This window comes from Cyprinodon tularosa, unplaced genomic scaffold (genome assembly GCF_016077235.1).
Source record: "Cyprinodon tularosa strain WSP-4 unplaced genomic scaffold, ASM1607723v1 ctg188, whole genome shotgun sequence".
NCBI classification, from domain to species: Eukaryota; Metazoa; Chordata; class Actinopteri; order Cyprinodontiformes; family Cyprinodontidae; genus Cyprinodon; species Cyprinodon tularosa.
The window spans coordinates 34757-611472 of NW_024038663.1; the positions used below are offsets into that span (position 1 = coordinate 34757).

The following is a 576716-nucleotide window of genomic DNA, read 5'->3' on the forward strand; positions in this document are numbered from 1 at the left end:
ATGATTTTATCAAGAACTCTGACCCACATGCAGATGAACCAGTCCAGAGAGAAAAGGGAAAAAGTTTAACAGGTTTATCGACAAGTTTTGTGGAGGTTCCAGTGTTGCTCAGAACACTGCTCAACCGGAACTGAAAGGTGAGGGGAAGACACTGCGGTTAGTTCAGGTTCAGTGGGAGAATTGATTCTCGATCTTATAGAGGAGAAAGATTGGCAGACTCACGTTTCCAGAGATTAGGTTTACTCTTAGACTCCAGCAGGTGTGGAATGTGTTCCGGTGTTTGTCTCACACGGAGGAGGGTTGCCCAGAATGCGGTTGTTTGTAGATGAACGGAGAAAAACTGACTGCCACTCAGATTTCCTGCGGTACGTGAACGGACTGTTGTGCAGATGAATCCCTTGCTCAGTATGAAGCTCAAACGTTTCCTCAGGGAAAAGTGGATCCAAACCTCCGTTTTGTATCCTCAGCCCAGTTTGAAGCTTAGAATTTCCGAAAAATCCAGTTTGCTTCATGCCGAGAGGCAAAGACAAAAAAACAATGTTAAGACTCAGGTTGACAAAAACTCAGTCTGACTCAGCAAAACTCAACTTGGCTAGAGTACCCAAAACTGGCAAACACTCTGGCATCGAGATAGTGGCAGTGAGCAGCTTAAGAACTGGTGGAGGAAGGAAAAGAAACACACAGAAACACAGACCACACAGACTGAAGTCCTACTGTAACAGGAAAAGGACAAATCCGGCTATGTGGAGAGCGTATTTCCTTGGGATTTTCTGGTTGCCCAACATCAATACACATGTTTTAACATAAAAAAGAGTGTTACATCCGTTGACACCTTGAACAGCAAAAGGGAGCTTAGCAGAGTTATTAGGAAAATAATTAGAGCTCAGTTCAAGAACGTTCTTGGGAGCACCTGTGCCTTAAGCATATAGACAGAATTGGGGTGAGGGGTAAGGGAAGCCGTTTTTGCCAAAACAGAAAAACAATGAATGGATTGCAGATTCAGCTCTCAAGCTTATAGGGTACAACTCTGTCTTGAAAATCATTTCCCAGAAATTGCATAAGCAGTCTCATCAAGATTTAGATGGCCAAATTTACAATTTACATCCAATAACAGACTCTCACGACCAGTAGAATGATGGGTGGACCATTGGTTTGTATCTGACTAGGAAGGAGATTAAGGGGTTTAGTGTCCATGTGCATAGAAAAACATCACAGTCCAACAATAGCTTTCTCTAGTGAGTGGGGCCATAGTTGACAAAGACTCCTGGATTGATGTTGATCAGCTTTTAATAAAAAACTGAGGGAATTCCTTTTGACTCAAAGTTCAGTCTTTTTTGTGATTGCCATGACCCTGATGACTGAAAATTTTCAACGGCATAGTAGGGGCTGTGGGATATTCTTTTTTTTTTTTTTCGGAACCTATATTTATTTTACAAGTTCATACTGTTTTAAATAATAAGAAGTACAAACAATTTACTTATTAAATAATATTTTAACCTACAGTTTTAGATGCATCACACAACTATTATGATCTGAAGCATGTTTACTGAAGACTTTCTGAAGTTGAGTTGAAATACATATGAAAATGTAGCTTAAACGGTTTCATTTAAAAAAGAGTTATTATCCTATTTTAAGACAATAAAAACTACATCTACAAGTCAGTTCTAGCAGTTTATTTATTTGCTTTAGGTGATTGTAAAAAAAAAGGTAAAGAAGTGCAATATATCAAAACACTGAGCCATTAGGGGCAAAGACAGACAAAAACTCTCCAGCTTATCAACAAGCACATTTTATTATGCTTTTAAGAAAATTGCTAAAATAGTAACAATATTTTTTTTATTTGGGAAGAAGTGTTCTCAAAGTAATCATAATGAAACAAAAAAATTTTGAGTACATAACAGAATTTATTCCATTCATGTTAAACAAAATCATTTATATAAGTATACATTGCAGAGGTAGGTAGGTACCTTTTAGGGTGGACTGACCACTGATCCGATAAACAGCAGTGGCCATATGTCATGGTTTCACTCCTATCTTTAATAAAGGGAACATCCTGTTAGAACAAATTTTCCAAAATCTAAAGTTGCAAGCTTCACCTCCCACACTATCGTCATAAAACACACCTGATCATCCGCGGGTGGTTACATATATTTTCACCTAACAATTCAGAACACATTAAAATATCAACGGTAAAGTTTTTACGAATATAGACATGTTTGACATTGTTAGAAAGCTTAGATTCTCCACAATTCAGCCACCAAGTTCATTTTATGGACACAGCGAGAACCAAAGCACAATTAACACAGATAAGCCAGCATGGTAAAACAAAGGAGCTGCAACAACATGTCTTTAAAGTCGTCCAGAAGCCGTATTATAAATAATATTTTCAATTGTTTATACTACATTCATCCTTAAGGGTCCACAGATTAAATGTAATCCAGCAGTTTCATATATATAATACAAATATTCCGTGATAGGAATATGGCCACACAACATCTGTTTTTTGACTTCAGAAAAGTTTGCTGGTCATAGCTAATCCTTAGCATATTTCTAATAGGACGTACTCCGTAATTCATTTGCCTGTTTTTTTTTTTTTTTTTCACATCACTTTGCTAGCTACGAAACAAAAGTGTCCGCATATTTGTATGATTTGATTTGACTCAGGGCCCATGAAGTGTTACAAGCGCTCCTTGCCTTTCAGCCAATGACACACCAAGTAGAGCAATAGTATGCCTCATAGAATCCTGCTGTTATTGGTTAAGACAAGGGGCCCTGTTTGGCTTTGTAGAAAATGAAATAAGGTTTCAAACAAGGGGAAGGCATTGCTAAAGTAGGCGGCGCCAGTCAGGTATATTGCCAGGCGTATACGGCAAGCAGACACATCAGTGATTGCACACTGTTAGATAATTAGATGGAAAGTAAGAAAAATGAAAAAAATATTTGCTTCAAAAATATTTTGTGGCCATCAAAATGCTCCGGTGAGATTTTTGGGGTAAAATTGTTCTGCATAAGGAATAAGCACAACTTGGAATAATTGGGCATATTTTGGAGAGGTTTGGAGACGCTGATGATTCCAGAAGTTAAAGGTCCCATATTTAAAGGAACTATTATAGGTAGAGGTCTGAAATTTTCTTCAGTTGTTGTTGACATCATGCAGAATAAATGTAAACCAATGCCCATCTCAAGCATGTCTTTATTACTGCCATTCAAAAAAGACCTATTATTTTGAGAAGAAAAAAAACAACTTTGAGTCATGTTTAAACTGATGCATTTTAGGCTGTGTTTTAGTCACATGTTTTGATTTATATTTTCAGAAACTAGAAGGTGTTATCTTTCAAATGATACATCACATATGTAATATAGACTAAATGATACTTGGTTATTTACAGTTAAATTTTGGGATGCAAAAAGGCAATGATTACTTTAATTTAGGTGCAAATAGGGTAACAGTAAACCGTGGAAACTCACAAATCCTCTTGACCCACATCTCATCCATCCATCATTTTTCTTAACGCTTATCCCTGCTGGGGTTAGGAGGGGTGCTGGTGCCTATCTCCAGCTGTCAATGGGCTAGATCGGGGGTACACCCTGGACAGGTTACCAGTCTGTCGCAAGGCAACACAGAGACACCCACATCACAAATTTCTAAAACAGATAAAAAGGAATTTAACAGTTTAGAATAGATTATCACGTTAAAAGATGGGATTTCACAACCCCTCTTACAATTACAGTAACACAGCATGCGGATAACATTTCCTAGATCTATCTCTAAAAAAACAAATTAATTTGTCTCTCTGAATCCTGTGCTCTTGGCTAAAGACAGAAACCACCATCAGCTAAAGACTGCTATCAGCAACAAGTACATGAGATATAGTGTGTAAAGATTTAAGCATCCTTAAATAATATATGTACAATGCAGCAGAAATATAGATGTAGAAGAGAATATTTTGATTTTTAAGCAGCATTTTTTGCTAAAAGTCCAATTATTTCATTAAAGATATGAATTGTTAAGTAGACAACTTTTAATCCTACTGCACAAGCAACAAAATTAGAAAAAAAGCACCAAATGTAACACAAAACTATGTCACCAATCTGAAGCTGAATTTCAGAGGATCACTTAAGTGTATTCCTTCAAATCTGCCTTAACAAGAACACTTGTCTCTCAAAGAACTCATTTACTGATTTTCTGTAAAGCTGAAGAGATAATTTCCCTTCTGTCTGTCTATTGTAATTGTTCTTTTGTGCTAATAAATAGACACTTTCAATCCATTACTACTCAAAATTGCAAAACTCACAAGAGCACTCTACAATATTGATCATCTCCTTTTAATCCTACTGCACAAGCAACAAAATTAGAAAAAAAGCACCAAATGTAACACAAAACTATGTCACCAATCTGAAGCTGAATTTCAGAGGATCACTTAAGTGTATTCCTTCAAATCTGCCTTAACAAGAACACTTGTCTCTCAAAGAACTCATTTACTGATTTTCTGTAAAGCTGAAGAGATAATTTCCCTTCTGTCTGTCTATTGTAATTTTTCTTTTGTGCTAATAAATAGACACTTTCAATCCATTACTACTCAAAATTGCAAAACTCACAAGAGCACTCTACAATATTGATCATCTCCTGTGCTGTTCTCACAAGGAATGTGTTTGAGTCTTCTATATAAAATCATTTTTATCTAGGTAATAAATTAATGTAATTTCTACTAACAAAATAAACTTTTCTTTTAAGCACTTCTGAGTGATCAGTTTTGTGATTAATTAAATGCATTGGCAGAAATATATATATACCCGTTAAACTATCTATCTTGTTACAAACTGCATTGTATTTAACACTGTATAACGCAAGGTCTGAGATATTTTAAAATAAAATCTAAAGAGTATGGGATTTTACCTTTTGGTCAATCACATCCACAAGTCTATTTGGATACATCGCATGTTGAGAGACTGGAATATTTAACCAAATGTAGTGGCTAAATCGCATCAGATTGGCTGGAGTAAATTTGTGACAACAATTTAATTTTCCAATTTTGGCTAAGAGAATAAATTCCCTGATAGACAAGAAACTGTGGATTACAAATTATATCAACTCAAAACCTTAATTTGGTTACATCTATTTCAAAGAGATCCGGTACGAATAATTGTAGCACAAGTGATTTTGTTACAGGTAACTGTCACGACTCCTGTTTTGTGTCTGTGTTTCTGTGTTTGTCTCCCTTCGTCCACCAGGAGGCGCCTGGTTCTGCTCCGCCTCCTCACACACCTGTGGATAGTTTCCTCGTTAAACAGAGTGTTCTTAAGCTGCTGACTGCCACTACCTCGACGCCAGAGTGTTTGCCAGTTTAGGGTACTCTAGCATAGCTGAGTTTGCTGAGTCAAGCTGAGTTTTTGTCAACCTGAGTTTAACTTTGTTTTGTCTTTGCCTCTTGGCAGAAAGTTGTCCTGCAAACTGGACCTCTCGGACCTTCACACCCTGGAAGGATAAACTGAGCTTCAAACTGAGCTGGGATTCAAACAGGAGATTTGGATCCGCTTTCCCTGAGAGATCGTTTGAGTTTTCCACTGAGAAAGGGATTTTTCTCCTCTACGACCTGTTCAAGTACCACAGAAAATCTGAGTGGCAGTCAGTATCTCCGTTCTCCAACTATCAACTGCATTCTGGGTAAAACCTGTTCTGCCCTCCACCGAATCAGACTAACACTGGAACCACCGCACACAGACAGGAGTCAAGGATTCAACAACTTCACTGGAAACGTGAGTCGGCAACCAAAACTTCTTCTCCAAGTTTCACGAGTCAAATTCCCCACTGAGCCTGAACTAACCGCTGTGTCTTCCCCTCACTTTTCAGTTCCGGTTGAGCAGCAACACTTCTCCCTCTGTTTAACCTCTTCAATAAAACCCGTTAAAACTTTTCCCTGGTCTCTCTGTTCGGTTTTTCTGCATTTGGGTCTGAACTTTGTAACATCACGACACATTCTCTCCTAAATCACTCATACAAACTATTTAAGAACAAACTTGTTTTATACGAAGGCTTGTTGCATGATTGGTTGATTGCAAAAGTTCCTAAAAAGTAGGTGTAGATAAGAAAAAAAGGCAATTATATACTTCTGCACTCAAAGTTCATACCAGCATACTTGCATCATATATATTTATCTTTGCAATGCTCTGAAACTTTCATATCAGTTTGTGTTTTGCACTATGTTTTTTTCTCTCATGCTGTTTAAATTTGATCACTGCTGCACTTTAAATAGAAATGTTAATTTCACTGCCAAGCTGCTGCTCATTTACCGTCTGAAATTTGTACAGAACGCTATTTTGTTTTGTATACACCCTCTGTTAACAATATGACAACAAAAGTTGTCTAAGTATAACTACCGAGATAGCTCAGTATAAGTATATTTAACTAGAAGCTTTATTGAATAGTAAATCATAAGTTTAAAGTTTTTGCTTTCTTTTTTTTTACAGCACTCATTTACGCTAAAGCAAGACAATATGCATCATATCAGCGGTGGTGAAACATGTAGCAGATTAATTACACCGAACTGTATCATGAACAGAACAACACAAGAATTTAGCAGAAATGGATTTCTTTTCACTGTGAAGGACACAAACCTACACTTCTGTTCCCTTGAAACGGAGTCATTTTTTTTAACCTGATATACATAACATGAATGGCTTCATCAGTCTGGTAAAGAAATAGCATTCAATCATTGAAACATCGGTCACTTATGCAGTAATGTCCATCATACTTCACCTCATCACATCTGAAAATGTAAGGAAAAGAGCAGAGGAAAGTCAGTGAGGCATGCATTTGCTGTTGGTGCCAGAATGGACTCTACATCAAGTCAAGTTTAATAGGAAAGTCCTTGTGAAGTCACATTTTTCTCATAACAACATACCATATCACCATAACAATTTATATTACCAGACTGCTTGCAAGGTGCTTATGTAAAACAGACTGAGGGTGTTTAGAAGCACTGACAGCATGTGTCCTGAAGAAATCTTCTGAATTATGTTACTCTACAATAACTTCAGGAGCAGGTGGGAAAGAAATACATTTTCTCTCATTCAAAACACAACACAGAGTAAGACACCATAATTAGAAACTCACGCAGAAAACATCACTGTCCAGCTATCATTAAGATCCATTTATCAAGAATTTTGTCATTTTCTCTCATACTTTCCTCTGACTTGACATTGCCCTCTAAGTGCACTTATGTGTAATAACAGAAATCTTCACCATAGCTTCTCAGGGTAACTGACTATATGATAGAAAGCCTGTGGTTTATACCGTTAGAATAAATTCCAGTGGTCCCTGTCAGTTTTCTTCCTTGAGATAAATCTGCACTGCAAGGCCCTAACATTGAGAAATCAGCTTTCTTTGCAGGAGGCACTTTAATGATGCATCCTAGAGCTCTTTCTTTATTCCACAAGGACATGTTTTGGCCTTGGAAACATAGTGGAAAAGTGAAATGAATGTATGTTCACTCCCTTCACAGTGTTCATAATAGGTTAGTGTGGACAACACAGGTCAGACACATTTTCAAGAAGCACCAATTTATAAATTACTGTCACTGTATTCTGTCAGGCGAGATCACAGAAGTTATGTGCATGCGGATGTGAGTTAAGATTCCTCTGCTTTTATGTAGTTTTCCACTTCCTGAATAAACAAACTACTTTAGAAAAACTTTGTTTTGACATCTGTTTCAATTCGTTCAGAATAAATCTCACCACAAGCTGAAAAGGCTTTTGCACAGGTGTTGCTAAATCTGACAGAGATACTGCCTTTGAACCTCTGAGTTTAAATGCTTCATCGCACATCCTTCAAAGCTTTTGTAAAGTAATATAATTCCAAACCAGTGAAACCACTTTGGTCATAGGTGTTTGCATGCATGAGAGGAATTCTCCGACTTAATGAGTTTTTTTTTTTTTTAAATTTTACATATGCTTCATGTGTTGGTTTTTTGTTTTTTTTTTTTAAACTGTAATGAAAACAAAGCTTGAAACAACCTTTAGTTTACAAACCAAAGGGAGTATCACTACAGATATTAGAATACAAAACAATGATAAATGAATCATTCTTTTAATTTGTCTTGTTAATCAGAACCAGTCAGAAGCTTTAGATGTTTAGTTTTTTACATGGTAACTCTTGACCATTTCTGAGCCTAAAAGTTGAAATTCCTTTGTTTCTCTCCCTCTTTTATGTTGAAGAAGAATTTAAAGAAACTTTGATATTTTTAATCTACTTTTGAGGGGTTGCAGTGCTAAGAGGTGTTTTACCAGAAGGCACAGCTAAATAATTGAAGAAAACAAATACAACATATAAGCACAAACATACTGTAGTAGCTGTCAGCTTGGTGTTTGATGGTTGGTGATTAAATAAAAATAAAAAAAATAAAAAACCAGTAGAGGTGTATAAAGTAAAAAAAATTACTGCTCTTAAAGATGTTGAAATATGTCAAAACAGTGCTATGTGGCTATTTGGCTTTGTTCAAATTTTTTTAAAAGCAAAATTCAAATCAAATTTTTACCAAGCAATAACAGCACTAAATCTTTTTTGTTCTTGAACACTGAAAGTTAGATTTGACTTTCAGTATTTTTATTTACATTTAACCTTTCAATATATTTTTAGGACCTGGCCAAAACAAAGAAATGTAGCCTTTTGGCAAAAGGGTCCTTGAATCAATTCCTGATATGGAGTCTTTCTCCATGAAGCTTGCAAGTTTTCCTTATTCATGAGTGGCTTCTATTTAGGTACCTTGCCTTTCTCTCATAATTGTTAGGTCAGGTGGCCAGTCCAAAGAATTTTATTAACCATAGTGTTCTATCACTGATAGTTAGGACTTTCTCTGATGTTTGTTTTGCAGAAAAAAATGTGGTCCACAGTCACTGGCTATGTGCTTCTTCCTGCATCATGACCCAGCAGATGAAAAGTCTGCGCTTGATGCTGGGATGGCAAGTAGATCAAGTGCCATAAGTGCTAGTTTATGAAACATCTTGCACAATTGCACTTTTCACCAGAGCAAAACATCCAAGGCATCTTCCTTTGGTGTCTTCAATTCAGTTTACACTGCCTTGTTGTACTCTTCAAAAATAACTATTATCCTGTCATACCTAAATGGGTTTTTCCTACTTTTATCTATCTTTTTATTATTTTCGTTTTAAGTGTGACTTTGTATTATTCTCATACTATTTCTAACATAATGGAGCTCACGTTTTTTTCTGGATAGCTCTGTTTTTCATTATTTTTTTCATGTGCGGAGCCAGAATGTTGACTAGGCTCCAATTTTTTACACCCGAGACCAGGTTCTCGCCCTACAGAGCTCTGCTGTGCTGCCACACACAGAGCGGACACATATCCTCCACAAGCAGAGGATGAAGAGATGTGGCAGTCGTGTAGAAGTCAAGTGATACCACTCCGGTAGGAGGTACAGACCAACCATTCCGTCCATCATTATGGGCAATTTCAGATATCTCTAACAAGGTGGATGAGCTGGCGGCTTTTAGCAGCACATTAAAAGATGCTACCAAGAGGCTAGCATTCTATGTCTGGTGGAGACGTCATTAACTGTGCTAACCCTGGACTCTCATGTAAACATGGACAGATTTCATCTACATCGGGCCGACAGAACCAGTCAGAGTGGTAAGAAAACAAGAGAGGGTGTGGCTGTGTTTGTGAACATAAAATGGTGTAACTCTGAACACCTAGCCATTAAAGAGACACTCTTCAGCAAGGACATTAAGCTGCTAGCAGTTAGCATGAGGCCTGCTCCGGGAATTTACACACTTTATTGTGATAGCTGTTTATGTCCCCCCCCACCAAACACAGCACTCACAGGTTTTTTTTCTGATCTCTGGGGATTTTAACCATGTCTGACTCACCCTCACTCTTCCCACATTCAGACAGTATGTCAACTGCCAGACCAGAGACAATTAAACACTGGATCTACTGTATAACAACAGTTAGGAGGCATACAGCTCATCACTTCTCCCTCCCCTGGGAAGCTATGACCACAAACTGGTTTATCTCCAGCCTGTGTATAAACCAGTGGTTCGCAGAGATCCACCTGTGAACTGCACAGTGATAAGATCGTCTGTGGAAGCAGAGGTAGCTCTCAGCGACTATTTCTCTAATACTGTGTGGAAAGAGCTCTGTGCTCTTAATCAACAGGACATTACTAGTATCACAGATTACATTACTGATTACATTTATTTTTGTGTGGACAACACTGTGCCATCAGAAAGATTTCACCCTTTCTCCAAGAATAAACCATGTATCAACCCCAAGATAGAGGCACTTCAGGAAGTGCCTCTAAAAGAGGAGATCCTTTAGATCAAGGAATAAGGAGCTGAGACCTGTGCAGACAGAAATGAAGAAAATCAGGGATGGGAAAAACAGCTACAAGAAGAAGATTGAGAATCAGTTGCAGCCGAACAACATTAGAGGGATCTGGAAAAGCCTGAAGTCAATCTCAGGCCAAAATCAGAACACCAGGGCTGCTGGAGACTTGAAGTGGGTTAAGCTCCAGGCTTCTGAGATGTTGTACAGATGAACTGTTTGGCATTTTGTGCTAAATATTCAACTTAAGCCTGAGGCTGGGAGAAGTACCACAACTGTGGAAGACCTCTTGTCTGGTACTGCCAAAGACAAAACATCCAAACGTCCTCAGTAGCTTCAGGCCGGAAGGGCTAACTACACACCTGATGAAGACCCTGAAACAGTTGGTCTTACACCATCTATGCCCGCTGATGAAGACTTCATTGGATCCACTGCAATTTGCCTACCATCCTGAGATTGGGGCAGGAACAGGGCACACTCAGTGGATAAGAGACAGGACATGATCAGGAACACTAAGACAATATTAAAAACCCCTCTAACCACTCGCCTCCGAGAACGAGAACATCAAAGTCATACTTAGCAACTCAATCTCCAAGTCAAAACTCACAAACAATGATCTAGCCCCGATAGCTGTGACTGAGCCATATATGAAGCAGCAGGAGCAGGTGGATGAGATGAGTGATAATTGGTAGCCGTGCAGAGTTAAGTGAGTTAAAGGAGCAGTTAGGTCAGCTAACAGAGTCATGATTATGACAGAATTTGATTATTAGGATGGAGAGTTAATAAATGATAGAATATAGGGGGCACTGGGAGATGCTATTCCAATTAAAAAATGAAAAACAAATAAATCGAATAAAGTAAAATTTGTAAAATAGAATAATGAGAAATAAGAAATGAAAAAAGCAAATTGTAAATACCTTTTGGTTACAGGCCAGTTTAACTTTTGAATACACATAAATTACTCGTATGTGATTAGTGTCATGTTGGGTTTCAAATGTCTTGCCCACATGCAGAAAACTACTCAGAGGCACGGGAAAAGTTAACAATTTATTGAATGTGACAAAAACTCAATGAGAGATAATACAGGCTATTCACAGCTGGGAAGTATTCAGCGGTCTAGTGAAATGGAACCGGAAACTCTAGAGGGAGATCAAAAATGGTGACTTCATGGTCAATAGGAAAATCAGCCGAAGAAGATAAATAGCTTAATTTGACTCACTGAAAATGGTCTTTGGTTGATCCTTGGGTCCAGTTTGTGGGGAGGATGTCCAGATATGGAGGTTACTTAGTTGGAGGGCGGACAGGCAGACTTTTGGTGGGTCCAGAGGAGCAGCAGAGCGGACTGTCTGTTTTTTTTTTGAGGAGGGCTTGAACTGATCAGGTGAAGGTTTCCCCTTGCTCAGAGAGACAAATATTTCCTTCCAAGGGGTAGAAGACCAGGCTTATCCAGTGGATCAGTATGTTATCCTGCCGGAGAATCACAAAGGAGACAAAGGTTAAATCCTTAGACTCGGAGAGACAAAAAAGCTCAGAAGGTTAGACTCAGCTAATCTCAGAGAGGATAGAGTACCCAATACTGGCAAACACTCTGGCGTTTAGGTGATGACAGTCCGCTGCCTATATACTCCTCTGGAGGTAATGACCAATCGAGCAGCAGGTGTGGGCGGTCAAAACCAGGAAGAAGGCCTCCAGGCCAACAGACAACTAGGGAACCATCTAGTGAATGGACGAAGGTACTAAAAAGAAGAAGATCATAAAGCAACCCCCCACAAACAGGAACCCTAACAATTAGTTGGTTTTTCAAAGTTTCATTTTTAAGGCACATTTGCTAGATGTATTCTTTCTTAATTAATGTTCTTTCAGTAATACTTCAACAAATCTTTCTTCATACCAATTAGGTGAATCATTTGTGTAAAAGAAATCTGGTACTCAAGCAAATTACTTGGGTTGTATTTCTTCCTTAGCTACTGTACACCTTTCTATGGAGGCATAACAAATCTAGCAATGAAGATGCATTAAAGAAGGAAATTAAGTGATTTTGGTTTGAAACAGCAAATATTTCCTAGTGTGAGCTTCTAGCAGCCATTAGAAGAAATATAGCCACATTTGCCACTTGTTCAAGACAGCTTAATCACATATCTTTTTCTGCTATTCTCTTCTGAACGTTTAAGTCGCCAGTTAACACTGTAATTTAGGAGTGACACAAAGAGTTTCCAAAGTTACTGCTGTAACATTTCTTGAGGTCTGTTCTCGTCAGAGTCTAGTGAGCAAAAGTGAGATATCCTTCTTATTCTAAGATGTCTGCCTTTTCCTACTCCTCACTAGGCTTTACAGTAGAAATGCATAATTGGAAAGTCTTTCAGAGGTGTTGATGGAGGAACTAATCTAATGTCCTGCCTCTATTACATTTTTTTTTTTATATATTTTAGTGTTTTTTGTTGTTGTTTTTTTAGGTCAATAAATGAACACGAATGTTCTGAAGGAAAGAGAAAGAAAAAGAAATTTTCCCCCTTTTTTCTTTTCTCAGTCAAAATAGAAAATGTATTGATGGATGACAAATTCTAGGCTAGATTTTTTAAAGGAGGGCCTTATGGCTAATACAGCTTCTAACTAAACCCTTTTTAATTAACTGTGCATCAAAGAATGACTCACTTTCTTTAACATATTCTACAGCCCTACATCACCTAAAGCTACAGTGTTTAATAATTACAAGGACTTACTGAAAGGAATGTAATATCGTGACAGCCTGAGTATTCTTCATTGAATATTGTGTACACAAAAACTTACCGCCATGCCTCAAATTTAACTTATGTCCAGCAAAATGGGAGAGAGCTGAAGTGTTTCCAGTGGGAACGCCCCTCACATGCCAGTGAAGTGAACTGGCTGATGGCTCCTCTGCTTTTCAGCAGAAGTCTTCTTTATGCATCCAGGTGGTGATCCTGTGTCTTACTAGCTGTGGTACGTTGAGTCCTGTCGCATTTTTGCATCTGAAGTTTTTTTTGTTTTTTTTCCTCTGTGCTAAAACTTTTGTGCTGCCGAGCTCAAGTTGGACACTTTGCAGTTTGTTTTGGTTGCTTGTGTAGTTTAGTGGAAAAACGTGGACTGGACTTTGTCATCCTATTGTTTTCTGTTTTTTTCTTTTGACTCAAGCTGCCTGGTTTGGACTGATCAGCACTAATATGTGGACTGGATTTATTTGTTAGTCCCTTTTTCAACTGAACTGAACTGATTGCAAGGGACATGAATTATTTAAGTTAAGGAATTGTGATTCTATCATTATATAATCATTATTTCTTTTCTTGTATATTGAAGTCTTTTATAAGAAACGTTATTTTTCGGTTTTCTACATCAATGTTTTAGGTTATGATTACTATCAAAAATTCCTTTGTTTTTATTTTATTTTGGTTTTAAAAACCTCTTGCATCTGTTCATTTCTATATCTGGTCACTCTTCTGTGTAGGACAGCCATAATGGACATTCTTATGCTGACATATGGTAGCTGTAGCGATTCCAGCATCATCTTATTTGGTATTGCTGTAAGCTGTATGAGAAGGCCAAGAATGCTGACTGGGTTGCTTTGGGAGGGAGACATGGTGACTGACTTTTAGATAAAAAGTGAAAGTGGGCAGAAACTCTCTGCTTTTTCAGTGAGGTCTTCCACCGACATTGTTGAAGACGCAAGGGGCTGATAGATGGTGAGATCTTTCTCTGCAATTTGTTCTTGTATCAATAATTTTGTTAAACATGACTGAAATAAAATCTATTAATGTTTAACCATGTTTCTTCCTTTGTCTATGCTATCTGAGAAATAATACATCCATCAGATTTGGACCGATGTATAAATTTTATATGTCAGGAGAGAGACCTGACTGACACCACAGTCTTTGATTATAGGTAACCGTCATAATATATTATGCATAAGTACATAATTTATTATCATTTAGGAACTGAAAATCTCAATCTCTATATTTGCGTTACCTTAGAAATTGATATAAAGAATTCTACAGGATCAGATCTCGCATGTATGGAGGCGGACATCTTCACGCTAGGGCAACACAGAGCTGGAAAACTAGTGACTGCAGAGATCGCCATTACACTTGAATGTGATTTTAGCAAGTATAGAGCTTTAAACTGAGACAATAGTGAGAGATTACTCCTCAAACTACTGACAACATTAACTCGAAGACAAGCAGTGGTTGGAGCTATAAATTAAAAATGTGGAATTTTATGTTATATTTTGGATTGTTTATACCACACAGACCATGTATTTGCACAAAAATAATTTTCTGAAAACATACCTTGGTTACTTCTTTCACATTTTGCCTCCTCAGCTCCAGTCACCCCACTACCACCTCTCCGTTGCCTGGCCTTGGCTGCACGCACACCGCAGACTTTGCCCCCTTCCTCTCCCTCTTCCTCATCTACTACGCCCTGTGCCACAGTCAAGACTTGGACCAACCAACACAATCTTGCTATCAAACTAAACAACAACAATTACTTCTTCTGTTAAAATAACTATGCTAAGCAGCTCACAAAATCATGATAAAAATGTGGAAAAAATAACACCTATGTTAGTCCTATATAAAATATATAGTCCTATCTTAGTCCTATTTAAAATATATATCTCATACAGACTAATATGATACTATTAATAAAACTATCTATGTAAACAAACCTCAGCTGGAAAAGATATATGATGTGGATGTTGTAGAAGCGTTTTTTTTTTTACCATTACAGCCTCCGTATTAGAGGGGGAGACGGGGAGTGGTGGGTTCATGTCGTTGCATTCTGACCATTATATGTGACTAAAAATCATACTCTGTACTTTGCCCATTTGCAGTGTATTTTTTGTATAAGTTTACTGTATCTGTCCTTTTGTCATATCCCATTATTACAAATAACATATAAAACTGTATTTTAAAGATGTAAATGTGTGTAATTCTTAGATTGTTATGAGTGTAAAGTGGGAACTTTGTGTCAGCAGCATTTTCTGAAATATACTGAAAAGGAAAATGATGACTGGGTTGCCATTTATTTTTCATGGTTTATAAATCTAAAAGATCAAACTGGTTCTTGAGTAATAGCCTTATTAACAATATAATTATTGCTTTCACTGATCTGATCTGACAACACAGCATTAAAAACTTGGAGAAAGGACACCTAATCCTGTGCTTTATTCTTACAGTAGCGGCAATGTACCTATAACCGTTCAATTGTGAGTGAATCCAGAGCTGTGCTTGAAAAATGAGTCACTTTACTTCATATCTGGCAGTATGAGTCCAATAATAAACAGTGTTTGAGAGAAGAGATGGAGTCATAGGGACATATTCCACACACACCTGAAGGGTGCTCTCTAACAATGCTTTGGGTTCTATGTCTTTATTGTGACATCATAACAGTTGCATATATATTGCAAGATTTTGACAGCCATACCTGTGTTATAGGACTGAAATTTTTGTATATTCTCAAATGCCAATAATTTCACACACATTTATTCTCTAGGTATTTCATATTTTGCACCAGAAGCAAAGATAATATTGACCAGTAATTGTAAAGACATTTGCAAAGACAAATCAGCTTTTTTCCATACAGAAGAACATAGAAAATATGTTTTTAAATGGTTCTTACTTCAGCTGTGTGGGGCAACCCCCCGCGGGACCAACTGAAAGCAGAGGAACTACTGTACATGATTAGACGGCTGATCTGATAGGAGATCAGGATCTGTGGTAGGCCAGAGACAAACACAGATGTTATCAGGATCATTCTGCACAGCTGTTACAGTCCTCACAGATTGTGACGTAGTGGGCGACAGTACTGTCACTTCTCCTGGCTATGGCCTTCTCTGCAGGGTATATCAAATGTATAATCAATAATCAATAGCATTTCAGGCCAGTCTGCTATGGCTTACAGCTGAAAGAAGGGTCATTTTCATTATTACTGCAGAGACTATAGATTTGCGTGTGAGAGTCAGATGCACTTAGAATCCAAGCACAATTTTAGATTGTTTATTCAGCTTTAGGTCAGTGTGGTCCTGAAATAAAAAGATGAAATCATATAAGAGATGCAAAATCATCAGTCATTAACAGTGTAGAACAATATGTACCAGCACAAGATTACAGAGTATGTGTTTACTTTAAAAGGAGAGAGCCTGATTACAGTAAGGTACCACAGGTGCTTAAAGGTTAGATAATTGTAGTAGCCAGAGATTGTTATGAGACCAGAAAATAATCAAATGTCTGTCTACCTTCAGAAAATGTGTAGAATATAAAAATAAAATTGTTTATTTTTTTTGTCTCCAAAGGTCTACATATAGCAATTGAGGGACTTAAAACATTTTTTCTTTTTAATTAAGACTGTGTGAGGGGTTAATAGCTGGACACCTAAGTAGAATATTAAACTGTAAGATCAAGAGTAGCATGTAAGGAGATTTATGTGGTTATGGATGTCTCACTCATAATTATACAAAGATAGTATAGATTCTCTGAAAAAAAGGTTTAAATAAGAGTTATCAGAGAGGACCACTTTTATGAAGGTTTATCTGCTAAACAATTAAATTAGGTAGTTATGTGACAAGTTTTAACTGTATATAATCAAAATGGGTGGCTGACCTATACCCGCATTTTATGGAAAAAGGAAGTGTTTGTCAAATAATATTTTTTTTAAGAATAACTATATATATTCTTGTTATTTAAATCATCAAGAACAGTATTTTTCGTTCTTTTTTTTTTTACTTCACTTTTAATATAATTGGCCTTTTATAAACATCTACTGAAGTGGACAATGTGTCAATATTTGTGTTTTTAGTAACTTTACTTTACTTTAGGAGACAGAAGTGAAGAAGTAAGGGTTCTGTTCATGATTGCTAACCAAGATTTAGATTTGGATCTGTCAGATGGACAGAAAAATGAGGTAGAGTATCAACAGAGGAGGATGGTAAACCAGGAAAGGATAAAGATGTTGGAGGAGAGGATAAAGGGACATACTTTGTGCCAGAGAGGTGGCAGGAACTTTGACTTGCTCTTCTGGCCAGGACCTAATTCTATGGTTTCCTAATTTCAAACAGACATGTTGAAGTTAAAAGTCACTCATATTGCTGAATTTATTTCATTTATGCTATTTCTATAATCATAGTAGCATCATACTTGTGCTATCTAAGCTTCCTGTTTATCAAGATTTTCCATGGAATATCAGTACAGATAGTTTTCCTTGGCTAATCCAGGGTCAACTTGTTTTGAGCTAAAATTACAGAAGTTCTCTTTATTAGCCAAAAAATGACAAGGCATAGGTTCACCAGACTGATGAACTTACTAAGGATTGTCTCTGATGTCACAACAGGAGATTAAATTGAAGAGGCAAAGAAGACAGGCACCCTTTGCAGAGTCAGATCCTTGCTTAACAATGTTAGACAAGGTTGTCTCCCCCTTTAAAGCAGGGGTTGACTTTAACTTTTTTGCTCAAAAGCCATTCTGGCTAGTGGTTTTGAATGTTACTAGCCACTCAGGATTTTATTCGCTACATTTTTGTTGGTGGGAAATTATATCTATGATGTATATGATTAAAGTTGATTATGTTGTGCCAAACTTACACACTGTATTTAGAAACGTAAATTACAGTTGCAGAAGAAGATTGTTGGGAGCTGGAGAAGTTCCACCTTTCTCCAGCAGAGTCCGCCGTGGATCCTTCTGAGGGAGCCTCCTGCACAGCTGCAGCCCATCAAGATCATCAGTGGATCCACTACTTAAGTTGTCTTCAGACCTTGCCTCAACGCCGCAGTGTTGATCCAGTTGGTCAGCGCCTAAGCCTAGATCCTCAGTGTAACTTTGTGACTTGAATCAAGCCTGGATTCTAACCGTTGTCTCTGTCTTCCAGGAAACCAGTGACTCCTCTGTGAAGCTCAGGAAGAGCTAACCTGCCGAGCCGACCCTCTGAGCCAAACCTGAAGAATCATAGAGAACCTCCATGCAGCTCAGGACTACGAGCTGGAAAACCCAAAGCCAAGGTCTGTTCATTATAAGACGTGAGACGCTGAAGCAGCAAGCGGACTCTGCTGATGAACTCCTCTCCAGATCCAACAGTGACTCTCCCAAAGCTAACCTTAAGAACCCTCAAGGTACAATCAGTAATCTTCAGGAAATCAAGCTCCAGCTTGCAAAGCTAACTGAACTGTCTCTCACGCAGACTCCTGTGAACCAGTGTCCAGGCCCGAACCAGAACCAGTACATTCTGTGTGCTTGTGCTTAAATAAACTTGTTGAACTTTAATCCCTGTGTCCGTCAGTGGTGTTCTGCATACTTGGGTCGCCATTAGTGAACCACTCATGACAAAGATTCATTTAAAAAATAAATACTAAACTGGAAAAAAAATGATCAAATGTAAGATGCTTTACTAAGAAGAAAACATGCTTCCAGGGTTATCACCCAATTAAAATATCCATATGAAGAGAGAACAGAAAACTAATTTTAGTATGTATGAGTTTTAGGCTACTGTTCTCTTTCCACAAAGCAATGGAATTTTGCCTGTAAAAAGAAAGAAATTACAGAGGATAATCATAAACGATTTGCATTTTGTTAAAATGTACTGCTTTTTTTGGTTAAAGTTATTCTAAAATCAGAAAATGTAATTTCTTTCTTTTCAATAAATCCAGTTCCAATTTCAAACTTCAATCTTCCTGTACGCTACAGTGGACAACTATAAAATCTAAATAAAATTATGTGTAAAAAAAAAAAAAAAAAAAATTGTAAGTTTATCATTTAGGCCAAGATAGATAGGAAATCACACACACAAAAAAAAATTGTAGGGCAGTTATTGTTTTTTTTCGGTTCTCATGACCTGGAATATTCATTTGTATCCATTATAATGGACATTTTGTTCACCCTAATCTTCTTTTTCTATTTAGGATCAACTTATCAAGCCTTACCTTACTCTTTAAAGGAAATCCTGGCCTTCACAGTGATGTGTCGTGTTATAGTTTAACATGCTGGAAACCACCTGTTTTTCCATAAATGAGAATATCCCTCCTGTAAAGCCATAAAACTGCTAGTAGGCATATTTTGTTTTTGATAGGCCTCAGTGGAAGATCAGGTAGTGCACACAGTGACATGGCACTGGTCTGCCTGGACTGAGTCTTTTGAGGGACATGAAAATAAGGTTGGAAGAGTTGGGTTTTAGATATAAATAGGTCTAGCCTTCTCAGGCCTCCAACACCCCTCACTTGGCGTACGCTCTGTCACCAAGCAACCGTGACAGTTGACTCACAGAGCATGCAAAGATGGATGCCGAAGTTCTTACTACTTTTTTTGTGTGCTAATTACATTAAACTACTGTCCTCACAGATATTAGATTGTAGTCCTGACAATGCACAGATATTGGAACCTGTGCTTAAATATAAGTTGCACAGGGACAGATAAAACATTTCAATAAACCAAACATTACCAGCCACATATCTGACTCTATAACCATTTAAAATAACTATTTTCATTTATTTCAGACAGAACTATTCACATACTTATATTAAACCATACTTCCATTTTCCTTTTTCCTCTGAGTACGTAGCAGCCGGCTTGCTTAGACTTGCGATACCCAAGGCTACGGAGGATACACCAGACCCATTGTTCATAAAGGGGCAAAAAAAAAGGCTAATTTGTTGGCCGCATAAGGAGGAGTCTTCAAATCCAAATGAGCCACAGCACCCTGCTATGAAGTAACAAACTATAGTTGTGTCTGAACCCTTGCCCTATGCGGTAAATTCCTCAATCACTATAAAGAGCAGGGACTATATAGTGGATTTTATAGGGAACTCAGTTAACTGGCCATATCCATACATTAATCACTACTTTTTGCTCACTGTTGGTCACATGACTCTGCCTCCCCGCACAGTGCCTTTGCTATCTTTGTTATTTGTCGATGCTACAACTGTCATGTTTGGTTTCAGGTTCCTAACCCACATGCAGAACACTCATCAGACAGGGAAAAAGTTCAAAGGTTTATTGTTAAAACACTGTACAGAGAATTAACAGATCCAGGGGGTAATCAGATCCAGGACTGGTCACGACTGGTTTACTGCAGAGGGGGACAGAGGGGTTAGCTGATGTCCAGGTAATTTGCAGGAAGAGAGAGTGCAGGTCTGTACCTGTTCTGGAGTTTGAGCAGAGCGGCAGAGGGGGGAACCAGGAGGGTCCAGAGGCTGTCGGCAGGCTGAGGGCTTGGTAGAGGCAGAGCTTGGTTTGACTGCTTGCAGATCACAGGTTTGAGTTTCCCTTCCAGATTCTTCAGAGAGCAGGCAGGCAGGTCTTTGACAGGTTTGATTCTCCAGGGTTCTTCAGAGATCAGACAGACAGATTTCCAACAGAGAAACTCTTCAGGGTTTCTGGTTTCAGACAGGTTCAACCTGGGAAGCAGAGAAGACAAAACAGATCAGGTTCTGGTTCAGGTTTTCAGGGAGTCAAAGATTCAGACAGGCAGGTTGGCTCAGCCTTGCTAACCATAACTGGCAAACACTCTGGCGCTGGAGTGATGTCCTCTGCCTCCTTATATACAGGTCTCCTGATGAGCAAATGAGCAACAGGTGGTGGCAGGTGAGCACAAGCCCTCAGGAAGGGATCCTTGGCGCCCTCTGGTGGGCAAACCTCTGGATCCCAACAGTAACAAATCCCAATGTTCTTTGCAGGAGAGCTCTCGTGAAGCAATTTGGCATATATCTACTCATCGAGAGACCATGATCACAACTTTTCAAGGTGCATTGTGGGAAATTTTGAGTCCACTTCTTTTTCATCACCTAGATATTTGGACACATATAAATTTATGTAATATAGTGCCCTGTATAGGGATTAGGGCGGGTGTTTGGACACAGCCCATAACTTCTTGAATTTCCCTCAGGTCCAATTTGAATGGGTCCGACCTAGCAAACAATTAAAGTGTTATATTTAAGCAATCTGTGTCCAGCTAAACTCAAACAAAAATGGCAACTCCAGGTAGGGTGAAAAAAAGTGTAAAAAAAAACTTGTTATCTATAACAGTGAGCAGAAGAGTGCTGCAGTTCTGTGTTTTTGCCAATTTAATTGAATTCAGTTGATTTATATAGCACCAATTCACAACACATCTCATCCCAAGGCACTTTACAGTTCACCAGATAATACAGTCAAATTGATTCAAAGTTTTCTATGCAACAGTTTAGAGGAACAACTCCCTTTTAAAAAGAAGAAACCTCCAGCAGAACCAGGCTCAGTGTGAGCGGCCATCTGCTGAGGCCGACTGGGGTTCAAGGAGACAGAAGCAGAGATACAAAAAGCAACTGTAAAAGGCGGCCCCGTCCAGGAAACACACACCCAGGTAGACGGGTTCCGAGCCAACTCCCATGTGGAGGATTAAGAGAGCACATCCAACCTGTCACAATCAGAGAAACAGGACACTGGAAAAACAGGCCGATCTCCAACATCTATAAACAAAGGTGTTGATGGCAGCAGCACAGCTGATATTTCTCTCCAGGGTGGTATCACAGGCAAACAGGAGCAGATGAGGTGAAGGCACAGAGAACATAACGTAAGAGATTAAACTAACAGATTCTGCAGAGTGGAAGGATAGAGATAGAATGAAATAAAATGATGAAATAGGTGTCCCTATGTCCTCCAGAAGTCTAAGCCTATAGCAGAATAATTGTTATAGAAAGCATAACTGCTATAGGCTATACAGGTGGCAGTATCGTTAGAAAGCTCCGTAATACCTCTTTTAGTCTAAAACCAATATATGTTTTTTTAAACATAACATATAAAAATACTTAGTTTTTTCATCAATAAGTTTACAGCTATTTTCCCACACAGTATCCCCATAGTTTACTCAAACCAATATTATTTGAGTATCATTTAAGAGTGTCTGTGACAGGCACTCAAAAGAATGGACTGCATTACTTTGGAAATTGGTTTGATGAGATTGAAGAATAAGACATTTCTATTAGAAACCACTTGTTTTTCTGTACATTGCACCTTGTTTTGAAGTTGCATATCTGTTCTACAGTAACGAGCAGGAAAAAAAACCCTGCATCAGTTGGTATTCGAGAAAAAGAAAATAAAAAGACAAAAAGAGAAGCACCTCCCATCTGCAGTGATAGTATTTCTGTATTCATCACATGGAATTCTTTCATTTGCAAACTGAACTTCGTGTCAACATATCCCTGCTTCCAATCTTCCCTAAGGCCCTTTCTCAATGTAAAGCTGGCTTTACCTCCTGCTGACCCATGTAGTTCTGCAGGAAGATGCTCCTAGCCTTGGGAAAAAAGAAACTAAACAATCATAGTCTCCCTTTTTTAAGGGTGTCTTTAATATTTGTGTGGACCCTGTGGCTGTGTATGCCTCATATCCTCTGAGCACCAGCAGATTATCTCTGGAAACATTGAATTCATGTAAGAAGCTCGACAAGATGACATGCTTTTCATTTTTCATCATTGTCCTTGTTTCAGTAGTGGTTTGTTTTCAACAATTATATGAAAACCATGCATCAAATGCAGGTTTTTTTAACCCCTTTGACCAAATACAAATGCATTAAGTGAGTGTGTTAGGAGCATGAACATGACATTTGTCACAAGTTAAGAGTTATCATCCATCTTATCAGAGAGGACAGTGACTCGCTTGACTTTGGGCAAGGGCGTGCAGACGCACATTGCACCACATGGGACTTCTGGATTTCCACACTTCTCCACACTCAAGTGTAATCGACAGCGACAGCAGTGAGTGACAGCATCAACTGCAAGCTGGAATACTCAGGTGTACAATGATTCCTCAATCATGACTGTGACTGGAACAGATTGCCGTCCTTGCTGCATAGCTGTAATAGTGTAGGAACAGAACTGGAGCCCTTTCTGAAAAAAATGTGTCAGCTGTAGCAGGTTTTCCTTGTTTATCAGGAGTTGGCAGGTTATTTAGGAGACAAGTAACAGCTGCATTGGGCTGATAAGCTGTTTTATGAAAATGGGTCCACATACTATCACTCCTAATAACAAAAAACTATTTCATATATCACTTGTAAAGAAAGGTTGACCTGAAAGTTACTAGACACACAGCAAGCATTACAAATACAGAGCACTTGTACTTCTTAGGGGTGTAATCATCAATACAACCAAGCCATGATTGTCTGAGCAGACCCCAATCATGACATAATGTTACTAGTACAATACGTTACTCACATTTTCCTCCTTCTGTTTGTTTAGAAGAGCCGATGTCACTAGTGAATTTCTCCATTCTGAACAATAAAGTTCTATTCTATTCTAAAAAAAATAATAAATGTAATAATTAACAATAATTTAAAAATTACTTTCATCTTTAGATATGGCTGATACAATACACTGTTTTTTGTTTGTTTGTTGTTTTTTTTTTGTCGCTATCCTACCATGCAACCCCTACTTGCTCCATATTTTTTTGTTTTGTTTTAATAATTTTTTAGATCTTCTTGCTGCAAAAAATGCACAATAGCGTAAGGTTTAACAACAGAGACAGACACCGGGCTGTGGATCTATGGTATCAGCGGCTAGGGCGACTATAACAGGAACTTCTAAAAGAGAGAAACACAGGTCAGTGATTGTGATAATCCGATTCGGGGAATGATTATGAACATGTGAGTCACTAACCTGGTTTGACTGTTTAGTCCATGCCCAAAGAACAAGGATGATTCCAGCCGGTTTACTGACAAGACGCTGCGGATGCTGCCAGAGAGTTTCAAGACCCAGAATAAAAGGGATATAAAGAAATGGGCGTTTCTCCTATTTTTATTGTTTTGACAAGCAGTGCAACATGCATGGAAATTAGCATCATGATTTCCAGAGGAAAGATGAACTGCTCTACACCTTCAGTTGTGCAGGTGGCAGGAAAATAGGAAAAATGCCAAATGTTCGACCAAGAACTTTATGTTGCTTTAAAACGGAACTATTTATGTAAAATAACAACTGTAAAGTGACTTTTTTTTTTTTTTTTTTTTTTTACAGTGTCCTGTCTGGCAAGGTGGCAATAAGAATAATTGTCTTGATGCCAAAAGGAGCCCAACGGATTTTACTTTCACAAGTGTAGCGGTATGGCAATTGCCATACTGCTCCACTTGTTTCATGTATAGAAATTGCTTTATTATAATTATGCAGGGAGTTTTACAGTTCATATGGACACTGCAATGTAAGTAGAGCAGAAAAACAGAAGAAGAAGAAGGAAAAAGAAAAAGAAAAAAAAAGGACAAAAGATGAAAGAAAGAGGAGATAGGAAGGAGACAATGACAAAACATTTTCAGTCTGCTTCATCACCTGCAATGAGATGAAAAAAAAGAACAGCACAACCAAAAGACATGGTACGACATATACAATAAAGCAAACACCTTGAAACTATCGCTAAAGTAATATTATTAAGTCTGATATGTACTCTGTGTTACCTGAAGATATGAATGTGGGGTTTCTGTTTGGAAGTGAATCTCTAAGTACCTGAAGCCTAGCACCTGTAGTTGTTTGTGAGGGTGAACTTGTGCATGTAAAGTTTTAACCATAGAAAAAATGCTCAATAGTGGTTGTGGAGAGCCGGAGAGGCACACCCCCCAGAGCACTGAGTCCAGCGCCGGGAGACCCAAAGCCCCAGGCGCCCAAAGGGACCCCAGAAGCGAAGGCACCAAGGCGGGGCCAGCCCCGGAAATCAGACCCCCACCAAGGGAGGAGGAGAGACAGCCACGAAGAAGCCCCCCAGCCACCACCATGCCGGCGCCCCGGGGAGCCGCGGGGACGAGACCGCGGGCCCCGCCGGCAGCCGGCCACCCCGAAGTAGGGCCGGGCACCAAACATCAGCCCCCCATCGGCACCGACCGAAACGCCCCAGCGCCCCAGGCCAGAGCAGCTCCAGGCCAGAGCAGCTCCGCCGCCCCGGCCCCCCAACACGCGCCGGCCAGAGCCACTCCAAGCCCACACCCGCCCCGCAGCATCACCCGCCGCGATCAGTGGGAACAGAGCAGCTCCGCCATACCTCCAAGAGGGAAAACCCACCCGAATACCCAGCCAGAGCAGCCAGCCCGCCCACACCGGCCCCCCAACACCACCCCCGCCGGAGCCGCCCGGACCCCCACACACCAGCGGCGCGCCGCCAGCAGGACCCCCACCAGGCAGGCCCGCCCGCCCCCCGAGAAAACAGACATGCCAAACCCCCCAAAAAAAAAAAAAAAAAAAAGGAGCCCCCACAATGCGACAGCGGACACTAGACACCGACCCGCCCGCAACCGCTCCCCCCCACCAAGGAAGAGAAAAAAAAAAAAAAGAAAAAACATAAATAAATACATAAAAAATAAATAAATACATAGGTAAATTAATTAATTAATTAATTAATAATTACAATTAAAATAAATATGCAAGAGGAGAGGTGCGAGCGGAAAAACCGGAGCCCCAAAACAGGACCCAAGACCCGCACCTCACCATGCTGTGCAGCTCCCCCCCCCCGAACCGATACCACAGAACCGGCATAGGAAAGAAACACCGCCTAGGAACCGGCATCGTAGCGAAGGCATTTGCACCGACCCCGAAAATCCCCGAACAACAGCCATCCACCCCGAAGCGGATCCAGCCCCAGGGATCCGAGGCCCCAAGGGCACCCGATCCCCAGACAGGAGCCCCAGCAAAGCCCCGGCCGGCCGGGGCCAGCGGAGAGGCCGCCAGGAATGAGCCAGCAGTCCCCCGGGCATCCACCCCCAGCGGGTCTGGGGGTGGAATCAGCCAGCGGAGGGAGAGCAGGATGGGGGGAATGGGCTTCGCACTTAGCGGAGACTTGAGATGTATTTGGGAGAGGGTGCGGTTGAGCCCCCAACCTGGGAGAAAAAAAAAACAAAAAAAAACAAAAACACACCATCTCAATCATGCCTTCCCTCCCTAGTGCCCCCACTCGTACCACAGAAAAAAAAAAAAAAAATTGAATAAAATAATAATAATAAATAAAGAAAATAACAACGCGGATGTAAAGTGACTTTTAAAAAAAAAATTATTTTGTGCCTATCATCAAGTAAAATCTTTAAAAAGTTGATCTGTCATGTATAGGCATAACGAATGGATTTGGATGGCATTTGCCTGCTGTAAAATCATAACTTTGTCCTGATGGTGCACTGACTTGCTACTATAACATGTTCAGAGAGACATTATGTAAGTTTTTACTTAAAGATATCTTCACAATAGACTGTGTATTTGACCATATAATAAGACAAATACGACATTATTTGATGAGCAGATTGAGACATCACTTATTCAGTGCTGGTGCATCTATAAGCTTTACCAGAGGAAAGGGAAATCTGGAATTAGATCTTCAAAATGTTCCATTTACTTCTAGACAAGTATGAGAATGTTTGAAAACAAAATGATTCTAAGGTTTATTTAACTCTAATATCATTCTCAGACTTTCTCAACTTTTGTTTCTCTTTGTGATCCCTAACAGAGAAACCAGAGAGCTCTCTCTATGAGCAAGATATAGTCTCATCCCAGTTTCAAACAGATTAAAGGAATAGTCTCATCCCAGTTTCAAACAGATTAAAGGAATAGCTCCCTGCAAGCACTGCTTTCATTTTGTAGAAAGCAAAAAGTTCAAAAAGTTCTAATATATAATTCTCAGTTTCTCAACTTTTGTGTCTCTTTGTGATCTGACAAAGACAAATCAGAGAGCTCTCTCTATTAACTAAGTCTACTCTCATCACAGCTTCAATATTATTTTTTGTGAAAGCATTAAACACAGCATTCCTAGAATTGGTTCCACATTCAAAACATTAGACAACTCTGAAACTCAGACACAAACATCAGCAGTAGGCAAATCATCTGGTCAAGATGGTTTGACTTCCAAATTTCATATTTTTTTTCTGGGAAAACTTAAAAGACTTATTATTCAAAGCCTTAACAGATGATTTGGGACCGATAATGTGCAAAAAAAAAGGGTTCAATAAGTATTGGTATATCCACAACAATATTAGGTTGGTTCTTGACTTAATAAAATGTAATTTATTAATTGAATATAAAGGCTTTGTTTTACTTTTAGATTTCTACAAGTATTCACTAGATAATCATTCCTCTATAATTAAATCCATAGAGTATTTTACCTTTGGTGAAAAAATTTATAAAAAGTGATTAATTTAATGTATAAGGATATTCATAGTTCAGTCTCTCTCTTGAGGAACAATCAGTGCAACAGGGGATCCAAGATGGTTGCCCCTGCAATCCTTTATTATTTATTTTAGCTGCAGGGTTATTATTATTATTTTTTTTAGACTAGCCAATATATTTAGCCGCTTAAATACATTGGTTAACCTCTGAAATTAACTCAGCTCGCTGATGATACCACTCTTTTCCTATAAGATGAAAAACAGATCTCCTTAGATATAAAGTTAGAAAGTTTTCCTAGAGCACTGGAGTCAATACACAATTATCAATAAAGTAAATTACATGGGATTCCATTGAAAGAAGAAATAAGATATATACAGTAGGCCTGACCATAAAGGATTATAAAGCAAAAGATGATGTGAATATGTTGTGTGTCATAAAGAAAAGCAAATACAACTTTAATTCATGGCTACATAAGGATATTTTCATTTTTGGGCAAATGTCGTTAAACAAACCAAATGCTCTAGATTTACACATCCAGCTTTTTCTTTCGCTATAGCTCTGTTGTGTGACAGTGGCGTCAGATGCAGTAATTTGCCCTGCAACTGGAGGTCCAGCTTTCAATGTCGTTGTGGCCTTGGGCAAGTGACTTAAACTGTATGTAAAGAAAACTGATGGTAGTCAGAGGGCCCTATGGCCCGGTGGGCAGCTTCGCTTCTGTTAGTAAGCCCTAGGGCAGATTTGGCTACAATGTGGCTTGCCACCATCAGTATGTGACCGTGTGTATGAATGTCTAAATGTAGTGTAAAGCACTTTGGTCAAGTGTCCTGACTTGAAAAATGTACAGACCATTTACCAGTATAGCGTATTTGAAAAGGAGAAGGTCAAGTTTTGCTAGCCATCTCCTCTAAATCTCAACTATCTACTGTAATAATCTCACTTTTTTCTTCTTGTGAATTTTAGGAGAATTTTAATGAGACATTTGAGACAAAATATAAACTAAAAAGAGGCTGAGATCAGAAACTCATATATGTCTGATGAGCTATGAGCAAGCATTGAGGAGTAAAAATGTCCCCTTTCTTTTTGCCTAAATGTACTTTTAAAGGGTCCAACCAAGTAAACAATCAAAGCATTGTATACAATATTAATGTTATGAATATGTCATGAGCAGGACAGATGGACCGAGTATTCAAGGTGAGACGGTCAGTAGGAAAGTTGAAAATGTTTTTTAAAATAAAAAACAAACAGAACATGTTGGGATCCAGAGGTTTGCCCACCAGAGGGCGCCGTGGATCCTTTCCTGGGAGCTGGTGCTCAGCGCTCACAGCTGATCCCCATCAGCTCATGATTAAGCTCTCCATGCTTAAGCTGAAGGAGAGCTTCCCTCTGAGCCGGACTGTTGTCGTTGCAATGGTTAGCAAGCCTGAGCCACCCTGCCTGCCTGATCCCTGGTAACCTGTATCTGAATGTGTAAACCTGTAATTTGAACCTAACCTGCTCTGTCCTCTCTGCCTCCAGGGCAGAACCCTGAACGAACCCAATAAAAATATTGGACTTTTAACCTGCCTGTGTGTCTGTGAGTTCTGCATCTGGGCTAGTAAACCTGCTTATCATGACAGAACAATCCGGCCTACAGACTAGCCCAGCAGACTCACTAGAGACATACCTGACGATGTTTAAGGAGGAGCCGACGGACTCCACGAAGCCACACTGGACGGTCTCGTTCTTTCGATGGCTGGAGATTCTGGAAACCCCTGAGCCCGCTCTGAGCCGTCTAGAGACCCCTGAGCCCGCTCTGAGCCGCCTGGAGACCCCTGAGCCCACTCTGAGTTTGCTGGAGACCCCTGAGCCCGCTCTGTGTCTTCCAAAGACTCCGGATGTGGAGCCACAGGCGGTGTTCTCCTCTGCTCCTGATGTGGAGCCACAATCAGTGGTCTCCCCTGCTCCTTATGCGGAACCACAATCAGCGGCTTCCTCAGTTCCTGATGCAGAGCCGCAGTCGGCGGTTTCCGGTGCTCCTGACACAGTCGGTGGCTTCCGGTGTTCCTGATTCGGAACCGCAATCGGCGGCTTCCTCAGTTCCTGATTCGGAGCTGCAGTCGGCGGTTTCCTGTGTTCCTGATTCGGAGCCGCAGTCGGCGGCCTCCGGTGTTCCTGATGCGGAGCCGCAATCGGCGTCCTCCTCGGAGCTGCCTGCAGAAGCGGAGGCGGCGTCCTCCTCAGAGCTGCCTGCAAAAGCGGAGGCGGCGTCCTCCTCGGAGCTGCCTGCAGAAGCGGAGGTGGCGTCCTCCTCGGAGCTGCCTGCTGAAGCGGAGGCGGCGTCCCCATCCGAGCTTCCTGCTGAAGCGGAGGTGGCGTCCTCCTGCAAGGTCCCTACGGCTTCTGAGACTCCGGCCCCCGGAGCGTCTGCCTCAGCTCCGGTTCCATGGCCGGTCACCTGAGACTCTGCCCTGCTGCCGGTCCCACGGCCGGCCACCTGATACTCTGCCTTGCCTCTGGCCCCACGGCCGGCCACCTGGGACTTTCCCTGTCCTTGCCCACCCTGGGTGGGTTGTTTTGATTTCTGGACCCTGTTCTGTTTCTGTACCTGGCCCTCCTTGCCTGCTTCCCCCTCCGCCCGCCCTGGGTGGGTTGTTTTTGTTTTTGTTTTTTTTTGTTTTGGGGCGTCTGGTATCCGCCCTTAAGGGGGGGGTACTTTTGGGATCCAGAGGTTTGCCCTCCAGAGGGCGACGTGGATCACTTTCTGTGGGCTTCTGTTTATCTGTTGGGATCCAGAGGCTTGCCCACCAGAGGGCGCCGTGGATCCTTTCCTGGAGCTGGTGCTCAGCGCTCACAGCTGATCCCCATCAGCTCATGATTAAGCTCTCCTTACTTAAGCTGAAGGAGAGCTTCACTCTGAGCCGGATTGTTTGGTTAAGCAAGCCTGAGCCACCCTGCCTGCCTGATCCCTGGTAACCTGTATCTGAATGTGTAAACCTGTAATTTGAACCTAACCTGCTCTGTCCTCTCTGCCTCCAGGGCAGAACCCTGAACGAACCCAATAAAAATATTGGACCTTTAACTTGCCTGTGTGTCTGTGAGTTCTGCATCTGGGCTAGTAAACCTGTTGATCATGACAGAACAGAAGCGTGCTGCTGTGGATCTACGGCTTGCAGCGACTGACACTCTGGTTTAGGAAGAACACAGGTAAATGACCACGATCATCTGAACAGAAGATGATTATTAGAGAGAGTCACTTACCTGGTTTAACAGTTCAGTCCATCCTCTGAATTTTAGGCAGGATAAGCCGATGCACTGCCAACGAGAAGCGACCCTGAGCAAAACAGAGCTTCTCCAATGCAGTAACCCCAGTAAGCAATCATGACTACGATCCAGAACAGCAATTAAGATCAGACTTTTGTAGATCTGGAATCCAGGAGTCCGCAATCCGGTCAGAGGTTCCGATCCACACAGGAATGGACAAATCCGTGTTCCAGGAATCCATCAGAGCGTCAACACAGGTTCAGAGTCCCGTGCGTCGGGCATCCAGCTCAGACAGAAACACACCTGGTAGGCAGAATGCAGCAGGAGTCCAACAGAGGTTCAGGTGAGCAGATGAGGCAGGGACAGACAGGGCCAGTGGGTGAGAGGGAACGGAATCAGGAAATCAGAACCCCTAGGGAAATGCGTAAACGCTCTCACCACTGTTACGGAATAACTTGACGGAGGATAAACACTGGCTTGAGAATAAACTCCTCACTGGAACATGAACCTTAGAAATAAGTCTAACCAATGAAACCGACAGACAGGACACAAACAGAAATCAAACAAACATCAAACAAGGATCTGGCCTCGATACCTGGGCTGGGCCGAATATAAGCAGAACCTACAGGTGGATGAGATCAGAGATGATTAGGAACTGGACAGAACTAGGCAGGTGAGAAAAATTAGCAATTAAGGCCAGCTAACAGAGCAGACTATGACAGGATACTCAGAAGCGACCACTATCCAGCTAAGTCACTGGACTGGCTCACACTCCTTCCTCTGGACAAGGACTGAAATTATTTTCATGTTGGTGATTCACACGTTCGTTATAGTTCCCCTTCTGAGCCTAGTGGTCACTAATCTGTGTCTGTCTCTACAGAGAATCCAGCAAGTCAGTCCCAGATGACGCCTCGCTTTACCCTGAGCTTTCATTACAGCATTTTTCCTTTGAACTGACCTGCTCTGTCTGCCTGAATTCTGGGTCCAATTGTCTGAGCCCTGACACCTTCATCAATTTACCCTCCTTTCCATCACAAAAGAAGCATTTCCAGTCACTGTAGTAATTCCTAACTCTATAGGGCTACTGATAGACTGACAGCTCCTCTCTGTTGTCCATCAGTGATATGGATCAAGCCTACATCTGCCCGATAACAGAGTAAAATGTGTATATTTCTTAAAATCAGATGAGCCAGATAGTCAGCCAAAGGGTGAGAAGAGCAGAAGAAGAGGGGATGCAAGGCTTGATTCTACTTACATCAAGTGAGGATTGCTGCACAGCAACTTTTTGAATTGGATGAGGTAGAAGACACGGGATGTGGTTTGAGTGAAGCCAGCTTTATATCTGTGAACCGCTATAATTGCTTTCTTTTAAATAAAAACACAAACCAGGAGTAAACTAGTCAGCTTAACTTAGTTTTTATTTATTTTTTTTAGCTTTAAAAATTTGCAAAATTAGCTAACATGAAGCTTAAAGTTCATGTTAACCCAAAAAATTAGCAAATAAGTGTTAGACTGATTGTAAAAAGTGTTACAATATCAAATTTCAAAAAATATATATTTTTTCCAAAATATAAATAATCTGTTGAAGTTTAAAACAATATCTTCAGGCACCCACGTGTAGTAGTCTTTTCATCCTGCCTGACAACCTGAAAATGTTATTCCCTGCGTGTAATAATTGAAAAGCAAACAGGCTAAAAGAATAAACAGGTTCAGGCAGAAGTACAAGGGATGCATCATTTGAAAGGTACTGAGCGAGACAGGATTCAATTTCATATTGCCTGGCAGTGCATGTCCCTCTCTCCTGTCCCTTTTGCTGGTTACTTGCAGTTTCTGAGTGAAACAAAGCCATTGTTATATTCTCCCGTGACAGGTCTCTCTAGTAGCTGCAACATGATATATTATGGCAGATATATTTTATATGGTTAATTGAGCATACATGACAGTGACCCTGTTCACCTCTAATAGACAACTGTTGAATAGTGTTCCCTTTTTGGCTAGTTTAGATTATACAAGCAGTAACTAAAACTGCAAGCAGTTATTAATTAATTCCAAGATAAACCCTGCAGGTCTTGTTCCACAGCTAAAAGCATGCCAGGTAACATGCCCAATCCATGCAAAAAATACATTATTTGGCTGAATCTCAACTCCATGAGGAAAACCATCAGTTGTACCATGGCTATAGGCATGTGAAAATGAGTTTATTTGTCATCTCCTAATGTAACTCTAGTAAAGCTAAATTAAACTGTTGTAAAAAAAAAACAAAACACAATTTACAACATTTTTGTTTGGCTTATATCGGCAATGTGTGAACGTTCCAATGTGGCTTACTGTTCAGCCATGTTCAGCATGATGATTTAGTCCCCTACAGAAGATTCACATTGTTGAGCTAGAGTCAACCCCATTCTCTATGGATTTTATAAAAGTTTCTTCCATTGGTCATTCTCTTCACCATGATCTGCTGACACTGGAATGAGACTTTGGAGCTTTTCTATAGTGTAACATTCCCTCTAAAATAAATTTTACACTCTGATTTATGCAGCACCACATTAACATGCAGCTTGTTTTGTTTCAAATTTCAAATATATTAAAAGAGAAAAAAATAAATGCAAAGAAAAATTGTAGCTACAGTACATTATCAAGGAAAAGGCTAATACATATTATACAAGTGACTGTACTGTATGGTAAAATGTCCCAGTTCCAAATCTTCATAAAAGCACTTATAAATATGCATGCATATTTATAAGTTTTTATTTCAAACCATCTGACAACATTATATAACAGCAATATTTAAGATTTCAGGGTGTTCAGTTGAGCTGCAAAAAAGCATTTTTTTTAAAAAGTAGTGTTTTAAAATATCAATTTTCAATGATTATGTAAGACACAGAATAGATTGTCCTGACCTTCCAGATAGAAATCTGCACATCTGTATAGATTGTGTTATACAGGTTCTTTTTACTTAGAGCTACAAGTATAAAGCACACAGAACAGCCGTGGATAAATGGCAAAACTCTCTTGATTTATTACAGCACTGCAACATTACAAAATATTGTCTAACCTCAGATTTTTCCCTGATTTTCTGTTTCTTTACATCCGCTTCCCACAGTCTTAGTCCAGGTTTTTGTTTATTCTTGCATTCACTGCAACCCACCTGACCTAAATCTTTTCCCAAAAGGAGGGTGTTGAGTCAGTTACAATAAATCGGCCCCTTACTAACCAACTGCAGTCAAGCTTAACCAGTGAAGACCAGTCCACCTTATTTCTATCCTCTGACTGATATGATATTGTAGTGTAGAAGAGAAATAAGTAAAAATAATATTTTACAGGCAAATGCATTCATATATAGTGCCTACAGCCATGGTACAAATGTTGTTTTGGGGTAGCAGCTTCAGTAGGGAGGCCCAGACATCCCTCTCCCCGGCCACTTGGGCCAGCTCCTTCAGGGGAATCCCAAGGCGCTCCCAGGCCAGCTGAGAAACATAGTCCCTCCAGCGTGTCCTGGGTCTCCCCCTGGGCCTCCTCCAGGTGGGACGTGCTTGGAACACCTCACCAGGGAGATGTCCAGGAGGCATCCTAATCAGATGCCCGAGCCACCTCAACTGGTTCCTCTCGATGTGGAGGAGCAGTAGCCCTACTCTGAGTCCTACCCGGATGACTGAGCTCCTCACCCTATCTCTAAGGGAGTGCCCAGACACACTACGGAGAAAACTAATTTCAGCTGCTTGTATCCAGGATATCGTTCTTTCGGTCATGACCCATAGCTCATGACTATAGATGAGGGTAGGAACGTAGATCGACCGGTAAATCAAGAGCTTTGCTTTTTGGCTCAGCTCTCTCTTCACCACAATAGACTGGTACAGTGCACGCTTCAAAGAAGACACCACATCAATCCGTCTATCGATCTACCATTTCTATCAAGTCTTGATTGATCAATGAGGTCTTGCCTGAAATGTTACATTATTAAAGTAACTTATATCTTTTACCACAAAGGATAATTTTTGTGGCAAAAGATGTAGGGGACTGATTCAGCCACCCCCCCCTACCCTAGGCCCGGGACAACTGACCTTGTTGTCCCCTCTGACTGCGGGCGTGTATACATATATACACTATATTGCCAAAAGTATTTGCTCACCCATCCAAATTATTGGAATCAGGTGTTCCAATCACTTCCATGGCCACAGGTGTATAAATTCAAGCACCTAGGCATGCAGACTGTTTTTACAAACATTTGTGAAAGAATGGGTCGCTCTCAGGAGCTCAGTGAATTCCAGCGTGGAACTGTGATAGGATGCCACCTGTGCAACAAATCCAGTCGTGAAATTTCCTCGCTCCTAAATATTCCACAGTCAACTGTCAGCTGTATTATAAGAAAATGGAAGTGTTTGGGAACGACAGCAACTCAGCCACGAAGAGGTAGGCCACGTAAACTGACGGAGCGGGGTCAGCGGATGCTGACGCGCATAGTGCGAAGAGGTCGCCAACTTTCTGCAGAGTCAATCACTACAGACCTCCAAACTTCATGTGGCCTTCAGATTAGCTCAAGAACAGTGCGCAGATAGCTTCATGGAATGGGTTTCCATGGTCGAGCAGCTGCATCCAAGCCATACATCACCAAGTGCAATGCAAAGCGTCGGATGCGGTGGTGTAAAGCACGCCGCCACTGGACTCTAGAGCAGTGGAGACGCGTTCTCTGGAGTGACGAATCGCGCTTCTCCATCTGGCAATCTGATGGACGGGTCTGGGTTTGGCGGTTGCCAGGAGAACGGTACTTGTCTGACTGCATTGTGCCAAGTGTAAAGTTTGGTGGAGGGGGGATTATGGTGTGAGGTTGTTTTTCAGGAGCTGGGCTTGGCCCCTTAGTTCCAGTGAAAGGAACTCTGAATGCTTCAGCATACCAAGACATTTTGGACAATTCCATGCTCCCAACTTTGTGGGAACAGTTTGGAGCTGGCCCCTTCCTCTTCCAACATGACTGTGCACCAGTGCACAAAGCAAGGTCCATAAAGACATGGATGACAGAGTCTGGTGTGGATGAACTTGACTGGCCTGCACAGAGTCCTGACCTCAACCCGATAGAACACCTTTGGGATGAATTAGAGCGGAGACTGAGAGCCAGGCCTTCTCGTCCAACATCAGTGTGCGACCTCACAAATGCGCTTCTGGAAGAATGGTCAAAAATTCCCATAAACACACTCCTAAACCTTGTGGACAGCCTTCCCAGAAGAGTTGAAGCTGTTCTAGCTGCAAAGGGTGGACCGACGTCATATTGAACCCTATGGATTAGGAAAGGGATGTCACTTAAGCTCATATGTGAGTCAAGGCAGGTGAGCAAATACTTTTGGCAATATAGTGTATATATTACAGTATTTATTGAAAAGAGATGGAAAAGTACAATGTTAAAACATTCATTATTACACATTTATTTCTCTTTTTTCTCATAAATATTTGCTATATTTTATACATTTCTTCTGTGTTGCAGCCATTTGTATATTTTTTATTTAAAAGTACTGTGGAGGATTTTTGCTAATTTTTTAACACTAGGACTCCGAGAATTCTGATCCTAATAGAACTCCCACTGGCTGTCAATTTCACGGGTGACATTTTTTCCTGATGGAATGCATTAGAAGTGATGATGTCATCAACTGAAATGTTTCTATTGTGCGATATAAAATCATTTTGGATATGTAGACCTTATATCAGGTCTAATATATATTTTTTAAAGGCTGTGTTGTATGCTATTATTATCAGCGGTCTAAATTTTTCTTCCATGTGAAGACAGCTCTCATCCTGATTGATTCTCTCAAAATATTTAGGCCACAGCATGGATCGAGTGATCCATTAACAGTCCACAATTTTATTTCGAATGGCTACTACTGTATTTCAAAATATGACGGCCAGAGTACTCTTCAATCTATCTGTGAAGATCCTTAGTCATCCAGGTCATGGTCAAGCTAGAAAAAGTTCAATCTAGGCAACTGGACGTGACATTTTGCCTCTCATCCAAGAGGCCTTGTATGAAGCATGTAGGAGTCAATCTGCCATTATCAAAGAACTGAGAAAGGGGACATAATGTGTTGAAATGTCATTTCTGTTACTATGAGTTCTATGGAGTGGAAATGAGCTCAAGGAGCCACTGAGTGTTGACCTAGCAAGAGAGACATTTGTAAACCCTTATGATATGACTTTAAAGGGTGCCAAATGGAGAATGCAGGCATCGGTCCCGCTACCTCTTGCACGCTAAGAAAGCGCTCTACCGTTTGAGCTAATTCCCCAGGTTCTTCCATGTGAAGACAGCTGTCATCCTGATTGATTCTCTCAAAATATTTAGGCCACAGCATGGATCCAGTGATCCATCAACAGTCCACAAATTTATTTGACTTTAAAGGCTGACAAATTGAGATGGCAACCACCACTTCATGTTTTCCTTAAAACTGTTGTTCTATTAGTATCTTGGTAAATAAGGTATGCTGTTTTCTTTAACTATCTTGTTAGATTGCAATGGAGCGCAGTCTTCAACCTTATTCTCCTTGGTAGAATTACAAAGTACTACCCATTCAAAATGTTCCTTCCCAGTCAAATGCCAGCCGAATGGCAGCCAACTTCTATGCATCTCTCAGCACAATCCCCTCCAAATTCCAGCCTCTGGCCTTTTCACAAGCTTTCAAACTTTTTTACTTTGACTCCAGCCTTTCACTGAATTACAGGGTCTGACCAGGAGATGTTGCTTCTCTTTAGATCTCAATGTTCACAAATAAAGGCAGAAAGAATAGAGTGGGGAAATTTCGAATGGGTACTACTGTATTTCAAAATATGACGGCCAGAGTACTCTTCAATCTATCTGTGAAGATCCTCAGTCATCCAGGTCATGGTCAAGCTAGAAAAAGTTCAACGTAGGCAACTGGACATGCATTTGGCTTCTCATCCAAGAGGCCTTGTATGAAGTATGTAGGAGTCAATCTGCCATTATCAAAGAACTGAGAGAGGGGACATAATGTGTTGAAATGTCATTTCTGTTACTATGAGTTCTATAGAGTGGAAATAAGCTCAAGGAGCCACTGAGTGTTGACCTAGCAAGAGAGACATTTGGAAACCCTTATGATATGACTTTAAAGGGTGCCAAATGGAGAATACAGGCATCGGTCCCGCTACCTCTTGCACGCTAAGCAAGCGCTCTACCGTTTGAGCTAATTCCCCAGGTTCTTCCATGTGAAGACAGCTGTCATCCTGATTGATTCTCTCAAAATATTTAGGCCACAGCATGGATCCAGTGATCCATTAACAGTCCACAAATTTATTTGACTTTAAAGGCTGACAAATTGAGATGGCAACCACCACTTCATGTTTTCCTTAAAACTGTTGTTCTATTAGTATCTTGGTAAATAAGGTATGCTGTTTTCTTTAACTATCTTGTTAGATTGCAATGGAGCGCAGTCTTCAACCTTATTCTCCCTGGTAGAATTACAAAGTACTACCCATTCAAAATGTTCCTTCCCAGTCAAATGCCAGCCAAATGGCAGCCAACTTCTATGCATCTCTCAGCACAATCCCCTCCAAATTCCAGCCACTGGCCTTTTCACAAGCTTTCAAACTTTTTTACTTTGACTCCAGCCTTTCACTGAATTACAGGGTCTGACCAGGAGATGTTGCTTCTCTTTAGATCTCAATGTTCACAAATAAAGACAGAAAGAATAGAGTGGGGAAATTTCGAATGGGTACTATTGTATTTCAAAATATGACGACCAGAGTACTCTTCAATCTATCTGTGAAGATCCTCAGTCATCCAGGTCATGGTCAAGCTAGAAAAAGTTCAACGTAAGCAACTGGACATGCATTTGGCTTCTCATCCAAGAGGCCTTGTATGAAGTATGTAGGAGTCAATCTGCCATTATCAAAGAACTGAGAGAGGGGACATAATGTGTTGAAATGTCATTTCTGTTACTACGAGTTCTATAGAGTGGAAATGAGCTCAAGGAGCCACTGAGTGTTGACCTAGCAAGAGAGACATTTGGAAACCCTTATGACATGACTTTAAAGGGTGCCAAATGGAGAATGCAGGCATCGGTCCCGCTACCTCTTGCACGCTAAGCAAGCGCTCTACCGTTTGAGCTAATTCCCCAGGTTCTTCCATGTGAAGACAGCTGTCATCCTGATTGATTCTCTCAAAATATTTAGGCCACAGCATGGATCAAGTGATCCATTAACAGTCCACAATTTTACTTCTCGTCTAGAACATGTAATCAGGGACAAGGTGGCCGTACCCGCCAGTTACTGGACTGTATCTGAGGTCCTAACACATCACAAAAGGTCTGAACAAAGTCCGAACAAGTTCCGAACAAGTTCCGAACAAGATCAAACGAGGTCCGAACAAGGTCCGAACAAGATCCGAACAAGGTCCTAACGGGATCAAAGTGTTTCAACAGTGGACCAATCAATTCCGTCGGAACGGCTCACGTGACGGTGGACCAATCACCAGTCCTCTACGTCCTCTACGTCCTCAACGTCACGGTCCCGTGACTTAGAGGGCGTTTTACTGTAAGCATCAACAACAGAGCGCTAAAAAGGTATGGAAACTTGATTAATACTCATAAAAACACCGCCATAAAAAATGAAAAAATAAACGATTTAATTTCCCATAAAACACCACCATGAAAACATTAAAGAAAATAAGCGATCGCATGATATTTAACTGTTATTCAAACTTTCTTATGCGCTTGCACTGTGTGGCTATGGTGTGAATATACGTAATATTAGACTAGAGATACTTTATTGTTATTTTATATGCACAGAGTGTATGCAAAACGAAATTCCGTTGCATACAACTTGCAACAGTGTTATGAGCAGTTTGCAACTGTGTAATGAGCAGCTTGCAAAAGTGAAAGAGTGAAATAAACATTATTATTTATAAAGTGCAGCAGTGATCAGAATGTAAACAGTGTAGGAGAGAAATAAAACATTAAAGAAATAATTGTGCAAAAGGCCATTAATATTAAAAATGCAGTGCAAAATGAATATGGTGCAAAATGCAGTAAAACGTTGAGTTGCATTCTATTTAAAAGGATTATAAAAGTTCTGCAGTTTAGTAGTACAAAATAATGTTATCAGACCAATTATATCTTAATTATTCGTCTATTTGCTGTAAAAACGTCTTTTTCTGTCGTCTGTGTGTCACTATACACACATAGCTTAGCTCCATGTTAACCTGTTTTATATTTGATGTTTGCAGATGACTAAGACAGGTAAGCCAGATAGCTACTGGAGGGACATCTGCTCAAAATATGCCCAGGGCAAATTCCACTTCTCAACTGGCAAACGGCCAGGGGCCAAGAAATGGAAAAAGGCCTTGGAGAGAATAGATGCTTGCCCCTTGCAGAACCGTACAAACATTAGGGATCTGTTTGGGAGAAGCCTTCAGTGCTCCTGTGGGTTCCACAAGGTAGGTGAAACAATTTTTTTTTAATTGCCTTTTGCTGCTTTTTGTCTCTTCTAGTGGGCTTTGGTGGTTTTGCAGTAATGCAAAGCCTGTTTGTTTTTGTTTTTTATGCACATCCAAATAAAAAATTATTTTAATTTATTTTATTCATCATTCTATTATAAGTCATGATGAGTCACTGTAGCATATGGACTTATTTATTTAACAATATATATCTGTACAGTTTTAGGCAAGGCTAGTAGTATAGGATTATACTATTAATGTTGCATGTAATATGATCCTTTCTTTATACCATCCCCAGCCAGCAGATCTGCCATCAGGCGCTGGGTCCAGTGCAGCATCAGGTGTTGAGACAGAAGCAGGGCAAGTCCGATTCAGCGCTGAGGTAGAGAGAGGAGGAATGGAGACAGGTAGAAGAGACAAGGAGACAAAGAGAAGTGACACAGATGCAGGGGGAGCCTCAGTCAGCACAGAGGTAGAGAGAGGAGGCACAGAGACAGGGAGAGGAGACACAGAGACAAGGAGAGGCCAGCTGAAACAAAGATTCCAAGCCTGCTGGTTTCACCCCCCACTGGAGCCCAAACCATCTCCTCCTGAGCCTGGGTGGTACTACCGGCAGAGGCTGTTCATCTGGGCACCAATGAGGATGTGGGGGATTCCTTTAAAATGCCCACAATGTTCCCGGAAAATGAACAGCTCTGGGATCTACAGAAAGGTGAGGGAGGTGATTGATGTGGATAGCCGCTACTACCTAGTGGGAGGGGACTATCCACGTTGCAGCAAGTGCTCTCAGCCGGTCTGCCCATGGAGTCAGGACATGCTCTCCCAGGTTGATGTGGCACACAGGAGCTTGTTCCCCGCTGTCCTCACTACACAGCTGGCTCTGGACAGAAAATGCATGACGTTTCTGAAGCCAAGGACAACTGGCAACAGTTCCTCCTACCTCCAGTCTGCTATACAGGAAGCGCACAGTGAAGAGTGGGCACGGCAGACCATCCGCTACCTCTCCGACTGTGAGCGCCATATGAAGATGGCTACTTTCCTCCACTCTCCAGCTGTTCTTCCACCACCACCACCCTTCAGGCCCCTTCCTCTTGCTCAGTGGTTTGAGACCGCCCACTCAAATGATATCCTCAGCCACATTGAGGAGATGAAGGGAGTCATCACTTCTACCTATGGTAGAATTCTTAAAATGGACTCAACAAAGAAGGTTGGGATTTCAACATTAAAAAAGAATATAAAATAGAGAATGCATGATTTCAACAAAACAGAAATTGGTTTACTTCTTAGTGCTTTTTTTTTTTTTTTACAGATCACCAAGAAGCTGGCTGGTGGGATCGAGGACAGTGCTGCATGGATGTCAAACATCGGCAACGAGTTTGGCCAGGTGTTGAACTCTGTGCTGACAACGGGTGAAGGTGCAGGGTTGGAGGAGTTGTGCCAAGGAATTGTCAACCGGTATAGGAATGCAGGCCAAGCTGAACCTGAGGTCATCTATGTTGACAGAGACTGCTGCAGCCAGACAGGTGGGTGAAAATTGCTCTCTCTCTGTCACACACTTTTAGAACCATTTGTAAAAATGTTGTTTGGGGGAGAAGTGGTAGTGACAATTGGCAGTTTACTTAATCATGGTGTAACCACACACAGGTCTATGTTATTATGAATGGTTGTTTTTCACAGGAGTGTCTTCAGTAGCAAAGCTCTTTCACCCATGGAAGTCTGCGGTGCGCTTGGACAGCTTCCATTTCATGAGACGTTTTAACTGCGGCCTCACTACAGAACACCACCCTCTCTATGGCACCTTTTGCTCCAAGCTTTCTGCCTGCATTTTCATATGGGACCAGGACGATGTGCAACGCCTGAAGGAGGCCAAGAGAGCAGAGTGGAGGAGCAGCCACAGTGGACAAATACCCACTGAAGAGCAGCTCATGGCCACCATCAGCCCGGCGGAACTGAAGAGACACTGCAGGAGGAGGACGCGTGGAGTGGAAGAGATGCGGAGCATGATTTCAGGGCTGCTGGAATCAGTGTGGGAGCTGACAGACACCACAGGCCTGCATTTGGTAAATCATGACAGCATGCGCCACGTGTGGGAAGTGCAGCAAAAGCATCTGGAGTGTCTACAAGATCCTGTAGGTTTTGCATTGTAACAAAGGTGGGGACACTCCAGAGGGCGGCAAAGAGTGGACATCCTTAGGGTGTAGGGGATCATCCTCCTGGAGATTTTTCACCGACACCATGTGTTTTATTCCAGGTATTTTTGCTTTCTTTTGCATTTTGTATGTCTTTTTTAAAATTTATTCCTGTTAAGACATGTTTGTGTTTTAATTATGAAAAAAAAAAAAATACAAAATTTTAAAACTGTTGGTTTCATAATGTTCATCTTATAAAAACCCGTTGACTGATCAGATACTTTGTTTCTTACGGGCGGTGCAATGTTTACATCCCAAATGTAAGCTGGGGGGGATTCAGATGGAACAGGGGGGGGGGGCCAAAGGGGAAGGCGTGATGTGGGGGGGGGGCCCTAAACCAAAAGTTTTGGGGTTCGTTGATATCCCTCCTTAAAAATTAGTCAGCGGCCAGGTTGTCTTGGTCCAGAGTTCACCCCCCCCGGGAAAAAACCCTGGTAAAAAAATCTCAGAGCAACACTGCTTAACCTGAGTATTACATCTCCTCCTCCTTTTTTTAATTACCTCTCCCACTCAGAGGACATGCATTTCTTGAATGTAAAGATTGTGCTTTTTATGTATGACATTGATGTGTGTATTTATGTCCTTGCTTCATCTTTGTGTTTATACTGGTTACAGGCGAGCGCATAGCAGTGGAATACTTATTGGCCCAGACCAACAGAGGTGACCTGTTGGCTCCATCACAGGTCTCTGAAATCCCCTCGCAGGATGTCGAGGATGAGGATGAGCCAGATGACACCATCAGCATGCCTGACATTCTCTGCCAGTCAGCTGAGACAGGGGCGGGTGATCCTCCAAGTGCTGTAGAGGATGACACTGATCCCGACCCCCTCGTTACAGAGGTCAATAACACTTTCTGTAAAACATTATTCAGAAACACAATATTTAGCTGAACTAAATGTTGCCACATTTTAATAAGATAAAATAACGTAAAATTGCTTACATATTGCAAACAAGATTTTACATTTGCTTGTTTTTTCTTCTCACTTCTCAGACCAGCCAACGTGACTCCAGGGGCGTTGTGGGATGGGATGCAGTTGATGCCCTTGCAGCCTACCTAGTTGACTTGAACCGCACCATCACCGCCTTGTCAGCCAAGGAGGAGACAGACATAGTCCACCTGTACACAGCTCTTAATGCCATGGACAAGGCACCTTCAAGGTACAGAAGAGTAACTACTTTGTACACCAAGATTCAACCTTGCCTTTAAAAAAAGAGTTCAGCTTTTATATATATATATATATCTATATATATATATATATATATGTATATTTTTGTATATACATACAGTATATGTATATACATATATATGTATATATTTGTATATACATATGTATATACATATATATATGTATATACATATATATACATGTATGTATATATATATATATATATATATATATATATATATATATATATATATATATATATATATATATATACATATATATATACATATATATATATATATATATATATATATATATATATATATATTTGTTTCTTTTACGGTTTAGGTACACCCAGAAGGCTAAAAAGAAAGCGCATGCTACTTCAGGACCTTGGAGAGCACCCAGGAAGCCGAGTGGTTCTGCTCCTGGACAGCAGGCGGCTGAGAGGTACTTGGCCACAATTTGCCATTAATTTTGTTCAATACAAACCATTGATTAAAAGATGGCATGTGTCACTGTGAAAAGCATTTGTTAATTGTAAATTATTTCATTACATTTCCTATTGACATTTTAAATTGGTTCTTCATGACTTTGAATCATTGTTCACAGCCCAGATCATGTCATTCTTATCTCCCACAGACTTTACATGACTCATGGCCAAGCAGCCCAGGACCCGGAAGCAAACAGGGTCAGTGAGTGTGTTGCCTCAGACTCGCCAAAGAGTTTGAGCAGTCACGCAACAGGCCAAAGGACACAAAGGGGAAAACCATGCCCATCCCTCAGTCCATCGTCAAGGTATACGGCCATATAAAGCAGTTGCTGGAGGACAGCAGGGTTGTCCTGGACCAGACAAACCTGGTTCTGGTGCCGGTTAACAACACCACAGTCTCTTCATGGTATGTGTTATTTCAGTTACCTCTCCCACACAGTCAAGATAGTAGATCAAGATTTAACCTAAAAAAAATATACGTACATGCATGTAATAACCTTAGGAAAGGAGTATATATATAATAGATGTATAAAATAATAAATGTTTGTTTTGTAGGCTGCTTAGGAGGGATAAGAGGAAGGACAGGGACATGCTGCTGCAAGGCACTGTTCTTCCCAAACAGTTGCACCTGGCCAAGGAGCCTCTCCCTGCAACTAAGACACTTCCTGCAGCACCTGTGCAACACGGACATGAAAAAATGGAATTCGAGGAGCCTGAAAACCGCGAGGGGGAAGCTTTTCCCCGTCAGCGCACTCTGGCGGCAAACAAACCAGTGTCCGCTCCACCATTTCCACCTCCCCAGTTCCCTCCTCAGTTTTGGCCAGCTCCTCAATTGCAGCAAGCTCCTCCATTTCCACAGTTTCCATTTCCAAATGCTCCTCCGTTTATATATGGTCCTTCATTCAGCTATGCTCCTCCATTTAACTATCCTCCTCCACCGCAGCAAACTCCTCCTCCTCCACATGCACCTCCATCTCCTGATGCTCCTCCTGTGCAGCATGCTCCTCCAGAGAGCCTTCCATCCCAGCCAAGACAACGTGCCTGGAGGCTAAATAAAGCTGCACAGGAAGATGAGGAGCGTGTATCAAAGGGGGAGCCACCTCGGAAGAGGCTAGCGAAGGAAAAATACCACTACACGTGCAAGGTGTGTGGCCAGGACAAAAGCAAAAAGACTGGACACACCCAGCTGAAGGGGCGGTGGTATTGTCCTGCCTCTGGAGTTACCCAGGAAGACTGGAGGAAGAATTTGTAGTTTTTGTTACCTCTGTTTCTCTGTTTCTCACAATAAAGTTTCATACGTTTTTTGGAGTTAAGAACAACCTTCATGTTTTTATTAACTTTTTTGAATACCAGTGGGGTTACCTATTGAATTGAATTGTTAAAACTAAAGCCCTAATTACTTCTCATTTATAATATTTTTATTTACAAGAAAATTTGCTTTGAATGCATTCGCGTGATTTATCACAGGGTTATTACTAGGGTGATTTATAGGGCAAAACAGTTCCTTTGTTAAAGTTACTACATAACCCAGAATACACTGCATGTGTACCTCTACTTCTGGAATGCCCTAAGATGCAAGCGGTATTGCCCAAGCACAGGTTCAAATCCCGCAAGAAACATAAAAATTAATGTGATGATAAAGCCTGAAATAAGTGCAGAAATGACAGTAAAAAATGTTGGGAAGGTAAAAAAAGTAGATAGAAATTGATATAGTGCATGTTTTCCTCCTTTTCTCTTCTCTCTTTTCCCCCCTCTTTCCCCTCTTCTTTCCTTCTTTCCCCCGCGCGGGCAGTCCCTTTTGCCCCATTTTTGGCCGAGAGGTTAAGGAGATGGACTGCTAATCCATTGTGCTCTGCACGCATGGGTTCGAATCCCATCCTTGTCGAAAATATGCTCTTCTAGAGTTGCTGTGAGCATGAGACATACTCTATCACACAAATGGTTAAATATATACTAAAAACTGTACAACTTTATGTTACCTTTAATGCGGTCATCCATTAGTATCTTGGCAAATAAGTTATGCTGTTTGCTTTAACTATCTTGTTAGATTGCAGTGGAACTCAGTCTTCCACCGTAGTCTCCACTGAGTGTTGACTTAGCAAGAGAGACATACATAAACTAGGGGTGTAAATAATAATCGTTTTGTATCGATGCATCAATCCAAAAGCCGACGATCCGATGCATCGACACGTCCGCAAGATAATCGATTCATGTTTTTTTTTCCTCTGGTCTATTTTTATCCATTTGCTCCTGGGCGTAATTCTCCCTCCCGTGCTGCGGTGGCGCTAAACCTATTTTGCCCTCCTACCGCGCTTCCTGGTTATACTCTTAGAGCAGTTTGTTGCAACAAGCTTCACACAGACATTTTTAAATTATGCTCAGTATTGAAGCGTGGTCTGAGCTACACGCTGTGGGTCTAGATGCGGCCGAGGCGGTGAGGAAGTGGGGACGAGTTTAGTCCGACGACGAAGGGACATGAGGGCAAAAAGAGCGGAGATTCAGCTGGAAAAAGGGTCCCAGCGGTCTCGCACACCTCGCTCTTCTAGCGGGTCAAACTTCACGAGTTGTTTTCCGCAATTTCGGTTATAAAAACAAAACAAGCCTCCTGTCTGCTGCACTGTTTGCTGTCAGCTTTAATCTGGGAGAGGAGCAGCGGAGCGTCTCTCAAGGGGGCGGTGACGTCAACACTCTGAAGCCTTCTTCTTCTTCTTTTTTTTAATGGCGGTTGGCAAACAACTTATAGGTGCATTACCGCCACCTTCCAGAATGGAGTATGGACCAGACAAACTATTATATTCTCCCTAAAATACCCGTTCTTCTTAGAAAATTAAAAATACTACCAAAAACTACATCCCCAGATGACCTTTGAAACAATTCCCTTATATGTAGTTTATTTTTATTCCTGTCTAACTCTCTAAGCAACATCTCTCTTTCCTGAGTATATTTATTACATTCTAAAAAAATATGTTGGACAGTTTCTCTGGAGCCAAGGTATTGCATTGAACTCATTACACTGATATTGTGCAGTATTTTTGCAGTATTTTTTGATGCAACTTTTCTACTTCTGTTATTTGCTGTTGTTTCTAAAGAAAATGCATAATGATATTACAGCTTTCATTGATTTATTTCAAACTTTAAACTTTGTTTAGCCTGCAAGGTGTAAAAAAAAAAATAAATAAATAACTGATTAATCGATTAATCGAATCGAATCGAATCGTGGTGTATTCTTGAGTATCGAAAATAATTGAATCGTTGGGTCAGGAAATCGATACTGAATCGAATCGCCATGATGGATGTGATTTACACCCCTAACATAAACCCTTATGATATGACTTTAAAGGCTGCCAAAAGGAGAATCCAGGCATCAATCCCATTACTTCCTGCACGCTAAGCAAGCGTTCTGCCATTTGAGCTAATTCGCAATGTTCTTCCATCTGAAGATAGCTGTCATCCTGATTGATTCTCTAAAAATGTTTATGCCACAGAGTGGATCGAGTGATCTGTTAAGTGTCCACGAATTTATTTCTGTCTAGAAGCAGCAATCAAAGACAAGTTGGCCGTACACGCCGGTTACTGGACTGCCTCTGAGGTCCTCACACATTACAAAAGGTTCAAACAAAGTCCGAACAAGTTCCAAACCAGCTTCAAAAGTTGTTCGAACAAGGTCCGAACACATTCCTAACGAGATCATAGTTTCAATAGAGGACCAATCAATTTTGTCAGAACGGTTCACGTGACTTTAGAGGACAGAGGACCAATCACCAGTTTTACAGTAACATCGGGTATCGTTGGTAAAGCATCAAAAACAGAACGTGTAAAACTTCTTGTGAAAATTTGATTAATACTCATAAAAACACCACCATAAATTTTTTTTTTAATAAACGATTTAATTTCCTGTCGCCAACAGCACGATATTTAACTGTTATTCAAACTTTCTTACATGCTTGCACTGTGTGGCTATGGTGTGCATATACGTAATATTAGACTTAGACAAACTTTATTTTATTTTATATGAACAGATTGTATGCAAAACGAAATTCTGTTGCATACAACTTGCAACAGTGTAATGAATAGGTTGCCACTGTGTAATGAACAGCTTGCAAAAGTAAAAGAGTAAAATGAACATTATTATTTATAAAATGCAGCAGTGATCAGAATGTAAACAGTTTAGGCGAGAAATAAAACATTTAAAAAAAGGGCATTAATATTAAAAATGTTCAGTCCAGTGCAAAATGAATATGGTGCAAAATGCAGCAGAACATTGAGTTGCATTCTATTAAAAAGTATTATAAAAATTCTGCAGTTTGGTATTGCAAAATAATGTTGCATATCAGACCAATTATAACTTAATTATTTGTCTATTTGCTGTATAAACTTTGCTGACTGTCATCTGTCTGTCAGTATACACACATAGCTTAGCTCCACATTAACCTGTTTTATATTTGATGTTTGCAGATGACTAAGCCAGATAGCTACTGGAGGGACATCTGCTCGAAATATTCCCAGGGCCAATTCCACTTCTCAACTGGCAAATGTATGGAAGCCCGTTTCCGCCACTCTGTTAAAAAAAAAAAAAACAAAAAAAAAACTATCTCAATATAATGAGATAGTATCTCATTATAATGAGATAGTAACTCAATACAATGAGATAGTATCTCATTATAATGAGTTACTATCTCATTATAATGAGATAGTAACTCAATATAATGAGATAGTATCTCATTATATTGAGGTAGTTTTTTTTTTATTTTTTAGGAATTTTTTAAGTTAAAATTGAGTATTTTTCGTCAATAGCTCCCAGGTCATGTGACCTATTGACCCAAAATCAGTGTTAAATTGTTCTACTAGTCTCTGTAGATGGGGCACACTTATTTGTTTTTCGTTTTAACTCTTTTTTTATTTTTTAGCAATTTTTTAAGTTAAAATTGAGTATTTTTCTTCAACAGCTCCCAGGTCATGTGACCTATTTACCCAAAATCAGTGTTAAATTGTTCTACTAGTCTCTGTAGATGGGGCACACTCATTTGTTTTTCATTTTAACTCTTTTTTTTTATTATTTACCAATTTTTTTAGTTAAAATTTAGTATTTTTGGTCAATAGCTCCCAGGTCATGTGAGTATTGACCCAAAATCAGTGTGAATTGTTGGGTCCCCCCTTACATGGGCCCACCACCCGTGAGAGGGGCCATAAGGGTCGTATGCAATGTGTGTTGGCCGGGGGAGGTGACCCTGGTGGTCCGATCCTCGGCTGCAGAAGCTGGCTCTTGGGATGTGGAATGTCACCTCGCTGGTGGGAAGGGACCGGAGCTAGTGTGTGAGGCTGAGAGGTTCCGGCTAGAAATAGTCTGTCTCACCTCGACGTATGGTTCTGGTTCTGGAACCAGTCTCCTTGAGAGGGGCTGGACATACTTCCACTCTGGAGTTGCCCACAGTGAGAGGCGCTGGGCAGGAGTGGGCATACTTGTTGCCCCCCATCTCGGAGCCTGTACGTTGGGGTTCATCCCGGTGAACGAGAGGGCTCCGCCTAAGGGTGGGGGGACGGGTTCTGACTGTTGTCTGTGCTAATGGGCCGAACAACAGTTCAGATTACCCACCTTTCTTGGAGTCCTTAGAGGGAGAACTGGAGGGTGCCCCTCCTGGGGACTCCCTTGTTCTGCTGGGAGACTTCAACGCTCACGTGGGCAATGACAGTGAGACCTGGAGTGGCATGGTTGGGAGGAATGGTCACCCCGATCTGAACTCGAGTGGTGTTCTGTTGTTGGTCTTCTGTGCTCGTCATGGATTGTCCATAACGAACACCATGTTCAAGCATAAGGGTGTCCATATGTGGTAAAAGATAAAAAAAGAGATAAAATGCAAAACAAATGAGTGTGCCCCATCTACAGAGACTAGTAGAACAATTTCACACTGATTTTGGGTCAATAGGTCACATGACCTGGGAGCTATTGACCAAAAATACTCAATTTTAACTTAAGAAATTGCTAAAAAATAAAAAAAAAGAGTTAAAATGAAAAACAAATGAGTGTGCCCCATCTACAGAGACTAGTAGAACAATTTCACACTGATTTTGCATCAATAGGTCACATGACCTGGGAGCTATTGACCAAAAATACTAAATTTTAACTTAAAAAATTGGTAAAAAAAAAAAAAAAAACTATCTCAATATAATGAGATACTATCTCATTATATTGAGTTACTATCTCATTATAATGAGATACTATCTCATTATATTGAGTTACTATCTCATTATAATGAGATACTATCTCATTATATTGAGATACTATCTCATTATAATGAGATACTATCTCATTATATTGAGTTACTATCTCATTATAATGAGATACTATCTCATTATATTGAGATAGTATCTCATTATAATGAGATACTATCTCATTATATTGAGATACTATCTCATTATAATGAGATACTATCTCATTATATTGAGATACTATCTCATTATAATGAGATACTATCTCATTATATTGAGTTACTATCTCATTATATTGAGATAATTTTTTTTTTTTTTTTTTTTTTTTACAGAGTGGCGGAAACTGGCTTCCATACAAATGCAAGGGGGCAAGAAATGGAAAAAGGAAATGGAAAAGGAAAAAATTATTTTATTCATCATTCTATTATAAGTCATGATGAGTCATTGTAGCATACAGATTTATTTATTGTACAATATATATCTGTACAGTTCTAGAGAAAGCTAGTAGCATAGGATTACCGTATTTTCACGACCATAAGGCGCACCGTACTAAAAGGCGCACTCTCAGTTATGTGTCCCATTTCTGTATTTAACACACACATAAGGCGCACCGGACTATAGGGCGCGTTTTCTATATACAGGTACATGTCCTCTACTACCTTTAAATACCTCTACTGCGTATTTAAAAATACAGCGGGGGCAAAACTGAGTATGACTGTGCTTTATTTATGTATTTATTACAAAGTATTAATCAAACCTGGGAGCTGGCAGTGAGACAGACACATCGCAGATGACACAGCGCTGTGATCACACCGAAATTAACTTAAAATCCTGAAACCTGCCGACGGAATATGTTCGCTTTTATTACCGGTATCCTGGTGCCTGCAGTTTAAATTATTTAGATGAAAAACACCTGCCAGCCACCGCGTGAACCCGGAGGCTGCCCAGCCTAGAGGCTGCTGATGAAGGGATTTCTACTGTCGGTGTACCGCTGGTATGTGGGGGTCTGAGCGCCTCCGACAGAAATAGATAATCTGGATGAACTGACTGCAATTATTAAGTTTTCAGGTGGACTTTCTCACTTAAAAACATATTAAAACTACTTTATTCCCACTGATCACAGCAAATATAGCTGCAAGATTTAGATTATTTAGATGAAAAAACACATGCCAGCCACCGCGGTATACGCGGAGGAGACCCGGCGCAGAGGCTGCTGTTGAATTAAGTTTTCAGGTAGAAAAATAGAGCGGGAGCAAAACTGAGTATGATTGTGCTTTATTCATGTATTTATTACAAAGTATTAGTCAAACCCATCAAAGTCATCATCCTCTGTTTCTGAATTAAACAGCTGCGCTAAATCAGACATGCCAATTTCCCCTTCTTCGCTGTCAGAGTCACTTTCCGTGCCGGGCGGCTCCTCAGAAATACTGCCGGCTTTTGCGAAAGCTTGAACAACAGAGCCAGCAGACACGTTAGTCCAAGCATCTACAATCCATCCGCAAACGGTGGTGTAACTTGCCCGGCGCTGCCTTCCACTTATCCTGAAACTGTGGTCTCCGTCTGTCATCCATCGCTCCCACGCCGCTCGCAGACTTACTTTGAACGGCCGCTTCAGACCGATGTCAAGCGGTTGAAGTTCCTTTGTCAGACCCCCCGGGATAACGGCGAGCACAGCATTCATTTGATTCACCTTTTTTTTCACATCGGCTGTGAGATGGGCACGCAGCGATGGTGATGCGTGGAAAAAAACCACCTGGTCTCCTCACATACACCTACCTCAGCCACGCTTTCATCATCTCCTCATCCATCCATCCTTTTTCATTTGCGTTAATGTCATGTCATCAGAGCGCTGTGTCTGTCTCGCTGTCAGCTCCCAGATCAGCTTCTCTGATTGGTTGATGCGGCGCGTCCAGCAGCAAAACTTATATTTTTCCATCTCGAGCAGCAGCAGCGCGTTGGCAGATGCTTAAACGCTCCCGACGCGCTGCGCCTGCTGCTCAAAACGCGCTGCGGGACCTTTTGCTGCACCTATACGCGCGTCAATCATTGACTTTGCATGTAAACTCGCTGCTTCTGCTGCACCTGCTGGGTCCGGTTCACACCGATGTCGAGCGGTTGAACAGCGAGAACAGCGTTAATTTGTTTCCACATGTTTTTCACATGAGATGGGCACGCATGGAGTTACATATTAACAGCGATGGTGATGAGTGGAAAAAAAACACCTGGTCTCCTTACATTCAGCCACTCTTTCATCATCTCCTCAATGAGGTGGTCTCAAAAGTTGCAGTTACAACACACATAGGGCGCACCGCACCAAAGGGCGCACCGCACATTTTGAGGGGAAAAAAAGACGTTTAAGTGCGCCTTATAGTCGTGAAAATACGGTATATGTAAAGCATGTAAAGTGAGATACATTTTCAGAGCACCTGTCTGACCACCATAAAGAGGAGGTGTGTGAAACCTGTGGTGCCAAGGTGCAGGGTACTGTTGGTGTTTTGAACCACATCCAACTTGTTCACTATGCAGCATTAATGATGCCATCACAATGAAAGCCGCTAACCAAGTTCTACGAAAGCACTACCACCACAAAAGTAATACCATCAAAGACAACACCATCTCTGCTCTCTCCTTCATGTAGCTCTGACATGCCACACCACATTGCAGCTCCATCAACCTCAAAGTCAAAACCAACTGCAGTCAACTGGAGAGGTTTTCTTCCTGAGCAGTTTCAGAGAGTGATACAAGAAGCAAATCAGGTGTAGATTTGTAAATGTTTTTTATGAAAGAACAGGCCAGCTAAAACAAAGATTCCAAGCCTGCTGGTTTCACCCCCCACTGGAGCCCAAACCATCTCCTCCTGAGCCTGGGTGGTACTACCGGCAGAAGATGTTCATCTGGGCACCAATGAGGATGTGGGGGATTCCTTTAAAATTCCCACAATGTTCCCGGAAAATGAACAGCTCTGGGATCTACAGAAAGGTCAGGGAGGTGATTGATGTGGATAGCTGCTACTAACTAGTGGGAGGGGACTATCCACATTGCAGCAAGTACTCTCAGCCGTCTGCCCATGGAGCCAGGACATGCTCTCCCAGGTTGATGTGGCACATCCTCACTGTCCTCACTACACAGCTCTGGACAGAAAATGTATGATTTTTCTGAAGCCAAGAACAACTGGCAACAGTTCCTCCTACCTCTAGTCTGCTATACAGGCAGCGCACAGCGAAGAGTGGGCATGGCAGACCATCCTCTACCTCTCCAACTGTGGCTACCTTACTTCACTCTGCAGCTGTTCTTCCACCACCACCACCACCCTTAAGGCCCCTTCCTCTTGCTCAGTGGTTTAAGACGGCCCACTCAAATGATATCCTTAGCCACATTGAGGACATGAAGGGAGTCATCACTTCTAACAATGGTCGAATTCTTAAAATGGACTCAACAAAGAAGGTTGGGGTTTCAACAGTAAAAAATAATATAAAATAGAACATGTATGATTACAACACGTGTAACAACAGGAAATTGGTTTACTTCTTAGTGCTTGTGTTTGTTTTACAGATCACCAAGAAGCTGGCTGGTGGAATCGAGGACAGTGCTGCATGGATGTCAAACATCGGCAACGAGTTTGGCCAGGTGTTGAACTCTGTGCTGCCAACGGGTGAAGTTGCAGGGTTGGAGCAGTTTTATATGCAAGTATGTTCCTCGACTGGTTGAAGACGAACATGCTTAGACTCTTATCTTAGGCTTCCATCACTGACCCACATAAGATGTTTTGTCATAGTTAATTGGACAGTAAAATCCACTCCAGCCAAAAGTAAAGCTAAAGATTCACACATTTCATTAACATGTTAAAGGGTGACTGCTTTCTGTCCCGTTTGAACTTCAAATGTCATCCCACTAGCCAATTACAAACCAAATTGCAATTTACCTCAGTTAATTAGGCTAATTAATATTGAATGGAACAGCAAAAACACTCCTACTTGATTTGTTCCAGTTTTAATCTAACATATCACGGCTGATAATATGGTCATATACTATATGCATCTCCTTCACTTAGCTTATTTACTTTAGTCACTTTCACATTATCACATACAGAAACACCAGGCACAAACAAACCATCAAGCAGCCATCAAAAAGAGTCATCTTTTCTATAAAATCGTCTTAGTTGTTACTGTAATACATTTTAAGTTATAGTCTGTCAAAAGGAAAAATGTTTTATTTCAATGTATATCAGAAAATAAACCAAAGCATACATAAAAATAGCAATGAAGAACTTGAAGGGGAATCTGCTGCCACATCAGGCGACTTGTTATTGCTGCCTTTTCATGAGCAATATGGACATTTTCTCTGTCCTATGAGCCCATGCTCCTGCAGGTCAAACCATTGACTTTTAATTGTACTCTCCATCTATTTTGGACCAACTCTGACATAACTAAAAATAAAGGTAAACCTATATAAATGCCCCCTACCCCCGTAAAAAAAATATCTGGAAAAATATATTACATACTTGAGAGAAATTTCTATTTAATTTACCACATATTTTGCTTTTTTTTATATGATCGGTGGCTAAGATGACTAAATATCCTTTTTATCCCACACTTTGAAGGTAATATTACTTGGATGTTCAGGTAAAGATTTAGTAGAAGCAATATGTTACACATGGCATTAAGGGTGTCGCCTCAGTCCCATGTCCAGGCAGGATAAAAGCGGAAGCATTTCTTGGAAGGGGTCAGTTTCCGTGGGACACCAGGATGCTTACTACCCCCATGCATGTTAAACATTGGCCAAGATTGTGGGTAAGTGTTTTTAAAGAGTCAGGTTTTTTTTTGTGTATGTGAGGAGATGAGTGTGATGTACACGACACAGAGGTATTTTTCTTTTAGAGGTTTTAAGTGTCAGGCTCAGAAAGGCTTACAAAATGACCAAGTATTCAAGGCAGAAAGACAGATTTAAATAAACAGTATTGGCGTCTAAGGCAGAAACCTCTACAAGAGGTTAGTGATCACATCTATCTGGTAGAGGATGATAATGAACATATGAGTCACTAACCTAGTGTTATAGTTCAGTTCAGCCCAGAGGATGAGGTTGGTAACAGCCTGTTGGCTGCCAACGAGATGCAGCGGGCGACTGCCCAGAGAGTCCCAATCATTGGTGTCTTGGAGGTCAGAGGAAAGGCAGGAGATCAGAAGGGAAATCCAAAGGGAAATGCCAGAGGGACATCCAAAACAGAGTCAGGGAACAGATTCCAGGTTTGGGAAACAGATAGGCAGAAATCCAGCAGGAATCCGAAGACAGGTCAGCCAAATAGATCAGAACTGGGACAAGCAGCCTCAGAAGTCCAGAGGATCAGGCAAGCAGAACACACAGCAACCCTAGAGAACTTTCATCAAAGGCTTGAATAATCTGGCACTGATGACTGGTTTGAAGGCTAGGTAAATAGAGGATGAAGCAGGTGGATCAGATGAGCGATAATGAGAACTGGGTGGAGAAAGGCAGGTGAATGAAATGAGTAATTAGACCATTCATCAGCACAAGCACATTACATTAAGTTTGTTATTAAAAATATATATTGTTTGTATCGTTGTAATTTGGTATGTTCTGTTTTATGCAATGTTTTATGTTGCTCCTGCTGTCCTTAGGTTTTCTCAATTTACAAGAACACGAGTACGGAATGGTGTCCTCGCCAAGTATGTTCTGGACAAGAATACATGAAAGTATGGACTTGGGGAGAACGAGAGCACGCAGCATAAATATGGGTCAATTGAAACAGAAGCGGACTCATGAAGTCACCACACGCTCGGCTCGTCTGGAGCTGCATTTAAGCACCTGTTATTAAAAGTCTCTATAATAATAAATTCTTAGTTTTTTCATTTAGTTGGGGGATAATAGTTAACACAATCAGATAAACACAAATCAAATGAACGTTTTGCCAAATAAAACACAAAAGTCGCCATCAGAGCCAGCGGTACTTAACACACCTCTATGCCGAGAGAGGTATGCAGACGGGCTAAGGTTAGCCTGGCTGCGGTTTCCCTCTGAAGCCCACTGGCTGCCACGGTTCTCTCAACATTGGAACTTTTTTTTAAACAATGCTAAAAAAATCAGTAAATAGGGCATATAGTGATGCTGAAAACTATAATATTGTTTCCTCGAATTATCTTAAAATGTACTTTTATAGAACAACGGCAACAGAAAAGAGATCTTTTAACTTAATACTCTGAGCTCTGTGAGTACTCCTCTGGAAGCTGCTGCTGCCACGGTGCATGCTGGAACAGCTGTCAATCTCAAGAATGGGCAAATCTGCTCGATGCATACTCGGTAAAAAGGGAGGGGCGAGAACGACATCCGACATCCATCTTTGTCCGTTCTCAGTCTTGCGTTCTTGTGAATTAGAACAGTACTAGGACTGAGGCTGATGACGTTTCACTAGCACATGAGAATGCTCAGGTTCAGATGTTATATGGTGTATGTTTTTAGTTAGTCCGACCCTGTGTTCCTGCTCCAATTGTTCACTTGTGAGTGTGGACTAACCCTAAATCTCACAGCTCTGAGTATGAGCTGTCTAGAAAATGTTATATCGGATCTGATCGCTTGCAGTTTTCAGTTTTGATCATGTGCAGTGTTTGTTTTCACCTGATTGCTGTGAAGCTCTCTGCTAGTGTGGTATTTTCTTCTTCTGGTTATGCGGGTTTGTCTGCCATCAACAGACATATCAGCGTTTAAATATTATATGTTCTACTTTAAGCTATTGGAGGAGGAAAAGGAACTATTTGTTTAATAAAGAAAAAAATTTGTACAGCAGAGCCTGTCATCTTTATTTGGGTTGCCACTTCTTGTTTTTTTTATAGTTAGAATGGGTCTCTGGAATATAGTTGTTTGGATTGGAATAATCTTAGGCTACCTTGGAAGCTTCCTGCATTACACTCCATTCCTGTTGGTGGTGGTAATGTACCTTAAATAGTTTGTCTGCCACCATTATGTCAAGAGAAGAAGAAGTATTCCTCTTCAACATTTGCTAAAGGGCCTTTCTTAATCAGTGGCTACTTCCTCCCTCTACTCACTTCACACTAAACTCACTGTAAAGCACCCTTTTTTCTGAGTTGATTCCCCTTGAAGACTTCTCCCTCCTCTTTTGAGATGGCCTTCCCTAGCACTAACATAATAGGAATCTTTTATCACCATGGTAGCCATCCAAGCTCTGGCAGTGACTGCAACGAAAACGTAAGATTATCTAAAAGATGCAAACATTTATTACATACCCATGGCTATTATTGAAGACACCAAGTTCTGGACATTGATGTTTTTCTTCTGGGTTGAGCTCCAGCACATTGCCCAAATGCATCACGCACTGCCAGAAATAAGGATGATAAAAAATCCTCATTGTAGGCTAATAACAAATAATTTTTTTTAAATGTAGGATGGTTGTTGATTGATGTATGAAATATAAACAGTCTCTCTCTCTCTCTCTCTCTCTCCCTCTCTCTCTCTCTCTCTCTCTCTCTCTATATATATATATATATATATATATATATATATATATATATATATATATATATATATATATATATATATATATATATATATATATTTTTATATATATATATATATATATATATATATATATATATTTGCTCAAGAAAGAGATGGACGTCTCTCCAGTATCTCCCGTGGCCCCCCTCTCTAACCTGTCAGTTGTCTCCATTATGCCTCGGACTTGTTTGGAATATGCATCAACAGAGGGGTGTTGTAGACAGAGGAATACATAGATGAATAGAAAACGTATTGTCAATGTTAAAAAAGAGAAACAGTTGGAAGTCAGAAATGTGCAAAAAAGCAATGTGATTTTAATACCAGCAAATTATTTTAATGCACAAATAAAGCACATGCTTTCGCACTTTGTAAAACTCGTATGCTTTCCTAAAAAGCTCCATAGACAGGTCCAATCCTATTTGATTTAACCAGCCCTCTACCCAGTCATTAGGGTTAGATTAATTCTCTCGAGCCAGTGGGTAGATTGTGTCCAGTGTTACCTTAGGGTTTCTGATTTCCTGTTTTAGCTCCCAACACATCCCAACCACTTATCCCTCCATTTCCCATCTGATCAGTTTTTACCTGCCTTCTTTCAGGCATCAGGCTAGATTATTCCGAGCTAGTTTTGAGACTGATTTAACATTACCTTAGTGTTTCTGATTACCTGATCATGACCTGCTCTGCGTCTCAACCACTGAGCCTGTCTGTTCCCGTCTGATCTGTTTGCCTGAACTGTTTATGGACTCCTGCTGTCTTTCTCTGGGCATGGACTGAACTAGTAAACCAGGTTAGTGACTCAAGTTCATAATCTTCCTCCGCTAGATTTACTTGATCACTAACCTGTTTTCTTTCTGTAGGTCGACCATTCCATCTTGATAAACCGGCTGCGGGATTGGGTGGGAATGACAGGTCCAGTTTTGGAGTGGTTTACTTCCTACTTAGCTGGTAGGAGCTTCAGTGTGGCAGTCAATGACATGATGTCTGAGCGGGGAGATCTCCAGTATGGTGTTCCACAGGGCTCAGTCCTGGGACCACTTCTCTTCTTACTTTATCTCCTCCCTCTTGGCCAGATTATCCAGCAGCACAGTGATGTGGCATATCATCTTTTTGCTGACGACATACAGCTGTACTGCTACTTTAAAGCCTCAGAGGTCCACAAATTACACTCTCTGATAAACTGTCTGTCCCGGATTCAGCAGTGGTTAAACAACAACTATCTCGCACTGAATACCGGAAAGACTGAGAAACTCATTATTGCTCCTGACAGTGCCATCCCTGACATTAAACAGCACCTGGGTGATCTATGTTCCTCAGCCAAATCCAGTCTGCGTAATCTTGGAGTGATTTTCGATGAGGGGATGTCCCTTGCGCTACACTCAAAACAACTGATCAGGAACTGTTACTTCCATCTGCGCAATATCTCCAAGGTAAGGAAAATCCTCTCTCACGATGATTTGGAGAGAATCATCCATGCCTTCGTCTCTTCAAGACTCTTCAAGACTCTTCAAGACTAAACAGCCTGTTTACCTGTCTGAGAAAGAAGGAGCTGGGTCGCCTACAAATTGTCCAGAACTCTGCTGCAAGACTCCTGACCCGTACAAATAGGACAGCCCATGTAACTCCTCTCTTGAAGTCCCTACATTGGCTTCCTGTTGCTTCCAGGATAAAGTTTAAAATCCTGGTCCTTACCTTCAGGGCCCTTCATGGACAGGCGCCTGGCTACATGACAGGTCTGATCCAGCCGTATACGTCGGTCCGTAGTCTACGGTCTTCAGGTCAAAACCTGCTTATGGTTCCTCGGACCCATTTTAAAACCCGAGGAGACCGGTCCTTTAAAGCGGTGGCACCCCGTCTTTGGAATGAACTCCCCCTGTCCCTGCGCTCTCTGGACTCGGTGGACATCTTTAAAAAACAGCTAAAAACACACATGTTTTCACTAGCCTTCCAAAGCACATAGCCTGTTGTTTTATTCCCTTATTTATTATAGCTTTTATTGCATTTTATCTGTTTTTACTTGTGTCGTTTTTATGTTATCATGTGAAGCACTTTGTGACTTTGTCTGTGAAAAGTGCTATACAAATAAAGTTTACTTTAGATGTTCTTACAATAGATTCCCTAGCAACTGCTACCACAATTAATTTTTTAATAAATGCTTTTTGATTAATAATTCAGGTCCTCTGTTCTAAACCATGACATCGCCTTGTAAATGTAACAGAGATGCAGTTATTTACTACTGAAGCAAAACAAACGTTTTTAAACAAAGATCATGAAAATTATGAATTCAGAAGCAACAAAGATATAAAAAATGGCCCCATTTTCATCCTATTTAATCCTAATTAGAAATTATTAACTCTCCACGGTAGCATCTGTTAATTTTAATTAATATGTAGAAGTTGTACAGACTTAGAGTATGTTAATTTTTGAGTGAAGTTTTTTATTTTTTTTTCCTTTTTTTTTTTTTTTATTTTACATTCAGCACAAATCTTCATATATTTGTGTTCTTTTACAAAAATATCTCGGTGGACCTGGCTAAAGTCTTGCTACAATCGTGCACACACATAAGGTCTATAAATGGGATTTTTATCAACAGGAATCTTGTTCTAGTGATCTACAAATGGAACTACAGAGAGGAGAGTGCTTTTAATACATGTAAAAGTGGCCTACCATAGCCCACTTCATATAAACTTACGCATTAACTCCACCAACAATGTTCTCCTTCACCATCTTCCTCTCCTTTGTAGCTGTAGTGCTGGTTCTCTGTCTTTTAAACACATTCTCCTTATTTTATTTTTTCCCTTTTTTTCATTAAAATCTCTAGTTCCAGTGGGGTGAAATAGGCACTTCTTGATGCCTGTTATAATGGTGACTCGTCAAATCGATGCTCCACTGATAATGACTTTTCATACTTGTTGCGCAAGTATAAACGCTGGGAAACAGGGTTAATTAGTTGATTGAACTAATTCATGGCAGCCATTGTGAAACCGGATACTCAGAGTCCCCGGCATTAGCTAGATCAATTTAGAGTTGCAGATTTTAATCTGAGATTGTTAAACCTGCTTTGTGAAACGGACCACTGTTGAAAACTAGTTGTGTGACGTTGTGTCCATTCATTTAACTCAAAAGTCAAAAATAAGCTCAATTATGTGCATTTAAAAATATGAGCACTTATTTCAGGTGGACGTAAATGTTTATACTAGGAGAGCTAACTGCAGCAGCACTACTTGAGCAATGCAATGTTTGTCCCACTCAATGAGGAAAACAATCCCGGCAGGAATGTTTCCATATTTCTCAAGATATTGAGCCAACTCCCTATCATTCATGACATTTATGGCATTAGCATTAATCTAAAATTAAAAAAAAAAAAAAAAAAACACACACACAATCACTATAGTTCATTACAGCTGAAATGCATGGATTGATTTCTGCTAATCTCTTTGCTACAATTAAAAATAGAATTTATTTTTAAACAAATGTTATATTGCAGGAGTTTCATAAAATAGGCCTACATTACAATTTTAGAGTTTCTATAATCATCTGTTGTGGACAGTCTTAGCAGTTTTCAGATACTTTAATATTTATTTAAAACAATCAGAATTATGTTGTATTTATTTATTTTTTTTGTTATTTATATTTCTTAGTAGCTACATTTTGGCTAAAATTGGGTCTGGCTGTGACAGTAACCTGAAGGTGAAATTGGCTGGATTCTGGTGCTGGCGAGTTCCACTTCTATAGATGACACATTTGACTTGGTCTTTCTGTGTTTTCCTCTGTCCTCTCTCCTGGGCTCTTTTCATTCTCTAGACTTGAATATTGCCTTAGAACTTGTCTGTTTCTGTGTTTCTCTGCTAAACAAAGTCACTAAATGAATTACTTTTTACCTAGCCTTCACATAGAAAATACATCTAGTTCTGTGTTGTTTTGAATGTTTTTTTAAAACTCCAGTCAGCCCTGGTAGTTGAGCATTTACATTGAGCCTGGTTCTTCTAAAGGTTTCTTTCTGTTGAATAGGAGTTTTCTTTTCTTCTGTCACTACATGCATGCATGATATGAGGACTGCTACAAAGTCAAATACATACAGTAACAGTAGTAACTGCCCACCAGGGCTGCATACGATATCCAACATTTATTGTCATCATAATCACATTATGTACAGTACGATAAGCATACTGCAATATATGGTTGGTTCAGAATTTTTGCACCAATGCTTTGCTAGTAAAACAGAGGCTTGAGATTTTAAGCTAATTTATTAGAGCCCTCAATTTGTCCAGTCGGATGGATCACTTTACATTAGAGGCCTGTCTGATCATAGATATTGGCTGGGCGAGTTTAGTAAAAGTCTCAATGGCCAGGACCATGATAAATAAGCTAAGTTTTAGCAACAAAGCACTTGGGGTTTAAGTTGATATGGGAGTGGTAACCTAGTTGTTAGGGCAGGGACCTTGTGTTGTGAGAGGTTGTTAACACCCTGTTCAAACGCAGCAGATCAATACCCATGATCATTGACATGCAGACCTCTTTATTAAAACATGTCTTCCCAGATGCTGAAATCTGCCCACTGCCTCTTAGAGAGTGGGTTAAATGCAGAGGAAAATAAATATTTTAATGTAAAATTGCAATCAAACATAAATTTGATTACGGTATTCTAAACAGGAATAAGAAAGATTTATTAATATTTGTATTAATATCCGAGATATCTTTTTTATAAGGTGCTGAATAAAAATAAATGGTAGCAAATCTAAGCTAAAAGAAAGCAAATGCAGACATTAATTGCACTTCAACTGCAATATATCTTGTCTTCAAAACAAAATTGTCTCTGATTGCTTTCAGATACCCATCCTGTGACATTTACAATTAGCACTCATGTCTGAGCAAATGTTCCATCTGCCAGTCAACACTCCTCCGAGATGACTCAGATATCCTATATATGCTCAAGAGTAACTGTGTGGCATAGAGCCATTAATCTGTAGCACACTTCAGCGCAATAACAAACACACAGGAGTCATACTGTGAGGATCCTATATCTCAAATGAGGTTTTGTAGCGTCTAAAGCAGAGATTTTTTTGTGAGATGGAGGAGGTTAAATGAGGCAGCAAATTATGCTTGGGCCCCTGATACCATCAAGTCCTCATATGTCCTTGATTATACACAGCATAATGTTGAATTCTGAACGTGTGCCATGCCTCCACAGGGCAAAATCACTTGCAGTCCTAAATTATTCATTAAATCCATGTGAAGTATTATTAGATGCCTACAAAGGTGAAACTACTTTCCTTTTTTAGAAGGCCCTAAGAAGTTACCAAAGTAACAAAGGTTTGCTGATAGCGAAACAAAGCAAAAAGGTTTCAGTCATATTTTCTGTGGCAAGCCATGTAATAAACAGGGATAGGCTTCATTTGACAGTCTTAATCACTCTTAAAGTCTGTTTAGTTTTAAATTGTTCATGCAACACACAACAGGAATAGCTTGTTAAAGTTATTATTTTGGTGATATTTATACATAATGTATAGACTGCATGTTGTATCTAAATGTATTCAAAAGCTTTCCAAAGTCATTGGGTTTTAAGATATCACCATTTAGTGCAAGCTTTAATGCACCGTGCCATCACCCAGGCCATATATTAGCTAAAAGGAGCACAGTACAACACTTTGTAAGCTGGATAAACATTAAGTGGTGTTGTAATTTTGTAAATAAAACTTTACAGCTATAAATTGTCTAATAGAAGTACAGCAATGACCCAAAAACTCCTATGTGTATTAAATGAGGATTTTAAGAAAAACAATAAGAACACACAGAGAAAAACATCACATGTGAGGAAAGAAAGTGTCTTCTGCTATGATACATGAAATTCTTAAATCACCATTGCAGTAGAATCAACATTTTCCTTTTTATCTGTGTAACCATAGACATAATTAAGTAAGGGTTGATTGATTAAGATAATAGGACAAGTGATTATAAAGTTGAATCTGTTTCCAAAGAAAAAACTTCCTTAAAATGCAAGAATCTTACATAAATAAATAAAACAAATGTAAGTTGCAAAGAAAATGCTTTATACACTTCATTGTTAATTACGATTCTCTGGCAAGTCTTCTATCAACAATACCTTTTTGGCTAAGTATATTGAAAAAGCTAAGATGTTTTCATATGAAGTCATGACTCAAGGTCCGTGTCTTTTATGTGCTTATAATATCTATACTTATAGTATATGTCTTAAAGATGTTTTTAAAAATAAAGGTGATGTCCAAGAAACCTTCCAAAGATTTTCTTACATCTAAATTTGGGGAGGAAATAAAATTTTTATCTGTGCTTAAACTGATTTATAAGTAGGCTAAAACTCTATTTTACATATTATTTATCCATCATCACATAATAGACTTAGACTTATACAGATTTATTTTGTTATTTTATATACACTAGTGTAAACAAAAAGAAATTTCCTTAAGAACAGCTCTCTAGACAGTCATTTTTTTAAAGTGCAGCCTTGAAAACAGTAAAAGAAAATACATAAAAACAGTAATATAAACATATGACTGTATATTTACAGTTCTAACATTTCAGTTTTTTTATTTCAATACTAAAATATAATAAATATAATAAAATACAAAAAAATAACCCATTTTAAATAACATTCAGCAGTCTAATGGCAGTGGGGAAGAAACTGTTATGGAATCTGCTGGACCTGCATCAGTTGCTTCGAAGTCTCTTCCCAGAGGGCAGCAGGTGGAACAGTCCATGGTGGGGGTTTGAGGGTTCATTTATAATATTATGGGCTCGGGACACGCAGCGCTGGGATGAAATGTCTTTATTGGAGGAAAGAGAAGCCCCAATTATCTTCTCTGCTGTTCTCACCACCCTTCTCACCTTCTTCCAGTCTGAGGCGCTGCAGCCTCCACACCACACAGTGAGACATCTGGTCAGAACGCTCTCAATGGTGCTTCTGTAGAAGGTGGTGAGGATGGGTTGGGGAAGGTGGGCTCTCCTCATCCTCCGCAAGAAGTACATGTGCTTTTGTGCTCTTTTGACCAGTGAGGTGGTGTTTACATTCCAGTTGAGGGTGTCTGTGATGTGCACTCCCAGGAATTTGGTGCTTTTGACCACCTCTACAGCTGAGCTGTTGATCACCAGTGGAGCGTGGTTAGGCCGGTTCTTCCTGAAGTCCAAGATGATCTTCTTCGTCTTCTCCATGTTCAGGATCAGGCTGTTATTTCTCCACCAGTCCACCAGCTGCTCCACCTCCTCTCTGTAATCCAGGTCGTTGTCGTCTCTGATGAGGCCCACCATCATGGTGTCGTCTGCAAACTTCAGGATGTGATTGGTGGGAAACCTGGGAATGCAGTCATGTGTCATCAGGGTGAACAGCAAGGGGCTCCGGGGTTCTTGTCCTGCAGGTGTGCCAGACACAGGTGGAGAGCAGCAGAGATAGCATCCTTTAATGGAGCGGTTGCGTCAGTAGGTGCACTGGGACGGTTGAATGTCGGCGTGGTATAGTGTGAGCCCCTCCAGGCTAATAACATTGTCTGGTATTGCTGGATGCAGCCCTTATTCCGTCAGAATAATGGCGTAGCAGTTACTAATCTCCTTCTTTAAAGACAGTTCCAGTCGAAGATTATTTGTTTTCCAACAAATGAGCGTTGGAGAGCAGCAATGATGAAAACAGGTCTGTGGGGATTTCTCTTTAGCTTCACAGCTAGCCCTCCTCTGCAGCCTCGCTTCTAAGCTTTTAGGGGGGGTTAAATCACAGTAAAAATGAACTTTACATTGTCAATTTTATTTTCTATAACACAAATACATATCTAAAATATTTGACTTCAGAGGTGTTTGTTGAATGAAGTAAAAAAAATAGATAGTTTTGTCCTTCTCACAAATGGAGACAAAACTTTTCTGCAAGAGCATAGTAAACAACATTGACAGCATGTACAGTAATTTCAAACATATTTTTCTCTACATCAAAAAATGCAGCAGTTATGGTTAAAATGCAAAAAGTGCAGCAGTTAGAGGTAAAATATGTCTTTCTTTTTATGCATTTATAAAATATAAAAGTATAAAAGTATTACAATTGCAAGATCCCCCTGTTGTAATTTTATTTCCTATCTCTAAAATAAATTATAAACATTATATATCATCCCTTGATGATGGTTTCTAACTGATGACCATCAAGGTGGAACTGTCTGACCTCCTATTTATCGTTATCGACTCCAGAGTCTACCCTATTTGGGCCTGGGGTCAAACTGGATCAGCGTGAGTTTGGTGCTGACATGGAGGTAGACAGGTTTTCTGAGTAATTAGGAGAGGAAGGAGGGCAGAATGCCTCTTTCACTTAACCCCTGGAGCCCGGTGCTACTGGATTCAGCTCTTACCTACCTCACTTAGATATAATGTTTTCTTAAGATACTCCACACTATAACATTAATGTAATATATAGCAGAATTAAGTATGTGTTAATAAATACCAAAGTAGCTTCAATAACTTTAGAAGCTTGTTATTTTCAGTGAACTGTCTTTATATTGTAGAAAAAATATATATATTTGAGCAATTATTTAATCAATCCAGATGCTATGGCACTTTTGCCAGGAATTAGATGCAAAAATATTTGTATTTTATTGTATTTCAGAAACGTGCAGCATGTTGGAATTTTTTTTTTTGTAGTGGTGTTAAGCACACAACCCATTTGCCTTGACCTAGCACCAATAGGTACCAATAGAGCCTAAAAAATCTGCAACCTATTTAAGTCTAAATTATTAACAATACCATAATAAAGATTTTTACAAAGACCAAATACTCAGCAGGTACTTCAAAAAGCCATTACCTTAGAAATACTGAGTTTCAGCTCCCGCTAAAGATTATCTATTGAGTGTAGGTCTGGAGACTGGTTAGGCCACGCCAGAACCTTGATATGATTCTTCCAGAGCCATTTCTTACTTATATTGGCTGTGTTCATTGTCATGTAGGAAGACCGAACCTCGATACATCTTCAAAGTTTTGCAATACATGGCCCCGGTCATCCTCTCCTTAATACAGTGCAGTTGCCCTGTCCAATGTGCAGAAGAAAATCCCTAAAGTTAGGGGTGTAAATAATAATCGTTTTGTATCAAGGCATCGATCCAACAGCCGATGATCCAATGCATTGATACGTCCGCAAGAGTATCAATTCATGTTTTTTTTTCATCTGGTCTATTTTTATCCATTTGCTCCTGGGCGTAATTCTCTGTTCCGTGTTGCGGTGGCGCTAAACCTATTTTGCCCTCCTACCGTGATTCCTGGTTATACTCTTGCAGCAGTGAGTTGCAGTAAGCTTGACACAGAAATATTTGATTAATGCTCAATATTGAAGCATGGTCCGTGCTACACACTGTGGGTCTAGATACAGCCGAGGCGGAGAGGAAGTGGGGACGAGTTTAGTCCAACAACGGAGGGACATGAGGGCCAAAAAGAGTGGAGATCCAGTTGGAAAAAGGGTCCCAGCGTTCTCGTGCACCTCGCTCTTCTAGCGGGTCAAACTTCATGAGTTGTTTTCTGCAATTTTGGTCATAAAAACAAAACAAGCCGCCCTCCTGTCTGCTGCACTGTTTGCGGTCAGCTACAATTTGGGAGAGGTGCAGTGGAGCGTCTGTGGAAGGGGCGGGGACGTCTGGAGCCGAGGTATTGAATTGCACTCATTGCACTGATTTTGTGCAGTATTTTTTAATGCAAAGCCTTTCAGAATCTATAACGAAGGTGCATTATTATTTTTTAGTGAATGAGGTTTTAATAGGAATAGGTGGAGTACAACGTTTCTACTTCTGTCATATGCTGTTGCTTCTAAAAAAAAAATGCATAACGATATTACAGCTTTCATTAATCACTTCAAATTTGAAAGATTGTCTAGCCTGTAAGGTGAAGGAAAAAAAAACAACAACAAAAAAAACAAACAAACAAACAAACGAATTCGTATCGTGGTGTATTCTTGAGTATCGAAAATCATCGAATCGTTGGGTCAGGAAATCGATACTGAATCGAATCGTCATGATGGATGTGATTTACACCCCTACCTAAAGTATGATGCTTCCACCCCCATGCTTCACAGTAGGGATGGTGTTCTTGGAGTGGTACTTATCATTGGTCTTCCTCCAAACACGGTTAGTGGAATTATGTGCATAGAGCTCCATTTTGGTCTCATCTGACCACATGTTTTTCCCATGACTTCTGTGGATCATCCGAAAGGTCATTGGCAAACTTAAGATGGGCCTTGGCATGTACTGGTTTAAGTAGGGGAACATTCCGACTCATGCATCATTTTAAACCATGGTGGTCTTAGTGTATTACAAACAACAACTTAGTTCTGTACTGATTTCTTACCTTTCTTAGGATCATTGAGATCCCACAAAGTGAGATCTTGCATGGAGCCCCAGTCCGAGGGAGACATACAGTAATGTTTAGCTTTTTCCATTTTCTAATGATTGCTCCACAGTGGACCTTTTTTACCAAGCTGCTTGCCAATTTCCCCGTAGCCCGTTCCAGCCTTGTGGAGGTGTACAATTTTGTTTCTAGAATCTTTGGACAGCTCTTTGAAGGTCTTGGCCATGTTACTAATTGGATTGTTACTGATTGTATAAGTAAATCCCTTTATTAACCCTCAATGGGGAAATTCGCTCTGTGCTTTTAACCCATCCCCTTGGGGAGCAGTGGGCTGCCATGGCGTGGCACCCAGGTGAGCAGTGTCTGGTTAAGGATTTTCCTTAGGAACCCAGATTGGGGTGGACAGGTGTCTTTATGAAACTAATCACCTCAAACAGGTGCATCTAATTTAGGATAATTAGTGCAACGGACGTGGACATTTTGAAAGCAGACTAACACGTCTTTGAGGGTCAGAATTCTAGCTGATAGACAGGTGTTCAAATACTTATTTGCAGCTGTATCAAGCAAATTGATGGGAACTGGGTTTGGTTTCTACTTGTGGGTTTTTTCTTGTGTGCCTGCTCCTTTCACCTTCATCCACTAGATGGCAACTAGAGGCTGCACCTGGAGGGGCACGCCAGTCGGGTCTATATGGGCACCTTTGAATCATCACCTAATCATCCTGGATCTTAAGAGGAAGCAGACTTCCAGCACCTCATTGCCTGATTGTTTGCCAGTTGTGGTGCTGTACACTGAGCCCATACAGATACTCTCTGTGTTCTTTTCTTGTGGAGAAACTCTTAGTAATTGACCCTCTTTGTCTGCTTTCTCTCAGGTGTTTCCTCGTGACGCTGTGAATCCTCCCTTTGAGGACCTAGTTCTGGTTTTTCTGGATTCTCTCTCCTTGTGGTGATGTGGATTGTTACCCACTGCTTGCCCGAGTCCCTCCATTAACTCCTCTGTTTAATCACAAGCAGTTCCTGGCAGTCAGATTACTCCTCTTCCAAGCCTTAATAACCTGTCTTCCGTCCACTGCAGTCTCCACATTTTCAACCTGAACTCACTCAGTCGAAACCTCTCTCTGGAAGCTAAACACACACAAAGGAATCAAGACCACAACCCACATCCCCCTCAATTCTTGGTTAAGGAAGACTTCAAGCCAATTAAGATCAGTTTTTAAACTTCTCTTAAAGATCCTACTGCCGAAAACTTCAAATTGATCCTCTCCCTTTTTCTGCTCAGCAGTATGCAGACGACTCCGTGAGCTCTCCCTCCAAGGACCCATACCATTCACTACATTATTTCAACTGTTAAAATGTACTTCCTGTATCTGATGACCGTGTTTTCCTATTGTTCTGCCTGTGGGTTAAGAAACTAGAAACCATCATGACACAAATATATAGTTTAAAAAAATCATACATACTGATTTCTGAATTATTTTTTAGATTATGTCTATCACAGTGGACTTGCACCTGCAATGACGATTTCAGACCCCTCTATAATTTCTTAATGGGAGAACGTGCACAATAGTGGGGTGTTCAAATATTATTTTCCTCAATGTATGTATAGATATTTATATATATATATGTGTGTATGTGCATATGTAAAACCAGTTTAAGTCCAGTGGAAAGACAGATGTTTGGTTCCATATTCAACATTAGCTATTTTCTAATCTTAATCCAAAACAACCAAAGCCAAACATGAATTAAACTTGGAGCTCTTCAAGCAGCTTTTGGAAATTTCCTTTTATCTCATGGTAAGCAGAGTGGTTTGGACTTCCATTGGTTTGTGGGGATGTTTTTTTCTCTAGAAGACATTGGTAAATGAAGGAAAACCATTACATTTATGCATTCATCATCTTAGATGTGTGACTTTCATGTATTTATTACAGGTGGACCAGGACAACTTGTGCTTGCGTTGTAGAAACTTGCAATTCACAGTCTTTGATCACATGATAACACTGAGGAAAAAGCATGAATAATGTCAGTCAGCTCTCTGTTTCACAGTACATGTATTATCAGCTATGTTAACGCCTCACTGTCGTGTTCTAGATAGTAGCTTAGAGAAATAAAGTAATATAAAAGCTTGTTATATATAAGCTTAAAGTTATGGAAAAGTTATTGGACCACCCTTGTTTTCTTTCATTTCTTAATTGTAGTCTTCAGGTAATATACATTTAAAAGCATTTATCTATTTATTCATACACTGCTACAGATGTCACACAAAATGAAGCCCTAAGGAATCTGATTCTTAAACATTAACATTTGTTTATGAATGTTACAATTTTAGATTTTCTTCAAATAATCTATTGAAATACAACAGAAACAAAAAAGTTACTACAGCATGAATCCTTTCATATTTAAAATTCCCAACAAAACGTTATGCACATTTCTATTCATTGATCTTTTTATTTATATTTAGTCAAAGCACCCTTTCCCCCTTTTTAATGGCTATGAAAAACTTAAAAAGAAACAGCAAAACACTTTGAAATTATAATATTTTTATTATTCTTAGTAACAATTATTTTCTATCCTAACAAGTGTTTGCCAACATAAAAACTTATCAAATACTTCTCCCTTCTAACTGAAGAAGCTGTTTTCTCAAACTGAAGAAAGAAAATTTTTATGTTCTAACCCACATAAACCATTTGTACTTGTTTAGCTTTTGTTGAATAAATCCATCTTAAACATTCAGATAATGGCTGTCTAGAATTTGGTTGGGTCCTGCTTCATTATATAAGCCATTACCTATTTAAGGGATGGATATCTGGGCTTTCACCTTGTCAGTACAATAAAGGCATTATATGTTATATTCAATAACTTTATCTTTAAAGCCAACCCCAGTGGGGATGGCAAATATGTTATTTAATCAACTAACATTCAGCAAGGTTGAACTGATTTCATATCATGGTCAAACAGTTAACTCTGTACACATATGGAATACATTTCCAACGTTCATTGAAAATCTAAAAAAACTTAACAACTCTAAGTGAAATATATCAGACTGAAAAACTCTTGAATGAACTACTCCAACTAAACTAAGCTACTATGTACATAAAGAAAAGTGAATGTAAGAATTTAAAATCCATAGTCAATAAAGTGAAGCAATGAAAGTTTGGAATGAGGTCAAATTACCTTTTGACTAATTTAGAACAACTGGAATTTTTTCGAAAAAAAACAAAAAAAAAAAAAACAATGGAAATTCAAGAGTTAAATTAATAAAACATTATTTGTTTAATTATTTTCTTATTTAATTATTTCTTTAATCAGAATTAAGAGAGTAGTTTACTGCAGAGCAATAATGCATCTTCCTTCATCAGTTCAAAGTTAGCTTGGTGATCCTCAGCGTTCAGAATTTATATTGTTGCTTATTACATTAGAAATTAGTACAATGTACAATGTTGAAATGTTGGCTGTGTTGTCAGTGGTTATAACTGAAATTTTTTTCACATCAAGTTGCCAGCCCTTAAATGCAGCTCTAAGCACTGCCGCAAGGTGGTCCGACTTGCTATCTCTTTGCTCTCTCCTACACACTGTCACTTGATGACATCCTATTCATAAATGTACCAAACGGCTCACTACTTTAAAAGAAAAACTAAAAACTCAACCACATATAAGTGCTGAACATAGAATAATTTTCGGCAGTTATTTACTATAATTATATATTATATTTAATCCTTATCTCCTATGTAACAACATTGCATTATCTTTTGATAATGGTAATGACGGTATTGAAATTGATGCCATTGCTTATGTAAGATACTGCAGGTATACCTAATTACCGCATAACCCTAATTGGTAGATTATACAACAATAAAGTCGCTTGAGAGGATCACCGTTATATCGTACTTTAAGGTGTACAATTTCTTAGTGATTAAAGCACAAGGCAAATGTGCAGTGGTGTTAACACTATTTAAAAACATCTGTCCATCTCTTGGTAAAAACATTTTTAAGGTTTTAGAAACCTATTTTAATTTGTGGAGATCATCCCAAAAACTCTCATTATGTTTCAAGGCCAACAGTGATATCCCTGTATTTTGGAACATACACATCAGATTCAGTCATGTTAAAATTCTCTCTACAAACTATACTACAATATGTCTTTAGGAAATCATATATTCTAAAAGCTTGGAAAACTACAAAATGTTTGGCAGATTGTTGGTTTAAATCTATCATGCTTCAGTTCAAACTGGTAACAGGATGTACTTAGACACGTGAAGGAGAACTTAGTAAATGATGATACTGAAAAAAAAAAAATAATAAAAGACTAAAGGAACACAGGAAACACACATGGACCACAATACCTTGGAGAGGAACCAAGAAGAAAACTGAGGAAACGTTGCATGTTGGGAACATGAGAAACTAAAAGGAAACAGAGGATGCAGCTAACCAAAGATAAAGACTAAGTTTTTACGAATAATAAAAGTGAACTATACAAACATCTATATTTATATTTATGTAGACAAAATAGAGAACCAAAACACACAAACGGACTTGAGTTATGATTACTTCTGGTCTTTATTCTTTATTTTCACCCTATGATCACACTATTTGGTCTATGTATTATTTCTAGGGGACTGTCAAATATTAAAATAATGCTTAGAATGATAAGTTTGCAAAAAGGGCCAGGAATAATGGTTGATCCTTATTCATACTTTAGAGGGCAAATGTTACATTTTAATGGTAAATGGTAAGTGGCAGATACCACCAAACCCCCCACCCCATCACAGAGGAACGAGGGACCTACCCGCTCCAGCCGGTGAACAATACCTCCTTAACGACCAACCCTTAACAATCATAGACAGGTTTTAGGTATTACAGGAGACAATCCCCCCCTTAATGGCAATCCCCCCTTTAACGACCGACCCCTAGAATCATAGACAGGTTCAGATATTACAGGCTAACGATGGAACTAAACGACCCATTCATCGGTTACCATTGCATGTTTCCAAGCAATACAAGGCCTTGTCCATATAAGGCCCCGTCCACACGAAGTCAAAACGAACACGAAACGCTGATATTTTCCAAAACGTTTGTCGTAAAGACGGAGACGTAAAATAAATGTGATCGTCCACACGAATGCATGAAAACGCTGCAAAATGTATGCCAGGCCTGTAAGTGGCGCTGTGGTGCCAAAGCAAAAATAAGCGACGAAATGTCGGGCATGCGCACTAATATTTATACATGGTTGCCCTGCGGGTCCATTTTCGTGGTTAAGTCAAATTCAGGTGCTGAACTATGTCGTCGATATTGCTCTGCTCTTCCTGGAGATATTCCAGAAGAAGAAGATTCTGTTGTAAGCCCGACAACAGGGTGAGTAGCATTAGCAGCAACCATTCAACACAGTACGGCGCCATTGTTGTTGTGATACTGTGTCGTGCATGCGTGTTTAGAGACAACGCTATGACGCATGCGTGTAAAAAAAAAATGCGGTTAGAGCTTAAAGATGGAAACGCGAAAACGGCGTTTCAAAATCTTCCCACTCTGAAGGCTGAATAAAAAAAAGATTGTTTACAGACCCCCGAAACGCCGGCTTCGTGTGGATGAGAGGCTGGTTTGGTGAAAAATTTGTGCGTTTAGGCCAGGGTTCGGCTTTGTGTGGACGGGGCCTAAGACTCAAACTCACTGTGGATCCAGACATTTGAATAGAGAAAGCTTCCTGGAGAGGTGGCGAAACGTCTTCAAATCTTGAAAACCAAGTCCAGTGGATATTTTTTGAATTTTTACGGAATGACTATGACCTGGATGACTGAGAACCTTCATCAACATAAATGGCATGTACTTATATAACACCTTTTTTCAAGTCAGAAGACTTGACCAAAGCGCTGTACACTACATTCATTCACCGATACACACACACACTCACACACTGATGGTGGCAAGCTACATTGTAGCCACAGCTGCCCTGGGGCTCACTGACAGAAGTGGGGCTGCCGTACACTGGCACCACCGGGCCCTCTGACCACCATTAATCTTACTTCAGTCTCTTTTGATAACCGAAAGTTGGTTGGTATTGTGTAAATCTATGTATAATTAGTGTATGTAATTTCCCTTAAACCCAAATCCCTATTATGCTGTGATAACATCTTTCTTTAAATTTAGAATGGACATGTTTTAATTCAATAATTTCTGCCTCTTAAATTCATTAGACACTGGCTCATAAAGAGTGTAATTATTTTGGGTTCTGTGCCTCCATCACTTTAGTGCAGAAGTCAATTAGGGTGAACAACTGAATATTAACTGGCTCATTAGATGGTGTGAAACAAAGCAAATGCCACATTTTCATTGAAGTACTGCTAAGTTTATCAGAGCAGATAACATAGCAGCTTCCAGTAGATCAAACAATCCATATTTAGGGTAGTTATTAGCAGAAAGTTCCTTATATATTACAAACATCATCCACTTGTTGTAGAAAATTATATTTTTCTGTTTAGGTTTTACATTTTAGGTAATGTTTCATTTTGCCTAATATGGTAGGTTCAAGTACACAAAATTAAATACTGATATACTAATAACTACAAGAATCACACAGTCAATTTGTGCATTTGGTGTTTATTTTCTACAATTGTTTATTAATAACTGTATCTGAATTAGCCACATGTGAGGTATTTTATACATACAGTAGCAGCAGGGAAAGGTCAGGACTGTGTCACATAAAAACATGCAGACAGTGGACATCTAGATTAGCCTGACATTCCAAGATCTTGAACTTTTAGAAAAAAGGTGTAAAGTCATAAGTTATCGTAAAACAGTTACCTATTCCTTCATTTGCCTGTATCAGGCTGTTCTGTGTGGCTTGAATTGTGTGGAAAAACATAGTAATGTAATGAGATTTTGAAAGGTATGTGTGCCCTCAGGAGATATATTATGGAGAAAATTGCTTTCAACAAAAAAGTTATTCTTGAGGATAGAAAACATATGCTTGTAAAATTCTAGTGTAAATTGACTGTAGGAGAGATTGTGAGTGGGACATAACTGAATGCCTTGCATTTTCACTGTTCTGCAATGTTGACAGATTGGAACTGCATAATTTCTCCCTCAGTGATTGTTGGGACACGCATCCTTTTCTCATAATCCTGAAAAGAGGAATACCAAGGTAAAAGGCAGACATTCCCTCAAGTTCATCCCCTGAGCATCGTGAACACTCATGTGCAAGTTAAATATTTAAGAGTCACAAACATTGTAAATCTGGATTTTCTTCATAAAACAAATAATATATAAGTATGAACATTTGTGTAAACCTTTGCACAAGTCTTAAGAATTAGACAATATTCCAAAAACATTTTTGTTTTTTTATTTGGTTGAGTGCATATTTAGCTCTGAAAGTAAGTATTGAGGCTATAGGGAACAGCTTTCAGATTCTCATTTATTCATTTATCCTTTGTGACTATTTGCACAACTTTATCCGATTGTCCTTCAACATAAAACTAAAATAAAAAAACAAAGAAAAAAGTGCTTTGCATGTGAAATTTAGACCAAACAATTTTGAAATTAATGAAATTAAGCTTGTCGTTTATGTCTTTTTTAAGTGGTCCCTTTGGGTGTGGGGATGCTTTTCTTTAGCATGAACTGCTGGTCTGACTTGATAATAAGATAAACATAAGTAAACACAGACAAGCTGTGGAAGAAATCTTGAAAATTAAAAGTTCAGGGCAAAGGTTTAACTTCCTGGATGAGAACAGGCCTAGAGCTGAAGCAACACTGATGTGGTTCTGTTCCAATCATATGTATGTGTCATGATAACCTTATAAGAAGTAGAACATTTTATGAATTTAATGTGGGTCGTATTCAACAGTACACTTTTTCTAAATTAGAGGAAGGAATTTGTGGATGATAAAAGGTCCCTGTGGACAATACGTCACAGAGAGGTTATGTTGCTTTACAACTTAGATAGGGAAACTAAGGGTTACTATTAACTGGCTTTGGACTAATCAGTAAATAAGACTGATAATTGTGGCTATTTCTCCTCCTCACCCAGAATCTCTGGTAATGAGAAAATTTAAATCACTGAAGGGTGTATGCTCACATAATGTTTTTGCTGCAGTCAAGTTTCTGTAAGTCAACACAAATCAAGTTGATTATCACAAATCAAGTCATTAACTAGAAAGCATTTTGAAGACAGAGCCCTTAATCTTATAAATAAGCAACATTTAATAGTTTTAAAATGTTCCCTGAGTGAAATAACTTTAATTTGAATTAGATTGTTATGATTTACTACTTAAGAACAGAATAGAATTGTATTTCTTTTCTAATATATTTAATGTTGGTTATGGGCAAGACACTATCTGGATGAAATAATGGGTGGGTTACAGTAGAGAAGATGCAGAGAAGTATGTTAAATTGCGACCTTGTTTCCTGGTCTGCACCCTGGGCTGTCAGGATATGCTTAATTATTTACCCAGTGATGTTGGTGAATTCCATAGAGCAGGGCTGCCCATGTTAAGTACTCCAGAGCTAACATCTTGCAATCTTGCAAATTTCCGATGTGTCCTTCTTCAGCACACCTGTATCTAATGGCTTAATCCTCTCAGCATGTCATTCAGCACAGCGGCAGCCTGGTAACAAGCAACTCATTAGATCCAGCAGTATTGGAGAAGAGATGCAACTTAAAGTTGAAGGTGTCTAGATCTTGACACTGATGACTGAATTCATTCCATCCATCCACCTGCCTAGCTCTGCCCAGTCTTCATTTCATCAGATCTACCTGTTCCAGCTTCTACTTAACCCGTTTGGGTCCAGCTATCAGTACCAGATTATTTGAGCCGTAGATAATAGTTCTCTTGTGTACACAGTTTGTTACTCTGATGGCCTGATCCTGGCTAGTTTCTGCTCCCCGACTTCTGAGCCTGCCTGCCTGTTCTGATCTGCTTGCCTGACCTGTCTTCGGACTCTTGCTGGATTATGTCTGCTTACAACCTTGCATCTGTTTCCCGACCACGGCTTGGACTTCCCTATGTTACCACTTAGGATCTCTTATCTTCCAGAAACACCTGCTCTTCCTCATATGCCGGCTTCTGCTCATTGGTTGGCTCTGCAGCCCTCTTGGCTTCAGCGCCTGAAACTCTCTGGCCGGCGTCCGCCACATGCTGTAGAAAATTATCTGCCTGGATTCTACTGCTTCTTCTGGGCTCGAACTGAACTTTATAACCAGGTTAGTGACTCACACGTTGTTTATCATCCTCTGTCAGAGTTATGTGGTCCCTAATCTGTGTTTTCCACTCTACACAGGTTCTGGCCATTTAGTTCTAGCTGCTGACCCGCGGACTTTCCAAGCAGTCAATAAACGCTTTTATAAATCACTTCAGTCTGTCTGTTTGACTTTTGGGTCCAACGTTCTGAGTCCTGACAGAAGGATGGTAGGTCATAAGTACTAGAATTTGGCACTCTTGATATAAGAGATAATGTCCGATGAAGTGTCAACCTTTTAAGAAATTAGTGGATAATTTGGAGGTGTGAACAATCTGATTCAAATCATAGGACAGTTGTGTCCGTGAGTTCGATTGGTTTGAGGTAATGGGCCCTTTAAAAGGCATTATTCTGATTATACGATGGCCACTCCAGTCTGAGCTCCAGTCTGAGCTCAAGATGTCGGAAACTCTTCATTGGACTTATTTCGAGTGGTTCTTAAAAATAGACAACAAGCTTCTATGAAACAGTGTCACTGCTTTTAAATTGTTTTATATTTGTGCATATGTATTAATTGGTTTTATTTTTGTAACCAAGTTGCAGTGTATTGCAGAGAAAATGAGATCCAGATCTCAACAGGGTTTACCTGGTTAAATAACGGGGGGGGAAAAAACATACATATAAATTATTTTTTACCTCACTTGTCATTGGTATCTAAGTTGAGTTGGATGGTGGTCATTTCTGATTATCTTCAGAATCCACCTTGAATATAACAAAGTGTTGTTAGATTGGACCCATTTAACATCAGTTTGCTTGAAGTCACATCTGCAGAAAGAGAGCAGAAACTTGCAACCAAGGAAAGTAGGCTAATGGTTTTTGGATGCATCAGTGTTTAAAATAGGCTACAGGCTTTTAGATACATCAATGTTGAACTACTGAGATGTTGGTCTGTTCATTAAACAACGTTTGAGTTGTAAAAGGGTATAAGCTGAAGCTGGTATTTTTCAGTAAAAATGTAAAAAGTCTGTCTTTAAAGACAAGTAACTGTTCGTGTAGTAATTTACTAATGTGGATAAACAATACAGGTTTGGTTCCTAACCTATTGCAGTGCATACATTTAGGGGCATTAGATTTTGTGGAGTTTATGAGGGGGAAAAAAGACTTGTGAACATCTGTTGTTAGAGTTCGTAATGTGACAAGAATTGAAAAGGTCAAAAGGGTCTCATAAGGTTAGTAAGCACTTCTCCTTCTCTCACTTTGTTTGCAGAAATCCCTTGTCGTATATTGATTTCTTGTTAGCCGAGTTTAGATACAGCACACAAAGCCCAGCAGTTACACACCTACTCAAACATACACCAGCAACACGACAGCTATACCATAGATATGACAGTCTGCTAGACCTTTGAGTTTGGTGAAAACACAATCATTCTGGAAATCATAGAAAGCATATAACAGAGAGAGAGAGAGAGAGAGAGAGAGAGAGAGAGAGAGATGTACTGAGCATTTGCTCTCATTACCACGGAGCTGGGTGAAAGAACTCGGAACAGATAGACCCTCCTGACTAAGAGCATTATAACTGGAAAACACAGTAAAATAGGTATAAAACCATTCTGAAAGGGAAGCCAACTGGACTACAATGAAAATAGATTATCTGCAAATAAAACCCATAAGCATATATTAAGAAGCAGTCATTTGAAACCAGCTTTTGTATTTCCTGTCCAAATAAGAGTGGACAGGTGAGAACAGGAGGCATGCGCAGGAGAAATTTTATTCAATTTTTTTCCTCATCTATCTCTGTTTATCATCATGACGCCACAAACAGTGTTTTCCTACCTGCCAATGTGGCAATGCCCTGGTGATAAATCTCAAACAAAAGGTTTGTCTTCCAGCTCAGCTAGCATAATTCTAAACAATCACGTTTTAGTTAGTGCGTGTGTGTGTGTTCTTGTATTTAAAACAGTGTGGGGGACATTTTCTAAAAAAATGAAAAAATAAAAAATCCTGGACCTCATGAGTGACATTTCGGTTTTAGGGTCAGGGGTCATGTTTAAGACAAAGGTGTGAATTGAGTTTAGGTTGGGGTCCGGTATGAACCCGTAAAGTAAAGGTCATGGTAAGGCTGTAGCAATTAATATAAATCAATAGTAAAACCCTGTAGAGAACAAGTTTGTGTGTGTGTGTGTGTATGTGTGTGTGTGAATACATGTTCTTGACCTTAGCACCAGGAAAAGAAATGTAGACACCAATTGGATCAGAGCAGACAACATAAGTGCAATGGTTGAAATTGTAATAAACGTTTTTTTTAATTTAGTTTGACATTCTTGAATACCAAGTTTTTTTTTATAATTCATTTTGACTAACTTAGTTCTACATGCAAATTAAACCCTGCAACCACAGCCACATAATGTAAGCCATCTTTCTTTGTGGCTACAATAAAAACAACTAAAAGCATAAACATCGGAGGTGTATTCAAGGTTAAACATTTGCAGCTGGGCCCTCTGCATCAGTGCAGATGATGGTGAGAAGTGTTCAGTGAGAAGAGCCTACAAACAACAACAACAAAAATGCTAATTAGTACCTAGAAATTACATCTGGTGTTTGCGGGGTGGGCATCATGAAAGCATGTGATGAGGTTCTCTCAGCTGGAAACAAAAGAAGTGTGAGAGGCAGAAAGTATGGGGTGAGAGTGGAGGTGTCTGTAGGTGTGGACAACAGTAAGAGTTTTGAAGAGATGTGAAATGGTCCACAGTGTGTAATGAAGAGTGATGGTCACACTATAGTCAGCAATTATCAAACATAATAGCAATTGGAAAAGGTAGACTTTTCTTTATTGACTTATTTTTGCAGTTTTCTTCTTTTAACTTGTCTGAAGACAGTTTTTTACAATATTAACAATGAAAGGCTTTTATGTTTGTGCAAAATTTTCTTTAATGTGAAAAACTCACTCTCAGATGTTTACTTTTGGTTTTCTAATAATTTTGTTATGTCTTAGATACAGTTCAGAGTGCCAATAAGGCTTCTGAATTTTCACGTCTTTGTGTGCATGAGCAGATTGGGAGCAAAAAAAGCATCAGAGCATGACAATATAATGAGTTGACTAATCATAGCTCTCAGCCAAGCTGACAGCGCAGCCATTGTCAACCATCACAATATTGGTTTCAGAATACAAAGCAAAAAACTTTGAAAATAAGCATCTTTTAAGAAGGAATGAACATGGCCACAGGAAAATGGAAAAGCATTTATATCTTAGAAAGTTGGTTATCGTGTGGTGATCAGTTGGGAAGGAATAAAAGTATAAGTGGGGTTATTTATATATATATATATATATATATATATATATATATATATATATATATATATATATATATATATATATATATATATATATATATATATATATATAAATTAATTTAATAAAATGTATTCAATTAAATAAAAATCGCGGAAGGAGAAGGCGATCATCCTTTTGAAGTGATCCAGGAATTCGGGGTAACTATAATTGTGGATTGTAGCCTCATCGATAAATGACTCAGCCAATTTCAAACATGTGTCTCTGAAGAGACCGATTATATAGGAGATCTTGTGGGCGTCTTCAGGAAAGGACCTAGGAGAATGACTGAAAACTAGAGAGCATTGTAAAAAGAATCCCCTGGACTTACTCAGATCTCCAGTGAATGGTTTGGGGGCCAGAGTGGAAACCCCCACGTCAGGCACAGATGACGCTGCGGGAACAACAGGAGAACTGGCTGCAGAGAGAGGAACAGAGGTAGGTGGATTTAAGTTCAGCAAAGTCTTAACATCTGAAGTTCCTGGGTTAGGGAATTCATTGTCTGAATAACCTGTGTCTGCTGCTCAATTATGGTCTGAATTAGGGCTTTGTGCTGGCCTAGCAGTAACTCCTGGTGGGAAACAGCACTGCGTAATTGCGCTCCAGATTCAGTTTGGTCAGTTCATTCTGTCATGTTTTAAGAAGACAGACTCTGAATGAGTGCAATCTCGGAAGCAAATATCAGTAGAGATTTTTATAGAAGTTTGTGGCTTGGCGTCTGGTTGGGAGGATTATCTCCAGTTGGCCCAGGCGGAAGGTGCAGGTCCGGTTGGTGATTTTCTTAGGTGGTGTCAGAGGGTGGAAAGGCAGGTGAGCTCAGGCAGGAGGGTTTTAAGCAGAAAAAAGACCAGAGGCCTCACAGGTTCCAGGAGGCAGACTGGGAGTGTTTCAGGCAAGTGTCCTGAGTGAAGTGGGTTCTTAGGAGTTGTCTCGGGCTTGGGATCCAGGGTTCTATGAAGGAGGAAACAGAGAGTGGGGTTAGGTTCAGGTTAAATGAGGAAGCAAGGCTAGGAAGATGATCAGTCTGTACCACACAGAAGCACTAACGAACTGACGCCCTCTTCCTGCTTCCAACTCATTATGAAGGGTGGTAATCAGGTCAGATGTAAAGCACCTGCCCATCCAGCCCTGCTGAGGAGAGAGTAAGAGAAAAACAGACCTGCACCCAGACCTAGGAGCATGACAATGTAATTTAATCATCTTCAGCATAATATTAGGCAGCAGGATAATTTAACTTTGTTGCACAATAAATAAATCATCAGGGTGGTTCTGTTGATTTCTGTATTGCAGACAACTGTTAACAAACATAAACACAGTAACAGTCCAATATACTACGGTCTTACCGTTAACTTGCTGAGGTAAGGAAACTCAATAAAGCGATAAACCCAGAGAAACCATGTGCTCTAAGGTTTTAACAATGGCACCAGCTTCTGTCAGCCCTACGAAAGTCTGTCAACCCCGCCTTCTTCTATAAGTCCCACCAGCTTCTGATTGTTGCCCCATGGATTCAAGGCAGGGCTCGGTGTTAACCATCGCATGATCTCCCGGGGCAAGTAGTTTTTATTGTTGGGAGAGTACAAACTTTCATTGCATTTGCCTGAAGTTTTAAAGGATTTAAGTTTTAAAGGATTTAAAGGATTTAAGCCCAGGTAACACCAGTTGTGTTTGACTAAGCAGGGTGAGCAGGTCCATGATACGTGCAGATTTTTTTCATTTCTGTCCCTGTGCTCGATATATTGAAACACTGTCCACACATGATTTGTTTTGATAGATCTTTCCATTCCATTCTATATTCTTCAGCTTTATCCGTAGCTCGGTCGTGGAGGCAGGAGTCTAAGCAGAGATGCCCAGACTTCCCGATCCACACACAGCTCCTCCAGCTGCTCTGGGGAGACCCGAGGTGACAGCAGGCCAGTTCGGAGACATATTCCCTCCAGCGTGTCCTTCCCTCGTGTGGCCTTCCACAAGGCCTCCTCCCAATAAGACATGCCTAGAACACTTTCCGAAGGGGACGACCCAGAGGCATCCGGAACAGATGCCCAAGCCACCTCAGCTGACTCGTTTCAACATGGAGGAGCTTGTACAGTCATTGCTCCTCCACCTCGACACCGATACTTTAACTCCTCCACTTGAGAGAAGAACTCTCCACCAACCTGTAGAGGCGAGTCCGCTTCTTTCCGGCGGAGAACCATGGTCTCGAATTTGGAGGTGGTGATCCTCATGCCGTCCGTTTTTTACACTTGGCTCCAAACTGCCCCAGTGAATGCCGAAGGTCATGGTTTGATGAGTCCAACAGAACAACATTGTCTAAAAAACAGCAGAGATGGTATCCTGTGGTTCCCAAATCAGACACGCTCTGGTCTCTGGCTGCGCCTAGAAATTCTGGCCACAAATTTAATGAACTCAACTGATAACCTAGGACAGCCCTCATGTAGACATGTTCTGGGAACAGGTCTGATTTCCTTCAAACCAAGCTCCTGCTGCGGTCATACAGAGAATGGACAGCCCTGAACAGAGGACTCCGGACCCCATTTTTCTGGAGCACCCCCCATAGGGCCCCCCAAGAGTTACATTTGGATGCCTTCTCCAGATCCACAAAAAACATGTGGACTAATTGGGCATACATCTGCAAACCCAAAAGCACCCACTGAAGGGTATAGAGCTGGGACTAAGACCACATTGTTCCTTCTGGATCTAAGGTTTGACTATCAGCTGGACCATCCTCTCCAGCATCCCGAGAGGTAGACCTTACCGGGAGGCTAAGGAATGTGGTTCCTCTGTAACTGGAGCACACCCTCCAATCCCACTTTTTTTGTAGAGGGACCACCCCTGTCTGCCAATGCAGGGATACTGTCCCCAGCCACCACGCAATGCTGCAGAGACGTGTCAGCCAAGAAAAGTCCTATGACATTCAAAGACTTACAGTACTTAGGACGAATCTCACCAACCCCTGGGGCCTTGCCACCAAGAAGCTTTCTAACTACCTCATTGACTTCAGCCTGGCTGATGGGAAAGTCCGTCTCTAAGTCCCCAGCCTCTGTCTCCTCCTTGGAAGATGTGATGATGGGATTGAGGAGATCATCAAAGTACTCCTTCTACTGCCTGACAACATCCCTAGTCGAGGTCAATAGCTCCCCACTCAAACCATAAAAACTGTGGGTGAAGGAGTGCTTCCCCCTCGTAAGGCGGCGGAAAGTTTGCCAGAACATTTTCCAGGTTGACTGATAGTCCTCCTTCATGGTCTCTCCGATCTTCTCCCAGACCTGAGTTTCTGCCTCCGTGACTGCACGAGCTGCAGCTCGCTTGGCCTGCCGGTACCTCTCAGCTGACTCCTGAGCCTTACTAGTGAACAAGGCCAGGTTCAGGGATAGCCACCACGACAGGCATCAAAGACCTTGCGGTGACAGCTATGAATGGCTACATTCATAGCTGGAGGGGGAGAACACAATCCACTCTGACTACAGTTCTCCAACCTCCCTTGGGAACTGGGAGAAACTCATCCTGAGGTGGGAGTTAAAGACTGCACTAACAGAAGGGTTCATTAGACGTTCCCAACAGACCCTCACAACACACTTAGGTCTGACCGGCTTCCTTCCCCCCAGCAGATCTAGCTCACCACCAGGTGGTGATCAGTTGTCAGTTAAGCCCCTCTTTTCAAAAGAGTGTTTGAGACATGTGAACGGAGATCACATGAGACAACTGCAACGTTTATCATTGACCTCCAGCCTAGGGTGTCCTGGTGCCACATGCACTTATGGACACCCTTGTGCTCAAACATGGTGTTTGCTATGGACAAGCTGTGATTAGCACAGAGGTTCAATAACAGAAAATAGCTCGGGTTCAGGGAGAGGCCCTTCCTACTGATCCTACTTGTCCCTGTCCTGGTCTTACTGTCGCTGCCCACCTGGGCATTGAAGCGTAGAAAAATGGAGTCCCCCAGTTGGGGCACCATCTAGTACTCCTCCCAAGTGCTCCAAGAAGATTTTGAGCCCTTAGGTCGAGACCTACCCCCAACCCGGAGGCATAGGTATGCGACCCTCTCGTTTACTGGGGTAACCTCCAACACATGACAAATGAGATGGGGGGCAATGAGCAATGCCCCCCTAGCCCGCCGCCTCTCCCAGTCAGCAACCCCAGAGAAGTGGAGAGTCCAGCCTTCCTCCAGATGGAATCTGGAACCCAAGCTGTGCGTAGAGGGGATTCTACTACATCCAACTAGTACCTATTCACCTCCTGCACAACTCAGGCTCCTTTCCCCCAGTGAGGTGACGTTCCACGTCCGTACAGCCAGAAACTGCGTTTGTGGACTAGGCCATTGAGGCACCCTGTTTTGACTGCCCCCTAGTCCTGTCTGCACCTGACCCTATGAGAGTAGTGGGTCCACAGGAGGGCGGGCCCTGTGGGCAAAGGCCTAGCCACCTGGCACTCAGATGCGAGCCCCAAGCCAAGGCCTGGCTCCAGGGTGGGGCCCTGGCTGCACCATACCGGGTGAGGTGGTCCTTGATCTGACTATCTCCATAAGGGTCTTTTGAGCTGCTCTTATTCTGACCCATCACCTAGGACCTTTTGCCATGGGAGACCCTACCAGGGCTATAACATCCCGGACAGAATAGCACCTAGGATCATACGGGCACTCAAACAACCCCCAGACGTTACGGTGGGAGCTGGTGCGGTGATAGGAAGTTCTAAAGGTGTTAATTTTAGGTCATTAAATCGGACGAACTGTCATTAACTTGACATTTCCTCTTGTCTGTGAGTGAGTCAGTGCCAGGCCAAGAGCGGCTAAAAGTTGGCATTCATTGTATGATATAATATAATGTAAGAATTAATAATATTAGATTTTCTAAGTACAAAAAACAATAAAATAGTGTCCTTAAATTCGGCAAAATGTGAATTTATTTTGAAATTTCTCAACTCCAAACAGGTTCTTACATACTCACATTCATCTCAGCTTTTCATCAAGTGTTGGTAAACGGTCTAGACCATAATAAAAAAAGTGATACAAATCTAAAATGTTAGATGTGTTCAGTTCAACAAGACACTTCACTTCGAATTATTGTTTTGTTACTGATCAAGATTGTTTTCTCAAAATCTTTCAATCAGTACAGATAATAAAATTGGAAAAACACTGGTAGGAAATAATTTGACTAGAACAAGGATTTTTTTCAAGTTTTGAGACATGACAATTAAAAAATATTTTGATTGATATATAAAAAAAGGATACATCTAAAAGGATATATCCATAAGTCAGAACGAAGAGCATCCTTACTTTCACCAAACACATACTGGGTTCTAGACCACAGTAACCTCCAAAGGTGGGTATGGAGATAGAAGGTAGATACTATGCAAAGCTTACAAATGACTAGAAAGTCTAACAAAATCATAATGGTAAGTCTTGCCCTGCATTACTCAGTAATGCATTACCCTGCCTTATAAAGTCGGGAAAACATACAAAACATGATTTCCATCTCTGTGTATTATGATAGAGGTGACTTTCTTAACAGTTAAGTTACAATTCATAGTGATAAACTCCAATACAAGGCATATTATGGAGACTGAACCAAAATAAACAAGAATAGCACCCTGTGGGTAACATATATATTACATTGTTTTACTCTAAAATAAGCTGTCTGTTTTCCTCTCTGTTGACTTTGCAATTTAAAGAGACCAAGGCTGACATTTAAGAGCAGGTAACTGCACACCCTCACAAACAGATAAATCAAACAGTACTTTAAATGCATTAAATTATAATAATTGGTATGTTTTTCTTCCCAGAAATATTTCAGTACTGATCAACAAAAAGAAGCAGAATTGTCTGAAAGTCAAACTTTCCCTTACATTTTTTTCACTTATCAGTGAAGCTTTGTGCATCGTGGGATTGGTAAATGTTACCTGGTAACTTAATAATTATGAACTACATTAGATGGCAGAATGGAAATCTGGATTGACCTTGTACTAGAACAAAACAGTGTATGCTGAAAATACAAATATTGGCAATACTTTCTGCTTCAATTAATTCTATTTATCAAAACTGAACAATAAGAGCAGTCAATAAAAATAGTGTTAGAAGGTCTAAAACAGACATGGGCATACTACGGCCCCCGGGCCGTATACGGCCCGTTAGGCTTTTTAATCCGGCCCGCCGAACTTGTCCAAATTACCCTATTTTCACGACTGTAAGGCGCACATAAACGTCTTTTTTTTTTTTCCTCAAAATGTGCGGTGCGCCCTATGTGTGTTGTAACTGCGACTTTTGAGACCACCATGCACCATGCAGAACTCCTCATCTCCTCATTGAGGAGATGATGAAAGCGTGGCTGAGGGAGGTGAATGTAAGGAGACCAGGTGTTTTTTTCCCACTCATCACCATCTCTGGTAATCTGTGACTGCATGCGTGCCCATCTCACAGCTGATGTGAAAAACATGGTGAAACAAATTAACGCTGTGCTCGCTGTTATTCAACCGCTCGACATCGGTGCGCTTCGGGAGCGCGCTGCTGCTGCTCGAGATGGAAAAATTGAAGTTTTGCTGCTGGAAGCGCCGCATCAACCAATCAGAGAAGCTGATCTGGGAGCTGACAGCGAGGCAGGTGTATGAGGAGACGCATCACCATCGCTGTTAATCTGTGACTGAATGAACGCTGTGCTCGCCGTTATCCCGGGAGGTCTGACAAAGGAACTTCAACCGCTCGACATCGGTGTGAAGAGGTCTTGTGCGAAATTCTGTTTCCCCGTGAAAATCTGTTTCCCCTGTGTCGGGAGCGCGCATTGCAGCCAGAGAGGCGGATCTGCCCGTTCTCAAGGCGCTCCTGATCATTTTTCGGTAAAAACAGCTCATATAATCATCTCAACTTTGTAACATCCATTTTAATCGGTTGCTCTTTTTAAGAAATTGTAAAATAAATACATTAACGAGGTCCTCACGCTGTTTTGTGTTTTTTTTAACGCCAAGAGAATCGGTATTTCTCCAACTTTTGTCCCTTCTGCCTGACAGAAATAAACGTCAGTCACCGAACACAACAACACGTAGTGTATTTTTAATTTTTCATTGCTGATATAAGAGGATGGAAACTGGCTGATAGCAGGGCACACAAATTAAGACGTCCTGCAAAGATGAGAGTAGAATTTCTGGTTAATCACCTTCTAATGTAAAATATGACAGATTACTGGATTAAGGACATTTATAGTATACCACATCACACATATCAATTTTAGAGAAATTGGAAACAGTTGCTCTTTATTTCCCAAAGATATGGGAGGAGGAGAGGAGATAATGGATGTTTCAGTTTACTGAAATATTCTGTTCCCCCTCCATAACAGGGGAAGAAATTGATTTACCTGCAAGTCTTTAACTGTGCTTATTCCTCTCACCACCGAGAACAAATCCTGTGGATTTGGTCATATTTACTCTTTATTTGCAAACATTTTAAGGGGGGGAACCATATATTTCAGCTGCCTGAAATAATCTGTTCCCCCTCCATAGGGGGCCTCTGGGCCGGGTCTCCTCCGGGTTCACCGCAGCGGCTGGCAGGTGTTTTTTCATCTAAATAATCTAAATCTTGCAGCTATATTTGATGTGATCAGTGGGAATAAAGTAGTTTTAATATGTTTTTAAGTGAGAAAGTCTACCTGAAAACTTAATAATTGCAGTCAGTTCATCCAGATTTCTACTGTCGGTGCACCACATACCAGCGGTACACTGACAGTAGGAACCCCTTCAACAGCAGCCTCTAGGCCGGGCAGCCTCCGGGTTCACCTCGGTGGCTGGCAGGTGTTTTTCATCTAAATAATTTAAACTGCAGGCACCAGGATACCGGTAATAAAAGCGATCATATTCCGTCGGCAGGTTTCAGGATTTTAAGTTAATTTAGGAGTCATCACAGCGCTCTGTGTCATCAGCGACGTGTCTGTCTCAAGGCCAGCACGTAGGTTTGATTAATACTTTGTAATAAATAAATGAATAAAGCACAATCATACTCAGTTTTGCCCCTGCTCTATTTTTAAATACGCAGTAGAGGTATCTAAAGGTAGTAGAGGACATGTACCTGTATATAAGAAAACCCTATAGTCCGGTGCACCTTATGTGTGTGTTAAATACAGAAATGGCACACATAACTGAGACTGCGCCTTTTAGTACGGTGCGCCTTATGGTCGTGAAAATTGTCTGTTTTTTTTATACATTTCAATCCCCAGGTTTAATTAATGACATTGCTTGTCCAAATACTCCTGGCCCGGCCCTTCTGTCAAATTTTAGAACCCATTCTGGCCCGCAAGTCAAAAAGTTTGCCCACCCTTGGTCTAAAATGATATTCATTAGTTCTGCTGTTTTAAGTACATTCGCAACATATGCTTTGGGGAGAAGGTTCAGGCAGTAGAGATATAGAATGGGAAGAAACTTCTCTGTAAATGGGAACATCTTTAAATGACAAAAAAAAAAGAGCCAATACTATTTTCCTAAGATGACTTGGAGTATCATTCCAACAACTGTAGAAAGATTTCAACGTCATACCTTTCTTAGCATAATGCCACGCAGCCGTGACATTACTGATGTTTTTAAATTTATTGATTGGTATTAATGAGGTTTTAGTGGGGTTTTGATATCCAGCACAAAAAGACATGTTTATAAATACCTGATATAGGTCAAGAATACCTTACAGATAAACTTAAAGGAACAAAATACTAAAACGCTTCTTTCAAAGACAGTTTTTTAAAAAATTTTAAAGGTTATCCAGGGCCTTTGCCTTACACACATTATTCAAATAACTATGCATGTGTTTTTATTTTTTTTTTTGCTGGGCAACTCATGGCTATAGAAACAGTCTTGTTCTGCCAGCGGCGCCATTAAAAAAAAAAAAAATGACATACTTGCTGTATTAGTAGTAAGTTGCTTATTCATTCTTTTAATTTTCACAAAGAGAATTGTGTTAAAGCTTATATTCTTTATTTTAAAATTGTTAATATTTCTTTTTTCAATTAGAAGTTTTTTTTGATCCAGTAGTTTGGAACAAACATATTTGTGATATTTCATCCAATTGTAAATATATGGAAATATAATATAGATCACTGATTTAAAGGTTTAATTGAGCTTAATCTTTAAACATGCAATGTATCTCTTATAACCTGAAAAGTAAAAGTTATTTTAACCAAGCTGGACAGGAAGTGAGAATGTTTTATTTTAAAATAATTTTTAAAAATTAGATATGCTTTACATGGGTAGTGAAGAAGGCAGTCAACCATTCAGTATTTTGATCTCTGAGATAAAGTGAGTGGATTAAAGTCCATGCAGCATGTTTATAAATGAAAAATGATGAAAACAAATGTTTGAAAGTAAAGTTTTTACCATAAAAAATAGGATTAGTATAGAGCAATGGGTAAATACACAGTAATGCCCTTTGAGTCCATAATACATATGTTTCTGTGTGATATAAGCCCTATGAATACTAAATAAGTAAATAACTGTATGAATAAAGGTTTCCTAGATGCAAACATGCATGGATACATACTGCATTACTCATCCATTTGCCATCATCTTATGTCCTTGCATGGTTACTGGCTGGCATGGTTACTAGCTGGTATCTTCTGTGGTTATTTAGCAATTGGAAGGGTATATATTTTGGTAGCCTGTCTATCACAGGGCAGCAGAGATGCACAAACAAAAGGCACCTTGCATGCTCTCACTTGCCCCAATGGCAATTCAGAAAATAGATAAATCAATAGATAAATTATATGTTTCATAAAGAACTGACTTCAAGCAGCCCTGAATTTCTAACCTAACAATATACTCAAAACTAGCTCATCCAATTTTGGAGCTAGAAGAGTCTCAATATTAACAAACCCACATATGTGATCCACACATGCAGGGGCACAGCCAGGAGTTTGGGGCTCCATGAAAGACATGTGATATCTGTATGACTGCTATAAAGATGCATCGAAGAGTATCATATACATTTAAAAAAAAAATTTTTAAGTGTAAAAATTCTACAAAAGATAACTATCCTAACACGATAAGTTAAATATACATTAACTTTAAACTTTCCCCTACAAATTATTCTCACAAAATAATAATAGCTTATTTAAAACAAAACAATTAACGGTAGTTATATTTATGTACATTTATAAAAAATTTGTTTTTGGACTTTTAAAATATATTCTTATAAGGTTTCACTATAACTGAGAGAGGTCATATTTATGCTGGCCCTGAGAACTTATTTTTCATTCATGTATACATGTTAACAAAATAAATAAATAAAATTGAACTTTATTGATCTCACAATGGAGAAATTAACTCTCTGCATTTAACCCACCCCCTTTGAGGAGCAGTGGGCCGCCACTATGCAGCGCCAGGGGAGCAATCGCATTAAAGGTCCAACTAAAATGTAATGAGAAAACATGTACTTTTGGTGTGGCTGCTTCAGGCTTCTCATGAGAATGATCAGATTTATAGATGTCTTTTAATGATTGTGAGAGGAATAAATTATAATTGAGGCAGGGAGGGAAAACAACAGGTGAAAGGAATTACTAATTAAAGAGGAGTAAACAGGCCAGATCATGACAGACACTGGTATTCTATTTACAAGTACCAGTGTTGAACTTATAAATAGTAAAAAAAAAAAAAAATATACTAACAAATGTTTTTAAACAAAGTAGATACAACTTAAATTTGTAATTTGGAATTTAAATTAAATTAAAAATTAAGCTGGATTCAGACAAAAGTACACATTTAGAACTCTTAAAGTTATGTAGATCACACACACAAAAATGAGTAGAGCAATGCTAAAATCAAGTTAACTTTATGTGAACATTTTATTTTAATAAACAAAGGAAAGTAGTAGTTTCTAAAAAGAATAATCTTGTTGGATCTACATAATAAAATTATGCAAAAAAAAAATTGTTAAACCTTTTTTTTTTCTTGAAAAAAAAATGAAAGAAAACCAGATTATAATAAAAAAAAATCCTTTTCCATTTAAGAAGTAGCCTACAACAGTATCCAGCTGGCTGGCATCATTAGTGATGTGATTCAACACTGACCTTCAGGTGGATAAACTAAGTAATTGTAGCCAGCAGACAGCTATTTTATTTTACTCAACAGGTTAGTAATCTACCATTACTGAGGTAACTCACCTTTCATGGAAAACTGGTGCTGTTTCTCAATATCTGTACTTGTGCGTTCTCATGTGCTTGTGTATTCTGAAAACTACATCAGCCTCATCTCTAGTACTGTTCCAATCCACAAGAACAAGAAGACCGATAATGGACAAAGTCCTCAGATGTTGTTCTCACCCCTCCCTCTTTACCAAATATGCATTAGAGCAGACTTGTCCATTCTTGAGATTGACAGCTGCCCCAGCATGCACAGCGGAAGCAGCAGCTTCCGGGGTAGCGCTTATAGAGCTCAGAGTATTAAGTTAAAACTTATTTTTTGTGCTGTTTTCTATAAAAGTAAGTTTTAAGATCATTTTAGGCGAGAACATTATACTTTTAAGCGTCACTATATGGCCCATTTACTGATTTAGTGCATCATTTAAAAAAAAGTTGAGATATTTAGAGGACTGCAACAACCAGCTAACCGCAGTTAGGGCTATTTTTAGCCCGTCTGCAGCAGCCCTCTTTCAACATAGCCATGTGTGAAGTACCGCTGGCTCTGATGGCGATTTTGTTTTATTTGGGAAAATGTAAATTTGATTTTTGTTAATCTGACTGTGTTCATTACTATTCCCCCACTAAATGAAAGATTAAGAATTTATTATTATCTAGAGACTACTGAAGGGGTCATAGAATGATTATATAGGGTATTTGGTGCTGGTCCTTAAGGTCTCTGAATATGGTGTCTAACATTGGTTTGGCTTAAAATGGCATATTTGCTGTTCTACGAGTCCTAATGCAAGCCTGGTTAAAAGCCTTAGAATGAAATGACAGGTTTTCTTCCTTTTATGGTATGCTCATGAATATTTAGATGAGCTGTGCCATGATTGGTTGGTTTACAATGAGCGAAGCTTCTGAGCAAAGTAGCAACAAGCACTCACTTACTGAAACATCAAATTTGTTGACATGGTAGGATGACCAGACTTCCTCCTTTTCCCGGACATGTCCTACTTTTCATACCTAAAAAAATATCTGGGGGAAATATCAAATCGTCCGGCATTTTGGTCGACTACAATGCAGCACATAGTTGAAACACACCATGCATTCGAACCGAGCAGTCAGCGGCCCAGCAGTCGACACTTCATATCACCCCATAAATATATTTAACAAATAAATGTAGGTACCAGAGGTGGAAAAAGTACTAAAATATCATACTCAAGTTAAAGTACCAATACTTGGATGAAATATTAATCAAGTACAAGTAAAATTACTCAAGTAAAATTAATAAGTAGCTAATTTAAAATGTATTTTAAGTAAAAGTTAATTAGTTAAATTAAAAAAAAAAAACTGTTGAACGGGGCAGGGGATCTCTCGCATTTAGTGAAAATAGGACAAGGAGTCATAAATCCAAAACTATTTAGTTTTTAATTAAAGAAAAATCTATACAAATGTATACACATGTAATGACAAGATAACACATGTCACACATGACATTTAAGACACTTAGAAAGGTATAATGTGCAATTTTAGTTCAGACCATCCCATAAAACTTTTTCACACAATCAATTGAAGGTAAAAGTGCCATAAATTGTTGGTTCGCTGCAATGCTGCCAGTTCAGTCACCTTTGGCAGACACAGCTGGCATTGCATGATGATACTGTTGGCCCTCTTGAATTTAAATGAAAAGCAGTCTTTCAAATGTGGCCAAGGATTTTCGTAGTTTTGGGCAGCAGAATTCGATGTTTCAGCTAGCGTTTCTAGTGGAACGTTCTCTGAACCGTCGTCGCTCTCCTGATCCACCTCCATGTCGTTCCCAATCTCCTACAGAAAGACTTGACGCTTGGTAGCCTAGATCTACAGTACATGCTGATCACGTCACTCACTGTAGTGCTTCCGGGCCCGATTTTTTGGGCCCGTTTCGGTTTTCCAAAGTTTTTTTTTTACACAGTAACGGATGGGATTTGTAATGTAACGAAATACAATACTTCACTCAAAACGTAATCAAGTAAAATTTAAATTACCGATTTTAAAAACTACTTGAAAAATACAAAATACACAAAAAACCTACTCAATACAGTAACTTGAGTAAATGTATTTCATTACTTTCCACCTCTGGTAGGTACAAATTAAATTATTCAGTGAGACATAAATGTATGGGTCAGAAAGCAGTGGGCTGGTCTGTATGTCAATTTCGGGGAGTGACAAAAGTACAGGCCAGAACCAAATGAGGCAACATCCCAGAGTTTACATCAACTCAGGGCTTCGTTTGGATTCGCCCATTTTATGGTGGACGTTTAGAGTTGTGAGATTTGCAGAGAAAGGAGGAGTCAATGGGGTTTGAACTTCTTTGTACGTCCACTGAACTATCGTTATTCATCTATGACAATGTAAACTCTGTTTTGCATTCTATGTCCCCTTTAATAACAGAAGATGAAATGCAGCTCCAGGCGAGCTGAGCATGTGGCGATGTCACCAGTAGTTTTCTGTTTCAATTGACCCATATTTATGCTGTGTGCTCCCGTTCTCCCCAAGTCCACACTTTCCTGTGTTTTTCTCAAGAACATTCTTGGCGAGGACACAAGTCGGTATGGAAGACGGACTCTGCCATATTCAAAAAATAAATACAGAAATAAATGCTCAATAAATAAATAAGCATACAATTAATTGCCCCCCAAAATACAATAAACAAATAAATGTAGGTAAAAATTTTATTATTCAGTGAGACATAAATGTATATCTCTTTTAATTAGCTTCACAATTACCTAATTTATTTATAGTCCGTTATAATCATCAACTTTATTTATTGATTACTTATTTTTTTAAGTATTTATTTCTATGCATAATACAATTTTTTTGTCTGTTTTATTCTTCCTTTGTATTTTTTCACTCACTTTATTTCTTCAACGCTATTTATTTCTGCCTGTCGTTTTTACATTTCTGTATGCAGTTCTGCCTTATTATGTAAATGAGGAGGGGTGTGTCTTAGAAGGTCAACTAACATATTTGACAGACAAAGGCCAGACAGTAGGGGGTTTCATCACCATACACAGACTCAGCTGAAATGGGCTTTTTGTCCAACTGATTTAAAGCTACAGTGTGTAATTTTCAGCGACATCTAGCGGTCAGACTGCAGACCGCAGCAACATGAACATCTCCCCCCCACCGCTTCTCCCCCCCAAAAGTACGGCGAGCGTTACGGGACAAAATGTCTTCCACGACGTCCGCATCACCTACCTTCTCAAGTGATGAGGTTTGTTTACATAGATAATTTTACAGATAGTATTTCATTAGTCTGAGTAGGGTATAGATTTCATGTAGACTTAAGATAATAAATATACCCGTTATTTTTTCTACATCGTTGTGACGTTTTGGTGAGCTGCTTTGCATGGTGATATAAACAGACGAAGTAATTGTAGTCATTAGTTTAACAGCGAGATTGTGTTCGCTGGAAGAATATATATATATTCCCCGTTTACAGAGTCCAAGTCTTGTTTGTGGCACGGGGGTTACAAGGTGAGGAAAAGGGAGAGGAAGAGGGCGAGGGCAGGGAGGCCGTGCAGCTAGGGCCAGGCGAGGGAGGGGTGCCAGCGGGGTGAGAGCAGAGGAGGAAAAGCTTGAAGATCTCCAAAGGAGCGGGAGAGAAGTAACCGAGGTATATATCCAGAAAATTATTTTACAGAAAATTACTGAATCATTACCTGTGAAACGTCAGGGACGTTGCTGAATAAGTATACTGGAGAGTAACAGCATCATCACGCAGCATGTTATTGTTTTAGACAGGTCTGAGCATCCTGTACTCCAAAAACTGCAGTGATATTAGACAATTGTGTGTGTAGGATTAATTACCTGTCCAACAGAAAACTGGCAACTTGAGCGTCACTTTGAAAACCTTTTTCCTCCATCAGTGACTTCCATCGTGTAAATGCCGTGCCAATGTTGATACGTGTTTTTTGTCTTTTCTTGTCACGCTTGCGTTTATTCTCGTCGTATTTCCGCTTCTTAGATGACGGGGGTTCGGTGTCCGCCGCTTTTCGTTGTGATACAGAGTAGGCATGATCCTCCATTCGTCTGATGTTTGGCCACACAGTGCCAAACAGTTTGCAAAGTCACTCACGCCTGCCGCCTTGTTCACCTTTCTTGTTACTGAAGCGCCGTATACCTGCTTCTTCTTCTTCTTTGGTTTCAGGCAGACTAAACGCTTCTCAGGCATAATACTGCCATCTACTGTTCAGTACCGTCTCAGTTCATCTCTCTCAACTTGCCGTAGTTATTTTCGAGCGTCATGGGCGATCTCGCAATCGCTAGTTTGTTGCCTCTGCGCTTGCCATAGCGCAAAGATGTCAGCCTCCATGACTGCGAGACCCGCTCCTATGTAATTATAAATAACGAATTCTAAGGCAACGCAAATATTATGGTTAAAAGGCTGAGCTCATAGGTGATGATAAATAACATAGTTATGTATAATATATTAAATTTCTGACTTTATATGCCTGTAATTATTACACACTGTAGCTTTAAAGGAGAATTCCGGTTTTTAACACTTTTAGCCCATTTTCTGTAGTGTCCAGGATGAAATCGAATGATCGACACCAAAATTTTGACAATTGGTCCTGTCTCTGCTTTTTGGCTCATGCAGAATCACCCCCTGGCTGCTTCAGAATGGCTTTCATAGTGCATGTCCGATAATGTCCTTAAAACAACCTTAAACGTTCTTTTTTTAAAATATGCTACTCACCGGGTCGTCAGCGCTGTTCAATGACGTTCCAAAAAAAGTTTCGTAAAGAAAAAACGTTCCTGTAGTGTTTTATTTAGCATTTTGTAAATCCCATTGAGTTCTGTTGGAATAGTCAATATTCCCCTGCCACCGGAAACGGAAATGGGGCCTGTTTACACAGTTGTAGTCTTTTCGCTTCACTCTGTGTACTCCGTCGTCGAGAATCAAGAATCCACCTTTCGTATTCCATTTTCAGAGTTTTTAAAAGTGTTTAACAGAGACGTTAGCACCTCGACGTCGGAGTATATTTATTAAATTCTAAAAAAATATGTTGGACAGTTTCTTTGGAGCCGAGGTATTGCATTGAACTCATTACACTGATATTGTGCAGTATTTTTACAGTATTTTTTTATGCAACTTTTCTACTTCTGTTATTTGCTGTTGTTTCTAAAGAAAATGCATAACGATATTACAGCTTTCATTGATTTATTTCAAACTTGAAACTTTGTTTAGCCTGTAAGGTGTAAAAAAAAAAAAAATAATAATAATAAAAAAAAATTAACCGATTAATCGATTAATCGAATCGAATCGTGGTGTATTCTTAAGTATCGAAAATAATCGAATCGTTGGTTCAGGAAATCGATACTGAATCGAATCTATGGATGTGATTTACACCCCTAATATATATATATATGTATATATTTTAATGTCATTACACTTTCACAAGTACAGATCAACGAAATTCACTCTGCATTAAACCTATCCCCTTGGGAAGCAGTGGGGTGTCATTTGCGGTGGCAGGGTAAAAGTGTGTTTGCTTTAAGGTTCTTTGCTCAGGGAGCCAGAGTGGCAGCCTGTAGGAATGAGTTTAAAACTCACAACCTCAGGATTCCAAGCTCTATGGCCTAATCACAAGGCCACCACTCCGCCTGTTGATTTAATAACAGGCATGGCTGGTATAAAATTCAGTGAGATAACCTTGAGCAAGAATATATTACACTTTCAAGGTATCAAATTGTGATTACACCTCTATTCCTGAAATGTATGAAATGAAAAAGAGAAGAAAAAACTACAAGAAAACAAAACAGTAATGCTTGCTAAATTGGTTTATGCTGTGAAAATGTTGTGCGACTAAAGCTACAAATGGATATAGTACTTTTGTCTTTCACTTAAAAACTAATCAAATACATAAACGCAGCTGAGAAGTTGTGACTAGCACAATCACCAAGATGCCTGCTTTAATAATACGGTGGTAGTATTTGTTTTTCTAATTTATGATGCCTGTTCATTTTAAGATGGATATAACTCTTTGTTTAAAAAACAGGTAATTATAACCACAGATGGGTTGTCATAGCTGTATTGATTCCTTTGGCTGCCACTGTCCAAAAAAATGTAAGGCAACCTTCTTACTCAAAGCCATTGCTGTTCTTCTTGCGGTAGCAATAGTATTCCAGTAAAACTAACTTAAGTGTATTGCATAGTGCAGCATTTGGCCTGTCTGAGGTGGCCAACTAGGGTAAAAGTTGTGTTTACACCTTGCAGATTTCTCTCCCCTGTTATTTTTCCTAACAAACTCTTTAAATAACACGTCATAATGTATATGTATTAAATAACCATGAGACATGATATCAGCTTTTGACATAAATTGTAACCATACTCAGACAGAGAAGGTGCTTTGTTGGTAAGGCAGTGCTTACCAGTTGGGCTAACAGCCCTATGAAGTGGCCCAGCATCACAGTTAAAGAAGCATTTTATAAAACTCTAGTATACCACATCATCACATCATTACATCATACACATAAATGAGGAGACATCCATGGCTCCAAACTTATCAATATGCTACCCTATGTTTTAAGATCAAGGACACTGCTCTCATTCCATTCCCAAATCTTTGCCATGTACATAATAAAGATTACTTTTTATCCTGACAGGGGAGCTGTTCTAACTAGATAAACTCATTGGGAAAACAGTAGTTCTGCCATGCAACAGGCAGGTATTATTAGGGTTTAATAGACTCACACATCATCAATAAGAATAATCCTAAGAACATAACTAGCGGCCTAGTGGTTAGGGCATAGGGCTTTGAATCCTGAGGTTGAGTTCAATCCCCCACTTCCACAGACTGCCACTCTGGGTCCCTGAGCAAGACCCTTAACCCCACACTGCTCCCCGGGCGCCTCACAATGGCAGCTCACTGCTCCCCAAGGGGATGGGTTAGAGTATAGAAAACAAAAAAACATGTATTGCAGATATGATGATGTATCAGAGAGATATGGCTGTTTACATTTTATGAGGGGCAGTTAAGTCTAAGTCCAATATAATCCAAAGGATCTCTTAATAATGTTGCAAAGACCTATCTCATTTGTGTCCTTCAAGATATGACTAAAAGAATTGTTCAGGAAAATGAAACTGCATTAAGAAATTTTGCCTGATTTTGTTCCTTCCTCACTTTTACTACAGTCTTTCACAAGGCAGTCTAGAATCTCTTTGAGCGGCTGCTTTTTCCAATTACATTACATCTCCAGGATTCTTGGGACCAGGCCATCAAGTCAACTGAGAAAAGCTTCCAGAAGATCTGTGGTGATGATCCTCTTAAATTCTGCCCTAATCTGAGGAGATAACAGATAATTAAAAAAATTAAATTAGTAGAACAGTTAGCACTGCCTAACATAACAGGATAAAATCTTTCTTGGAATGAATACATAATGAGATTACCTATTTCTCTTCAAACAGAGCAGGCCATTGTGAAATAAGCTCTGTGATGTGGCAGTGATCTCCAATGATCTCTTTTCTATGCTCTGAATGTTGCAACCATCAAATTGTCCAGCAGCTGGTGATCAGGGTCTCTCTTCTGCATTTCAACTTCCATTATCTTGTGCTTCTCCTCCATCAAGTTAGGATTCTGTCCTTCAGTTGGATCACAGCAATATTTAACCTCACCCCTCTTTGACTTCTTGACAAATTTCCCGTTGAATCTCCTGTTTTCATTCACTTTGGGGAATCCTGCTGCATTAAACTTATGCTGGTAGTTTCCAAATTTCAGGCTGTGAAACCATGGTTACCATCCCCTCTCAGACCCTGGTTCCGCAGACAGGGATGCTTCTCGACTGGTGCTTTAGCTACATTTTGCATAACTATTAAACAAGAAAAAAATGCAGCCAGCTAGCAGTTAAGTTACCAGCTAGAAACAAATAGTGTTTTACATTTATTTCCACAGAAGCAAATTTGTGGCGCTCTGTTATGCAAGGTATTCCACAGTTTGCAAGTAATTTTGTGGTCTAGGTGGATGCTGTGTCATATTTTAGGCAATTAGTCGGGCCCCCTTTTTTTTTGGTGAAGTTTCTGATTGTGATGTAAGCAATTACGCAGTCAATCCTTGGCATATCTATAATTTCCGTCTTTTAGTTGCAATTCTAGATCATGTGAGAACTGTGCAATTTGGAAAGGGTCATGCCATTCAACAGAATACCCCTTACTGCCGGAAGGGAGGCTGCATGTGTCAAGTGTAAAGATGCCTCATCCAAAGAAAGGTCTTTGATGTCCTTTAAGTTGCACAACTTGTTACTGAAATCAGAATCTCCAAATTGCAAAATGAATCCTCCTCTCAGACCAAGGTGTGTTCACAACACTTGGTATAGTTCTTCAACAATTCAAAGGGGAGACTTCAACTGAAAGATATCTGATCTCAGATTGTGACACTAAAACATGGAAAAGCATTGTAGGGCGATTTCACCTGAAAATGGAGAAGAAAAATTCTTCCAAGTGGGGGTGCGCAAAATATAGAATATACTCGATGTATCTTAAGTTTTCCCACACGATAGTTAAAATGACCCCATCACAGCCATTGGGTACAAATTCGCATTAGCGTTAAGCCGTCTTTATCTATTTCACTGAATCTTATTTTTCCCACACACTTTGAATGCATCATAAACCCCTCCTCCAAACAGGAGTATTTCCTGCACGTCAATTTCTTTTTTATTATGCACAAAAAAAGCCCTTGTTTATCATTATTTTGCATTTTATTTAGTATTGCATGTTTTTGCTTTGTTTCCTGTTTGGTTGCTGGGATCTTGTTCAAGGTCTAACACTGACACCTAAAGACATAATGTGGTGGAATTATTAGAGAAAAGCTTTGAGCTGGTTAAAATATAATAAAATAAAATCAAATTTGAAACCAAAACCTTGTATGAGTATATCAGTGCAATTCTATGCCCTGTATTATTTTTAAGGTAATTTAAACATGTTGTGATATACATATATATCATGTATCGCGATATAGCATGATATATCATGATATTAGATTGTCTTCATATCCCCCAGCCCTACTTTCACATATAGAATTTAATATAGATCATTAGGGTCACCTCACACACGTGTTTTTAGAAGTTTTGAAATCACAAGTCCTCATTGCACCCAACAGTTTACCAGATCAGATTTTTTCTTTTTGGTTTGTTCTGTTTTGTGAGCATGTATTTAATATTTTTCATAAATATGAATAGCACATGGAGTCTAACCGCAAATTGTATGTGGTCCATAATCAGATACTGACACATTGCAATGTTTTACGTATGTGAACGAATTGAAGAGCTTCATTTGCTGATGCGTTTCTAGTAGGTGTGACTAGGACAGGGCATCAAAAATCCATCAGAACCGGCTCTTGGACTCTTTAACATATTTATTTTTGATTACGTGTTTCAATGCCCAGTTCGCTGAGCAGAAATGGAAGTTTCCAAATGCCAAACAATAAAAATCCACAGCAGTGTGTGCACAGCCATCTGTTAAGTTTATTATGGAAGTGACCAGTCGGCTTCCTGGAACACTGGCTATGTTTTTATTTATTTATTTATTTATTTTTTGTATATCATTTGATGCAAAGAACAACGCACAGCCAACATGATTAATCACTGCCGCTGGAGTCTGGATAAGAGCTTCATCTTTGACCCGCTGCTGCATGGAAGGCTCCTTGAAGGAATTTGCTATTCGGCTAATGTCATAGCACAAATTCTAATGGGAAAGCAAAGCATTTTTCTACTTTCTTCCTCTTACATATATCCAGACAGATACCTGTCTCATTTCCAACATGTTCTGAATAGAAAAACACCACTTTAGTGTACATCTGCCAAACTTATTAATAATTCCAAGCGTAACCTTATTTGTTAAATGTAGCTTATTTTGGTTCCGTTTCATATGACGAAACCAAGTATGGAAGTATGAAATTGTCAACGTAAAAAGTTATGCAATAACAGACATCTTAATTTAAAATAATTTTATTTTTTTATTAAGTACTCACCATCCAAACATGACTTGAACAGCCCAAAGTGTCTATTTTGAGAATTTCTGAAATTACTGTTAGAATAGGGACTTAGACAACATTCAGAAAGGCAGTAAAGTGTTTTTCATAAAATGACTGCCTTTTAAATTCTGTGCCTAAAGGTCCCTCTCTTAATACTAACTGAGTGAATTTGCACCCTGTGATGCTTCAATTCAATATGCCATCAATTTCTCAGATGTGCAGTCAAACTCCTTTAAAATATTTTCAGTTGTCTGCCAAGTTATTTGTTCTACACATTCACCTACCGGTACATCAAAGAAGTAGCTAACAATATTGGAATTGCTGACTAAGACACATGAAGACCTGCATGCAAAGTAAGAGATACGCAATCCGCCACTGAATGGAATTATGAACAGGTTGAATTTCAGAGTCTGGCAACGATAAATCAGATGACACTAAATCATCCAAGTGTTGTGACAAAGTGATAAAGGTCTGACTCTGACATTTTACAACAAGGTCAGGTTTGAAATTAACAGATGTTGCTGTATGATGATGATATGGACTCTAATGTGCAGTAAAAGTTCAGATTAACCTAGACTTATAAGAGCACCCCACAAGTGGACAATTCAAAGTCTCTTGTGTTCTTAATTGTGTTTTTAGAGAAAGAAAGTATTGTTTGATGTTGGTTAGTGCTGGAAAAGGTACAGAGATCACAGCATAACTTAGCAATGGGATTTTGTCCTTTTTTATGTGGCTGGCTATGTTTTGCAAAACCCACATACGATTGGAGCACAGTTAGACATTTGGGATAAATGCAGCTCAAACCCTATCTTAAATTTCAATGAGTGTTTTTGTATTGACTCACTACAGCTCTTTTGTTGTTGGTGGTAACACTTCAAAACTTACAGCTCCACTTCATCCACAGTTGAGATGACTGGACCACCTCCCCCTAAAGACCACAGATCGTGATTTTTTTAAATTATGATAAATAGGCACTAGCTATATTAACTGCAAGCATGAAAAATATAAAACTACTTCAGATTGTGAGAATAAAAATTAGAAAGGGATGTGTGAACTAAATTCATAGAATTCTAAATGATTGCCTTCTAATATAACCATATCCATTAGTAAATGACCAAAAGTCATCCATTTTACAAATTTTTCAGAATAAAATATCACAGCCTTTTTAGCTGGATTATATAAAAATAACCGTTAACAGAGCTAACATTTGTGTAATTGTAAAAAAAAACAAAAAACTACATGGCTATGAAAAAATTTTATTGAAAGGCACAACTGGCAAGTTTGCTTTAGTTCATAAACGGAGGATACTGACTGGAGGAGTTGCCCAAGTGTGATGCACCAGCGCCTTCCAATGTATTTATTTATTTGTTTTATTGAACTGAACCAAAATAACTTAGACACAATCCCGTTACCACAACTTTCCATTGCTCCATTCTCAGGCGTAGACCTAGATCGTCATTGTGTAGCGCAGCTCCAGGAGCATTCTCAGTCTAAGCACATTTTAAAAAATAAGTCATGATGGCTAATTGAGTGTATTGCTTTTTTTTAGCTGTGGCCTTTAAACATGGCTTTCTGTTTCTGGAAACCAATTTTCATTTAAGTCTCAACTGCTCTGGGACATCTCTGTTACAGTTCTCGATAAAACTGCAATTAAATCCGTATAATTGCACAACACCCTGAAAAGGATGCTTTATTACAAAATCATTTACATGCAACACAAAATCAATGGTTCAGGCGTCATCCCTTACACTAAATATTGGTTATCAGGGTTTGTTTTTTGGACTGCAACTTGTTTAACAATGTAAAGTAGATGTCAAAAAGATTATGTTTTGCATTAAACTAATACAATATACAAACACAAAAACAACAGTTATATCCTAGCAGGTCTTCATATGATGAGTACTAGTTTTTAATTATAATGATGCAATGTGACACAGCAAAATATTTGCCCTAAGGGCAATTAAGGTACCAATTACGGTACAGCAAACAGGCCAGATCGTGACAGAAAAATGTTACAGTAAATAGTTGATATAACTCTGCTAAATAAAGATCTATGATACCCATTTCATTTTAAGACATCTACTGAAGACAACAATGGCAAATGGCTGATTAGAGAATTAAGCTATTCAATCTATGTGTCAAGGCTCAGTCCTTGAAAGTAGAACCACGTTGAAGCGCGTCAGCATCTAAGCCAGGAACCTCTGCAGGTAGAGACAGCAGCTTAGTGACCACGTCTTTATGGAAGTGGTTGAATTAATGAGTCACTAACCTGGTCTTACACTTCAGTTGGAGTCCAAAGGTAGAGGATGATTCCAGCCGGTGGGCTGCCAACGCGGTACAGTGATTGCTGTAGAAAGAGTCCCAGACACTGTGGCATGGCAGATCAGAGGACAGGCAGGAGATCAGAAATGAGCAGACGGATGAAGGCAGGATGATCCCGAGGGCGAAGCGAAAGTTGAAGTTGGTGACTATTATTGTCATTAACAACTAATTAATAACAATAAAAGCTGTCTTAGTCTAACTTAGTTATCAGAGCCAGATCAGATGGGAACAGGAATGCTCAAAGGTCGAGAGGCAGAACAGGTCAGGATCATGTAGTCAGAACACAAGTACACTAGAATAATTGTCACTCCCGGCTTGCATAATCTGGCACTGATAACTGGTTTGAAAAGCTGGTTAAATAGAGAAAAATGCTGGTGGATCAGATGAGCAGTGACGAGAACTGGGTGGGGCTAAACAGGTGTGTGAAATGAGTAATCAGACCAGGCGACAGTGCTGAGATAATGACACTATGAATGTTATGAATGGTTTATTTAACTGGAATTGATATATTAAAGCTGTATTTAAAATCTAAATGCAAATCTAAAATACATACAGGATTGTTCTGTTTTATATTGTGATTTTTTTTTAAAGAATGGATTCTACCTATTTGTCCAGTGCCTTGCAAAATATCAGACTGGAGACTAAGAGCTGAAAAACCGATATGAAATTCCTGGCAGTCTTTCTGTTTTTGCCTCTTTTTTCTTGCAAAACAAATTCAGAATTGAACTATGGTTTTGTTTTTACTAGTGTTAAAAGATGACCACATGACCAGCAATTGATATGAATGAGTACAATGTAATTAAAAAAGATTTTACAAGAATGTGTCTGTCAAATAATTTCTACAATACTAATTGTCTGCCCTTGGATATTAGTACATTAATCATTTCTAATGATACAGTCTTCTGTATAATGAGCACTTTGTCACAGTGAAAGATAACTTAATTAAAATTAAGCTTAACTATAGCAGCAGCTATCGTGGATAAACCATATCTAAATATAATGGGGTTTTTTGTCCTTTATTGACTTTTATTTTCTTATGCAGTTTGTTCTCAAAGTAAAGTTATGCTTTTTTTCTTTTCTTAAATTTTTTTCCTTTCAAATATGCATTTATAAAAACATAATGTACTAAATTAAGTGTGAAAGATAGCTTCATCAAGAGTTACATTACAGTTAGCTGTTTCCTTAATTTGAATAGATGTAATGAGAAACTTAGTAGGCGTAATGAGTCTCTGTGTTTCACAGCTTTTTAATAGTGACCTTATTTCAATATTTCTGCCAAGCTTTTTTTTTTTTTTTTTTATATCACCATCAAATGGAGCCATCAGAGTTTAACTGGGATGAAAGTATTTTTGTGAAACTGTCAGCCAGAGCCATGCCAAGCCCTGCAGAGCTCACAGAGGGGAGCTCAGACTGGGCTTCAGAAAAACCAGAAAAAAAGAGATTATCCACAGAAAAACAGACAGATTTAAACAGACATTTTATTTGATATGTGTGGTGTTTAATTATTTTTCAATACAGACTGAATGTCAGCAGTTGATATGGTAAAATACACAGAATTGAAGAGTGAAAAAAAGAACCATCGAATGTCTGCATGTCTTGAAAAGTATTTCCCTCATATGGACATGTCCCTCTCAATGAAGTGTTTAACAATATAAAAGCTAACCAGTCATTTTCTACCTCAGTGTAAATGCCACACTGATCAAATTATACATTTCTTGTCAGAATACCTTTTCATTAAATTTTTCAAGTTACAAAATAGAAATTAGAGTTAAAAGTTTCACACAACTGAAGCTAAAATTGCTACTAATCACATGATTTGTAGTTGTGCTGTTTGATCAACCTGTTCATAATATGAGGGGGAATGTTTCTCAGACAACATCTTGTGTTGGACTCGCATGTAGTTGGTGCGCAGCTCTAAATGTTACTGAACAGCATAGTGGCTGCAAAGTAGCTGAGCAGAGAAGAGAGTAGAGCATCTAGCCAGCCCGAAAAACAAAAATAACAGGCAGGAGTCATGCCATTTAACTGTATTATTTTGTTTCTTTGTTGATCTTACTCCTCTTACTATTTTTTTTTTTTTTTACTTATGCAAGGTTTCAAAATAAAAGATGTTGTCAAGAACAGCTTTTAAGTACTGCACTTGACTAGATAAGATGCTTACATGATAAACAATTCTAATTGCAATTTAAAACACATTTAGAACCTATTTAATGCTCATTACAGAATATTCAGACAAGGCAGTTAAGCACTGGAATAACATGTTCAGCTTTGGTTACAATACAAGTCCCCCTTTGGATTTCATTGTCCAGTAATGTTTTCATCATTACATACAAGCTCCAGCAGTGAAGGTTGGAGGAAGGAATATTGTGATGTAGGGCTGTGTTTCATTGTACTCTTTTTACTGTCTGTTATAGGAAGCCTTCATTTTAGAAGAATGGGAGGTAGAACCTCAGCCAAGTTTTTGTGTTTGTGATTTTTGTGCAGGACAATAATCCTGAACAGAGAACAAAGAGAACACACACACACACACACACATATATATATATATATATATATATATATATATATATATATATATATATATATATATATATATATATATATATATATGTGGCACTATGAAAGAGAACAAGGCATGAAAATAGTAGCCCCCCATTTTATTTTTCTAACGCTAAAGATTGATTACAGCCAGAGATCAATTTGAATGTATTATCTTGGACAGTATCTGAATCTCGCCATCGGAGGGCGCTCAGGCTACATGCAATAACGGTTAGCGTTCTGGCAAGCTGAAGAAGACAGCCGTTGCAGAGCAGACAGCGGATAGTACTGAGAGCAGCTGCTGTAACCGCTGTGTTTTGTGTTTGCAGGTAAGCTGAGTGATAAATAAAAGATGTAGTTGATATAGCGCTGGTAGCTTCTTTTAGGTACCGTCTGGCAGAGAGAGGTGCTTCGGGGAAGCAAAGTTACCGAGTTGAATACGAAGCCGGCGGTAGCATCAGGCTAAAGTGAAAAGGCTAACGGCTCGCGCTCATGTAAACTCGGTTAGTTAGGTTGATCAGCTGATTTAGGGCTGGAAAATGTTGGCTAAATGTATTGTTTGATTTCACTATATGAAAGTTGTATTGGAGTAATTTGGCTAAATGTATTGTTTGATTTCACTTAATGAAAGTTGTATTGGAGTAATGTTAATAGTTAAAATGTGTGCTTACGGTGTGTCGCTCTTGGATCTACATGCAATAACGGTTAGCGTTCTGGCAAGCTGAAGAAGACAGCCGTTGCAGAGCAGACAGCGGATAGTACTGAGAGCAGCTGCTGTAACCGCTGTGTTTTGTGTTTGCAGTTGAACAAAATAAATATGCTACACCAGAAGTGACCGGCCCATCATTTCAAGCAGTGTAACATATTTTGGCGAGCCAGCCAGGAGGTGGCGCTAGTGAATTAACACCATCACCAACCACCTTCCTTCCCAAGAGACGAACCAGAAAAAGAATGGACGCAGCACAGCTTCTGCGCGATCGAGTGAGTGCAGCCTTGTGGCAGCTGGAAAGAGGGCCTCTGGTGGACGTCTGCAGGCGACTGAAGTGTTCCAGCCTGGACAGCGGAGAGCCTCAAGGTAAAACCAAAAGGACACTCATCGGGTTGGCAGAGGACATGTTTGATGAGATAGAAAAAAATGAAGAAGGGGATCAGGTGGAACAGTTTTATAGAGAAACAGCCACATACATCCAGAGACTAAGTGAAGTAATGGGTCAGTCAGAAGAGGAATCCCAATTTAAAGCGTCTGGGCCACAGATAGACCTTGAGGATACTGTTCCATGCACCACTTCAGTCCAGACAACAGATTACCCACTCAAAACCCGAGCAGAGCCAAAACAAACTCTACAGGAGGTAACATTGAGGAGGGAATTTAAAATCTCTGGGCAGATTGGAGAGAGTGGGCAGAAGGATAAGCTGTCCTACCTCAGTTTAGTACGCCAGATTGAAAATGGGATTGAAAAAGGACACCCAGAGACTGAAATCGTTGAAGCAGTAATTAGGGCCATCAGTCCAGGAATGCCCCTAAGAGACATGTTGGAGATAAAACGTGGGTTAACCCTAAGCAAACTGCTCACCATACTAAAGGGACACTACAGAGTAGATAGCCCCACTGAACTTTACCATCAGCTTCTCAATATCTCCCAAGAACCCAAAGAAACTGCCCTAAATTTTGTATTTCGTGCTATTGAGCTCAAAGAAAAACTTCTATGGAAAGCAGCAAATGAGGAGACTGATGAGCTGTACAGCAGAGCCACAATTCAGCGTAAGTTCCTACGCTCCATTGAAACTGGGCTACTCAGTGACTCCATTAAGTATCAGTTGCTGCCTCTCTTAAGTAAGATGACCATAACAGATGAAGAACTGATTGAGAGACTAAAACAGACACACAGCAGATCGTAGAAGAACTTCGCAAAGAAATGAAAGAGATGTTTGTGGCTGCTATGGAAACCAATTCCCACACCATGGCATCAAAACAAAGACAAAAAGGCTGTAAGAAGTGCAGAGAAGAGGGAAAAGGAGACAACTGTATGCACTGTTTCAGGTGTGGACGGGAGGGCCACTACTCTCGTGGATGCCGAGCATCGAGACCGTTGATGGGAAACGAGGAAGGGCTACTGAGGTGGGACCAGCAGTAGTCCAGAATCCACGGTCCCATAATGAGCAGCCAAGCCCGTCACCATCTTCCAATGAAATGCCAGTTGCTGCCTTTTCAGCTTTAACTGAAGTTCGTTATCTACCCCCTCAACACAAGTCAAGGTTAGTGAGCCTGGTGGGAGACCGCTGTACTGTTAACTGTTTTATGGACAATCATCCAGTCAAAGTATTGTGGGATACGGGGGCACAGTCTAGCATTGTAAATGAAAACTGGCGGCAGGACCACCTCCCCCACACAGTTGTCAGACCTGTGTCAGAACTGTTAAATGATGAGACGCTCATAGTGTTCGCTGCAAATGACACAACCATCCCCTACACTGGCTGGATAGAGGTCAGCTTCAGATTAGACAGTGATTGTTTCCCAACCAGTGAGTTGCAAGTGCCAATATTGGTAGCCAGTGACCCCGCCGTGGCCAGTGATCCCATCATCGGCTACAATGTTATTGAAGCTGTTGTCAACAGAAGAGAAGTAAAGACCAAAGATGGAAGAAAACAACTTGCACACTATGTAAGTAAAGCATTTGAAATAACGGTACAAACTGCACATAATGTTGTCAAACTGGTGCAGAACAGCAAACGGGATTCAGATGCAGGTGTGGTAAGGACTGGAGTAAAGAGAGTACCTTTGAGAGCACGTGAAGTTACCACAGTCTATGCCCGGGCGCATGTTAGTCCACATGTTCTGGGCCAAGACATGCTTTTTTTAGCTGACACGGTGGACTCACCACCAGAGGGCGTCATGTTCAGTGATGTACTGGTGCAAATTCCAGACAGAACAGTGCCATATGTGCCCATCCCAGTGACTAACACCAACCAGCCTTTTACACCAGACGAGATCCGTACAGCCCAGGAAGCAGATGAGGTCCTGTCAAGAGTGCTCTGGTACAAGTCACAGGGTAGAAGACCAAGTAGGATCGAGGTGAAGTCGGAGACTCCTGTAGTAGCTACATTACTCAGGCAGTGGTTGAAGCTGCATGTCGACCAACATGGTATCCTGCGCCGCAAAACAGCCCACCGAGAGCAGCTATTGGTCCCGAAAGCCTATCTTCCCCTGGTTTTTAAAGAGCTCCATAAAGACATGGGCCACTTAGGGGTGGAAAGAACACTCGACCTGATCAGAGACAGGTTTTACTGGCCGCAGATGGCAAGGGATGTTGAACACTTTGTTATGGAAGAATGCGAGTGTCTCAAGAAGAAGAAGCCGAGTAAGCAGACCCGTGCTCCTCTGACCTCGATCCAGTCAACTTACCCGTTCCAGCTGGTATCCATCGACTTCCTCCACCTGGAAAAGTGCAAGCATGGCTACGAGTATATACTGGTTGTCATGGATCACTTCACGAGGTTCGCTCAAGCTTACCCGACGAAGAACAAAGCAGCTAAAACGGTCGCTGACAAGCTCTTTAATGACTTTGCACTCAAGTTTGGCTTTCCAACCAGACTTCACCATGACATGGGTAAAGAATTTGACAACAAACTCATGGCAAGATTGAAAGAACTCTCAGGTATCCAGGGTTCTCATACGACCCCCTACCATCCACAGGGTAATGGACAGGTGGAGAGATTTAACCGTACCCTGCTGTCAATGTTACGGACCCTGGAGGACAAGGAAAAGGAGGAAAGTTGTATTGGAGTAATTTGGCTAAATGTATTGTTTGATTTCACTTAATGAAAGTTGTATTGGAGTAATGTTAATAGTTAAAATGTGTGCTTACGGTGTGTCGCTCTTGGATCTACATGCAATAACGGTTAGCGTTCTGGCAAGCTGAAGAAGACAGCCGTTGCAGAGCAGACAGCGGATAGTACTGAGAGCAGCTGCTGTAACCGCTGTGTTTTGTGTTTGCAGTTGAACAAAATAAATATGCTACACCAGAAGTGACCGGCCCATCATTTCAAGCAGTGTATATATATATATATATATATATATATATATATATATATATATATATATATATATATATATATATATATATATATCAATGCCACAAACATGGATACTACATGGATACTGGAATTCTATGAAATGTACAAGATCAACAGGACACTGATAGCCTTCATCAAGAACTAAATGAAGCTGTTGAAAACAAGTGTGGAAGCCAACGCAAAGCCAACTGCACAAGTCAACATCAAGTGCGGCATATACCAAGGGGATGCACTATCCCCACTGCTGTTCTGCATAGGCCTGAACCCCATCAGCCAGATCATCACAAAGAGTGGTTATGGATAGCAATTCCGTAGAGGAACAATCATCAGTCACCTCCTCTACATGGATGACATCAAGCTGTATGCCAGGAGTGAGCGAGACATCGACTCACTGATCCACACTACCAGGATCTACAGCAACGACATTGGAATGTCATTCAGACTGGACAAGTGCGGTCGCATGGTCTTAAAGAGAGGGAAGATGATCAGAACCGAAGGGGTTGAACTACCAGAAGGCCACATTACAGATGTTCAGGACAGCTACAAATACCTTGGGGTGCCACAGGCTAACGAAAACCATGAGGAGACAGCAAGAAAGACTGCCACAGCCAAATATCTACAAAGAGTAACGCAGGTCCTGAAAAGTCAGCTGAATGGGAAAAACAAGATCCAAGCCATCAACACATTTGCCCTGCCAGTCATCAGATACCCGCTGGTATAATAAACTGGCCAAAGGAGGAGATAGAGGCCACTGACATCAAGACGAGAAAGATCCTTACAATGCATGGGGGGTTTCACCCCAAATCCAGCTCCCTGAGACTGTATACCAAGCTTAGCGAGGGAGGCCGAGGGCTAGTGAGTGTCAAGGCCACTGTCCAGGATGAAACAACTAAGATCCAGGAGTACATCAGAAAGATGGCCCTCAAAGACAAATGGCTTGGCGAATACCTCGGGCAGGAGAAAAACGAAAGTGAGGACAAGAAAGATGAAGGAGAACCATCTTGGAGGAACAAGCCGCAGCACGACGTGTACCACAGACAAATAGAAGAAGTGGCTGATATAAAAAAATCCTACCAGTGGCTGGAAAAGGCTGGACTGAAGGACAGCACAGAGGCACTAATCATGGCAGCACAAGAACAGGCACTCAGTACAAGATCAATAGAGACTGGGGTCTACCACACCAGGCAGGACCCACGGTGCAGACTGTGCAAAGATGCCTCTGAAACAATACAGCACATAACAGCAGGGTGTAAAATGCAGGCAGGAAGTGCATACATGGAACGCCATAACCAGGTAGCTGTCATAGTGTACAGGAACATCTGCCATGAGTATGGGCTGGAAGTCCCAAGGTCAAAATGGAAGACACCTCCTAAGGTAGTTGAGAATGACCGAGCTAAGATCCTATGGGACTTCAAGATCCACACTGACAAACTGGTGATGGCTAACCAACCAGACATCGTGTAGATTGACAAACAGCAGAAGAAGCGACAGCAACATCAACAAGAAGGAACATGGGAAGCTTGAGAAATACCAAGGGCTGAAACAAGAGCTAGAAAAGATGTGGAAAGTAAGAGCAGCAGTGGTGCCAGTGGTAATTGGTACACTGGGGGCTGTGACCCCCAAACTGGGAGAGTGGCTACAGCAGATTCCAGGTAAAACATCAGAGGTCTCTGTCCAGAAGAGTGTAGTCCTGGGAACAGCTAAGATACTGTGCAGAACCCTCAAACTCACAGGTCTCTGGAGGACCTGAGCTTGAGGATGACACATACCACCCCACGAGGGGTGAGAAAATAGTAGTATATATATATATATATATAGTATATATATATATATATATATATATATATATATATATATATATATATATATATATATATATATATATATATATATATATATATACACTATATTGCCAAAAGTATTTGCTCACCTGCCTTGACTCACATATGAGCTTAAGTGACATCCCGTTCCTAATCCATAGGGTTCAATATGACGTCGGTCCACCCTTTGCAGCTAGAACAGCTTCAACTCTTCTGGGAAGGCTGTCCACAAGGTTTAGGAGTGTGTTTATGGGAATTTTTGACCATTCTTCCAGAAGCGCATTTGTGAGGTCGCACACTGATGTTGGCGCGAAGGCCTGGCTCTCAGTCTCCGCTCTAATTCATCCCAAAGGTGTTCTATCGGGTTGAGGTCAGGACTCTGTGCAGGCCAGTCAAGTTCATCCACACCAGACTCTGTCATCCATGTCTTTATGGACCTTGCTTTGTGCACTGGTGCACAGTCATGTTGGAAGAGGAAGGGGCCAGCTCCAAACTGTTCCCACAAAGTTGGGAGCATGGAATTGTCCAAAATGTCTTGGTATGCTGAAGCATTCAGAGTTCCTTTCACTGGAACTAAGGGGCCAAGCCCAGCTCCTGAAAAACAACCCCACACCATAATCCCCCCTCCACCAAACTTTACACTTGGCACAATGCAGTCAGACAAGTACCGTTCTCCTGGCAACCGCCAAACCCAGACCCGTCCATCAGATTGCCAGATGGAGAAGCGCGATTCGTCACTCCAGAGAACGCGTCTATACTGCTCTAGAGTCCAGTGGCGGCGTGCTTTACACCACCGCATCCGACGCTTTGCATTGCACTTGGTGATGTATGGCTTGGATGCAGCTGCTCGACCATGGAAACCCATTCCATGAAGCTCTCTGCGCACTGTTCTTGAGCTAATCTGAAGGCCACATGAAGTTTGGAGGTCTGTAGTGATTGACTCTGAAAGTTGGCGACCTCTTCGCACTATGCGCTTCAGCATCCGCTGACCCCGCTCCGTCAGTTTACGTGGCCTACCACTTCGTGGCTGAGTTGCTGTCGTTCCCAAACACTTCCATTTTCTTATAATACAGCTGACAGTTGACTGTGGAATATTTAGGAGCGAGGAAATTTCACGACTGGATTTGTTGCACAGGTGGCATCCTATCACAGTTCCACGCTGGAATTCACTGAGCTCCTGAGAGCGACCCATTCTTTCACAAATGTTTGTAAAAACAGTCTGCATGCCTAGGTGCTTGAATTTATACACCTGTGGCCATGGAAGTGATTGGAACACCTGATTCCAATAATTTGGATGGGTGAGCAAATACTTTTGGCAATATAGTGTATATATACTGTATATATATATACACCCACCGGCCACTTTATTAGGTACCCCATGCTAGTAACGGGTTGGACCCCCTTTTGCCTTCAGAACTGCCTCAATTCTTCGTGGCATTGATTCAACAAGGTGCTGGAAGCATTCCTCAGGGAGTTTGGTCCATATTGACATGATGGCATCACACAGTTGCCGCAGATTTGTCGCCTGCACATCCATGATGCGAATCTCCCGTTCCACCACATCCCAAAGATGCTCTATTGGATTGAGATCTGGTGACTGTGGGGGCCATTTGAGTACAGTGAACTCATTGTCATATTTAAGAAACCAGTCTGAGATGATTCCAGCTTTATGACATGGCACATTATCCTGCTGAAAGTAGCCATCAGAGGTTGGGTACATTGTGGTCATAAAGGGATGGACATGGTCAGCAACAATACTCAGGTAGGCTGTGGTGTTGCAACGATGCTCAATTGGTACCAAGGGGCCCAAAGAGTGCCAAGAAAATATTCCCCACACCATGAGACCACCAACACCAGCCTGAACCGTTGATACAAGGCAGGATGGATCCATGCTTTCATGTTGTAGACGCCAAATTCTGACCCAACCATCCGAATGTCGCAGCAGAAATCGAGACTCATCAGACCAGGCAACGTTTTTCCAATCTTCTATTGTCCAATTTCGATGAGCTTGTGCAAATTGTAGCCTCAGTTTCCTGTTCTTAGCTGAAAGGAGTGGCACCCGATGTGGTCTTCTGCTGCTGTAGCCCATCTGCCTCAAAGTTCGACGTACTGTGCGTTCAGAGATGCTCTTCTGCCCACCTTGGTTGTAACGGGTGGTTATTTGAGTCACTGTTGCCCTTCTATCAGCTCGAACCAGTCTGGCCATTCTCCTCTGACCTCTGGCATCAACAAGGCATTTCCGCCCACAGAACTGCCGCTCACTGGATGTTTTTTCTTTTTCGGACCATTCTCTGTAAACCCTAGAGATGGTTGTGCGTGAAAATCCCAGTAGATCAGCAGTTTCTGAAATACTCAGACCAGCCCTTCTGGCACCAACAATCATGCCACGTTCAAAGTCACTCAAATCACCTTTCTTCCCCATACTGATGCTCGGTTTGAACTGCAGGAGATTGTCTTGACCATGTCTACATGCCTAAATGCACTGAGTTGCCGCCATGTGATTGGCTGCTTAGAAATTAAGTGTTAACGAGCAGTTGGACAGGTGTATCTAATAAAGTGGCCGGTGAGTGTGTATATATATATATATATATATATATATATATATATATATATATATATATATATATATATATATATATATATATATATAAATATACAGGTGCTGGTCATAAAATTAGAATATCATGAAAAAGTAGATTGATTTCAGTAATTCCATTTAAAAAGTGAAACTTGTATATTATATTCATACATTACATACAAACTCATATATTTCAGATGTTTATTTTGTTTAATTTTGATGATTACAAATGACAACAAATGAAAATCTCAAATTCATCATATCAGAAAATTAGAATATTACTGAAGACCAATAAAAACAAAGGATTTATAGAAATGTTGGCCAACTGAAAAGTATGAACATGAAAAGTATGAGCATGTACAGCACTCAGTATTTAGTTGGGCCTCCTTTGGCCTGTATTACTGCAGCAATGCGGCGTGGCATGGAGTCGATCAGTCTGTGGCACTGCTCAGGTGTTATGATAGCCCAGGTTGCTCTAATAGTGGCTTTTAGCTCTTCTGAATTGTTGGGTCTGGTGTATTGCATCTTCTTCTTCACAATACCCCATAGATTTTCTATGGGGTTAAGGTCAGGAGAGTTTGCTGGCCAATTAAGAACAGGGATACCATGGTCCTTCAACCAGGTACTGGTAGCTTTGGCACTGTGTGCAGGTGCCAAGTCCTGTTGGAAAATGAAATCTGCATCTCCAAAAAGTTGGTCAGCTGCAGGAAGCATGAAGTGCTCTAAAACTTCCTGGTATGTGGCTGCGTTGACCCTGGACCTCAGAAAACACAATGGACCAACACCAGCAGATGACATGGCACCCCAAACCATCACTGACTGTGGAAACTTTACACTGGACTTCAAGCAACGTGGATGAAGTGCCTCTCTTCTTTTCCTCCAGACTCTGGGACCTTGATTTCCAAAGGAAATGCAAAATTTACTTTCATCAGAGAACATGACTTTGGACCACTCACCAGCAGTCCAGTCCTGTTTCTCTTTAGCCCAGGCAAGACGCTTCTGACGCTGTCTGTGGTTCAAGAGTGGCTTGACACAAGGAATGCGACAGCAGAAACCCATGTCTTTCATACGTCTGTGTGTGGTGGTTCTTGAAGCACTCACTCCAGCTGCAGTCCACTCTTTGTGAATCTCCCCCACATTTTTGAATGGGTTTTGTTTCACAATCCTCTCCAGGGTGCGGTTATCTCTCTTGCTTGTACACTTTTTTCGACCACATCTTTTCCTTCCCTTCGCCTCTCTATTAATGTGCTTGGACACTGAGCTCTGTGAACAGCCAGCCTCTTTAGCGATGACCTTTTGTGTCTTGCCCTCCTTGTGCAAGGTGTCGATGGTCGTCTTTTGGACAACTGTCAAGTCAGCAGTCTTCCCCATGATTGTGTAGCCTATAGAACTAGACTGAAAGACCATTTAAAGGCTTTTGCAGGTGGTTTGAGTTAATTAGCTGATTAGAGTGTGGCACCAGGGGCCATCAATTTTGAACCTTTTCACAATATTCTAATTTTCTGATATGATGAATTTGAGATTTTCATTTGTTGTCATTTGTAATCATCAAAATTAAACAAAATAAACATCTGAAATATATGAGTTTGTATGTAATGTATGAATATAATATACAAGTTTCACTTTTTAAATGGAATTACTGAAATCAATCTACTTTTTCATGATATTCTAATTTTATGACCAGCACCTGTATATACAGTAAATAGGCTCTGCCTTGCCTTGTTGGAAAAGCATGGTTATGACCCGTTCTCAGCTCAGGAACTAGGACCCGTTGTTGTTCTTGCTGGTTGTTCAATAGGTTTGCCTAAATTAAATATTTAGATATGACTTATCAATATATTCCTGCAAAAAAGTCTGATGTTGTAGGGGCAGGTAATGAAAAGTGCTGGGAAAAAATGCTCTTGTTCTGATGCCAGTTTGTTTCAGCCTTTATCCAGCCTCGTGTAGATGGGCAGGTCATATCACAAGTTACAGTATTTGCATTACAACAAGGACACTTTGCAAGGTAGAGTGAATACACAAACTTGATGAGGGGAGAGGGGCTTGCAGGAAAACATAAAATTTACTGGGACTTCTAGTGTTAATTCCGTAAAAGTAAACTTTTATGAAATGACTATGACCTGGAAGACTGAGAATCTTCATCAGCATATTGCACTCCATTTTGGGGAAGACACCCTCGGAATAACGCGTGAGTATGAGAAATTGCTTAGGAAACTTGCAGATTATAGGAACCATCTACGTTTCGAATCGGTTTTCATTTGCATGTTTCCAAATAATACAAGGCCTTGTCTATATAAAGACTCAAACTCACTGTGAATCCAGACATTTGAATTGAGAAAGCTTCCTGGAGTGGTGGCGAAACATCTTCAAATCTTGAAAACCAAGTCCAGTGGAATTTTCTTTTTACTTTTACGGAATTCTGGTGTTAAGTTCCGGTGGGCAGTTTGCACAAAAACGTGAGTTTCCTTTCCTTTCCTTTGTTAGTTCATACCATTCTGCCAAGCGCTCTGCAAAACTGGCATCAGAAATACCAGTAGATGCGTTTGAAATACGCAGACTAGTACTAGCATTAGACATGCTGGTCTGCCATGCTTTTTACCATAATTGTTGCTTTAAACAGCCTACCATAACATGCTGTAATCACAATAACTTTATGGGGGAACACTAGTTTAGTGGTATATCAATGTATCATATTTCAGTGCAATCTGGCATGGGAAAAATGCAGCTCTCAGCAGTTGAAGATGAAATATAAAAACAACATATGGACCCAGCGTTCAAGGCGAGACAGACAGCGGGAAAGTTCAAATTGTTTATTAACATAACACATAACAGGAAACGTGGGGGTGTGGATATGTGCACTGAGGGGAGGCGGGGCACCACCCAACAACTGACACTCTGGAGGGAGAAACACAGGTAAGTGACCATGATAATCTGACGGGGGAGATGATTATTTAAGTCACTTACCTGGTTTAACAGTTTAGTCCATCTACTCCAAGGAAGGCAGGATGCAGCCGATGGACTTCGAAACTAGCTGTGGCGCAGAGCTGCCCAGAGTGTCACCGATGCAATAACCTCAGTGAGCAGGCAGGAATCCGATCCAGGTCAGGGAAAACAGATCAAACTAGACAGTTCTGGAATCAAGGAGTCCTCGGCCCGGTCAAGGCTTACGATCAATACAGGAACAGACAGATCCAGGGTTCCAGGAATCCAAAGAGCTTGAAGGCCCATTCTGAGTTCCAATGAGCCCAGAAGCAAGCTCATACACGACAAGCACAGATGCAGACAGGCAGGCTCAGCAGTTGAGGGACATAGACAAGTCAGGGTACCAGGAGAACTGCAAAAAATGTAAACTGTGCCCCACCTAGGAGCCGTATTAAGGCCGGATTATATGACATTATTATTTGTAGTCTATGTTTTGAATTAAAAAAAAAATTGTAAAATAAGACAATTTTATTTACATAAATTGATTGGTTTGACAGCAAATGGAATGATTGTTTGTGTTTGAGAACAACAAATAGTTTTAAATCAAATAGTAAACATTTTTAAAATTTAAATATAAAAAAATGGGGGGAAAAAACTATTTACAGGATTTAAAAAAACTGCTAAAATACATTTTTTGACGGTGACAAGAATTCCAATGGCACATTTCCCGCACATCACCTTTACACATTTATAACAAATGTGATATGAACGGTTTTTTGTGCAGCTCTGACACACCTGGTACTGTTTTCTTTGCCTCTGCAAAACTGGCTCTTCTGCAGCTGACGGGGCGGTAACGTGGCTTTCTGGAGCGCATGTCATTGGCCAGTCATTTGGCCAGTTCAAGGATAAAAATCCCTGCATGAGAGGGTGATGTTCAAACAGCTCAGCTCCCGGCATCTATAGCTGCTATGTCCAGGAGGTTGTAAAAGACAGACACAGGCCACCTTCACGTTGGTGCTTTTACAGAATATTTCCGAATCATCTGATCAAACACATCCACGCCTAAACCAATATCACAGCATTGTTTTTTAACACTTTAGTACTCTGCAGAGTTTCTTTTTCTTACACAAGGAAGAGCTCTCTTCTGCTCTTATTCATTCTACCAACAAGACAAGCAAATTTTAGAGATGTAAAAAAGTTGTCAGTTGTTACATTTCTCCCCCTTCATGTAAAGGTCTCCACTAGGCTCCACGCCGTCCCCCAGCCACTGACCCGCTGTCCTTGTTTTATCCCTGCCATGATAAGGTGCACCATTCAAAATATATTTAGTGTTGGCATACGCTGCAAGCCACATTTTGATGCCAAACTTATGAGGACTATTGGCCATGTACTGCAGGATGCTGCAGTGGGCCTTGGTGAGAAGGAGTCGCTCATCTACAGTGATGTCAGCTTCAGGGTTGTAAGCGGATATGCTGTTTTTTTTACAAACTCTTCCCAGAACTAATTTATCGGCTCAAAATTTGAAATACGGACACATTCACTCCTTGTCTCTTTTTTTATCAAAGCACAGGAAACCCATTATGGTTTTAAAACATTTTCGAGGCATTGTTTCTGTGAGGAAGTTGATGCCCCACTCAAAGCTGGATAGCTCCATATTTCTCCCCCAGTATGCTCAACAGATATAAATCAGACCGATAAACACCATGAGCTCATCGATGCTAATCCCCCAAAACCCTACATGCTTCAGTGATGGTGCAGTCCCATATTTGAGCTAGCATATCAGTGTCAACTAAACAGAGAAAGGCGCTCTGCATCATCGATGTTGTTCTTCACATATAAGGTGGGTCCCTCGGCCTCGGTGAGCTCATTCTGACTCAAACGTCTCCTGTTTTCTCTGTTGATCACTGTGGTCCTTCTACTGAGGAGAAGGAGAGGTTGACTGCGGGTTGAGCGGAGTCACCCTCAGCTGATTGTCGGGATACTGTATAAATAAAGTTTATTAGTTGTACTACCCTCTGTCACTAAAATGTCACCATAACAGTTTATAATATTATAATCGCCTTATCCAAACCTTAAATAAAAGTTTCTCTATCATCTGATGGGCCACTGATACATCTGCATTTTGCCGGGGGTGGTTGATTCGTCCTCAGACTCCATCATCATCATTGGTCTCTCCATCTCCACCCGAATTGCTATCATGAATATACTGAAGCATTCCTAAAGCCTGTAATGCGGTTGGATTTCTTCTGAAAACCCTTTTTTCGTATTAGCCAAAGATTCCAGAGTCTCCTGGGTAGAATGTTGATTGCTAAGCAACGGTACCGAACATCGATCAACCACGGGAAGAATTTGCAATAAAACTATTAGAGCCGTCAAAATGACAGCTGTGGGAGATAGAATTAAAATTATACATATTTATTTTTTCAGGTTTTATTTTTAAAGTCTCAGAACCGTCAAAATGATGGCCTTGGGAGTTCTGGTGTTAAAGTTCCATTTTGTGGATGACAATCTTTGCATTGTAAGATAATCTTGTCAAGAAAGGCTGTGTGATAGGTGACCAGGTAAAAGAAATGGAAATCCAACTAAAGTCAGTAAAAAAAAAACACAGCTGTATATTTACATTTACCCTTGCTATTGAAAGTGTTGCTCTGTCTCTCCAAAATGGCAATGAAGCTAGCCACTGTAGACAAGATTGGAACTAATTCAAGAACTGCTCTTCCACTGTATGTTTTCAACCTGTTAGGATTCCAGTTTGTGTGGGTTGTTTTTGTGTTTTCTGGAAGGAATTATTTGAGTCACATTGAGCAAGGGGAAACCTTCACCAGATCCGTTCAAGTCTGCTTCAGGAAAAACTGGTCATAGTGCATTAATTTGCTACTCTGGACCCAACGCTAGTCTACCTGTGCGCCCTCCAACGAGTTCATTCATCTCTGGATAAAACCCCACAAACTGGATCCTAAGGAAAACCAAGAGCCCCCCAAACGTGAGTCCCCTCCTGTATATTACAAGTCTCAGTCATATTTCCTACGGGCCTTGAACTGATCATTTTGATGTCCCCTTCAGAGTTTCCGGTTGTGGTTCACCAGTCTGCTAAGGTTCATCTGAGTTTACCCTGCTGTATAACCTCTCACTCTGTTCTTGTTAACCTACAGATAAACCAGTTAACTTTTACCCTTGTTTTTCTGAGTGTGTCTCTGCATGTGGGTTAGAACCTTAAAGTTGAATTTGCCTGCCATATTAAACTTCAGCCTTCAAACTTTACCACGATAATGTAATTATATCTGTAAAGTACACAACAGTACATAGGCCTATGATGAAATCATGTAGAGGCAAACCCTCCCAGAGTCATGGAAAATAAAGGCTATGCCCAGTTTAAAAAAAAAAACAAATCAAAAAGAGTCTTTACATGATAGTGTACTATAACTGACTGCCTGAGGTGATTATGTACTAGACGGGAATCTGGGTTGGGAATTGTGGTTTGAAATGGCAGTTTGGCTGATGAACATCACAGCAATGTTCAAAATTAACTCCTATCTCTCTTTTTTTTTACGTTGTAGAGGAACAGTCCATTATTGCCCACTATTGACCGGCTAGCCCTACTTGAGAGCTTTTATTTCTGACCTGACTAAATTCCAAAATTGTGTGCAGATGTATAAAAAACTATGGTGCTTTTATGAATATAAAGCTTTAATCAAGTGATTAGAAGCTTTGAGTAATCACAAACAGGCTTAAAATGGAAGGCAACTGGACTTTCACACAATTGTTTTTTTTACTATGTTTCGACACCTATCTAGGAATCTTTGTCATTTCTGTTGGCTCCCACCACAGCAGTCTCTAGTTGGAGCACTGACCTATTTAAGCTGCATTGAGGTACATCCTTCTGCACACATTCCATGTCAGAGGCTACTAAAATAGCTTTTCTCTTTTTGACATTCACCATTATGTTGTGTTTTGGGAGAATCCTTAAGAGTTTCTCAGAAATGTCAGACACATGCAGAGTTGTTCTTCCTTCAAGTTGTTTTGGTCAACTTAAAAAACACCAGGTTTGGATAACCACATGCATCATGTGATTTCCTAACAGGTTTTTGTTCCGTTTATTTCTCCTCTTTAATTGATAGAATACCGTCAGACCAGTTGCTCAGAGCTTTCATCACAGAAAGCTTATGTTCCAGTGGGTGATTTGAGTCAAAATGAAAGTATTGGTCTGCATCTGTAGGTTTCCTGTAAACCTCAGTATCAAGATTTCTGTTGTCCTCAATGTGCACGGCACAATCCAAAAACGGCAAGATGTTGTTATTGGCATTCTCTTTAGTGAACTTGATGTTTGCATCCACAGAGTTGATGTGATTGATGACTGGTTCAGAAATGTGTTGTCCATCTATCTGAACCAGTCAGTTGTTCCGATACGTTGTTGTGCTGTGTTCCAGTGTATGTGCTGAGTGCTAACTTAGACGTACAAGGGAACACATTTGAGGGTTGGATAAAGTTGGCAATACTCTGGAGAAGTGCTTTTACACTGACTCTTTTACTCCTGTTACTAACCACGAGAACTGTCCATGAGTGGTGGACCTCAGCTAAATGTCAACTTCCAGAGTCATAATTTAATATTTGACTTTCGATACAAGTGATTTCACCTCAGCATCCATTCAAAATGGGTAGGGCATGAATGTGAGCGGTAACAAACCTTATGCTACGTTATCTGTTTCCAATACAACAAATATATACCTCAGAGAAGTTTCAATAATCCATAGATTGCAGAATGGAACCAGGAGGGAGTTGTGCTAAAGTGAACTGATGAATTGGTTTAGAATTAACTAATTGTAGATTGCTGCAAAATCAAAAGGTTGGTATGCAACTAATTGAATTGTGTAAATTGTGTGATACACCAGGCTGAATTTGAAGACAAGAACATTGACAATATATGTAAATTTTGACATGTCTTGATGAGTTAGGACAGTGCAGTAAAATAGCAAACAGCAACTAGGGCAATTACTAGTTTTACTTCTTGAAAATTCCTCAGCCATTTAAAAGCTAAGGGGTCAGACTCCTTGTTCCATGTTTTGTTGCATACCATTAGCAAATAGTTTGTGGTTTTATAGATGTTAGATGTCATTGTCTAATTTGTATAGATCAGTTTTTTTTTATTCTGGAAAACTTTTGAAAGTTAAATTCTTTCTGATGAGGGAGATGGTGAGCTAAACCCAAACACAGAGCCATCACCTTTGATTCTTGAGGGTGTGAGTTGATTTACTGTTTATCTTAAGAAGAAACCAGCCTGCTCCTTCATCAAGGAATTTAACACTGTGGTAGGACTGTTGAGCCCTAAATTTGCAGCCAGACTTACAAAAGCACTCAGATATTGACCATTGACTGGACTTTTCTTCTTTTTTATTTTGAAACAGTGAACCTGCAACAGTATAACTGACACTGGAGTCACAACTAATTGTAAAAAGACATTGATTAGCATCTTATTCAGGGTTGATCAGGTTGAAATCTGTTGATTTCTTACGGTGGACAAATATTAGATGCTGGAAAGGGTTCAGTTCTGTACATAACATCCAGGGCTTTATTTCCTATATAATTCAGTATAATTTTCTGTTCATTTTACTTGGTGATTTCTTCTCTTTTTTATGTAATGTTCCAAATATTTTTCATCAACCAATCTGAATTTAACCTAGAAACCTAGAACAGTAATCTTAGCACAGGTTACACTTTCATCAAATCTAAACACTGAGCAAAGATTCTTCAAATTTATCTATGAAACCACAAAAAAATAGATGAATGAAGAAATATTAGTCACAAAATGGGAAGTTTGTGAAGTTTAATGTTAAACTTTATGACATATTTGCCCACATATTAGATACAATGTTTATATTTACATCAAACATCACCTGTAAATTGTAAAACAAACTAACAAAACAGGTTAAACTGCATCACTCCTTTTCATAACATCAGTCTGGGCCATAAAATGTCTAGTTCTAGAAGTTTATTTTAATGTGTGGGACATTTTAAAAAACAAATACGGCTTCTAGTATTTGTTATTGGTTTAAAAATTAACAAAAGAAAAAACAATAGCAGAACCTTTATCTCACAAAAGGCATAAACGTTTTATCAACAATAATATTAAAAATAATAAGAAAAAGGGAGGGGCTTATTAATATTAAATGTGTCACAAAAAGACAAAAAGATGTGTTTCAGTGCTTTTTTTTTTTCCACACAGCAGGAACAGCTATATAAAGTCCTTCAGCGGTTCCAAGCAGACACCACTGCTTAAACTAAACGCTAGCACACAGAGCCATTGCAAGACAACAAGGTGAGCACAGGAGAAAGTCTCACAACTTTTAACTCTATTCCAATAACCACCATTATGAGTAAACACTAAATTACCTTTCAACATTGTCAGGATTTTTTAATTTTATTTCACATCAAGTACAAACACAAGAAGTCATTTTAATGATTTTTTTTTTTCCAAAACATACTTTCGACATGGCAAAAAAATGTGAACTTCCAATTTTTCTGCATATTTTGTGTAATGAGGGTTTGTGTGCAGGAGACAGCATCCTGAAACTGGCTCTAACATTTTAGCTTATATATGGTCTGAAATGAAAAGTAACACTGTACAATGGACTCTGAAAATAAGTGTTATTTCATATACCGTCCCATTCTCAAAAAAATACAGTTTAGCACTAACACAGACTGGTTGTAAATCTTTAAGCATTAATAATACAAATCATAAAAAAAAAAAAAAAATTAAATACATTAAATGTGTTGGTTGTCCTTGGAATTTTTTATTTTTTTGTAAAGACAGCTCAACTAATTACTGCTGTTTCCTAAGGACAAGCTAAATATGTGATTGTCTTCACGTATTACTCCTGCATCAAGGAAAAATAACCCGTTACTTGATAACTGTGCAAACGACCCACAAAGAAACAAGCCTCAACAAAGCCTGTAAAAAAACGTGCGTTGTTACATAAAGATATGGAAAATAGAGCATATGGTAAAGCAGTCATGTAAACTGGGATAGTGCATTGCATTGCTAATCATCAACAGTATGTTTTATTTGCCTTAGAATAAGGTAGTTCTATTGTTGGCTTGAAATGCAAATGATCAAAATGTGACAGAAGCATTGTGTTTGGCAACTACTGGTAGATAATTTGCTAACAATGTGCATGAAAAAATAATAATTGCTGTTGAGTTCAAGCCCTTTGATTTCAGTTCTAGTTAGTGAAGATAACATTCTGTTATACTTAAAGATGCATCAATCAATCAAACCAATCCACATTAGTCAGATTCTCCTCATTTTCCCCAACTGTTGGTAAGATTTGATTTTGTTCCCCTCATAAAATGCATCCAAACCAAGACACAATCCAACAGAGTATACTTTGATGCAGTTTATTTAGTTAAATAAAGGGGGATACATAAATCATAATTTCCCAATCCTTTAATGAGAAATCTGTCTAGGTCAGGAATAGAATGATTGGTGCATCCACAGTTTCAAAACAGCTGATCTTAACAGCAGAATATTTCTAAATGATGATGTAGGATTGTGTTGGAAACTTGCAGATAAAAATTTCTACAAGGTAATAAACTGGATGGTCCATGTCATAACTAAAGTTTTAATATTTTTTTTTTTTACCTTTACTAAAGAAACACCCAATCACAATCACAGTATAGTATGACCTTTAAGCAAGCAACTAAACAAAAAAGCACATCCCTACGAAAAGTGACAAGAGCTGTGAGGAGGTGGGGGAGAAAAACTAACAAAAAATAATTTTCTGTACATGATTGAATGGTTAGCAAAAATGCCTTACACAGTTCCTCTCAAAAGCATTTATGTTCTGAACTTCTCAAGATTTAGTAACATTACAGTCACAACCTTAAATATATTCTAGAATTCTATGTGATAGACCAACATAAAATATAACATAGCTGTGAGGTTAAAGAAAAATCATACAGTACAGTATTTGAAGAGTGTGGTTTAAATTTCAAATCTGCCCCTTTCAGTTACTAACAGAAAATAAAGTCTTGTTATACCGTTTGCGATTTTAAAACATCTAAACCTGCATTCACATCAAAGGCATTGGGGCGTCAAAACCATCTAGTTTACAAGCAACATCTATGGGGGACAGCTTAAAGGGGCCCCACGGTGTATTCGATCATTGGTAGCGGCGCATTTCGATTGCTCTGGCATCAGAGTATTCAGCGTTGGAGCGCCCACATGTTCGATGCTGGAGTTCAGCAAATTTAACTTTTGCCGTTGGAGCATCAACCAATCAGAAAAGCTTACCCAGGAGTTTTTTTGGGGGAGACATACACAACCTGCAGGCTGTGATCGCTTCTGCGGAGCTGTATGCATATGATATATAAATAAATATAATGGGAGCTAAACTCCAAAGTTAAAAAATTGTTATGTGGAAGGAACAAAGAGTGAGGTCTAATCATTATTGCTAAACTAAAACATTGTTTTTATGAACTATGACGAAAAAGTTTTTAAATACCCAAATTAACTGAAATGTTAAAACCTGCCAACAAAAAAATATTCAATTATATACTCTAGTACTTGCAGTTTTTACCACTAACCTTAAAAACTTCTTATATTTACTTCCAGCCACTGCAAAGGGCAGCAGGTAATCCCCCACAAGCTCAGACAATGTTTGGAGGTGGACTTTCTCGCTTAAAAACGTGTTAAAATTATTTTTCCAGCTCATAAAGTAAATAAAGCAAAGCTACCCTCTAGCTTGAAGCTACAGAACAGAGAATTATCAGAGCATGATGCTATCATCATGTTTTTGATTTGTTTGATTTGTTTTCATTTTGACTACATTTAACTAAAACAGTTTAACAATTTTGTGAATTGGATTTCGTCTGATATACCTCAAACTGGCCTTTTTCTGCCTTTAAATACTTGCTTACAACTCTTTTATGAAGACTATTTAGAAACGACCTACAGTAAAAAACCCAAATAACTTAATTCTATAGAAATTACAGGGTCAAAAAAGAGCAAAAAATAATGCACATTACTCTTTAAGCTTTTTGTCCTATAAAAAAATATAGTCAACTCTTTCACATTACAATTGTAAAATACTCTGTATAGGTCTATCACATAGTATTCTGCACAAATACATACATATTGTGGTTGCAATGCAACAGAATGGGAAAAGTTCAAAGGGAAAAATACTTTTTCAAGGCACTGCATTCAAAGGTGGGAGGAGCATTATAAAGCAAACAGGAAAAGTGGGCACATACAAGGGTTGAAGGCTCAAGTGGTGGAGGCAGGCATTCGGTGGCAAAAATCACAAGGTCATTTATTTCCTACTTCTTCTGTGGAGCAAGCAGCACACAAAACACAAGGGGTGGAGGGACAGGTTTAGAAAAGGCAGGGGAGAGCCCACAACAACTTTAAGCTTGACAAATATATACGCAAAGTCCTGGATGGACATACATCTCTTTAACAGCGCTTTTTTGGAGCATTTGTTGGACTGACCAGTTGCCTCTTGCTAAGACAAATAGTGATATTGGACGCTCACACGGATTGTTCCTTGGGGAAAGAAAATGCAGCCCGGGGAGCATTGGTGGGAAAGCTTGTATTGGAGTACATCGGCTCGTTAGTTGGGTGCTGAGTGTAAGGATGCTGAGGCAAGAAAGTAACAGGAGGGCAGGCCGGAGCAGACTGAGACTCGGGGAGTTGTTCTATGTTGCAGACTCGTTGGTAGCCCATGTATTCAGCTGGGTTCAACAGCTCTTCTGGTTGCTTCCCAGTTTCCTGCAAAGAAAATATACACATTGGAGCATTTTTTTTTTTTCATCAGTCAAGAATCCCTTTATATTCTTAAAAAATATAACATTAAACAAGCTAAAATTCACCCATACAGCAATCTCTATTAATCATACATGTCTGTCTTTGTGGACTTTTGCCAGATTTTCTGATAAATCCAAATCCTCGTAACAAAGTCTTAGTTTATATTTCAATAAGTGAACATTGTTAAGGGCAGCTAATAACAGGAGCAGATGCAGCAGAAAATGACACATATGCATAATTGCCCTCAAACTGTTTTTAATTAGGGTCCTATTGTTTATGAATTAGTGGTACTGATGAAAATAGCAAACATTTCTTTTTCTTAAAAATGCTGATCATGAAAGGGAATCAATAGATTTAAAACTAAAGCAAATGGGTCTTAAAGGTTTTAAAGGTCAAGAGATGGACTCCTTTAAGTTATTTAAATCATATTTATTTCCTAAACAAATTCAGAAATTTTGCTTACATTATTTTTGAATAACAAATTATGTATGAACTGATTAAGTATAAAAACAGTCTGAACTTATTTGCTCCATAAATATCTATATCTTAAGTCGCAGTTACTAAGAAACTGTAATAATGTTCAGAAGCCATTTTTGAATCCTTAATCACAATTTGCTTGTGATATTCCCTCAAGTTATTGATTTAGATATAAAACATGACTTTGCTCCCTACAGTGTTAAACAGTTGAACAAGTAAGACAATACATGCAACAGCAATTATTTTACAAACACACACTTAAGTTTTGTTTCTATGTTTTATGGGGACTTTTCATTAGCATCCATTCAATTGTACAGCCTTAACCAGAACCTTAGCCTTATGCAAACCACTATCAACATATACTTAACCAGAACCAACATTCTATCTAGAGCTTAGAGCCAAACCTAACCCCAACCCCAAGAAGACAACTTTCCTTATTGGACTGGTTGGGTGGTCTCCACAAATGCCTGTAAGTCCAAACAATGTTGGATATTTAACAAGAAATATCCTTAAACAGTCCACACAAGGTAACAAAAACAAGAATATACACACAAGTTTGTATTTCTATCCATCAATCTACCCTAGCCCTGACATGTATCCTAATCATAAGTATTAGTAAATTTCTAACCTTAACCTAAAGTGAATTCATACCATACCTCTAAACTGAATTCCTAACATTAAACATGGGGGTCCACCACATTAGGACCAGCCTTTAGATCCCTCAAAGACTGTTGGTACTCAGAAAGTTAGAAAATATACAAAATCCAGAGCTTTTATATGATCATGTTAGATTTGTAAATTAACTCCTATTAAAGTAAACCTGTTCAGAATTATCAGGTCATTTATTACTGAAGTTCCATGTATAATCTGTTTTTAAGGTTAAAGTCATTAACATACAGTAGCACATTATGGCTGTATAGTTATTTAGTTAATTTTATAATAGCCCATTTAAATCACCATTTATTACAGTGTGTTAACTACATAGGTGATATTTTAATATGTTGTTGACATCAGGAATGCTGTTTGCCTCCATTAGATTTCTTCTTTCTTTAGATATCAAATTCATCAATCCAGTGGCTCACCACAATTCATGGCAAAAACCCAATTATTAAAGTGTTGGCCAGTGGGTTAGAGGAGTGTGCAGAGCTTGTGCTCTGAGAAGGTTGCAAGTACCCGGCTTGATACCCACAAGCTGCACTCCCGTTCCCTGAGCAAGACCCTTAACCCCACACTGCTCCCCGGACACCACACAATGGCAGCCCACTGCTCCCAGAGGGGATGGGTTAAATGCAAAGATAAAAGATACATTTCTCCAATGTGAGCTCAATAAAGTTCTAATATTATTATAATTATTATCATTACTATAATTAATTATTTTTAAAAAGTATGATTTCAGTATTTTGCTTTTTCCCTTCAGGGCAGTCTACTTATACTAACTTTTTTTTCTACAACTTTTGATAGAAATCAATATAAGAAATTATTTGGATCTGAACAAAAATAAATATATATTACTAAATATATATTCCTATTAAGCAATAGGAAGGACCAATCATGCAGAGATCTCTAAGCCAGCAGCTCAAGCTGGTACACCTCAGGGCTTCTGGTGTCCTCCACAGAACTTTCCTCTCTTTCGCCATTTCCTCTGTCTGTTAGGGTGTCTGGGGTTTTGCTGTTTTCCTGGTGTGAGTGAGCTTCCTGTATCAAAAAGGATCTTATCTGGTGGCTGGGCCAACCTGTGTTGCTGCACAACTGAGAACATTTATCAATCAGTATAACTTGTGTGTATATAAGGAGGTGAAGGATCATCTATCTTCGATGATTATCCCTCATGGTTTTACCTGTGTGTGCAATTTATCTCCCAGGTCTGGAAGGTGTTTTGTACTTTTTTGGGAACCAAGAGTCCTCTCAGTTCAGATTTTCATCCCCAAACAAATGGTCAATCCACACGCATGAACCAGGAGCTTGAGGCATCCCTCTGCCGCCTCTGTTCATCACACCCATCATCATGGAATACTCAGTTGCTTTAGGGCAGGGGTGTCAAACTGGTTCCAGAAAGGGCCGAGTGGCTGCAGGTTTTCTTTCCAACCAAGCAATAGCACACCAGACTCCAGTCATTTCATAATGTCATCATGTTCAGATTGGACTCACTTGATGAGATGATAGGAGTCTGGTGTGCTATTGCTTGGTTGGAAAGAAAACCTGCAGCCACTCGGCCCTTTCTGGAACCAGTTTAACACCCCTGCTTTAGGGGAATATCTCATACTTCCTCTGTTACTGGTCTGTCTCCATTTGATTCCTCCCTAGGATACCAACCTCCCCTGTTTCCATCTAATGACTAGGACATTGCAGTTAACTCTTTCAAACACCACATTCAGCACTTCAGACAGGTTAGGAACCCAGCCGTTTATGCCTTGAACCAGTCAGGGGAAACACATCTGGCGTCTGGCTGATCGGAGAAGGATTCCTGCTCCCCACTACTCACCTGGACAAAAGTTTGGCTATTGACGGGTGACTTTTAAACAAAGTCTCTCCCAGATTCATGAGTCGATTTAAAATCCAGGGAGTGTCCAGTCACTCTGTAGGTCGCCTCAAGCTGCTGGATCATTTAAACATTCATACTGTTTATCGCATCTGTCTGATCAAGCCTATCCTGTCTAGTTCTCTTTGCCTTCTTCCCATCCACCAGCCTGGGACATTGGCGGGCACCCGGCCTTCACTGTGCAATTTTGGATAATCGTCACTAGGGAAGCATCTGGTTGATTGACAAAAACTACAATTCAACATGAAATTGTCTCTGTCTCTGCAATGTATGTACCAGTGAGGTTGCTGTAAATTACAGCCAAGGCCTTACCCAGCACTTAACAATGTACATCAGGCATGTTCAAAGTTGGTCCTTAAGGGCCACTCTCCTGCAGGTTTTAGAAGTTTCCCTGCTTCAGCACCCCTGATTTCCATTGATAGCTGATCAATAGGCTTTTGCTGAACTCCAATAATCACAATCAGCATTACTGAAGCCAATAAACATTGAAAACCTGTAGAACAGTGTCTCTTGAGGACAGATTTCGGGCAGGCCTGCTGTACATGTTCCACAGTTATCAGGACAACAGCTTTCTAGCAGTATTTTTGTATATGTGTAACACAAGTTGCATTTTAATCACCACAAAAAAAAGAAAAAAAAGAAAAATTCCAGCTTGCTTGATGCTAGTGTTTCCAAGAGGCTTGAGAGAATATCACTCCAAGTTGGGGTGGGGGTGGGTGGCATCCACCCATTCTCATGTCTGGGACTGGTGTTCTTTTTGTATTCTTCTCTTGTCAGCCAATCCCAAATTGTCTCAATTGGATTCAGATCAGATGAACACACAGGGTGGTCCAAAAGAGTGTTGTTATTTCTCTGTAAAAAGTATTTTGAACTGCAGCGTTGTCTTTTTGCAAAAACCAATCATTACCTCACAAAAGATGGCCCTCAGTCATGAGGTACACCCCTGCAATATCTCCACATAGTCAGCAGCCATTCGATGTCTCTTCACAACCTGATACTCCATTGTACCATTCAAGCAAAAAAGCTCTCAGATCATCATAGTGTCCCTTTCAATGTGTCATCTAGAAAACACCTAAGATAAGATCTCCTTGTCATGGTTAATCTTTTTATCACCAGAGAATAAACCTTTCTTCAACTTGGCAGATTGAAAAGTGGAAGAAAGGTTTATTCTTTGTTGATAAAAAGATTAACCATGACAAGGTTATGGTTAATATTGCAAATATTTTAGCAATATTTGCAAAAATATTACAAATTGGAAATAATTATTTTGTCTTAATCTCATAACTTAATGCATTTAAAAACTATGCCTACAACCTTCTACAATTCAAGAAAATGTATTTGCAAATTTTTGCTATTTTGCAACTTGTGTTAAATGTTTTATCATGAGTGTTTGACCTGTGATGTTCATTTCATTTCTCTAAAGGTGAGCATACACTGTATGATATTTTTGAGCCTTGTACTCAGCTACAGCTCAAACTGCACAGCGATAACGTAGGGTTTGAATATTCACAGTGCACAATGTTTTTTCATACACTGAACAGCCCGATGATCTGATGTGATCTACCTGCTCACAGTGTATGTCCAAAAACTGCATGTCAACTCAGTGGTGAGAGATGGCACTGGTGGTACTTGTCAGTATGGATGAACAACAAGAAGAATTCCCATATTTGCACATGCACAGTAGGGTGGGTTCAGCTCGTAGACGCTCGTAGCTCTGCTTCAACCTTAGGTTTAGCTCACAAACACCTCACAATGGCACACTGAATTTAAAACATGCAAAATTTTCCCCAGACTTTAAAATTCCTGATCGGGAGGTAATTATGAGAGGCTAATAGCCCCTCAATACCCCCTGTATGCTACATGACGCAGGATGCACTATGAGGCTAAAACTCAACCCGATTCAAAAAATTCTTGCAGGACTGGAGAATCGGCCAGAAAAGGCCAAACCCATGTATATTGTATGCCCAGCTTGATACTCTGGTAATCTCTCTAGAGTTGATGACATTCAAAGACTAAAAAAAAAACATTTTTTTCTTTTAAAAGTAATCTATGAGTAAAATTACATATGTCTTCACATTGTCTTCTAGCAGAACAATTTCGGATTTATGGCCAAATAAACAAAGAAAGCATCACCAAGCACAAAATATGAAGTCTGTTCAGTTTTGTTTTGTTTTTTGGAAAAAACAGTCCTCAGACTTAAATCATACAAAAGATTTATTGGGTGGGATTAAGACAATATAAGAGAAAAGCAATAATGAAAGATTTTCCAAAAAAGGATTAGTCAAAGACTACTCTTTGTTTGCTCTAACTTGGTTGAAATGTTTTAGGAGTAGAACAAGGGTTACCCTGCCCACTATCAGTTTAAAAATTTAGAGTAGCTATTCTGTGTAGTATCATTGGGAGTTGGGTCAGCGTGTTTCAGAACTAGGCCACCCCTGGATATCGTCGAGATACTGCCTATTTTTACTTTGTGTCCATAAAGATGTCTAGTGTGACCAGATGTACTGGTCACACATCCAGGTCAGATTGCCTCCCTCAGAGATCTCCAGAATGCAGGGCCTTCCTCTGATGTGAAGGTATTCTTTTATTTTCTTCTGAGTTTTCCGCCATGCTGACCCCTTCAGACATCTGATGCTCAAGTACTTGTTAATGTCTGTGTTCCTATGTGTTATTTTACGAAATCTCCTGTAGTGAAAAACTGTATTAACACAGAGCAGGCAGAGATAGGTATATGCATTTTGCTGTTTCTTTTTATTCTCGCCAGAATGAATAATTAAAGTGCCATTACTTGGGGTAATAATGGCTTCAGATGCAGGAGTTCACTCTGCAACGAAAGGGTTGCTGGTTTGAGCTCCGGATTTCTCTGCCATGTGTTGTTGGCTACTTCTTGTATCCTATTGATGGTGGTCAGAGGGTGTGCAGCATCCTTGCTTCTGTTAGTTAACTCCACGGTAGCTGCTGCTGCAATGTAGTTCGCCACTGAGTGTTTTTCATGAATGGCTGAATTCCTGAATTTCTTGTTAAGAGCTTTTCAGTTTCCCGAATGTATTGTAAATCACTTTTATATAAATTCCATTTTCTAGTATGATCTCTTTTGTTAACTAACCTCATTGAAGTCCATATTTTGTTTTCCATTTTCTTGGCAAAAGAAGGTTTTAAAAACATTTTCCAGGAGGGGTACTTATAATTGGGTCACCAGTGTTTTACATTTTAATTTTGAACCAATGTTTAAAATTAATATTTTTTAACATGCTGGAAAAATACCCAAACTAAACATTGGATATTTCTTAAATATCTGTAATTAGAGTTATACCTCACTGTTATACACGAAATCTATTTTATCATTTTCCATGCACATGCACCAGGAGTACTATTAAAATAGAAGCATGCACTGGAAATTAGACTCACTAAATTCATGAAACTAGACTAAACAGAAAGGGATTGTAACAATTTCAGGATAACTTGTCTATGATGAAGGGAGGTCATGCATGACAAAAAAAAAAAAAAGAAAACAGGATAAGCATGAGTATGAAATAAAACTCACGAGTCTTCTTCAAGCATCTCTACATCTACGAATACGATGATCCCAACTCTGAAAATGTTAATGATGCAATGAAACCACAAAAAAAACCAATCTTTATCCTTCCGACATATGATTGCATTCCTTTAACTGAACATAAATAATTGCAGTCATTTTTGTGTTAACATTTAGGGAAAATGTGAAGGAGTAATGCATAAGCAAAGGAATGCATAAGCAAACTACACTCTACAAAAGCTTTGAATATGTAATTAAGTTTCGTCCTGTATGTGTTGGACATGCAATTAAAGAAACAAATCCAAAATAGATGATGTTAGATCCAAATAGATCTGCAAGGATAATATTAGCGATAGATGGTAAAATAACAACAGTGGTTTTGAGGATAACAAAAGGGGAGCAAGGAGCTTATGCCAAACTTAACTGGTATTCTCACAGCAGGGGACGTACAAGGAAGCTTCTCCTGACAAAATTATTAGAGACACTGCCTGAAGTCTAAAAACTTATTTGTTTCAGGTCAGTATCAAGGACCATTCAAGCTGCTAAAGAAGTATGTATTCCTTGCCAGGTTATTAATGTCCTTGCTTGTTAAGAACAACTATTTTCATGCAAAATTTAAACCAACAGTCGACAGAATGTCAAGGCAATACAATGCTTGCTTTTGAAATTCCATAGCCTTTGCATAATTTCCAGATCAAATATTATTTGATTATTTTTATTTTCAATTATGTTGAAAGTTTACTTAATCAAAAAATTTGTTCCATGTAAATATGAAAACAGTTCATAGGCTGAAGGAGCCTAGGCCTATGAATTGGAGGGGGGCAACAAAAAGTATCTGTACTTAAGATATAACTGGCAGGCAGTGCCACTGTTCATTGCACTTTGTTTACTTCTTTTAATATATTTTAAAGTCTGTTGTCTTTGTTCATTTCTCTGCATGACAGGTACACATTTATTGTCTTAGTTGTAATTACATAGGTGCATAAGTATACTTCTGGCATTTTTTTTTTGTAAAAGTACCTTTATAGATTCTTCTGTAAAATATTCTTGATAATTGACATTGTTGGTATTGTTGCATTTATGATGAACATATATTTGTATAAAACAAGTATTTCTTTCTGAAATAATATTAAAAACATATTAATTAAAATAGAACAAAATAAAATCAATTTGTGATTAATCATGCGTTAAAAGTTGACATTCGCACCTTCAATCACAGTTTAGTATTATAATTGATTGACTGGCCTACTTACGATATGATATGCCGAATGACAGCTGTTTTAGAAGTTTATTAATTGTTCAATGCTAAAATGTTGAAAAGGTTCACATACTGAAGGGATTTGAGGCTATGTCACCACAAATAATTTCTGCCTAATGCACCAAATGGTTAGCAGTACCCCACTTCTGACTTGCCCTCGTGGAGGAAGGATGCTTTTCTCTGTCTCCAAAACCATCCCCAGAGCACCCTGCTTATTATGGATCTGGTCAGCCCAAGGCAACTGATAACTTTTTTTGACTGCTTGATAAACATCACATCATATTATCAAGGACAATGGCCTCTGTTACATTGCTACATCAACCTACTTTGAACAGGTTTAAGTTCAAATGTATTTAAATTCAAACTCAAAAAAATAATTGAATAAACTTGAACTTTGTACACACTCAAATGCACATACACATGTTCATAGATATAAACGTGCAACTTCTCACATACTGCCTTCACCCTTTTCCTGCAAAATGTTATTTTGTATCTGTATTGCTTTGCGCTGAGGTTTTATAAAATCTCACACTAGATCCTGCTAAGGATAATGTTTTTTTTACTGCTCCTCTTACTAACTATGATCCTTTTATCTTTTTGTCTTAAACGTATAGAATTTCATCTTGTATTTCCAGGTGGAACATCTAAATAAGTGGTCCTCCTAATTGTCAATCCTTCTCGTGACAGGTTTACTTAAGGCCGTCCTATGTGCTCATCCCTGTTAGCTCTCTTTTTCTGCGCATGTGCACTTTCAGCCGTATATCCGTGGTGAGCTACAGTTTCAGACAGTCATTAAAGCTCATCTTTCTCACCATGGTTCTTTGAAAATAGCAGAGGATCATAAGAGAAAAAACTGTCTACAAAGTGTATGAGTAGAAAAGAAAGGCCTCAGAAAAGGCAGATATATCCCGGAATGCTTTGCACAGAGAGCAAATTATGGGATTTGCTGTCACTGTGGCCCGCTGTCACTAGTAAACAGATAAATGGAGGCAGAAGATGTCTTTCAGTCATCAATGCACACATTCAGCAACACACAGGAGCTCCTTCAAGCTGTGCACCATTTCATTTACAACACCTGTCCTATCAACGAGGAATCGGAATCAGAAATACTTTAATAATCCAATGGAGTCATGTAAAAGTCATGTAAAACTTTCGTTACATTACTTCATCTGAAATAGAGTAGGACCAGTTTGATATAACACAATTTCATGCAATATATATATATATATATATATATATATATATATATATATATATATATATATATATATATATAGGGGGTCCCCACTCCCTCTCAGTTTGGGGGTCCCTTGCATTGCAGACCCTTGCACTTAAGCATTCTACCTTACAATTACAATACTCTTAGTAAGAATTTTTGTATAGATATCACTATTTACATTTCTGCCAGTAGGAATGACCTTTTAAGTAATCTGGAATCAAACTTGTACAGTAATAACAAAATTTTACATGTCTACAAGTTTTTAATCATTTTAGGAGGCCTTTTCACCATAATTTTGCTAAACTTGATATGTAGAGTATTTCAGATATCTTTAAAGTGAACATTTCAGATACCTGACATGTAATTCCGACTAGTAAAAATTATGTTAGTATTTCTAATAAAGAAAAAAAAAAAAAAAACCCTTTTAGTTTTAATGTTTTGTACCAACATGTTTTTTATTAACTTTTGCATTTCTCTTACTTGTTCATGGTTTAATTACTTTTATTTGTGCCATGGAATATGCAAATTAATAGAATTAATAGAAAACCAGTTATTTTTACTCAAATAATTGCACAAAAACAGATGTTGGAGATATATGCTTTAGTTAAAAATAAATAAATAAATAAATAAATAGAACATTAAAGCACATTTTCATAATGAAGGTAAATTATTTGTAATACAAATGTTTCTTTATGACATTCTTTCTATATTGAATCAAAGGTATTAGCAAAGACTTCCAATAAAGAACTAATATTTTGAAAATGAGAAGAAACAGAACTTTCTGCTCTTGCAAAGGAACTTTTTAATTACAAACTTACAGTGCAGGTAAGCAAATGTGTTTTTTGTTTTGTTTTTGCTTGTTCCTTTTTTGCCTTGTCTTCACATTTATTTTGCATTTATATAATTTAAAGCTTCTCGGTACAGTAAGACTTTGAATGTATGTTTTGCTTTATCAAGCTCTTTTTGTTATATCCACAGTTTTCTTCACTTCAGGGAATTCTGAGCAGATACAGTGAACACTATCTTTAATGCCCACTGTGTGCCCAGCAATTTTCCTAATTAAGATTACTGGCCTACCTCAACATGCATCAGAGGTTTTGATGAAGAAATTAAATGCAAAATAGATCAATCATTAACAAGTTTCAAACTTAATTTAAATGCAAACTGGCAAAACTGGTAAAATTTTAATTGTATTGAATTTTAGTGGGATTATTTCAAACATGAAAAATGTGAAACAGTGATAGTGTGGACAAGGATGAATATTCTCCACACACAGAAAGTCAAAAATCACACCACATGCAGGTGGAAAAATGAACAGTTTTAGCCCCTAATTGGAAAAAAATACTTGTTTATAAAATTCTACCTTTCTAATTATATGACATAAATATTCACTGAGATGATTTATTTAGTTTTATTTGAGGATTTAAAACTATTCATGGTAAATGATTAAACTTGAACCAAAAAATGACTGGGAAAAAAAGAAATAGATGCAGTCATTTTATGTTACTATGTAACTAATTTATAACTAAAATTGGGTTAATTTGTTTTGTTTTTTCATGCATGTTTAATATTTAAAAAATTCCCTCCTAAGTGAATGATGGTTGTTTAGTATTAAGTCTTTGACCTCATGTTAATCTCCATTAATGTTAAAACATCTCCAAATTATTGAAATCCTAATATCATATTTTTACTTTAAACTGATAATGTCTAAATCAGGCCTGCCAGAAGTTTGTCCTTGAGGGCTGCTGTCCCGCAGGTTCTAAAAGTTTTCCTGCTTCAGCTCATATTTTATGTTATAATGGAGACAAAGAAAAATAAGCTTTTTTTGAGAAAAAAAAAATCAACGGATACATTGGTATATGTGGGAATTTTAATATGATGCTGCTAAGAAACAAAAGTACATATAAGCCAAAGAGCCAGAGCTATTATTAACACTGTCATTATTAGTAATGTACTGTGCTTATTCCTCACTTGCATTAACACAAGCTTGAAAATATAGTTTAATACCCTTTTAACAACTTCACTGCAGCTATTGTATTTGCCAAAGGTTGGCTTTCTGGTGGTCTGCTGAAGAACTCACATATGACCGATTTGTTTCTGTGAGTGCACAAACCTAACAGCTAAAAGAATGCAAACAATTAGAAATGCAGTACAGGGCTTCGTATGGTTTTCAGCAATGTGTCCAAAAAATTTGAAGGTGCTTTCAAGAACCATTTGTTGAGAAACACATTTAATTAGTAAACAAGATAAAACAGGATTAAAACATGAACATCTCAAACCCTGAAAGGCGAGGAAAACAATTCTGAACCAACAAAAGTAGGCTATAATTAAAGTACATTTCTACCTTTAAGTTAAGCCGAAGGTAAACGCATTTGGATTTCGGTCCACTTTTGAACCAAAGCACCACACACCTCAGAAGAACCGCCTCAAATGGATACATTTAATACTGTGGTTTAATCTAAATGAAATCTTGCTCACCTTAAAGCCATTTTAAGAACCAATGAATTAAGTAGATAATGTAACCTTGGGGGGAAATAAAGTTCAAATAAGTTTTTATATCTGATAATACACAATCACTGTAAAAGGATGCAAGGAAAATACATAATTACGATTTTGCTGATTTTATTTTACTCATTACTTTTAGGTCAGAGTTAACTGAACAACCTTCTTGCCTCTGATTACGTCACCTATTTTTATGAATATGTACAGTGTACGGATAATGGGGGGACTTTTTATGCACAACGCTTTAACTGACCCTTGTGTGTTTATGTTGTAAGTTTTATTTATATTGTGCAATATATAAACTCTGAAACTGAATGTAGGACAATGATATTGGTCTTCCACAAAACTGCTAGGGGTTTTATAGTTGAAGAGCAAAGAGTAGTGCGACTGTTTAAAGGTATAGTGAAGGATTTTCCTGAATTTTTGAAAAGACCTGCCCACTCCACTTTTAAAAAAAGTGCAGAACCCTTTACCCTCTCCCAAAAGGAAACGCATATAAAAGGCGTGCAAGAGCATGCACAAGCCCATTCTTGCACAATCTGTTTAAAATTAGCTGTTTGCATTGGTCATACAAGCTTACTTTCCAAAAGAACATTTGCAATTTATTCACTATGTCAGACTCGACCAGCGGTAAGCAAAAATGTGGACGAGCATGTAGGACGGCCTTATGTAAACATGAGGACCACTTATTTTGATGATCCACCCAGAGAAACTACATCCTCCACTATAGCTTTACTGGAAAAAAAGCAGCTCGAGGGTTTGGGCTTACGTGCTGCGCACCTTCAACACGCACTTTCACTATAGTAACTGGCACACACAGGCTACAGACGCCATTAATGAGTGCGTCAGTCATGGAAGTCTCTGGAAGAGGAGAACATCAAGCTACAAATGCAGATAGAGAGCAGTTTAAATTGTTGATGACAACAGTGAGGAATATATGTATTTTCATGTGGAAATATTTCAGCCCAGCCAGCTACTCAGAGGGCAAGGGAACATCAACTAAAAATAAAACGTTTATTCAGTGTTGATTTCTCAGTGTTGGATGCTGAACTTTTTTATATTTTTGCTGGAACAGAACACCACAGCTCAATGCAGCAAGTTGGTACAGATCAGATCACATTTTCAAAATAAAATCATAATTAATTTTCTCTGGTAACTTGCCCTAACCCCTTGCTCACACTGGCTCCGGTGTGGTTACCGAGCCGACGGAGACCGCAACTCCCGCACACCCCCTCTCACACCGCCCTTTTGACTACGGTGTGGTGCAGCTCTGCGGCTCCGGCAACAGGTCCGGAGATTTAACTCGCGAGAACAGAAGTTCACTTGAGTTCATGTAACTTCACGCGATAACACGGCCCAAATAAGCATATTTGCGAGAGCTTGTTGCGAAGGGCTCCGGCACGCCGCAAGGATAGCTTTCTTGCGGAATTTTCTGCAGCGCCGGAGTGTCTCGGTAACCGCAGCCGGACAGCTCAGCAGCCGGTGAGAGAGGTTTACGTCTTTTTAATGACTTGGAATCACTGCGGCGCCGCACCCACCGCACCGCAACAGTAAGACCGGAGTCGGTGTGAGCCGGGGGTTACTTCAACAGTCACCATAATGGTCCCTCAAAAAGCCTCAGAATGCCCCATTCTTATTTACAACTGTTGTAATATTGTATACTCCTACATTTATTTATTCAATATAATTGCTTAAATGTCCATATTTTATCTTGCTTATTTAATATTTATACTTCATCTTATTTATAGCTATTTTTACAATTTCATACAATGACATTGGGATAACCTGGAACCTGCAAAACTAATTTACTTTTAACATGTTGAAATAGCAAATAAAACTCCTTGAAACATAATGATGAAATGGAATTACTATTATTTTTTTTTATCATTTTTATTATTTCACTATGATTCTTCACCTAAGGGAAAACAGGATAGTGAGTAAAAACAACCCCCTTCTGTGCCAAGCAGCAAGAAGAGCATTGAGCAGAGAGATAGAGGGAGAGCAGTGACCATTTTATAAAATGAAGATCACACGTCAGAACTGTATGTGTTTTAAGAGTCAATGTTTATTACATGTTACTTAAAGTATTGTGTAAGATAATAATAAAAATATGTTCAAAAGCTTTCTATAACAAGAGTGAACAGATTAGGCACCATCATCAACATAATAATGTAATAGGGTCTGGGTGTCTATTTCAAATACTGAAGTAAATATTAAGTAACTTATTTCAATTACACTGGAACTTCTTTTGTACAAATTTCTAACCCTTTATGGTGCTGTTACATCTTGACGATTTAGCCAGCGTATGTCCATGTACAAAAAATTTGGCAAAAACTCTGGCATACATCAGATAATTAATGGGTAAGTTTTCTGTAAGTTATGAGCACGCTGACCTTGACCTACGGCAAGTTAAAAATTTCTTGACGTATGCCAGCGTATAAGTTACAGTTAAGCATTGTCAAGTTACTGCAGTTACTAGTTACTTAAGTTATTCCTAAGTCACGGTGTCTAGCTTATACAATCTGTATCATGCCCATTAAAGGGTGAGCATGAAAGTGAGTGTGATGGATCCTTGACTGCGATATTGGGACTGCGGAGTTTAGAGAAATCTTGTGATTTTGAACTAGACTCGACTTTATTAATCCCTTGGGATTACTCCTTCAGGGTAATTCTGGATCCAGTAGCTTATATAGGGTATAAAGAGTTAAAGCAAGGTGTCATTAAAGATAAAAAAAAAAAAGTACGACAGACAATTTAAAAAAAAAGCTTATATAATACAAAAAACATTAAAAAAGACATTTTTTTTGATTATTTGAATACTCTATGTATATGCCCAAAATTGAAAAAATACATAGAAAGTTCATTGTATGCCAGCATTTTATAAGATTCTGGAACGTTGGCATAAGCTGGCTAAATCGTCAAGGTGTGACAGCACCATTAGATCGAAGCTTAAAAAAAAGGATGAAATAAAAATCAAGTTTATATTGCCTGAAATGTCTGGCAGAGAAGGAGAAACAAAGAAATGCACCGTCTAGCCCAGGGCTCGGCAACCCGCGGCTCCGGAGCAGCATGCAGCTCTTTAGCGTTCCCCTTGCGGCTCCCTGGAGCTTTTTCAAAAACTTCTAAAAAATCAAGTTTTTTTTTTCTTTTGTTTTAATATGGTGTGCAGGAGGTCAAACAAAAAATTATTATGTTTTCCAATGCTGTAAACATTTGTATAATAAATAAATTTAAACAATAATTTGCGTCATAGCCATCGAGATCAGTGGTCATAACTTGCAACCAGCGCTGCGCAGTGCCAGGCTGCTGGAGTGTCTCGGACCATAGATCCCAAAGGGGGAAAAAGGAAGATAGCTGATGAGGAAAGAGAATTCAAAGAATAGACCCAATCATTTTCTTTCATTATCAGTGCGGAAGGATTGACTGTATTTTTGCTTGGTAATGAGAGGTTGGCAAAAAAAATAAAAATAAAAATTTGGAAAGGCATTTCCAGGGAAGGTAAGCTAAATATGCAGCCGACAACCAAGCTGGGAGGAAGAGAAAAATGGTGATTGAAGAACTTCTGGATAAATTAGAGGAGAACAAATGTAGATTTAAGAAGTGGATTACATCACCAAACTCCACTACTGCTGCTAGTTTTTTTGCAAGGATGGAAAACCGTCCACAGATCGAACAGCTTGAGCTCTGATGCAGGGATGGAAACTGTCTTCCATTTTTTCCCCAAATCCTAAAAATATAAATCACACCAAGGAACGCTGGGATGGGGGATTTCAGGGTTAGAGAGCTCTGCTCTGATGGGTGTCAGTTCCTGCTTGGTTCCTCATGACTCAATCAACTCCTTCCAACAGAAACACGTCCACCATAGAAAGATTTCTCTATTGTGTTTCTATAATTTCATCAATGCAACAAAACTTAAACCGCGCGGTGAAGGGCGGTTAAGCGGCGCGCGGTTAAGCGGCACACAGTGAAGCAGCGCGGTGAGAGTGTTCACTGCTCATCCCTCACCTCATGCTGCTATGTGACATTTGCTCGAGGATAAAGATTTAATCATGAATGCTTATTATATATTTAAGCCCACATAGTCATTTTCTACAGTGGGATAATACACTTCGAGCCCGTGTTTCCATACGAGGCATGTATAAGACTTTTACATTTTTACGGCTCTAGACAGATTTACTTTTTGTTTTTTTTTGGTCCAATATGGCTCTTTGAGCAGTTTGGGTTGCCAACCCCTGGTCTAGCCTATTCAAAAGTCAGAATAATTTTGCTTTTGCTCTTTAAGATTTAATTAATGGAATTAAAAACATTTTCTAGCGTGACACCGCTGAGCCCACCTTGAAGTGACGGACTCTTGACTTCAGTATTTTTTGGGCTGAGTGTACGGCCCTGTGTGTTTGCCTCCTTTCTGACTTCTTTTTATTTTTTTTGCACGTTCTTCACACTAAACCATTTTTGAACAATGCCGTAATTAAATTTTAGATATTAGTCAAAGACAACAGACGTATACACAAAAGGTAGTTTTTGAATTAAGGTTTTTATTAGTAGGGATTTAAAAAAATCCAAACCTCGCAACACCAAGGCATTCTTACTACCATGGCTGTTCTCTCAAGAAATCGCTCAGTGAAGAACACAAAACCAATTATTAAAAGGTTCTTAAAAGCTAGAAATCTAGCAGAGATTCCAAAAAAAAAAATTCTGGTACCAGTGAAAAATAATTCACCAGCCTGGAGAGGGTTACAAAGCCATTTCTAAAGCTTTTTGACTCGAGCAAGCCTTAGTGAAAACCATTGTTCACAAATGGCAGAAAACGGTGGTGAAGCTTTCAAAGAGTTATGACAGTTCTTTGTCATTTATGAATGTGCTTGTTAAACCATGGTATTATCTATCTCTTAAGTTAAGTTTAATACAATAAAATACAGAGGGTAATTCACAGAAAGATGATCTTTCTTAACAGAGAAAACTCTGGTAGTGTTCATCCGATTGTCCTTGATCTTAGAAAACTGTAATATCTTGATATGGTTGGAGGCAGTAATGTGTCATCATTTACAAAAAAGATGTGTATGATGCAATGATGTGCGATGTGATGATTTTGCAGGGTGTGACTGCAGATGTATTAAAGTTTCTTTTAACTGTTATTCAGCCTCACTGACAAAGCAAATCCGATGGTAAGCGCTGCTATTGTATCCCGGCAACCTATCTGGTCTGAGTAAGATTAAAAGGATAGATCAGGATTTTGGACATGAAGTTGTGTGAAACGTTCACCGTCTGTAGCTGAGAGGCAACAGTGTCCCTACTTGTCACTGAGCCTCCTGCTGTGAGAAACAGCCGGTAACGCCCCAGAGAAAAAGTAGTTCTGGTGCAGTACGGGGGCACAAATAATCAAAGGTTTCTATGCTAGAAAAATGATGCATGTGTTTTGTAAGACTATTTCAACATTGCTATGTCAGACCTTGATAACAATTAGAGCTATTTTTTGGCCACTATCTCTCCCCCACATATTGCGGAAGAAAGTACTTGCAAACAGAAATGAATTAAACTTCTCATCAACTCACCAAATGGTTAAGTTACTTTTAAAACTGAACTATTAGGCCATTATAGGGTGATGAAAAGCCCTATAGATCCAATATATTTTTTCTAACAGTATTAATGCATATGAAATGCATAAAGTGGTAGCTGAAGACTGAAGAAAAAATTGGTGAGTTTGTAAGAAACCGGATCTAAGCACCTGTAGGTTTTTGTGCGAATGCGCTAAGGTTTAATCATGGGGAAAATGCTGAATAGTGGTTGTGAGGAGCCAAAGGCCTTTTGAAGGCATTTAAATATACATCATAATTGCAAAACTCTTTTTTCTAGTATCAGTTACATTTTTGGGTTGTCAGATTCTATCCAGGTACTATATGTGTTACACTTTTGAAAATGATCGGTCAACTCACCTCCAGTGCAACACTTTTATTATTGCAGAAACCACAAAACAGAAACATACAGCAGGTTATAGGAGGTGCTTGGTGCATTCGCTCTAAACTGCTTCACAACAGGCTGGCCAACTTCTTCTTCTGGCCAGAGCATCTGCAACTGGTACACACTGCACTCAGCGCCTTCTGCTGGCGAAATTCATATTATTCCAAAGTAATAGATTCTACCAGTGGTTAATTTAAAAGAAAATTACCTTAGATATTGGAATTAAATGGCAGGGGGCAACTTATTTAGTATAAATCTTTCTTTCATTAATGTAAATCTTTCTTTTATAGTGCCACATATGCATCCAGCAAATAAAGTTATACTTATTTAAATGTGATTTTTTTTTTCCTTTTTCTATTCTCAAAAAATTTGCCACTATTTCAAAAATCCTTTTTCACATTGTCATAACACGGCAGTGTCTTGTGAATTTTAAGGAAAATTATGCATTTAGCTTTATGTGACATAAGGCTGAAACATAACTAACCGTGGAAAAAGTGCAGCGCTCTGTATACTGGCATGATGCACTGAAGGTCATCCTGTCAGTTTCATGTTTAGTGTAGGTGAATCTTTATCAGCATAAGCAAGGCATTTGCATAGAGTCAACTGAGATTAAATTATAGTATTTGTCCACCCCTGTGGACAGTGGCATTTCAGAGCTGGAGCAGTCATGTTGCAGAATTGCTTAAAAAATATATAAAGAATGTGGCTGCCAGCTTAGCTGGGGATCAGCCTCTGTATAATACAATGTAAATATGTAGACAGGCAAAGATAGAGCATTTTTTACTTAATGCAGGGTATTGTCCCAAACAATATATATGGAGGGCACTATAGCATGGCAGAAGTATTAGTTTTTCCCAAGATATTGATAAAATCTGACTTCAGTCAGACTAAAGGTCAGTCTCCATGCATTAGTACAATTTTTTTTTACCTCATTACCATGAATAACTATCAAGACTATCTAATTTCAATGAACAACCTATTATGCTGTGTGTATGTCAACAACCTAATTCTCTATATATTTATAAGGAATAAGGAAAAGCTGACATCAGTTTATAAACAAAAAACATAACTTATCTCTCAATTCTTACGCAGAGCAACTTTGAAATTATTCTAAGGCAGAAGTGTCTTTAAAATATTGTATGACTCTTTAACATGACCGCCATGCCATCCTTTTCCATAAACAACACCCAATCTACAGATAATGTCTACCTGATGTAGTTTTAAATGGAAAACTAAAAATGTATTTGCTTTTTACAGTACATACATTTAAAAAAATCTGACTTCAGTGCAAAAAAAGGTTTCATATTGTTTTTATGTGAGCTGCCATTAACCGACACATTGGCAGGACAAAAATGGAAAAAGAAGATTTTTTTCCAACAATTTTAGATAACATCTCCAGCATTTAGAGAACGTTATAATTTAGAAAAGAATATCCTTTGGTTAAAATAGAGACAATGTGTCTCACTATTTCGTCCAGTGCATTTTGCAATAACTCTCTCTCATACCCTTGCAGAGAAATGTCTCTAGATATAAACAATATACATTCTGAGAAAAAACATGGTCTGCAATTGAAAAGTTCTTTATTATATATTACTGGGCCCTAAAAGGCAGTGAGCTGTGTTCACATCTTGCATGAAGAGAGATACTGAGTGATTTATATTAGCCTCCTCATCTTATGTGCATTTTAGCTCAACAAGACAGAAATTTTCAATTGCGGAGCATGTTTTTTTTCTCAGAATGTATATTGTTTATTTCTAGAGACATGTCTCTAGAAATAAACAATATACATTCTGAGAAATGTCTCTAGAAATAAACAATATACATTCTGAGAAAAAACATGCTCCGCAATTGAAAATTTCTGTCTTGTTGAGCTAAAAGCCTCTTAATGCACATACGAAGAAAATAGTTGATTAGGAGGCTAATATAAATCACTCAGTATCTCTCTTCATGCAAGCTGTCAACACAGCTCACAGTTTTTTAGGGCCCAGTAATATATAATAAAGAACTCTTTACAGTTATCAAAACACAAAGTTGTTATTGGAAAAATTGTGTTCAAACCCTCCAGCTAAATTCCACTGACATGTAGAATCTACATGAAGGCACAATCTGTGTATTTTGCACAACATGGTGTTCTAGCAACCTAAGAATTCCACTGTTTTCATTTTTTAACAAGTTCATACATGCATGTTTTACTGTGGAACTATAAATGTGGAGTATTTGTGCAATAATAATGTAAAGTCAAATTGTCTCTAACCCTTTTTTCTTTCTAAAAATAATAATGGATGCTCCTAAGCTATTAATTTGTAAAATTGTTACAAATAGTTGATGCAAGTGCAAATGTGGTACCATTGAAATAGCTTTTTATTAGGTTTTTTTTTTGCACCAGTATGTTGACTTTGCTGTGAAAAGTTTTTTTTTCACTACCACTTGACTCCAGTCTGTGCTTAGGGTAGCTGGAGGAACCTCTACATTTTGGTAGTTTTTCTGTGGCTTTTACGATAAACTAATACAGTTTTAAATACAAATCAATATCTATGTGCACTAAATGTTCCATGCTTTATTTTTGTGATTTACAAAATAATGTTGCTTGGTAGTGAGAGTATATAACAACAATATAAATCTGAGACAACTGTGTTTTCCCCCACCATGACCCTTCTGCATCTCAGCAATATCTGTGGTATAAAAATAGAGCTTTCATACATCATAGCAAAGCAATAGAAGCATTTAATAATCCATGAAGTGTAATTGTTTGTAGTAAGACAAAATAGGTAAGACTCTGGATTTTTTTTTTACTTGAAGGTGCAGGTTGGAATAAAGTAAATCTGCTCTGTAAATAAATCTTTTTCATGTAAAGCTGTGTTTTGTTGTGACTTTTTTTTATTTAGATCATCTGAGGGACGTGATTGTATCATAATTCTTCATGCATTTTGAACAATGTTGCAATCAGCTTCCTTTAGCCTTCCTTATTGATAGTTTGAAGTTATCATACCTTTCACACTGAATCAGCCAGTCGTATAGCAAAAAATTAGAACCACTGTTAGCCCAAAACAACGTGCCAACAACTTTAGTCCTTTTTCCACTGAAAGCCCTGAGATTTAAAACCCCTAGATTTGCATTACTGAGGTAAAATTAATCCCAGCTAGTGACTATCAGCCAAAGAGAAACTTTACCACACCTTTGGTCCAGCAGGTGGCGGTAATATGACCAAACAAGTGGGTGTCCCTTTATCCTAGTGCCAACCAGCTATGAGTAAATCCCTAAGCTTAAAAAAGTTTGACATTTAACTTTTTATTGTTCTGCATAATGGCTAAAGTTTCCTTAAAACCACAAAAAACTACTTTACATTCTTTTTCTTTGTATTATAGTAACCATGATCATTTACAGCACCAACAGAATACTTTTTTTTAAATTTAAAATGTTATTTATAAATATTAGTCCACATATCCACATCCGCATGTATTATCAAGTAGAAGATTAAGACAGTGGATTCGATAATGGAAGAATCTCCACAAGCCAAGAGACAGCACCCATCTCTCTCATGCAGCCCTTCAAACATATAAGTGTTAAAAAAAAAAAAAAAAGATGTATTAATACATATACTTTTACACTTGCAGTTTTTAACACATACTTCATGAACGGTTTATATTCACTATCAGTCACTAAAGACTAAATCAAGAGATTCCCACTGCTGTTTCTAACCAGTAAGGTTAACTTGCCTAGCAGCCAGACTGTTCTATCACAGTCACTATAAAAACATTTCATAAATAATAGGTAAAAACCGACTGACTGACTGTCCGACGTTACGCCTGCAGTTATCTGGAGCTCCCACTCCAAATACTGGCTGGGTAAGCAGCCTGCATTGGTAATGTACTGCCAAGATATGAAGATCCAGGGCTCTGCTGCTTCGACACAGATATTAAAGTAAGCTACTTCTTTATAAGTATATTATTCATGATTATTATTAATTAATAATAATAATTACTTATTATTAATGAGGGCTTCAATCAAAAACTATTTTGACTTTTCTACACAAAACACCCTGATATTTTATTCAACTGAATCGAACAATTGCTTCAGTTTATATATATATATATATATATATATATATATATATATATATATATATATATATATATATATATATATATATATATATATATATATATATAGCTACAAGGCATATACCTGTAGCAGTTTTTACATTATACTCTAAGCATGAGGATAATTGAATTTTCTGTCTTTATACTAACATTTCAGCTCTGCATAAATAATTGGTTAACAACTGCTATTCAAGTTGCAGCATTTAGTACTATTAAAACATTTGCCACTGAAGCTACTGTTTCTCATTAAGCCAGTTACTTACAAAGAGTGGAATAATCCATGTTCATGGTCCTAGTTTCTTCCTAAAAGTCTGAACCATGACCACAGATACACTTCTGCTGTAGCTTAGATGTCTATCCCGATTCGAGGTATTCAGGTGGAGCCATAGTTTTTAAAGCTGTTGTAAAGAACTTTCTGTTTTTTTCAGCATTTACCATGAGGACTAGCACATACAGAGCACGGTAATATACCTAAACTCCTAGTCGCCCGCATTTGGAATGAGCTACAGTTCTGTTTCCAGTGGCTGTGTGAAAGATGTATAACAATGAGGTAATGAATGTAATTGTGGCAAAACATTTTTATACGACGATGTTGAAAATAAGTCCTGCACTACCGGCACAGCCCACTCCACCTCACTCAACTCGTCAGCAACTAATGTGCTGACAAGTTTAAAACCTTGAAAGAGATAAATCCAGCTTTTTTTATTGTCATTACACTGTCACAACTAAAGAGCAACAAAGATTAACTCTGCATTTAACCCATACCCTTGGGGAACAGTGTGGGGTTAAGGGTCTTGCTCAGGGGCCCAGAGAGTCAGTCCGTGGGAGTGGGGCTTGAATTCAGAACCTCTGGATTCTGCAATGCCCTAACCACTAGGCCACACCTCCCTAAATATCATGATATGTTTGATTTCTCAATAAACACTTGTATAGATCCTGGCAGGAAGGTGCAGTGTTCCTGAAAAATCAACCCTGCATACTTTGCAGGAATATAAAGTCTTTCAGGGAAATTTAGTATACTTAAGCAGCTAACTCCAACTCTGTGCTTTCTTGCCTGTGGCTCTTGAGCCGAAAGGGGAGACACAAGCCGGTTTTGCAAGTTTGTGACCGCTGGCGGACTCAGACTACTTGCTGCCTACGATTCAGAAGGAGCTAAATGTACTTATTTGTTTTTCCTGCGTTTCAAACCAGATTATATACAGTGATTTGTGAACCCGTCTGTTGAAGCAGATGAGAAACTCTTGAATTCCATTCTACCCATGGAACAGCTGGGCCCAAATGCCATTCCTCTGCTGAGCCACATAAGCTGCGACCGGTACCCCACCAGTTCTGCCGCTGCCTGGAACTGTGAAAGCACGGACCTTGAGCCATTGGTTCAGCTCCTGTTTGGAGCTGTATTACCACCATCTGAGTTGCTGCTACAAGCTATCAGCCCCCTTATCAGGACCCTCCTTCTAAAGGCTGAATTATACTTCGAAACTAGGTCGTCTGCGTTGGTTCCGCAGTGAGGTGCAGCAGACACTCTGCTGCACCTCTCCCTCATTGTAGGTGACCGCAGACAGTGCCGCAGACAGGACGCCTCTGATTGGTCAATTCTACATCTGCTCAACACTAAGCGTATCTCCTGTTTGGTACCTTACCAGCTTGTTTTGCTTGTATGACCATGATTGCGGTAAACAATTCATGAAGTTGGACCAGCTAGAAGAGCGAGGTGCGCACAAACGCTGGGACCCTTATCCACTTGGATCTCCCGCTCTTTTTTGCCCTCATATCCCTCCGTTCTCCCTCCCACAAACTTGTCCTGATTTTTCACTGCCTCGGCCATATCTAGACCCACAGCTAGTTTGTAATTTCCTATTTTGCGTTGGGGCGTGTAGGGAAAACCACACTTGAATATTGAGCATAAATGAAAAATGTCTGCATCATACCTGCGACAAGCTCACTGCGACACACTGCTGCAGGAGTATAACCAGCCCTTAAGGCTACTGTAAGTGAAAAAATTAAGCCCTGAAACGTTTCATTCTGTCTGCATCAGAAATATTCAAGACTCTTCGAGGGCTGCATGTTGGATTAGCAGACTGTATTTCAGAGCTGAATCGAGACAGATTTCTTCCTCCAGAGGGAACGGAGCCAACCAAACCGAGCAAAACCCCTGCTCCCCTCCATTCCACTGAGCCAACAAGTAAACATCTCTTCCCTGCTTTCATCTGATGCTTAATAAATACTCTGCTTCGGTGAAAGATAGGTAGAACAGTCATTTAACATGTTTTGCTTTTGTTTTATTTGAAAGAAGTTTTCTGATTCAACCGCTGAAAGAGTTCTGAATCCGTGTATAATTCATTCTTTTGTTTTTCTAATTAAAACCAACAATTATAAAAGCAAAGATGCACTCATTTTCTCAGTAACTGTTTCCAAAATAAAAAATAAAAAACAGATAGTGAGCTGTTTTCCGTTCTCCGATTTTGTGCAAACTACAGTTATAATAATTTAACTAATAATCATCAATTTGATTTGAATGGCCAATTAATTAACTATAACTCCCAGTTCTAGTTCTTTAGTATACTCAGAATCCCCTGCAAAACTTGCAAAACAGAGAGTTACTGCCACACTTTTCAAAGTTGCTTAGTGCTGGTGAAAGTGAGACCACCTTGGGCCATGACAGAGATGTCATTGCAAGGCGACGTATAATCATGAAAGCCAATAAAATATTTTATAAAGGCTAAAAAGTTATTTAGTGTTGTTTAAGCTTAAATACCACCAGTGGACTAAATCACGTGATACTGCTTAAGTGTCAGATTTACAGGTGTATAAGAAATAGCGAGTACAAAGGGTCTAGCTTAGTATGGTATTTTAGTATGTATATGTACAAGAAAATGCAATTAATTGCTAGATTTTTTTTTAATGCATTAAAATATTTCTGATTAATTAATAAAAATTAAACCCTTAAAGTCGCAATCCTACCAAAAAGATACTAAAAGAACAAGATAAAAGACATAAAAAGAACAAAAAAATAATTTTGTGAAGAACTAAAGGTATATTTTCAGGTTCAGTATGGGGAGATGACACCACCTGTTTTTTTCTCTTGTTTACAGAACTGGGCTGGCCACTCATGCACGTACATACATGTGAAAACAGTTCAAGACACAGCTCAAGTTTGACTTGGATCTAGCTTATCTGCTCCTGGACTGATATTTTGTGTCTGACAGCCTTAATTTAATGCTATAATTGTAGCATTGTGGGTAATTGATGGAGTCTCACCTGCAATGGAGACTAATTTACTGTTATGTGAGGGTTTTAGCCATAGCCCAGCTAACATAGCTCGGCGGGCTTATAAACTGCCCACTGTGATCTTTATACACATTCAGGGCATTCTCTTTTGACAAAAAATCTTAAATTTAAATGGGTAAATTGTCAGGACTCCTGTCTTGGTGTTTGTGTTTCTGTGTTTGTCTCCCTTCATCCACCAGGAGGTGCCTGGTTCTGGTCTGCCTCCTCACACACCTGCTGATGGTTTCCTCGTTAAAGGAGAATTCCGGTTTTTAACACTTTTAGCCCATTTTCTGTAGTGTCCAGGATGAAATCGAATGATCGACACCAAAATTTTGACAATTGGTCCTGTCTCTGCTTTTTGGCTCATTTAGAATCCCCCCCTGGCTGCTTCAGAATGGCTTCCATTGTGCATGCCCGATAATGTCCTTAAAACAACCTTAAACGTTCTTTTTTTTAAATATGCTACTCACCGGGTCGTCAGCCCTGTTCAATGACGTTCCAAAAAAAGTTTCGTAAAGAAAAAACGTTCCTGTAGTGTTTTATTTAGCATTTTGTAAATCCCATTGAGTTCTGTTGGAATAGTCAATATTCCCCTGCCACCGGAAACGGAAATGGGGCCTGTTTACACAGTTGTAGTCTTTTCGCTTCACTCTGTGTACTCCGACGTCGAGGTGCTAACGTCTCTGTTAAACACTTTAAAAAACTCTGAAAATGGAATACGAAAGGTGGATTCTTGATTCTCGACTTCGGAGTACACAGAGTGAAGCGAAAAGACTACAACTGTGTAAACAGGCCCCATTTCCGTTTCGGGTGGCACATAGTAAGCACTACTATGGTGTGGGTATGCTTTTTTGCAGTACAGAAAAACAAATATTGGTCCAAGACGTTAAGAAGATAGATGGATCTATCTATCTATCTATCTATCTATCTATCTATCTATCTATCTATAGATCTAGATACTGGGAAAAACCCTCAAGCTCTAAACCCCCTCTGGGAGAGGACCCAGCCGAGTCTAAGATGAGAAAGCCGACCATCCCACCTGCGGATAAGATTCCTTTTTTAGCAGCACCGTAACCTCTTGTACTTTGCATAATTGTTGGTGAAAAACTAATACCTGTATTTTTGAAGAAAATACTTCCTTGAATTATTTTTGACTTCTATTAAATGTAAAACCCTATTAGACAAAGTTTTCTCTTGATTCTTTCAAAACATAACTAATTATTTTCCTGATTAGAGTGCCTGGTGTTTAGTGATACCATGGTTTTGAGTCTATTTAAATGGGAAATTGATAACTTTTTACTGGGCTCCATTTGTACTGTATCTGATAGCTTGTCTATATATATATATATATATATATATATATATATATATATATATATATATATATATATATATATATATATATATATATATATATATTTATTTATTTTTTTGTGTGTGTATAAAAAATGTATGTATCTACTTCAATCAAACTTTCTGCACAGCACCAAGAAGGAAAGTCAAAGGTGATCAAGACCAAGGAGGAAAGTGGAAAAGGGAACCTTGCGGATCAAAAACAGGGATGTCAATGCAAGTAAAAGCGGGCATGAGAGGAGGGTTGGAGTGCATCAGTCTGTGTACCTTGAGGCCAAAGTCTGAGGGGAAAGGCCTATAATGGCATGCGCTAGTGTGAGCTAGGCTGGATGGTTGCATACTCGACAAGGTCCCCAGAGCCAGTGTGAGCAGAACTTCGTGGGCTGGGAGAAGAGGCCAAAGCTGCAGTATCCAGCTCCGCATACTGGACATCACAGTCCTTGTGGCCAGAGTTCTGGAGACAAGAGAGGTGAAAGGCGTGTGAGGAGTGAGGCAGCCAAATAATGCCAGAGTGAGAAAGACAGATAACCTGGAATAGAGAGACTGACAGAGATCAGGATAGAGAAAGATGAGAAATGTTGATTGAAGGTGGGAATGGGACATTTTAAGCTCCTTAGAGAACACAGTGGAAAAAAAAATTCTGGCATGGAACACATACAAAAAAGGATGTCTGAAAATTAGCAAACCTGACAACCCAACAAAAAGATGAAGATGTTACACAGATAAAATAGAACACAAACCAAAACAGAATGATGCATGCAAAGTGCACAACAACAACTGTGGTTTTATCCTTCATGGTTTCTTTTAAAATAATAACTGTTTAATTGAAGTGTTTTTTGTTTTGTTTTTTTATATACTTACAGCTTTGTCTGTACCCTAATGTGCATTCCTCAGAATTTATGCAATGTTTAATGTCGATGGGCATGAAAATGAAATGAATTCTGGAACTAAACAAGTGAAACGGACACTCGCTGTTTCATCTTGAAGGATTGAATTATGGTGAATGCATGTTCACACCATCTTTCAAATTACAATACTGTAATATATGCATCTCCATCATTATGTAATTCAGAAATTATGTTTTTTAAAGGATGTTGCTATGCAAAACATGGAGAGATGCCCAAACGCATCTTAATGGACACAGTCAGCTGGTTTCTTACATATGCTGCAATATCAGCATGCATGAACTGCAGGCTGCATCAAGCACTGATTGAAAAAAAAAGCCTAATTGATTTATGTAATGGCACCCGTTATGCTAAATGCACCTTTTGCATGTTTTTTGTACCATTTGGTTATCTAATGATCCTATAAACAGCGAAAGTGCTAAACAAATATTATTACTGTTTGGAAAATGAGCAATTTCAAAAATGTCCTGATTATTTTGTCACAATCAGCAATAAACAGCTTCTAAACTAGGAATCCAAACATAGCTCTACCTACTTCATTGTTAGAGGAGGATTGGTCAGCTAAACTGCTGAACAATGGCTGCTGGGAGAGACAAATGTTTTGTTGTTGGCTTTAATAAATGTTTAGTTCCATGATCATTCCCCCAGTCACAGCAAAAATAGATACTTGCCTCTATTTCTTTTTTGTTGGCACTCTTCCATCCTGATTGCCAAAAAACTATGCCGGAATAATCGAACAATGGACTCTGTTTAAAAAGACTAACAGCAAACAACAGGGTTCACCTGTTACTGCTTTTTGTAAGTCTGCAAATGATAGAGATTTAGGTATTTAAGGATGTATTTAAGTGTTTTGTAATGCTGCTCGGACCAAGGAGGTGTTTGGCATTAACAAGATTTGTCATTGAGAACGTGTGAATAAAAGGCTCCTTACTTACCAGTCAGAAACCACTTGCTGCATTCTTGTTGGTTGTGTGGTAGGCTTCACTTTCTCAGCATCAGGTTCTAACTCAATGTCAAAGATCTATGGTTGTACAATTGCGCATCTGTTCGCACAAGATTTAGAACTTATAAAGTGTAAGATTGAACAAGGATTTTGGGGATGCAGCTAGTTTGATTACATAAAAGTGAGAGAGCACTATACAAGGAAATGAATTTAAAACAGGAAGAACTGGGGAGGTAAAATGTCATTATTTGAAAATGAATTTTGCAAAAAATATTTAATGATCATATTTTGTAAGGCCCATATCCAGAGGGACCGGATTTCTAAGACTAATCTGGGGGCATTTTAGATTGGATATATATGAAAAAGGAAATGTTATAAAGAGGAAATGAAGAAACTTGAATGTATCATTTTCAAGTATTTTTTAACTTTTACTCACATTTAAGCAATAAAAATCTAATTTAACAGTAGCAATGTGTCTCTTCTCACTGGTGTTACCATTTCCTGAATAACCACAGTAGGGTTTATTCATTCATGCATTCAGTCATAAATGTCTTATTCCCTCCACTTTGCCATCTCATAACTAGTTCTAAAAATACTAATTACAGGTCGGTAGTCCATTCTCAAGCATCTTTTCTCTCTCTAATCCTGCAACCCTGTGCTGCCTTTTGTTGTTTGGTTTATTAATTAAAGCCTATTTCAATTTTATACTTCAGTTGGATTTATTAAAACAAACCAGATCCCATCTTTTTAAATTTGGGATTATTAAATGTTGACAGCTTTAGTAGCTTTTCTTAGCCCAATCCAAACCTTTTCTCTTTGCAAAGATCCACCCAGTCCAAACATAGTTAATCTATTTACACATACCCAGGAGCAGACTGGAGACAGAGCCCTTGTTTCTTAGATCCACCTTGAGCACCACATTCTAAACCTCTCCCCCTTTGTCTTTCTATTGAACCTGTAAACCAAATGTGCAACTCTTAAAAAATCACATGCACAAGCCATGCACAGAGCCAGTGGGAATCATTGCAAGTTGAATGCTTTAAATTAGTTATTTATTAAAACTACAAAATGTCCAGCACCACTTCATCTTAGTTTTAAATCTTTGTCATCATAGTAGGGGAGCCTATGTGTTTTTGAAAGCAAGATAAAATATAAATAGGAGAGAAAGAACAGAGATGGGAGTTAATCACTGCTTGGAATTTTACCTAAACCTCAGTTACCTCAGTTACTGCTCAATCGTAATAACTAGTTAATACTTAAATGTTAAGAGTTTTAATAACTTTTGGATAACTTTACAATTATAGAATATAATGAGTTGGTTATCAAAGCAATAAACAACGAATTAAATGGACTACATAACTGAAAACTTTGAACAAGTTGCAATATAATCATAAAGATTTGTAGAGTTTTTGTTTGTAATTAAAAAACACAAAGATGCTTAGAATATTTAATTTTTACAGTCTTTATTTATAAAATAGTGATGAATACATTTGAAAAGGAATGCTTTTCAATCAGTTTAGCAACAATTTTGATATACTTTGAAATTTGACACGGGCCCTATTACTACTGTTACAGGGTTACAGTTTTTAAGAAAAAAAAAGCTATCAGGACTGTATGATCCTGGTATTTTTGCATGCAAAAAATAATCCATGAAAGTAAAATTAGTATAAGAAAGTCAAGAATGTGTTGATTAAAGGGATCTGGCTGTAAGTCAGTGCTGAGACTATGTAAGAAGCTTCTTTAGATCAAAGTTTCCAAACAAAGTTTATAAAGTCTTTGCTCCCCACATGACAGAAACATGTTGCCTTTGACATGAGAGAACACTTTACTGTAGGAACACTGTGACTGAAGCAGTGGCTCTCCTCCATTGTCTCTCCTGTGTGTTCAAGGCATACTAAACAGCTGTCCATATTACGGCTGCACAGCCAATCAGAGTCACATTAGTCTTTAATTCAGCTACCTGTTAGCCCTGCCCTGCCTGCAGTATAAATCTCTTCCATGGCAAGAAAATTATGAAAAAAAATTTTTTTTCTTCAGCATGAATCAAGATGTGAGCTATTATGGTTACATCTTTACTTTGTAAACAGAAAAGTATTACATTCCAAATATTTATGAGCAGAGTCTTTAAAAAAAAAAAATCAGATTAATCAGCCACTTCATCTTGATGGGATTAAATTGATCTCAAAAGAAAAATAAAATGGTGTTATTGATCAGGACTTGACATTTAAATCCCATATAAGGGGGATTCTAGTATGTCTTGGGAATATTACAAAAAACTAGCACTATTTTGACAAGGCATGATGCTTAGAATATAATTGATTCAGTTGTTACCTTAAAATGGGAATATTATAATTCTGTACACTCAGGACATCCAAATGCCGATGGCAGAGTTGTGATGATAATTAAAAAGACACACCACATTTCTCCTATTTTAGCTTGTGATCATTAGCTTCTTAAAATCTTCTTTCTCAATATATAAAGCCCTAAATAACCAAGCTCCATTTAGAATCAGAGATCTGTCTATTATGGGAGCCAATTTGGTGCCCCTCTGATGAAAAAAGAGATAGCTAAGTCATTATTATGAGACGGTATCTCATAATAATGAGAACGGTAAGTCAGAATTAGGAAATGGTTTTACATTATTATGAGAAAGTTAATTCATAGTTATGATACGCTATCTCATTAGTATCAGACAGCCAAATAAATATTATGATGTGACACTATATCCTAATGTCATGGTTCTCCCCTTTTGAAACTTTGAGTTTTTAGTTTTCGGTTATTAGTTATTCCGTTTTGCTGATCTTTGGTTTATTTTGAATTATATTCAAGCAGTCTTTGGTTACTCTCTGTCGCCCCCTTGTGTTTTTTTCCTTTCCCTTTGGCTTCTTTCTTGTTAGTTCCAGTCACACCTGCTCAATATTCATCTCATTAGTCCATCCTTTGTTCTGTCCCCCTTATATACTCCACCTCTGCAGTCACTTGGTGCGGTTCCTTGTTGTTGTTTTTGCTGTTTCCTCATCTCTGGCTCCAAAAGTTTTCCGCTGAAGATTTCTGGTCTTGGTTCCATGTATTTTTTTTTTTGTACTTTGGATTTTTGCCTCAGTTAACTTATTAAATCTTCAAGACTCTCCTCTGCCTCCTGATCTCTGCATTTGGGTCCACAAAAATCCTCCTTAGCTATCTTAACCAGATACCTGCAGCTGTGACTGTGAAGAGACTTACATTAACCAGTCCAACTAAAGATTGCATGAATGAGGTCATAGAAGGAAAACTTTCAAAGTATTTCCTCATTACAAATAAAGCATTTAATTAAAGTATTCAGCAACTTTTATTTTTGTTTGATAATGAAAAACCCAATGTCATAAAATTGTGAATTTACAAGAACTATTAATTCAGTGTGTGGGTAAGGAAGCAAGGTCAGACGCGAGGAATTAGTACAAAACAGAGAAAGAATGTTACAAATTAAAATAATAGATCTCGAGAAAACTGTATACATTTACATATAAGGTACAAATATAATCCTTGATAATTACAAAGAGCAATTTTTAAGAATAGAACAGGAAAGACAATGAAAATTAAACATGCCATCAGTGTAGCATATAGAGGCATTTCAGTAAAGGAACGGACATCATAGCAGAGAAGACACTTGGTACATTATTATGTGATAACTAAGTCATAATTACGAGATGGTATCACATGATAAAGGAGATATCATCTCAAATTATACTATCTAATTATTATTAGATACCTAAGTCATAATAATGAAATACTATCTCATAATATACCATAATTATAAGAGAGCAAAACAAGGGTTAACACTGGCCTCAAGTTTCTGAGTTGGAGAGTTTTTTGAGAACAGAAGCAGCTCCAGTGTGACTAGAAGTTAGCTTTTTTCTTCCTGGACTGATGAATAACAGCATCAAGTCAAATGTTTTTTTTTTGCTGGTGTAACAATTTTATGGTGCGTTCAGACCAGAGGAGGTGAACGCAATGAATTACCTCGAGCCCCGCAGGTAATTCACCACTCGGCATTTCAGATGCATAGTGTTTAGATCCTGGACCGCATCATTCAATAGGAGGAACTTCAGCTGCGTAAAGCTGAGATCCCTCTGACGTGAAAAAAAAACTCAGCAAATAGTCTGAATGGATATTGCTTCTTTAGTTCAGGTTTGTGCTTTTAAAATGGTCATTTGCAAAAATAAAAAAAAAATTAAAAAAAATTATTAAAAAAGATCCCATATGCTGCTGCTTCAGCGATACTTAAGATTTTTTTTGGTCACCCAGCGGTCAACTCTTCCCCCATTAAGCTCCAAATTAAATCAAAATTATCAAGCAAAATTTTTCAGTTTTACTTTATTTGTGTTGATAGATCTATAGTTTGTGCTGATTTGGTTTTTAAGATAGAATAATTTTTAATTACGGCCAATGACATCACCATCGCAGAAGACGATGGTGCTGTGCTTGTGGCCTAATATAAAGTTATTGCATAACATCACCTGTCATTCCTGTGCTGGTACTTAATATAACAGTGGCCATGTTTACCTCATTATCTGGCTGAGATTGTTGTTTATTATTAAGTAAATCACCAGCCTCCTTGACCCGTCGCTTTGGACCTGCCGTTAGCTTAGGATCAGAAACAGATTAATAGACAGCTGAAAAACTCAAGGAGGGTATGTTGGTAGAGCCTATGGTGTCATCCAGGACCTGATACTAGTAACAGTTGTCTCAGATATTTAATTGTTGGCAGCTTGTTTATATTATTTGCAAAGATACTTTAACAGCGTTGTTTTCGTAACAGTTTTAAAGTCGTAGGGAAGCGGCTGTTCCAAAGGTTGCGGTTCCGAATTCTCCTGAGTTGTGTCCGACTTAACACGAGTGAATAAAGTGAATGTGATTGGTTGATTATCATAAGGGGAGCATTGTTGTGGCGGAAGGTTTGCAAGCAAGTTTAATTGTGGCCGGTGTAACTTAGTGCTAGTAGTTTCCCAATGGGAAATTACATTGGGACCAAGTAGCACTTAGCAATGTCACTGTCAAGGAACGCTATGGACAGCGGTAACATGCAAGAGGAGGAGAGTTATGTGTCGGAGGTCGTGGATGACTCTCCTCCGTCATCCATTTTTAATTTAGAGGAGGACAGTGGGGATGAAGTTGTTGTGAAAGAGGACGGCAAGCGGCAGAACCTTGGTTTGGTGTAGAAGGCTTACAGACGTACATTTTTGAGCCCTTGCCTTGCAACGCTGCCAGTTCTGTTAGCTCTATGCCTGCTGAAGACACAGACGTGCATCCCCGGGAACACTGGGACGCAACAAAATGGTAAAGTAAATAATTCTTATTTCATCTGTTGTGTATATTTGCAACATTTTAATCAAGATGCTATTGCAGATTGACAGATGACCATTGATATATGATTGGCCGAATTTAGGTGCACAAGCTGATGTATAACTAGCTGGCCTGCATAAAATAGCGGGGAAAAAAAAGATTTTAAGACAAGATTTTTTTTTTATAGAAATTTTCTAACTTTTAGGACAATTTGGTTATCAATTCCATTTTTGCTTTGGTTGGGAGTTGGAATTAACCCTTAATTTTTGAATTATAGGACAACTTCTTTACTAACCGATCATAGTCACGCTGAGTCAAGAGACAACTATTTAAAGTTAATGCTTCCCATCTCTATCATTTGTCTATAAAACCTACCTCCATGTTAATAGAACAAAACAGAAATCGTATAAGTTTTAACCATATTGGACATTTTTATTGGACCAACATTTTAGGTATTTTTTTATAAATCAAAACTAACACTGTACATCCCCCTGAACTGTTCCAACAGTAAAATCTGGTGGTGGCTGCATCATAAATTTGGATGTTTGGGTTTTTTTCCAGCACGAAATACAGCGCAATCCCTGAATGCAATTTGTTTGGTGGCTGCAAAAGCTCTTTTAATGGGAATGTGTCGTGCTCCAGGCCTGGGTACAGGTACAGGGTTTCTTTCTCTCTCTCTCTTCTCTGCAGGGCGTGACGGGCAGGCGCTCCTCATCACTGCTGATTAAAGCCCTTCTTAATGATCAGTGACCAGGAGGAGGTTGTCAGTTCTTTCTTGCTTCCAGCTTGGTACATGACAAAACTACCTTATTTCCAAGTTCCCTCCGAGCCAGAATACTGTGTCTCTGTTTTCCCTTAGAACCAGTTACCCAAGCCAGTGAAACCTAAAGCCAGGAACCCCAAGGGAGCTGGATTCTTCTGATCGCCATCCTGAAATAGTCCTTCTCCTTGAAGCTCACCTGCCTGTCCACCCTCTAAAACCATCTGCACAAGAGAGAGTGAGGAAGCCGCTGGATTGCACCGGACCACGAACATCACTCCCCCCTGCCTCCGGGCAAGCCTCCTACTCTGTGAGTTTAGTGCTCACCACATTCTTTTTAGCTACACGCTGTTTCTGACCATCTCCTTCGCCCCTCCAAGCAGACCAGAAGACACCGAACCAGACATCACCAACACGTGTAAACCACCTTTTACAATAAACCGGATTTAAAGGAATAGTACACCCAAAACATGATTAGCCTTCATTTTCTACTCACCCCCATGCTGAACAAAACTCTGGAGTACTTTTTTTATATCTCAAATGCATCTGGAGATCTGGGAGGCTTCTTGCTGTCTGCTGACATTCAAATAATGGAGGTTTATGGCGCCCGAGACAGAAAGGTCCACAAAAGTCCACAAAAACGTGTCAATATTCCTCCATACTGCTCGTCCAATGTAATCCAAGTGTCCTGAGTGGGTAGCATCCAGAATTTACTCGAAACGAAGTCATTTAGAACGTTTTAGAGCCTAAACAGTAGTGTATAGGATTTCCTAATAGCGCCCCCATGCGCGCTCACGATTCTACGGAAGCCGGCAGACCAAACCGGAAGAAAGTGCGCATTCAGCGTCTGCTCTGCCGATAATGCAAGCGTAGAAGAAGAAATGTGCTGTTTACCTGTGCAAAGAAAGAAACAACGAAAGAAAAATGTCTGAGGACTTCAGTGTTGAGGAAGAGCATGAGTTCTTTGCCGAGCTGAATGCGCTGGTTTGGTCTGCCGGCTTCCGTAGAATCGTGAGCGCGCATGGGGGCGCTATTAGGAAATCCTATACACTACTGTTTAGGCTAAAAACATTCTAAATGACTTCGTTTCGAGTAAATTATGGACGCTACCCACTCAGGACACTTGGATTACATTGGACGAGCAGTATGGAGGAATATTGACACGTTTTTGTGGACTTTTATGGACCTTTCTGTCTCGGGCACCATAGACCTCCATTATTTGAATGTCAGCAGACAGCAAGAAGCCTCCCAGATCTCCAGATGCATTTGAGATATCAAAAAAGTACTCCAGACTGTTGTTCAGCATGGGGGTGAGTAGAAAATGAAGGCTAATCATGTTTTGGGTGTACTATTCCTTTAACTAAACTGTGTGTCTCCATGGTTGCTCTGATTCTGAGTCGTTCTTTTCTATCATGACAGACTGGGGTTTACTTTACATAAGGAAGGGACACTAACATACAGCCCGAAATACAATTAAATTGTAGCTCATATGGAAGAAAATATCTTAAAGTTTCAAAAAATTCAACGCTACATTTAAATATACCGACAGAGGTCAAAACTTAAAGTTTTGTTATCATAAATTTTTATATAATCAATAGTTTTTCTGTTTGTGGAACAAAATAAAATCAACAAAGATTACAATAAACCAAAAATGCAGTGATGTTTATTAGTATTGTGTCATGATCTTGGCACTGATGACTCGCTCAATGGTTCATTATTTTCACCTGCCTAGCTCCGCCCAGTTTCTCATTACTATGCATCTCATCCACCTGCTTCTGCCTCTAGTTAAGTTGATTGCCCCCACTCATCAGTGCCAGATTATTCGACGTGTTGGTGTGATTTATATAGCCTACTCTGTGTGTTTTTTTGATTGCCTGATGCTGATTAGTTTCTGCCTTTGGACCTCTCAGCCTACCCACCCCAGTTCTGACCTGTTTGCCTGACCTGTTTTGGACTCCTGCAGGATGTGGGAAATCATCTGGGTGGATTCCACTCCTTCCTCTTGGCTCGAACTGAACTTTAAAACCAGTTTAGTGACTCTTGCACTCGTAATTTTCAGATTTACATGGTCACTAACCTGAATTTTCCCCTCTACATACACTATATTGCCAAAAGTATTTGCTCACCTGCCTTGACTCACATATGAGCTTAAGTGACATCCCGTTCCTAATCCATAGGGTTCAATATGACGTCGGTCCACCCTTTGCAGCTAGAACAGCTTCAACTCTTCTGGGAAGGCTGTCCACAAGGTTTAGGAGTGTGTTTATGGGAATTTTTGACCATTCTTCCAGAAGCGCATTTGTGAGGTCGCACACTGATGTTGGACGAGAAGGCCTGGCTCTCAGTCTCCGCTCTAATTCATCCCAAAGGTGTTCTATCGGGTTGAGGTCAGGACTCTGTGCAGGCCAGTCAAGTTCATCCACACCAGACTCTGTCATCCATGTCTTTATGGACCTTGCTTTGTGCACTGGTGCACAGTCATGTTGGAAGAGGAAGGGGCCAGCTCCAAACTGTTCCCACAAAGTTGGGAGCATGGAATTGTCCAAAATGTCTTGGTATGCTGAAGCATTCAGAGTTCCTTTCACTGGAACTAAGGGGCCAAGCCCAGCTCCTGAAAAACAACCCCACACCATAATCCCCCCTCCACCAAACTTTACACTTGGCACAATGCAGTCAGACAAGTACCGTTCTCCTGGCAACCGCCAAACCCAGACCCGTCCATCAGATTGCCAGATGGAGAAGCGCGATTCGTCACTCCAGAGAACGCGTCTCCACTGCTCTAGAGTCCAGTGGCGGCGTGCTTTACACCACCGCATCCGACGCTTTGCATTGCACTTGGTGATGTATGGCTTGGATGCAGCTGCTCGCCCATGGAAACCCATTCCATGAAGCTCTCTGCGCACTGTTCTTGAGCTACATGAAGTTTGGAGGTCTGTAGTGATTGACTCTGCAGAAAGTTGGCGACCTCTTCGCACTATGCGCGTCAGCATCCGCTGACCCCGCTCCGTCAGTTTACGTGGCCTACCACTTCGTGGCTGAGTTGCTGTCGTTCCCAAACACTTCCATTTTCTTATAATACAGCTGACAGTTGACTGTGGAATATTTAGGAGCGAGGAAATTTCACGACTGGATTTGTTGCACAGGTGGCATCCTATCACAGTTCCACGCTGGAATTCACTGAGCTCCTGAGAGCGACCCATTCTTTCACAAATGTTTGTAAAAACAGTCTGCATGCCTAGGTGCTTGAATTTATACACCTGTGGCCATGGAAGTGATTGGAACACCTGATTCCAATAATTTGGATGGGTGAGCAAATACTTTTGGCAATATAGTGTATATTCCAGCCTTTTTTCCTAGCTGCTGATTTGCAGATTTGACGTGTTGTCAATAAACACTATTGTAAATCACAACAGCCTGTCTGCCTGAAAATCTGGTTACAAAGTTCTGATCTCTGACAGATCCAAATGTTCAATTGTGCATAACGTTTTTTTGTCATGAGCTCTAATTCTTTTTGTCAGTTGAAGTTTCTCTCTTACCCTCTGCACACTGACAGTTGCATATAGAACCTGGCCTTCACCCCTGGTGCGCCAAAAAATATTGCCTCCTCACCTGTTACAGACTGGAGGAGAGTATAAATTCTAACACAGGGCATCTTTTTGAATGCCAAGCTATTAATTCTTAATGTATAAAACTACACAGATGGTTTATGTGCCTTAGGCTTTTTCCACAGTAGCAAATTCACAAGCAGAGCTTTTTGTGTGGGTGTGCTTTAGCTTATCATCCATCCCAAACCTGTTCTAGAGAAGACCTGAATACACCTTACACTAGAGAGAACTTTAAGATTGCAGCATCTATAGCTGACAGGGAAAGCCTTACTCTAGCCTATATGTTTATTGCATCAGTGAAAGATGGGGAAGATGACAACAATTTGTCTGTAATTTGAGTTGTAAAAAAAGATACCTCTTTAAAAAACAATGCAGCTCTATACATCCAGTCCCAAACAAGTGTTTTTTCCTGTCATTTTGTAGATATACATTATTACATTGTAAACATTTAGGTTTAGATCGACACAATTCAATTTACTTACAACTCGGGACTGATGTTAGGCAATTGATTTATCCACTTATACAAACAGCATAATTACAGTTACACTCCAAACTTGTTGTACTCTTGAATTGGAAAATCTACTTAGCAAACTCATAAATTATGTATAAACAGATGTTTAAATTTGCCCACATATGCTGTTTTAGAGTTCTTAGATTACTTAAAGTTTAATAGTATGGACAAAGTGTTCTAGAATGCTTGTTGTAGTAAACACATACCTGTTGCCTAATTTGGGCTGGTAGAGGAAAATATTCAAGAATCCCTGAGTGGTTATAACCTGACATATACAGTGCTGGCATGGTTCCAGCCTCTACTATCCTATTCAGTTCAGTTACTTGTTTTATATCGTGCCAATTTAAAACACATATTATTATGTTTTAGCAACAACTGTTCAGTCTAACTTACTGATTACTCCAAAGCCACTTAATAATTTCAAATCTTTTGAACATTTAACCCTTCATTTCCCTCATTCAAATTGCAAAGCAACCTCTTCTTTTTGTAACTTTATATCGTCATCAGGTCCTCACTCTAAATTTTAGATCAGGTTCCTAGAATGTCCTTCTTTCATCTCCAGAATATTGCAAAAAAATAAAAAGCGCCTGTGTATGGGCGATGCTTAGAAACCAGTCAATGCTTTTGTTACTTTAAGGCTGGACTATTGTAATTCTTTAATATCAGGAAGTCCACAAACTGTAGTTAAAAGTCTTCAGCTGATCCAAAGTGATGCAGCCAGAGTTCTGATGAAAATTAAAAACAGAGATCAAACCTCTCCTATCCTGTTAAATCGAGAATAGAATTAAAATCCTCCTTTTTACATTTAAAGTCTAAATTTGGCCAAGCTCCATCTTATATCAAAGATATGATTGTTCCTTATGTTCTTAAAAGAGCACTTTGCACTCAATCTGGAGGTTTTCTAATGCTTCCTAGAATTTCTAAAAGTAGAATGGAAAGTAGATCTTTTAGCTATTAGGCTACTCTCCTGCGGAACCAACAAACAGTTTTACTCTGTGAGGCAGACATGTGAGGCTAGACTTAAAACATTCCTTTTTGATAAAGCTTATAGTTAGAGTGGCTCAGGTATTCCTGAGCTTTCTGTTGAAGACTGTAGGGACCCCTCTTTATCATTCTGCTTCATTGTATCTCTTTACTCCAGTTTTGCAGTATCTGTTAGTTCAACCTCTAACTTGTAAATGTAAAAATAATGTTAATCCCTTTATAGTCCCACAATGGGAAAATTCACTCTCTACGTTTAACCCTTCCCCTTGTGGAAGCAGTGTGGGGTTAAGGGTTTTGCTCAGGAACCCAGAGTGCACTATATTCTCTCTCTGCTATTTCTCATCATAGTAGCTTCATCTGGTCTGTTCTTGTATGGCTGTGATTCAATCCTGGAGAGAAATATCAGCTGCGCTGCTGCCATCAACTCCTGTTTATAGATGTTTGAGCTTGGCCTTTTTTTCAGTGTAGTCCTGTTTCTCTGACTGTGACTGGCTGGATGTGCTCTCTTTCATCCCCTGACATGGAAGCTGGCTCAGAGCTCATCTGCCTGGCTGTCTGTTTCCTAGACGGGGCCACCTGTGGAGCTGGTTGACATTTACCTTTTTATTTTTGCCTTTGTCTGTATAGCTGCTTCTGTTTCCTTGAACCCCAGTCAGCCTTTGCAGATGGCCGCTGACACTGAGCCTGGTTCTGTTGGAGTTTTTTTCCTGTTAAAAGGCAGCATGCTAGGTGTGAGGGATTGCTGTCGAGTCAATAAATTGATGCAATCAGCTGGTTCTCCTTATAAAACTATCAACCCATCTGAATGACTTGTGTTATGAATTGCCACTATAACTAAACTTAATTGAATTAAACATTAGCAAAGCAATCCCTCATACCGAGCATGCATGTAGCAACAGTCAAGAGGAAAAACAGCAGCTCAGTGTGGGTGGCCCTCTGCTGAGGCCGTCCGGATTTCAATATACAACAGACTTAAAAAAGAAGCAGATATACAAAAGGTAACTGTTAACTAGCTCCAAAGGTGGCCCTGTCCAGGAAAGGCACAGCAGAGCAGATACGCTCAGAGCCAGTTCCCTTGTCAGAGGATGAAAGAGAGTGTATACAGTTATTAACAGTAAAAAAATAAAAAATAATAATAATACAGGACTACACACAAAAGATAACAGTACCAAATCCAGCATCTATAAAAAGTCATGTTGATGGCAGCAGTCCATCTGATATTTCTCTCCGGGGTAGTGTAACAGCAAAACAGGAACAGACCAGATGAAGCTGCTATGACAAGAAAAAACAAGGATAGCAATAAGTTAGAGGTTTAACAAACAAACACTGCAGAGTGGGAGAATATAGAAAACAGACTAATGAAAAGTACTAGAGACAGCTCAGCATATAAATCTATGATCAATGCTCTAGGGAGTCTAAAGTGGCCTATTAGATAGTCATCATCATGGGCCAACACTCATGCAACCATTATACACAAGTGTCAAAATGGTATTTAAATGTTTACAGCAATCAGTGTGATTGTTTACACATTGTCAAAATTGTTGATCATCTGTGTTATAATTTACGATGATGATCATCAGGGAAAGGAATGTGATGGTAATATAAAGTTTAAATACTTCATACTTTGATTTAAGGTGGCTAACAGGCCTTTGTTTTATGTATTTAAAAGGTACTTATTTATATATGGTTATGGCTTCAAAGTTGAAGGATATATCACACTACATTTCTGAATACGTATGATGAAGTCAGTCCATGATTAAAATTTGATATGGGATGAAATAAATGTCTAAGAGATGTAGTATGGATTAAAATTTCCACCTTACAATCTACATCACCTTTTCTCAAAAATAAGTGTACATTTCTGTAGGAATTAAAGTGAGGACCGCATATTTTTCCTGTAACTTACGTAAAAATTGACATGCACAATTTACAGGCCGTGTTTTAGGGGTGTGCAACCCTTAAAAATGAGCCCCTAAATAAAGATCTAACCCAGCCACAGCAATGCTCACAGGAATATAGAGTAGGTTTATTGTATTCTTTGAATGTTAAATCTGTCGCCATAGATTTTTGGAAATGTCAGGAGGTGTTTTAAACACTTTTATATAAAGCATGGACAACTTATAATCTAGAGAATAATTATCTGAGGAGATTATGACAAAATGTGTAAGAACAAACCTTAAAATCTATCCCTGTTCTATGTTTTGACTTTGTTTTATTTAGAACGTTTTCCTTATTGAGATCTCAACCCATCAGCTTCAAAGTGTTAAATACCATTGATTAAAGACCATTGAGGGCAAAATGGGTTATATCAGGCTAAATTCTGCTTACTTAGTAACACTGTTGCATGGTGCAATGGCATTGGAGAGCATTTAGCCAATATTTTACACACAAATAAAGCAAAAATCTGTTGTTATAACCAGCTCTTCAGCTTGCACAGATATGAAAACAGGGGATCCCCCAAAGGCATTCTATGCCTTCAGCGAAGACCTAAGAAAATTAGAAGAGAAAAAAACTCTAATTTAAAATTATTGTAAAACATTTTATTTAATTAATCTGTTAAATGTATTATCAAATGTCATAATTCAGTGGTGCAATATGTTTAATACATTTTATCTCATCTGCTTTATAAGGTTAATCGATTTTCGGGGTGTTATCCAATCAAAATCATCTATCTCTATGACCATTATGACCCATCAGGACCTGATGAATCCGTGCTGAAGGCAAGTGTGTGCATTTTGATTTCCAGAGTGATGGGCAAATTGACCAATCACGGTTTGATTTTGTGTTGGTGAGTAAAAACAACACCTCTTTGAGCCTTCCTGAAGTCTGATCAATGTCATCATCATCTTTGAGCGAAGTGTTAAAAGCAGAGATTTAGAGCGTGAGAGCTCAGTGGTGGTGAACAAGAGCAACGTTGTGGCTAGGTTGCTAAACAAGCCTTTTTCAATGTGTACTTTTGATGAAAAGCAACTAATCATAAAAATCACTCCAGAATTAGATCTGAAATTAAAAAAAAGAAGAATTTTTAGGCTGAGAACTATCAGTGGTATCTTTGGATGACTAGCTGTAATGATGAAACAAACCGGACAGAACCTCCAACTGGTTCAGCAGTGGATTTAAACTCAGACTAAGTCAGCCCACCGACATCAGGATTCTGCAGCACATCTACAAACTAGGCCACTTTGAAAACCTTTGGGGACACAAGGGTTGACCTGATTGTTGATGAACAGTGCCTGAATCATACCACAGCCCAAAACAACCTGGGTCGACTAAGCAGAGAGAATCCTTAAAAGTGTCATCGATATTTCTTCAAAAGCAAGAGCTGGCATTTTGAGGACATGATGTGAGCAATTACAGAGGATGTCGGCAGCAATTTGGGCATTGATCAGTCTGCCGGCAGCAGTTGACATGTTCACAAAGGAACAAGCAGGACCGTGAGCTGAGCCATATGCAGGGTGCGATTGAACACGAGCTGGCTGCGGGTGTTGAACTCAAAGATGAGATGGGATAATATCTTGGATGTGCATGCTCGCTTCAAGGCGGAAAAGCTGAACAAATTTGGCTGACGAACAATTCTGTGCAACTTCCTCTCAGAACAAAAGTGTATTTTGGATTTCGGCCTCCCCCTTATCAAAACTCCCCTGGTTGTTATGGCGGAAGGGCCCAGAACTGCCGGCCCCCCCTCCCCTACCCACGGACACCTGTGGATGCATTCAAAACTATAGTGCCACTTGATAAACTTCCATCTTATCAAGGACCATGGCCTCTGGACAGCGTTCATGGATAAATTGAACGCTCCCACTCATACACACACAACTGATGCTCAAATACCAATAGACTGACATGTGGCTCTCAGCCTCCAAAGTTTTCCTTCAGCTGAAATGTTTTTCTCATGTTATATGTGCTTTCTTGTGCTTAGGTGTTTTTTTTTTTATATCTCATACTGTACCCTGTGAAGGTAAAAGTGTGAAATATGTTTTTATTTTTTGTTTTTACCCTCTCTCTCCCCAATGTGAGGAGCCTCTTTCCACAGAGATAAAAGGCTGCACCCTAAGAGTGCCTTATGGTTGGAACCCTGGCAGCCAAAAGAAAGCGCCTAACGGCAGCGTTCTTTGGCATGCATGACCTTAGTCAATCATTCCCTTGTCCAGCCCCCCATCTATGTGATGAACGGTTTGTCTTGAAATTGAAATCTTGATTACAATACAAATTGTATTTGACAATAAAGATAAATTGATTGATTGATTGATTGATTGATTGATTGATTGATTGATTGATTGATTGATTGGTTGAGCAAGGATGCTGAAAACAAGGTGAACTACTTGGAATTGTTGGATTTTCATGACCACATCCAACAAATCCAGAACGACCTTATTCAGTCAGTGGTGGATTCAATGACTGAAGCTATGAGGTAAGAAAAGCACCTTTTGTCTCCGTTATGGTGGACAAGACCACTGACGTGAGTAATACCGCTCAGATGTCTTACATAATGCGTAACACCACAAGGGGCTTGTGAAGGAGTGCTTTTTTTAGTTTGATGACGTGAGTAGCAATAAACACACAGCATCTGGACTAAACAGGGTGCGAGGCAAACTGAAGAAAGAAAAATCTTCATCGTTCTTTATTAATTGCTATGCATACTCCATTCAATCTCTCTCATTTATCAAGTGCAAATTAAAGAATGCAATTTTTTTTCTCCCACTTAAGTGGACATGTAGTTGTTTGTCCAACATCAAGGAATTTTGTAGCACCACAGAGAGGGAAAAAGCCCAGTTTGACTCAGTTTGAATCTCCAAGGGCGTCCAGGGGGAGGAGGATGGAGATGTCCAGAAGCTGCAAATGACATCTTCAACAGCATCCTCAAACAGCTGAAGAAAAGGTTCATGGATCATGAAAAATTATGTTCCTTGCTCTCCTGGCCCCAAAAAGTTTTTATAATACAAAAAGAAAACTTCCCTGACTCACAGTTTCTAAGCCCCACTGAAAACTAGGGGCTGAATTTTAACCTCCCGAAGTTGAAGACAGACTTTGAGGGAAGGTGACCATCAGACCTATTCCACATTCTGAAACAGAAAGATCTGAATGAGAGCAGCTGTATCACCTTGCTTATTGTTATTTGTTTTTATCGTGGATGTTGTTTCTATAAAGTCCAAGGCAAACTGCCTTGTCTTAAATGTGTGATCCCTTCAAGGCTTGGAATTTTGCCGAAGGTTTTTATTTTTCACTCATACCGTGTAAAGAATTGAGGAGGTGTTGTAGAAACGTTTGAAGTAAATTGTAATTTAAAATTGTTGTTGTTTGGTTTCATGGCACTATCTCTTGCCATGATTCTTGTTTTCAACTGTATGTTTGTCTATGTGCAGAAGCCTAGCATTCTGTTCTGATTCTAAATAGATGAATACCCAATACACTTCTCTACGTTGAAGATAAAGGTTTGCTATTTAGCATTTGTTTAAGTGTAAAAATTTAAATGTCTTTTTTGAGTGACACTTTTAGCAGGGGGTCTTTGTAATTGCTATAGTACTTTTTTAAAGATAAAACACTACATATATCAATATATACCTAAATAATTGTATAGGGCAACCTTAACACCTGGAAAACTATTTTGAAAGTTAAAGTACTGTGAAGAAGAAATCTACCATAATACCTGTTGTATTACCATCCACACTGATGGGTTTTTATTTTTCATCTGAGAACAAATTATATGGAAATGATTGAAGCTAAAGCCGAATGTAATCTTAATAATTTAAATCTTCTTTCCAATCTCACTCTTGCATATTTTCCCTGTACTAACACTGTGCAAACACCAGATCTTTAAATATATGGAATATTTGTCATGACCAGAGTGCAATCAGGGGGAAAATTACAGCCATGTCGTCTTCAAAATCTGCAGACAATGTTTTCCCTCAGAGAGAAAATCATCATTAGTAACACTTAAAGCTCAGCAGTGGGTGCAGGTCCCTTACAGATAGCATTTTGAGAAACTCATTGATATCCTATTCATCAGAAGTGAAGCCATAAACTACACTTTGAGTAAAATTTTAGTGGTGACAATGAGTTATAAATTTAAACAATCCAACCACCGTTTCCACATTTTAAAACAAGCACCTACAACTTTTGAGCACACTGAAAAAAAAAAAATTGGTCAACAACTTGATCAACAAAAGAAAAAGAACTGCAGCTTTTTTTTCCCCAGTGTTCCTTGAGAATGCCACTTCATATTTATAATGCGTCATTATCAGTGATGGGACTAACGGCATTACTAACGCCGTTACCTTGTTTTAGTAACGAGTAATCTAACTAATTACTTTGACTGTAACTACAACGCAGTTACCATTGCAGACACCCCGTTGCTGCGCGTTACTCAGGTCGCACAATTAACCTTTTTTCATGATAGGACTCGTACGCTCCTTGTCATGAGAGAGGGGAGGATGAGAATGGCTGATGTATAGTGAGATTCCATTTGTCAGTTGGGTAGGTGGGTGTTTCTGCTGGCGGGTGTTAACATACAGCACACACAGAGAGATGGAGAGTGGGGAGGACTCTAGCAACAAAACAGCGTTTTCCACATAGAAATACCGGTGTTATGTCGAGCTGCGTTTCGCCATCACATACGGTTTCCCTGGATCTCCGCACAGCGCAGGCGGCACGATTCACTGCGCAAACGACAGGAAACTCGCATGCTCGCTAAAGGCACGCAACAATCGCCCTGTGCTCACGCCACAGGAGAACTATGCAGAGCGTGAACGATCAAATGATAGCCTATATAGGGAAAGGGAGAAATCTGGATGGATGGATGGATGGATGGATGGATGGATGGATGGATGGATGGATGGATGGATGGATGGATGGATGGATGGATGGATGGATGGATGGATGGATGGATGGATGGATGGATGGATGGATGCTCTGCCTTTTCAACCTACTGTATTTTTTATTTTAAACATTATTTGATGGCCTTTGTGGCAGGGATGGAGATCCATATTTTATGTCACACGCAGAGTATACATCTTGATAGATAGATGGATAGATAGATGTTGCAGTATCTATAACAACCCAAACACACAGGATTTCAGAATTAGACATCCCTAGTTATTAATTTCATATACTCACCAGATCTGAACGCCCTGTTAAAAAACTTCACATGGTGTTCCCTCCGATGTCATTTACGTTGAGTTGCAATAAATGCAAAACTCTCTGCAGGTTCTTGTCTTTGTCGTCCATTCTATTCAGCTGGCTTTAGAAACACACGGCTAGAAGGTGGGGCTGGGTGGTGAGGGTAACGCGGGCGAGAAACGCAAAAGTAACGCAATAGTTACTTTTACTAGTAACTAGTTAGTTTTATTGTGGAGTAACTCAGTTAGTACTATAACTAATTACTTTTTCAAAGTAACGTGCCCAACACTGGTCATTATAGGAATTTAGTGAGTGTTTAAATCTTGGCTCAAACTACAAAAAAAACAACCCAAAACAATGTAGGCATGTCATTGACTACAAATAAGCAGAGTTAATATAACCCTTTATATACTACCTCACCCAACGCCCTCAGTACGTATGGCTATCAGTCAGAGGTGGCAGTCTGCAGTACAGGGGCCCCATTCTCTCTCCGTTTCATTTCACCCTCTACACCTGGGACCTCACCTAATACACAGACAGCTGCCATATCCAGAAGATCTCTGATGACTTGGCCATTGTAGGCTGTGTTTCCGAGGGGAATGAGATGGAATATCAATCGATCATTCTGAACTTTGTGGAATGGTGTGAGAAGAACACCTGTGTCATAAAACCAGTAAGACCAAGGAGATGGTGATCGACTTCAGGAGAAGACCCCTACCTCACTCCCCCATGAACATCAAGCGACAGGACATAGAAACTGTGGGGAGTTTTAAATACCTAGGTGTTCACGTCAATAATAAACTGAACAGGACTAACACTGCTGCTCTGTACAAGAAGGAGGCTGAGGTCCTTTGGAGTGAGCAGGCCCCTGCTTATAACTTTGTATGAGCGGGATAGAAAGAGACTGAAGAAACTGGTGAGAAAGGCTGTTTCTGTCCAAGGCTGCACTCTCGACTCGGTGGAGAAAGTGGCTGAGAGGAGGGTGCTGCCCAAGCTTACATCCATCATGGACAACACCTTCCGCCTTCTGCACCAGGCTGTTGAAGTGCTGAGCAGCTCCTTTAGTGAAAGACTCCTACACACTGTTTGTAAAAATGAGTGCTTCCACAAGTCATTCATCCCTGCTGCCATCAGACTCTACAATTCGACACTACAACGGCAATAACTTGTGCAATATCTAATGTGCAATTACTATTTAATACCCTGTGCAATAACCATTTTTTTTTATTTGATACCAATTGCAATAGCTATCAATAAATACCCTTTAATGTAAATACACATGGTAATACCCTATGCAATAAGCCTGTATAATAATCCTGCTAAAAAAAGAGACTTCAGCTGTCATGCATGTGAACACACTGTATATACTGTATGTACCCCATGCGCCTTTTCCTCCCTTTGGCACCTTTTTCTTCTTTTTGACTATTGAGATGATGATTAAATTTCTCCACTGTGAGATCAATAAAGTCAATCCATGATTTTTTTGTTTCTTATTAGCTAATAACATTTTTCAAGGAAAATACGTTTAGCCAACCAAGCATTCAGATTATATAATTAATTAGTAATACATTTTAAACCACAAAGAACAAAATGTGGTCATGTCCTGCCCACTTTATACCAGAAAGAAAAAAGATTAAAAAGAAAAACAACAACAAAAACTGCCTTAACTCTGGAATTCAAATGTAGACATAGACCTGAGAAGCAAGGCTCCAGGATAATTAAAATAAATAAGCGGTTCAAGGTTCAAGATTAAAGACTCAGTTTAATAGTTATTATGCAGGTTATGTTCCTTGGTAAAAAAAAAAAAAAGGAATATAAAATTACACCCACAACTGTTTACACATTAATGAATAAATAATTAGTCCAAGAATAAAACTATTTTTACAGTGGAGTGTTTGAGATGAGTACATTCTTACACCCTGAGGAAAGAACTTACTCTAAAAGTTGTCAATACAACAGCAACAGATGAAAAGACTTTATTCTATAAGCATCCACAGTTTTGTTTTTCTCACACACCTCCACTCACTGATATTTCTGATTTTCCTCTGAGGGAGGCAAAGCATATGGAATTTTAAAGTTTCACAGAAGAGTGCTGTTTTTTTTTTTTTTCTCAGCTTCCAATGTGCTATGAACTTCATATTCTATTACATTTATTTATTTCACAAACGAATTTACAAGTCAGAAACATATTCGAAGCACTGCGGGTTTCAGAATCATTTTGTTATCTTTACTGATTAGGAATTAGACCTGCCACCAGAGACATGACCGCTCCTTTTCAGGAGTTAGCGCATTAACATTTGTCTCTGTTGTTACAACTGTTTGTGTTCAGTAATAATTTTACCTGTAGAAAGGAATTTGGTAATCGTTTACTTGGGCCTAATTTTTACAAGAGAAAAGAAAACCTTACATGAGAGGTTAAAAATGCTCTCCTGAACAAAGAATCTGAGAGGAGTCAGATTCTCCTTAGATGTGAGTGTTTGTGTGAATGGTTGTGTGTCCTGTTTGTCTCTGTGTGGCCCTGCGATGGACTGGCGACCTGTCCAGGGGGTATCTCGCCCATAAACAGCTAGTGATGGAGCACCAGCCCCCCTCTCGCCACCCTGCTTGAGATAAGATTCAGGTCAGTATAGAGCATAATTTGTTTCAGAAATCAGTTATAATTTTTGAAAAGATTTTGCGAGTAAAAATATTATAAGTCAGGCATGTAATTTTATTTAGTAAAGCAGCTTTTAAAAGGAAGAAAATAAATCTAGCCGGAATTCTTTGCAAAATAATGGAATCTTATTTGAAGCTAAAGATCTTTTGGAATTTTACAGCAAACATCGTATGGGATTAGATCTGTGGTCCTATTTATAAAATATTATAAAACATTCTCACAAATAGACCTCAGTCAGTCCGGGTTGGACAGAACACCTCTGATGTCATCAGTCTAAGCACAGGCTCCCCTCAGGGCTGCATCCTGAGCCCCTTGCTGTTCACTACAGTAGAGTAAACAGTAAACTACAGTAAAAATTGAATAATTCATGACCTGTTTTCACCATTAACCATTTCACCATTAACCATTTCCATAAAGGCTAGATTTGGGGAGTGCATAACTGGTAGTCATCCTGTCAACTGATCCACCTAAGCTGTGGATCTGCGTAGCTCCTCTATGTTATATTGGGATCCTATTTCTCTGATAGGAGATGCAAACAGAGAGTTTTCCCTTCACCTTTTTGATTTTTCTCTCTGACAGATTTTGAAAAAGATAAATGCTTTTTCTTCCAGCTCAGAGTTATGTTTTACGTTTTATAGCTTATCTCATAAAGTCCCAAAATATACAAATTCTTGTGTTTGTAACACATGTTCAAAGGTTTTAGAGCTGTAAATATTATTTAAAGGTACCCCACCTCACTCCCCCATGAACATCGGGAGCCAGGACATAGAAACTGTGGAGAGTTTCAAATACCTGGGTGTTCACGTCAATAACAAACTAGACTGGACTCATACAGTGACGCCCTGTATAAATGCTTAAAGACCTCTCATCACTTAACTTCAGCGGTCAAACAGGTCGCTACAGTGCAAGATGACAGATTTTACAGAATTGTCAAAGGATACATTCAAATTCCATGCAAATGTGACCCATATTTGATTTTTTTCTCCATATCCCACTTTGCCATGGTTGTCAGAATGGTGTAATTATGATCTTTTACCTCCCAAAAATCCAAATTGTGCCACTTCCATATGTGGTTCAAAAATCAGATTGGTGTTTGATGAGTTTTAAAGTATCAGCAGTCCAATTGGCTGTGTAGCATTTCAGCCCAATCTCACGTTATCATCCAAGCTCTGTTTGGTGATGTAATCATATTATTGTAAGCTTCCCAACTTATACCAAAACAGAGATGCTGACATCTGTTATTGCTTCCCTGCTGCGTAAAGTCTGTGTAAAGTCTAAACCTTTTGTGCATGCAGGTTGCATTTTTAAGACTGGAGTCTGATGATGGCCACACATAAGTAGTACTTGGGAAATGACCTTGGGAAAAAATAATTGAGCAAGAAAACATAATTGATCTTCAAGACCTTCAGACCTTACATAGCCAAATACCTCAAAAGGATCCCAGAACAGTTTGAAAAATTTCAGTTGCCTTCGATTTAGGCCTGACCTTGATGACTTGGAATTTGCATGGTACAAAAGTATCTACAATAACTTAAATTGCTCTCCACCAGCACACAAGCCAGACGTGAACATGTATTTCTTTTAAAAGCAAAGCACGTACAATGTTCTAAAGCATCTGAGCCTCTGAGGAACATTCAGAACAGACTGCAAAAGCACACAAGAAGCAAAACACTTTATAATAGAAGTTATTGTCTGTAGACCACTATACAGTAACTTATCTCTACATGCTTGCAAGGCAGATCCCACAGGTAATTATAGTGGATTACATGAAGTGAAGGAGAGGTAAGACAGGGAGTTCAGAGGAGAAGGTGAGCAGCGAGGTCAGAACAAAGGATAATACAGAGAGAAAAAGAGATGATGTATCCACGTTTACACAAAAGATAAGGGTGGCTGATGGGGATGATGAGGTAAGGAGCTTAGCCCCCCTGTGGATTTTGCCAGCTTTCACTTCTAACAACAGGCAACCAAAACCAACAGATCCCTAGTGACTTGGTGGAGGCTTTCAGCATCGTAAACCAATTATAAACTCCAAGCATTGTGAAGGATCCCCCTTTCTCTAAAAATTACACCTGATTGCAACAATCCTGCAGTCACTGTGAACCTGCTTGTGGTGTCAGCACTCACCGGTTTATCAGTAAAGGGAGTTGACTCAGAGGGTGCCATGTCATAATAAGGTGGCTGAAGAGGCAGCTTCTGCATTTCCTCATCCTTGTCAAGATGAACCACCTGCAAGAAACAGCAAGAGGTCAGATTGATGACATCCTCTCCTGTGGTCCAAACCACGAGAAGTGCATGGCTTCTGTAAAATCCCTGCTTGTTTTGCATATATTTGTTCAAAGATACAGCACGCCAAGGTAAGAGTACATTAAATTAACCGATTCTGACCTGTTTTTCTTACATCTCTTTTTTGTTTTGGTTTAGATGAGAAAAAAAATCTTATATCAAATGTGATTATATGATTACAGTTTGACAATATTTCAAACTTTCAGTAGCAACTCTGAACTCTTGCACCCAGTATTTTATCAAATTAATTGCCTTAATATCAGAGAAATGCATGATGCAAATCTGTGAAATAGCAGAACAGAAACATTTAAGCAACTGCAGAGCTGGAAAAAAAATCACCAGAGGTTTTATTTCATTCCTTAAGGTAGGATTTGTTTGCCAAAGAGATAAAGCACATGTCTTTGGCAAACTGACCGTTGACTACAATTTTTTATTCTTTTATTTTTACACTAATAATGCTTTGTAAATATACTACAATCCCTTAAGCTTTTCTTTTATATTTTGTCATATTATAGCAATGATCTTTGAACGAAATTTAAAATTTTCAAAAGTTTTGGAAACCCAAGGCACAGAAGCTGCAAGGAGGAGCTGCAGACAACCAGAGCTGAGGTTGAGGACTAGGTATTTATTTATTAAACGATATAAGAATTCATGTTTTACATTTGCCAAAATACATTTGAGAGACACAGAACAAGCAGTTGCTTTGGTCAAATGAGACCAAAACTGAAATTGTTGATCACATGGAAAATGATATGAGTCCTGAAACTGGTTCTCATCCTAAAAGAAAAACAAAAAAACAATAATATGGTACATAATGCTCTGGGAAGGCTTTCTTCCTGCTTAAATATGAAGGACAGGTCAGGATAAACTGAAAGAAAAATTTGATGGAGGTTGCAAAATATTTGAGGCTTGGGAGAAATTTAACCATACAGGTGCTGGTCATAAAATTAGAATATCATGAAAAAGTAGATTGATTTCAGTAATTCCATTTAAAAAGTGAAACTTGTATATTATATTCATACATTACATACAAACTCATATATTTCAGATGTTTATTTTGTTTAATTTTGATGATTACAAATGACAACAAATGAAAATCTCAAATTCATCATATCAGAAAATTAGAATATTGTGAAAAGGTTCAAAATTGATGGCCCCTGGTGCCACACTCTAATCAGCTAATTAACTCAAACCACCTGCAAAAGCCTTTAAATGGTCTTTCAGTCTAGTTCTATAGGCTACACAATCATGGGGAAGACTGCTGACTTGACAGTTGTCCAAAAGACGACCATCGACACCTTGCACAAGGAGGGCAAGACACAAAAGGTCATCGCTAAAGAGGCTGGCTGTTCACAGAGCTCAGTGTCCAAGCACATTAATAGAGAGGCGAAGGGAAGGAAAAGATGTGGTCGAAAAAAGTGTACAAGCAAGAGAGATAACCGCACCCTGGAGAGGATTGTGAAACAAAACCCATTCAAAAATGTGGGGGAGATTCACAAAGAGTGGACTGCAGCTGGAGTGAGTGCTTCAAGAACCACCACACACAGACGTATGAAAGACATGGGTTTCTGCTGTCGCATTCCTTGTGTCAAGCCACTCTTGAACCACAGACAGCGTCAGAAGCTTCTTGCCTGGGCTAAAGAGAAACAGGACTGGACTGCTGGTGAGTGGTCCAAAGTCATGTTCTCTGATGAAAGTAAATTTTGCATTTCCTTTGGAAATCAAGGTCCCAGAGTCTGGAGGAAAAGAAGAGAGGCACTTCATCCACGTTGCTTGAAGTCCAGTGTAAAGTTTTCACAGTCAGTGATGGTTTGGGGTGCCATGTCATCTGCTGGTGTTGGTCCATTGTGTTTTCTGAGGTCCAGGGTCAACGCAGCCACATACCTGGAAGTTTTAGAGCACTTCATGCTTCCTGCAGCTGACCAACTTTTTGGAGATGCAGATTTCATTTTCCAACAAGACTTGGCACCTGCACACAGTGCCAAAGCTACCAGTACCTGGTTGAAGGACCATGGTATTCCTGTTCCTAATTGGCCAGCAAACTCTCCTGACCTTAACCCCATAGAAAATCTATGGGGTATTGTGAAGAAGAAGATGCAATACACCAGACCCAACAATTCAGAAGAGCTAAAAGCCACTATTAGAGCAACCTGGGCTATCATAACACCTGAGCAGTGCCACAGACTGATCGACTCCATGCCACGCCGCATTGCTGCAGTAATACAGGCCAAAGGAGGCCCAACTAAATACTGAGTGCTGTACATGCTCATACTTTTCATGTTCATACTTTTCAGTTGGCCAACATTTCTATAAATCCTTTGTTTTTATTGGTCTTCAGTAATATTCTAATTTTCTGATATGATGAATTTGAGATTTTCATTTGTTGTCATTTGTAATCATCAAAATTAAACAAAATAAACATCTGAAATATATGAGTTTGTATGTAATGTATGAATATAATATACAAGTTTCACTTTTTAAATGGAATTACTGAAATCAATCTACTTTTTCATGATATTCTAATTTTATGACCAGCACCTGTACACCACTTCCAAAGGAAAATCCGTGGCAAGACCTGACCCTTGACCCAAAGGCGGTCTCTAACCATTCTGGCTGAGCTTGAATGATTTTTTAGAGAGGAATCCGCAATTAGACTTAAATCAAATTGCCACATTTTAGATATCAAAAAGAAAGGAAAAAGAACAGAGATGGCAAAAGTACTCACTTTCCGTACTTGAGTAAAAGTACAGATACTTGTGTTAAAAAATACTCTGGTAAAAGTGGAAGTACTGATTAAACTTATTTACTCAAGTAAACGTAACAAAGTACAGGCTTATAAATTTACTTAAAGTATAAAAGTAAAAGTAGAAACCACTATTTTCATGCCGTTGCCTACATTTTAAATGGATGTCTGCCAATAGGACTAGATCTCCGTTGTGTTCATTTTCAATCATCTCATCGTCCATACTACTATGCTAACGCCACCGCCACCAAGCTGCAATGATTTGCAGCGAATGAATACCGCCGAATCTGTCGATTCATCTTGTAGTGGTGCGTCAAATGCAACGTAGATTCCCATCCAATTAGATTGAGTTTGGTATTGATGATGTGAAAAATAATAACTGTAACTCCATTGAAATGATTCAAAACTAAAGTAACGAGCCAATTTTTTAAAATGTAAGGAGTAGAAAGTACAGATATTTGTGTAAAAATGTAAGGAGTAGAAGTAAAAAGTTGCCATAAAAATAAGTAGTAAAGTAAAGTAAAAACATCAGAAAAATCTACTTGAGTACAGTAAAGAAGTATTTGTACTTCGTTACTTCCCATCTCTGAAAAAGAACCTGTATCCTTTTCATCCAACTTAAAAATTACAAACTTATTTGTGATGGTTGTTGTGAGAGTTTACCAGAAGATTATGAATATATTAAATAACTAGAACTGGAAGTTGTAGTTATAGGCCATTCAAATCAAGCGTAAAACTAATTATTATCAGTTGAATGATTATAACTGTAATTTGCTTACTGACAGGGATTTTAGCCTCTTACCTAAGGGATTGGACTCCTGGACCCGGCTGTTAAAAATCCAGTTGTCTTTCACCAATTTAGTAATTTAGACTATGGCTATCAGCAACAATATTTATCACCAACCAAGTAAATGTGTCTCTGTTCATTCGGATGCTACTGAAAAAGTGAATGCAGCCTGAGTGATAAATATTTTACTCTGTAAAATAAACACAAAAAACTGTGAGTTAAAATACAATGGTACCTTTATTAGCTACAATAACACAGTATTATATTTAATAACTAAGCAGACACTAAACACAACTGAAAATAAGCAATTTTAAAGTAATAAGGGGTTTAAAAGTCTGTTCAAAGTCTGAGAGATTTTCGAAGTTAAAGGTTTATTGCATTTAAAAATGTCCTTTAAAAATAGTAGCAGATAAAATGTGAATAAACCCAGATGCAGAGAAGTTAATTGCAGCCAAAACAGCATAGTTTCATTCAGTTTTATTTAATAAAAATTAAATAAGGGCTCAGGAATGTAATAAACTAAAATGAGGATGAAATGGAAATGGGTTGGCTTAGCTGGCCCCAGGGGTTCTAGTCTGGATGGGTCTAACTGAAAAATAAGAAGGGTTAGCTCACGATATAGCCTCTATAATGTGTTCAGCATGAGGTAGCTGGAGCTACCATGCTAGCCAGTCCAATGTAGCAGTTAGATTCAGAAACATGTGGCTCGTTCAGTCTGCAGTGAGCATTAGCATTCAGTTAAACTCTTAAAACCAACAGCAGTTGAATCAGAAAGCTTATTTCAAATAAAACACCTAAATGACTATAGGTACCTAGTTCACCTAAGCAGAGCTCTTGTAAGGGGAAGGATGATGTCACTGTTTTGGTTCGGTGGAACAAAGGCCTTCGGCTTGGTCCGGTTTTCTGAGAAACCCGTCTTCAGTCCAGTCCATTGGTCCAACAGCAGCTCAAAGGGATTTGGACCAATCCGATGTAATAATAAGAGGCGATTTTGCAGGGGGTTCATTTTATAAACCATGGTAGCACGGGACATCTCTCTTTTAGCTATGGTGGTTAGCTCCGTCTCCATTTCAGGCAGTCACAGGTCTGGTGGCTTCTAACAGCTCCTTCGTTGAACAGCGATTGGGGGCCCCGTTGTTCGGCGGTTAGGTTTAGGTTAGCAGAGCTGGATTAGCTCTTCTCTGTCTCTGCTGCAGCAGGCTTCAGGGACATAGCATTCAACTAGTTTTGAATTGCAGGAAGAATTAAAACACTGCGTTTCACAGGAAAAATGCAGTCTGACTCCGTCCAGCAAGGGCAGACTTCTCCAGAGGGTTTTGATCGCTACTTAGCATAGCCTTCAGCTGGGAAGCACTCAGACTAGCATTTAACGGCAGAGGGCCACCGGCAAAATAGGAAGTTGAACAGGAAGTTACCTCTTTTAAAACATCCCCCAGAGGGGTGTGTCTTAAGAGGGGAGTAGTTACATCAGCAACACTTGATTCCAACATGGTCTATCAAAAATCATAAAAATACAACATTTCAAACTCTGATTACCTTTTTACCATACAATGTTATTTAACAGTTTGCAAAGTAATTGAGTTAGTATGTCAGTTACTGTACAATCAAAGTAAATATTCAGTTCTGTTTCATTAAGGGGGAAAAAATCACCAGGATTCAACCAAATTTATCTGAAATGTTGATTAATGTTGTGGGGCTTGCAGCAGTACCCATTTAGTGGGGTTGAATCAACTTTAACCCCACTCATATAGCTTCAACTCTGCACACTTTAGCATCACCTCCTGGTCAGACCCTGTAATTCAATGAAAGGATGGAGTCAGAATAAAACAATATGCAAGAGGGGGTCTCTCCAGTGGCTGGAAGTTGTAGGGGATTTCGCTAGGAGTTGGAGGGAAGTGGGGCTGACATTTGACTGGGGAGGGCCATTTTGAATGGCTGCTATTGTACTTGTCTGATAGCCAAAAACTTTTGGACACTAAAGGCTTGGTCATACTCCCTGCACTAGTGTGTGGCATTGAGCTTGAGTTATGTTCAGTTTTGAAGCGTGGTCTGTGCTACGTTACATTCCACGCCACAGCGCGAGAGGGACAATCACGAACAACCTGTGGGTCTAGATACGGCTGAGGAGGTTCAGAAAGTGGGGGCAAGTTTGTGCGACAACGAAGGGAACATGAGGGCGAGAAAGAGCGGGGATCCAGGTGGAAAAAGTGTCTCAGTGTTCTCCCACACCTCGCTCTTCTAGCTGGTCCAGCTTCACGAGTTGCTTTCCTCAATTGCGGTCATACGAACAAAACAAGCCTGCAAGCGGATGTAGATTTGACCAATCAGAGGCCTCCTGTCTGCGGCACTGTCTGCGGTCAACTACAATTTGGGAGAGGTGCAGCAAAGTGTCTGCAGAAGGGGTGGGGACGTCTTTTTGTTCAATGCGACACCTACGCAGACGACCTAGTTTCGAAGTATAAATCAGCCTTAACTCAGTGTAGCTCTACCAGCATACCAACTGTTAAAAAGTCTGTAAGATTCAGTAGGTCTGTTCCTCTGCAATAAAAGTAAAACCACAGTCAAAGTTTAAGCCCAGTCATGGCTTCCCACTGCCCTGATGGCTGTGCATCTTTGGATGCAAAGTGTCAGCTTCCAAAATGTTACATTGGAAGATTGAATTGGGGAAGGTGGAACTGAAGCTGGGTGTGCGAAATTGAAGCTCCTTCAGTTCTGCCGATCTCCAGCCAAAGGTTCTGCAGCAAGCACCCTCTCATAAATTTGGCTGAATTTCATAACATTGGAACACTGAATACAACTAAGAGTTCAGCTATCAAAGAATAAATGTTGAATATTACTTTGTAAATCAAATTTTTAATTACCCAACATTGTATGTTAATTTACATAATGTTGGTATGTGTGTTTAGACAAAATTGGGTATAAATCTCAAAAATAATTTATAAAGTAGTAGTAGTGTGGAAAAAAAAAAAACATCCAACAAAAAATAAAAATAAAACATCATTATACAATTAAACTGGAGTTACACTTTTACAGAAAGAAATAATGGGAAAAAAACTTTATTGTTTTTGTGTAAAAAAATTATATATATATCATCCCAATTAATTTTATAAAGTGCATTGTATTGGAAAAGGATCCAGTTCTTAGTGTTGCTCAAAATTTTAACAATATGAGGTGCATTATTAGATTAGAAGTGTTTATAATAGTAATAGATAAAGCTTTAGTTCCCAGACATAATAAGAAAAGCACAGGGGCAAAGCAAAGCTCAGATTGAATCAGCGAATTATGCTATGCACACATCCACAATATGGCTCCTTAGGCAATTGTCCTCATATAAGCCTCTGTCTCAGCTTCCCTGCTCTATCCCTGCACTAAAACAGTCCTGTCCCACACCAGAGAGTAAACTTTTAACATTGCCTGATTTAACTGAGTTGAAGCAACATGCCTCATTACACTGCAAGTAAGGTAATGGCAATACACATAAGTTATATGACTTTAAAGAGAATATTATGTTGCTACTAATACTGTGATGATGTAATGCTAGTTCTCCCAACTCTGTCTACCACAATTTTTAAATGCTAACTGATCTAATGGCATTGATTTTTAAGGAAGGATACTTTTTTAAACAGTATTCTTTAAAAACATTTCTATAATACCCATTTCTCTGACTTGGATGACTAACAGGCCAGTCACCTGAAGTAAAAACAGATTGCAATGAAAGCATTGTTGAACATACTGAGATAAATACTTAAACCAATATAAGAGCAGTTATGAAGCATGCATATGCATCTCAAGGCTTAATTCCCTCTCAAAGGAGAAGTCTTTAAAATATGATAAAATTATGGCCTATTTAGTACTGTAGCAGCTTGTAATGACTTAAAGCATGTATATAACTGAAGTCTTCATTTTAGAATCAAAGCTTTCACAGATTTACCTGAAGCAAATTCAGAGGTGGTCTATGTTCAGACATGAGACATAATGTTCCCTTTCCACAGACTGTCTCTACTAAAACAACCCCACTGCATGCTCCTAATGGATCTAGCTACCTGCAGGGCACATGGCCCTTGGCAGAGAATGGCTTTAAAGAGTTTTAGGGATGGTTTACTCACAAAAGGCTCTAAACACTTGTTGTAATAGGGAGTTTTTTCCACTAGTATTTTACAAAAACCCTAACAAACAGTTGCTTGAATTTTGCAACAAAAAGCAAAAAGCAAAGAAAAAAAGTCATGGAAAGTAATCAATGTAGCTAAAACAAATAAGTTTAAGAAAAACGTTTTTTTGTCTCTGAAACAATGTGGTGTTCAATTTAAGAGATCAAAAGGCTGCCCACTGCTGTTTCATTTTTATTTATTTTTTCAGCAGTAGCAGTTGAACTCTAGTCAATACACTTTTGGGTACTGTGAACCTTTTTTAAGTCAAAAGGTGAAGAATTTAATGTTTCAGTGGATATATAGAGAGCCTAGGACTGGATTTTAGAAGTAATACAATAGTGGAAAGACATATCCAGACAAAGAAATGCTCAGTCCTTGTTGATGTTTTTACTCTATTTGGTACTCAGAGCAACAGACATTAGGGATGGCTTGATGGTTTAAGTGCCTGGTATACATATTTCATTTAGCGTTAGCTGAATTGAAGGCTCTCATGCATATTATCAGTCCAGCATATTTCTGTTGGATTACTATGGCATTTTAGAGGTGGAGATAAAAGGATTCTATCTATGTACTTCTTTCTCTGTCTGCTTTATTTAGTTTCTTATTCCTCAATTGTAGGTTTTGCAAGTGAAAAAAATAGTTATTGAGTTTAGTCTGCATGATCATAAATGTTTGAGCTACTTTAAATCAGCTGCAGAGTGACCCTGGGGATTGTCATACTATATATTTATTCAGTTGGAATCCCGTGCTAAGACAATATAATTGAAAGGGGACTAGTCACGTACTATTAACGTACAAATTTAAACACCGGTAGCTCACTCTGGTTGCATGCAAAGGTCTTTCAATTAAATGATTATGACCTGTCTGCTTATTCAGTGTTATTTCTCTATTTTAAACTTTTGGTCCATTTGTGAGAAAACAAATTTTTTTTTGTATATTTACCACATAAAGTCCATGTCATGGGAGTTACAGTATCGAGCATGCAAGCAATGAGTAAAGTAATGAATATTAGCAACAAAGACGAACATATGTATATAATGGATATAATATATATTTAAGGCTGAGGCTTAGCAAGTCAGCAGCGGGAAGTGAAGTTGTGAGAAGAGAGCAAAAAAGTACATAAAATGATTGAAGCCTAGAGGAATATGACTGATGCGGGAGTTAAAACTGTGGAGCATTGGTATTTTGTTGCTAATCTGATGGATTCATTTGTACATGGCCTTATTAATATTGAAAGTAATTGTGATAATAATGCTGTTTTAGGCATTTAGTTATAGTCACAGAGAAGTTTATATATGGTATGTAATCCATCCAATATTTGCCATTGTTTTTTCAGTTCTTGTAATATTGCACTCCAGGTAGATTGTCTGCAGTACAACATTGTTTTTGTCTGCTGATTGCATCGGGTGCAAAAAAGTTTTTCAGGCTTAAAGGAATAGTACACCCAAAACATGATTAGCCTTCATTTTCTACTCACCCCCATGCTGAACAACTCTCTGGAGTACTTTTTTGATATCTCAAATGCATCTGGAGATCTGGGAGGCTTCTTGCTGTCTGCTGACATTCAAATAATGGAGGTCTATGGTGCCCGAGGCAGAAAGGTCCATAAAAGTCCACAAAAAACGTTTCAATATTCCTCCATACTGCTCGTCCAATGTATTCCAAGTGTCCTGAGTGGGTAGCGTCCATAATTTACTCGAAACAAAGTCATTTAGAATGTTTTTAGAGCATAAACAGTAGTGTATAGGATTTCCTTAAAGCGCGTTCACGAGTCCACGGAAACCGCGGCAGACCAAACCAGACGAAAGTGCGCATTCAGCGTCTGCTCTGCCGATAATGCAAGCGTAGAAGAAGAAATGTGCTGTTTACCTGTGCAAAGAAAGAAACAACGAAATAAAAATGTCTGAAGACTTCAGAGTTGAGGAAGAGCATGAGTTCTTTGCCGAGCTGAATGCGCACTTTCGTCTGGTTTGGTCTGCCGCGGTTTCCGTAGACTCGTAATAGAATATGAATAGGTCAATTTAACAAATAAATCCCAGTAATGTTAAAACAATCAAACAAACAGCAGCTGAAGGGAATTTTCTTGGTTCCTTATGGATTTTCTTTTGATATCTGCCTAACCACCGTAATATTGCTATTTACAAGTTGTAAATAAACAAATTAAAAACATCCTAAAACTTTCAGCACCCCCTCTTAATCTTAAGAAATATCTTTGTAAGCAATGGTGTGGGTCTACGAAAATTTAAATATATAAATGTATCATACTAATCCCGTTTGAAGATAACTGCCTTTCAATAATCCAACCAAAAAAGGACAAAAAAAGGAAAAAAATTGCACAAAAGAAATGGCTCAAAGTCATAAAAAGCAAAAGATAACTGTGACATCCATGGATAAATAGTTGTCAATTTCTGACAGTTGGGAATCAAGCTGCAAATGCATGTTGATCTCACAATACCAATCCCTCACAATGTATTAGTCCATGCAATAATCACCTGCTGATGTGTGACTAATATATTTTTAATTTTTAGGTGTGAGCCCATTATGTAGTTTTTTTCTTTAAACAATAGTAACAGCTAAACAGAGCAAAGTATGATCTTTCTCAGCTTTAGCCTTCCATCTTCTTCACAATGGAAGCATTCAATCTCATGCTCAATTACTCCCCATTGTAATTAGGCTGGAAGGGAATTTTGTACATGTACTTTTTTAACTTGCTAATAATCCAGCATTATAAGCCTGTGTTGTACCTATAACCACAGTACATATTGAGAGTTGTATCATGGCATGATGTGTCCATTAAATATCAAGTTTTAAATAAATAAAATGACCTGTAAATGGTAAATAACTTGTACCTATACATCACATGTTAAAGTCCAGAGACTACAAATCACAGTGTACTACATTCAGTCATTCACCCATTCATGGACACATTCACACCCTGGGAAAATGGATTTGAACAGCAGTAAATTCAAACATGTTCTATTTAAATGAACTCTTCCTGAGTTGTTTTGTAAAGAAGAATGGTAAAGTGAAAAATAATTAGTCTTAAGATATGCACCTGTCGTGGAGACATACACATGTCCTGCACCTACGACTGCATTGAAGATGTTCCTATAAAGTGCTGATTTAGGATGACTTGAAATTGAAATAGGGCTGCATGGTGCCGCAGTTTGTAGGACTGTAACATATAGCAAGAAGATTGTGGGGTTGATTCCTGGCCTTGGGTCTTTCTGCAAGGAGTTTCAATGTTTTCTCTTGTATGCATAGATTCTCTCCAGGTAGTTATGTCTGTGCATGGTTGTGGTATGTGTCTCTGTGTTCCTCTATGATAGACTGGCAATCTATCCAGAGTGTATCCTGCATTTTGTCCATAGACTGCTGGAGATAGGCACCCTCCCCACAGTGTCCCTGACGGATAATCAGAAGTGGATGGATGGATGGATGGATGGATGGATGGATGGATGGATGGATGGATGGATGGATGGATGGATGGATGGATGGATGGATGGATGGATGGATGGATGGATGGATGGATGGATGGATGGATGGATGGATGGATGGATGGATTTGTAAAAAGGCAAAATCTTATAAGCTTGGGAAAAAAATGATTTGGTCTAGTTAATGCACCTTAAAATATTTTACCTTACACAAATACAAAGGCAGATGCTTACCTAATGTATGCCTGCAAAGTTCTATGTATACATTTTTTCTCAATATCAGATTTTTATTTTTATTTTTTTTGAGAATAGTTTGTTCTTCATTTTGAATTGGTCAAAAGTTTTCACTTCAAAGTTTTTCCAAGAAGGATAATAATGAGAGCTCCTACCTGGATGTCGTCGGACGTCAGGTGGCCCTTCATGTCACTGTTCTTTTTTTTGGGAGGTGGGGGAGCTGGTTTGTGAGCAGGTGGGAGGTCAGTCCTGTTAAGAGATTGAAAAGACAACATGACACTCAGCACAGTTAGGGTGTGCTTCTCTTTATGTCCCTCACCTTCTAAAGCACTCTTTAATGAGAAGTCCTGCCTGCACTTGCCTTTTTCACTCTTTCCTTGGGTTTTGATAGATCTCGTGTTGGTGGCTTTGTTGCAGCGGCAGCCATCCCTGCCCTTGCAAAGGCTCTCGCTGGAGAGACACTGTGCTAATGAGAGTGGGCTGTTATTGGACACTGAGGTGAGGAGATGGGGATGGAGGAGGTATAGAGGACAGAAGGAAGGGCATGTGTAAGTCAAGTCCTCAGGGTTGGACTGAACCTCATCCATATGGACAAACACCCTGCCTACTGTGCAGTAACTGTTTGTTTGACATGTCGTTCAGAGCTGTGACACAAAGAACTCAGCAGGTGCTTTTGCCTGAATCATTGGCTTTAAAATCCCTAATCCCAAATGCACTCAGCCCTTCCCTCTGAGGCCACACCTGGGGGAATATTAGCCCTCATAAATTCAATAGCATATATATATATATATGTTATATATGTATATATATATATATATTTACATACGCATGTATTGACTAAATAAAAAAAAAATTACACATTAAATAAAACTTAAGTTCAACTGTTTCACTTTGGACATTTCCAGACCTTAAAAAAGAACAGTTTTGAGATTCTTGCAATGCTTTATCAAAATTCAAAAATGTTAATAAATTTTCTTAGTCTTAGGTAAACTAACTTTTGTAACTGTTAAATTTTAGGCAAACATCGTAAGAATGAAACAAAAGTCTGCTTTGGTCTCTTCCACTTGACAGAACGGCCTTAACTGGTCTGTTGGCTACATTGCGTGCAAACGCCTACTGTACACACTGTCTTTGGGACTAACATCAGGGCTTTGTGATGGTCTGTAAGACTTAAAGGAATAGTACACCCAAAACATGATTAGCCTTCATTTTCTACTCACCCCCATGCTGAACAACACTCTGGAGTACTTTTTTGATATCTCAAATGCATCTGGAGATCTGGGAGGCTTCTTGCTGTCTGCTGACATTCAAATAATGGAGGTCTATTGTGCCCGAGACAGAAAGGTCCATAAAAGTCCACAAAAAACGTGTCAATATTCCTCCATACTGCTCGTCCAATGTATTCCAAGTGTCCTGAGAGGGTAGCATCCAGAATTTACTCGAAACGAAGTCATTTAGAATGTTTTTAGAGCATAAACAGTAGTGTATAGGATTTCCTGAAAGCGCGCACATGCGCGTTCACGACGCTACGGAAGCCGGCAGACCAAACCAGCACATTCAGCTCGGCAAAGAAACTCATGCTCTTCCTCAACACTGAAGTCCTCAGACATTTTTCTTTCGTTGTTTCTTTCTTTGCACAGGTAAACAGCACATTTCTTCTTCTACGCTTGCATTATTGGCAGAGCAGACACTGAATGCGCACTTTCATCTGGTTTGGTGTGCTGGCTTCCGTAGCGTCGTGAACGCGCATGTGCGCGCTTTCAGGAAATCCTATACACTACTGTTTATGCTCTAAAAACATTCTAAATGACTTCGTTTCGAGTAAATTCTGGATGCTACCCACTCAGGACACTTGGAATACATTGGACGAGCAGTATGGAGGAATATTGAAACGTTTTTTGTGGACTTTTATGGACCTTTCTGTCTCGGGCACCATGGACCTCCATTATTTGAATGTCAGCAGACAGCAAGAAGCCTCCCAGATCTCCAGATGCATTTGAGATATCAAAAAAGTACTCCAGAGTGTTGTTCAGCATGGGGGTGAGTAGAAAATGAAGGCTAATCATGTTTTGGGTGTACTATTCCTTTAATGATATTGTACAATGCTATAAAACTGATTAAGTCTTTAATACCAATACTTTGTCAATAAACAGTAAGGTACCAGTATTAATGTCTTTCCTCTTTGAGTTTATAGCAGCAATAAAGCCCAGTTGTTAAAAAATAAGATACTTGGTAGTTCTTGGATGTCTGTGTTTTGTTGTTATAGTTCGTTAGTAGTTTTATCACCTTTGTAGGTATTTATCTCAAATATGTCAATGCTAAATTAAAATGCAAATACTAATAAAGAGCATCAGTCACTCCAGTAAAACACCCCCAAACCAACCCACTGTGTCTCTCATGTTTAACACCCACCAATGGTCAATATGACCCAATGCTTCAAAAAAAGTTACTTTTTTTTTTTCTAGAGTGAATTTGGAAGTTTTTATTTACATTTATTATGCTGCTTTAGAGCATTTGATTATTCTTTTGCTGAGTGGCTTTTCAGGCCATGTCAGTTCATGACTTCATATTGTGTGGGTCCTCATTGCAGCCTGCATATGGTATTTCTGGGCTGATACACACATTTGCACCAAAACATAATAATGTCTGAAACCCTGTTTCCAACTCAAAAGAGGAAGTAGTAACTTGAACAATGGAACAAGATATTTACATGACAAACATAGCAGCATGTATGACAATTAATTAATATGTAATTGTAGAATTTTTAATATTAGTTTTGACTGGCATCCAGAACTGCCTAATTTTGGATTCCCAAGCAAAAGGAAAAAAATGGTAGAATATACTCAATCTGGATGAGTTTTTGATTTGTTAGAACAGTGCTGCATCTCTTATACTGTACTTGCATTATATTAGATGAAACAGAGCAGAACACTTTCTTTGGCCTTAAAAACTTTAGGATGAAGGTATCACAGCCCATGACCAATCTATAGCAAAACCAGCAGTTGTTCATCAGAAACTGTAAAAACAGAATCGCAAGGGTTTTGTTCTAGCCCGATAAACCAGGCTAAATGCGAGATTAAATGTGTAATTTAGTCTGGCCCTGATGAAGGAGACATTGGAAGATTGTGACAATTGGTTGAGAACAACCAATTGTCTTTAAAACCATGTCTGTGCCTATTGGCCAACGCTCTGACCAATGAGCATAACTAACTGTGATGTAGTAAGCGTGACAGAAAACTGGTGGGGGAGTGTAAACAAAAAGCCTGTTGGTAAAACGGCAAATACGTCCTTCTTAAAAATGAGTGCACGTAGAGCCTCTTCCTGCTCACGTTTCAACGAAAACCCCAAGTCTAATCCTTCTAAAACTGATTCTAAAGTTGAGTCAAACGAGAACTGTTCGATAGTTGTTGCCATTTTCCTTGTTGTGCTTTCTCCAGCATCGCGCAGCTATGTTGTTACGCCCTCAAAATCCCACCCGCTTTGCATCCAAAAATTCAAAACACATCTTTGCGTCGCGATTGGCCTTCCAGTTCTAGGGCCTGGGGCATTGATGAAGACTAGACCCACTCACAGGCAAAAATCATTAGTGGCCGCTGGTGGGGCTAGTTTACTAGGCTAGCTTTGTTCTAAAATGTACTCTAAAATTTGAAAAGGTCCTAATTTATCAGCATTTTAAATTACACAAAAAGAAAACAAATTTACTGAGACTCAAGCTTGGCATGATTGCCAGAAAAATAACTAAAGTCTCTTATAACTCATGATGCATCCAAATGATGCTCTGAAAATGGCACATTCAAATTTGTACAAAAAGTAAGAACTAAGCTTCTGGATGTTGAAAGCTCTCTAACTAATATCTAGATTCATTTGTCTTCAATTTTTCCCGATGTAACACACAAATTCAATGGATTAAATGTGTCACCATAAAATGTACCAATATTAACCTTAATGTATCGAAATCACGACGTAGCATTTAAGAGCCTAAGAAACAGTAGATGTTTTCTAGATTGTTTAAAAAGCACAGTTATCTTCTTGTATGTAACAAAAATTCCTCTCATATTATTGTGGTATTTAGCTAAATCAAACAATACTGGTCACTCCAATAGACATAACACAGGAAAAAAAGATAAGATGCTATACTATCAGATAGCAGACATGGGCAATGTGGAGTCAACAAGTCATCTCCATGTCATGTATTTGTTCTACCCAGCCACTGAAGCAGGTGAGTCCAATCTTCACCGTGAATTAACCTGTGCAGATTGGACTCACCTGGTTAATTGGCTGGGTAGATTAAATACATGATATGGAGATGACTTGTTGACTCCACATTGCCCAGATAATAAGGAAAACATTGACTTTACCCTTTGCATTGTGCCAATATCTGTCATGATCGTAGCCCCGATAGCTGATCTAATTACTCATGTCATTCACCTGCTGTTGCCTCCCCACTCTCTAATTATCTTAGATCTTATTCACCTGCTTGCTCTGCTATACATACACGTAAGGCCAGCTATCGGGGCCGGATCATTATTTGTCTATTTTTTAGTTTATTCATGTTATGTTATCGTGTCAGTTATTCATGTTTGTTTAATGAGAGTAAAGTTCCTGGTTTATGTCGTTAGTCTTGGAGGCCAGTGGATGGAGAGGGTTTGGTGTTTGTCTCCTGTCTCCTCATCGTGTTCCGGCTCTTCCCCGCTGAGCCCTCAGGGTTTTGGCTCAGCATGCAGGTGGAGCACAGGTTCTGGTCCTTCTCCACGGAGCCCTCAGGGTTTTGGCTCAGCATGCAGGTGGAGCACAGGTTCTGGTCCTTCTCCACGGAGCCTTCAGGGTTTTGGCTCGGAAGGCAGGGAAGTTTAGTTTTAATTCCCGTCAGCCTGGCTCCAGGGTGGAGACCAGTTTAAAGTTTGGAATTTATCCTGGTATCAAGTCTTGTCTATGTCCTCTTCTACCACTGAGCCTGCCTGTCTTCATCTGCGCGTGTCTGTCTGAGCAAGCTGCTGGACTCATAGAACTCTGGACCTGCCTGAACGCTCTGAGAATTCCTGGAACCCTGGATTCTGTCTGTTCCTGTTCGGAGTGGAACACCTGGTTGGGCTACGGACTCCTGGATCTCGGTACTGTCTGGTTCTGAACTGTTTCTCTGCCCTGAGTCAGTCTCCAGTTTGCACACTGGGGTTGCTGCATCATGGACACTTTGGACGGCTCTGAGCCACATGTCGTTTGGCATTCCATCGACTGGCAAATTGCCTTCCTCGGGGAGGATGGAGTGAACTGTTAAACCAGGTAAGTGACTTACTCTGATGTTCATCTCCGGTCAGATGTTCATGGTCACTTAACTGTGTTTCTCCCACATCCAGAGTGCCAGTGATGGGTTGCGCCCCACCCCCCTGCAGCTGCTGTGGTCCGTTTATCCTCAGCAGCCCACAATTCTGTTCTGTATTATTATTTTTCTGTTAAAATGTTTTGAAACTTCCCATTGTCCGACTTGCCTTGAATACCCTCGCCTTGAATACCCCTGAATGGTTTGAGCTATATGTCAAAGGCTTTTAATATTTTTCAAGCAAATCAGCCATACATAAATGTCATAATCTAATACAATAACAAAACTAAAATTGATTTGAAAACCTGGTGGAGAGCAGCATTTCAAAGCTTGATGATGAAATGGTTTGAAGGGAATTTGGATAATTATTTCAGACAGGATTGCCTCTCTATAACAGTTACAAAAAAACCCTCTTCCCTCAAACATGCCGGGAGTCAGATGTCATCTGTCGTATTCTGACATGATATCAGGAGTGATCAAAGATAATGAAAAGCAGCACGGATACTAAGCTGTGTACCTACATGCATTATCTCCTCCTCCTCCAAACTCCCATTCGCACTGGTTCACATCCTTATTGAATAACATGACCTTTCTGCAAGGCCATGCTGGCGTTTTAATGTGCAGAAAATTTGTGCATGAGTGCACCTCTTAACTCTTTCTTTCACGCTCATTATTTCCAGTCCGTATCACCTTGTCTCCAGACGGGGCTGCCATGCCCCTGCCAGATTCTCGTGGCACTGAGCTCAGCCTGCCTGCTTGCAGCACTCAGACACAGCTACTGTATCACACAGAAAGGCAGTGTTCAGCATATTACCTCCTCCACAAGGTAGCACCTACAATTTTCTCTGAGATAGATAAATATCAGGCTTACAGAAATCCATTCTGCACAGGTAGGGCTGTGTGCTTATTAAAAGCTCTTTAACCCACTGCCTATGAAAGACTGCATATCAATATCAGAGAACATTTTAAAAGGGTTTGACAGAAAACAACATAATGGCGTTTCAAAGAATACATTTCAACCCTATTCTGCCCAGTGCAAACAATGAGAGCAAATTACAGCTTTGACAACTCAGTAAGATGTGGAGTTTCAATAATCCTGAGAGAAATTTTCAGTCTGTCCTCAAGAAAGAAGTTTAGCATTTTCCAGATTGGACAAATTTATTAAAAAGGGTTATATTAAAAAAAAATACTGCCTCAAAAATTATACAGTACAATGAGTCAAACATTTGATCTTTATTTTCTTATTCATAAATCCATTTGAAACATACAAATATATAAAAAGATATATATGTAATTTGAACAACTACAAAGAAAACTATACAGTTTAGCTAAAATTTCATATTTTAAGCAATATAATTTTTTTTTAAACAAACGATTTTTCAAGTTGTTTTCAAAAAGGCAGTGTTTGATGAGAGCACAAAGACCCAAATAAGTCTGGATGGAGAGCATGGGTGCCATCATTTAGGTATCACTGTGCCACCAGCGTTTTAAGTTACAATAAGTTGTAAAAACTGACTCGATAACACGCTATATACACTAACACCAAAGAGTTAAGATAAATGATCTGGTTTTTAATGTTATAAATGATCTTCTTCATGCTGTTCACTCTTTCTCAATATCCATTCTCCTTCTGCTTGCTCAAACACCCTCCTCATGGACAGACTTTGTTTACTGGCATCAAATATATAGTTCTTAACCTGTTTTAGAAATACCTCTCAGGCTGAACTAATTTCACTCCGTTAAAATCATTCTACTCCCGTCCTGTCCCTGTTACTGTACCTTAGGTGTTCCCCAGGGCTCTGTCCTGGTGCCCATATTGTTTATTGTCCACATCATAGTCCTCAGCCACATATTCTGGAAGCATCATATACATTTATATTGCTATGCAGATGACACCCAGCTCTATCTCTCAAGCAAGACCACCTCCACTTTCCCACCTTCCTTATTCACTGACACTCTTTCACTGTGACTGTCCCTTAAAATTTTCTCAAATTAAACTCTGATAATTGAAAAAAATTATCTTGATAAACAATCTTCAACAGAGACATTTCATAATTCACATGCTCTGGATGTAATCCTCAACAACACTCTTTCCTTCTGTCATGTCAATAATATTACTTGGTCTGCTTAATTCCACCTTTGTAATATAAACTGCCTCTGCTTCTTAAAATAGCCTTTTTATTTGACCCTTTGTGACTAAAACATCATTTAAAGGGCAGACTGACACCTTAGAATTTCAGCACCCATGCATCTATACTGTAAGCCTGTAGCCTATTCAGGCTATTTTCCTGAAATAACTTCGGATCTGGAGTTCCCGTGCTGTTGGCAGATGTGATGCCAGGTTCGTTCATGTTGAATGCTGAATGCTCCAACCTAGCAATAAATGGAAGGGGTATGTTCAAGATAGATTGTGTGGATACTCAGAAGCATCCAGCTTAACTCAGACACCAAAAGTCACTCTAGGTAAGGTGAAAAGGGTATAGAAAAAACCTTGTCAAGTAGGAGAGCAAAGCTACGGGACTGAACAAAATAATGCTGCAGTTGGGTTTTGGCCACAGGTGGCACTATCACTAGAAAAACCCAAAGTGCCTTGAAATGAAAAGTAGAAGTTTAAAATCAATTAAAAAGGCCAGTATAGAACTATAAAACAGGGTATTGTACACAGGTCAGATGTCTTAGTTACAGTGGGATAACTCCATACTGAACAAAATTAAGGCTGTTACACTCATTAAAAGTCAGGGTATTGGATATTTCCATTGTAATTTAAAAACTTTAAGCCTAACCACCATCTGTACTGAAATGGGCTGGGGAGGAAGCCCAGATGTCAGTCAAAAAGCTGTTACGCTCCCTTGAGTGCATTGGCCTGATTTTTTGCATAATGGTGACTTTTTGGAGCGTAATTGCCTATTATGCTTAAGTACATTGGCAAGAACCTTGAAAAGCTTTAATTTGAAAGAAAGATGCAGCCAAACAAACATTTATAAAATCCTTATCAACATTTATCCCTAGATATTTAATAACGGTGTTTAGGTTGACTCAAAGTAATTACTGTTGTAAAGACATTGTCATTGACATACAAAACAACCCATTTACACATTTATTTGTTTGGAAGCAAAAAAACTCTAACCCAGTCACTGTTGGATTACAGTAATGTATCCATTAGAGAATGGGAAGAATTACCTCAACCTAGCTTCAGAGAAAAGTCGATATGAAAAACAGTTTGAGAATTCTGGTCGTGAGTAACAATAGAACAACTACACATGGCAGCGTATAAAGTGAAAATAAATAAAGGCTAAAAATTTTGCCTTGAGAGATTCCATATGAAACAGATAGACAAAACAATATATGCAAAGCATGAAACTTCTTTCGATTTAGAAGTAAATTGTTCAGTGTTTTCCAAGACACCAACATAGTATTTAAATCAGTACCAAATTACAGAAAAATCCAGTATTATAAGGGCGATTTGAGGTCCTACAAAACCAGAACCACTGGGGACTTTTGATCAAAAGCCATGTCATCGTATACTTTCAATAAAGCAAATTCTCTACTACACTATCAAGGATGTCTTGTAGTACTTCCAAAGATCTAGATAATTTGTCCTTTTTCCATTATCACTCTGTAGTTTTTATCCTTTCCCTAGATTTCCTGATTCCTGATCATCATCTATCCAAGTTTCAATTTTGGGGTTTATAGGTTTAAATCTATTAAGGGTGAGTGATCCTAGAATCTCTTAAACAAAGATGCGTGTAAATAATCAGGACAATCAAAGTGTCCAGTCCATTAAAACCATAGAGCTGTGAGAATATGCAGTAGTGAACTTTCCAGCTGTCGGAGGTGTAACGATGTAGCAGTAACAACCTGGGGTTAATGGGCCAGTTGCTGGTGATGGAGCTTTAAGATGAACGATAATAGAAAAATATCCTGAGACTGCCGTCATAGATATTTTACAAAAAGCAATACAAAACAAACTATGTAGTTACACAGATCTAGCTTGTGAGAAAGGTAATGTTATGATATTGTGGTGGGCAGTGAACAGTATTGCATAGGACAAGATGTATGAGTTCAGGCACTTAAAGTAAAAATGCAAACGAGGAGTAAGGTATAGCAGTCTTCAGTTAAAAATGGTTTATAGCTGGTAGAATTTGCAAATCATTTTACTAGTCCAGTAAAAAAAAAAGGGCAAATATCAAGAAAATAGTGGGATAGGTGGTGCTCTGAAACTTAATGTTTTTACCTAGTCTGAGACACATTTCTGTCAATGAAAGGAAATCCAAGGAGTGAAAACAAAAGGTAATTTAGCATAAATATTTTTGTTAGAGATCTAGAATAAAGAGCCATGTGAATAGAACCACTGTCAGTAAGCTCAGAGCCAAGATCAAGAAGCCAGAGGTTTTCCTGTGCCCTGCATGCAGATCTTAACATGCCAGCAGCAGGGAAAAAGCAATCCTACGAGTCATTCCTCTGTTTATGCAATGTCTTCAGTGGCAGTGATTGTGAGTGGTGCAAGGCGGGATAAACAGACGCTTTTAATAGGAGGATATGTAGTCCGGCTGAGGGGGCAAAGGCTTTTCTTGGCCATAAGAGTGAATAATTCAAAGCTCTCACACCATCACATGTTCTTTTAAAGGCCCAGACAGCCATACAAAATCACAGGACATCAAATTTTTAAAGAACAAAGCAGACAGAATATGAAACAAAAACACAAGAGTCAGAGGTTGGTAACAACCCAAGACACATAGTTAAAACTTAAGTATTGGTTTATGATCATTTCTATTCATGATATTGAATAAAACAGGGATAAAGTAAAGGATTGTACCCCTATATAAAAAAAAATGGATATTGGCTGATTTCATCCTGACAAATGGCGATTCAAAATGTCTCTAGTTACGTATTCATTGCAGAAGAAGTATCTAAGGATGAACAAAGAGCTCTCTCAAGATCATGGGGAAAACTTCTGAATTGTTCACTAAGCACCATGGAGGCAATGATTTGATAGTGGAAAGATCAATTCACATAGACCAGATATGAACTGGTGCTTCTCCCAGCATATCTGATAGAGTAGTCAAAAGAAAAATCAAAGAGATGTATAGCCAAGGATAGCTTCAAGAAGATATTGAATTAGCAGGTGGAGTTTGTTAAAGGTAAATAATACGTAACACAATCTGCTGAGATATTAGAAAACTTGTTTCAGAGAAAACAAAAATAACCCTGCTAAAACGGCCCAGCCAATCTGCTGAGCTCAATTCTATCTAACATTTATGAGGGAACTAAAGCTGCAGGTTTCAGAGGAAGAACAGTACAGAATTTTAGGCAGTTTCCTTTTAGGACACTTTTGGAAGTTGTCATGATAAAAAAAGCTTTTTTTTTTTGGAAGGAAATTATTTCCGTTAACACTTATTTGGTATTTTGTAATTGTCGATTAATTTACATCTGGTGTTTACAGTAATTTGATTCAACCTGGTCTTGCTAGAAATCTCTTCTGCTGATTTTTGGTTTTTCTAGGTCTTGATACATTTGTTACAAATACAGTACTGTGTTACACGCATTGTCAGTTGTGGAAAAATAGATGAAAACATCTTGAAATTATGTCATATTTTTAAAGACACATTTCCATTTTGATCTGTATTTTTTTTTCTACATTTGATATCATGGGATCTTTTGTGATCTCACTGCAAGGGAGCTTGAAAAGTAATTTGCTTGAGATCCCTATACGAGATCCCTATACGCATAACGGTTTATTAAATTTGACCAAAAACAAGGATATTCACTCAGCTCGTGACTGCCACCCTACAGCAGCCACATCAGCTCAGTAATACCCCCTGTTCTTGATTGAATCCTGCAGCGTTTGTTATCATGTTACACAGAAGCAGCAGCAGTGTGTAGCACAGCATGCTGCTACCGTTTGGCACGTTGCTTGGGAGGAGGGAGCAAAAGCAGCAACAGTGTTTGATGAAGTGCTGTTTGTGCTGAGCGTACAAATAGATAGGAGGCTGGAGCTCGGGCTACCAGATGCCAAGACAAACTCACAGCCTGTGTTTGTTGTGCAAGTAAACTTGGGGTTCCTCAATGAACACTGATTGATTACACAACCTTAATGTATTTTTCTAAAACCAATATAACCGTCGGAGTAAAGACATTTATGAAACACAAACTGCATTTTAGTAAAAATTTCATTTGCTTTTTAAAGATGTGAGACAGAAAGTCCATATATTGCTTGTTTTTATAGAGCACCTTTCATACAGCAGAGTGTGACACAGATGTTATTAGGTTCTGTTGGAATGTTAAACACATAATAGTCATTAAGCATCACAATCAAAAACAAAATATTTCTTTCAAAAACATTTCTGCTCTGTTTCCCATTTGGTCTCAATGTGTCAGATTTGTTCATGTAGAGCCAGTACTTTTAAAAAACACAGCATAATTCGGGGTTTTGGTGCGGTCTACTGTTCTCAAACATCCACATATGTAACATAACTAAGTTGATTTAAGGCAGCAAAACAGATATGACATGTGATTATTTTCGGCTCTCTGTGGGGTTTAATATAGAGGTGTGAATGGAGCTTTTTATTTACAATTTACCTACAGAAGGAGAAATCTGCAGATCTTAAGTGGTCTGCTATCAGATTTCAAAACAAAAAGAAGGGAGATTGTTTAATTTTGTGACAGTGCAGTGGCGCCAGTGGCCCTCACAGAGCGGATAAACTGAAAAACTTAGAAACAAACACAACTATTTCAGTAAATAATCAGGGTATGCTTCTTTTTTTCAGAAATGTCACTGACATAGAACTATCACTGATAAAACTATTGAACTGCTGCTGACAGTAATTTGTTAATGATGCCATAAATCCAAAATATTTAAGTAAACAAAATCAGTCTTGTGGTGTGGTAACTGTGTAAGATGTATCACTATTGCCAGGCTGGTTTGTTTACAGCGTCTGCTGAGTAAATTCTGATGTGGAGGAACCAATACTTTAAGATGAGGAAAAGTCTTTTCACAAAACAGACCGCATCATCTTTTAATTATCCATTTCTTAGGTGCCTGATCAACCAAACTGTTCAACAATTAATTTAGGCTTAGCTTGGTAAAGAACAGTGCACATCTGGACAAACAGATCTGGTGCCCTTTCTTGAATATGCTTGATACAATATAACCATGTGGAGATAACAGTTTTACTAAAGGTACTGCTCTTCTCTCCACTTCACACAGGTTGGCTGTGTCTTCTTTAGGCAACAGTTATACTTGTGTTTGTATTTTTATTTATTTGTTCTACTCTCTTTGCCTTTTCTTCAGTTAACTTACAACCACAGTGCCTGATTAGTTTGGGCATCAAAAGCCTGACCCAGTTTAAAGAGTCTGCAAGACCTGCAGGGCTTTTTACTGTTGACAAAAATGCTTTCTGGGGAAAGAAAATAACCTTTTTTTTTTTTTCAATAAACTTAAATAAATGTTTCACCGTGGGTAGTTGCATAAAGTTCTGCCCTATTTGTGATAGCTATAATTCAGGCTTGGTTGGAATAAAATACATTAAAATATAAAACTTCTTAAGGCCAACTGCAGATTCCCACTTCATATATAAGCCATTTTAACCATTTTATTTGCGTGTATTTGTTGAAAGTTACTGACTTAGCAAAAATATTTAAACCTTGATTTCACAAACTGATGGAACATAATATAACTTTTAAGAAATTATTAGATACTTTAATATTTTTGCTATAAATGTGTTTTTTTTATTTCATAAATGTTGTAAGGGGGACATTTTGTAGTCCAACACTCTCTATATTTTCCATTTCCACGATTACAACAATCATGTTTAAACTCATGTTTCATTTTGTTCATTGAGTTAACTCCGTCAGTCATTAGTCAGAAATAATGATGCTCTTTTTGGCTTGATCACCTCATGTGCATCTCAGCTGTGTGATCATGTAGGCTTCTTGAATGCAATGCTGGCAGCATGGGGGCGTTGGTTATGTGAGAGGTGGACACAAATGAGAGCTGACAGCCGCTGCAAGCCCAAGGGGAGCAGAAAGCAGTGGGCAGGGAACCATAAGCTACTCTCTGGCTTTGCACTTTGTTTCCTACTCAGACATCCACCTTGAAGACCTCACTCCTTCTCGCTTGGTTGGCTACAAAAGGCTCAGGGCAGCTTAAGGGGAGATTTGAGGGGGATAGCGATGAGAAAACATAACTAATCCTTAAACTGAGAAGAGTAATCTGGAAGGGAAGATTTACTGCAAAGGAAATAACTTTTTACAATGCAATCAGAAAAAGTGACCTTCCTTTTAGAGCCGTTGTACTGGTGAAACTCATTTTTTGTGTTCAATGAGGGTTAAGATGTCCCTCAGCATGACAGTAAGAAAACACTCTTCCTCCTTCAAGGTAGGTAAGAGATTATTACACGTTGCTTCCCTACAAGCATTTGGATTAAAAAGCCACCTTATGACTGCAGCCCAGCCCACAGAAAACAATCTGAAGTGTTGCAACTGATCCTTGGAGCTCCCATTGATTTCTGTTGATCACAATCTTATTTGGCAATTTAAATGCTAATGATACTTTTAATTGCAAGATGGGATAAATGTAATTTGATCTTTAGGAGGCAATTACTTTCATGCTTTGTCTGCCACCGATCTTTGCAGAAGGCAGACAACAATTGTTCTGCAAAACTCAGCTTTTCTTCTTTGTTTGCAAGAGAAGAAAGAGAAAAAAATGAAAGAAGCAAAGTTTGTTTTTTGTTCTTTGACAAGTTTATCAAAAAATATTCTTTTTGTTGAGAAGAGGGAGTAGTTTAGCTTTCAAAACACATTTACTTTTCAATCATACACATCCACTCAATTTCAATATGTTTCAACAGAAGACACTGTACAAATACGTACTCTTCTATACAATATACTGTACTATGGATATTATGGTGGTTACCCTAGACATTTTTACTGCATTTATCACATTCTAGACAGAAAAACAAAGCACCATTTTATTTACTGATATTAAGAATTAAACATAGTAATTGACACCCAGTAAATTAACAGTCCATGTTCAAAGACTTACATGAGAGGCAATCCTACTTTGGTTACAGCTTAAAGCAATAGGGTGTGCAACGATAAAACTTTATTTAACACATTAGAAAGTCCCCACATATCAAAATAATCATCTCACATATCAAAGGGTTTCTAAGAACAAGTTATGTTTCTTTGATTTACTTCAAAGAATCATCTTTTTTAAAGGTGCAACTACAGCAGACAGTGATTGTCCATCAGTGAGTTCAGATGCCCTCCAAAATATTTATGATTTATTAACGTGGTTTGGACGATCTTTATACCCCCGTCACACTATTTCATATCTGCATCATATTTAAAAATTGATTTGGATATGTTCGCTGCCTTCAGTGATAATGCTCAATCCTTTAGATAAATAGAAGATGAATAGAAGAAATCTGATTGGGGACAATGGCTGTGAAGTCATGCAATGACAATTTAGGACCATTTTATTGTGCGGAGGACTGTTGAAAGGGTGAATGGTGGCAGAATTGTAACGGAACTGTCACACCTTGACGATTTAGCCAGCGTATGACGACGTCCCAGAATCTTCTAAAATGCTGGCATACGCTGAACTTTGGATGTATTTTTCAAATTTGGGCGTATACATAGAGTATTCATCACGAGTCCAGAACGTATGTACAATGACAGCCTAATTTATGCACAGCACAAAGCAGCGTAATGCCCATGATATGTCCCAAGCCAGTGTCCCAAACCAAACGCTATACCAAAACGCTGCCAATACGCCATTTCACAGTCACTGTACATTAGAAACACCTTAAGTGGTCGTCTGGAAAACATCAAATATACCTGCATACGTCGATATACGTTGGAGATAAGTTATTCCAAAATTATGCACGAGTTACTCATAGGTTTTGGACAAGCTAGACACCAAGACTTATAAGTAACGTACAATTAACGTGTCTCAACGATCACACAGCTTACCTGTAACTTATGGCCCATGTATGAGCATACGCTGGCGTACTTGCCGTAGGTCGAGGTGTGCCATAACTTATACAAAACTTAGCTATAAATTATCCAACAGTCACCATCATTTTTGTAAAACTTTTCATATGTCGGCATTAGGGTTGTAAATAACAATCGTTTTGTATCGATGCATCGATCCAACAGCCGACGATCCGATGCATCAACACGTCCGCAAGAGTATCAATTCATGTTTTGTTTTTTTCCTCCGCTCTATTTTTATCCATTTGCTCCTGGGCGTAATTCTACCTCCCGTGCTGCGGTGGCGCTAAACCTATTTTGCCCTCCTACCTCGCTTCCTGGTTATACTGCTGCAGCAGTGTGTTGCAGTAAGCTTGACACAGACATTTTTAAATTATGCTCAATATTGAAGCGCGGTCTGTGCTACACACTGTGGGTCTAGATACGGCCGAGGCGGCAAGGAAATGGGGGCGAGTTTAGTCCGACGACTGAGGGACTAAAGGGCCAAAAAGAGCGGAGATCCAGGTGGAAAAAGGGTCCCAGCGTTCTCGTGCACCTCACTCTTCTAGTAGGTCAAAATTCACGAGTTGTTTTCCGCAATTTCGGTCATAAAAACAAAACTAGCTGGCCTCTCCGGCACTGTTTGCGGTCAGCTACAATTTGGGTGAGGTGCAGCGGAGCATCTCACAAGGGGGCGGGGACGTCTGGAGCCGAGGTATTGCATTGAACTCATTGCACTGATTATGTGCAGTATTTTTGCAGTATTTTTTGATGCAACTTTTCTACTTCTGTTATTTGCTGTTGTTTCTAAAAAAAAATATGCATAACGATATTATAGCTTTCATTGATTTACTTCAAACTTGAAACTTTGTTTAGCCTGTAAAAAAAAATTAACCGATTAATCGATTAATCGAATCGAATCGAATCGTATCGTGGTGTATTCTTGAGTATCGAAAATAATCGAATCGTTGGGTCAGGAAATCGATACTAAATTGAATCGCCATGATGGATGTGATTTACACCCCTAGTCGGCATACGCTGGCTTAATCATCAAGGTGCGACAGTGTCTTTAGCAAGGTTGCCGTTACCCTGTAAGAATCAGGCCGGTCTGGGAAATAGACTCCGGTCAGGATGAATCCATCTATCTTTACAATGCCTCTAACAATCTATGATATGTGGCCTCTTTGGCACTTTAACTCTTGTCAGGTGTGGATATCGATTACAGTTAAACTTCATCAAAGAGCCTGAATACATCAAAGACAGGAGAAAATGAGAATTGGTGATGCATGGAATATAAGAGTTATACTGCATCCTAAACTCTCTTTTGCTTCATTAGATATTGAAAAAAAATTATAGGGAAGTGGTGATATATAATTGATATATTCTACTGAGATTAACTTCATGGCTAAATGTAAGTTCCTCTGTCCTCATGTAGCATGAAGAAAGAGTAGGCAAAATGTATGCCAAGATATGTGGCAATATAGGAAACAGTGTGACAGCAGGTCTATGATTAAACTGCACTCTTATATAGGTGACATTATGTTGGAAGTTGACATCAATGTAGTTAATACCAGAGACCACAACAATTAGAACCCAAGCTGTACATCATTTTTTCCACATCTATAATTGACCATGCTTTCAGCATTTTGGAGGTCATACATCAAGCCCTGGCAAAACATAGAGCGATGAACACATTATTGGGAGAACATCGCCTTTGACAGTGCCCATCTATTTTGATAATCAGTTGACTATTGTGCCAGTGTAGCCTCTAAAAGGAGCCTGGTGATTTATTAGGATTGACCAATTTTGAGTCACAACATGTGCTGCTTTGTGAGGGCAAACAGAGGCGTGACTGGTGGTGCAGTCAGGCATGTTATCAAATGCCCAAGCTTGATTAACAGCTCATCAACATGCAGAATTAAACAGTCTGGATAAACACTTCCCATTTACCCTGACATTACACTCTCACATAAAACTATGAATCTCTTCGCAATGATCCTCTGTAGTTAAAGCAATGTTACACATTCCCATCCTGCATCTTATCACTATTTATCTCATTAGATATTTCATCAAAAAGAAGTGAAAAGTTTTCTAATAAGACACTAAACATGATTGACAACAATTTAGAGAAAATATACATATAGCTTTTCACCACATTTCACTACATGAAGCATTCCATGCCACACAAGTGAGACACAACAACAGCCACAGTATGGACAAAATGATAAATCTTGTCATGCATATTTGATAGGAATCATGCACACAAAAAAGGAGAAAAGAGCAACAGGTATAGGAAAAAGGTGAGACAAGGCGGACTGTTGAAGATAATACAAAAAGCTTCTATGGCCTTAAAGAGACAGATCAGATTTTTTTGCTGGGAGGTTGCATGAGGGTAATTTTGAAAACACTTCTCAAATTATGTGGAAAAATGACATATCACAATAAGTTTATGGAATTGTGGATGCTAATAGCTGGTGAGCCAGACCAAAGTTTAGCTGATTTCAGCAATTTAAAACAGCTCAGACTACAAATGTTAAGTACCAAATGAAAAGAGCATGCAGCTTGTTATTATTATTATCGTTGATTATTATCAACAGCATTTCTGTCTAATTGTTTTGTTTTTAATGTTTTTGTTTTGACGTTGTTCCTTGTCATTTTTGCACATCCTGTTTTTGTTTCTTAAGTGTATTGTCCTCATTGCTTATGAACCGATTTTAGGCACTGAATATAAGTCTATTTTAAACCTGTAATGCATCGATTTATCTAAACAGAGATGATGCTTTTGCTTTCAGTGAAATGTTAAATTAAATATATGTTTTTATCTGTAATATAGTCCACAAAGGTAACATGAATTTAAGGCAAGATTCCAATTAGTAGCATTAAGCCCAACTGCCATTCTAATCCCAGCAAAGTCGAATATTGTATTATTGCAGACTTTGCTAAAACAGGGCTTGGGATTCCAACAGCAAAGTATGTTTAAGTACAAATATAGCTGTTACACTTTCACAGTATTTCAATGAACGCATGTTACTCTCACATCACAACATGATGTAGCAGCGACTCTGGTGTCAAGATGGCAGGAAAATTATATTAATGCATTCCTCTGAATGTGCAGAATATCTGTTATATAGCACCTCAATAGCTAACTTGAAAAATATTCTTTAATGATTTAATATCATGTGGTTTCATTACATTTTAGTCTCTTGTAAAAAAGTCAAAGCTTAAATTTGGTTTGTATACCACTGCATCCTACAGGAGTTTGATAAAATCTGTTTTACTTATTTTAAATGCTAAAATCAGCTATCTAGTCCGTCTTAACACTCAAAAAAATCTCTTTACTTTTCTGTGCAATTACTATGATATGTAATGTTTCCAAAATAAGTAAGGGGATTGTTGCCAATAGTGATGTCACAGAGCATTATAAAATAAAAAACACAAACTATCCCTTTATAGATTTAACTTTGATTAAGAATTTTAATTGTACTTCACAATCTCCACTTATCCTGCTTGTTCCTATTCAGCCCCCTGAATCTGATTAAGTGGAGCTGGACGCTTCATCTTTCTAATTTTGATGAGGTTTAATTAATCTTGGAGCTGCTTTTCATCAAGCTTAATTTTCTTGCATGATTGTTTATCAGAAATAATTACTGTTATATCGTGGCACTGGCTATTTACTCATGTGTTCTGTTTTTTCCTGCATCAATTGTAGATGTATGAGTTCAGGAGACTTTCTAGTAGCATCAAAACAACTCTCTTTTTAACACATCAAGTCCAGTGTTTCTGAGTCATGATTGATGAAAATTTGCAGCTTTCAGCGCTCACAATGGCGTGCTCAAATATGTAACTTGCAGGCCGCCGTTACATGCAGGCAACAGAATAGAGGATCCAGGAGGGCAGGGGTCAGCAGGGGACAGACAGGGGTCAGTTGCCTCTACTTTCCTTGTAGGGGACTCTGGCTTCTCTGGAGCCTGTGTCACACAACTATCAGCAACAGCAGCAACAGCAATGCTGAGGGAGTGGAGTGGGAAACAAAGAGCAGTTACTTCAGTGTCAGAGTGAGAAAGAAAGATAGATTAGCAAGGAGGGAGAAAGAGACAGAAAGCAATGGGGGCGGTAAGAGTCTGTGTGATTCATCTCTCTTGAAAAAAGGAGCTGCTGAGAGGTAGAGAAGTGGGGTTTCTGGGTCATTATGGGTTCAAAGTTGGACATGCAACTTTTTTGGTCTCCACAGGTGGAAACGAAAAAAGTTTGCAAGGTGGTTAATGACTGTTAGAATGGCTTCTGATATCCTCCACAATTTCTTCTTGCAAGCTCATAACCTGAAACGGTCAATTTTCACTCTTTCTTCTGACATCAAAGTAATATTTGAGGAAACTAAGTTTCCATCAAGAAAATGCACTTCATACTCAAGTGCATCATGTAAAACCTGGCAACCTCTAACCCATCAGTCATGACTGAGCATTTCTTTCTTTCTTCAGCTAGCTGTTCCCAGGGTTTACAAACTTTGAGATAACAGAAAAGGTTGATTTAGATTTTTGCAGCTCTGTTGCTCTTTGGTCTCTCTGCTGCACCCAGTGGACTGTTTTCCTCCCCCCTGTGGATGGGCAGCAGCTGGCATTGTTATAAACTGTCTTGGAACCTCAGTTTGCAGGCACAACAAAATTACCTAGCTGGTTGGAGGTTGAGTTGCACAGGTAAACAAAAGTGGTGCTTCAATTTGCCTTCAACAGCAACTTCAAACGAGAATATGATGCTTCTATGAAAATATATGTATTTTTATTCCTTCCCTCTATAAAATGTTCAGCTTTACAAAATGGCATTGAAATGGGAAATTCATCATGGTTATGCAAGCAGCATACCCCCCAGACTAGCAATATTCATTAAAAATGTTAAGATATAAGCTTATTTTGTGGTAATTTCATAACAAGTCAATTGTAACTACCTCTTTTAAGAAGAGACTGCAGAGTAGTTTCTTGCAATCAGTCCTGATTAAAACAATGGTGTTTCGGGCCCATATTATAATCAGGAAGCTACTTAGTAGATATGATCATTGATTCTATCTGCTCTTGAAAATGAAGATGAATTTCTCCCCTTGTTTTATTACATTATGTGCTACCCTGAACTGTTATGGAAATTAGATTAGCGACTCATAGAGTAAATGAGAAAAAGGTGGCAAAACAGATTTGAAGCATTTTCTTTGGTCTAAAAATTGCTCTGCTGGAAAGGATATTTTCTCTTTTAGACTGACAGGAGTGCCCACATAATCTTGCAACCTGTCCAGCCCCCCATCCCCTGCCAAATTCTCTGGTACTAGATTTGGTACTCACAGGTCATTATCTGTCTCAGTGCGAGTCTTCTGCTGCCGCCGATGGACCATGAAAACAGTAACAGCCACACCAATGATGAGTCCAATGGCAACAACACCTCCAAGGATCCCGATAACACCACCTGGGGGACCCTGAGGCATTGGCTTCTCTGCACACAAGAAAAGAAATGACAGTGTCAGACTGGGTGTTCTTTGAGTAATTGATGGTGCTACTGTATGTTGTACTCGGCAGGAAAAAATAAAAAAAACAGTAGAAAGGAAAACTGACAGCAAGAAGAAAGGAGTTTGTTTCGCTTCACATACTGTACTTTGAACTATACAACACTCATTCATTTTACAAACACAAACTTCAAATATTTCAAATAAGCTGTATTCTTTGTGGAGCAAAAATATATAAAAAAAGATGCCTGTGCAAGTGTTGTGTTTAATCTACAAAGACTACATGTGCAATAGATAACCTGAAAACCCCTTCAGTTATGCCTTATTTGAAATCATTTTGTATTTATCTGGCAGTTTCAGAGTGACTGCTAAAAAAGAGGAAATATAAGCAATGGAGTTGGAGGTTATTATGATCACCATAACTTATAAAATAATAACAGAAAATGACAACAATAATAATACTTATGTATAATGGCCTTTACAAATAAGTATCTAAAACTGTGACAAACAAAATAAAAAAAATAAAAAATAAATCATAAAGATTAAATATCAAAAATTGACATACTTAAACTTCAACCAATATTATTCTCTTACCACTTACACTTAGTCTAAACCCAGCGGGATTTACCTCTACTAACTCTTTACAACAACTGCTTGACCCAAAATATTGTAAAGGTAGGCCCATCATAACATCACTTAATTTATATAAATTTTTTATTAGTTTTTTTTTTTTATTAACTTTTATTAGAGCCTGTAAATTTATAAAAGGAGAAAATCGAAATCCTTCAGGCCAGAAATTAGAGATGAAGTCTTCAGGATGATGCAAGTGTTTTGTTTATAAATAATTTGTAGGATGTGTTATGGTGTCTTTTTTCAATTTCATATTTATATTTGTATATCCATGTCTTATGATTTTGTGTAGTTATAATATGAATTCCATGTATTTACACTCAACAAAAATATACACAAAAATATACGCAACACGTTTGCTTTTGCTACCATTTTTTATGAGGTAAACTTAGACAATATCACCATTTCCCTCAAGTTTTGTTCATAATCTAGTCTCAATGTGTGATAGTGAGCACTTCTTCTTTGCTCAGATAATCCATCTGTAACACATAAACTATCTGTACAAAAGGAAAAAAATAAATAAAAAAAGACAAAAACGTAGTTTTCTAAAAGGAAAATCTCTGCCAACCATTTGACATGACTTTCCTGGCTTCAGACTTTGTGTCATAAAAACACATCCAAATACTATTTTTAACAGACACTTATTTCAGCATAAAAACCATTGTGTTGCCTCTCCCTGGCACTATATGAATACCACACTGTTGTGGTAATTCAGCAGCTGCTGTTGCTCCTGCATTTTTAATGTGCGTTCCATCAACTCTTCCAAAGAAGCCCAAATTGGCTCAGACTTGACAGTGAACCTAAAATGGACTCTTAAGTGTATAACAAAGCTATTATATTTTGAACTTTCTGCCATCACTGAATAAATGAAACAAATGGAACTTGTTTTTCCAACATTACACTAGAACAATGAACTCCATTCTGCTGAATGCAAAACATGTAAACATTAGACTGTAGATGTCACTTTAGCTGATTAATGAGGGTGACAGACGGGTCCAAACCAATGTGGTAAACATTGTAGGCTGTAGATGTTGCTCTGTGCACCATAGTCCCTTTGCTTGCACTCTTTACAAAGTACAATGTCTTCAGTTTGACAAACAAACTGAAATTATTCTCAAAAACTTAACTGTCATAATGTCAGATTTAAGTCAAACAATATATGTTCCTTTTTTTAAAGGTGTTTCGTGCAGGCCCTTAAAACAGCAAATAAAAACTGCCGTCAAAGAAGAGCAACTTGGACAAGCTGCTACTGCAGAACTACAGGCCTATCTCAAAACTAAAAAAAGAAAAAGTCATAAGTGGACGTGCTGTATACACTGTATATATCACATGTACCTTTTTCTTCCTTTGGCACATTCTTCGTCTTTGACTATTTGAGCTGATGTAAAGAGTACATTTCTCCACTGTGAGATCAATAAAGTCAATCATCCAATCAATCAATCAATCAATCAATCAATCAATCAAACCTCCCCTTCATCAGTCATATCATTAATGATATCTGCACATATCTGCCTAAAAAGTCAATCAGACAGTTGCAGTTAATCCAGAATGCTGCTGTCTGAATCCTAAATAAAGAAAGTGAAGCACATCATTCCAGTTTTAGAGAAGCACCTTTTAGACCTTAGTCCCTACAAATAGTGATCAGTACTTCATATAAAAGTACTTAGACAGTAAATAGATTGAAATCAAGCAGTCAATAGTGTCAATAGCTGTGCTATCCAAATATTAGGTTTGTAGTCCAACTACCTTTCATTTTCATTTTTTACAAATAAAATGTACTTATCAATCAATTTATCATCTTCATCAATCATTTATCATCAGTTTTATCATTATTATTATCTATTTGTATTTTATTACGTTATTCCTGTTTATTAGTTATTGATTTGCATGTCACTGCCCAGCACTTTTCTCTGTATCTTCTCTAGTAAAGTTTCTTGTTTCATGTGCAGCACTTTGAATTGTCTTCCTCCTGAAATGTGCTATCTAGAGAAGTTCACTGTACCTTGCCAAGTCCTACAATACTGTATTTCCTTGATTTACCTTTGGATTTTAAAGAGTCTTTCGAGTTTAATGATTAATTTTAATGTTTGACTATATTAAAATATGAAAATATAGTAATCCTGTGCTGAATAAAAATTAACTAACTGTACTTTAATGGCCACTACAGGATCCAGATTAGTTATTTAAATAACTTTTGGGAAATGTTGAAATAGGAGAATCAAAGCAATTGAAAACCATCCAGAAACTGTGTGATGATATGGTGAGAATATGGACCAAAGTTTTAAAGGTTTCTGAAACTTTAGAAATGCATGGCACAAGTACAGACATTCTGTAGAGAAAAGGTTCCAAATTGCTACCTGCCAGATAATAACAAGGTGTGTCAATGAAAGAGGCAGTTTGGTATATACTATGCTCAAGTCTTTGAATAACATATTTTGTCAAGCTTTCAGTCTTTCAATAATATAGATTCATTTATTAACTGTCAAAATGGTTTAGTCCCAATCTGTGATGTTATTTGGAAATGAGTCCTGTAAATATCCAAATTAGGAGCTCTGATTTAAAATAAGGCAGTAACAATTAAATTATTGGTGTTATTTTATGCAAGATACCACAGACAAAAGAAAAACAAAATCAATTGTTGCTTGCCGTTTCAGCTGACAAAAACATTTGAATAATTTATATATTTTTACATAAAACCAGGTTGATTTAAGTGGTTCACATGCTATTGAGTAATGATGACAATGAGTCATGATGTACGTGTTCACCACAAATAAAACAAAAACATTCTCCTTTGTCACAAAGATAAAAGCTAATTTATTGTAGGTCCCCAAAGAATCTCTGTTGATTTTTCAGCTAATGGTAAGTGCTACAAAAATAGAAGTAATTTCTTCTAAGAGGCATAATCATATTTTTTTTTTCTTTCAGGAAAAATGTTTGTTTTCTGTATTCTTTGACAAGAGCAGTTGAAGCTGTCCTTTTTAAGACATGCCAGGGACCAATCATCAACTCAGAGAAAATTCTCCCTATCTTCCAATTTAAAGAGGACAGCCTATCTACTGCCCTCATGATGTCTCCATTATTATCTGCACACCCCTCCCCATAGTGACAGGACAAGGCCTCACTCCCAGGGGGCTTTGTCTAAAACGGCCCCCACTCAGTTGATTCAACACTCATAATGATAGATACACAGAGGACTACTTCACACACAGCCACACAATAGAAAGCACATTAGCCCACCTTGTATCCACCACTCACTGCCACAGTCCGTGACTATATATCATGTCTATCAGATTGCCATGCCATGGCTGCCTTGCCAGACAATGTTTAGTATTCTTGCTCCTAAAGGGAATATCATGTCAAAACATTGCACTGGAAGAAAGTAAAAGTTTTTTTTCTTTTTTTTTGTTGTTGATGTATTTCAAGGAGAAGGCTATAGAGTACTTTGAAAGACTAAACGTGGATTTGATGCTGTTGTAGGGAGGGAACCGATAAGCCAGAACTCCTACAGTTGTCACATCGTGCTACATCATGAAAGCCAGTGGGCTGAATTTCATGCCACTAATGCAAATGCCAGACACAATAGTGTGTTGTATAACACTAATACACAGAGGAGAGGACTGGATCAGAATACAATTTCCCGGTTGTGGAGCCGTAGGCTCAGAATTTACACTGTCAGCTCCTTACACATGAAGTTGGGTGAGCCATCTGCTGCACAGTCTGAGCGCTTTGGCTGCTTCTTATAAAGCTGGAAAAACATCAGAAGTTCAAGATTTAGTTTTCAGTACAAGTTCCTTATTAAAGCATCTTATTCAGGTTTTTACATGTCTTTGCACTGTATCATGTTGCTCATATTTAATAGCTGTTACAGTTCTAGGTCTGGAGAGAAGGTGGCAGTTCATCAAAAAAATAATAATAATTTAATGGCACAAACATTTTTGTTGTACTTTTTAAAGAACTTGGGTGCACAAGTTCTATTTTTCTTTTTTGTTTGTTTTATGAGTTAATTGATCGTAAATTCCTGCTTGTCCAAGCGGGGCTGTTGTGTTCTCATCAACAAAATAGACGGGGAAAGCAGCGTGCCATTTAGGGAACTTTTTAATGGCTACTTGAAAAGATTCACAACTGATACAGCCTTCATTCCTAACTATACATTGTATCAATACGCGCAGTGCGCGACTAATTACTGCCGTATTACTACACAGAAAATAGTTCCTTTTAAACACAACAACTCCTCCCTTCTAGCTTTGAAGTACACTAGAAAAGCTATAATCTATGCTACATATTCTTTTTCTGTGTTCCTCTTTACTTAATAAAACTAAGTTTCAAATTACAGTCTCTTTGAGATAACTCTAAATCAACACTATCAATTAACTCACTTATCCTTCAAGTACTTAACCTAAGCTGTATCTTTTCAACTATCTAAACTAGGCTATGACTCTAATCTCTGTGGAGGATGTCGCTCTCGTTCAGGATATCGCCTTTCTGGTACATCCGGAACAGGTCTAGAAGAAGCAGCTGGGCTATCCGTTGCTGGAGCAGTCTCTGCATTCGGTTCATCTGGTGGTTCTTCCAGGGGTTCGTCCGGTGGGTCACCAGGTGTGAAGTCCTCAGAACTGTCTGCACAGTCTGCATCACGGCATTGATCATTACTGGTGGAGTGACGGGTTCTAGCGTCCAGTAACTGATCCACATGTCTGCGCCAGATCAGTCCAGGTGGTACTCTCACCGTGTAAGTAAGTGGGCCCGTTTTGGAAACTATCTCACCAGTTTGCCACTTCTGATTCCCATGACGATAATCTCTGGCAAGCACAGGCTGGCCCTCATGGAAGGTTCTCAAGGGAAATTGCTTTTTCATCAGACTGCTTTGTTTCTTTGACACGTCCCGGTGCAGGTCTGGCTTTAGGAGGTCCAGACGGGATCTTAAGGATCTTCCCATGAACAGCACAGACGGTGTCTGACCTGTGGTGGAATGTTCTGTGTTGCGGTACGACAACAGGAAGTTGGCCAGTTTCTCTGATATGGACAATTTGGTGTTCGCCATGGCTTTCATGGATTGTTTGAAGGTCTGGACGAATCTCTCTGCAAGTCCATTTGTTGCAGGGTGAAATGGCACGGTGGTAATGTGCTTAATTCCATTGCCCTTCATGAACATCTGAAATTCCTCTGAAGTAAACTGGCTACCGTTGTCACTAACTAGCTGCTGTGGCAGTCCAGCACGAGCAAACAGAGTACGAAGAGCTTCAATCGTCACTGCTGATGTGGCATTCTTCACAGGGAACACTTCAGGCCATTTAGAGTATGCATCGACGACCACTAGAAACATTCTGTCCAGAAAGGGGCCTGCGTAGTCGATGTGAACTCTCTGCCACACAGTTGAAGGCCACTCCCAGGTGTGTGGTGGAGCTACCTGCGGTTGACGCTGAGTTTGCAGGCATCCCGAGCATGACTTTGTGATGTCTTCAATCTCGTGGTCAATGCCAGGCCACCAGACATGGCTTCTGGCCAGGCTTTTCATTTTAACCACACCTTGATGTCCATCGTGAAGAGACTCTAGCACTCTGTTTCGAAGCTTTGGTGGTATGATAACTCTGGTGCCCCACATCACACAGCCTTGGCATACGGACAACTGTTCACGTCGGTTTGCGTACTCAGGTAGGTCGGCATTACCCTTCCGGGGCCACCCCTTCACCGTCAAGTCGTAAACTCTCACCATTGTGGGGTCACGACCCGTTTCCCTCTTCACCTCCAGAAAAGTGACAGGTAAATTGTCCATCTGCGTCATGTGAAAAAGGTCAGCTGGATCTGAAAACACAGACGTGCCACCTGACTCGAGGGGAAGGCGAGAAAGGCCATCTGCATTTCCATGAAGCTTGGTGCCTTTGAACTCAATCGTGTAATCATGAGCTCCTAGAAACAATGACCATATCTGCAGACGTGCCGCCATCATAATAGGAACGGACTTGCTGGGATTGGAAATAGCCACTAGAGGCTGATGGTCAGTGATCAGTGTGAAGTGTTTACCATACAGGTATTGGTTAAACTTCTTAACCCCCCAGACTAAGCTCAAACCCTCACGGTCAATTTGGGCATAGTTCTGCTCAGCTTTGTTCAAAGACCTGGAGGCGAAGGCAATAGGCCGTTCAGAGCCGTCCTTCATCTTGTGGGAAAGCACAGCGCCAATCCCGTATGGTGATGCGTCACAGGCTAAACGCAGTGGCAAATTGGGGTTGTAGTGCGTCAGCACTTTCTCTGACGTTATCAGTTGCTTTGCTGCCATGAACGCCTGTTCGCAGGACTTCGACCATCTCCATACAGTTTTCACTTGTAACAGACTGTTCAATGGATGTAACACCGTCGCGATGTTTGGCAAAAATTTGCCGTAATAATTGACAAGGCCCAAAAAGGAGCGTAACTGACTAACATTCTCGGGCCTGGGTGCCTTCAAGACTGCATCCACCTTATCTTGTGCCTTGTGAAGACCATCTTTGTCGATCTTGTGACCGCAGTACTCAATTGAGTCCTTGAAAAACTCACATTTTTCTTTGTTCACTCTGAGTCCAAAGTCTGATAGCCTCTTTAAGACTGTCTCAAGGTTGGTCAGATGTGTGTTTTCATCACTGCCTGTCACAAGAATATCGTCTAAATAGCACTGAGTGCCAGGGATGTCTTGAAGAACTTGGTCTATAGCTCTTTGCCATACAGCAGGGGCTGACGCTATCCCAAAAACCAGACGGTTATATTGAAACAACCCCTTATGGGTGTTAATGGTTAGATATTTCTTTGATGAGTCTTCCAACTCCATTTGGAGGTAGGCCTGCGCTAAGTCAATCTTAGAGAAATGCTGGCCACCGGCCAATGAGGCAAAGATATCCTCTATCCGGGGTAGCGGATACTGGTCTGCTTGGAGCACTGGATTTATGCTGACTTTAAAGTCGCCACAGATGCGTAAAGCACCACTCTTCTTTACGACCGGCACAATGGGTGTGGCCCACTCTGACCACTCCACCTTTGACAAGATACCTTGGTCCTCAAGGCGCTTGAGCTCTGCTTCCACCTTTGGGCGTAATGCATAAGGCAGGTTACGGGCTTTGTGGAATTTTGGTTGAGCATTTTCAGTTAAAACTATTTTGGCTTTGATCTGTGCCAGCGTTCCAATTCCATCTTGAAAAACTGGGGCGTAGCGATCCAGTACGTTCCTCAGTCGTTCTGGGGTAGACTGAGTGCTTTCGCTGGACATCTCCATCACTTTGATTGATTTCCAGTTAAGCTGGATGCTACGCAGCCACTCTCGTCCAAATAATGGCACATTGTCACTTTTTACCACATACAGATCCAGTACTCGCTTTGTTTTCTCATATTTGACTTTCACCTTTAATTTCCCCATTGGGGAGACTTTTTCTCCTGTATAAGTCTTCAGTGTGACTGGGGTATGTTTCAGTTTCAATTTGCCAAATTTGTTCTTGTAATCTTTGTAGGATATGATTGACAAGGCTGACCCAGTGTCTAACTCCATTTTGAGTTTCTGTCCCTCAATTTCAGGTGTCACCCAAAAAACATTTTGTCTGTTTCCTTTTACTGAGTGAAGCTCGAGGCAAGCCAATTCCTGCTCATACTCATCTGAATTAGACTCATTCAATTCATTGACACTTTTATTTCTCCATTTTACATTTGTTTTTCTCTCTTTTTGTTTCGTTTTGCACACTTTTTGGATATGCCCCCTTCTGTTGCACTGGTTACAGTCTTTGTCTTTGAACCAACATTCATCGGGGCTGTGGGATTTCTTTCCACATCGGAAACAAGCTGTCATCTTTTCAGCACGTTTTGTTGTTATTTTGTTTACTGTACATTCGCTAGACGAAGCTGTCTTCTTTTGTAATTCAACTGCATCCTTAGCAGCGGTCTCCACTGAGATGGCTATCTCCAGAGCGCGCGCAAGCGTCAGATCCTTCTCCGTAAGGAGCCGCTTCTGTGTGCCCTCGTGCACGAGACCACACACCAAACGATCACGCAGCGCGTCTGACAGTCCCTCCTTGAACTCGCAATGCTCTGATAGCCTGCGTAATTCAGCCATGTAGTCCGTGACTGACTCATTTTTCTTTTGATTTCTATTGTGAAATCTAAATCTTTCTGCAATGATCAGCGGTTTGGGGTTTAAATGCTCTTGCAGCACTTTCACAATTTCTTCGTATGATTTACTTGCTGGCTTATTTGGTGACATCAAATTCCGAAGTAAATTGTAGGTCTTTGGACCCATTACGCTGAGAAGCACGGCCACTTTCCGATCATTTTCGATTTTATTAGCCACAATGTACTGTTCCACTCTTTCAATGTATGTAGCCCAATCTTCCACTGTACTATCAAACGCACCAATCTGTCCCACAAATCCGGCCATTTTCTTTGAATCCTGACGGTTTCACTAGTTAACACAGTCCTCTTTTATTTCGTGTAAAGTTACTTCCGTTTTTTTTTCAGGTTACTCACGACCTCGGATCCTTTTGTTGTCCTCCTCCCTTCTTTGCGAGCTGGACGCTTTTTCTTTTTTTTTTCCTTGCGTCGCTTGGGGGTAGGCAAAAACAGCCGTGGAAGGTTGAAAGGAGACAATTTTCACTTCCAGTTAACATCCACTTCACGTTAGGTTCGAGACTCGTCGCCAATTGTTGTGTTCTCATCAACAAAATAGACGGGGAAAGCAGCGTGCCATTTAGGGAACTTTTTAATGGCTACTTGAAAAGATTCACAACTGATACAGCCTTCATTCCTAACTATACATTGTATCAATACGCGCAGTGCGCGACTAATTACTGCCGTATTACTACACAGAAAATAGTTCCTTTTAAACACAACAGGGGCCATGGGGTGCAATGCAGAAAGACCCCAGGCAGAGATTCAGACACAAGACGTCGCTACGAGGGACACTACCGCCAACTGCATCTCTGTGCATCCCTAGTCTAATCCATATGGTTCAAATTTTACATAAATGCTTTTGTTATGCTATGACCTAAGGCCATGTTGGTTGCATAATGCTGTGCAGTTCCAACTTGGAATTGTTTTCAAATAGGGCAGTTCGGTTTTCAAATAGGGTAGCAAAAGGATACATCCGTCAGCTGCATTTAAGGCGTCCTAGGAGGATTCATAGATTGGGACAGCCATTAATGCAGCTACAAATGCTTCTTTTAAAGGAGGTGTGTGAGTTATTGGGCCTAGTTGTAGACGTTCCAGCATGCATTGGCTGCAACATTCTAAATCCTTCCTACTGGACATCCCTCGTCACAGGAAACTCACCTGTTTAAACTCACCTAACCTGTCAATAAGGGATGCTGTTGTTCAAGCTAAACACCTTGCCACTTTGTTTTGGTTTCCTATGAAACTGTTGACTTTGGCCTTTTAGTATTTGTGTAATTCAAATGAGTGTACTGGGAGGTGTACTGTAGTTTGTAATGAAGTGAAAAGCACAAGCAAGAGGGTAGAAGTCCCTTTATGAGGTGATATTTTGATAAAGAAGTAAATGTGTATTCATCACAATAAGACCACTATAAGTGAGTCCCTCTCCAGAGAATATATGGATAATATTAGCTAGAATTAATACCAGGTTCTGACATAAACCGTTTCATGAATACCTCCAACACAGAACCAGAAAAGAGAATAAACCAAAATTATGAGCAAAGTCCAGGTATAATATAAACAATTAATCAAAATCTATGTACAGCACGTGCTTTATACTACCCCTAGTGTATTAGAGAAAATGTATACAAAAACCAAACAAAAAAAAAATACCTACCACTTGTTCAGAATAAGAGAAGATGAATGGACAACAGCTACTCTATAAAGAAGCTTTATAGAGCAGCTTTTTGGGCACTCTATAAAGCTTGGAACCCAACGCTAATTCTGATATTTTGAACTGAAAATAGATTCCTGGATTGGAAAGAAAATGTCTTCAAACTTGGAAACAAAGTTCAGTGGATTGTCTTTTTTACTTTTTTGGAACACCCAGTTGTTAAACAGTGAAACAGTAGAATCAGGGGTATTCTCTAAGAAAGGGAATATGTTTAGTTTTTTGGAAATAAGGATTTTTTTTTTTCTGCCAATGCCCTCCATGGCCTTCAATGGCTCAGAGTGATATCGGTTCATCCATTGTTGTTCTGCTATATATTAAAACCTATTGCAAATGTTTTAGTTTTTTATTTTGTTTGCACAAGCAGGTTTGACAGCTTGAATATTGTTCCCTTTATACTAGCCTCATCCTCCAGGGAAAGGATGGAAATTAAAACTGTTTTTTGAGAGTAATGTACATCATTTGCAATATTGTGTAATGTAACTTAAGGAGAAAAATTTAACTAGTCAAAATTAATAGGAAACTTATTGGAGATTATGCCATTTAACCCAGCCCTACTGTGTTTTAATGGTCAAAAATGCGTACTCACTGTTTAAATGAGCAATGTGACTGCACTTTTAATATAAATGACCAAACAAGGTCTTAATTGTTATATCTTGTTATTGTAATGTTAGGTCTCTTGTGAAAAAATAAAGTAAATCCACCAGTGAAATTGTTTAAACAGTTTAAAACACCACACAGTTTGGCCAATAAACATAAAGTCCAAAAAACAAACTTTTTCCCCTTCTTAAGCTTCATGTGGATTAGAGAAAGAGTTTAGCCAACAAAGATTAATGAAAGTTATGCCTTCTTCCACATCTAACAGCCAGTTCAGTGCCCGACTGGCAGCTCTGTGTGCTGTTGCACTTTGCAGCCATATCTTCTGTAATGTGTTACTCTGTCATAGCTGTCAGCTCCCGTCTCTATGTCATCTTTGACTACCTGCCTGGAAAAACTTGATGTCCCTGTATGTTATTACAACATTACATATTGTTATTTATGGTATCAAAATTTTACTTACAAAAGGTCAAAAGCAGTAACTGTTGAGTCTTGTCTTGTCTGGTCTAGGCTCATGTTCTTTCATATCTGTAAGTAGCATAACCCTGAAAGTAAACATAATCGTTGATTTGTTTTAAGTCCTGACCTTCAGCCCTGTACCACCCCCCCCTATTTCTATTTCTGTTGAATTTTTTGCCACCAGAAAAGTGACACATAAAGGTGACACATTTTACAAATAAATAGGGGAGAGATTCAACCTCTAATTTACTATGGAGTAGCATTTCATCCTAGAAATGTGTTCAACAATTGTGAACAAGTATTCTAGTGCAGCTGATAACCTCATATCCTAACCCAAACCTTTATAAAAGTTCTGTGAAATAATGGGATAAAGACTATGCAATGATCTTAAAAAATCAACCTGACATCAGTCTTCCCCTACTCTCCATACTGGGTATTTTGTGGAAATAATGTGATCTTTAAACTCTACCTCAAATCCTGAAGCTCCTGCAATATGATTCTTAACACTAATAATTCAGGACCTTAAGCTTGGTTTATAATAGTTGTACTGAACAGGGTGCAATGGTGCACGTTGAGACGTAATCAGTCTGACAGTATGTCAGACTGCAATGGTGAAGTGTCTGAATTGGGACTAGCCTTCAGTGAGGTCACTGTCCTGCTTCTAACATGTATTTTTTTTTTTTTCATATACAAAAGCCCCAGACCTAAGATGAGCGGAGTGGTGTATGCTGTTCAGTACAGTGAGGAATGCTCTGATCTTTATTTTGGAGAAACCAAACAACCTCTCCAAAGAGGCAGGGCTCAACACAGAAGAGCTACCTCCTCCGGACAGGACCACTTCCACCTTAAGGACAAGGAACACTAATTTGAGGACCAGAGGGTTCACATCTTGGACAAAGCAGAATGGTGGTTTGAAAGGGGTATGAAGGAAGATATTTATGTTAAGAAAGAAAATCCAACCTTAAACAGACCTGGTGAACTCAGGTTTCAGCTCTCAAAAACCTACCATGCAGCGATAGAGTTTATTCCTTTCTACTATCATCTCAACCCCCCACCCTCATGCAGGGGACAAAACATCTCACCTGGGCTGCCAAGCCAACCATTGCTCCTAATGACCCCCCTTTCAGAGGCATATCCCAGTATCGGGTATCGCAGGTAAAGAACGAAGAACCCAAAACAACTCCCCATTCCTAAGGGGCAGACCAGTTCTTCAATTTTAATGTTTTCTAAGCCATAACACGTTTTTTCAATGCTAATTCTGACATTTTGAATAGAAAAAGCTTCCTATAGCTAATCATAAGTTGCGAATGTGCCTTATATATGTTTTGTTCAGCAAAGCCTTTAACGTTTTGTCCAACAAATATTTCTTTGTGGATGGTGTCACTATTCACACTCTTCTTGCGGGACCAGGTTGCAGGGACGGTAATCTCAGCAGACCGCTATATTTTCCTCTCCCTCAAGCTCCTATAGAGGAAGCCCAAGATGTTCAAAGGTCAGCCCTCTGGCGTGTCCTTGACCGTCCCTTGAGTACTGGTTTACTTCCCACGGAAGGCCTCCAGGGGGCATCTAAAACAGAAGCTCGTACCATCTGAACTGACTCTATGAACAGGGGCTCATACTCTGAGCCCCTCCCAGTGGCTAAACTCCTAACCCTATCTCTAAGAGAGTGGCCTGCCAACCTGTAGAGGAAGCTCATTTCAGCAGCTAAATATCCAAGAATTCCTTCCTTCAGCCAAGACTTACATCTCATGACATAGGTAAGGGTAATATGTAGTCCAGCGGAGTGAGAAATCTGCCTTTTAAGTCAGCTCTCTCTTCACCAAAATAGACAGGTGTAGCATTAGTACAACAGCAGCAGCCACACTGATTCATCTGTTGATCTTCGACTCTTTTCACCCCGACTGGTAAACAGTAAACCAAGACATTTGAACTCCTCTGCTTGAGGCAGAAAACCCATACTCTAAGGGCAAGTCACCATTTTCTGTTTGAGAAATATAGAGTCTCATTTGTAATGCTGGACTTGTGAAAATTTCTCACCATAGCTACAGAACCTTCATGGACCTCTTGGCAGCTTCTCTTATTTTTGCTACTGAACTGTATGTTAACCCATTCAGTTTTGGGACTGCCATTTTTTTTTTTTTTTTTGGGTTGTAGTTGGTGCTTTTTATTTTGCATGATGGACTGTACCATGCTTTGTGAGACTGCAATATATTGGAAAACCTCCCTTTCAACCTCTCCACGGCGTTATGCCTGAACTGTCTGGTTTGTTAATTAGTATTTTGTTTTTTTCACTTATATCCTTAATCATCTGAAGCCTTTGCAAAAGGTCTGTATTAATCTAAGTAGCCGATTAATGAGGATGTCAGATTAAAGGTTGTTTAATACTGAAGGCACACAAAACCTTTCCGACTTTTTTTTGTCCAGCATGTAAGATCTTTATAAAATTCTTCTTTCCCTGCTAACAAAAAAGACACTAGCAGAACAGTCTCACAATTGTTAAAATATATCTGATTCCTAAAAAAATGTGATTCCCTTATTTTTCTAATGAGAATTGTAAAATCAAACACAAATTTGAGATTCTAGGATTTTGAAAAATGATACACAAAAGCTGACCAAGACATTGTTTAACATCAGCTCTTCAACGACCTTATGTTTTGTGGCTACAACTGAAAGACTGCTATTGATTTACAATAAGTGTAAAGCACCCATCCATGCAGCCACTTTCTCTCTCTGTGCTGGCTGTCCAGAACCGTGTCAAACTTAAGATGACAAACCTGACCTTGGGTGTTCTAGCTCCAGCTTCCTCTGATGTGGTGGCAACCTTCATTGTCACATCGACTCCCCAGTGTTCACTCAACTGCACCAGATGTATGTGCTTTATTTTTTATTTTTTTTGTCTTTTTACTCCAAGCACAGGAGTTTGACTCAGAGTGATGTTGTTGGCCTTCATCAACTCAGACCAACTGGTGGCTATCAAGGAATCACATTTATCTGACTATTCATCAAGCATCACTTGCAATATGCAGACATTTCCTTTAGTGTTTTGCAGTTCTCAGTTAGGCAGCCGATCAGTAAACTGTACATATATTTTTTTGAATGTTAAGTTATTGTATTGCTTTATTAAACTACTTAATTTCACATTTTATAACACATTTTATTCATATTTTTTGTCGATAAACAAGCAAAAAGATGAGAGTTGTTGTCAAGTGGATGAAAATTACAACATAGAGTTTTCAATGTTAAAACATTAATATTTAAGAATTTGGCGTGCATTTATATTTGGCCCAAAAGCTTCAACAGTTTCTATAATAGCATTTTGCAACAATTACAGCAGCAATTCTTTAGGGTCTTTCCAACAGCTTTGCAAATCGTAACACGTCACTTATTACCCTCTCTTCTTACCAATAAAGAAGAGAGTATTTACTGTGTATTTACCAACATCCATTCTATAATCAACTTTGCATAAGCTTAACTGTCCTCTGGGGAGAAAAATACCCTCAAAATATATTGCTACTATCACTCTGTTTTTCCTTTCGCATGGTAGGTCAAATGTCACAGTCTGTCTATAGATTGCTCATATTTACCTTATATGTCTTTTTAATTGCAGATCAGACAATTCTTTGGTTCTCTTCTCATCACTCTTTTGTAGAGATATGTGGTATGTATGACCTGCATTGCTCTGTTAACATCTTCTTTGCCATGTTCGATCTCTTTAGCTCCTCCAAAGCAACCCTGGGCCACATGGCTTCTCTTACTATGGGTAAACATTTGTTATACCCCTTTAATAGATGCATAATACATTTTTATGACAGTGGTGTTGAATGTAGGACTTCTTCCTGCAACTGGAGGTTTGATGGTTCAAATCCCAGCTCCACATGGGGTACCAAGTACAGCTTTGTCGCTGTGTACTCCGGCAAGGTAGTTCACCGACACTGATGGCAGATAAAGCGCCCTGTGGTGACTGTGTACAGGCAGTGGTGCAGTCAGTCAGCCAAGCAACTGTAGCTACAATGTAGCTTGCCACCATTGGCGTGTGAATGTGTGCAAAAATGGATAAAAGACTGAATGTAGGGTTAAGCGCATTTGAGTCCCCCTGAATGAAATGGTACAAGTACAAGGCTATTTACCATAACATAACTGTCTCAGCTTCCTTCTTTATTTTGGTCTGTTGTGTTGCTTAATCTTAGGCCATGTTCACACTTTAGTGAAATTTGGCCAAAATCAGATTTTTTTATAGTCCTGAAGTGACTTGGGTGAGATTCTATGATGACTGTGGGAACAAGCCAAGTCACAAGGAATCTGAATTTTTCAAATCCGATCTGGGCCACATTGGCTACACACTGCAGGTCCTAATGTTCAATTCTAATTTGCAGAAAAGGAGACAGAGGAGAAAGGGAGTTAAATATTCATTGCAGCTTTTGGAGGTACAGTGACAGCAACATTTCCAAGGAGAAATGTTTGGGTGCAGCATTGTAGTCAACTGACCTGTTTCAGTGTGACCCCTGATGTTGCTTTTTGATTGTTGTATAAGCCCAAATATGTATTAACTTCGAAAGGTCGTTGTCCTTCTACTGTGCCCCTCCGTCTATGCTGTCGTCCATGTTTGTTGTGATTGGTTTTGTTCCGCGTTGTCGCTACAAAGTGACATAATCGTCATACTAATTCGAATATGGTCACTTGGCTGGTTAGACTGTAGTCAGATTCCAAAAGTTTGGACTTGTGTTAGATATAAAACCACATACAAATGTGGCCCTGGTTGGATTTAAAAAAGCCAGATGCCCTGTGACTTGTCTTGGCCTGTCAACAAAGTTGTTATATAATCTCACCTGAGTCACTTCAGGGCAAAAAAACTTGGGCCACTTTTTTACGTAGCCATTTGTGTGTTGTTTTAGATCCGATAAAAGTCTGTTCACTTGGAATGTGACTTCGGTCTGAACAACCAAGTGACTCATATCGGAGCTAGTATGACAATGATTTTCCTCCGTACTGACATGTGGAGAAAAAACAATTATAACAGAACCAATATGGAGAACAGTCAAGACAGAGGTGAACAGTAGAGGGACAACAACATTTTGAAATTAGTTAAGCATTTAGGGTGGAAACAACGATCCAAAAGAAACTTAGTACCGTAACCAGTCAGATGACTAATGCGCTGCACCAAAACATTTCTCCAGACATGTTGCTGCCTGAGGCCTCCCTCTTTAAAGGCCTGTCTAAAATGTCTTGCTATTGCTCTTCTGTGTGCGTGGGTCACTTCTGCTCTGAGCATGGTTTGATGTGAGTTGTTATTGTTTCTTTGCGAATGCGGGCCGATTCAGGTTCAAAGTCAAGTGAACAGCCTCATAAAAAAATCGGATCTGAAAAAATTTAAATTGACCATGTAGACCTGCAGTGTGAAAGTAGCCTTTTTTCTTTTGCTGTTTGCTCACTGATGTTCTCTAGAGCTCAGAGACGAAAACAGCTAATGCATTACACTGCCCCAGATTTATAAATGAATTTTTGTAATGAACCATATGTACTTTTTCTTTACCTCACTTCATATCCAGGGGTATAAACACTTACACCATATACTATACATGCTTTATGTTTTTTTTGTACCGTATATAAAAATTACCTCTTGTCTCTTGCAGATTGGGCTGCCTTTAGAGTCCAATCAGAATGAAGGGACTGATCATGAGGCCTTGGACATGATTTAAATCTTAGTTATGGGCCTTTTTTAGGTAAAAGTGCACCACATGAAGTCTGAAGCAGAGATTTATTGTCATGGCTGTTCATATGTTAAATCACAAGCAAAGTAGCAGATGCAGATAAAACAAGTCTGCGTTCTTTGCCTACCAGCCTCCCATAGAACATGTTAGTCACACATTCCAAAGCAGGAGGAGTTCAGGTAGGAGGTCAAAGGTTGGGTTCTTTCCAGCTGGAGAGGACCATGGCTGCTCCAAGCCCAATTTGTCACAGAACCCAGTATTGCAAGGCTTAAATAGAAGCAGGTTTCTTTTCAGATATCATTGCCACATACCTGCTGTGCCCTAGTGAGCTTCATCAAGCACTGGCTCGGTAAAGACAATTCACAGCCTAATGATGTCATTAGACGTAAAGTACCCCAGGCAATACAATAAAAGACAGTAAAAAGATGCTGTATTATTTCTGAGGCATTGCACTGATGGTATCAAGAGAACATTTGTGGGGTGGTGTTTTGTTAAAATGTTCCAGGCATAAGTCTGATCATATTCCAGGAATGTGCTTTGGCTCGTGGCGTTTTCACCGATCCAATCAAAAATTGTAATTGCCATGTCCTCCACAGGGAGCAGAAATTTTTCCAGCGACACTGGGGACTTTTCAAGTGGACAGATTGACAGTCTGGCTTCTAACCTATGCCAGCTTCATACTGACAAAGCAAGTGTGAGGCAACCACCTGTTCCAAAGACGACACACTGGTTGCCAAATCACCAAAGTATAAGAGTCAAATTGCTTTTATATCTCAGCTCATGAGTTTTGCAGCTACCTAATGTAGAAGCAAATGCCCAAGCTGTTAGTAATTTAGCAGGAAGTTTTTCCACTTTGGGTAAAATAAGCAGGCTTTATAAAGAGGAAGAAATTTAGTTTAATGGGGTTCATAAATCTGTATTCCACGCTGGCAACTCCAAGGGGGCATGCTGCTTTGTCTACTCTTCCTCTCACATGCTGAGCTGGTAATCTCGTTAAAGTTAAACATTGTTAAAGCTGTCCCATCTGAGAGCTGTAGATCTTTGTATCATCTTTGATTTTGATACAGTTTTCCACATGGTTCACCTGAATTCACACTGATGGTCTATTGCTTCAACACCTCAGTTAAACTGGACAAAGGGGGCAGAGGCTGATGTGGCTGAGCGAGTGCTCAAAATCCCCCCACAGAGGGCAGCACTTCATTAAGTACAAATTGTCAACAGATGTGAACTAAGATGGAAGCCGACTCTTTATAAACTCAACCATTGTGCGCCTGCTGAGCCGTCTGACAAAAATTTAAGCTACATGACCTCATAGCAATTTTTATTTTACTCCACATTATACTTGTATTTTGACTTCAGATTTCCAAATTGACACTCAGAGCAAGAAGAGTAATGGAAGGATGCTGCTGTCATGGCTGAATAAGTGTCTGCTGAGGCATTCTGCTCCTCTTTATGGCACTTCCATTCCTGTGTAAACATGTTGTGACTCCGTTATACATCAGGCCAATCTGTGGTAGTAATCAGCCTTCAATGATTTAGGAAAAAACATTTAGCTTGCTTGTATGCTGATGGCTGTTTCACCGCCGCATCCAGCGAGGCAGATGAATGGACGACAAGCGAGCACCAAAGCCATCAGTGAATATGAGATTGGAGGATGCCAAGCTGATGCTGACGCTGTCATGAGCTATTACCTCCTGTGACGGCTCAAATAACAACAGCTCTAATTAAAGGATGATTGGAAAGGGTGGACCTCTGCCTCCTAATGGGGGAATAAACTGTAACATTGCAACAGGAAATAAAATGTTTTCATTTATTAACTTCAGAACACCTGTAGCTTTTTTAATAGGGTACAGTTGCTTTTTAGAGGTGTGCATTTATTGAGCACCCCTACTCAATTGTACAAGCTCTTAATTATTAAATTAGAAAGTAGTAATAAACATATATCAAATATTACACATTGTTGAGCAGGCAGCTGGTTTAGTAAATATAAATAGATTTGATTTGTTCTTGGGTTTTGTTACTAATCTCTGGGGACATAATAAGACCACAAGGTTCAGTTGCAGTTAGAATTTTAAGTTCTCTGTCGAGGAAAATGTGAGCTACTGTAATATTAAGAACCCCACATACAAAGGTTACTGCTTTAAGCTTAACATCCTGTATCTATGTAGCCAATAGGTATCATACCTTATTTTTGAAGTAAGAAACAAATTAAAGTAAAAATACATTGAATACTTAACCCCCATTAGTAATTAATGCTAATTATGATGCTAAAATTCTTATTTGCTTTAAAGCTTTGCACAGTGGCATAATCAAGATAACCATTTCAATGTTTACAGTCAAATCTGTGCCATATTTGTGAACCTATGGTTTACAAATGGCACTTCCATTCCTGTGTAAACATGTTGTGACTCCGTTATACATCAGGCCAATCTGTGGTAGTAATGCTGACGCTGTCATGAGCTATTACCTCATGGTTTACAAATATATGTAAAAAGAAAACAGATTTACTGTAACTCACTGGTTTGCAGGACATAGATTCTGTTAAATGCAGTACACCACTGATAGAAACTATATTCTATCTACAGAAATAGAGATTTTTAATGTTTTTTTGTTTTTGGAGTCATGTTAGATAAGCAAAAAGCAGAAAAGGTCAACCTAAACTCGAAGGGTTTTTAGTGCTTACAGATGTTATTTATGTATTATTTTTTGGCTTATGGTTATGTAAGAGTATGAATAGAATTTGAAAATATTTGGTATATATATTTACATATAGTGTATGTAATACCCAAACCAGATTCTTACCTCTCAAAATATTTCTAAAATAAATCCCACTTAAAACAATGATTAACTCCTCACATGAGCTATATAGATATTTACCAACGCTTATTTGAAAATGCTTTTTGGGATTACTAAAAAGAGCTGTATAGTTGATAATGCAGCTTCCAGTTTGCTTTAGCAGGCACTCTCACGCTCCCCGGCCCTTTCATCCCCCAGCTGAGCTCCTGTATGCGCTGAATTTTAATTTAGAGGCTGCTTGCTGATCCAAACTAGAGGATCTGCAGCATTATTACACACCTTATCCCTGCCTTCTTTCCTCTATAGGTAAAAGTATCTCTGTCCTTCTCCTGCAAGCACCAGGAGGTCACTGCTGTAATTTCCTTTGCCTGGTTAAAAGCTGACAGAGCAACACACTCAGTCCGTCTGGATGTGTTCAAGAGGAGGCTTTCAATTTCCCAAATACTTTGTCTGAGAAGTCTGTAAAAAAAGATCCCACTGGCCATTTTATTTAACTGCCCTTGCCACTAAGAGCGTTTTTCATCTCCAGAATTGTAAATATATTTCAGTAACTACTAAAGGACTGAGCATTTGATCTGAAATACACACTGCCAATGGTCCAACAGTTCACTATGTATGCTGTCTTTGGTAATTATTATTAATCCCTGATAAACAATTGCACATCTCAGGATTTGACAGCACATGTTTTAAACTCTTCAGCCCGCTGCTGAAAATATGTTTTATACTTACTCAACACTTTTTTTCTTATTGTCAGAACTGTCGTTTCTACCTAACAATTGCTAATAATTTACTTGAGTAGGAGTTAAATGAAAGGGTTTTCCATTTAATGACATCACAAAAAAGAGAAAATACAAGGGAACCTTCTTCCTCCCTAATAATATGTATATGTATTTTTGTACTTAGTGAGTCAAAAGCCAAAGAGCAAAACCTTTTAAAAATAGAAAAATTGCAGTTTATATTGCAATATTTTTTAGCTTTCACGTTTAATTACATTAAATATTAATCATGTAAAATAATGGATTGACTCATCTGGATGCAGATTATAACACACTGTTATTGAGAATACTGGTTCATGAAGCTGACATTAGACTGATTCTCTATGTAATGCGGGCAGATGAATGCTTGCTAAGGTTATTAACTGCACAGCTACATAAAACAATCCACTTCATTACTCAAAATCATTATCCTCCTCATAATTAAACATTACCTAAATTGATTTACATAAAATGCTGAATCACATTGGTCACAGCCCGCAGTGAGACATTGTCAGTATCACAGTATTTCAGTGTACAGTCAGGATCTCATTTTGATGATGAACCCCCTACTGTAGTGCCTTGCAAGAAATGTTTTTTTCCCTATTGTCATATTGTAAAAAAACAACCTTCAGTGTATTCATTATGGAATGCACCAGCTGGAAAAAAAAAAACGTTTTCATGCTCTGATCTAAACTATTACATCATAGCTTTGGCTTAAAGTTTAGGGTCAGTGTTGTGTTGAAAGCTGAACCTCTGCCTAGGTCTCAAGTGTTTGACAGCTTTTAACAGGTTTTCCTACAGCATTGTCTTATATTTGTTTATATCAACTCTGACCACGCTGAGGAAAAGCATTCTCATTGCATGATGTAGCAACCACCAAGGATCAACATAGGTATGTTGTGTTGAGTGAAAAGAGCAGTTTTAGTTTTAAATGCAGACCAAAATGTTTAACCTACTGTTACATGAAGAAACCACTTGCACTTATGCTGCATGTTCATGATGTGTTTATTTACTAATTTTCTCTGACTCACTCCTAAGGCCTTTACAAAACAGCTCCAAGTAATTATGCCAGAGATAAACAAAGGTAACCTCTATCTAGGTGGATCTGAATTAAGTTAATTTCTATAGGTATAAATAGGGTTGAATAAGAAAGTAAAGCTGATGCTAAAACAGTTGGGAACAATATATATATATATATATATATATATATATATATATATATATATATATATATGCTCTAGTCCATCTATATATATATATATATATATATATATATATATATATATATATATATATATATATATATATATATATATATATATATATATTATAAAATAAGCCCCATTTTGTATTCATGCAGGTTAGCATAAGGAATTGTATAGTCAACATTAGTATGCAGTGTGTGACATTGTTTCTGCTAATATTGCCAAATATTACATTGATTAATTGACTTTATTGATCTCACAGTGGAAAGATTTACTTGTTACACCAGCTCAAATAGTCAAAAAGAAGAATGTGCCCAAGGAAAAAGTGCATGGGATATATACAGTATATATATGGTGGGTCCAAAAATGACAGCTTTTTTTTTTATATAATAGGATTATTATAGTGGGCTATTGCACAGGTTCTTTACATGGGTATTTACATAGACGGATATTAATATTGATTTATATAGTTATTGCACTGGGTGCCAAATATAGAGAAAGAGTTATTGCACAGGGTACCAAAAGTTATTGCCGTTGTAGTGTCGCATTGTGGAGTGTGGTTGCAGCAGGGATAAATGAACTGCGATAACACTCCCTTTTTACAAACAGTGTGTAAAAGTCTTTCACTTAAGGAGCTGCTCAACTCCTCTACAGTCTGGTGCAGAGGATAGAAGGTGTTGTCCATGATGGATGTAAGCTTGGACAGCACCCTCCTCTAAGCCACTTCCTCCACTGAGTCCAGAGTGCAGCCTTGGACAGAAGCGGCCTTTCTTACTAGTTTGTTACATTACTTATTATGACCAATTATAAACTTAATAATAATCCTGCCTATCAGAAAAAAACCTATTTTAAACAGGTAAATGAATATTGTTCATGTATACACTTTGCTATTTTGACTTCAGTCAGATGACATACGGTATTTCTAAGATTTATGTCAACTCCAAACAACAGCATGCCTCAGGGCTCTTCCACAGGTTTAAGCAAAACAAAGGCTCTTTGAAACACCACTACAGAAATGGCCATACCATAGATAACCATCTATAGGATAACCAAAGTTTGGATTTGAAAGACAAACAAAAATACAAATCAAAACAAGAACTTTTTGCTGATACTTTCCCTTGTTTGGTTTGAAAGTGATGGGGGACATATTTGTAACGATGTCTTCCGTAGCTGCAATGGAAGTTTGATCTTTAATTTAGAATCAAAAATAGCATCTTCTACCAGAGTTCACAAAGGCTCTGAAGGCGGAACATGACATAAATTGTAACATATTCCTGAAATTATTCACAGGCTCCTTGCAATCTGACACATTAATGATGTTGCCCTGGAAAGAGTTCAACCCAATTCTATTTATAGAATTTAAGTGTTCTGCTATATGTATAGAAGTTTATCTCAGTGCAAAATATGTTGGGAGGCTTTACGCACCAGCTTGAAAATAATTCTGTGTTTATCAACCCTAAATTCACAATAAGACATAATTGGTCTAATTGTGGTGGCACAAAACATTAAAAAAGATATTGTGGAATTTAGTTTGGCTAAAAAGTTTGTTTGGCCTTTTTTATAAAATTGACCTAAAAATGCCTGTCAGATAAGTTCAAGCATGAAACCATCTGCTCCTACTAATAAGAATCACAAGAATTTTCTGAGTAATATTACTGACTGCTTGAAATGAAAAATGATATACGAAAGAGGATAATAAATTAATAGCTAAAATTAAAAAGTGTAACTCTGGATATTTTGAAATTGGTTGCCTCTCCTTACAAAAATATATTTTTTCCACCAATATCTTAGTTAAGTTTTGTGCCCTTGTTGTTGCTGAGAGATAAAGGTTAAGCTTCAGCAGAAAACTACAGTAAGCTCCATTGGTACCAAATGGCCCTAAGCCACATCTGATTATCTTGGAATATACCCCAGAAAATGTCTTTGGTAGCTTAGCACAACTTTTAGGATCTACACCCTATACATTTGGTTTAGATGGAGCTATAATGTCTTATTGGTTGATTCTTTTTAGTTTATATTTTACATTAGTCATAGTTTAAACTAAGGGTGCCCCAACAGTACTTTTTTTCCCTATGCAATATTGCAGCTTTGACTAAAGACCAATACCAGTATCATCGGCGTCGCCAGACCCCATTTACTGGGGCATGTGCCCCAGTATAAATGAGCTGTGCCCCAGTATAAATCTCATGAATATTTGCAACAGTATTACATTTTTTTGATGCATCAATTTAGATATTTCCAACGGAAGGAGACGTATATTTCTACTCAAATGCGCAGCAAGTGTGTTGGTAACTCCAAATTGAGGACGTATTAGCGCCCCCACGTCAGCGCATGTCACTGCATGAACTGCAGGTAAATTAACACGCTGCTCTCTACTGAGTTGGATGGGACACTGTGCGGCCACAACGCATTTTTAGTTCTGGTAATGTTTCTTACCTGTCAATTTTATTATTTCCCCAGTGAAACCACATGATTTATTTGTAGGCTAATAACTGAAAATTGCTGCATTGGTTTGTAGATGGATATCAGGAAATTCCTCACACGAAGCAGAGACAGGGAAGCAGTAAAACAAGATGAGAGAGAGGGAGGTAAGGTCCCGTAATGAATTAGTGATTTAATGTAACCAGTTACATTAGGAACGTTATAAGTAATATGATAGATATTTACATAATTATAAATTTGCGTTTTTTTTATGTTTGCTGTAGCGAATGAGAATGCAGGTGCTGGAGTAGGAAAGGGAGGAGGAGGCGAGACTGACAGGCAAGAGACAGGTGAAGGACAGGAGAGACAGGATCATGAAGGTGATGAGGATGCAACAACCAGCTTCCACAAACAAGAAGGGGACATTAGTGACTTAGGGGGAAAGCATGATGGTCCTAGACAAGTGAAGTTGTCCTACCATCCCCAGCACAAATTTGGAGTAAAAAAACGTTCATTTAATTCAAAATGGTTTGAGCTTTTCCTGGTTAAAAAAGAAAGCCTTGTTATCAAGGATATGCAGTGTGTTTTCAACTTGCTTGATAACATCATATTCCCAACACTAACGCAGGTCATCCAGATCTCCCTCACAATCCCAGTCAACAGCTGGAGTTGTGAAAGGTCATTCAGTGTGTTGAGAAGGCTCCACACTTGGCTGAGGTGCACAATGGGACAAGACAGGCTCCATCATCTTGCTATTTTATCAGTTGAAAAGGAAGAACTTTCTAAGCTGAGTCACAAGTGATTGACCACTTTGCAAAAATGATAAATAGGAGGTACACTTTAATGCTCAAAAAATAAAAGGAAAACTTAGCTCAGGATGAGTTAAAATTTCCCCCGAACTAAAACTCTGTAACCTAGGAATTAATGATTACTTCAGAATGTGTATAAGGAAACTTTTTATTTGTCAAAGTTGTTGATGTCTTATTTTTTATAGCTGCAATGTTGAAAATGTTCATGTTTGTTAAAACAAATATGCTCTTATACTCATTAATATCTCAACTGGTAATTTTGGTAGGAATGTATCAGGGTTGGGCAGTGTGCTTGTCTGTATTTATGTATGGAAGGAGGGGCATATGCACTAGGGGGCCAGTGCCCCAGTAAAGCTTTGTGCCTAGCAACCCCCCTGACCAGTATTGACCAGATATTATATCAATATGAATCGTACATATTTTTGTAGAGTGGAATGTTAGCAAAGGCTTGATTAGTAACATTATTCAAATGAAGAACATTACCAAACATCAATAGGTATGAGAACAACTGACTCATGTGTTATTAACTGATGGGTCATATTAACTTTAAACAGAAGCAGAGTTTTTCTATACACATGCTAGTAACAGAGATGCAGACCAGTATGATCCATTATCAGCTTTTTGGCTGATATTTGAGCCATGTCCAATATCAGTATCAGATGCTACAAGCATCTTCTCGGTATGAGGGATTACATTCAAGTCAATGAGTCGATGCAAACAACTGGTTTTACTTAGATAGAAAACTTTGAAACAATCTGATTGTATGATCTGGTTGAATTGTCTCTGTAAAATCCCTTGTGATGATATGTTGTGTATTAGCTCTATATAAATAAACTGAATTAAATCGAATAGATTGTAACATTGGTAGTTCAACTACAATTTTATATTTTCTCTATGTAATAAAATCAATTTAAAATACTTCTGTTGGTCTGTAAATCTCTGAGTGGCCTAGCACCTAAATACATCACAGACCTGTTATCAGTGAATCAACCCTCCAGACAACTCAGGTCTTCTGGCTCCAGCCTGCTCTGCATACCTAGAACCAGAACTAAACAGCATTTCCTACTTGCTTTGATTCAGTTTTTTTTTCTCCTATATTTTTATATTGCAAAGCACTTTGCATTGTCTTTGTACTAAATTGTGCTATACAAATAAATTTGCCTTGCCTTGCCTATGTAATGTTATATTTTGAATTTTTAAGGATTCTATGAAATGTGAAGTAGTGCTAAAATTCCAAAACATTAATAAAAATATTTGAATCAAATCAATTAAATAATAGTTATTTACAGTTGTTTGTGGGGGAGATGATAAACATTTTCTCTACATTTTATAATCTAGTCAGCTACTTTTTAACTTTTTTCTTTTTTCGCCATGCATGTTTCTCTAAACGGAAGGAAAATGTAGCTTTTACAAAAATAAATAAAGAAATGTTTTTTGTGACATTTTAAGGTATGTCACTTTTTATGTGCCTCCATTCTGATTATGCTTAAGTGTCTGCATCAAGGCTGTAGAATTTGCTGTGTGCTTTTTTTCCAGCACTTGGCTACATTTTCTGTGATTTTACTTTCTCATTTATTTTTTGATTTTTTTGTATGTGGGTTTCAGATATCTGTCTATAAATTAGCTTAGAATGAGTTCCCCCAAGAGGTCCTCAATTATTAGCCAAATTAATTAAGCACCATGGCGAGCTGTCAGTATCACGTGCACCCTCTTGCAAATAGCATGGCAGCGTATTTCGATTGATTTTAATCCTGACTGGAGCTCATGCTTCTTTACTCTGCTGTGCTCTGAAAGTGAGTAATTATAGATCTCTCATCAATAAAATCAATTTCCGGTAGTTGAAATAAAACTAAAATGTTTGTACTCACTGTACACAAGTTGTAAGTATAATTTCTTTGTTGGAACCATTGATTTAATAAAAAAAAATAATAATTCTGAGTTTTTATGTTTACAATGGGGGCATTCCTCTGATACACATTAAATGACTGGACGTCTTTTCTAAAACGACCAAACAACTGAACTAAAAGGACTAAACCTCTCTGTATCAGCAGATATAATGCTAGTTTACAAGTTTTATTGTCATTGCTGGCACGCTGATTCATCACAGTCACAGAAATTCCGGCTGCACATAGAAATGTACTGAGATTGATAGCAGTTAATAATGCGCAGGTATAGGTTTAGAAATCTGTCTAATAATCTTAGAAAGAAAAAACACAACTGATAAATATGAATTTGTCTTCAGGAAGAAGGCAGTCTATTTACACAGAAATTGGAAATAAAAGTTGGGGAAGGTTCAGCAATTCACTCTTAACAGTCACAGCTAGAGGTGCAGACAACACAAGTGTATTTTTAAAATACATGTAAAACTTACTTACAACAAAAAATTAAGCAAGAACATTTATTGCAGCACATGTAGTATTTCTGCTGCTTAATGGGAATACTCCTCCCACAAACTGGCAAAAATGTGTTGTTAATTTGGGTTTATGCAAAGCCTGGTTCCTACAAGGATGCCACAGCAGGCTGTTTCCACAGGACTTGATATTCAAGGCGAGACACTTCTGTGAAAACATGATGTGGCACTGTTAATGGAAGGGGTAATCAATAGACTGATGAAATGTCTTCATTCTAGATTCAATGTTTTCACAGAGAGGGAGATGCAGAGAATAACAGATCAAAAATAAAACTTTTGGAAATAAAAAGAAAATAAATCAAACTTGAACAACATAGTTTGCAGTACTCCAGTAGTATATCAGCTCCATCACAAGCTGATATTTCTATAAAAAAATAATAAAAGCAATAGAACTGATTCTGACAGGTTATAACTATGGAGCAGAGCCAGTTCTAGGCATTTAGAAATGTGCTGAGGCAGCAAAGAGTGACCACTAAGACAGACATTAGCCATAACCGCAAACCTTGATTTTATGGCTTAAAGGCTCAATGAGTAGGAGGGTTATTAGAGGAGATTTCTGCCATGAAGGACGGCCAAATAAGGTAATTTACTCATGTCAACTGGATATTTAAGATTCCCTTTTATTCAAGATGAAAGAGACACCCTGTTTTCATGATTGTTTAAATGACAATTGACAAACGTGAAAACATCTGATGACATCTGATGACATCTGATGTTTGCCACAAGCTCTAAAGTTAAAATGAGGTGGTGTGTCCTCTTCACCACATACAGAAAGAAATTCCCTTGGAAAAGTTACCAGACCTCAGATCTGCCACAGAACATGCAATAGGGTTGATTATTGTGATTCTGCACGCATACCATCACCCGCTCACCAAAGTCGGGTGCAGCTTTACTCTCAAAGCTGCTACTCCTCGGACTGAAAGGGAGTTTCAAAGGCTTCTGCTTTCATCGAGCTTCTGAAACTAGTAACAGTCCATCCACCACAAATAATGCAAGGGAATCTCAGGACTCTGCTGCGGCCAATCAAAATGATCTGCAGTGGAAACTCAAAGCAGAGAGAAAAGAGCATGTTGGAGGAATAGAGGAGGATTAAGAAAATAAGACCCTGCCCCAAAATCAAGGTTGTGCAATATCTTGGAAAAAAGGAAAGTGTTGTCCAATGAAAATCCTTGTTGAAAGCCGTCCTACCTCAAGCTGAGCTGAAATTTAAGATCATTACAGGGGTGAGAGGAGGTATTGTGTTGACATAGATGCTAACTTTAGAAAATAAGCACAAGCATGTGCACACATTTGGAGAAACTACCAGATTTAAACATTTACATATTTGGGTTCTTTGAGTTCAGTTTGTTGCTTTTGGAAACCACTAACCTGCTGTAAGAGAAAGAGATAGATGGGGGAAACAAGCAAAACATGTCAGAATGGCCCCAGTAAAAACATTCTTTATTATTCTCTGAGTAATATCAACTTCTGTGGTTCTTCCCCAAATTTGAAGCGAAAGAATTCAGCCATATTCTTAACTTGACAGCAGAGTAGTTCCATAAATTCTGCAAAGCCTCCAAAAATGTTATCCATTGTGAAGCCTCCAAGGCTATTATCCATCCATCCATCCATCCATCCATCCATCCATCCATCCATCCATCCATCCATCCATCCATCCATCCATCCATCCATCCATCCATCCATCCATCCATCCATCCATCCATCCATCCATCCATCCATCCATCCATCGTCTATAACTGGTTGTCCTGGCAGGGTTAGCAGGAATGAATGGAGTGGAATGAGCCCATCTCATGCATTCATGGGTGAGATGCGGTGTATGCCTTGGACAGCTCAAGTAAATGTCTCCACTGTGAGATCATTTAAGTATATCAATCAATCAAGTGACACAAACAACCTTGCACACACACATTCATGCCTACTGGCAGTTTAGAGAGACCAGTGTTGCAAAAAGCCACGTTTTTTGGGCTTTGACAAGAAGCCTGGGTACTTGGAGAAATCCCATATGTGTATAATGAGAACATGAAAACAAATTTTGATAAAACTGAAATTGAGAGGTGGTGACCATAAGATTGTATGTGTTTTGTGGGCCTATATACCACCAGTCACATTTTCCAAGTTCTGCAAAATTGGTCATTCAAATTTTTTGCTATGGTAACTAATATGATCTAAAATTAATTCCTAAAACTCTTCACAGTACATAATGGTCATAGAGTGAAATTGCACAAATAGGGTTTTATATATGTTCTTTTACAGTAATTTGCGGCTGCATTGAACCAAATAATTCAGAAAACAGAAAGTGTAAATTTTGTATTTAGAAAAAGTAGGAAGTTGGCAAATAATTATCTAGATTTATTTACAACTGCAATTATTGTGTTACATTTAGATTATCCATTACTCTGTCAGACTTGACACTAATGTCATTCCTTGATAAGATAATAAACTGAGAACACTAATCCATTCATCAATGCAAATGGTTAAGTCCTAAGTCAATGTAGAGGTGAAAGATTTATTACAATGATTGTGTAAGTATATGTGTAACCAAGGGATTCGTTAACAAAATTATTTTGGTGTATACCTATATGATCTGTATGATATAAATAATCCAGATTCAACATGTTTTTCTTAAGCCTGGGGTTACATGAAATAAAGTTTTCTTTTGATCTTGCAGCAGTCACATCCAAGCGTAATAGCGATTGATACAGTGAGCTCTTTACTGCCGTAGAGTAAAGATGTCTCCCTCTATAAATGCAAGACCTGCTCCTATGTAAATATAAATACCTATTTCTAAGGTAACGCACACATAAAGATTGAGACTTTTGGTTCATATATGATAACAAATAACATGCTTATGTATATCAGATGTCTGTGAGTAAATCCTTGCAATAGTTACACAGTGTAGTTTTACTTGATTATACAATGGGTTTTTTTCTTGATAAACTTGAATATTATTATAGGGCTTTGATATTAATTGATGGAACACTTTGAGGTTTATCAGGGGGCCCAATGTTGTTCTGGGGATCCAAATTAGTGGCTTGGTCTATCCAAACTTTGATTTGGTTGACAGCTGGTGAAACAGATCAGAACCCATTAGATTACATCTGTGCCCAGAAAAAAAAGACTTCTTTATTCAGATACCTAATTATCCAGAGCAATCAACAATCTCTAGGAAAAAGAAGCGATTGTGTGCTGTGAGTTCATAAGACCTCAAACTAAATTAATTACAGATCAAAGTGCCGCCACTAAGCATTACATAATTCAGAGAGAGAACATGATGAACACAACTTCTAAGTGGCTCTTTGACTTATTATGTGAGAATCTGTGGGTAACTGATCTGGAGAAAACTTGCAAAAAAGGCCCCATCTGCAAAAATATTTCCATGTGGTCGTTCTCAGCCCAGTTTACAACCAAATGTTTCTTTGTTCAGTTCCAGTGGAGCTCTAACAGTGTAATTTCAAGGAGGATTGGAGGCAAAGATCCGGGTGGGCAGCTAGTTTTCTAAAAAACAGATGCACACATGATCCATTCATTCCAGATGAATATTTAGTTTGAGCTTGGGAGGTTTCAGATTTGTTTTTAGAATAGTAATGGCACTATAAATAGTTTTAATCAAACACCAAGAAAAGCAGTTTTTACAGTATGATAATCCATCTCTGCCTTTTCCTTAAATTTACGCCAACTCAAATGTCTTATTTACAGGCTAAAACATGCAATGATACTCCAAAAAAGTGCAACAATTAAAAACCAATACAATTTATCACATTGTGACATGCTTGTGCCAAATTACATTTTTCATATCGACACTCAGTCAAAGTGATATGACTGAGTACGGGCTTTTGGCGGCAGTTTATTTGTGAAGTTGATAGTAGGTTTATTATGCCCCAGAGCCTGAAAGCTCCACTGCTTTATTGGCTGGAAAAATCCATGTAAGAGACATTTAAAGCTTAGGCAAAACCAAAATTATTTTCCTGACTCTGCTGTTGTGTCTTCACTGTTGTCAGTTCTGATCATTTTAATCTTCTGTGATCTGAGGAAATCAGATATTACATATTACTTTGTAGTTTTTATATGCAAAACCTCTTTCATAGAAAACATTACAAAAAAAAAAAAAAATCATAATTTTTCTAAAGAAATGTGTTCCAGGAGAAGTTTTTCTTTTGTGAATGCAACACTTTTATGGGTTTTGCAGATGTGGTGGCATTCATCACCTGGTATGCCTGAAAATTTTTTTAAAATCTGTCAGAGGAAAAGTGCTAGCTGCTGTATTAGAGGGCTATTTTACAGAAAACTAGAATCTTCATGTCTTTTAAAACTTTACCTACGATAGAACTCATAACCCAATCAAAGCACTAGTAAAGTTAAAAAATAAAAAAAACAGAAAATTTTAAACTCAAATGAAGAGATAATGTTTTGTGACATAAATGGGATACAAAGGAATTTTAAGGAATGCAATGAAGAATAAACTTTAAGATATAATTTTTCTAATATCCATTCATAGAATGCATATTACAAATTCTGAGTGTAAATAATTCTACAATTATGGGGTATTTGCCATTAATATCTCAAATATCTACGTTTTCTTTTGAAATTTAATCATGAAATCTTCATATAGCTGAAGGAGAAAACATAGTTTTTCTGCTTTTTTTAAGGTGTGTGTGTGTGTGTGTGTGTGTGTGTGTGTGTGTGTGCGTGTGTGTGGGGGGGGGTTATCCTTTAAAACTCTCCACTCCATCTATCAGTTATACAACTGAAGGGAGAGCTGACTTTCTGAGTGCACCTTGCAGATTAATCCCAACAACAAAGTGTAGATGGAGAAGCTACAGTATGTTCCAATTAGCTTTACCACTCACTGTCTACTGATCTCTCCCAAATAACTTGACTGCTCCTCCTGGATTATCTGCTGGATGTAAGACTGAGTGAGCTTGATTGTGTATACCTTTGTGCACAATGTGCATGCAGGTATGTGATTTAATTAAAGTTTGAGGCAGAGTGGGAAAAGTTTGATTCAACATTGGCAGGGTGAAAAATTGTCTCGTTTTCTTGTCTTCGCTTCTGTGTCGACTCTTATCTCCCTTTAAGCTCAGCCATTGCACAGGTTATCTCCAAATTACAAACAGAACTCATTTATTCTTCAATTGAATTAGGTCCTGGAGAAAGGACCTGCACTACCACCTCTTCTTTATGAAACAACCTCAACACCACTGGTTTCCCACGGCAGAATGATTAAACTGCAACACAACCTGGATCAAATACCTCAATCAGAAAGCACCGCTTTTTCTCCTCTATTGTCTCTCTTACAATTCTTCTTCCTATTGGTCTCTCTTTCCTCTTAAATCTCAGTAACAATGACATGAGGTTATTGCAGAATGTATTCCAGGCTACACAATGCACAGCTTAACTGAATCGCCGCAATGTAAAAATGCAACTGCTGCCATGTCAAATTCAACAACCCACCAATTTAATTGAAGTTTTTTGTCATTGTTCTGAAGCCATGAATGGAACCATTGCAAATGCAAGAGTTACATTGTCACCTGACAGTAGACCGACCTTTGTACTTTTTAGTCATTTTGTTTTTATGGATCTCTTCTTTTCTGTACTTTTTATTCTTAGTATTTGTTTTTTTAAACAAAGTTCATATCAGGCTATCTACATACAGCAAAGCATTTTAAAAAGACAAATGCTGCTTTTTAGACATATTATTGCATTTTTATTTCCAAAAGGTAGATGACTTTACTGTAGAAGTAGCTTTGCTCAGATGTTTTGACAGACTCAATTCTTCAAGCATATCCTCAGTAGTTAATGTGTTGGTCATTTTAGATTTTTTTAGTTGATTTTAGTGGAGGATTTTTGTGAATTTTTGAAAAGAACCACCTTCTCCACTTAAAAAAAAATGCATATGCACAACCCTGTACCTGCTGCCAAGAGGAAACACCTATTAAACGCATGTGAGATGCATGCACAAGCCCATTTCTCCTCGTTTTATTAGCAGTGATGTGAAATGGATTTTTCCAAATTGCATGCCAAACGTTACTTGTCGAGTAGAAACTTTGCAACCGACATGTCGGGAAGCCTTACCTGTGCTTTCAATGCATCCCATCGCCTTGGAAGAACCTCCCAAAAACACTCCAGTCTTGCTTCTCTGTTTTGAGGCCTTTCTTTTCTTCTCATGCACTTCGTAGACACCTTTTCTCTTATGACCCCCGGCCATTTTCAAAAAAACGCGGTGAGAAATGTGAGCTTTAATGACTGTCTGAAACCGTAGCTCACACATATATGCCTGAAAGTGTGCATGCACACAATAAGATACCTAACTGGGGACAATCACATAGGAAAGGCCTCACGTAAACATAAAACCAGAATGATTGACAATTAGGAGAACCACTTAATTTGATGATCCACCAGGAAATCCCCCACTATACCTTTAAGACTAGGTTGAGGTCAGATCCCACAAAGCCATTAACGCCCTGCTCTATAACCCCACATCTGGTAATATTTTTCTTTGGGTTATTACCACGTTGAAAGACAATCATCATAATCCAAGTTTCTTAACACTCTGGAATATGTGTTCTTGAAAATCTCTCTAAATCTGGGTTGAGACATCTTATTGCCTATGTGGAGAAGTCACCTGATTTCCCCTCTAGATCAACACATTACAGTGTATATAACACCGTGATATTAGTGGAACATTGTTTACCAAGTGTCAGTTTTTCTCTAGTAGTTCCAGCCAAAAAGGACTTGATTGGTTGAGTACATAAGAAATAGTGACCCTCTGGATGATTCTCTTTCTACAAGAGAGCACCAGTGCTCTACTTTAACAACCACTGGGTTCTTGGTCAACGCCCTAAGAAACTTTTCCCTCTGTAATATCCATTATCTCAGGTGGCCATATCTAGGGAGAGATCAGGTGGCTCCAAATGCACTGCTCTTTAGACTTTCAGTGCTGCCTTTCTATCTGTTTTTTTTTTTTTTTTGTCCTCCAGCACAATTTGATATCGGGAGTCTAAAGATAGTTCTCTTGACTTAAATGCTTTATTTCTCTTCTGAAATGCACTGTGATAGACAATATTGGTGCATTAGAAATCCTGCTATGTCAACTGCTTTATGTAACTCAGGCTAACTCTTGTTAACTTACAGATGTACGTCAAGTGCACTCATTAACAGGCAGATTGAACCATATTTTTAGAGTCTGAGTATTATATAGATACTGAGTAATGAATTATTTTTGAATTTATACACATTTTTTCATGAAGGTTGAAAAATAGTTTGAAAGCATATCTTCACTTTGTCATTTAGCTTTATTGAGTGTAGATCCCTTCTAAAAAAACCTTACTCAGATTTATATTTTGCTGTAAAACAGCAAAATGTGAAACCCGTTGTCAGTATAGTCTCTTAGCACTGCATAGTTTCCACTTAAAAAGCAATTACTGTCTCCTCCAAATTGCTTGCAGAATGACATGTTTGAAGACAAACTAATATAATAGGATTTTGCAACTATGACACAGATGCACCTTACAGGGAGCTTTTTCATCAAGATTGCATCAAGCATTATTCCTGAAAGGCATCATGATTAAAACAGGAAGCAACGAAAAATGCCTGTTGTGTTCATGGTATTTTTAAAACCTTATAGCGCACAGAAAAAAAAAAACAACCTCCTGACTATATATCTATCTGATGTAGTGCAAGATTGATCTTTGATGTTTCTCAATTGAGTCTCAGCTTTCCTGCTACCATACTGAAACATCTGGTTCCCCTACTAGGCTCACAATTATTACAGTTCTAAATACTTTACATTGTTGCTCCAATCGTCCTTGTAAAATAAGACACAATTATCAGATTTTGTGTCTCTTTACTCTCGGAGAAAATAACCTCAGCTGTGACATTTTGAGCTGTTTCCCAAAACTGAAAAAAAGATGTGAGCAGCAAATTCATGCCCTCGGATTTAGAGTTCAATTGTCAGAGACAATGTAAGCGAAAGAATGATTATAGAACTTTGAATTAATTGTGATTCAGAAAGTACATTTACTGCCATTGAATTTTTTTTGGTGCCAAAAAAGATAGAGCAGGTAAGAAAAAAAAGAAGTAAAAGCGTTTAGCTGTCTTGAAACATTACTATATTAATCAAATATAGTTTAAGTTCTTTTTTGGAAACTGTTTGATATTATTTGCAATTATAGAAAAAAACTCAACTTATTTTCCTCCTTTCATTATATATTCATTCCTTTGCATAATTTGAAATAAAATCTTCATAAAAAATAGAGTTATAGCTGATTTTATGTTTATTCTGTAACTTTTTCAGACCTTTGTGTTTTTGCCTTATTTAGACAGACTTTATTGTCATTTTGTACACACAGAGTGTATACAAAAACAAATTTCATTCATTACAGCTCTCAAGACATTTCCATTTTTAAAGTGTAGCAGTGATAAAATGTAAGCAGCAGTGATAAAATGTAAACATAACAAACATTTTATCAGAAGAAGGTAGGCCATTATAAGAAAATCGTTACATACTGTAGATGAAAGATGCTGACACTGCCTATGTGATAATTGTTGAAAGATTCTGTAGCATTAGAGTAGTAAACATTTATTTCATATTCACCACCTTACTTTGAAAATCACATCAGTGGTAATTTAGCAAAAAATGCATCCTAATCTGACGCTGTCTTATAACTACATTCAAATGCTGAGCTGTTGCTTCTCTGAGGAGCAGCCTAATGCTGTATGTAGTCAAGGTCATGTTGCAGAAATTTACCTTTTGAGGGCATTCATGGACAACTTATATAATTGCAGCAGTAAAGTTAGAACCCAAGATTGTCATGTGATGTAACTGATAATAATACATTATTAAACATACTTTGTGTTTCATTTGGCCTGAATCAGGCCTGCACAAAGTAGTTCTTCGAGGAACGCTGTCCTGCAGGTTTTAGATGTTTCCCTGCTTCAGCACAGCTGATATCCATTGATAGCTAATTGACAGGCTTATGCTGAGCTAAAATCATCAGAATCAACTGTGCTGAAGCCAAGAAACGTTGAAACCTCTTAAACCTGCAGGGGAGCACCCCTAAAGAGCCGACTTTGGACCGGCTTGGTCTAGAGGTACGTTTCCTGAGCCAGAGCAAGGTTGCTGACAGTGAGCTTTGTTCTGCTGGAGGTTTCCTCCTTTTGAGGGGGAGTTTTTCCTCTCTACTGTTGCTGCATAAATCATTTATTATGCACCAGCCAGAAAAGCACTGCAGTTTCATTGTATGTCTGATATGCAATGATAATATTGATTCCATGCATGCAACCTCAGTTTGAGGGATTGCTGAACGGTCAACGACAAAATGTAAGTAAATATTCTCACCGCAAGCTCATCAAGGAAGATTGACTCTGTAAAGGGCCTTGATATAACATGTGTTGTGAATTGGCACTTTATTAATAAACTAAATCAATTATGTATTCATGTATTTATCGTTGGTTTTTTTTTTATTACTTATTATTAATGATATAACCACATAACCGAAAAACAAAACAAAAAAGATGGTTATGGCAAAAAAAACATGCCTAAATTACATGATGCATTAGAAAGCTGAGAATTGTATACATTTTGTTGCAGTACACACACATTATCCAAAACTAGGGCTGCTAAAAAACAAAACAAAAAACTCATACATGGCATGCCAGTAATGATTTTATACAAAATGTCCTTCATTTTTTCATGTTTATCACTGCATAACACAAAAAGGTCTGGAATTAATCACAATCAAATTAGTTCTACAGTATTTGTGTAGCACCAGTACAAACATGTCATCTCAAGGCAATTTAGTCAGCTTAATCAAATCATACTGCAAGATTGGTTAAAAAGCTTTCTATCTGAGGAAACCAAGCAGATTGCATCAAGTCACTGGATTGCATAATTCCACTTTTCTAGATTGCAATATGTTGTTAACTTTGCAGAACATCTTATGTCGAGAATGCATGAATAAGCATATTTAAGTAAAGTTGTGACTCTATAGGAAAATCATCACAAGTAAGAACAAAATGATTGGGATACTGGAAAGTCCTAGTGTGCTGTAAAAGAAGACACACATTTTTTTTTACTATATCACATGTGTTGATGTTTCTCATTTACATCTATTTCTACATTTACTGGCAAATAATTATAAAATGACAAAAGACATATAATTCTTTTTGCACCAATATATTTCCATACTGTAATAAATTGCATACATTTTACAACAATTTGTTTTGCAGATTCTTTTCCTCCCATACTGGTCTTTCCCCTGATTTGGTCATATTTCTACTTGTTTGAAAAAATGCTTTGATTACAGACACAAGCAAGGTTGAGAGAATATATTTTGTCCTATTGCTATGGACATGTCACCCTTTTTTAAAGGACATGACTTTTTTTTTGCTGAACTCTTTTTGAAGAGAGGCTTACATATCGTGCCTCTTTATTATTATTCTAAGCCATCCCTGGAAAGCAGTAAATATAATTATACTTCCATTACAGCCCTGATCAATAAAAATAAATGTAGGTAACTGTGACGCTTCAGTGAAATTTTATTAAACATGAACATTTATCAAAAGTGCCAACAAGATTAAAACCATTCATTTAAAAAAAAAAATAATTAATAGTATTGTACTCAAGGTCAAATACCAAGTCTTTAGACAACGGCTTTAATGTAAAGAAATAGAGCTTACTGAAACATAGAGGGCATATTATTAGTCAATGGTCTGATGATCCTTGTTTCTGTTCTTGGAAGGGATGTAATCGAGTTAAGCAACCATTAACAGGAGAGGCAGCTGAACAAAGAGTGGCAGAGATACATCAGCTAGCATGGTGCTTTGTAAATTAACTCCAGAAAACTCTTGAAAAGTTGGGAGATTTGAATGACTTGATTAAACAATATGAAGGCATTTAGAAAGGACAACATTATTAAGGCCAAAGACATGGTTAGCAGTGTTAACTCTACTTTGGATAATTTAGATTTGAGAAGTGCTGAGTGTTTACTTGCACTAAAAGTTAGCTGGAAGATGGAATATGCATGGGCTGTTTCTCATTATAGAGCTTAACCTAATATCTAAACTTTTAAAATGTTACTGTTTGGCTCCTAAAATAAAATATCAATCATCCTGAAGCAAGAATGGTGCCAGTTTTCTCTGGCTCTCGGTTGCACTGTAATGCACAGCTGCCCATTGCTGGCTCATCGACTGGCTGATGAAAATGCTTCTGTACCATTCAATGACTTTCAAGAAATACCCTGTTTACTGTTTGGACATACTTAGTGTCACATAAAATAAATCTCAATCTGTATGTTTCAGATACGGACAGAAAGCACATAGCCCTAATTATCCTCCAAATACTTTGCTACGCTTGGATAAAAAACTAGTCAAAGGTAATCATTTTTGTGCAACAAGTTAGTTTATCAATGAATATTTTTCTAAATCCTCTCTTTCTTCTCCATCATTACAATAACACAAATGTCTCTGAGCTTTGGCATGGCAGCTTGTAGCATTTACTTCTAATATAAGCAGCATGCATAGTTACAGTCAAATAGCCAAATAGATTACTGGCACTTGAATGTAAATGGATGGCACTCAAAATATGATATCCTACTAGAACTTCAATTCAACTACAATAAACCGAAAACGAATACTGCAGTAATCATTGCCTCTCATTATATAGTTTAACTTTGCTCCCAACGCTTAGATGGAAGAAAGACAATCTTGCATGATGACGTTGTTACCTGATGGGAGATAGCTTAGCTTGAAATGTAAGTTAAGTTTTTTTAGTCAATTAGTTATTTTTGATCATGTTAAGGCTACCTATATTTCAAAATTTGGCAGCAGTGATCACAAAAAAACTACAGTATCTTCCAAACTTTTATAAAAATGTTGTCTTCTTCAAGTGCTTGTAATTACAGTACCTGTCTCTCCTTCTGCACTCAGCAGGTAGCATGCTTCCATTTTTATTAGCAGGTCAGGAACAACTGAAATCGCTGTTGTTAAAGCCAGCAGGAAGAGAAAAAAACATTTAAAAAGCAAAGCAAAACTGACCCACACTACCCATTTCTGCAATATATTTTTCCTTCATTCACATAAACAGTGACAAAGCAAAGATATTTGGAACCTTTTCCATTTTAGGAGATCCTTATGGTGAAACACTGCAGTGCCAGAGTTGCAACATGGTAAGATAAACCCTTGTGGGTTCATCAGCTTAAGCAATCCTTTTCACATTTCCACGCTGTCATCTTGCCAATAAAGCAAGCCTCTTTTTACCTCCTCCCATGTAATTATAATATTAGTGGAGCTTTAACACAACTTAGCTCGTTAGCCAGAAAAACTGCGTTCCTGAGCCCAGCCCACTGTGGTTTAGTTTAACCAATAAAGCTGTTTGTGCCTCATAAGAAATGTTTGTGTAGTTAAAAAACCTACTTGCCTGGTTCACTGTGGAGCATATAGTCCTTTATAAATATTGCTTTAGATTTATTCCTACAGCACTTCATGCTTAAGAGACCTCTTGTATTTGATAACTGTCTCTCTTCCCCTCCCTCCCTCTTTCTCTGCTCCTACATCTGCTTTCATTTTTCTCAGAGTGTATGACAAACAGAAAAGAAATTCCAGGCTGTGGTCATCCTAAGCCAGTCGCCCCTCCTCCTGCTTTCTCTTGGCAGGATGGCTCGTGTCTCACATTTAATCATGAATGCTTCGCCAGGCAGCTGGGCCTGAGGGAGATTCAGAGGGGGAACAGTGGAAACCTGATCTGGTAAAGCAGGCAGTGTACAGTGAAACCTTTTCATAAAGACTTGGGACTCAAGCCCTAACACAAGAATTATAGGAGTTTCATCAGGAAAAATGTCATTGTCCAACATGTTTCCAGTCTGTTGGCTTAAAATGGCAAACAAAAAAAAAAGCCTCAATGTTTAAGCAAAGCAGCAGGACCACATTAAAGGGCAAATTAATGGAACAGATGGAAAAATTAAATCTCTCTCTCCTTGCGTGCATTTGCCCCTTTTTCACATTTTTTTTTACATCAGGAATGTGACTGTTTTTTACCAAATGAAAATAAAAACACTGCCAAGACATATGGCATCTATTTAGCTTTCAAAATTGAAAGTGCCACCAGTGGCCAGCCCCACATCACAGTGTCAAACATTCTCATTCTCATCCATTTCTGTATAATCTCATCGTCAAAGCGTGAGCTTTAAGGGAAGAGATAATTAAGTGGCACATGAACCTAATCTTTTCTGCAGAGTCTCTTGAGGGCATTGAGAGTGACAAAACTCCTTTTTTCACAAGTCTCAAAGGAAAAAAAATAATCTCATACTGGACTCAAATCAGAACATTAGTGGATAAAATCTGATGCCATATTTGCTCTCTAAGTAGAGAAAATTATGCCAACGGTGCATTTAAAGTTAAAACCATCTGTTAGAAATGTTCTGAAGGTTAAAATACCCTTCTGTATCACTATGGCCATGACACATGGCAGGGAAAGACAACTATGTGCATGTTTAGTCAAAATAAAGGAACCACCTACATACTTTCTGCATAAGTCCAGAAATGTAAAAAGGTGCATGACCATGAAAGGTATTAAATGGTCAGATCCAGAAATATTATCTATAATTTATACTTAACAAGATGCAAGCACAAAGAACTCAACAGAGATTTGAAATTAGAATGTTTGGAGAACTAATCAGAGGCTTTGGTAGCTGCATTTTGACTAGGTTATGTACAATTTGGGAAAGTTTTAGAGGCAAGCTATACCAAATTATTATAATTTGAAAAAACTGAAAAAGAGGATAAGCAAAGATCTCTATTCCATTATGTGAAATAACAGCTCTCAGTCTTTGAAAATCCGTAACTTATTCAAATTAATTAAGTTACGGGAGTAGTGGCCTAGTGGTTAGAGCAGTGTGCTTGTGCTCTGAGAGCATTGCAAGTACCCAGGTGATCACCAGAGCCTGCACTTTGGGCCCCTGAGCAAGACCCTTATCCCCTGATTGCTACCCAGGTGCCGCACAGTTGCAGCTCACACTCCCCAAAGGGGTGGGTTAAGATGCAGAATTTCTCCATTGCGAGATCAATAATGTTCAATTATTATTATTAATATTATTATGAAAGTTGGTACCTTCAAAAAACAGCTCTAAACCTTTTCATTTTTTTTAAAGGTTATCCTACATTTTCCACATTCTGAAAAGCATAAGTTGTATAGTAATCCTTCAATTATGTATATAGAATTACAAACAAGGTTTTTCACATTTTCAAGCAGTGAATAGGCACGTTAGTTTAGAAATTTGCTTAAGTAGTAAAAATATGAATAATATATATTAAGCATATCAGTATGGGGAGATATGAAAAAATAGAAATAAAATATGGCTTTTGGTAAGCAAATATATCATAAACTATCTTCTTTTGTCATATGAGACATCATCAGAGAAACATGGCAGGATCTAATCCCCCAACATTTGGGCTAAGCTTTAAATTTGTATTACTTTTCAGTATTTGCAATCTCTTTTTCCTTAAAAACATTCTTACAAGCTTAGTTCTCAGCCTTTTTCAGGCTGCAGAAATTAAAATCGAGCCTTGTCCAGTGAAACTAATTACCACTGCTGGGTTCTAATGTTTGCCTGTCATGGTTTAGAAGAGACGTCTCTAGTAAGTATGTCATTACGCACTCCTACACCCACAGCTGCCAAACCATTCGGGGTACCTCTGAGCAGATACTGTGTGGGATAGCAGGCCAGATAAGTAATTTCTTTATTTTCAAATGTTTACAGGCAGCATCAATACACAGTATATGTTTTAAGTTTTAAGTCCTATTAGCATAATTCCAAACAAGATAACAACAGAGACACAGACTGGCATCATCATGAAGGACCTTGATAATCATGGTGAAGTGTGAAGGCCTCCAAAGAGGATTTTAATAAAAGGAAAGCCTGAGGAAGATAAGCATGTGGCTGATAAAACACATATCTGGAGGCAGAAAATGCACAGAGAAGAATCAATACATTCTTGTGAGGAAGATAATTAATTCTTCGAGCATAGAAGTGCTCTGATTCTGTGAAGTGCTACCAACATCTTCCTGTGCTCACTTACTGTACAGCTAAATATATATTATAAGGATGAAAATATATTTGTCTTCCACCCCCCGATATTTATCAAGGTATTTTAAAGACAAAATTTGAAGGTTTTTTTTTTTGTTTTTTTTTTTAGATCTTGTACAGAAGACAAAAGAACATAGTAGTCTTATACTACAATACAATGTTTTTTTTTTGTTGTTTTTTTTAATTGTCCCTTCCTGGTAGTGCCATATGGCCAGACAACTGTTTTTCTGAGTGCCATACTAGGTGTATTTTGTAGCAACTGAGAGCGTATCTGGCAAAGACCTCAATCTAAAGCCCTGTGTGTCTTGTGTGAGAGTGTCTTTGTGTCCATGAGGTTTCTCCATTTGAATGTTCAACAGCGGGTGTGGAGCCCACAAATACTCCCCCTGGGACATGATAATGACAAAAGGAAGACCACAGACACCGAGTGGACCCCCAAGCACCCAGAGAATAGCAGATGAGAGCTCTGGCCAACTTCCCAGAAGCCAAATGTCTAATCACCAGGTGGCTGCAGTGACATGCCCACAAGCTACAACCACTTTACCACTCACCCCAAGGACGCACCACCACCCAGCAGAGGTCAAACCAAGCCAGGGGATCGGGTCCCATCAAGCAATCCCCAGGGTGAGCCTGGCACATACCCTGGGAGTGTAGAGGGGGGCAGTAGATCCTGCATTTTAGTGGCCCAAATTATCCAGGAGAGGGTGCATTTCCAAACTCAAGAAAGATAAACATGTTAATACAAACACAATCACAAATTTTCATAGTGATCTCCATACAGACATACACATCCACTCATCCAACATTAAGACACAAGGAATGACACCATACACCCACTTGCACTCCCTACATACTCCCCGGTCCAGGTAACATCTCCCCAATGGGGCAACTCTTCTTTTCATTTTCAATCAAGCTCAGTCAAATTGAATAAAGAGCATATAGGAAGAGTAATTCATAACAATGTTGGCCAAATTTCTCAATAGGATTTTGGGCTATAAATTCACTGCACCATTGCTGTGTTTAAAAACTATGCAAGCTTGCTGGTGTAAGAGTGACAGAATCCAATGGACCTCTGCTGCACACAGTCCACGTAATATGCTAAATCTCAGGTTACATTATGCAGAGAATGTGATAATCACACACTGAGTCCAATTTTATTCAATAAAAACATTCTTGGGTATAGCATGTGTCACACTCAAGGCATGTGGGCTTAGTTTGGCCCCTTACAGCCACCATCTAAATTATAGCTTTTGTGTTTAATTCATCTGCACATTGTTTATTTTATATTAGCATTTTATACTTTGTAAATTAGATTTGTTGTTAGGAAACTGACTGATTAAAAAAAAAAAAAATTTTTAAAGTATAAAAATGCTTTCCAACATACCTAGATTTATGTTTTGATTGACTTACATACAGGTTGCCTCTTTATTAGATTACTAACAATTATTTTAAGGTAATACAGTAAGAAAGGATGAAAAAAAATGGTGAAAACACTTTTAGAATACAATTATAAAACATCAATATACCAAAAGCATGTTAAAGCTATTAATCATTGTGTTTCTCTTTACACACTACATTCATACAGCCTTGTTCCTTTTCACAACATATGTTTTTGTCACCAATCCAATAAAAATCAAATAGAATATATATTTCTTTTAGTTTCAAGATGGGAAAAAAAATGCTTTTGTGCTATTTTTGCAATGCATTCCCTAAACAGGAACAATCACCAGTCTTTAAATAATAATAAAAAAAAACAATTATTGTAGTCCCTCAGTTAACAGGATTGTGATGAAAACAAAATTAACGACAGAAACAAATTTATATTATTCTGATTAGAGACTAGAGGCTTCTGGGTGTTTGTGTTTTTCCAAGAAATAATTCTGTTATCTTCACAGAGACCCAAAATAGTGTTAAAATAAAAGCAAATCAGTTTGCTTTTCAGGTTCCATGGAACGCAAATCAAAAGTTTTTTTTTTTTTTTTTTTTTTTTTTTTATGAAACAAATCTAAATTGCTGTGCAGTCATCTGGGCATAATTTATACCAAATCATTGTTGTGTTCTTGCTCTCCTCCATCCAGTATCTCTAAACAGAGTCTGCTCTTTATTTATCCTTTGTCTGAGCACTCTCAGCCTGATAAACACAGGCACTGAGTGATAATTCCAACAAATTAAGAAATACAAACCTCTTCTCCCAGGTATCCAGCACAAAATATTTGAAATAAAATGTGTATTCCCGTTTGCTGACCACAACCCATCCCATCAGTCAGTGAGTGCATTGCGCGTAACATTCGGATCCAATCCAACTCCAGCTCTCTGTTGTTTCCCCAGCCTACTGACATTTTAACAGATCTGGGAAAGATGGCCCCATTTCTCAGCAACTCCTCCTAACAGATTTCTGGATATTAATCTGAAGCTGATTAAACAACAGCAATCAAAAAGACCATTGTGCTCTTTAAAAAAGACACAATTATTTTAGCTGGAATTAATTTTCTCATAGTTTTTCTTGCTGGGCTCAATTTCCATGTTAGATTTATTTTCAATCATAGAAAAAGACCAAATAATGTGAGCATATTCTTTTGTTTTGCCTGAATCACTCAAGCAGAACATGATCTGCTGAGAATAATCAGGAGAGAATATTGATATAATGAAAATGCTGTAAAAGCCAAGTCTCTGTCCCACAGGATCACCTCATTTTGACATATCAACCTGCAGCAAAATCATTATGAAGCAAAGGCTCTTGTCTTCCATCACGGCTCCCCCACGTCATGGCGTGATGTACCCTGCAAACTTTCAATACCTTCGTAGCATCTGCTTTTTTTTGTGGCAAGTCATGAATTCAATAGAGAAAGGTCTCTCTCTAGTACAATGCATCACCTGATTGATGGCCATTTCTGAAAGAACTGCCAGAACAAAACAAGACCCTCAACTTCAATTCCCTCTGAGGCGATGAGTTTTGTCGGGTGTCAAAATGAACAAAAAGCGAGAAGAAGTTGATTCATTCTGACCTGAAAATAGATGATGGATGAAAACCTCGGGAAAAACACAGCGGCACTACCATATGAAAATGGAAAAAAAAAAGTCACCTGGCATATGAACAGGTTCTTAATTATGAGGTACACAAAGTCGCATCAGGCTTCTTGACATTAATGTTTCCCAGTAACACTAATAGAACTGTCTTTGTTCAAAGAGGTTCATCTACTCTGATAAAACTTCCTGTCACTTAGATGGAAAAAATGGCAAATGACTGCAATAATAAGTGCATTTTTGAAAGTTGCAGTGAAATTTGTGGGCACTTCTTACAAAAAAAAAAAAAAAACAAGTATAAAGACAATTACAATAAATACATAGTTTTAGGAGTTTTATGAAAGAAAGTTAGGGGAAAAAAAAAACAATACTTCTTTTAGTTAGCCACCAGGGGCAACAACAAATGTACCTTAAAGAAACAAAAACACTTAGCATATTTATTAAATATATCCCCATTTGAAGGATAAGTAACCTATTTAAGCAACAGATCAATGCCCCATCCCCAATTTACAAAACGTCTACATATAAATGGAAAAGGGTTCCCTGGGGAGAAACAGGCCCATTGCATCACAGATTCTTCTCTATAATTGTGGATTTTTTTTCCCCAAGTATTCATCCTGTGTTTATTCCCGGACCCACCAGAAGATGTTTGTGGTCTAAAAGCTCAATCCAAACCAACCTTACAGTTCCACTTAGATTTCTAGTAGAGTTCAGCAAACTCTGCATGTTAATCTTTGTGATTATTATTTTTATTTGGGCATTTCTCCCATCCAAACTACTGCTTAAATAAAAACAGTAATACAGAAGAGTTTGTGCTGCAGCGTTCATAACACATGGTTCAGGAACATGACATTGAGGGCCGTGTGAGGTCAATGCTGAAGCAGTTTTTATATATGTATTAACCATAACACTGATTGTCCTTGATCATGTTGATAGAATGATGATTTTATCAAAGCTGCCTTTAATCATTTTTACAAAATTACTTTCCCTTAGGGATTGAAGAATTAATGGTGTATTATGACATGCTGTACGTCAAATTAGCCACAAAGAATTTACCTGAGTGTTGTCTCCAACAAGTAGAGACGATTTTTAATGCTGCCCTGAAGGGTATAGTTGATGAGTCACACCATCTGTATGGAGGGCGTTTTGCTGATGCACTGTTGTGTCCCACAGTATTTTTGTGTCTGTGAGAATGGACATTTATTGAATATGATGATTTATCTGTCATTTCAGAAGAAATATGTAAATATTGTAATTTAAACTGACACAAGCAAGAGTCACTGGAATCCTATGGTGAGCAAAACGAAAACAAGAACCCTTGGACTTCAGATCTACTGTATGTGGAGGTGTGCAAAAAATTTGATATTTCTAGTTTTAAGGAATTTTTATTTTTATTGGCATTGGGAAGTCAGTGTATATATAAAGTTTCATCTTATTTCACGGTAGTTCAACTAATCTGTTGTAGGATGTGCCAACATTCAGTGCTCAGGACTGTATGTAACAGAAGCGGCACAAGCCGGTTAAAGTCCAGGAATTGGTCATCGATGTACGTAGAAAGAGAAGGCTCGACTGTATAATGCAGCTAGAATTGCGCAAACGGTTACTCTTTCTGATATAAAAGTTTCAGAATGCACTTTGCATTTCAGTTTGGGGCTAGTTGCTGATAACCAGAGGGTGCCCCTGCTGAACCATGATTAACTTACAAAGTGTCAACAATGGGCATGAGAGCATCAGAGCTGGATAAAGATTTTGTACACTTTTCAGTCACTTTTGTTTAATATTAGACAAATGTTTGGGTGCTGTGCATTGCTTATCTAGGGAATACATGTCAGCAGGATGCTCTATAGGGAAAAGGCAAGGTAATGGGGGCAGTGGGATACTTTAGGCAATTTTCTGCAAGGACACTTTGGCTCTCATCATCCATGTGTGTTATTTTGACACATACCACCTGCTAAAGCATGTTACATGTCATGAACATCCTTTCATGGAAAGTCTTTCACTCTTTTTAGCTGGATAATGTGCGCCGTCACAGAGCAAAAATGCTAAGCTTGTTAAAGGATTGCATTACACTTCTGAATGTTAGTATACTAGTAGTGGTTTCCCTCCTGAGTCCCAACATTTCAGAAATTTATTTGACCACACATGTATTTTTGGAGTATCTTTAAAACATTGGATGTGGATGTTTAGTCTCTTGTATCACTTTATTTCTATAAGAGAAATCCAGTCTTTTATTTCTGTTACCATATTGTAACTATGGTTACCTAAAAGTATATTTGTCAAAGGAAAAGAGAAAACGAAACCACAAGAGTCAAATATCAGCACATATTTTGTATATAGCAGTCAGGTGATAGATGCTTTGCAGTCATACTGTAACGTATTTTTACCACTGCTACTATCACTTGCAGTTCTGCTGTTAGGGGCCCAGGGTCACTAACAAGAATATATTTTTCAAGCCTGTTATTGAAATGGTGGGAAAATAGCACAATGGCAACTTGTATCCTTCTGCTCCATAAACACTACAGCTTAATGGAATAAAACCCATTTCATTTCAGTAATAGAACTACTAATTATAGTGAGTTTTTTTTTCAGTCACATTTTTTGGTCACATTCAGTTGTATTAGATAATCAAAGAAAGTTTCATTCTAGACCAAGATAGCCTGGTTAAAAACAAAAATCTTTTTTTAAATAATTATTTCAATCATGGAGGGGGTTATCTTTTTAAAAGGCAACTTTACATCCGGCATGAAACTGAAAGGATTTTAGAAAATACAATACAAAATCATAAAAGGCAGTCAAACATGGTGCTATAAACTTTTTGGGCCCTATTTCTTTCAGAATATGAAAGAAAAACTAGGTAAATAAGGGGATTATATTTTTTACAGAACTTTAAATATCATTAAACAACAGTAAAAGTGCTATAAATAAAGAGTATCTGACAAAGTTCGCAGTGAAAAAAGAAACCGGATCTTCTAGTAAGGACTTGGCCTTGCTGACATTTCCTTTATGTTTAAAGTGGGGGTTTGCCTTTCTTTTGCATGTTCTTGTCAAGGAACAATTGGGCATACATACTTGTAAAGCAATCATCCAGACTGCTACTGAATACCTTCTCTTCAAACAGGAAGCTTTTACACAACAAGTGTATTCATTTAAAGAAGGAAAACCTGTTAAATCAACACAATGGTCTCATGTTACCTTTTGACAAGATACTTCAGGACAGGAAGTCTTTCTACAGATATCTGTACAAGTTAAGTGAGTTCCTTATCTTTTTGTTCTGCTCTAGATAGCTTGGCATGGACATGGAAGACGATCCATCAAGTTTCCAAGTGTCAGTAGAGTGACCATGATTAAAAAGGCTTTTTAATGATGGCTATAATTGCATCAACACAAATACTGGTGCGAAATGTACATGTAAATGGAAGTTTTATTGGGAACTGATGAGAGATTTCCACTTAGTCAAGTTTACAGGAACCAACTCAAACCCTCAACTTCCCCTACAGTCTTAAAATGTTCATGTTGTGGCAAAGTACAAAGGATGTGAAAGTAATCTGATGTGACTTCATAGAGTGTAAGAAATACAAAACAGACACCACAATGCACTAATTACCAAGTTGTAAATAAAGATAGAAAAGAAGGAAAATTAATCAGAACTGCTTTTTAATGCTGCAGCTTTCACCAGCTTCTAAGAAAACAAGATGTCAAAGCCCTTTAGAGAACGGCTCAAGTGATTATCAGCTTGTGGGCCTTTACAAACATCATGGAAAGAGTGACGTAAAGAAATGTGCCATCAGAGATGATTAACATTTAATTATGTTAATTTGTTTGTGACTTTGATCGGCAAATTAAATCTTAAAACAATTAGTAAAAATCCAATCTGTCATAATCCACAAACACAAGAAAAACAAACACTAATGATTATTTCTGTTTTAGAAAATTAGTTTGCAAAGCCAATCTAGTTCCTAATCTTGTAACCAAACTCACATTCACTATGACTTTTATAAAATAATTCAGCCACATAGATATACCAAATAAACCATGATTTGCTCCATAAGGGCATTTGAACTCCATGGACCTTTTACTTTTTTTTTTTTTTTTCGCAACGTTAATGTGTTTTACTGTTATTTTATGATTGACAAACACAAAGTACTGCCACATGGTATGCTTTTTGATTATTTTCAATGTAGTTGCATTTATACACTTTACTCAGATACCACTAAATACAATCCAATGATACCAGTTCTTATTAGAAGTCATATAATAACTCAAAAGAGTCTAGCCTTTTATTATCGCATAATAAATATGGCTGCCCTGTCAAGGTCTTATTTGTTTGTTAGTAAATATCCTTTATTATCCAGTAAAAACATACTGAGATGAAAACCAATTTTCCATAGATTCTGCAAAGATAGCAGCATAAAACATACAATGTACAACTAGACCTAAACAAAATAAATACAAAGACACATACAAAATAACACAAAAAGTTATTGACCAATATCCTAGAGACATCTCATAACATTAAACATTTTGGCAGATATCAGAATCAGAAATACTTTAATAATCCCAGAAGGAAATTACTTTTGTTACACGCTCCAGTTACAGTTTTATATAGATATATACATATATATATATATATATATATATATATATATATATATATATATATATATATATATATATATATATATATATATATAGATATATACATATATATATATATATATATATATATATATACACACATCCAACCACACAAGATAATAAAGATAAAAATAAAAATAATAAAGGTACAAATATATACACATATAGCTCTTATGTATATATATACATATGTATGTATATATATGCATATGTAAAACTAAATCCAAGTAAAGTGATAGATCCAAGTAGAGTGATAAATCCAAGTAAAGCGATACGTGACATGCATAAATAGTTCATAAATGTCAATTACAGATATATATATATATATATATATATATATATATATATATATATATATATATATATAACAGCCATGAAACTAATCTGACTGTATAATTGACTTAAATTCCCCCAAAATTAAAAGAGATCAAGGTTTGGATTCTTTTTGTGTGATATTCCAAGTAGCAGCAAATCTAAAGCCCTTTTTACTGATTTTAGTTCTGACCTTTGGGACCTGAATCAAAATGATCTCCTTAGAGCGAGATCACAATCTTTTTCTACACCAAAGTGAACATAGATGTGTAGCAAGAAGCCTAAGAACGGATTTGTAAATAAAAGAGATGATAGAGATGGACAATTTGCTGTAGCGTACAAAGTACAATGATGTACAGAGTGGCTACAATCAGTCATAAAAAGCTGAGAAAAATGATTCACAGTATCATTTCTTTAAAATACTGGGCTGAAGTGTTCATGAATAATAGATCTTCATGTTCCATCGAGGGGAGAAAGTTTGAAGTGATCAAGCGCTTCCTGACTTGATGTAAGAAACACTTTTTTGTTTCTAAAAAGTAAACCCACTCTTAGTTTCAGAATAGAAACAAGCTCATCAATATAAGGCTTTTAAGATAAGCTCTCATCAATCACTCAAATATATTTATAGCATCTAAAATTTCAATTTCAACCCCTTAAGCTCTTGTCAGACTGAGGAGGAGGAATGGGAGTTTGCCATTTGAAAATAACATATTTTTTGATTTCTCTGAATTCAAAATCAGCTTGAGCTTAACCAGGCAGGTCTAAATAGTGTCAAATGCAGACTGCAGAAATTTAAAGAGGTTTAAAGACTGAAGAAAGTAATAAATACCTGCATCAGGAGCATAAAAATAGGACAAAGCAGGCAAGTTATTACACTGGTTATTTACATAAAATGTAAACAACAAAGGCCCCAGTATAGGACCTTGAGGCACTCCCTTTGAAATTAGGAAAGAATAAAGAGTAGGAGTTAGCAGCTTGGGCACACTGTTAAAGAGCATTAGTTAAACAACAGTATCATGATGACCAAGAAAGACAGCAGAGAGTATTCCAAGCTTTAGATATCCCACAGGACACATGTTCAATCTAGTTGTTCAAAATTAAAAACAGTAGGACACATGTGCGAACCTGTAAATACATGGTTGTAAACATGACAAGGCAGGCTCAGCCATGACAGCATTAACCAGAGTAAAAAAGGCAAGAGGGCTGTGGTAACTTGTAAAGAGTTGCAGAAATCCAAAGCTCATGGTAGAATCTATTGACAGGACAACTATTAGTTATGCATTTACTGGATTTTGTCTCAACAAATGACAGGTAAACAGTCATTCGTAAAATGCATTATACAAAAGAAAGACCCCACTCTTTTTGAGGCAGTTACCTTTCTAGGGCAAGGATGGCAGCAACATGTTGGAAGGATGTATAAGTTCAACAAGGACAGGGCAAATATGAACTTGGGGCAACAACAAAAAAAAAATGTTTTTTATCAGTGATATCTATGGTCTAGAAAAGACTGATTAAAGTCCATACATAAATCCAACTGAGGAAGTGTGGCTAGATTTCCAAATGAGCCTGAGGTATTTGGTAAAAAGAAAATTGCAAAGTGCTGATGAAGATTCTCAGTCATCCAGGTCATGGTAATTCCGTAGAAGTTAAAAAAAAAACAATCCACTGGACTTTGTTTCCAAAATTTGAAGACGTTTCGCTTCCCCTCCAGGAAGCTTTCTCAATTCAAATAAGGGAGAATTGAGAAAGCTTCCTAAGGTCTACCAAGATAAAAGCAACTATCATTCCAAAAAACCAAAAAATGCATTTACAGAGATAAATGTTAACATCTTTTAATATACTTAAATATTGTATACATAGTCCAAAGCACATAATATATAATCTAGATAATATTTGACGAAAATATTTGAGAAAACAAAGAATCAATATAATGTTTTTGTTCCGGGAAGTAAAGCTTTTACTGTATTAATAAAGAATATGATAGAGAATTAATGACTGACTGTATCTAGATGTGAGAACAGGCAAAATTGCATTAAAATCATGTTTAAATCAAGACATTATACTATGTCTGTTGACACAAAATATGATGAGTAATCAGCTTGACATTTCTTACACACTGTCCAGTCACATGTTGACCCGCTTAGTAAAATTAGAGGTACAAAATTACAAAAAATTGTGCATTAAAATATTACCACTTTCTGACATTTTTTGGAATAACATAATTCCCACACTTTTAAAATAGGAACATAGACCAACAAAAAGAGGTGATTTTAAAGTGTCTACTAGAACATTTTCTGCTGTCACAGCTGCAAAAACATGGTGTCTTGATAAATTTATTTCAATATGAAAGTAAATATTATTTATATATAGTTTCACGATAATTATAATTTTGTCCCAACATAGCATAAGTATTGTTAGACACAGATGAATGTTTTTAGTAGTGCTTTTTGTCAAATATCATATTACAGCTTGTAGAGAAAATAAGAAAACACAATTTTACCAGAAAATGAGAAACACCCATTAAAATGTTTTTTTTTTTTTTTAAGAACTGAAATATTAAATTTCCCTTTTGGGATGGAAACAGCATTTTTGAATTGAACTGAAACTTGATGGGCATTTTATGGCCAAAGGTTTTCCAACCTGAAGTCAGTCCTTAGCACTTCCTCAGTGGTTCCAAATAACTGTGCCAAATTATTAATAGGGGCTTGAAAATTATCTAAAATTAACAGGCTATATCATTTCAAATGGAGGTTAAACAGTTATGAAATAACTGCGTTACTTTTCTCCAGCAGAATGACATTAACAGTACCAGTAATAATGTAGATCTATTGCTATTGTTATTCTATTAACCCTGTTTTCTCAAATATCATTATGCTATAGGATAAACTGTATCCAACTTATTTTGTAAAATATTAAAATTATAATTAAATACGTATATAATAATACTTATCTTGTAACCATAAACTAGAAAAAAAGGGAACATTCCTTCTTAAAAAATAACTGCAAATTTTCATGGAAGTTACTTATCAGTCATTAGAAGTTATCCTTTTTAAAAGATCATGTATTATTTGTGGTTGCAAATTAGTTTTTAGCCTATACTATAATACTGCTCATTGTACTGCAAATATTTTAAACTTCTACTTATACCAGAACACAGTGGGAATATTTATGCTGTTCACAATGAAATTAAAAAAGAAAAAAAAAAACAAAAGTAAAAATATAACTGATAAAGAAGCTGGGTATTCAGAGAGTGTTGGTTGCAAACAATTTACTGCAAAGAAGGGATTTACAGAAAGCTTCATATAGGTGAATTAAAGGCTTTTCACTCTCTGACATCTTGTTAAGAGACTTTTAATCGCAGGATTTGTGGCTTTAGTTGTTACTTGATATAGGTATGCACTCCAGTTACGACTTGTCAATTAATCTGGGCCCAAGATTTCTGGCATGTTGGTAACTGTGCTGCAGTAGTTCATTGCTTTGCATTTTTGTGCATGGATCAGCATTTCAAATACACCATGTACTTTAATTAGTGGCAGTCTTCATATACATTTGTAGCAAGTTATTAGACTTAACCTTCAAACTCCAAAGATAAAGGGCCAAAAGTACCAGAACGACAGGTTCTCTGAGCTATCATGCAGTGGTAAAAGTGGAACTCTGGACCCAATTAAATATCATCTGATCTGATCTCTGGTGCCCTGAGATAATTGAGTGGTTAGGCTGACTGTTGCAGATACCTGCTCATGTCTCTCCTGGGGTACAATCCCATTTCTTTTCACTTCTGCCCTTAAATCTTTGTTATTTTCTGGATTTTAGCTGTTGGGAAAGACTATTTTAAATTTATGCTTTTCTAATAGAATTTTTTTGGGTGGTTAAAGTAGCAATACACTCTTAGCAATAGGGTAGAGGACTTTGAATCATCCAAACATCTAAACATGTGGATCTGACTAATGCAGATGTGTTTAGGCAAAGACAATGTGACCTAGCGATGTTTCTGCATTCCAATTAATTCAGTGCCTTCTAGCATAATCCCTGTTGAGTCAAGGTGGTCTTGATGCCATAACGTGCGGTCAGTCCTGCTTCAGCCTGATGTCTCTGCTGATGAGGATTGTTTCTGACAATGGGTCATTGGCTCTGCGTGACGACAGACATGCCTGCATGCCCTGATGGGCTGCCTCTTCTTGCACAGTTGGTCTAAATGTAGACTGGCACTGACACTAATGTACACTGATGAAGCTGTAAGAGTCAATAGTTGGGGAAGAGAACGTGGGGGGTGGTACACACCAGATTCTTAATTTATCCCATTTGTCCCATTTGTCAGATGCTGGAACTCTGTGGTAACTGAACTGATGAATCATTCTAAATGTCTACTAGACAGCTCTGTGTACATGCATCTTCAGTTCAGTCATTCTGAAAGGTGAAGGTTCATTTTACAGCAAATAGTTTTTTATTGTGTTTATGCTGGGGGGGGGTCAGGTTACTTCACTGCTGACCAATTAGCAATGATATATAAATGGTCTGCGAGTGCAATCAAGTATTTCAATAATTAGCCAAATTAATCAGAAAGAGCTCAAGGTCAGCTTCTGACATTTCAAACACAGATAAAGCCAAGGTCAGCAAATAAAGGATTCAAACACCATCACACTATGACTGAGGTTTCACAGTATGAATATGACTTGATGAGTAATTATACTAAATGAACCCTGTGCTTTCAAAAGCTTTTATTTTTGATTCTGTACTAAAAAGGTTAAACTTGATTGCAGTGGAAAAAAGTCATATTTAGCTTTGGTATCAATCAATTCAAATCTTTGATATACTGATGAGATGCATTCAATTCTAACATCAAATAAGATTTCCTAATAATGTAGAATACATGCCTGTTTTCACCCTGTCAATATTTTAAATTCACCCCAGAACCGTTAAACTAAAACATGACAGCAAGAAATACAGATACCTAATTCCTGGAATTATGTCAAAGGGGTTTTTAGAAATGTTTAGGCAACATTGCAAATAATTATTCAAAACATATGAAACCCTTAGCAGTATATCACAATGGCATGTGGAACTGATCATTGTCTTTTATCTTCCCTCATAGACACATGAGTCTTACCTGCTGGCCTCCCTAAGTGTCCCTATGTTTCAGACCCCACTCTTTTTGGAGGCAGTTACCTTTCTAGGCTACAACACAGTTTTCTGTTGAACCCAAGCTAAGAAAGCTAAGTGTTTCCAAAGAAGTAAAGTAAAAAAAAAAAAAAAAAGAAAGAAAAAAACTGAACTTTTTGCAAATCCTTGCAACCCATATCAGATTTTACCAAAAAAAACTATGAGCTTTCTTTTATTTGTGCTTACATTATTTTAGATAGTCAACAATCATAGATATGGAATCCCATTTGTCACTGCAAAAGACATGACAAGAAATAGCAATCAAAGAGAATCGCATGGAAGCAACTGACAGGGGTATGAATGTAATTTATCTGGCTTCTTGGATGGGTTCTTACTGCCCTTGATGATAAAATTCAAAATGGATTTTTTTTTGTACAAAGCTTAAAAATAGGGTAACCTTAAAACAAAAATGTAATCACCTTAAATATGATCGTTATCAATAGTAATGATATCTGTGTTATTAGGATAATTTGTATTTTATTCATAGCACAATTATTATGTGTTAAATTCTTATTAACACAGTTATTTTGAAATAATAATGAGCATGAGGAGGACTGCTAATTTTTTTTTTACTATTCCTATGAAATATTATTACTGATTTGGATACTATTCTTCTTCTTAATATTATTACTATTTATCTGTTCAGATCTATTAGCTGATTCATTCAATTTAATAAGAGTGGCGGTGGTAGTTCATCATTCAGCATACTGATGTACCGGTATGCTGAATGATGTCAAAGAATGTGTTATTATTCCATAACTGAATTATTTACAACAATTTATTATAATAAAAGTATATTTACAATATTTGAATGATATTTATTGATATGGGGTAATGCCAATTATTATTGTTATGATTATTTTTATTATTTGTAGTAGATCTTTTATTAGTATTAATATTACTAACAAGACCTAAAAGCTGCAGCCAAGCAAAACCCAATGGATAAATGTGATCCTTGGTCAGCTGCCACCCCTCATGGAGCCTAGCTGTGGAACATGATACTACCTGACAATGATTAGCAATTTTAATACATGGCATTAGTATGTGCATGTATAAAACTGAAGGTAAGTAAACATTTTAAAAACAGATAATTAGTAGGAAGGGTCCAGGGTGTTTGGTGTCCTTTGGCCTGGTCAGTTTGTGAGGCACTGCTTCTGTTTGAATGCTGTCCTGTAGCAGGAAATAGGGACCCATTTGAATTCCATCTCATTATTTTAGTTGACAACAACTAAAAAAAAAAAAAAATATATATATATATATATATATATATATATATATATATATATATATATATATATATATATATATAAAACCCAGAGTTAAATTAAATGTATAGATAGGTATGTTGGCTGTTTTTTGCTTGTTTGTTTCTTCTGTAAACATTTTCCCTTTGGCTTTATTCAACCATTTATTTAATCTCTTTAATATCAACCAATTACTTGTACACACATGCACACACACACACACACATACATATAATGCCTAATAATTTCATTTTTAATCATATGTTCAACGACCCCACATGTCCCCCCTTACTCTCTCATTCCTTTATTTCAGTGCAACATATCCCCACCTTCTGTTTCCTCAATAGGAATTTCAGTCATATCTCAATATTTAATTCTCTTTACAACTTTTTATTTTATTTGTCGAGAAGCATTCACTTCACTTATAACTGGGAGGGAGATTAGGAAACAAATGATCATGATGTGATTTGAGACACGTTTTATTGTTTTGTACCTGCACAACAAATTAACTTGATAAGACTAGGTGAAAAAATTATAGTCATGCATATAAAATTATACGTAAAACACTTTTTGTGCATCCTCCGGTCACTCTGGCTGAAGTAAAGACAACAAATAATATGAGAAGACTCTGTCTCCCCTTCACTCAAATTAACACAAAAAACTAAAAGCAACACAGTATTTTCATTAGTATTGTCAGTGGGGTGGTCAGTACGTTCTTTCTCCAGTATTTTTCGGCCTCTCATTTGGCCCTGGGACGGTGGAGTTTAATTGGGGAACTCTACACTCAGCTGGATAGAGGAGCTGCTCCTGCCCTGCCTGGCTCGGAAAATGAGAGGGCATGAAATCCCGGCTGGTGTCCCCATGCAGCCACTGCAGGCATCACTTGATGCCAGCAAATTTATTCATAGGATACGAGCAGTTTGTTTGTGAAGCGTTTCATTTGCAAAATGACAGACAATCATAATTTCCGCAAGTTGATCCTGGGTTAATCCAAATAATTGACAATTCATTGTAAGTTCAGGTTTTTCTGGCAACAGAAATTGACTCATTCTGCCTATCAGCAGGAAATAAAAGTGTCCAATTGATCAAGTTGTGAGGACGCAAAACATCTAATAAACAATGGCAAATGAAGCAGAAAGTGGCAATAAAACTTCCGGCATAATGGACAGGAAATTGGAAAGCTTGTTTTCACTTTGTAGTCTAATCAAAAACCCTTCAATAGGTCATAAAGTTCACTTTTTGCAATCTTTAAAACTAAAGACTCTGATATCATTTATTCTGATTTTTAGATAATACATCAATACAAAATAGCATATAGTTGTAAAGTCAAATGAAAAAATGTCCATGGTTTTGAAGATTTATTTTTGTTAGATAGAATCTGATTAACCAACTACTTTTAAAAGATAACCAATAAGTAGTTAAAATCCACCTGTATGAGTGTAATTTGATGTCTTGTATTAGGGATTTCTTGGAAAAAATTTGTGAACAATCAGCAAAAAGAAGAGCAAAAAGGACAGCAAAGAAGTCAACCAGACAACTGTAGTTAAGACTTAAATTAGGATTTAAAATGTAAAACAGCATCCAAAGCTTTAAACATCTCTCAAAACACTGTTCAATCCATTGTCTGTTAATGGAAGGAATATGGCAAATGTAAACCTATGAAAACCCCAACCCACACACACAAACAGCTGGTAAAATTTGCTTTGATCACATAGGTTAAAATTTTTGTAGAAATAAAAACAAATATAATGTGAACAAAGTTGGGGGAGACTCATGCTGTGGGAAACGTTTTTTTTTTTTTTCTGGAGGAAGAGGACATTTCTGCACATTTGACGGGTAGATAGAACAGGCTAACAAGCTTAGCTTGTTAGAGGGTTCAAACGACTTGAAAGTGGAGCACAACTTCACCTTCCTGCAGGACAACAACCCTAAACATAAAACTACACTGGCGTGGTTTAGATCAAAGCATATCCATGAGCTGAGAATGGGAAGAAGGTATGCAAAAATGCTGCCATATTACAAAAATATGAAAAGGATCAGGGGATATAAAATAGTTCTGCCAGTCAAAGTAAGTAGCAGCATGTGAGCAATAGTGGTGAAGACCACAAACATTCATGAATGTCGTGACTCAGAATGAGTCACAGATTTTTACAGGCTTGGCCCGAGTTATCTTGGATTTTAGAGGTTACACTTAACTTCTGGTGTAATATTTACATGTATAGTCTGTTATATTAAGCTAATAATACTGAAAAAACTTTAGAATTGATAGGGGTGGGAAATTAGTGCAACGAAACGTACATTCTTAAATGCTGACAGGTATATGCCTGGAAAAAAGTACAGAAAAAAATTTTGATTTCAAATTTCTTCTATTTATCTTCTCAAAATAAATAAAAAAATCTACCTCCCTAAAACTCTCAACAAATTTATATCAAATAGAACAATGTTATATGTCCAGTAAAAGCAATAAAAAAGCATTTGGTTTGGATATTTGAGGTGGTTGTGGGGGGCTAACTAACCATGGTCATTCAAGTAATATTAACGGTCGTAGCTTAGATATATACAGATATATACAGACCTTTGCCTTAAAGAGGCCCTACTTTGGATTTTATTCACAACAAATTTGGTTAATACAGCTTAGGTTGTCTTTTATTGATTGTCACAGCAGAGAAAACAAACGCAGCAACCTAAAAATGTTTTGTTTGGTTGACAATTAAAACCAGATAGAATGCTGAAGTTCCAACATTATAGAATGTGAAAACACAAAAAAAAAAGGAAATGTCTCTTTTATCACATTTCTTATTTCTCTACAAAGCAGATATATAACTAATAATTTTTTTAAATAGAAGTTTTATTTTATATCGGGTATTTTATATATGCATTGAAAATAATCTAATGTGATTTTCCTGTAATAAACAACTAATGCTTGTATTTCTGCTAAAAACTTTGCATCATGTTTATCTGCAATATTAAAAATACAATGACTGAATAACCTTAAGAGTTGTACGTTATAAAAATATATGTGGAGTTTTAGATTAAGCTGTTTGTTTCACATTTAGACAGGCAATTTTAGACTTAGACAGACTTTATTGTTATTTTGTATCCACACAGTGTATACAAAAAATTTCGTTCAGTACAGCTCTCAAGACATTTCCATTTTTAAAGTGTAGCAGTGATAAAATGTAAACATGGTGATCAAATGTAAGGCTTTTTTTCTATAGCAAATGCTATGATTGTCACTAGATTGTTTCTCTGATGAATATAATTTTAGTAACTGTTCATTTTTCTCTCTTTTTAAGCTGTGCAGCTGCTGTTTGAAGACCTCTAAGGATGATGCATCCCAGGGAAGACAATCAACACTCCTGGGACGACAGAAGTTAACCTTCAGCAGTGTTGATTTAGCAGAGGAGGGATGGTGACAATGTTTCTGAGCACGTCCTCCATCCATCTATATCATCAACAGAAATTCCTCTGTTGAGGGAGTGTCTTTTTTCTAAATGATGCGTTACTTTGAGGAACATCATGAAATCAAGCATTTTTCATCAGGAAAACAGACGATTAACATAAACAGAGATCTGCACTCAACATTTAAATGAAGGTAGCTAACTTATTTTTTCTTTCACAGAATATTTTCACAGGTAGCTGAAAGAGAACCTGAGAGGATATCAGGTTCTAAACACCTCTAAGCAGGCTAAGAATTCAATTAACGATGAATAAATTGACATTTCTACAGTGTATTATGCTTAATAATATATAGAAATATCAAAAAGTGACTTCTTTGGACATAAAATTACTGTATAAAAGGTATTTCTCTTGATTTATTATTTATCAATTGTTTATCATCATATAATTGATGTTTCCAGTAAAAAAACTTTATTGACTTTCTGATGCAAGTGTCAGCGTGACATCAAAGTATTTTGGAGGGAAAGAAAATGTCATTAAAACCATATATGTGTCTATGATCAAAAAGTGAAACTTGAATGTTGCACAGATTTATTTCAAAACATTACATAAAACCGATATGCAAACAACTTGCAACATTGAACTGTAAGTATACTGAAAAGTCCATGTGTTGCACAGCATGCACACAATACTTGATCTTGGTGTTTTTTGTATGATTTGCTGCATCCTTGCGGCATGATAATGAGGTGGTCATCCTTTGGCTCTACTGAGGTGTTCAGGAAGTATACGTTGGTCCTCTAGCTTGTTGCTAGATCTGGTATCTGTCATCTTCCTCTTGAAAATAAATTCATGAAAATAAACTTTAAACTCTCTAAACTTAAGGTCGAGCCAGTCTGTTAATCAATTATATCGGTGATAATCCCAGTAACACCACTCATTAAATAAGCATTGGTACTTTTGACAGTGTGGACAGGTTGCAGGTGTTTTAAATTGAAAAACATGTCAATAATGATTTTCAGCGGAGGGAAAATCCAAAGAAACTTCGTAGTGGACCAAAACTAGAACATGAAATGGCTGCAAAAATGATCATTGCTTGAATTTTAGCAACTGCATCTCTTCCTTTTGACTCATCATATATTTCTATTTTCACGTTCTCTCAAAACTTAGACCATCATTGTTTCTTATATACCTTTTTTAAATCCTTCTTTCCATTAATCCATTGGTTCTCAATCCTGGTCCTCAAGTACCGCTGCCCTACATGCGTTAGATTCCTCCTTGCTGCCACACACCCTGATGTACATAAAAGAATGGTATAGGCTTTTGCAGCACTTAATGGTTGCCGAGGATGCCATTTGATTAATTGAATCAGGTTTGCTACTTGAGGAGCAGGTTTGAGAACAAATGCATTAAGCTTTTAATTCACATGTTAGAATACCATACTGGTTAAAAAGCTGACTCCTTTAGCAATGTTATTTTGTGAAGGGTGACAAGTGTCAAGTGTGCCAAGAGTGCAGTACTAACCATCATTTGTCCACTGGGCTTTCAACAACTGTAGGCAAACTAATTAAACTTAAATTAATTTGTAATAGTAGTATGTAAATAGTAACATTTGTAATAATAAATGTGTAATGAATCTATATAATAACACAGCTTCACCTTTTGAGTCAAATTACCAAATCAAATCAACTAATTCACTCAGATTTAGTATCATGTATACGGTATAGATATTTAAAGACAAAAACATCTATAACCTTGTTTGGCTCAATAAATGGTACTTTTCATTTTCTGAATTCACTAGAAACTTGAATTTTGTGGATAATAACACGAACACAGTCAAAGTTTGTTGAACAGCAAGTTTCTTTATACCAAGTGTATTAATAAACTCAGAAGTGACTGCGCTAAACCTCTAAGGAGCAAATGGGAGACTTTTTTTTCTGACATTTGAAAACACATCACCCTACCTCAATTTTAGAATGACATATTCTATCCTTTATCATAACTCCACAGCATTAACTTTTGGGACCTCTAGGGGAAAATGTATTAACAAACCTTTTATGATGGCAGAGTCGATTAAAGGCTGTCGTCTGCGTCTGTGCAAGTGACTTTTATTAGACCCGAGTTGACAATCCCCGAGGTGGAAACGTGTGATAATGTCTCCCACGAGACGAAAAGCGTAAACCCATTTTTTACTGTAAGATTATTTAGAAGGAATGACCCGACGTGACCTCATAATGTACCAGCTAGAAACAAGAGAAAAAGAAGGCAACTTTATTTGCAGATGCTATTAAAAATCTCTCTACGCAAAGAAAAGGTTATTATCAAGAACAATGTGAGAGCAAGTTGAGAGGGAGAAAAACACATCCCCTCCTTTTCACACGCAGGAAGTCTGTGAGAATATTCATCAAGAAAAGCATTGCATAATATGACTTACACAGCAGAATCATGTAAGTGTACATAAGATACTAAATAGATACACTATCCAATAGATCTGTATACAAAGTGGCTTCAGAACTGCAAAGCAGTACAGTCAAGCTACAGCCAACTGATCAATGATTGAAACACTCCACTTTTATCCAGCTCAATGAATTGGATATGCAAATACACTATGTCCATTAACCATTCAATCACTGTAGTGTAATGACTCGTATTATTGGCTGTGCGTGTGCACCTCCAAAGTCATTTGAATTGATTTTTTTTTCTTCCAATACTCAACAATTTACTGAGGCAAGTTTTCTGAAAGGCAAAAATGTCTCTAAAATCTGATCTATTGTCTATAGTCAACAGGGAGGTACTGAAAAAAACAACTAATTAAACTTTTGGAACCCCCCACGGGAAGAAAAAGAAGAAAATAAAGGAAAGCCCTGATCAAATAAGCAGTGGGACAGTCAAATCATTTTCATGTTATTTCGAGCTATTGCTGCTTCTGCACAGTTATATTACATTTTTTCTTCTCTTATTTCACAATGGAGTAATGGGGTGCTTTAACAATTGCTTTTTTGAATTTTGCGTCCCATGAGAAGAATAATTAGAAAACAAAGACTTTGCCACATTGTGTCCCGGAAATGCTTTGATGAAGAAAAAAAAAAAGAGTTGAATTTTTCCCACAGCTCTGTAAAGCAGAACAAAATGGATAGATAAATGAAAAACTGTAGGAAAAAAAACCCAGACAGTCATGCATGTTAAAAGGCTATGTGCCATTAAAGCCCCTTGGGCTACAAAGAGCTCTTTTAGCAAATGGATGGCAACAGCTGCAAACTCTGGGCTGTTTTTAATGTGCAGAGTACAGATGTCTGCATTTGAGTCCCACAGTCTGAGACAGATCTGTCTAGCTCTACACTGGGGCTCTCTCGTCGCATCTCTGCAGCTTCATTAGGTACTGAACTCCATATGAACATCTGTCTGAGAGTTTTACACTCTCCAATTAAAACCAAAAAAGTTACATTAAGCCCCATCATATATATATGGCAACAAACTAGATTTTTTCTTGAAGAACAGGCAACCTTTCAACCTATATCCCAGGTATACCTATATTTGGTGGGTCTTGAGGATCCATCATCTTTTGAATAACAACTAAATGGGTTTTGCTTCACAATCCTTTCAGGGCTATGGTCATGGTTGCTGTTTCTACACTTTCCTGCACCTCTCTTTTTACTCCACTTAACTTTCAATTAAAGACGGATAGAGGATTCTGTCAACAGCCAACATCTTTCCCAAACACCTTTTGTGGCTTGCTCTCCATTTAAAAGGCTGCTTGGACCTTGAGGACACAAAAAACATTTTATAATTCTTGCTGTTATCAGTTCATTTCTTTTTTTTCCTTTTTGAAGAACTAGTATTCACTATGAAAAGATTTTATCAAACACCTGGGAGACATCTTTTTTAGACTAACACATGGTTCTAAAATGTAACCACTGAATCATTTTAGCTTAAACAGTCATCTAACAAACAGTTTTGTTCAACCAAATTTATTTACAGAACAAACAAACAATTTGGGTGTGACATTTTACAGGCACATAAGAAAATGGAATTCAGTGAAGCACCTGCATAAGACACTGATACATTACAGTTATTGAAAAAGGGCTGCAGTTACCAAAATGAATGCACATGAAAGCCGAAATGTGCTGCAAACATGGATCACATTCAGTCAGATAACACATGAATCCAATCAGTAAACTGCAACAGGCTGACTATTGAACTCATTTAATGTTCGAAAACAAATACAAGTTACTTTACGGGGTCATCACGATTTAACAATATATATTTTTTGAAATTCTTATATCTGTAACACCCTCAGAAATATACATTCACGTGGATGCATTTTTATTTTTTTTTACTTTTTGAGATTCTTTCAGTGATACCATTTTGACAGACTGTATGCATTACCCCTTTTTTTGACAGTGAAGTCACTATTGGCATGTTAAAAAGGTACTAGAGGAGCAGTTTTAGTTGAGACTTTGGGGAAAAGCTATGCACCAACATCATCTATCCATCACTGAGTCTCCATGTTTGCAGACAAATAGGGTTTATTTTACATGACAGGCTCCCTAATAAACCCAGACTATAATCTCAACCTTATGTACAAAATTTACAGTGGAATGGGAAACATATTGAATAGAAAACAGATTAGGATGGAATGAATATATTGACACTACTGCAAAATAGACAGTCAGAGAACCTTAGTAATATGAATGTTAATATCAAGCAATATACAGTTAAACCCCCCAAAACTTTTTGTCACATATCTAAGAAGCAGTTGTGGCAGTGATTTCATAACAGAAGCAGATAAAATGTCCAATAAAAAGCATTTATTTGTGCTTTCAAATCGCGATGTTAGGATTAATTTAGACATGCAATCATATTTCTTTTTACGGTATCTGAGTTGCAGTTGTGCTTAAAAGTTTAGAACAACCTGTTGTTAAGCCTGCAGAATTTAGATCCTTTCAGGACTTAAAATATTCAATATTGACAGAAATGTTTAAAAAGTTGCTAAAAATTACAGCTTTAGCTTTAAATAGAATTTAGTGATCAAGTATAGATGCAGTGTGAGTAAAGTGCTGGAATTAAGACTAACTAAATTGCACTGCACATATTTGATCATTTGTGTGAAATATAGTACAAGAGATTTGAAGTCTGCGTTCTGGCACTTAAAAAATGTATGCTTCCTTATAACTTTTTCACAATTTGTAATTTTATATTTTATAGAGATTTTATTTCATTGACCAAATGAAATGCCCACTCACTGAAAAAACTCAACTAAATTTTAACGGATGTACTGGAAAACTTAAGTAGGAAATCTGGACATTTTCAGGACCTACATCTGAGTGAAACAGACTTAAGACCTTCAGGACTTGACAATATCTAACAGAGATCTTGCAAAACTCCTGAATATTGCAAGACTGTAGAGTGGAGAGAAATGTTAAATTAACAAATTGGGGATCGTTTGTAGGCAACTGGTTGCAATATCTTTTTATTTCTTTAGGGGTCTCATTGTTAAAGGGGTTTGAATGTTCATTTCGTCCTTCTTTCTAACATTTTCTTGTCAAAAGATGTATCCCTTTCATTCTTTTTTCCTTTTCTGCTTTACCTTTTTTGGTCTATTACACAATAACCCAATAAAGCACACTGAGGTTTGTTTCTGATGTATAAACAAAAGTATGAATACTTTATAAGAACTGTTGAACTTATTTTATTCATTTGGGAAATGAAGAGCTTAAATAAACAGGAAGTGGTTGCTGTGACTACCTACCACCCCCTTCATTTGATAGGCACTGAATAAAAGAACAAAAACAAAAAAAATCGCGCTTTGTTCTCTGAAAATGCTGTGGTTCAAACTATTTGAGACTTACAAGAAAGCGTTTCCCCTGCCTGGGCAAGAAAACAAAAGTGTTCTTATGTCCACAGTAACAAGAGGAACTGGCTACCATTGCTTAGTTTATTTTGAGCCATGTACTGTCTGTGTAAAACAGAATTAAGGCCATTGAAATATGAATTAGAGCAGAAAAAAATGGAACAGAAGGAAACTGACCTCTAATAAGAACAAGATATTCCTCACAGTTCAATGCTTGTTTATGTATATCATACAATATAGATTGAGACTTATGAATAACATGCTCATCTAAAAGCATACATTAGACAAGCATGGACTTTTAAACATCCAGATCTGCAAGAACTTGTCAAACAAGATGTTTTTTGTCTTCTTTATCATTGTAACATATATTCATATAGTTATTTTTGTATGAACTGCAATGTTATTGTTGGGTACAAGCGTACCAATGAACTCGTAGCTCTGCCAATACCGACAACATTAAAAATCGAAGGATATTGTTGCCTTTTTAAGCTGCAAATGAGGACAAAAACACACTGGCATTGACTAAAACAAAAACCCAACAAATGCACATCCACTCCCACACACAAAACATGCATAAAATAAGGCTTAATACAGTATTTATAGTGCTCAGAGCCAGTCAGATATGTTTACATCCACAAAATTACTGCAATGCTTCTCTTATCTCTGATTTTTCACATTGAGGTTGTTTTTCATTCTTGTTTGAAGCAAATACATTTTGATGATTGTGTAATGGACATCAGAGCTGAGGAGAAATAAAAGTATTTCTGCTCTACTAGAATCCACTGGCAGTTGCTAACATCAATTTTAAAAACAGATAACATATATATATTGTAGAATGCTTGGAAACAGAGTCAATGCATCCCCATATGCAGAAAAGATCCTGACAACAGGGAAAGTAATCAGAAATAAAACAACTCCTCACTGTAATATCACCCCAAAATAGCTGAAATTCAATACGAAATAACATAAAAGCAGTAGTTAGGGTCCCATACTGCTTTCTTACTTTGTAGCACGTCCATGATAATATTTTCAGACCCCTTTAGTTTTTAAAATATTTTCTGTATTCATGTAAATAAAAACATTAGTTGATGACTGCCCGCTTATTCAAGTCCTTGAGTCCATGGATAACTCCTGGTGGAACATGAGGTTGATGTAAGCGAGTTCCTCAGATAAACAGTAACAACTGGAAAGGCAAACTCCTCAGACACTTTTTTGCTGACATCCATTGAAAAGAAGAGGTCAGAACCAAACATAATTATGACAGCTCAACTGGCACATAGAAAAGTAACATAAAAACACCAGGGCATTTCAAAAAGTGGTAAGATTTTTTAACAAATACACAAGTCAAAGTGTTCAAAGTCAAACAACAGACCACTAGATTTCCAAACATTATCAGTGATCCTGTGAGACTGAGTGAATGTCTTTTGGACATTATTGTTTGCAAAAGCATTCATTGCCTTTGAACTATTTCACATATTGTCTCATAAAAACCACAAAATTCAATGTACTTTGTTGAAATAATGATACAGGGTAAAACCAACTTAGAGAAGGGCAGCATTGTAAAGTAAAAGTAAAATGTTACAAATCATAAGAAAAAAACTTAAATAGCTGACCCTCTGAGTTACTTAGGTCTTATAAATAGAATTTGTTTGTTTTTCTGTTTTCTTAAATGTCTATAGTTTAGACATTTGAATCTCTCAGCCTACTTCATGATTTAAGGAAGATACACTTTGAGATATCAGTGAAGATTCTCAGTTATCCAGGTCATGGTCAAGCTAGAAAAGTTCAGTCTAGGCAACTGGATGTTAAGTTTTTTAGAAAACATTTCGCCCCTAATCCAAGAGGCTTACTAGTGTTGGGGAGCACTGAGATTAATATACTGTAGGACAAAAGGTGGCTCACCTCAATGGTGGAAATTTGAGGTGAGCCAATTAAGGAGTTATCAGACCTGCATGTGGCTCATGCACTTGACCTTAACGTTTTGCAGATGTGGTTCAATGAAGACTATTTAAGGTATGTCTACTACTTTTAAAAATCTAGAGAGAGATTTATGCCTTTTTTGTTGCAAAAGTTTTTAAATAGTAATAAAATGTATGATTATATTTAGGACCTGGCAGATTTGACATGATTATGCTTTGATGCAAAGAGTTCCACTTTACCGTTGGGTATATTTATGGTTGAGCAGTAGATCTCTGATCTACTCTTGAGTTACCATGAGATCGTTACCCTTTTACTTTGAATGAATACGGTCTTTATTAACCGGTTTGCCTTAGATTTTACTTTAGGGTAAAATAGAAAAATGTTTTAATATCTATCACAGTTTTAAAATTTCTACTTGCACAAATGTTTGAAAATATTGTTCAACTTTCCCTTTACAATTATGCATTATTTTATCTTGGTATATTACACAATATAATAATTAAATACATTGAGGTTTGTGTTTGTAATGTGACAATATGTGAAAAAAGTTTAAGCAGCACTATTACCTTTGCAGGACATTGGAATTACAACAAGTGAAAAGCCACCTGCAAACTCTTCCAACAACATAGTTCATTGATAAGGGCACTCATTTTACATGAATTAATCTTAGCAATAATATTAAATCTTTCTTTGTCACTATGTTGCCCAAAAAGGTTTGTATGGCTCAGTAGACCGATGACGAACCTTTACTAAAAAAATAAAATAAAGTGAATATATTTGAAGATGGGACTTGAAAAGAATTGACAATGTCTTTGAAGAACAACAATAACGTGCTAAAGTTATAAATCATACAGTCTGTACAGCTAGATAATTTTTTTTTTATCTTGTTTTCTGAAACAGTTGACCAAAAACTTTCAAAACTTTGAACTCCACCTGTAAATATATCAGACACATAACTCTCGTTTCTCGGCAGATCATACAAAAAGAGAATATAAAAATAACAAAATTGCAATTGCTAATGAAAAAGGAGAAAAAACAACAACAATTGAAAAACATACATCCAGTGTAGGACTTTCACAAATGTGCTCAGCAAAACCTCAACCTGTTTTTGTTTTTTTATACATTTAATAAATTTATAACATGAAAAATAAAATACACATAAAAGTAGAATACAACAGTATTAACCAATCACCTTTCTGGCCTTTTAGCCACACTGAGTCTATTTACATACCTTAGTTTGTATTCTTTGCCCATTACGGTGATGAAAGCGATACCAATGCTGTCATGTTGAGAAGTTGTTCTTGGAATTTAAATAGACTCTTGGATATTCTAACAGTGATAAGTTGGATGGAGTCTGATGTGGGATAAGGGGGAAGTGAGGTGGGAATGCCATTGCAGGAGGTGAAGGTGGACCAATGAGGGGGTGGGGTGGGGGGGTGAAGGTAGGGGGTAACAGATGAGGTGGAATGTAGGTCAGGGACAATAGGTTGATCAGCCATGCCACTACACGTACCACTCTTTCTTAGAAATGACAGAACCGTCGGTTTGAGAGACCATATCGTCAGCTATTTCAGATTCTGGGTCATACTGGAAGGCCAGAGTCCGCTCCTCATAATCCCGGCTCTCCCCCTCATCTACAGTGAAGTATGGTCTCTTCAGGTCCTCAGATTCGGCATCGAAATTCCGATCACCGATTGCCTCGAAACCCCCGGTGCTACCAATCTGGCCGGGTTTCTTCTCATCATCCGAGTCTTCAGGGAACTGGAGGTTCTTGGTGATGGGGGGGTGTGCAGGCAGGCCGCCCGCCTTGCTGTACCCGTTTCCAAATACATGCTTCTTGGTGCTGTAGTCTCCCTTGAAGGTGCGCTGCCGGCGGCGCAGGAAGATGAAGAGGAGTATTGCAGCGATGGCCACTAGGATCACTCCACCCACAGCACCCCCGATGATGGCACCTGTATTGTGCTGCTCCTGTGGGAGGCCTTTGTCCTCGTAAGGTGGGTTGATAGGGAGGTCTGGGTAGGAAAAGACAGATGGAAGGGAGTGTGTCAGTGCTCTGGTGGGAGGAGGTGCATTTGTGCAGGTGCAATTTTTTAAACAAAAAAAGGAAAGATGATGTAAGGGAAACAAGGACGGAAAAGCATAAGGGATAGAAAGGGGACCCCACCGCACGCCCATACCCAACCCCACCCAATCCCACAGGAGCATCAATGATTTTGAAAGCAGTAACATGCAGTTTCAGAAGCAGACAGAATCACATTTAAAATCAGATGGGCAAAGAAAGAGTGTTAAAAGTTCCTTGGCATGCATCAACCAAAATTTCTTGTTTGCATTATGCAGGAAGATGAGAAGATTTGCAGCAGGACATGTATAGCGCTGTGAAGAACATATAAAAATAACAAACATTTTGACTTTTTTTCTAGCTATATGAGTAAATGCAAAAAAAAAAGAAAAAATAATTTTAAATAGTGGTTCAATACAACATATAATGAGATCCTTTACAGTTAATATTGACCTATGTTAAATGGCTCCTTCATGACTTAAAAACTATTTTTTATACTTTTTGAGCAAACAAATGTCATCATGTGAAAATTATATTTTAATATTACCATGGAGGTCAGCTGTTCTTTATAGAACTGATTCAATTCAGCCACATTGCACTTTTTTTTTAAAGTATGAACTGAATTTTTAATATTGCAAAACAGCATCTCCATTGCACTGAACCTAGACTTTAACTGGTAAAAAACATTAAAAGACTTTTCTTTTAGCCTTTTGGGGGACTTTCTGGTTTGCTTTGCATCATTTTTTTGGAATAACCCAAGTGCACGAACTAATAAACCGAGCGTTGGACATTTCATCTTTCAAATTTCTTTGTAGTGAGCAAAATTCTTGTTTTTGTTTATTATGGGAAATCATCCAGGTCATAAAGAAGCAATGTAATCCAAGACTATTACACCACCATCACCATCTGATTGGTAATATGATCTTCTCAGGGTTATTTTGGTTCTCTTGGGATGTCTCACTGTGGTTATGTTTTTGCTCTAGTTGTGAACGATGGCTCTCACTATGGTTTGCTAGAGCTCCTAAGCCTTAGAAATGTCTTAGTAACCCTTTCTAGATGTACTTATAATAAGGCTTTTATTTGTCAATCGTTGCTAAAATGATCTGAAAACAATGTTTAGCTTTTGTGAATTTTTTTACCGAACTTCATGTCGAACAGGTTCTAAGTATTTAGAGATTTTAGTGATGTGGCAGTGATCCCGCCTAAATACTGCTAGTGAAATAAAACCAAATTGGGGGACTCTTTATTCTTAATAAATTAAATAATTACATTTGGGGCTTGTAGATCTACTCAGTTTATCTTTGCAGATATTAAAAGTTGCATCATAACCTATAACATTTACAACAACTGTGATTAAAGGTATATTCAAAGGCGCAAAATACTATGTTACTGTGCTAAAATGTATCTTTTAGATTATTAAATTAATATTAAAATAAACATTCTGAATGGCAGTCTATGGAGGAGTCTGGTTTAAAGTAACACAACAAGACATCTTCATCAGCTGAGCGGAGGTAATGAAATGAGAGTGCCGCCTGGGATGATTATCAGCAGCCAAGCATACACGGACACAAAGCACCGAGAGAGCAGATAAACACGAAGCTCCTTCATTGAAGCAGTAGAGCGACACGCCAAGGAAACAGCATCAGTTCCAAAGAGAAATGTGTGCATTTGTTATAGAAAGGGCAGCAGAGAAAGAAGATAAATATAGAGAAGATATGCATTAATATAGAAATAAGTGAATAGGACTATTAACTTTCTGCTGACTATATATCACATAGCATTCATCTCTGGATATAAAGTGAGACATCAAAACCAGTCCAACACTGATTGGTTTTCTTCCTACTGTAAAATGGTATAAAAACCCTGAGCAGCATCTATTACTGAACTGATATGTTGACAGAGTAAAAGCACCTTTTGGCAATAACACAACAAGACTTTTATCTGTAATGTATAGAAATCTTTCATGGCGCCTTGGTAGCGCTGGGGTAAATGGGCAAACTTCAGGTTTGTTTTAATTTTACTTGAGAATGTTGTAGGAGACCAGGGAAAAACAGCACTTGCTATTCAATGATATCAGTGGGGAATCAAAAAAGTGGAGAAAAGGAAGCTTTGTGTTCAAGAAGACTTATGGCTTTTGATATAATTACTGTTTTGGCTTATGCTTTGAAATCTGCTTTATTGCCACTGTATGAAGAGACGAAGAGCGTAATTGGGATAAGATCTAAACACAATCCATATGTTCATCTGGATCTGATAAACACATGCACTGATATTCAGAAAGCTATTATCAAACAACATGATAATGCCTCGGCGCAGCCTGTTTACTTTGTGAATCAGTTTTGTCTTCAAGTGGGGTCAACGGAAAGGAAGCTTATTTGAACTTCAGACACAAAAAAAGACAAAATAGCAGCTGTCGTGCAGAAGATAAGAGGAAGACAAATTATCAGAGCCATGGAACCTTTCCAGTCTCTTCAAATCAAGCAAAAACACAATGTATTTAGACTACAACTTATGTGAAAGGACAGCAAAAAGTAATAAATCATGTGAAGTAAATAGAATATTTGGGTTTATACTTTTTACACAGCAGAAGTCTGTATAGCCAACTGCCTGTCAAAACTTTCAGAGCTGTTACAGCCTTATAAGTCTTGCAACAGATTTATCATTCAATTTAGGTATGGACGTGTGGCCCATTCTAACATTAGATGGTCCACCATCTAATAAATAATAGATCTAATCTTAGTTTTGATTTTAATTAATTGCATTTGCAATATAAATGCAATTTAACAAAGCGCATTTATCAAATTGCAGAAGCACTCAATTTTGATCGCAATACAGTTAAGAAGCATAAAACCCTGAGTTTCAAACTTCAGCTCTTTACAAGGCAGTACCACGTTTAAAATGGGTTTGATGCCACACAGAAGGAAAGTAACAGCTGGCATGCAGATCCATGAATACTAGTGCAAAAGCAAGCAATTCACCACAAAAGAGTAACAGTTGAGTCCTGTTATCATGGGCTCTGGAAAGGCAAGCTTTCAAGGTTATCCAAACAATAAACTCTGAAGTGAAAAATCTTGTGGTTAGTACAGAGGAAGGAAGAGTTTGAAAAAAAATTACACTTGTGATTTTGTTGTTTAGCCCTAACTGGTTTTCCTTCCTTATCTGCCTGTAATCAGATCCTTCTACACTGCAAAAACAATCCAGAAATAAGTAAAAAATGGCTTAAATTAAGTATATTTAGCCTTAATTTGAGCAGGTAAATAAGATGATTTGCCAATGGAATGAGTATTTTCACTCTTAAAATAAGATAGTTAGATAATATTTACTTGAAATAAGACGATAAAATAGTTTTTTCTTATTTTAAAAGGAAATTGTCTTGTTCCATTGGCAAAGTGTCTTACTTATCTCCTCAAATCAAGGAAAAACACACTTATTTTAAGAAAAAATAACTTATTGAGATTTATATTTTTTGCAGTGTATGTTTTTATTAATTCTAACCTGCTTTCCTGTACATGTTGAAAGACATGCATTCCCACAGCATGATGCTAACAATACCATGTTTTATGGTGGGGGATAGTGTTTTAAAGGTGTTATTGTATACAGGTCTTTCAAAACATGCAAGCATTTGCAGTGAATACGATTTTGGTTTAACTTGTCCAGAAAACCTCCCTCTAAATATTTGCATCAGGTGCTCTTCTGACTTTCCTGTAAACAAAGCATCTCCTTCCTCCATTTGAAAGGTATGCACTGCGTTATGAGTTATATTTCAAAGCCACGGAAGTTTTGAAGAACAAACCTTCTTTATATTGTTGTTAAATATTGAAATAAAAATATCAGCTTGGATTTGATCAAATTTTCCTGAAAACGTATTTTTTAACGCCACTTTTATGGTTTTAGTCAACTAAATTTTAAAGTAACTGAAGCCTCTGTGATTGCAAAATTGCTCTTTTTGCTACTGCGACGCCGAATGCAATGTCATGGTAATCTAGTTTATCTAATGAAATCCAAGTAAAATTGAATGAGGTTTTTGCACGTGGGGCTCTACTGCACAGCTCAGACAGGTCAAACAGAACGTCACAAGAACACATTTGATCTAAAATGATATACATTTCAAACTAAAAAAGAATATCTCTTCAAATGATTAACCCGAAGCTTTGAATCAAATCAGCTATGCTTCATAAGAACTTCTCTTTATTAAAAGCGATTAATCTTAGCATAATAAAGCTCTAAATGGATGGTACTGGGTGAAGTTAAGGAGCTACTGAAGCCTTCTTCTTTGCTGTAATTAGAATGGCACTCTATCTGTCCAAATGGAGAAACCTCCCAATTGCCACCAACGCTCCTTCACTGCTGCCTTTCTCCCGGGGCCCCGACTGCAAAGCTCTCCAATTTCTAAAGCGGTGCCGGGAATGGTCTCAAATATCAGCTCAGGTTTTAATCTGACCACCTAATGGGATTATTCAGACACAGGCCTTCATTACACACATCAATGACAGAGCACAGCCAGGTCACCCCTGTTAGAGAACACATCCTTCCACCAAGCCAAAAAAAGGATGAAAATCCAGATAATTGAAAGGGTGAAGAGTAAAGGGATAACATTTGACTGCAATCCTCTGGACTGGCCCTCAATCACCTCCTCAGCAACGATCTGCTGTTTGAATCCTAATTTCAGTCTTAATTAGGTCAATTTTCATCCAGATTGCTAAAATGAGACATATACTCTCATTAGAAAAGGTAAAGCCAGCCTGTTAACTTACAGAAGAGAGCCGGTGACGGAACAAGCCTTCTGAGGTGCTACCTGTTATCTACATTCCTATGATAAAGGATCACTCCAAAATGACTCAACCGGATAAAATACCATAGACTGAGAATGAGAGGGTTGAAACATAATTTTTACAGTTATTTTTTGTATTTAAATCACAATAATAAAGTAATAACTTTGACTATAGGTATACAATCTGTATGGCACATTAAAATATTGAACTTACAGAGAGCTTGAACACAGGAAGAAGAAAGCACTGGGAGGGGGTACAAAAAAGAAATAGGAAAGTAGGAAGGAGAGAAGACAGAGAGATGACAGAAGAAATATAGAAACGAAAAAAAGCATTAAAAAACAAGGAGGAAAGAAAAAGAACTAAGGACTCAAGGAGGGGAGCACAAAGGAAAGGAAAGGAGCATAAAAAAGCTGCCTCTTTTCAGAATGTTAGTATCCAACTCCTTCCCTGCTATTATCCCTCCTCAACATCACTTCAGTGGCTTTGCAAACATGTAACAAGAAAATAACCTCACTAACAGAGCAATCCAATCTCATGCATTTTCTAATTGTATAAAAAGTGTTAGTGACCATTATGCAAACTATTCAGGTTAGAAAATATGTTTGACATGGAGGTAATCTGACAGCGGGGTTGAAGCAATAGGGATCAATGAGGAGGTACTCAAATTTGCACACCTTCTCTACCAGCAGCAATACCTGCAAACCCACAGATGAAGATAAGGCCAGATTAAAGGAGCGTCTCTGATTCCGTTCCAGCAAAGAAAAAAGGGTGTGTCTATTATTGGCACAGGGGACAATTGCAGATAGTGGTAGAAAAAAGTAAATTGCAACTGATAAAAATTGGTGCTAATGTTTGATACAAGCATTTCTTTTGATTTGTAAAAATTCTGTCTAAGGTGGACAGGTCAGAAATAATAGGAAATGCATTGCCAATATCCATGTCCTTTAGAATACGAATCCATAAAGCTCTGTATGCTCTCATCTGACATGATGAATTATTGTGTTCCAAGATTTTTCGAGGCAAAATCTGCTTCTTTTACAGTTCCATCTGAGGGCTACAAGTACAGAGCCTTAAAAAAAAGTAGTTTTTAAACCACCTGGTTCTATCATCAGAATCTACAAACAACCCATAACTGATTGTGTTTAACCTTGGAAACATGTAAAACATGAAGGGGAAAACATTGATGGCCGAACTTGGACACAATAGATATTTGTGGCCACCAAAAATGAGAACTTCCAGAAATGCCTGAATGCATTTAGCTCAACCTATCTTCCCTATAAACTCTAGCCAGTTTCCATGCCCAAACTCTAAAACAAAAACAATTGGCAGCATATCTGATTAAGGTTGTCCTTGCCTGCAAGCTAAAATGGATGTCATGTCTTCATGGCTACTGTTCCATTTACTTTCTAGCTTTTGACTCTTAGTCCTTCACATATGTCCTGTATTTAAACTGAGTTAAAATTCTGCAGTAGGACTCTTACAAATTATTGGACCAGTTGTTTGGCTTTCCAAAGTTTTATTTAAAGGTAACAGAATTTTGTATTGTTCTGTATTAAAGGGAGTAAATTACTTAATGATGAGTTCACAATTATGAGCCCATCTGCTGGTTAATTGCATACAATCCCTTAGAAAATAATTCAAAATTGTGACAGGAAAAAATCTGGAACAGGCTAAGGAGCACGTGTTGTTTTTTTAAGACTTTGAAAAACCAACGAGATGCTAAAAGAGAAAAATGGTAAACAAGTGCAAACCCAATAACACAAAAAGGAAAGAAAGATATTTTGTTGTGGAAATGATTTGCGGCTTCTGAAAACAACAGAATAGATACAGAGCAAGGGTTTGTATTTCAGTGGAAGCCACAGCATAAAACAAACAGCAGGAGTGCTGAATGTTCAAAGAAGCTGAAGGAAAGGATCGTCTGAGGCACAAGGGCCTTTTAAAGAGCGAGAGAGTAGAGCTGTTTTCCAACTTTGTCCTGCAGGTTTCTAGGTGTGCTGCAGTCATGTCTACACACGACAAAAAGGCCAAACATAAGGAGAAAAACATTCCTGAGACTTAACAACAATTGTTTGGACAGGGTTATGACAGAGGCCGGGAAAATGAAAAGGATTTCAAAGTGTGGAACAGGAGTGGTGCGATAATGTGACTAATCGAGGAACAAGGAGCAGACAACAGAGGATCAAAAGGAAATGCATGAAGAAGTTGGGGAGTGGTGACAGGGAGGAAAAAGGAAGATGGAGAGGAGGCTTTAGAAAAGTCGGCAACAGTGACAGCTGCAAATAAAGAGTGGCATAATGAGCGAATGAGGAAGGGGACAATCGGAGAAGACACATTAATTCAGTGGATCCAGAGATCCTCATTACTTTCCCTGTCTGAATTTGCCAGTAGTTGTGAAGTCATGGAAATGTAATTCTGCCACAATGAATAAAAGCTCATCGCTGACAGGAATTAAACATGCTTCACGGGGAGTAGCAGCTGAGGCAAATCTCAGGAGTGATTTCTTTCTTCCACATCCACATTTTTTTTTCTTTCTGTGTGTAGAAATATTTCTTCTTTTGCTATCGCCTATCCAGCTGGGGCAGAACCCACCTTATATGTAGGTAAATGCCACTTTCTGCACTAAAACCTTCAAACACGTAACCAGCTGATGTCTTCTTTTATATTTATTTTGAGCAAACAGCCAGCGGTTATGAAACGTGTGGGACGTGAGGGAGGAGATAACACGATGCAAAGCACTCATCGAAACACTGGTGACATCATCCCTGCCATGCATGTGCGAGTAGCAGCAACCTGCAGGATCGATCCTTTAAGTTAAAAACAAACAGCGGGCTGCTTCGTGCATTCAGTCAAACAGCTCTCAGAGTGACTTGAACAGCATGTTGGGGCAGCACCATGCTGTGGGGATAGATTTCTTTAGCTGAAACACGGAAGGGTCTGAATATATATATATATATATTTTTTTTATTATTATTTTTTTTTACAGATTTTCACTCTATTTTTAATAGAGTAAAAAAAAAACATTCATTAAAGCACACTGTCTCTGGCACACACACACATAAGTGATTCATGCAGTGATATAAAAAACAAAAGTGCAACATTAAGGTTGGAAATGCTTCTTTGTGTGTTTTTTTTCAGTACTGGGAGCTAATCACATCTTGCTGCAGGAGCCTTTTCTAATCACTTTAAATGCACTTTTAATGAGCGATGAATATTTACACCAACATTCTAACACCAGTGCTCCTCTAAAAACATGTTTGTTCATAATGTAGCATTATTAAACCATCTCTCCCTTTATTGCTGGCCTGCATGTGGCTTCAGTGCTGAGCTGAGAAGCTTTTATTGGGTCAGCAGCATCGCTGCAAACAAATCTTCACATTAGGATGTGTTGAGCCGGAAGAGGTCAGGGCACTGTTTGTTTAGCAGTCAGTCCTACTCTCAACTTTTCCCGGATTGTTTATATGTATATTTCTTGATTTTTGTTTCCAAGTTGTTCTTTTGGGAATGTAATGCATGAATCACCACATGGAGGAATCAGAAGGGAGCAGCAGCAGCAGTAGCATCTCTGGTGCCAGTGGTCAGACTCCGAGACAGCATGCGACCTACTTCATCAGTGCTCTCAGGGAGGCATGACAGACCCAAAACCACACGGGTGGACAGCAAGAAGAGAGAAGAAGGAAGAGGAGGAGGTGAGTTAGGCTAAAAGGGTTCAGCCAATCCCCCCCTCCCCTCCATCTGTCTGCCACATCCCTCTTCTCTGCATATCCTCCAGAGAGCAGAAACAGCAAGCCATGCAGAAACAAATGTTAAGATAAATCACTTCGATCTGAGCTGCTCGTCTCTCACATGTTCTTCCCTGGTGACATTTGCATTTCAAGTGTCCAATCAGACTATGACTCTTTCTTCAAATACTAAAAAAGAAAACAATGTTAAAGAAAAAGTGAGCATCCCTTTTTCTTAATATCACACAGCCAAATTCATTTTACTATTAGAGCTTATCCTTGTACAGCTTATGCTTTCTGGGGTGGTTTAAGCAAGGAGAGCAGTCCATTTTAACGTCTCGTTTGGATAACGAGGTGTGATATTGCCAAGATCTGAGACGCAGACAACCCCCACACCAGCAGCTAAAGACGCGGGGGCGAGGATGTCGCTTCATCATGGCAAAGACGTAAAAGCCTGCAGGTTTGTAGATGTCAAAGCAGAAAGTTCAAGTATGATGAGGAACACGCAGGGGGGAGGCAGGCATGTGTGGAGGATCCTCAAATGTCTGCTGGCACGTTTCAGCTTTAAATGAAATAATGTACAGGACACACACATGTGGCCTTTGAAGCTATGAATAATGCAGGTGGCGATGTGAGAAGTGACGGCACAACATGATATAGAACACAGATTGAGACAGATGACAGGCAAAGACAAACACATTTCACATTGCAAAGGGAGCCTATGCAAAGCTGACATCGTGTCTCTCCTCTCTGTCAGAGAACAGAAAAAGACAAATGGGGGTACAGAGAAGCACACGCTGTTAGATGTGAGTAATATATGGTGCGTTACTTGTTTCATTCAAGGATGTTAATGCTGCAGTCTTTGCAAGTTTTATTACATATAGGGATGGATTCACCTTCAGGCTCAGAAAAACATTATACCAGTGTGACACAGAGACCTGGCTTTTAAATTGATCAAATCTACATACACCAGGTATGAAGAGTTATGGGAGCTGCAGTCTTAAATTAGATCTAATACAATTACACTATTAAATCCCTATAGTCATGGCATTTCTCAATATGGTCAAGTTACAACCATAGACCCAAAAGTTTGCTGTTGGGATTTTATGTGATGAATTAACATAAAAGTTGGAGTTAAAAAAAACCCAACGAGATTACATAAATGCAAGGGATGAGGATTAGTGCCTCCAAGGTCTTGAGCTGGAAATGGGTAGAGTGCCTTCTCCAGGTTGGGGAGGATGTACTGCCCCTAGTGGAGGAGTTTAAGTATCTTGGGGTCTTGCTCATGAATAAGGGGGAAAGATGGCGCAGGAGATTCACAGGTGGATTGGTGCAGCGTCTGCTGTGAAGCGGTCTGTTGTGGTAAAGAGAGAGCCGAGCCAAAAGGAAAAGCTCTCGATTTATCGGTCGATCTACATTCTACCCTCATCTATGGATGGATGGAGAATACATGATGTTAAGCATCTCCTTTTCATGAAACTGCTACCATCATGGGAAATGTGTGTTCAGCATAATACAATGTTTTATATTTTTGTTTCCTGGTAAATGGCGACTTTGGCCTCAATATGATCAGAATCTCTCCTTCCATTTCTACCTGACTTACTGTAAAGTGGACTTTTACGATTTTCCTACAACAAAAGTGTTTTACCTCTTCAGATATGTGGATTTTTTAACTTCTAGTTAGGTTGACTCTTCTTTCCCCTCGGGCATGAACCTCTGCAACTCCACTAAGAATCATTATTTTTCCACTATACAATTTATTTTTAACTCTGATTTGCACTAAAAGGTAAAAGATTGACAAAAATGTACTTGTAACCTGAGAAAATGTAAATAAAAAAATGAAATAAAAAAATCAATATATAAAATAAACAGTATCCTATGATGTCCACAGTGATGAGGCTTGTACTGTAGCTTTTATCTATAACCAATCCTTAATAAACCCTTCATTCAATGCTTTAAAGCTGTATCTGATTGAGAATGACAATAATACTGTAAATCACAACCACTGCAACAGAGGGTGAAAATATATTCCTATGAGAAATGGTGTTCTATCAGAGTAGAGTTTTAACAACTTGGAGAATCGATGAAAAAGTGCCCTCAAGTTGATCTGGGGACTTTCAGTAGCCTGGAGTCTAATAAAAGTAGCTCTCATGCAATGAAGCCCTGATACTTGGACCGTTTTTAAGTGAGGATTGAGCCAACATGATAAAATCTTTTTTCTGATGGACTAGATTTTTTCAGATTTTATCAGTCAAATCCCTAAAATGAATCTTTATAGCATCGGTGTGAATAGATGCTCTGGTGAACCTATGATAACTTTGCAGCTTTAGAAGTTTAACCAACAGTTGTCTTGTCACACACATGATTTATGTTGCATAATGAATAATTAGACTTAGACTTGCTCCTTTGTACTACCCAATTGTTCTTTGCTGTGGTAGCATGCATTTGGAAACAGTTATTGTTCTGCTCTTGCCTCATTTGTCTTACATCACAGTTCTGTTTTTGCACCGAAGTGCAAGAACATCTACAAGCTGATTCCTCTTTTTAGGCAGTGCCACCCCCTCTCTCCATCTCTATGCTTTATACCCTTCATATTGGTAAAATGTACGATTTAGAGGATGGAGAAAGCGACAGGCAGCGATCGGCAGAGGTTGAAACAGGCTGTTACGTAAAGTCATGTAAACAGCTTTCTGCCCTCCTTTCCACCTCTGCTCTGCTCCCAGATGCTGTTTGTCTCTGAGCTTATTTCTGGCTTCTACTTTCGCTGCTCGACTAAATTCCAAAATTCTGATTCAGTACAGCATCTTGCTCGATCACGTGGACCAATTTTATTTATTTATCTTTCCACTGAATGGTCCTCACTTTATTCCACTCACTTTCATGTCATTTTTTTTTTGCTCCAGCATTTTCTCTCATAACTTGATTTTCTCCAACAGAGGCCAACTATTGCTTGTTCAGGCAAGCGTGAACAGATGTTGGCACTGATAGGCTACTGCTTACAGTGGTATTCGTCCTCACGGTTTCTTTCCAAATTGAATAGAACGCTCCCACTCCATCCAGTTTAACCCGAGTGGTAAGGGCCTTTAGCAAAACTGACAGCATCTGTGCTAAGCAAAGGAGCTCGGCTCAACACTTCTGACAAGGAAGAAGTAAAGCTCGGTTCAGCTAAGCCATGTAGGGGGGGGGCTTCTGAAAGGTTGACCTCTAACAGATCCGATTCAAGATTAATGAACTATTTTCAAACTGTTCCCTCACAAAAACTTATGAGAGAGAATAAATATCAAAATCTGTAAACAAATATAACTAAGAATTTAGAAAGAAAAAACTTTCCCACATTTGATTTTACTGTTAACTGCCAAGAATGAAAACCACACGTCTTCTTTCTCAGGGGTGATAATGATATAATTGTAAGGCCATCCGACGAAACGGCCATTTATGAGCCTACATCATGCGCTGGGAAAAACCTAAGGTGGTGACATTGATTTGTTTCAAAAACAAAAACAGAGTGCGGTGGTGGAAAGCTGATTATCCTAATGGAAGACTGATTTAGCTCTCATAAGCTGGAGGACGATCTTTGAGGTTTAACCGCTTCACACAGCCCTCTTCCTGTGGCTTCCTCTGACTGTTTGAGTGGCATTCCTATTAGACACTTTAAAAAGCTGCTCAGAATGATTGGTCAAAAAAACTTCCTTTGTGGGGCTTGTTTAATTGTCTTTACTTTTCAGCGTGGCCTCTGATGCCTGTTGGTAATTAGCTGATTAATCATATCTGACGACTCGTCGCTTTATCTCAGGAGATTTCTGAACAGCATGCAAATGAGCCGGAAAGCATAACACAAAGTTTTCCTCTTCTGCCTTCCTTTCCTGTGAGCAAGGATGGATTAAAAACCAAGAAGCGCTTGATTAGATTCTGACACCATATCTGCAGAACACGTGTCCTAGTAGAAAGCCGTCGTCACCTGCGCAGTTTACTATTGTCAATGCCGTCCGAGCTGCAAGCGCTACCCCTAAACTAATTGAAACAAGGTGCTCCATGGCCCCACTGATATCTGCAGCTACACAGTTCCCTGCAAATCCGCCAGAAAAAGAAGCTTGATTAAAATGTGCTTTCCTTTAAGGGCTTCATCAGTGCTGCATCCCACGGTGAGAAAATAGCTTTTCTCCCATACAAACAAGTTGTCAAGGACATTTTATCTCCCTGACACAGGTGGCGGGGGCTGGCTAACCGACAGGTGTGCTGCATATTACCCTGTCAATCTAAAAAAATTAACTTGAAAATGAAAACAAAAAGAGCCACTGCCGAGTTCATGCATATTCAACCAAATAGTTGAGCCTAGAGGTATTTCTAAATCTTGATTGTTTGGGCTTCTCTTTTGTCATTACTTTGTTAAAGTTGACTGCCAGCTAAAGAGACCACCTGGCTGAGCTATTGATTCTCAAACAACTCCTCTGAGAGCCTCTTAATTTCAGAATCATTAAAATATGACTTTTACAAGGAGAAAAATGCATGATTTTTTTTCTATTAACAGTTCAGCTTATTGAATTATTGCGAAACAGCATTAAGGCAGTTTCATCGTCACCTTTGTACATTGTAAAGAACATTTGGGAGGGGGAGGGAGAGATGCACGATTTAATGACTCACCAGCAAGTTTGTTAAGTCAAAACGTGTACATTTCCTGACAAGACTGCACCGAGTCTCATAGAAATTCAGAGGAAAATGTAATGCAACGCCTGAAGCTCATCTCTATTCTATCCCTCATCTCCATTAGGCCTTGATTTATCGAAACATCAAGCCAATTTGATGAAAATGCCCAGAGCCCAAATGTATAGTACATATCAAGTTTTAGAATATCCAACAGCAGATAGATGCAAGAATACTAAATTTGGTCATATTTCATTGATTAGAGTATGGGTTTTAGTGAGGTTTTTCATATTAAAAGATTTTTTTTTTAATTATAATAACCTTTAAGCAGGTAACCTACGTTTCACTAAGTTCACAATTTGTATTAGGCCGGGCATACATTGTGCAAGTTTTTCCCTTTTTGGGACGATTGTTCAGTTATACAAGAATCTTTTGGATCAGGACAAGTTTCAGCCTCATTGTGCGTCCTGCGTTCTGCAGTATACAGGGGGTAACGAAGAGCGATTAGCCTTTTTATTGACTACCTCCAGATCAAGAATGTTAATGTCAGGAGAAAATCAAACATGTTTTAATTTCAGTTTGCCCTCGTAAGGTGTTCGTGATCAAATCCTGCTGTTGAACCAGAGCTACGAGCAGATTTACCGGAAACTGGAGAACTGCGCATGTGCAAACAGGGGAGTTCTTTTTTGTCTTCTTTTAGATTGAAGAGTCCTACCAGCGTCATCACTGAGTCTGACTTGTGGTTTTTGGACGTACAGTGCGAGCAGGTAGATCGCATCAGAGCATCTGGTTGTACAGTAAAACATGCATCATGAGCTGTGAACTTTTAAATCCTGCAGTTTCATCATGCAGTTTGAGCTGTAGCTGAGTACAACTATTGAAAATATCGTAGAGTTAGTTTTAGTCCCTCTATTGATCTGGTGTAACATACTAATCCTAAATATTGTGTTTAAATCAAAATCATTATAATTAACAAAAATGAATAAAACCATCTGTCTGTGTATAATTAACTTGTATATTAAGTTTAACTTTGTATATTGATTTAATTAGTTGAGATATCTTTGCAGTAATTGTATAATTAATTAAGCATGACTGTATAAAAGCATTAATTTTGCACCAGCAGGAAAGCTAAAGACAATAATGGACTGCCCCTGTCACTTTAAATCAAAAGCATTGAGCTAGACCGCTTCAGAACATCCAAAGCCATTTTTGAGCTGCTCTGCAATTTGATGGGGTACCGCGCTGGAGCTGAGGCTCTGAACTGTGCTTTATAAGGAGAGGCTGGCTGTTCTCCCTTAAACTTAACAGTGTTACTATGGGAACGGGCAACATGCTTTTAAGGCTTGTATGATACCCTTTGGGAAATTCAGAGCTCCTGGCCATGTAACAGTATAGAACAACACTTGGAGCTTGTTTCCAACCAGCTTATTACTTCAGAGGCTAGAAAAAGACGACCAGGTGCTATGTGATGTTTAATATTCAGGACAGGTCTCACAGCAAATCTAATTCTAGATACCAAGGATAGAGCTCCGTTAAAGGAAATAAAGGCAGCTTTCAAAGTTGCAGGCCAGAAAAATTACATACTAAAACATAGAAATGACAAAATACAGATTTAAATTATATTTGTCAATATGTGAAAAGGAGGTATATCAAATTCCCAATTAAAATACAGAGACAAAATTAGTAAATACCAGTAAATATCAGACACCTTTTGGATACTAAGAAGACAAATCAAAAGCATCACAATGAGTGCATGGTTGTCATAAGCTAATGCTCTTAGAGTTAACCTGTACAGTGAAACAGTGAAATGGGTTAAAATGTTCTATTTGGAATTGACTGACTACTGTTAAATGAAAACAAGTGTTTTCATGTAGAAAAACTCGGTAATAAAATGTGAATCTTTCAATTCGCCTCTTCTGTAGTAATAAATGTGCTTATTGGGTCTGCAGAACCCAAAGTCAGCCTCTGTCCATTTCAGCTCCGGTCTCTTTGAAGATCCAATCCATTTGGGTCCTGTTTGATTCTGACAAAGAGATTTTGTTGCACAGCGTTTGTTTGAAAACAAGTCAAACAAGCCTCTAGCAAAAATTATTTAAATCCTTCAATGATTCATACATCTCAGGAGGAGAAGTCTGAACAAGTAGTTGCAGTCAGCTCGGAAGAAGTGGTTTTACGTGGTTTTGTGCTTTGAAAAAGCAAGAAAGACAATTATAATACCTCGTTTTATGATTCTTAATTGTGTGATACGAACACATTCTTCACGAAACATTGCAAATGTTGCTTCCTCCTGCCAAGAACAAGGAGTGATTTCACAGATTCAAAATCCATTATTCCTTTTGTTTCACCTGATGCCAAAACAACCCGTGAGTCTTTAAACACTCAGAAATGTAAAATAATAATGATTAAAAAAAAGCTGACAAACTGAAAGTGAGCACACTCCAATCATGTACCCACGCATTGTTCACTTTGCTCACACAATACAAAATTATGCAGACAAATGAGGAGAATAACAAAGACTATTGGGATGGCAGCATTGTGGTTTGTTAATTTCAGCAATCAATAAAGAAAGGAGAAATGGAAAATTACTTTGGTGCATTTGCTTTGTCTTTTTAAGAGAGATATAGTGTGTTAAGCCCCTTTGCAGCAAGCTGGTCCACAGTGATTTCCTGTTTCCGAAGGTTCTTTTAAAAGCTTTTGAGTTTTATTTTATTATTATTACTACACTTCTAAATTGGAACACAAAATGTATTTTATTTATTTATTATTTATTAGCCTCATCGCTGCAAGAGAAATAAGATATGTAAAGAAAGGCTGCAGAAGCAAATGATACTGTAAGGAACAGCTGCTCATTTCACAGGCGCAGTATTTCCAGAAACAAGAGTCAACATGCAAAGCAATGCAAGTTAGAACACGCTAGTTTCCCAGAAACCAAGCAGCTCAAAGAGAGAAGGAAAAAAGTGTTTCCAGTGTGGCCAGAGCAAAACTGGGACAGTCCCCCAACACCACGCACACAGCTGCTACCAATCAGAGGAAGATCCCCTAATCTTTAGGATGTATAGCGAGATCTTGTTTGTAATTGATAGCAGACGCTTTGTCGGTCTCCCATGGGTTAAAACCAAGAGGAACCACAGTGTCTGTGTGCCAGCAATTATGTGGCAGGGTAGGAAACTGAGTCAGTTTTGCTCAGCATTTTGTTTTCCCCGCAGAAGAGACAAAAGCAGAAGCTCAACGGCAGAGCAGGCAAGAGCAAGCCATGATCAATACAGTGTCCCTACCTAAAACCCAGAATTTTCTAGATGTTGTTTCAGGCGCTCATAATAGAACAGCATTAGTTTGCTCCCATACGTGTTTGGACGTGTGATGGGAGTGGAGATTTGTTCTAACAAGCTATGTGGAACTCTGATCCATAAACACCGAAAAGCACAGATGATTTGTGACAATTACCTGGTATGTACATGGGTGCAGCTTTAGTGCCTTGCAGAGAGATTCAAACATTTTGACACGTTGCATATTTGAATAACTTTGAATCACTTCAAACTCAACAATTTCTATTAAACTTTCTATTTTCCACTTATCTATAAAAGTCAGATTTGTAGAGTTTATATCTGACCTCTAGGCAAATCGGTGCTTCTGCAGAGTTAACATATCATCTGCTTTTTCACATGTCTGACGGGATTTTTGGCTTGTTGGTCTGTTTGTTCCCTGATATACTAGCAAAACCTTGCTACCGTCGCAGAACAGCTGTATTTATTACACACTACTTACTAATTATGTAAGGGGAATGGGGTTAACTGAGTTTTAATGAGTATATAAGTAATTTTGGTGTTTATTCATTTATTATTTTCCCTCCACTTTACAGTAATGCACAACCTTGTGTTGGTTTGAAATCCAGCTGAAACAATCGAATCCAAAGATGCAGTTTTAGAAAATGTGAAAATGTTCACGGGACATGAATGCTGTTTCAAGGCACAGCATCCAAGTCTGATGGATCCTGTATTGACCATGTCCTGTCAGATTTATGGAAGAGAGAGAGCAGAAAGAACAGAAAGAGCGGGCGTATTTGAACCTACCTGTGATGTTGACATCCACGATTCCAGTGCGGGTCCCGATGCTGTTGGTGGCGTCACACACATAGGTTCCAGCAAGATCATAGTTCACAGGCTCCTTGAAGAACAGGGTGTTGTTTTTGATCTCCACAGTCCTGGGTAGCGAGCCATTCAGACTATTGTAAAGAAAGAGTAAAGCGATCATTCAGACCACATAAAAAGGCAGAATTACTCCAAACCATAAAAGACAGAGGAAAAAAAAAAAACATATCTTCAAGACATATTATAAAAATCTCTAGTGGTGAGCATCCCTGCATTTGGGGGTGAAATAAATACCAAGAATATTTGACAGTGATGTATTTCAGATGTCATCCATCAAGTCCTAACAAAATTATGAGGACAGGGAATCCCAGCAGGTCCTAACAAGTAAGAAATAGCTGATGCTGCAGGACAGGGGATGTAGAATACGAAACAGACAGTAGTGGTAAAAAGGGGGGCTCCTTTCTCTGCTATAGCTCAGCTCACTTGGCTGAACTTAAGACTCAAGGGAGCTGTCAGGAGAGGCAGCTGATCAAGTGATAAATGCACATTCTATCAAATGCCGGGGCTGTTAAAAAGGCTACTGCCTATTCCTCCTGCCTCAAGGTGTTTGTCTTTACGGTTCACTATCTCAGCTGCGCTTAGACTCGTCCGTGTCCTTTTGATCAGGCCAGCCCACTTTTAAGGTCACAGATCATGAACGCGGGAAACCCTCCACTCTATTATCCGAAGTCACTTTTCACGGCGCCCACAGGTTGAAAAGAGGTTTCGACTTTCGTGACCATTAGCCGTTTCCACCCAAAGAGCTCCATCGGCTGCTCTGAATGGACTCGGCTTAAGAGGAGTTACAATTGTGATAAAGCTGAATAGATCTCCAGCCTGAATGCGGTGACAATGAGGATGCTGGCTCCAAAGACATTCTCTCATAACTCCTTGGTCGCAGAGAGATAGAGACTTTGTGAGGCGCTGCTGTGCGAGAACATTAAAAACAATATGGTGCTCCATTTACTGAAGTGAGAGAAAAACAGTATGAGATTACAGAGAGAAAACAAAATTAGACCTCATGCTAACAATGGTCACAAATCAGCCACTTGAGTTGCACTTTTAACAAGGCTCATCAATGACCATGGCTGCGCCTGTAATTAAAGCATCAGAACAGTGCTAAATGGAAATAAAAACCTTGTAAACAAGGTTGTGTCAAATATGCCAGGCTAAAAATATTATACTTTTTGAGGCTCATTTTTAACAATCGCTATTAAAATTTGATATTACTTTATTCTGCATTTTTTTAACATCAGAATACTAAAAAAAATACTGAAAAAATATCAAATTACACAGTTTTCAAGAGTGTGTATGAACCTTGTGGTTAGAACGCATATCACAGTAAAAAGGCAATAGAAAAGCTGAGCTTGAGTTGATTGTCCATTGTTCACCTTAGTGAAGCAATTGCAACAGGACCACAAACAGCCCCCAATACAGTATGTCACGATTCAATAATCAGTTAACTTGTGAACCTCTATCAAATGCTGAGTTCTGCAAAGCCCAATTGATTTGCTGCAGAAATGAAAGGCTTGCAAACCGCGATTCAACACTGGTTCTGCCATGACCAGCAATGTGTGCATGAGCTTGTGGATGTGTTTGTGTATGTGTGGCGGTGGTGATAGTGTGTGTATGGGCATGAATGGAGCCAGAGGGGCTGCAAAATAAAAGAGTAACAAACAGCTTGAGAGAGATACAGATTCTTTGATGACTGGCTGGGCTCTTCATGTATGCAGTGTCTGTGTAAAGATGCTGGTTTGAGGAGGCTGTAAAAGCCTCACATATTGGTTTCATTAAACACTTTTTTTCCAGGGAGAAAAACTACTACAGGAAAATATCTTCTTTAATCAAAGGTTAAACTACTATACAGTACATTGAACGGATGGAAAACATCTATATTAGCTACTACAACATAATTTATATTGAATATTCTTATTCACAAAAAGTATTTGGACTACTCACAGTGGAAGTGTCATGGTAGATTCAGGTTATGACATACATACAGAGATTTTGGCAATAATTTTGAAAAAAATAAGTTTTTAAATCCAGGTATACGGTATATAATGTAATATAGGATAGTTAAAATACAAAAAAACTTTGGTGCTGTTAATTTAATTCTATAATAATGCTTTAAAACTGTTAAAGCCTTGTCAGGTTTTGCTAATTAGTTGAATCAACAGAGCAACACAACAGGTCAGCTCAAGAACTACTTCCTTCTTTTCTTACTTCTCCAGACAAAGTATTGAAAAAGCGATGGTTACCACAGAAAGGGCAAATGGGAGTTTTACCGATAAAAGCTTGGGTTTTTAATCTAAAGACCTTTTTGATCCTAGAAATGCAAAAATCTAATTCTTTTGGTTAAGATTTCTCTTCTCCTTCTTCCAACTGCCACCATTATTTTTTTCCTAAGCAGATAGAAGGAATATTCCCAATACCCACCATCCCCAGAAAAACCATGTTTCACTGAAGTTAAAAATTATGGCAACAGTCAGATCATAATCATGTTGTGCTCCATTTAGTTTTCTTGCTAACTGCCTTGCATTCTCTCACCTCCTGAATGAGTTGAAATTCTTAAATCAGTGTGTATTCTATTGGGATTATTCCTGAAATTATTACTGATAATGGAAATAGCTATTGTGTCTTTGCATTCTTTTTAAGGCATGGAAGAAGATCTCATTTATAAATTTTTATCTGGTCAGACCTTGCAGAAAATGAGCCTTTGGTGTTTTGGTGTTAATCTCTAATTGACCCAAATGGTCAGTTTAATAGAACAGAATATGTTAATAAAAACATAATTTAATAAAGAAGGTATGCATCACATAAAAATCAGCTAAGGATGGAGTGGATATACGTTTATTTATTAGTGTCACACACAGGTTCAGTCCTTGTTCCTTCTTTTATTAGTGCAACCTCTTTTTATGTCAACTAAATACCAAGTAGCAGTGGCTATCAAATCTTAAATCTTGATTAAATGATGTTTTTACCAGGTAAACAGACACTTCTCTTTTATATTATTTGACCAAAACAAGCTAGGGTGCGAACTGTGGCCGTTGGGTAGCAGCATGGGATAATTGTAGGAAGAAGCTTCCTAAAGAGAAGGAACTGTAGGGGCTGAAAAAAAATATAAACTCTTCATCTGAGACCCTGCGACTTCTCATAGAAATATTATCTATAGTAGCATATATAGATATACGTCAGATCAAGTCTTGCAGGTTAATTTGAGGAACGTATCGCAATTAATTTAGCATAAATTTTTATCTTAAATGTCTGTGTGGCCACCAGAAAGACCAGAGGCCACGGAAATAGTTTAGAAAGACCCCAGAAGAACCAACAAGTGTGGTGTTTGTTGAGCTTTAAAACTGTCTAGATACCAATCTAAGGATCTCATGGCATCCGTGAAAGACAAGTCTAATCCAAAGAAACCCCACCCTGTTGACAGACCTACAAGAATGTACTGCAGACGTCTCCAATGCTCCAGGAAAACTTGAAATATTGTTTTTCTCACACTAATTTGTCAGAGCTTCTTCAGTAGCATGAAATGTTGTGTTACAGATGATTGCTGTGAATTCTTGCTACCATTTTCTTTGTCGGAGGGAATCATAAATAACTTTCCTTTTAATAGGAGAAGAGATTTCGTAAATGTTATCACATAGTATGGCATGTCTTCACTGTAAAAAAAAAACCTCTCAATGAAAGTAGTAAACATGGTGATCTATCCCCTTTGGCATTACCTCCAGAATGTTGTTTTTTTTGTTTTCCAAGTGTGCATGATTACTCTTCTGCATCCAACAGTGTTTTACTCAAAGACTGTCATCCTACCATAACAATTGACCTCATCCATAATATTAGTGGAAACCTAAGCGCAGATTCTTTCAACAGTCTTGTAAGACATTTAATTAAGCAGCACAACTGTTTTCAGGGGGAATATAAGCTTTTCATTGTATGACAAACTTTGTACTAATGTATTTCCTTCATGGTGAAGTAGTGTATATACTGTAGGGTTTTTATGCATCTAGCTCACAAGACAATATTTATTGTTTTTTTTTAAATAAAAACGAGAACTATCGTTTTTTGTAGCAAACAATTAGAGAAATTTTTAAAAAACAAGGAAGGGAATACTTTTTTGTGTAACAATCTTATATGTTAGTGCTGATAGTAAACTACAAAAAATACGCTCACATCAAGGTCATAGTCAGTTATTAGTGCACAGCATTGGTCATCACTCAGCTTCTGTTTTTTTTTTCTTTTGAATCTTTTTTTATAATACTTAAAATGTCCCCACTCCAATTTTTTTAAACTGACCAGAATTTCCTCATTGATTTTCTAACTCTTACTTTATCAGACAGAGAACAAACTGCTTCTATTAGTTTATAATTTGAGGAAATTTAAGTTATTTCTTTACTGTTACAAAAAACGATGTCTAAAATATGAGCGCTGTGTTACAATACGTAAACATTGTATTAGTAGGAAAACAAATGTTATCAAATAGACCAATAGCCACATTCTAATTGTATGCTAAGATCAACTTAGCAGTTTCTAGAGATAGATTTGATTTTGTTGAAAAAGTCAAAAAACGTTTACTTTTTATTGTTGGACCTGATAGCAAGCAAAATATTTAGACTAAAACCTAACATGGTCTAATTTCTTGCTCTAAAACAACTGAGAAAAACACATTGTCTATACAAATCTATGATTTATAAAGCCTTTTATTACTTGGAGTGTCATTAAAAATCGTTTTAACTGTAGGAGCTGTGTGAGAGAAAATCTTTCTGCAAAATCTGCAACATCTCAGGGGGAAAAAAAACTAAAACTTTGTATATCTTAATATCTGTAACTGGCTCTAAATGGATTGACATAGAAGAAAACCACAGCTGGTGACAAACAACCGGGTAGAAAAGTACCATGAAATAATGAACTGGTGGGTCATCAAATTCTCAAAAACCATTTGATTACAGCCGTCTAAACAAAGGGATCTAAAAAGTCTTTGTGGTCTCCATGACAGCAGAACTGGCTGTACTTTTTTAAACAAATCAGGACTTTAACGTCCTTTTAAAAGGCCAATAAGAATCTGTAAATTTCATCCACAGCTACTGGCGACTAAAGAAATTAACAAACAGTTGTCTTTTTGTGGCCTTTAATCAACATGACTAATAGAATCTCATTTTCAGCAAAGAGATAAGCAAGCCAGCTAATTAGAGCCGAGTTTGAAGTTATCACACTGTGAAATGCATTAATAACAAAATACAGATTTCTTGATTTATGCAGAGCTTTGTCTTGAGAAACGCAAAATGCCTTTAAGGATGCGATGAGGCTTTCTTGTCTGCTGGAAAATAGCTTTTTAATGAAAGCGGGAAAAAAAAGAAAACCTGAAATCTTATCACACAAGTACTTCAGTTGTAAATGATAATAAAGAACTCTTGTGCCACATTTTTTCATCTTGTGCCCACTAAGGAAATGAAAGGATGCCCTGAAAACCAAACTTTTTAAAAATAAATGATAAAGTTCAAACAGATCTTTTTGGCTGGAAACCCTTTTTGTGAAATTGTTCAAAAATTATGTTCAGATGGAAACCTTAATATCAGGATGTCTGCAGATAGAATAATAATTATAAGTAGGAAAAAGTACAGACACCCAGTCTAGCAGAAACATGAACATTTATACCAAAAACATTAGCTGTAATTAGAATTGGCTGCACCCCCTCATGGATGTGTTTATGATGCAGTTCTGCCACATCGTTCCATCACAGCCTTGTGCTGACCTCCACAGTGGAGCCCAGGGGGAACCTTCACAACAGATTTGGCTTCTCGTTTCCAGTGCGGCAATGGCCGTCCTCTCCGATCCGTCAGCCCTGTGCCCTCGTCTCTCTATATCACATCTCTTCACCCTCCCCCTCTTTTCTTCCCATCTCCCCTTGCTTCAGACAGAAAAAGGAAAATACATTTTCTTACTGTCTTGTTTTGTGTTTTCAGCAGAGTTCTTCCTCCGAGAGATATATGAATGTGCAAGGAAGAAAAAAGAAATCTGCACAGGTCTTATTAAAATGTCTTTGTTGTCTTTGGAGCAGATACAACGAGGCCACACTGGTCTATTAAATCACCTCCGATCTAACACTGTTACCCTCAATCTTACCTTCATGAAGCAATTAACGGAAACATTTCTCAGTTCTAACACTGCTTGTCATACCGGGTTCCTGCAGCTTAAGGCAATTAAAAGTAATATTTTTTAAGACTTTATTATTGTCATTTGAAATTAAATTCAAGACCAATTTCACAATTATGACAAATGTAGGGGGTGTGAAAAAACAAATAAAAGCTAATTAGGTCTGGTTTTTAAATTCATGAATTTAAGACTTTTTAAGGATCCACGGGAACCCTGTCAAAACTGTCTATGTACTCCATTTTTTGTTTAGAAAAGGATTAATTAATTCATCTAACATAAACTATAGCAAATACTTCCATTTGCACAATGTCAATAAGAGGTTTCTAAACTCTTATCATAGGGATACATTTCATTAGTAACGGGCTTTAAATAATGGATTCACGCCTTTATTTTGACAGGATTTAATGAAATGTCCATTAAATTAGAATTTATTGCAAATTTATACCTAAAAGATGCAGAGTAAAAAAAAAACATCCCTATATATAGACAATGATTGCAAAAGTTTCTCTTTTCAGTTAGCAGATGTACAGCTTGCTTCTTTATACTTTTATATATATGGATTTACCACCTATGCGTTTTGTTATGTGATGCCAATATTCTGAGTGGTTATTTAAAATGTCCCCTATGTATGTATTTCTTCCTCCTCTTGCAGTGCGATCATGGCCAAATCGGAACTACTGATCTCAGCCGGTGTAATGGTTTAATCTACGACTTCTCAGCTTCAGTAGGCCCCTCAGCGTGTCAGGGATGAGCCGCTGCTTCCATGCCCTGCTGGGAACACAGCCACGGTAACAATAATGCTTTCTCACTTCACTACCTGCATGCTGGCCAAAAGACTTCAAAGCAAAACTGCAAACACAAAGTACAAAGTGTGCACCGTTTGCATTTATCTCTTAGTATCTGTGACCATCAAGTAGACAGCCGTGTGTGTTGCTGCTATAATAGGCCCATTGTGCTCTGCTTCTGGTTTTATCTTCATTACCTGTTATACAACAAAATACGAGGCTGTTGCTTTATCTTGGATGATTGGTTTCTTGTGTATAAAAACGTCAGGAAAGTGCGCTTTTATTCACCATTCCCACTCTGTGAAATGACCCTCCTGTGCCAAAGCAACACCTTGACAACAAGATTTAGATTTCCCCACAAATCTATGGTGAGAGAAACAACACGCAGCCATGCTACATCTTGTTTTCTGAGCCTTTAAGGGCTTCGGTGAGGGTAAGTCAGACTTACAGCTTCCACTGGTAGATGGTCACTGGGGGGTTAGCATCAGCCCTGCAGGTCAGCTGAACATTCGGACGGTTCAGGTACCAGTTTCCATCGAACCCTTCGATCTTCACCTCGGGTTCATCTGCAGGGAAGGCCCACTGATGTTAGGTTTTAGCACAACACTTAAGAGGCAAAGATGATCTAAAACAGTTACATTAAAAGACACATAATCCTTTTTTTCTCACTGACATTTCATGATAACCATTTTCGCTTTTAGTAAGTTAGGACTCCCCAAAAACTTTATCTATGTGCCTTATGTGTGAATAATACACAAGATATTTATTATTCAGTTTTATTTTTACTTTATAGAAGCTTATAAACATGCATCAGCTGCAACTAACAATTATTTTGCAAATCGATTAATCTGTCAATTATTTTTTATTGATTTATTGATTAATAATCAGATAAGGATTCTTAAAGAAGATTTTTTTTACAACATTAAACCAATGAGAAACTGAAACTTTTGTATATTGACAAATTTCTTTTTACAATATTGGTATAATTACTGCTCTAGGTGGGTTGCTCTGTCAGCTAAAGGCATGTTTATATGTCTATACTCAAGTTAACGATTAATCTATTACTAAAATAGTTGACAGTTATTTCAATAATAGATTAATCATGATTAATCCGTTTAATTGTTTCAGCCCTAATTTCAGCATTTGCTAGAATTGACTTTTAAACTGTCTGATCTGGATATAATGTTCTGGGTATTTTTTCACAAGCTTCTCACAATAGTTTGCTGAAATTATTGCCCATTTCTACAGACACATCTTTCTAACTTTGGTCAAACTCAATTTTAAACTCTTTTATCCTTCTTTCAACTTGATACCATCTTTCGAAGTGTTGCTAGTTTCCTCAGTTTTCCATCCAAATTAATGATTTCTTTGAAAAACCACTGGACATTTCTGAGTGCTTTTATTTGTTCTATATTTTATGTATTCTGCCTTCTAATGTTCCTTTCAGCGGAAATATCTAAGAGTAGTTTATATGTGGATCCTAAAACCAGGACCAGCTATCAGCTTCACAAAGTCTTTTGATTGGATTTCTTGTAGGTTTTTTTTTACACGTTTGAACCAGATTGGTTTAGTAGTACAAATGTCTTCCTGATATATTGATTAATTTCCTTTAATATCTAGCAAGGCAACGGTATCTTTGTGATGAGATGTCAACAAACATGTCTTCAATTAAATGAAATTATGTTAACAAATGGTAATCAAGCCAAACCTACAAAACCTACGTTTGAAAGTCAAAGTAAACCTAGAGTACAGAAAGTTTTGGTTTAGAAGACAATAATAAATATTCTGTCATTTACCACAAAGAAAATATTTTAGTAAGATTAACTGACCAGAAACAGCAAATGCTGAGTCTGATTTGATGTCAAACAGTCAGAAGGGAAAAAAGTACTGCGTCCTTTTATACTGTGGATTTGAGCATTGGGTAATAGGAGCTGTAACACAAATGTGTCAAGTCTGAAAAAATAAATAATCTTCCAATCATAATGAAAGACTGTAGATTGCTTCAGCTTTTGCATTTCAGCTTTATGTCAACAAGCTTTGTGTTTCAGTATAGATTTTTCTCTGTATAAATGTTTAATCTGAAAGTGTCGAGTTGAAACATCAAGGATTTCAGCTGGTTTATTGCAAACCTCAGTGGCTGAAATCCCCCTAAAAATGGATCTTCCTGTTTACAAGAGAACACATAACTTTTACAGTAGCGAGTTTCTTACATTGCACATTGAGCACCACGCTGTCTGTGATCCGCTCTTTTTGGTAGGTTACGATACAGGTCAGCTTCTGTTTGTGGGTCTCGCGGCTCGGGACCACCACATAGTTGCTCCTCACTGTCACCGTGCCGTTTGGGTTGCGAGTCTCCTGGAAGGTGGCTTCCCCCTTCAACCTAGTGTCCCACTTGATGACACTTGGGGGCTTTCCGTTGGCGGAAACGCAGGTGGCAACGGTCATTTTGCGCTTTTGACCCCTGGCCACAATTGTCGGGGCCGTCAGGGTCATACGGGTTGTTGGCCGAGCTGTTTGAGGAAACAAAATAACATTAGCACCGTGCTAAAAATCAAAAAGTAACAGATGATTGATCTTAACTGATCATGGTAGACATGTAGTGGATTGAAGAGGTACAGATACAGCAGGCAACATGAACCAGGATAGATTTAGTATTTTTTACAAACGAGTTTTAGAGCATAGAACAGGCTGGCACACTTAGACACTCTCTTTTATAAAAATACAGACTATTAAAAATAATAGCTATAGCATTCCGTCTATAAATGCAGATATCATAAGGTTGAGGAGTTTTAAATTCATACAATGAGCACGATTTCTCTGTGACAAGCTATTAGTATTTAACCTCTGAAGATTTTGTTCTACCTAAAAATTCAACACCACAGATAAGAGACCTTGGACTGAAAGTGATAAAAAAAAAAAATATGTTATTATTTTTTAGAGCAATTCTGTTGTCATGCTTAAATTGAGATGCTATGCTTTTAGGATCCCTTATAATCTTTCGCCTTTGTATAAAAACAGAAAAACCTTGTGTTGCTTTGCCTCCTCTTTAACACATCTGCATCAGATATGCATAAAAGACCTTTATGGCAGGACAGCTAGAAAAAAAAAACTGTTTAAATGCTAGAAACTGTAGCTGTAACAGAGAAATTACAATTGGCGAAAACATCATTAACATATCAAAGCCTCACATGACCGTAAACTCTAGGTTGGACATGGGACTCTGATCAGTGGATCTTAATTAAAAAATCTTAGTGAGGAAGAAGAGCAACAGTTTCATCTATGAAGTAGATTAAACTAAAGGGCTGGAATGAAAATGGTGTTAAATCCATCCTCTTCTACTCATCAAAGGCGAAGGAGTTGTCAAAGCTGCAATCGCCAATCCAGATGCACAGTCATCCAATTTCAGTCCTTTGTGGGTTGCCAATTAGCACTCTACTTTCAGTACATCAAAAGGAAGGGTTGAGTTTAAGCGAATGCATAACTGAAATGGAGCAAAGACGAAGCCTCTTTGAACAGTGATGGTTGGTTATCTGCATGCAGGTTCCTGATATTCATGGAGATGTTGCCTAAAAAGTCCTGGGAGGCTTAGCGGCATAGAAATGTGAGCTCAGAGCTGCCAAGAAGTGCTCAGGGGGAAAACTACTCAAGTCAAGTGTTTTTTTTTTCTTTTTACTGGGATTCAATAGAAAATACACTAGCACTTAATCACTAATTAACTCTCTAATCAGAAAAAGCCAACAACCCTTTCAAAACTTCTCTTTTTAAGATTAACTACATCTCAAACACAGCGTTTTTTTTTCTTGCAAGGTGTGACAGTTTGAACCAAATCACACACTCTGAAGTGGCCTTATTGATTTTTGTCTCACCTTTCATTTTTATTGACTGCCATCTGTGGTGGCTTCCTGTTTTATAATCTGGTTTCAGGGTTAACGTGCCCATCATCACATTAAGAGTGTGATTTTCACAACATGTACAGTATGTCCTGCAGAGGGATAAAAGCCTAGGAGATGGATTGGGCCACAGGGGTTAGAAATTTGGTTCAACTACATCGGACATTTACTGCAGCACAGCACAGTTATAACGCCTGGTGAAGGTTAAATATTCCTTTAACCTTTAGCATTTTTTACATAACAAGCACAACCTTCAATTTTCTTAAGATCTTTATTGTAAAATAGAAGGAAGATGATTCACGATTTTATTTTTCACCACAAAAAGAAGAGCTGAAAAGTGTGCCATATATTTGTGTTCAGTATTGTTCTAAATCATGAATATTTTGAAACTTAATCCACTTCACTTAAACAGACCATAGGTGTGGCAATATGTTCAAGCTTATGGTTTGTTGGAAGATGCATGTCCTGCAAGACTTCACCTTTTCCTTAAAGTATTGCCCTGATTTTAACTTTAATCATCTTCCCAGCAACCTACACCAGAGGTGGACTGCTGTCTCTTGGTAAGTTTTCAGGTTACATATCAAATAGGGGTTTGGACAAAATGTATTTACAGATATATTGTGATTTTTGGCTGCCCAATATAATACCGATCTTTCAGTTCCCACTACTGATTTAACAAAAATGTATTTAATCTAAAACAATGAGGGAAAATGGGCTACCTCTGCACCGCCACTGTGGCAGATAGCGCCGTGTGCTGCAGCACCATTTCTGTGGTTGAGGTAGTCACAGTAGGAGACCTGGATTGCTCGAACTCCAAACAGCATAGATTCTGATTGTATTATACAGCACCTGCTTTTTTATATACATTTAATTTTAATAGCTATAACTATAAAATATTGTATAGTAGTAGGTAGTGACCCAAGTATTGTGACACTTATCGTATCGCAACATACATGCCAATACTGACCCCTAATATCAGACATTAATATGAGATGTTTAAGCTTAAGATATTCCTATGTATCATATATCATTTACCTCAAACTGATTTAAAATGTTCTACAACTTTATTTCTGACGCTAGATTTTTCTTTGATCATCATCATATCATTTGATGAGCAGAGCTTTCTGACAGGTCAATTCTGGTGGTAATTGGTTGCCTACATCATTTTCTATGGCCAATTAAGGCATTAAAAAACAAATTTTCATCCGTTTTCGTCAGACACAGATTCTATTTAAAATCATCCAAATTGCTATTTGTCATATGACAAAATGTGAAAAGATTTAAGGGATGTCAATGTGCATTTGGGTCTTTTTATACCACAGACCAGGCCAAAAAGGTAAGGAAATATCTGACTTGAGATCTTCCATATGATACAAATCATTTTACTACAAAGCTTGCCATAGGGGAACATTAAGGAGCCGACTTTGGTTTTCCTTTATCTGGAGGATGTTTGTTTTCCCTGGTATCTAATTCTGAAAAAAAAAATTGCCCAGTTTCTGTCTTATGTCATACTGAAAGTACAACTGGGTGGAAATTTAAGATAACAGATGGGGCTCATCAGATAAGCAAAAAGTTGTTTGAAGAAATGACTTCTTAACTGATGTTCAGATGTTTTACCAGTTTCTTTTCCTGCATTACAACTCATCTTATTCAAAGCGACAGTTGCAAAATATGCTCAGGTGTAGATATATTTGTTTAACAACTTGTCGAAACTTGCAGTAGCAGGAAGGCTGCGGTCTGAATGCATTTCCTTTTTTCAAGTTTGTTTCATTGAATGAAAAATTTGACTTTTTGTGTTCTTATTTCTTTTTGAGAGTTTGACTCTAGATGATGCACACTGAACTTAACCAACTCAAACCGATTCACAATAAAAAATATCTATATCCTTAAGCCAATTCAAGAGATGAGAGTACAGAACACTACCCAGTAGGACCATTTAGTTTAAATAAGATACATAAAATGAGCATTAACTTTGAATTCACACTCTGATATTGATGTTAATTATGTCTCCAGAGGGTTGTGTTGAGAAATAAATTGTAATGATGATGGATCTTCAGGTGCAAAATAGTTTTTAAAGAAAGAGCAGATCTTCAAAGAAGATGTAAAGTGATTTGCATTCAGCAGACTGCATGTGTAAAACTTTTCTTTGCGTTTCTGCCTTCATCAATATGTAGATAATGGGCTAATGATTAAAACCACTACAATATATGGGTGGATGATGTGCAAATTTCAACATTTACCAAGTGCAAATGGATTAATAATGTAATTATTAGGTGTTATGATTATTATTTTTTTAATAATCATTATTAAACCCAACTACATGACTTAGAACCTCTTCATTATTGTTGCGGTGCCATAAAACATGCAATCGGTTAATTTTTATGGGGTGGAACAAAACCGCTATGCATGTCTGTGCAATTTAGCCCCCCCTTATTTTGAATCTTTGAATATTATGCCCATAATGTTGTCTTACCAAACACAGTCAGGTTGACCATGTTCTCCCTGTTGCCTGCTGGAAATGTGGTATACTCGCAGATGTAGGCTGCCTCGTCAGAGAGCTGCAGGTTGGAGAACACGATGGTGGTGTCCTCCAGTGATGGGCGATAGCGAACCTCCGCCTGCTTAAAGGCCACCCGCTCCTTGAAAGGCGGCAGGACAGACACACCCAGGGCCGGGTTGGCGATGGCAACGTTCTGCTTGGTGACGTTGACCAGCTTCTGCCAAGTGACCTGGGAGATCTTCACAGGTGGGTTACTATTGACGAAAATGCAGCGCAGCTCCACTTGTGAGCCAACAAAGCCAGACTTGCTGGAGTCCATCTGTACACTCTGTCCATTTGCAGCTGTACAAAGAAAGACATAGACAGAGAGGGGGAAAATTAATTATGATTAACAAGAGTGCAAGGCTAAGCACAAGCTCTTCAGTCAATAGCTAGGACATGCACTGAAAGTCAAAGAGTCAGTTTAGCCTCCTAGGTTCTACATGCATACTCACAGTCCACCTCACAGATAAGGCCACAAACTCCTTTGTGCTACACATATCTATCCCTACACCTCAGTGGAAAAAGTATGGTACATGCTATTATCATAATGGGTACATCCATACAGCCCTGTCTTTGTCTGCGACGCTCCAGTTTCTGATGAGATGGGCGGGTCGAGTAGGAGCCAATGCATCACTAATGAACAAGTACAAGGGCAGAGAGTTGGAGCCAAGTCATCGAGAGCCGTGCTCCCCTCCATTCCGCACAGCAACGCACCGGGTAGCCCATTGTAATTTTAATTACTTTTGCACACAAATACCTCAGTGATTGCCTGGAGCTCCTATTAAAAGACACAATGTGGAGTCCGTGCAAAAAACAATAAGAAAGCACGCATTAGCTATAATAAAAACCCAACAATCACACACCACTTCCTTTCTGAGTATGTCTGTAGCGAGGTTGGTAGCAAAAAGAAAAACAATTAGTTGGTGAGAATGGATGATTAATCTCATCTGTTCCTTACAATTTATTTCATGCTATCTTTTCTGTTTGTACATTTATATTTTACTTTTATTGCAGCAGCATATTCCCACAACCAAAACACTTCAAAAAAATAAACATACTTTTATTGGCCCCTGTAACAATAGCTATACAACAGATATAACTGAAGCCTTTATGAGTGTGCACTCGTTTTGTTTTATGTGAACTTTTAAACAGGCAATCTTGTTTTTGACAGTTTTTAGGACACAAAGCCCCTTTTCTCATAGCTAACATGAAAAATAGGAAATACATAAACTCTTAAATTAAAGTAAGGTCCACATGATTGTATGCATATCTGAAAACATGTTTTTTTTTCTGTGGTGGATGTAACAACGAAAGCTTGTGTGTTGCATACAGTATAATTTACCATGACACGCATCATTTGCTACACACATAGATAAAAAGGATATGATACACTATTGTATACCGTACTAGTTGTGAGATGAAGGATACTGTAATCATTTCTCCCACTGTGATTCCGCCCACAAACTATTTTTGCATTAATGTATTTGCCTTTTTATCAAATTGCATAGTTAACAGCAACTACCCTATGCTGTAACTACAAAGCCCCACTAATAAGTGCTCCCCTTCGGTAACAAATTTATCACAAGATTATTAGTAAGATAGGTCCCTCTTCCTTTTTACTTTAACCATTTTTACATTTTACCTGCTAAGATGAGTAATTATCTATCAGTGCAGACAGAGCATCTGCATAGTGTTGCATTATTGGGTAACTGATTTTACTTTTACATAGTATTTTTGGAATAAGTCTGGAATCTCTTCGCACTTGTGATCAAGTGTAGTTTATTAGTCAACTTTTAAATTTTGATGCAACAAAAGATTTTAATCATTGCAACATGTGATATCTGATAAAAAATTATGCTGTAATTTTTTTTATTTTTACGAAGCTATGTATTTCAAACCCTACTTGTGATAACTGTGAGTGTTAAGCTCATGTTTTTGAAAACTTTCAGGGACTAAATTTCCTTCTGGTCAACCAAATATTTTCTAGGAATAAAACAAGCTTATGGAGTTTGATTAAATGATGTCATTCGTTCAGAAGCAGAATCATCTCTTTTTATCCCAATTAGGGGCTGAAAATCTTAATCTTAAAGATTTCACCTTTGTCTCAACAATGTTGTCCAGTTTTATTTTACAATCTCAGTAAATTCTGAACCTGGACTTTACAGTGAATGGTATCAGAACTGATGTGGCATTGCAGAGCCTCAGCCCTTTGTTGCTTTCAACACATCTTTGTTTTCCCAGGCTCTGATTTATGTCCCTTTCTAGGTGAGAGCTGTTGATGTCCCATATCCTCATCTGACAGCCCCTGGCTGCTGCTCGTATTTACAACCATCCACTGCTATAATTATCTCCTATGGATAGGGAAGGACCCACAGGAAGAATGGATGGAATTTTCTCCGTTAATCACCCCGGACTCATAAAACCGTGAGTCGTGAACTGAGAGAAAATATGTCTCAAGCGAATGAGCCAAGGCCTTAACATACACGCCACAAACTGAGTGGCTCTTTAACAGCGGGTAACGACACCGCAGTGAAGGATAATCGCTAACTTCTGTTTCCACAGGGGGATTTAAAGCGCGTATAAAAGAGATTCATTTCTCCACGATAATATCCGGTTTTGTCAATCTTGAGACAAAACTAAATAATATGAAACAGAGTGGAGAAGGGGCGTTTTGAGCGTGCAGCATCAAACTATCTCAGAGGCAGCTGCCGTTATGTTAAGATTTTTTGCTTGTAAAAACCGCAGGTAGTCAGCCGAAGGACATTGGGTCACAACTCAGGCACAAAGGAGAGGAAATGATGGAGACACTGGGTGGAAAACTATTAAGATAAACAGAGTTGTTTTTTCTTGTTTTTATACTACCACATTTTACAGTGAGCGTATAACCGTCAGGATGATTTGCTTGTGATGAAGAGCAGTGCATTTTGAGAGGCAATTTCAATCTATTGTTATATACTTTCAGTCAAACCTGCCTTTGCAGCAGACTTCAAATCATATGAAACAAACTGACAACCTTTTGAAGTTGCTGAGAACACATCATCTTTCATTTCCGTCTGAACACATCAGAAAAGGGCTTCTGATGACAGATTGATTCACTAATACAGTTTGACAGAAAGGACTGGCAACCTTGTCATGTGTACCTTCAGAACCACCTGTGTCCTCGAACAGCCCAGGGCAACGCTTTACTCCCATTTGATCATGGGTTAGATTACCAGTTACGCCAACTGTAGTCTGATATTTGCCGAAGCAGCAAACACAAATTACCTTTGGGCGACACTAGTTAAAGTTTAATCTCAAGTTGGAGCGAGGTGGGGCGGGGGGACGGTTGGGGGGTAGTCTTATCTCAACAGTTTTTTGCAGCTAAAACACTAACGGCAGACAGAAGCTGCAGCTCCCCTCTCCCAAATATGATGCCATATTTGTTTGTTTCCTCAACTTTTTTGATTGCGTTTATGTTTTTTCATCAAAGTTATATATTTCAGATCGAAAAAATATCAAATTGAAAAAAAAATACAAGTAAATATAATGATGATTTTGAAATTATGATTCAAGTTTTTTGGATATATCAGGTTTAAAAGAAACCGATTCTAACCCTCCGAGAAAGTTTAAATGATTTCCTAAGTCTTAGGAATCATCAATATTTGTCTTTTCTGTTGTTGTTGTTTGTTTCATTTAGAAGTGTTTTATAGACCCAAAACGATGGTGGCCTTTAATTTCTTGGATTTTAATGTAAAGTTTTTGATTTTTTGATGATGAGCGCTTGGAGAAAAATAGGTTGGCCGACAACATGAGATGATCTGGCACTGCTCTATGCTTTCTACATCGGTGTTTTTTTTATGTGGTTTATTTTAGTACCCAAACCTTAGAAATGTATCTTTCAAACCCACGTTTCTGACTGATAGATGTCATTGAGTTTCTCTTATATGACTTTTAAATACTTTTGATCCCAGAATAATGTCTAGCTTTTAAAGATCTTTTATTTATGGAATTTTGAGACTGTAGTAACTTGACAAAGTAGCTTTTTTAAATAGGGCATGGTTAACAGAGTTTCTTTAAACTCCATTTTGTATTCATTTAGGGTTTTTGGCCTAGTATAATATTTTTGAGCAAGTTTGGCGTTCAAATGAAATATTACTATATATACTATACAATCTTGTTCCCTACCATAAATTGAGGTCAAACCAATGTGAACCAAAGACAGAAGCATAATTGCACACAGCCACGCAGTCCTAAACCACTTAGTCAAAAACAAGAGAAGCCCACTGAGACCCTCCTCTGAGAATCATGTACTCCGCTGCTAAGAACTCATACACTACAGGAGCAAGAGGTATTAATGTGATAGATTTCTGGAGGCTTTGGGGAACCAGTGGTGCGAGGTGTTGCACTCTGAGAGGAAGATAGGCAAAGTAGCATGGATGCAAAACTGCAGAAAGAAGCACATGGAACAAAGAGAAAGGTGGAGCTTCAGGGAGATTTGTAGGTGAGCTGCAGGTCTGAGCCAGAATGGCATTATCATCTGTGGTGCTGTAGCTTTGTTCTTGCACCGACAAGAGGGTGACTGGGGGGACAGTCATGCTCTAATGCACCTGAGGCAAGATGCTTCACAAAGAGCTGCCAGACGCAAAAATAAAAAACAGGGAGAAAGACAGATAAATAGAGAAATAAGGCCTATCACTGCAAAGAAAAGCAACTGGAAAAAAGCAACAAATGTAAAGATATGTTAAACCTGGCAGTATGTAAAAAAAGAGACCTGATTCACACCAGGTGAGCTGACTTGGATCAGAGAGGACATTAGGGGGCACCATTAAAACAGCTGTTGTACCGTCTGGCCCTGTACTGATAGCAACAGACTCCAAAGGTCTCAGCACAGTGCTGAGCACAAAACGTTGAACTGTAATAAAGCCTGGCTTGTCAGGCGGAGAGGGAAAGCATGTGCTTTGTGTTGTTTGCATATGGCACTTTGGGACCTAACAGCTTTCAGCTTTCTTACGGCATGTGGACGAAGTCCAGGAAAATACAGAACGGGAAGGCAGCTTTCACTGGAAGAAGTCCCGATCACAAAAAAAACGCAAAAGCTTGATTGTACTGAAATTAGCCGCTTTCAGATATTTTATAACACTACTGGGAAATGGTGAATAATAAAACAACAGTAATTTCTCTCTGTAACAAATCAAAATGAAAAAGCAATCACATTAACATTTCATATCTGCCTTTTGTTTCTACTGCTTGTGAAAACAAATACACAAAACTCGTTTATCACATTTCTGTCTATATTGTTAACAATAATACTAGGATTGAAAACCAAAATATTAGAAAGCCCACAAACCAGAAGCCATTCGGCACCTCATAACATAACATCTAATATGTAAAACAGTAATGTTGGATGGTATTATTGTATTAAGGTCTTCTTGGGTATCAAACATTTTTGAAATACCATTCCCACTATGTTTGCTGCCCTTATGCAGTCCTCTTCTTCCATTTCATATCTGTAAGCAACCCATTTCACATCCAAGAACTTATTAGTACATATCAGTGTCTTCTTTTGTAATATTTATTCATTCATGTTTATAATGTTTGTTCCTGTTTATGTCAGTTTACTTTAAGAAATATACCTGATAACCACTGATCCAACAAAAATAATTACACCATCTCCCGATTGTATGCATCATTTATTGGAGATAAGCAATCCCACTGAAATACGATTCATGATGAGCAAAATTAATGAAATAGCTTTATATTTTTGGCTCTCAAAAAATTCATACTTCTTTTATCTAGTGGTGTTGTCACCTGCTTTGAAAAATGATGGGTTAAAAAAGAATCTTGCTTCATCATCAGAATCGTGGTTATTTGACTCATATAAACATTATCCTTCAGCAGGAGGTCACTCTCTGTTCATTGGGTTTAATCAAGGGGTCATAAACCTGTATATTCCACATAAATCAGCTCTCCCTGACCTGGATTAAACTCAAAATATATTAATGCTTTTTATTGAAGCCTATAAATTGTGTACACTATATTAAACATAATATCATTGTATTTATAACCCTTGTAGACAGCAGTTAGTAAAAACCTAAAAAACTGAAAAGTTTGCTGCCTGCTGCAGCAGAGATGGACACAGTTTAAGAAAAAAATAACTCTGCGGTACTCCAGTAATTACTCCAGTTTTCTTATAAAAATGGCATATGACCTTTTATTTAAGTGAGCTCCTTTGCTATAAGTCATTTGTCCATGATTTAACTTCAGTAAACAGACATCAGTTGTTTAAAGGGGGAAATTATTGGCTCTATTGGGGATTATATTCCAAGGTCAGATTTGTGCCAAAGTCAGATTAACTTCCCTATAATTTAATTCTTACTCCTGCAGCATGAGGAAGGGAAAGATTAAACAAAGAGTTCTCATCAATTTCTGTTTTTAAAGCAATCCTGCACTTGCTAAAACTAAAATCCAGAGAGGATTTCATAATTTCATAGAAAATACACCAAATAATGTTTAGATCATAATTGTTTTTCTCTAAAGATTTTCAGGGAGGAGATGGAAAAGGGGAACTCTGCCCTGTCACTTCCAGATACCAGGGAAAGTTTATGTGTCCTGATCTTTCCACAATGGAAAAAAAAAACATCTTGCCTTAAAGCTGCACTTTAAGGCAATCCCCTCATCATCATCTCTCAATCTTTGGTTACTTCATTGTTACTTAAGTTGTGAGCTGAAAGATAAAACGTAGCCTGGGCCTCTGGGGATAATGACTGTTTAATGTAGTCACAGTTCCCACAGAAATGGCAGAGGCCTCAGTTCCCCCTATTCATGACATGACCACACAAGGGGTGCTTATTAAAGGAGGGGGGCGAGAACCAAATCCACTGTCTCATACATAAAACCTCTCATTAGCTGCTTGTTCATACCCCTGATGGAACCTTTTAGAACTTATTTTGTTATACATTTGTCTCAGTAATTTAGAGCTCATTCTGTGGCATTGTACTGATGATGCACAGCAATAGAGAGCTTTATTTTTTATAAAAACCTACCCCAAAAATTACTCTGGTGTTGCTCAAGGTTATTTAATTGAAGTTCCAGCTTTAATTTCCCCCACAGGAGCTGCCATATCCTACTTTTAATGACTGTGGCTGTTCAGTTTTTTGGATGGTGCATTACGTGGCATAGAATTTGCTTTTATCTCCACTCAGTCACTATTAGACGGTGCATGAGCCAGGCCTCTTTGGGTAAATAACTGTATATCTGCCAAAGCAGCTCTCTTTCCCCTCTGTCTTTCAAAGCAAACATTCAAATGCAGCGGCAAGCAAAACCTCACTGGAACAGATGGTTTGTAGACCTGCTCCTAATTTCCCACTATCTGGTTCAAATTTGAAATGCTCTTTTGTACAACACACCCGTTCATTGCGGACAATGTAACATCTGCTGTGCTGTAAACATTAATGATTATCTGTAATATTTATTACGTTAGGCAACTTCCCAATCTGGGATGGCTCCATGAAAAGCGGCTATGGATTTCATTTGAACGGATGGTAATAGCCTTGTTTGAGTGGGTGAGAGAAACGTAATAAAGGAGTGCCGTTGAACAGTAGTTCTGTGTCTTTTTTTTTCCTTCACATGGGAACTGTAAAATTACAACGTTCAGGTTTGCAGCAATTTCCACCCAATGTCACAGCATCTGCAGTTTCTGAGGCAACACGAAGTTCAGAGCACAAGTCCACACACATTTTGCCCCTGGAGCCAGCGTTAAGGTGTTTGAAATGTCAAGGGGATTGCATTAGTTTGCCTGCAAGAGAGCTTTTCATCTTAGTTCAGCAAGATAATGATTCATCCTTGAATGAAACACCTCCACTCAATACCCGCACTGTTCAGTTCCTGAGAACCAAATGGGACTGACAAAGTGGAGTTCATTACACCCTTTCTGGGAACACCATCTTTGCCTTTCTGAATTCAGTATGTCTGTTATATACCACTAAATGAAAGCCAAATTATACTAACGGGCTGAGACTATATACAATATCCTGTTCTTCAAGACTTTGGGATTCCAATTGCTTTTTGTTTATAAAAAGAGTAAAAGTATGACTTTTAGTTACCTATTTACAAGATTATCTTATCGAAAAGTACACTCCAGGTTCTACTGATTGATTTGATTAGATTTTAGGCTCATTTAGTAAGGAGGTGGACTTATTGTCAGAAAAGCTTTGTAAATGTATGGATTTCTTTGTATTGTTTTAAACAATAAAATAATGAATTCATCTATTTTCTAAGAAAATGTATTCAGTTCACGTTTGATCAAGCTAAGTAGTTTAGATTGTACATGATGTATTATCAAATACACTATAGGGTGAAAAGTGAAAAAATGTAGTATGAATAGGATGCTAGAAAACACACACCAACCATATCATGGCTTAGCACTAATAGTAATTTAGAAACAGTCCTAATAAATTGTCTAATGAACTGCCATAACTCATATGAAATCTTATTCTATTAAAAAAAAAGATTTAAATGGAATTTCCGAATTTTTGTTACATATATCTACATAATTAATAAAAATAAATACCAAACTTCCAGAACAATTAAATCAAGGTGTAGTGATTATGTACACCGTTTTTAATTTTATGTTTCCAGGAATGAAGTCGGTCTGCATAACATGGGTACATTCTCAGCCAGCTGTTTCAGGAAAATTTAATTATGGTTTCATTATTGCAACAGAGGTTCTTAATTCTTGGACGCAAGAAGTGAAATGCCAATGGTGGTACAAATTGGCAAAAGTGCAAACTTACCTCGACTCCTTGGCAGCAAGCTTGAAGCAGCATCCTTTTGTGTAACTACACATGCGTGGTATATAATTCCCTCAAATATTAACCACATTTTTAAACTTCATTTGACAATCCCCTTTGTATTTTTGTAACCAGGAAATATGCTACAAAAAAAGAACAGTGTTTGAAATAAATCATTACTTACAAAAAATCAATTACTGGAACAATCCAGTGATTGGGGCTTCTTTTGGATACCAAATCTTTATAGGTCGGCAATCCAATTAACAGAGCAGCTAAAGACCTACTTTGTTTCATCAAAAATACCATAGCTACATGAGCAAAATTCTTAAAAAGTCACATGCATGAGACAAACATCATTTAATAAGTATTTTAATATGGCAAAGATATCTTTCTCCATGTCTAACTCCCAGTCCCTTAGAAATTAATGCATCTAATGTTTATGTTATGCTAACTTAATAGAAAATATCCTCAAAGGGATCCTGCATTTTAGTCTCCTTTTAATATGGCAATGACAAATAGAGTAGGGCAAAAAATAAGGCTTTTGCCCTACAGAGACAGAGAGAGGGAGGGAGAGATGGCTTGTATCGAGTGTAAACATAGCATCAGCGGGCTCTGACCCTCCTCCATAGCCCTGCAGCTTAACTAAACAAGGCCACCATAGTTTCGGTTCTACGACACAAAATAAACAAGGCTGACGTTACCTGACCAAATGGAGAGGTGACATCACCCGCTGATACCCGAGAGCCAGCTAATGTCAGTAAACAAAAATGTGGGTATGAGTGAAAGGGAGAGATAGTTCCCCACCTGGTAAATGACTGACTTTAAGCATTACAGCTGTGTCTCTGAGTGTATATGTGACTGAAACTCACATGAAAAAGCCAGAAACTGAAGCAGGTGATGTGAGATTAAGAAATAAAACGTCAGCATGGTGTGAGAGCAATAACCGCCAGATAATAACACGCTTTATCAGAATGATCCCGAGCCAAAACACAAGGGAGCACTTACACAGATGAGACAATTAGTCAACAAAGCATCACGGCCGTGGAAGGGGTTCAGCACACACATTGATGTGCGCTGGTTATTTTTCAATAATGCAAAAGTTTCCCTGGGCTTTCAAGCGGGAGCATCTGCAGGATGTCTTAATAGCGAGGGGCAGATCAATAAATAAAAAGGGGGCCACAGGCACACATCACAGTGATGCATTATGGCTTCAGAGCGGCCAAACCCTGTTGGCAGCAGGTGAAGGCGCAGAGCGCCGAGGAGTTAACGGCTGGTTTTACATAAATATGATGTAGAGGATTTTCAGGGGAGTTAAGAAGGTGGAGTTAGCAGTGAGAGTGGCACATGGAGGGTCAGCCGTGGAGAGCAGATTACAGCACTCAGGATATTAAAGTGGAACAGAGACTCTGCTGCAGGCAACAAACCTACTGTTGATATTTCCGTATTAGCACAGGGTGACAAAGAGGCAATGTCCACATATGCCTTGGACACAGGTGAAAGAGTTTTAGAATAATGCACCTGCAATATGTGCAGGTAAAGAAGGAGTTCTTGGAGATTTACCACGATAAAAAAGTAAATCCAGCCAATTACCAGGGATTCAAAAAGGTTCTCGTAATTCTAAATATCGAAAATACAGGTGACTTATTTTAATAATCACATAAACAGGATTGCTGCCACTCTGTGCTTCAACATTGTCTAAATAGCATTGTGTGTATAATGTGTGTACATAAAGGGTTACAACACTCATAACCTCATCTCCCTTTTAAATGTTGGTTTTCTGTATAATTAATATGGATTTTTGAAAAAATTATCTTAAAACTACTTTTAGGCAAAATGGCTAAAAATCTAGAAAAATAAAACTTGCTTTATAATATAAATCAATTGCAAAATAAGAGTTAAAATAGTTTTAAATTACATCTATCTTGCTAACTGAAAAACACAAAGAATAAAGTCATGAAAAAAGAAATTTATACCTATGGAACAATTTCACATTTTGTTATCTTATAACCACAGACTATAATAAACTATATGTAATGGATCAATACAAACTATTGTATAATTGTGAAGTAGAAGAAAATGAATTCAGTTTTCTTAAAAAAATGTACAAAAATGTAAAATATTAAAAAGTGTGGCAGTCCGTTTAATCAGCTTCCTTCAGAAGTCCCATTTTTAAGCATCTCAATAATTTTACCGAACTATAAATATAAACGCTGTGTCTGTTTATCTAAGAACATTAATGAACAAACAGCATCATGCAGACCATGTATACAGTATGGATTAAGTCACAGGTTAAAGATTTGCTGACTGCAAAGTCCAATTCTTTAAAAATGTGCATATTTTGGGACAAAATACATTAGTTATGATTAAAATGTAAAAAAAAAAAAAATTAATGCTCAGAGGTTAAGATGACCTTTTCAGGACATATCATTTCTAAAAATTTGTTTTTTTTATTTATTTTTTTTTGGAGGAAGAAAAATGTTTCCAGTTCTTACACCCTTAATCATGGCTGATTATAACAGCTGTCACTTTCATTCCATTAGTCATTTTAAATGCTATTTCAAACATCCTGTTTTTACAAGTATGAACCACAAACATCTTAAATGAATAAGCGCTGGACAATGAAGGGCAGAGGATTATCCATAAAAATGCTTGTGCAGCACAGGGTGTATAGGAACGGGGGTTGGCTGCATCTAAGCCAGAACCACAGCAGTACCCTATACCTCCTCTAAGCACTCAGTAAATACAGCATGAAATGCATGTAAAGTCCTGCCAAAAAGTGCTGAGAAAGAGTCTGGCCCTGGACAATCATGCATGACAAATCCCTCTCTCACACCATCTGTTCTATTGTCCACAAGTAAAGATAAGTCTTGGATAGAGTACAGAGAGTGGATATTTCCAAATGATTATGCCAAGCACTTGTGTTGGATACATAATAAAACATTAAGATTTTGAGAGAAAAAAAAAATCAAATAGTTATTCAGCCTAAACTGGATGATCAATTATAAGCTGTATATAAGAGGACAGAAATTGGCAAGTCATAAAAAAGAAAACAAAAATACAAAAAAAGAGTGTAAATCTGAACACAGCATGCAAGGTGACCTTTAGAAATACTCTTAGTCTTGAAATAATGTTTTTGGTGTCTGACCCATATCAACCTTTACTCATGATTTTTTTTCCCCTTAAAGGTATAGTGGAGGATGTTCTTTTCGTGGGTGGATCATCAAAATAAGTGGTCCTCCTAACTGTCTATCATTCTGGTGATAGGTTTACGTATGGCCCTCATTTTCCCTATTTTGTGAGTCTGACATTTTGGAAAAATTCCATATCTTCTTTTGGAATGTAAGCTTGTATGCAATGCGATGCAAAAAGCATCGTGCATGAGGAGAAAAGTGGAGAGGGTTTTTTTTTAAGTGGAGAGGGTGGGTCTTTTCAGAAAAATGTGCAAAAATCCTCTACTATACCTTTAAGAAAGGCCTGCAGATATTCCAGTGGCAAACAAAATGGATGATTAGCTCTAATAACATGATAGAAAAAGCAATGGTGCCTGACTGGTTCTTTATTAAACCATAGAAGAGACTTAATAATCAATATTTGAATAAAGATTTTTTTTCAGCTGTAGCCTTAATAGATTTCTTTGTAATAATTAATGCTGTGCATATCTTACATTCATATGAATGCATAGTGAAAGAAATGCAGTAATGCCCTTCATCAAAGTGCAGCTATAACTGTACCTCAACAAAAAATGGGAAGCGAGACAAGAGTTTTTTTTGTTTTTTTTTCTGCCAGCATGGTGTGGGGCATTCATACAGCGATCCATTAACATACAGGAGAGGGAATTCACACTCCAGCTGGAGTGGGCAGTGGGCTGAAGCCCCTGTCTGCTATCAATTAACAAGCACGCTTAGTATGTGCCTGAGTCATGATCACCATGGGGCTTTGGAAAAAAAAAACATGCATCGTTCAAAAAAAAAAAAAAAAAAAAAAAAAAAGACAAAAGATGATATTTTTATGTTTTAAGAGACCTTATTTCATGTCATGTTTGTTCATGAGTAGTATTCTTCCTATTTTGGTACAAAAATAAAATAAATAATAAAAAATAGGTGCATACCTTCAAAGAGTAAAGTACAAATTAACATGATTAGTAATTTTGCCCTGAAGTCACAACATTTAGGCATGGATTAGTATCCTGATGCCAACACTGGAGGAACAAATATCCATCTTTGCTTAAGCTGATAATGTTAGATATGCTTCAAATACCCCCCCTCCCACAAGAAAAATATGTTATCTTTTCTTAAAATGTAAATTATTTGTAATGCTTGTACATTTTTACAAGCGTTATCTGCTTCGGTTCAACTGTAACATTTGCTCTGCAGTACAAGAAACTTCATTATAAATTAAGTCCTCTGTACCCTTATTCACATCAAGGGGATGCATTAGACTATGATTCTTCATTAACAATGTTAGTCCTTTTTTCATGTTTAATGTGGTTTATAAACGGAATGACTAAATTAAACTAAAGATTGAATGTTTTAGACTTGGAAAAAAATTGTTGGGTAAGCCGGTTTTAGCTTTAGCCAAGGTGGAAGACATTATGAGCGGTTCTTGGAATGGCATAGGGCCTTGCAGTTTAAAATGTTTACCGTGCCAACAAAGTATTAATATATGGTTAAGAAAAGAGTAAAGTAACAGAGTCCAGATATCTATTAAGTAAAACTGAACAGCTTGAAGGCCACATTAAAGATGAAAAAGTTCAGAAATTAAGAATCTCATCTTCTAAGAAAATTCCTAGAATTTTCACTTGAACAGTGTATTGTGTGAAAACGATAATCAAACACACTTTAAATAAATGCCAGAATGTACACTAACAAGGCATGGGAACAACGTCAGTTTCCAAATCATTTCTGAACTCTGGTCTTTGTCACAATCCCCCCGCTTTTAATGTGTGTTTGGATCACAAGCGATTCTGAAATCCAGCGGTTCTCGGCAGAACTCCGAGACCTGGACTGAGCCATTTCCTTAACCACGACCACAGCCCCAACTTTCCAAGGCGAGCCAGGCTCCATGTTCCACATACATACAAGGGTTGGAATGCTCACCACATCTCAGGACTATGGTCATATTCTGCTGCATGTGCTTTCCAGCTGTGATCAAGTATTGTCTTTCCCACCAGCCTTTGAGCTTCATCCTATAAAGCATGATCCCAAAGCCACGCTTTCTGTACATCAAGCCTGTATGTGAAATTATACAGTATGTCAGATCTGGAAACAATTCTATAGTTTATTACTTTTTAATGTCTAATGTAAGTAAAACAACTAGCAAATGACCAAATTAAAAGAAGTTATACGTGTGATGGAAAGTAGATTTTTATCAGAGATTAATTTCAGGCTTCTGTTACTCCATGTCATCTTATTGTGACATTATTGATGGAAAGCTTTAAAAGAACATACGGAATAACAGCACAGTTTGCAACTGGTCTTTTAAGAGAGAAGCAATTGGCAAAGAATCGTGAACCACAAAGCCACAGTGGTTTGGAGGGGGTAGGGGAGAGGAGCGAAGACTGGAAACTGAGTATGGTGGTACGAGTCACTCCAGCCTCAATAAGTCCTTAGATGTCAGACAATGTATTTTGAAATGGAGAGCCAGGATACAGAAGCAGTTTAGTAAAATCATGAAATGCAAGAAAGGGCAGACCAGTGGCACAAAATGGCTACAAAGAGGGGCAACTAGAACTTGCGTTAACTTTTTAAATAAAGAATAGTGAACGGTTTTTCCTTGTTTCTTTTGAAAAGTTCACACTGGGTGGCCTTAAGGCAAAAAGAAGCAGGGTATCAGAATGTGGTGGTTTACTGATACCAACATTTAAAGAGTTTTTCTACTAAATATACCTTAAAATTTAAATGTCATGAGAGCTGCACAAAATGAAATTTCTTTTTGTTTAGTCTCCCTGTATACAAAATGACAATAAATGTTGTATAAGCCTAAGTCTAAGTTAATCATACTGCATATCTTTAGAAAAAGTGCTGTATGTTTATCTGACCCTTGGGAGCATAGAAGTTCTGCCCGACCCCGACCTGTTGCAACGCATTCCTGGTCAGCTAATTGAAAAAAGATTGTGCACTTCTCTCACACACCTAAGACAGAAATATGGTGCTACATTTGCTGAATATAATTGCCAATGCCTGGGGGCATTAAAGTAACTATGCTGGTCAGAATCGTAACATAAACTGCAGTTCTCTAAACTGAAATATAGAATTTTATTTTATTTTATTATGCATTTTATCACATGCAGTCATTAACCACTGTTATATAATTGCTGTCACCCTATGATTTTAGCACAGTGTCTGTAGGGTGTCATGTTGTTAAATCGCCAGGCTAAAATACTAAGACAACAGCTTTTCTGATTTTCTCTCCTTTGATATGAAAATAAAATGTACTATTTTGAGCTACAAATTAAAAAAAAACAACTGATAAATAACACTTGTAAAAATAGTCACAGCATATTGCATTTTAGTTTTACCATGATAAAATAAAAGCATTCTGTTTCTCTTAAGCTTATCACACACAGGGAGTCTCACAAAAGACTATTCCAAAGAAGAACATTTTCTAAAACTAAGTGGACTTGTTGCTTTTGAAAGTTCAAGAGTAACAACAAACACCACAATTTACAGAAGCTGAGAAGAAAAGCGTGTCCAGATAACAAAATTTGGATTAAAAGCCTTTTACTAGACATGTGTGCATTGAAATGCGTAAATCGACTGCAAGAAAACACTGGAGATAATTATGTGGCTCAATGCAATCTTACTGTGGTCAAATTGTACTGTGTGAATGCTGTATGACTAGTCCACTGGCAGCTTGAGCTATTAACTGCAATCAAGCCAGCATCGTAATTACCCTCGACGTTAAAAGATATTCTGTAGTTGAACCTCAGAGATTAGACTTGAAATGCAGAAGGCACTGTGAGGTTAGGCGGCGAAAATGGAACGAATTATCACTCGAAGGGCTTTGACAAAAACAAAGAAAGAAAAGCAGTTCTGACAGACGCTGATAGCATATGCCTATTGATCAGCAGATGGACGAAGCAGGGAACGAAGCAGAGAAATTCAGCAGCTCATTCAGGACCTTTGCAGTGAGGGTCACGTTTATTGGCTCTCTTGTTAACGATGGGTAGAAAGCCTTAAAATAAACTCATTCAGTCTTCTATTTTGGTATTAATATCTCACAGTGACACTTTTAGAAAATGTGACCTTTAGTTTAAGTATATTCACTTAGCAGGAGAAAATATCCAAAATTAGTATTTTTTTTGTTGTTGTTAGATATAATTATTGTTAGAATAATTGGTACCCCAAGGAGTTCCCTGAAAATAAATTAACTAGTCATGTTATTTTTTCTTTTCTCTTTAAACTACACTTTTAAGTGTTTAGGTTCCAAGACTTCTAACAGCCTATTAATGTATGACTCTGTATCCGTGTTTATGGCATGTCACTATAACCCATTTCCTTCAGCTACTGGCCCTCAGTCCAGTAAGAACCAATATTTCTCATCTTCACAGAGTAAAAGGATAGCGAGGTAGAGAGATATTTGGGTCCTAAATTTCCATAACGACCATTAGACACTCTGAAGCTACAAACAGGCTCTTTTGTCCTAACATCACAAATGTGCTAAGTTACCAAACACTACTAAGAGTATAACTGAGCCTATAGACTTCACCTGGATGGCTGCTTTTGCAGAAAAAAAATAAAAAAAAATAAATAAATAAAAGAAAAAAAGAGAAATAAATACTCCAGGAGAGGATTGACATGAGAAAAATAGCATCACTCTCACTTTTAAGCATGGTAGAGGATCTGTGATACTGCAGGGGTTTTCTTCCACAGACACTGGGGTATTGGGTGAATGGCATAAAGTACTACTCTTACATAATATAAATGTAACTCGGTCGTCCTTGTTGGGTCATAAGACCAAATGAGCACAGCTGATATTAGCATATCAGGAACAATGGAACTAAAGAAGGAAAAGCAAGGAACAAAGATCATTTAAAATATGAAATAAAAAAAATGCTCTGAAATTATTACAACTAAACCTTACAGGATTCAAATTTTTTTTGTTTCTTTCTTTTACATACATCTCTCCAACATGCTATGGGAGTATTGCTTAAAGCTCTTACCCTCGAGTTGCCCTCCCTTACTGCGTATAGACTGTGGCCTGCTCATTGTTTGACAGGATTGACAAGCTCCCTAGTAGAGCTGATTAAAAGCTTTAAGGTCAGAGAAGTGGGACAGATATCGAGCGAACACCTGTCTCCTCGCTGTGAGCCAGTCCCATACTGGGTGTGTCCTGCACTGGCATTGGATCAATGGCTCTATTAAGACTGAACCAGGACTACTCATTTTCCCCCCACACAACAGTGCTGCTTTGGCTTGCAAATAACCTACTGCTTCCCAATTTCACTTCCTTTAACCTGTCTTTTGATTACATCACATACGGAAATTGTTGCTTTTGCTGCAGCTAAGAAAAGAAACAGCTCATATCAGATATTTACATAGACATCAGGTGAGGGAACACTTGAAATTCAGAAGTTTACATAGATTTCCTTAGCATATGATAAGACTGTCTTTCTTAAACTGTATGATTTGGCTAAGATATTTTAATTACCCCGCCATAAGGTTTCACAATAGTTTCCAGCAACTCTGGCTGATTTATTCAGGGAAAACTAGTGAAACTGAGCCAGACAGTGTGCTTTAAGCTATGATGAAGCAATGCATTTTGAAAAGTATGAAAGTCCCTTCTGCAACGGACCTCCCCCCCTAACCCTAATGACTTTACAGGGGACATTAATATAATCTATTTTCTTTTTCTTTTCTATAAAAATGGCTTCTTCTCTGAGTGGCATTTCTGCTCATGGTGATATAATACTCATTTCACTCTGGAGAATTACTCTCTTATCAGCTTAAGGCAGCAATTTCAAAATGCCATTGCCTCTTCTCTGGTCGTGGTCCTCATACTCTTTCTGAACACGATGGCTGGAGATCTTTCAGTATTCTTTATTCTTGTATATAATTGTTTGAATAAGTCCAATGCATCATATGTATGCATCTGTAAGCTTTACCGAAGGAAGAAACACACTTTCAAATTTTTCCTCGATTTTTTTTTTTTTTTTACTTTTTTATGAGGCTATACAAGAAAGCAGTTTGTTTAAAATGTTACCCTAAAATGTGGATTTGACTATTTCAAACAAATGGGAGTCAAATAAAAAAAACAAGTTACCTTTTCCAAAAGATAACTATGTTTTTAAACAATATCTGAATTGTTTAGTCATAGTAATTCAGTCATTTACATATAAAAGTAGTAAAATAGAAAAGGTAATCATAGCCAACCTAAAACATTAAGATATTTTTTTGATTTCATCTCTCACAGCAAGAAAATAGCTAAAGTCTTTTTATTTTTTGTTATAGCTACAGAATTTCTTCCTCTTTCTGTTAAAAATAGCCATGGAAGAGGCTGGCCACTGAAGATTTGCCAAAGGATTACAGATCATTAAAGAAATGTTTGAAGTTCACTTGAAGCCTCTCCAAACATGTTATCCGAATCGCGGAATGAACACTGTCTTAGCCACGTTTTAATCTCTGAAATAAAGAGTCTCACGAAGCAGGGCACTAGCTGTGTGCAGTCAGAATCCAGAAATGGACATTTAAATTTGCCTGCCTTTCCTCTGTAGATACCAAACCAATTTCTTGACTTCTGCTTCTCGTAGGTTTCCAGATCAGAAATGGTCTACTTTCACACGGTCTATCACAGTTATCTAAAAAATGAACCCATAACCACAGCTACAGCTCATTGGTTGGCTGACGTTAACCCAAAGGATATCTCAAACTGCGTCCCATGCACACCACTAATCGCTACAGACCACTCATCAGATGATTTCCTTGATCTGAGAGAGCGAGCAGAAGCAGTCTATGCTTAGCTTTTATCGAAGTAATATAGTGTATGTCTCCTTCACATGCTCCAAAAAGCAAAAAAAAAAAATCACTGATTAAACTGAGTTAACAAAGAGGCACATTGTCAAACAGAGTGATGAAGTGACACCAGCTCATTTCCATATTTCTTATCAATCTTACTAAGAGAAACTCGTGTTCTTACAGGTTTATGTCATAATTTCATTGTCCATGAATCAGACTGATAAGGAACTGTCTGTTCTGTTTAATTAAAACAGATAAAAGAGAAATCCTTCAGTGATAGACTATAAAGACACCTTTTGTCTTCTTGAATAGCATCCGTTATAATATGAGCAATGAACTTGTAATTTGCTGAAGCATATAGGCCTTTTTTTCTCTGCATTGTATCACATGAAAATCTTCAAATAAGTTATAGAGAAACTATGAGATAAAAAAAATGTGTTTTCAAGCTAGTGTGAAAGTGACTTTGCCAGAGGAAGGGGTGGGGGAGTTGTAAAGTGCTAGGTCACAACCTTATTTCCAGCTGCTCTTGGACTGTTGCTGTGATATGTAGTGTGTTTGGCCAAAGGAGCTAGAATGAAGAGCAGCTGGGATGTACTAAAAGCTTAGCATATACAACTTCATAAACGAGATTAAAACCAGTTCACACATATATAATGACACTTTTGAGCATAGATACTGTCTCTATTGTATGTTTAACTATACTATATAAAAACAAAAAACGCAGACTAAAATAACATTTGCATTTTATACATGACAAGATATGCTGGTACCTTCATGTAGTGTTTAAAAGCATAAAAACATCATATTTATAGATTTTTTTTCCAAAGAAAATCTTGCCAGAATTTACTGCTGACAAAGATAAATTGGTTTTATAAGCGCGTTTGTGTCAACTCTAATTTAACTGTGGTATTAACGCACACTCCATTTATCTTCCCCTATGCTTCATATTTAGCATAAGTAGTTACAAAAACCGCATTAAAAACCAATGAGCTTTGAATTGCATCTCTCTATCATGCAGCTTGGCTATTTCAGTAAGGACTTTCTATCAACAGAACTGACTGTGTTTTGTTTTTTTTCCCAGCCATGTTGCATTAAATACTGAACATCTGTTGCTACAAAATGATAGCTTGGCTGAAAATTTCACATCCTCACTGTGTCCTTCACAGATTGCAAGCGTTCCTTTTACTCCTACACGAACAGATTCATACACTCAAAAAAGCCGGTCGGAAATGTTTGAGCATAAATGAGGCCAGCGCGGGTGTCTGGACAGCTGACAAGACAGTCCTTGTGCAGTCATGTTTTTGTGTAATAAATGCTAGAATTGGATCTGACATATTAAGCGACAGAAGCCCTGATGAAGCCCAGAGTGAAATAAAGGCCAGTCAGCTGCAACAGGTGTGTCACTCATGGGCTTCACAGACCATTTAATTTTGTTTTAAGTTATTCATAATGGTAGTTTACACAGTGCATTATCTGCAGGTCATATCAGAGGGGTAATTGAATTGAGTATCCATTATAAAATGACAGATGTATTTAGGATCAGAAAACAAAAATAGGAAATAAAAATACACAAACATGTACCAGCTTTTAGAATAGTTATTTCCAAGAGTAATTTAATACCTATCAAGTTAAAAGCTTACACTTCTTGACAGAGTATAGGACTTTTTGCAAAAGACAGAACAAAATTGCACAATTAACCACCTATCTGTTCATGCTGGAAAACGGCATCATGCTGCCAGCACTGCTTTATTATGGAGATGGTGTGCTTGGTGGAATGTAAAGTGTGAGATTTAAGCCTCAAACTGTCTTTTGCAGTTAAACCTGTAACTCAAATGGTCTAGGTTAACTGCAATGTGGACTTCCTATGGCTTTCCTCTTAGCAGGAGCATGATGTCAGCTTAGCAGAGCCAGTGACTAGAGGTTGTCCTTCTAAATAATGTTCTCACCTGTGCAGTAAATCACTGCAGCTCCACTAGGGTTATCGGGTATCTCGTTGCCATAACTAGGTGACAACCAGTTGCACTATATTGTATCTCATTATGGTTTCAGTCCTCTAGATCCTGACTAATAATGGACTAGGGGTTTCTTGAGATCATCAGGATATTTCATAATGTATTCCTGCTTCAAACATTTTCACATATTACATATAAAGGGAGTTTATTCAGAAACATCAGATCATCGATACAAACTCTTCTAAAATTTATATCACTAGAAGAGATTTCAAAAGTCACCACAAACAGTTCATGTTTGTAGAGAATCATTGCATTAAAATCCAGCAGTGCAACCAGCCTAACCAATGTTTTGTATTTGCAGTCAGAATTTACACTGGATTTAAACAAAGCAAATGTTTGGTCTATTGGGATACATTCACAAATACGAAGTCAAAGGCCAACATGACAGGAAATTGAAAGGAACAACAAGCTCATGCTGTACCTCCCGCTTCAACAGTCAAGCCATACAGAAGCTTAGCTTTTGATTGGATTGTTCTCCTTTAACATAGTAACATGCAGTACAGTGAAACATAAACACAATGATTGCAATGTTTAAGTGAGTTTTAGTAATGACGGCTCTCTAAAACCACACCTCCTGTCCCTGATTTAAGTTGTTCTTCCTGGATCAACAAGCAGTTGGTTATACTGTTGCTTAAGATTTTTTTTTTTTTTTCCTGGAGCAGGGCCAGCATTTTGACAGTTTAAAAAGGAAAAACTGATTGTAACTTAATTAGAAATAGACAATCAGCAGTGCGGCAGCTCTGGTAGCACAAAAATCCTTCTTAAAGACGGAAGGAAGGCTTGAAAAAGTGGGAAAGAGGAGGATAACTGCCAACGGTTTTTAAGTCTTTCCAAATTGTGAATCAAAGTGTGCTACTGGACACTATCCATAAAAAAGGAAAATAATGTTAATACTTCAGTAAAAAATTAACAGAAACTGAGTAGAAAGCCAGAAAGAGGAGTAGCGAGCTTAGGACTGACATAGCTTGATAAAGGTGTGAAAAGTGGCTTCTGCTGATACCTGTAATTACCAAAGGAATAAGATGATCTTATCACAGCAAACAAGTGTAAGAACAGAAAAGAGGCTAATACATGATTTACTGTGGGTGGATTAAAACCAACTATGAAACTCTGATCACAATCCTTTTAGCGTTGTACTCCTTACTCTTCGAATATGCTAGAACAGAAGCCACTAAATGTTTTAATGTTTTGTTGAGTCCTACTGCAACAGAAAGAGCCACTTCCTGGCCAAAACAAACCCCTGCCAGATGCTCTAATACCAGCTGTAAATTGGCCTGCCTGGATCCGTCCAATTGTCAGTGAATCACCCAAGGTGCACGTTAATAGCATGAGTAGGCGACTGTTTTTTTCTCCCTCTTTTAAAATTACAGAGAACGACTGACAAGGGCACGTAATGCAGGAGATTTAAAAAAAAACACAGTGCCTTGAAAGAGTGGTCAAAACCTTTAATCTGTAAGTGATGGACCAACACAAAGTATTGTGAAGTGGCAATAAATTTTATTATTCTGAAAGTGTAAACTGCATCTGAACTTGGTTCAGTCTATTTTAATATACCCTATAAAATCTAGGGCACCAATTATAAACAAGATTTTGCGTGGGGAAGAAAAAAAAAGGCTTTTCACACTTTGTAACATCACCAACATAATATTCAATGAACACTTTAAAGATTTAATCTTAAAGACTGTGTACAACAGATACATGATTCTTATTCCAAATGAATATTTTAAAGGTGAAGTGTGTTTCTTGTGATCATGTACTCTTCAATAGTTCTAAAATAGTTCGGGACAGATATTGTTTAAGATAAACCCACATTTTTTGTCTCCCTTTTCCCTTCTCTAAAATCACTAAATTAACTAAAGTCTGTATTCTGGAAAGGCTTCAATGCAGTCCAAATGGCCAATCATTGTCGTTATAGTGTAGCTTAACTATGTGAGCCAACCCAAAAAATACATCCAAGCACCTTTTTGCAATTTGTAATAGGATGATGCAAGATTATTATAAAAATGTTCTAATATACCATGTAGCTTCAAGGCAAGGAGTATAAACACTTCCCAAATTAAATTAAGAATGAAGACCTTTAATCATGAAACACATGAAATGCAATACAATATTTATATAACCTATTAAGACAGATTACAATCGTGAGAAAAATAAATCCCAGACTGATAAGGGCCAGTCGTGTGCTGAAAGATGTCTGCATAGACAGGGACCCTTGCTTCTTTTATCTATTCAAGCTTGGCTATGCTGTAGCCTCACGTGCAATACAGTGACATGGCAGACCCTTCATACATAATAGATGCATCCATGTCAATGGAGCTGCACATGCTTCAGGCAAAGGTTTTTTTTTTCCTCCCTCAGTATTTTCACTGGCTTGAATCTGTTGGGAAAATCAGCTGCCTATCCATTTATATTTCTTCTAATCATGCTAATAGGAAGGATGGGGATGGAAGCATTTTATATGATCTGAAATTTGAAGGTTAATAATAAATAATGCAATATCAAACTGGTTTTAATTGCATTTCTGTTTTGAATTTTGATAATATGGAAATATGTTGGTTTTGGTGGATTTTGTTTGTTTTAAAGAAGCAACAGCTGGCAGAGGATTTATGCTATCAACAAGAGCAGCAAGGGAAATATTTCAAGATTAAATGTTTAAATAATGACCCTCTATCTTATTGCTCCTCATCAGTACAGATTAAGCAACAAAATGTTGTTTAAATGGCACATTTTTTGTCTGTTTTTTTTTCCAATAATGATCAAAGACTTTCATTTGCAGAGAGATGGGAACATCACTTATGTGCAGCAATTAATACAGTATTGTCCTCCTTATCCCCAAACAGTTAGCAATTATCATGCTCATGGTAATTTTGCCTATACTTTAGTAATGCAATTCACTTTCTGAATACAAATGTGTCTCCTTTTTAATCTTGTTGTTGTGGAGACAGGAGAAAACATGAATAAAAAAAGCCCTGATAAATATTAATATAGCCATTTTCTGGCTACAAGCGGATTTCGCTTGGCTGCACTAAAATGAAACTTGTTGTGACCTAGTTAAAGGAGAGCCCCGTGACAAGGCCGTGCCCGTCCTCTATCCGTTAGACCAGCCAAGCAGAAAGAGCTACATCCAGCAGCAGGATGCACTTGGATCCTTATTGACCGTTTGTCAGAGGGATTCGAGGGCGGCCGGGTCTGTGCCCGACTCCTCGGCTGATTAGGCGGATCAAGGACAAAACTTGGCCTGCTTCTTTGTTAACGTCCAGCCACTCCCCCGCAGGATGAGCAGGCCTGGACGGGCTCCGGTGATGCTGCCTTCCAACCTGCAGCTCAGCTGGTTCAACAGTGCTTGGGTGATGAACTATGACGAGACACAACTTCAAGGCTGTTAGTACTGTCTTCAGTTTTTTAATAACAAACCACAGAAGCTAATCAGAGGAGAAGTGTGAGACAATGCTGAACTCTGTTGATGGCTCTCGACTTTCAGCCGTACTCTGTGACTCGCTTCAGTGAGTACCTGAAGGATCATTTCTGTCTCTGTCAGGATGTAAGAGTTGCAGCCCGATCAGCCAGCTGCTGGTGTGTCAATTTGGAAGAGCACAAACAACGTCACATACCTGCCTAGACATGATTTACCATGCACACCTTAAAATGAGTCAGAGCTGTGATTGCAGACCACAAAGCACTCAAACTCTAGGGAACTTGTTCCACAAATCAATTCAAAACAAGAGGTTTCAGGCCAATCCGTGTGTGCAAGGAGATTGCTTTTCTGTTGAACTTATTATTCAGATCACTTCTATGGGCCATTTCACTCGAAACTAGACCATTTGGAGGTCTCAAAGCACACTACAGAACATTCTGCTAGTAGTTTGGTGATAATTCTCCCTCTAAACTTAGACATTTTAAAAAGTGGGTCCTGAAAGTGGGTTCTTTCTGTTGTGAGGGTTGTTGGTTTGTCCCGCCTTTTCAAATCTATATCAAGAACTACATGAGGGCATACATTACAGCTCCTCCAGGTTTTTGAAAAAGCCCAGCAGTGATTCCAAAAACTCGCACAGCCAGGGTTTACGAAAACAAGCCTGAGAAAATGTTAGATTTATGCAAAAAGCTTGGCAAAATCTCAGGAAAAAGAAGCTGTCTCAGCCCGAGCAGCTTGACAACAGCTTTAAATGGCGATCAATTCCCACATCATTTATTCTTCTTCATGTTACAGCACGAAGAGCAGATTTCTGTGTGTGCTCAAAAGTTTTTCTAAACCTGCTTCTAAACGCCTACAAATCTTTACTCTAAGCAAATTCTTTTTTGCTGAGAAATGACATAAAAAATATAATCTAATTGGACAAAAACAAGCACAGAACCTGTTGCCATGTTGACTCATAGACTTGTTTTGGTAATGGATGTCCACATAGACTTTGCAGGTGATACACATTCGAAATTGTCACCACTCAGTTAAACAAATTAAGTGTGATAAGTAGGGGGCAGGAAGGCTACTGAAGATTTGAGACACACACACACACTTACACACACTTTAAAACAAAAATAACATCCAAACCTATCTAGTGTCTACTTGTTTAAAGTGTCTCCTGTATCTGCTTAGTACTTCATCCACCCAAATACCTGTTAACTCTTCTCTAAATATGCTAGGAGTCCACTAGTATTTGCACTGACTAAACAACTTCTCAATTTCCCTAAAAGTTCAATGAGTTTGATTTTTGGCTCTATTTTTAGGATGTAGATGTATTGGCTGGTTAGTATGAAATAAGTGGTTCAATATTAAAAAGGATTCTGACAACAACCAGGCTATTTACACTGAAATGGAAGTTATTGACTAATACTACTAAAAATCAAGTACATAATTACTCTGCAACTCCACATCAAAAACAATTAACAAGACCATAATCGATAATCTAGGGCTGCTACTAAAGATTATTTAGCAAATCGATTGATCTAACGATTATTTTTGCTATTGACCAATTAATAATCCGATAGCCAGTGGTTCCTTAAAGAAGATTTTTTACAAAATTACAACAGGTTAAACTAAAACATTTCCTATTAAGGAGTTCTGGATAGACCATATTGACAGACAAAAAAGTTTTTGTTTTTTTACTTAAAAGTGCAAAATGTTTATATATATTTTTGCAATTTCTATTTTATCACTACTCTAAGTGGGTCGCGCTGTCAGCTCAAGGCGTATTTTACAGTCTCTATATTCCAGTTAACATTAATCAATTACTAAATTAGTTAACGATTATTTCAATTATTGATTAATCACTATTAATTTGTTTCAGCCCTTAAATAATTATATTATTCCAAACAATGTCAGACTCAGAAGGTGATGGGGTATTATGGACAAACAGTTGGGTTATCTGTGCTCTTTTATACTTGTAGGGTTTCTGTCCTAACCCTGTGCTACAAATATTTTAGACTTTTTTTGTACTATGCATTTACTAAAACAAAAGGAATCAAGACTGGTCCTTCCGTAAAAATTCAAAAAATATCCACTGGACTTATTTTTCAAGATTTGAAGACGTTTCGCCACCTCTCCAGGAAGCTTTCTCAGGCCCCATCCACACGAAGACGAACCCTGGCCTAAAGGCACAAATTTTTCACCAAACCAGCCTCTCATCCACACGAAGCCGGCGTTTCGGTGGTCTGTAAACAATCTTTTTTTTATTCAGCCTTCAGAGTGGGAAGATTTCGAAACGCCGTTTTCGCGTTTCCATCTTTACGCTCTAACCGCATTTTTTTTTTACACGCATGCGTCATAGCGTCGCCTCTAAACACGCATGCGCGACACAGTATCACAACAACAATGGCGCCGTTGCTGCTAATGCTACTCACCCTGCTGTCGGGCTTACAACAGAATCTTCTTCTTCTGGAATATCTCCAGGAAGAACAGAGCAATATCGACGACATAGTTCAGCACCTGAATTTGACGTAACCACGAAAATGGACCCGCAGAACAACCATGTATAAATATTAGTGCGCATGCCCAACATTTCGTCGCTTATTTTTGCTTTGGCACCACAGCGCCACTTACAGGCCTGGCATACATTTTGCAGCGTTTTCATGCATTCGTGTGGACGATCACATTTATTTTACGTCTCCGTCTTTACGGCAAACGTTTTGGAAAATATCAGCGTTTCGTGTTCGTTTTGACTTCGTGTGGACGGGGCCTCAATTCAAATGTCTGGATCCGCAGTGAGTTTGAGTCTTATATAGACAACACCTTGTATCGCTTGGAAACATGCAAAGGTAACCGATGAATGGGTCGTTAGTTCCATCGTTAGCCTGTAATATCTGAACCTGTCTATGATACTAGGGGTCGGTCGTTAAAGGGGGGATTGCCATTAAGGGGGGGATTGTCTCCTGTAATACCTGAAAACTGTCTATGATTGTTAAGGGTTGGTCGTTAAGGAGGTATTGTTCACCGGCTGGGGCGGGTAGGTCCCTCGTTCCTCTGTGATGGGGTGGGGGGTTTGGTGATATCTGGAAGGGATCATGTCTATAATTGAATTGTATGTTTTTGGAAGCTGGAATCTGAGTCCACCACCTCTGTTTAAAGTTGGTTTTTCTCTCTTAACATAGATGGCTTCCTTCACGCCCCTCTCCTTTTTACGGAATGACTATGACCTGGAAGACTGAGAACCTTCATCAGCATAAATCAAGACTGGTAAAATTAATTTTGTTTCATTTCTTTCTCCCCGTATTTTAATGAGAGAAAAAATACTAGTTTTCTACTGTATCTTTCCCCTTACAATAGCATTCACAAGTAGCTTTTCTGCTTCCAATTCAATATTACAAATGTTCATTTGAATGTGTCAGTAGAGATGAATATACTATTAGAAACATTACTTCGTCACTGGAAGAGCTGCAAACTGAAATGAAAACAACAAGTTATGAAAAGAGAAAAATGGCTGCAAATGTTAATTTGGCAGCTAAAAAAAACAAGATTAGAGGAATGTTGACTCTCTAAAGCCTTCCAATAAACTCCCTTGACATTTATTTCTGACTCATAAAGCATGAAAGTCTTTCTTTTAGCACATTAAACAGATGATTTGAATGCCAAAAAATTATTATTGTATTTCAATCAACACAGGTCTTAACTGTGATAGTGAAGCCACTTTAAAAGATTCTCAAGTATGGGCTCCAAGTTCTTTTACAAGTGAACTCTGGGAGATGCAGTGCGTCTCCAAGCTCGTTTTGGCTCAGTGGATGCCCCTTAAAGTAGAAGTGAGCCATCAATTATGAAAAGCTGAGGTTTTTGGAATTCACCCTGCATCTGAGACAGCAATTTGACACAGACTGAGCTGACATTTTTATTTTAGTCACAGTGACACTTAAAGTAATTAGACAAGTTTCAGACATACACTTGCCTGACACTTCAGTGCTTGTACATATTTCAACCTTTTGGAGCCGTGAGCTGTAAACTGAGGAGCTATAATTGTTTTCATTAGGCTTTTTTTGCTGTTTGTTTGTTTTTTTCAGAGAATTAATATATTTTTTTCTTTAAATATCAGTCAAATATTTCCTAAACCAAGTTACTGTGTGTAATACAAATGCATACAACAAATTCTTAGATTGCATAAATTCCTTTTAGTATGGAGGATATTTGTTCATCTGTCATTTGTAAGTTGGTTAATTCTTCATGCAACAAAACCTCTTTAGAAACAGCATTTAACATCTGGCAATAAGGGTGCCCTCTGTTTAGAATTAATTGACCTGTTTGTCCTCCTAACTGTAATGAAAAAATACAGCAGAGAAACAGAGATACGTGTCGTCTTGCTGAAGCATTCAATGTGTTCAATAAGTAATTGGGAGGCAAAATAAAACAGCAATTCAGCATAGTTGCATGCTAAGATATGTTGTTTGCACGTTCCTTGGCCCTGAGACAACAACGTCCTTGACTGACATTGCCGAGGCAACCACCCTGAGACTTTCTGTACATGTTTACACTGACTGTGGCCTCCACTGTGTGGTTCTCATGTGACAGGTCATCAGCAATCTACAGTAAAAACTGCTGAGTTATTATAAACCAAATTTGGGTTATTTACCAAGTCCAGGGTGAAATATGGACCGGCTCAACCAGGGTAATGGGATCCAGTAAGCTGCAATATTGGTTTCACTCAGGACCCTGCATTAAGTTTTAAGTAATTAATATTAATTAGTGATTCATATTTTTTGTTAAGATTATGCAATAGTTAGATAGAAAATATATAAAACACACAAATTTCCTCTGAATTTCCATATTTAACAGTAATGTTATCCTTGCAGGGGCTCACTTTTTTATCTCTAAGGGGCCCAATGGGGGAAAAAAATGGTTATGCACTCTGGCTGATTAAGGTAATTGCTTACCTTCACTATTTTGCACTTCTCTAGTGTTTTTATTAACAAAAATGTCAGGTAAAAATTGGAGCCACAGGTCAAGGCAGGAACTCATATCATGATTTTTTTTTTTTTTGGAAGACATTTTTTTTTTATCTCTTTAATTTCAAATTTAAATCAATTTGGTTAAATACCTCCATGTAATGACTTTTACCAACTGAGGTATCTTAATGTTGTCCTATGTTCCTTCGTCAAAAGGCCTTTCAGTAAATGTGGTAATTCCTTCTCTCAGTGACGCTGCGGCAGGATGGACAGCCCCGATTAGTCGTCTGGCAGATATAGCCTATTTTCTTTATGGATGACGGAGCAAAACGTCTCAATTTCTAAAGACAAGATGAGCTAAACAAAAAAATCAGACATGGGAAGTGAAAAGAGGATGCGGTAAATCTCAAAATTAGAGGCAATGCGTGGAAGGGAACTGCACTCATTGAGGGCACAATTTGCAAGGATGGAGCAGACATGGAACAAAGTACGTGGGATGCCGGCATATATGTATAACAGCTGACTGGTTCAAAAGCCATCTGTTTATAATCTCGCCCACACTGTAAACAATCAAGTTCCAGATGAAGGAATTGCTGTGCAACGGAGAGAGCGTTTGAGGGGGAACTTTACAAAGTCATTTCAAAAAGCCTTCGCCAACAGTAAACGGGAGAAGCAGGAGTATTTTGTATTTCAGTCAAGAAAGAACCGTGTTCCGTTCTGGTTTAATTTTAGCCTTGCCATTGAAAGCAAGCCGGTAAAGCTACTCGAATCAATAGAAGGTATAAAAAATAAAAAAAAACTCAAAAAGGGAGAGGGAAAGCAGAACTGGACAAATGCATTTAACGCAGTCAAGAGGATTTCCCCAGGTAGTTTCTTAAAAGCACACAGAAGCCATATTCCTCTGCGATTCATGACACCTAAAAGGTCAGTCAAGGGTAGTTTTTTTTTTTTTTTTTCATGAAGAGACACATCCTCACACATGTTTTCTTTAGGAACCTAAGAACACCATGGCACAAACACAAAGACAAACATAAGCCTATCATATGTGTTTTTGACTGTTGAGCAGATGAGGGGAGGAAAAGGGAGAAAGAGGGCAGGGGAGCTTTAAGGAGAGGATGGAGAGCAAAGGAACAGCTGGAATGCCAGATCAAATGGGTGTGCAGAAGGAAGAGGGCTTGTTTTTGCCTCAATGCAGTGATGGATGGGGGGGCATAGCGTGTAGAGCATCAAATTTTCATACAAGCATCAGTGCACAGCTTAGAACTGCATAAGAGAACCAAAGCAGCAGAAAACATCCTCGAGGAGTCACTGAATAAAAGTGTGGCATATTTATAGAGGCATGATAAGATCACGTTTGACTGATTTCATTAAGCTAATTAAAGGGTAGTGAAGGACCATCATGCAAAATATATTCATGTACATGCAGCTCTTTATAAATGTGCCACAATACATTAGAATTCAAGCCTACATTCTACTGTCTCCAAGCACATATTTTAGAATTAGCAGGCAGAAAGATAAAAAAAAAAACACTAAAAGCTTCAGTTTAACATGGTCTCATGAAGCTCAGTGTCACACCATATGGGATTTTATACGTGAATGTTGTGTAAACAGGTGCTGGAAAGTATGCATAGCAATCAGGGCCCAAATGTTCTCACAAAGCATCTAGTCATGGCAGACAGGGTTGTTGATTGTAAACAAGGACTGCGTTTACAGCTCTTCAGTGGTGGTCCTTGTGAAGTTTGAGGAAAAAGTTGATTTTGAATTTAGTTTTATATTTGGGACAAAACAAGGCATAAATACAGGAACAAAAGCCTTGTGTGAGGAAGTTCCTGAACCTCCAAGAATTGGACAAACAGTTAATCGGATGTAATAGTAGCTTTTCACAGTGCAAGGCCATAAATAAAACGAAGAAACAGCTTGCTGTAAGCCATTTGTTGTATAACGATGTTAAACACATTTTCAAACATGAAACTGCATGAAAAACAAATGGAAAATGGATTCATTTGACATTGAACAGTTCTTTTACAGAAATTGCTCAAGGCTTCTTATTTATACTAATGTTAACTTACATTGAGCATTTCTATAATTATAGAAAAGTATTTCTACAATCTAATCTCCATGGGATAATCCAATCTTAATTACGTAATTAGTTACTTACCAAAGTTATTAATTTTTCTCTTTCCCTACTTACCTTGCATCCACATGGAAAGACCATATTTAGTGAGAAAATCTAAGAAGTTATCTGGGGTTCATGCCAAAAAAAAAAGATATTGACGAAGTTAATACTGGCCTAGGTAGAGATGTATACAAAGCCTTCATGTCAATAAATATATATATTTATTTTTTGCAATAGGACACTCACTGGAGAAAAACGTGATTTTGTTAAAAACGATTTGCTGCACAAGAGTTATTTCTAACAACGTCTAACAGGTATAAATAACCTGCCTGACACATTGATTTAAGCCACTAGACTGGACGAAGGGAAATATTTATATTGCTACCACAAAAAAAAATCATATATTGGGATCAACTAACTTTAAAAAACAGACCATTCCAGTTGTTTTGAAAAAAAGCTTTTCTGTGCTACCATAACAAATGTGAAGATGATAACTTTGCCTAACTCAAACTAAAAAAAAGTTAGATGCATTTAAGATGGAATTTTTGGGCAGCGACTTCTCCGGCTGGGTTTGACTTGAATGAAAGGAGGAATATATAAAAACATAATTAATGTTCGCTAATATGCTGTGAGCTTATTTGTCCTCCAAAGGCCTTGGGAACCTCATTAGGGGGTATTGCATTAGAAAGTGTATGTAGTACTCTGACATTACCAGTGAATTGAAAATGGATTGTCGTTGGTCCTTCAGCAGGAAAATGCAGAAAAACATCTGGTTTAATTTAGGAAATAATGACATACCAGACACAAAAATCAATCTTCTTGTCAAGCCCTGAATCTAATCCCTATAAAAAACATCTGGGTTGAGCTGGAAGAGAATGAGAGATGACCAAGAACTCTAAGGTAATACAGAGAACAAAACATCCACCAAAGATATGGAACCAGGAGTTTATTACATATTGCTTTCTCTGTAACTTCATTAAATTGATGATGCTAAAATGACTGAAGGATGATAATCATCATGCATGTCTTCTGTGCTGAGCTTGTATTGACTGCTAACCCATGTTGCAAACAAAAATATATTCGAAAGAAAAAGAGTGTCATCACTGAGCATCAGACTGCATAAACCTGAGAAGCGTCATCTCAAAGCTTATAAAACCATGTTTATTGCAATACAATGATATTATTTAAGCCAAATCTGAGAAAGACATGACGGAGAATGTTCCTGCTTTTATCTACAGATGATAGATGTGAATCTAAAACCTCCAAAGTGGAGGTTTAACTTCACCTGTTACAGAAAAAAAAAAAAGTCAACAACCTTCTCTACTTCCTTTTTAAAGCTTGTCTTTGTGAAACTTTACCAGTTATTCATTTGGCTATCACAGAATTTTCTAGATTATAGAGCAAAAGCTCAAAGGCGTGCAGAGGCATCAGTGAGTGAAGGCTGCATTCTACCTGATAAACGAGAACGCTCCGTTTTAATATGCGGGGTCATGTTTGACAACACACCTGCTTCCATAGCCTTCGCACCTGTTTCATAGAACCAGTAAGCAGATGTGCCATTGAGAAGAAACAGAGCACTTTAAGGTGGGTGTAAAAAGCCTAAGCAAACAGCCCACGGTATTACAATACTCAAAGACATAAAACAAACTCATTGAATCGTAGCAAGGCTGCTTGACGACAGCAAAGACAAGGAAATCTGTCTAGTTGTTACAATATGTTTGCTTTTATCTCTATATGTTCACCAGCTTACAAAACCTGCAGGTGATGAGATGGTCTTTGACTGAGTTAATAAAGACAGAGTAGGAACTTTAAGACCCAGGAATGAGCAAATATATGAGTTTCAATAAATAGAAATGATTGCTATAAAATTTAAGATCATTTACAGTATACATGAGACTTGAAAGAACAGCACAGTCTATTAGTAGAAATATCTATTTAAAAAAGAAAAATATATTCAATAGTTTTATTGTTGACCTTTTATTTTAATCTTTGCAACATGTGCAAAAATTGCTTTAGAACCGTCCACACTTTCAACTGGGGTCCTGCAAATTTTTTATTCTTTTCCTGATTGCTGAAATACAGTCTTCTTACAGAGTCCTGCTATTATCAGGAGCGTAAAAACAGAGACACATCCAAACGTTTTCTGGAAAGCGGTCCTCAAGGACGACGCTTTTCTATTTCCTTGCAAAGTTGTGATACTCGAGCTTTCAATTACCTTGGGTGTACACAATGCACAGGGTCCTAGCTCTTCATTGGTTGAACATTACTTTAAAAATGCATCATCAAATCGCTTACTGTATATACAAGAAAGAAAGAACACTTAGAGAGAAATATGCAGAATAACAAACATTTCTAAAGATTTTACAGTCATTTAGAGAAAAATGCAAAGTAAAAACATAATTCGTATCTGAAGTAAAGAAAATAGACTTCATAAAGAACAGGCATCTAGTTTTTTTTTTTTTTTACTTCTGTGTGAAAGATTAAAGCTTTTAATAAAAAAAAAAAATTGTTATATGACCAAGCCAGAATCACTACTAAATAAAGCAATTATAAATGCTGCATTCAAACATGAGGGATAGTTAGCTTACAGCAACACAACAACAAACTGCTTTTTCCATGTACTTACAAGTTATAATTAGGGGAACTCTGAGAGCAGAGATATTGGTATTTGGCTGTTTTCTTTGTTCTTTTGCTTTTTGCTTGTTGTTTTTTATCTTGCAATGTCCGATTCCAATTCAACCAAAGCTATAGCATAAAGTATAGCTAACATAAATCATAAAGCTATAGCTTCTGCAACTTGTTAAAGAAGAAAATGCTATTTACTCATGGCCAGTTTAAGCTCCGTCTTTGAAACTAAGTTCCATTATTTCGCTTGCTTTGTTTTCTTTCACCTGGATGGACCGTAATGACATTCAATAGGATTACTACTCAGAGCAGGCCCTGCCTGCCCATGACAGTGAATCAGAAATAAGGATGCATCACTGCTCCTACATAATACATTACTCTAGTGGCACATTTAGCAATGGCAGGGTCCACTTGTGCAAAGTCGGCCTTAGTAATCCTCAGATTTCACAGTGTCTAAATAAGAGTGTCAACAACTTCTCCCGAAAAACAAACAAATCCCTAATGGCAATACACACTGTACAAATATCCCCCCATACACACACACCCACACCAGTCCAAACCACCTGCGGAGGACTTTAACGGCTTTTCTGGATTATGTCTCCCTTCCACAGACCGGTTAAACTGCTCAGTCCAGAGCTGATGTCACCAATGCTGCTCTTTCTCTCTTTCTCTGCATTTATCCTTCTCTGGTTTAGTGCAGACATGTGGGCAAGTTGGGTGTGGCCGCTCCCACCGCAGCTTACTCTTTGGCCAAAGGCACGTATAATTTCTACACATTTTCTAACCACGACACAGCCAATACGAGACGCCCGGAAACCCCGCAGGAGCAGCTGCCAGCTTGAAATGTCCCTGTCGCTGCTTGGTGCAAACAAGATTCAGGGTTTGACAGCCACTGCATATGCCTGAAGGACAATCTACAGCACACACAGAGTCTCAACAACAGCACCAAGGTCAACCAACAATTCTTTTGGCCTTATTTATACTGGATTGCAAAAGATTTAGCAATTTAGTTCTTTATATTTTCTACCTTCCTTTTTTATTAAAAAAAGACCAACACTGAACTGTGCATAACTAAATATATTGCACATTTAAAAACAACCTTCCAACACATGGCATTTCACCAAAACCAAAGGTCACCAAGATCTACTGTCCTGCATATTTTAGATGCATCCCTGCTCCAACACAGCTAATTCTTGCAAACAGGAATTCCTCTGATTCCTACTTTTTTTTTGCAGAGGTAAAAAGGAAGATGAATATAAAGAAACTAAGACAGAAAACCAGTTAGGGTATTCAAAAAACATCAGGTGAATGTACGACCACGGAAAATTTGCCCTAAACATACAGTCTGAGGTAAAACGAAAGGTCTACGCCCAGATCCCACATCTCCCGCTCCTGTACGTGACAGTTCCGTTTCAGACTGCCTCCGTAGGTGTGTGAAAAGCAACTCCTACTACATTCACAATAAACTGTCAAACTCCACTCCAAGTTCTTTGAAGCCCGGAGAGAGCAAAAGGGGTCCAGCCGGGGCCGGGTTGATCAGAACAGAGGTTTTCTGTATTTTGATGGTAAAGGATGGAGAGAAAGTCTGTGGACGCTGATGTTCGGAGTAGTCACAGAAAATGTGGAACTGTTCTCATTAATTAACATACCAGAGTTTGATCCGTCAGGTGGACATGAGTGGATCAGAGCCCACACGGCGGATGTGGAATCTGGGGTTTAGATGTTTTTAACTTGATAAACTTTTACGGGAAATCTGTGTCGAACTCAAATGACATGACAATAAATCCAATTTTAAATGTAATTTGTGAATAAATAAGGAAAATTAATACAATAAAAAAGGGTCTGAATACTTTAACCTGGCATTAAATTTAGAGGCACACTTCTGCAGAATTGAACTATCTTTCCTCGTATCTATGAGTTGTCAGAGAACTAGTTTCAAGTCATGTGTAAACTGTACATGTTGATGAACACAAAGAATGATTCACACACTTAGCATTCACATAGCAACTGCTAAACAACAGTTCCATTCAGTGCACTGAGCCCAAGGTATTACGTGGCCTTGTTTCAACAGTGGCTAAGACACAGTTTGTCGTTGTAGGTGCAGGCAGGGACTTGTCTTGCCTGTCAGGGCTCAAACCTGAACTTCCTGGAGATAAAGGTGTATGTGTGTCTACATGCACAGCTGTGCGTTGACTGCTAAAAGGAAGAAAGGCCTGGCATCTCATAAATACATTTCATTATTATTTATTTAAAAACTCAGTGACATTTTGGCAGTGCTATATTCTTATATAAGGAAGGGCAAATAAAGGGTAAAAATATGCTAGAAGAGCCACAAGACAAATGGAGGAGCGGTTGAGATATTACTACAGTGCAGATTTACTCAGATCCGTGACTTACAATCCCCTATAACTAACGGCATAAGTTGCAATTACAATAATCTCCCAAATTGAGAATGTGATTTTGGGTGGTCTGTGATGGCTTGTGTCCCTAATTGGTTCACTAACAGGAATACAGCCGAGCAAAGTGAGAAATAAGCGTACCACATCTAAACTGCTACCTTATGTTGTATCTAATTTTCTGCACAGCCTTCTCATTGTATCACTCCCTGATAATATACTCCAAATATTCAACTATGATAGCCTTGTACATGTAGCAAACCATGTAGAGCCAGTCTGTCCACAGTCTCGATTCTGTTGTTATACAAAACCATTTTTATAAAAATAAAAAGGTTTACAAAAGTGCTAAAGAGTTTCTTTCTCTGCCTCTCCCCCACATATTGCTACCATTTTGAATACCCACGATCAGGCATCAATGTCATGTTTACCAATGTGTATCGAGGTAATTGAGTAAGATTTAAAACTTGTAAAAATATTTTCATCACAGAAACCCGTATCTTTATATAGCGACACTGATGTTCTCTGATGTTCCTACCTAAAGGATCTTCTTGTCACTGTTTGCAGAAATCATTATGCATGATGCACTGTGACACAAGCTGGATTTTTTGCCATTGTTGTTATGGAGAAAATGCAATATACAATAGAGCAATAGCCTAATCCAGATCAGCTGGTGATTTGAATGTGTTCACCTGAACCCTACTAGCTGGAACAGATCAGTCCTATAAAACTCATCAACCCTCTTGATATATATAGTATAGTTCTGCCCTTTAAGTCATCATACAAATGTTTCTATTTGGTCAATTCAGATCACATAATCGAGCATGACATTTAAATCAGCCATGTTTAATTTTTTTTTTCCTATTTTGAGTCATTTTGCCTGGACACAAAAGGTCTCCTCCCCTCTGTAGTCACCAATCAGAACGGGCTGAAAGTCTCTGGAAACAATCAACCCCACGTCTGCCGTCAACACAAATTAGAGAGTAATTACTACAGAAATACCAATTCAGTATTGTTTCCCCCCTGAGTCTTTCCTCAGTGCCTCACCATCTGCATACCTTCAATAATATTTATCTTGTTATCCTAAACCATCTCGCATTCCTCTAACCCCTCTCTCAATAAGCCCCACAAACGAAAAGCCCACTGTTTGTGGATAATTTCCCAAACGTCCATTCCACTTTGTTGTCTCATATTCTATGCTGTACTACTCTTCCTGTGGGCAAATGACCTCGTTTTTCTTTACCTCCCCTCGCCCCAACAATCCCATCGCAATGCTTTGCCGACACTTCTGAGCTCCATTAGCATCTGGCATTCCTTCACTAATTGCATGAAACTAGGTCTGCAACCTCTTTTACACTCAATCAGTGGGGGGGCAGAGGGGTTCCCTCTCTTGATTATACGCCACAGAAGCCGGGTAAGAGCATTGTTGCTGATTAGATGAGTAGCTCATGTGGGCGTTGCAAGGTGGGGTTCCTCTTATACCTGGCCATGCCACCCTGTTTGTCGTCACTGCAGGGGGTGGTGGAGGGCGGCTGGTGACGAAGCCAATTAATTTCACCTTTCTGCTGCTCCCTGCCAGCGGACATGTACAGGTGCTGGTCATAAAATTAGAATATCATGAAAAAGTAGATTGATTTCAGTAATTCCATTTAAAAAGTGAAACTTGTATATTATATTCATACATTACATACAAACTCATATATTTCAGATGTTTATTTTGTTTAATTTTGATGATTACAAATGACAACAAATGAAAATCTCAAATTCATCATATCAGAAAATTTGAATGTTACTGAAGACCAATAAAAACAAAGGATTTATAGAAATGTTGGCCAACTGAAAAGTATGAACATGAAAAGTATGAGCATGTACAGCACTCAGTATTTAGTTGGGCCTCCTTTGGCCTGTATTACTGCAGCAATGCGGCGTGGCATGGAGTCGATCAGTCTGTGGCACTGCTCAGGTGTTATGATAACCCAGGTTGCTCTAATAGTGGCTTTTAGCTCTTCTGAATTGTTGGGTCTGGTGTATTGCATCTTCTTCTTCACAATACCCCATAGATTTTCTATGGGGTTAAGGTCAGGAGAGTTTGCTGGCCAATTAAGAACAGGGATACCATGGTCCTTCAACCAGGTACTGGTAGCTTTGGCACTGTGTGCAGGTGCCAAGTCCTGTTGGAAAATGAAATCTGCATCTCCAAAAAGTTGGTCAGCTGCAGGAAGCATGAAGTGCTCTAAAACTTCCTGGTATGTGGCTGCGTTGACCCTGGACCTCAGAAAACACAATGGACCAACACCAGCAGATGACATGGCACCCCAAACCATCACTGACTGTGGAAACTTTACACTGGACTTCAAGCAACGTGGATGAAGTGCCTCTCTTCTTTTCCTCCAGACTCTGGGACCTTGATTTCCAAAGGAAATGCAAAATTTACTTTCATCAGAGAACATGACTTTGGACCACTCACCAGCAGTCCAGTCCTGTTTCTCTTTAGCCCAGGCAAGACGCTTCTGACGCTGTCTGTGGTTCAAGAGTGGCTTGACACAAGGAATGCGACAGCAGAAACCCATGTCTTTCATACGTCTGTGTGTGGTGGTTCTTGAAGCACTCACTCCAGCTGCAGTCCACTCTTTGTGAATCTCCCCCACATTTTTGAAGGGGTTTTGTTTCACAATCCTCTCCAGGGTGCGGTTATCTCTCTTGCTTGTACACTTTTTTCGACCACATCTTTTCCTTCCCTTCGCCTCTCTATTAATGTGCTTGGACACTGAGCTCTGTGAACAGCCAGCCTCTTTAGCGATGACCTTTTGTGTCTTGCCCTCCTTGTGCAAGGTGTCGATGGTCGTCTTTTGGACAACTGTCAAGTCAGCAGTCTTCCCCATGATTGTGTAGCCTATAGAACTAGACTGAAAGACCATTTAAAGGCTTTTGCAGGTGGTTTGAGTTAATTAGCTGATTAGAGTGTGGCACCAGGGGCCATCAATTTTGAACCTTTTCACAATATTCTAATTTTCTGATATGATGAATTTGAGATTTTCATTTGTTGTCATTTGTAATCATCAAAATTAAACAAAATAAACATCTGAAATATATGAGTTTGTATGTAATGTATGAATATAATATACAAGTTTCACTTTTTAAATGGAATTACTGAAATCAATCTACTTTTTCATGATATTCTAATTTTATGACCAGCACCTGTAATCTTAAACGGTCTCAGTGATCCCTGGGCAGGCTCGGAGCCCTCGGAGAATACGGTTTCATAGATGAAGCTGTCACAAGAAACAGCTTGTGTTTAGTAATAGGCAGTTCAGCTGCTTCTCACCTGCAGCTTTCCTTTTAGCATGGTCATTCAGGTTAAACTAATGTCTCACTTTCAGACAGAAAAAGTAGACAAAGCTCTATCAAAATCTTTTAATTTATTATGTTCCTATTGTTCTGAAAACTTCTTCCTTAGTGAATGAATCACCAAGTAGTTGTATATGAAAAAATGTATGTGCAACTGGAGTTCCTGCGTAAGCAGGGTGAAATTTCAACTCTGCAAGGAAGAACAACGAGGCAGATGGGAGGATGCAGTTACACTAAACGGATCAGGTGATGAGGGAACAGACTGTACAGGCTATCACCTGGAAAAGACTTTCTTTTAATACCGCATCATTGATGTGAACTTTTGCCTGTCTGTCCATCTTTCCATCCGTCTGTCACTACTAAAAAAGTGATTTCTTAATCCAGCTAATGCTCTGGTTAAGTATGAAAATAACACACATATATAAACACACACATACATGTATGTGTGTGTGTATATATATATATATATGCATAAAAAAGACAAGAGTAAAAAAAGGTTTTTTGAATTTAACCCCAAGAAGACAGCTAAGCCCAATTTTGATGAAAAAGCCTTTCTTGTGCTAAAGTGGATAAGAACAGCCTTTTATGTTAGTTTCTTAACATTTTTATTGCTAGATCAGAGTATCCAGTTTTCAAGTGCATTAACCCAAGGGTTCAAAAAGTTAGACAGAAGTGGCTAATGATGAAGTAAATGTCGGATATTTGGTCTCCTAAAAGATAAAGCACTCTGTCCCCGCTGCTGAGATTCTGAGACTTTTTCGAAGATACTAGATATCGCGGCTGCATACCAAATCCATATCTTTAATGGCAAATGTGAGAGACCCTTTTGAGCAGAAATGGAGCTGACTTATACACTGAGATGTTATCGAAATGCTGCCATTAAAAAAGGGCAGAGTGCAGCTGTGGAAGAAGAAAAAGTCAGAGTAGTCTGACTTTCCACCTACTCACAAGGAAGTGTGCCTTTCAAAAACAGAGTTAAACCAATTCAACTCATCGTTAAAGGACTGTTTCAGTTTTTAGGAATTAACACAACCTGTTTTATAAATGAAACCTTTACCTTTATCGGTTTGATAATTCAGCCCAAAAGGCTTGGTGATTCGCGACTTTGAGTGTTTCAGACAATAAGTGGTCATTCTAAGAGCAGTTTAAAAAATCACTGTACGATTTCATTTATTTCAAGTCGCTTTTTTAAATTAACTTTAATTGACAGCAAAGGTAATATCATTGATTACACACATCAATTTATAAAAGCTGTGTTTATCCTGAGCCATTGAGGAAATTAGTTTATTTATATGGGGTTAGCTGAATGAGCTTCTTTTAGAGATGTACCAATCAACTGAGCAGAGTTGAGAATCAGCCCATTATCCTTTGAGTCACTTTGATCGATGATCAGATACTTGGATGAGTGACAAACAAAGTTTGAATACAAATAACTTTTGCCACTGCAGCTATGTTGAATTTCGAGGTTTTCTGTTGTGGAGCATTCCTATTTGTAATTCCAACTTGGTCCTCAAGAAAGCACATGAACCAGGTCCTTCAACAAAGCTTCTCATCAAGCAGATACCCGCTGTCTTGCTGGTTTTCTTTGGGTTTTTTTTAGTCTGTCATTATGGCGAAACATAAAAAATGTAGTATTTACTCAACCTTGTCATGAAATGTTTAAGACCCTCCGGCTTGGTGGATAATGGAGCTGCTTTTGATGTGATTGATGTTGAAAAGGCTGCAGCAGTCCCACCTGGCTGCTGCAGAGAAATGCATGTTGACTCTGGTGATTAGATTATCTATAACCATTCATTAAGTTTTAGGAAATACTGAGGTCCTTGGATAAGAGTTATCTACATGTTATTCACCACCTCGGGGTCATCATTCTTCTCTTCCTTCACCTTTTGACCGAGCCTTTTTCCTTCTAGTAACATCTCAGAGTCAAACTGTTTGTTCATCTAGTCAAAAAGGAAAATTATGGTTGAATATTTAAACCATATGATTCCAAGAACTATTGTTTTTAAACTAATTTTTTATAAAAAAAAAAAAAAAAAAAAAGAAGGGATACGTTTCAAATTATTTTTATTCCATGGAAAATCACAAATTTTAACATGAAAATCTGTTCATTTCTGGTTAAATATGCAGGTATCTCACTGACCCCCACTCAGGAGATTACTAAAAAACAGAAGACATTGAAAACAGCTAAGTTTGATGTGGATGTTCTGTTATATTTGATGGAACCACACTGCACATAGTTTGATCTTTTCTTTCATGTGTATTCTTTCTGCTGATGGATTCATAGAGGCACATCCTCCGAGAGCTACCTCAGATCTATAAATACTCCGCATTTCAGTTTCACCCATTGCACTAGAGGCAAATAAAGGCAGTGTTTTTCATCTTGCTAATGGATCCCACACAATAGAGCTGACTGGACATCAAAGTTAAGCCCAAAATGCTTTGAAATTAACCCATTAATAAAAAAGCTTGCAGGCCACATGTTTGTAAAACAGTAGGAAAGTAAATGGATCCGCTTTTAATGTTTTTTTTTTTATTTTGGCAAGGGTGTGGTCAGGACATGGTAAAATAGCCATTGAAGCAAGGACACTAAGCAGAGAAATGCTGCTACCGGTAGTTACATGACATGGGTTGAGGATTTTTCATCTCATCGTAAATAGAATGAAGGAGGCTTAGTGAAGCCCAGTGGGCTGGAGTCTTATCAGTTCAAGTCAGTTGCTTCGAGGCACTGACTCAGCCTTCCTTGTAGTTGGTGATATAGAGATAGCCGAAGAAAGGATTTGGGATGGTGACGTGTATCTGAGCGCCTGAGATGTTTTAGTACCCCAAAACACAGGCTATGATGATAGAAAGCATGTTAAACGGATGTAGGTGTGTACCAGCTTACGGAGTCTTATCCTACTTCAATGAAAACAGTTAATCTACATAGACAGCACTGACTCGCCTTTGAAATAAATTGGGCAGAACTAAATATATCAAATGTAAGAGTTAAAAAAATGCATGTTAAATGTATAGAGGTAAATTTTTATTTCCGTGTGGATCATCTAAATAAGTGGTCCTCCTAAGTGTCAATCATTCTGGTGATATGTTTACGTAAGGCCATTCTACGTGCTCGTCCGGTCAGCTACCTTTTTCTGCGCATGCTCACTTTCAGGCGTAAATGTGTGGTGAGCTATGGTTTTAAACAGTCATGAAGCTCAACTCTCTCACCACAGTTCTTTGAAAATGGCCAAGGGTGATATGAGAAAAGGTCTCTATGAAGTGTATGAGATGAAAAGAAAGGCCTCAGTAGAGGCAGATATATCCCGGAATGCTTTGCGTGGAGAGCACTCCATGCAAAGCATTATGGGATTTGCGGTCACAGCGGCGGGTTGTCGCCATAGGCTGCCGCTACCCAAGTGCGGCGACTAATAACAAAGAGGGTGCAGGCTTGGTGCAAGATGGTGCACTTAGTGGACCAACGGGGAAATGATTATCTGTCCGAACGGTAAATTGACTGAGTTCACTATCCCTCAATCCTTATACAGAGCCCGCTTTATATAGGGATTGAGGGATTTGAGGGGTTAGGGTGGATGTTCAGGAGCAGTAAGCTTGTATGAGCTTTAAGAACAGCTACTTTTAAACAGAGCGTGCACAAGAAGAAATGGACTCGTGTATGCTCTCGCACACGTGAGTGGAGAGGGCGGGTCTTTTAAAAATATTTGAGAAAATCCTCCACAATACCTTTAACATTAAAGTAGCACCTTATGTACCCAGTTTATGCAGTATTATGTAAAAACTTCACATGAGTGGTGTGGATGGACTAAATATAGTAAATATAAGTCAGCAATTGTGTCTTTTCATTTCTAAATTACTTTTATTAGTTCTCATCAGATTGCTATTACCAGCCACCACTCGCTCTTTTAACCTTAAATAGATTTGACATCAAATATTAGTCTATTTTAGCAATTGGTGGGGTTAGAATCCTAACCCATAATCCTGAATTAGATGCATTGCCAAACCATTTATTGTTCAATTCACCAAGGGCTGGATTGTTTGATATATTTGGCCAATGGAAAGGTTAGCATAAGAACTAAGGTTGGCTCGTTTTTACCTCAGCAGGTGTTAGAGTATGAAAGATTTTAAGTAATCCTTTAAGATTAGAGTCTCCAGATGATACAGTAACTGCTCAAGCCAGAACATAACTGATGTAAATAAAAAGCCAACCTTGACACACCTAAGCAAGAAAGACAACTTTGCAAGGGCTGCGTAATCTGACTACGGCATGGGGATGTATCTCAGTATCGACACTCCGACAACAGATGTGACTGCAGATATAAGACTACTATATATGCAGCGTTTTTACAAAAGGGTGTAGAAGAGCAGTTTTCCTTCAGGGCATCAGAGAAAAATGGAAACAATGTAAACCGAAACACTGTCATGAATAATGTAATCTTCTTACTCTTGGGGCATTTTGCAAATGCTCTGATCGAGTGACTTGGAAGAAGGGATACACAATGGAACAGTTTCGGGCTCAAGGACACTTCAGCAGTTGGAGTTAAAAGGTCGATACGTACAGACCAGTGAAACTTTGAAGTTTCTACTATAGATCACTTCAAACTAGCAGCTAAGTCACCATTTTGCACAAACCCACTGGAAAGACTTATTGTTTTTATAAACATTTAATTATTTCCCACTGACGTGTATCTCAAACTTGAAAACAAAGCCAAAGGGGCTTCAAGAGCCAAGCTGTAATCTACAATTCAGTTTGGGCCTTTAAGTCAAGTCAAGCCTCTTCTGTATGGAAAACAGCCCTGTCAGGACCTGTGTGGAGGGCCCCCTCTTTGTGTCACTGTCATTTAGCATCTGTGCTGGCCTGTCAAACAGAATGCCACCCTCAAACTGGCTGCTGCCCCCTGCATGAGACAGGATGCTGAACAAAGGCTCTGGGATGATAGACGGTGTTACACAACAACCCACTGTTTTTGTCAGGGAGAGAGCGAGGCAATGGTGGTAGGTGTGGGGGTTCCATACTGACACCGATTGATGGATAGATTCTGAAAACGCGTCAGTGTGTCAGATAAAGCTATCGCAGAGAGCAGGTGGAGTGAAAGACCGAATATCAACAAATATCCTGGGAAATGGCTAAGCTGAAAAGTTATTGCAGTATTGTTTATCTGTTAAATTGCTTCTTTTGCTCTTCTTCATTTTAAAATTATAACAGGACACAAAAACAGTAATAAAATTGTGAGGGAGAAAATGTTGCATAGAACATAGCACAGCTTATAAAGGCCTGAAACCAAGTTGAATGCAAAAAGGAATAGAAGCTTTGTTTCCCATACAACAAAACAATCTGAATCTGCCAACAACACCAACATCTGGCTTGGGTTGCCACTACTAAGGCACACTAAATCACTGGATTGATTCTGAACTGAAATCCGCATTTAGTCCCCAGATCAAACAGCTCTGAAGCCGTAACGGGTATTTATTGGCTCCAGCTCTGATCAGCAGTGATAGAGGCATGACACATTGGTGCGCAACCCACGTTTGAAGACTAAAGGGACCCACATGCAGGCTTTGAACCTGACAGGAGCGGTGACAAAAAAAAGTAACACCAACAAATCCGTTTGACTTGTCTCAGCAGCAGATAGGAGCTCTGCTCTGCAGCCTGGGCTCCTGCTGTCACTGGATAAACTACTTTGTTCTCTCGAAGTCATACAAAACTGAAATTTTGGTCAACAGCTGTCATGTGGTCTCAGCCTGCATGACATTTGTATGCCACCGCCTGCAGATGTAGTCTGCAGGCCTGTCCCTTGGAGAATGAATGCCCATCATTGTTGATGCCAGATCAACTGACAGCAGGAAAGGAGTTAAACCACTTGCTGCTCAAGTCTAAACACGCTCAGATAAAACCTTACAAGTACCCGCTAATTTAAAGCCAAAGTGTGTGCTGCAATGTGACTGAGCATACAGAGTAATCAACGACGCTCTCTTCCAACTGTAAACATGGAACAGACCTCAGTTTATTAAACTGGGATTTTAGTTGATAGACCAACACAAAGCAGTGCATCAGTGAAAGGAGAATGACTTTTTTACATTTTCTCACAAAGTGTAGCATGTATTTTATTCTAAATCTCCCAATTGAATATCTCTCACAGCATTTTGATGTGTGTCTCAACAAACTTTACACATTATGAGACTAAAACTTTCGCACGGTCTTTGTCACAAAACTCGAAAATCTGATTTAATTTGATTTGTACCACATTAAAACCCTTAGATCTACACTATTTCATTGCACACTCTGATGAGAGGAGACCTGTTTCCGTTCAACTGAAATGCCAATTTAAAGCAAACTTTTTAATCTTCGGAAAAAAGGAAATGCAAATTAACCAGGCATCGCAGAGCCTAATGTCGTCATATGGTCCACATTATGTCATCAGACATAGCTATAATAAACAGGAAGTAGAGGCTGCAGTGAAGAACTGACCACAGATTAGTAATGGAGGAAGGTTTTTGCTGAATCTGTAGCTACCGGGCAAGTTATTCTTAAATTAACATTTCAGTTAGTTATGGTGATGTTGCTTCCAGCTATGTCTACTAGCATAATACAAACATCCGGTAAGACGGGGACAGCAGAAACAGCTGCTCAGTCATGCAAGGTCAAAGTTTGCTACGTCAGAGCTGATTTGACTTTTTTGTGCTTTTACTATTTTGTGCTTTTTTTTTTTCCATCAAGCATTTCTGATGCTATTCTTCCAAAAGTTGATGGAAAAGCACCAAGGTTCAAACACTTCTCGATCTGGATCTTAACATTTATTCATCCTTGAAATGCAAATTAAAGTAAGCTGAACAAATATTCATGACAATCACTCTCATTTACACTAATGTTCTTTCCTCTGTCCCTCTATCAGGTTCAGCATTACTGAACACATGTAAGTTTGGTAACAAATGAATAAGTCCAGCAGTTTTGGGTAATCAAGGGGGGCTTCTCACCCAAAAAGCCTCCCATGGCAAAGCAAATTCGTTCAGCATCAGTACTCAGATCTGATGCCATAATACTGAACAGGAAAAGGTAAATAAATAAATATGCATGACACACTTTGCAGGTAATATTTGAAAATGGATAATAACACATTCATTTTTTTTCCTGTAACCAAATTTTTTTTTCTAAAACTTTTTTTGTCTGTCACATCCATGTGAAAAATATTGAGGGGTACCAATGCCTTGTTAGGACACTACAAAGCTGAACACATATTCATATTCCCTAAATGCATTATAGTGATGATGGCTTTTAGCATAACAGTGTGCAGGTAAACAAAGGACACTTTCAGAGCAGCGTATACATGAATCCCCTGCGCTTAAGATGAAAGACCTGTCAATAACACAAACTCATCAGCAGAGTCCAAATTGTGTCACCCCTTCTCTGAAATCATGGCCACACTTTTCCTTTGGGTTTTTTCTTCTTCCGGTTTAAAAATAAAATACTGTTTCTTCACAGTGAGCTCTGATACCCAGAGGGTTCATGTGTGAGTCATGGCCACTGGCTGGGCTGATACACAATGACAGACCGGGCCTTGGGCAGACAGAACAAATGCCATCACGTTACAGTCAGCTAGCAGCACTGCAATAAAAAGACACAGTCATTAACCATCTGAGGAGGGGGAACCTAAGCACACAAATGCACAGGATGTACTAGAAATGATATACTTATCAGTTTCACTTAAGCAATACCAGGTTGAAGCCTTTCTTAGAATTTTTTGAAACAATAGAAGGTCCTGATACAACAAGGGTGTTCTTAAAGGTGTTAAAATACAGTTAAAAATTAGCTATATACTGTAAGCTTTGTTTGATCCCCTGCAACAAATAAAAAAAAAAAAACATTTTTTTGTTTGGTTTCAAGCAAACAAAAATATGCTGCCAGGAGCTGGTATAAAATGAGATCTGACTGGCATTTTGATGTACATCTCTAGCCTTGCTCTGTCAAAAGCTGTGCTTTCTGAGTTTCAGCACAAGAGAAAGAATAAGTCATTGTTTAAAAAAAAAATAAAATCATTGGTAACCCTTGTGGATTTTTTAAACAATCTCCAAACAATTGTGTGAATTCCAGTCAGTATACAATAAGAAATCAAGTTAAAACCAATACAGAAAACAGAAGAGTCACAAGAAACAAGTTTTGACACAACGTAATAACACAGATTGAAGATATCTGAAACAAGCTCAAGGTGTTCTGAGATTCTTTCCCGGCTGCACTGTTATTCTGTGGCCGTCATCTTGAAGAATTTGGCCCTCGGGAGACAGCGAGCAGGATTCGGTGACTGCTTTAGTCAAAACAAAAGGAAAACTGTTTGAGGTATGTCATGACCACTTTGCCATTTCCTTCCATAAATAAAAATCTTCACGTCATCTGAGACCTCAGAACTTTCAACATCCTTGTTTATTTCACTTACTTTCCATTTTGCAAAGACGGAGCTGCACTGAGCCTTGGAAAAGCATTCATACCTCCTGAACATTTCTTTCCCTTCATTTTGCCATGTAGCAATCAGAAACCTCAACATATTTAAGGAAAAAGACCATGTATTGCAAAATTGTGAGGAATTATATAGCTTCCAATTTTCTATTCTATAAAAAATAGTAAAGAACTGAGATTTTACCACCAATAGATCTCACTATAAATACAGTGGTTCTTTGAAGGCCTTTGAGATCTGTTAAACTAGAAAGATGACGTATAAATATGTAAAAATTAAGTGTATTTACCCTTAATTTAAGTAAATAAGATGATTTACCAATGGAATTTTGTATGTTTAATCTTAAAATAAGATAATCAGATATTATACACTTGAAATAAAGCAATGCAATTGTTTTTTTGTTTTTTGTTTTAATTTAAAATGTAAATTCACTGTTACATTGGGAAAGTGTCTCACTTACTTCCTCAATTCGAGAACAAATGCACCCATTTTAAAAAGAAAATTACTTATTTAGATTTAAATTTTTTGCAGTGTAGTGAACATTAGTTAACAAATGGCATCATGAAGACTGAGAAACTGATCAGGGAGAAAGCTGAATTCAGGGTTGGGTTCTATAAATATACAAAAAAACTTTAGACATCTCATTGAACAATAGTCAATTCAAAATCTAAAAAATGGAAAGAGTATGGAAGAACTCCAAACCCTTAAACTGATGGCAGTCAACCTGAAAGGACAGTCTGGACAAGGAGTGCGTTAAACACAAATCCATTTTGCATGTTTGGAGGGGCTGCAGAGAAACACAACATAGGTTGGATAATCTTTTTTTTTTACAGAAAATCTATGATCCACACAATCAACACAACTTGCCCCCATGGAAGAATGGCAAGTTTGTTTAAGTTTGTCTCAGCTCATGCAGAGCACAAAAAAGAAGCTCTGGCCATCATTAAAATAACACCTCTGTGTTCAGAGATACCATTGTATCGTTAAGATGAAGTTAAATTCTTTTTTCAGACATCAGAACTAAGCATCTTGCCTGCTGTGAAATACAGGGGTCAAGGAGCAGCATCTAAAGTGAGGCAAAGTGAACTTTGGATGGCACACCTGGCAACAGAGGCAAACTTCTGCATGAGGCTGTTTAACCCCATGACCCTTTAGCTTTGTTTTCTACTGGCAACATCTGCTCCAGTAAAACAGCACAGGCAGCAGAAGTTAATGTACCGGTGAAGGAAGCAGGTCAGCTGTAGGCTTTGAAAGTTTAAGGGGGGTATATGATACTTCCATAGCAGCAACAGACAGCAAGGGAAGCAGCCTTTCTTCGATCACCTTTGTCTGCGCTGACTCAAAAAGGCAGGGAGACATTTGTGCAAACGTGTCAACCGCAAGGCTGCAGCTTGTAAATAAGATATTAACCTCTGTGTTTACAAAGGAGCCGTGTGTTTTTTTTTTCTCTTTCTCATTCTCATTGCAGAGTGCTTTTGCACAGCACTACTGTGGCATACAGCTTTCTCCGAGGCAGGAGTGGGGGTGGAGAGGCGAAGACTAATAAAGCATCTCAGTTCCTTTCCAGGGATAAAAATATTAAATCTTTCCATTTCCTTTCAGAGGACTCCATTTTCATTTTTCGAATTGCTCTTATGTTTTTCCGAGGGTCTTGAGCAGATATATATTAAAATAATAGTTCTGCCTGGCATAGTTGTGCCAGCCAGAGAAATCAATCAATTAGCAGTAAGCGCTGTGATAAGTCACTCTCTCATTATGTGCACAGAGGCTGCACACTATTGCTGCCCGGTGCACTTACTCGTGCAGACAATGAGGTCAGCACGTGACCCCTCCCAGCACTGGCGACAAACCTTCCCTTCTGCAGGGGCTCTGGGCAAATCGTTGAGGACCATCTGACTGAATCCTTAATGCACCGTTGTCCCTGACACATTGTGTTAGAAAAACAGAGCACTTTTTGTTGCTAAAAATATTTTCTGCACATGCAAGATGCTCTGGAGAACTGAATATCGCAGAGCTAACTCACAAATGTGTGTGCATATGTTTGTGTGTATGTGTTAGAGGTGCATCTGCATGAAAGAGAAGCCTGCACAATTTCCATTGTGATGCATGAGTTGTGGTCATGCTGCCTGGGCTCATTCACTCTCTTTGACATATTCATTTCCTCCAATATTTAAAACATATAATAGAAAGGGGGGAGCATAAACAGCTTTTAACTAATAAATCAGGGAGTGTGTGTGCCTGCCGAAAGGTTACACATTTCTAATGGGATTCTTTTTTAGTCATCTTTGTGGGATTTTCCTCTGCTAACCCTTTGATTTATAAGCACATCAGTTGGCTCTTCAGTTTTGAAGCCTTGTTGATTCATATGAAGCTGACAGCTCTTGACAGTCACCATAAATATTAATCATATATTTAAGGTAGAAGCCAGGGCGCTGAATAATCTGAAAGATGAAACAAGCCAGGAATATTAATTAACTAAATCTAATGAATCCTCTAAATTAACTAGCTGAAGAACATCTGCCTTTGGCTGCATTTCCAAGAAAAAAACAATGATTTTAATTTTCAACTTAAGGAATTGTACAAAGGCCCTGCATATGAATTAATTAACTGTGAAGGATTTAAATGTTTAATTATATCTTAATTTACCAGAGAAATCAGAAGGGAACCAAATTTGATTTATAATAAAAACTTGGCCAGTAGTCGAAACATTCAGCCCCGAAACTCGTGGGATCAAGTTTTAGTCTCAGCAAAGATAAAGAAATAATCAACAATTGTGTGGATTAAAATAAACTTGCATCATCATGAAAGAGCAAAGCCCGTAATCCTTTCATTATTCACAAAAGTATACTTTCACATCTACCATATAAAATTCAATACTGTCTCTACATGACGAGTCAAACAAATGAGTCTACACATGGAGCACAAAGGGCTCATTCATGCCTGGGAGATCCTGCTCCCTATCCCTTAAAAAACCCTCAATTCAAAGTATGACACAGCCTATAATGGTAGTTTTCATTGATTCACTACTAAGGTTTTGACAGATTTGTAAGATTACCGCTTTGTTTGAGGTGTGTGGGAAGCCAAAGCATCAAAGGCATACAAAAAATCCTGGCTTAGATTTATATTACAGCTACAATTTCAAAGATGCTTAATTTCTCTCACTCTTTCTCAGTTAAAGGGACAGTTCAGCATTTTTAAGTGCTATAAGTAAAGAAGAATATTGTAGAGTTAGAGAGACGATATTAGATTGATTTTTATTATTCTTCACAGATCTAAAAAACTTAACATGTTGCATTTTCACTTTTTTCTTTAATAAAGGAAGATTTTTGGTGATGCACTGCCTGCAATCCCTGATTCAGTGTTAATAATCATAGGTGTCCCTGTAAATAACTTCCAAATGCATTTGGGATCACGTGTTTTAAATCTACTTCCCTAAAACTTGGAAAATACTTTAACGCTGGATTGTTGTTTGTGGTAGAGGTCTGCTTTTTTTTTTTTTTTTGTCTTGGCCCTTCGAAAGCAAACGTCATACGACATCTTTTTATAGTTGTTTAAGTTGGCCAGTGCTTATTTATCATCTTTATCATGTGTGAATAAAAAGGGTATTTTTAGCCCATAAAAAACATAATCAATTCTTAACCATCATTGAAGATCTTTTTTTATTGCACTATATATTATCTGGGTTCATAATAAATGAAATCATACATTGCTTAAGGGAATAGTGTTTACACTCTTACAAAAACTAGATCTGACAAGAATACTATAAATCAAATGGTTGACTGCCTTTAATAAGATCTTAATACAATGTTGTGCCTTTTACTGTTTTCTTTTTTTTTCTAAATTAGAACCTCTTCCCTGTTTTTATACCAAAAACCACGCTTATTGATGATGTCTTCTCGCCACTAACATTTGCTGTGAAGATTATTTTTGAACTTCTGCGAGACTAAGGATGTCAAATACCACTGCAGCTTTTTCTTAAATAAAGCTATGTTTTCTGTATCTGTAAATGCAATACATTTATGTTCAGGGTAAATGTGTTGCATGTGATAATGTCTGCAAGGATTGCAGACATGGGGTTTTTACTTTGAAGGCAGGAAACTTCAAGGTCAGCGTCTTTTGTGCATGCACTGTTGCAAATCATTTGGTTGTAAAAATGTTTTTTCTGTGAACAATGCAACCCATTAATTTGTACCAATATGCTTTTAGTACAAATGTAATTTCTGCAAAGACTTTGTTGCTTTTACACTGCATGGGAAGGCTGTCACTCTTCATATGCTAGTGAGAAGACATCAGCAGATGTAGTAAGGTTCACCACTAGGGCGTCTGTAAGTCAATTATCTGGTACAATCAAACACAGCACCCCAGTGAAGTGTGTCTGCCTGAACTAACAACAAAGTCCTAATCTACTTGGTAAGTAGCTGTATTCTCAGAAGGTGGCAAGTCCCTGCCTCAGGGAATCTCTGAGCTCAAAGCATGAAAAACGGTTGTGGATGTCAAGATTCCCCTGGCACTCATTCACCGATGATCAATTTCCCATTCTCCATCTATGGCCTGCCCTCACACATCAACATCAAGCAGACAGAAGTAAATACAGTACGTGGCTTAATGTATTTGCCTCTCCGGGGATTTTGTAGACCAAAGTGGCTTCAGGAGGGCAAATAAATAAATAGTCCTTTGGGTGGAGGAGTTGATTGCCTTTCTGTTTTCCTTCCCTGGACTGATATCCAAGAGAAATGTCTTTGTTGCACTGACTTGGATTAAGACCATAGCCAACAATGAAACCAGTATTACCAGGTTGATAAGGCCAAAAGCAGCATTGGTATTCTCCGTTTTTTATTTATATATATATATATAAAATCCAAAGGTAGATCATTGGTTTGCTTCATAATTCTAACATTTTGCTTTACTAAGATAATTTAAATATCTGTTTTATCTCCAATTACATCATAAAAATGACACAATAACAGAAATGTTACCAAAGTCTGAATTTAACAAGAAAAAAACAATTTATTACCGAATTGAACAAAACATATCAACGATGCTGTAATTCTCCAACCATGCCATCAAGCCGAACTCTCAGTGTTTGTGCGATTACAAACAATGCAATCCATCTTGTGAAATTCCTGCCTCAGCCCTAGGAAAATTGACCCAGCATGGTGCAGTATTAAAGGTGAAGGTGGGACCTACAGCTGTGACAAATGTAAGAGATGCCAAGCCCACATTCGAACAAAAATAAAGATAGCAGTGCATAAAGGATGCATCCGTAGCTCCTGCTAGCATATATGTTTTGTTAAAATCTAAGATTTTATCATTGAAAAAAAGAACAGCTAGAAGCACTTTTTGCATTTCTGGATTCTAAATAGGTTTGTGCCTTTTTCTTTCTCATTGACTAAAACCAAACTTTGGTAGGCAAGCATTAGGTGTCATTTCAAATGAATGTTCCTCCATTCCCAAACCGATTCGATGGGAGCAGACTCAGGTTGATAATGTGTAAAACTAAACCAAGAGTGATACTAATAGTTCTAAAAAAAAATGGAGGTTAAACTCAACCCCCCAAAGTTAATTAAACCTTGATAACTTTGGATCCTTAGGAAACAGTCAAACATTAATTAATTTATGAGCACCGAATTTCCTTGATAGGTGGGAGACTTCAGTCGGATCACTGAGAACATTTTTATTAAACCATATTTGTGCCTTCCCATGGCACAGACAGAGCAGACCCAGAAAATACTCTTCAAATTATCTTCCGGTGAAAATACTGGCAAGACCAGCTGCATGAAAACAAACATGGTTGGAATTTCATAGCAGAACATCATACAGTTTGATTAGTCTCTCTAAGCAGATAATCCAGTGCACCATCCAGAGTGTGCAGGCCCTTTCACCCCACCTCTGCACAGCAGATGCTGGATAAGCTGTGATCGGACCAAGGGCGCGGTAACAACTATAACACACTCGGCTCACAACATCGCGACCTTGACTGAAGAGCAAGCTGACAGATGGATCTCTCCATATTTTCAGTATTGAAAAAGGCCCGGTCCAATTACAGGCTCTGGGTATATTGTCTTGTTAACTTCAGCTCTGACTGTACATTCGGGCAGCTCAGAGATCAAGTGCTCACTGGAGTCTAAATTGACAGGGCTACCTTTTCCGCTGTCACAGCCTCCTGTATTACTCCATCACCAGTAGGTGATAGAGGAGCATAAAAAGCTGTCAGAAACATCTATGCAGATGCTGACGGCATCAAAGTCAGCACATTGTGACAACCTGGTTTCACTTTGGCAGTCTGGTAAAAAGAAACTATAAGCAAAGAAACCCACTGAAAAGGTGGACACCTGCCATCATAGTTTAGTCTGGCTGCCCTAACAGGTAGACTGTATTAACACTTCATTTGTCAAACAGAAACAAGAGCCTTTTCCATTTTCTTTGTTAAATAAAGTTGATTCAAGCTTCTCAAACCAATATCTCAGGGTATATAGTCTCACTTAGGAACATAGATGTTGGTATTAGATTTTCCCTTCCTAGTGATATTTGATTATTTCCTTCTGTATCTTCTAATGGATCATCAACATCAAGCTTCAGCTGTTTATCAGTATAGTGAAGATTATGGATTAACTGTACACTAGTCAAAGATTTTCTATTCACACTAGCAAATACCTACTTTGGAATTCATTTCGGTATCTTTTGACAGAAAATAAGTGAGATAGGTGATAAACATTCATATTGATCAATAATGAAACGTTTTCTGATAGAGTAAAATGACGTGACGCTTTCTGCCTTAATGTATCACCAGCGATTTGAAGAGCTATTAATTTGCAACTGATAATGGTGGCAGCTCAGTGACGCAGACAGGACAAGAGCTGCATCGATCTAAACTCCACCTGATTGCTAATAAGGTACTGACCTATAAATGGCACTTCAGAAATGACAGCTTCCAATATTGACCTTTAAAAGAGGAGTAAATATAAAATGTGTTTCCCAAAGCTCGGAGCTGCTCATGTGCCAAGAGGTCAATACCCAGACTCCATTAGAGACATTTAAGGGAAACATTCTCCTTGAATAAAATAGAATATTTAGCTATTTGCTTGAATAATCACGCAAAGCAGGAATGGAGTATTTAACTGTTTCCATGGCACACATACAGGATGAAAGTGTGGTGACTTAACTATGCAGTTCAAGGCAATAAAATACGCTTGAGTGTTAATTGGAAACCTACCTTCCTCAGTCAGGCGTGTCATTGAAAAGGAAATAGGCACGAGTAGCAAAATATACAAAAGCATTCAAAAGGATAAAGAGTATGATTGGAGCAGGCAGATGAGATGACCCTAATGTACATCTGGCAGCAGTGTCATCTTAGGACAGACAAGACGTCTTTTGTTGAAAGTGTTCCATTAAGAGAGTAGCTTTTTTTTTTGTTCTTTTTTTTTTTACAAACTTTAAATGTAGCTAATGAAAAGTTTACCTATTTTGATTGCAGGGATTCAAAGCTTTACTCTATTAGTTTTTATTTCAGCTTGAGATAACAGAGGTGGGGGCTTTGTAGAGACCACCAATAATATATCCTGAAAATCCATCTAAGCCTTTCATTTATAATTCAAAGAAAATGATGCTTTCAGCTGCACTACTGCAAAGTCAACAATACAGTTGTAAGACCCCTATGACTGTCCAACACCCTACCCCCATTCCCTGACCTCCATTTCCCTGTTGGTCAGTTCACAACAAATCCGTAAAGCCTCCCGGCATCTCCATGGCGACAGGCCTCAGCCGAGCAGATGGCCTCAGTGTGCTGCGCGGCAATTAAAGAGGGAGTGACGAGCTGGGGACGAGAAAGTGGGTCAGGATCGGGAGGGGAGCAGGGCCGGCAACGAGAAGCTGCTTCGGCGTCCAGCCTGCATGCAGTCGTGTGCTCTTGTGCACTCAGTCATACACACATACACACACATTTATGCATCAGTGAACCCCTTCCTGGGCCTTCTCAGCAAAAATAAACACACACACCCGACGCCAGTCACAGAGCATCAGTAGTGTGAGAATGAAAAGAGTGGATGTGGGAGACAGGGATGTGCAACACACAGCAAGCTGACCTGGAATTTGGTCAGAAAAACTTCCTCCAGATTTACACAAGCAAAACAAACCAAGGGGATTAACCCTTCAAATCTCCTCTGTTGACATGAAAAAAGACGCCTTTTATTTACATTGTGGTCCAATGAGCATCACTAACTCTTAACAGTTGTCTCTTTGTATTTCGCAAACATTAGAGATGGTAAAAACACTTTGCAATACAGTTTCAAACAGACCACTTTCACTACATTTTGGTGTTGTAGGCTCATGGCTGAAACACATTATAATTACATACCAAATAAGTGTACCTCTTCACTTCTGGTTAGCTGGTGTATAGAGGCTCCTAAACTATCAGAATTATCTGTCTATTGATCTATTTAAAAAAACTTCTCTGAGTAGAGCTCTGACATAACTTCATGGCAGGGGCCCATTAAGTCTTTCTAAATCAAGCCCTGCCTACCTAGTCTTTAGCTAAATGGTCTTCTGGAGTTGAAAGTGTAGCATGAGGAACACTTTCATTAAATCAAATGACAAGAATTTCTTCTGTCCATTCCATTCCAAATTCACTTTTTAATGTGGAATAATGTTCTCACACTTATGCAATGAGTAATTAATTTGCTTGAAGATAGATTTAATAGAGAACGTGGTGAGGTTTCAAAGAGTTCAGCGGCTTCCCATGTGGAAACAAAAAAGACCTAATGAGCTGTAAAAAATTGAATGAACTTTTACTTGCTTGGGTCTTTTCTTCCACCAAGCAGGCCCCAAATGTGCCTAAACAGAAGTTCAGCCAAAAACATTATTTAAAGTCAAAGCAGAATCACCTCTGGAACATAGCCTTATTCAGGAACAGCAAGACTGCTGCTAACTCCCATCCCCCGCAGGGTCTGCATGTAAATCTTAATTCTCCACTTCTTCTTTCCGTTTTTAAGTTGAGGCTGTTATTTTCCTTTGCCCCCTTTCCTTTTCTTGCAAAGGGATGTACAATCCTTGGGCCTATTTAGCAAAATGATTTGAAACTTAGAACCCTGAGGATTCAAGTCTGCAGGCTGTAAAAGAGTGGAGACTTCCTCCGTTTTACATTACATTGTTGACTTTAGTGTTCACCACTCTTTTGTTCGTATTTCTTACTCTTACAGTCCTGACCAAAACTGTTATGAGTACTGGGAGCAATTTAGAACAAATCCAACCTACAAAAGTAAATATTTATACGTTACCTATGAGAACAGAGAAGAAACTAGGGTAGGAAAATAGACTCCAGAGAAGTCTGCCAGATTGTGAGCTAATTAGGCACAAGGTCAGCGAGTGGGTGTTATGCCCACATATTGCAGGGTAAAACCCTTGAGGGGTACATAGGATGGGGTTGGTTTTTCAATACTCGGCAACCTTCTCTCTCTCTAGTCTGACGTGACATTTGGCATGTCTAATGGTTGAGCTTACAACTGCTGTGAACTACAAAATGGCCCCTTGTGATTCCTTTACTGGTATCAAAGCCCTTTTTTTTCCAGATTCCTGACTGGTTAATTCCAGTTGCTAACCCCAAAGCCAAGAAAGCTCAAAAGCTGCTGCCAGAGTGGAAGCTCCCATGTGGAAACCCCTGGCAGAAGTTGCTGAGCTGGAAGACATAATGTGAGGGGAGGTCGGGGGTAGTGGGGGTGGTAGTTATTTCATATGCAGGTAGTTTGCATTTGAAATATTTATCTTCAGGGAAAATCAGAACAGTAATTCAGTCAAAATGTCAGTGTCAGTTGATACTAAGACTGAGGTCAATTTGACCCAGTGTATATCTATCTATAACCTTCAATTAAGATTTTAACAACCCAAACAACATGGCTGTCTCATTCTTATTAGGGCCAGGCTAGAGATTTTTTTTCTAAATATGAGAATTAAGTCGTAACATTATGATAATAAAGTCACAATATAATGAGAATAAAGTTGTAATTGTACAAGAATAAAATCGTAATATTACGAGAATAAAGTCTTAAAGTTACGAGAAGGAAGTTGAAAAACTACGAGAAGATGAGAGCCTGTACTGCCCAATTTAATGATTTCCTTATTTGTCAAATGATGTCAAAGTATAACTTCACATGATGTTTGGCATTCCTCATTTTAGGGAAGATAGTGCTTCTTGTAAGAGTTGTCATAAAATACAACTTTATTCACTAATATTAGGACTTTATTTTTGTAATTTTATAAATTTATTCTCTTAATGGTACAACTTTATTCTTATAATTTTATCACTTTATTCTCATATCACCACTTTATTCTTGAACTAAAAAAAAGGAAGAAAAAATCTCTAGCCTGGCCTTTATACTCCGTTGTACATTCGTTGTACACCAAAATAGGAATATAAATTATGAATTTTTGTTCAGTCTTGTCTTTAATGTTTCTTGGTTTAGAATTATCTAACTAAATTATTCTCCTTTAGATTTAAAAATATCCCCATCTTATGAGAAAGTCAATAAACCTTCTACTGCCCAAACAGCTGTGATACTTTTAAGTAACCCCCCCTTCAAAAGATAGGTTGGGGTATCTGACACCAAGATGTTTGCACCCCTAACTGGATTTCTTTGCAGGTTAACAAAGGAAATATCAATAAATTAAAATAATTACAGGTAAGCAATTAAGACAAAAATACATCTAACTTTCCCAAATTTATAGAAACTAGGACTTGAACCTTACATTTCTCCTATTATTGTCAGAGGTCAAACAACATAAGAAGAGGACAACATCTGGTGTTCAATGGAAGCTAAAGGCAGATGTAAATTATTCAGGCTTCACTGAGAAGCTGAAACATCTTGTTCTTGGGATACTTTGAGAGAGTGTCAGACAGCTTGGAAGAAGCATGACAAGGGTGACAAGTTTGAAGGAATTTTATCGTGATAGACAGTGTTGTGCCTGAACGCGTTCATTGAACGAAAGTTCATGAACTCGTTCATATTTTGGGCGAACGTGAACTGAACGTACTGCATTATTGCCTGGTGAACGTTATTGTGAACTCGTTCATTCTGGCGTCTGTGAACGGAGCTCTCTCAGTTCAAGTCCGTTTAACAGGTTGCCAGATTTCTATAAAGCCCTCCAGGCGAAACCCCGGCTAAATCACACCGTAAACAGGCCTTAATATGTAGCGGGAAAAACACCCAATCTGGCAACACCAGCTACCAGCGTCGTAGCCTACAGCCGCGTGCGTCATCAAAACAAAATGCAGCGTGGAAGCAACAGCAGCATGTAGGCGACTTAAAACAGGTTTATGACCAGGATGATGGCAACAAGTTTGCCCGCCGGCTTTCAGTAAAAAAATCCGCACTTCAGTAACCTTAAATTCCTACCTCAGCCTGGTCCCTCAGTTTGTGTTAGTAAAATGTTCTTGATCGGTCTTCAACGGGGGATCCGCGACCCCTAGGGGGTCTACGGAGGTACTGCATGAGCGTCTGCATGGTTAGTTGATATTTTTATATTCCCCCCCTGCATTTCTTTCCCCCACTAATTGAAATGTCTTTAAATACTCATTAACATGAAATCAACACACTGTAGTAAACAGATAAATGGAGGCAGAAGATGTCTTTCAGTCATCAATGCTCACATTCAGCGACACACAGGAGCTCTTTCAAGCTGGGCACCGTTTCCTTCACAACAACCAGGAATCAGAATCAGAAAAACTTTTATAATCCCAGGGAGAAATTAATTTCTTTACATTACTCCATCTGTAATAGAGTGAGTATAGGACACAATTTCATACAATATATATAAATAGGGGGTCCCCGCTCCATCTCGCCATCAGTTTGGGGATCCTTGGTCTGGAAAAGAAGACCCCTGTTCTTGAGGGTTTTACTATCCATGTAACTTGTTTGTTAAACCTGCCTGGTATAATTTTCCAGGATTCCTTTTTAGTATGTATTGAAATGGAATTTCAAATGGAAAAAATTATTAAAATAAAAAAAAACATTTGCACCTTAAAGACTACTTTCCTATTTTTCTTTTAATAATTCCTCATAAAAAAGACCATTCAAGCAGCACATTTTTCCTGATGTTTTTGAGAATATACTGTAGGGTTGAAAGCTGCAGCTGCTACTAGTGTGAAGTGATGGACAGCAACAAAGCATTAAAGCAACAATGGGGAAATGCTGTCCCCTCAATGCTAATGTAAACCCTGGTTGGATAAGGATTCAAAACTGGATATGAAGATGAAATCTGACGCACAGTTTCAGAGTTACAACTGATAAAATAATTGCTGTCTGTGGTTCTACAGTAGGCTATGGTGTAATTGAGCAATATATGAAAAAAAAAAAAAAAAAAGAACTATGAACTAGTTCGTTTTTTGGAATTGTGAACTATGAACTGAACTAGTTCATTTTAAAATGTGTGAACTGAACTTTGAACTAGTTCACGTAGAAAGAGAACTTTCCCAACACTGGTGATAGAAGTTCTAGGTGCCAGTCTGAATATCTTCCAGTATTAAGCAGCCTGTCATGGTCCACCTCCCCAGAACAATTAAGTGCCATATCTTCACTCATTCCTATTTGTCTAAGAGCAAAGTTTGAGTGCACAAATATGTAAAGAAGTTTAAAATATTCAAGCGTGAAGAGCTTTTCATTTTGTCACTACTTAGAAGGCCTGGAAAACCAGGTGTCGGATAGATAAGAGAATTATATTCACAGGTAAATAATGGAAATATTATTTATTTTGAAAAATTGTCTCTAAAGTTGATCATGGCAAGGAGCAAAGAGCCATGCTGAGAAAAATATGAGCTGACCTGTTATCAGTCATATTTTTCTAGTTTGCCTGCACAGGATGGGGGCACTAAGGAGCTTTGCACCAAGCCGCAACTCGCTGGGAGCTTAGCTATATGTCAGGGAGAATAAATAAACCTGTGTTTGTGTTTTATAAGCATCCCCCCTCAAACCCTTTCATTTAAACACTACCGCTGCTGAAGCACCCCGTCACCCACTCCCGTTTACAACCACGCAGTTGCTTTGAAGCGCAGTCAGCTCCTGGAGAGATATCGGCACAGAATATTAAATGAGCGAACACCATCACTCATTAAAAAGGGAAACATTTCATGAAACAAACCCCCTTTTGTATCAAGCGCTAACCAATGCGCACTTTTCTCAAAGGGAGAGTGAGGAATCCACAGAGAGAAGACCGGGGAGAGAGTAAAAGATGGAAGGTGCCGAACTAAGATTTGTAGAAAGTAAACGAGGGAATTGAAACGTGGGGGAAGGGCATGGTTGTATTTTTTTTTGTTTTGTTTTTTGCAGAAGATAAGATCTGGGACTTGTGAGATCTTAAGTTATATCGAGCCATTAAGAAATTTGAATAAAACACTGCTAGTGGGGCCTGTGGAGCTGTTTGACAGTCGCCATTTGTATCTCTGCCTCTTTTTCTATGTCTGCTTCTGTCTTCTTGAACCCCAGTCGGCCTCGGCATCTGGCCGCTCACACTAAGCCTAGGTCTGCTGGAGATTTCTTCGTTAAAAGGGAGTTTTTCCTCTCCACTGTCACTACAAGCATGCTTGGTGTGAGGGATTGCCTTTGAGTCAATGAGTCAATGCAATCAGCTGGTTTTCCTTAAATAGAAAACTTTAAAATCAATTGGACTGGATGATCTGATTGAATTGTCTCTATAAAGCGCATCGAGATTACATGTGTTGTGAATGGGCGCTATATGAATAAACTGAATTGAATAGAAACTGAATTTCTAATAAGTTAATTTGTTCCTTTATAAATCCTCAGTAAGTTAACATAACAATTAAGCCTGACCTTGTGAGAAAAAACATGCCATGTTCTGTCATGGACATCCATATGAAATGTTAACATAGTATGGATGTTTTCGATCAACTATGGACAAATTTCAAGTACATGTTTGTTTTATTAAACTTACATTCTTTAGTTTATAACCTTAAAAAATATTTCCCAGAATCCTACTGGTATATGGTATAATTTGCCTAACAAGTTGACAGACGTGCCTCTTCTGATTTTAAGATATATATTTTGGATTTATAAAGAAATCTAGCATTCAAAGAGGATTTTGTGTTTTAAAATAGAGAGTTCTTGTATCTAAAAAAAATTCTAAAAGTTTATGACCTGTAAATCACAAATCAATGACCAGTAAAGAGAAAATTAGACAATGCAACCTTCAGCCACTTAAAGTACATACATTAAAATAAACCCTTAAAGTGAACAAAAAGAGAAAGTTTTAGAAAAGAAAAAAAACTGTTCTATTATTGTCTGAAAGTTCCAATTAATAAATTACACAGCATGCAAATCCATTCAATATCCTCTGGTAATGGATTGTCAATATTTATTTCTTCATCTATGTTACAGTTGCAAAAAAGGTTTTCTGTAATGTAATAACAATTTCTTATTGCATTTCACAATCATAGCAAACAATAAATACTCATCATTCCCATGTAAATGTATACTTTGTAATCATTTAACCTAAAACAAAAAAAACGTGCATACATTTTCCTTTCACACCAAGTTGGTCTTTTGTTTGTTCCATTATGTTAACAGTTCACTTGCTCGTGTTTTATTTACTGTCATGTTTGATTAGAGAAACTCTGACACAATCAGTGCAGTGTGCGCAGGGCAGACTTATTTTCTGCAGAAACTGCTTTATGTAATGCAGGAAATGGATGTTTTCTGATTTAATCTAATTATGATCAAATTTAATCAAATACTGTATATTAAAAGTGTGTAAGCGACAAAGATCACTAAGCCACTGAGAATCCATTTCAATGAAGCTTGAGTCGCATAAATAAAGGCCAAATCCAGTTTGTTTTATTCCACTTGAATGCAATTACATTGAGCCTTTTCAATCCAGTTAATATCTGCCAAAAAAAATAATGCACTCCAATTCTGTTAAGTCAATACTAATAAAGCACTATGTGTGTAAAAAAAACTCTTAGCTTGTAAGATGTGAAGCTGAATGTTCCTGAGAAAAGGCTTTAAGGAGGAATAAGTGAGAAATTTACTGAAGAATTACCCTAATTATTCTCATTTGTCTCCAGGGGAGAGGTACCATTCCTTATAGACAATCGTTCCATCAACAATGTCTTCATCAAGTGTTTCTCCTTTCAAACCTAGTGGTACGTTTATCCATTTTGGTGTTTTTAGTGCCAATCAGGTGAGAATATGCAGCGTTTGATATCTAAATATTTCAGAACTCAATGTTTAAAAAAAAAAATGTAATCAGTGTGGAATATTTGAAGCAATCTTAGAAGTATGTTCACTTTTTAAAGACTCTATGCTGTCTTGATGCCGATCAAGCATCCATCTATTTTCTATGTGCGCTTCCTCTGTACCCTCACCAGGCATAACAAGAATTTATTTATTTTTTCCTTTTTTTGCTATTCATTTCCTTTCTCTTTTTAAAAACAGGATAATAGCCTTGGTTGTTTTAACCTGGGTTTCAAAGAATCTCAAATGACATGTAGTGGTTAAGTTTAGTGCAGTAGATTCAAACTTTAGTTGAGAGTTAGCATTTGGTGATATTCTCAGTTAAAAATGGATAGTTCCTATTTTCTGTTCTCTTTTACCTGATACCCCGAATGCTGCCACACAAACAATTTAAAGTTTATGAAAGATTTTTTTTTCATTTATTTTGCATTTGGGTGTTCAGGCACCTTGACAATTTATCTCTATTGGTTGCCTGTAGGGGTGCAATGATGCATCTAGCTCACTGAGCAACGTGACACAAAGGTTCGCCAGAACAGAAAGATATATGATTTCAGCAACATTATGAAATACTTTCAAATCTCAATTTGTTTTGTTTTTGCTTTCATAAACGGCTTTTGGAAACTTTTAGAAACTCTTCAGCAAATGATTAAGTTAACAACATTAGTAGTATCTATGGTTAAACCAGTAGTGGGATTCTCGATTTAAAACACAAAGTTGAAGGCTGCACAATATGAGGAAAACATAAAGATCTCATTGAATATTGTAGCAATATCATAAATTGTGTTAAATAAATAAGTTCAAATGTTTATGCATCTATGTGTTTAATCCATAGCGAATATTAATTCCGGATAATGAGTAATTAATTCAAATTCTGCATCAGTTATTCTTCACTGCAAGTGCATAGGGTTCAGGGTTATTTCAATCTCTATGTAACCCATTGTGCTTTAGAAGCCCAAAATTAAGACTTTAAGTCACAAAAAAACCCACTTCTCATTGGTGAGAAATATTATGGCATTAAAAGCATAAGGAAGCTAACATCACATTTCATCTTTATCCTGAGTATTAAACGGTGCCTGCAACTTGTATTCACTACAGTATACTTTGTCACTCATAGGGGAGGAAATGACGAGAAGGCATTTACACAACGGAATAAACCCAACTAATTTAAATACCGTTTGATGTTGTAAAATTATGTAAACCCTTCAGTTATTCAGCTGTAATCCAATATACAATAATATGCAGCTGAAATACATTTCACCAGATTGACTGTAAACTAACTCTGCTGCCAGTAATTTCCTAGCCCTTCACTATGGGATAATTTAGTATTAAAAGCCATAAAACAGAGGCAAAGAACAGAATGGATATTGTTCCAAGGAAGCATCTTGTATCTAATGTTTAATTCACAGCCTAAGCCAGTCTACTTTGTCAGCCTGCTGAACTGATTTATCTCTTTGACTGAAGACAGTTGAGGCAGAGCTGCAGGCCAGCTCTTGTCAACGCAACGCAAAACTCAGCACAAAATTTAACAGAGATAAACAGCAGAAAAAGAAAAATCACAGAAACACAGCGACTGGTTTAACAGGTTTTAAAATGAGCGCACCTCAACCATTCATAGGGGGTTTAAGCTGTGAGAGAGATAGAGAGCTGCCAAAAACTGATCACACCGAGTTAGAAGACCATGCAATGTTTCCAGTCACGCTAATTACAATTTTAATGCCTTTGGCTCAGTTCAAAACAGACGACTGTACAGAATCCATTTTCCTCCCTTTACACCCAGACTCTGCAGGATGCTCTCAAAGCACTTCCCAGTTCCTTTTTGCTCCTTAATGGGGACACATCGGCACAGTTCATTGTTATAAACTGACTTTTTCAGGCTGTCACAAGGAAAGGTGGGAGCGGCAATTACTAACCCTCATGTACTTTAAAGGAATGTAGTTTCAAAGTGGAATGCTAGGAAATATCCACACCCTGAACCTCTATCACCCCCTCTCTAGCAACCTCACTAAACGTTCTAGCTGTAAACTCTGAGACAATGAGCAATACGAGTATGCCCATATGGCTGCTTCTCCTTAACGCAGCCAAGCAGAAAATACAAGACAAGTGCATGGTTAAAGAAAAAAACTGAAATGATGCAGTGAACGGCTGCCTTCTCCTTACACGGCAGCTTAGAAAAACAAAGAGATGGATGCAGCTCTTGTAAAAAGAAGAAAAACATGCTTTTCATGGATATGACTGAGTAGTAACTATAGTAACAGAAAAAAGAAACTGTACAAGTTACTGGTAAGACAAGTTGGATCTGATATGAAAACAGCTCTAAGTGTGACAAACACTCTAACTTGTAAGAATATTTTTTATTCTTCTGAGAGTGCATATCTGCATCTAACCCAGGACAATAATAACTATAATATATTACAAGATGTTAGACAAACTAATGGGAATAAAAATATAAAGAAAAAGCAGTTAGTCGCTTCAATTCCTATTCTCAAGAGCAGAACAGGAATTTTACCGCTTAATCTCCTGACAAGGATCAGCTAAATAAGAGAGAGACCCGAACAGATTAATGCCGAATCAGAAAAGCTTGGGGCTATATTTGAGCCCTTTCATTGATTTTCTTTGCTGATTCTGCGATGTGACCTGAAACACAGGAGAAACTAAGGATTTAGGGTATAGAATTGCAACTATAACTTGCTGATAGAAATGTTGTTCCTTCCTGATCAGACATGATGGCTGTCTGAAGAAGTGAGAGGACATCGGACAGAACGAAGGCCAAAAGCAAATAGCGGATTTGATACTGCAATGTATGTTGTGACTGAAAGCTTAAGTAACATTAGAAGGCCTGCATCCGGGGGAAACGTTACTGCTGATAGTCGATGAAACTTTCCCAGTTCCCTAAAATAGCTTCCAATGTCAGGTAATCCAAATCATTTCACTTCCTCACTGGACAGACGACCAGCTGATCAAACCTCAAAAGAACATTAGTCTCTTTGCAGTGGACCCAGATGAAGTGAAGTTAAAATAAAAAGGTTTTTGTAGTGAATTACATAAAAAAATATTTTAAAATCTTTCCAGCATTGACTGACATATCAGCTATCTAAATCGACAGTCAGTTAGGGGGTAGATTTACACAATTAAAAAGGTGCAATAACCTGATCGCACTTGTGAACCCATCTGTAAACTATGAATATTTTTAAAATATCTTATTTCAAAATTTTGTTTTAATTTGGAAGAATTCATACACATGAGCAATTAATACCCTTATCTCTAATATTTCTCCAAAATGTATCAGTGTGTAAACATTTTATGTCAGTAGCCCTTTTCAAGAGTCCCCGCAGATATTTTTATTTTATTTTGAGCTCTAAATTTGATGAATCATTCCAAGATATGGATGTGCTTTTGGATATTTTTTCTCCTAGTGAAGGCATTTCCTGAAAATCTTTATATAAATATTTATTTATTTCCATTTAATCTTCTTTCATCAAAACCTTAGTTTCTTTATAGAAAAATAGGAGGAGACATAAAACTGCCACCAACATGTTTCACCTTGGAAATGGTGTTTATTTTGCATCACTGACTCCAAAGGTGAGATTTCTGGGATTACATGATAAAATACTTTCTGATATTAATTATTTATGCACATTTACAAAAAAAATCTGTGTTTCAACCAGAAGTGTAAGCCCAGAGAATGATACTGCCTCTACCATATTTCACTGTGGTTATGGTGTTTCTTTAATGATGTACAGGGTTGTCTGTTTCACGCATTATTCGATCTTTTAAGTGTTTTGAGGAATTAATGTATATCTTTTTAGAAACAGATGTGTTCATTTTAAGTTTTTGAATTTTTAAATCTGATTTAGTCCTCTACATGCAGGGAATTGTCTATCTTGAAAAACCTTTTTATTATTTAGGCTCAGTGCTTCTCACCATGCTTTATTTCTCTATTTTTTGACATTCTGTCTTCATGCAGAGACCAAAGGGGTTAATGATGATGACAATCAAACTTGAAAAGAAAAAAAGGTCCCTCTTTGATCAACTAAATTAGTATATAGAAAAGGACTTAAAAGAGAACAAACACAGCTCGTGCAATTAACGAATAGCCACTCTATTTCTACAATCACCACAGAGAGAATAAAGGAAATCTCAGCTTTACAGAAACACTTCATGCAGTGTTCTAAGTGTGATTTGCCAAAGAGCTGACAGTAGAACCACAATGCGCCCAATTCACTGTGAGATGAAGTTTGAGTGGCCAAGTGCCTCCATTAGCTCCAACGGCAAAAGCAAAGCTTAATCTTCTGTCAGCTTCCCTAGAGCTAGTCTCCCAGGACTCACAGAGTTCTCACCCATCCATCACCTCAGCGGGGACCAAAGGGAGTCTCCCCAAAGGACTCAGGATCAAAGCAATTTGCATTTAAACTAAAAGCCATCACAGCCCAACAATCTACATAGAGACAATCTCTATTTTATTATGTCATCCTAGAGGAAGATAGACTGACACGGAGTACCAATTAGAATTTTCTCCACAAAGAGGATAAAACATAAACAAAGTAAAAAATGCTAATTACGATGTTTCATAGGCCGACGGTGCTTCATCTGTGGAATGCAGGCAGGTGAAAATTTAAAAAGCAAAAGTGAGCACGTGATTGGAGAAACAAGCACAGGTGGATCCATGCAGGTACACTGCACGCTACAATTACATAATTAACTGAAAAGTGTCAAACGGACCGAGTTGGTATCCGATTGAGCTGAAAATGTAACTTAATTTGAAGTTTTAGGATTTTTGTTTTAATGTAAATAGCTTTACTTTAAAGGCTAGGTTTTCTTTTTACTTTGTACATTTGTAACAACAAATTGTCTTCTATACGTTGTGTTGGAAGATAAAGTAAGATAAATGTAAAATGTGAAGATGTTCACAGTTTATTAGAAATATTCCGATGATTACAAGATAAAAAAGATATGGCTCAGCAGCACAACATCTCTAAACATACAGCCAGAGCTACGGCAGGATTATTTATATCAAATCCTAATCATGTGATAGACCCAGTCAAAATCCAGGCCTAAATCCAATTTAAATCTATGGCAAGACTTCAATGTTTCTGTTCACAGCTACTATGCATCCGATCTGGCTGTGCTTAGGCTATTTTGTAAAATTAAATGAATAAACATAGGAGGCTTTAGATATGCAGAGCAGGTAAAGTCAACATCATTTTAATAAAATACAGTAAAATTTATATGGTGTACGAGCCGGACCTTTTCTATTTTTCTAACGGTGGGTAAACACTGCAGTGCAGGGAACAAAAGTCAGCCTGAAAAGTTAGTTAATAAGTGACAGGGAGGCTCAACATAAGGCCCTCATTTGGTGGCTGAAGGGGGGCCTGTTTTATTGGCAAAATTAAAGTCCAAATTCTTTTAAGTTCTCATCTTTACACCGTGATAAAATATTCTTTAATTTTGATGGGAACAGTCTCTTTCCAAGGTTTTGAAACTTCATGCCAAAAGGCATGAGAGCTTCTTGAGTGGTTTGATGAAAATGGGATGAATCACACGCTCTCGCTTTTTTTTCCTGTCACCGTATCTAAACCCAACTAAACACCTAAGAGAGATTTGTTCAGATGTGTTGGACAGAAACCTCATCAAAGAAAAAAAATGAGGGAGTAACTTGTATAGGAAAGGCACACGTCTTTCCACCAGAGTTACTGGCACGTGTAAAACTAAAACTAAAGAGGATCATATATTTTCAGTTCATGGAAAACTCAAACTTTACAAAGAAGCTCTACATTGGTTAAGCACTCATCATCATCAAACATCAACAAACAGTAGCCCTATCCCCAAAAGAGCTTTCAACCCTCCTCAAAGCCCCTCTGCTCACAATTGATCAATCCAACTGTACCGTGTGACATTCACAACACAAAAGTGCTTTATGCCCTTCAAAGGCGATTACAAAAATAAAACAAACACAGAGTGCTGCCCCACAGCATGTGACCATTTGTGACAAGTCAAAGTTAAGTGCTATGTGTCAGGCTTTTAACAACAAGTTTAGAAATCTAGCTGTCCGATTCTTTATCGGCTCCAACAACAAAGCTAGAGATCAGCAACAGGAAACACCAGATGTTGACTTACAGCTTTTATTGGACGTCAGATGAGAATCGAAATGAGCAAACAGTTAAGGGGTTAGTGACATGAAAACAAACGTTGATGTATGGATAAGCTTAGAGATGGGTATTCAGAAGTAACTCTTTAAAAGACAGAGAGGAAGAAAGAGAGAGAGGAAGAGAAATGTGCAAAACAAACAGAAGTCTGGAGAAAGTTAACTTAACATTTAACCTGAAAAAGCATTAAAGTTCTTCAAAGCTATATTTAACCAAAGAAAACTATTTTTAAATATATTTTTACCTTTCACAAATTCTTTCACTTTAATAACACAAACTTAATTTTATTGGAATTTTCTGTGATTGAAATACACAAAATAATACATAATTCCAAATAAGAATAAAAACTGAGGATGCAGCTGGCCTTGATTTCCTTCATTTTGGGATGTGAACCAACCTTTTCTACAGACTTTATCTCTGAAAAGGTCTGAAAATAAATGCTTAAAACTTTGATTTATATTCGAGAGCTGTAATTTCAAAAGCATTTATTGTTTCACAGGTACTACTTTGTAAAATAACATTGAAATATTGAAAGTGCCTTGTGATCTTATAACAATGTACAATGTCGGTTATTAAAAAAAAAATCTGTAGCGCTCAAAATCTGAATCAGCATGTCAGTTTTTTTAAAGATCGGGACTCAGTGATCAGCCAGAAACCTGCACCCCTAGGAAAAGTATGTTAGTTTTATAGCTTACGTACGTACCCACTTTTGTGTCATTTTATCTCAGTATACATACAGCTGTTATATTAATATTATGAAAAAATGTATTTTAGTCTTTTGATGTCAACTTCTTAAAAGTGTTCACACCTTATACACTAAGAAAAGTATTTTTGTGTTATGCCATTTTGCTTGCAGAACTAATCTCTGGTACTGAAAAAAAAATCACTCTATGATTATTGCTTCTTTTATTTTCTCTTTCAAATTTGTCAAACACTAGCAAGCATAGTCTTTGCAAGAAAGGTAAGCCATCTCTGTAAAAAAAAAACAGATCAATATAATGACTATTATACACTGAATCTCTTTAAACTTTTAGTACCTAATCATACTTTTTATGAAGACTTAGGTTTCTTATAGACATATTACTAAGAGAGTTTAAGGAAATTTAAAGAGTAAATACTTAAAACAATAAGGAGACCTCCATCATGTCAAAAAGTGCTTCAATCAGATGAGACAAATTGAAAATTATGATCTACATGTAAAATACTGTATGTTGCAGAAAAGTCATCTCCATAAGCACATCATCCCCCTAGTTAAAATGGTGGAATGTCAAGCCTCCACAGGGTATAATGCTGCCACTTCAATCTTTGGCTGTGGGGATCCTTTTTTTTGTATACAGGTGGATTGTGACCAGAGTTGATAGTAAAATGGAGAGAAATAAATGCAAAATACTAAATGCATTATGAAAAAAAACCACAGACAAGGTTTGTATTTCTGTCTGTATAAAGACTTCACATTGACTTACATTGAGATTAGGTACTGCAGTTATGCCAAACCACGACATTTTCCCTAACCCTCATTATTATTTACACCATACCTCTAAACTCTAAAACATACAAAATAAGGGTCCACCAGATTAGGACCAGTCTTTGGTCCCCACAAGACCTGTTGGTCCTCAAAAGGTTAGTAAATATACCAAAAGCGGTCCTAAATAGGTAACGTAAACAAATACGTGCACACACAAAAACAGTTGGTGTCTGCAAACGAGGGGAGACTGGGGGAGGAGGTTTGTCTCCCAGTAGGACTATGACCCAAATCAACCAGCCACAGCAAGAATGGAATGGTTTAGATCTGAGACAGAATGGCTCAGTCAAAGTCCGGACCTAAATCCACCTCAGGCTGTATTTATCTAGCTATCCATCAGATCTAACTGAGCTTGACCTATTCTGTGGAGAAGACCAGGAAAAATATTCAGTTTCCAGATGTCCAAAGCTGTTAGAGACATACCCCGAAAGCTTTAACTGGAAGGAAGGTATTTTGGTTCTACAATAAATTGACTCAGGGCGGGGGAAGGGGGGTGTAAATATACAAACGCACATTTGCGATATACACGTATTTGCAAAATAATTTGGAAAAAATACATTATAAGAACTCCATGTAAAATTGCAACAGTTTACAGCGAGTATGTCCCGCTGAAAAGCTTCTAGCTTACAAAATTGAAGCATGAATACTTTTAACAAGTCATTGTGATTTCCCAAATGTGAAGACTTTCTAATATCTACACTATAAGTCTGAGAATATCCTTACACCATTGCTCAGACTTATGTGTACATTAGCTGGTAGAGCACTAGGACCCGCCAATGGAGCCAAGCTATAAAAAAAATAAAATAAAAAACTCCAGGTTGCTAACTCAATTCACATCCAATTAAATATGAGCCTGGAATCCAGGAGAGACCAAGCACTGATATAAGAATGCAGACCGGAGCAGCTGCTGTTATTCACATATCTATTATATTCATCGTAGCTTCCATTTAAAAATCTATTTGGCAAGCAGATCTGAAAATGTGTATTAATTGTGAACTATTTGGTTTGGCACAAATGGCAATTAGCATGACAAGCACAAAAGCCCCAACCCCCAAGGGGATCATTGCAACAGGCTCCACTGTGCTGCTATACCTTCATTTGTCTGGACCTTCTCTCACTTGCTTAAGCTTTGGTAAGAAGAAGAGCCTGGGAAATGCTGTATATCAATTAGGCCATCAAAGACAGGCGGGCATTTATTGCATTGCCCTTTAACCACGGGGTGAAAGACCAAATTCCTTGCTTTTGCATGTCAAAAGAAACAGGTTCCAATAAACCCCGAAAACAAAAATAAATATTTAGAAATATATGGTGCTTTTCTTCACATTTCTGCAAATATTAGTCATTTAGTTGCTTGGTATGAAATGAAAGTAGAATATAAATAAAAAGTAAATCTATACAGTATTTTATCAGCCAATAACAGTGTCTGCAGCTTTACTCAAATACGGAAATTTTCAGGATGTTTGAAGGGCACTTCTTGAGAAATTACCCGCACACTTGATTGAACAGCTTCAAACGATTTCCACCGCGAATCCCAAGAGACCACACTAATCCTGATCTTCTCCACAAGCAAAGGGATCATCTCAATATAAATCAGACAGCGCTTTTGATCAAAGTATTCAATCAGACTTAAACACATGACCCCACAAGAAGCCTCGCCGCCAACAAGGTCAAAATCTTGGTTTGTTCTCAAGCAAAGAAAAAAAGGAAGCTGAACAAGGCAAAATATTCTGCAAGGGAAAAAACGGATCGCACTTAAAGGGATAAAGGAAACATCACATCAAGACAACGTGTCCAAGCAGCAGCCACTCGAGCAAAAATGAGGCCATTGGAGCCAATCAAAATACAATCTGATATTTCTTGACCATAATTGACCCTCTTCACTTTCCTTACTTCAAATTGAGGTTCCAGACATGTAAACAGACCAGTAAAACGTCCAGCTAAGCCTTAAAAAGCCCCCTTAAGCATAATGGACAACAAACACGTACGCACATGTCTCCTTGTGGGCCTGTTTTGTTTCCAATTAGGGCCTGTCAATACAACCTGAATAATGACACTCCTTTCAATGAGTCTGATAGGCCTATTAGGCATGTGTGGAAATAATCAGATACTTTGAACAACACTAATGTGAGGATGATCAATGTCAAAATATTACTTCATGCACATCAGCTCCTTTATACACATATACATGCTACATAAAACAAACTTTCACAAAGTATCAAACATTGGTCATTGAAATAATTGAAATTTAAATCAAGCATATAAGTATGTAAAAACTATCATCAGTATTAGTTAGATTTAATAAAGTTTACTAAGGTGCTATAACAGGGCAGGTTTTGTCTAAATATGGCATCAAGGAGGGTGGAAGACAAATGTCAGCTAAACATGAGTCATTCTCCTCCTGGAAACAGTGGCGCCCCCTGTGGTTGGGGTTTGGTCCCAATTAACCCTTGGATTTAGTGATTTAAACCACAAAATGTACCCAGACACCCCTCAGTCTATTTTTATTTTTATTTTGATCCATAGAAACAAAAAGACCACTTGAGAGGGGGGATCTCAAGAAAAAATACAGAAGTAAGTAATATATTGTTTAAGATATAATGTTAGATTATTGGATGATTTCCTTAAATCATTTTTGCCTTTTCTTATGTCCTTCATAGTGCATCAGCCATTCTTGGCTCTGCTCCAACTTCCTTCTCTGCATGAAAGCAGCATCACCAAACTGCCTTACAAGTATTCTACATTTTGGCTTTTGGTGTTCCACATCAGGATTATCACTGCCCCCCATCTGAACCCCTCTATAAAATAATTTTTAGATGCGTCTCTACCTTTGGAACAAAAAAAAAATAAAAATACCAGGTAAACAAAAAAACAACAAAAGGTTCTTAATTGTTTGTGTTCAACTGCAGAATAGGAGGCAAGAATAACATTTTTCAATTATCATGCCACTGCACTGCGTGTCTCCCAGTGGCCATTAAAATGAATTATTGGGAAACTTGGCCTGCAAAACTCGCACATATCGCCATCTGCCTGCTGTCCGGGTAAGTTCATTATTTGGCAGTGCAATAAGTATTCTGCAGCCGTTTATATTTTTGAAATGGGCTGATTTTCAGTGACAGAAAATAAATAAATAAATAAAAACACTTTCCAATTTTCCCCTCACTGATCAGAAAACCTATTGTTGCCAAAACATGCAATCAAAGCGATTCGCACCTCCAAGTCATCAAGAACAATCATCCTGCAAACAGTTTGCTGGGGAGGTCACGGTGAAACAAGGCAGAAAGATTCCCTGCTGATGTCTCTGGATTACTGCGGCTTACCTTGGACCTGCAGCGCCAACAGGAACGCCAACATCCCCGTGAACAGCCCCATGGCACCTCAACTATCCCGGAGCGTCTCTTCCGATAACCTGAGAGCGGCTGGACTGGTTTTACTCAGGGCGACAAAGAGAACACGCATGCAACTTCTGAAAATCCTTCCTCGGCGGCGCACCGACGCACCTCTTCCTCACTGCGCTGCAAGAGACTTTGGCTAAACTAGGATCTCGGCGGCGCGCCTGAATGTGCCAAAGCATCAATTTCACGTTTGCGATGATTCCCCCCTCCCCTGCTGGGTGGGCTGTGGAGAGTTTGCTCTGAATGGGTCCCGGGATTGAGATCCAAGCTGATGCAGAGTTCCAGTGGAGAAAATGTCAGATATAGGAGAGAAAGCGCTGCTGAGTTCTGTTCAGAGGGATTCTTTCAGTTTAAACATCCAGCCTTTGTTGCTTCATCCACCGCTGCGGCTGCTCCACTCTCTCTCTCTCTCCCTCCCTCTATCTCTATCTCTCTCCGCCTTCCTGTATTGTGGATCAGAGGTAAAGTGGGCGGGAGGTCCTCGATCGATGCTGCGTTGGGAAGTTTCCAACTTCAGGAAGGTAACTCCTGTTATTTTTCTTCCAAAACTCACACTTCGTCTAACGGATCACTTTTTGCATTTTCAGTTCGGCAAGTTGTACATTCCTCCGGTCTGCAGACTGAGGACAGCAGAGGGAGAGAAAGCAGCACAGGCTGCAGCCAGATGAAGTTGCAGTGACTCTGGAAATCTCTTTACGCACACTTCAATCTCTTTGCGCACATTTCAATCTCTTTGCGCACATTTCAGTCTCTTTGCGCACACTTCATCGGGTGTTTTTTATACTTGGAAATGAAAACAGCATTGCTGGCCGCGCTTCGCGCCCTGCAGATCTGCCAGCACAATGTGTTACAGACTATTGTTGACGCTTTGTTAGGGATTGGGTGACGTTGGTGGTTGGGAGGAGCATAGCTGTCCTCACAGCAAGGGGTAGTGGCAAGGAATTCCCAACTACAAGGCGCAACTTTGGTGTAAAATGATGCAAAATAATAAATAAAATAAGAGAAACGGATTGGATGGCAAGGGGAGGGATACATTTTAGAGATGTTGTGGTGAACTTAGAATAAAATAGAAAAGAAAATCCATTTATTGTCCCACAATGGGGACATTCTGCTGTTTACAGCTGCAAAAAGTTATAGAAGAAAATAGTCACACAAATGTTGACCCTAGAAATAAAGTATTATAATAACATACTAATGATGAGTTAAAGATAAACAATAAAATACTGTACTGTAAAGTTTTTTTTACCAGTATAAAAATGCACCTGAAGAATAAATGACCAACATACAGCTGTGGACATTTTTACAATAATGGATATTTGAAAATAGAAGCAACATCAGAGATGTGCAAAATGACGGCAGCATGTTATTTACCTGACTAAAGTAGAAACTGCAAAATCAGCATGGATGTAACAATTTATTGAGGTTGTGGGGAACAGTGGTGGGTATAGAGTCTTACAGCTGCTGAAAGGAAGGATCTGTGATAACGCTCCCTGGTGCATTTAGGGTGCAACAGTCTGTCACTGAAGGAGCTCTCCAGTTCTGCAACAGCTTCAGGCATGGGGTAGGATGCATTATCCAACAGAGACGTTAATTACGTTAGGATCCTTTTGTTTCCCAACTCCTGCACTAAGTCCAGAGGGCATCCAATCACAGAGCGTGCCTATGTGATCAACTTACGTAGCCGCTTTCTCTCAGATAAGCTATTGCTCCAACAGAGAGCTCCATAGAAGATGGCTGATGCCACAACAGAGTCATACAAGGTCTTTAGGAGCACTTCTGAATGAATTTTCGATTACATATTCAATCATATTACAGATACATGTTTAAATCAGGCATGAGCGATTGCTTGGTTAGTATGAAATGTTAAGTGACAGATGGTTATGTTTTAAATCTATACATTTTGGTATTTTAGGTATTTAGGTTTTTTCTTTAATGACAGTAGGGCAGGATTGTTGCTAGAATGGAGTGAGCAACAATGAATGATGATATTTCAGACAATTTAACAGTTACATGCAAAGGGCTAAAGAAGCAAACATTATGAGGGAAGAAAAATAAGTTTAGAGGTTTTGTGCAAGAAGATGCTTAGAATATCTTAGCTTAGAATAATTTGTGATAGGTGATGATTTGATATGGGGATGTGACTGGCAAATATTTAAGTTTAAACCAAGGTCACACAGGCTGTGAAGGGGCTAAAGAGCAAAATGAATATCCTTTAGATCTAATGTAGAGTTTGATGAAACTGTAAAAAATGCTAATTAAATGCTTTCTTTTGTTTGTTTTTAGATTATCATAACACTTTATACAAACATATGAAACCTGGATGCAAATTGTTAATCGGTGTCACTTACTGTAATCCTCCTAATGTATTTTCAAAACTATGAGGATGCAACTCCATAGATGAACACATTTTAAATGTCTAAAGAGCTGGTTAAAGAGAACGTAGAGTCACATTTTTAAGACTTATATTTCTGTCGTCACTGAAGCAACATAATTCAGATTGAATACCACCTTTCTCCCGTTATTTTATTTTCTCGCCATGGTGAACTCTCATACATGGTTTGTTAACTAATACTTAAAAAAGAGCTCTACACAACCTCAGATTTTGCAAACTTCCCTTTCTGAGGCAATAAAGGATTCTCATGACAGTCTTATGAATCATTACTCCATTTACTGCAAATCAATTATAATATTGACAAAGTGTACATTTTTGTGTGAGCAGAGAAGTACCACAGATCCCCTCAATGGCGCCTGAAGCAACCACAGCGAGAGTTCATGCAAACCACAAGCTGAATAAATAAAATGGGGGGGGGGGGGGGGGGGGGGGGGGGGGGTCAGAAAAGGCTAAGTTATGATCTGATCCACTACATATTTGAAGTGAAGTAAGAATTTTCTAAATTAAATGCAGAGGAAGTGATGGCTCCTCTTATAATGATTTTACTCCTGGTAAAATTAGTCATTATAAGTGTGTGAGTGGGTGGAGAAATGTTTTACCACTAGTCCATCTGAACAAACAGACTAAATATATATGAGTCACATTTCCTAATGTTTTTTTTTTTTTATGTTTCTACTTTTATCCCTTTTTCCTGACACATCTGGACAGGATCAAGACTGTGAGGTAAATGAACGGTGGGGTGAATGTGATAACACTTCCCTCTTGTGGACGGCGATTCCTTTGATAATTACAGAGGATCAGGGTTAAATTACTGTTAAGTTTTAGGCCAGCCAGTACCAGAGCTTCATTATTAACATTGTTAATAATCATTTTTAAAACACAGCACTGTCCCTGATGGAATATAAGGTTTTCTGATTTTACTGATGCCTAACAGCAATTTTGTTTTTGTTTTTTCTTATTAAATATACCAACATTATGATCCTTCCTTCCCTTTGTCTTAGTTTTGGTCATCCACAACCATAAATAAATAGACTTATTTCTTTTGGACCAGATTTATGGAGTGAAAAACTCAATATTGTTTGATGACAAATATTCCCATCTGAGATTTGGACATGTGCAGCTTCTCAATAGTTACCTCATTCCATATTAAATTTGTCCTTGGCTTGTCTGTCATTTTAGGTGGGTGGCCATGATTTCCTGGATTTGCAGTCACCTTTCTCTTTCCATGATTGAAAAGTGCTCAGTGAGATGGTGAAAGCTGAGGGAATTGTTTTATGTTCTAACTATGCTTTTAGCTTTATAACATTATCCTCTGACCTTTAATCTGATAACCTTGATCTTCAAATTGTGGTTTGTTTAATAATATTTTGTATTCAACATAACACCTTTTTTTTTTATCCTGGGATTAAATTACTCTTGTGTCGACTCTATTAAATATGTGATCTCCAAAAGGAAACTGGCTGGAGCTTCAAATGGGGTTATTAGAGTTGTTAGGAATAGATACAAAAAACTGTTTTATGTCAAGAATACAAAAACCCATCTTTATACATAATTATTGTCTACATTGTTTTGATTTATGACACAAATGACAAAAAATTGGATCCAGTGTACATACATTAAATTGTACTGTATTTTTTTAGGTTATCAATTCAAAAAATGTTGAAAAAAATGATATACTGGTAATAAAAAAAAGTGAACAATTTTTAATAAGTTAGCTGGTTTAAAGTAACAAACATTAAAAAAAGATTAGGAAAACTCCATCCCATAGGTGAGTAATTTGTCCACGCTAGCAATACAGTTGAATATGATAAGACTAAACATTCACACAAGAACAACATAGATAAACTCAAGACCTGACATTCAGTTTTGTCAAATGCAAAGTGTTCAAAAAAAAAAAATACTACTGCTTGAAATTCTGCAAGCTTGTCCCAAAGAAATGATTCAAACAAATGTAATTGTGTCAACAGAATGCTGTTCGCAGGCAAAATGTATTATGGCCTATTGGCAAGGTACATACAGGAAATGGAAATCCATGGATGTCAAACAAGATAGCAATAGTTTGTTCAACAGCTTGGAATAAAATATACACCATACATTAGAAAATGTTATTTGATGCATTTTATCATTTGGAAGATAATCATTTTATGATGTAAACCTTGAAAGGTCAGAGCTACTGTAGGACTGGGAGACTGAAGACGGTAAATCGAAAAGAACAGGATAATTTGAATATGAGAAGGAAGGAAAGATAAAATCATCTCCTTCAAGGTCAACTTCCTCCAGTGTGCCCCTAAGCAAAGCCCTCAGTGAGGACCAGGTGCTCGCTGGATCCTGGGACCAACTCCACAGCGTGTAGCTGCATGAGTCAAATATCTGCTCAGAAGAAAGGGTAAAAAAAAAACAAAAGAAGCCTTCATGCTTGACCAAACCTCCTGTGAAAGATAAGAGGTTAACAAACTTTGGGTGTGCCCCTTGCCTTTTGTGTTATAACTCAGATGTACCCTTCTTTGAGCGGCAAAGGTGATTGATTTACAAGCAAACTGATGAAATCTGATACACTGATCTTGAACTACTGACATTAGCAAAGCTCAGGGCTCAGACCTGTGCTGCTGTGGATATAAAGGAATCTTCCAGTATGACAATGCCTATCTGGAGAAGTACAAGGAAAGTTAAAAAGTTAAAATGTAATAAGTGAAGATTGATCGGACTTTGGTTATCTGTAGAAGATAAGAGAGTATTGTGTGAGTTGATTGATTAGTTCCTTTGTTTATTAAAAAATAAAACAAAATTGACTGCAAATAAATATATTTGTATAAAAATGACAAGGATGCACCATTTAAAGTATACAATTACCGTAGCAAACTTAAGGACAAATATGAAATATCCTTGAAAGGTGGGATATAAATGTTTTTGCTTTGTAATATTCAACATCACGTTTGTTCTACTCTGGCTAATCAATACAGTTTTGTTGTGCTTTATTTTTATGTAGCTAAAATCGCAAATATTATATTCCCATAACACAATAGTATATCTGCCTTGTATTCCTCTTCAATGGCACAGGAAGCTGTGTTGCCTTTGCATGACTTTCCTACATCTTTAACATTGTACCATACACAATTTAAATACCAGCCACATTCACAAAACTACTTTTGGATTTTTGTATGATGCAATTCTTTTTTTCAAAAATAGATGCAATGACCCAGTATTAGCATCAATTTATCTCTTGCAGAACTTTGCAAGTGATCTGTCAGTGCTGGCGAAGATTCAGTCACCCCAGTATGATGGATCCTTGAAATTAAAAAGGAAAAACAAAAAGAACAATGCTCACATTCCTAGCCCTGATGATGATGAACAAATTGGTGGATTGGTTGCAAAATCAAAACCTTGATGTTTTGGTTGATGTCTAAGCTTAAGGCCCAAAATGTTATAGCTAAAATATGACTGGCCCTCACCAGTGATTACCATGAACACATATAGATAGACATTAATGGTGACTGTTTTACTTTAAAGTAGCTCTAAGAAACTTTCAGGCTGCACAAAACAGGATTTTCTTAAATCAACACTGTCGGAACATTGACTGCCCTCACCAGCCCTGAGCTGCAGTGCTGCCACTCTCTTGGTGGTACAAGATGTGTATCACAGTGAAATGTCCAAAGAGGTGGGTAGTATTGCACATTATCTAATAAACAGGCTATATCATTAAAAGTAGTGTTGCCATGTTTCTGCCATAAATATTCTATATCCATAAGTGTTCTGTGATCACCTGTGTTTAGTACAACGATAGGGGTTTGCTGTTGAGGCTAATGGCATTACATTATGCAGCAGAGCTATTCATGTTACCATGAGAACAACAACAGATTGACTAAGACAAACTTTATTCATTTATTCATTTTGTATACACATGATGTAGGTGTCATATTTGGAAAATTTTTGAAGCGCTATTGCAGTCCCTGCCTTTACGGCGCTGCCATCTTGGAAAGATTTGCAAGATTACTACAGGGTTGTGGCATAGAGAGATGCAAGTGTGATTTTTAGGCCAGGCATTAGGGGAAGAAGACAGACCCCTTAATTGTCTCATAAATATTTAGATTAAATTGCAGAAACTAACAAGATATTATATTAAGGAAAATGTATGCTTCCTGCTGCTCACTGTTTTAATGTCAAATAATTTTCCCAAATACAAGAACAACATTACTTCTTTAAATTCAAAAGTCTACAAATACCAAGATCACTGCAGGGTATAATAATGTATTAATTTGCATAGTATACTAGTTGATTATTGTATATTGTAAACGTTTGTTTAGTTTTGATGTAGTTTCAGTAAGAAAAGTTATTTGTCTTTTTATACAGAATAGAATATAATATAATAGAATGTATTGTCCCTAAGGGGATATAGCAATAAAGATCTTTAGTCATGCTCACTAGCTCCTGCATTGCTGTTTCTGATTCTCAAGACACTGAAGAAAATGTTAAATGACAGACAATTGTGAAATATTTTCACAGCAAATTATGTTAGCAGGCATCATAAATGAGTTTAAGGTGTGGGGTTTTGGTGTTTAGGCATATAAATTAATTTACTTGTCATACGGAACATAAGGCTTAAAGAGAAATCGATTAATTGACTAGCAGGAAGCCTGACCTGAATCATTCTGAAAACCTTTAAAAACTGTCCTTCACAAAGAAATGATAGAAAATACCAGCATTCTGGTAAAATAAAAGAAGTGCAAAGAAAATTATTTCTAGGTCATAAGGTATATAGTAAAGGAAAACTATGTGTACATCTTTAAGCTTTCTCTTCCCGATGCTTTCCTGAGATCACTCGAGACAAATGCTTTAAATAAAACTTGATAAGGTTTATGTAATAATTTACTATGAGACGTGGCAACAGATTTAGATGGTAATTATAATCATAGTCAAACCAGAGAAACAACTCAGGTTACAGATGGCAGCTATTACCAACAGGGTTGCTTCTCCAGAAAGTCAGCCCAAAATACCACTTAAAGAAGTATTTTATACACACAGCCTACCACATCATCACATTTTACATCATTACATCATACAGATTTGTACATGAGAAGATTTAACTGGCTCCAGCCATATCAAAATATTACACAGTGTTTTTGATAAAGGACATCCTGAATGTGCAGTGACAGTGCTATCGGTTAAGAATAATCCACTCTGTCTGTATGCCCCATTCAATCCTGAATCTTTGTTACTGTTAGTATAATTATCATTGATGATGCCTGAGTTTATTACACCTCAATATTAGCTGCCTGTTGCATGTCAGAATTGATGTTTTCCCCAGTAGTTTATGTAATTAGGCCAGTTCCTGGGTCCAACTATATACAGTTATAATCTTCATTTTATACGTGGCAAAGATTTGGGAATGGAATGAGAGTGATGTCATTCAGCTAAGAACGTAGTGTAATATTTTGATAAGGTTGGAGCCATGGATGTCTCCTCAATCTGCAAACTTGTATGATATAAAATGTGATTATGTGGGAGACATGCATAAAATTACTTTTTAGCTGTTAATTGTGGCCACTTCCTGAGAAGTGAGCCCGGTCGGTAAGCAGCTGCATTCTGTAACCCTAAGCAAGTTATCTGATCTGAGTAAGATTACAGTTTCTATCAAAATCTTTTCTCATGTCTCATGGTTATTTAATACATATACGTTATGAAGTGTTATTAAAAGAGTTTATCCTGACTGATCTCTTTTTAGGAAAACGAACCGGAAAGAAAGTTTGAAGGTGCAGACACAGAGCTTACCTTTAACATTACATACATAATGAAGATGATTACCTTTTTTTCCTGAGAGAACTGTCCTAATTATATAAACTGTTTGGGAAAGCATTTAACCAGCACATATATAAATAATAGAAAATAATCATAGCAAAATAAACCCAACCTTTGTTCTTTTGCCAAACAAACTAGAGCCATTTAGTATCCTGCAGACAAAGCCTCGTGCTATCCATCCATATATTGCTCCATTCAGACATCACTCATGACGTCATTAATACTCTAAAACTTCAGACAGAAGGTCTGAAGTGAACCTTAAACTTTATTTTTTTAAATGTGTGACTGTAAGTGCCAAAGTATACTGCCTGTCTGTCAGTAAGCTTCAATTTTGTGAAGAAAAATGACACCTAGAGGAAATTTATGTTGAGGAAAATAAAATCAAGGTTTTGAGCAAACTAGATAAAAAATAAACCTGCACCAGGCTCACGTCAGCTTCCTAGCTGATGATGGCTCTGTTCAACTAGAGCAGTTAGACTTCTCTAATAAAAGATAATTTCATCCTCCCTATTTGCCAACTGGATGTAATTATTACCTTGTTCAGTTTGATTAAATGTTAAAAGGAAACCTCCTCCAAAGCACAATGAACAGGTCTTTCCATGGACATTCAAACCCTTTCCGTCAGTCATTTTAATGCATAAATATGCTTTGATCTATCTATATAATTGAAGCTCTGTTGTTTAGAGTCCCCGTCTTTAGGAAACATTAACCTCCACCTTAGACTCAGGAATTTTGTACCTTCTAAAAGTTTTCTTCTCCTATTATATTAAACTTCATCCATCTCTTTTTTTCAAATCTTAACAGCTACTTTTCCCTTTCGAAAGAAAAATTGTAGTATTCTACCAATATTATTTTAAATGTAGGCTCAAATATTTAAGAAAGGCCTCTTTTTCAGCCCTATGCATGCTGTCTATATGTATTTTTAAAAGTTTTAAACCAAACTTCTTAAAGTATTAAAAAAAAAAGCTTTCCTCTTCCTTCACATTTAAAAAGACTAAAGTTGCAGAGTTCCTGCAGTTACCTCCTCCATGAGATGCTGATTTTTTGCTGCTTCTCTAATGCTGCCAGGAGCCTTTTGTCTCTTCGCTAACCATTAAATAATAAAAGGAAATATTTCACTGAGCTTTATTCAGACTGAAGACAAACAAACACAGATGTCCTTCACACATTTGAGCTGATGTGCCATCTCTTTTCGTTTCCACTTGACAATTATGCTCCACTTGTTTTGGTCCATAAAATAAGCTCAAGTTAATATTAATACGTTTTTGTGGCTGTAAGAAAAAGGAGGTTAGGATTATCCATCTTGTAGGTATTCAAGCTGAATGCATCAACACCTTGAAAGAAGAATAGCTCTGCTGGACCTCTGCTCACTGATACCCTTCAGTGCTTGATAACGTGCAATTATAGTCTAATAAAGAAATTACAAATCATTTTAAAACAGCAGCTTGATACAGATGGCGCAATGATTATCTTACTAATCACTTAGGCGAAAGAGATCTCAAGATTTAGTACAGATAAGGGCACAGATGATTATAAATACTTTATAGAGATAAGCACTGGAACAAAAGTAATTAATTCTGCAGCTCCTGGAGATCTGTGCAGCTCATCACTTGTCTCATTGATGGAGTGACATTGCTGTTGCCACTGGAATTAGCTTAAAAATGCAAAAACAACAAAAACATAGAGAAAGCTGTCTAGTTATAAATCAAACAGGACATTCTAGATAGGTTGTGGTGCCAACAGCAAGGAAAAGAAATCACAATGAAGAAAGCCAGTGCTTCACTGTATGAGGCTGCTAATCTAGTTCACAGTGAACAGACTCAGATGAAGGTCCCAGATTTTCAAAGGTGGTTCATTTTTTTCTTTATCGACCGTGAAATACCTTTCTTTTAGAATGTAAATCAAAGGAACAAATATGGCTCTCTGTGTTTTCCGGCTTGAATCCCTAAAAGAAAACATAAATCTTTAAGAGTTAAAGCTTCAGTGGGTCCTGAAGAAAGCCCAAAGAATGTAAGAATGGCATTATTCCCACCAGCTCTTACGTCTCATCCATCCATGTTGGACAAGTCAAATGGACAGACCCCCTGGTATCAACGATCAAATTTTAAACACCATCATTAATGACGTTCCGAACATTTGAACATTCATGTGTAATATGTATGACATCTGACCTCTTCCTACAGTCTGCTCTCCTGCAGGGCCAATATGCAAATTTAAACACCACTTCAGCCATCTGCCTTGTGAAATATGCATTGCATCAATTGCTATGTTTAATAACCATATTTGGTGACATTTCCTAAACAGTCCTGTCAAGATAAGTAATTCTGCAATAAAATGAAATGAAACAGAAATAAACGTAACCTTTAATAGGATTCTGGTTATACATACGCAGCTACACTTTCTGCCTGATCAGAGACAAAAACCTCTAAACAACCACAGACTAACATTTTTATGAGGCATTTCTGGTCTCAGACATTAATGCTCGAATCACAGTGAACCATCTTCAATGCATACACCCTTGAGCTGCACTTGTTTTGCAATAAAAAGTCTTTTATTGGCTGATTTGATTACAGTGAAACAATTTAGAACTTAAAATAAGTTCATGCAACACCTTATACTAAAGCTACTAAATCAGTGTAGATATGTTGTATGCAGTGGAAGGAGGTGAATGTGAGAGACATAATAAATAAAACATAAAATCACATATATAAATATGACAACCTTTCTATACCATACAAGCATAAGCTGTCAGTATGTCCTGTTTTTCTCCACTTCTAGAGAAACTTACAGTATTTACACCCCTTGATTTTTTTTCCATTTTAAAAAACCAAAATGTATTCTTATATTCATTTTAATAATAGGTCAAGATCAAGTAGTCAATAACTGTAAAATAGAAATGGATGGAGAAGAGTTTACCTCCTAGAATCTTTATAAAGTGTGGTGTATTTGTATTTAACATTCTTGGATCTGAAAACCAGTGGTGTCAAAAGTACCCATATTTGTTACTTAAGTAGAAGTATACAGTAGATACTGAGGTTTAAAAACACTCTGGTAAAAGTTGAAGTAGCACTTTGACCTCTTTACTCAAGTAAAAGTGGAAAAAGTATGTGTGCTCCAAAAACTACTTAAAGTATAAAAGTATAAAGTAACCTTGAAAAAAAACATCCATATGCCACTATATAAATTGAAAGCTCAATTTTTCAACTATTTCAAAAAATTTCTTAGGGTCAAGGATGAGGGAGGTGTTTTTGTTCTCCTTCTCCCGATGGCCTCCCGATACGCAAACCTGCGAAAAATCTGGGCACGGACAGCTTTAATCAGAGAAGGACAGCCATTGGTAACCTGGATGGAGCTGCAGGGATCCTTCAGTCATTAGAGAAGCTTTTTGTTATGGGCTGCATACAGAAGTAGCCATTCAAAATGTATCCACTTTGCTTGGCATGGTCCTTGGCTGGTCCCCTACAGTTCCTTTTTAAACATCAATCTTTGTACTAAAATATTTTGTCATTATTTGTGGGCATTAAAATCTAAAGAGAAGTGTTATCTCCTTGTCAGACCCTGTAATTCAGTGCAAGGGTGGAGTCAGAGTAAAAGAATATGCATGCCCAGGAGAAGGACAGTGCCTGGAAGTTGGAGGGGATTTGGTTGGGAGGTTCATGGAAGTGGGCTGGCATTTGACTGAGAAGGGCCATTTTGAATGGCTGCTACTGTAGGAGAAGCAGCAAACACTTGAAAGAATGTTTTTAATCAGGTTGGAGCAAAACTATAAATTATATTTGTGGAGGAAGCATTCCTCTTTATGCAATATACTGGTGGCTGCATAATGCTGCAGGAATGTTATTTAAAAGGGAAAGGGAAGCAAGTAACACTGATCATGCTAAGTTGAGAATAATTCTGCAAAGAAACCAAAAAACAGTTTTCTGACAGGACAAGGATTCTGTATAAACACTTAGACTCAAAAAGATTGGTTTAGGTAAAACTGTATTATTGTGTCTGACTGGCCCATTCAAGGTCCAGATCTAAAGCCAAGTGAGCAGCTTGGTGGTAAGACGTACCACAGATTGATGTTTAGAGATTATTTCAATGCAGTCTGAGTCAATTGGAACTATTAAGAAATTTACAAAAAAAATACAATTCAGAAATAAGAAGAAAAGGTTTGGCCAATACTCATCCAAAATCCAAATCAGTCATGGCTGTAAGTTCGCCAAAAGGTGGTTCTACTTTAAAGAGTCTCACCATCTACTGTATATATACACAGATAATACTTCTCAGAATATCTGTAAAAGCATTGAAAGCTATATTTGCAGACCTTTTTTTTTTTTTGTTCAATTCCCAGTTTCACACAGCACTGTCTTGGCTTATTGCATCAAACCATATAAAATACACTGAGGTCGGTGATTGTAAACAAACAAAAGGTGAAAAAGGGTTGAAGTGTTCCGCTGTTGACAAGCACTGCAAACAAATATGACAGCTTACCACAATCATGTAAGTAGTTTATACCTTTTAAAACAGTCTGTTTAGCCGTTTCTATAACCTTTGTTTTTGAATACTGATCTTTTCCAGTCATAACAAAGGAAAAAAAAAAAGTGATGTAAATTTATCAGCCCACGTTACCAAATAGAGGAGAAAGATTTTATATAATTGGCCTCCTCAGCAAGCCTTTTAGAAAATGTCACCAATTCCTGTAAAAAGCAAACTGATCTCTTAGAATGTCGGCAGTTACATTATTTCCTCATTCGATTGCTAAAAAAGATGATGAAAGTATGCATCTTGGAAATGTCAAAACAATACATTCCACTATATATGCAAAATAAGAAGAGAATACTGTATGTTCATTTCAGCTGAGGTAATAATTTGAATGTTGTTATTCTAAATATTACATAACCTAAGAAATATTAATGCAATCAGTTTCTTGTCTACAGAACTCTTTTCTTACATTTTGTGTTTGATATCCAACATCAAAAGCTGCATGAATCCTTTCCTCCCAAGTTCAATGTCTCTGAGCTCTTGTGAAAACTGTGCAGAAGTGTGAGGTTGCATTATCTCTGTGAATGTGAATCCAGCAGCTACATCTCAGCACAAAAAAGGCACTTTTGCAGCGGCAGCAGGAAAAAAAATCTCAGCTCCTGGGATAATGAGATGGATCACATGCATGGCAGCACTTGCTAAGTTACATGGTTTTAACTGTCTATCAGCTCACTCATTTTAAAGCCACTTCACCCTCCTGCAGCCCAGATAGGCTGATTCCACTTTGACTGGCTGCCTACCTGTTAAAATGTGAATGTTTCTACCCTCAGATTGAAGCTATCAGGCTTCCCACATAGGTTAACTAAATTACCATTCAGATGGTGTTATAAGGCAACACTAAATCACTCTCGGTTTCATTATTACAGCACTGTCCTGATGCCAATAAGCCACATTTATTTCACTCTTCAGTGCTAAAAATAGACAAGGTTTAATAGAAGTGTTGCTCCTAAAGCAGCAAATGGCAAGTCATTGTCATTAACGTCCATGTGTGCATGTCAAGGATTGTTTGCTTTCAATCCAATCACTTTGGTTTAAAAATGGAAACTGACTCATTTGCTGATGGCTGAGTATTTATGCCTTTTATGATTTGTGATGACAATTCCTTATTTTCTAAATCTGGGCAAAAATTATTTTTTCTCATACATTTTTTTTTTCTTTTGTCACTCTTTTCACACAGACAACTTGAGTTAATACAAAAATCTTTTTTTAGAGATAATTTCATACATGAAGAGGAAAAAAGATTTTCAAACTAACCAGGCCCCATGTGAAAAAGTGATTGTCCACTAAATCTAATAACTGGTTATTAAGCCCCTTTTTAGCTTATTCTTCTTAGCATATTCTAATTCGGTGGCATTGAGGGGTTTTCAAGCATGAACATCCTGTTTAAGGCCATGTCACCACATCATAATTGGATTTAAGCCTGAACTTCGACTTTTCCTCTCATAAACCTTCTCTTTTTTTTAGCCTTTTATGAGTGTACTTCGCAATAGGCTGCTTTCATAACCCAAGTGAGCCGGAGCTTAATGTCAGACATTGATGATCAGACATTCTGCTCCAGAAAGCAGTTTATCAATTCCAACAATAAAGGAAAATTTTCTAAGTTCTACAGCAGCAAGGAGACTCTTCTCACTACCTCCATAAGTAGACATCCAAGAAATTACTCTAGTCAGAGTAAAAAGGTATTTAATGAAAAGGTTATTTAGTTCAACTTGGTTTATTCATACAGCACCAATTCCCAACACATGTCATTTCAAGGAACTTAGAATTTAACAAGTCACATAGAGATACTGGTTAAACATTTTCTTCTGAGGAAAACAGCAGATTAAATAGAGTCAATGACTTATCGGAATTAACTCCTCCTGGATGAGCTAGCAATGGGGGTGCATGCAGCAACAGTTGAGGGGAAAAATAAACTATTAAAAAGAAAATTTAAGGAGAGACAGGCTCAGTTTGAGCAGCCTTTTGCTTTGGCCGATCGAAGTTTTAAAAAGAAAAAGACATATGCAAAATGAACAGAAGCACTGATCTAGGAGTGCTTTCTATGTTAGAAAAGGTAATGCTAGACTACGTAGCTCTGTAGGTGACTGTCTAGGAAAGAAATATTTAAGCAGATGAGCTCTCAGCCAACTTTCAGCATGTCGGCATGAACATGTCGACAGCAGTGGCCCAGTCGATGCACCCTCCAGGACAGGGTCAAAGCTAAAGAGAACACTGGGCCAAATAATTGTCGGGCTCTTAACTGAAGGATATCAACATTCAAGACAGACAGTTACATTCTCAGAATGTGTATTGACAACAGAATTGGGTAAACGGCATCTGTGTCTAAGGCAGGAACCTCTGTAGTTGGAGACAGCAGATTGGTGACAATGTCTTTCTGGAACTGAATTATCACAAACATGTCAGTCACTAACCTGGTCTTATAGTTCAGTCTGAATCCTGAGATAGAGGATGTTTCCAGCCGGGTGGCTGCTAATGTGGCACAGCAGTCACAGCACAGAGAGTCCCAGACACTGATCTATCACGATTGAAGAGCAGGCAGAAGATTAGAACCCAGCAAATCAATGTGGGCAGGATGATCGAGAGGGCGACGTCAAAACCGATTGACACGACCTGTTCGGTTGTCAGAGCCAGGAGGCACTGAGGTGCCAAAGCAGAATCCAGGATGGAGTCAGGTCATAGTTCCAGGTATAGTACATAGTGCGGCTGACAGGCTGGATGAGGGCAGGCAGGCTCTGTGGTCGGGGAAGGGTTCCAGTCGGTACACAAGAAGGCAAAGATAAGGCAGGAGTCAGAAGATAGGTCAACCTAACAGATCAGATGGGAACAAGCAGGCTCAGAGGTCAAGAGGCAGTACAGGTCAGGATCAGGTGGTCAGAACATAAGTGTGCTAGAATATTTCTCACCCAGGGCTTGAATAGTCTGGCACTGATAACTGGTCTGAAAAGCTGGTTATATAGTGACTAATGCAGGTGGATCAGATGAGAGGTAATGAGAACTGGGCGAAGTTAAGCAGGTGTGTGAAATGAGCTATCAGACCAGGCTTCAGTGCTTAGATCATGACAAAACTAAAAAAGAACTAAGCCTTAAAACTAGACAGGTTGCCTCACAGACTAAACGGACTGGAACTTAGTTCAATAATAGAGGAACCTGATTATTAATGCCTCGAATTCTGCTACTAACATGCAGTTTGGGAATAAACAATCTGTCTCACTGGTTAGATTGATTCATCATCAAAACAATAGATGTTAATCACATGGTAAATAATAGTCTCAATAGTCGCTGGTGTAACCAATATAAATATGCTTTTCACCAAAAGTTTTTTTTTTCCAGACTTTCTTTAAATGCACCATAAGTTTCCTTGTTTCCTAAATGGATCCATGTGCTCATGCAGCATACTTTTGAGCAGACACGCAAAGTGGAAGAAATCAGATATAAGCAAGTTAGAGATTGTGTTAAAAAAGAGCATGTTAAAATACAAGTATTGGTGATTCTTAAATTAAGTTGGATACTTTACAGAACTTTAAAGTGTTTTTGTCACTGAAACTCTGGTAAGTTCATCAGTATGGTAAGCTAGCAAAATAAGCTTTACATGCGAGCTAAAACTGTAACTATGTATTGTGTAAAACTAAAACTAGTCAGAGATTTGTTTGAAAGTAATTAAATAATTAATGTTTTGTAAGTTGTGCTAAAACCTGTATAGGGCTATAATAAAATTATTTTTTAATTAGAAATGCATTTAACATGTGATTCATAACGAACAATATTTTTTGTAACACTATAAGCAATGCAGTTAAATATGGATAGACACAAATGAAAGTTAAAACATGTTAACTATATTTTGTATATTTGGTGAGCTCTCAATCTCAAGTTTAAATTATCTTCCTGATTGTGCTGTACTATATGTGCAGAGTAGTTTTTCATAGCCCCAGATCTGATCTCATAGTTGATTGTTGATGTTGATGGCGAACCAGACCAAGTGGGAAATCTTCTGAAGAATCCTACTGCAATAAAAAAAAAAAAAGATTATTCACTCGGACTGTTAGACATATTAGGTTTTAAAAACAAATGTTGCATGTCCGTTTGATGAGGATCTTATTAAAGAATGATCGGCAGTAATTCACAGAGAATTAAATATTTATAGGGAGATGATTCTATAAGTCAGTTGACAGAATATGAGATTTATTTGTTTTTGGTTTGTTTAATATTGGCAACATGCTAATCACTTTTTTTTTACAGTATATGACAAACTACTGAAATTTATTTGGAAATTACATGAATATATTATTTTAGTCCAGAGGGAAAAAAATTTATTACCTTAGGGTTAGGATTAGGAGTCATTCGGTGATAAAAACCTACTCAGCCTACTGGTAGGTAGGAGGCACAACCTGAAGCCCTTCTGTGGGACAGATAAATGCGGCCATTAATTGGGATGACAACCTCAGAAGCGGAAGTTAGCATCCCTGCTGCCAGATGATTTCACCTAAATAGAATACATTGACCCACTACCATTTAAGCAATAAACTTGTTTTTCCTCCCTAATGTTATTGCGCTTACAACAGGCTATGGCAGGCAATTTTGATATATATTAGTTTGCAGTGGTGGCTGGCCAATTGAGGGTGCTAGGGCACCGCCCCACCCACCCAATGACCCTCATTAAGACATAGAAATTAAAAATTCATACTTCATTCATACTAGTCCTTTAGAACCAATATAATATGCCAGTGTTGCAGTTTCAACAAGCACTACACACCATATATATATAGAATAGTAGAGAGAATTGATCCTAGCACTGAACCCTAAACCAACAGTGTTGTTTCCTTTATTCCTACAGAACACTCAAAGCTTTTTACGATAGATTATCATCAATTGCTATCAAATGCAGCACTGAGACATAACAGGACATGAACAGACACAATTCCATTATCTAAGGCCATGGGAGTGACTTTCATTATTGCAGTGACAGCGCCATGATGAGCTCTAAAACCTGCTCAAATCTTCCAAAAAAGGTCATCATGGTGTAATTGCTTAAACACTGCTTAGGGTGGTCGTAAGAAGAATAACTTCCTTCCCCTTGAGATCTATTACTTTTTTATAAAATGATATGGTCATATGGGCAAAAATTTTAAGTAATGTATAAATTCTGATGTTTTAAAAATACAGATAAAATAATGAAAATATATAACATAATTATAAATCACAATTAAATTCAAATTATTACATCTACCATTTACCTCATATTCACTTGACCTTCAAGAGTTTTAGCAGGTAGACAAAGACATCAGAGCCCTCAAACCAGTCTATAAATAAGAAGAATTACTCTAACACAAATGTAGATGTGATTTTGTTGTTTTTGTTTGAGTAAAGCAAGCTTCTTTATTCTCTAAAGTTGTGGGTAGAGTGATGAGTCCTTTCAGCTGCTCCCTTATTCAGGGGTTGCCACAGCAACTCGGTCGAACTTCCTAACAGACTTGGCAGATTTTTACAGCCGAATGCTCCTCCTGATGCAACCAGGATTCTAACCCAATCCCCTGTTTAGGTTAAAGATTTGAACCACTTCACCATAGGGACTACTACTTGCAGTAGATAGAGTAGCCAGAAATTCAAGTAATGACAGTGACACTTAATAATACTGTAATAGAATTAAAAGATACAATGCTTTAACACTGCACCTAAAAGTACTTTTTTTCTTAAGTAATTACCTAGATATATGTAACTGAGGCAATGAAACTAGTTGCTATCCAACTCTGAACACACAATCCAACGATTTCTAACCTCTGCAAATCTAACGAACATTTACTTAAAAGTTTCAGTGATAACCAAAATGCTGTTGGCCAAGAGATATGCCTTTGTGTTGTTTTTGGTCAGCAAGGGGCGTTGCCTTTGGAGATTTCCCTTTAATTTGATTTTGCCCAGTCACTTTATAATTGCTTAATTACAAACCATGAATTCATTAATAAATCAATAAACCAACATCTTAATCTCATGATGGCAAAATAAGGGAGTCACATTGGCTTTTTATACAAATAAAACCTAAATATGCAAAGAGAAAAAGGAATATAACATAAGGTCATTTTGGTACAAACTTAACTACACTTAAAAAGCCTATATAAATACTTAAAACATACATTAAAAAATCTATAAAACAATGTGCAAGATGTTCCTTTGAGTTATATTGTGACTTCCTTGCTGAGCCATTAGACTCAACATCTGATAAGGATTTTCTATGTTTTCACCATTAGTTGATAATATTGGTTCTGTGGTCAGCTGGAGTCCCGATGACTTAGAAATGTTTGTTTTTTTCTTTCACTTTTCAGACTGATGGAAGTCAGCAACTTTGTTTCTCAACTTGTCTTGAGCATCTGTAGTTTGGAAAATTATGGGTGGATTTTTGAGGTCCTTAACTGACTTTGGGTTGTGAAACAGGTTCATTTAAGTGATTAGACCTTAGTGTGGAAAGTTACATTGAAGTGAGCTTTTCAAATCCATGGATACACATATTCAGTTCAAATTTTAAAGTTCAAGTTTTAAATGGTGCATTTTGTTCACAAAAGGTTAGATTAACTTAGATTTCTGCTCCCCCTTAATAAGTGAAATTATTGTTTTGAAAATTTTTTTTGTATTTACTCTGGTTATCACTGCATTGTACTAACATTAGTTTGATGCACTTTTTCCAGGTTTGTTATCGCATGAATTGAAATTAAATACATCAATGATTGCTTACATGATTAAACTGCAATTTGTCCTGCAGTCATGTGTTTTAGGTCAAAACTTGTTTTGATTTTTGTCATAACTCGCAGTCTTTTATGCTGCCCAAATATATGCGGTAAAAGGTTGCTATAAGTTGTCAGAAAAATCATAAAAGGACATACTCAAGTTTGGCATCAGTGACCCTTGAATGATTTTATCTGAAGCCATCATGCCAATGAGGAAATGGCACCAACTACATTCAGTCTAACATATGCTGTGATAATTTCAACTAATAATGATTTGGCCAGATGAGACACTCATGCATTGTATTTAAAAAACCATCCTATCACCCTGAAATTTTCATACAAAATATAAATAAAGATGGGAAGCTCACAGCATAGCTAACTTTCTTTTCCCTAATTAAGTAACTGATAGGTTGGATAATGAGACCAATAATGAGAGAAACAAGCGAGTGGTGATAATCAGAGGTGTCAGCTTATGCTTTTTACTGAAGTGAAAGGGTAAAATAACCACTTTTAAAACTATTTAATGTATAAAAGTGAAAGGAGGAAAAAACTTTAAGCACAGATACTGTAAACCAGAGATCACGGATTAGCGGACCTGGATCCAGATCCGGACCCACCTGCTGGCTAATCCTGACCCAGCTTGATTTAAAACATTTATAAATTACTGCATGTTGTCCGACGACATTGTCTAATTTCACTTGCGCCGCTTCTCCTGTTAATATGGTAAAGCCCTAGCTCTGAAACATCCAGAACCAGGCTACATGTGATATAATTTAGCCAATGAGCTGTTTCAGTCGGTGTTGCTGCTGTGAGCTACTTTTAGACACAGCAGGCAAACATGTGGTAACCTGGACGATGGGAAAGAAGGAGAAGATGATGAGGAAAAGAAAGAAGAGAAAGTGTGGACTGATGGAAGAACCACAGTGAACTAGTGAAAGAAAAGTGAAATGGTGTGCTCAAAAATGACCCTGCATATTTTGAGTATGTTTGGCTCAACCTACTGTTGTGAAGCAGGATTCTCCTGCATGAACATAATCAAAAATAAATATTGATCCATGCTCACAAATGAGCACCTTGATATGTTCTCTAGAATGCTTTATCACTAATAAAACCCAGTTTTAAAAGCCTGACAAACTTTTAAAAGCAGCGTAAAGCCCACTGCTCTCATTAAGCCATAAAAAAGAAACAAAAACAAACGGTCAGTTCAGGTGTCTTATAAAAGATGTGAGTCAGGAAATTGTCGATATACCAAACTGAACAATTGTTGTTCTCTACTTAAAAAAAAACACTTTAGATCTTAAAATGGAAAAATTTTCAATTTTTTTTTAATATATTTTTTTATTTAAAAATTCAATGTATGACATGGATGCTTAAAAAACTCATTTTATTTCAGTGTTAAATTCTGTTTAAAGAAACAGATTATCATGAAAAATATCTCCAGGACAGTTTTGTGGTTGTTGATTTTCTTTATTTGATTTTTTATTGGTTACCCCTGCTCTAGACTTTATACTGATTGCTGGACTACACTATTAAAGCAACATTTTTCTGAAATTCTGGAAGATGATTTTCTTACAATTAGTATTCTTAGTTTTATAACCAATGGAAATGGTGTCAAATTTAACTTTTTTTCATAAAAAAAAAAAAAAAAGTATTTATTTTGGTATGTGGCAAAAAAAAGGTTGGTGCAGCATCGAGTCCAACCAGGAAGAAATTAACTGCCTGAATATAATAATATAAATATATAAATTTTTGTAATACTAACAGGCCATAACGTAGATGAGTTTAAATGATAAAAAAAACTACAATGTAGGGAGTTAAAGTATAAAGTTTCTAAAAACTCATTACAGTATACTCCATTACAGTATAAATAGCCAAAATTTCTACTACTAAAGTAAGGTAACGAAGTATTTGTACTTTGTTTTATATTTACACCTCTGGTGATAAGTTGTGTCAATGACAACTATGGATGAACTGCAGAGATCCCAGGCTCAGGTAGTCAGATCTGTAAGCATGAAATTTGCACTCACAAAACTGTATACTATAAATGAGTTGCAAATGAAATTCAGCGTTGAAAGAAAACAATTCTGTTTCTCATTTGCAGTGTTCTAATTCATCTCAAGCTTCTTGATCTATTTGTAAAAAGTTATATGTTGTTGACACTGCACAAGTTTAAAAAAATCAACTATTAAAAAACACACCTTTAAGATTCCTGCATAGCAAAGTTTGGAGGACTCTGCAGCAAACACCTAAAGGTGACACCAACTGTCTGCAGCCTTGTTCCTGTCTCAGTCCTCTACTCTGGACTCTTGATGATTCAGCATCAAGTAAACCAAATTACTTGTTGATGTAATCACATTGTCTATCATCTCCCTTGTCACCTCAGCGAGGGTCATTAAACTCAGCCTTCTGTTCAGAGAATGCTTCCAGAACACCGCACACACAAAATGCGCATTTTGTAAATAACAGATACGGGAAGAATGTGTTTACTGCTTATGGCAGGCTGCCATTTCTGTTATTTTCACATGCAAGTGTGATCACAGGCTGATGCTTGTAAACAAAACTCGTAAACCAATAAAGAAGTAAAAAAAAAAAAGGGTGATGACAAGAAAAGGGAAATGGATTTATAGGAAATGTTCTATTTTCTTGGACTATGGAAATGAATGCAAATTATATGTACAGAAACCTAGATTGGACAATTTGAAATGCAGACTGCATCGGGCCCGACTACTGCCTGCGGGTCTGATTCTGCGACTGTGTTTCAAAGGAATGCATCATTAGAAGAGTTAGCTGAGAGACACATGCTTTCTTGTGGTGCCTATTAACTTTCATTTATATTTCATGATTTATTTACCAGAAGCTTATTGCATAAATTTATAACAAAGAAGTGACACTAAAGGCTTTTCCTTGATAGAAAATAAAAAGTGCCACTTCAAAATAAATGCAGAGTATTAAAATGATCTTTTAAGCCACTGAATTTTTGTTGATATGATTCAGTCAAAGCAGTTTGAAATATCTGGTTTTGGAAAGTCTATTTTATGAATTATCGACTGGGCTGCTGAGTCAAAGAGTAATATTTGTTTTATGATTTAAACGTGGCGGTAAATAATAAAGCATGTTTGCCTCTATTAAGCTGCCTTTACTGTACATATGGTTTCTTGAATCTTGCCTCGTATGTTAATGGCTCGAAAAATGCGTTTATGTGGCTCCAAATGTTTTAAAAGGACAAATTTGTTGAACATTTAGTGTTAGGTTTCTGTTTCTGTTATGTTTTTCTTTTGAGTATTCAGTCTTACTTTACTCCTTGATTTCTAGTGTTTAGTTTTCTTTACACCATGTTTTATAGTCCTAGTTATTTGATTATCATTTTGTTGTTATTTCCAGTCTTCCAGGTTTCTATTTGTTGCTCTCTGCTGCCCTCTTATGTTCTTCTTCTTCCCTAGCTCTTTCCCTCTATTGTTCTTTGCACACCTGCTCCCAGTTTCCTCTTTAGCCCCCTCTTTGTCTCAGTCTCCTTTAAAAAGCCCTCTCTGTTCAGTTCCCCTTTGCTGGGTCCTCCTCAAACACCGTCTGCATACTCCAACTCCTTCTCTCTTTGCCTTCCTCGTTATGTTTGTGATTCCCCTGATGTCCCCATGGTTTCTGGTACGTTAGACTTGTTTTTATGTTTTTTGTTTTTGTGATTTTTGGACTTCTGGTTTCATGTTTGTTTGGACTTTGTTTTCCTTTTGAATTTTGCGATAACCAGCCTCTGATCTCAGTTAAGTCATTATTAAATCCACAACAGATTCACCTCTGCCTCCCTGCCTCTGCTTTTGGGTCAACTAACCATAGTCAAATCGTGACATTTAGTGCCCATCCAAAACATTCCTTCCCCTTTAACTTGCATATTTTGCCATATTGCAGCCATCTAGTACAAAATAAATATATTCAGATTTTATGGAATAAACCAGTACAAGGATGAAGGCAGTGTTGTTCCTGACAGCCATCTTAGATTTAATCTTTCTCGTTTTCGTATTCAGGATGAAAAATGTTATTAGTTTTAGTCATATTTTAGTCATTATTAGATGTGATGGTTTTAGTTGGTTCTAGTAGACTAAAACTCAAAAAGGTTTTAGTCTAGTTTTAGTCAGTTTTATGTTGCACTTTATAAAACAACCAACCTTTACACTTTCGAATAACAACCAGATTCTTGACCAGACTGACAGCTCTTGCCTAGTTACTACAATAGCTGGGTATAGAATGCTGCTGTGCGGTTCATCATAGCTGTTGGGCAGAAAAATGTGATTTATAGAAGTCAAAACATTTTTATGAATTAATGCTCTACTTTAAACAAAAGCGTCTCACAAAGGTTGTGAAAATTGCAGATCTAGTTCAAAACATCATATTGGTTAATATAGCAGACAGACAAGCTAACAAAATGTACAATAAAGGATGGTTTTAGACATATGCAGTTTCCATCACAAAGCAAACACTTCCTGATTATATGAATTATGCCTTACTCAAAGATCAATCAATCTTCCTTTCTCCAGAAAAGAATGTGGGTCTTTATCCAAAAACTAAACAGTATGCAATTAAATATTTGCTTTGGATATAATTTAGGGATTCCTTTTGGTAGAAATTAAAGAAGATTAGCACCACCTCTTGTGAGCTGAAAGAAATAAAATCTTGATAGTTAGACAAAAGGATTTTTTTGCTTGGCAGAGGATGATCAGCCACATAAAGTTTATTATGTAGTGAGGGCAGGAAGAGCCATACTGCTGAGAGTGAATCATCAGTGTGGAGCATAAAGCGCAGACTCTAAGATAAGCACACAAAGACGCATTTCTGCACAAGCACAGCTGGAAGAGCAGTTAGTCAGAATTGACACAGTACAGGATCATTCCAGTCTACTTTTACCTCCTTTGCTGCTGCCATAGTCCATCTGTGGTCCTGCAGAATGTGCACCACTGCATGGCATGTGGGGGGGCGTGACCAAACAGGACGCTGCAGCACGGCTGATACTGCTTAGCTTGTTTAGCAGATTACAGCACAATGGGGCATTTTAAACATCTGACAGACCAACCGCCTACCTTTTTATTTGGTCTTTTCTTGTCAATAAACATACCTGTTGTCGTCATGAGTCGTCATGTTTTTGTCATCGAAGATCCATGTTTAGCTCGTCAGTTTTCGTTACCGTCATGAAAAAAAGGACAGTCAAGGAAATAATTTTGTTATCGTCGACGAAAACAACACCGGATGAAGGATTTCTTCTAGCACTGCCTTGAATTTAACTCAGCTTTAAACTTTCTTTTTTCATCAGATTTATAGTTAGAGTGGCTCAGGTTATCCTGAGCTTTGTCTATAGTGATGCTTCTTCAGCCTTAGGCTACTGGAGCACATAAGGACCATTTCTCACCATACTGCCTTATTTTACTTCTGTTATCCTATTCTGCAGTATTTGTTTTTTCAATCCATAATTTTATGTCCTTTTTGCTTCTGTTGTCATTATAGCTTCATCCGGCCTGTTGCTCCGCTTGGATTCGAAATCATACTTGAGGGAACCATAAGCTGGGCTGCTGCCATCAGCAACATCAATTAAAGATGATAAAACTGGGTCGGTTTTTCAAAACATAGCTATAGGCTCAGCTTTTACTGCAACTAACTGAATGTGATCTGTTTCATCCCTTTTGACACAAAAATGGGCTTAGAGTGCATCATCTTAAATTATTCTTTCCTCGACAGGGCCACCTAAGGAGCTAGTTTACCATTACCCTTTCTTGTTTAAAACTTTTCATACCCTCCCATCAAAGAAAATGATAAATTCCCACTAGGGACTACTACTGTACCATGATTTCCATTTATTTTTGTCAGTTTGAATTTTCTTAACTGGAAGCTGATTTTTCGGTCCTTGATGGAAGGGTATGTAAACTTTCAAGCACAGCTGTATTTCTGCTTTTGTCTCCTTGAACCCTTAGCAGAAGGGTGTTCACACTGAGCTTGGTTATGCTCGAGGTTTATTCATGCTAAAAAGCATTTTTCCCTCTCTGCCATTGCTGCATGCATGCTTGGTGTGAGGGATTGCTGTAGAATGAAGGAAAGAGTACAAACCACATGCTGGTCCAAGTGGAGGGAGTCCAGCAAAGTCAATGACCCAATGCAATCAGCTGGTTGTTCTTATCTAGAAAACTTTTAACAAATCTAATTGTATGACTCGAATAAATCTTCTCGATAAAGTGCCTTGAGATGACTTGTTGCAAATTAGCTCAATGAATTGAATTAAACTCCACTGGTTTTCCCTTCAGCTTTCGTGGATTATTGTAAACTTTACAGGGTTTCTATAGCTTTCACTTAACAATTGACCTTTTTTTTTGCCTTTTCTATAAAGTGACCAGTTTTGTTGAGAACAAGTTGTTGCCCCGCCTGAGTTGTAAATATTTTTAGCTCCTCCAGAGTTACCAAATGAAGGCGTCTGAATAATGCTCTCCTTGCTCAGACTGTTTTTCAGGTGGACCACCATGTCTTCATATTTTTTAACATACAATCATTTTAGAAAAATGCAATGTCTTGGCATAGAATGAGGCAACAGAATCACGGAAACAGATATTTCCCCAGATATTATCCAGCCTTGTCATTCAGAGCTCAATATACAAGGGGAATTAATCAGATTTGTCTGTCTGCCCTTCCTTCCATCTATCTGTCGAATGTTTTATATTGTTGCCCTTAGTTTATCTTAAACTACTAAACATAGAGGAGGATGGACTAATCTTGTACATCATTAATGTAGTAGGCACCAGTGAGAGCTGCAGAAATTGCTCTGTGTTTGCTTTCCAGTACCATACTAAGATCTTAATTTAGCCTCTGCGACAACTTTAATAAGGTTACAGCTGCTCCATGTTTGAGACAGAAAAAGTAATATAATATTTCCATATTAGCCTTCCAAAACTAAAAGAAAAAAAATGTCATCAATAGACTTTAAAAAACCTAGGTGGGCTGTGGAGTTGATGAGCTTCTCAGCAGGCAGACTGGCCTTCATTATTATATGTATGGCATTCATACTTTTTATTCCATCACCCTTCTTTGAAGAAACTCTTTCCTTTGGCCTTTAGAATTCAATGCAGTTTTTACTGAGTGCTTTGGATATTTTGTTTTTCTGTTTTTATATTTTTGTACTGCATCTAATAATCATTTTTTTATACTTGATTAATTACTTGTTTTCATAACTAAAACTGTTCAAAATGAGTGATGCATTATTCACAGTGATTTATGTTCATACTGTTTTTATGCTGAAATTTATGAGCCAAATTAAATTATATAGAATACAATTTAATCCACATCACACATTGCTTGAACACATATTCATACAACACCTCATATTTGATTCAAATAGAAATGTTCTGTATATCGCCCTCTCACATACACTGAGGAAATTGTCTAAATTTGAACCTAATATGTCATAATAGTCAAAGTAAGACCTTCTTTAAACATGTCATATAACAACTATTAAAGTGGGGAAGGTTCATATCTTCTTCAATGCTGATCATTAATCAAAGACACGGTTTGACATTTGAGATGAGGCAGTGTGGTGATTCAAACACATAACAGGAAAGATAAGCTATATCTCCTCTCCATAAATACACTTTAATGCTTTTAATAGCATGGCAGGAGACAGAAAGTAATTTCGTTTCTTGTATTCTTGCAAATTTCAATGTAATCTCCGGAGCCATCAATATTAACAATTATAAAAGCCCTCAAATCTGCCTCTGGATTCAATCAATAGCTCCTATATTAGGCTTTTGGGTAATGGCCTTGCAGGCAGGAAAGATATTTTTTCTTGTCATTTGAATAGGATTCATATCTATAATTGGTGGCCTCAATGTGAAGAGCAAATTTAAAAGCATCAAAAGTTGTTTTTTTTGCCCACTGAAACAAAATGTTTAAATACTAAACAAAAGAAAAAACAGCTGAGAAGAAACATTCTTCCACCTGCAGCGTATTGCCGAGGAACAGAAAAATAACTAGAAGGTGCATCATAATGAGGGTATTCTTTGCATGCAAAGCACAATAAAAAAATACTTTGCAATGTGCTAATTAAAGGTATAAAATGGGGTGGGAGCATCATACTGTGGGGATGATTTGGTCAGCTTAGAACAGAAGATGAGAGGACAGAATGAGCTAAATTCAGATGTGCAAAGACACAAAACTCAGTTGGAGTTGCCCTTGACAAGAAACACACAGTCATAGCTACACAGAATCGATCAATGGAATTCAATTTCAGTCCTTATTAGCCTGTGTTCTGCGTTTATTTATCCTGCATCAACACATCTGAATACAACAATTATGGCATTATCAGGCTTCTTCAGAAATGGATGATGTGCTGAGGAGGTAATTTGACCATTTAAATCAGCGTTGTTAGAAAAGTAAACAAATATGGAGAACACGTTAGTTTTGCTCAAAGCATAAAAAAGAAAGTATCCAGGAAATATCAGTCAGCAGGAAGGAAATAAATAGTTTTTTTTTTTTGTGACTTTAGGAAATGAGGATAGCCTTGTAGATCAGCTACAGACCAAACCAAGACCTGATTTCCTCAACATAGAAACATTTCAAGCAGGAAAAAAGTCTCAAATGAATCCACTCAAAATACAAGGCAACCTAAGCCTCCACCAGGCTCCAGTAGCACACAAGCTGCCAAATGGAAAAGAAATCTGCTCCCAACTTTCTACTCTGCTCGATAAGGGCAAAGTGCAATCAGCTGTGCCCTTCGAAGCCCAATTGCAAAAGCAAGCAGAAAGTGAGGGGGCCACTCACACGACTGCACTGATGTTTGTTTTAAATAGGAAATATAAAATGTTTGATATAATTAAAAACATTTAATAAAAAATAAAAGAACAACACATCTTAAACATTTTGTACCAATCTGCACTATTTTGGTTTGTGTGGTTGGTCAGGTAAGATGCAAAGTAATTATGCTGATATGATTGTGATATTTTGAGTATAATAAAACAACAATAAAGCAAATTGGATGTTTAAGAATATTATAATTCTGCACATTGACAGGCTTCAACTGGCTATAAAAAGGTATAAAGCTGAAAAATAGTGTTTTCAAGCTATTTAACTATAGTAAAATATACTTAGCATTAAAAAGTAAACAGGAGTTACTCAATTCCAGAAAAACAAAAACAAAACAGCAGGACTTTATATCCCAGTATTTCTGTGTGGGAAAAAAAAACTGTAAACCATTCAAGTAAATAAAACAGAAAGTAAAGAGTAACCTAGCTGTCAGTCAGAGTTGAGAATATTTGAAAATATTTTTCTTTAAACAAAGAGCCTCTAACAGACATATATATTGAGTTTCTGTTCCTGCAGTAGAATGCGCTTATGAAAAGTAGACTAGATTCATGGAGTTATAGTAATTCTCTGTGTAAGACTGCAGGTAACCCAACGGTGTTACCAATATATGAAAAGTAAGTACTTTTACATCAAAAAATCTAACCATGTTTGTGTAGCACTGTTACCACCAACACTAGTGGCACACAAAAAAGTTTACCGCTCCATATGTGTGTAATGGAGAACTTAAGATGTTTTTTGAAGTTCTTCCCCTTAAGGCTTTAGTCCCAATTTGACCAGGATCATTCATGTGTGTGTTCATTGGGTAATGGCATACCTAAGTTCCTTTTATATCTCAGATAATGTTCTTACTGTTGATCATGCGAATAAGTGAAAAGGTAGAAGCCAGGAAGAGGTGTTAAGAGCTACAGTTTGATGTGTTCAGAAGCAGCTCCATTTGAATCATAGCTGTGGAAGCAGAGAGCTAAGATAATTGGAAAACTATGTCATCCTTTGAAAACATGCTATTAATTTTACAAACCATTCACCAACAAGATTCTCTAAATATGGGAAACCCATCAACAAACAATAGAATGTCAAGAATCTTTCAGCATTTTTTGAAAGCAGGGTACTGACATCATAAATGTGGCAGCAATTCAGAGAACTATAAAAAAAAAAAATAAACAAGCCAATCAAATTAGCTTCAAATAAAGACTGAGGCATACCTGTTTAAGTATTTGATGAAAAGGAGATGCTTTCTTGACCCAGTCAAGATGAAATGCTAAAAAAGCTTCTTTGTCTTTATTAGATGAATGCTAGACTGCATTCCTAAAAAGAAAAACAGACTAGGGATGATTAATTTTCCAACATAACAATGGAAAGGAAAACACCAAGAGTAAAAAAAACTTCAGGTTCAGATTGGGGCTGTTCCTTTGCTAGGATGATCTGATGAAAGTTCAAACCTAAATTCAAAATTCTTGAATTTATATTGATGTTTGTAGACACTCTTTATCCTATCAGACTAAGCTTGAGCAAAATTAACAGACAGCAATTTTGATCGAGACATATCCCAACAGTCTAACAGATGTATCTACAGTTACAGGAAAATGTGATCACAAATAGCAGACTGCTCACTCTGATGATTGCTAAAAATGTTCACGAGCCAGAACAGAAGAAGTATTTGAGGCAAGACAGACAGTGGAATAATTAAAAAAACATTTATCAAAACAAACAGACTGGTCTACAGTAGCAGTAATTGGGGTTTCTACGACAGGAAACTCTAACAGAGGAAGATTAGGAATGTGAGTCACTAACCTGGTTTACAAGTTAAGTCTGAACCAAGAGAACAAGGTAGTATCCAGCCGATGGGCTGCCAACAAGATGCGGCGGGCACTGTCCAGAGTGTCCCAGATGCTGCAGCCCGGAGAGCATGCAGGAGTCTGAAGCCAGTTCAGGCAAACAGCTTAGAACAGGAACAGGCAGGCTTAGTGGTTGAGAGACAGTACAGGATCAGTATTCAGATACATTAAGGTAATGCTGAATCACTCCCACCATTGGCTTGAGAGACATAATTTGGCTCTGATGACTGGGAGCAAGCAGTTTAGATGGACACATGAGCAGGTGGATAAGATGAACGGTAACGAGAATCCGGGCAGAGTTAGACAGGTGAAGGAAATTAATAATTAAGCTAGTTATCAGTGCCAAGATCATGACAAAAAAATTCCTTTATTTTATACACTACTTCATTTTGTATTTCATAAATCCCAACTAAAATACGATTCAATTTTGGTTGTAAGGCAGTAAAAGATACATTTTTGTTATACCATGAATAACTTGTGTACTTTAGAGTTTAAGACTGTCAACATGTTAATATGCATTTTAATTAGATGCACACAGCTGTGATAGATTGGCGACCTATCCAGGGTGTACCCCGCCTCTCGCCCAAAGAAAGCTGGAAATAGGCAGCAGCACCCCTCGTGACCCGACTTGGGATAAAGCGTGTCAGAAAATGGATGGATAGATGCACACAGAGCACAACAAAGCCAGAGCGTGGTCAACTTTGTATGTAAAGCTGAGTCGGAAGAGTTTAACCGCTGAATAAGTCAGAAAAAGAATACGAAAGTGCTGGAAGGGAGGTATCATATCAGCAGATCTTTAATTTCAGTCTTGGGTTTCAAAGGCCTGCACAGAGAAAATGAAAGAGTTGGAGAGTGGACAGTGTACTATCAGCAAGTGGGTGGGCAGTGACACAGGGCTCATCACAGGGGCCATTATAGAGGCACATACAAGACAAAATTACTCTGTCTGTGTGAATGAATTCCGGCTGCAGGCAACACTGAGATCTATTATAAATACTGTGGGCAAAGATGAGAAAACTATGTCATGGTACTTAAAGGATTATCATTTCTAACCTGTGGCAAAACTGGAGAGAAAAGAAGAGATTTAAAAACATATAGGAGTAATGTCTCTTTCTTTGTTAAGATCAAGAGAAATAAACAGTGTTTGATTCAGCTCTCTTTGACAGATCTGAAATAGAAAACTGCTAAAGTTCAAGTTGTTTATTTTTATACTATCACAGGGGGGGCACAGGATCACCTTGAGATCAATCTTCTTTAATGCCTGTGTGAAAGAAACATCTGCTTTTCAATTAGATATTTAACAAGCCTGAAATGTGGGGTAACCTCAAAGCCGAGGTAGTGTCAGCGGGCCTGCAATAATCATGTGGCTAATGTGCCTATCGAGCGACACGTGAATGGAGAGTCTCGCCTGCTGCAGCATCTGAAGATAGCTCTGCACAGTCTGTTCTTTCTGATAAGGTGCAATCTGATTGAAGCATGTTGCGGGAATAAAACAGAAAATAAACCTCAGTCAACAGCCACAGATTAATAAATCTGCACCTGCAATCACAAAAACATGATCCTGTCATGTTGATCTCATATTCCCGTTTGAAACTCTGACTATCACTGCTGGCTCTTTGCCTGCATGAGTTTGAATAATACCCTGTGAGCATGCCAGGGGGGTTATCAGCTTTCACCTCCTGGTAACAACCTGTCTTATAAAGTTGTTGTCAAAAAACATGCATTCTTTTTTCAGTGGAGGAAGCTGCATTTGACAATGGAAAGATACCTATAATACATAAAAAGTAAGGATGTGCTGGAGCTGATAAAGATGACAGATGGAGAAATTGATCGCTGCCTGTATTCCCCTGAATGTGGATTTAGCTGATCAGACCAAAATCTGTTGAAGGACAGTATTTAAGAGATGGAGTTGACACTTAGCATCCTTTATTTATAACAGCAACACTCATGTTTAAGGGACACTTTGGGGACAAGAGGGAAGCTAATATCTCTGGCAATTTTGCTGGCTTTTTAAGACTGTATCAGAAAAACACAGGTTAGATGATTGATTTTCATTTCCTCAGGATCAAAGCAGTAAGTGTGCTGATTAACCTAAGTGATAAGAAAATGTCCCCTTTTGTGACCTCCTTGGATAGGAGTCCAGAATCTAGATAGATTTTTACTTTTGTGCAACCTTAGCAAACAGAACCTATGGCAAAAATGTAATAATTTTCACTCTCATCTCAGAACACATTCAAAGGTCATTCATTTTTGTCGCTCTTAAATATGCATTATGGAAGAAATCTGCTAAATAAAACAAACCAAAAAAATTCAGTTGGTTAAGTAAGTATTTATCCATTAACACGAGGAGTAGTTTTTAACCAAATATCAAATGATATTAATGGCTGAACAATAAAAAAAAGCCTATAAATGAAATATTATTGCTTTCTAAACATATCTTTAGGGCTGTACACCGGCTTCACTTGACCTGGCTCTACTCAAACCTGCCAATTTTCAACATTTTCACTTCTTTTAATCACTGATACTAAAAAATTAGTAATGGAAACTTTATTGAGCAAACAGCATCATTGATATGTGGGAACACAGCAGACAGGTCAGGGATATAATTATGGAGAATTTTGCATCATAAAACACAACACACTTTGCTACACTGCAATCCATAAACCTATTGCACATTTAGTTTTGCAAAAATTAATGTACTGATGGGCCAACTATAAGCTATGCACTTCACAAATCTGGAATGTTTTTTAAATGGGGCATGGAGATAGCCACAAAGAGCATCTTTTTTAACAGTTTTCAAAATTAGTAGGTTAAAAGGTAACACTATAAAAAGAGATGAAATTATATTAAACACATTTTGGCCACCATCCCAACACACTATTGAAAGCAGCAACCTCAAATATACAGCTAGAATTACAATATAATCACTATGATACCATTTGTATGTCTTGCGGTGGTGAAATCACACTAAAAACCTGATTTTAAACTGGCATTTTTAAAAACTTGAAATGAAAATGGGCAAAGATGTAAAATTACACGATGTAAATCTGCCAGTGACATATCCTCAGTATCTTAAAGTATTGACACGTGGGGGCTTTATAAAAGTGCATGCCATACTTTTTTGATTCTTATATGGAACAATTCAGGACAATTTAAATAATATATACATTTCTTCAGCTTGATATGAACTTGTCTCATCGGTGACAGCAACACACTGTACTTGAAGCTCCTTTTGCAAAAACCTTTTCGAAATCAATTGTTTTAAAGAAATTCTCCTCTTTTCTTAAACAAATTCCACTACATTTACTTCCTCAAAACCTCAAGGAACCTTGTTCTTTATCAACCGTATGCTCTGTTCTTGTTCCTGCTGCTGCTCCTATATCCCTACCATTGTGCTGTTATTCCCATGACTGGTGGCTTGCTAAGCACAAAGCAATATACTCTAAAATGAGCAATTGTAACCAAAAAGGTAGATCTTTGAGTAAAGCTTCAAACTGCAGACTCTTGCTGGTTAGTGAAACTTTTGTTCTTTTCTTTTGTGGGATCAATAAAAGTGTTCCAGCAGTATAATTAAAGAAATCATTTGCAAAGCACCATGCTGTGCATTAAATAGTTAGCGCTGGAGTAATAAAGGCGAACCGGAACATTTCTCTACCAAAGATAAAACTTGGACTACTAGTGAAGATAAAACAATCCAATAATTTCAAGATTTAAATAGTGGATGGTTTATCAGGTTCCTTCTTATTTGACAAGGTCAGCTAATGGTGGTAAGATGATGTTACCATGTCCAAAATCAAAAGCCTTAAAGAGAACAGTTATTTATCCGTTATTGGAAAAATTGCCCACTAAATATACGTGAACTGAATAGTAAAGTATCTTTTAATTATTCCTTGAGAATGCACTATTTAAATTTGTCAGTAGTGAATATGAAAATAAGAATTAATGTAATGGATATGAATGTAATAACTTATTGAAATGATTTATGATAAATCATATAATAATGTGTATAATGTTTAATTTTTAAGTGATTTTTGTTTTGTCCCTTTTGGTGACAGCTAATGGGGATCTTTTTAACAATAAACAATATCATGACAGGTTAAAATTTATGAAATGTAATTTTATTGTGTAAAGTTTAACATTTTCAGGTTTTTCTTGAAAATGCAGAGGTGACATAGTAAACAACTTGCCTATATATAACAAAAATAAACATGTATACATGTGTTTGAACATACATATAAATTAACAGTGTCACTACACGCATTTAGACCCACAAGGCAGCATGATGCATGATGGTTTAAGGCTCAGGCTACCATTGACGGTAATTTGACCTGACACTGTTTCTGCTGTCCCAGAGGAATTCAGAAGGCAGCAAACTGACTCGATAAAACATGATCTCAAACATCTTTCTTCTTTTGGAAGTGGGAAAATTAATGATTTTGTGGACTATTCTGCATCGAGGCTTTTGTATCTCACACAGAGGGCTCTCAACTCTTTTCCACATCTGTGGTTTATGGAAACATCTTTCAGGAGTTATACTGTATTTTTGTAGTCAAGTACCTAACAGACAGGAGACATTATTTTCTGTTTAACTGGTAGCCACACTGCCCTGCCACGGCCAGACACACCGAGAGCAGGAGTTTCAGCCTTTACTCCTGCAAAGCATAAGGCATAACCTTGTGCAAAACAAATTGGAAAAACACAGCTATACACTGTTCTCAACAGATTTGAAAACATCATTTTCCCTCATGACCTTTTCTCAACTAGCCAAACACTACGGTAAAACTAGAAAATCACTTCGACAGTGCAGACCTCCACCAAGCAGCAAATTTTGCCCCATATTGCGACTTACACCTAGCTGTGTGTCTGCAGCCTCTGGTGTTTGTTCTGCTCTCACCTTCTTCAGACACTCTGCTTTCTTGTTTGATCAGCAGATTGAGACTTCAAACTAGGCATGACTCACCTTTCTTATGTGTTGGTCTTCAGTATAATACTTCTGGAATTTTTTTTTTGCCAAATAATATTGAAGAACTCCTTAAACGGAGTTACATTGGCCCTTGATTTTATGTTATTACATCATGTTATACTCACCCATATAAGTTTTGTGTCATTTGGAGCCATTCTGAAGATATTCCGTTATATCCAAGTAATGTCTTCCTATGGGCAGTCAACTTGAAGGCACAAACTAAACTGTTCATAATGTATTCTTTATGGTACGCCAGTATTCATAACATGTAGGCGAATCACTGTCCCCCAGACATCTGCGGTTATATTTTTTATATTTATATGTTTTAAAAACAAAGCGGCGCATGTATGATGTCATCGGCGTATGCGGACTGTAGTCTTAACAGGAAACCCGGGCCACAGGCGGCTACGCTCTACCCTTCTATTCATTCGGCTAGCTAATCTGAATCGTTCAATTCCATTTTGAGAGCGAGATCATCTGTGGTAGTAGCACTAGACATCTTCCAGGTATGTGAGCAAAATTAGATGCAATTCAGCAGACAGGATGAAGGAACGTTAGCCGGAGCGCGCGGATGACGTCATAACCGCGCATATAACATATAAATATAAAAAATATAAACACAGATGTCTGGGGGACAATGATTTGCCTATATGTTATGAATGCTGGTGTACCATATGCAAGCATTCGAATAAATGATGCGAATAAATTATGAATAAATTACGAATAAATTATGAACAGTTCAGTTTGTGCCTTGAACTCGTTGCCCAAAGGAAGACGTTACATGAATATAACTTAACGGATGAATATCTTCAGAACATCTCCAAATGACACAGAACTCATATGGGTGAGTAGAACATGATGTAATAGTGTAAAATCAAGGACCCAATGTAAAAAAAAAAAATGGCGTTCCCCTTTATATTCCTTTATCCAGATTATGGCGTGGATCATCATATCAAAATGTGGATCAAAATTGAATGGATTCTTTTTTGGACCGAGGTGCACATTTGCAACCAAGGACCTGAGGGGCCACAGGGCAAAGAGGAAGAAAAGAGGGAGAAGGCTGATTAAGTAATGTCGCAGGGATGTGATCTCAGGGGGGACTTGCTCTTGCTTACATTATTTTACATTTGATCTATAACAAAAACATAATTAATAATTAAAGGAGCATAAGCAATAATTCATTATTTCATTTATTTAACAGACTTGTAGACCATATACACAACAAAGAACAAAGATAAAAGGCAAGTTTGTTTAAAGAGCACAATTCAATACAAAGACAATTCAAAGTGCTTTACATTCATTAAACACTAAAATAGAAGGAAAATAAAAGCAAGTAAGATAAAAAGAAATGTAGCAAAGCGAATAAAAGTTTGACCACAAAGCTAAACTAATTCTAAGTAAAAATCAACAGTAAATACAAACGTCTTACTTAGAAAGAACAAAAAAAAGAAATGCAGTGTTAAGACTAAAAGTATCTGCGTGATGTCACATACCATCTCTTTTAATGTTCTTAAATCTCATGTTCATAAGCTGGCTAAAACATGCGTGTATGTCCATGTAAAAAGTTGTCACTTAGAGCTTAGCCCCCCATTTTCCATAAAACGTCTTTGCTAGAGCAGCCTAGTGTAGAAGCAATATGGTAGAGAGTACTGATTGAAACGTTAACCTGAAGATGATAATTTTAACTTTTTCCATTGAATTTTTTTTATCTATGCATTCATTCTCTGTCCCTCCACAATTATTCAGTTATTTGTAGTGATCTTTGACATAATATCCAGATTTTAAAAATAAAAAAAAATTTTGTAAGGCAATATTTCTAAATATAAATATAAGGGAGCCTGAAGCTGTACACGATGTAAGTTTGTTTAGAGTTAATTCACAGAAGTTGGGTGCATCAATGCCTCACTGACTGGTATACATGTCTATGTCCAAGAGGAAACATTAGGAATAAGAAAAGCCTCATGTTTGAGTTGAAGCAGGCTTTGAGATGCCTGCATGAACACTATCTATTTGGCCACCAGAACAAGGGGGCTGTATGTTCTGTGTGATAATGCTGGACCTGTGCATGAAATGAGCTTAGCCTTCTAGAAATGTTCTTTAATCAGCCTGATTTGCTTAGTGAGCAAGGTCTGTGGGAATTGAAGTGAAGAAAGTCAGGTCAGATAATGAGACTTACATCTGTAGTATAGAGAATGAGATTTCCTTGAAGCTAGAAGAGGAAGGAGAAAAGCTCATTATCCTTATCACTTGTCAGAGTGGAGATATCGATATTATGCATATTTTGTAAGACTCTAATAGGAAATTAGTTCAATCCCTCTTTTTTCCGATTTTTGTCCACTTTTATATTCAGTGCCTGCAAACGTATATAAAGCCACTGCTCATCTCCTGACTTCTATCAGTGGGTTTCTGTCATGCAGTCTTTTCATTGGTTTCTGAGAAAGCTGACGGCTAATTGAACAGATGGAGGATAATCATGTGTGTTGCAAACTCTCCCTGGAGACGGTCTTTTGCCTCTGGTAAGAAACAGCCCAGTTTTTTTTTTACATCCTTCCACGGCAACACACAAAAATAAAATGTGATGTGTGTGGGCAGACAAGGGAGAGCAGTTTATCAAGCCACCAACAGAAATTGCAACATTCTGTAATTATAGCTGACATTGATTAGCACTTAGACTAAATGCTGTTGTGGTTCAGTATAATTTCAACATTTTCACTGAAAATCTTGTTTTACCCAAGAATAAGTATTTTTTTTTTACAAATTATTCCAGTTATGGACTTCTCTCTTAATTTTGCACTTTGTCAGTGTAATCAGAGAAAAAGTTCACTTGTGATTATACAGTACCTTTAAAAGCATGTGAAACAGGGCAGGTGTTACAATAACATTCTATTAATCTTACTAAAATTTCTTACAAAGTTTTAATAACAAATTTTAAATAATTTAATTGGGATTATATTTGATATATGAGCTTTGAAAAAATTTAACAAATACAGTATGGGATGCAACTGAATGCAGCATCTTCTACTTAAATACAATGTAAATAAAATAACTACTAATGTGCAACACACACACACACACACACACACACACACACACACACACACACACACACACACACACACACACATATATAGTAATTTAAATGAAAATATAGGTAGAATTGGTAGAATATGGACAGAACTAAATGCAGACCAATCCTGGAAAAAAAAAAAACTTTTAGATCCTGGAAGAAACTTTATCATGAAGCAGGCCATGTGCCCTATACTTAAATTTATAGAAATAAATGTTTATGATTAAAGCATATTCACATGTTAGAAAGGTCAATTTAAAGTCCAGAAATAAAAAAAAAATATCCAAGAATGAGTGAAAAAGCTTGCTTTCCCATATGATATTAATTCAATCTGACTGAGCCTGTTGATGCCCAGATTGGAAAAGTTTTCCGATGTGCAAACCTGGTAGAGATCTTGCCCAAAGGACTTGTATTGATGATTAATGCAAAATGTATTGACAGGAGGTTGAAATGAATGTTACAAAAATTGTAAAACTATATGTAATGTTGATTCCAGTTCTCAATTCGGCATTACTTTGTTATGATGTTTCACACATAATCCAATTAAAATACATGTGCCTATGTTTGTGGTGGTTACACAAGTAAAAGTCCATGATAGGAGCATGTTTATTTATTTTCAATTTATTTTTTGAAGGAATCTGTGAGTCATTTCACCCACCAGTCAGCATGGATGGTTTTGCCATCCATGTCTCAAAGAAAAAAAAAATGGAGCTTGCAGTTTTACTTCCCAAGGGCCCAAACTTAATGTCTAGCTGAGACTCTCATTTTGGTAGAATGGAAATTTGCTGGGAGGAAATCTCATGGTCACTGGATCCAATGGCAGCTGGAAACAAAATACAAGTACATCATGTCTTCTAAAGATTATAATAATATTTTCCTAAATCTTAACTAAGAAAAATATCAGTTCCTCCATGTTTTTACAGTATCAGGAGTTAACCAGAGCCAGAAAAAAAAGTTGAATGGATTCTTAACACTAGAACTACTACGGAGGGGTCAATTGTCCTTTTTACCTAAAAGCCCCACAACAGGGTCATTTGACCTTTGGACCTCCTGCGGACACTCCTTTTGTTGTGGAAATGTAGCTGTTAGCAGCTCATAGCTGTCACAGAGTAGCTTGAGCCTGTGTGGGGAAGGGAACCCTAAGGCAAGCTTTTAGTATAGTTTTTAGTGGATTTTTCCGAGTCAATTGACCCCTCTCTGGTAGTTCAAGATAGGCAGAAAAATGCTTCCACTTTATATGTGAATTAAAAAGATTAAGATAATGAAGACCTTGTCTGCTTAATATATTTTTGAAGTAATAAACACCTAAAGATTGAAAACAATGCAAATGATTAAAACCAATAATGCATTTCCTATGCTCAAAACAACTAAGTGAGGAATAAAGGCTGGTCTTAACAAAGAAATTATTATTTATTTATTTATTTATTTATTTATTTATTTATTTATTTATTTATTTATTTATTTATTTATTTATTTATTTTTGCACACAGGTTGCTTTTCTTTCATTAAGGACTAGAAGATAAAAAAAGCAGAGAACTGGAATTAATTTTGATAAAACACCGGAGATGCATTTGTGATGCAGCTGAGAATTTCCCAGATTTAAACACTGGATTCCTATTACATAAGATGTCAGCGCTGGCTTTGTAAACACTCCCCATAATGTTACAAGTTACTCATGCATGTTTTACATGCTCTTATGCCGCTGTGAGCCTGGTCTATACAACCTCTGGGAGGCTGAGAAGCAAATTCTCTTGTTTAGGTCAATGCATTTACTCTCTTTTACCATGTAAAGCTGCAACGCATCAACATTTAGAAGCTTATATAAGCATGTGCTTGTGGAGTAAAAAGAATATATAGGACTTGGAATGCTTCATTTATATGGCAGCTTGCTGCTACTCGCTGCAATGTCAAACCTTTATTTCTAATAAGTGAAAAAAAATGAAATACAATCCCTGTTTGCTTGAAGTAGAGGCACAGTTTTCCTCCTTTATCCATTATAACAGTTTCCTACTCATGTGCTCTCGCAGTGCACAGTGTGCCAGCTGCACTCATGTCGGCTCCTTTGACATAAAAGAAGCACAAAAAGAGAAATATTAAGGTTTGGGTGCCTGAGCATATCAGGCAGTCGCTGCATTATTTGTCATGCAGCAAGGATGTCCTTGTACGTCGAGACCACAGAGTGTGCAAGCGTGAAAATGTATCTCCTCTCAGTTGTGATTATAATGTGAATTTGTTGTGAGTAGCTATGCAGCAGACTAAGACTTTTTCTAAGAGCAGAGTGTGAGCTGAGAGAAATAGGCACTTTGTATGTTTTTTTTATAATGTCAGACATGTCTGAAATACTCTAGATTCTCTGTTTGCAATCTTTAATACGTAGAAACAGACATTGCGAATATTATATAACACCAATTCAGATCTACAGTATATCTGTTAATGTTGATATTTTAAAAAAATGTCTTAATGTTTTTGAACAATGTCATCAGTGAAGACATCTAAAGTGTTTTGATGTATTTTAGACATTTTTTTTAAGTACAAGAGAGAAAAATACTGCAGACCTGTAATTATGGCAAAGAGAATAGCTTGGATCTTGAGTGGCAATGTGCTCGTGGCAAAGTGGCAAAGTCGTACAAAGAAAAGAAAAAGAAAGAGAAGATAGCAAACAAAAGGATTTCAGTTTTGTCATTAATTCTCACAGAAGAGTTAACCTAACGCCTTAATGCCAGGGATAACCGCAGAGCCACTAGCAACAACTCAAGCTCAAAACTTAGAAGTACAAGAAATGAATACCCAGTTTTAACACTTGATTTCAGTAGTATAATGTATATTAAAGCTACAGTGTGTAATTTTCAGCGACATCTAGCGGTCAGACTGCAGACCGCAGCAACATGAACATCTCCCCCCCACCGCTTCTCCCCCCCAACAGTACGGCGAGCGTTACGGGACAAAATTTCTTCCACGACGTCCACATCACCTACCTTCTCAAGTAATGAGGTTTGTTTACATAGATAATTTTACAGATAGTATTTCATTAGTCTGTGTAGGGTATAGATTTCATGTAGACTTAAGATAATAAATATACCCGTTATTTTTTCTACGTCGTTGTGACGTTTTGGTGAGCTGCTTTGCATGGTGATATAAACAGACGAAGTAATTGTAGTCATTAGTTTAACAGCGAGATTGTGTTCGCTGGAAGAATATATATTCCCCGTTTACAGAGTCCAAGTCATTTTGGTGGCACGGGGGTTACAACGCGAGGAAGAGGGAGAGGACGAGGGAGAAGGCAGGGAGGCCGTGCAGCTAGGGCCAGGCGAGGGAGGGGTGCCAGCGGGGTGAGAGCAGAGGACGAAAGGCTTGAAGATCTCCAAAGGAGCCGGAGAGAAGTAACCGAGGTATATATCCAGAAAATTATTTTACAGAAAATTACTGAATCATTACCTATGAAACGTCAGGGACGTTGCTGAATAAGTATACTGGAGAGTAACAGCATCATCACGCAGCATGTTATTGTTTTAGACAGGTCTGAGCATCCTGTACTCCAAAAACTGCAGCGATATTAGACAATTGTGTGTGTAGGATTAATTACCTGTCCAAGAGAACACTGGCAACTTGAGCGTCACTTTGAAAACCTTTTTCCTCCATCAGTGACTTCCATCGTGTAAATGCCGTGCCAATGTTGATCCGTGTTTTTTGTCGTTTCTTGTCACGCTTGCGTTTATTCTCGTCGTGTTTCCGCTTCTTAGATGACGGGGGTTCGGTGTCCGCCGCTTTTCGTTGTGATACAGAGTAGGCATGATCCTCCATTCGTCTGATGTTTGGCCACACAGTGCCAAACAGTTTGCAAAGTCACTCACGCCTGCCGCCTTGTTTACCTTTCTTGTTACCGAGGCGCAGTATACCTGCTTCTTCTTCTTCTTTGGTTTCAGGCAGACTAAACGCTTCTCAGGCATAATACTGCCATCTACTGTTCAGTACCGTCTCAGTTCATCTCTCTCAACTTGCCGTAGTTATTTTCGAGCGTCATGGGAGATCTCGCAATCGCTAGTTTGTTGCCTCTGCGCTGCCGTAGCGCAAAGATGTCAGCCTCCATGGCTGCGAGACCTGCTCCTATGTAATTATAAATAACGAATTCTAAGGCAACGCAAATATTATGGTTAAAAGGCTGAGCTCATAGGTGATGATAAATAACATAGTTATGTATAATATATTAAATTTCTGACTTTATATGCCTGTAATTATTACACACTGTAGCTTTAAGTAACACAGCATAAAGAGCTAAGGGGAAAAAAATAAAACCTCTGAAAGATCGATTTAAGGAATTGTTTCAGGTAAAAAAAAGGAATGAAAAAAGTGTTAATAAAAAAATAAAAATGTAAAATAAGCATCAAGTTTGAAAGATATGAATTCATCTGCTGTTATACACAGTCGGTATATAAATAAAATCTAATCAATGGCAGCAAAGCAATCACATTCTTCTTATAATTGCAGACCAGAGTTTGACCATTTATTTATTTATTGTTTTTGAAGTTGGATGGGCTCCTTGCCATCAGCCTTATTACCTTCCTCCACTGGCTCAATCAGTTAGATTGATTAACGTTGGGAACCTGGTTTGGCTACAGCAAAAAATTGAAACATAGGTGAGGATATATTTTAGTTTGAGAAAACAGAGTATTTAAGAAATCCACCGTGAAAAAATTGACTTTTGTATCTTCTAGAGCCTTGAAACAAACAAAATAGCTTTTTATTACCATCTTTTCCTGAGAGAAAGGAAAGCACAGCATCCCGTGTGTGAATGTTTGTGTGACCACTGCTCCCCCTCCTCCACAGACAGCGGAGTAATTTTATGCTCTAATTCTCTCCTTTAAATTACGCAGGAGGCATAAAATATGAAAAAGAGAGATATTTTAAGAGGTCACATGATTCCCACCATGAATACTTAACATGCTCTGGAAAATAAACATTTTATTATTTGTCATGTGCACAAATATTTTTTAGCCTTCAGCTGATTAAATTTGTGAAGAAGTCTCTAATGTCTTTTTGATCCGTTGTTTATCCGTGAAATACGATGTGATGCAGCCTTTTAATAAACTGCCAAACATTTTTGCAATAATCCAGGTGTAAGTCAATACATGATCCCCTGTTGTGAGTTCTCCTTGCAAAAACGAATCATTCTTTAAAACAAGAAGAGGTTTGCTTCTTTTCAGGGCAGGTGCTATTAGTTCAGTCTTTATCCTTTAGTTGGAGTTAAGAAATTATACCTGCCAGTTGTTTTCTTTTTTATGACTTTCACCTAAAATTGACCCCATAAAAAATTACAGTTGATAGTCTCTTTTTAATCTAAAGATATGATCAAATATCTTTCCCTGTAGGGTGTTTGTGTTTGCCATCAAAACGTGTTTTGACATTTTAGATTTTGATAGAGCTCAGAGTGTCTCGCACTTTAATCCTGCATTACAAGTAGCAAGTTGTTGGGAATAAATTAATTGCTGTCAAATCTACGCCATCTTTGCCTTACCTACCGACATTTATAGGCTGTTATTTCTCCCATGTATTAGCAAATTGCATGCGTGCAATTCATTTCCCCAAGGCTCCTTGTTGTATTTTCTCATCTGAGCGGAGTGACTGGGGCAGGGAGCTATATGGGAGATATATTAGTGTCCAGAAGCGGAGCACCAGGAGGGTCGGGCCTGTCTTGGTGATTTATTCCAAATCCAAAAGCCCTGTAGGTGCGTGTTGTCAATCCCGCTGGCATCACCTTTGGGTCAAATCAAAGCAGCAGAGATGGAGAAAAACAGATACAGTTGTTTACACATTCAGTCACTCCTTTCTTTTTTGAGAAGAGGAATTAATGAGTAAACAGTTTTGGCATTAAATATGGGAGGTATTTTAGTTTCTGAAAAATACACTATATTGCCAAAAGTATTTGCTCACCTGCCTTGACTCACATATGAGCTTAAGTGACATCCCGTTCCTAATCCATAGGGTTCAATATGACGTCGGTCCACCCTTTGCAGCTAGAACAGCTTCAACTCTTCTGGGAAGGCTGTCCACAAGGTTTAGGAGTGTGTTTATGGGAATTTTTGACCATTCTTCCAGAAGCGCATTTGTGAGGTCGCACACTGATGTTGGACGAGAAGGCCTGGCTCTCAGTCTCCGCTCTAATTCATCCCAAAGGTGTTCTATCGGGTTGAGGTCAGGACTCTGTGCAGGCCAGTCAAGTTCATCCACACCAGACTCTGTCATCCATGTCTTTATGGACCTTGCTTTGTGCACTGGTGCACAGTCATGTTGGAAGAGGAAGGGGCCAGCTCCAAACTGTTCCCACAAAGTTGGGAGCATGGAATTGTCCAAAATGTCTTGGTATGCTGAAGCATTCAGAGTTCCTTTCACTGGAACTAAGGGGCCAAGCCCAGCTCCTGAAAAACAACCCCACACCATAATCCCCCCTCCACCAAACTTTACACTTGGCACAATGCAGTCAGACAAGTACCGTTCTCCTGGCAACCGCCAAACCCAGACCCGTCCATCAGATTGCCAGATGGAGAAGCGCGATTCGTCACTCCAGAGAACGCGTCTCCACTGCTCTAGAGTCCAGTGGCGGCGTGCTTTACACCACCGCATCCGACGCTTTGCATTGCACTTGGTGATGTATGGCTTGGATGCAGCTGCTCGCCCATGGAAACCCATTCCATGAAGCTCTCTGCGCACTGTTCTTGAGCTACATGAAGTTTGGAGGTCTGTAGTGATTGACTCTGCAGAAAGTTGGCGACCTCTTCGCACTATGCGCGTCAGCATCCGCTGACCCCGCTCCGTCAGTTTACGTGGCCTACCACTTCGTGGCTGAGTTGCTGTCGTTCCCAAACACTTCCATTTTCTTATAATACAGCTGACAGTTGACTGTGGAATATTTAGGAGCGAGGAAATTTCACGACTGGATTTGTTGCACAGGTGGCATCCTATCACAGTTTCACGCTGGAATTCACTGAGCTCCTGAGAGCGACCCATTCTTTCACAAATGTTTGTAAAAACAGTCTGCATGCCTAGGTGCTTGAATTTATACACCTGTGGCCATGGAAGTGATTGGAACACCTGATTCCAATAATTTGGATGGGTGAGCAAATACTTTTGGCAATATAGTGTATAACTGACTCATCACCATATACTTGGCTGACATCAATAAATAAAGATGAAGTTTTTTGCAACCACACTTTTACACATTACAGTGCTTTGAAATGGAATGTAACCCTTTACAATTAGCTTTTTTTTATTTCACGTTTCAGATAAAATACATATTAATATCCATTTTTTTTTAATCACAATTATGAAGAGGAAAAAACTAACAACAAAACACTACTTGACAAGGACAAATTAGCTGAAAAATCACTTTGGCTGTGTACTTTAAAATCTAAAGGAATCTAACCGCTCATTAGCAAATTTTGGTTAAAGAAAACATGGGTTATGCTGCAGAACAACATCTAAAAAAATGGCCTAGTCAGTGTCTAAATTATAAAATTTACCATAAAAAGACTGCAAAAATATACAGTTAGGGTCATATGAAACTTAGCTTAAGTGAAATATGCATTTAAACTAAAGTAAGAAGGCACTAAAGCAGCAAAAAATGTGAAAAAAAATGAAATATGAACTGTATAGTGCAGAGGGGGGTGGGGGGGTGGGGGGCGGTTGGGTTTGGGCAGTTAGGGCTAGATATTGTTTGGGTGGCAAACAGCAAAAGGACACAATTCCCCCACCCCAGTGCAGGGCAGGGAAAGAGTTTAGCATCCTGGCATAGACAACTAATAGGGGTATCCAAATGTTCTCATGGGGTCACTGTGGTTTAGATATTTCTTTTCCCCTTAATGTAAACTTTGTTGATTCATACTAAATACAATTAGGAATTAAAATATTTTCCATGAAATGAACATGTCAAATCCTCTTCTGAGTATCAAGAATTAGATAGATACAGTAATATATAAGAAGTCAGGAGCATAAAATATTAAAATCAACTTACAGTTATTGTATAAGAAGCAATTGCACTTAATAAGGCTATTTTTTCTCTGACTTCTATTTCTGTTAGTTTGCACTCTTGCTGGGACTTCTATATGAATAAGGTGAGAATTAGGGTAAAGGTATAAACCCAGTATACATTAAGCTTGAATAAGAAACGTATGTGTTTGACTGCATAATATCAACCAACAAGCTGACAGCCTCAGCTGTGCCAAGACAAAATAATAAAATATGGGCCCTCACTCCACCCTTGTGGTCAAAATTGGTGGTACCTCTCCTTTCATCAAAGGAAAACCCACAATGATCACATAAATAACTTTAATTTGACAAAATGTAAATAAAAATTAAATAAATATGATAAAAATAAATGTTAAGCAATGCTTTTCAATCACGCTTTAACAGAACAATAATAATAAAAAAAAACCTCATTAAACAGGCTTGGTCAAAAATGACAGTACAACTAGAAAAGACTGAACACAATGTTACCAAAGGGACACATTAAATCAAGGTGTTCCCACTACAAAGCATCACAGGTGTCTACAATCTTGTAGTCAGTGGGCCTACTGTATGTACTGGGTGTGTTTGATTTCGGTGGCTGCGTTCTTGAAGGACCCGGTCTACCTGGACTGGGTCCTTCAAGGGCCATAAAAATAAGGAGGCCCCTCACTGAGCATACACTCTGTCGCCTAGCAACTACGAAAGTTGACACAAAAAGCAAGCAAAGAATTGATACCAAATTCCATTGTTGAGAAGCTTTAACAGCAGTACCATTGTCATGAATATCAGATCAATAGTCCCCGCACTGCACAAATATTATCTGTGCTTTAATGTCAGCCAAACCCATTTGCAGAAAAAACATTTCAATAACCAAACATTTCCCACCACATATCTGAGTCAGTAACCATTTTAAAGAACTATTTTAATTAATTTTAGACAGAACTGTTCACATACTTGTATTATATTAAACTAATCTAACGATATTCACCAATGTTCGTAGTAATTTCCCTTTTTCCCTAATCACAGAGCAGCTGGCTTGCTTATAATAATAATAATATAAAAATCTTTTTTGAAACACAAGTTTTTGTGTGTGGAAAGAAAATGCAGCTAATCATGTTAACATATGAAATAAAAGGCTTCTCCATGAAAAAAAAAACCTACAACTTCCGCTTGTACACGCTAGCCCCCTCTGGCAAGACTGTATTACATCTTTATTTGAAAACAGCTTCACAGTGAGCTGGTCATTGACTTGAAAATTGGTTTTATGTACTGAAACATTTAATTGTGACAAATAAGCAAAAACAAGAGATCTTCGAAGTGGCAAATTCTTTTTACAACACTTTAATCACCCTCAGCCAGACAGAAAAGTAATTTATAAAACAGCATTTTCACACATGTACATTCATTCAAGGAAGATCAACAGGATGTAATAGTGAAAGACATGTCATGAGCTAACAATGCAAAACAGAATGACACATTGGCCCAAAAGTCACAGCGTGCTGCTGAAACCTGCTGTTTACATGCTTTTGTCATCACTTTTTCTGCTGCTGTACCTTTTCATTACTCTCACTGAAGCCGTAACATATAAATGCAACAAAGAAGCAACATTAAATTACTGACCCATTCTTAACTATGCATGTTTCAAGTATTTATGGAGCCCAAAAAATCATTTGTTCAGTAATACACATGGGATCCATTTTCTTGCTCGGTCCATACTAGTAAAAATCTAAATCAAATAAAGCAGTCAAAATGAAATGTGTTTTACATAAAGACTAGGACAAAAACAAATAATAACAAAGTATTTTTTTTTTAAGATTTTTGTCTTAAACGAATACTTTCTATCTGCAGCAAGAGCGCTATGAGTGCAATTCTCTTTTCTAGAATCACTGATAATGAACTAAGCGGTCAATGTTAGATGATCATGTATCCTGTTTACCTGCATAGAATGAAAGGCTGATGCATTCTGTGCTGTTAATTAATAATTTAACCTGTATTCAGTTAAAAGCAGGGAATTTATATAATCTTGCCTGCAAGCTGAGCTTGTGCGTTCAGAAACATGCAAGAATCCATCTTGTACTGGTTCAGCTAATCACATTGTTATTTATTGGGTCTAGAGGTCCCGAGGCCGCAGAAATAAACATGGCACTGCAGGAGGATGTTTGCATGGCTGGTGCTATCTTTTTTGAAAATCATGATTTTTATCTTTGAAAGGGGAACAGCGTAAAAACGTAAGTTGTATTTTCTCATAGAGTACTGTATGCTGCTATTTTATTTGTTACTGTGAAGACTTTGATTGGCAGGGATTAGGTGTTGCTTTGCCCAATCACCTCGGAAGATTACTCCCTGCACAGATTTGATTGGAGCAGTTCCTAATTTATAATGTGTAGCACTTAACTTTTCTCTATATTACTATAAAATCCATGAAAAACAGCATGAGGTTAACCTTACTCTATTGTTTTCTTCACAACTGTGTGAAATGAAGGGCTAATAAATGTGATTGAGGTTGACTTGTGATTTGATTTGAATTGCTGAATAAAGGCCGTTCTCTTTGGCTGGAATAACCCTAGTTTGATCACAAAACTCAACCTTTGTAAGGAAATTGACATAAGGAAAGTAAAAAGAACTATGTTAAGCAATCAAAAGCCAAAGAGGAGATGGCATCACATTTCTAGATGACCGTTTAGGCTATAAATACTGTAGAGTGCCTATAATTGTATTTTACCTTGTCTTGAATATTTATGTATATATTCTTAAACTTTTTCCAGCTTTTCTATAATATTAATAATTAGTAAGCTTTGGTAGACTGTATACATCTTGCTGAGTTTGGTCTTGTTTCTAATCTTTAAATCTGCCTAATTGCAGAGCCTCAGATAAAAGCAAACAGTCTTAGGTGCTGACCTCAAAAACATATATTGGTGTGTTCCCAAGGAACTCAAATAGTTTGAATCAACCAAGTAGACTAATGCAAAGCACTGAACATGTCAGCTTTAAAAAAAAATCATTTCAAGAAGTATGGGAGCATCTTACTGAAAAAAATGAAAAAAGAAATATATCCAACAGAATAGCTTTCCTAATATTCTGGCATTTACTACATTTAAATAATTTGCTTATTGTAACTGACCAAAGGCAGAGAAAGATATACACTATATTGCCAAAAGTATTTGCTCACCTGCCTTGACTCACATATGAGCTTAAGTGACATCCCGTTCCTAATCCATAGGGTTCAATATGACGTCGGTCCACCCTTTGCAGCTAGAACAGCTTCAACTCTTCTGGGAAGGCTGTCCACAAGGTTTAGGAGTGTGTTTATGGGAATTTTTGACCATTCTTCCAGAAGCGCATTTGTGAGGTCGCACACTGATGTTGGACGAGAAGGCCTGGCTCTCAGTCTCCGCTCTAATTCATCCCAAAGGTGTTCTATCGGGTTGAGGTCAGGACTCTGTGCAGGCCAGTCAAGTTCATCCACACCAGACTCTGTCATCCATGTCTTTATGGACCTTGCTTTGTGCACTGGTGCACAGTCATGTTGGAAGAGGAAGGGGCCAGCTCCAAACTGTTCCCACAAAGTTGGGAGCATGGAATTGTCCAAAATGTCTTGGTATGCTGAAGCATTCAGAGTTCCTTTCACTGGAACTAAGGGGCCAAGCCCAGCTCCTGAAAAACAACCCCACACCATAATCCCCCCTCCACCAAACTTTACACTTGGCACAATGCAGTCAGACAAGTACCGTTCTCCTGGCAACCGCCAAACCCAGACCCGTCCATCAGATTGCCAGATGGAGAAGCGCGATTCGTCACTCCAGAGAACGCGTCTCCACTGCTCTAGAGTCCAGTGGCGGCGTGCTTTACACCACCGCATCCGACGCTTTGCATTGCACTTGGTGATGTATGGCTTGGATGCAGCTGCTCGACCATGGAAACCCATTCCATGAAGCTCTCTGCGCACTGTTCTTGAGCTAATCTGAAGGCCACATGAAGTTTGGAGGTCTGTAGTGATTGACTCTGCAGAAAGTTGGCGACCTCTTCGCACTATGCGCTTCAGCATCCGCTGACCCCGCTCCGTCAGTTTACGTGGCCTACCACTTCGTGGCTGAGTTGCTGTCGTTCCCAAACACTTCCATTTTCTAATAATACAGCTGACAGTTGACTGTGGAATATTTAGGAGCGAGGAAATTTCACGACTGGATTTGTTGCACAGGTGGCATCCTATCACAGTTCCACGCTGGAATTCACTGAGCTCCTGAGAGCGACCCATTCTTTCACAAATGTTTGTAAAAACAGTCTGCATGCCTAGGTGCTTGAATTTATACACCTGTGGCCATGGAAGTGATTGGAACACCTGATTCCAATAATTTGGATGGGTGAGCAAATACTTTTGGCAATATAGTGTATATCAGATGGTAAAGGACAAATGTTATGCTGCTTATATATACATTGTTGTCTTTTTACCTTGAACTGGGTCACATAAACTGAAGCCTGGCATGGGATTTGAGTTAATCTTGTGCCCCGTTAAAATTGATGTATTCGGACATTTCCATCATGACAATCCCTCTGCTACACGTATGTTTGAAGATGAGCCATATAAGCACTCACAATTGTACACTGCCATGGGATTTAGCCATCAAACATAGCTGCATCAACATTCAATGTAAAACCATGTGATGGGACCTCTAGGTGAGCAAAAACTGAAATCTTGCAGAAGATTGCAGAGAATCCACAAAGCATCATTTTTTTTGGATATGCGCAATCTTACAAAATGGTCATGTAGAAGCCATGGACCAATGGGGAAAATTCAGAAAACTTCCCAACGTACAGTAGGTTTGTGTTTTAAAACCCTCAAAACATGATTAAAAGGTTGTTTTCTTTCACCAGATTGGGTGGAATTGGGTGTGTTTTCTTGATAGGGTGATTGAGAGGAAGATATATAGATTGTTTAGTGTCTTAGGGAAGTTTGAGCAGTAAAAGTTAAAGATATATTCGTTTGTCTATATGTCACCTATTGTCATGGACAGAAAATAAAGACTGAAGATTGCAGATACAAGTATTGGAAATTAGCTTTACCCACAGGGAGGCTGGACTCAGACTGAAAGATAGTAAAGGATTTGTATAGTATAGGTGAAGCTTAGATTGAAGAAACTGCTTGTCCATATCAAAAGGAATAAGGTTTTGTGTCTCAGATATTTGATCAGATTGCTTGATCCATTTGAATTTTCATTTGAATTTTCAAGGCCGAGACCTCTGGGCAGATAAAAAACACAGTTCTTCATTCAAAAAGAATGCAAAAAAATGGCTTGTAGAGAGCCAAATTTGTGGGCACTAAGGTTTTTAGTGTGTATTTAAATAATTTTACAATATATTTTTAATAATTTTACATACATTGTACTTCTTAACCATAATGTTTTTATGTAATTGGTATTGTAATTTAATCTTGTGATTTTATACTTGTGTTTATTTTTAAGATTGCCTTTTTAATATCTGGCTGGGGGACTACCGATGAAAATTAGCACTCCTTAGCTAACTCGGGTATATTTACATTGTTTTAATGTTTATTAATGTACACTGTCCCCTTTCAAATAAACAATAAATGAAATGAAATGAAAAGTTATGAATGTTATTTCTCTTGTATATTGGAAGCTTTTGTCACTTGGAGGAGAGATTTCAAAGACCTGTGAGTAGAAATAATAAAAAAAAGAGCAATGGTGCATGAGTTCCATGTTTGAGAATCAGCCTGCAATTATATGATGATCTTCACCCTTACTTGAGTCTTCTTTTTATTTTATGAGGTGATTAGCTAAGCTGGTCTGTCTGTCACCACAGCGGTAAGCTAATTGGTATTAGGTTGTAGAGTAGTTGTCTGTTTCAAAACTTAATGGTAAAGAGGTGCCCAGAGCGCTGAGAAGTGAGGCAAAGGGCTCTTGTCCAAGCATGAGTGGTGTGGCAGGTTGTAAGAGAGAATTTTTCCACACCGGTTAATATGAGAGAAAATAAAATACTCAAAAAAAGAACAATATTTTAAGGCATTATGCAGAAAATAATTCCAATTAAGAGCATTGACCTTTAATGTCAAATGATCAACGTTTGTGCTTATCGGTCAAACTGCCAGTTGATTTATGATTTGTCTGACATTTTTATGCAACTTCTTTTCACCAGTATAAACCCCGAGCCAATATCATCCTCACATTCGCATCCATACTATAATCCCAGTAGGAAGGACTCATCCCAGTACGGTTTAATCATTTAGACAGGCTTCCCAGTCTTCCCAGTCACCACAGGTTGGAGTTTTGAAATGCAGCATTGGCATAAACACAGCAGCACAATTAACAGGATTAGATAAGGTTTGTTTTACATCACAGGACAAACATGCTTGAAGTGAAAATTGCCTTGTTAGATTACCTTGTCAATCTCGACACTTAAATTGAAATAAAGCTGAAGTTCTGTATATCAAAGCAGATATCTTGCTGGTGCTAACGTTGTGTTTGCTTTAACTTGACCATCAATTTGATCTACTTTTACTCACAATGACATTAAGACCATTAAATATTAAAATCGTTTCAGAAGCTCTTGGCAATCTTGCCCGCAAAGCTGGCATTTTTTAGCCCCTGAGTATAAGTGACTGCCTTTGATGCACATCATTATCATCCTTCAAACTTTCTTTTGCTTCAGAGAGAAAAAACACAACACAAAACTCCAAAGCAGCCCCCCGCATTATGCAAGAAGTCTTATGATTATTTAAACCTGTACTTGTTTCTGTGAAAAAGGGGAATACTGTATAAGAATCTGTATTTATTCTTCAAACATATTTAATCCAAATAGTTTTGAAGGCAGAACCATCCTTCTTAATCAGACCTTTAGACCCCTGAAACCTCTCTTTGTGCTGTGCTCTGTGATTTAAAGTTTGACACAGTGTCAAGCTGATTGCACCGTGAGAAACCAAAGGTGATTATCCTGATAGACTAGATACAAAACACGTTCCCCTTTATGCAAGGTGAGGAAAAGGTTGATTAAAATGAATTAATTCTGCTTTCATTTACTAAACTAAGCTTGGCCTGACTACTTATGGCCCAAGGCCTAAAGCAATATAAAAAGATCAAGTGTACTTTGCTTTCAAGATTAAACTGGCTATGTACCATCTGATATGTCCTATAATGTTTTCAGGATGCCTTGTATTGTATTGTATTTTTCAAATTACTGATCCTCTTCAAAATGTCAAACATAAAAACACTTGGATTCTGTTGGGAGGGTTAAAATAAAGTTATCATTTTAATAGAAAGGAATGGGTTTATGTTAAATCACCTGCTCTAATTTACACTTCAATGTTCAACAAAATGGTGGTTTGAACTATTAGGTTAAAATGGGTGTTTGGTAGCATTACTACCTTAATAAGCTGTTACTGTTGATTATTTCAATATAAAATCCAGCACTTTGTCGTCGTATTTGCTTTCATTTGAGAAAAAATAAAAAATTTTGTAACATCACAATGCATTCTAAGTATGTGTTACTTTGATGCAGTCCTGTTGTGAAAATTTTGTGTATACAAAAGTGGAATTGGACCAGCTGGGTCATGATTTAGACATTGCTTGTCTGTGACTCCTTCCTCTTACTTTAACTATTTTCTTCATTAGCATCAAATGATCACCGTTGAAATAAAAGCAACAACAAAAACACAGTTGTGTTCAAAATAGATTAGCTCAATGTCACCATGTTAAATATTTAGGAAAGCAACATATGATCATAACTTTCTTTAAATGTATTTTCATGTATTTATTACCCAAGGTTCGTATGCAGTGATGTGGCATGGATTGCAGAGGTAAAGTTTACAGTAGTTCTTGCTACTTTCCTGTTACCAATGAATTTGAACAGTCAAGGATTGAACCACACAATTCTTTATACTGTAGATGCAACGTTACAACACAACAGCAATTCCCTCTTTCAGGTAGTACTACTGTAATAGTATTTACTGTATAAGGTATAATGCTTATTTGAATGCTGTTAAGTGTTATATTTTGTTTTTGGAAGTATATAAGGATAATAAAGGATTCTTGATTGTACATAGGGCTGCACAGTGACACAGAGGGTAGCACTCCTGCGTTGCAGCAAGAAGGTTTCCGGTTCGATTCCCGGCCCGGGGTCTTTCTGCATGGAATTTGCATGTTCTTCCTGTGCATGTGTGGATTCTCTCAAGGTACTCCGGCTTCCTCCCACAGTATGAAATCATGAAGGCTAGGTTAATTGGCTTCTTTAAATTCTCCTTACGTGTGTGACAGCTTGAGATAGGCACCAGAACCCCTTGCACCCCCAGCATGGACAAGCGTGACAGAAAATGGATGGTTAGATTGTAGATACCCAAGGCAGATACCGGTTTGTCATTATAATGGCTTCAAATGCAGCTGATAGTTGCTACAACAGAATTTCAAATGCCTTGTTGCAGATGCAACCAGATTGCTATAGAGTTGGGTTTACTTTAACCACTGGAGAGGACCGAATCTTAAATACAACCATATATTGAAGTTGATGATATTGTAAGGAAAGGATTTAAAACTATTTTCATTTACTGCAAGATTCATCATGTAACATGACAATATGGCCTCTTTTTCCAACATTGTTGAAATGTAGTAAGAGGGTACTTTAATTGACCAAAGCCTTTAGACAAATTCAACCTGACGCTTTACCTATGCATTCAGAAACATATTAACTTTGCCTGACAAAAGTAGGTAAAAATTTCTCAAATACCGGTAGAATAAAACATGTGACAGATTTTTTATTTTCTTTTGTCCCGGATATGGAATGTTCCCATTTGTTAGCTATATCTTCATGTGAAAATACTTTTTTGTTAACCATCACAAACAATAAACACTATAATTACACAATAATTACAATGTTCTCTCTTGTTTTGAATAACACACTACATGTATAAATGGTTGACAGTACAAGTAGAAAAAAAACATTTGCTTTCATTGTTGGCAAGCCTTACAGCTGGCTATAGAACCTTAAGCATTTGAGCCCAACCTGCACGAAGAACAAATTCACCTACATTTACAAACAGCTCTTATTTATATGGTAGAATAATGTTTTTCTGTTTTGTTTCGCAGCATTTTGAACTTGGAAATAGCATCTCATTCGAACAAATGAAGATAAAGTACATTCAAGCATGGATGCCAATGAAAAGCAATCAAAAATTTAATTAAGTTTCTACTATAAGTTACCGTATAAGTTGTTTTGGTCCGAAATACTCATTGTTTATTTTTTATTCTTTACATTTTTCCATTTCTTGCCTGAGATAAATAACAGCCAAAACACATTAGATAGATTTTCCTCTGTGAGTAATGCAGAGGAAGTGCTGCCCCTAGTAATGTCATAGTAAGTTACTGTCATCCAGGAATAGGTACAGAGGATATGAGGTGAACATGTCGCCCCAACTTAGGTCAAGCTAACAGGAGTTTTACATGGAGAAGAAAAGCAGCTCAACTGCTTTTCTCAGCCTTAAAAATACTTTGTTTCATGCAGTAGCCAACAATTTCAGCTCACAAGCTCTCCAATCAGATCAAGATTTCAAACATGTTATCCATAACCAGAGGGAAACTGCAGAGGGTATTAATATTTATCTGAAAGGGAAAATAAGGGGTGAATTTATTTTCAGACAAAGCTCAATCACTTTCTCTTTTTGACACTAAAGGTTATAGAACTTTAAGACAAATCATATCCTTTCCCACACACTCATTTTCACACGCCATGGAATTCCATTATAATTCTTTAGCGGCTCAAAATAACTATTCAAAATGCCTGGATCATAAAAAAGGTACCTGCAAAAAGGATACTGAAGGTGGAATTTTTATCAGCTTCTGAAGAGGAGAGCATTTTGTTTCTTAGGTGTTAGACTTTCTGAGGTCTTATTAAGTTGTTTTCATTTCCCTGTTATCTATGTTCTTAAATAGTTGTTTTTTTTTTTAGTTTATTGCTTGTGAATTGGGTTCATAGATTATTCTTGTGTTCTTATTAATCTCCCCTCCAACCAATCCCAGCTTCAGACACTTGGTTTGGGATGCCTTTCTTTGCATACAAGCTCTCTGGTTGTCAATTGTTATTGCTGGATTCTTCTGTTTACCTGACTCATTCCCTTGCATTCCTCAGGCAGATACTTCTTCTCCATATCTCCTGTTTTCTCAAGTCCATGTTTCATTCATTCAAGTTTTTCCTTTTACTATTTTAATATTCTTCAACTGACTATGCTGCTTTAACATTCCAATCTGCATTTTTCTCCTTCATCAAACCCAGACTCAATGGAAAATGGGTCAATAGAAAAGCCTTATTTTTTTTCTTATGTAGGTGTGTATACAGCATTTGTGCATTGGTATAGTCTAGAGCCACATTTTGAGATATTTCTGTGAAGTGAAAGATGTTCCCTTTTCTCTATAATGATATATTGCATAATATCTTGAAGCTGAGATGACTGTATAATATCTTGCAATGTCTTGCATTGTTTTCCAATAGGAGTTACTATGAAAACTTGTAAGATAAAATGTATGCCATCCACAGAAGCTGTAGTCCTTCTGGGCCTCCAATATCTTTTAGGTGACAGTGCAGTGTTGTTTCAGTCACATTTTAGTCATTACTATGTATATGTGAAAGTTTTAGACAGTTTAACTTCGACTAGGATTCAAAAGGGTTTTGAGCAGGTTAGATAAGAGATAAATGTTTTCACTAGTTTGTGTGAGAGCTTTTCACTAGTGTTTATGCATGTTTTTCAGTATATTATATGGAAGAGATTAATTTAATATGTGTAAATGGAAGTTAATTGTGATTTATATCCCTGGGGGCACCCCATAGGTTTTAGTAATTTTCGTGAGTTTTATTTTGCACTTCAAAAAAACAGCGAAACGATTTCGACTAATATTCAGATTCTTGCCTAGATACTAAAATTGCTGGAGATACAATGTTGCTGTGCAGTTCATCATTGTTGTTGGGCAGAAAATAGTTTTCTAGAATTAAAGCGAACTTTTTTAATGAATTAATGCCCTACTTTATACAAAAGTGTCTCACAAAAGTTGTGAAAATAGCAGATCTAGTTTAGCACATCATATTAGTAGAAATAGCAGAAGACAAGCTGACAGAATTTACAAAAATTTACAAAATTTAATAAAGGAATGACCATAGACATACAAGGTTTCCATCCTAAAGCAAACGCTTCCTAATCTACTATGGATTATGCGTTACACACAGATCAATCATTCCTCAGTACTCCAAGAAAGCAAAGAACTAAAACATCCTTCTTTTTACTTCGGCAATTTTGGCTTTATTTCTAAGAATGCACTCCTTGGTTACTGCTGCTTAGGGGTCAAGGGCTGCTTAGGTGGATTTAAATTTATAGGAGTCTAATATTAAAAAAATACACAGAGAACCTATAATTGCTTTATAATGCCATGGCAATCCGGACCTAAATTTCAAGATGTTAACTAAAATTTTGAAATATTCAAATAGATAGAAACAAGAAATATTAGAGAGAAATATTCAAAGATCTATGTACCTTTTCATCTGGGTCTTTATCCAAAAATATACAGTATGCAATTAAATATTTGCTTTGGATATAATTTAGGGATTGCTTTTGGTAGAAATTAAAGAAGGTTTTGCATCATCTCTTGTGAGATGGAAGAAATAAAATCTTGATAATAAAGTTTATTAGGTAGCAAGGACAGGGAAGAGCTATATTGCTGAGAGCAAACAATCAGTGTAAAGCGCAGACTCTGAGCTAAGTATGCGCAAAGATGCATTTCTGTGCAAGCACAGTTGGAAGAGCAGAGTTTGGCAAAGTTAAGCATGCAGTACTGGACTATTCCAGCCTACATTTACCCCTGCCGCTGCTGCCATGGTCCATCTGTGGTCATGCAGAATGTGCACCGCTGCATGTCAGGTGAGTGGCATGACCAAACAGAATGCAGCAGCGTGGCTGATACAGTTTTGCATATTGCAGCACACGGATGCATTTTAATCGTCTGATAGACCACTCACTAATGTTTTTATTCAGTCTCGTCCCATCAGCAATAGCTCACACCCATGAGTCGTCATCTTTTCGTTGTCAGAGATCCATCTTTAGCTGGTCAGTTCTCGTTATCGTCATAAAAAAAGGAGTCTCAACGAATTGATTTCGTCAACACTGATTAATACCTCTAAGGCTTCTGTCACTGTAAATATCCACCTTAACAGAAATTATTAACTTTCAGGCCGTAAAAGTTTTTTCATCCTTATTTCACTTTAACACTGCCTCGGTACTTTAATTCATACAGCAGACTCACATTACCACAATATAAGAATCGAAATGGAAATCATGATTAACACTTTAACCTAACAAAGTAAACCAAATGGCATAAAGATTCAGCATTGAGGCTCTTAAAGTGCATTCAGACCAAACTGTGTCCATGGTGATTTCTGCAAGTACCACAGAGAGTTCACTTCAGATGCACAGTGTTTAGACCGAGGACAGCCTCATCATTTAGGAGCTTCAGCTGAGTGTAGCCTACACCCTACTCATGTGAAAAAACTCAGCAACTAGACTAAATAGTTTGTGCTTTGTTAGTGCGTTTAAAAAATGCATAAGAAAACATTTTTCAGAGATATTAAAGATCCCCCCCTATTAAGATTTAAGTCTAACAACAGTGGTATTTTTTTAGTGCTACCATAATGCTGGTAAAACTGTTATATGAGCTGCTTTGGTTTTTAAGAATGATTTTAAATTTTGGCCAACAAGGTCACTGTCTGACCAGATGTTAGTGCTGTGCTTTTTTCTGAATGTACTGCATAACATGCTATGACATTCTTTTGCTGCAATTGAATATAACAATGTACATGTTTAGCTTTTTTAGTGGGTGCAATTGCTGTTTCTCTGTATTTAATGGCTTATCAGCCTCCCTACCATCACCCGTGCCAATCCTGTGGCATTTCATCAGTTGAAGATCTCTGAATACGATCATATACCTATGTAATATCTCATGTCAGTCTGGGGGCTTCCCATCTCTAGCTCCAACACTCAACCCGATAATGGCAAGTGTGCAATTAATTTTTTTCCCCTACATTTTCAAGAAAGAAGGTGCCATGTGCGGCAGCTGGCCCACAAGGCACAATATGTTGACTTCCTGTTGTCTTATTAGGCTGAGTCTGTCCAAGCCCCAGGTGTCAAGACTTTCATTTTGTGTAGTTCTATTAAAATATATGTCACTATTTTTAGTCCTGTTCACTGTTGCGCAACAAGGTGTGAGAAGCAAGTGTTACTGGAATCTACTGCAGAAAAAGGAGAATACTGCTACTTTCCCACAAATAGGTTGCATTGCTAAACTAAGCTGTGATTTTTTTTAAGCAGGATTGTTGCAACATTGCACCATCACAACGTTCACGTTTCTCGCATGGAGTGCTAGAAAGAGCAAGACCAGCAGAATCATGCACTACTTTGGGTTTCAAAGTAGTGCCAAATCTAAACAAGTACCTACCACACCAGCACAGGAATGTGAAGCTCACTGAGAAACCCCATAATCCCCCCACTTTTTGCTTCCACATCCAGTTCAAACAGTCAAACCTCCGATGGCCCCACCCCAACTAAACAGCTGAAAATGGGAATTATTTACCTGACTTAGTGGTGCAATACTAAAGAAGCTATATTTGGATGATATAGTATGTTCCCACGTTTCCATTATATAATATAAATCAATACGAGAATCATAGAAATGAAAACAATCACAAGCGATGTCAAGCTACTATAGAAAAAGGGTAACTTGACAGGATAATGTGAGCCAATCTGAAGATCATACTCTAAGAGGTAGACTTAATGCACCACTGTAGACATCTGGATGATGAATAATAAAACTTTGGTAAGTCTGAAAGTTCCCTGGATTGATTCCCCTTTACAAAAACATTAGTCCACCCCATGCCTATTGTTCCCTACCAGGAAAGAAAATTGTCATTTAGCCCTACGAAGCTCACAATGTTGCCCCAAGCAAAGCCTGAAGTTGTCGTACACCAGGGTGTACACCCCATGAAATATTCCTAGCTAAAAGCCTGCGGTGGTGCCTGGGCCATTAGCCATTGTTGTTAATAGTTGTTTCTTATCCCTAATATAAACATCTAAGGCAACAAAGCACCTTCAATCTTAATAGGGTAGAAGCCACTGTCCAAAATTATGATAAATGCTGAAATTCTAACATAAATGTGGTGAGGGTAATATTTTACCCTGATTTACAAAGTGATTTGGGTTAGAAGTTTGTTAAGGACTAAATTTCTTTTCTCAAATTTCCAGACATAGAAGATGATTTCAGTTGTCAAATATTTAAATTTAGTGTGAACAATGTTGGTCAGGCAAAGTGCACAGCATGAATCAAATATAGGGATGTTCATTTTGGTTACCACACATTTGAGAACTATCTCATGAGAGTCATGGTACAAATGACATCAGTGTGCTGCTAAATACCCTCTATGAAGTATTTGCCATACTAATGTTGCTTTTTGGAACATTTCTGTTATTGTGTATCTTCCTATATAACTCCAGACTCCAAAAATAGATAATATATTCTATACAAAGTGAGAAAATCTGTTTTCAAACTGTACGGCACATTCCTTGGTCACCAACACATCGCTGGCTGGCCCAATTTTGTGTGATGGAAATCTTGAGTCTTAAACAAGGAAACCCTGGTTAAACAAATGACTGATTATAACCAGATTGGTGTAAATCAAGCAGACAAGCTGATATCCCTCTAATAAGAAGTGAATTACATTTATTTATAGCACACAATCAAAGTTAAGTAAACACAGCTCAGACTATTGTTTTTTGAGGTGCTAAAAGCTGGTAAAAACATCTAATGCTTTAAGCCAAGAGGCTTCGAATATGGCTGACAGGAAAATGCATACAGTATCACCCATAAGAGAGGTGCAAAGGGAAGAAATGCCAGGCCTTCTTTATTCTTTCATAATGTTGTCGAATGTAATCTTCCAGCTGTAACTTATTCAGCTAGAGAGTAAAAAGCTGCATGATAACGCACCCGGAGCCCTTTTCGGCCCTCAATGTTTCTGACAGCACAGATGCTCAGACAGGCTGGGACTGGTCACACAGTGTCACTCACAATCATTCACAGAGTGCCAAAGTGCATTCATCCAGAAAATGCCAGATTTCACAATAATCAGTTTTTTCATATTCTTTTTCTGTCTCCTTAGACCTCGACTGTCTAAGATTGTGAAGACAGGCCATTGAAAATCTTGACCTTCATGATGGCAGTTATCACTGCTTAGATATTTGTGTCTGTGTTGTGAGTTTGTGAAGTACAAACCTCTGACTATTGTGGGTTTAACACAAACCTGTATCAATCTTCATTGTTGTTTTACACTGAATGCTTCAGCTTTGTATTTTAATGATTAAAATAACTTCTAGCTGTGCTTCTTAGCCAATTTGCATTTCTTTTTTTCCTTAGGTCTACCTTTCAGCTGTATTTTTACATCTATTCACACAAAATTTTAATTGTCTGTAGAGAGCCTTATAGAGCTATTCATACCCCTTGTACTCTTATTTAATTAATCAAGTTCCAGTCAAATCTTAATGGGATTTTATATGAAAGACTAATGCAAACTAGTGTCCTGTTTTGATGTAAAGAAAAAAAAATATATTTTTTCTTTATTTAAATCTAAAAAGTGTGTTGGCCTTCATGTCTAGTCCTCAAGGTTTGATACTTTGTGGAACCTCCTGTCACTTTTAAGATAATTTTCCCATGGTAAAGACACCCTGGTTTAAAGTATTTAAATCATTAACAGATTTTGTCACAGAATTATATTGTATTAAGCTCCTCCATTTTCACTTTATATCTGACCAAGCTATGTTTTTTTTAAGTTCAAATGAAGTTTTGTTAGTCAGCCAAAGGTACAGTTTGGCTGTCTCGTGACCTTAGCACCATCTTCAATATGTTTGCTATCCCCCTACATGGTTTGTGATGTTCTTTTCACCTCCCCTATATTTTTTGTGGAGTGCACTAATAAGTGCCGCCTTGTCAACAAATGGTGTACATGATCTTTCGATTGCTTCAGCTCCTCCAAAGTAACTACCGACCCCTTGGCTGTTATTCTGTTTCATATTATTTTAATCCATGAGTTAAGTTTAGTAGGATAGCCATGTTTAAGTACTCTTGGAGTCTTACCAAAAACGTTTTACTGTAAAAGAAAGCTGTGTTTACATCTTTGAGCTTTGTCTCCCTGATTCTTTCCAAATAAGACATCACTCAGAACTAGTGATGTTATGAGATGAGCCAAGGCTTCGAGGTGTGTGTCAAGTAAAGGAGGGGGCGTCTCCGTTTTCCAACCAATCTAGTTGGTTAAAACAATTTTGTTTAAATAAAACAATACAATGATCAGAATCTGAGCAAGCCACTGATTTCAGTTTTATTATTAGCATTTACTTAGTTTCTTTCTAGGAAACAGTTAAATTTTTAAGTGCTGTAAGACACTGACCTACAATCCAATGGTTGTTAGTTTAACATAAAGATCTGGTTTAATGTCTTGAAATGTGCTATACTACTTAATCACTATTTTGGCCAAAGTGACAATTTTGTATTGGTTTGCCCTTTTACTAATATAGATTGGGTAAAAACACCACCAAATTAGATTGTCTGTTTTAATCAAAAGAAGACACAGAACTTCCAACCAGATTAAAACTGTGGAAAACTTTTATTTTTTAATAAAAATGACTAACACCTTTCATTTTGCTCATCATTGCCAAAATTCCACAGACACATTCACTGTCTGCTTGAGCTTATGTCACTAAAATGACAGAAAAATAGTGTACCTTAAGAGATTGTTCTCTTCTAAGATATTTCACACACCTTACAAAAAAAAAAAAACCTTACAAAAGTTTTTATTATACACAACAAACATAAACAATTTCAAAGGAACTTAAATGGGGGGGGAACAAGAAAAACAACTGCAAACATCACAGATTATATTGCTAGTTGTGGTTATGCACTCCCCAGTAGGTAGTGACATGTTCACATGAACCTTCATGTGGGGATCACTGAATCAATTTGCCAAAATGCTTCAATGCTTGATGAGACTTCATCTCACCATCATTAATCAGAAAAAAAAAAACACTTTAAATGACACTCTATGAGGTATATTTAATTAATTACTATGAGAAATGACAATACATTTTGACATGATTTATAATCATATTCAGACCAGAGAAATAACTCGGGATCAATATGGCACCATATATGGCTTACCACCGGGCTAGTTTCTTCAATAAGTCGCCCCAAAATTCCAGTTAAAGAAGCATTTTATACACACAGCCTGCCACATTATCACATAACACATCATTCCATCATAGACATTTGTACATCAGGAGATTTAACTGCCTCAGCTATATCAAGATATGACACAGTGTTGTTAGATCAAGTACAAACCGAATGCCCAGTGACAGAGCTATCTAATAAGAATAATCGACTCTGCATGTATGCTCCCATTTCACTCTCATATCTTTGTTACATATATAATGAAGATGGTTACTTATTATTATGGCAGATGAGCTGTCCTAATTAGATAAAGTGCTTGGGAACCATTAGTCTTGACACTTAAAAAATATATTAGGTTTTAAGAAGCACATACACGAATAATAGAAATAATCCTAACAATGGTAAGTCAAGAACTGTTCAGAGATTGGTGAGATAATAGGGGTTTCAAACAAAGTTAAGTTCCTAAAACTACTTTAAACTTCAACAACTTTATTTTTGATGTGTGTTTCTTGCACTACATGATCCTGTTTGTTAAAAAATTTTCTCTCATAAACCCCTAAGACCTTCCTGAACTGTTGTGTTTACATGGAGATTAAATCCCAGACATCTATAATCTGCTCACTAATTAGGTAACCTCTGAAAGCAGTTGCTTGCATTGGATCTCATCTAGGTGTACAAAGGACAAGAGGGATGACTGCTTAGACACAGAACACTTATTGAAAACCATGTACAATTTTTCTTTCATTTAAAAGTTATGCTGTCATGAGTGCTTGTAGAAATGGTCCCAAAGCAAGCAAGAATAAGGCATTCTAATAATGAATGATAAATAATGACAACAACAAAAAATATACAGGCTCTGGAAGAAGCTCAAGGGATGATTAAATATGCAGGAGAGCAAAAAAGAGCAATTGTTAAAGGGATCTCACACTGAACTGACAGTACAGAGAGACATGCATGCATCCTGGGGCACTTGTTAGTGAACATTGACATCAGGTGAGACCAATTAACTGAATGAACCGAAGCTGAGTAGTGACACAAACTAGGGCAAGGGGAAAAAAAATGATATAAAGTGAAAAATGTTATAAAGTGAAAAAAAAGCAGGAATGGAACAGAAATTAATAAACACAAAACACAACATAAAGAGATACTAGACATAAAAACACAAGAACATGCAAATATAGAATGCCAAAGAGATAAATTAAAAAATTATCCCAAAAACCAGTACAATTTATTCGCTGTTAGTTTTAAGTTTGTGTTGGTCACACAAAGTTAAAGTAAAATTCCATTCTGCTTGTAAAAAAATGTTGATAATGTCGATCATCAATAACTCATTTTCAAGATACTGTATATTATTTTTGGCTTAGATGAGCGGCATATTATCTTGTGGGGGGTACAGACCATATGTAAAAACATTTGTGCATGGGTGGCAACCATGTCCGATGTATAGAGGAAGAAGGTATTGTTTATTTTTTCTATGGGTATGACAGTAATGCAACAGTACAAGGAAAGACGGTCTAAATGCATCACCATCATCGTAGGAATTCCAAATTGATGCATTGTTGTTTGCTGATCAGACATAAAAACTATTCAAAACTCTAATTATAAAACTTCCAATATTATCTCTTGGCAATATTTCAAGGAGCTTTATTGACTGAACTAAAACTGCACAAAGTTATTTGCTTAATCTAATGCACTGTTTGAAACAGAAAATAATGAGAAGGTTTCATGTTTGGGCACGGCCGAATCAATAGGAGTATTTTACAGTCTTCAGAGTGGGATAATTTACCTCTGTAGAATGCATTCAAATGTATCACGAAATTCCAAACAGATTTTTGATGATGTCTGCAGCCACGCGTAGCAACGTCAGCATTTCTGTCATGCTTAACTGGACATTGAGGATGCACAATTCCCTACCTGATGTCAGGGAGTAAACCAGTAGCAGGTACACTGTACCCAAAACAGCCCTAATGATGCCTGTGCAAATTTGGTGCTGAATATCTGATGAAAAATAAGAATAAAAAACCAAGTCTCTGCCCGGAACCCAGAATTTGATCAGCATATTAATGCAGTATAGTGATTATACTCTGTGGCAGTACCTCAAGCCTTGACGCTTAATGAAAGACTGACCTTCTATCCAAAGCAGAATAGAATTAACTAAAATGGGAAGTTCACTATCAGCATTAGATCTTAAAAAAAAAAAAAAAAAAATCCTGTTCATTTACATAATTAGAATTTTGATCCGCAAAGCCACTGACCAAGTGCTGGACTGTTTGGTAATAAATGCTGTGGGACATCAGGAACTTTCATAGAGGACAAAGAAAAGGTATTTTAAAAGTGAGATGAAGTATCCCACTGCATAAAAGAAGCAATAAAATAAAGAAAAAGTATACAAGTTCACTCTGGAGGAGACTGCTTTTAGAGTTGAGTCAGAGAACCCCTGCAACTACAGTAAGTAAACATCACTGCTCTTATCTAATTTGTTATTAACAGTGACTGGGTGATAGAATTCACAACCAGGAAAGAGACTTAGAATAAAGTAAATTCTTTTCACAAGTATCTCGAGTTTTTATTTATTTGATTTCTTTATTTGTTTCATTAGTTTCCTGTAGTTAGATAAGTTGCAATAATTGGACAAGTTTTAATCCATAGTTTTTGTAAAGCTTTGATCTGGTAAGAGATTTTTTGATGATTTAAGTTCTTATTAACAAACTTTAAATAATTTCGGCCATGACCACTATAAATAAATTTAGGAAAATATAATAATAAAATTTAGGAAATATAATAATAAGGTTTAAAAAAATTGCCTAATTAAACACATAACTTATTTTCTAGAACATTAACAAAATACAAAAAAAAAACCCCAAAAAAAACGAAAAGGGAGACATATTGATAAGTCTAAGCAGTGGCGGCTGGTGCAGTTTTCTCCAGGGGGGCTATAAATTTAAAATAGACATATACCGGTACCAAAAACCAATCAAATGTATACTAAGTTTATATATATTATATTGTATTTTATATTATATGAATGCCAACAACAAAAAACTTTATAAAAGCACTTAGAAAAACCCATAAAAACTTATATAAAAACAAAACATAATTTAATGTACAGGTTTACTTTTTGTCCATAAATCTTACCATTCTGAGGCTTTGTGAAGGCAAATCTGTGTTTTGCATGGTCCAATATTGTCTCACAAACTTAAAAAAATAATGTTCCAGTTTAATAATGGAAAAGCAATTGGTCAGCTTTATATTTCTTTAATATATAAAAACTATTTATTTTCTGGGAATGTGTTTATTTAAGAGCAACTATGGAAATTAACAAACATCTAGAAAAAGTACACTATATTATATTATTTTCCATGTGAATCCCAGAATGTTAATGCTTCTTTGCCTTTTGTAATAAGTGCTTTAAAACAGTTCAACCTGTCTTTATTCATGCTTGATCAGATCCTGATGTTGGAAAAGGGGGGCAGGCAGTCAAGGCAGCAGAATAAAGCGTTAGCCTCGCTGCATGCAGTTAGCCAAGGCCTTGTAGCAAAACCAGGTCCTGGAAAAAGACAAAGTGTACCATCTCCATCTGTCTTTTGGACTGCTGATTAATTTTAAGGCTTGGCTGATCAGGCCCAAACGGTTTCACCTCCACCTTCTCTTGGTTAGCCACAAAACAACTGTGACAACAGTTCCTGCCACCTCTGGGCTTACCAAAGCTGCACCCTGAGCTCAGCCATACCTTTGTATTGCAGAGGAGCTACTGTGCATGTAAAACTTTTAGCGGAAATCATTGGGCAAGCATTGACGTCACCAATCCAACGAAAAATGAAATTATGCTTTACTTGTCATTAAAGATTAAATATTTATCGTGCACATCTGAAAAATATATATCAATACATTTCGAAGCATTTAAATTTTATTATTCATTTTTAGTATGTTTTTTAGTCTTAATCACAGTCATTGGGCTGGTGGGGCAGCGCCCTAGCACCCTCTACTGGCCTGCCGCCAATGCTGCTAAGGCCTGTATGTGCTTGAGCTTGATTCTTTTTTATTTTGTGATTATGCCAAGGTACTCTAACTATCCGTTGAACATTCAGGAGTTAGACCTGGTCCAGCAGATAACAGCTACCGAGACCATGGATACGTCCAAGTAGTGGACACCTTTTGTAAATACAGGAACACAAAACGGCTGGGTCACGTTATGCGTAAAGCACAACTTCCCCCATTGGTCACCCCCAATCTGTCAATGTTTCTAACTGATTTTCCCCATTTATTGAGATACCAACTGAAAAGACTACTCTGGTCATTGACATCTCCATAGTCAGAACGTGGCAGTAGAGACACCAGGAACTATAGTCAACGTTAAATCCTACCTCAAACTGCTAACTAAGAATAAGGTCAGGGTGTAATTACTTTCCTTCCTCTCTTTCCACAGGTGACCTTGATAAGCAGGGAGACATGCAGTGGCAGGTGTTCGGCGTTAAACGGGGCTCTTGGGACTATTTAAATGGATGGCTGCCAGCACATCACTGCCAGAGTGTCAACCAAATGATGACGTCGTATACACTCCGCTTTGTTTTAAAAAAATGTAAATATGAAAAATGGGATGGACAGTTCAACAGATCTGTGGCTCAAGTTGAGTTTGGCAACTGAATTAAAAATAAATCTTAACCTCCTCCATTACTGAAGAAAAGTATGCTGCTCTTGCTTTGCAAAGGGTCATTTTAAACAGCAGTAAACTGTTTTTCCAGAAAAACAGTAGATAGGATTCCTGTAGGCATGTAGAGCACAATTTCCTCCCCAGTTTCCTAGCATTTTGCTTCAAAGTGGCAGAACTGTGTTAAACCAAGGAGCCAGCTTTGTATTTTTAAAGTTTCTTTCTTTTTCAAAGGGGCTACATTGTCTAAGGCAGTACGCAGAGAACTAGTGACACCATCAACAAAATCATGAATTTGTGAAAAGGAATAAATTGAATTGTTGTCTCCTGCACTATTGTTAAAGGATTCAAAAGATTCTTTAAAATTTTTTACTATATTATCTAAAGTGAAACTTTTTGGGGAAGAAGATCTCTGATTTTGAACGTTACAAAAAGTGGTCAGATACAGTATGGCAGGGTTGTGAGAGAATTTCTTCACATTTAATGCCATATGTCAATCAACTTTAAGATTGCATTAAATACTGCATATAAGTTATCACCTTTAGTGTTAGCAGTGGATGTTAAAATCCCCCACTATAATGATCTTTTCAGTATTCAACACTAAATTAGATTGGGACTCTGAAAACTAAAACCACTGTCCTGGTGGACAATACGAAGTTATACACAGAATAGAATTGCAACTATTTACTGGCTTTGGACCAATCAGTCATTTAGACAATTGATCCCCTTTCTGCAGCCAAGTTTCTGTGAAAGATAATTAGTTTGATCACAAATCAGCCCTACACTTACAGACATTTTGAAGAAAGATCTTATGTTACATAAAGCACACCTTTCTCATTATGGTGCTCTTACCCTCTTTTCAACATGCTTCCTACATGCTTCCTACACAAATATGCTAGATCCACCACTGACCTCCCTCCGCATACTAAACAAAGACATAACCTGCATTAATCAGAAACTCTTTATTTGAACAGAAGTAAGAATGAAATGTAACACTCTTGTCCAGAAGAATAGTGTTTAGGCAAGAGGTTAATTGTACATTACACCATGTACTGAAATAGCAAATATGCTTCCGTAATATGTAAATGTATTTTCTTATGTACTCACAATGCAGGAAGTGTGGTGAACCATGGTGAAATTATTCAGCTGGGTGGTCTAAAAGCTCTCTCTTTGCTTAACTTTCAAAGACTGTGGGCTCACCTTTCAAAAGATATACATGAGATTAATTATATCCTTACAGCCAGCTATGGTTAGTAATTGACAAACTAGTATACAATAAATGATCCTATTAAAGTCAAGGAGTATGTAAGAGAGGTGATATCAAGGACCATTAATATTAATACACTTTTTGTTTGCAAGACAAATAAATGTGATTGTTGTTTTTTGTTGTTGAAGAACAAAACACAGAAAAGTCAGAGAGATGTGTTTTTTTTCTCAATTACTTATCTGAGTGAGTTACTAAATTTTAGCTAAAATCTAAAATTTTTATCGTAACATAGCAAGCAGTATATGTGGGACCAACATTTCAGATGCTCAGAGGCAACGTTCACAAAAAAACCATGGCTGGAAAGGAAGAAGAAAGGTTGGCTTCTGATATTACCGTACAAAAAAATAAACGGAAAATATTCAACTGACAGCAGAGAGAGTAATGATGTGGTATAAAATGAAATACTTTAAACTAGGTACAAATCCAATTCCATTCCAGCGGTGTTATCACAAGTTTGTCACATTTGTGCATCATGTCCCAATACTCTTTAATCCCTCGTGACAAGCTCTGCAAACTCACTTTTATATTCCCCCTTATTCCTTCAAAGATTCACACAGTCAGAGTCAGGAACACAAGCTTTGTCTCTCATATGCTGATAATAGTTTGCAGCTTCTTTTCTAGTTAGGGAATTCTTCCCCTGCACTGCAGCAGCAAGAAAAATAAAAAAGTTGAAGTTTTATTTCTGTCTTTTTTGGCAAAATTTAGGAAAGTCTTTTATTGGAATGTAATGGTCAGATCTTCTCTTTGAAAACCTCTCTTTGTCAGTGGCCTACGGCTAGCCTGTTTAGCCAGCAGCAGAAGGCTTGCAAGCTGAAGATGGAGTGGTTAAGGAAAAGAATTTGATGAAGCACTCTAAGAGGCTGATTCGACATACAGCTGATGGCTTTACTCACCTCAGGCATGTAAGCTATTGCTTTACTGTTTAGCAACAACACTTTCCTTTCATAGCTCTTTGGAGGGAGACATTTACTGTGAGCCAGCTACAATTGTAATAACTGCTTAGAATCATCTGTTTTATGAGCTTATCGAGTCAAAATTGAGATTGGATGATGATTCCTCAATATTTCAGTGACCAGTTAGTGTGGAAAATGACTTGGCAGCTTTCTTTGCTTCCTCACTTTTATTATTTAAATGAATGGTGGATAAGAGAAATGGACAGTGTTAAGTGGGCTTTCAAAACACCACTAATAGGTCTCAAAGGTTTCTCTTTTTCATTATTTAACAGACTAAGACGTGCACATATAAAATCCCAAATTTAAGTCATTGCAATTAAGGGTCATAAAGCGAGAAAACATGAAAAAGATCTAGAGGCACAAATACTTCTCAGGATGCAGAAAACACAGAACTGTTTTGTTTGCTTACATTCAACAATGCACCCCCAGCATCTCTCCACCGTGCGACCAATCCAGTGCCTTATCCATGATAGAACTCAACACTGTGACTGCCACTGCCTGCTTTTGGCCCAGGAGCCATTGCAAGTGATTTATAATCAGGCTCTATTTTGTCTCACTTGGGTGCACACCGCTAGCCACACTGTTGCCCTGTCAGAGGCTGCCTCTCTGTATCTGTAATTCAGTGGAAAGCGGTACCTTGGTGGTGGTATCTCAGACGCTTGGATTCATCAGGAACGCCCTAATCTTGTTGTGTGCCATGTCTGCCTACACAACAACTGGCAAAAATAGGGGTGATGAGGCAGAACCAACACAAAACAGCTCCAGCGAGAGGCTCCTTTGTTAAAGTTTTTCAATTACCCACTGGGGAGCTTTGCTTTGATTTCAATTATTTCATGCATTTTACAAGCCCCAAAAAGTCCCCAATGGATGAAATATGCTTAATTGTTGAATTAGAAGATACAGTTATAATAATAAAAAATTAAGTTAAATCAGAATAAGTCATACTGGTCACATTGTGGGCACAAACAATACATTTGGGCACAGTTTTAAACTCTCAGTGTACAGATATTACGGAAATGTATTTAAACATTAAAGTAATAGTATAAGGATAAAAGCAACAGTATGTTCATGTGCACTATATATATGAACAGTTAATAAATTTTTTCACTTTAGGGAAGGAAAGGGAATGACAGAATTTGATAGTGCTTAATCTGTTACACAGCAGACTACCGAGGCCATGAGGCTTTCTTCAGAGGAAGCCTGGGGGCTGTTTTTGGCAAATAATACTACAAATATGAAGACAAAGTCTTGACCTTTTGTGTTCAGAAATTCAAGGGGCTGCAGAGATGTTAGCTGCCTTTTTCCTGACTCTAGATATGTACAAGTCTTGGATAGAGAGAAGGTATAGTCCACCAACAAGAATCTGAAGTTCACCAACAAGATCTGACTGTGCTATATGCCAGCATGTTTTTCAGATTAGCAAATTGCAGGTGGTAGATCCATTGCATAAGTTGAAATCTAAAAAACGTTTTTGAAATGGAAAACATTTTATAAAATTCTATTAAACTGCATAAAGACAGATATAAGACAGCATCTCTGGATTTCGCTTTATATTTTCTTTTTGTTCTGTTTGATTCCAAAGCAGTTTACACTGAATGCATTCACCCATTCCCTTGCACAGTGGTGATGCATTTCTGCCTCATTATACAAATTTGGAGGGGGACGTCCTAAGGGGACAACTTTTGCTTATTGGTTGGTTAGACCACACAAAGCCTACATGCTACCAGGCCAGCCACAATTAGAGTGTTGTGTGTGTTATGGGCCCTTGGCTGGTCCCCTACAGTTTCTTTTTCAACATTAATATTTATACTAAACTATTCTTTCTGTCATGATTTGTGGACATTAAGATCTAAAGAGAAGCCCCATCTCCTGGTCAGACCCTATAATTCAGGGAAAGGGTGGAGTCAGAGTAAAAAAATATGATGGCACAGGTGGAGGCCCGTGGCTGGAAGTTGGAGGGGATGCTGCTGGGAGTAGCATTAGAAGTGGGCTGCCATTCGGCTGCCGTTTGACTAGGACGGGCCATTTTAAAGGGCTGCTACTGTAGACATTAGAGTAATCACTGTTTTTAAATAAAGATGCTGAATACCTCAGCTCAGCTATCTTTGCTGTGACTGTAGCTAGCCTGGTAGCATGTAGATTCTATGCTACCGCAGGGTTTCGTCCTACAGTGCGAGTTCACAGCAAACGATGTATGTTCTCACACTGTGCAACCCGACGCTCTAATTTGATGTACCTCCTCACACTGTATGTCTAAAAACAACGTTGGACTCAGCTTTGCAGTGAGATGGTGCTACTCTGACTCGTCTATCCAGAAGCCAAATGAGTAGAAGAGGAATATGAAGCTTACTAGAGTGAAACGCATCGCCTTGGCAATTTGTGAAATTTTGTGTGCAAAAATCCCTACAATGAAAAGGCGATGACATGGAAGCTGGCTTGGAGCTCGTCTGCCTGGCTATCTTTCCTAGATGGGGTCGCCTGTGGAGCTGATTGACATTTACCTTTTCTATCCCTGCTTATTTCTGTATGACCACTCCTGTCTCCTTGAACCCCAGTTGGCCTCAGCAGATAGCCAGAGAGTTTTCCTCTCCACTGTCGCTATATGCATACTTAATGTTTGGGACTGCTATCAGGTCAATGAGTCGATGCAATCAGATGGTTTTCCTTAAATAGAAAACTTTTAAACCAATCTGACTGTATGATTTGGTTGAATTGAATATTTTCCATAATGTAATGATAAAACTTGAACATTCATATATTTTAGATGCATTACACACCAAATGAAATATTTCAGGTCTTTTATTGTCTTAATACGGATGATTTTGGCATACAGCTCATGAGAACTCTGCCACTGTTACGCTGTCAGTAACCTCATGTTCTTTTTCCACAGGTGATGCCCTGCAAATCTGAGTTTTAGCTTGTCTCTCTCTTAGTCCAAAGCAAATTAAAGTGCTGTTCACACTAACAATTTACTTTTTCACATAGATTTGTTGAAGAGATTTTGTTACCGACTGGCTTTGTAATACAATAAATAAACTGTATAAATGCAAAAAAAAGTCAAACATTCCCATGATCTCAAAGTAGAGCTTAGTTGTGAACTGTACATTTAAAATATGCATGTGACAAAAATCTCGTCACTTTTTCTAAGCTTTACATTTTCTTTTACAGTAGCTCCAGGTTTGGCTGGTTTAACATGCTGATTTTCATATTTCTAATAATATAGCATTAAAATCTGCAACTTCTCAGAGTCTCCAATGCAGAGCAACATAAATCATGTCATGGTAATGTACTGTAGATTTGATTATGCTGAATTTAATGTGCCATGGGCATTTATACCACATTGCTGCTCCCTATGTTTGAACTAAAAGTACACTGTGCAGAGTGCAATTGTCTCAATAAAGAAAAAATCAGAAAATATTTGAAATAAATCAAAAGGGCAAAGAACTGCATCTGAAAAGCACTAACTAGGTAATATATTTATGTCTTGTCCTGCCTATTTATCACTGAGCAAGTTCCCTGGTTAGTAGGATCTTTTTCAGAAACGTTACCTGGTGTAGTACAGTAGGTCTGCTGCTCATACTAGATAAATCTTGGTAATAGTGTTGGAAGCAAAAGTTGTCCAGAAGCAAAGACGATTTTGTGGAGGATCTAAGCTTTCTAAGGATGTATAAAATGTCTATATCCATGCTTTTAAAACATGTAAAACTGGTTAACAGATCACTGTAAATGTTAAAAAGATAGAATATATGTATTTTTTTTTCTCCTTGGAAGGATTTACAAATTTCCAACTCATTCGTGTATTTCAGTCACAAACTTCAACAAATTTAGGTCACACATAGCCTTGAGTTGGCACTATGCAGTCTAATGTAAGTACTTATTTCGTTTTATTTATGTTTTTGTTATAGACCCAATTTCCGTTAATAAACATTGTGATGTACTGTATTTCTGTGATCAGATCATACCTGGAGGCAAAAAGGGAAGAAAAAAAAAGGACTGGGATATAACTTTAACGGATGGACCCAGATCGGTCGACCCATTCAAACTTACTCAATGGATCGACAATCTGACAGAATTACTACCTTTGGTTGATTGGCCTGACACCCACACCAATCTATTTGAAAAACTGAGTCTGTATTTTAAGGCAAACAGATCACAATACACCACGGCCTGAAAACAGCCATATAGCTGGCTTGGATAATTGTAAACAGAAGAAACAACTACGCCTACAGATTGGCGGCTAACAGCACTGTATATCTGGCTTAGTAATGTTACTTAATCAAACCATAATTCATGCTAACAGAAGACAATGGCCCAGTCCCACTTCTCTCACTTTGTTTTGAGAACACTCCAGTGAATTCCTTCCACAATGAAGTCCAATCAATCAAGGGAAGTGCAAGTGAAGAGATGGGACACTGCTAGTTGAAAAAAGTTACAGCCCAACCCAGTAGATGGCGGGTAACGTCTTATGCATGACATTTTCACTTACATCAAGTGTAAACACAACATGATCAAAACCTTACATTTGTTTTTGTTCCGGGTGTTCATACATATTTGGAAATGCCAGCTATGCCTATTGCTTTGGCGCTGATGAATTTTCTCCATTTGACCAACCAACAGAGACGAAATGTGGAAAACGTAATGTCGCTATCTTGTCCTTACTAATGTGTTTACAGTGTGTTAGCCTTAAGGCTAGCATACTATTCCTTGTGTCATTTCTTTAAAAAAAAAATATCCTCCTAGTTAGCATTTTTATTTTTTCACACATTACACAACCTTTGGGTCATTAACATGTGACACAAGGAGAAAGTAAGCAAACAATGAAACAAACAAACCAAATACAGTCATCCACGCAGCTGAAGCTAACCTGCTAAAGTTAAAAAAAAATTTCCCTTTGGCCCCACGACCCATTGGTTTTAAGGAATATTATTCAACTTGCAATTTGGCTGCCACAGAGTTATGACTACTTTAAAAAGAAAATTATGTATTCTCATTATGCATACATACAAAACAAAAGTAAAAGCATTTTTTTCTTCTCCTATGCTTATGAACATGTCTTAAAGCTTGCTGTTGTTGCCTATTCTGTTCCAGAGTGGCTGTCTACTAACCTACCGTAGGTTGGACAGGAATGTACCCATTCTGCGCTTGTGGTTTGGCATGGAGTTGGAACTCTTCCAAGACTTTAGATTGAGTAGGAAAGCCATGCATAACCTGCAGTGCCAGCTGAAGATATAACAGAACCATGCCATCAGCTGGAAGTTTTGATATATTTTTACTGTCCTATCGTTTGCTGTCACATTTTTATTATTCCCAGGTCCATCATCCATAGAATTGTCCACAAGGTAGCACAGTTTATTTGGAACAATTTGAGCACAGCAATATCCTTTCGAAACCCGGCAAATATGGACACTCTGATTCATGGATTTGGTCAACTTTCTGGGACACCCATATATATAATATTTTTTTAAAAAAAGGGGCGGGGGGGGGGGGGGGGGGGGGGGGGACCAAACAAGCTGAAACTAAATGCACACTAAAAGGTAAACACACCACAGCTCTCATTTTGTACCTAAGCTTTATAAACAGGCCAAGGAACGTCTTAGTTTTGGCTTCAGTTTCCTCCTGCCTTTTTTGCTCCTTCTCCGTCTCTTGTTTGAATAAATCAAGTAGAGCATTAGTGTTTCTTCTTGCCCTTTTTCTGGGATATGGAGTGGGGGTGCTTGAGCAGCTGTTGTCGAAGGAGCTGAAGGGCCTGCTGCTGTTCATGGCATCGGTGTTGGTGCAGTGGTGGAAGATGGCTCCTTCTTGTTTGCTGCCTGTTGGCCAGTGATTTTCTCCTAAAGGCCGAGCTCTTTGACTGCTATCCTACAGTGATGAACATTAGAGTGGGTGAATGCATGATCAGAATGTGATTGTTAAAACAGCAGGTAAGGACAACACAAAGCAGCTACCACAGTTGGTTTGTGGTGTACTTCTTTTAGATGAACTGCTCCTCATTTTCTGCTCTAAATTTTATTAGGGCTTTGGTCTGCTCCACATTCCCTGAAACATTAGCCCACATAAACAGATCAGATACAGACTGACAATTTTTTTAAGGAAATTTCAAAAATGCAGATAAAAAATGTTGTCCTTGGTAATTATTTGATAGTGATAAATTATTGTGCTGATCGGGAAATTAGACAAAATATTTTTTTTCATATGGATTCACATAGGAACCACGCAGATATTACTCATAAACCTGAAAAAACATGCCTTATGACAGTTACCGTGATCGGGCACTGTGCACTACACAGCGCAATGAAAACTATGCATAATGTTATACCGTCTATGCTGCTATAGTGACCATGGCAGTTCCACACATCAAGATAGAAATAGTGATAATTTGATTTTGTTCAAATCTGTCATCCAAAATCATCATACTTTAATAAAAAAAAAGTGGTAGATTTGTTTAATATGAAAATTAGCGATTTTGCTATATTCATGTTTTAACACAAGGGTACGGAATTCACTTGTAATTACGTCTAACTAAGACATTACGAAATATTTTTTTTTAAAATGCATGGTTAATCGTAAGAATATAGTTATGTTTATGCAGCTCTTTTCCAAAGTGGGACACCATTTTTCCTTTCGCTGAATGAGTCTGAAAAGTATTCTGAGGAGCCACTTCATTTCAAGTCAATTCTTGACCACCCTCGGTCTGAAGGGATCATTTTAAGGGTTGAAGGGCACTTCCCCCTAGCTCTTATAACTATTGGGTCACACTAGCCTTACACATGAACTGCAAAACCGAGTGCTAGGGCCCAAAACAAGTGCAAGTGAGAGAAATGGGACAAGGCCAATATTTTATTTACCTTAATCTACCTGATAGGAAGCGTGCTCTGTGTATGTTTCATGTTAATTTTTGTCCAGTTCCCTTGTTTTACTGTGTTTAATGGCAGCTTCTTTGTCTACCAGTGGTAGGAAGTACTCAAAACAATTTAAAATGGTCTGAATTCTGTAAAATCTGGTAACCAACAATACAGAGGGAGGCATTGTTAAGTCATAGAGTCATCCCCATGCTACATATTTGTCCTGTCCGACCACAGAACCAGGTGAGTCAAACATTCATAATGAGCTAGACTGTGCTGATGGGACTTTCCTGATTCAATAGCTGGGCAGAACAAATACATGGTATGGAGATGACTTGGTGACCCCACAATGCCCATCTGTGTTGCAATACAACAAGATGCCAGTTTTAGCTCATTGTGTTGGCAACCGTATTCTGGTTTGTAATGACCACCTCCATTCATTGGTTTGTTTTGCCTCTGGCTGAGCTCTGGCATATCTGCAACATTGGCAGCAAAAGGGTCTATTGACTTAATCAAAATGTTAAGGACAAAAAAGCTTTATTTGTAGGTGTGAAAAGCTATTATAAATCTACCTGATAAACATACCCTTTGAAGCTGTAACTTTGCTGATAGGTCATAAAAAAATTGACATAGGAAAACTGAAACCAAAGTGTATTGAAACCCCTGTCTTTTGCCCTCCATTTCACATTCAATTGCTGCTTTAAATTGCTTTACTTTTAAGTGTACTTGGATAAAAAAAAAAAAAAAAAGATTCAGGTATTTGTTAATTTGCAGGAGAACTCTGTGGGATTTTTGCATATACATACCAAGAGATCCCAAGTCTAAGGACATTGAATATGCTTGGTAAAGGTAAAAAGTAATGTATATAAAAATCAGTTTAGCTTAAAAGATTTATGCTTCCTCATTTCATTATAACAAACATTTTAACTGTCTTCTAAAGAATGTGTCCAAACAAGATTTTGTCTTTCACACTATCACAGGTGGCATAACTTTTAAACTAGAAGACACATTTCCTGACTTTTAAGAAAAATCCATATATGAGGTTACTTTGTATTTTTCTTGAAAAAGTCTCAGAATGGATGTTATCATACTCCTGTATGACAATCTATAGTGTAATAACTTAAAATTGTGTTGCAAGATTAAAAAAGGTACCAGGGCTATTATTTCACACGTAAATGGTCAGAAAAATACCAGGAAGATGTTTAAGATAGATAGATGCCCTTTAAAACTCACACAGAGCACGGTTTGGTGACAACAATGGTACTGGAAAAATAACTACTATAATAATAGATTAAAAGGAAAGGAAATCTATTTGTCCCTGTTGCAAGTAAACAATGTAAGTAGTACTTCAAAAGTTTTATAATAACTGCTCTGTCAGGCTGTGTCGCATTCAGAGTTTGAGTATAACATTGAAGGAGTGCTGTGACTCTACTCCCATTTCTCTCCACAGAAAGATTCAAAAAGATGTTTCATGATTGCAGGTTCTGGCACCATGGGTCAATGCTATTCAGACCATGAGTGGTTTCCTGTGGATCAGCACTGTGCAAAGGAAGTAAAGCAATATAACATTCATCCTTGCAAATCTGTAAAAAGGGACCACAGGCTGCTATGCTCAACAAAAGACCACACCTGAGTCTTTTGTAAAGCACATCTTGATGTCCTACATAAAATGTAGTTGTTATTCAGTTAACAATCCTCACAATGCAAAGCTTCGCTTTTCCTTTTTTAATTGTTTAATATGCCTGAAATGTAAGTAGTAAAACTTCAAACGTTTCATGAGGCTGATATTTATCCTTTGTGCTGACATGCAAAACCTGAAACAATTAAGGCAAAGCAGCCAATAACACTTAGCAGTGAGATAATTCAATAGAATAGATTACAGTCAGAACAATTGGCCTGCTTTGATGTAAAAACTACTTATTCATACCAGTATTCTAAAGTTTACATTAATTTAGCAACAACATTTAAAAAAGGTGCATTTACTGTATGCAGAAACAAGTTAGTTAAATGCTGCAAATTTTTGATGGAAGCTAGTGTCACAAATCTTGACACAGCAAGTTTGTTAGACTTAGGGGACATGTTTTACACAGTGTCAAGGTGGTATATATATATATTTTTTACTTTCACTTATGTATTATTTTCCTTGAAAAATGAAAACATACTTGATTTCGTACCTATTTGTTTAACAAAGTTTTTGTGTAAAACAGGCAAAAATCAATGCAATTTGTAAGGTTATAAACAGCATATTACTTTATCATCATCCCACTTAAAAAAATGGTTCAACTAAATCATTGAAGTTCTCAAATGTTTTTGATAATTGTCCTAGAGATCAGCGTATGTAAACTTGTGACCAAAATGGTATTCCATCAGTCCATTTACTAGAGAACAGCATAAACAGTGATCTTTATTTGCAGGCTGGATATAGGACACTCAAAGATAAAGTGTTTTCTCTGTAGCTACCTTTAAAAAGCTCCAGGCTCAGCCGTTGCTGAGTAAACAAAAGGCTGAACAGTGATCAAGGAATCAAAGTATGTTCAAGTCTGTTAAAACCTTTAGAAGGTGGGAAATAAAGACTCCTCCAAAAACCCCCATGGAAGCAAATGTTTTTAAAATGCTGATGAACAGTTTTTGCTTTCACAGTTACAAATGGCCTGGGATATTAAAGTGAACACCTCCATTTTAAAAGCTATTTGCTGTATGCTGATGTGAAAGATTCCCAAAAGTGAAATAAATGTATTCCCTATCTTAAATAATAACAACACAGTAGCATTAATAGCAAAGCCTCAGGTCCTTCTATTTTCCTGCTTAAAGGCAAAAATGACAGTGGTTCTCGTTAAACAGGAAATATGCTTTATTACTCCCCTACAGTGAATATATATTTTAATGCTGAACATTATCTCTCAGAGTCTGTTTGAAGCAGGTTATCATCTCTCAAGTGACACTGATTTAAATTAAATGTTTTGTTATGGCAAGCCAAATGACAAAATACCAAAGCTTTTCTGGTAAAAAAAATAAAAATGTTTTGCTGTTTTTCATCAAATGCCGTGCGTCGAAATTAAGTTATAACACAAATTACATGCCCATTATATTCGCTGACAGTTATGTATTGTTGGATTATTTAATTCAGTTTTTGGTTCTACTGTAATTGCGCTTGTGCCTGACAGCTGGCTCAGCAAACTCTCAAAGAAATCAGAGAGTTTCAGTTTACATAAAGGAGATAGAAAATGCATCATAAGACTTTATACAAAGAAATCCATATCTGTTTTAGCACTTGGTGAGAACTCATTAAAACAACACACTACTGTTTTACCTTGTTTAAGGTGGATCTTTTTTTTTTAAGGCCTGACCATTACTTCATTAGTTATTTTTTTGCTTTTCACTAAACAAATTTGTTTAGTTCAAATGTCTGTATCTTCTATTTGTTTTTTTTATAAAACATCCTTTTATATCAAAGATAATAAAGGATGATTAAGACAGTTGAAAGAGTTCTTTGCTATATAGCGTCACATATTGTGGACTTGTGCCCTTGGATCTGAAACATACCAAAAAAAAAAAAAAACCTTTACAGGCGTCGTTTCCTGCATTTGATACATTTAAAGTAGTCATAGGAGTGAAGGAGCAGAGCTTTAAATATGGATGATCTCCCAGGTTTCCAGTATGTCCCTTGAAGCCCCTCCTCTGGAGTGGAAGAACATTCTCAGCTTGTAGAACCCCGGTTCAACCAATATTTAATACAGATCTTTGTTCATATTCAACTCATTGCTGCTCAGCACAGCAGTGATTAAAATAGATAAGACAATAATAGACAATAGATGTTTCAAACCATGATGTAACACACCTAAAAAAATGAAAAGTCTTTTGTCAGATTTAAAATGGAAACATTCCTCTGTTTTGGGCAATCAGTATATGAGCATAAATACATTTTCAAAGAGGAATTTTCATCGTAACAAAAAGAGAAAAATAGTGGTAGATCATAAGGTTCATTCCAAAAAGTCAGATGTGATTATTAATCCTGCCGACAAGCCGTAGACGATCAGTCTTGTACATAAAAAGATGCATAAAGCCATGCGTAGTTGTGGAAGCAGCCTGGCTTCTGTTAGAGGACATTGTCATTGGAAAAATGTGAAAGTAGCGTTAACATACTACTAACCAGCTGGGAAATAATGATGAATTATTTATTAGATGTTTCAGCTTGACCAGGGTAAAGACAGTGGAAAGTATGCATTAGCAGAAGGGGTGGTAAATGTGTTATTTAATATAATTTGGACTGTCACATATTGTTAATGAACACACGCCCTACTGGCCATGTGTTAGAACAATAAATGAAAATCTGAATTAAGCTCAATTCATTGTCAAACAGATAACTCTGCACATATATGGAATGTGATTACTACAACCTCTATTCAAAATATACAAGTTTATTAAAAAAAATCACTCAGCTCCAAGTGAAACATCCAAACTTTCAGTTAAAAACACTTGACTAAGCTACTGAAATTCAACTAAACTACACTACTATGTACAAATAAGAAGGAAAAACATAGTTTAAAACTATAACTGATAAGGTGATGCAATGATATCACAGTTTGGCACATGTTTTATGTTTTAGAACCAAAGTTTATCTTAAATAATTTGGAATGTGATCAAATTTGATTTTAACTAATTTAGAGTAATTGGAATGTTTTCAAACCAATTCACAATATTAACCCAAGAGGTGATTAAAACATTTTTATGATTAAATAATGTTTTAATAATGGATTTACTTAATCAGGAACTAGTAACCTTTAGTTAACTGATTCTTAATCTCTGTTGTTTAAGATGGTAGCTGGCACCATTATATTACGTTTGGTCATAATTTGGTAATCAAAATATAAGAGAACACACAAATGTTGACATTGCATTAGTGTTTAAACTTTTAGCGAAGCAAAGCTTGTCTTAGCTATATATACAACAGCTCAGACATTTTAATATAGCGTACATGGGGGTCCTTCTTGTTAGCTTTGTCTTTACTCAATGGTAAACACATTTAGCTGCATAGCATCAGGGGTTATTTTGTTCCATCTGCCTATTGTGGCAGGCTCCCAGTTCCAGTCAGCATCTTAAAGTTCTGAAAACTCAGAGAGATATGATACAAAGGGTCTGACTTGCAGCAAGTTAGTTTTAAGTTAGTATTTAGGCCTGACTTAGCTGCTGGTCCTCAGCAAGGACTTTTGACATGAACTGGACTCAGTCCCAAAAGAGGAAGGAACCCTGTGTGGTGTGGTTCCTAATGTCCAAAATTTGCTTGTAATATTACATTCACAAAGCCGATTTCAAAAAGTATAAGGAATATGCACTCATACTGTTATATGGACCTATGGTTCTGTAAATAAATTTGGTGTGATTTCATCGAACAGATGAACATCATTTTAATTTGCAAACATGTCACAGAATATATCTGAAGCAGGCTCTGTGCATGATGGCTGGCTTTTATATGTTTCTTTTTGTTTTTTGTGACATCCTGAGTTGTTTTAAACGTTAATAAAATTTCACATAGAATGTCTTCGAAGAAATATGTCACTAAGAATATAGTGATTTGGTATCATAAACTCAGTACGACAGATAGAAGAACCTAGACTTAACAATGAGCAAATAAAATATTTTTCTTTTTTACATTTTAAAGTGTTCCTTTTTCAGTTCTAGCTACTGAATAAGTGAGTCGCTGATGTCATTTAATACGTTCATAACAGATAAATCTGAAACGTGCTGAAAAAAGCTTCTTGGTGGCTTGAGAACACTGTTGACGTTGTTTTTGAAAACATTGGAAACATAGGAGCATTCCGGGTAAGGCTGGTGTGCATTCCATGCAATTGGGATGTAAGAATGCAAAGTGTGTTTTATGTTCTGTTTTTTTTTATTTTTTTTTATTTCAGAATCTCTCCCTTCTGCAAACTTTAAATATGAAAGCTGCACACTCTTACATGTGACCTCTGGGTTCCTGCTTTTGCCATCCACGGGTTTTAAATGGCACCCATTATTGACTTCCATCCTTGCAGGTGGTGGGTCCATGTGGATGTTTCATCCTGTTCTATGTAAGATTAAACTCTTTCTGTGGTCGTTTGTGAATGATATCCTTGAATCATTCTTAGCCTGACCCTGCTCCTGAGGCTAGTACACCATGGTAGAGGTCACATTTTTTTAAATGATCAAATGGGCCCTGGGTATTATCGCACTATGGATCATAAGATTGCAGAAATCCTTCCACAAGATCGAAGTGATGATATTTCTTAGAGAAATTCTTCAATCTTTTCCTTTTATTTTTTCTGCTCGCAGGTGACTGTGACCATTTTTTTGTCTAGGCTATTGTCAAAGACCTCCTGAGGAAACACACATCTCCTAAAATATGACCCATGCAGTAATAAAGTAAAAATAACTTTGTTTTTCTACTGATGCAATATGGTGACTTTTGTGAAATTGAGAAGTAACATGACATCAAATGGAACTAGTAAAAAAAAGAAAGAGAAAAAGTGTTTAGATTAGAAATTGTTTTTAATCAGTAAATTTGTACTCAAATAAAACTCTAGAGCAGCATAAAAGAACAGTGTGGAAATTTGTAAAGATATTAAACTGGATTTTAATTTAAAAAACATTCCCAAAAATTGCAACCTGGTAAGATTAAATCGTATCCAACAATGAGACCAAGAGATCTAGGTATAAATAAACAAGCTATGTTATAATTGCCAAGGACAACATTTTTAAATTAGCTTTTAATTAGCTAGGTATAAGTAAACAAGTAGGGGGAAAGGTTAATTCTTAATGTGGAGTCACACAGGTGGGCAGGCCAGCCGCAACCTGCAAACCCACACAGACAATACGAAGGTCACTGATCTCCCCAAAATGTAAAAAAAATAAAAAATAAAAAATGTAAAACTAGATTTGGCATTAATTTTATTTTAAACTTTTCACCAATTTCCCCTAAAACGTACACTCAGTAAGTCAAATATATGCATCGCAATCCCATCACTCTTTCAGTCACACATTCATGACCAAATATTGGTAGACAGGATGACTTAAGTTTAGTTACTAATCCAGGCACACAGTTACCCATGTATGAAATTGAACTGCACACCTTAAGATCCTCCATACTGTATTATATCCTCATTATGTGAATTTTATTCTGGTGATGGCACTTTCCCAACAGGGAAGTACTGCTTACTTTAGCAGCATTGAAAAACTACGTTAACAGGCCTTTATAAGAATCTGAAGAAAGAGACAGTTTACAAGACCCTACATGCACTCATATATATATATATATATATATATATATATATATATATATATATATATATATATATATATATATATATATAAATATATATATATATATGTTCAACATATACATATGTTGTACACACAAACTCAACAGATACATATATAGAAGGTCATTTTTTATTTACATCACATCCAGTGTCTATTTAACGAGCAAGTTGTGGGGCCTTAGGAGAATCCAGGCTTTGAAAGGCTACATGAGGTTTTTAATATTAAGCAAAACAACCAGGAAATTCAGGTCTCTTTTGAAATAAACTCTGAATGTACTCCTTCTTTCCCCCTTTCTTTCTGTTTGCTTTACAAAGCGTAGGCAGCTCTGCTCAGCTTTACCTAAGAAGAGGTTACTGTATACAGTATAATTGCCTGACTACACGCAAGTGCTCTTAAAGTCTCCTTGGGATGCATAATCCAGTGTGTTTGCTGTCTTTTGTAGAACATTTTTCTCTGTCAGTTACATCCAAGACCCTTGCAGACTTCTTTCACTGTTTTTATCGTCATACAAATCAATGACCCAATTGCAATATGAATTCATGTTGCTATCCTGAGTAGACTGATATAAGAGAATTGCAAATACTGCAATAATAATATGGTGCAGATATCCTTGATTTTTCAAAGTGGGGGAAGGGTGAATATGTTGTTTTATCCTTTAAAATGTTGTAATTGCCACATATGTGTACAGTACCTTGAGAGTATAACACCGTTTTGTTTAACATATTTAAGTAGTTGTCTTCCAAGATAACATTTTGCAGGACTATATAGTGTAAAGTAGATGTGTGGTTACTGGCAATAAAGAACATTTCATGACCCTATGGAACTTGGATTTTGTGCACAGCCATTTAACACCACTAGATTTTCTTGCTTGACTCTGCTGTCTTCCCACACAGCAGCTGCCCTTTTTAAACCTTCACCTTTTTTTTATTTTGCTAATTAATCTCTCCAGTATTTAAGCACATTCTCTTTACACACGAAAAATAGTGTAAGAACTTTTTTCTTCCCCACTGAGAAAAATATATATTAAATATATGACAATATATTGAAAAAGGTACATGATTTACGTCCAAATAATATCTACATTTGGTTGAAAAGGAAAAGATGAAAAGCCCTAATTTTCAGATCGTTAAAAACACATTGAAAATACAGTTGTCTATTTATGGACTAAAGCGGGAGAAAATCAGACAGACCAAACACAGCCCAATTTTCGGAAACTATTTCTGGACTAAATCAAGACCATGATGGATCGACCAGGTTTAATATAGAAACAAATATCTAAATGACGTCTCATGTTTGAGGGGTTATGTTTAATATACTGACAATATGAATATGAACAATTCTATTTAAAATTCTTTAAAAAGAACTCAAAAAAAAAAACATTCATATGACCTGTGTAGCTGTGTTCTGCAATAATTTAGATGAAATGTCTTGTACTTTATCTTTTACTTAATGTGAACTTTACCTGCTTGCTCTATGATTTCTATGAAAATAAATAAATAAATAAAAACTCTGCACCATGATAGCAAGTATTGCAGTTATAATGTTATATCCTACTGAATTCAAAATACTTTATGAATCCCAAAGGGAAATGAAATATTGCAGTAACTCATAAGGTTTTTTTTTTCTTTCTTTTTGTTTTCAGCGAGTTGTTGTATGTGATGATAACTGTAGGTCGGAAGGATTTTTGTATCAGTCTGTCTTGCAGCGGATCTGTAGAAGCCTCTTACTGAAGACACTTTGTTGTTTGAAAACTTTCTGAAGAGGATGTTCACTGCTGTCTAGTAAAGTTTTTCACTTTATGAAGAATTCTCCTCTGTGAAATAATCTCCAAAGGTTCTAGATAAGTACCTAGAATTGAGCCGGCATTCTTTATTAACTTCTTTAGCTTTTTTAAGTCAATTGCTCCGATGTTGTTACCCCAGCACATGATTGAGAAAGAGATCATATTCTCCACAAAAGACTTATGGAAGATATGCAGCTTCTGGTTGCAAACATCGCAAGATCCAAGCTTTATTAGGAAGTACAGTTTGCTCTGTCCTTTCTTGTGGACAGTTTCACAGTTGCGTCCCCAGTCAAGTTTCTTGTCTGAGTAAACACCAAGGTATGTGTACTCCTCCACCACCACAACTTCTTCTCCAAAGATATGAACAAGATTCAACTTGCTCCTGATTCTTCTAAAGTCTACAATCATCTCCCTTGTTTTGTTGACATTCAGGATCAGATGACTGTTTCCACACAATGCCACAACTCAGCTTCTTCCCTGTCTTTGATGAACCCAATGACTTAACAGTCATTCACGTATTTCTGCATAAGATAGGACTCTATTTGGAACTGGAAATTAGAGGTATGCAGAGTACAAAGGAATGGTGAGTGTACTGTCCCCCATAGTGCTCCTTCTCTGCTGACTACTTGATTAGACAGCTGACCCTTCAGTCTAAAAAAATTTGGTCTGTTTGTCAGGTAGTCTTTGATCCATGTGATTGTTGATGCTGCCACCTGAGTTTTCTGATATTTCTCACAAAGTAAGTCAGGGTAAACTGTATTAAATGCACTGGAGAAATTAAAGAACACAATCCTCACTGTGCTGTCTGCCTTGTCTAAATGACAGTGGGTTATTTGAAGCTGGAAAATGATGTCATCTTCAACTCCAACTCCATGGTGATAAGCAAGCTATAGGGGTCCCAATAGCTGCATGTTTGTTTGATGAGGTGAATCGAAAAATGTCTCGCTCTAGGACCTTCGTGAGTTGGGTTGTCAGAGCAATAGTTACATAATATTATATAGTTACGGCCCAGGCAGGTGGCGTCACAGGTTCATGCAGTGAGAGGACCAGTAACGCTTGAGTTAGTGGCTTCCAACATAGTGCCGGATTTATCAAGATCCAATTTTGTGTGCAGTAATTTGCGCTCGCAAACTGGAATTTTGCGCGAGGGGCTGAACCATGGTTTGCGGGTGATTTAACAAGAGTGATTGCGTAACTGGTGGCAGGTGCAAAATTGTTGGAGACGCCCTATTTAAATGATGGTTTTGCGCGTTTTGTGGTTTGCGGCAAATTAGTTTGTAGTTTGTACAAACTAGTGCATTAAGAAATTTAAATCTTACAGTGACACCCCCTCCTGTAAATAAATGTCTTATCTATCTTAACTTAACTGAGCATTAAATGACAGACTTTGCTCTATTTTTGCATGGGTAGTTATTTTCTTCATTAGTGAGCTGATAATGTTTTTTGGCTGAGTCCTTTTCAAATTTCTTCTATATAATCTTATAAAACGATCATAATCTTCAAGCTTGAACACAACAGAAAAAAGTTATAAAGATGTTTTTCTGCATGCAGAAAAGGAATAAAAAATTTGATTTTAAAAACTATAATTTAGAGAAAACTAACTCACAAATATATAGAACACAATATATAAAACATCTTACCGGTACACATTACATTCTTCTTTTGCCTATCCCTCTCTCCTCATCTCTCTCTCCTCTTTTCATATTTACCCACATAAATATAGCTCAAGGTCATAAAAATACTGTGGACAGAAAATGCAGTCTTGTAGAAAACATCAAAGTTTGCCACTGTCATTACCCTCTCCATCTGTTTGCTTGTATTAAAAGTAAATACGGTAGATAAAAAAAAATAAAATAAAACAAGGATTTCAAGCAAAATGATCAGAAAGACATTAGGTTATTCTTTTACATTTTCATCAGTCAATTATGGCAATCTCTGCAAGTGGTCAGACACGCAACGAGGTGGCTCCCTTTGGGGACTAAAACTGCTTTTGCACCTGCTTTCTCAAGAGGTTTTTAATCAAAGAAATGGAAAGCTAGTCCAGATTAGAGTCATCAGAAACATGAAAGAAATAGGAACCTGAAGCAATCCTTTGCAAAGTTGATTAGCAAAGCACATTAACCTGAGCATTGCCACCATTATTGCAGTTTAGATTAAAGAATCGTCTTACCTTATGCAGACCAAGCAAATTGTATATTTCACTAAGCTTTCTTGATCAGACATTAAAATTTTGCCGATGTAAATTTGAAAATAAGAGCTGACATAGGCGAGTGTGAAAAAAGGAGAAAATTAGAAAAACATTGAGGCATGCACTTTCATCATGAAGATGTTGCTTTTATCTCAGGTAAGAGGATGTTTATGCTAGCTGTGCCTAAAACCACTTTTTTTTTATCTTATTAGCAAAGATGGAAATTTCCAAAAGCGAGATCTTGAGAGAGGGTTCTTACAAAAAGATGACAAAATGCTGCACATCAAAAGGAGAGAAATTACAATTTTTCTTGAAATATCATCCAGGTTACAGTATGCCACTCCTTTTGGTATCTGAGGGAAGGCAGTTTGCCCACAGAACACACTCTTTTATACTTATTTGGTCAGAACCACCAGAGAAGTAAATTTTTTTTCTGAGTGGAAAGACTTCTCCACTGTAGCTTTAAGGTATTGTTTTTCAGAGGGGAATCAATCTTTGTGACTGGTGACAACAGAGTCTACTAAAATCCTTTGATTTATACATTTTGATTGATTTTCAGTCCTGCCTCTGAAATAAATTGACTCGAGGTGGGTCAGAATTACAGATGACAGTCTGTTGCATCAGAATGTCCTGTGATAGGTTCACGTTTTTATGGTTTCTATGTAACATTGTCATAATAAATTTTGGTCCTGCTCTTAGTTGTTTCATTCTCTGAACCATCTTTCATACCAGCATCAATATGTACCGGACCTTAATCTTTCCCATGCATTTGTCATTCCTTCTTAAAAGAGAACCTCATCTTCAGTTTGATGTGCCATGTGGTCTGCAGGATGTGGCAAATGAAAGAGAAACTGAACATCATAGATGAGGACTTATTATTGTTCAAATTTCCAAATTAATTACTCATGTTCTCTGATAAGCTTCTCAAAAAGAGACGTATGAATGAAATATCACAGTACTTCTATGGACTTTCTGGGTCGGGAAGTACAAAGCAAAAAACTGTTTCAAATAACCTTTATCTTTCATAGTCAAAACTGAAACAAGTCCTTTGAAGTGTAAAATTTCCCTTAGAGTGTAAACAACTCTCTCCCATCCACAACGTTTACCTCTCCTCTTTGTGCTTGCAATTTTCCACATGAATAAAGAAGCTGCTCCATTCTCCCAATGGCTAGACCCTGACTGGAGTGCAATCTGTTATAATATCAACTCAAGCCCCCATTGGCAAGCGTCATTAGTTTCCACTTTTTCTTTGCTTATTCAGTGTTGGCACAAATTATGTGGGAATACACAACATTAATTGGGAACTTAAAGATACAGGTTATTGCAAAATTAATACTTTTTGCTGTTTCTCTCATTATAGCCACCCACTTCAATTAATTCTATTCGGATTTTATCTCACAAGCAAGCACACAGTGATTAGAAAGTATAAGAAAAAAAGATTAAAAATTTTTCTTTGACAAAATTAAAAAGCCAGGTTTCTTTACCAGCTTTGTAACCCTAAAGATTGAAGTATTTGCCCATTTTTCTTCACTAAATCACGCATACTATTTTTGTTCTTATGTGACCACAGTACCTGCACATTAGAAATACAAAACAACAAATCTGGTGATTTAATCCTTGTTTAAAGCCCTTTATCAGTTTTTTTTTTCTCTCAAAACATTTCATTCTCTTTTTACTGAGTTTTAACTAAGCTTGTTTTTTTTCCTCTCCCAGATGAACAATTCCAATCTACCAGGACACGCCTCTCTCTTGCTCTTCCTGATACTGCTGCTGGCTGCACACTTTGCTTTGCACTGTAGGTAAGAAGGCTGCCTTAAAAAATTCTCACACTTCCCTGTCATGAAAGATTGAGCATGTGGGAGTCATTGAAATGTATTCATGCTCACAATGTAGAGGAAGCACGGGGCCACAGTAATGGTTGTCAGGGGCTGGTATGCCTCAGTGAACTGAAGACGACATTTTCTGTCTCACTGGCTGCAGGGATGTTAGAGTTATATAACCCTACAGGAGGCCACAGATGAGAGAGTCACGTGTGACTCCTAATAAAATGCAGCATTTAGTTTGTGTGCCAAGCAAAGTGTCACATAGTCCTAAGTAATTTTTGTAAACAATCTGTTTTGTATGTGTTTCTATATGAATGTACCTTTTAAACCAAATTTTATTTGCTTCATAGCCTTAGTCGTTTTGTTGTTGTAAAGCTAATTGTGTGTGATAAAAGACAATAAAAACCCCCACCCCAAACAATGTTTAGTTCCGTCTCTTTATTTTACAAAAAGGCTGTGCATTTTCTAACCTTAAGTAATTCCTTTGATGTTTCTTTTGCCTCATGGTGTAGACTAACTGCCCTTTTTTTAAAATTAAAATAGAATCTCCTGCTGGATTCTGCAACATCGTTGACCATTTTTAGATATACACATGGGAAAAAATCTATCTATCTATCTATCTATCTATCTATCTATCTATCTATCTATCTATCTATCTATCTATCTATCTATCTATCTATCATCTATCTATCTATCTATCTATCCATCCATCCATCCATCCATCCATCCATCCATCCATCCATCCATCCATCCATCCATCCATCCATCCATCCATCCATCCATCCATCCATCCATCCATCCATCCATCCATCTATATGTATAGATATAGATAGATGACCAGCACTCACCCACTGAAACATCAAAATTGTTGATATGGTAGGGTGACCAGACGTCCTTCTTTTCCCAGACATGTCCTACTTTTCATACCTAAAAAAAAAATGTCCGGGGGAATTTCAAAATCATCCAGGATTTTGGTTGACTACAGTGCAACATGCAGTAAAACAACATCAGGGCACTCGAACCGAGCCGCCAGCTCTAGGGCTGCTCCGGCAACCCTTGCGGACGGCGGCAGGGAGCCAGCGGGGGACGGAACAACTGAACCTGACCCGGTGACGGTAGCCTGGACATCGGCGGCTCCGTGTTTCCCGGGAAGGCACCACCCCCGAGTTTACGTCAACTCGGGGCTTTGTTTGCATTCCCCTGTTTTATTGTGGAAGTTTAGAATTGTGAGATTTGCATTTAAAGGAGGTGTCGATGGGATATGAATTTCTCTGTATGTCCATTTCACCCACTGAACTATCGTTATTCACCTATGACAATGTAAACTTGGTTTTGCATTCTATGACCCCTTTAATATCAAATATGTTTTTTGTTTATTAATATGGAAAACAGAAAACACTATGTATATAAAGTGTAGAGCATAATGTTTGTCCTGCTAAAATATACAGATTACATTTTGAGGCAGTAACGCCATAAATTAAAAACAGAGGGTCTAAATTCTCAAAGTGGTTAATAATGTGCCTTTGTAAAAAACAAATAACACTTTACTACCTTTTGTGAAGGTTTAAGAGAGTTTTGTCATTACTTGTTGGTGCCTTCCCAAGAGTTAATAAAAATACACAAAATGTCTCTTAAAATTTGGTTCCTATTTCATTTTGCTTACAGTTTCTTCTTTATAAGTCAATACTTTGTGTGGATTGATAATATTAAATCTTAATAGAATTTATTGAAGTGGGTTGTTTATGTGAGTCAGCCAAGGGGTATGAAGGCTTTAACAAAAATAGAAATGTAAATGATCATCAAGTGCTCAGACTGCCTTTCTGACTTGAAGGTTTGGTTTTAAGGAAATTGCTGTTGTTCTTTCATTTTCAAATACAGCAAAACTAAAGAAGCATATTTCCTGTTCAATGAGACAGAGAGCTACCAATGAACACGCTAACCTAATTTTTTCTTTAAATCAGCTCCAAAATTAGGTTATTTTGGAAAAACAATCAAACAAAGGATGAGAATATAAATCAAACCGCAGTAAGACAATTTAATTTGGTGTCCCTTAATAAGGGATTAATTTTCTCATCTTATAGCTTTAGTTGCTTAATAGTGACAAACTCTTAAAATTAGTCCCAAGTTGAGTAGATATACTTGACTAAATCAAAGTAACAAGATCTCATTTAGAAGTCCTTCTTATTGCTATCAACAGGCTCAGATGGTTATTTGACTAAAATATAAAGACAGAACTGAGCCTTCCAGCCAAGCCATTTTTCATCCTACATTATCTACTTCCAGCACACTTCCACTGAGCTGACTTTCGCAGATATATTTACACATGTGAAGCAGCAAATAGCTTTTCGCTCAGCATGTGTTCAAATAAGATATGAAAATATCCTTATAAACTTCATGAAACATTCATTTTCAAATTTCTATATATGGAAGAATGAAGTGTATAAATATGTCATCCCATTTTCATATGGAAGGGGTGTTTTTTTCATGCAAAGCACAATCTTTATAGGGTGTTCACACTATTATAAATATTAACATTTCTAAGCTGCTTTACCATAACTAAGTAAATAGCAATTCAGCATCACCTTTCTACAAATGTGATTGTATAGCATATGTGAAGGAATATCGAACTAAAACAGCTTGCCACTAAGTTATTGGACATGTTTTTATGCTGTATGAGAGCCACAACTGCAATGCAATTACGATACAGCATAATGGCACCAACTCTGCAAAACATAGAAATTCCATGTACACCACCTCTGGACTTTACACAGACGTGGTCTGCCAGTAAACTGCTGGCAATCACCTTACGAAATAAGGTGATTGTTACTTTTTCAGTTCCATTTTAACTTATTTATAATTTAAGATAGATATTTACATGAACTCAATAAAAAGACACCTAAAACATACATACTCATACTCTTTTCATGTTTGTGTTTATGTACACTCGTTAAAAGGTTGTTGTTGATGACCCCTACAGTATATCCTTTTTTGTTTGAACCAAGTTAAGATTTCTTGATATTTTTTGTTGTTGTTGAATAAACTTGCAGCAAAGAGAAGTCTATAATTACTTTCTTTCAAATTTACATTTAAGTTTACATAACATAAGACCATACTACTGTAGTTACGTGGAGGAACACCTGAGAATGGTTTAAGGTAATGCCTTCAAAACTCTGTGCCCTCAATTAACAATGTTAAACCTCAAAATGAAAAATAAATCTTTTCAAAATAACCACAATATCAAACTTTTGACCTCCACAAAGCCAGTTGTTCCTTTGGTGCAATTTTAATCGTCCTGGAGAGGGAGAGAAAGAGAGTCATTATACATATTGTCAGACAGCTTCTGTACTGGCATGAGCTGAAAGTCCAGCTAGAGAGGAAAATGCCATTACTCCAAAAGCAACATAAAAAGCTGGATTACAGCTTGCAAATTGGATCAGAGACAAATAATTTTAATTTTGTAGATAACCTTGGGTCTAATGCAGTGTTACAATGACACAGATATAATTGTAGACATTGAGAGGGTCTGTCACTGTGTGAGGGGTGGGGTGCACTGCTTGACAGGTCAATCACAGGAAAATAGAGTCACACAGGACAAACAACTATGCAGCTACACTCATTTGTAAATTTAGATAGACCAATTAGGACATTTTCTTGGCAACATAGCTGACAACTACTCCACTCTGCATTAATGTCCCATTTGGAGGAGAAAGAAGGAGGACAACAAACCTATGAACAAACTGTTGTAGCAGCAATATGTTTTTAGGATTTATGGTGGTGGTTTTAGGATAGACTGATGCAGTTTTCAAAGTCTTTTGACTTTGAAGTCTTTTGAAGGGGGAGGGAGTCTTTTGAAGGAAATATTTCTAAATTGTAAGGCAAAGTTTCAAGAAATCAGTCTGGAAGTTAAAGCTTCAACATTGGAAAAAGGTTTTATCATAGTGGTCAATAGTTTTATTTTTTGCTTAGGAACAAAAAAATGTTTTGAGCGGTAATTAGAATCTAAAATCCTCCTTCTCACATATAAAGCCTTAAATGGCCAAGCTCCATGTTACATCATAGATCTGATTGTTCCTTATGTTCCTAATAGTGTTGCACTGATGCCATTTTTTGGCCCTGATACTGATATCAGATACCTGGCTGTGCAGTATTGGCCAATACCCATACGATACCTATACCATGTGTTTGAAATTGATGTGTGTGTGTATAAATAAAGAACTGCATACAGCATACTACCTGGATGTAAAGTAATTTGCATCATGAATCCAGTAGAATGTTTTATTGCCTATCTGGAATGGGTGACAATAGTTGAATAAACTTTTGGCTCTCAAAATGGTATCTGTGCCCTACTTTGTTGGTACTCGCCGAAGCCGATACCATTTTAGTACAGTATCAGGGCCCCGCTCGATACTGGTATCAGTATCGGTGCAACACTAGTTCCTAACAGAGCACTTCACCCTCAATCTGCAGGTTTACTAGTGGTTCCTAGAATTTCTAAAAGCAGAATAGGAGGCAGATTTTTTAGTTTAGCATCTACTTTTAAGGGTAGGCTTAAAGCCTCCCTTTTTGATAAAGCTTATAGTTAGAGTGGCTCAGGTTATCCTGAGCTATCTCCTTAGTTATGCTGCTGTAGGCTTAGATTGCTGGAGGACATAGAGATCATTTTTTCATCTTTCTGCATCATTCCATCTCTATTCTCCCACGGTGCAAAATTTGTTAGTTTAGTCTCTAATGTTATGCTCACTCTGCTTTTCTTCATAGTAGTTTCCTCTGGTCTGTTCCTGTTAGGCTGTGACCTAATCCAGGAGAGGAATATCACCTGTGCTGCTGCCATCAAAACCTTTGTTTATAGATGTTCGAGCCCAGCCTGTTTTCCAGTCTAGTCCTGTTTCTCTGACTTTGACTGGTATGATGTGCTCTCTTTATTCTCTGACATGGGAGCTGGCCAGGAGCTTGTCTGCCTGGCTGTGTGTTTCCTGGACGGGGCCACCTGTGGAGCTAGTTGAAAGGTGCCGTTTCTATCTCTGCTTCTTTCTGTATGTCTGCTTCTGTCTCTTGAACCCCAGTCGGCCTGGGCAGATTGCCGGCTTACACTGAGCCTGGTTCTGCTGGAGGTTGGAGGCTTCCTGTTAAAAGGGAGTTTTTTTCTTTTCTCTCCACTGTCGCTACAAGCATGCTTAGTGTGAGGGATTGCCTTCAAGGGAATCAGTCGACGCAATCAACTGGTTTTCCTTAGATAGAAAACATTGAATCAATTTGAATATATGATCTGCTTGAACTGTAAAGTGAAAGAGATGACGTGTTGTGAATTGGCACTACATAAATTAACTGAATTGAATTGAATTAAAAAAAACAGGTAATACTGGCTCTTATGGTACTCTGAAGATGTTTACCATAATTATTGGGAAGGTAGATGTAAAAAAATATATATATAAATGTTCTTGAACTATAAGTACCCCCAACCAAAAAGAAAAAGGCAATAGCAGGATTTGCTAATCAATATGTTGAGTGACCAGACTAAATTTCCAAGCTAAATAGTATTAGAAAAAGAAGCAACAATATTTACTTCACTGTATACTTCCAGAGACCACACAGCATGTACACTCAAATAAATTCGAAAGTACTTTGCATGTGTAGAATATTTAATGTATTTTCAGAATTTTCAGGATGGGCTCTCTTTTTTATTTCATTTTTTACAGCAATCAGTAATGTATTAGAGTTTGCATTCAAGGCAGCCCTTTGAAGATTTTAAAGGCCTCTAACGTTTCTACGTGGAAATCAAGTCTAAAATCTTTGTCAGAATGGCAGTATTTGTATATTTGCGATTCTTTTTAATCTTTATCTGCCTCCCTTTCTGTCGGTAACTAGGGCATATTCTTTTACTAAGATGCTTGCAGTTATAGTTTTAAAGATTTGATAAGCTGATTTGAATGTTTCAAAAAGGTTTAATCCGACTAAACACAGCTGTGACTTTCAGAGAAAATGGGAGGAGAAATTTTACAAGAAAACAAAAGCAATATGTCATATCCTTTATGTCTATCTACCACTAATAAGTACTAGTTTGGCTGCTGTAAAGAAAAAAAATGCAATATCATTCATATTAGGATGTTACAAAAAGATGTGAGGGATTCCTCTTTTAGAAGGTGTGTTCAGGTTTGATTAGAAATTATGAAATCCCAAAAAAGGGTTGCTGCCTTCAAAGAGAGCCATGAAAGATGCAAATGGAAAGTAAACCCACAGCAAACAGGTTGCTAAAAGTAACAGATTTGTGACTATGCATGAATGTGTAAATGTAAGTTTACCATTGTGCGCTTTGACTCTCAGGTAACAAAATTCTTTCTGGATATTTATTTCTAAATTCAGCACAAAATCACTTCTAATCCACCAATAATTTTAAAGGGTGAGCTGCAATAAGGCCTGATGTATGATACAACAGTAAGGATTCCATGGCTGGCTTTGAAAAGCTGCACATTTTAGTCTAAATATGATCCAATAATTTTAATTTGGCTCTGGGGGTGAATTTTTTGGGATTTCAGCTAAAACCAAATTAGATCTCAACAGTCAGTTTGAATATTTTGTCGGTATTCAATTTTGGGTGTTCATGTTATTTAATTTAATAAACCAAACAAGTCAGATATAAATTATACAGATTAATTCCACTTTCAAACTACTTTTGCAAATCGGGACTTTAAAAAAAATCATTAAAATAAATGAATAAGAAACTACTAAAGTGGTAGCAAAACCTTTTTTTTTTCTCCACCTTTGATTGTCATTACACTGTCACAAGGGCAGAGCACAAAATTTACTCTCTGCATTTAAACCATCCCCTTGGGGAGCAATGGGCTGCCATTGTGCAGCGCTTATGTAGCAGTCTGGCATTAGGTGTCTTGTTCTAGGAGTATGTGGGACTTGAACTCAGAACATGTGAGACCCAAGCGCAGTGCTGTAACCCTAGGCCACCACTCTCAAAACTGAGATCAACATCATTTACACTCAGGAAAAAATATTTCTTCTTTGTATTTCTGCATTTCTAAATGTCTAACAACAAAAAAGTTTTTCATCGCATCTCTTTAGATTTTGACAAGTTTCCCTGCCAATTCAAAGGAATCTGGTGGGAATTTTATTTACAATCATTTTACATAGGGCTAAGGCTTAAACCTTAAACTTAAACCTTTCAACAGATGCTGTCACCTAAAGTATGGCATTCTCCAGCTCAATCATAGTTACCATAGTTAATGTCTCTGTTATTCTGATTAATGCTCTTTACCAGCCTGTCAGTTTAGGTGGAATTCATATCTTGGAAGATTTGTATATTTTAGTTTTGTATTTTACAATACCATATATTCCATACCATTCAAAACTCAGGATAGTACTGTATATTAAAACCTTAAAGTGCTACTTAACTACTGTGGACTATGCTATTTACACCTTGAATCTCTTGATAATTTTTTTAACTGTATCCTACCTTAACAGAGGAGGTACATTTGTAAACTTGTGTTAGACTTCTAGGTGCATTTGAGATTACCCGAATCTAGCATTATTAGTGAGTGTGTTTATCGACATTAAATTACATAGATTTTGAAACACACTTTTTGGATTTTTATTTTTTATTTTATTTAAAGAAACACGTTTTAATAATGTTATACTTTGTCTTAATAAAATAAAATACAATAATTGATCAAATACAACATATATATGAACTTCAAAGAGGCACTGAGAAATTTGTAAGACTCTTTACAATTTTCAGTTTGTCCTAACAGAATTCTCTTCAGTTGTAGCCAATATTTTACAACTCTCCTTATCTGTATATTAACCGACGGCAACAATTAAAACGTAATCAAATTAAAGAGAAATTGCTATAGATACAAGCTAATTGAAGAAATGAAAGATGACACTTGAATTCATTACTGTAATTTGCGTGATTTTGTATCTGACATTTCATTCATTGACAATTAAAGTGACAATTAAATTACCCCTCTAATCGCCTCCATGCAGACTGAATGTATAACATGGAAATTAGGGGGAAAGTGAAGTTAAGGCAATTTTCCAACAAAGCTTAATTCACTGTGGGTTTCAGGGCTCCAAGCGTCGTTTTAAACCAACTTTCATGCCAAACCTTTCCCCTGATGACTCCACTAAAGTGTATGAAAAGAGGAGCTATTGATTTGTGCCTGCCATCCAAACAAATTTAAATCTTTTATTAGCTTGGTGGCACAAAGCCAGATGTAAATTAGACGTCTTATCTCCAATAGTGTCAAGATGCTGATGAAAGGTTTCAACATTGACTTCTAGTGGAAACATGATTGATTTCAATGGACAAAAAAAATCTGATTACTGAAAGAGAAAGCAGTGTAAACCTACCTATTGTTAATCTTGACTGTTTTTAAGATTGTGTACATGATGTACAAAAGATGCACTGTGGGGTTTAACATTTTCTGACATAAATACTGATTCTAGCAAAAGTTATTTATTATAGCTGCCAGACACTCACAGTTCTTGCCTTGTTTGCTGAGTTAATATGATTTCAGGGACTGGCTGTCCAAGCCTGTAGACTTGTATATGTAAAATGGCAAAAATATGGAACAAACAAAATGCAACATCAAAGCTGTTTAAACACTAAAGCAGAGTTGAAAAATATCTGCAGTGTATGATTTCGAAATGACACAATACCTTCTACCTACTTTTGATCTAAAGCTTGGGAAAGGTAAATGCATTCCCTCACTACATTTGATGCCTATTTAAGGCATTTTTTTTTATGTTAATGTTTAAATACCCTAGATTGAACTTCAGATTTGTAAAGATTGCCTGCCTTGTTTTCAGTCCTGCATGGAGAAAACTCCCATCCATAAACTGAAAAGATACAACCTGTGAATAAATGTTACCTGACAAACTATTAAAGCACTTTACAACCGAGAGTTGCTTTGACACAAAAAACAAACAGGCCAAGTTACTCGGTCCATTTAATCAAATCGCAAACCCTCAGAGGTTTAATAAATGTTCCTGCCAACGTTTATAAATGTGGGATCAATTATAATTGATTTTATGGCCTGATACATTTATTAAAGTGACATCTATTTATTCACATGCTTACCTGTTTTGCCATCAGCCACTGCGAGCTGAGAAGAAGCTGACAACTTCATACTTTATTTAAAGAGTGATTTTCAGATTTTTGTCATGCAGGAATAATTGCTACACCAATAACACTGATTTAACACATTCAAAATAACTCTTAATTTTTTATACTGGTCAGCTCATGAAACATCTTTATAATTGTAACTACATGATACGAGCTTGTAGTTCATTTGTAACAGGCTGATGAGAATTGCCATTTTCCTGATAAAAGATGAATAAATTAGTTCTGGGGTAGTACCTTCTGTCCCATTAAATGGCATACTGAGAGCTGCCACTCAAAAGAACTAAGCAGGAGAAAATTAGAAATTAGCTCAGCTCACCAACTGTTCTACAAAAGATGCTTGAATGAGCCATGAGGAAAAACTCTTGTGAGATTGAAAATGTTTTTTTAAAACATCAAAATGAAAAAAAAAAAAAAAAAAAAACACAATTTAGCCATTGCTATTTCCATTAAATGGAAACTGTAAAAAAAAACAACAAAAGAAAAATACATGAATAAGTTTGTTCATAATATCTAGGTGTTTGTGACCTCTTGTCTGTCTTTTGCTAGTAGTAATGACTGGCTGTTGATCATGTGACAGGTGTGATATGAGAGAAGTGCTTCCGATGCGGATTCCAAAAGTTCACCAATTTCGATGGTCAAAAAAAAAAAAAAACTTATCCTGAAGTAAATTTGTAGTTAGTATTTCAATTTTTACAATTTGTGTAATTCGATGTTTATAGTAAATTAAATTTCTCTCACTCTTTCAAACACACTCATTCTACCAGCTGTTGCAAACAGTAATGGCGCTATATACAGTAGCTTGGTGGAGGGGATAAAGCCTGAAATATCATTTTTTCAGTTTGTATATTGGAGCCATCTGTGACCTTCTGCTTGGGCAGTGACAAATATACCTGTGAGCCATGGCAGTTTACTTAGCCATGCCTAGAAAACACCAAAGGTTAGATCCAAAACTGTCTAAATCAATCTAGATGATGTAAACAAGTTGTGACACTACATGGTCGGCTCTCCAAATGTAAGAAAACGCAGCTCTATTGTTTATGTTTTCCAAAATATTGCCAGCAGCAACCACACTTAACTGTTTGCCAGGAGTGGAATTGATACATTACTACATAAAACAAGCATGCAACTGGTGACATATTTCAAAGATTAATGGGGGCTCAAAATGACCACAAGTCACAACCATCGCTGTTCAGAAAAAACCCTGGGCATAAAGCAAATGCTTCAAAACACGGGTGAATCCAGTCAAAGTTTACCCTAAAAAAAATACACAAGAAAGTATTCATATTTATCTTTTGATCCATTCTAATTTGTATTTACAATGTATTTTCCTTAGGTACAAATCTCGGGATTTTAAAATAATGTAGAATAGAATAGAATAGAATAGAATAGAATAGAATAGAATAGAATAGAATAGAATAGAATAGAATAGAATTAGCAAAACCAAGTGCACAGAAGACAATTAGAGGTATAGGCAAGACTGTAAAATATAAAAGATAACATTTTTAAAGTTAAGCTGTATAGAAGTGAAAAAAGCCCTCCATTGTCTTGTGCATCTGGCAATAGAACTATAGTATGTATTTCATCAACCTCATAAAGCATCAACGAATTTGTAGTTCTAAATCCTTATATCCTTATTCCTTTTTCTGCACATTTCTTTTCTAACATAAGATTCCAGGTGTTTTAAAGATTCAACATTTTTATTAAGTTTCATCAAGTATTCTCCATGCAGAGTGACATGGCTATTTAAACTAATTAATATTCTATCTTAAGTCCTAAATTCCAATCAAGAGTACATCACAAGTGCTTTTTCCAATAGAGATTAAAAATGACAGAAAAAGAAAACACATAATTCTATACTTTGGAAACAAAGGAAATCCCCTCATCCTTAGTTTACATTAAATCATATTTAATTAAATTTGATTCAAAAATACAGAAAAAAACATCAGGTGCCTCCATTTTATTCTCATGTAATACATTATATAGCATCATGTTTGAAAAGAGTGATTATAATTCTGCTATTCAAAGTTAGTCAGTAATACCTGCAGTGTAAAGCATTATTTTTTCAAGATTAACAGAACTATTATAAACTACTACTGTTACCCTAGTCCCTAAAAACAGAAATATGACACCATTGTTGAAAAATAACAATTTGGACCAACCGCTACTGCTGCGATAAGGGCTCATCTCACTTCTTCATCAGTAAGATTATTTCAATTCTTCCTGAGAGTCAACGACTTTTTTGATATATTCCAGTTAAGTTTTTGTGCTCACCATAGTGCAGAGACCGTCCTTGTCAAGGTGTTCAAAGAGAGACTGAAATCAGACTGTGGAAGAACCACAGTGCTGGTATTATTGAACTACAGTATAGGGAAGCATTCAACACTGTTGAGTTCTCCATTTTATCAGAGTGCCTGAAAAACAGGGTCAACCTTTCTGTTACAATATTTATCTGGTTCAAATAGAGAAGGGACTTTTGCATCAGTAGGTAACTTGACTTAAACCACATAACCCCAAAAATCACATGCAGGGTTCGCCAGGAGCATCTTTGCATCACAACAATTCAACATATACATTCTTAACCATCAGATTACAAGAAAATCCTAAATTATCATAAGTATGCACAGATGACACACATGTCACCATATCACCAGGTGACTATGAACCCATACAAGTTCTTGGTAAATCCCAAGAGGAAATCAATGCATGGATGTGCTAAAAAGTTTCTTTTTTGTTTCTTATGATTGAATGCAAACCCAACTTAAGCAAATATTTATTAGACTTAAAGGGGTTATAGAATAATTATATAGGGTATTTGGTGCTGGTCCTTAAGGTCTCTGAATAGGGTGTGTAACATTGTTTGGGCTGAAAATTGCAATGCAATTGCAATTGCAATTGCAATGCAAGCCTGGTTAAGAGTCCCAGAATGAAACCACAGGTTTTCTTCCTTTTATGGTATGTTCATGAATATTTAGATGAGCTGTGTGCTGATTGGTTGGTTTACAACGAGCAAAGCTGCTGAGCAAAGATGCATCATAGCAACAAGCACCCCCTCACCGAAACATCGAAATTGTTGATATGGTAGGGTGAGCAGACATCCTCTTTTTCTCGGGCTTGTCCTACTTTGTCTTACCTAAAAAAATGTCCGGGGGGAATTTCAAAATCGTCCGGGATTTTGGTCGACTAGAGTGCAACACGTGGTCCAAACAGGGAGCCAGCGGGAGACGGAGCAGCCGAACTCGACCCGGTGACGGTACCCTGGACAACGGTGGCCTCATGCTTCCCCCAGCCTGATTTGTTGGGCAGGCGGGGGGAAGCATACTGTCTACAGGTCATACTGTAGGCCGTCCCCTGCTGGGCCCCGGTCCGGTCCAGTCAGCGGCCCAACAGTGAACCATTGGGCTGGTCTGTATGTCAATTTCAGGGTGTGACAAAAGTAGAGGCCAGAACCAAATAAGGTACCATCAATTGACGTCAATTCGGTGTTTTGTTGTAATTCGCCAATTTTATGGTAGAATTGTGAGATTTGAAGAGAAAGGAGGTGTAGATGGCGTTTGAACTTCTCTGTACGTCCATTTCACCCACTGAACTATCGTTATTTATCTATGACAATGTAAACTCGCTTTTACGTGCTATGACCCCTTTAATGAGATATGATCAAAAGTTAGCACACAGCTGCATTTAATTCAGCCATAACCTGTTGATTAGGCCTGAACTCTATGCATGGCCATTCCTGAAACTCCAAAAAGAAGATATAGACAATTACAAAAGTTGGCCTTCTATTTCCTAAAGTAAATTTCCAGGATTAAATAACTGTAACAGCATCATCTTGAAAAGTTAATCCATGCATTCATCTTGAGTCGAATTAATTACTGCAACATTGTCCTCACAGATCTTAAAGTTGAAGTCAATGAGAAAGCTGCAAATGATTAATGCTGCTGGTGGCTAATAAATTAAAGGACATCAGCCCAGTTTTAAAGTCCATACTATTTCAGAGCATAAACTTTATAATACATTTGTTTGCCTATATATCACTTAATGGGTACGCACCATAATTTATTAAAGAATTATTCTGAGTCTACCAACTGCCCAAACCGTTAAGTTTTTCTGGTTCAAGTCCTTTCTCTGCACACTGAACCCGAACCATATGTAAATGGAGAAGCAGCTTTTATTTCTCATTCTCACTCTATCTGGAATAAATCCTCAGAACAATGTACAAGTGTTAAAACACAAATATATTTTAAATCAAGGTTTAAAAAAAAGGGGAAAAAAGCTTATATTTCATTCATGTACGTCACATTAAAATGTCTTGTTACTGAAATGTGTTACAAATAAAAACTTACCCTGCTAGTATTTTCCAACAGACTGATGATAAATGCAATTTCCACCTTAAAAGATGAAAACATTAGTTTGGGGGTAGTTCCTACTATTCCATTAAATAGCACACTGAGAGCCATCTCTCATAAGAGCTGAGCAAGAGTCAATTAGAAATCAACTCACAACAGTGTTGCATATGATGCTTGAATGAGCCAAGAGGGGAACATCTTTTAAGGCTGTTGCTTTTCTTCAAGCGTCAAATTATCTGTATTCACAAAGACACCTACCGGCCTGGCAATAGTATTTCTCTCTCTTTATCTTTTTCATGTTCTCAAAATACAACAGAAACCTTTAAATGTAATAATTTGGGCTTTTTGTGACAGATTACAACAACAAAAAAATGCATAGTCATTATGTAGAAGGACTATGTGTTCAACATTCCACTCAATATAAAAAATAATTGTTTTTCACACATGTCTTGTGTAAATGCAAGGAAAACGTAAAACATCAACGAGGAAAGATTTTTTTTTTTCGATCAAATCTTATCTAGCAAAAGCTGAAGCTTCAATAATTTCCAACTTCATGTTTTTGGCTGTAATAGCAAAGCTTTCCCTGCTCCCCCAATGACAAGTTGTTGTTTTTTTCTCCAGATTCACTAAAGGCTCAGCATAAAACTGTGAAACTTTTCCTTTTTCTTAAATCCATTCTGTGACCTTCAAAACATAAACATGTAACATTAAAGATCATAGTATATGTTTAGAGAAGAAATTATAAGTGAGCACAAATTTGCCTCTCTTTTCCTTCAGTAGTTAAAAGCACTGACTCATGTGAAAGTCATTGCTGCTCTGTACTGTAAAAGATATGAACATGTTCATTTAATTACACTGGAGCTTAAACATCCCTGGTATCATCCTTCCTTATGTCTCAATGACAAAATGATTTGTCAGGTTTGTTCAAAATTACTCTTGTGAGAATTTAGCAGCTGGGACGTCCAAAGGCAAATCAAATTACTTGAACAATGTTGAGAAAAACAAGTGGTTTAATGAACCAGACTGCTTGTTAGGGAAATTATATCACAGCCAAACTTAAAACAACAAGCGTTGCCATTTAGGATCCCTTTCCTCCTCTGAGGGATTATGACTTGGGATGTTTCTCTGTCGATTAATTACAGCTTGACTGAGGTCAGTGCCTTCAACTTTTTGCTGGAACTACACCTCGTAAAAAATAGCAATATTTACACAAAGCTGGCAAGTGGGTATCTGTAAAGAGCAGACCAGGATGAAAACAGCTATGCCTCTAGATATATATATTCAAAATCAGCAAAAAGACCAGTTTATATATTACAAATAGTCTTTTCTTTACCGCGTCAACCTGGCCAGGTTGCAAACTCTAATAGAGTTCCTAACATCAAGAAGATATCTGAAATTGAAATATTTCATTTACTGTAAAACTGAAACAGAATCAGATGCAATATGTTTCAGACACCAATGAACTGGAGTCTTGATGTTGTTGTATTGCTGATGGCCAAAGAGAAGCATCATGTTTTATTCAATTGCCACGCATGAACTGCACAGAATGAATGCCTTGATGTGACCAACTGTGAGCCATGAAATCTCTGTCTTTGGGCTCCACCCTTTGGTCTATAGGCATAACTGCATCAACAAGTGCCTGTTGGATGTTAGGTGCTCTAATCATGGATGAAAAGCAGAGAACATTGCCTGTTTCATGATTAGCTGTGTCTTACTCCTTGTCCTTATTTTCATGCACAAGAGAAAGGGTAAGTAAGAACTCCTTGTAATTAGAAGTTCCCCTATGCAAAACAAACTGGCTATTGAGACATTTTAGCCGGACATATTAATCCACCATTTTTACACTCTAAACTGACAGTCAGGAAGTAATCTACAAGTCACATGATAGTGCTGCAGATTAGATCTCACACATCACTCCCAGGGACTTTTCATTTTCCAAATGAATAATCCCGCCTGCACAAATGATGCAGCCGCATGACATCAAGTGTTAAATAAGCATCGGACTAGGGCTATCCATTCTATTTTGTGGGTGCACTGTAATGTGTACTCCACCATAAAAATCTTATTTTCTATGCAATTCGGTTAAACGATCTCCAGGGATATATTCATGTGCATATCTGACTTTCTAATAGAGGACTTTAAAGACATGCAGATGGCTCCTCACAAAGGCAGCCTAGGCGTGCTCGGGCGCATCCTTCCATGACAACAGTTGTCTCTAAAAATGCATCAGAAATGCAATGCAGAGTGGAGGCTTTCCATGGGAAAAATTGAAGCATTACACCTTTCCATACTTCTTTTCTTTCACTGATGGAACTGGGATGATGTAATATGCCAAAGATAAACATTGTTGTCAAACTGTATTTCATTATTTTTGTGATTATTCTTGGCTGATGATTTGTCATGCAGAAGAGACACGATTGTTTGAGCCTGCTTATTGAATGCAAGCAAAAACCCATTGCTTGAATATGCAGATGCCTTATAGGTGTTTAAATTACCACAGTTTATTTTAGTCTGCTTCAAGTTCTGCTCCAGCAGTTGTTATTCTTCTTCAAAAGAGACGACATTAATTGTGCACTCTCAATACTGCAGAGAGAAAATTTCTGAACGGTGAAGGAATTTATTAGTTTAACAAAACAAATAATTCTCTTTATTAACAGGCTGTTGCTGCTTCATGTGTGCTCATAGCAGCAAATATAAGCCTGATTAACAATAACAAACAGTTAGGAATGTTACATTGCTTTACATTGCTAAGTAAAGATTTTAAAAGTGAATACAAATAGTATGTTATTTATTTAAACATAATATATGAACCTAGTATGATAAATTTGATTCCTTTTCATTTTGGTTTAACATGTAAAAACCTTATTTTAGTTACCTGTATACGCAAAGGTATTTATATACTTCAATTTTTTTTTATAATGTTTTCACTTTGCCATAAGAAAATTGTATATCATTGGAAAAGAGAGGCAAAATAAGATATGACTTTTAAAAAAAAGGACATAGGGTGCATTTCTATTAGGCAACCATCCATCAATTTTCCATCACGCTTATCCTGATTGGGGTTGCGAGGGGGGCTGGTGCCTACAGCTGTTTACAGGCGAGAGGCAGGGTAAACCTTGGACAGGTCACCAGTCCATCGCAGGGCACTATTGGCTACCATTACTCTTAATCTTAAATCTTTTGCTACCATTTGCCTTCAGATGTAACCTAATTTATTAATTGATTTCAGTTGGGTGTGATTCAGACCAAACATAACAAACAGGTCAGGCATACAAATTTGGAAAACAGTAAAGCAGGATTTTGTTTTTAACACAAGCTCTAACACAAGCCTGTAATGCGGTACCCCTTTAAAAACTAGACACATTTGGGCTCATTCAAAACCTAATTTCATTGGCTACAAAGCCCAACACCACACATGGTCCTAATCAATAACAGCAGAGAATTATTACGCGTAATATTGCGCATCATTGGCTCACAGGAAATGGACCGGAAGTGAGATTTCGGGGACTATGGCCCTGTTCAAATTCATGGGCTGCGTCCTCAGAAGGCCAGATTCGACTGACGATTACGTCATAGCACGCCGAGGTCTGGTTGGACTCCTCGTTATGCAGCCTTAAAATGCGTCCTTCTTTTAGCCCGATTTGATGGATGGGTCCAGGATTCATTGCGAGACCAAGCAAGCCAGCTGCTGCGTGATCAGAGGAAAGGTTACTTGGCGCTGAACAGTGGTGAAAATTGGAAGTGTAGTTTAATATGATACAAGTATGTGAATAGCTCCGTCTGAAATTAATGAAAATTGTTGTTTTAAATGGTTATTGAGTCAGATAAGCGGCAGTAATGTTTGGTTTATCTAAAAGTTTTTATCTGTTACTTTGCAAATGGGTTTGGCTGTAATTCAAGGACAGATTCTAATATATCTGCAGAATGGAGACTATAAATCTGATATGATTTAAATTTTTTTATTGCTGTTTTACACAGTATGCTTAATTAAGTATTTTTTGTTGTTGAATATTAGAGATTTTGCAGATATATTCTTTATACATACATTGTTAAGATTTACTTATATATTTCTACTGCTTTTATAGAATAGAAAATCCCTTTATTGTCCCACTTTTGGCAAATTTACTGCAGCAGAAAGATTTTTGAAAATCGTCACACAAATGTGGACCTTAAAGAAATGTATAAGAGTAACATAATAGGGAAGTTAAAATATAAACAATACAACTGTAAAGTGTTTTAACAATATAAAACTGTTCACCTGGAGAATAAATAACCAATATCCAGCTATGGGCATTTTTACCATAATGAATATTTGAAAATAGCAGCAACATCAGAGATGTGCAAAATGACAGCAGCATGTTATTTAACTGACTAAGGTTTCTATCATTACATTTGCTTTTTTTTGTTCATGCTCCCCATTGGTTGGAACCTTTATTCCACTCTGGATTCTCGTGAGTGTAGTCTTTGTTCACTTTAGAATAAAAAAATAAATAAATAAACAAACAGTTTTGAAAACTTCAGTATTCATCCTTTTCATGCTTTGTGTGTCAACTGTCACGGTTGCTAAGCAACATATCCTATGGTGGAAAAACCTGCCGAAGGGTAGACCTGTTTGAATTCACAGCCAAAAATCTTCCGGTCTCCTTATTTTCATGGACTTAAACGGATCCAGTCTAGGTAGACCACATCCTTGGCGGATGCAGCCCATGAATTCGAACAGAGCCACTATCTGGCTCAAATTGCGTCATGAAAATATGCAGACACTTGTGTCTTGTAGATAAGAAGATGATGGAAAGAACCATACAAAACATTGTGGGCTTACAACCAAGGAAATAAGTATTAGAAGTAAATACTGGAAAGGTGCTGAGAATAAGCCATGACCAGCTAAATTTTCTCATCATGGAATATTTTTATTACTAATATGCTGGATTACGTTTAATCTGTGGACCCTTATAAAGGAATGGAGTATAAACAATTGAAGATTGGATTTATAAAACGGCTTCTGGATGCCTTCAAAGGAATGTAGTTGTGGCTACTTTGTTTGTTTACATTTTGACATGCTGCTATATCTGTTTTAATTGTGCTTTGGTTTTTACTGTGTCCATAAATGATCTTAGTTGTTAAATTGTGGAGAATCTAAGCTTTCCAATGATGTCTAACATGTCTCTATTGGTAAAAATTTTACCGGTGGAACTTTATGAATTCTGGTTGCCTGCGACCCGGTGGTTTTATTAAGGATAAAGTGCAATTGGAATACAATGATGCACTTCATATCTTATTGAAGGTCCCTCTCTGTGGGTAGTTTGTGCAAAATAAATTACTCACATTAAATGCTGTGATTAGAAATCATGTGTACAGATTTATAACATGTTTGGAGGTCTCAAAAATTTTTATTATTGTTGTTTTAATCTATGACTAAAAAATCCAAATAGAATCCATCAAAGTTTGAGGTGATGCTGTGAACATGTGAAAAAACTGAAGACATATAAATATTCTTAAAAGTAACTGCATCAGTCACTGTTACTCTTTTGGACCATTAACTTTCAGGTTTAGTATTTCTAAAAAAGAGAAGCTGTTCAGCTCAGTGTACTTTGTTTTTAAGAGCTTGGCAAAGCCAAGTGCTCTGGGTATTGTTTTTGTCACTGATTTGAGTAAAGCTGCTGGCTTTCAAGTAAAAGGGGGCATATCACCGGTCCCAAGTGGATGAATACTGAGGGAATTTTTATACCCCTTTAGCCACTTTGATTTAACAGTGGAAGGACAAATATTACATTGAATCTCTGAGCTGCCATACTTTTTAATGCAGCTGTAGCTGCAGTGCATTGTGTCCAAATACCTGCTGCAAAACAGAATTGCACTGCAAGGTATATAAAGGTGAATAAAATAAACACATTTTTGGAGCATGTGCAATGTCTGATAATTTCTAATATAATACAGTTACAGGAAATTTTTGCTTGCTTAATGTTTAAAACATTCTATAATTTTTTTCTGAGTTAACAACAGCTTCTGTTCCTGTTTTGTAATTAAATAGTGGATTTCCCTTTGTAGACTGCATGCACACTTACACTGCACCTTTAATTTGTAAGGTAACATTATATCGATTGCTTCAAGCAGTCAAGCTGCATTGCTGTTAGACCTGACTCGAACAACACACATCTAAACATAATCACTTTTAACTCAACATCCACCAATCACTCCCAGCAGGCCAAAAACGTACATTAGCCTGGGGAAATATATAAGTTTGGCTCAGCTCACTTGCTTTTGCTGTGTTCCAAAGTTTCACTGTGTTTTCTTTTTCTGTAGCTGAAAGGTGAACAACACTTCTAACAAAGCAACCTGCTCCACTTGAATTCTTCTGTTTTTTGCCCAAGTTAAAACCATAAATCATCCTTGGTTCGTTATGACAGTTCCAGCTATGCTTCACCACATTACTTTGGGAAAGCATTATAGTTACATGCCAGGGTATCCCCCAGTCCTTAGATTGCAATTTGGTTTTGTTAGTTTTGCTTTCCCTCTTGCCTAGGTTGATACAATCATGGTTTAATCAAGGTTGGCTACTGCAAGCGAAGAAACATGAACTAGCAGACTCTAATTTTGTTGTCAAATTCTCAGAGGCAATACAGCTTCTACAGTCGAATGGTTTCGTATTTGGTATGTCTTGTTCTATATTTTTTTATGCTAGTATACCATTTCATTTCTGTATGTTAGCCACCTCTTTGATGTCCATTGCTTCTTTTTTTAACCTAATTTGAGTAGGTAGTTTCTTAAAATTATGATTTATTTTCACTCTTTTTGAATTAGAACTGGGGCATTTAAATAAAAAACATGTTGCAAGTAAGTTTGAACATTTTCATCCAGGATATAGTTTTTGTTTGATTTGTACCATTTTGATATTTATTTATTATTTTGTTAAAGTAAATTTGTCTTTACAGAAACTATTCACTTGAAAAGAGGATTGACTAAAACATTCCCACACATTTGCATAACAACTAGATATGACTCTCAAATTTTACATAAAGTGAATATGAATTGGAGTAACATTAATTGAAATGTGTTTTTATAAAAAAGATATCTGATTTTGCTATAATGTTTCTTGTAATCTATCAGACCTATTTCATTCTACCAGAATCAGACTGAGTGTAGTTGAGTTGAATGGTTAAAGTTTAACGGTTTAGTTTAGTGTAGTTTAGATGTTCTTTTGTTGGGCCATAAACCATGATGTAAATTTTGGACATTGAGGACCAATGTTCATGCTGATATTTAACAAGGCCATTGGGTCGGGAGGATGCAGTTGACTCAAACAAATCTAACTGCGGCAAAGGCTCCTCCCCCAAGACAGTTGGTGTTTCAAATCTAGTGGCTGCATCCGCCAAAGGCCAGATTTGATGGCTAATTACATCATAGCATGGTATTCAGATTGGAAGACTCCTCGTTATTTGGCCGACAAATGCAGCCTTCTTTTTGCCCGTTTTGAAGGATGGGTCAGGTGTACCCGTAGCCTTGGATAACCCGTGATTCATTGAGTCCAAGAAATCCGGCTGCTCCCTGCTCAGAGGAAAAAGGGAAATTGTGTCGATCAGTGGTGAATATTGTAGGTGCAGTTTAATATACATGTATGTGAATAGTTCCATCTGAAATTAATGAAAATAGTTGTTTTAAATGGTTATTGAGTCAGATATGTGGCAGTTGATGTTTGGTTTATTGAAAGGTTTTATCTGTCCCTTTGCAAATGGGTTTAGCTGACATTTAAGATCAGACTCCATTATCTGTGCAGTGTTGGGACTAAAAATCAGATATCTGCGATGATATCTGCCGCTGAAGCTCCTCGTAAATGTAAATAGCATACAAAACAATATTGACTATTAGGCTTAAGTGACCTAAAGTTAATTGTCAGAATCAGAAGTTGTTTTCGTTACAGTGTCTGTTGAGTGGTAAGTGGCCACTTGAGTTTGCAGCAGAAGAGAACTGAGCTGAACGCTTCTGCAGACTTGCTCTTCATCTGGGTATCTGGGTAGCAAGGTTATGAGAAGGACTTATTACCCATCATTTTAAGCTGGAGTATTACAGTGTCAGGTTCTTCTAGACCTCTGTAAATCTTCTTCTGGCTTATTAAATTATACGGAACTTCAGCTAAGGTGGATTTAAATCAAATTTAAATCAACTAAGTTGAATTGAACTACACAAACTAAACACAGTTAACCCGAGTTAAAGTGAGTTTAGTTGAGAATTCTTAAAATAAACTAAAATGCACAGAACTGAATGTAGTTAAATATGTGATTACTGTGACCCTGCCTTTGGTATAAACTGACTATTCACCAAAATGACATTGGGGATAGACAACAGTTCCCATCTCCTTGTGATCCTGTACAGATAAAGTTAATATTAAAAAGTTCAACTGAAACATCATTAGTTCAACTGTTTTATTTTCTTTAGTCCAACAGTTTTTACTGTTCTTTCTTGTTTCTGCATTTTTTATTATTTTTTTCCCTACTGGCTTTGATTCTGTTTTATATTCTTATATTTTAATCATGTAAAGCACTTTGCATTGTCTTTGTACTGAATTCTGCTATACAAATAAAATTGCCTTGCCTTGCCTTATTAAAAAACTGAGGAATCCATGAACCCAGATTAATAAAGTTGAACTAGAAGAACTGGACTAAGTTCAAATGAATAAAACTGAAAAAAAAATGCTTTGGGTTCAAACGGAATGAGTCGAACTAAGCTGATTTAACGCAAGCTGAATTAACGGCCTGTAAACATCTGACCCAAATGTTACTGCTAAAAACCAGCTGTTTTACATTCAACTTGGATGATTAAATGTGAAAAAGCAAAACACCAATGTTTGGCTTTAAAATTTAATGAAATAAAATATATCTGTAGGCCATAGAAATACTAAACATTTGAAGCACATTTCTTCCGTGCAAACTGAATAATCAAGCATAAATTAAATGAGTTATTTTAAATCACGCATCTACCTGGAAATCAATTTCTGTGCTAATTAAATCAAATATATTCCATATTTTGTTTCTCCACATCAAGGAGTTATTGTTAACTAGAACTGTATGTTTTCTGCAGCACACCGTGTTTCTAAAAAATTGCCATGATAGGTTGTTTACTTAAATCCACTCTGCACTCACTTCCCCAACTCTCAGAAGACAGGATTACTTTTTAATCGAGCTCCGAGTGCTCTCACTGAGCATGCATACGCCTTTTGTCATCATGTAAGAGCAGGCCATGTATCAGCACACAGACTCATTTAAAGTAATTAATAGAAGCACAAGCTTTGATATCTGATTTATGGAAAGTGGGGGGAAAACACCTAAAAGGCATATAAAATGATGTGTTTGCTTATGACACATTATGGGATAAGGGGAAAGCTAGACAAAAGGAAGATCTATGAAAATAGGCAGTAATGGCTGGTGATGACCTTTCCTTCACGGTGTGTTGTTCATTTATATTAAAGAAGTAACAGAAATCTCCTTGCATGTTTTAGGAAAACTTAAATGAGAAAGTCGGTGGTATGAAACACACTTTCCGCTGTCTGAACACCTAATGAGTAATAATGTTCCTGTCATGCACTGTTTGCGTTTAACCAAATACTACTTCATTATTTATCCACTGCTGTTTTAGTCAGATATAATTACATCCCTGTAATTACTGAAAGGAAAAGTAAAGATTGTGTTTACTGCCTTGTATTTTACAGCAGCACTACCACTGGGGGTCAGTTTCTAGTTATTTCCTTCCTTCTTTTTTTTTTTTTTTTTTTTGATTATTTCTTATCAACCTTCTTGGCCTTAAGCTGAGGCAGCTTAAGTCCCTCAGGCCCTACCTCTGGAGCCTGTAAACACTGCCAACGAGTTTCTTTATTGACATAATCAGGTTGAGTGGTGCTGATGTGGTGACATTTGCTGTAATAGGAGACTGATAATCCTCACACGATTACTTTGCTTCTTTTGGACTATAGGGGAGGCCATTGGGACACAGTATGCTTCTGCAGGCAATCTACTGCCAACCAAGTGACCATGAACATCATCGCCTCACCTCACTCTTTAACTTGCATTACCCTGTGGAAAATAGGAGTCCTGTAAGATCAAACCATCTGCAGTAAAATGGAGAAGGGAAAAAGAAGGAGATGCACAAACAGAAACTGCAAGAGCTCTCTCAAGTGGTGAAAAAGAAAACTTCTCCTTGAATAAGATTTTCACTTACATTTTATGTTACTTATGAAAATAACCAATCAATCCTGAATGATTTTAAAACATGACATTTGATTTATATTTGTTTCTGAAAGACGCTTTTGAATCTCTATTGAATACAACATGATCCTTTCAACTTAAAGCCATACTGATATGGTTATTATATGTTGATATATTCTTAGAAAACAACTCCAATTTGAACATCCGGTTGTTATATCATAAATACTTCACATGCAGTGTTTTTTGTTTGTTAGTTTTTTTACATAACAGCCGCAAACGTTAATATGTTATAATGGGATTTCATGTGATGGCCCAACACAAAGGTGTGTTCGGGAAATTATTAAAACAGCAGGAAAGTAATAAATGGTTTTTATAATGTAACATAAAAATTCAGAAATATGTGTTAATCTTGTTTATTCAGCTCTGATACCCCTAAATTAAACAGAAATGTTATTCGGGCATGTCTGCAGTTAGCCTCGAAGGTCCGCTGGTTGCCACAGTCCTCTCAACATCGGAACGTTTTTTTTAATTATACACTAAATCAGTAAATGGGCCATATAGTGACTCTTAAAAGTATAATCTTTTTGCCTCAAATGAACTTAACATAATACTCTGAGTTCTGCAAGCACTCCCATTGATGCTGCGACCACTGCAGTGGAAGTCTGCTCTGGTGCATACTTGGTAAAGAGGGAGGGGTAAGGGCAACAATATCTTGTGTTCTTGTGAATTGGAATAGTACTAGGGCTGAGGCTGATGATGTTTCACAAGCACACGAGCTCATGAGAATGCACAAGTGTGCATATTGAGAAAAGGGCTAAATTTCCCTGCTTCAGCACAGCTGATTTCCGTTGCTGATTAACAGCAGAAATAGCTGTGCTAACGCCGAGAAACATTGAAAACCTGCAGGACAGCCGCAGTGATCTACTGCAACTGGTAAATAGATCCACTTTTGTGTATTTCTTTCCTTACTTAACTTTAAATAACACACAGCATTTCTCTGAAGACTTTCCTTCCTTCCTTCATTCCTTCCTTCCTTCCTTCCTTCCTTCCTTCCTTCCTTCCTTCCTTCCTTCCTTCCTTCCTTCCTTTTAAAGAGATAGTTTTGTTTTTATAATTGGCAAATATTAAGAGAATCACCTAAAGTCATGCTCATAAAGATCCATATTCAAAGTTAAACTGTTTTATTTCTAACGTTGCTCATTGTTTTTTTTTTCCTTTTGTTTAGTTTTTGTGGTATAGCGGGGAACAGGAGCAGAGTCTTATTATATATTTTATTACCTCGTGGTTCAAATGGCCTTTGCTGTTACCATTTGTACGAGATATATTGGTAGTAAAAGTGTATGGTAGTTCAAAAGTTTAGTTGCTTCTATCATTTGACTATTCTTTCACTTGGAAAAGAAACACATAGTTGTATATGCTTCTTACCAATTGAGTTTCTCCTCTGTCCTCTTTATTATTTATATTCCAAATAATAGTCATCTGAAAAACCTCTGCAGCAAGAATCTTAAACCAGTTAAAAGTCAAAACCCCCAGGAAACAAAACAACATAAGTCTAACTGAATCTTTATTTTATTTACAAAGTCTACAACAATCACAAATGTTGAGTTCATTTCTATGCATTTGGCCTGTTAGGAAACCTATCTGCTCTCCCCATTCTTATTTGTTAGAGAAATTAGAGTGGTAAGAAAATCATCAAAACTAAAATCTTTCAAAGCATAATTTTTTGCAGCATATTTATTCTTCCCCTCTCTTTAACTGCCCATAAGTTGTAGATCAGCTCTTGGCACTCATGTAAAATCAAACTAGGGAGTTTATGTGTTATTTATTTTCCACATAATTTTAAATTGCATTTACCAACAAACTGTTTTTGTTGTTAAGAAATGGAAGATGACAAAATCGGGGAGAAAACAGCCCTAAACATAATGAACAATCTGCTGTATTCTCCCCTCACATTAGACCCACATGCTTTCTAGCCTGCATTTTTACAGAGTTAACCAAATGCAGATGTGCTGGAATATCTCAAAGTCCAACCTCTGCTTCCGCCCCCTTCTCTGATTGGCTGGCAGTGATAGCACCCTTTAAGAGAGGAATAATTCCCAGTTCTGGAGTGATTTAGGTGTCATTACTCTCCTCTTTTTTTTCCATAATTCTCTGCCTACTCCACAGACAGCAAGAAGATGGCTTCAGTACATGACAGAGCTGTTCTCCAGGCTATATTCAACCCTACCACCCCCTTTGGAGATGTTCCTGGCTTGAACCAAGAAGAGGAATTAATTGATGATGGTGAGCCTGAGCTGATGTGTCTCTACATATCATGTCACAGTATATTGAATTTATTTGAACACTTTCCATTTCCAGAGTGAAAAAACCCATGACGCTGTAATCAAAACTTAGTTCTGGGTGACATTTCTGTGTTTTTCTTTGCCACGGTACCTGTCAGCTGAGTGTGAATGCTTTTTCCAACCTGTTTATCTCCTCCTGCCAGACAGTGGGTTTGACACAGAGTTGCTGAAGCAAGTGAAAGAGCTGGAGATGCGAGGTGTCTCTGCCGCAGAGGCTGGGGAGTTACAAGCCGCTCTTCAGCTGTTCAGCCAGGCAGTCCACATCCTGCCTCAGCGAGCTTCTGCCTATAACAACAGGGCCCAGGCCCTGCGACTGCTGGGGGACACAGCGGGTAAATTCAACAAATTCAGTAATAAACCTTCCCTTAGGCACTGCATTGTGCCTGTATGTCAGAGTGTTGAGTCTGAGGCCAGCATTATACAATGCAGGACCTCTGCCTGCCTGTCTTCTGCATGTTATCTGCATTGATTCTTCACAATGCGTGTCTTGGCCTCATATTATTTTGTTGTTATTGTTTCATATGGTCAAGATAAAGAGATTACAAGGTTGCAAGAAGCGAAATGCATGGATTTTACAGTTCATATCAGAATCATCTTTAAGATTATGCACAAGTTAAACTTATTTGTATTTGCAACAAAAAAAAAAGATTATGGACAATGGGTGTTACCTTTGCAAACAAAAGAAGCTAATACTCGTGTTTTGCAACAGTTTACACTGTGCAAAATAGTTTTAAGGATGTTTGTTTATAATGTAAATACTTTTGACAAACTGTAAAGACACGCAGTAGTCAGTTTGAGCTCTAAATCTAGTTACCATGCCTTGCTGAAATATTTGTAGACCTTAGACAAAACAAAACCTGCAGCCATATGACCCTTTATACAGTAGTGATACTTGCAATGCAATGCCACTACTTGCTTCTAAAAAGTTGTTGCTAGAGTCCATATTCTTATACAGTATGAGTCAAAGTCAGTACAAATCCGATACAGCACTGTTTCCCAACCTTTTTTGACTTGTTTACCCCTTTGGGCATAATGTCTTACGATGAGAACCCCTCTCAGTGAAAAGTATTGACAACTGCTCAAAAATGGAACGTACAATAACTGATTATAAAATAAAGACAATTTTACTTGCTATTTTAATTTGAAGATGTAATTCTTATTATTTTATTCTTTTTATGTCTAATAAGAAATAAATAAATATATTGCCTGGAAGTTAGTAAGGAATCAAAATATATATATATATATATATATATAACAAAAAAATCACATTCTAAACCTTTATTTATAAAACTGGAGCTCCTCTGAGTAACTCCCTTATAGCCATATTTAAATTTGATGAATTGGGAACAAAATATGAAACAAAAATCCGACTAACTTAATAAGTTTTCCTCTGTTTTCATCAAGACACCTGAGCTGCTTTGATAAGCCCCAATAGCTCAGTATGAAATTCAGCTGATCCCAGGCTGTTCTCTACATCCAGTCTGTTTCTCTGCTTGGTTTTGATGCGTAACAGCTCAAGATGAAATCAAACATATAGGAAAAACGTACTTTTAAGTTGATAAAACCTTGTTTAATTTTTCAATTGGATCCTCGCAAAGCAGAACAAATCCCAGCCCTGTTTTATTTTACTACCTAAGAAATAAAATATTTTCATGTATCCCCTTGCAATGCACTCACGGACCACTAGGGGTACGCATACCCCTGGTTGGGAAACACTGCTGCAGTACAGGATTGCTGTTTGGGCTTCAGAGGTTTGCAGGAGATAATAAGTGAGCAAACAGTTTCATGAAGACCAACAAATGCAGCAGATAGGTCAGGAATAAGGAGTTAAGACATCTTAAGTTATATTTTGTTTTAATATATTCTATTTTATTTCTGTTCTGTAAATGGTGCACTGCAAGAAAATAATTCCTACAAGGGATTAATAAAGTAATTCTGATTCTAAATAAGGAGGGCTAGAAAAGAAAACTATATCAAAAATTAAAAAATCTAACATAATAAAGTTTTGAACAGGCAATGGCACAATAGACCAACCAAAGAAAAAGATCAAGTTTTAAGTTAGAATCTTTTTCTGGTGCTTTTTTCTTCATAGAGGTTGTACATTTTTACTTGGTGCAAGTGTTTTTTGCAAACAAATTATTAATAACATACGGCACATTTCTATGGTTTTTGTTGAGCTCCTGTCAGTTTAAAGCTATACTCTATTTCTTTAATCTCTTCCTAGTTTTGTATGGTTGAAAATACTGTCATTGAATCAAATTTACTTAATGCAGTAAAGAGACGTCTAACCAGTGGCTGATTCTTTCGAAAATTTTACATTATAAAATTCCTCCTTTAAGACTTATATGTGCTTCATCTTTTCATCCTAGGAGCCCTGCAGGATCTCGACCAAGCTATCTCCCTCAGTGGAGGCAATGGACGTAGTGCCTGCCAGGCGCTAGTACAGCGAGGCCTCCTGCGGAGATTAGCAGCCCAGAATGATGAGGCCAGAATGGATTTTGAGAAAGCGGCTGCACTGGGAAGTGAATTTGCTCGACAGCAGGCAGTGCTTCTCAATCCGTATGCAGCCCTGTGTAACAAAATGCTATCAGAGGTTATCAACAATCTACGCAACCCTGAGATGGCAGATATGCAATAGTTATTGGATAGTTATTAGATGAAAATATAATTTTGTACGTTGTACGATATTTTGTTTTCTTTATGTCAGATGTCAAAAAATAAAAACTTTAAGCATTTTTTGTCAAAAGCAATGGTGCTCCTATGGTTTGAGAAGGAATTTAAAAGGGTGTTACATACCATGTAGGGTATACACTTCACTCAAGAAAGGGAAAAAATTTTAAATGTCACCTTTTTAATTTACTTAATTCAGCAATTCTAATGGTAAATTCATTGACATATTAGTTGTATCTTCAGCAGAAAGGTTTAAACACAAAAATACAAACAAAAAATACAGGATTTTCAAAAATGTGTTAACAGGATTTTTTATGGTTTTATTGTTATTTATCTCACTATGCTCTGCTTGTTCAATTCTCCGATTCAAGCACCAAAAATAACTTCATTTATTCCAAAGTTTACTAATGTAGTTGATTGCAAACTTTACAAATAAAACACAGTACACAAAACGTGTTGTCTTTTAGCTTCTAATTATCTAATTGTTAATAGCTATCTAAATGTGTCCAAACATAATGCATACAACTGTTCACAGACAATAATGATAATAATAACAAAAATTAGTTCAGCATATAAGTGAAAGGTATGAGACAAAGAAGGAATATTTAATAATCATTGTATGTCTTTTTTAAATTCAGTGGAAAAGTAAAATACTTGTACTTTTGAAGAATCACAGCTGAAGTCTGAAAAATAAATCATCTGGGGCACTTAGGAAAACATGTATATAAAATGCATAATAAATACTTTTAATATGTATAATCTAAGAAATTGCATATGTAACCTAACTTTTAATCAGACACCCAAATGCATTTTTTATTATGTACTGTTATGCAATCATCTGCATAGCTGAGGCACTTCAGCTTTGTTCCACTGGATGTCAGTCTAGACATACTGAAACAGGCTTTAAGCTTCAGCACTTTCTGATGCATTTCACAAACAATAGGATAACATTGGCTTATAACCAAAGTTATAAGTGTTACTTTTAAATTTAATATTTCCAGATACATAATTAAAAGCCTAATGAGTAAAGCTTCACATTGCAGTTTAAAAGAACCCTCTGGCCAGTCTCTCCAGAAATTCCTAAAAGTGGCTTTAACCTCACAGTGGTCCACCCACTGTGCTCCAAGGTGTAAGGTTCATCTTATATGCTTCAGTTCCCCATGTTTTTCTCTGACCTCTTCCAGACAGGCCAGAGCCACTGGCTCCCTGAGTTCCTCTCTCTGGTAGAAGGGGCAGCTTTTCAGGTGCTCCGACATAGAAGGAACATTACTGAAGCTCCAGTGGTCCACTGTAGAAAACAGTGAGCTGAACCTCCAGATCTGTCAAACAAAAAAGCAATGATGACTTTAACAGCAAAGCAGAGTGCAATGATGATGGATGTATTTTTAATAGATGGAATCTAGATCATTGAGCACTTTGGTTCCATTTCAGAGCACAATTCTATTTCAGTACCGTCTGTTAGAAATTGATACAAATTATGTCATTCATTGCAGAGCAAATACGCAGCTGTTGCCCACACATTAATTTCAACCTGAAGTGTTTCCATGAACGATTACACATCCCACTTGTTACCGGTGGTGCTCTGTTTATCTTGAGGCTATTCAACATCGTTGGTATTATTGGCATGCTCTCTGTCCCGTGATCCCTGCCAGACCAATATAGCAAATGTAAAAATAGATGCATGCACTAGTTTATGTCATTCCTTTTTTATAAACATCAGGTAAGACAGGTTTTTTTAAACTTTTTCATCAGAATATTTTAAAAAGGTTAAAGTTTTTATATGCATGCTTAAAAATGATATAATCTACCATATCACTTAAAAAAACTCACATCTGCTACTAAAACTTTGCAAGATTAATAACATGGGCTCATTAAGTTTGCCTAAAGCAGCCCTTTTAGTTTTGGATGCATTTCAGAAGGAAACGGTGCTAATACAAAATTCTGACTTTCAATTACTACTGTCCTGCACTTTTAAATAATTCAATAGCCTCTACACAGGGGCCATAAATCTGTATCCAAGGAAAAAAACTTGTGTGGGTGTAGTTTCCTGGAACAACAGGCATCTTTGTGGCATCATGATCTAAGCCACGGGACTAGCTGCCGAGTCAAATATAAACCAAACAAACCTGGATGGATAACAGCTGTTAAATGTGATCTCCCTGACATACATTTTGCCACAGTATTTTTATTGACGACTCTCAAAGAAAGGCATACATAAGAAACAATCAGCTGATTTCTGTATTTTTTGCAATATTATAAATGCCACATAAACCTTTTGACATTTTTCCAACCTTACCCTCATAGATTTGATGTGGTTGAGTGATACAATACAGTTGTGGAGTGAAAAGAAAAATAATATAATCCAAATTGTGTGGAGTACTGTATCTCAAGCTCAGATAAGTAAAATAAAGACCCTGTATTAACAGGAACTTTCAAGTATCGCTGGATATTATCTGGATTTAGTTAAATTGGAATCCCAGTCCAATTTTTAAACATTTAAAAACAATGTAACTTTCCTTTGGTTCTTTTTATCTATGCACTAGTTGCGTCTGTCATAATTTTGAATGTATTGTTTTTTTTACGAGACAAAATGAGAAAAAGTTCCTGAACAATGCATACTTTCACAAGTCACAGTGGCACCAGTTTAATAGACCACTGATGGACAAGAAATGGAAGGCTTCACTTACATTCCCTTTTGCTCCGTGGCCCTAAATATCAGTTATCTTGTCTAAAGACAGTAAAAAAAGACTCTAGTCACCTTAAGGGGGTAGACATTAAGGCTGAGATCCAGTCCAACTGTTTGTGTAGCATTTACATAAGTAGCTGTCATGCTATGTCAATGACTGAAATGTACTGTAACGGAATGATAACAGCTATTACCTAATATCAACATAATTTCATGGCCATAATTTCACTTTTGAAAAAGTTTGAGATAAAATTATAATAAATGTATTAAATAGAAAAAGAGGGGAAGCAATAAACCAACAAAAATATTCTGCACATATGCATGAAAGCTATTCAAGGAAGTCTCGAAATACTTGCTTTTTTCCGACTTTTCCATGAACTCCCACCGTGTGAATATATCTTTTTCTTCCACTCCAATAAAACCATTCCTCTGTCCTGCAACAATGTTGCACAGACATCTCTCATCAGATGGGAAACCTGTGATAACTGAGATAATGTAAAACTGTCAAGGTAACCAGCAATACGCTGAAGGATCTCAAGGGGCAGACTACTTAAGTCATTGTAATCTTTAGTGACACTTCCATGAGGATTCCAGCTTTTCCCACCGTCACTTAGGCATGAAGGGATATGTGGCTGAAGCACCAAGGCGCTGACATCTTGGCTGTATTTGATCATTGCTTGTTGACCTGCAGGGTGAAACCTTATCTGGGAAAATGTACATCCAAGGTATGCCAATGGACAGCGCTGTTGAAACCAGCCACTCAGAGAAGCCTGTATATCACAGTGAGCATTCCTGAAATGAGAATGGAATTCATCACGGCGGAAGGAGTGGCCACACATGTAGTTGAAAGCTGAGCTTGTTTTGTTGTGTCTTCTTGTGACAGGCTCAGTTGCGACATCAACATAAAGACCACAAGTTCTTTTTGCAATTACATCTGCTAGGGATGCATCTTCTTTGAAGGGGGCAGAGAAAAAGTTGTACGTTTGTGTTCCTATATCTACATAAAGGCCATCAGTTGTAGTACTTTCTGAGATTAAATGCCCTCTCAGTTCCTTTTCCAGGCAACACAGAAGCGTTGCGCTAACCTCTTCAGACTTGGGTAGATCTTCAATGGACGAGCCCAAATCTGCAGTGTCGACACACTGGTGTACAGTTTTGGCTTTGTGTGATGGGTTTTTCAGTTGACTGCGCTTTGCTCTGTAACTGGTAGGTACATTGAATGACCGGACAGTCTGAACCTCAACTGGCTCTAGATTACCATAAACAAAGTCCCTCTCTTTAGGAGTGCATGCACTAAGTTGACCAAAGTTGATCAACATTGCCCCATTGTGCACTAAGTACATGTTATATTCTGCAATATTGACTTCTTTGCCCAATCTTTCAAGGACACCATCTTGCCAAGGTGCAAGGCCAGTTGCACCATTCATATTTCTGGAATCATTTACCTCACCCTGATTAATGTTTCTATTTTCTACATCAAAGTTTAAATGTTTTTGCTCTTCTTTTCCTTCTCTCTTTCTGTCCTTATTTACATTTTTTGCAGCTTGATTACACCCTTCCTTCTCCTTGCTAAATATTTTCTCCCATGTATTGTAATTTTGGGCATTTGTCACATCTGAGATGTTAGCCAAGTCATCTTCATTTTCTTTATCCAATTCTTTTACCTCCACTTCTGCTGTTCCATTTTCTGTAGATTCACTAAAATCTAAGAGGCATGAAGCATCCTCAACATGACTTTTAACTCCATCAGACATATTTTCAGAGGCAGGATCTTCTTTCATCATCTCAGGGAAAATATTTTTCATTTTGATGGACTGAAACAGCAGGGCTTGATCCCTGAGAGCAAGAGCAACATCAAGGTTTTCATCAGTTTTCAATTTTAGATTCCCAGAAAAATTTTTGTAAAATGTAATGTCAGTTTCAGGAACAGGCCAGCGGTTCCACTCTTGAGAGCAACAGACAGTACTGGCTGGGCAGACCTCCAAGTGTTTGGCTAATTTCTGGCGTGGCATTGTAAGGGGACAGCCAAAGTCCATATTTAGGCAAGGGACAACCTCATAAGGACAAAGGATCTGGTGCTCTTCTTGCTTGCACATATGAAAGGTGGCTCCACAGTTTTTGCTACACTTAATGACCAAACATGATATTGAAAGGTTTACCGGAGCACGACAGTGAACACTGTAACACCCCTCACAATGCTTATGAATGACTTTCGCCATGTTGTTCCTTTTGTCTATGGAGAAAAATAAAAGGACAGCACAAAACACAATGTAAACAACAGTTTTCCACAGTTAAATACTAGCAATAGATATTTTACATCTTGCAGCTGTTTAGATTTTTGTTGAAAAAAGAGCAAACCTGAAAAGTACATGGCAGCAGCTCTAGACGTGGAGATGACTTACTGAAGTTCTATCTGCGCATAAGAATAGTAAAGAAAGGGGACATAAGAGAACAAACATGGGATTGGTTTTGGTGTGACCCTGTCATTTTTCAAAATCTGCTTATATTTTCATGCACAATTATCTTTTTGAAAATGAGAAAATAAACAACTCCTCACAACCAGTAGATATGAAGCATCTGGAAGCACATACTTGATGCTGATTAGTTACACTTTACACAGTCTCTCAAAAACTGAAAATCAAGTTCAAAAGAATGCTCCTTTATCTAAACACAAGCAAGTCTTATTTTCAGTTATGATGTTTAGGCTTATGGCAGTAGAGTGATGTGAAGGGATTTATCTAAGTACATTTTGCATCCTCTGCTATTACCAGAGCATTATTTAAACACTGCCCTCTTCTTCAGCAGGGTAATGCCTTATGTTACAATTCACAAACATCTGCAAGTACATTTTTGAACATGACAATAAGTTGGTCTCCACTCTGATCGGATCTCAGTATATATCATATTATAAGGTTGCATAGGGAGGTGTTAGATTTGCTTATTATCCTGCAACATAAATATCTTATTTGACTGGATAGAAAAATGCATTAGTAGCACACAAATATGGAAATAATAAAATGCATACATTCTTATTAGAGTTGCATATTCAAATTTATAAAACTTTGACTTAGAAGCTCCAATGATAGCAGTAAACATTCTTACCCTTTGTTCTTCTCTTGCCTTGTATTCACCGGCACCTGAATAACCTCTGCACTGTGTCTGGACATTATAAATAGACACAGCAAAGGGGCAGACAGGCCAGTGGGATGGGACACTGCTGTCACACAGCTATTAAGGACCAAGGTCAAGTTACAGCCTCCACCTCCACTTCACAGTGAGAGGGTGACAATTTTATCAGATAATCCAGTAATTAGCAGTTTAGTTTCTGCATGGACAAAGTAAACTGAACATGAATTTCAAACTCCTCCCCTGGTAATTTACTTTTGTATTAGATAACAGCTAAATGGGAGTAATAACAAAATACTATGTTAGTCACAAGCAGTCCCTTTGTCTTTGTAATTGAAAATTATTTATAATGCACTTGAAATACCCATGTTATCCACTAGATGTCAGTCATGCACTTTAAGAAATTCAGGAACAAATTCCTTAGCATTTTTTATTAATAAATAAAACATCTGATTTATAATGTATTGTTTTAAATTTGGTATTTCATTTTTTACAAGATGCTTTACAATTTAAACTCTTCAGAGCAGTTGAAAAAATGAAATGACTAATTTTTTTTAGTTTCCTGACGACAGCATTTGTAAGGAAACCAATTCATATTACGTCACTTTAACTCTCTAGTTACAACTGTTGTAGTAGAAATGTGCCCAAAGCTATTAGATTTCATTGTAGAAAAAGATATGCACCTGCCACACTCAGACAGACTTTTCATTCATATATTAATTGATTAAAATTGAAATCTCATAAAGGCAGTGTTTTTCAACAGCGGAATGCTTTACTAGCCTAAATATCTTTAAGTAATTACATTTATTTACATAAATTGTGCTTGAACCATCCCCCCATTACTTTCTGGATATTAGACAGCAAACATCCCCAGCAGCTATTTTGTACTTTTGTAAAAATGCACTGAATGCATCTTTTTTTCCTTTAGTCCTTCTGCAGATTACAACCAACACTTTATCGGATACAGCTGATTTGTTCCTCATAGACTGCAATCAGCATACATTACAATAGGCATACAGAGATGAGAAGCATCACCACAGTGAAGAAAGGAGATTCAGTATTACCATGTCAAAGCTATATATATCGGGAGGGATGATCTAGTGGTTAGAGTAGTGCACTTGTGTCGCAGTTAACCTTCCTATGGTGTTAGGGTCCCTACGGACCCGTTTTGAGTTTTAGCATGCATAAAAGTACTTCATACATTTGTTTTTTGCGTTGAAACTTTTTGACTTTGTCAAGGACTTTCATTTAAACAAAGTAAAATCAAATTTTATTTTTTTACTAAATTATAAAGTGCTCTGGTGAAAAAACTGACTTTTGTGGTGTTTGGGTCATTTGTGACCCGGTTAAAATTTTTGATTATAAAACAATAAAAAATGCCTAAAATGTAATCATGAACACACAATCAACCAACAGCCTCTTCTTCCAACCACTTGAGCTTCAGTTAGGGCCTTTTGTCTTTGCCTTTTTGTGAGAACAAACAAAGGGAGACATGTCCAGGATTGTCAAGCCATTTGAGTGTAGAGGTGGTGACTTGAAGAGTACACATCACCAATTCACAGGATGCAACAATAAGGAGAAGATTCACTGTAAATAAAGCTTTGGATCACATCTTTGCTGCAAATGAGGCAGAGGACACGCAGGATTTTAGCGATGGAGATGAGCAGGCCTCTGAGAAAGGGCAACAATGTCGCTTTGGACCTTGCAGATGATCTCAAGAGTCCTCAGATTTGACAATCGATACACCAGAGCAAAATCTGACAAGCTTGCTCCCATCAGGAATGTTTGGGAGAGATGGGTGCAACTCCTTCCACTGATGTTCAACCCAGGGCCAGAGGTGACAGTGGATGAACGTTTTCTCTCTTTTCGAGGAAAATGCCCGTTCCGGCAATACATGCCCAGCAAGCCAGGCAAATATGGCATAAAAATCTGGGCAGCCTGTGATGCTAAAACAAGCTATGCGTGGAACCTACAGATTTACACAGGAAAATCTGCAAGCGGCATCCTTGAAAAAAACCAAGGAAAACGGGTAGTCCTCGATTTGACTACTGGACTGCAGGGTCACAACATCACTTGTGACAATTTTTTTACATGCTATGACCTTGGACAAGAACTTCTCAGGAGGAAACTCACCATGGTGGGCACCATAAAAAAAATAAATAAACCTGAGCTGCCCGCTGAAATGTGGCTGGTGAAGGACAGGAGGAGTGGACAATCTGGAAAAGCTGACTGCCACCTACACTTGCCAGCGAATGACCAGGAGATGGGCAATGGTTGTGTTTTACAACATCCTCAATGTATCTGCATACAATGCATTTGTGTTGTGGACCCATATTCACCAAGGGTGGAATTCAACCCAAAACACTAAGCGGAGAATGTTTTTTGAGGAGCTCGGGAATTCCCTTGTCAAGCCGCACATTGAGCAACGGGAACGGGTGCCCCGAGACCCAGCTACTGCAGACTTGGTCAGACAGCTGCAGTGGTCATCAAACACGCCATCCACATCCACAGCAACAAGAAGAGTATTAGCATCACCTTCCCCCTCTGCAGCCAGCCCTGCCTCAAGCACTCCATCCACAGCCACAATACCAGTGAGACCACCTCGCTCAAAAAGAAAGAGGTGTCAGGTCTGCCCTAGCAATATGGACAGAAAAACCTACACAGTGTGCTTCACCTGCAACAAATATATCTGCAAATAACACACCAAAAGTGTAAATATACACAAATATATTGTATTCAAGTTCTATTGAAAAAAGACTTGTTTTTGCCCTTTTCTTGAAGTAAATATATATGGGTCCAAAATGACCCGAAACACCATAGATGTTACTATATTTGATAATATTAAAATTAAAATCTTTTTTTTGTTGAACATTTATGAAATGTGTTTTAATATATCTCAGTTGCACTCAGGTAACAAAACAACTGATTATTTTGTTGCCTTTTTCTCTTAAGGTTCATTTGACCACTTTTTAGACATTGAAAACGAGGGGTATGCTGCTAAAACAAAGGCCCAGGGGGCCACAAAAAAATATTAAAACCAATCTTTTCATAGATAAGGGAGCCCAATCAGCTAAACAAGAGTTAAGAAAAACATTGGATGATAAAAGATTGTTTTTAGGGTATTTTATGGCTGATTTAATACTTGGGTCCAAAATGACCCGCTAACACTACAGATGGCAGCAGAAAGCTAACACAAGAGGAAGGTTAAAGCAGATATCCCCCTGCCCCTTCCGCAGACACTCTGATGCATATCTCTGAAATTGTAGGTGACCGCAGACAGTGCCGCAGACAGGATGTCTGTGATTGGTCAAATCTACATCAGTTCTACACAATCTGTATTTCCTGTTTGGTACCTTACCGGCTTGTTTTGTTTGTATGACCGCAATTGTGGAAAACAAATCCGGAGATGGACTAGCTAGAAGAGCGTGGTGCACGAGAATGCTGGGACCCCTTTTTCCACCTGGATCCCTGCTCTTTTCCCCCCTCTGTTAGTCGCACAAACTTGTCTCTTGCGTTTTTCCACTTCCTCACCACCTCAGCCATATCTAGACCCACAACTAGTTCGTGATTGTCCCTCTTGCGTTGTGGTGTGGAATAACATTGCGCAGACTGCTTCAAAATTGGGAATAAATCAAAAATTTGTCGCAGTTAACACAAATATGCTCCTGCCCCTAGACTCTCTGACTCTTTGGTGCACCGCTCCAAAATTGTAGGTGACCGTGGATAGTGCCGCAGACAGGAGGCCCCTGATTGGTCAAATCTACATCCGCTCTACTCTACGCGTGTTTCCTGTTTGGTACCTTACTGGTTTGTTTTGTTTGTATGACCGCCATTATGGAAAACGACTCGTGAAGATGGCCAAGCTAGAAGGGCAAGGGGCGAGAGAACTCTGGGAACCAAGATATGCCCCATTTACATAATCTATTAGCAGGATTTATCATTGGTTGTGTTTCAGTTGACCACTAGACAATTCCTTTATTTTTATTTCAGAAGTTTGTTGACGGTCCCCAAGTCAACCACCGGTCATGAAAAGAGGGAGCAACAGAGAGCTACTGTCCGACATCTGAGCTCATGAATCGGATCGACTGTGAGACAGGTGACGGTAACCAAGTGGAGCATCAGTGATCCGGCTTCCATCTAACTTCCCCGCAGCAATTCACTGTATATTCTGAAGCAGCCTTTGAGTTCACAAAAGTTCTTGTTCGCTGCTCATCCCACACTGCTGAGTTCTTTCTATATTATGGCATTTTGATACAATATTTTTCAAGAACATCCAGTACCATTGCAGCCGCCCTGAATAATGTAGGAAGCTGTTACGATAGCTCAGGGACAGCACTAGGGGACTATTTGCTAATTCAGAAATCAAGATATATGTTTTTGGCTTGTCAAAATTATTTTTAAGATATCTTGATTATAGTTATGGACGTGTAAAACTTTAAATGATGAATCAGGCGATGTAATTTGAGATATCTCAAAAGGCATTTTGACTCTCCAAAATGTGATTGGTTGATATCTTGAATTGTTATTTTCACTAGTTGTTATGTTTATTGTGTATAATATTGTTGGTGTTACTATTAGTTGAAATACGCCACCAGGTGGTCACTTGAAGTTATTGTTTAAGTTAATAGTAGAAGAAGAATATGGACAGGAAGTGCCGATACCCAGAATCAAACGGCAGCTCCACACTCTTCCTGGTTCTTTCTTGGTGTTTGTTAAAGCATTGTCTGTGAGTATTACTTGGTAAAAAACACTGAGACACCTGTAATGTCACATGATACGTTGGTATTGTGTAAAGTTGTATGTTTATAGCCAGTTATTATTATGCTAATGAGTCCGTTTTTTGTAAGCTAATTTTTGTTGCTAATTGCTAGCTAACATCCTCATTTCATTGAAAGTCAATGCCATGTTGGTCCTTTATTTTATTGATATTATTCTGTAAAGCTTTTGTTGCTATTCGCTAGCTAACATCCTCATTTCATTGAAAGACAATGCCATGTTGGTCCTTTATTTTATTTATATCATTCTGTAAAGCTTTTTGTTGCTAATCGCTAGCTAACATCCTCATTTCATTGAAAGTCAATGTCATGTTGGTCCCTTATTTATTTATATCATTCTGTAAAGCCTAGATTGTAATACTTTGCATTTTCTGTATGTTACAGTTTCACAAAAAGGAACTAGCACTGAAGTAAACTTCATTAACCAGTCATCGCTGTCCGGAGTTTCTTCATGTTCAAGATTGTTTAGCTGTTTGGATAGCTAGTGCGAGTATCTAGCGAGGCCATTAACAGTGAAAAGACAACACCACAGCAAGCAACAAAGCTACAGAACCTACCACGTGGAGCTCCAGTCAGCCCAAAGAGCTAAGTAAATTGCATTCAGGCATCATAAACCACAAAATGTCTGAAACCAAATCCCAAAAGACTCAAAGTAAGTCAGTACTCTCTCTAAAGTCATCAAAGGCAAGTTCTACAGCTGGCATTGAGTTACTAAGAGCTAAAGCAAAGGCCGAAGCTGCTCAAGCAAGAGCTACATATGCAAAGAAAGAAATAGAAATCAAAGTGGAACAGGCACGTCTACAGGCAACCCTTGATGCACTTAGAGCAGAGCAAGAACAAGAAGCTGCAGCTGCAGAAGCAAATTCGTTGGAAGCAGGACTACTACAATTAGGCTTTGAAACACGCAGTGTAACATACGGGTCATGTCTTACAGAAAAGAAAGCAACACGCACAGCCCAGTATGTTTTAGATCAAGCAAATCTCACTGCAGCAGAGTCACCTGTGCCTGTTCAAATTGAAATAAATAATCCAGAACTCCCGTTGCAAACCTTGGTTGTAAAGCAAGAAATAAGCTACGCAGCTCCTGAAAGTGAAATTTGTGAACCCCAGTCTACCAATTTCAAGCAGTTTGCTCCTCTTGCCCCAGTGTTACCCAAAGTGAACCATGCACACAATAGCCATGTCGAGACCCAGCCAACTTATGATCTGGCCAGGTATCTAGCCCGTAGCCAGCTCGTCACTACAGGCCTCACAAGCTTCGACGACCAACCCATGAACTACTGGGCATGGAAATCATCTTTCAAGACCGCTATAACAGGTTTGGACCTTTCTGCAGGAGAGGAACTAGATCTACTTGTTCGTTATCTCGGTGAGAACTCATCGAGGCAAGTCAAACAAATGAAGGCTGTCAACATCAGACGTCCTGAAGCTGGTTTAGCCATGGCTTGGGAAAGGCTCGAAGAAGTCTATGGCTCTCCAGAAGCTATAGAGCAAGCACTCTTTCAAAAGGTAGAGAACTTTCCCAAAATCACCCCCAGAGAGCCTTTCAAACTCAGAGACTTAGCTGACCTAATGTTGGAGCTTGAAGCAGCTAAGCTTGATGGATATTTACCAGGCTTGTCTTACTTGGACACATCTAGAGGAATTCAACCAATAGTTAACAAGTTACCTTACAATCTGCAAGAGAAGTGGATGACATATGGCTCAAAGTATAAACGTGATCACGGCGTCAGTTTTCCGCCTTTCACTGTGTTTGCTAACTTCATTCGCGCTGAGGCCAAAACACGAACTGACCCGAGCTTCACTCTACACAGCTCAAACCAGTTACCTGAGAGAAAACAAATGCCAGAAAGGTTTTCCAAAGTGCCCATATCTGTCCACAAAACTCAAATACAAGACAAAACAGAAAATAAAGAAAAAATCACAAGTACAGTAAAGCCCAACAAACAGTGTCCAATACACAACAAGCCCCACCCTTTAAAACACTGCAGAGGATTCAGAGAGAAGCCTTTGGAAGAACGAAAACAGATAATCAAAAAGTTTAACATCTGTTTTCGCTGTTGCTCATCTACAGATCATCTAGCCAAGAACTGTACAACAGACATCACTTGCACAGAGTGTGACAGCAACAATCACATTTCTGCCCTCCATCCAGGTCCAGCACCTCAGGAATCTAAAACGCCGCCCCCCTTACAGCACGGCGGGGAGAGCAGCAAAGCGGATGTCCAAGAAGTCACCTCTCGGTGTACTGAGGTGTGCGGAGAAGGGGTGAGTGCCAGAGAATGTTCCAAAATCTTACTTGTCAATGTGTATCCTGCTGGTCACAAAGAACAAACAAAGAGAATGTACGCAATCTTGGACGAACAGAGCAACCGTTCTCTTGCACGTTCACAGTTCTTCGAGTTGTTTCAGATCCAAGGAGCAAGTTATCCCTACACATTGAAGACGTGTGCAGGACTCACAGGAGTTTCAGGAAGAAGAGCTGGTGGCTTCATGGTGGAGTCAATAAATGAACAGTTAAGCCTTCCTTTGCCAACACTCCTCGAATGTAATGACATTCCCAACAACCGCTCAGAGATACCTACCCCACAAGCTGCATCCCACCATGCTCATCTGCAACGGATCGCGGACAAGATCCCACCATTGGACTCTGACGCTGACATACTTCTACTGCTGGGCAGAGATGTATTGAGAGTTCATAAAGTCAGAGAGCAAGTAAACGGCCCAGGTGACTCCCCATTTGCTCAAAAACTGGATCTGGGTTGGGTCGTGGTTGGTGAGGTCTGCCTAGATGGCAAACACAGACCCACACAAGTAAGCAGCTACAAGACTTTTGTTCTGGAGAATGGTCGCGCTAGTCAGCTTCAACCATGTAACAGTCGGATAACTGTCAAAGAAACATTCACAGAAACACCTGAGCTCTCTCACAGCCCCAGAAGCTTCCAAGCGTCAGGATATAATGTGGACAGCATTGGTCAGCAAGTTTTCGCTCACACACCTGATGATTACAAACTTGCACAATCAGTCGAGGACATGCAGTTCCTCCAAATAATGGACTCTGAGTTCTACCAGGACAGTGACAACAGCTGGGTTGGTCCACTGCCCTTTCGGTCGCCACGGCAACGTCTACCCAACAACAGACAGCTGGCCTATAACCGTCTCATGTCACTCAGACGCTCTCTAAGAAAGCGGCCTGAAATGAAAGCACATTTTCTGGAGTTCATGGAGAACATGCTCACTAGAGGTCATGCAGAGGTCGCACCATCTCTAGTCCACAATCAGGAATGCTGGTACCTACCTTTGTTTGGGGTTTACCATCCCAAGAAACCCACAAAGATCAGAGTTGTGTTTGACTCAAGTGCCCCCTATGAAGGAGTCTCTCTTAACGACGTGCTACTCACAGGCCCTGACCTCAACAACAGTCTCGTCGGAGTGCTCATGAGGTTCAGAAAAGAACAAGTTGCCATAACCGCTGACATTGAACACATGTTTCATTGTTTTGTTGTTAAAGAGAGCCACAGAGACTTTCTCCGCTTTTTGTGGTACAAAGATAACAACATGTCCTGCGAAATAATTGAGTACCGCATGCGCGTGCACATCTTCGGGAACAGTCCCTCCCCCTCTGTCGCTATATACGGCCTCAAGAAAGCGGCAACGACTGGTGAAGCAGAGTTCGGGACCAATGTGCGCAGATTCATAGAGCGAGATTTCTATGTCGACGATGCCCTCAAGTCATTCCCCACTGAGCAAGAAGCAGTTCATGTTCTAAGACAAGCACAGCAGGCTCTCGCTTATTCAAATCTCAGGCTACATAAAGTCACCTCAAACCGCCAAGCTGTTCTGAAAGCCTTTCCACCAGAAGACAGAGCTAAAGATGTCCAAAACTTGGATCTGTGTGCACAAGATCTCCCTGTCCAGCGGAGTTTGGGACTGTTGTGGAATGTTGGTCTTGACACTTTCACATTCAAAGTTGATGAGGATCAAAAGCCCTTCACTCGTAGAGGCGTCCTCTCTACAGTCAATAGTCTCTACGACCCCCTCGGGTTCCTCGCCCCCATCACAATCCAAGGCAAGCAAATACTGAGAGAGCTAACCAGTTTGACAGATGGCTGGGACGCACCTCTTCCCGACGACACAAAGGCAGAGTGGTGCAAGTGGAAGGACTCTCTCCAAGATCTGCAAAGTCTGCAAATAAAGCGTCCTTACACCTCGCTCTCCACAACTAATGCCCAAAAAAGAGAACTCTTCATATTTGCTGATGCATCTGTAAAAGCCATTGCAGCCGTTGCATATATCAAAGTCTCAATGTCAGAAACTACAGAAACTGGATTTGTGTTTGGAAAGACCAAGTTGGCTCCTCAATCAGGCCTCACGATTCCAAGACTCGAGCTATGTGCCGCAGTGCTCGCAGTTGAAGTTGCAGAGTTGATAGTAGCAGAAATGGACATTTCATTTGACAACATTGAGTACCATACGGACAGCAAAGTTGTGCTAGGGTACATATACAACCAGACCCGAAGATTTTATGTGTACGTGCATAACCGAGTGCAACGCATACTCCAGTCGACATGCCCTCACCAATGGAAGTACGTTCCATCTGAGCTCAACCCAGCAGACTACGGGTCTCGTTCTGTGACAGCAGCCCAACTGAGTAGCACAACATGGTTGGAAGGACCGGCCTTCCTCCTCAAGCCTTCACTACAGGTACCTCCATTTGAAAACTACAACCTTGTTGATCCCGCTGCTGACATAGAAGTACGCCCCTTTGTGACAACAAACCTGACTCACGTCACAAAACCAGCAATCGCTCCAACATGTTTTGAAAAGTTCTCAAACTACAGCGCTCTCATCAGAACAATAGCCCAGTTGGTTCATGTCGTTCGCTCATTCAATCACTCCAACCAAGCATCCAGCTGCCACGGCTGGCACCTTTGTCGACCTACAGAAGAAGAGATGGCAAAGGCGAAGATTTGTGTCATAAAGAGTGTTCAAAGTGAGTACTACAAAGAAGAGCTAAAATGCATATCAGAAGAGACAAAGATTCCCCCCTCAAGCAGTCTTTGGAAGCTGCACCCCATATTGGACAATGATGGACTCTTAAGAGTTGGGGGCCGAATCTCACATTCTGAGCTGGGTATCGACACCACTCACCCTCTCATCATTCCAGCCAGACACCACTTGGGCACCCTCCTGATACGCCACTACCATGGATCTGTGAAACATCAGGGGAGGCATTTCACCGAAGGCGCGATAAGAGCTGCAGGATTCTGGCTAGTGGGAGCCAAACGAAGCATTAGCACTGCTCTTTTCAAGTGTGTCACATGCAGGAAGTTACAAGGAAGAGCTGAATGTCAACAGATGGGAAACCTACCTCCTGAACGGATGAAGGTTGCACCCCCATTCACATACATGGGTGTGGATGTGTTTGGACCGTGGGACGTTTTCACCCGTCGCACAAGAGGAGGCCAAGCCAATTCCAAAAGGTGGGCCGTCATGTTTTCCTGCATGTCTACGAGAGCAGTACATATCGAGTTAATCGAAACAATGACCACGGACAGTTTCATAAACGCTCTGAGGCGGCTCTTTGCAATCAGAGGCCCGGCAAAACAAATCCGGTCTGATTGCGGCACAAATTTAATCGGCGCCTCTCACGAACTGAAAATGGTTGAGACGGATCTTTCCATCAAGGATGTCGAAGACTACCTGAACAAACAAGACTGCTCATGGATCTTCAATCCTCCGCACGCATCACATATGGGTGGTGCTTGGGAGCGAATGATCGGGATTGCCAGACGCATCCTCAACTCTATGTTCCAAGATTGTAAAAAAGCAATGTTGACCCACGAACTGTTGTCTACGTTTATGGCCGAAGTCTGCGCCATCATGAACGCTCGTCCTCTTGTTCCCGTGTCTACCGATCCTGAGTCACCTCTTATCCTCACGCCGTCGATGCTGCTCACCATGAAAACAGGATGTGCGCCACCACCTCCTGGAAACTTTGAAAACGGGATACTTCTGAAGGAACAATGGAAAAGGGTTCAAAGTCTCGCTGACATCTTTTGGTCAAAATGGAGACGTGAGTATCTTCACACTCTGCAGCTGCGCCACAAATGGCAGGATAAGAAGCAAAGCCTCAAGGAAGGAGACATCGTTCTGCTCAAGGACTCTCAGGCCAAAAGGAACGAGTGGCCCATGTCTATTGTCTCCAAGACCATCCCAGGGAAGGACGGACTTGTCAGGAAAGTTGAAGTAACTACTTCTCATGCCGGAACTAAGAAGACTTTTTCCCGCCCTGTAACCGAAGTGGTGCTGCTTTTGTCCCCCGAGCAATTTGGAGACCGTTAATTTGAATGTGGGATAGTATTATCCCAGGCGGGGAGTGTTATGTTTATTGTGTATAATATTGTTGGTGTTACTATTAGTTGAAATACGCCACCAGGTGGTCACTTGAAGTTATTGTTTAAGTTAATAGTAGAAGAAGAATATGGACAGGAAGTGCCGATACCCAGAATCAAACGGCAGCTCCACACTCTTCCTGGTTCTTTCTTGGTGTTTGTTAAAGCATTGTCTGTGAGTATTACTTGGTAAAAAACACTGAGACACCTGTAATGTCACATGATACGTTGGTATTGTGTAAAGTTGTATGTTTATAGCCAGTTATTATTATGCTAATGAGTCCGTTTTTTGTAAGCTAATTTTTGTTGCTAATTGCTAGCTAACATCCTCATTTCATTGAAAGTCAATGCCATGTTGGTCCTTTATTTTATTGATATTATTCTGTAAAGCTTTTGTTGCTATTCGCTAGCTAACATCCTCATTTCATTGAAAGACAATGCCATGTTGGTCCTTTATTTTATTTATATCATTCTGTAAAGCTTTTTGTTGCTAATCGCTAGCTAACATCCTCATTTCATTGAAAGTCAATGTCATGTTGGTCCCTTATTTATTTATATCATTCTGTAAAGCCTAGATTGTAATACATTGCATTTTCTGTATGTTACAGTTTCACAAAAAGGAACTAGCACTGAAGTAAACTTCATTAACCAGTCATCGCTGTCCGGAGTTTCTTCATGTTCAAGATTGTTTAGCTGTTTGGATAGCTAGTGCGAGTATCTAGCGAGGCCATTAACACTAGTCATAATATAATTTCAGATATCTTAAAGTATGATTCAAGATAGTCAAAATTTTGTTTTTCCAAGTCAAAACTTTTTCTTTGATATTTTAAAAGTAATTACGGAGGTCAGAAAAGCTGATTTCATGATAAACTGCTGCCGTTAGCCTGCGTGCAGGGCAGCAAATCAACATATTGCACATTACAAATCCTCTCTACGCATCTTCAGATCTCACATGGCAGAAGTGTAGAAAAAAATCACCTGTGTAAAGAGAGCCAACCGAGAAACTGCTTGACTTGTAACCAATGATTTGTCTGTATTTCTGGGTGTTGAAGCAAAAATATACATCAGACTTAATTGACTCTGTGTGTTTACAGACAGATCTACACGTTTGTATATCTTATTGCACATTTGCAAATCTAAACACACATTTGTAGGTCTGAATACAGATTTGTGGACTTTTTATACATTTGCAAATCAATTACACACAAGTTATGTTACACTTTTGCAGATACTCATACAGACAGAAAAATATCCTCACAAATTTTCAACTCCCACTGGACACACATCAATCTAGATAGAGACACACAACTCTCCACACACATATTTAAATAATTTTGCAACGATATTGCTCCAATAATTTTGTTTTCCCAGTGTCTTATTGTGTAACCTTCTTATTGTTTAAGTGTAGCAAACTGGTGGTTATTTTGCATAAAGTTTAAAAATAGATTGTCTTACACCAGGGAACATGAGATGTACTTACTAGCAACAACTAGCACAAACCAAAATGTGCTAAAATTGATTCAGAAATACAAATAAACCACATACTACAGAAATAACAAATTAAGGAAGAACACAAACTTTCCCAAAGGATTTTTTTTAGGTATTGTAAACTTATTAGAACAGAGTAAAGTACTTCCAGTGACAATTAACTCTTTAATGTGAATTCCTTTGATCTTTGAATGGCACATCATCGTCCCACTGGGAGAAGGCCGAGGGGGGAGACCCAGGACATGCTGGAGGGACTATGTTTCTTGGGTGGCCTGGGAGCACCTTGGGATTCCCCTGGAGGAACTGGAACAAGTGGCTGGGGAGAGGGACATCTGGGCCTCCCTACTGAAGCTGCTACCACCGCGACCCGACCCCATATACTGTAAGCGGAAGATGGATGGATGGATGGATGGATGGATGGATGGATGGATGGATGGATGGATGGATGGATGGATGGATGGATGGATGGATGGATGGATGGATGGATGGATGGATGGATGGATGGATGGATGGATGGATGGATGGATGGATGGATGGATGGATGGATGGATGGATGGATGGATGGCACATCATACCCATAATAACATCAGAACAACAAAGCTTGAATAAATAAGAATTCTAACTTGAGCAAAGTGTGTTTGTCTTAGTCTGCTGCATTTCTGGATAAAACATTGGCAGATATTTTATTCAAGTTGTGATCCTTTATGCCAATACTACTAAAAATATAGTGTAGTATAACTATTAGTAGAAGTGCTTATTTTTTAAACATAGACTCGGTTAAATGCAACTTTGTAAAAGTTTATTCTATATATGGCTTATATGGACTGTCATTTGGAATCAAAACCCATCTGTCCCTGTATATGAAATTTAATATATTATTCTAAAACATATTTAATATATATTTAATTTGAATATACTATTTTTACATGTAGAAATTACATTTGCTAATACAATTTATTTAATTACCTCATGGAAGTATACAAATATATATAAACTTCCCTATGTATCAACAAAATGAAAATTAAAGGCAATTATGGAAATACAATAAGACAGTTGACTTTGCCCCTTTCTGATAGGATTTTCTTTGGAACTTTCATTGGAAAAAAAAATTTATTTGTAAAGCAGCAAATAAGGGTCCAAAATTACATTAGGTGAATATATTTCTCTTACCTGTTCATCAGTGTTTTAGTCATGGGTTTGATTTATTGAAAACACTAATTTAGATATCTTCTCAGAGACCTTTACAATAAATTTCAAAATCAGGTTTGATAAGAAGACAGAGAAGAAAAGAAGGTGTTTACCAAATAAGGTTAGGCTAAAAGAAAAAACACAGAAATATATTTTCAATTCTGAGATTTTATGCAACATAAAGGGCCTCAAAATAGGAGAGAATTGTAGGGTGTTCATTTTTTCTAACATGGATTTTAACAATGCTGGGCAGTGAGGTTAATGATTCCTACAAGTTCCATGCCATTTAACTTAAATGTAATGCTCTGAAAAATAATTGGACATTTTGAGAGGTCAGGGAGAAATTTTTATTAATATTTAAGACTTTTGAAAGCTGTGAGAACACAGCAGGACATTTCAGCATCACTGCATTAAAGTTGAATGTTTGCTTGTTTTTGCTTAAACATGAGATTCCTAACTGTACAAAAACATCCTCTGAGGTTTCCATGTATCTCACTATATATTTTTTTTCTTTTTGTATCCTATTTTCTCATCTATTTCCATTCTCTTAAAAGGCTTCCCCTGTTTTGTAGCTTATACCCAGTTTATTATATATGACAAAATGTATTAATAAGCTTGAACCACTGAAGAGCATGATGAAATATGTGCTTCTGCTGAAATTCCCAAAATAGAAAAAGCAGGGTATTCCAATATGTGTTTATTACTGTTCGAAGCCAAGAGAGAGTCATAAATATCCTTCAGAAATATGTGGGAATGGTAATGAAAGGGCAAAATCTAAATGTAGGCTCAAATGATAAAAGGAAAATCCTAAAGAAACCCCCAAAAAAAACTGCTGTGTACAGCATGGAATACATGATAACGATGATAGTTTTTTTTTTCAGCCTTAATGTTAAGCACTTCTAATTGAGAAATATGTATACATTTCAGTACATCTGATATTAGTTAAAACTATGGATGTACCGAAATGAGATTTCTTGGCTGAAACCAAGACCAAAACCTGAAACAGCTAGAGAAGTTCTTATGTAAAAAATTACAATTATTATTTCTTTTGCTAATATGTGTATTAATCCTATTGAAAAACTCAAGGCATTTCAATAAATTACAAATTGTTCAATAACAAAAACCGAAAAAGCACTCTATGATCGTTTCTAATTGAAAATTTTTGCATTTGAGCATTTTAAAGTGAATTGCTTTCACAATAATGATGCTAATGTATACTTGCATCAGTCAATTGGCATTACTTGGAAATAAACAATTTTCATGTGATTGGCTACTAGCCTGTCACTAAGTAGAAAAGCAATTTCAAACAAGGGTCATTGTGCTGCTGATGAGTTGTTTTCTGTGAGTGTACACATATCTTTTTGGTCAGAGTCCCAAAAAGTGTGCTACAAATTAACTGGGGATTTCTGAAGTAATTCTGAATGTGTATTTGTGTTGAATTCTACCGTTATATTTCTGTTGGAACTACTTTGTACAGCAGAAGGTTACATGTCTGTTTAAGCAATAGAGGTGCAGCCTTGTCATTCTCTATGTTGTTCAGCAGAGTAGAGCATACATAACATGCTTTGGACTAGCAGACTTTATCAGAAGACTGAACCATTCATGCTTAATGTTGCTTATGAAAAATGATCAGAATTTAACTACTGAAACTTAACCAAACAGCTGGGCCAATGTGTCGGGTTGTGGGTCTTGAGAGTTCATAAAGTAATAAAAATCCTCTTAAAAGGTCTTAAATTTGAGTTGTTGGCACCTGCAGAAACCCTGTAACAGATGATCCCAGGGAACATAGGAATTTGATTTTTAGAAACAACAAGAATAGAAAGAAACTGACCAAACAGCAAACATTAGTGGATGAACCGAGGGTCAAATGGCTAATATTATATGAGGAGCAGATTAAGGGAAGAATAGCATAAACTAGATGCTGAGTCAATAGTGGAGCAGTAAAAGAAGCCAGGATGTGATCCAGGGCCAGGGAAGGAGTTTGCTGACTCACAGAAAGGATCAGCCTGTTTGTTTTTCCAGATGGGGTTCCTATCTTCAGCGACTTTGAGACTCAGTCAGTAAAATAGCAGGACTATCCCACAGTTAGCTCTTTTACCTGCCCTTGACTGCCTGGGAGCTTAGAAGTTACTCTGAGCTTAGGGCGGCTAACTTCTTCATGTAAGGTCTAAGGAATCTACCCTGGCAACCTTAAAAAAAAAAAAACATACTTTATTTTCATTGTACATTACACAGTGACATTTAACAGATACATTAAAGGACCAAAAAAATCAAATATTTGATACATTCAAATATTGAAAATCCAAACACTCATAAAAACAACAACATTGCTACCAAAATAGTGAAACTTTTGGTCATACTCTTCTTTTATGCTGAAGCTTTTTACAGCCAGAGTTAATTTCAGTGCCACTGCAGAATTCCTTCAGTTAAGCAGAAATGGCAAAAGTACTCACTTTCCGTACTTGAGTAAAAGTACAGATACTTGTGTTAAAAAATACTCTGGTAAAAGTGGAAGTACGGATTAAACTTCTTTACTCAAGTAAAAGTAACAAAGTACAGGCTTGTAAATTTACTTAAAGTATAAAAGTAAAAGTAGAAACCACTTTTTTCATGCCGTTGCCTACATTTTAAATGGATGTCTGCCAACAGGACTAGATCTCCGTTGTGTTCATTTTCAATCATCTCGTCGTCCATGCTACTATGCTAACGCCACCGCCACCAAGTTGCAATGATTTGCCGCGAATGAATACCGCCGAATCTGTCGATTCATCTTGTAGTGGTGCGTCAAATGCAACGTAGATTCCCATCCAATTAGATTCAATTTGGTATTGATGACGTGAAAAATAATAACGGTAACTCCACTGAAATGATTCAAAACTAAAGTAACAAGCCAATTTTTTAAAATGTAAGGAGTAGAAAGTACAGATATTTGTGTAAAAATGTAAGGAGTAGAAGTAAAAAGTCGCCATAAAAATAAGTAGTAAAGTAAAGTAAAAATATCAGAAAAATCTACTTGAGTACAGTAACGAAGTATTTGTACTTCGTTACTTCCCATCTCTGCAGTTAAGATGTGACAACAAGATGTAATTGTTTTGACAGTGGGGGTCTCAACATAAATAAATGTTTTACCTTTGAGTGTATGACTTTTAAATGTTTGAAATGTCAGTGTTTGAATTTCCATTGTCTAATTTTTCAGTGTTTTTCTTTAAAAGGACAAATCTTCTTTTCATTGTCAATGCAAGTTGTTGCTGGTTTAGCTCAGAATGAAACGTAATGTACAGCAGTCGCCATAAAAATGTTCCCCACTTTCCTCGATGGACCCTTGGCTGGTCCCCTACAATTTCTTTTTAAACATTGATCTTGGTACTAAAAGATTCTTTCCGTTATTTTTTGTGGCCATTAAGATCTAAAAAGAAGCTTAATCTTCTGGTCAGACCCTGTAATTCATTGAAAGGACGTAGTCAGAGTAAAAATGCAAGAGAGGGCCACTCCAGTGGCTGGAATTTGGAGGGGATATTGCTGGGAGTTGCAGGGACTTGGGCTGCCATTCGGCTGCCATTCTGCTGGGACAGGCCATTTTGAATGGCTGCTACTACTGTAGATACCCTACATGCAGAAGAATATCACACTGCACCCCATTGTTAGCAAAAGTATTGATTGATCTGACTTTCCTGTTTGATAAAGCTTTGTTAAAATAAAACAAAAAATAAAACATTTATTGTCTCCATGTTAATCTTGGGCAATCAGAGCTGACTGTTTAGAGGCCCCATCATTAAAATGAAAAGAAAGAAAGAAAAAAAGAAAAAAATGTTAACATCAGCCATTTATGAAGTAATCAGTGACTTCTGCTACCTCAGAGAAGTCTCTCTGGATGTAAAATAGAACTTTAAGTAAAAGGTGAAAAAAGGGGCATAATCATTGGGAATGGAGATGTTTTTAAAGTGAATACAGATCAGATATAGGGCCACATATGGACGTGCCTCTAAGATATATATTTTGGGGGGTAAACAAATAAGAATTGGGACATTCAGACTGCTATTAAAATGTCGGAAAAACAAAATCCAAAACATGGGATTTGGATTGTGTTTGCCTCCTATGTGAATACAGCTAGACAGGTGCACAATACCAACAATCATGCATAGCCAAATTTACTCCCAAGATCAGTTACAGATTTTTTTATAGAGAGATAATTTCACCTATTGAACATATTTTTGAACTTTGGGAGGAAGTGAGCGAACCCTAGGAGATTCCAACTTCATGCAGTAAAAAAATGCAGACAGGATATTAAAACCTCTGACTTTGCTTAATAGACAATAGTGTTGATACCTGTACTACTATTTTTTATAAGATGGGGGTATGGGGTAAGCTATACTGTATATGCATAATAAACATTTACAAAGGGAATTTACATGGATTCAAAGAATGTTTAAACTTTTGACATTATTCTTTGATAATGTCAATTATTTAATAATTTATTTATTCATTCATTCATTTATCATGTAATTTTAAGTATCACAAAAACCTTGTCATGATTAAGGCAAAGTAACAGGTATGTGTACATTCAGCTCTGCTCTTGGCATCATAATCACTAATTCTTCCCATCTGTGAAGTTCAGCCCCTTTTTTGTCAGTGCTGATGCTGACCACCTGTTAGCCTGCCTATTTAACCAGACCTCAGGCCAGTTACTGTTGACAGATGATAAGAAACACTCACAGTGAATACATGTCTAGTTTTTCTTCCATGCCTGATTGTGACCATGCTTTTGCCTCACCAATTCCACACCGTTGCCATCCTCTTATCAAACTGTTCTGAGCTTTCTGATTTGTAGACACCAACCTTGTTTTTACCCTCCGACTACCGATTCTCTCCTTCCCCTCGTATAACTCCACCTAGTTCAATCATCTGTAACTCTAAGCAGGATAGTTCCTGATTGTCCCTGTGACCCAATCTGTTCTTGTGAGCACTACGCTCTCCAGTAAAGTGGTACAAGCCAACAGTGACGTTACCACCGAACCCAGCATTGGCCTGGAAATGTTGTGGAACCAAAGTTCAGTATCTTTGTTTCCACACAGATGCTGAGAAAGTTAGTTGCTTTATTTTTGTTTCCTCAATTCTCATTGAGATCTAACCCAGCAACTAATCTGAGCTCTCTTCCTCAGAGCTTCCTGTCCACTTGAATATTACTAGGACTAATGTTGGGTCCTTGGTCTGGTATGTTACAAACCTTGCATTTTAATGAGGATGTGTGATCTTTTGATAGCTTATATAGGAGTTTGGATTAGTAAGATGTTCTGTAACCCCACTGTACAGCATGTTGTAAGATTTAGCTTGGAAAAGCGATCAAAATGTCAATAGTCAACAGCATTTTACTGTTATCTTATAGTCTTAATGCCCTGATACCAAAGTTTCTTTCGACATTTAATAAAGGTGTTAATGTTCTCTTTTAAATTCCCTACATCTCTGCTTACGCTTGTCATTACTGAGTAACAAGAGAATAGTTTGGAAGCTTAGACTGGTGAGCATAAAATTGTTTATAGCCCTTCAGTCTAACTTCCAGCTATTCTGAACCTGATATTTTGCCTTTAATTATAAAGGCTCATTAAAGGCATCTTCTAATAAAGTCTGTGCAAGTTTCCCTGAGGGCAGCGTATTTTGTCATTTTACATCATTAATGCAGAATGTGCAGAAACTCCAAAAAATCTCCAAAGTTGTAAATTACACATTTCACTCACTTTTACTGCTAGTGTCAAAAGCTAATAGTAATGAAAGGAGGGGTGTTGTCAGGGAAGTAGCACCATTTCAAACCCAATGTACAGCTATAATCATTGAGTATATAAAACATAAAAGTAAAATTCCTTCTTGCAGACAAATTAAATAATAAAATTCACAGAAGTCTTTGACTTCTGTAGAACTTTAAGTGTATGATTTTCTTCCACAGGTTAGGTTGATCTAAAGGTAAATGTCAAAAGAGCTCACTTTTCACTGACTTCTCACCATTTCAGTATTGCACACTCTACTGAGTGCAATTTGGTTTAAACAGTAATATGCCCCAAGACATCAGTGCGCATTCGATACTTTTAATGCCAATATTCATTCAGAATGGGGGTATTTGTTGCCTTAATCTGATTTGATGTCTAGTGTAAAGGCAGAAAACCAATTTTGAGAATCCGAAAGGTCCAAAAACTGGAGGATAGATTTTCCATTATCCATTAAATAAAGGCAGAGATTTGGTGTTTGGCATCTCTAATTGTTTGAGGTAAAATGGGAATAAATGTATTACTGCTCATCTGCATGTGAAAACGTGTCCAAAGACCCAATACAAAACTTATTTGTGTAATGTTTGGCCTCAGACAACAGGATTTCTGGACCAGAAGTAGTGTTGTACTTTAAAGGATTAATTAAATAAATAAACCAAATCCTGGAGAGGAGAGGAAGGCAAACTGTGCCGACTTTGGGCTGCACACTGCAGGAGATGATAGGCAGGATAGGCTGGAGACTGTAATCCGTGAGATAGGCTTGGTCACACACAGAGCAGACGGGCAGAGGAGGGCTGACAGAACCAAAGGGCAGGGTGAGAATTGTGGTTGAAAACACAGTCCAGGACATGTCAAGAATCAGAGAGCAAAAGAGGTGTCTGAGAGAGAGGCAAGGCAAAACAGGAAAATCTAGAAACAACCACTTTACCAGGTGTTGGGCAATGAAAACAGGAAGGCTGGGAATAAAAAGGGTGATTGATTGATGACTGAATTACCTCTTTAGTATGTCATCAAGTTTGAAAAAGGCCTTGTTATGAGCCATTCATGGATTTAGCTGCGTTGAAGAAGGTATGTATCTACAAACTACAGGACACTACAGTAGATCTTGCCGACCAGGGTTGGAGAACGCTGACATAGGAGATGATGAAAATCTTTGTCTTTAAAGGATAAATGCATAACATCTGGGTCTAAAAGGTGCAAACTTTTGGAACCCCAGCATTATTTACAGGTAGCAGATGCCATTCCCAGAAAGGTGGTCATTCTTATCCAGGTAAACTTCAGAAAAGGTTGTAATATAAGAATTTGTATTCACAACACAGATGCCTCAACATATGCAATAGTCTAACGAAGGCCTTCCTATCATAACATACCTCCAAAAACACATTGAGCAATAATTATGCCCACACAAAAAAGAGTTAGCAGCTGTACAGGCTACCATGATAATTGCTAAAATAATCGAAGTACTTGACTATATAATATGTTGCTTTTTTTGTAATGTTGGTTGATAAAAAGCATCCCAGCATGCTCATAGAGTGAAAGAATCCCAGACAAAATTCATTGGTTCCTGATCAGTGTGGCCACTGACTGAGGAGATCGGGGACCAGAATTGAGTAAGCGATGATGTTAGCATGGTTGTAGGCAAGTTAGCTGCTTATATTGTTGCTATACTGAATTTGAATGAATGAACTCAAAAAAGGTTGCTTTTTCTTGTATGTAGTTTGTTGTTGTATTGATTTTGTCATTAATTTTCAATGACAAATTCAATTCAGTGTGTACGTCAGCACTACAGTGCTACAGATATAGGCACCGGCCCAACCAAGAATAATCGGGAAAAGATAGATGGATAGATGGTCAGCACTACTTCTACAGTGAGGAAAATAAGTATTTGAACACCCTGCTATTTTACAGGTTCTACCACTTAGAAATCATGGAGGGGTCTGAAATTGTCATCGTAGGTGCAAGTCCACTGTGAGGGACATTATCTAAAACATAAAAAAATCAAAAAATCACATTATATAATGTTTCAAAGTTGCGATAACAAGTATTTTATTTGTGCAAGGGCAAACCAATACAAATTAGTCACATTAGCCAAAATACTTAAAAGTCTAAGTTAGGTCTCGAACCAACAACCCCGGGATTGGAAGTCTATGTCATTACTAGTACATGGAGAGGGGGAAGTAAAAAGAAAATAGAATTTGAAAATGGAAGTTAAAAAAAGATAACAGAAATAGAATAAGGAATGTGATAAGAAGAGGTTTTGAAACAAATTTTAGTGTTAAAATTCTAATTTAGAAATAGGATTTAAAAATACATTTATGAATTCTACTATTTATTAATAGACTAATAAATATGATTTACTATTCGTGTTTAATTATTAAATTTTAAATTAGTAATTATAAAATGCTTTTCAAATTGGATTTCAAATTGAATGATTTAAATGTTAAATTTTAAATGGCTGTTTTTCTTTTTCTGTATACTTTAGGTCCTTCTTACTGGGGTGGGTAATAAATACATAATTGGTCAACTATTTCATAAAACATTTAGGAAATTTTCAAATGTTTAAAATGTATTAAAAATTGAAAAATAGGCATATCAATTAGCAGTAGTCTGATGTGGACATTGTAACTGAAGGACCTCCAGCCAAGCAAACAAGCTAGCAGTGACTAACCTCAGCAGATTAAAGGATGGAGGGGACAGACCAGAACACATGGCCGCCAAGCTTCAAGAGTGTGTTAGGCACACAATTTGACCCATTTTCACACCACAGATGACATTTCTAATGAATATTCCCCCATTCAATACCCTTAGCGGCTTGCTGTAGTTCAAGTAACTGATTCATTCACTGATTCATCAGCCCTTTATGCCAAAATCAAGTGCATCTCAGAAGGAGAAAGAATAAAGTATAGATCAGAAGGAACATACGGCAGGTCTTGGCATCTCTTTCTTTCACACACAACAGTGTCAACATTCAAAACCCACTAGACTTTCTCTTGCTTGCTGGTAAATAACTACCCAATTTTGATCACTTATAAACTGTTTCTCCTTGAGTTTTCTAGTTAATATGCACTTCTTTAAGGCTGTTATAAGCAGTGTTGTGCCTGAACGCGTTCATTGAACGAAAGTTCATGAACTCGTTCATATTTTGGGCGAACGTGAACTGAACGTACTGCATTATTGCCTGGTGAACATTATTGTGAACTCGTTCATTCTGGTGTCTGTGAACAGCACGCTCTCTCAGTTCAACTCCGTTCAATAGGTTGCCAGATTTCTATAAAGCCCTCCAGGCGAAACCCCGGCTAAATCACACCGGAAACAGGCCTTAATATGTAGCGGGAAAAACCCAATCTTGCAACACCAGCTACCAGCGTCGTAGCCTACAGCCGCGTGCGTCATCAAAACAAAATGCAGCGTGGAAGCCACAGCAGCAGTATGATCACTTAAAACAGTTTTATGACCAGGTGGTCGGTGAGGATGATGACAACAAGTTTGCCCGCCGGCTTTCAGTAAAAAAATCCGCACTTCAGTAACCTTAAATTCCTACCTCAGCCTGGTCCCTCAGTTTGTGTTAGTAAAATCTTCTTGAGCGGAGGTCTTCAACAGGGGATCTGCGACCCCTAGGGGGTCTACGGAGGTACTGCATGAGGGTCTGCATGGTTAGTTGATATTTTTATATTCCCCCCCTGCATTTTTTTCCCCCACTAATTGAAATGTCTTTAAATACTCATTAACATGAAATCAACGCACTGTAGTAAACAGATAAATGGAGGCAGAAGATGTCTTTCAGTCATCAATGCTCACATTCAGTGACACACAGGAGCTCTTTCAAGCTGGGCACCGTTTCCTTCACAACAACCAGGAATCAGAATCAGAAAAACTTTAATAATCCCAGGGAGAAATTTATTTCTTTACATTACTCCATCTGTAATAGAGTGACTATAGGACACAATTTCATACAATATATATAAATAGGGGGTCCCCGCTCCATCTCGCCATCAGTTTGGGGGTCCTTGGTCTGGAAAAGAAGACCCCTGTTCTTGAGGGTTTTACTATCCATGTAACTTGTTTGTTAAACCTGCCTGGTATAATTTTCCAGGATTCCAGGATTCCTTTTTAGTATGTATTGAAATGGAATTTCAAATGGAAAAAATTATAAAAAAAAAAAAAAAACATTTGCACCTTAAAGACTACTTTCCTATTTTTCTTTTAATAATTACTCATAAAAAAGACCATTCAAGCAGCACATTTTTCCTGATGTTTTTGAGAATATACTGTAGGGGTGAAAGCTGCAGCTGCTACTAGTGTGAAGTGAATGGACAGCAACAAAGCATTAAAGCAACAATGGGGAAATGCTGTCCCCTCAATGCTAATGTAAACCCTGGTTGGATAAGGATTCAAAACTGGATATGAAGATGAAATCTGACGCACAGTTTCAGTGTTACAACTGATAAAATAATTGCTGTCTGTGGTTCTACAGTAGGCTATGGTGTAATTGAGCAATATATGAAAAAAGAAAAGAAAAAAAGAACTATGAACTAGTTCGTTTTTTGGAATTGTGAACTATGAACTGAACTAGTTCATTTTAAAATGTGTGAACTGAACTTTGAACTAGTTCACGTAGAAAGAGAACTTTCCCAACACTGGTTATAAGTCTATTTTCTAGATGCAGGGGAAACAGCAGGACATATTTATGTAGTAAAACCTGCTAGGGTCACACCCAGACCTCAGTAGCATAGGGGTTAGTAATAGCAGTCTTTGATAACTGTTTACCACAGAGTACACAACACTTGTCAATAGATGTTGAGCAGAAGACTCAATCACTTTTTTCATCTACTTTGATTTACGTAAGTCTTGACTTCCTATGATAATCCACAGCAGAGGGTAGAGGGAAAAAGATTACTGCTGGTGAAGACAGCAGCTCTGCATGGCGTCAGCGGCAGGTAGGCTCTGTATTTTTTGCAAGACTCGAAAAAGTGAATACCTTGACTTTCATCCAGCAAAGCATGCTCTAGGTTGGGGAACTACTTGTGCTTCATGGTTTACCTGGCTGAAGCCATTTAAAGTGGAAGGACAGGGTGCATGTCGTGCCTTTAGATTTTTAAATCCAGGGATATTCAAAATCTTGAATCTTGAATATTGAAAGGATCTTGAAGAGCCTGATTTCAAAGGTGAGACTGTTAGAGTAACTAGTTTAAATCTACAGATGTGATGTAAAAAAAAAAAAAAAAAAAATATATATATATATATATATATATATATATATATATATATATATATATATATATATATATATATATATATATATATATATATTAGGGATGGGACGATTTATGAAAACCATCAGAACCGTTCGGTTCGACTGTCTCGGTTCGGTTCGCGTGTGTTTCGTTCGGTTCATGCGCTGCTCCTTTTTCTCATAGGCGAAGCGTTTACACTCCAGAGCAGAAGGTGGCGGTACTGCGACCAGAGCCAACCACCAGTAGTAAACAAGAAGAAGAAGAAGCGAAGCAGCTTAGCCGGGTGTAGCAGGGAAAAAATCAGTTGTTGTGGAGAATTGTGTCGGAATGGCGAGTGGGAAAGAACAGTTGGAACAGAAGGAGTTGGAAGACGCGCCAGCAGCATTTTATAGGTCTGCTGTATGGGAGCGCTTTGCATTTAGAGTTACCTACGATGACGGCGGAAAGAAAGTTGTGAATAAAAGTGCAACAGTGTGCGAGCATTGTGCAACACGTTTTGTTTACGCTAACAGCAACATGACCAACATGTCATGCTAACCCCGAAATCCCTCATACTCCGTCAGCAACCCCCGCTGCGCTCCAGACCGGCTGCTCAAAGCAAAGCCTACAGCCCCCACTGTGGCTTCGTCCGCTCCCCTCTGAGTCCCTTGGAGATGGTAGAGAGCATGCACAAGATTATTAAATTCAAAGCAGCAAAACATACGGAAATGATCCAGGGTTTCCACGGATCATTAAAAATAATTACAATCCATTATTTTTGGGGGGATTTTTTCATTAATTACATACATTTTTATGGGATTTCGGTGTAACAATCAACATGTATCGAACCGTGACCAGAAACCGTGAATCGAACCGAACCGTGGATTTTTTGAACCGTTCCACCCCTAATATATATATACATATATCTCAGCTCTGTATGGGCATAATAACATATTGCTATAATATTAGTCTGTTGCAGCTGGAAATGTAACTTCTGTCAAAAGTTTTTAGTTTAACATACTTAAATCTAAAACATTTCAATCATATCATCGGAATTAGTGTATATACTCTAAAATTTGCATATTTTGATTCTGCAAATTGAAGAACCAATCATTTTCACTCTCAAATCCAACTCTGTGGAGTTGCATTACATTGGCTAATTAACCAAATAATTTTACCAAACCACCTAGGAACAATTTTTAAACAATTGAAAAGGTGTCGCATAACTTGGTGAGGATAAATCCACCTAAACATTTTTAACATTACACAAAATACATACTTAAGAATAATAAAGAGTAAAATAGCTTTTGAAAATTGGGTAAGAGTATAAAAAGCTGCTGTTTGCATATTCATAAAAAAAATGTTTTGTGTCTACTTGTATACATGGTGTATGTAGTTAAAATAAAGTAACAAAATGTCTCGCAACATAGATTGGTAAAGGTATGAGGTTATTTGCAGTATAGCTTGAAATGGCCACTGTGTGTTTTTATCATGGGTCTAACTGACCCATGATAAGCAGTAAACACAGATAAGAAACCTCAGAGTAACCACAGGTTGCTACTACCACTGTTTGCTGTTTACTTTCCAACAACTTTAGTACAGTTTGCCGAGGAATCTTCACATATTACATACATATATTGATGTTATCAACAAGCAATGTTCAAAACACAAAAACATTCTATGTTGCTTTTTGCTGTGACTACTATAGTTTATTAACAACAGACTTGCTGATTCTAAAAAACATGTTTGTTTTTGTTTTTTGCTTCCATCCATTAAATCTGGAATTCATAAAAATATTTCACACTATACCTCAGATATTTTTTTTAAAGTACAACTCATCTTGCTCCAGAGTCATACTCCTGCTATGCTATAATTTTTGAAAATTCTACAATGGAAGATAACCGGAAGTACCCGGAGGAATTAAAATCAGAGACTAGCCAACAGCAAAAAACAAATTCAGCAAATCCTTTTAAACCTGAGAAGGGCAACAAGCAGTTGGTTTTAGACGCAGGATTTTAACGAAAGTGCAGAAACTTGTTAAAAATATTGCAAGCATTGATAACTGAGGGGTTAACCTGATGGATAAAATAATTTTATACTAGTTTATAAGCATTTAAGTATTAATAAAAAAAACTAGATACTAATAAGGTAATGCTATTTTATTAAAAGGTATAACATTTTGGATTCATTTAAAAATAACTTATGCATTTAATTTTGACAAAGAAAAACAAGCATTATCTGATGATTTATCTTATTCTAAATTGTGGCAATCTTGGACTTCCACGTATACAACTTGAATAGAATAGAATAGAATAGAAGAGAAGAGAAGAGAATAGAATAGAATAGAATAAGGTACATTTTAAACCTTGGACAGAAATAAAAAACAAGACAGGGGACCAATGCATACTCTCCAAATTAGTTCTTTAAACACCTACAGTGAATGACTAATGATACTGATTTAATCTAATTACAAATACTGGCCTAATAGCTCCACTGGAGCCCTGGTAAATTAGAGAAAATGATGGACAGAAACAGCTTGTTTTGTTAGCAGCCAAACAAGCTCTTCACATGTGCAGTGACTGCATTAAGGCCGGCTCTGAGCCAGTGAGCTTTGTACTCATTCAATCAATAGAATTGCGACGATATAAAACACTATATAAGAAATGTGTGCCAGAGGGGAGTGCAGGAAATTCTGTGAGAAAACAGAAAAGACCTCTAGCTTACAAGCAGTCGCTTCTTTTCACCTGGAAAAGTCAAGATATTGTCGGCTGAGCCACATAGAGCAGAAATGTATGAAATTCCCTGCTGTGCTGTTCTCCAATTACTGCCATCGATGTTTACCCCTGAATTGGCCCAGACTCTCACAGCATGCCCTATTGGTCTCAGTCTCATACAACTGTTGCCTGCAGCTCCTCTCCAAACGGGGGCGTGACTCAGCCGCACAACTCCAAGGAAAATGCCACTCTCATGCTCCATTAGCCTTCACGTTCCCAACGGATGAAGAAAAATGTATTCACTGCTGGGAGAGTGGTGCCTCAGACATCTAAATAGTGACCGTTCGTCCTTTCTGCCGTGTTCTCGACCCTCAGTGTGACCATATAAGTCATATGTCTAAATCAGCAAAGGGGGAAGTAACTCAATAATCAGAGGATGTGAACATGAGGAGATTGGCAGATTGTTTTACCCTGAAATTGTACTGAAAAATTGACATGTTATGTCAAGTAAATATAGGTGACTAAAAACACACATCAGTCATGTGCATATAAAGATGATTATTATCTCAGAGAGGTGGTTTCAGTTATGGTTTAATCTAACACAGGGTAAAAGGGTGAGGGATCATAGATATGTGCATGGAGAAGATACCATGTCCTAAATTCTGTGGACTTTCCATTGTCTTGTCCAGAGGGAAATCATGGAGTTGTCTCTGTCAGACAGCCAATCCTGTAGCTCTAAATGGGATGAATCACAGAGCAAATGCTCAGGTCACTGCTGCAGTATTGATTATCAATGGAAGATGTCTGATTCTCTTTTTTGAGTCTCTGTCTTTCATCCTGGCACACACACATGCGGCCCCCGGCGTACATAACTGAATTAAACTTTGCTCTCTCATTTGCAGTCAGAGCACATGTTGAAAATGTTTATGCACAAACTCTGAAAGTTATCTAGGCAACATTACCTATAGTACACGGTGATTGATACAAAACCCACAACCAAGTTACAGTGGGAGTGTTTTGCTGTGGGTGTTTGTTGAACATACAGTATCATTCATTGTGCAGACATTAAATTTGAAAGCCTGGTGGGGTATTTATTGAAGTCCTGACCCTGTCCTTTGCTCATTAAATTGATTCATGGATTCAATAAGTGGGGCACAGGCGGCAGGTGTGCATGTCGGAGCCACACAACTCTCACAGGCATCCATCACACTGATCAGGTATCTTCAGCTTTTTCTCAAAGCAGCATTCTCACAAGACTCCTGCAGATTTTGCTGGCTAACAGCCCAGACTGGCTTGATACCAAATTCAGACCCAAATATATTTAAAGACCTAATTGAAAAGGAAGAAAAATCTTTCATATCGAATAGCACACTAACCTACAAAGAGACGCTGAGTACTTTTAAAAAAATAACCATAACAGTTTTCGAAGATTTAAGCCTGATTTTTTTCAAACTCAATTTTTTAAATCCAAAATTATATTGTAGGTGCTTTCCAAAATGTTTTTTATTTTATAGCTTACATAAACAACTTTACAAAAGAAATTAGATCTGCCCATCAGCTTACCAGTCACTTGTCAATTTTGAATGCAATAAAACTGAACTGTGGTCCATGGACCAATATTTCCACAGGAATAAGAAAAGTTAGGTTTTCAAAAAAAACATATATAACTCTACTGTATGATGTGTTATCTCGGTACAACTTGCAATTATTGTAGAAAGGAAAGACCTTTTTAATAGGAATGTGCAGAGCGGATGTTTAGCCACTTATTCACAGCACAGAAAATGATGAGGTAAGTATCAATGCATTCTCTACAGTAAATATCTCTATGAGAGGGATCAGTTATAAATCAGCTACCAGTCTTTAATGGTAATGGTAAAAACAATTAAATTAATTTACCAGGAAATATGGACATTTAGTCCATTTGCAAATTTGGGTTTGAATTAACCACAAGTTAATGTAAACTATTTAAGATTTATACTTAAAATTGTTAATTATCAATCATTAATAAAACCACCACATATATCTCTATAATAAGGCTGTTAATTCAAAAGGGGTAATTTTGACTTAGAGACAACAGGTCACAGGTCACATCTGTTACAAGCAGTTATTCTGTTTAATAATTCTACTAGAAGACGCTAAGCTACTCAAACAAAAGGATGAAAAAAAGCAGCAAATTTAATGTATCTAGAAAGTAGCAGTCATAAGATAATTTTCACCAGCAGTTAAGCATTAATTAAATTAAGAATAATTATCTATTAAACCATCAGCAAACATGATGTATTCAGCATTGAAGTAAGTTTGCAATGTTACATGTACAATCTTGTAGAATCTTCATAGCATCAGAAATTTGTTTTCTCTCCATGCTCTGGCTAAGATGGGGAGAAGAGGAATCAATGACAATAAGCTAATGAAGCCAGTGGCAGCTGGCCTTTGTCCTCAAAAATAGGGATTACAAAGGGCTGCATTTTACAGGGGGAGAAGCAGACAATCTTCTTTGAGTTTCTGTCTCATCTTATCAGTGGTGGAGGATTCTGTGCCGGTGGTCCATTTAGTTCTACAATGGAGGAACGGAGCAGACAGATTTGGTTGTGTTGCTTGGCCAAAGCAATTCCGATACCCTGGGATTCCGTCAACTTTCAGAAAGCATTCCCAACATTCTCTTTTAATTGAATAAAAAAGGCAGTTCTTCTGTAGGTTTGATACTTTATAGACCGTGATGTAATTCTGTGCAGGAGCAGCAGCTTAAGGCAGGAAGTCTCCTTTGAACACTTCAACAATAGAATCCCAGTTTTATAAGCATGTTTTATGAACAATGGCCCTAGAGAATCCGATTTTATCTGAACATATAAGCTTATTCACTTTCTGGGATCATGATGGCTATTTACAAAATCTAACTTTAATTGAAATAACCATTTTGTTGACCCATACACAGACTGAATGAACTGACAATCTGGAACGATTACCTGTGGTTGATTGGCCTGACATCTACAGTACACTTAACTATTTGAAAAACTTAATCAATATAGTAAAGAAAGAATAAGGGATGACCTGATGTTCTACTCAGCTATACAAAGGCCAGAAAACAACCATATAGCGGCCTTGGAGCATTGTGAATCCAAAAAAAAGCAAATATATGTAGACAGAGAACTGCAAACCACAATCCATACCAGTGAAAGAAATGTTTGATTTACTGTAAGTTACATGGTAAAAGGTGTCCACTGCATTTGTAATCATGTTTTGATTGTTTCTGTTCAGTAGTCTTACCTTATTTTATTGCATTTAACCACAAATTGTGCCTTTTTTTTTTCTTTTTTGTCTGGCAGTACCAGCAGGTATGCACAACAATGCAACATGATTCCTCATTCCTCTTTTAGTCTTCTGGGTTGCCATAAAACCACATAAACAGTTCTGTCAGTGGATCTTTGCTTGCAGTCCTTCTGACAGGGCTGTTCTATCCATGTTTCTGTCCTCCAGGGCCAAGCATCTTTTAAGTTCTACTGAGATTGATTTATCCCCTGCGGGCCAGTTTTAGTGCAAGACATCTTTGTAGTCCCTTAACATATGTTCTCTCTTTATTCTATCTTTCATCCTGTCCTCATGTGATATCTTTAGTAACAGAGTCAGATATAAGCTTTATTCTAGCTTGTCTGCAGTTTATATGTTTATATCAATTATGACTGGTCCCCACCCAGTTTAACTATCTGCAACAATAACTGATATTCAAAGTCATAAAACCAGTGGTTAAGCTTTGTGAAGAAAGGGTGAAATAATCAAAATGTTTACAGATAATCCTCAATAAAACTTAAAGCAACCTGATTCACTGACAGCATCCTGGAGTAATGTGGTTCCGACAATAATTTTGAACGATTAACACTAGAAAATCCAGACATACGAGAATTTTCGTCAGCCTCCAATCCCCCTAAACGTACTTCACAACTCATGAATCCTTTTTTAGATGTAAATACTCCATTAGCGCTGTGGTTGGAGCCATTCCACGCCCTTCAGTTTCGGTTTTAGCTCAAGCCTCTCTGTTGACGAGTGTTTTACCTGAGAGCAGGGGGGGAGGAATCATATCTGTAATTAAATATAACTAGGTCTACGTCATCAGTGTCGCAATCACCGGAAAGAGTTCAGCCACACAGAAATCTTTTGATAATTGATCTGTACAATGAAAATAGCTGCATGAGCTGGAACGCTGTAAGGAGGGAAAGCAAGAATATTTTTACAATAATGACCATCTACCCTATTTACTAGGTGCAAATATAACTCAAGTCCTCCGCTGCAGGAGGAGAGACAGCATCCTGAGACTGCAGTAAAGTTGGCAATATATTCACAGATTCAGCTTTTCCAGATTAATAACTCATCGACGGATGATTAATTCTACAAAACAGACACCTCTCCGCAACCACAGCAAGGCAAACAGTGAGCTACAACCATAGTTTTGTCAAAACGAGTCTCCTATCGCGCTGGGAGAATTACATTGGACCCTATGCAGAGCTTGTTCCTCCTTCTGCAAGTTGCAACAACATAAAAATAGAAAATATTCAAAAGTGTCACCAAGGAGAGGTGGATTATTAGTAAATTGATGTGTATCTCATATCATGTATTTCATGTGACATTTGTTGGATTCGAAAATAATACTTTTTTGAGGAATTTCCCAATGCCTAAATGACAAATAGTACCTTTATTTTATTATTGGAACAAGTATAAAATGAGCAATGACTACACCATAGATCATTGTGGTGCCACCAAACTTGTAGCATACATAGATAACCTCATCTAATTCAGACTATGACACTTACTTTGGGAAGATAGGCTAAGATGTATTTTTGGAGTTTTTTCATTCGTATTATAAGCATATAACACCAAATAAATACATTATAGATCATTGTAGTGCCACCAAACTTGTAGGATACATAGATAACCTCATCTAGTTCATACCACAATTCTTTGGGAAATGGTGCTAAACTCTTTTTTTTTTTTTTCTTCATTGTTTTAAGCAAATAATTATCAATAATTACACTATAGATCATTGTAGTGCCACAAAACTTGTAGCACACACAGATAACCTCCTCTAGTTCAGACTAAACTTTTTGCATTGTTATTATAAGCAGGTATATCACAAGGGTTTCAGTATGTCTCTCTAGCCAAGTCAACATTTGGTGGCTCCTTGAGCTGATAGTGAAAGAAATGACATTTTAAAACATTATGTTCCCCCTATCAGTTCTTTGATAACAGCTGACTGACTGCTACGTGTTGCATACAAAGTCACCTGGATTAGAGGCAAAACGTCACGTCCAGATGCTTAGATTGAACCTTCTCTAGCTTGATCATGCCAAGTCAACACTCGTTGGCTCCTTGAGCTCATAGTGAAAGAAATTACATTAATAAACATGTTCACCCTATCAGTTCTTTGATAACGGCAGACTGACTGCTACGTTATTCATCTAAAGCCACCTGGATTAGGGGTGAAACGTCAAGTCCAGATGCCTAGATTGAACTTTCTCTTGCATGATCATGACCTCAATGACTGAGAATCTTCACAGATAGATTGAAGAGTAGTCTGGCCCTACATCTTGAAATACAGTAGTAGCCATTCAAAATTTCCCCTCGTTCCTTGGCTGGTCCCCTACCATTCCTTTTTAAACATCAATCTTTGTACTAAAATATTCTTTCTATCATTATTTGTGGACATTCAGAACTAAGGAGAGGCACCATCTCCTGGTCAGACCCTGTAATTCAGTAAAAGGGTGGAGTCAGATTAAAACAATATGTACACCCATGAGTAGGCCAGTGGCTGGAAGTTGGAGGAGAAAATGGGGCAAAAGGGCCTGCCCGGGCGGGGGAAAGGAGGAAAAGAGAGGGGAAAATTATGAAACTTAATTATGACAAACAGAGAAACATAGGTGACAGAAACTACAAATTCTTTCTGCAGTATTCCTGGGTAAGTCCTGAGGCAGGACAATACCACCGCCCCTTCAGCTTGGTGTGTCCAGTCTTTTTACTTTTGTCCTGGCCACACTCCTTGAATGTGTAGTAATATTTTTTCTTAGTTAGCCTCTTCCGAGGTGGTTCCCCCTTTGATACTCGCTCCTCATCTTCCTGTGCAGCTTTATTTAGGCTCCAGGCACGTTGTCTTGGCTGGGATGGAAGGCACTCTGGAGGAGCATGCTGCACAGGAGGAGCATCAGGAAATTGAGTTGCATGAGGAGGACGAGGAGTTTGCTGCGGTGGAGGAGCATAGTTAAATGGAGGAGCATAGGTGAATGAAGGACCATAAGCGGAGGAGTATTTGGAATTGGAAAGTGTGGAAATGGAGGAGCTTGCTGTAATTGAGGAGCTGGCCAAAACTGTGGTGAGGTGAGAGGATACTGGTTTGTTTGCCGCTAGAGTGTGCTGGCAGGGAAAAGCTTCCCCCTCACAGTTTTCAGGCTCCTCAAACTTCATTTCTTAATGTGCGTGTTGCACAGGTGCAGAAAGAAGTGTTTTAGTTGCAGGGAGAGGCTCCTTGGCCTCAGTGATTGGTCCTCCGTCATCTCACATCACGTGAACCGTTCCGACGGAATTGACTGGTCCTCTGTTGAAACTCTCTGATCCCGTTCGGACCTTGTTCGGACCACGTTTGAAGCTGGTTCGGAACTTGTTCCCACCCCACGCCCCATCCGCCCCCATCCCCACCCCCCGGGGACAATGAACCCGCACCGTGCACCATACATAAACACTTAATGCCAGCAACTTCTCAACAACTCTTTTTTAACTAACAGTAATTCCTTAAACACAAAATAGAACAGTATTGGTCTTTTATTTTTAATACTTTCAATCTTATAGCCTTGAACCTCAGTTGTGCTTTATGTTTTTCATGGGACCTCAGCATACAGTGCACCTCGCCACGGTGTCATCATTCCTCACCATGGCCGGTTCGAGACAGGGGCTAACGGCCCCTGTACTGAAGACATAATACTTAAACTCTATTACTCTAATGATGATCTGCACTGGAACAGACATGGTTACTGATAGGTCATTTGGATCTATTTCATTCTTTTTCTTCACAAATTCTGTTTAACTAATTATTCAAAAACAATAAGGAGATAGCTTAATTGGTATTGAGATACGATCCCAGTTTTCAGCTGCAAAATTATATATTTTTTTTATCACAACAAATAAAGAAAAAAATGCTCTAATTTTTACAGATGATTACATAACATTTATAACAGTTTTTCTTGAGTTCTGATTCTAATTTGATAGAAACACCCCCCATGAAAACATGAAAACATGCATGTCTGTTCGCTCACACTCTCTTAGGTCAGTTGAATTGTTACTGTTGGTTTATCCCAAAGCCAAAAAGGAGGTTGAGAGGAGAACAAATGTTTTTAGTTATTGCCCCAAAGTTATGGAATGAGATACCATTGTTGCCAACTGTTGTATTAGTTTGTTTTAGATTGTTTCATCCACCTGTCCATTTTCTGACATGCATAATCCAAAGTCGGGTCACAAGAGGTGCTGGTGCCTATCTCCAGCTGTCTACGGGCAAGAGGGGGGGTACACCCTGGACAGGTCGCCAGTCCATCGCAGACTTTAGATTGTTTTTCTTGTTATTTAAATAATTTTTTAATCTTTTTTAATGTTAGATCTCACAACTTTTTGTTTTAACAGTATTCAGCACTTTAATTAGTGATGTTGCTTTTAAAGTGCTTTTTAAATTAAGATGTATTATATTGTACACTGGAAAAATAATGCAACCGTTTTTGGCAGTCCCTTAATCATATATAGTTACTTGAACAAAATAGTTTTATGTCCTACCCTGCAAAAATAAAAAATGTTAAAGTAACTAAATATGATTAAGGAAAAGCCAAAAACTGTTGAATTATTTTTTCAGAGTATGTAGAACCTACAGCCAGGCTTGACTTATGTTGGCGGAGTTTATAGTTCCCGCCCACATAGTTTAGAATTCTGATGACATCTCTCCTGTAGTGTGTGCATTTCTTGAGTTAACTCCTTGTAATTAGAAAAGTAAAGACGTTTTCTCAGAAGAAATCTTCCCAGTTAACAGAAAAAGAAGCTTTTAGTTTAAAACAAAGCTTTGTGTTTTAATCCAACCAAAAATTTTATTGTTTTCCTTAGGAGGCTGACTTGAATCAGCAACTAAGGCTGGAATTGACCAATTCGTCCTTTTTCATTTGCAAATCAGGTGAATTAAACGTTATAGCCGCCATGTCAACCATATCTAAATCAGGTAATACTATGGGAGTAACATCTGGTAGCACAGCTACAAACCCTTCTGGAAATGTGACTTGGGCTCAAGTTCTTAAAAGTAAGAAAATGCCAGAAAATGCTCCAAAAATAGCAGCGGGACCCACTTTGAGTCAGGTTTGTGCTTCTAAGCCTGTGGTGAAGCCATTGCAACCAGCCCCAGCTCGTGTTGAGGGACCAGCTAAAGCTGCAAAGCCTGAAAATCCAGGAAGAAATCCACTTTTACAACTTCAAAGTAAGAAAGCTGTTCATGGAGGACATGGAGCTGACAAAAAGACCGGAGGTAATACTATGATTTCTAAGATTGAGTTTCACAGAGCCTTAAGCTCCAGAGACTGGTTGATCACAGAACTTCAACATGAAAACATGAGTTTAGCCCAACATATCAATGATCTCACTGCTGAGCTCAACAAATTAGAGGAAGTTCGTCAACATACCAATGAGAAAGCTAGGCAGCTGGAGTCTGAGCTAACTCCTAAAAGGAAAAAGGGTCAGAAGGCTGGGATCTGTTTAAGCTCAAAAGATTTGAGGATCATAGCTTCGCTACAAGAAATCATCAAGTTATCAGAAACAATTAAGAAAAATGTTGCTGTGTGTGTGGATGCAGGGTTTGGATATACCGATGAGAAAGCTAGGCAGCTGGAGTCGGAGCTAACTGCTGAAAGGAAAAAGGTGCAGGAAGCAGAGACCTACTTACGCTCAAAAGATGAGATGATCACAGCACTGCAACAAGAAATCATCAAGTTATCAGAAACAACTAAGAAAAATGTTGCTGTGCCTCAGAAAATGGATGCAGGGTTTGGATATACCGATGAGAAAGCTAGGCAGCTGGAGTCGGAGCTAACTGCTGAAAGGAAAAAGGTGCAGGAAGCAGAGACCTACTTACGCTCAAAAGACGAGCTGATCACAGCACTGCAACAAGAAAACATCAAGTTATCAGCAACAATCCAAAGTTTTGTTGCCTTGCCTCAGAAAATGGAGACAGCGCGTCAGAATACCCACGAAAAAACTAGGCAGCTGGAATCTGAGCTAACTGCTCAAAGAAAAAAGGACAAGGAAAATGAAATCTACTTAAAATCTAAAGATGAGAAGATCGCAGCACTTCAACAAGAAAATATTAAATTATTAGAAATCTGCCAGAGACAAGCTGCTGATCTTCACAACATGGAGGCAGTGTGTAAAAATGCCAACGAGAAAGCCTGGCAGCTGGAGTCTGTGCTAAATGCTAATATGCAAAGGGTGCAGGAAGCTGGTTTCTGTATTAACTCAAAAGATCAGGAGATCGCCGCACTTCAACAAGAAAATGCTAAATTATCAAATTACTTGCAGAGACAAGCTGCTGATCTTCACAACATGGAGGTAGTGCGTAGAGATGCCAACGAAAAAGCCTGGCATCTGGAGACTGCGGCAACTGCTTTGAAGCAAAGGTTGCAGGAAGCTGCTATCTGCATAAGCTCAAAAGATAAGGAGATCGCAGCACTTAAACAAGAAAACATCAAATTATCAACAAACCAGAAGACGCATGCTGAGCACGAAACAATGCCAAAATATACCGACGAGGAAGCTAGACAGCTGGAGTCCACGGTAACTGCTCTCAAGCAAAGTGTGGAGGAAGCTGAGATCTGCATGAGCTTAAAAGATGAGAAGATCGCAGCACTTAGTGAGAAGACTGAACTATCAGCTCAATGGTTAAGGAACGCTGAGCTCAAGTTAAGGTTCACAAGAGAGAGGGTAGCAACACTTCAACAAGAAAACACCAAATTATTAGAACAAATTAAGAATCTCACTGTCTTGCCTCAGAAAACGGAGGCAGCTGTTCTTGCTGAGACAGCAAATGCAAAGGAGGCTGAGATCTGCTTAGCCCAACAAGTGCAGGAAACCAGTGAAATCAAGGCTGCAATGGAAAAAATGCAGAAAGATCTGGAGGAACAGCGGCAGCAGTTGGAGGAAGAAAAATCCCATTTTATGTCCAACCAACAACAAAGAGATGAGTGTGAGCAGCTGAAAAAGCAGTTGGAGTTACAGGAAGCTGAGTTAGAGCAGGGGAAAGCTTCTGCAAGAAAAGTCATGGATCTGGAAATTAGTCTGCTTGCTGAGACAGCCAGAACAAAGGAGGCTGAGATCTGCTTAGCTCAGAAAGAGCAGGAAACCAATGACATAAAAGCTGTTTTGCTCAAGATGGAACAAGATGTGAAGAACCAAACACAGGTCTGGGCCCAGGAAAAGTCCAGTCTCCTGACAGAGCAGCAGAACACTCTTAGAGATATGGAAGCAGCTATGAAACACCTTCAGGAGGTTCTGCATTGTGAAAGGCAGCTGTGGCAAACAGAGAAGTCCTGCCTTCAAGAGACAGTGGCAAACGCTAAGAAGGCTCTGACAGAGATGGAGGAGGAGAAGAAAAGATTAACAGAGAGCCTAATGGAGGAGTTCAAAAATCTGCAACAGGAGATTGAAAGATCCCAAGAAAGAAAACCAAAAAAGAAATCTTTACGGAAAAGAATTTTCAACCTCTTTAAATGCCATCAGTCAGAAAAATAATTTCTGCTAAACCTCAAGAAACTGTCCTCCAAACAAACTTAAAACTGAAAAAATATTTACTGAACCCCAGATCTCAAACCTTATCACAATTATAACTGTTACCCTTAACTTTCATAACCTTTCCTTTAACCCTTAACTCCCCACACCCATTCACTAACTCCATAATCCAGTCCACAATATTTAGCCCTCACCCTCCATAAAACTCAATGGTTCCCTTTAAATAAAAAAGTACTGCCTCCATACCAGGGTCTTTTTCTAAGGTAGATTCCTACCTTGGTATTGATTAGATCCTGGTAAACAGAGTGGGGCTGCACGGTGGAGCAGTGGTCAGTGCTGTTCCCTTGTAGAAGGAGACCTTTCTGCATGGAGCTGCCATACTCTCCCGTGCCTGTGTGGGTTCTCTCCGGGTGCTCCGGCTAGCCCACCCTTACTTTGTCTTCTTACGTCACACTCAAATGTATTTATACAAAAAATATATATTTATTATAAATACAAACATTTATTGATAATAAAAACAAAATATATTTTAAAAAATCCAAAACACCATTATACATACCTCAATTACACTTCATACACACACACACACACACACACACACACACACACACACACACACACACACACACACACACACACACATAATAATCCTGCCACAAGGGGCCCACAGTCCTAATGTGCTCCTGGTGCTGGTCCCAAGCCCAGATAAAAGGAGAGGGTTATGTCAAGAAGAGAATTTGGTTTCAGTTATCAAGATAATATTCATATTGGTGTAACATTTTTTTAATATCTTTAGGGAAAGAGTGGTCCTTTACATTATTTTTCTTTTAAGTAATCTCTCTAAAAAATAATATAGAATTAAACGAAAGGCTTCCTAACATTCCATATATGAATTTTCCGGTATAAATGATTGGGTAGCTGTTAATGAATAAAGCTAAGAACTGAATTACAAAGCAAGCTTAAATCAGACGGCAACCTGTCTTTCACTAAGTTATTTAAAGACATTTCAAAACCTATCCAGATCATGTTCTTCCAGTACTTTTCCGCAGACACAGCGTGCAGACGGAAAGGATTCGATGTGGTGAAGCGACGGCTGCGGGAGGCAGGCATCCAGTACTCCCTCCTATACCCGGCCAGGCTGAGGATTATACGCATGGGGGAAGCAAAGATTTTTGCTTCGCCAGGTAAGGTGTGCGGAGGCAAGCACTCCGGACCGGACGGCGCCGGGGTTTTTATCTCCAAATATCCTTTGATTCTTTTTGTTTTCCCTCTTCGTATATAAGGTCAAGGGGTGACTCTTTTCAAACTTATCTGCTCTGTTGTGCATTCCTGAGTTTCTTTTTTTTGTGTAATGGTGCGCGGCAATGATAGATGTTGGACTCTCTCTTTTGGGTTTGTTTACCTGTGTGTGTACATGGAACATTAAGGGAAGTCATTCACCAATTAAAAGAAAAAAGGTACTCTCGGCCCTTAAGAAGGAAGGCGTAGTTATAGCGCTGCTACAGGAGACACACTTGAAGGACTCAGAACACTTAAAATTGCAACAGTGTGGTTTTGAACAAGTTTTTTTCTCCTCTTTCACTAGCAAAAGTAGAGGAGTTGCAATTCTTATAAAAAACTCTGTGCCCTTTAAAGCAATATAATGTATTAAAGATGCATACGGGAGGTATGTATTTGTCAGAGCAATGATAAATGGGGAAGCATTTGCCATACTTAATGTTTATTTTCCACCAGGTCACCCTATTAATTTCCTAACGGAAATAATGGCAAAACTTGCAGGTCTCTCTCTTGAAAATCTGATCGTGGGAGGCGATTTTAACTGTCTTAAGAATCCACTGATTGATAGGTTCCCCATGAGCCCCCTTCCAATTCCTGGTAAATCAAAACAGATTTTTGATATTTTTGAGGAGGCGGGATTTGTGGACACATGGAGAAAACTCCACCCTGCTGGAAAATAATTCACTTTTTACTCTAACCCCCATAAATGCCACACCCGTATTGACTATTTTTTTCTACCTAAAAATATTTTAGGACAAGTTGCTTCATGTAAAATAGGACACATTGTAATATCTGACCATGCTGCAGTGTATTTAAATTTTACCCTTAAAAATCACTCAAATCAATCAAATCACTGGAGAATAAATCCTTTAATTTTAAAAGATGAAAAATTTGCAGAGTATTTTAGAACAGAATTCAAACAATTTCTTGCTATCAACTCTCCTTCTGCTAGCAGCCCCTCCTTGCTTTGGGACACAGCTAAGGCATTTAGTAGAGGATTAATAATATCCTATACGAGCAGCAAAAAACGAAGAATTACAGAACAACAAAACATATTAGAAAGAAAGCTTAAATTCACGGAAGAATAATATGTTAAAAAACCCTCACAGTCTAAGTTGGGGGAGCTCAATGCTATCCGGTGTTCGCTAAATACATTACTATCGCATAACGCTACAAAGTCAAATTTGCAAAACAAAGACTGTTCGAATATGGGGACAAACCAGGCAGATATCTCTCCTACCTTACAAAAACGCGGAAGACCTCCCAAACTATTGACTCAATTTCCGACCGGAGGGGTTCATGCTCTACAGACCCAGAGAAAATTAATGCAGCTTTCTTTGAATTTTACAAAAAATTATATCAATCTGAGCAATGTGAAAACTCCCAATCTTTAATGGAAGCATTTTTCTCAAAGATGAAATTGCCCAATCTACCAGAGGGCAAAAAGAAAGACCTAAATGCAGAAATATCCGAGGCTGAGGTGGAAAGAGCTATCAGATCCCTCCAGGGAGGGAAAGCACCGGGCCTGGACGGGCTTACTTCGGAATCCTATAAAAAATTTAAACATTTCCTGTTAAAGCCCTACTTATCTATGCTGAACAACTCATTTGATAACTGTGTCCTCCCCCCATCCCTTCGGGAAGCAAATATATCCTTAATTCTTAAGAAATCAAAACCTCCAGAAAACTGTGGTTCTTATAGACCTATTTCATTGCTTAATGTGGTTTTGAAAATACTATCCAAAATCCTAGCAACACGCTTGGAAAACCTTCTACCCATTTTCATAGGCATAGACCAAACAGGTTTTATCAAGGGTCGTAATACCTTTAACAATCTTAGACGTCTTTTGAATGTGATTCAGTTATGTCAACGGCGGGCGATGGATGGCCTTGTAGTCTCCTTAGATGCAGAGAAAGCGTTCGACCGTGTGAAGTATTAGTTGGATTAAAGTTCTCTACAGTTGTCCCTTAGCAGTAGTTATTACAAATAGAGTTAGGTCTAGAAATTTCAAGGTGGAAAGGGGAAACAGGCAGGGCTGCCCCCTTTTGCCTCTTTTATTCACTCTCGCAATCAAACCACTGGCTGAAGCAATTCGTAGTGATCCCACTGTATACGGTGTCAACACTGATCGGAGCACCCATAAAATTTCCTTATATGCCGATGATGTTCTGTTGTTTCTCTCCAGACCTACCACTTCAGTCGAAAGGGTCATCGAAATTATCAATCAGTTTGGTTCATTTTCGGGATACAAAATAAACTTCTCCAAATCTGAGGCCATGCCCCTGGGTAGACAACTCTATATCCCCAGCTCCCCTTTCAAATGGTCCCCTGCAGGATTTAAGTATCTTGGCATATTTATCACACCTAACTTCGATCAGATGTTTAAAGCAAACTTTGTCCCTATCTTTGAAAAAATTAAGCTAGACCTCGAACGCTGGAATTGTCTTCCCATATCTTGGCTGGGCAGAATTTCGCTTCTTAAGATGAACATTCTCCCACGCTTGTTATATCCAATTAGGATGATTCCTATATTATTTACCCAGAGGTGGATCCAAAAATTGAAGAGTTGGTTTGGATCCTTTATTTGGGCCAAAAGGAGGCCATTCATTAAAATGTCAACACTACAACTACCAAGGAACATGGGAGGTTTAGATCTTCCAGATCTCAAAAAATATCAATTGAGTTCTCTTATATTATATGCACGGGAATGGATATCTGGAAATCAACCCACAGTGTGGCTGGACATAGAAGCCTTGTTATGCGAATGCCCTCTTAAAAGCCTGCTTTTTGTTAAAAACATGAAAAAGATAAACAAATGTTGTAATAATCCAATTACCGTGAATACAGTCAAAGCTTGGAGGGCAGTTCGACATATCGAGGGAAGAATTGGGAAAACATCCCCATTTACGCCTTTTGTCCAGAACCCTGACTTTCCTCTGGGTATGACAGATGCAGGTTTTGGGGAATGGGTGGCTAAGGGTGTCTCTTCTCAGGGCTGTCTTTTTAAGGAGGGGATCGTCTCGTCTGTTCCTGTTTGGCTGTGACGCCATTCTGGAAAGAAACATCAGCTGCGCTGCTTCCATCAACACCCTTGTTTATAGATGTTGGAGATCGGCCTGTTTTCCAGTGTGGTCCTGTGACTGGGTGGATGTGCTCTCTTCGTCCTCTGGCATGGGAGCTGGCTCGGAGCTCGTCTGCCTGGCTGTGTGTTTCCTAGACGGGGCCGCCTTTTACAGCTGCTTTTTGTGTCTCTGCTTCCGTCTCCTTGAACCCCAGTCGGCCTCGGCAGATGGCCGCTCACTCTGAGCCTGGTTCTGCTGGAGGTTTCTTCCTGTTAAAAGGGAGTTTTTCCTCTCCACTGTCGCTACAAGCATGCTTAGTTTGAGGGATTTTATTTGAGTCAATGAGTCAATGCAATCAACTGGTTTTCCTTAGATAGAAAACTTTGTATCAATTTGACTGTATGATCTGGTTGAACTGTAAAGTGCCTTGAGATGACATGTGTTGTGAATTTGGCGCTATATAAATAAACTGAATTAAAATTGAAATTGATCCTTATGTCATTTAATCAAGTTGTGGAAGCCTTTGGAGTAGGGAAAAATAACCTTTTCCGTTTCTTCCAGATAAGAGACTTTGTTAAAAAAGAAACAATTCTACTCAGGGACACTGAGGTTTCAGGCATCGAAAAATTGTTTTTCGATACTCGTGAAGTGTCACTCAGTATGTGCTATAAAATATTAAAATGTCATAAGTGTCACTCACCAACTCTGGCCCAGGCCTGGGGAGGAGAGCTGAATATCGAGATTACTGATGAAATGTGGAGCAGCATTTGGAACTCGGCCAGAAAAATTACTATCTGTAATCGTTCCTGGGCATTGCAACTTAAATTAATGCATAGAGCTCACTTGGCCCCAAACCGGGTGTCTAAGTTTAAACCTGGGTCCTCCTCACTGTGCCCAAAGTGCAAAATACATGAGGGCGACCTCACACACTGTCTTTGGTTATGTCCCAAGATTCAGTCTTACTGGAAGTCTATTCTGATTGAGATTAGTAAAATCATTAAAACCAACATTGATCCTGATCCAGGTTCTCTCCTCCTTGGTCTACCGAATGGACATATCCAAAATCAACAAGAGTAAGTTGTATAATGTCTTGACTTTCTGTGCAAGAAAGAATATTGTTACACTGGCTCTCTCATAAATCACCTAGTATCTTTGGATGGAAGAAGCTTGTTTTGGAACATATCCCTCTTGACTTCCTAACGTGCCTCGTCCACTCTAAGACTGATATTTTTGGATGCATATGGAAGCCCTTTTTGGACTATGCTGAGGGACACGTGTCTACTATTCTGTCAAGGGCATTCATAAATGTTTAGATGTGGACTATATCATGACGGAAGTATGCACGCTCCCTTTTTATTTTTTATCTTTTTTTTTTGTCTCCTTTGGACTGCACTGCTGAGCTTTTGTTCTGTTCCTTGTTCTGTTTTCTTTTTGTTATGAAACCAAAAATTAATAAAAATATCTATAAAAAAAAAAAAACCTATCCAGGAGTCTTAGTCATTTCGGTCGGCTTGCACCAGAGCAATCAGTAGTTGGACTGCTAATATATTTAGGCAGCATGGAGGTCCATCCTACTAGGATCATTCCAAGCAAATAGCCATCCCTTGTTCTTCTGGGTGGCTAATTGGTCTGCGTCTGCCTGAAAATGTGCTTAGATAAAAGATAAATGAATAAATCTGCATGTTCTCTTAATGGTAGCTTTGTCTCGTCGGTTCCTGTTTGGGTGCTTTTTCTCGGCTAAATAAAAGTAAGGTTGTTCTAGTCTCTGCTGGAATTTAGAAAGTTGAAGCAGGGGTGATAACAAGCAGTTGCCTCTCTACTCTAGACAAGGATAAATGTCCTTTTTGTGTTCAAGGTTCTGACATCCTCCTTCTGTTTGGAGCTCAAGACAGTTGATGTCATGAAGGGAAAACTGTTGTTCTGAAATGTTTCTCTGGCTAAATGTATGTCTTTGATTAATATAAGTTGTTTTCCTTCTTTTCTTCAAGTGTGTGAGAAAGCTCTTTTGTGCAGGGGTGGGTTTAGTTTCACGAGAGAGAGTGTGCTTGGATTTCTGAAAAGTATAAATGTATGTGCTTAGGATGGTTAAGTCAGAGCTTTTATATACTCTCCGTCCTACATAAGGATTTTAAATAAATTTGAATATCATCTCTTGCAAGAAATGCTTCCCACTAAGTTTCCTAACTTCACACAACATCCTGTAGATAAATATCAGCTGGCCTGCAGCCATCCACACTTGGGGTTACAGTTGATAGTTTTGGGTTAGTAACTGGTTTATCTCTGGAAGGTTGAGGCAGCGACTGAGGTAACTATGATGCCTTTGCGTTTGGTGCCTTCTCTCTGATATCCACCTGCATTTTGTATATAATTAATCTCTTCCTGTTAAAAGGGCATGTACCTCAGGCTTTGAAGGTAGCTGTAATGAAACCTTTACTTAAGAAACTGTCCCTTGACCCAGATGACTTGGTCAATTATAGACCTATATCCAATCTTCCTTTCTTATCCAAAATTCTTAAGGAAATAATTTCGTAGGAATTTTGGATACAGTAGAAACTTGACCAAAATGAGCTTCAGTGTAGTTTCTAAGCTTATCATATCAGTGAAACACTACTGTTCAAAGTCACTGTTACTATTCTCATGGCCTCAGATCTGTACTTGTTCTGTTAGATCTCAGTGCTGCATTTCATACAATCAATCATAGTATTCTTTAATGAATATCCAATAGCCATGGTCGTGGCAGCTTCATGTTGACAAAAGCTGGTCAGAGTGCGCTGCAAATGCATCCAAATATTGTAAATTTACCTAAAACCAAAAGCTATTAATGAAAAATGGGATATAGTTTGCCATTGCTAAATGATCTGTGACTTGGAAAGCTTAAACACACTGTAGGTTAGGTCTGTGCTAGAAATCCAGACATTTTAAATTGCCTTTACTTACCTTTCCAGTCTGTTATAATGAGAAGAGTGAAATAATGTAATAAATTTGCAGATGATTTTAAAGGCTGGTGTTTTTCTGCAATTCCATAAAGAACATTTAACAAACATTTTTTTAAATGTTTGTATATCTTTTTGTTTGAAAAAAAACTGTAGCCATTAATGAATATAGAAAATTTATGTGAATTTTATCTGACCCACATATGTTAATCATATGTAGATTAGATAACATCATTAATATAATGGCATTCAGTTTCATTTAAGTAATTTGGTTGTGATCATCCTAAATCATGCTTATGTCAGTGATTGTAATTCAGGTTTAATTTTTATTGTATGCTCAAATATCACAACCAAAGCTAACAACAGAATCTGGAAAATTGATCAATAGATAACAGAGTCTAAGTATATAAGACCAAATGCAACATACAAAAATTCCATACAAAACAATTACCAACGTGTGGAAAGGTATCTATCAGAGAGCCTGGGTGGGATTTGATTGTTTACCAGCATAACACATGGATCCCGCCAGGGAAGCCAAATGTGGCAAGGTACACAACTGGGTCTTGGTTAGGGTTAGATCCCCAGACTTACAGGTGAATATCATGCATGCACCAGTAACCAGTCAGTTAAAGGGATATTCCCTTGGTTAAGTAGCCAAGGAGCATGATCAGTTTGAGGCATAGTGAAAGGACCAAACTCACAAAAGCATTATTCAGATTACTGGGACGCAGTATGCATCCCTCTTAGGTTCTATTTTTTTATATGTTCAAACAGAAAATGTCAGCCATAGTTGTAAGATCTTCACATTGCGTCCCTCAGACTATGATTTTTTTGTTTGAGCTGTATTTAATATACTTTGTATATAACCAACCAGCTTTGTCTAATGCAGCTGTGTGTTTATAATTCAGCTTTGTGCTGAAAAGATTGTGCCATTGTACCAAGGAAATCAACCTTTATAGATGAACTCCAGCATAAAATATATATATTCTTTTCTAAAGCCCTGAGAAAAGATTCACACTGCGTCAGTTTTATGTCTCACAGGTGAAGTTCTTTAAGAGTTTGGGGACAGTGACATAAAAAGAAAGAAGGGAACTTCAGAAGCTGGCTCACCATAGTCATTAAAAGATTTTTGACATCTCGGTTTGTGCCTCTCATGTAATGTATGATGGACCAGCACTGTCACTGTAGGTCACAATCAGTTCTTTGCCACTGGCTTTCCATGCTACTTTGCTGAAAAGGGCCACAGACCTCAGCGGTGCAGTCATCAGAGCCCAAACACCCGCTGGGTCTGTAGCTCTAGGCATGAAACCACAATTAAAGAGGTACTTACATCCCCTGGTTTTCATTGAAGATAACATCTTTCTCTCACAACTTTTCAGTTTCTCTACTGCAAAATGTTGGCTCAGCTCAGATCAGCTTAGGTACTACCTCTTTTAACCTCTAGTCAGCAGCTTTGAACATATCATGCTATAAAGGATGCATATCATGCTTTCTTTTTTTTTTACTAAGTCTCACACTTGGTAAAAATCTATAAAAATTACTAAAGTTTGGAAACTCAAATGGAGACAATTTAAAGGTAAAAAAGACACAAAAAACAAACAGATTGGCAATAACAAACTCTCAGTCCAGTCATGTCCTTAAAGTGTCTTTGACATGCTGATTATAACTGACAATTTGCTCAATTACCAGTTGTTATTAAACACTGACCCTTAGAACTGTACGTTTTGGACTGGCTATTAAAATCCAGGTTGTCTCCACCATCCATAACTTGGTTTATGAATTAAGCATGCGTTTTAATCATTAACCACTCAGAAAATACTTGTCTCTCTCTATTCAAGTTCATTTCCATCAAATGAAAAAAGATTAAGAAAAAATACATGATTATAAACCTGGGGATTATTTTACCCCCAAATGTAATAAAGATGTAATAAAACACAATTGTGACCCAAAATCTTTTATTAAATTTGACAATCAGAAGTCGAACAGAAGTGAGGCAAAAAGTTAAGTCTGGGGTTTTTCATTAAACCAACACCATTTAGTTTAGGTAGAGGCGACTTGTGCAAAACAGTCTTAATATTGTAAATTGTGGAATAGCTCCTTGGTTGTAGGAATACTGTGACACCAGGCATCAGCTTGCACTACATGAGCTGATCCAACCAAGTGCAGCCTATTGTAATCTGCCAAAAAAGAAAGTCTGAATTCACTGGAAAAGTTATGTCAGAGGGCCTGATATTTTATAGACAAAGGAGAACCTTCAAGGGAGATATTGGCCCAGCTCTGCCCTCAAGATGACTCCAACCTCCCCCCTATTTTAGAGAATACTATAAAACCACTATGAGCCCACAAGTCAGTTTCTTTTTTTGTAAATCCAGAATAGGTCCACATTTGGGTGAACCACCTCTATTCCTGTCTGTAACCCAGTGTTAAAATAAAAAAAATATATATATATATATGTATATATATATATATATATATATATATATATATATATATATATATATATATATATATATATATATATATATATATATATATATATATATATATATATATATATATATATATATATATATATATATATTGATTTAATATCTTCTTCTATAATACTTGTTCTACTTAAAGTGCATGGATTTCATGTCTTAGTTAAAAATAAGTTGATAAATATGTTCATAAATATAGAAAAAAACTGCTAGAAATCTCTAAAAACTTTGATATATGCCTTTAGCAATAGTTTTCAGTGACAGATTGAACAACCAATGGCTGGCACAGGCGTATTTCACATCAGCCAATAAGTTTGATTGTCCCGCCCCTTTAACTGCTGTTCTGAGATCTTGCTCAGAGAGCTCACAGCTGACGGTTGTTTCCAATAATAGGGCTTGGGCGTCATGACGTAATTACTTTACGTGGCCGCCATGTTGATGGCCTCCTTTACCGCTTCTCAGACTACTGCCTATGACTACCGCGTAGCTACTGTACTCCCTCGCAACTGTGTTTTAATTTGATTAATTTCACCTTAACTTGATTTCAACCATGGTAAACCGTTGCTGTATTGTGGGCGTTAACAGCACAACACATGATCGCCATGGGAAAAACATAGAAAATGGGTTAACTTTCCACCGCTTTCCTGCCTGGAGGCGCAACCACGGACACCAAGTGTCAGAGATAAAGAGTCGTCGGCTAGCTTGGATCGCGGCTGTAAGACGACCGAACATTACTTTCCACAGTATCCCGATGTCAATGAGAGTGTGTTCCCTGCATCTTCATTCTGGTAAGTTAAAGATGCACAGTTTTATTTTATAGCCTACATTGCTTCTTTCCTTCAAGGTGGGATCTTTTACGAGAAAATAATAAAAATGGCAGCGGGAAAAGGCTCAAATACTTTAGAAACCAGGAGGGTTTAGGGAGGGTTGGGAGTGGTTGTTAGCAGTTACTAAACTAGCAGGTTCCAGAGCCCGTCTAAGCACAGCTTACCTTTGTACGGATTACTGTGTTCCCACTGTTTGCTGGCTTTATGAGCTGCAACTCCTGAACTCATCCATTCATGAACTGCATATGAGACTCCAAGGACTTGTAGCTTCGGAACTGTTTTGAAGTATAGGCGCTCACTCATCGGTGCTCCACTCATTGTTTGGAACTTCTTATGGATCCAAATTATTAATAATACTCATTTTGTCAACATACCGGTCCCTGGCTTCTCTATTTAATGTGTCCCTGTAAATTCCAGATCCTTTTTGGGATTTAACATCTTTTTTCCTCTCTACTTCTACGTCTCTTCTTTCAACAACAACGTTGTATCAGAGCTATGTTTAAGTTCGCGTAACCCTCAACATGGCCGCACCGTCCCACAATGCAACGCGGTTCCCAAGCCCTATAGCCTGGAAAATCTTGTCAAATTTGATGAAGAATCTTGAAAATCGGTAAGGAAAAAAAATGTTAAAATAATTTCCTAAAATATATCATTCAAAATAGTAAATCTGTTTTATTAAATCTAAGAAAGCTTCCCTTGTGAGTGACTGAATCTGGAAAATTCCCAGTGTAGCTTCATGTAGCATCAGAGCATCAGTGAGTGATCGCACGCACTCAGCAGTTGGCCCAGTAAATTCACTGATATTTGGCTAAAATACCTAGTTACTGATATTGTAAGTTGTATTTTTGTATTATTGTGTATGTTGTATTTTTTTTCCCTAGGTAGTGGCATTTATTTCTCTATTAGCATATGATCTGTTAACTCATCAGTGCTAATTCATGGTTCATGGTGCTGTAAGGTGCTTTTCTGTTAGCATTGCTTGGGAACTTTCTGTTCTGAGTAGGTCAGAGCAAATGTGAGTTCCTAATCCACATTCTGATGTTAAACATAGTGTTATAGATGTGCTTCATTGGCACTTTTAGATTGAAATATAGATCTGAATATTGTTGTACAATATGAAAAAAATGCGAGAGATGAGAAAAGATCTCTGAATTGTAGCTTACGTTTTATTGATATTAGCATCCTATATTTTAAGATGCTTTACTTTGGCCTTGTTCCAGGTCAGTTTTTTTTTCCCCCTCCCGTTTTGGTGCACTTTTGGTCTGTAGTGCCCAGACACCCCAAGATCATCCTCCTCAGAACTTGGATGGCGAGCCCCAGCCCAGAGGACTAGTGAACTGATTGATGGTGACCCGACAGGTCGCAAGCCGTGAGGCATTGAGTGAACATTTTACCGAAACATTGAAACGACTGGATTATTTCTGTTATTTCATTTTTTTTTTCTAAAACACGCAATTTTGTTTATTTGTAAATGTGGATCCACAATTGTTCACTATATTAAATTCTACCCTTTCTTATAGACATTGTGTGCTCTCCTCTGTTGTTGCTTACACCTAGGCTCCCGTGAATTTAAAATCTTCTGTTCAGGCCCCACTTTCTTTATACTTGTGTAGTGTTGGTATCAGTCATCGAAGTGATTAACATACTTACCATCTGCTATTATCAGGTGTAATTGGAGTGACCCTTCTTGTGGGTTACATGTCCATGCAGACAAGGGGACCCAACTCTTCAAACTCTAATCAAAGATGTACCCCATTTTTAAGGACTAGTTAGCTCAGACTAAGTAATCTGCATCTCTGTCTCTCTCTGAGTTGTACAGGAGCGACCTTGCCCAGAGATCCATCAGCCAAACCAAAGCAACTCCTTCCATTATGGTGAGAATACACTGTATGCTATTTTCAATCTTTATTCTGAGCTACAGCTCAAACTATACGACAAGTTCATAGCGCTTGATACAGTATATGTACTTACACTGTATAGTCAGATGATCTGATGCAATCTGACTGCTCACAGTGGTGTTACAGATCAGAACCACAAGCCACTGCTGCTACATCCAAACAGGGAGCTTATGCAAATACTATTCCAGTGGCTTGTAGTGTTTGCATAGTTGCATAGTGATAGGAATACTGTTACATGGATTATTAGGTTCAATAAAGCACCCCTTTTTCATTTTTATTGTGTTTGTCTGTGATTATTTATACATCAGTGACCAATTGACTATAGGAGCTGGTTGAACTTCCTTTGAATTAATAACTTGAATAGAGAGAGACAGATTTTTTCCTTGTAGTTAATGATTAATAACTCTGCTGTACGTATAAAAAACACACATCAGACGCGATACAAGAGATACCGCTTGTCAAACTCATAAATCCGTTAGCCAAGTATTGACTGTAGAAGAGGAAGGAGATGGAAGAAGAAGAAGAATGCCATTCCATTGTTTGTGCAGCCCATAGACGCTGCTTCAACATTAAGATGTATACTCTTTGTGTATACAAAATGATAATAAAAGTTGTCTAAGCCTAAAATGACAAGACACAATCACTCAAAAAGGGCTGACCAAATTACAGATACCGGTATGTTGGATTTTCCCCTGACATATGTTGGATTTTCACCCGAATTCCTCAATTATATTAGAATGGAGATCAAGAGTTATCTTGCATTGACAGGGAGAGAGTATTCAGCTAAACACTTTGGGTTTTTAGTCACTTCTTTCTGATTGACTATGAACTGGATGACTGTGAATCATCACCAACCCAATGCACCATTGTGCATTGGGTTGAACACATTCTAATTGCTCTTAATTTGTTTAAAAGCTAATTTGACCTCAATCCAAATTCAAAATAAGTTTTGGTTTTCAAACATAAAATCAATGCTGAATTGTGATATCATCGTATCATTTTATTTGTAATAGTTTTCAAGGATTTTCATTTGTCTTTATTTCTATGTGTACATAGCAGTTATGCTTTTAGTTGAGTTTAACTAGCTATTTTAACTTAGTTTAAGGTTTTTAACAGACATAGATTTGACTTGGATTTAGTTTAATTTTTATAAATAAATTCCTCTATTTTTAATCGAAGTTTTTTTTTTTTTTTTGCTGCTAATTATGCAGAGTTAACTGTGAGTTCATTAAAAAACATAACAATCAGAAAGTTATTTGATTAAATATAAAATAACAAAATTGCATGCTAGTTGACAGCAGTCTGTCACTTTCAATGTGTTTATATTATGAGTAGAGAATTTTGATTAGGATCAAGGATATAGAACTGTGTTCAACAACATTTGGACAAGATACTGTTTGATGCTTTTGGAAAAACACTTTAATGCTTAATAAATGCTCCTAAAATAGGCAGATAATGATTAGCCAAATTCGTCATACAGTATGTCCTGCTTTCATTGTAAAGCATCCACGGTCTCGACATCTGTGAATTTTCAACATCACAAATATACTGTAGCTTTTTTTCTAATGCTGCATGAGATCAAGTATGTTATTATTTTGTCATGGCTGAGTAGTAGTCCCACTATAGTAGAGACTATAGTAGAGTAGAATAGAATATTCATTTCCACCCTAACGGCTCCCTGATGGGTATTTAGCTATACAGCCCCAGATACAATTGTTATATATTATGTTTGAAACAGCTTCAGGAGGTTCTATGCTTGATCAGACTACATTGGCCACCCTTTACCCCCCACATGCATAAATATGTTATTGTTGCCCAAAATCATGTCAGTCTCACCAACTGTTCCCTCCTCAGACTGTTTTTGATGGATACTTGTCACTATTAAACCAAAATATTCCACAATAGCGGTAGTTAAAGATTGCTCAAAACGTTTGGCTTTCTTATTTTCCAGATTTTAACCTTATTTTTGAAACTACTCCCTGTCTGTCACATGAATTTTAACTATTCAAATTATTAGAAAGAGAAGAGGTATCAAGTTCTACATTCCAACCAGTTCATCATACCCACTAAAAGAGTACGAAACCCGCAGAAATTTTACTTCTTCCTAAGTTTTTTAATGTGTGTTAATCTGGAGAATAAAGACAAAAACTGCGATAATACTAGATGAAAAATCTTTTTAAAGCTACAGTGTGTAATAATTACAGGGATATACAGTCAGAAATGTAATATATTATACATAACTATGTTATTTATCATCATCTACGAGCTCAGCCTCTTAACCTTAATATTTGCGTTGCCTTAGAATTCGTTATTTATAATTACATAGGAGCGGGTCTCGCAGCCATGGAGGCAGACATCTTTGCGCTACGGCAGCGCAGAGCCAACAAACTAGCGATTGCGAGATCGCCAAAACGTCACAACGATGTAGAAAAAATAACGGGTATATTTATTATCTTAAGTCTACATGAAATCTATACCCTACACAGACTAATGAAATACTATCTGTAAAATTATCTATGTAAACAAACCTCATCACTTGAGAAGGTAGGTGATGCGGACGTGGTGGAAGACATTTTGTCCTGTAACGCTCGCTGTACTATTGGGGGGGAGAAGTGGTGGGGGGGAGATGTTCATGTTGCTGTAGTCTGCAGTCTGACCACTAGATGTCGCTAAAAGTTACAAACTGTATCTTTAAGGTCTCTATTGGCAGCAAACCTGTGCATTTATAGACTATATGAGGCTTGACAATGATACGGTATCTCTTGCATTGGCAGATAAAAAAGAAGTATACTAAGAACCAGAGACAAAACGTTCAAAAGAGCATCAAGAATCTGGGCAATCATACCACAAGGAACACTTTCCAAAAGACTTTGTTCAGCTTTAGGTGCATAATAAAAATTGCAGCGTCTGCAGTACTTATAGGTTGAGCCACTGGAGGCTACTGCCCACTGCTCATATCTTTTCATTCAGGCATGGTGGGTCCACCAGTTAGAGTGATAGCTTAATCTGCTGAGACACGTGTGGTATTTGACTGACAACGGTACGACTTAAAAAAAATATATTTTTTTGAGGAAACCTTTTAAAATCTAAGGAAGAGTTTCACAAAGGCACATACTCTCATCTCGACCCTGGTATCAGGTACGGCTGAGACACTGTGGTCAGCATATGACAGGATATAAATCTCTGTGGTGCTGTACATGATGGAGACTTTTATTACAGCGGGGCCCTTTTTTCTAAACACTGATTCCTTATTTCCTGAGGTGAGAATTTTCTAAAGTAATTTAAAAACTACATTTTAAGTTTAAGCAACAAATTTGCAACTATTTGACCGATGACAAAATATCAAAAACTGAATAAAAAATAAAAAAATAAAGAAAAAATTTGCTTTTTAAAAGGAAAACAAATTACAGCAAAAACAGAAACATAAAATGATCTGTTAAAGTGGTCATAACCTCATATTTTACCTACACAATCCTTTTTAAATTATTTTGAAAATATATATTTAGGAAAGAAATAAACAAATATAACTTATTTGGACCCCTTCATATACGTTTTTTTCTCACGATGGTAAGCACAAGTATTTCCAACCAAACAAAAATTGGTTTAAGAGGCATTGAAAAGACAACATGATTTGATGTAAAGCTGCAATTTTTAGATTGTTGAGAATACGAGGAAAACTGGATTTGAAACATCTTTACCATTTGTATTATTGGACTATAGTAGGACAAAATCAGGCAAACCAAACAATGCCCAATTTTGAACAACTATATCTGGACTAAATAAAGACTATGATGGACCAACCAGATTTCGCCTAAAAACCAACGTCTAAATGACTTCTGGTGTTTGGAGGGTTGGTTTTGCGCCTGCCTGTGTATGTGGCATCAGCTTTAGCAACATAAGCAATTTGTAATTGCCCATTTACAACTGTTTCCCCTATTGTTTCTCTTATACAGTAGGCAAAAAATTGCCTGCAGGTGAGTCCCTGATGGGTGTAATTTGCCTTCTCTGGCAATATAAACAGAATAAAATTTGATAAAACCTGAAATAATACTCTTTCTAGTACCCAAAATAACATTTTTAGATGTTTTCAGGCAAGAATATATCTTAGTTTGTCACAAATATCTATTTGGTTGATGAAGATCCCACTTTATTCAAAAAAGAGGTTTATGTTTCTCATCACGCACGCTGAGGCAGGTGTGAACTGGGCGGTACTCCCTCCCTATACCTCAGCGAAGAATCTTGATTTCCGGATCACTGCATGAAACCCACCACTGGGTGAAAGTTAAAGAACTAAGGTTAATAAGTTTTAGATTATTTGAGCTGAGAATTTAGGTAAGTTAAAACTAAATATCTACCTTATTTTATACTATCCAAATTTTTTTTTTAACCAAGAGTTTGGTGTTTTCTCAGCTACAGGAGTTGTTAGCCAACCAGGCGGTCTGTCCTCCCTCTCCAAGAGAAGACAACTGATTCCAGATTGAAAGTGCTGAACAGACTGCTTGGTTAAACTCCTGTGTGGAAGTTAAACACATTAAAAACAAAAATAGTCAGGATCCTAACAAAAATGCTGAGTTCATCCTCAATGTAGTGGGTTAAAATCCATGTTATGTTAATAAACCTTTGTACTTTGGCCTCACAAGTACCTAATTATTTAATAATCCCTCTAGGCAGATTTATTTTACAAAAATAATAACATTTCTTCAGCTCTTTGAAAATCATCCAAACCCATTTGTTGACATCTCCCATTAAAAATTTAAACTAAGACCCTTCTCTTAATCTAAATTATGCAGGTTTTGCCTTAACTTCTTTTTAGTTTTCTGTTAGATTATTCATATCAATAATGCCATATTAATCTAATTTTCTAAGATTTGTGTTTTCTTAAAACATCAGAAAATAGAATATTAAAAAAAAGAAAATGTTTGGGCTTCTTTGGTTTGTGCTTCAGGCTGTCCTGGTTGCTAGGCAACCCACTTTACACTGAGGTCAGGGTGGGTCTGCTGACTGTCCAAATAAAATAAATAAAACAAATAAACAAAAAAGGCTAGACTGTCCCTATTCACAGTGCATTACCTCTGGCCTTCTTTGTTTTTGAGGTCTTTATCCGGTCTATGTGGGCTGGATGCTTCAAATGATGCAGCCCCTGAATTGGGATACTCCCTTTGAGACAATGTGAATTTGCCACACACTGATCTAAATGCTTCTAAATGCAAATCTGTCAGGATTATATTTTCTAATCTGAGATTCACGTGGGTTCTTCTAATAAGCTGCTTTTTTCTGCAAATTATGCTATTTTCAAATCCAATCACATATGTTTTCAATGATGTTTTGATGACATTTCCAGTTGCCATGGTCCATGAATGCAACAGCTGGAAATCTGTTCTTCTGCTCCTGTGTCAAAAGTAAAAAATAAATAAATAAATAAAAAAAATCTGCAATCAAAAAAAGAAAATTGGATAACGCAAAATAAAACAAAACAAACTTATGTAGCCTATAAAAATTTGGTTTTGATTTTTTTTTCAGGGTTTTTTTTTCAGATGCAATTTTTTTTTAACAGAAAACATATTTTTGGAGTTCAAATTTATCTTTTATTTCCATTTTGTTTTTCTTTTGAACAAACTTCCCCATTGTGTTCCTACCTCCAGAAACTCACTGTCTGTGTGGAGTTTGAACTCAAGTCCTTGATGGCTGGTATCCTTCAAATTTTAGATTTCTCCCTGGTCTAACACAACTCAATCAAATGGCTCAGTTCCTTCCTCAGATGAATTCAAGTCCTTAAAAGTCTTGCAAAGGACTTTATTACCTCATTAATGTTTTGTAAATCAGAAACACATCTGAAAGATGCAGGAAACCAGCCCTCGAGGACTAGACCCTGACATCCCTATTTTAGAGTGGTGCAGGGCCCATTTTGCTTAAAACATGCTGTGTGTTATTGCATCAACAAAGTTCTGTTTGCTATCATCTTACCAGACTATGTTCTCTTAGTATTTTACATGTTATTCTAAATGTTATGAAACAAACTTTAATCAAGCTTTAACATGCTTTCTTTTTCGAAAGAGTTGTGTTGCGTGGTAAGTGAGTATGCAAGCCATGGCTGTCAATTGCATTGCTTATGTTTTAATTTGAAACAGCTCTAACCCTAACCCTAAACCTAACCCATGTGTTTTTTAAGCTTCCAACAAATGGTACTTGGCTCTTGGACAATTCTACTTATAATTCTTTTTACTCCTCTGTCAAAAAAAATATTTTGAAGAGAAACCTGGTCATGACCAGTTTATGGCCAAATTATGTTTATGTTTATGTTCTGTGCTTCGGGATAATGGCCCTAACAGTGCTAAACTGAATGCTCAGAAGTTTGGAAAACCTTCTGTAATCAATGCCACCTGATTATTTTGTACAAATAACGATAAAAACCTTGAGGAATTATTCTTATTTTTTCTGTCATAAGATGTGACACCTGGATATCAAACAACTTTTTATAGGCCATCAGTTTGGACTGAGCCATATGATACTTATTTGCACAGACAGGGAGCAGGATGGGTTTTTGATCACTTATATAGCTCATAGAGATGAAAAAAACAAAAAAAGTTAACAAAGTTTTACGTAGATTGCATCTCTGTGTGATGTCGCTGTTAAAAGTTTGTGTAATTTTTTTTAACATCTATAAGAGGTTTGTTTGTGCAATGTACAGGTGTAATACACATGTTGTAACACACATGTGGTAAATTTCGTTTACATAGGAAAAATTGGTCAGTTCGTCACGATATTAGCATCTTTTGTTTCCAGCCACCTTGATTCCGGGGTGATTTTTGAGAATTTTCAAGTGCAGATTTCTCCTTCACATGGCAAGTGTCAACATTCAAATGGTCATTTCTTCTTTATTTATTTATTTTTTTATTTCTATAAGTTTTACATAATTGGAAAGCTTAGACATCACTCTTAGGATGTGTAAATAACTTAAAATGGCTGGGTACATTTGTTCATAGATTTGCTGTGGCTTGTCTTATTTGCTGAGTCTGAAAAAAGGTGTATTGTACAAGCTGCCACAAGAATAATGGTTGATTGTGTTTCAGAAATGTGCCATACTGTATAAAGTGAGGAGATGACAGGCCCCAAATTATCTCACTCCATAGCTGAAAATACCTTATTTAGAAGATATGAGATTAAATAGTAAAATTCAGACCCTGACTTGCAACCTGTTATTCCAAGCCAGACGCCTAGGAGGATTTTGTGGTCGGCTATGAAATGAAGAATTCAGGTCTGATAATATTTGAAAAAGCTGCATTATTACTGCAGTCTATAGTGACAAAGAGATCAGTTTGATGTAATCCCAAACTTTCAAAAGAAAGAAAGAAAAGGGAAAAGAAGATCTTTGTTAGAGAACGCCAGCCTTCATAAAACTGTTATTAATTGGAGAAATAAAAACAAAGTAAAGGAAATGTTGTTTTTTTTCACACACACAAAAAAAAAATTGCTGAGACGCAGCATCAGTTACATTTATTACATGTTACATTACATTTACTGTTTCTCAAATTCAGAGTGAGGATTTTTTTTTCCAAGATTGAGGCAATGTAATTTCATTGTAGCATTTAGAAAACATGCCCAAAGATTATGGTAATGGCCCATGTCCAATGAATGACTGCACTTGTTATGATTTATTGTGATCAGTAAAGATGGCAGCAAACATTAGGTCACAACAAGGAAATGAAAATATTTTAGTATAATGTCACACAAACAGATTTTCGTATTGTACATGTCATCCTTAACATGCTGGAAAAAGTAAAGTTCGCTTTAAAATTCACCCCTAAGAAACAGATTTCTGAGAACTAGAAATGATGGTTTCTCCAACTTTAATATCACAAATCTCTAAAAAGTCCAGAAGCCTTAGAAAAGCAAACTTCAAATGAAATTTAAGTGTTTTTCTGTCTGTTTTTTTCCTCTCTCTCCTTTAGGTTAATACATATTCATGGGCTGTCAGATGCTTTATTATTAACCAAAAACTTTTCCAAGGACAGCAAATATATTAATTAATATAAGAATGTCACACTGGTAAAATAATTTATCAAAACATTGTCAGGTAATCAGGACAAAATCAGATATGAATCACATCTAGATAAATGTGATGGTTTTGAATATTGATTTATATTACTGGATAGAACCTCCCCTATCCACCATTATATAGTGACCTGCGTACCCAGGGGCCATTGCTATGCATTACGTCATATCGACAAAACCATATTCTTCTAATGGGGAATGAGCTAAATCAATCACACTTAGTGACCAGTGGCGACTGCTGCTCTCTGAAACATGGGATCAGTGGTGTTGATGAAATTCAAACTTAACTTATTAAATTAACAAATGTTTAAACCCGTCACTACAACAGAAAAAAAATAGCTTTTGTGAAGCGCTCTGAAATAATAAACTCCAGAAACCAAGGCAAGCGTTTAGCACAAGATAACTGTGTTGATTGAGTGATTGCTTTTTCCTCCCTTGTCTGAGTCTCATCAGGAAAACATCCGTGCTCCCTGGTCCATTGTCAGTCAGAAGTCCTAGAGTACCATTTGGCCAATCAGCATCGAGCAGTCAGCTTCAAGTCCCACCCCTGCTCCATAGCCCACATAAGAGGCTTAGCCCCACTGGAAGTGACATATTTTTGCGTGTTATCTAATCAGGGCTTTCTTTCTTGCTGCTTGCCTCAAAATATACAGAGGCTCAAGCCTCAGTGGCAATTACCCATAGAGACTGACTGACAATGTCCTGCTGCTTCAGAGCAGAAGGGAAATAGCGTTCAGTGGCTCAACAGCTGATTAATGTGCAACATACTCATGAAATCAGCTCATATTTTCACAATTAATTGACTGCTTTTATGAAGTTCAAAAATGACCAATTATTTTATGAGATTTACAGGGGGGGCTTAGCCTCCTTAGTATACATTGAGATATTACAACATTTGATGACATCTCAACTGTTTCCATTGGTCCACAGAGGTTTCTGTCTTTATCTTGGGTTTTCAGTTCTTGTTTTCCTCAACTTTACATTTAGAAATGGGTAATTTTTGCAAAGTTCTCAAGAATATTTCTAGTTTTCTAAGAACCCTTTTGGCTTAGGTGAACAAAAGTGTATTCTCACAGAGCAATGCTTGAATAATTAAAAATTGTTTCAATAAAAAAGAAAAGATTAGACCTGCACTATGCTATTACTGCAAATCCTGAGTGACTGGATCAGGTTTAGTTTGTTAGATAAAAGCTTCCTCTCCAAAGAACTCCCTTTTCTTTGCAGTCAGCGTTGTAGGTTCGCTTTTTACCACAACAAAATGAAACAACTTTTATGATATCATGTTTTGAGGTATTTTCCTGCCCCACATGCACAATCATATGCAATACACAAGAGATTTATTTACAATATTTACAAGAAATATGAACAAAACTTAGAGAGATTTTCTAGGTTCATGGCTCTGTGGCACCTAGAAGAGGAGAGGAGTAATTACATTTGAGAGGAAAAATAATGACAAAGAATAAATAAACAGGAAGAAGTAAAATGAGGACAGCTTACTGACTCGGTGTTAAGGGAGAAATGATGATCCTGGTGGTGGAGTTTCAAAGATGTCTCGTTAAGGATTTGAGTTCCTGAGGTAGGTTATGAAAGGTGGAAGGAATCCTGCAATCCAAGAAGCATGTTACAGAAGGTCAGAGCTTCTTAAAGTTTCAGCAGCTGATGATACAAATTGTAGATAAGTGTGCAAGCCAGATACTCCCTCTGCCCGAAATCCTCATGACACATTATATAGTTTTGAACTGAAGTTTGAGGAGAAATTACCCCTGAACTTAGCATCTAATTTCTCATCCAAGTTTCTGTTAAATATAATTCTAGAAGAATATTATCATTATTAATGAGGTTGATTGGGGTAATTTAGCATGCTGTGCACACCATATGTGTTTGCGATGCTCTTTAGAAACTTTAAAGTAAGAAAAAACTAAATTGCTAGGATTCACCTTATGTTCAAATAAATATCTGTGTTTTGCAATCCTACATGAGTGCTTGTTCAGTTAGTCTGTGTTGTTGAAAAATTAAGTTATTTCTAAACTGTCGAGAGCTTGACATTCTTTTAGCAGGCTTTGGTTTAACTTTGAACTCTAACATTTAGTAATATAACTGTTTACTGTAGCAGAGTACCTATAAAGAAAAAAATAAATCTCAGGTTAAAGTTATTTGAATTTGTCTAGGATACATGACATGTCTTTGATTGTTTTAGTGTATTTACTTTTAAAGATAAATACCAAAAAGGAAAATAAATATGAAAGCGCAATATGAATTTCTGCCCAAATTTGACATTAAAAAGTACATACAGCAGTGTACTTGAACATAAATTTGTATCTTGTCATAAAAAAATCACTTCCTGTTCGTTGGTGGAATGGAAAAACAACAATATGTCATAATGCCTGTCAGTCATTACTGGATAATATGTCTGTATCCGCTTTCATGGTTGCTGATTTTCAAACACTTGTTCCTCTGGGACAGGAAAAAAAGACAAAGCAATTTCAAGCTTCATTTGTTGTATGAAAGTTAAAAACAGCTGTGATGTCTGGAGGAATGACGGAAAATTTAGATTTGAAGGTGAGTTATGAGTATTCATTTTGCTCTTCTTTCTGAGACATGTCTTCAATTGAGATGTCAGACGTGTACAGTCAGCGGCGGACTAATGGATCTACTTCGAGTAAAGATTTGAAAGGAATTTGTGCTCTTCAATTACAGAGGGAACTTCATAGAGCTGTCTGTTTTAGTATACATTTATTCATAGACCTCTTTTGAAAAACATAGCTTGTAAGAGAGAAAAAAAAGCCCCAAACATTTGGATGTTCAGTCCAGTCTGTCACTTTCCCTTGAGTTCCAATAACAAACCTTATGTTTATTTTTTACACTAATTAAGAAATCTACTGACAATTAAATAAGCAGTCCTGATAAATATCATGCTAGAAGCATAATATTAATACTTAGATACATTAAATACTTAGATACAAAAACTTACTTTGAATAATGCAAATTATTGTCGTTGCACTGGTTGCAGTCTCACTCCCATCTCATCCAAAATGACACTTGGTCAATCCCCCTGCACTTCAAAGGTTGTGGCTGGAGGTGGCGAAAAGTTTCCTTGAACTGCAAACTGAGATACAAACACTAACCTCTTCCTTACTCTAATCCATATTCCTAAACCTAGACAAACATTAGTGTAAAGGTTGTTATACAATGTTGGTTCTGCTGTACCCGCTGATGTCACATGCCTGGATTTATTTGTCTTCATAACAGACTTTGGAACTGCTCTTTCTCTGACCTGTTTGGTCTGGGAGACCCTAACAGGGGCATTTGAATCCCCAATAACGTCTTCTGGGATCATATGGGGACTAAAACCCCTCCACCTCTTTAAGGTGGTGGTTCAAGTAGGGTGGTGGTTCAAGGTACTATAAGTAAAGCTATTGAATATATGTGTAACACGGTGAATGAATTCAAATTATTGTTTTGAACAGATTAGTGGCTTGTTTAAGAGTTTCCGTAATATTGCGATGGATGTCTGAGGGGTTAGGTGACACTGTCCCTTTAAGAGCAGCACCATGTTAGGATGTACATGCACGCACAGTAACATTAGTCTGTGTACTGTTAGTGGTTTTGTTGGAGAATTATGGTGCATTCACGGCACACAGGCAGTGACAATAGTCGTAGTCGGATTTACATAGAATTCCTATACAAAACGTGTGGGGAAGGGCTGTGAAGTGGCCAGCGGTGAGAGCATTCACTGTTTAGCCCTCACCTCATGCTGCCAGATAGAACTGAGCTGTTGTCAAACAGCAGCACCACATGGAGAGAGCAGAGCAGTGAGCGCTGAAGTTTAAAAATCTGAACTTTTCTATGAAATCACAACATGGAAGCCATTTAGGGACTCATTTTTGGTGAAGTTTTTTCACTTTATAATGTAACTCAGAGAAAATCCTTGTATAAAAAAGGTTGAAATAAAGAAACTCTCAAGAGGTTTTTAGGTGGCTTTAAAAAGCCATTTTAATTTAATCCTAGAAGGAATGTTAACACTAGAAGTCCCAGAGAGTTTCAGTTTTCCTGCAAGCCCCCCTCCCCTCTTAACAGAGAGGCTTGAGCTAAAACCGAAACTGAATGGGGTGGAATGGTTCTCCAAACTTAGTGGTAACGGAGCATAACGGGGGGGGGGGAATTGGAGGCTGACGAAAATTCTCATATCTCTGGGTTTTCTAGTGTTAATCGTCCTCACCTCCAGCATAGAACCCAGTCTGTCACTGCCCACTGCCTAGCATCAGTGCTTTCTGCGGGGGTAGATTTACAAGGTAGTCCCGCCGAATCCAACTGAATCAGAGCTGTGTCTGGATGAACCAAAGTTGACTCTTTCTTTTCAGTGCTTTTGGGGCTTTTAAAAAAAATGATGATCTCCCCAAGGCCATTTAAAAGTTTTTCATTGAGAAAATTCAGCAGCATGAAGTTAAGTTTCATCTGTGCTTTTATTTTGAAATGCCAGCAGCGAGCCCTTGACAGGAAATGGCATGGGGCAACGGCAGGTCTAAAATATAGGGCCTGGGAGGCTGGTAATTTACTAAATATTAAATAATCATTACAGCTACTAAATAAGGTAAACATGCCCACTGTTATATTCAATTCCATGTTATGCAATAACTTTACATCAGGAAAGAGTGCAGCACTAATGTCTGCATCATGGGCCATTTTTTATCATGGGATAAAAAATTATTATATCTTAGAAAACATATAAGCCCATATAAGCACAAACTATAGTTCTACCAACACAAATGAAGCAGCATGAAAAAAATGGGCTAGAAAATTTTTATTCAGTTCAGAGCTTAAAGGGATAGTTCGGGATTTTTGACATGAATCTGTATGGCATCCCCATCACCAGTGTCATGCAATCACACTGACTTACCCCTGGCAGCATCCTGTGAGCAGAGTTCTCGTCCAGCTTTGGTCAAGCCGAAAGTAGTCCGGCAGGTTTGCTAGACCCAGCGAAATAAAACGTTTCTCTTCCCAAAACATTATGTGTTCAAAAGAGTGATATTTTTGCATCCCAAAAACATTGTAGTGGAAAAAGTCACACGTCGTTATCACTTGGTCCTATTTTCTCTCTGTTCGTATCAGTGCGCGCGACACCATGACCTGACAGCTAGGGCCTACCTGTTTGATTCGCGATTGTTTACTACTGGGGAAGATGTCTGACTATGAGAGCGACGAGGAAAACATTGACTTCCACTTAGAGCCAAAGGGATATCTTTATGAACCCGAGTACACTGACGATGAACTTCGACAAATGGAGTTAGATCGGGCAGAAAGAGAGAGGGTGGACAGAGAAGTGATGGAAGCTGAAGCCGGAGCCGCAGGACCACAGCTGGAGCTGCAATATCCAGGGTGGCCGACAAATCATGGTGCACTTGTTTCAAGTGCGAATTAATGCAGACAGAGGTGGAATGCTACTGTTGCCACGAGTGGGATTTAGTAATGCCCGAGATACATAACCTTTCCATTGATGAGGATGTCGGAGTTGCAGCAGCTGCTGTCTGCATCACTGAAAGCACTGAAATGAGCTGGAAAAGTTGAACTCGCTGTCAGAATGACGGCGCGCACTGATATGAACAGAGAGAAAATAGGACCAAGTGATAACGACGTGTGACTTTTTCCACTACAATGTTTTTGGGATGGAAAATCCCGAACTATCCCTTTAAGGGGAAAGTTGACCTCTGGATGACCTAAGAAAATCTTTAATATCTCTGAAACAACAGCAGCACACATGATCCTTTTTAAATTTTATTTCATTTTTACAAATTACCGTTTTAAATTCACAAACCTAAAGTAAATAAGTAATAATCATTTAGTCTATTTTCTGAGTTTTTGTTCATATCAGTGGGGTGTCAGCTTCAAGCAGCTAAAGCTCCTCCTATTTAATCATGTGCCCCAGGGTGTAAACATATGTGCATCTTAAATGCAGAGCAGTGAACTACCTGCATGTCTCGCAGAACCTCACTGCGTTCAGCGACTCTGTTCTGAATGCACCACAAGACTACAGACGTATGCATGGTTGTTTAAACACAAGATTGCTTAACTGTACAATGTGCATGTGCATGTAAGGGCTGATCGCCCTGTGAGCGTTAAAAGAGTGGGTTGGCAGGGGCGATATTTTGTACCAAATCCTGTGAGTGTGTGTGTGTGCAAGCAAACAGGCTGCACATGGCAAAGACATTTCACTAATGTTGTCTATACTAACCAAATTTATGATCAATACTGAATTCCTGACTTTTTGCTGAGATAGTAGACTGGGAACTAGTTACCGCCATAGGTGAACCCTTAAAGTTGTAAAAGTTTGGTTATTAATTAACTGTTAAAGACTCAACAGCTACAAATTAACACTGCACCTGTGTGGGTGCAGTTGGGGTTTAAAAGACCCACAAAAGGATTTTTCGTGTCCTGTCTTATCCATCACAATGGATTTTATTGAAATGCAACTTACCTGTTATTCTGAAACTTTGTGTCAAAAGTAGCTGATTTTTTAATTTTTTTTTTCTGCGCTTCCCATGATTGCTGTAGGTGTATTGACAGATATTTGACGTCAACTCCACCGTATGAGGCCATTATCATTCCAAAATATGAAATGAAAGGTTTACAGAATGTGTTATTGACTAAATTGATAGAACATATCTTTACATAGTTCATGTAGTTTGACACTTGACCATTAAATTTGACAGCATAAAAGAGAATGTACTGGTTGTTGTAGTTAAAGTAATTTTTCTGTAGCATGGGCAACCCAGCAGTGCTGTTTTTATCAATGATGACAATAGCGAAATTATTTCTTTAGTGCTCTTTTCATGACGATGAGAACTGATGAGCTAAAGAAGGATCTTTGATGAAGCAGACATGAAGAGTCATGGGTGAGTTTTCGTTGACGGGAAGAGAC

The 576716-nt window shown here is 37.9% G+C and overlaps 4 protein-coding genes across 11 annotated transcripts; 2 read left to right on the forward strand and 2 right to left on the reverse strand.

The window, feature by feature from the left end:
- The first annotated feature begins 106523 nt into the window (after nucleotides 1-106523).
- Nucleotides 106524-108345, forward strand: LOC119782060. Its single transcript, XM_038282825.1, has 2 exons — nucleotides 106524-106775; nucleotides 107249-108345. The coding sequence occupies exon 2, from the start codon at nucleotides 107398-107400 to the stop codon at nucleotides 108343-108345; it is 948 nt and encodes a 315-aa protein (XP_038138753.1). The 5' UTR covers nucleotides 106524-106775; nucleotides 107249-107397.
- Nucleotides 108346-123644: 15299 nt separating this feature from the next.
- nectin1b (nectin cell adhesion molecule 1b) lies at nucleotides 123645-387041 on the reverse strand. Of its 6 annotated transcripts, XM_038282819.1 has the most exons (12): nucleotides 386226-387041; nucleotides 311925-312293; nucleotides 307772-308071; nucleotides 306010-306127; nucleotides 298564-298715; nucleotides 210901-211048; nucleotides 209513-209581; nucleotides 190437-190530; nucleotides 178777-178878; nucleotides 154192-154304; nucleotides 134200-134247; nucleotides 127426-127603 (listed from the first exon to the last, which is right to left on the reverse strand). In XM_038282819.1, the coding sequence occupies exons 1-12, from the start codon at nucleotides 386275-386277 to the stop codon at nucleotides 127573-127575; spliced, it is 1596 nt and encodes a 531-aa protein (XP_038138747.1). In that variant the 5' UTR covers nucleotides 386278-387041; the 3' UTR covers nucleotides 127426-127572. The 6 variants fall into 6 exon arrangements, with proteins under 6 accessions (XP_038138746.1, XP_038138748.1, XP_038138747.1 ...); XM_038282822.1 differs by lacking the exon at nucleotides 134200-134247 and having other exon boundaries at nucleotides 386226-387036; XM_038282821.1 differs by lacking the exon at nucleotides 134200-134247 and having other exon boundaries at nucleotides 127470-127603; nucleotides 154118-154304; nucleotides 386226-387034.
- Nucleotides 387042-502208: 115167 nt separating this feature from the next.
- On the forward strand, nucleotides 502209-505212 carry ttc36 (tetratricopeptide repeat domain 36). Its single transcript, XM_038282859.1, has 3 exons — nucleotides 502209-502415; nucleotides 502618-502806; nucleotides 504844-505212. The coding sequence occupies exons 1-3, from the start codon at nucleotides 502310-502312 to the stop codon at nucleotides 505110-505112; spliced, it is 564 nt and encodes a 187-aa protein (XP_038138787.1). The 5' UTR covers nucleotides 502209-502309; the 3' UTR covers nucleotides 505113-505212.
- Nucleotides 505213-505218: 6 nt separating this feature from the next.
- LOC119782076 (F-box only protein 40) lies at nucleotides 505219-511037 on the reverse strand. Of its 3 annotated transcripts, none has more exons than XM_038282858.1 (5): nucleotides 510933-511037; nucleotides 510189-510243; nucleotides 509495-510063; nucleotides 508187-508264; nucleotides 505219-506463 (listed from the first exon to the last, which is right to left on the reverse strand). In XM_038282858.1, exons 2-5 carry the CDS (start codon nucleotides 510199-510201, stop codon nucleotides 506281-506283), a joined length of 843 nt encoding a protein of 280 aa, XP_038138786.1. In that variant the 5' UTR covers nucleotides 510202-510243; nucleotides 510933-511037; the 3' UTR covers nucleotides 505219-506280. The 3 variants fall into 3 exon arrangements, with proteins under 3 accessions (XP_038138786.1, XP_038138785.1, XP_038138784.1); XM_038282857.1 differs by having other exon boundaries at nucleotides 508187-508315; XM_038282856.1 differs by having other exon boundaries at nucleotides 508187-510063.
- Nucleotides 511038-576716: the final 65679 nt, after the last annotated feature.

Bases quoted from the DNA above. Each gene is read 5' to 3' on its own strand.
- ttc36 (XM_038282859.1), top strand. From the start codon at position 502,310: ATGGCTTCAGTACATGACAGAGCTGTTCTCCAGGCTATATTCAACCCT. The intron at 502,416-502,617 runs GTGAGCCTGAGC...TCCTCCTGCCAG, and splicing joins AGAGGAATTAATTGATGATG to ACAGTGGGTTTGACACAGAG. The intron at 502,807-504,843 runs GTAAATTCAACA...TTTTCATCCTAG, and splicing joins ACTGCTGGGGGACACAGCGG to GAGCCCTGCAGGATCTCGAC.
- nectin1b (XM_038282818.1), bottom strand. From the start codon at position 386,277: ATGGGGCTGTTCACGGGGATGTTGGCGTTCCTGTTGGCGCTGCAGGTC. The intron at 312,294-386,225 runs GTAAGCCGCAGT...TTCTTTGTACAG, and splicing joins GTTGGCGCTGCAGGTCCAAG to CTGCAAATGGACAGAGTGTA. The intron at 209,582-210,900 runs GTGAGTACCAAA...CCACTCCCTCAG, and splicing joins ACTGAGACAGATAATGACCT to CATTGCTGTTGCTGCTGTTG.
- LOC119782076 (XM_038282856.1), bottom strand. The intron at 506,464-508,186 runs GCAAGTATTTCG...TTTGTTTGACAG, and splicing joins CATGGAAAAGTCGGAAAAAA to ATCTGGAGGTTCAGCTCACT.
- LOC119782060 (XM_038282825.1), top strand. From the start codon at position 107,398: ATGGACGCAGCACAGCTTCTGCGCGATCGAGTGAGTGCAGCCTTGTGG.